The sequence below is a fragment of the Lepidochelys kempii genome, chromosome 6 (assembly GCF_965140285.1).
Source record: "Lepidochelys kempii isolate rLepKem1 chromosome 6, rLepKem1.hap1, whole genome shotgun sequence".
Classification (NCBI taxonomy): Eukaryota; Metazoa; Chordata; order Testudines; family Cheloniidae; genus Lepidochelys; species Lepidochelys kempii.
The window spans coordinates 110,618,319-111,195,034 of record NC_136385.1 but is presented as its reverse complement, the minus strand read 5'-3'; the positions used below and the strand labels follow the sequence as shown (position 1 = coordinate 111,195,034).

The 576,716-nt window shown below is 42.5% G+C and overlaps 3 protein-coding genes across 10 annotated transcripts; 2 read left to right on the top strand and 1 right to left on the bottom strand.

Moving 5' to 3' along the window:
• Positions 1-46,843: 46,843 nt before the first annotated feature.
• DLK1 (delta like non-canonical Notch ligand 1) lies at positions 46,844-69,984 on the bottom strand. Of its 4 annotated transcripts, none has more exons than XM_073349659.2 (5): positions 69,259-69,984; positions 67,917-67,980; positions 67,316-67,446; positions 61,808-61,949; positions 46,844-47,787 (listed from the first exon to the last, which is right to left on the bottom strand). In XM_073349659.2, exons 1-5 carry the CDS (start codon positions 69,326-69,328, stop codon positions 47,043-47,045), a joined length of 1,152 nt encoding a protein of 383 aa, XP_073205760.1. In that variant the 5' UTR covers positions 69,329-69,984; the 3' UTR covers positions 46,844-47,042. The 4 variants fall into 4 exon arrangements, with proteins under 4 accessions (XP_073205760.1, XP_073205761.1, XP_078709511.1 ...); XM_073349660.2 differs by lacking the exon at positions 69,259-69,984 and adding an exon at positions 68,520-69,045; XM_078853385.1 differs by lacking the exon at positions 69,259-69,984 and adding an exon at positions 68,322-68,471.
• A 69,278-nt stretch (positions 69,985-139,262) lies between these two features.
• LOC144930686 (uncharacterized) lies at positions 139,263-169,162 on the top strand. The gene is made up of 4 exons (XM_078853447.1): positions 139,263-139,356; positions 140,008-140,136; positions 146,766-146,902; positions 168,772-169,162. Exons 1-4 carry the CDS (start codon positions 139,263-139,265, stop codon positions 168,856-168,858), a joined length of 447 nt encoding a protein of 148 aa, XP_078709573.1. The 3' UTR covers positions 168,859-169,162.
• A 138,079-nt stretch (positions 169,163-307,241) lies between these two features.
• BEGAIN (brain enriched guanylate kinase associated) lies at positions 307,242-575,933 on the top strand. 5 transcript variants are annotated; one of them, XM_073350723.1, is made up of 9 exons: positions 307,242-307,307; positions 374,461-374,489; positions 441,172-441,261; positions 467,022-467,183; positions 470,766-470,822; positions 478,943-479,009; positions 567,019-567,126; positions 570,932-571,015; positions 573,883-575,933. In XM_073350723.1, exons 2-9 carry the CDS (start codon positions 374,476-374,478, stop codon positions 575,254-575,256), a joined length of 1,956 nt encoding a protein of 651 aa, XP_073206824.1. In that variant the 5' UTR covers positions 307,242-307,307; positions 374,461-374,475; the 3' UTR covers positions 575,257-575,933. The 5 variants fall into 5 exon arrangements, with proteins under 5 accessions (XP_073206824.1, XP_073206828.1, XP_073206825.1 ...); XM_073350727.1 differs by lacking the exon at positions 441,172-441,261; XM_073350724.1 differs by lacking the exons at positions 307,242-307,307; positions 470,766-470,822 and having other exon boundaries at positions 374,253-374,489.
• The last annotated feature ends 783 nt before the right edge of the window (positions 575,934-576,716 follow it).

Below are 576,716 nucleotides of genomic sequence, written 5' to 3'. Positions count from 1 at the left end.
CCTTCCCAAGGAGCTTACAAACACATCAAGTTCCACCTTAGAACTAGTTAGGCTGTTTGCTCCCACTGCTCTTATTTTCCCAACCTCACTCCACTAATGGTTACAAACCTTACAATTTCCAGCCTAATTTTTTTCATGGCCAGTTTATCCCCGTTTTTTCTTGTGCCAACATTGTCCTTAACTAGCTCTTCTCTCTTCCTGGTGTTTACCCCCTGATGTACTTACATAGAACAGTATCCCCTTTCAGCCTTCATTTTGCTAGACTAAACAAGACAAGCTCTTTTAGACTCCTCTCATAAGAGGCCTGTGCCTAAAAGCACCATCTAGCCCAGGAAAAAAAGGCCAATCTCTTAATCCACTCAGTCACAGTGTACAAGGAGTTTTGTACTTACTGAGAGCAGACAGTGTACTGACCCAGTTTCCTGATGAATCTCCTCTGACCTTGACTTTTTCAGCTTGCTGCTCAGTGACTCAGAGCAACTTTCCACTGCTCCGCTCTCTAACCATCTGGCTGTGCCGGGAGCATCTACCTGTCATAATACTACCACTCTGCAGTTTGGGATTATTTTCCAGTTGAGGCTTCTCCCAGTATTCTGAACGAAGTCTTCCAACATCCCTGTGTGTGGGGGACATTAATCCCATTTTAAAAGTGGTGAAGCTGAGGCATCCAGTAATTAAGGGATTTCTCCACAGTCAGAAAGCAAATCTGTGGCAAAGCCAGGATGAGAGATTCCCAGCACTGTGATTTGACCACTAGACAGTCTGTGCTAGCTATTGACATTCCTCTCCATTCTGTGCTAGCTATTGGGCTGCCTCCCTGCTAAGCACCGTAAAGGATAGAGCTCTGAAAGCTCTTCTCTGAATACCCGTCTCTCAAATTGTAGAGAGGAGTCCTTACCAGATCCTGAAATGGGTGAGGATGCTGAAAATATGGCCATGAGCGAGTGGCGGAGGGAGAGCAGAAGGGCAGGTGGACTGATGTGGCCGAGAAGGAGAAGCATGGGTTGATCCTTTGCTGTTGTGGTGGCTGTCTGCAAGGATTTCCTACTCTAATGTCCTATTTCCCACTACAGCAGACAAACTGCTCATGCTGTCTGAGACACTGGGGCTGGGAGCGAAGAGGCTGCAATAAGGTTATCCAGATACTGGTCCTAAATTTCCTCCCTCAAGATTTGGCATAATCAGTATCCTATGGTGTAGTTAGAAGAATAGCATAGCCATACCCCTCACCTCCAGTTGGGAGAGACCAGAAAACAGTCATTATGGATGATTTAGACACCAGTAAAATCCCATAAAGCTTCATAAGAACGGCCCTACTGGGTCAGACCAATGGTCCATCTAGCCCAGTATCCCGTCTTCCAACAGTGACCAATGCTTTGAAGATCCGCATGTGGCTCTGGAGCCACAGGTTGGCCACCCCCTGCTTCAGAGCATGGTTTTGCAACCCTGCCCATCCCGGCTGATAGCCACAGATGGACCTATCCTCCATGAACTTCATATTTCAACAGAGGGTTACTAAGGGTACCAATACAAAATGCTCAAGTCCCTCGGTTTTCTGCATCACCTTCGGAAGGAGCATGCTTTTCAGTAAATAAATAAGAAATAAGAATCAGTTAACTTATGTCGTACTTTCCATCCATAGCTTTACAAAGAAAAACAAAATATCATCGTCCCCATTTTACAGCGGGAGGAACTGATGCCAGGAAAGAGGACGTGACTTGTGAAAGGTCACACATTAGTAGAGTCAGCGGCTGAGCCAAGTACCTAAGAAACACATATAGACAAGTGTTGGGCTTGGGCAAGAGGTAGTCACATATGGAGAATCTTCAGCAGCTCAAAAATGGACCAAATCTTGAAGTTCTGACTCCATTTTTAGTCCGAGTTTTTCATCCCAGCTCACTCGGAATCAAACAGAGCAGAGACTTGAACGTGGGTCTCCCACATAGTAGGCCAAGGCCCCAAATGTCAGACTATAGAGTCTGGGAGCCTCTCCTCCCGAAATGTTTCAGTTTTGACTAAATGGAATTTTGCCATAAATGTTCCCACCAGCTGTAGGATTGAATCCATATACTAATATAAACCGCTACACACAGGGAACTCCTCAGGCCGTCAGTGACAGTCCCATAGCATCTCATTTTGTGAGGATAGGAAGAAATCACAGTTACTAAAGCTAACTCTGGTCAGGAGAGCACGTGCTGAGTGCACAGTGTGAAAATGCTAGTGTGAGAAATAGCATATTCTCATTTCCTGACCTTTGTACATTTAACTATATAACTTTAATGTTAAAAATACTTCAAAGATATAAAAATACAAACCACAGAACATTTTTTAACTTTTGGACAGCCAGCCAAGGTAATGCTATCACTGACACAAGGTATCAGGTATTCCAACAACATCATACACTGTACTGGACGCTGAAGTCTTCTACAATTACTGTTGCCAATAACTGCACAACTGTCAACAACCTTATCTTATTCTGCTGTGTTTCTGCTACTCAGGCTCTGTTGTCAGGTTCTAACTTTTGCTAATACATTTTTTTGGCTAAATTTAAATGACTTTCCAGATGATTTCACCAGTCTATTTGACCTCTTTAGCATGTTATATTTTCCCCCATAGATTATGCACTCTTTTACATCCTTCACTCTGTGGGATTATTGTGTAGCTTGGTTAGATTGTTCCTTGGATGCCTGATAGCAATCAGACACTCAGAAAAATCTAGCTAGGTCATTTGAAAGCTAATGAATCCTGCTTTTTCTGATTGAAAATAATTTTGAAGGGCGCTAACTCAGCTTGAACAGGGGTTTAAAACGCCAGCTCCTAAGTGACCAGAGAAGCTAGTTAACAGGAGGAGCACAGAGGGGAGTTTTGTGACAGAGTTCTCCAGGTGAAGGAGGGCATGTGAGAGCCACATACACCTAAATTTAGGCCAATAACCCCCCACAAAAACAAAACAAAAATCTTCCAAAAGTAAAAATAATGCAAGCACGACTCCAGCATCAGAGTGGGAGCTACTCAGAGTATTGCACTGAATGTAGTATGTCCGGTTGGTGGTATACATGTGCATTCAGTGCAAGCAGCTCAGGGCCCATGGAGATACAGTACAGGCTCTTGAGGCCAGATTGGCTGAAGTGAAGGAGCTAAGGGAGACAAAGAGGTGACTCAGAGGAGACTTTCAGGGACATAATTCAGCGGCCCCACTCCCAGTGTGCCAGCCTCTGTGCTGTTAAAGAGGATGACAGTCTAAGGGAAGGAGAACATCAAGCTGGAGCCAAATGGAATAATCTCATAGTTGAAACTGCCTTTCCCAATGATGTCACAGTACTCTCGTGTATTGAGGATACCCCCTGGGGGAGGGACCCCAGTTATTAGGAAGAGACAGGTAGTAATGATGGGGGATTTGATTATTATAAATGTTGATAGCTGGGTTTGTGATGATCGGAGAACTGCATGGTGAATTGCCTGGTGGCTATAAAGGTTGTGGATCTCACAAGACATCTAGACAGATGGATATTCAGTGCTGGGGAGGAGTCGGTGGTCATGGTACTCATAGCTACCAGTGACATAACAAAAGTAGGACAGAGTTCCTGGAGGCCACATTTAAGCTGGTAGGTAACCGATTAAGGTCCAGAACCAACATAGTAGCATTCTCTGAAATGCTTCCTGTTCCACGCACAAGGCAGAAAGGTAGGCAGAACTTCAGGGTCTGAACATGTGGATGATGGTGTTGGGAGGAGGGTTTTCAATTTATTAGGAACTGGGTAACCTTTGGGGAAGGCAGGTGTCTATACAAGAAGGATGGGCCTCACCTAAATCAAAACCAGACTGCTGGTATGTAAAATTTAAAAAGTTGTCAAGAATTTTTAAACTAGGGGCTGGGGGAATGCCAAAGGAGGAGGAGCACATAGTTTGGGCGGAGACATCCATGGTTCACTATTTATTTTCTTGACCAAATTTTGCAAATTGTTTCAAATTGTGTTAACAAATATATTTTCTCCATGCCCTTTCCTTCATCAGGAAATAGATTTATATCTATATTCTTTGTCCTCTTTGACTTTGCTGTTGTGTAGTATTTTTGGCTCCTCATTGCATTCCAAACAATATATTTTATATTCTTAGAAATGTTGGTAACAGTTGAAATATTATAAATGTGCACATGATTAAAAGTCTTGGGACAGCAGCTTTAGAACATAAGAACAGCAGTACTAGGTCAGACCAATGGTCCATCTAGCACAGTATCCTGTCTCTGACAGTGGCTAGTGCCAAATGCTTCAGAGGAAGTAAACAGAACAGGGCAATTTTGAGTGATCCATCCCCTGTAATTCAGTCCCAGCTTCTCGCAGTTGGAGGTTCAGGGAGACACAAAGCATAGGGTTGTGTCCCTTACCATCTTGTCTAATACACATTGATGGACCTATTCCCCTGAATTTATCTAATTCTTTTTTAACTTAGTTATACTTTTGGCCGCCACAACATCCCCTGACAATGAGTTCCACAGGTTGTCTGCACATTGTGTGTGGAAATACTTCCTTGTTTGTTTTTCAACCTGCTCCGTATTAATTTAATTGGGTGACCTCTAATGCTTGTGTTATCTGAATAGGTAAATAACAATTCCCTATTAACTTTCTACATACCATTCATGATTTTATAGAACTTTATCATATCTCCTTTCATCATCTCTTTCCAAAGCTAACAGTCCCAGTCTTTTTAATCTCTCCTCATATCGAAGCAGTTCCATATCTCTAATAATTTTTGTTGCCCTTCTCCATGCTTTTTGCAATTCTAATATATTTTTTGAGATAGGGCCACCAAAACTGCATTCAGTATTCAAGATGTGGGCATACAATGGACTTGAAGTGAGTCCAGAGAAGGGATTTTGTCATTACCTTCTCAGAAATGGATCTTTTCCACAACTTGTCATTGAGCCTATTGACTTTCCTTGGAGTTGCAAGTACTGAGCACTTCTGAAATCAGGCCCAAGGTGTCTCAAGTTGGCCTACCAAAAAAAAAAAAATTGCTTTTAGTTGCTCTGTGCCTTATTTCCTTCAATGCCCATATATTACTCTGAGTCTGATCTTCCTTCCAGCTGCACAGCAGTCTTCTATAAAGTTCAGGTAATGCCAGCTTATTCAGAGTCTACAAGACCCTTTAGGCCAGGTGTTCTTAGCAGGAGGATGAAGGGTTGCATGTTGAACCTGCACCTCTGTGGATCACACATCTCTATTGAAGATTAAAGTGTGGGCCAGGCCTCAGGCCTCTGTGGAGCAGCAGGGCTCACAAGGAAGCTCTGAGAGGCTGCTCCCACTTTTCTTGGATTTAAATGTTGTTGTTTTTTATTTTTTGCTTTAACTCTTAATGGTTTGGCCTGACTGACTTATTTCAATACCAGAGACTGAGGAGCAGGCTCTCTGAAACTCACCTGCTTGCTACTAATGCCTCAGGCCTAAATAGATGTTCCAACTGTACATGAGGAAATTCTGTTATTGGCTGTTCCTGACTCGGCCACTAATTCAGTGTGTGACCTTGTATTTAATAAAAGGAGTACTTGTGGCACCTTAGAGACTAACCAATCCATTTGAGCATGAGCTTTCCTGAGCTACAGCTCACTTCATCGGATGCATGCCGTGGAAACTGCAGCAGACTTTATTTATACACAGAGACTGTGAAAAAATACCTCCTCCCACCCCACTGTCCTGCTGGTAATAGCTTATCTAAAGTGATCATCAGGTGGGCCATTTCCAGCACAAATCCAGGTTTTCTCACCCTCCACCCCCACACACAAATTCACTCTCCTGCTGGTGATAGCCCATCCAAAGTGACAACTCTTTACACAATGTGCATGATAATAAAGTTGGGCCATTTCCTGCACAAATCCAGGTTCTCTCACCCCCTCACCCCTCTCCCAAAAACCACACACACAAACTCACTATCCTGCTGGTAATAGCTCAAGGAATATTTCCAAAATGCCTCTGAACAACAACAAAAAAGAAACTTGGAGAGTGGTCAGTTTGGATGAGCTATTACCAGCAGGAGAGTGAGTTTGTGTGTGTATGGGGGTGGGGGGGATGTGAGAAAACCTGGATTTGTGCTGGAAATGGCCCACCTTAATTATGCACATTGTAGGGAGAATGGTCACTTTGGATGAGCTATTACCAGCAGGATAGTGAGTTTGTGTGTGTGGTTTTTGGGAGGGGGGTGAGGGGGTGAGAGAACCTGGATTTGTGCAGGAAATGGCCCAACTTTATTATCATGCACATTGTGTAAAGAGTTGTCACTTTGGATGGGCTATCACCAGCAGGAGAGTGAATTTGTGTGGGGGGGTGGAGGGTGAGAAAACCTGGATTTGTGCTGGAAATGGCCCACCTGATGATCACTTTAGATAAGCTATTACCAGCAGGACAGTGGGGTGGGAGGAGGTATTTTTTCATATTCTCTGTGTATAAATAAAGTCTGCTGCAGTTTCCACGGCATGCATCCGATGAAGTGAGCTGTAGCTCTCGAAAGCTCATGCTCAAATGGATTGGTTAGTCTCTAAGGTGCCACAAGTACTCCTTTTCTTTTTGCGAATACAGACTAACACGGCTGTTACTCTGAAACCTTGTATTTAATGTGGCTTCCCCAACGTCACATAGCGAGTCTGTGTACAGCTCACGGATTCATGAATTCCAAGGACAGAAGGGATCATTGTAATCATCTTGTCTGACCTCCTGTACAACACAGGTCAGAGACCTTCCCCCAAATAATTCCTTTTTGAACTACAGCATATTTATATATTCTTTTAAAAAATCCTTTTTGGCTCAAAATTTGCCAGTGATGGAAAATCAATCACAACCTTTAGTAAGTTGTTGCAGTGGTTGATTACCTTCACTGTTAAATATTTTTGCTTTATTTCCCATCTGAATTTGTCTAGCTTCAACTTCCGGTCTTTGGATCTTGTTATACCTCTGTCTGCTGGACTGATGAGCTGGTTATCAAATATTTGGTTCCCCATGTAGGTACTTATAGACTGTGATCAAATCATCCCTTAACCTTCTCTTTGTTAAGCTAAATAGACTCAAGGAGTTCAATCTATCTCTACAAGGCATGTCTTCCAATCCTTTCATTATTTGCGTGGCTCTTCTCTGAATCTTCTCTTATTTATCAACACCGTACTTTAATTGTGGACACCAGAACTGGACACTGTATCCCAGGAGTGGTTGCACCAGTTGGGAATAGACTACTGTGGAATTGCCTCCCCACTCACTGGCTCTATTGGGAAAGTAGTGGGAATGCAGACTGTAAGGCCTAAGAGAAGGACTATCATGTAATATATATTTGTACAGCTCCTATCACAATAAGGCACCGATCTGGTTGAAGCCTCTACGTTTTACCACAATATAAATGTTAAATAAATAAATAAATAAAAATAGCCTGCTTACTCCTGTGTGTCTGGATGCAAAGGGCCATTGACTTTCTGTAAAACTTAGTCAATCTTTCTGTGAAACTTAGCTCTAAGTCACTCAAGCAGTTTTGAACATTTTACCCATACTTTAGAAATAAAGAGAGACTAATAAATATGAAAATTTTAATCAAGAAAAGAAAATCACTAATAAGCAACTACAGTACTGTTAATTTTGCACAGATGGCTGAACTATAGGGAATATGTGAAAAGAAAAGAAAAATACTGAACATCCTTTGGAATTTTCAGTTTTTCACCCAAATAGAAACAAATTTGTGAAGCAGCCAAGTAGGCAAGGTTGCTGAAGCAGCAGTCAGGTCAATGCAGTAAACAGCCAGCTGCCATCTTGATGGAAACACATTGTTGAAAAAGATTATAAAAATTTGTTTTAACAAAATATTAGTTATATGAATCTCATATATAGATTAAACATGTTCTCTGCTAAATAAGAGCTCAGATCCTGTTTCTAGGGAACTGATTAATTATTATACCGCTGCTATATATATCAGCGGTATAATATATATAGTCACTCTGTGGTATGTAATCTAGCACTTAAATCAGCCTCTATAGGAGGTTTCAGAGTAACAGCCGTGTTAGTCTGTATTCGCAAAAAGAAAAGGAGTACTTGTGGCACCTTAGAGACTAACCAATTTATTTGAGCATGAGCTTTCGTGGTGGACAGCTAATGTGATGCCAATGTTTTAAAAAGTCTACAGCGGCAATCCAGGCAAACTGGTTGAAACTATAGTAGAGAACAGAATTACCAGACACACAGATTAATACAATATGTTGGGGAAGAGTCAACACAGCTTTGGTAAGGGGAACTCATGCCTCACCAATCTATTAGAATTCTTTGAGGGTTCAACAAACATGTGAACATGGGTGATCTAGTGGATATAGTGTACTTTCAGAAAGCCTTTCACAAAGTTTGTCACCAAAAGGTTCTTAAGCAAAGAGGGGAGGGATAGCTCAGTGGTTTGAGCATTGGCCTGCTAAACCCAGGGTTGTGAGTTCACTCCTTGAGGGGGCCATTTAGGGATCTGAGGCAAAAATTGGGGATTGGTCCTGCTTTGAGCAGGGGGTTGGACAAAATGACCTCCTGAGGTCCTTTCCAACCCTGATATTCTATGAAAATAAGCAGTCATGGGTTAACCGACAAGATCCTCTCATGGATCAGTAACGGGTTAAAAGATAGGAAACAGAGGGTAGGAATAAATGGTCAGTTTTCACTGAGGAGAGAGTTAAATAGTGGAGTCCCCAAAGGATCTGAACTGAGACCAGTGCTGTTCACATATTCATAAATGATCTGGAAAAAGGGTTAAACAGTGACGTGGCAAAGTTTGCAGATGGTACAAAATTACTCAAGATAGTTAAGTCCAAAGCTGACTGCAAAGAGTTACAAAGGGATCTCACAAAACTGGGTGACTGGGCAAGAACATGGCAGATGAAATTCAATGTTGATAAATGCAAAGTAATGAACCTGGGAAAACATAATCCCAAGTGTACATACAAAATGATGGGGTCTAAATTAGTTATTACCAGTTAAGAAAGACAACTTGGAGTCATCGTGGATAATTCTCTAAAAACATCTGCTCAATGTGCAGCACCTGTCAAAACCACTAATAGAATGTTAGGAGCCATTAGGAAAGGGATAGATAATAAAACGGAAAATATAATGCTGCTTTAGAAACCCATGAAACACACACACCTTGAATAGTAAGTGCCTCATCTCAGAAAGATATATTAGAATTGCAAGAAGTATGGAGAAGGGCAACAGAAATTATTAGAGGTATGGAACAGCTTCCATATGAGGAGAGATTAAAAAGACTGGAACTGTTAAATTTAGAAAAGAGAGAACTGAAGGGGGAATATGATAAAGTTCTGTAAAATCATGAATGGTGTGGATAAAGTTAATAGGGAAGTGCATTTACTCATTCACATAACACAAGAAGTAGAGGTCACCTGATGAAATTAATAGGCAGCAGGTTTAAAACAAACATAAGGCAGTACTTCACACAATGCACAGTCAACCTATGGAACTCCTTGCCAGAGGATGTTGTGAAGGCCAAAAGTATAACTGAGTTAAAAAATTAGATAAGTTAATGGAGGATAGGTCTATCAGTGGTTACTAGCCAAAATGGTCAGGGACACTACCCTATGCTCTGAGTATCCCTAAATTTCTGACTGCTACAAGGTGGGACTAGATGTCAGGGGATGGGTCACTTGATAAATTGCCCTGTTCTGTTCACTCCCTCTGAAGTATCTGGCACCAGCCACTGTTAGAAGACAAGATACTGGGCTAGATGGCCCATTGGCCTGACCAGTATGGCCATTCTAATATTTTTATGTTCACGCTTTTGATTCTCAAACAATACAGAAAGAGTTTACCTTACTTCTTAACCTGAAACAATGTAGCAATTTGTTAGTGCTAATAATCAGTTTTAAAGAACACAAATTTGCCCATTGAAATGGTTGGTTTCCAACAATATAGCTGGGGTCCCAAATTCTTTGTATAGTAAGTATGTTGCATAATAGAAATAGATCAGTCCCTTCCTTTCACTCTGTGCCATAATATAGGCTCAAGGTAGGGAATATGATGAAATTAAAGGGAATTATATTTAGAACCAATGAACTTGCTTTTTAATGCAGAAGTTCACCAACTTTGTCATAGAATTGACTACATCTTATCAGAAAGATTGTCTCAGAGCATCTTCCCCCACCAATTGTGATTACATGGATTATCTCTCCTTTCAGATAATATGCCTGTGGCAACTACAGCAACTGTGTACATGGAAAAGTGAGAATCATAGCATGGTTAATGTATTTTTAACTTTATGTGATGCAATTTGACAGCTGGAAACAAAGAGGAAGAATTCTCTGTGGAAGAGCTTCAGCAAGTGTTCCATGAACCACAATTTGGGGAGTTCTAGACTGGTGAACAATTTTACTGGTAAGAATGTTTGTAGAAATATTAAATTTTAAGAAAATATTAAATAATAATATCCATGGAAAGGGAATGCTTAACTTAGAAATGTCAGCATTTGCACCAGAGATTTCTCATTCTAGGAGATGCACTCATGCTCAGGAAGCAGAAGCAATGTCAAGTGACCTAAACCCCAATAAAAATTAACCATGCTAGTCTGAATTTTGAATATTGATGAAGTCACAATGAATTGCCTGTGAACAGTCTACCTAACAACTGTATAGCTCTCTGAGGCCTTGTCTACACTACAGGGGAAATTCAATCTAAGTTATGCAATTTGATTTACGTGAATAGCATAACTCAAATCGATGTAGCTTAGATCTACTTACCATGGGGTCCACATTACGCAACGTCAATGGGAGACGCTCTCCCGTTGACTCCCCCTACTCTTCTCAATCTGGTGGCATACAGGAGTTGACGGGAGAGTGATTGACGGTTGACACCCGCTAAATCAACCACCGATGCATTGATCACTGCTCGTCAATCCCCTGCTAAGTGTAGACAAGCCCTGAGGCACAATGCTTCCCAGAGATCTTGCAGAGCTGTTACTTGACCCTGCAATTCACCCCCCCAGCTCATTTATTCCTTTTTTGTACTATAATTAGTATAAAATAAATAAAAATTCTGTAATGAAATGGAATAATTAAAGGAAGGGGAAGGATATGTCTCTTTCTAACATCAGGAATAATACATTTCACTAGTCTTTCTGGAAAAAGACCAATATTTCTGTCCTGACAAATGCATGAATGCTGTCCAGTTTGAACCTAGGGTTTTATGCCTTACCTCAACACTTTGGTATCAGTAATATTATTCAGAAAGGGTCAAATGGATTATAAATCCTAACACAAAAAATCTCCAAGAGATTAAAATATTTACTATTTGACAAAGACATACATAATTAAGCTGGCCTCTCTTTCATACAAACAAATGTTTGAAAGTTTAGATTTGGAGGGTTTTAAAGGATTACTTTTATTAAAATGTCTTATTTGACAAGAAATAGAGCACATAGTTGACAGAAATAGCAAGCCTAGCATGAGATCACATGCTTCCTACCTGTTAAATAAAGAAAAGCATGTTGCATTTCCTTGCCAAAAATCCCCTCATGCCTTTGTTCCTAACAAATTCAAGTGCTTTACAAAGCTAATCTCTGGAACCTTTGTGTTTCATGAGTCCCTGCAGCTTAAGATTCCATTTCTAGAAGTAGCCAGATAATTGGGGATCTTTTAAAATCAAGTATTTTTGTTTTCTATTTTTAGGTATGTTAATAATGATAAGTTTAAATTCTTTCCAGATTTTCACCTCTTCAGTGCAGAAAAAGATAATTAGTCAGAATTATCAATAACCCTTTGGTTTTTGTTTTATGTTAATATATAAAGTGGCTGAACAGCCTTGGGAAAGAAATAGCTTGCAAGTCTAATTGAAGCTGGCAGGATTTCTATGTTTTATTTCTGCTGGCAGGTACTGTAGCAACCAAGGTCATGTAACAAAGTTTTAACACACCATAATAGCTGTGTGTGATGCTTGCAACATTTTATGCATATGATTTGTTCATCACTAGATAACAGTCATGATATTTAATGGACTTACTGGACATTTATAAAGTCCATTTTAGATGGATATTGAAGATAAATGAGAGACAAGTTCAGAAAAGCGTAACCTAACTTCCCCCTCATTCAATCCTTATATTCAGGTTGTGACCAAATCCTGTCTTGATTTCTTCTATAATGTGTAAAAAATCCACCTCTTCCTTTACATAAGTAAAGGTTCAAATCACTCATTTATCTCCTGACTCAAATACCATAATCTCCATCTCCCAGATCTTCCTGATACTAACATGACCCTTCTCCAATCCATCCAAAATGCTTCCAAGAAAATCTACTTTCTTGCCTCTCACTTTGATTATGCCTCTGCTATGCATTCAATTCCAGTATACACTTATTTTATAAATAAATTTACTTATTTATGCACATCCAGTATACATTACAATCTGTAGTAAACTTTGCAGGCTATTAAAAGGTGTTGAGTAGGTGTGACAAATTTGGGGTCAGTGGATTGGTCAAAGTAAGAGCATTGTCATTATTTAGTATATGTACGAACAGGGGTCTTGATATTGTATCGAGATAAAGCATAAGACATGATCCCTGCCCCAAGAAGTTTATTGTGTAAGTAGAATATTAAGAGCTAGATACATTTATGAGTGGGTTTATATGATGGGATTACCTGGGGTAGTGGGAGGCTGGGATCAACAGCTCTAGGGTCCCTTCCACTTCATGTCTTGTGTTCCTAAACTCTCATGCTTCAGGGCTTCACCTGTAGATGTCAGGATAAGATTTTTTTCCTCACTGTATTCGGTGTATTTTTGTTTGTTTGTTTTGTTTTTTGTCTTCTTTATCTGAAGCATCAGAGATTGCCCTTACAGGAAATGGAACACTGGATGGGATGGACCAGTGCTCTGAAGTGGTAAGGAGAATTCTTTTTCATGTGTTTGGCTCGTGAATTTTGCTTACATGTTCAGGGTCTAACTGATCACCATATGAGGGGTCAGAAAGGAATTTTCCCCAGCTCAGATTGGCAGTGAAGAAGGTTTTCACCTTCTGCAGTGTGGCGTGTGGGTCACTTGCTGGGATCATCTGGGTATATGTCACTAAATCAGTTCCCTGCCATTGCATGAGCCTCGGGCACTGGTGCACTTCAGTCCCTCCTATTCTCTGTCTGTGGCAAACAATAGTTTACTCTCTGGAGGGCTGTAATATTTTGGTCTAATTCTGGTTGCTGGGTTTGGTGTTGGGATGGTCGGGTGGCGTTTGATGGCCTGCGATATACAGGAGGTCAGGCTATATGATCTGGTGGTGCCTTCTGGCCTGAAACTCTATGAATCTAAAAGAACAAAAGTTATTACACTCTGAAATAAGACCACTACCAAATGTGTACAGTGAACTTACCACCTCTGTGGGCTGGGAAATATTTATTTCTCCCCCACAAGCTCTTTGAGTACCTTCTTCTGAAGCATAATAATAATAATAATAATAAAGTATTCATATTATACCAGTCTAGAGGCCCCAAACAAGATGGAGTCCAACTGTGCTAGGTGCTGCACATACGTATAGTAAGAGAACAGCTTACAATCTAAATAGGCAAGGCAACGAAAGAGTGGGTCAAAGGAAATATTATTACCCACATTTTACAAATGGAGATGTGACGCACAGAGAGATTAAGTGACTTGCCCATGGTTGGAGAGGAAGTCTGTGGCACAACGTGGACTCAAACCTGGATCTGACCCAAGACCTTCCAGCATCACTATTATTATTATTTATTACAGTGATGTAAGCATACACAGCACTGTGCAATAAGCGAACATTACCAAACCGTTAACATGTCCCTGTCCTGGACAGCTTACGTTATAAAGGCATGAGTGGGTACTGCATAGAGCTAACACAGAATGAGTTATATGATAATATAATCAGAACACTTCAGAACCTAGCCTCTGTCAGAGGGCAGGGTACCCAATTAAATGTGTAGACTAGATGTGCCACATTATTGTTTTTCATTAATGTTATGGCCAGATGCTGTCCCTCTTACATTGATTTCCATGGTGATACTTGGGGAATAAGGCCCAGATGCATAAGTGTATTTAGGTGCCTAACTGTCTCTTCAGGTGCCTAAGTCCACTCTTTATGGGCCACTGCTATTCTCAAAACCCCCACTCAGCTACTGCCTAACCCTGCTGGCACCTACATTTCCATCAGTCAGTATTTGCAAATCTGCCTAAGTGCTGATGCTGCCCCATGGACAACAAGCTTCTTGAAACCCTGGCTCAAGCCAAAGCCCCAGAGCAGGATTCTCTAAGTAGGTGGTGGAACACCAGCAGGGCCTGAACCCGGAGGCATGCCTAAGACCTGATGTGTGTTACAAAAGACAAGCAGGGTATGCAGATATCTCCATCTATCCTGATGCTTAGGTCATTAACATGGGATTTGGGACACCCAAGTTCAACTCCCTGCTCTGCCTCACATGGAGCAGAGATTTGAAAACAACTTTCTCCACCTCCCAGGTAAATGCCCCAACCATTAGAATATTAGGTATTCTGGGGAGGTTTGCTGTCTCTCTCTGATTTTTCATGAGAAAGGGCTGACGTGGCTTGGGTGTGTAAAGCTAAGAGCAGGTTCACAGCGGAGGACCTGGAGCAGAGGGCGGTGCCTATCTCTGGCCTGTCAGTCAAGTGCCTAAGGCCTAGATCAGTGGGAGCTGAGCACATAAATACCTTTCAGGATTTGGTCCAAAACTTACTTCATTCCTCTGTATTTTGTTCCTAGCTAGCTTAGGTAGCTCCTCACTCAGCTCACTGGCTTCTGAGGTTCCCTTACTTGGGCATCTGACTCTCTCCATAAAATGTATGGGAAGCTTGGGCATCTAACTCAGGGGCTGAGAATTCCACTAGGTGACAGAGCACCTACGGGTTACACATTGCAATGCTGAGCTTTGCAACGCCTACCTACCTTTGTGGATCTGTCCCTAGGATACTAGACAACACGAGTATGGAGGGCAAAATCTGTCTCTTTGGGGCTGGGCACATGTGTTCTCTTTGTTCTGTGAACTGCTTGGCACTTAGGAAATAAAAAAAAATAGTTACAGTCAATACAGTGGATTCAGTATCAGATTTTTAGGTATTTCTCTGAAGTTTGGGATTACCCAACATTGTTTCATTACCCAACCCAACTTACCCAAGGTAAGTCAACGGAAGAGTTTCTCCCGTTGATCCAGCGCGGTGTAGACAGTGCAATGAGTAGACCTAAGGTACGTCGACTCCAGCTACATTAGTCATGAAGTTCGAGTTGCATAACTTAGTTCGACTTGCCCTGCAAGTTCTTTCCCCACACTTTATTCCCTGGACACTCAGGTAGAGCCAGGCACAATGCAGTCCAAAATATTATCTCGGTTTCGAGTCCTGATCTTGAAAAGCTGAAAGAGAAAAAGGAGATACTAAAGAGAGCAACAAGATCAGGTATAATGATGTAACTGCCTTAGAGAAGAGCACATCTTAGTAAAAGAATAAGAAAAATTAACAACAGTCAGCAGTTACATGGGACCTTATCTGTACAAACCTACACTAATTAACCAAGAAAGATCAATAGGACACTGAGAAGGGTCACAATAGAGCAGAATAAAAGACAAGAACTTATATAGGGTCAAAAATATGACAGAGCACCTTAGTGCCTTGTCTACATGTGAGATTAGTCCTGATTTACCTATTAGTGGCCAACAACGGTGTATCTGCACAGATACAAATTCCCATTTTAGACAAGGAAAGACAAGGTTTGCAACAGTTGAAGTTAACTTAGTTTCAAAGAGGAGTAAACTCCACTTGTGCAAACTGCATCATTGCCTGTCTCTAGTAGGAAGCTGCACTTACAGAGCTGGTTCTTGACCACTGATGATTGAATCCTCTTAGATTAACCTTCTGGTCTTTGTTAGTGTACAAATTATATTCAGAGAAGGCATCCCAAATAGGAATGTGACCCTTCTGCCCATCAGAGTTGGCAGCAACAAGGGCCGGGTTCAGTATCTAGGGGTTCCATTCCAATAACACAATGCAAAACCGGCTCGAGCCCCCACCCAGTGACCTGGGACAAATATACACCATCCTTGCTGGGCGCCTCCAAGAGGCAATACTTCCCCTCTCGGAAGCACAGAGTCTGAGTGTAGCAAAAAGCCTTTTAATAACAGAGAGAAACAATGTGGCATTATGTTGAGGAAACACCACCAACAGGATTCATAACACAACCCATGAGCAAAAAACCCACCCCAAGCAAATTGGGCCGTGTCCTTTCCCTTTGGTTCTTGAGTCCAGCAATCCAAAGTCACCCAAAGTCCCAAAAGCCCAACAACCCAAAAGTCTCTGTCCCTGGTCAGTGCAGCGCCAGAGTTCGAAAGTTTATCTGCAGAATTTTACCTCCCAACCTGGGTGGAGATGGGGGGAGGGTTTAAGGGGCACCTTATGTGGTTCAAAAGCCGATTGCCCCACCTCTCCATGGGTCTCTGCTCCACCAGCCGGCCCACGAATCGCTCCACTCTGCCAGTCGCCCCCATGAGCCGCTCCAGCTGTCCCACAAACTGCTGCACTCCACCAGCTGCTCTACTCTGCCAGCCATCCCATGAGCCACTCCAGCCATCCCACGAACTGCTCTGCAATATATCTTCAGGCTCCCCCACTACTTAACACAACACTCAGTGATTTCAGCTCTTAGTAAGTTTAGCTCTTTTGTGATTTCAGCTTGTAGTAGGGAAGCCTCAGTGCTGGTGCACCATTGGCCCAAAGCAAATTCAGCTCTGCAGCCTGCAACTAGACTCCTAATACAATCAAAATTAGCTCTGATATTCCACAGTGAAGAGAGGAGGAAGTGCAATTAGCAAATAATACCCTCACGGGGGGGGAGAGAGTCCATCAATTCACTGGGTTTTGGAACCCATGTCCCTTGCCTAGCGAGTGCTACTTCATTGATGGCGAGTCCCTCCATCATAACAAAAGGCCAAGTACAGTTCCACTGTCCTTGATTCACATAATCAGGATAATAACAATTTATTCTTCCTGCCCCAATAACAGACAAACTGGGGATCCCACAGCAGCCAAAGTGATCATTTGGGCAGCTATGGGCTCATGCTAGGCGGGGTGGGTGTGCCTATGCAAATGAGATCAGCCCCTGAAGTTCTTTTCCACAACTTGCCACAACTCACCACAAGATGGCAGGGTGGAGCTCATCCTGACTCTGCTTACGGGAACAAAATCTAGGATGGCAAAGAGTGTAAGCAGAAATAGGTATACTTCTGTACTAGGGAAGATCAAGCAGGTTTTATTTCCTACTTTTCATTAAATAAACTGGAAAAGGGGGTATAAAAAAAACACCAATGAAAACTGTGGATGAGAGGTGAGGGAGCTTTGCATAGCTGCAAAGAGTTCTGAATTGCATACAAAAGAGGCATCCGGTCAGAGGCCAGGGAAGCCAAAATTCTTTACTCCCCATCCCATCGGGGATATTTCATACAGTTCTGGAGATCTCAGGGTCAGAGAGATGATGTCAGACTGTACGGAAGTCACAGAAGAGCAAGAAAATACAATTAAGGGATGGGAATAATTGATTTATGAGATATCCTTCTGGAGTTCCGTTATATTTTCATACTAATGTGCCTATAATGCCCTGTTGGGCGCACTGATAGTTAATGTAAAACCTCTCTCTCACTGTTCTCTTAAGAATGAAAACAATTTTTCCTTTTTGACTAGTTTCTCCCGGGGGTGCAAAGAGCCAAGACTAATAATGGATGTGTTAAAATGGGAGGAAACATTGTCTAATAACTAGAACAAGGACCAGAATTATGAATCCCCAGATTATGTTCCAGGCTCTGCCAATCACCCAAGGCAGGTTATTTAATTTCTCTGTGCCTTAGTCTCCCCATCTCAGGGTGGTAAGAATAACCCCTACCCACAGGGGTTTTGTGAACTGCTGTTTATGAAGTGCTTTGAGACCCTCTATGGAAAGGGGTGTATAATTGCAAATTATTAATAAAAAGGCGCTAGCATGTTATGTCTGTGAAGAAGGTAAAACAAAGTAAAAACACCCCCAAGCTAAATTAGAATAAGAACCCTGCCCTCCACTGATGCTTATCCATTTTAATACATTGAAATTTCAGTTATAATAGAGTGCAGAAATTACCTTTTGACATGATTAGCACTAAATCCATAGACTGACTCTCTTGTGGATTCTAATTTATTCATGCATAACTTTAAAAGGGACGTGGTTTATTATTTCACTCTATTACTAAAAAAGAAAAGGAGTACTTGTGGCACCTTAGAGACTAACAAAGGTGCCACAAGTCCTCCTTTTCTTTTTGCGAATACAGACTAACACGGCTGCTACTCTGAAACTCTATTACTAGGCACTCATGGGTGCCCACTTCTGCCTCAGCTATGAAACTGCCACCAATGTAGGGACATCTAGATACTGCCCAGATAGTGTCACTGCGCATCCTGATGTAGATCAGCAATGGCAAAGAGCGCAGCCAATTCCTCCATAACAGTTATTCCAGTTTGGAACCTGATCCCATGCCCATGTCAATGGAATACTCTCCTTGACTTCAGTGGGCAACAGATAAGGCTATTCGAGCATGAAGAATGTGCTTGGAGTATATGTGTGTAGCTCCCGGTGTCAGACCAAAGAGTGTATATAGACCACAAACACCAATAGGCTAGCAGAGAGCAGCCCACGGAGACCCATCTCATAGGGCCTGATCTAACATTCATAAGATTTAAATGGGCTTTTTCGTATGTGCATAGATGTTAAGACCAGAAGGGACCATTTTGATCTAGTCTGACCTCCTTCATAACACAGGACGTAGTGCTTCACCCAATAATTTCTGCATTAAACCCATAACTTTTGATGGGGCTATCACATCTCTTATAAAAAGCTATCCTCTTAACATAAAGACTTCAAGTGATGGAGACTCCCTTGGTAAGCTGATCCAATGGCTAATTACCTTCACTGTTAAAAAACTGTGCCTTATTTCTAGCCATAATTTGTCTAGCTTCAGTTTCCAATCATTGGATCTCATTATGATTTTTTTCTGCTAGATTAAAGAGCCATCTACTATCAAAAACCTCTTCCCTGTGTAGGTACTTGTAGACTGTGATCAAGCCACTTCTTACCCTTCTCTTGACTTAACTAAACAAATTGAATGTTAGTCTCTCACTTGGGATCAGAGCCATGGAGAGTTTGTATTTGTAGGTTTTAGCAGGAGCCAGAATCATTGCAGGAACAGAGTTATAGGGTTTAGGGCCAGAAGGGACCACCAGATCATCTAGTCTGACCTCCTGTATATCACAGGCCACCAACACCATCCAGAACTCACAAAGTAACCCAACAATCAAAATTAGACCAAAGTATTACAGCCCACAGGAGACTAAACTTCTTGTTCCCCCCTTTGGTCTGTAGATTTTCTGGCATGCACCAAATTTTGACTGCAAATATTTAGAAGAGAAAAGAGCTCCTGTAGAGATGGAGGGTGAGGGTCTGAATGGTTGCTGTTGTTGTGTATAATCAATGGTGTAGTTAAAAGCTCTTCCCAATCAACACACTCGCAGGCTGAGCACTGGCCAAAACTGTACTTCGGAGTATGAAGAAAAGAAACTCAGCAAACAGTGAGTGCATACATGTTAATGAGGCAAACACAGGTTTTATCAAAGCTGGGCTGAACGTTCAGTGACCTCTTTCAAGAACCTTTTATAATGCTATTGAGAGTAAAGTTTTAAATGAGCAGAGAATAAATCTCTACTCTAAAATTAGAACCAGGGCTTAAGAACGTGTTTCCCATCCAGTACCTAAGCCACCAATGTCTCATTATTATAACCAGTGCATATTTGAAAAGAGACCCTCATCTGAGACAAATGTTGAAAAACAGAAGCTTTCAACAATATGTCTGCAGTTTCTTCCATTTGAAGTACCTGTGACTGGCAGTTTTCTTCAGAAATAAGAGACAGCAGAGTATGTTTTGCCCGTTACCCAGGACCAAATCAGGTGAAGTAACTCCACTCAAATTTCACTGGTACAAAACTGGTGTAAGTGAGAGAAGGGTCAGACCCTGAAAGAAGAGAGCAGCTAGAGTCACAACATTTGGACTTCAGTTTCAAACATCTTCAAAGTTCAGGGAGGCAGCATCTAGAGCAGGAGTGGCCAACCTGAGCCTGAGAAGGAGGCAGAATTTGCCAATGTACATTGCTAAAGAGCCACAGTAATACGTCAGCAGCCCCCCCTCAGCTCCCCCCCACCCCACGCCCAGGGCCAGCTCTAGGATTTTTGCTGCCCCAAGCAAAAACATTTTTGGCTGCCCCCACTTTTTTTTCGTGCCTCCCCCGCCCCCAGCTCTGCCCCAGCTCTGCCTTTCCCAACCCCTTCCCAAATCTCCGGCCCTGCCTCCTCCCCCGGGCGTGCCACATTTCCGCCCCCACTCCATTGCTTCCCGCGGCTCTCCCCCGCAACCCCCTGCCCTAGCTCACCTCCACTCCGCCTGCTCCCGTGAACACGCCGCCACACCACTTCTCCCCCCTCCCTCTCAGGCGAGGGAGAGGCGGTGCATTCAGGGGAGCAGGCAGAGCGGAGGCGAGCGAGGGTGGGGGCGTAGAGGAACCGCTCCCTGCCCCAGCTCGCCTCCGCTCCACCACCACCTCCCCTAAGCGTGCTGCCGCTCGGCTTCTCCTCCCTCCCTCCCAGGCTTTTGCGCGTGGCAAGCCTGGGACGGAGGGGGGAGAAGTGGAGCGGCAGCGGCATGCTCAGGGGAGCAGGGGGCGGTGGAGCGGAGGCGAGCTGGGGTGGCGGGGGCACATTTCTAGGGGCGGCATGCCCAGCGTCAGAATGCTGCCCCTAGAAATGTGTCGCCCCAAGCACCTGCTTGTTTTGCTGGTGCCTAGAGCCAGCCCTGCCCACGCCTCCAGCCCACCGGCAGCTCTGCCGATCAGTGCCTCCCCCTCCCTCCCGATCACCTGTTTCGTGGCCTGCAGGAAGCTCGGTGGATGGGGGGGAGGAAGCGGGGGCACGGAAGGCTCAGGAAAGGGGGCAGGAAGGGGTGGAGTGGGGGCAGGGCCTGTGGCAGAGCCAGGGGCTGAGCAGTGAGCACCCCCCGGCACATTAGAAAGTTGGCACCTGTAGCTCCAGCCCTAGAGTCGGCGCCTATACAAGGAGCCGCATATTAACTTCTGAAGAGCTGCCTGTGGCTTCAGAGCCACAGGTTGGCCACCCCTGATCTAGAGCTTATGTGTGGATTCATCTGAAAGTGAAGAACTGAGAATCAAAGGGCTACATCCTGGGTGCCTTTGCATTGCTTCAACATAAGGGAATTATCATGTGGTATAGGGAGGTGTAGCTGATATAGGAGGAGGGCTGCTGTGCTCCATTTATCTGTGGCTCGTAAATGGCTCCCTGGCTCAGCACGAGAGCATCTGAGATTGTTCTAACTTGCAGTGGCCCCAGCTAGCCCCAAGGACTGAGGCAGTGTAAAGCCCTCTTTGCACCCTCAACTTATGCTGAATGAGGTCAGCTGGAACCGAGGATGAAGCCCAGAATGAGAACATGTAAATGACAGAGTCCTTTTGGCAGAATAAAAGACCTGACACCTGCATCCTCTTCAGTAACACCTGTGTTTAGTTTCACTCAAAGTTTTGGAGATAACAGGAAGAAACAAAGCAATGGAAAGAAGTATCAACTTCTGAATACCAAAATGAAGAGAAAAGTTTATATACCAAGTTTATACGATTTAGTTGGTGCTGGTCCTGCTTTGAGCAGAGGGTTGGACTAGATGGTCTCTTCCAACCCCAATCTTCAATGATTCTAAGTTTGTACCACATGTGCCTTTTCAATAGGAGGGAAGTGTAATAGCTCACTCCAAATCATCAAGAAATCCTTTGCATGCCAAGAACTTTGCATGCCAAGGGATCAGAGCTCAAACTCTTACATATTTTATTCAGTGGTTTAGTACTGAAGAGGGGAGACCAGGAAAAATACAACCTGTCAACCCCCTGAGGTCTCCTTAAGGCAGCCATGGGGGACAAACCATTGTATTTTTCTTCTTCTCTCTACAATATTAAACCACTTAATAGAATATGTAAGCACTTTGATGCCTGGTTCTTGGCATGCCAGAGGATTTGTTACATGTTTTTACAGTAATTGAAAGAAATATCCATCTGTAGTGGTTTCATTTTTAACACAGTGAACAGATTCTTGGAGCTAAAAGTTATGAACATATAAAACAGAACAAAACTGTTTTTATCAGGCAGAATCTTATCTCCAGACATAGGTACTTTTGATTTCTACTTTTGAAAAAAAAACAAAGTTTAGTAAGAGGCTCAGTGCAATGATGTCTATCATGTGGGAGCCTTGGGTTTAGAATCAGTGTTGGGACAGTGTTGGCACACTGGTTGGGTCAAACAGATTCACACAGAGCTGCCATGATTGATTGCTGAAAAGAAGATTCTGATCATATCATACTTTTGCTTGCTCTATGAGGAAACCTGTATAATCACACTAAGAAAACGTTTAGATGAGTTCACTTTGGAAGATGAGGGATGGTCCTTGGGTAAAAGCAACAAATGTCTGAATTCAATTTCCAGCACAGCCATAGATGCCTCATGTGACCTTGGGTAAGTCACTTTTCTCTATGTTCCCCAGACCCCCATCTGTAGAAGGGACATAATGCTTCCTCTTTCCCACCCTCTACAGTTTTGTCTATTTAGATTGTAAGTTCAGTAGGGCAGGGACTGTCTCTAGATGCTACATATTATGGGGAAAGGGGAAGAGGTGGATGGATAAGATGACCTGTTGACTCTTCCAGCCCTACATAGCTATTAAATAAATAAATAAATAAAAACCCTTTAGCCATCCAGAAAGCAAGTAGCAAAGGAAAATGGTGAAACACCTAAACAATAGGTGGAGTAGTAACTTGGAGTGCAGAGGAAAAGGGTACTGGTAAAATGGAACCAAGGAGAAGGGTAGAGGAGGAACTTGAAAAGCCAGAACCATGTAGACATTTGGCAACTGCTGCAGAGGAAAATCTCTTTGAATCCTGAAGATGTAACTTTCGCATGCGGTTTGTTGCTATTGCCTTTTGAGTGTTTAAAAGTTTCAGAGCTTTAGCACATAACTTTTCCAGTTGATTTGCTATTCTTTTGGACTGTAAAAAGTGTGATTTGCAGCACCCCCCACTAGCCATCTGAAGCTGACAATGTTGGAGTGGCAACTGAATCCCCTGCTGTGAATAGTTACAGAACTAAGATAGATTGTGTCAGAAAACCTCTCATCACTCAGGAGGACTCCATGAGAGCTAGTTAAAATCTGGGAGGCACAAAAGCTCCATCATAAGGCTGATACATTACATTACCCTGTCCACTAACCAGCACCAGGACTTGAATAGTCACCCAGCTAGGTCTTTCTTGACCTGCTTATACTGAAAGTTACTAGGATCCTTTTTCTGACCTGGTGTTTGGAATATGCACAGGGAAAAGGTCTGTTAAGTTTCACTTTTCTGCCCCTATTATACAAAGCCAAGTTTTGCTCTAACGATGTATTCTTCCAAGTTCCTGTACACCTACTGGGAAGGTTGTTGATATTAATAGGAACTGAAGACTCTCCACCACTAAGTGAAATAGGTGGAAATCTGAATTCACTCCATTGAATTCAATGGCATTGTTCTAGATTTACACTGGTCTCCCAGAGAGAAGAATTAGGCCCCTGTGGCAAGCAGTGATGTTCCCAAACATATGGGGGAAACATTCTGTACAGTTGCTCGCACACATTTCTTTATACCATCATCAGGTTTACATTGTTCTAAATGCTCTCGGTACATCCTACACAGTCCTTCAGCTAAGAACTAACCAATATTTGGCCATGTTTCTATGCTTGTACTGATCGACACCGGGAGTGGAATCTCTTCTTTTGTTTCTATTGCATTTTGCTGCACACGTGGAGCTAGTTACATTGCTAGGCTAACTAAGCAGCAAAATTTCAAAGGAAAAAAAAAAGTCACAAGGTTCTAGAATGGTCATAAATGCTTCCAGACAAAAATAGTTATTGTCCCCCTCAGAGAAAATGATATCCCCAAATTCCAGTCAGACAATAAAAAGGTGATTTCACTAAGTTGTATTTCATAAGTGCCTCCATGTTAGATAAGCACTGATTATATTTGAATTCCCTTTTAAGAAATGTACAGGGCCAATTTCTGACATTTAGCCACTGGTCTTAGAGGCCACAAAGAGTTGCACTGTCTCATGGAAGACTTTAGGGAGGGAGGATAATCTGGACCACACAGGGTGCAATCATCATTATTAATGTTCGCTAAGTGCTTTGAGATCCTGAGATGCTGGCACTTTAATAGTGCAATGTTTTGGCTTTTTAACAGTTTTATAAGAAACTCCAGACACCAACTTTTTAAACATTTCCCGTAACAAAATATGAAAGGTCCAGTTTCTGTGTGTTGCATTAGCAAGGGGGAAGGGAATAGAGAAAGCCAACAGATGCCAGATGGCATGAATAGCTACAAATTCTCAAGCACATTTCTAGTCTGTCTAAATTTATGACAGAAGATTTGTGGTTTACAAAAGTTCAGTCTTTGAAAATTGTACCTAGGTTTTCTTACTGAAATACAGGGAGGTGAGTGAACTAGCATTTAAAGGAAATCTGAATGTGGTTTGCCTCTGCTGCTTAGCTTAAAAAAATCCTGGGGTCCTGTTTAATTTAAAAAAACCAAAACCAAAACCAACACATAGCTCCCATGGCTGCTTCTGCAACTTTTCTTAGCTTTGCAGTCACAGCCCCAAAGATAAAATGAACCCCCCCCCCATCAGTCACCATCAATGCTGCATCAGGGATCCTGTGTTCCCTTCTCACAGTGTGAAGTCATATGGCTCCTCCTTGCCTAATTGGTGGGGAGGGACTAGATGATCTCTTGACATTAAATGGGTCCCACAGTGACTGTACAGGAAGCTTCCCTAGGGTCTTAACCTGGGTGTTCGGTCTTGAATTGTCCCTAGATGACATGTGCATTCCTGAAGTCACCCAAGGGAACATTCTGTACTGCAGACACTCCTCTTGCTGTTCTTCTATTACAGGGAGCTATAGCTTCATCTGACTAATGTAAAGAAGGGACCTGTCAGGAGCAGGATTTATAGTGACAAGTGGCACCTAAGCTGCCAGCAAGATAGAAACCAACTCAAGGACTATTAAACCCTCAAATAGAAGTTAGAATTAAATGCCCAACTCTGTCTAGACAAACAGGGGCTTTTAAAACAGAGACATCAGTGAGATGGGCCCCTGGAACTCTTGCATTCTCAGGATCAGCCACAATGTAAGGAAAAATAGGAAATACTCCAGCCCTGGGATGAAAAATTCAGCAACAGACATGGGGAAGGATCTATAACTATAAATATGGAGAGTGGTGGTTTGAGGGAGCAGGGATAGCCCAGTTGCATAAATCTTCACTTTCTGGACTGCTTCATGTATTTCTTTTAGTCTGGGCCAGTTAGAGGATAAAAATTGCTTTCTCTAGGCCAACTAATTTCCTGGTGAGTAGGCCAGCAGTGTGTAAATCCCATATTTGTCTGTAGCATCGAAGATCCAGAGGGCCTTGTGTTTTGGTCTGAAATTAGGACATGAGCCCTTTCCTCAGATAAGGAGTATAATTTGGGGACTTGAACAAGGTTAGTCTACTTATTATTTAATTAGTTATCTGGCTAAGTTTATCCTGGTTGCTCTCAGGTATGTACAAACACCTGTAGATTGTTCTCATAGTGGTTTGAGGTTTCTAGAATATGAAGGAGAAAAAAAAATGAAAAGTGTGCTTTGGTCTGATCTATGTGAAATCAGAGCAGGCATCTTATGTATACACTGGTCGTACATCCTACACTACTTATATGTACAGTTAGGTTTCTTCCACCAAGCAATGAGGTTTTATGTTTTTCTGGCTTAGATTTCTAGTCTATTAATCTTTTCCCAAGCAGATAGGATGAATTAAAGGCCATAAATCACTTTTCTAACAGAAAAGGTTTTCATGGTGGTACTAATACAGCAAAACTTTGCCCAGAAAAATACGTTAGGCATTGCCTTTGCTTAGTGAAGCATGTCTTTGGCATAATTGTACACTAAAAATAAAAATATAGATATGCCGAACCTCAAGTAGGCCAACCAACACATTTCTATGTCTGACCATATTTTATCATGATTAAACTGCGTGCTGTGGAAATCAGTTAACTAGTCTGTTTTTTTCCCACTGGGATCCACAGGAGAAGCATGTTGCCATGGAGTTCTGAATATAATAAGAAATGCAGAATGCTGAAACAGCCACACAAACTTCGCAATCTACCTGATAAGAGTAATCATTAGCAAAGATTCTTTTCATTGCGGATTTTTGCTCATTGCATGTGTACAGTTACTAAACCTGATCCACAAGACATGTTAGCCCCTTGCCAAAAAAAAAAAAAAAAAAAAGCAGCTAAGCAAGGTCAAAGTTTAAGCAAAAGCAAAGTTTTGACTCATTAGAAACACAGATAATATATTCTGGTGGAGCACATCCAATTTAATGAGACTTTATACAAAATGACATGAAGACAGCAAAGACAATTGTTCAGATTAATGACAACATTTATTGATAGAATAAATACAGTCAATTTACAATTTAGTGCTGCTATTATAATTTATACTACACCCAAAAGTGTGCTTAGGTGCTTCAGCCCATCATAAATCATTTTACAGTATAAGTGGCTGGAGAACATCAGAAGGCCACTTAAAAAGCACCCAGTTTGGATTTGTATTGAAAACTTTGGTCTACAAAAGCAAAATGAAGATCTCCCTAGAACAGATTTTCAGGCTGGGGTTTGGGATTTCCACTTCCAGTTGTGTCCAGAATGAAACAATGAGAAAAGTGAGTAAAGAGAACTCAAAAAAGGTTCAGGTCAAGCTCTGGGTGAATTTTGTCTCAACTGATATTCCCATCCCTACACGTGCATATGTACCCTATAGAGAACAAAACCTGTGGGATCCTGGGGGCCTTCAATCTGAGGAACATATCCTGGAGGTCTCATGCTTCCACTACTAAAAATATCCTTGGAATAGTTCTAAACATTATAATGACAATTTCCTAACTCAAAAGTATCGCAGCCAATACAGGGGAATTCTGTGTTAGGCCTTGTCCTAATAGATAAAGAGGAAGTGATCATAGAACTAAAAGTTAATGGTAGCTTACGTACAAGTAATCTTGACTTGATTACACATTATAAATGTTCAAGCAGAATAACAAGAAGACCAATAATATACATACACAAATTGCTTTACTAGGGTCAGTTTCACAAAGTTGAAAACACTGTTTCTATTCCTATTTACGATTCGCTAGTATCTTTGCATGATGTTAAACAGGGTACTAAAGTTAGACATTTTGTGAATGTGCAGGTCCACATAACTTGCAACCCAGAGTTCTAAAAGAGCTGGCTGAGGAGCTTGCTAGACTGTTAATGTTGATTTTCAATAAGTCTTGGAACACTGGGGTAGTTCCGGAAGACTGGAAGAAAGCTAATGCTGTATCAATTTTTTAAAATGGATAAGCTGAGTGACCTGGGTAATTATTGGCCTGGCAGCTTATCAATCCTGAACAAGGTAATGGAGCAGCTGATACGGGACTTCATTAATAGAAAACTAAAGGAGGGTAATATCACTAATACAGATCAACATGGATTTATGGAAAATAGATCCTGTCAGACTAACCTGATATCTTGTTTTTGGTGAGAATGCAAGTTTGGTAGATAAAGATAAGAGTGTTGACATAATATACTGAGATTCCTGTAAGGGGTTTGACTTAGTAACACAACATTTTGATTTAAAAAAAACCTAGATTGCTATAAAATTAACATTGCACATGGTAAATGGATTAAACACTGGTTAACTGATTGGTCTCAAAAAAGGGGAATTATCATTGAGCGGGTATGTTTCCAGTACAGTCATACCAGAATCTGTTCTTGCCCCTATGCTATTTAACACCTTGATCCATGACATGGAAGAAAACAAAATCACTGAAAGTCTGCAGATGACGCAAAAATTGGAGGAGTGGTAAAGAATGAAGTCGACAGCTCACTGTTTCAGATCACTCCAGATTGCTTGGTAATTGGTGCAAGCAAACAATGTGTTTTAATATAGCTAACTGTAAATGTCTACATCTAGGAACAAAGAATGTAGGCCATACTGACAGAATGGGGGACTCTATCCTGGGAAGCAGTGACAGTGAAAAAAAGATTTGGGGGTCGTGGTGAATAATCAGCTGAACATGAGCTCCCAGTGATACTGTCTATTTAGCTTAACAAAGAGAAGGTTAAGGGGGATTTGTTTATTGTCTGTAAGTATTGTCATGGGGAACAAGTATTTAATAACGAGATCTTCAGTCTAGCAGAGAAAGGTATAACATGATCCAGTGGCTGGAAGTTGATGCTAGACAAATTCAGACTTGAAAAAGGGGTGAAAATTTTTAATGGGAATTAACCATTGGAGCAATTTACCAAGGGTCCTAGTGGATTCTCTGTTACTGACAATTTTTAATTAGGATGGGATGTTTTTCTGAAAGATCTGTCCTAGAAATTGTTTTGGGGAAGTTCTATGGCCTGTGTTCTCCGTGAGATCAGATTAGATCAGGGATCGGCAACCTTTGGCACATGGCCCACCAGGGAAATTCGCTGGCGGGCCGGGATGGTTTGTTTACCTGCGGCGTCCACAGGTTTGCCCAATCACAGCTCCCACTGACTGTGCTTCACTGTGCCAGGCCAATGGGGGCTGCAGGAAGTGGCCTGGGATGAGGGATGTGCTGGCCACCACTTCCCACAGCCCCCATTGGCCTGGCATGGCAGACTCTGCAGGTAAACAAACCGTCCTAGCCCCCCAGCGGATTTCCCTGGTGGGCCGCATGCCAAAGGTTGCCGATTCCTGGATTAGATGATCACAATGGTCCCTTCTGGCCTTAAAAAAACAAACACACACACCTATGAACAGCTTTGCCATCATTACATCTTGGACCTGATCCTGTAAACCCTTTGTACATTGAGCTCTCTGATGACTTATGAGACAGAACAAAGGCTACAGACATTTATTTACATTCTCTGTCTTTCTTTCTTGTCACTAGTATATTATATTTTTATTAGATAATTTTTCTGGTTGGTCACAGGGGAGAACAAACAATTAGAGCTGCATGAATTTTTTTCAGCCAAGTCTATTAGCTGAAAAATGCAGTTCTGGTTTGACCGAAACTGTTCATGAATTTGGTAAAAAAAAAAAATCCCATAAATAAATACAGAAAACAATTGTTGAAATATTTTGAATTTTTCAGCTTTTCATTTTGAAACATTCTTTCATTTTGAAATTTAGCTAAAAAACAAAAAAACAGGGTCAAACACACTCCAAAGCAAAATAAAACATTTTGTTTGACCAGAAAAAAAATTTTTTTTGATTTAGTGAAAAAAAAAAAATTTGTGTTTTCAGATCAAACAAAAATGACTTTTTTCCTGAATTTTTCACTTTGACCACCGAACTGCAAAATCAATTATTCACTGAACTCTACTAACAATACTGTATTTTTTACTATGAACTAAAACTAACAGAAGTTGTGTTTAGATAAAGAGTGCAGAACTGAGTTCTCACTGTGCAGGCGTCATGTGAATGAACCAATATTCGTCAGTTTATTTCATTGCTCTTATCTTATATCTCTTTACTATTCACTGACAAAATATTTTTATACAATCAGTGTATACTGATTCACCTCCACCTTTATGTTCAACAAAGCTCTCCTGTTCACTTTTGTGATTATTAACCGATGGAGTCCTCTCAGACAGTAGTCCGGTCCACCAACACTTGCTAAAATACACTTTCCTCCCAGTTTGCTGAATCAAGAAGTCTTATCATGTAGGCGAAGGCAGTCCATTGGCAGCCAAAACAGATATGTCTTACTTCACATTTTTTCTTGATTCCAGTACCTGTGAACAGATTTCTTCACAGATTTTCAGATTTACCTTTACAAATCAGGTGTGAATCAGGCCCACTGGGTGGAACTGTACATAAGAATTCAACTTGCATGTCAAGGGTTCAGAACAAAGGAAACCTAGAATCATATAAATGCAGGGATGGAAAGGACCTTGAGAGGTCATTTAGTTCACCCTCCTGCACTGAGGCAGGACCTAGTGTACCCTAGACCATCCCCGACAGATGTTCATCTCACCTGTTCTTAAACACCTCCTATAATGGGGATTCCACAATCTTCCTTGGAAGCTTATTCCAGATCTTAATGATCCTTATCATTAGAAAGTTTTCCCTAATATCTAATCTAAATCTCCCTTGTGCAGATTAAATCCATTACTTCTTGTCCTACCTTCAGTGGATATTGAGAACAATTGATTACCATCCTCTTTATAACAACCATTAACATAGTTTAATCTTCTCTCTCAAGATTAAACATGCCCATTTAAAAAAAAAAACACCAACAACTTTCTTATAGGTCAGGTTTTATAAATCTTTTATCATTTTTTAAGGTCTCCTTTGAGCTCACTCCAATTTATCCACATCACTCCAATTTATCCACATCATTTCTAAAGTTTGATAGCCAGAACTGGACACACTACTCCAGCTGAGGCCTCACCAGTGTTGAGTAGAGCAGCACAATTACTTCCGTGGCTTACCTAGGACACTCCTGTTAATACACCCCAGAATGATATTAGCCTTTTTCTCAACTGCATCACATTGTTGACTCATGTTCAATTTACAATCCACTATACTCTCCAGATCCTTTCCTGCAGAACTATTACCTAGCCAGTTATTCCCCCTTGTGCATTTGATTTTTCCTTCCCAAGCACAGTACTTTGCACTTGTCTTTATTGAATTTCATCATGTTGATTTTAGACCAATTTTCCAATTTATCAAGGTCATTTTGAATTCTAATCTTGTCTTCCAAAGTGTTTGCACCCCCTCCCAGCTTGGTGTCATATACATTTTAAAAGCACACTCTCCATTCCATTAGCCAAGTCATTAATGGAAATATTGACAAGTACTGGATTCAGGACTGATGCCTGCAGGATACATCCTCTCAGTTTGATGACAAGGAATTGATAACTACTACTTCCCTAGTTGGTTTATGAGAAAATAATGTGAGATTATGTCAAAAGCTTTATAACATCAGGATGTATCACATCTACAGCTTCCCTCTATCCACTAGGCCAGTAAACCTATCACCTATCAAAGAAGGAAATTAGGTTGGTTTGGCATGATTTGTTATTTTCTTGTAATCAGTTCTGACTTTTATGCCTCATTATTTGTAGTCATTTAAAGTCTATCCTTCTCTAGTTAATAAATTTGTTTTATCTAGTGTGTTTGGATTAAAGTGTTTGGGAAACTCCATTTGGGATAACAAGGCATGTACATATCATTTTCTATTAATACAATGTCAGACTTTATATGAGCTTGTACTGTCCAGGAGAAAGCAAGACAGTACAAGATGTACATTTCTGGGGAAAGTGTGGGACTGGGAATTTGCTGGTGTTCCTCTGCAGTGTAATTCAAGGGTGGCTGGTTATAGCTCTCATACAATATAACTGGGAGTAATTTACATGCTGTAGACTGTGTGAAAGCAGACCAGGAGTGGTAGCTCTCACAGTAAAGCAGTGTAAAAAGCATCCCAGGCTGGAGAACTGAGGGGACACAGCTGGAGTCCAGGCAGATTTGTATGTGGGGTGGCTAGTGCGGGCTGCTGCTCCATCTGCCTGTGCTACCACAGCTACCGTACTATATTTAACTCACTAGCTCAGTGAGAGCTTGCACAAGTCTTCATAAGTTGGGACTCAAACCTCACTCTCCAAGTGTACATGTAGCCTCAGTTACTGTATGGGAGTCTAACACTGCTGCCTACAAACATGAGGATTTATTGGTGTTTAAAGAAAGTTTACTGGGGCTACAGGTGACATTGGTGGGTGTTAGGAGGTATAATTTACCATCTGACCAGTGACACAGGGCTAGAAGTCATTTACTTACAGTAGCACCCATAATGTGCTAGGCACTTTCCAAACATCAAGAAGGGATGGTCTAAGCTCCAAGTTGCTGATGATCTAGTGAAAAATGGACAAGGAGAAAGAATTTAGAGCAGCGTTGGGCAACCTGTGGCCCATCAGGGTAATCCGCTGGTGGGCCGCGAGAGTTTGTTTACATTGGCCACCCGCATCTCCCAGTGGCCGCGGTTCACCATTCCCAGCCAATGGGAGCTGCGGGAAGAGGCGTGGGCCACAAGGACGTGCTGGCCATCGCTTCCCACAGTTCCCATTGGCTGGCAGTGGCAAACCGTGGCCACTGGGAGCTGCAGGTGGCCATGCCTGCAGACGGTCAATGTAAACAAACTGTCTTGCGGCCCGCCAGCAGATTACCCTGATGGGCCGCAGGTTGTCCACCACTGATTTAGAGGAAGGGGAACAACAAGAGGCAATTCATACACAAAAATGAGCGTGATTCACTGTAACCCACTTCACATAAGTGACTCTTTTAAGAGGGACTTAAATGTCCTTGGGTAGGGCTTTCACATGAGCTTAGCTGTGACATTTTTAACCACCCTAATTGTAAACTTATTTCTGTCATAGAAGGTCTGAGCAAATTTAAATATCAGTGTTACATGACTTGGTCAGAAGATCTGGTTAGACTGACTGCTCAATGGCCTCACGTTTCTACATCACAAAAGTTGAAAAGCTTCGCCGTTCTTTGGCTGATGAAGACAACGGGGGAAAGAGATACTCAGTGACAACAGTGGTGAATTGCATTATGTTACGATAGCTTTCTTTAGATCTTTGAGAAAATGCTTGGACTTGTAGTCCCACTGCTCTGTTAAAATTGGTAAAGAGAGAGAGGATGAGAGGAAAATAACCTGAGTGCACAGAATGGGCCAAATTCATCCTATGTGGGACTTTGTTGAAGACTTCAGTGGCATGACACCAGGTTGATTTTGCTCCATTATTTCATTCATGTAGATTGATACGATTCTCTATAGGTGCCACACTATGCTCCGGGTATATACAATACAATGGACCGTTCCTCTCACCTAAACACATACATAGATATCCACTAGCACACTGAGGGCTTAATTCTGCCACTCTTATTCATGCTCCTAGTACATTAGTATGCAATTAGACCAACTGATGGGTGGGTTCAAGGTGTTGACCTATAAAGCATGAAATCATTTGGGACCTGGTTACCTGCAAGATCACTTCTGTCTTGATACCACATGGATGCAACTGAGATCTGCAGGGATGCTAAAACTGGACCTTACACACTATGAATATGAGTGCTGGCAGAATGTTCTCATTGAGGGGTCTTTATCTTTGTAATTCTCTTGCCCATTGGTGTGTGGTTTTGTTACCCTTATAGGTATGCTAGTCAACTTTTTCCTTAGGCTTTTGGGGTGAAGCTGCACTTAAGACTCACTGGTTTAGGATTTAGCCTCATAAGTCTGATTTTCCTACTCTCATTTACATTGATTAGGAAGGGGAAAAAATATTACTGGCCAAGTATGATACTACTTAATACAGAATCAGAACTCTAATGAGCAAAATATGAGGCAGAATAAAGACAATGGTGTTGCACGTTCTGAAAGAAGAGCCTGACCCTGGGAAATGGTGAAGGTCTACTCAGAGTTGCTGGGATCTTCAACTGTTTTTTTTTATTTAAGAACAATGGGAATCATGGGTATGCATTATCCCCAAAGATGAATGCTGTGTGAAGCATGCACCCCATATTTTAAAGATCAAAATAAATTCTCCCCTGCAAGGTCATAAATTAATTTGTATCTATAGTCCAGTTTTTGTACACACTGAGCTCCCTCCCACCAAGGCTTGGACTCCCTCCCATCAAGTCAGCCCGTTCACAAAGCCTTATGCTTTCCCCTCATGCTTTCTAATGGAGAGGCTCCCAGACAGTCCTGGGCTTTTGCCTCCCTCAACAAGGAATCATCACTATTTCTTTCCCAGACCTCAGTTTACAAGAGCCACTCTAGCATATTCCCACTGGGAACAGGTTGTCTGTTACATCTCCCAGCAGGCCTGGCTCCCAGTCACAATCTTAATTCTCCAAGTCCCATTATTTAGAAGGCTACCTGAGAGCTTGACTTGAATCCCTTAAAGGTCCAAGATCATCCCCATGGTAAAGTCCCCAAAATTCTTGATAATTTTCCAGTGATTTAACCTCTGGAGTGTAGAATGGAAATAACTCCAGACAGTATAAAATACTTGGCTGTGCAATTCCTGAAAAGGTGAAATAGATCCCAGCCAATGCTGAGAGACTGTGGGTGAGGAAGAAACATGTAGGAAAAACTTTTGCCTGTTCTAGAAGCAGTGTAAATGGAGGTGGTCTCTCTTCTGTTCCCACTTTATTGTTTCTCCATTTCCCTTCCCTGGGCGTACATTTGAGCTGTCTTTGTTCATACCATTTCTTTTTTAAGATGCATAATTTGGGGTTTGAGGTGTCAGAATCTGTTTACATGCTGAAAACTTCTGCTGGTGGAATGACTAGGGTTGTTACTTATTGCTGTTAAAGAACAGAGTAATTGCATAACAAAATCCTGCATTACTCTTACTGTAAATATATACATTAAAGTAGGATGACAGGAGGCTCACATTATAAACTATTATTCTGGTAAGTTTTTAGTGCTGTTATTAATTCCACCGTTTTATGTCTCCGTTTATACCTGATTAAGCAAGCCCCTGTTCAGAGATATTTCCATCAGAACTACAATGATGCAGAGAGGGAAGTGTGCTGGCTACTTGTGTCAAGGTGGGTCCAATTTCGGTTTTGATATCGCTGGCCAAGTGATGAATGGGAATTATATGTAAATGAAAACTAAGATATTTAAAATCAGACTCTGATTATCCCTTCCACCACAGCTGGGCTACACAACGGTTTGCTTAGGTAGGTTTAAATCGTCCTACCTAGAGAAAAAGTGCAGCAGAGGACAGTGCTGATGGGATTGCAAATAGTTTCATGTTCAAATACTGCCATCTAGTGGACATAAACTGTCTATATGTATTTGATTTTTAGAGAGAGAGTAAACCAGTGGTTTCATTGTAAGGTAATATAAACTGAGGTGTCTGCAGTTGAGGGCAATATACTTGTTTAGTGATAATGAGAATATAATACTTGCCCTAGCCAAAAGCCTGGTGCACAAAAATATAATTCTAACCACACTGCTTCAGGCTGTCTTCCTTGTAGCATGTTGACTTTATATTTTAGGGCCACTATATATTTTTTTTAAATGAAGCGTTTTAAATAAACAGAAGGCTATATGGTAACCAGTGAGACTGTTCAGATAGTTAAGAAATGTTACATTTTCTCAGCAGACTCTGACTTTGCATAGTGTGTGTAGGTGCATACTAGTGTAAGGCAAAGGGATGATCAAGACAGGGAAATGAAAAGGAATGCGATTATCAATTAATGTGAGAGCATTATTGTGCAGCTGCTAGAGCTGGGCAAAATGTTTTGACTAATTGCTTCTTCACTGAAACACACACTTTTTAGGGCCCAAACGTCTTTGCTGAATTTGGGGAGAACTGAAAATAGGATTTTGGTTAAAAGAAAACATTTTGAAAAAAAGAGGAACCATTTTGTTGAGCCTTTGATTCAAAACAGCATATCGGTTTCAAATTTGGACAATTTAAAGATAAATGCATAAAATAAGAGGTGGCTTGATAAAACTACTGTATCAAAACAAAAGACTTGAGAAAAAATGCATTTTTAGTTGACTGACGTGTTTGGTCAACATTATAAAAAAATTAAAAAATTCATTTTCAATAAAAGTGTATTTCAGTTCAACACCCCTCTCCTCCCAGCTTTTCAGTTTGGCCTCCCAAACAAAACAAAAACAAACATTATTTTCTCAGCTCTAGTGTTTGCCAGGTTACCCTTTTCTAACAGGAGTAAGGCTTACAGTATGTCTGCACAGTGATAAAAGACCCATGGCATGGCCACAGCTGGTCTAGGCTAGCTGACTCTGGCAGCAGGGCTAAATATCGGTGTGCAGACATTTCAGAGTGGTAGCCCTGTTAGTCTGTATCAGCAAAAAGAACAACGAGTACTTGTGGCACCTTAGAGACTAACAAATTTATTTGAGCATAAGCTTCCATGGGCTAAAACCCACTTCATCGGATGTATGCAGTGGAAAATATAGTAGGGAGATATATGTATATACACAGAGAACATGAAAAAATGGGTGTTGCCATCCCCACTATAATGAGAGTGATCAATTAAGGTGAGCTATTATCAGCAGGAGAAAAAAACCTTTTGTAGTGATAATCAGTTTCCATTTCCAACAGTTGACAAGAAGGTGAGAGTAACAGTGAGGGGGGGGGGATAAGCATGGGGAAATAGTTTTACTTTGTGTAATGACCCATCCATTCCCAGTCTTTATTCAAGCCTAATTCAATGGTGTCCAGTTTGCAAATTAATTCCAATTCAGTAGTCTCTCGTTGGAGTCTGTTTTTGAAGTTTTGTTGTTGTAATATTGTGAGTTTTAGGTCTGTAATCGAGTGACCAGGGAGATTGAAGTGTTCTCTGACTGGTTTTTGAATGTTATAATTCTTGACATCTGATTTGTGTCCATTTATTCTTTTACGTAGAGACTGTCCAGTTTGGCCAATGTACATGGCAGAGGGGCATTGCTGGCACATGATGGCATATATCACATTGGTAGATGCGCAGGTGAACGAGCCTCTGATAGTGTGGCTGATGTGATTGGGCCCTATGATGGTGTCCCCTGAATAGATATGTGGACAGAGTTGGCAACGGGCTTTGTTGCAAGGATATGTTCCTGGGTTAGTGGTTCTCTTGTGTGGTTGCTGGTGAGCATTTGCTTCAGGTTGGGGGGCTGTCTGTAAGCAAGGACTGGCCTGTCTCCCAAGCGTAGACATTGAGGCTCAGGCTGGAGCCCAAGCTGTGTGGCCTTCACTCTCACAAGGAGAATATTTTCTTTCAGGGAAGAGCATATATGCAGAGCAGTGAGGGATATCGCTTTATGATATCTGACATTGAACAATATGGTTTTAATATTCTGCTCAGATCCCAGAGCAGTGACTATATATATGTACTATATATTTGATACTGTAATACTTCCACTTTTTCCATAAACTTCTTAAATGGGATCATGTTTCCATCTCTTGTAAAGTTTTAAAAGTAGCATGTATACTTATTTACTTCCAGAAAGGGACACTACACCATAGAAAAGATTTTAGTTGTCGCAGACAAGAGGAAATTACTTAATGAACAGCAGAGATATTGGGCCAGATGCAATGAGCCAGCTATGCCCTTCAGTATAAGACTGGGCAGGAGGGATAAAGATGGCTTGATGTTACTTTTGTGAGCCCCCAAAGCTGGATTCAATTTGCACAGTCATGAGGCCCCAGTACAAATTAGAGCAGCCTTATGCTATCAGCGCCCAGCCCTTAAGGGGCTATTCTGACAAATGAAGATTACTAGTGCATGGAAACAACTCAGACCTTACCTCAGAGAGGGCAGCTGTTACTCTTCACCCTACAGCCTTTCTCTGTTTCCAGTCTCTTCAGTTTATGTGAGCCCTGCCTATTCTCCCACAGGTGAACTTGCTTCCAATTAGCAGCCTCCTCCTCCTCTAAATCTCTCCCATTTGCTGTTTAATTGGTTAATTGGGCCTGCCTGGCCTAATTCAACCTTTTTAGGGCCAGTGTGGGAGCTGGCCCCATTACAGCCCAAAGGAGAGAGTGTACAAGCCCTCCATGATGGCTGTCGAGGCCAGCAAGGGGGCAGCAGGCTGAACCAAGGACTGACTGAAGGAGAGCCTGAGAGTGCATGGAATGGTTTGTTTTGTGTTAAAGACATTCAGGGGATTTTTAGTTTAGAGAACTGTGACCTGCCCGGAGAGCTGAGTCACTGGATGAGTAACTGGCAGAGAATCATTATAGTTTTGGAGTGACCATCAGCAGGGCCCTGCGAGAGCTGTGGTACTATGCCTGGCCACAAAGGGGCACCTAGTGGGGAGTGAACTCTGTTACATGTTTGCAAACAGTACAGTAATTGCTCAGAGAAGCGTATCTATGACTATATTATGAGCAGGGACATATGTTATTGCTACTGGTTAGAATGATCAACAATTAAAATAAAGAGAAGTGGCCATGTGGCATCTTTTTAATCTGTCATCAGTGCCCATCAGTCCAGAACATATCACATTGCAGAGACTAACTGTTGTCATCTGATGGCTCCTCAGTGGAGTATGTGAAATGAGCAGTTAAGGTCAGGCCAGATGTTTTAGAAGATATGCTTTAATCAAGCACAAGTTATTGGAACTACAGGAATCACTGAGTGAAATACTATGGCCTGTGTTACACACAAAGTCAGTTTAGATGATGTAATGGTCCCTTCTGGCCTTAACATTTATAAATATGAATCTATTCTGCATCACAAAACTCAGTTTCACATCTGTACTGGCAGCCTCATCAGAGTTCCCAAGGACTGAATAGGGATGGAAACTGAATTACCATTTTAGGTAATCTTAGACCCTTAGGATGTGGTCTGATCTCTTAGGGTTGATGAAGATTGGTGAGCCTAAGGCAAATTGCTCTTCCCCTCTTGATAATGTACCTGTTCTGTAGATAAACAGATTACTTAAATCTCCAGAGCTACCAAGCCAGCTATTTTTACAAGCAATATAATATTGGCTTGAAATGTGGCATATTAACTGCTCTTTCACACGCTTCAAGAGTTCTTGGGTGTAGTTCGATGCATTGAGAAGATACTAGCCTTACTTCTCTTCATTTAGTCAAGGTAGTTTGTAGAAGAACTCATGATGAGGTTTTAAGTAATAATGTGTGTGTTTTTTAAATAAAGAACATCAGAGATTATAGTCCACATCATGAAATTATCATCCATAAATTAGAACACTGTGGACTAGTTGGCAAGTCTCCCCTCCTACAGATTGTAGTTCCTCATCATTAGAAACAATAGTGTCTCTAGAGAGAAGGTCAATGATGGTGCAACATTCAAGGAACAAAGATCGTACCTGCCAGTATCCCTCTAGTCATGGATAGATAGCACAGAGTATTAGGGGATTGTCACAGAGTCTATTTCTTCTATTCCCTCAAAGAGTAAACTTTACGCTCAAACATGCAGGACTGGCAAAAACTATGTCTGCCAGGTCTTCATGTTCAATTCTTTTTGGAACAGAGAAAACAACTTTTTTTCCCTCCTGTAACATTTCAAGTGTCACTATGGTGAACAGCTCTGAAACCTGACCATAGATAAATCACAGAGAACTGGCATGATGAAAAGATGTAAAGTCATGAAAACGTCAGTATTTTGAAAGATCTCAATGGGCAGGTCTCTCAAATGTAATTTTTCTACAATAAGGTTTATGCTTAGGCTTGTAAGGATTAGATTTTTATTGATAAAAATCAGTAAACACACACAGACTAATGCAAAAATATTTATTTTGATGATAATGGAAATTCACAGGTAAGCAAAGTAAGAAAAATGCTGCTTGAGAATTTTAGTTTGGTTTAAGGATATTTACTTGGTACATTTTGCATGTGATGTTGACACTTGGTGTATTCATGATTGTAAAGCTTTTCACTTTTTGAATCTCAACATCTATCGTCATTAAATAATTATTGGTGGGCACCTCAGCCCCATTTTCTGCAGCTTTGGAAAAATCAGTCAATTAAAATAGAAAAAAAGTGCTGGAAAAATACACTTTGATATTATCCATTGAAATGATAAAATAGTCTACTTCTGCCAGATGTATCTATACAGAAACTCTGATGAAATGATAAAACATAAACAAAGCATTTATACCCTTTATATTGTTGCTATTGATCCTTTCTTCATCACTAATGAGATAGACAGCATAAAGAAATGTAGTTACTACACACGTTGCCAGTGATGCTAGCCTTGTTTATCCATTTGGCCGCATGCAACACAAAAGTTTCTATGCCTTCTTCAGTGCTGTCCCTTATGCCTGGAACAACAACTCTGGATCACCTGCAGTCCCCACTGCAATATCTGTAAGTGAACTGCCAATTGATTACTAGGTTGAGAAGCAGATTGGGCTAGTTAGCACTTTATTTTTTTAAGAATAGCAAAATCCCCATAAATGTATTAATCTGTATACAATTGTGTATACTTGATTTTTATCCCTCTCTCCTTCAGGCTTTTTAGTCCCTGTTCTTGCAGTTTTATCTGTATGAGTAGACCTATATGCCTTTTCAGCAACCCATTGATTTCAGCAAACTCTGCACAGGTAAACTCTTCAAGGAAGGAATTGTCCTTTGCATGTAGTTGTACCACCCCTAACACAATGGGCCTTGATTGTGACTGGGGCTTCTTGGTGCTACGATGATACAAATATTAAATAATAATAATAAACATCTAAATTTTAACATTAGTGAATTTACTTGTTATTGAGAAAACATTAATGGAAGTTAAGGAATTATCTAACAGTTTAAGTCTTATCATTCCATTTTTTAAAATACAAACATCTGTTAATGTTTAATATTGGTATTTCACTCTGCACTCTCCACTCTATTCCTTCCCAGAGTAGGTATCAGAGCATGTGTTCTCATTATTGAAGAAGCCATAATCCACTATTTAGACTCTTCCGGTGAAAGATAAACTCATGTACTATAGAATTTAAGCTTGTAGAAATATTCAGTATGTTCTCAAGGGCCTGCAAAGCCCCAAACCTCACTGGGCACTGCTCTGCCTAAGGGGTTCCAAGTTCAGAGTTCTCTTCAATTACTAAATTGTTTTTCTTTCCCCACCCCATTAAGAACTTAACATTCTTGATGGAGAAGGATGGCAAGTTTCACAGGCAGCACTTCAATGGTGGTCTGCTCTGAAAAGTGATCATACAAAAATTAGAACTGATCAAAAAACAGAATTTCCACTGCATAGGAAATTCCAACATTTTGACATTGGTTTTCCTCCCAAATTGGGAAGAAAGTGGAATATCAAAGCTTTTTGCAGAAAAAACACTGATTTAGAAACATTGGAGCCAGTGCGATACCTCATGGGAGTTGAAGTTTTGGTACTTCATGCTCTTATTCTCCCCCTGTGGGCCAGGATCCCCAGCCAGAATCTCTCTCCTGTGATGTACTGCAGCCTCTCCTTTGGCAGATTCATTGCAGTGCATGATGGGAGATATAGTCTGGCCAGAGAGCCTGGTCTGTAGAGGAGAATGGGGGCCTGAGGCATCCAAACCATGCCTCTCAAGAAGCACCACAGTGGTTTAGGTGGATGCAAACATTCATGGTTACTCACTCCAGCCTGAAATGAAAAAAAAAGAGATTTATTTTTAATTTTCCAGCAGCTGAACTTTGGGTAAAAATTGACATTTTCCTGTAGGAACCACAGGCTGTTCCTGACCAGCTCCAGTGAAAGTGGGACCTTTTACACAGCAGATCTCTTCCTTTTGTGTGTTCAGAATCATAGTCACTTACTTCCTGCAGCCACCACTACAGAGCAGAGTCATGGAGGCTGACAGGTACTGGGGGGGAGGGAGGGTTGGCTCTTCCCTCTCAACCCACATACCACCCACCACAGCAGAGGTGGGAGAGATTGGTGTCACAATTTGCAGCTGGTATAGCCAGGCCAACAGGAAACTCTGTCCTAAGAACAAGAGGGAAACAGGAAGCGTGACCTGTACCCCAAAGGGTGTGTCTGAAGCACAATGCCTCCCAGAACTATTCCTGGAGTGGAGAAATTTAAACACATACATTCCCACCCCACATTGCTCAGGACTATGCCTAAAGTCACAGTCTAGCCAAATATATATATACTGTACCCTCTTTGCCCTTCTTTCTAGTGAATGCTTGGGAAAGCAATTATACACCTGAATTTGTCACTTGCACTGTACCTGCTAGTACTTTATCGAAAATATACAAAAGGAGAGTGAATTCAAAGGACAAGAAGTGTTGAAAGATAAGAGAAATGCCTCTATAATCAGCCCCATGCTTCAACAAGGAGAATGTACCCAATTGGTCTGATATGCTGTATTGCCCTATATACTTTCCTTCCACATGTATCTTGGAAGGACATTTGCCGAAAGAAAGTGCTACATCAGTTACGGCCACCTCCCCCGCTCCCCCCACTTTTCCATTTCCACTTGGAGAATAAGTATTTCTAACTATCTCAGGAGCAGAAAAGAAATATAAAAACTCAGTCCATGTGTGATTAAATGGAGGGCCTGATCTTTTACACAGGTATTAATGAGACATGATTCCATTGAGGCGAATGGACATTCACTAGCATAAAAGCAGTGTGAGATAGGTTTTCTGGTTCTGTTTTCTTTTTGCAAATTACTGTGGTATATGCCTAACTGATCAAGCTCACTAGTGTCACAAACCCCCTTCACGCAGGCATCACACTTAGAGCTAATATACCAAGTGCTCCTGGACAGGAGAGCTCAGCCTGCGGAACAACTAAGGAACTTGAAATTCAAAGACAGAACTAAATTTCCTTGTGAAATCTATCACAGAGAAAACCCCACCCCCTTTTGTTATTTGGAGTGGAAAGAAAAGAACTTTCAAACAGTGAAAAAATGACTTTTGACAGCAGTTAGATTTATTAAGAGGAAATTCTGGCAACAAATGTAATGAGAAAGAAAGATACGATGGGAAACAGATGCACTGCCACATGCAGACAGCAGCTCTAATCAGAAAACATGCTTCACATACCAAACCCCACCACTACCTGTTAATTCTATTGCCAAGAATGCAAGAACAGATATAAATCTCTTCTTCGCTTCTGGCTCATTAGAGCAGTCTGCTAGGTTTAATGCTAGAATTGGAACTTGAATACCAAAGCTGAAGTCCCTCAAACATGGCTTGACTCTAGATTCCAACCAGAAATTCTCAGTTTAGACCCAGCTTTATAAGATGGATCTAAACCGTTTTACTGGATCCAAACCCTCTCAGCTGGGTGGAGATTTAGTTCTAAATCCAACACCTTTGCTGAGGCCCATCTCCATTTAATGCCACAAACTGATTTCCTGTTAATGCATTTGTGTTACTGAGTAGATCACATATTGGAATATACTATATTGTATAACGTTTAAAAATAAATTGTCAACCACTTGCTCTTTTATCACTTTAGTCATGCTTTGGTGCTTTGTTTGCACCTCTAATGTCATCTGCTTCTTGCCATCTTTGCTAAGGTTTGTCAAAAAATTTCCACAGCAACTTTTTTCAACTGAAAATAGGGTTTTTGACCAAGCAAAACTATTTGAGGAAAGTTGCTGGCCTTGACATTTTCAATCTATTGACAAAATCAAAATTTTCTGCAGAAGCACTCCCCTGATTTTCCTGTCTTTTCTAATCTTTGCACTAGAGTAATGCCAAAGTATACGTAAATATTGGGAATAGCTGAATGCCTGTTATGCACTTCAGAGCAATTAACAGACATGATCTCAACAGAAAAATCCTGTGGTAGCAAGCTAACTTTTATTTAAATATATGAATAAGGAACTGTATTTTTAAACAGGCATTCTGAGCCTAGTAGAGTTAGTAGATTTGTGAATAGGGTAATTATTAGACTGCTTGGAAGAAGTTAAACAATTGTTATCTGGGGGTGGAGGGGAAATAAATTGTTAGGTAATGGCTCCTAAAGACATCCTTAGGAAATCAGTTAAAAAAGTAATCTCTCATCCTTCACAACCCTGTACACATTTACCATGTTGCTTTTGATCCTGGAAAATCTGATCCCTTACTGGATGAAGAAAAAGAGCAAAGAAGCTTGTATGGGGAATAAAAATTGCTTGATGCAAAGCTGCTGTCCTCCAGGTCACATAAGGCCATCTTTTCAATCTCTGTGGCTTATTGAAATACAGATTTAAAGGCATATTTGAATGTATGGTAAGCACTATGGCTGAACACAGAAAGTTTAGCTCCTGTAGGCTTCATTCAAGCACTGAGTGGAGTATTTAAAGAGAAGCCAGTAAAAGATTCACTTAGGTCTGGGTGGTGTCTATAGAGAGAAGGGCTGACAAAGATGCTGAGCAAGTTCTCATACATTTGGCTGATGAAAGCCATATGTTACTGTCATTGGATCGAGCATCCAGTGGAGAGTTACACAAATAGACTGTATACCCAAAACAAGGGGGATAACCACAGGCATTAAACTAGGGAGACCTTTAGCCTGAAACTAGTGTAGCAGAGGCTCCTTGTTCAAGACATGCAAATGAACAAGGACAGACACAGGGATAAAGTTTAAGCCGCAAGCCACAACTAACTTAAACTTAAGCTTGCTCTGTGGAAATCTCTCACACACACACTCTCCCCATCCCCGCATGAAGGAGACAAAAGATACCAGTGAGGGACCTTGGTCTGCAAAGACTTCAGCTCTCCCATTTTCCCACCTTTTGACCTGCACAGGACACTGGCTGCAAGTTGAGACCAAGTAAACATTCATACAGTTTCTAATATTAAATTTCTAACTCCTATTCCTATTTAACCTAACTGTGTCTCCATGATGCAATGGGTAAAGGGGAAGAAAACCTATCAGGCATCAGCCAATTTGGCCTGATAGGAAAAATTCTTTCCTGACACAATGAGCAGGTGATCAGGCAGACGCACAACCACCTAAAAAAATGGTAATCATAATATATAAATAGGGGAAGAAAGGTGAGTTCCAATAAAGTGGGGCCGGAGGCTTGAGAAGCCCCAGGAAATTTAAAGTAATAATTGTGAGAAGCAAGAGCCAATCAGCTCACATATATCTGGCTGGCCAATGGACAGTAGCACAGCCATGGGGAAGAGGGCCCTATCCCTGAGTACACTCCCCCTTTCATTCTAAAGCTGGCCAGCACCTTATAGATCCAATCATGTCTCCCATGCATTAAACCAGTGGGTGGCAGCATAGCGGTAGTCTCTACAGGCAGAGTATGGCTTATAAAGCTGTTGAGACCAGCTTGTCCCACTGGCTACATTGCTTTGCCTCCAGAGAACTCTGGGCTGTGGACAGATGAAGTAATTTGCTGTTGGCAGGTATGGCACCAGTCAAAGTTTGTCCTTTTTATATAGGGTGGCACTACAGTGGACGACAAAGCACTGTGTAAAGGTTGTCTGTCCATGAATGGTCAAATGGTGGTCTTAAGCACAAAAGCAAAATTTTCATCTGCACATAGTTTGAAAAGGAGGACTTGTGGCACCTTAGAGACTAACAAATTTATTTGAGCATAAGCTTTCGTGAGCTACAGCTCACTTCACTGGATGCATTCAGTGGAAAATACAGTGGGGAGATTTATATACACAGAGAACAGGAAACAATGGGTTTTATCATACACACTGTAACGAGAATGATCAGGTAAGGTGAGCTATTACCAGCAGGAGGTGGGGGGGAAACTTTTGTAGTGATAATCAACGTGGGCCATTTCCAGCAGTTGACAAGAACCTACAATACCCACCTGCTGAAGTGAAGAAACAGATTGACAGAGCCAGAAGAGTACCCAGAAGTTACCTACTACAGGACAGGCCCAACAAAGAAAATAACAGAACGCCACTAGGCATCACCTTCAGCCCCCAACTAAAACCTCTCCAATGCATCATCAAGGATCTACACCCTATCCTGAAGGATGACCCATCATTCTCACAGATCTTGGGAGACAGGCCAGTCCTTGCTTACAGACAGCCCCCCAACCTGAAGCAAATGCTCACCAGCAACCACACAACAGAACCACTAACCCAGGAACCTATCCTTGCAACAAAGCCCGTTGCCAACTCTGTCCACATATCTATTCAGGGGACACCATCATAGGGCTTAATCACATCAGCCACACTATCAGAGGCTCGTTCACCTGCACATCCACCAATGTGATATATGCCATCATGTGCCAGCAATGCCCCTCTGCCATGTACATTGGCCAAACTGGACAGTGTCTACGTAAAAGAATAAATGGACACAAATCAGATGTCAAGAATTATAACATTCAAAAACCAGTCGGCGAACACTTCAATCTCTTTGGTCACTTGATTACAGACCTACAAGTGGCAATTCTTCAACAAAAAAACTTCAAAAACAGACTCCAATGAGAGACTGCTGAATTGGAATTAATTTGCAAATTGGATACAATTAAATTAGGCTTGAATAAAGACTGGGAGTGGATGGGTCATTACACAAAGTAAAACTATTTCCCTATGTTTATTCTCCCCCGCACCCGCCCGCTGTTCCTCAGACATTCTTAAGGCTTTTTCCCCCCAGCTCTCCTGCTGGTAATAGCTCACCTTACCTGATCACTCTTGTTACAGTGTGTATGGTAACATCCATTGTTTCATTTTCTCTGTGTATATAAATCTCCCCACTGTATTTTCCACTGAATGCATCTGATGAAGTGAGCTGTAGCTCACGAAAATTAATGCTCAAATAAATTTGTTAGTCTCCAAGGTGCCACAAGTCCTCCTTTTCTTTTTGAGGATCCAGACTAACATGGCTGCTACTCTGAAACATAACAATTTGAGGGTTTTTCCCCCCTCCTCTATTTATTTAATACACTGGCACCATTTGTACAATAGATGAAAGTTTCAAAATAATGTGCCAGATTGTGATCAGTTTCTAAAGACTCTCACAGTGAGAGGAAGTACTACATATTAATGCCTGTGGTACATTTACCATAGCATGCTAGAATTCACAAAACTAGTAAATAAGCCTGTACAGCCCTCAATTACTGTTTATTAAAAAATGAGCATTGGCAAGTAATTTATAAGGACCATATTTGCCAAACAAGCTTACACAATCCAATAAAGCTGAAAACTGCTCTTGTGGCAAATTTCTTTTATTTTACAAAATATAGCTGCATTAAAAAACATCAAATGAACATTCCTTGCTCTGTAATCTGATTATGTTAAAGTTTTATTTTGGGAATGAGAAATTCACTTGGCAACACAGATACAACATATTTCTTCTGTACTTCCCAGCACAAATTACAGCAAATGTATGCACAAAACATCAAAGCCAGGCACAGGTAACAAGTTCAAAAAACTTTACATATTGCTACAAAACTCTAGAAGTTGCTGCAAGGCTTTCAAGGAGTCTAGATGGCGGTATAGTTCTTGGTGTAGTTAGTGAGTTTGATCTTCTCTGGGAAAATTATGTTAACTGAAAGGTTTTCCCCATTGTTAGACTGAAGAAAACAATTCTTTTTCTTGCGTAGTAGATGGCTATATTTGGCATTAGCAAGCCACATTTCACATTTGGAAAAAAATACAATCGCAGTTGTACCCAACACAACAAGACATGTAAGCAAGCCCAGAACAATGAAACATATGACCTGACTTTTATTAAGCAAGGGGTCTGTGTTTTGGATTGTTTCTTTCATTGTTATCTTCAAGACTTTATGTTCTTGGTGAGACACTGACTTCGGACGAGCATTTGGGGGTAGATTATAACTGTGCCCGTGTTTGGCCTCTGTATTCACACCATGGAGACTTGTGTTTCTGCTGAGATATGTGCAGGTTACACCAACAAATTCCGGCTTACATACGCATTCAAATCCTCCTTCAGGATGCTCATGACATGTTCCTCCATTCTCACATGGGCTGCTAGCACAGAATATGACACGGCTGCTGCAGGATTTGCCCATATAGCCAATAGGGCAATGACAGTTGAAACCTCCACCAATATCCGTGCACGTTCCTCCATTTTCACATGGGTTAGGTTCACAGTCATCTACATCTATTTCGCAAAAATTGCCAGCAAAACTCGGAAGGCACGAACAGGAGGCATGAGGCGCAAATCCATTGTCATCAACACATGTTCCCCCATTCTGACAAGGAGAGCTGGAACGCAAGACAAAACAGATGGGAGTTTAAAGAAAATGTAAGTGAAATAAGCAGATATGCAACATTTCAGATAATTAAAAAGGGGTAATTTTCTATATTAGATAATGAGCCATGTCAGTTCCTGGTGGAATGTCATTGACGTCCATAGAGTTGCATCAAGAATGAATTTTGTCCAACATCTTTATCAATATACGCGGTCCCCCTAATATTCCAGCATTGATTCCAATCTCTTCTGCACATCCTAATGTACAAATCCTATCTGAAGAGATTTAAAACTGTTTTTGAAATTAAGCAGCCCAATGTGCTTGTCTGGTTAGATCTAGTGATCTGAGGAACGGTTGAGTAGGTATTCAGACCAGAGTGAGCAAAGATATTGCCAGCATGGCTTAGTTTTTCCTCAGTAATTAGTCAAAACACAATCTAGGTATTATATATTCAGTATAAAATATCAACAAGCGTAACAGCTGATGTGGAGACAGTTATTTTTATTGTATGGCTATAGCATAGTCATACCCTGTACATTTGAGAGGCTGGAAGAATTTGTGGCACTTTGAAACCTCAAAGCATTGAAAACAATACATTTTCATTTTTATTTGCATAACTACATTAAGTGAGAATAATTTTGTCAAAAGAAATCATATACAATCAAAATTGTTATTTCAAAAGGATTGGCAAGGCGGTAGCTCAGGAGACTGGTAATAAGGATACCAAACTTTTCACATCTAGGTCCCAAATTTGAAAGGACCCAAGTCAGTAGTGTTCAAAGGTTGGAACCACCTCATGGCTGCTTGGTTGCCTGTGTGAAATTACCTTATTTCAGTTCCTACTAGATAAGTGTTCACAGTGCAAAATCCAGCCCAGTCAGCATCCTCCTTAATAGTCTTCACAGAAAAGCCAACGGCATGGAAACAAGATAATTCTCTCAGTTCTAGAGGTGGTTCATACACATCAGGGCTAGGAAACACGGGTTGTTTTGCTACACCCTTTCTGTGGAAGGGAAGAGGACTTCATCCTTCAGGGATATCAAGTCAGCATATTTCATTGGTATTAAATTCACTCAATAACTATTAAAGGAAGATTGTACTAAGTGCAATCTCAGAGGACTCAGCAGATAGGGTGGCAGCCAGATAAGTGAGAGTAATAGAGAAGTTGTGCAAAAGCAGAGCGCTATCAGCTACTCAGATTGAATCAATATAGTCAACACTGAAAACATTCACAATGACTTGTTTCACGAATTTTTCTTCCAGAAGTATTTTTATTTGCTGATCCCTAATGTAACCCTGAATAGCCCATCAGAATTTAAATATTGTCACAAACCATTTAAAGTTAAATAAGTTAATTCAGAAATGTTAGCATTTAACCTACAAGCTCCAAACATCCCTCCTAGTTATGGTGAGAGATTGTTAATATGTAGGCAAGAGTACCATGAGGCCTTGCAAAAGTTATGTCAGAGAAACAATAGATATTACTAACAGCTACAAGTTAAATTGCTTATAGAGTAGAAATAAGCTTAAGAGTATGACCTATTTTTACAACTGCTTAAGATTGTTTTGTGCCTTGTATTTGTCTATGCTGTGTGAACAAGAAGTTATGAAGTTGTAACCGAAACCACAAGAAAGGGCATGTAGGATGGAAGCATTTAAGAAGAATATTATTTACCTTGTGTATAACCACAACATGACATTACCATATGATTGGCCAATTTATTAAAACATTCCAAACCACAAAGGACACAGTGAAATGACTGGTTAAGAGTTGTTTTAACTCATGCTATGCTTTATTGTTAAGGAGGTTAAAGTTATTATGATAGAAATATAGGGCATAACTCATTTGATAATGAATCTATAAAACCGATGGAAATGTAAATCATTCTGGGAAAGGGTGAGATGCAGACTGACACGCACCCCCCCCCCAACTGGTTGGCGAGTACCACCTTTCTGTTACATGCTGTTCTATTTGTAGTTAGAGAAATCTGACTTAATAAACCCGTTTGAGATTACTATTTGATGCGTCACTGACTTACATATTGAACAGAACCGACTATGTTTATTACAGAAACATGTCTTTCCTAATTTGGACTACATTAGTATTCCAGAGAGAGCTGCCAAGAGACAGGGCCATACATGACAGTGGGCCACATTTTGCAAAATCAATGGGGTTGTTATTTACAGCATAATTCGGTCCATTACTTGCACTGTGGCAGAACAGGAATCTCGTGCAAGAGGTTGCAAATGAATTTCCATCTTACTTTCATGATAATTTTACATGCAGCAGCAAAACTTCATACATGAGTCAACAGTGTGCCCTTGTTGCCAAGAAGGCCAATGGCATTTTGGGATGTGTACGTAGGGGCATAGCCAGCAGATCGAGGGACGTGATCGTTCCCCTCTATTCGACATTGGTGAGGCCACATCTGGAGTACTGTGTCCAGTTTTGGGCCTCACACTACAAGAAGGATGTGGAAAAATTGGAGAGAGTCCAGCGAAGGGCAACAAAAATGATTAGGGGACTGGAACACATGACTTATGAGGAGAGGCTGAGGGAACTGGGATTGTTTAGTCTGCAGAAGAGAAGAATGAGGGGGGATTTGATAGCTGCTTTCAACTACCTGAGAGGTGGTTCCAAAGAGGATGGTTCTAGACTATTCTCAGTGGTAGAAGATGACAGGACAAGGAGTAATGGTCTCAAGTTGCAGTGGGGGAGGTTTAGGTTGGATATTAGGAAAAACTTTTTCACTAGGAGGGTGGTGAAACACTGGAATGCGTTGCGTAGGGAGGTGGTAGAATCTCCTTCCTTAGAAGTTTTTAAGGTCAGGCTTGACAAAGCCCTGGCTGGGATGATTTAATTGGGGATTGATCCTGCTTTGAGCAGGGGGTTGGACTAGATGACCTCCTGAGGTCCCTTCCAACCCTGATGTTCTATGATTCTATGATACACTGAAAGAACATTAATCTTGACAGGACTCAATCATTCCATATTCCTGAAGGCATATAGCATAGTACCTGCCAGTACATGAAAAGATTACTCAAATAGTTATTTAAAAATATTGCACTTATAGTGGGAGACCCAAAGACTAGTAGGGAATTGAACATCACTGCTCTCATGCTCCAGCTACATGCACACACATAGTTAATATTTGCAACTGGCTAAATGACCTGCCCATTATGGATTCCCACACTGGGACTTGGGTGCCTTAGGAGATCTACTGATAACTGTGGTTTGGACTGCATCAGAAGCATAAGCTTCAGAGGAATGAGCAGGTGGTGGATGTTCCCCTAGTACCCCATATCTCTGGAGCTGGAATGGCCCCGCTTCCCAGACTTTCAAGGTATATCTACATTGCAATGTAAGTCCAGACTCAGACTCAAACCCTTCTATCTACACACAATTCTATCTAACATAGACCCAGGTCCCAGGATCCTGCAGAAGTAGAGGGTTTGAGCCTGAGTCCCAAATGGGCTCAGGCCCAAAATCCATCATAGTGCAATGTGGGCACAGCTCAGGTCCAAGACTCCCAGACTCAGGTCCTGAGAGTCCACAAATGGTATCCCACAATCCTCTGGGACAGCATCCTTTGACCTTTCTATCTCAAGTCTGGCTAATCGACTCCCAGGAAATGGAAGCAACGCACCTGGTTCAAGTACAGCTGCTTGACATTTAACCCTTCCATTTTGTTCTGACCATTGAGCTGCAAGCAGAGTGAACCTTCTCCTGCATTTGTAATGGCCGCCAAAACAAAGGAATCATCTGCCAAACATGCCGCTAGCTAGTCATGGGAGCACAGCCAGATTTTGGTTAATCTCTGAGGCAAGGCGAGCAAACAGTTCAACTTCAGCAAGAGTTCCAGAATTAGCCACATATTCCAGCTAATAGCAAAGAAGCTGGCAGCACTGTTCACCAGACCACGAACTGGTGCAGGGAGCAGATTAAGTGACTCAAGCCTGACTACTGAAAAGCCAGGGATAAGAACCACATCTCTGGGAATTTATTGTGTACAAATGCTAAGGAACAGCTGGGAAGCTGCATGCAAACACTATTTCTCAATACATTTGTCTACACTCAGCCATACACTAAATCCACAGTTCTTGCCAGTTCATAAGCAGTCATGTCATTCATAACTACAATGTATGGCAATCCCACGCCGCACACACACACATATTTCATGTGTGATGTGACAGTACTTCTTTTACTGTAAAGACTGTACAAGAACATTCATAAACCTACTATTGTCCCTTTCCATTGGATCATGCAAATCCAGAATGTGGGAACATAGATTCCCTGATTTGTGTTGCTAGGTTACATTCTGTCCCAACTGCAATAAGTGCACTTCCTGTTTGCGTGTACTGGTACAGCAATCCATTACTGCGAAGGTCCATTCAGGGGCAAATGGCACAACTTTGGCTTCACCCAGATTATGAAGAACACAGCAAGCTACAAAAATACAGATAACACAGGCATCCAAACGTGTTTGCAAACAGCACTAGTGGGATTTCAGTCTGCCAAATGAACATTCAACCACTGTTCTGTGCCTGCTGAGAGTGTAATTGAATTGTCTTTTGCCAGGCCCTCTGAGATCAGAATATGATTTCATAAGCCAAGGCAAAAGGGGATACATAGGGTCCACCAGGGTAATAGTGTAGACAGTAACTCCATTTATGACAATCATTTGGTGGGAATATTGTCCCAGCCTGTCCTTGAATGTAGACTCCCAATCATTGAGAAACCCTGGCATTATGAACTTTTCCAGTGCAGCCCATGCTGGCATCCATAAATCATCTTCAGAGGTCCACAAGGGTCTGCCTAGTAATGGAGCAGTACTCTTTGCAGTTTATGTACTCATGCCCTCCTTGAGGAGACCAAATCATGCGCATGTGAGTCCCATCAATGGGCATGTGAGTCCCATCAATGCTTCTGGACTGATACTGCTACCCTCATGCATGTCATGGTGCTGGAGTCTTGGGGCAAGCTGCTCACAAAAATATAGCTTTCTTCATGCAAAAGTTCTGGATCTGCTGCTGGTCATTTCAGGTCCCTGTGATGATGTGATCCCACCAGTTTGTGCTTGAAGCCTGGCTCCAGAAGCACTGGTCTAATAGGGAATCAGTGGCTACACTGAGAGTTGCAAGCAGCATTAGCAAGTTCCATTCTTCCAGGTCTATATCCTCCTCCTCTGTCAGGCACCTTCAGTAGGTCAGAAACTGCCACTGGAATGTCCACCAGCATATCATGGATGTAATGCCCGTTTACTGAAACGGAAGTGAAAGTGCAAGCAAGCGAAGGTCTTCAAATGGTGTCTCCTTCATACTGCTGGTTCCAGACTGGGAGCAGACAGACCCGAAAGATACAGACCAGCTTGGCTTAACAGAGAAATCTTTGGTGAGCTTAAACACAAAAAGGAAGTTTACGAGAAGTGGAAACTTGGAGGGATGACTAGGGAGGAGTATGAAAATATTGCTCAAGCATGCAAGGGTGTAATCAGGAAGGCTAAAGCACAATTGGAGTTGCAGCTAGCAAGGGATGTGAAGGGTAACAAGAAGGGTTTCTACAGGTATGTTAGCAACAAGAAGAAGCTCAGGGAAAGTGTGGGACCTTTACCAAATGGGGGAGGCAACCTAGTGATAGATGATATGGAAAAAGCTGAAGTACTCAATACTCTTCTTGCCTTAGTCTTAACAGACAAGATCAGCTCCCAGACTGCTGCACTGGGCAGCACAGTATGAGGAGGAGGGGGGAAGCCCTCAGTGGTGAAAGAACAGGTTAAGGACTATTTAGAAAAGCTGGACTTGTACAAGTCTATGGGGCTGGATCAAATGTATCAGAGAGCGCTGAGAGAGTTGGCTGATGTGATTCTATAGCCATTGGCCATTATCTTCGAAAAACTGTGGTGATCGGGGGAAGTCCCGGACGATTGGGGAAAGGCAAATATAGTGCCCATCTTTAAAAAAGGGAATAAAGAGAATCCGGGAAACTAGAGATCAGTCAGCCTCACCTCAGTCCCTGGAAAAACCATGGAGCAGGTCCTCAAGGAAACCATTTTGAAACACTTGGAGGATAGGAAGGTGATCAGGAACAGTCAGCATGGATTCACCAAGGGCAAGTCATACCTGACCAACCTGATTGCCTTCTATGATGAGATAATGGCTCTGTGGATATGGGGAAAGCAGTGGATGTGATATACCCTGACTTTAGCAAAGCTTTTGATACAGACTCCCATAGTATTCTTGCCAGGAAGTTAAAAAAATAAGGACTGGATGAATGGACAATAAGGTGGATAGAAAACTGGCTAGATCATCAGGCTTAACGGGTAGTGATCAATGGCTCGATGTCTAGTTGGCAGCCAGTATCAAGCAGAGTGCCCCAGGGGTTGGTCCTGGGGCCGGTTTTGTTCAATATCTTCAATAATGATCTGGATGATGGGATGGATTGCACCCTCAGCAAGTTCACAGATGACACTAAGCTGTGGGGAGAGGTAGATACACTGGAGGGGAGGGATAGGGTTCAGAGTGAAATCTGATGAGGTTCAACAACAAAAGCACAGAGTCCTGCACTTAGGATGGAAGAATCCCATGCACTGCTACAGGCTGGGGACCGACTGGCTAAGCAGTAGTTCTGCAGAAAAGGACATGGGGATTACAGTGGACGAGAAGCTGGATATGAGTCAACAGTGTGCCCTTGTTACCAAGAAGGCTGACAAGAGATTGGACTCCATTAGTATGAGCATTGCCAGCAGATCAAGAGAAGTGATTATTCCCCTCTATTCAGCACTGGTGAGGCCACATCTGAAGTACTGCATCCAGTTTCGGGCTCCCCACTACAGAAAGAATGTGGACAAATTGGAGAGAGTCCAGCGGAGGGCAATGAAAATAATTAGGGGGCTGGGAAGAGTGAGGGCGGATTTGATAGCAGCCTTCAACTGCCTGAAGGGGGGTTCCAGAGAAGATGGAATTAGGCTGTTCTCAGTGGTGGCAGATGACAGAACAAGAAGCAATGGTCTCAAGTTGCAGTGGGGGAGGTCTAGGTGGGTTATTAGGAAGAACTATTTCACTAGGAGTGTGGTGAAGCACTGGAATGGGTTTACTAGGGAGGTGGTAGAAACTCCATCTTTAGAGGTTTTTAAGACCTGGTTGACAAAACCCTGGCTGGGATGATTTAGTTGGGGTTGGTCCTGCTTTGAGCAGGGGGCTGGACTAGATGACCTCCTGAGGTTTCTTCCAGCCCTAATCTTCTATGATTCTATGAAAGATAGCTCAGCAGGATCTGTCTGGAATTTGAAGGGCTGCAACAACTTCCAGTAATGTGCGAGGTGGACTGTCAAGTTTCCTCACAGTGAATTATGAACCAGGGGCATGAATGGCCACAGCTGGGAAGTGTGCTAGGAAGCCTGGGATACGATGGTTTGACCCAGGTCTGCGTACTCCAGTGTGGATACTGGAGTCCTAGGTTTCATGGGGGAGTGAAGCATTGAGGGGCTCCCCAGAAGTACCTGCCTATTATGGTAGAGGAGTAGGCTGGTTGTTCTTTGTTTCCACCAAGTGAAATAAACTATTGGTGACTCCCTGAACATCTCCCACTGTAGCTGGGAGTTGGGAGGAAAGCTCCTGCAAGCCTGGAATTGGGAGTTTGCAGTGATGGGGTCTGGAAAGAAGAGTGGGTTTTTATACTCTTTCAGGATTTCGCAGAAGTAAAGTACAGTTAGTAAAGGGAGATTGGTGACGTTTGGGGTGGTGGTAATTATGAGAGCCAGAAGGCAGATTACAAGCCAGACTATACTGTCTGGTTAAAACAGAGAATGACAGGATTAATTGTCCTGTGGTCCACTGGAAACTGGGTGGTGAGCAGGTGCCTCGAAGAGTCCGGCAACCTCTCTTGGCTCAAAGTAAGATTTATGGTGTTAGGAAAAAATCAGTCAAAACCCTTTGTTATGGGGAGGGGGGGATTTGAGCCCTTGTGTTTGGAATGGGATAATTCACCAATTTCTTTGGGAATTGGGATGAAAGTTGGAGAGAGAATAAGAAGGGGTGTAAGATCATGATTAAAGGTCTAGAAAAATTGTTGTTCTTAACCCCTGAGGACAAGAAGCAGTGGGCTTAAATTGCAGCAGGGGAGGTTTAGGTTGGACATTAGGAAAATTTTTCTAACTGTCAGGGTGGTTAAGCACTGGAACAAATTGCCTAGGGAGACTGTGGAATCTACATCATTGGAGATTTTTAAGAGCAGGTTAGACAAACACCTGTCAGGGATGGTCTGAATAATACTTAGTCCTGCCGCGAATGCAGGGGACTGGACTAGATGACCTCTCGAGGTCCCTTCCAGTGCTATGATTTTATGATCATCATCTGAATATTGAATATGTGTAAAACAAAGCAGAACAAAATTTAGAGGAATCATGGGGAATTTTAAGAACACCTTTATTATTATTCACATAAGGTTAAGTATATGATTAAAATAAGTAATATATTAAAGTTAATTCTCTAAGAACACAGCAGCAATTCTACTGTATTAAACACTCATGTTTTAAGACAGTGTTTCACAAAAAGTGGTGTATGAACTACCAGCCAAGTGGATATGGCCACTCCATTGTTCTCCCAGGACTCTGCTCTCATTTAAAAAAAAAGTTGGCTCTAGCTGTTATGATTGTGAAGAATATTTTCAGCACTTGATCCAAGTGTAACTGATACAGTGATATCTGCCTGAGTTTGCCAATAAGCTGAAATAATAGCTCTGATGTGCGAACTGTCCTATTCATATCAAGTGTTAACTCAGATGCCCGTGATGACACTTGACAACATCAACACTGATAACTGTTCCATCCAGGCATGTAAGAAAGAATAAAAAAGTCATAAAGATCTACATCAGTAATTCCCAAAAAGTGGGGTGCGCCCCCACCCAAAGGGGGGGACAAAGGGCTAGAAGGCAGTGGGTGCGGAAGATGTATAAATTAAACTGGGCAGATCTTTAACAACACAGAGTTGAAGGGGAGTTGCAATTTGTTTAATATTCCTGAAGGAGTCTCAGCATTCTAACATTTGGAAAACACGCTTTAAGGAACGTTAGGAAACAGGACACGACTTCCAAGCCAGCATATGAAAACAATAATTTCCCCAGGACACAGGGCCAGATCCAGTAGGTGGCATTCAGGAATATTTTTGTGAAGGTCAGGAGCTCATCTGTAATAATTTATGAACACTGTATGTGACCTAGTTATTGGGATAGTTACTGGAATATTTATTGCATGTAGGGTGATCAGATGTTCCGATTTTATAGGGACAGTCCCAATATTTTTTTTCTTTTTCTTATATAGGCACCTATTACCCCCCCAACCCCCTGTCCCAATTTTTCACACTTGATATCTGGTCACCCTCACTGCATGCATATGTTGGTTTACTTTAATAGCAGGCTACAGCTCACTTCATCGGATGCATTCAGTGGAAAATACAGTGGGGAGATTTATATACACAGAGAACATGAAACAATGGGTGTTACCATACACACTGTAACGAGAATGATCAGGTAAGGTGAGCTATTACCAGCAGGAGAGCAGGAGGTGGGGGGAACCTTTTGTAGTGATAATCAAGGTGGGCCATTTCCAGCAGTTGACAAGAACATCTGAGGAACAGTGGGGAGTGGGGGGGGGGATAAACATGGGGAAATAGTTTTACTTTGTGTAATGACCCATCCACTCCCAGTCTCTATTCAAGCCTAAGTTAATTGTACCCAGTTTGCAAATTAATTCCAATTCAGCAGTCTCTCATTGGAGTCTGTTTTTGAAGTTTTTTTGTTGAAGTATTGCCACTTTTAGATCTGTAATCGAGTGACCAGAGAGATTGAAGTAATAGCTGGTAATAGCTCAACTTACCTGATCACTGTCGTTACAGTGTGTATGGTAACACCCATTGTTTCATGTTCTCTGTGTATATAAATTTCCCCACTGTATTTTCCACTGAATGTATCCGATGAAGTGAGCTGTAGCTCACGAAAGCTTATGCTCAAATAAATTTGTTAGTCTCTAAGGTGCCACAAGTCCTCCTTTTCTTTTTGCGAATACAGACTAACACGGCTGCTACTCTGAAATCTTTAATAGCAAGGTTGTTAACAAGCAGAAAGGCTACATGATGGCTCCAAATAAGCATATTGGGGGTCAGTAAGACAGAATGCCTGAACTATTAGCTGTGAAGATGCTACTTTCAGGCTAGAGCCAAGTCAGAAGTCTTGTTTTGCCAGGGCTGGGATTGAAGAAATCAAAAGGAGCACAGACAAGGTAAAAAGTCTCCTTCTCCGGAGATCAGGCAATTGTCAGGGAGCTGTTCACAGGGTACAGGCTGACAAAAACACGGACACCTACTTGGGGTTCTAAAGAAGTTAGGCCTTCCTATGCATTAAGTAAGACAGATGTGTGTAGCCCTTTTCTTGGTTTAAAATCCATTTTCTCTTATGCTTTCTTTGTTCTTACTGTTAAGATTAAACAAGACTTTGTTTAAGAAAGCTGTCTAGTTCTTCTAGTTAGCACTGATCACAAGCCCTCAAAGGGAAGACTTGCTGGTGCAAAACCCAGTCAGGCCACATGGTGCTAAAGTTCAAGAGTGGGAGAAATGTGGGTTTCACACCAGAAAAAGGTAAGGGCATGAGGCCTAACACCTGTGGGGGTACACTCAAAGGTGTTAGGGTACACTCAAAGGCGCAATTAGCCCTGAACCACGACGGAGACTCCAATCAGATCAGAGCCCCAGTGTAGCAGGTGCTGTACAAAACACATAAATAGGAGACGGGCTATCGCCCCTCCATAACAAAACACATACCTGCAGAGCAGTGACTGGAATTGTGTCCCTGCAATTCCTAAAAGCCAAACCTCTACTGTCTGAGTTAAAGGAAGATTTCTGTTAGGCCTTTGTTATGCCACCAATTCCCTTACCGAGCACTGAACATCAGCCATCCTTACACTGTAAACTGCAACCAACCAATGAGGGTAAAATAACTCACATGTACACAAATTACCCAACCTGGCCCCACTGAAGTCAATGGCAAAAATCTTCCACTGACATAACAGAGCACAGGTTTGGAACAAAGTCATAGACTCATAGACTTTAAGGTCAGAAGGGACCTTCATTATCATCTACTTTGGCCTCCTGCACTTTACAGGCCACAGAACTTCACCCACCCAATCATGTAATAGACCCATAACCTTTGGCTGAGTTACTGAAGTCCTCAAATCATTATTTAAAGACTTCAAGTTACAGAGAATCCACCATTTACAATAGTTTAAACCTGCGAGAGCCCCCTGCTGCAGAGAAAGGCAAAAAACTCCCAGGTTCTCTGCCAATCTGACCCAGGGGAAAATTCCTTCCCAACCCCAAATACGTTGACCAGTTGAACCCTGAGTATTTCAGCAAGAATCTCCAGCTTGAAGTCAGTGAGAGCATGTTTGGGCAACAGCCTTATACAAAATAAATATTTGTTTGCTCAATTACAACCCATTTTCATCAAATATAATGAGTGCAGAAGTTTCCAAGGAGATTTAACTACATGGAAAGGCTGAAAGGGTTGTAACAAACCATTGTTGAACTAAAGGGAGACAAGGAAACCTTAGACAAAAGTCAATGTTTCAAATCAGGATAATTATTTTTAAAGTGATTTATAACACAGAAATTGATTAATTTTCTTCAAGCTTTGCAGAAATATTCTGCTTCAACCTCAGGGGAAATCTGCCAATTTTCAGGCTAAGACAATTTTCCAAACCAAAGCTCTAGGGAAGCTAAAACAGCATTTTATAATGTAAGCTGGTAGCAGCCTTAACCGTAGTGAAGCTCCTGCTTTATCATAATAAAATGCACGAGGATTAAAGGATTTCAGATACTAGGAGAATGTGAGAAGACCCTTGATAGAACAGAATAGATTCCTCCTAAGAATCTAGAGCTGGCTGGATTTTTTCAAATTTAATTAAAAAATTATTCACATTTTTTTCATCATTTTTCAGACAGTTCTGTTCCCAGCTATATTATTAAAACCTAGTGACAACTGAGTCATGGACAAAATGTGCAGCCAAAAAGCCATCATAACACAAGACTCATAGGGAATAGGTTTCTTAATTAATAGGTTCAAACCTTAAAGTCTATTTTCCCCATAGTAATCTGAGTTCAGCCATTAATGTAATATTGCATGTAGAGTTTATTGTATCAGAATACTGCCAGCCTTCATCAATGAATAAAAGCTTGAATTTCACTAAATTATATTCCTTCTAATCCCTTGTTGCTGTTTCAGCCTCTTAATGTTTGTCTGTCCAAATCTTTTGTTACATGCTTAATTAAAACAATATCCATATTTCAGACATTATATCCTTAATTGATTTCATTTACTGGTACTAATTTCCTTTAATTTGTACATTATAGATGATTTACCTTACAGTACAGGTCTAAGGAATAGTTAATATTTTGCATGTAAACACCTGCCAGTTGTCTACATATCTACTTTATGGGCCATGCTGTCAGACATATGCCTAACTTGTACATGCAGATATTGTGACTGCATATTCAGTTATGAGCATACAAATGACTAATTAGACACATGACTGGACAGTTTTATGCATGCTTAATGTGACAGCATGAGAAAATCTTCCAAACAGCCAGTTAGTTAAGTACTTCAGAAAGGGAATCCACTTAAGTCAAGGGAATTCTTTCCCTGGGTTTTGTTGGGCTTTGGATCAGGCCCAATACATATCAGAAAGGCAGTTTTTACAAATGTGAATAAATAAATGGCCACTTGGATGCCAGCTACAGAGGTTAATGGAGGTGCTTGAGCTGGGGATGCCTTTGTACAGAGGAGAAGGAGCCGCTGGAAGGCTGTTCTGCGCAAGAGGCCTTCACTATCAAACACAACCCTCTCCTCTGTCCAGTCCCATCCTGCTAATCCAATTTGTTGACTTTTAGGTCTTTCAACACTGCTAGGTCTGCTTGAGCGAATGTGCTAAAAATAGCCACGTGGCCAGGGGTAGCAGAGGCAGTGTCTCGGGCTAGCCGCCTGAGTTCACACTCAGGGAGACCAGATGGTTTGTACTCAAGCAGCGAGCCAAGCTGCTGCCTGTGCTATCCCCAGCAACCCTACTATTTTGAGAACATTAGTTCAAGCAAAACTAACACATATCTGTCTGCTCAAGCTGGGACGCACACGCCCAGCTGCAGTGTCGACATACCCTTACAGCATGCTGCCAAGCTCGTCCATTTGGACAGGCATTTCGGGAAGCCTGAGGTTTGGTGGGTTTAGCTGACCATAAAGGCAGGGGCTACTTGGAATGTGGGTGGCGAGAAGAAAGAAACTCCCTCTCCGCTCTGTGGCCCAAGGAAGCAGCACAAACCCCCGCCCCTTCTCTGCTGATTTAATGAGAATCATAGAATATCAGGAGGTCATCTAGTCTAACTCCCTGCTCAAAGCAGGACCAATCCCCAATTTTTGCCCCAGATCCCTAAATGGCCCCCTCAACAATTGAACTCACAACCCTGGATTTAGCAAGGCCAATGCTCAAACCACTGAGCTATCCCTCCCACCCAATGTCTCCCCTTATTTAACTACTACACTGGGTGTAGAGTTTTATGGGAGTTCAAATACCTTGGTGTTGCAGACAGGGTTCTTTTGTGCTAAAGGAGGTTGCTGGTTGGCTACTGCTCTTTTGGTCTTAATTGGATTGTATTTTTAATTATTTGTTAAGAGCACCTAGAACGTACTTTTGACGTTTATCTACTGAAACTGTAAAAAAAACCCAAACATAATATTACTACAATATGTGCAATTTTGAATATTTGAGGTTCAAATTATGCACACAGACTCATGCTAAAAATCTGATCAGATTTATATAATAGGAATAGATCAGAATTAGTCAATTTGAGTCTAGAAACAAATAGGCTAGAAACTAAACTACCATGTCGGTGGAAAAGTTATGTGTTACATATCAAACATTTTATGATTTAAGAAAGAAAACCAGAGAAAAATTTAGTAGGATTGTATATTTATATCAGAAATCAATATTTACCCATTAATAATGCAGGGCCCTTTTTTCAGATGGCAGTTTTTTCCTGTAAATCCCTTGGCACACAAACAAATATATCCTCCATCTCCAGTCTCTATGCATGTTGAATTATTGGTGCAGGGTTTTGAAGAACATGGGTGAATATCTGTGTTAACAAAAACAGACAGTTTTGTTACATCAAAAACCATTAGTCGTAATGTTAAATATTTAGCACATGAGAAATCAGGGTCTACTTTATCATATAAAAGTCATGAAATAGTAAACAATACAAAAAGACTAAGTGCATTTTTAAAGGTCCTTCATCCTGCATTGCATATATTTTGATTTATTCTTCTCTCTAATGGAGGGCAGATTGTTCAGTTACTTCATAGTCAGTCAGCTTGTTCCCCACCCATTAGCTCTCACTTTGTGAAATACACTTGGATTGCTTCTCTCTATGAATAAGTAATATTAACAATAAAAAGTTAGAGGTGGGGGGAGAGCTACTGATTACTATAAACACCACCTCATATTCCCAACTACTTCATGCATGTAAGTCAGATAAAGCAATGTGCAATCTAAAAATGGTATATTTACAAATTTCTCCAGATTGCCTGATGTTTCAAGTCCTACACAAAAGCATTTTACGTTTTAAAAGAGACAACTGGTATTTGTAAGTAACAAAACACAGGAGCTGTTTAGGAATTTAGATTTTCTTGGGCAGGGAGGGTGTCAGCAAATGCCAATTTGGTTGAAACTGAAACTTTTCTTAGGAGAGGGTTGGTTTCAATGAAAATTCATTGGAAAGGTTACTTGGGTCCTGGTTGGAAATTCTGGGCACATCTGCAATGTGGAGAACCCAGGGTCAAGTCCTTGTTCTGCCTGATCTTGTGCAGGGACATGAGCCTGGGTCTTCCAACATCCCTAATCACCATCTTTACTATTCTGGCATCATGGTGTCTATCTCAATTACATATTCATTGGGCCAGACAGAGAGAGTGACTGTGTAGCTCGGTGGCTCACCTGAGATGTGGGTGATGCAAGGACTTGAACTTGTGTCCTTCAAATTGCAGGTAGATGCCCTTATTAGACTATTGGCTACTGTGGAGGGCTTCTTGTTTACCTGAAAAACTTTGAAAGGTCTCAGTTTCATCCCGATGCAGAATGGGAAAATTTTTGTGGGATGGGAAAACTGTTTCCAGCCCAGCTCTAGAAACCACCTTTGAACTTCAACTTGTTCCTCTCTCTGTGGTATAGTCTTTGCTGGTTGGCATTTACCTCTTACATGATGGTGCCAGAAGAGTGCACCCTGTTATATTTTTGCCTGGTAAGTCACGCACGTAATCTTTCACAATTACTCTCTTAGACTGAGTCTCCTCCAGAGCAACTATTGAAGATTTAAAATGAAATAAATAAATAAATAAATGAACCAAGATAACATGGCAGCTGCTGTGAGGTCTTGCAACTTGCTGCGAGGTCTTGCAAGCTCACACACGCATTTTGAGTGACAGCACTGTGCGTATACCTTTTTCTAAAGTGATAAATAAGGATGTGATGAATATTAAATTCTACTTCCCACCTAAACCCACAGGATAATGTGAACCCAGAGGAATATCATGAAGCAATGTAAAATATTAACCATAACTATAAACGTTGTCCAGTTACAATTACAGTAAAATTCTCTTCCCCCTGTATAGGGGCCTATTTTCCACTATCTTAGTCTGTCCCGATTGCCACACTACCACTTTATGTGAACTTTTGTGTGTAAACGGTGGTTTCCACAAGGACCAAAATAGCCTCGACCGCATTTCGCAGCAGTGTTGTGTGCCCATTTTGGCAAGCCTTAAGGGGAGCTAACCAAACACAACCCTGATACAGGAGAAAGGAGATACCCTGCAATAGACACACATTTAATAACATTAAATAAGAAATGTATAAGAAAAAAATAAGGAAGGAAAGAAAATAAGGCATATAACAGCTCACTAGCTAGGAAAATGACACAATCCTTGAGCCTATAGGAATAAATTATCTACTTTAAAAAAAACCCAACATTATTCTTGAATTTCCCCCCACCCTTCTCTCAAATGACGGATGAGCTGTGGAATTTCTTACCACCAGAGATAACTGAGGCCCAGAGCTTAAGAGAATTCAGAAAAGGATTAGCCATTTACATGGATGAGAATATCTACAGTTGCTTTACATAGAATTAAAATAGGAGGTACAAAGAGTTAAACCCTCATGTTTCAGCAATCACTAATTGTTTGTATTAGGAAGCAAATTCCCCAGTAGCAGTTCACTGGCGGGTTTCTTGCACCTTCCTCTTAAACGTCTGGCACTGCTCAGTATCAGAGACCATTAGCTGGACCATTGATTTGATCTGCTGTGGAGACTCCTATGTTCCAAATGAGCTGTCATTAAGATACCAAGCACATATTCTGAACACCATAGTTACTATAATGGCACTAATTTTGTGGGCTTTTCGCCTTGGTTTCCATAGAACAAACCAGCCACACTGGTTTTCCCCTCTGTTTTGAAAGTTATTCTGTGTGGTACATACACCCTCTGTGGCATGTCACAAAGCTAGCTCAAGAAAGAGAAACCCTCTGTAACAGGGTGGCTTTCACCACAGGCTGGGGCTAAGCCAACCCTGATCATAGCATGAGTCTCACCTGAGAGCAATCAAGTGATTTTGCTGTAAAAGGAGCAGGAGGGTGCAATAAAGGGGGAAACCTAGGAAGCTGTGGCAGCGTTGAGAGAAAGTGAGGAAAGGCTCCTGCAGTGACGACCCAGAGACCAGGGGGAGTTGCCCCAGGCAGGAAGGCCTGGGAGAAGGAAAAGAAATCTTATGTTGTGTGGATTTAGGAGGACCTTGTTTGGGGATTTTGAGTTTTATTTGCAGTTTATTTTATATTTTGACCAAGAAAAAGCTTGAAGGGAAGTTTTATTTGAACAGTCCAAGTGGGGAAACTGAGGTAGTCTGCCTGTAGCCTGACCCTAGGCCAAAAGGGGGTGCATGAGAAGTGGCCAACCTGGTTACACCCTGACACATGTGTATGGGTTTTAAATATGGGGTTGGATCCTGCAAAGTGCTCTACCCTCTTGCCTTGATCCGGTAAAGTGCTCAAGCATGTACTCATCTTCAAGCATGTGATTAAATAACTCAGGGTATGTCTACAAGGGGATTAAAAAACCTGCAACTTTCCCAGGTCAGCTGACTCAGGTTCAACAGGCTTGGGCCCTGGAGCTTAAAAATTGGTGTGTAGATATTCAGGCATGGACTGGAGCCCCTTACCAACAATAATACCACCACTGCTGGCCCATTTCCTCATAACAAGGCTGCACCAACCCCCACATCTGAATATCGCCAAACAGTGGCTGCATACAGAAACACCTTGGCAAACATATACAGTCTTTAAAAGTTGCAAAAATGGAGGACATTGAGGAAGTGCAACAAATTCCCATAAAAAGGTGCATTACTTAGGAACTTTCTTGATTCTTTAGAGCAACATAGTAAATGTATGTTTTGATCTGGTGTACACTCATAGCTATAGACTGCCTGAGGAGCTAAAAATGCCAGTTTAGGTCCATTCGCTTGTGAAAATGTAACAGTGGTTGTCTCCACTTCTCACATGCAAAGATAAAATGTTAAGGGGGATTCCTTTATAGGTAGGAGTCTAGTATTTTATACTGAGGTACTGTATTGGATTTAGTGTTTCCATATGGAAGTCAGTTATTCATACATGCTAACCATCCCAAATTGGGCAGAAGCCTCCTATTTGTCCTGTGGAATTTCCTCTTTCTTCCTAACCTGATCAAATCTGGATTAGTGGTATGTGTTAATGAGTTATAGCAATTCAACACAACTTTATACAACCATCTTCCTAGCAGAGGAAGGTCCAATCCAATGACTGAGCAGTTGCTCCATGTCATGCTATATTGCTTTATTGGATCATGACAATCACGGGTAAAGGCCATCCAATAACAGGGAGGAAGCTTCTCTCTGCTGACCCAATATGAATTAGAGAACATGTCCAGACTAGCTAAATCCATTGGACTGGCATGATTTTCAATATACCTGATATACCCCGACATCAGACAAACAGCTAATTCTATCATTCTGATTATTCTTGACATGTCCTTAGCAGGCCCTGGATTCAAGTTTGCAAAAACTGACTCCTAGTGGTGAGTGAAATAATTTTTGGATGTCTGTAGAGCATGCTTGGTATTACTAAATATAGAGATAATAGGTAATATTTTCAAATCCACCCAAGTTATTTTCAAAAGGGACTTAGTGACTTAGGACCAGATTTTCAAAGTATTTAGGTGCCTAGAGATCTAGATCGGAAACTTGTGTTATTTTCAGAAGTGTCAAACCAGATCAAGTTTCTAACGCCCATTGATTTCAAGTGACTAAGTTCCATTTTTAAAAGTGACAGATTTTCAATGGTATTTAGGTTCCTAAAGATGCAGATAGGTGCCTAGTGGGATTTAAAAACAAAAAAGTATCTAATCTACTTAAGTGTTTCTGAAATCTCTCTAGGTACCTATCTGCATCTTTGGTGTCTAAATACCTTTGAAAATCTGGACCATAAAAACCCAAGTTTAATTCAAAGATGATGGGATTTAGGCTCTAAGTCACATAGGAGACTTTGAAAATGTTATTCAATGAGAATTGCCTAATGAATAAGAAGGATTTCTTGAACATCAAGTTACAGAACACAGCAACAAACTAACTTTTGATAAACTAGAAGATGATGAAACCCAGAAGACTGGCAAAAATATGAGCCCACTTCTCCTTTTCTACTGGTTTAACACCAATGTAACTCCATTGAATCACTGGAATTTCTTTTGATCTACAGTGGTTTGAATGAGGGAAGAATTAAATGCTATACCTTCTAATAGTTCCATTCAAATCCTTTGCTAGAAAATATTTAGTCAAGCACCAAACTCATGTGTTTATTTCAACTTATACTATCATCTGCACATGATGTTGAATAATGAATTATTTCAACTGATTGAACACACCCACGGGGACTTCTTACATTTACGGAACCAGTGTAGAATTTGTTATTTACCATCTGCATGTGACAATCATAGTTAAAAATGGAATTAGGGTTTTATACATAATTCTAACAATATCCAGAACTATATTATACAAGATATTGTGTTTTCACCTAAAATGTGAATGCATAGGGCTTTTTTTTCTCTCCCCCCTTCACCGCCCTCGCTCCCCCCCAAAAAAAAATTCATGTCTCTTCGTGTTTTCGGTCAAATATTCATTTTAGAAAGAAAACATCTAGGGAAAAACTTTTGCATATTTCTAACACCAGATGGAGCTGTAATCACTTCATTTAATCTCTGGGAAACTATGTTGCTCTAAAAGAAAAGGAGTACTTGTGGCACCTTAGAGACTAACCAATTTATCTGAGCATGAGCTTTCGTGAGCTACAGCTCACTTCATCGGATGCATGCATGGCTGTTACTCTGAAACCTGTCATTATGTTGCTCTATTAAAGGAAAGTATTTGCAAACCTATGTCACAAAGGCTGCCAACCCATCCTTCTTCACAGACACATTGCCATGGTTTGGCACAGCTGCCATGCACACAACCAGGAAAAGGAACACACTGATAACAGAAAGCTCCTTGCCACCCAGGTTGACACCTGAAATAGATGCAAGACAAGATACAGAGGTTTTTTAAAATAATTACCAGGCTGTTCTCCTTTTAAAAGGCACAAAAAACTGAATTTGCAAAGATAACACTGCTACATGTAATGCATTTGGAAAAAAAGACTTTCAATGTTTATAAAATACTGGGGAAAGAATTAAAGAAAAACGGTTCACTTTAGGTGCAAGAAAAACAAATATTTTAAACCTAAAATAACTTAGCCCTCTTAAGTATCTTTCTATAGGTGCTCCTAGGATATTTTAAAAGAAATATTCTAATTCTCAGAGGCATCCAGGTTTCTTTAATATGCTATACAATTCTAGTTACAGTCTGTTAGTGGAGAGCTGTGTCCTTATGGCATCACATTTTCAGCGGGCAAATTGTTCTAATTTCTGTCTTTTTTTTTTTTTTTTACAAGAATAATCAGTCCCTTCACTAATAACCTCAGCTGGTAGATCTCTTTACCTGCATTCACTAGGACTTTCACAAAATCCATTCACTGGGTGGCAGCCAGATTTACAAACAACATCTAGGAGAGAGATTTGTAAAGTGTCAGTACTAAACAGAACCATATCCTCACATTCTATATAGATTATAGATGCTTTAAAACTATCCAAAAATGTATAAAATTTAGATTTGTTCTCATTCTAAAAACAAAATGTAACTTTAAATAAACATATCTCCTAGCAATTCAGCTGTTAGACACCTGGAATGGAGGTTCCTCAGAACTGTACAAGTTAAACCACTTTGGCACACGCACATTTTTTGCAATATTAATATCAATTTACATAAAATTGAAAATGACATAAAAGGGTCTAAGTCGTTTTGCACATCACAGATACTATTATATTTTTATTTATACAAAAGTACCTTTAGTCAGAAATAATTTGCATTCTAAAAATTTGATAGTACACATGTTGAATCCATTCGACAAGGCTGCGTTATGAAGAAACACTAAATTTTGATTAAAGTGTACGAGAATAGCAAAAGTTAAAGAGCAACAGGCACGTTTTCTTTGCAGACAATTGAATGTAAATATTTTAATCTGTTAAATAATCGTAATCTCACGTGCAATCATTAACGTTTGAAATAATGACATTGCAAGAGAAATCCCTGCTCGCACTCAGCGGGAAGAAAAGCGCCACTCTAAAATCCATAAGAGAAAATGAGAACTTGGGAGGAACTTGAACTAGAAAAACACGCGTAGGGTAGAGAAATACTCAGTTCTTCAACAGTGGCATTAAAAAAAAAAAAATCAGCGTGAGACGACCTCTGGGAAGTTTTTAAACCCGTTTACTTGCGTTAAGGTGGCAAGTTCTTCCCGTTCACGCCAGCCACTGCACACCAAGATGACAAGAGGAAACACTGGGTCTTCTGCATTGTCGTCTACCCGCTCAGCGGCGGCTTCCCAGGACCCGCTTCCCGGAACATGGCGGGTGCGGGTGCGCTTGTGGGACCGAGTAACGCTCCCCACCGCCTCTGGCTCGTAGCGTGTGTGCGTCCCGCGCCGGGACACAGGGACGCACGTCCCCGCACCGCCTTCTCCCTCTCTGCGGCGAGACCGAAGAGAAGCTGAAGAAAGTCTCTCCGAGCGCACAGACAGGAGCTGGGAGCAGCCGCAGCCGAACGGGTGAGGAAGCAAAGCTCCCCCCCCCCGCCCCCGCCGCCCCCGCCGCCCGCCGCCCGCCGCCCGCCGCCCGCAGCAGAACTTTCCGCCCGTGACAAAAGTGCCATGAACTTGTCCAGGCTGGGGCCAGCCGCAGCCTCCCGCCGGGCGGCCCCGGCTCCGGCCCCCGCGCGCTCTTACCTGGGGTAACGGGCAGGATGAGGGGAAAGAAGCAGCAGCAGCAGAGTAAAGCGGCAGCCTGGAAATCCATCACCCCGCATACCAGGGGCGCGCTCCCCACCTACGACGACGGGCACATGCCCGTGGCAGCAGGGCGCCGGGCTGCTCCCCCACCAGCCCGGAGAGGGGATCTGGCACCCGGCCCCCCGCCAGCTCCGGGGTGGCTGCTCCGCTAGCTCCCTTGGCACCTCCGGGGGTGTCTGCACCGCCCCTCTGCAGCAGCGGGCGGGGAGACTCCGTCTTTGCTGCAGAGCGAGCGAAAGCTCCCCCCTAGCCTTGGCAGAGCTCACAGCGGATCCGCTGGCACAGTCAGGATCCGGCTTATAATTAAACTTCGGCGTGAAAGGTGAAGGGAAGTGTTGGGGGGGGGAGAAGAGGCCTCTCCCCTTCCCCAGTCCCTCCAGCCTCCCCTGCCCCCCTCCGCGGGGGGGGGGGTCGCATCTGCATCCCCCACCCCGCTCGTGGGCAGGGAAGGGGTCGCCAGCGATTAACTTTGTTTCGGGGGTGGCTCGTCCGCAGCGGGGGTTGTGCCGCTCCGCGGAGCTAGCGGGGGCTATCCCGGCACTGGGGAGCCAGAGGTCGGAGCAGAGCAGGGGGATCCTGTCCTGCGCCCTTCCCCGCTTGCTTCACTGCACAGACGGGGCAGGGCGGCCGGCTGCAGCCGGGCTCCCTCTGCTAGTGTCCGGTCCCTTGCCCAGCGGCAGGCGAGGGGGCTGAGCAGCGGGCAGCCCCACGCACCGATTGAGCGAGATCCGCGCCCCAGGGGGGCCACCCGTCCCTGGATTTCAAAGTGCGTAGGTGGGTTTTCCTTACATGGGTTTATTGGCCAGGCAAGGTCCAGTCCCTCATCACCTTCTCCACTGACTAACGGCCTCTGGGCACCCAGGCAGGCCACTTACAAAATAACCCGACCAGGAGTCCCCCTAGATGGTTAGATCCACATTTTCCAGAGTGGCTGCCACTTTTGGGGTGCAAAATTGTAGCACCCTGAATCTCTGGCTGCTTTTGAAAATGTTGGCCCTGTTGTTTAGATTTCTTTGTCTTTCCCCTGCAACATTGAAAAGGACCCTGCAAAGGAAAAAAATATACCTCCACCCCCTTTCTGGATTATTTATTATGCTCAAAGGCAGCTTTCAATAATTCTGGAGATGGGAGAGAGGTTGAGAAGAAAAAACACTTTTTCCCAGCCTCTGTTTTCTTTTCCACTACACCTAGCAGGTTTTGTCTGGCCTGTTTTTGCTGGTGGACTCTGTGGATGACTGAAGAAGTGAGCTGTAGTTCAGGAAAGCTTATGCTCAAATAAATTTGTTGGTCTCTAAGGTGCCCCAAGTCCTCCTTTTCTTTTTGTGGATACAGATTAACACAGCTGCTACTCTAAAACCTGAAGAACTAGTGGAATTATGACATTACAAGGGACAAGAAAATGAAATCTGGGCAACTCTAGTAGCAGGGAGTTTTAGTTAGAGTGGTTTAAACTATTGTGTTTGTTACCAGGTATTTAATCCTAACTGCTTCCACATAGTTGGCTAGATGCTTTCTTTGGGGAAGCTGTAACCTCTATCCCTCAGGTAAGGGCAGAGAAAGCTCCAATGCTAGGTTTCTAGTCTTCCAAGGAAGGCTCCAACAAAAACAGGGAAGACAAAATTTAATATGTGATATTTCTAAGGTTAAAAACTTTTCAGTCCTTCATTATTTATCAATAAAGAACAACAACAAAAAATAAAAAGACAAACCTCCTTTCCCCTTGAAGGGTCACCTTCAACTGATTGTGTATTTTTCTGCGATTGTCCCTCCCTGTACTTTTCCAGTTGTAGCACAGGAGTGCCTGTGATTTCAGCTACCCGATTTAGAGCCAGATTGGCTAATTCTTGTTGTTTGCAGTCCTCCTTTAAAGAAATTATTGTCTGTTATGTTTTAATTAGTGTCTTTTAGGATTCCCCAGCCCACTTTTTCCTCACTTGTTGATTAATGCTTCTTTCCCTCAGACCTTATTTGCTAATTTGTCAACATTTATGTGAAGTACAGGGGAGCTGCCAGTAATAGTTTATTAACTGTTTGGTTGTTATAGGCTCACCAGGGATTAATTCAACCAGGGGTTACTTGCACATATGCAGGAAAGGGGACAATAGCTTTAGGCAGATTGTTTATTGGTTCTTAAAGACAAATCAGATATCATGTTTTACTCCCAACCATGCTGAGTTCATCAGTAGGGAACCAAGTGGGAAAAGCTGGAACAAATAACTTTGGGGTGTATAAACTACAACCCCTGAAGAACATGGAAGAGTGAGACAGGGGTTCAGTCTGCTCTGAAGCAGTCTCTGTCTGCAGCAGTTTGGGTGGCTTGGGTAAACTGGGCCTACCTAACCTATAGGTAAGAGAGAAGTGTGTACAGAACCCTTGAGTTAAGAACCCTTCTCCCTTGTTATGCTTTGTTTATACTATTGAGATTAAACAATACTTTGTTTGGAAAAGACTTTTGGTCCCAGCTCCTGAAGGGAAAACTTGCAGACTCCATACCCAGTCAGGAATCACAGATGGCACAGGGGATGCTATAAGACCAGGTACCTGCTCTAAGAATATAGGAATTGCAGAATTCCCTCCTGAGAGAAGGGAAGACACAGGGCAGTACCCATATACTCTTATTCTGTGAACCCATTCATTACTAAAATGAAGACCAGTAACTCAGGCCAAGCTTTCTGTTTTTCCTCACACATTCAACCAGTCAGAAGTATATGCAGGATGGCTTATCCTTGAATTTAGATATTATAGATCAAAAATTGTCTATGTAATTTAGAAACATCTTTTATGCTGCATGTTTGGCTATATTTCTTACACAACAGATAATCTGGGTAGTTAAAACCCCCATAAGTATGATATCCTGTGGTTTCAAATACTCTGATAGTTAGTCCAGGAAGATTTTATTCTCTCTCTCCTCCAGTCCTGATAGTCTGCAAAAGACACCTATAGTAACTGTTATTTGTCATTACCAGTATGATAATTCATAGATTTTACCACCACACTCATAACTGTCAATTTATATGATCTCATTGGTACTGAAAACACTTTTGACATGACATTCCTCCCCCTCTCTTTCTATCTCTGCTATTGAATACAGACTGCATTTATCCATACTGATATTTGACATTTATGAGAATTTTGTTACCAGGTTTTGGTTACACATACTGTATAACACTCACTCTCACTTAATATGTTTTTAATCTTGCGTCCCGTGTTTTTATGTGTGTATGCAGATGCTTTAGTGCACAAATGCTCTCTATTTTTCACAGCAACTCCATCTTTTTATTACATTGTATGTCAGATGTGCCTCTCTGATTAGCTGAATTAGGAAATAAGTCCCTTTCTCTGTCTTTAGTTTAAAGATCTCCTGAAATAATCCTGCCAGTTTTAAATCTAGGAGGTCAGAATCCCTCCTGCTTAAGTGGAGACTGTTAAATCCGAACAAATTTTCAACACAGAAGTTCCAATGTTCTATGAATCCAAAATAGTTCTCCTCTCTATATTATGCCACCTGACATAATATGCAATCAAACAGCAAATCATTGTCACTCAGCTCAATAATTACATCCACCTGTCAGAAACACTCTCACCCAGCCCTCTGTAGTCTTTTCCACATTCACTGAAAACTGTCAGACTTGGGTTCTGGCAAATCTTAGTGAGTTCCCCTAAGAATACCCCATTGGTGATCCTAGAAAGGTTTACTCTAAGATCTGGAAGCAAAAGCACCTCACCTAATCTTTGCCAACATAACAAGAAACTAACTAAGTGGTTGTTTGTCAGGTATCTAGATCTCAGACCATTTAAGGTTTTAACGATTGTACCCCACACCCAGAACCAGCACCTAGAAATTAATGAATAACCTTTTTGAAAGTCTCAACATCCCACCAGTTTTAGGAGATGGATAGTTGCCCTGAGAACTAGCAGAAACTTCTGTCTGGCCTTCAGAAGTTTCCTTAAACTATGGCAATCCAGCACAGAGTGGTCAAAGGCAAAGATTACAGGAGCTGAGTCAAGATAGGACAGGAAATTCCTCAACCTCTTTACCAGTAACATGCATAAATGGGTGCTAAGGCTCACTTTCAGAAACTGAGAATCCAAAAGCAGCAAAGGATCCACTAAAGCCTTGAAGCTGTGAACTGCCATTGTGGATGTGTCCATCCACTCCTCCAGGTGCCTCCTCTGCCCAGTAATCATAGAATCATAGAATATCAGGGTTGGAAGGGACCTCAGGAGGTCATCTAGTCCAACCCCCTGCTCAAAAGCAGGACCCATACCCAATTAAATCATCCCAGCCAGGGCTTTGTCAAGCCTGACCTTAAAAACTTCTAAGGAAGGAGATTCCACCACCTCCCTACGCAACGCATTCCAGTGTTTCACCACCCTCCTAGTGAAAAAGTTTTTCCTAATATCCAACCTAAACCTCCCCCACTGCAACTTGAGACCATTACTCCTTGTCCTGTCCTCTTCTAACACTGAGAATAGTCTAGAACCATCCTCTCTGGAACCACCTCGCAGGTAGTTGAAAGCAGCTATCAAATCCCCCCTCATTCTTCTCTTCTGCAGACTAAACAATCCCAGTTCCCTCAGCCTCTCCTCATAACTCATGTGTTCCAGACCACTAATCATTTTTGTTGCCCTTCGCTGGACTCTTTCCAATTTATCCACATCCTTCTTGTAGTGTGGGGCCCAAAACTGGACACAGTACTCCAGATGAGGCCTCACCAATGTCGAATAGAGGGGGACGATCACGTCCCTCGATCTGCTGGCAATGCCCCTACTTATACATCCCAAAATGCCTTCTTGGCAACAAGGGCACACTGCTGACTCATATCCAGCTTCTCGTCCACTGTCACCCCTAGGTCCTTTTCCGCAGAACTGCTGCCTAGCCATTCGGTCCCTAGTCTGTAGCTGTGCATTGGGTTCTTCCGTCCTAAGTGCAGGACCCTGCACTTATCCTTATTGAACCTCATCAGATTTCTTTTGGCCCAATCCTCCAATTTGTCCAGGTCCCTCTGTATCCTATCCCTGCCCTCCAGCGTATCTACCACTCCTCCCAGTTTAGTATCATCCGCAAATTTGCTGAGATTGCAATCCACACCATCCTCCAGATCGTTTATTAAGATATTGAACAAAACCGGCCCCAGGACCGACCCCTGGGGCACTCCACTTGACACCAGCTGCCAACTAGACATGGAGCCATTGATCACTACCCGTTGAGCCCGACAATCTAGCCAACTTTCTACCCACCTTATAGTGCATTCATCCAGCCTGTACTTCTTTAACTTGCTGACAAGAATACTGTGGGAGACCGTGTCAAAAGCTTTGCTAAAGTCAAGAAACAATACATCCACTGCTTTCCCTTCATCCACAGAACCAGTAATCTCATCATAGAAGGCGATTAGATTAGTCAGGCATGACCTTCCCTTGGTGAATCCATGCTGACTGTTCCTGATCACTTTCCTCTCATGTAAGTGCTTCAGGATTGATTCTTTGAGGACCTGCTCCATGATTTTTCCGGGGACTGAAGTGAGGCTGACTGGCCTGTAATTCCCAGGATCTTCCTTCTTCCCTTTTTTAAAGATCGGCACTACATTAGCCTTTTTCCAGTCATCCGGGACTTTCCCCGTTCGCCACGAGTTTTCAAAGATAATGGCCAATGGCTCTGCAATCACAGCCACCAGTTCCTTTAGCAGTTCCTTTAATGTCTGGGGGTTGGTGCACTGATTTCTCAGCCCACAAAATAGAACAGGCAGCCTTCATTCCACTGTGGTCCTTTCTTCCCAGCGCCACCTTTATGAGAATTTATAATGAGTCCAAACTGTACAACATCAGCAGTAGTAAAACAAAGACAGGAAATACAACCAACAGTTTCCACATACAAACCTGTAGGCAGGGCTCCAGCTGTTTCCACAACCTCAGCCTCTGAGGCACCCTCTTTGTATTTTCCTTGGTCCTCTAATAGGTTAGGGTTAAGTGACTGCTGCATTAACCCTTTGGAGTCTGGTCTCAGGAGTGCCCTTGGATCCTGTCACATATCACTTATGTCTTGTCTGGAGGGAGATTCAGGCAATTTGTCTTTGGTCAGCTCCCAATTTCATTCAGATACTGTAAGACTCTAGAGACTACAGAATCTGGGTTCAGTGAAAAGGAGCCAGCAGATCATCATCAGCATGTCAATGATACTACAGCTCCCAAAGACCTCATTAATAGTCTCTGTTTACATATATTAAATTGAGAGGTAACAAGAAGTAGCCATATGGGGGATCACATATGGGAGCCCTGGGAAAGGAGAAAATGAAAATTCACTCAACAGCTCTCTAAAGGAAAGGAAAAATCAATTCTAAAGCAGTCCCATCTCACTGACAAGTCAGCAGTGCCTTGTGAACAATGGCATCAAAGACAGCTGACAGCTCTAATAATATCAGTGTGTACACCTTACCTTTATCCATCACTAGGAGCTCCTCAGCCAGAGATGATATTAATACAAACACACACGGACACACAGCTTCTCTGGGGGATATATTGACCGATAACTTGCTGGTTTGAACCACAGTAAAAGATGGTATTTAATATTATACTCTATAACCTGTGACCAGTGTTGTCAATAAAGAAAAGTTGCTCCAATAAAGATTGAGGCCAATTTGAACCCACCAGAACCATTCTACACTCGAGCTCAGGCTGATCCACCTTACTCCTCTCCCATCAGGCAACAGTACCTCTTCGCTCCCCTCTCCTGGGGCTTGGTTCTGTTCTTGCTCAAGTCAATAGCAGGACTCCCACTGACTTCAATGGTGCAGCATCAGGCTGCAAGCTACTGCTTTTAAACACGATTAGATACAAACAGAATGTGCCTCTCTGCAAAACAAAGAAAACCTACAAAAATACATGGAAATGGCAGACCTTATTTATTACCTCCAAACTGCCAAAGTATTTTGGACAGGATAATTGTTTCCCCATCAGAACAGAAACAACTGAAGAAACTGACAGGTTTCAGAGTAACAGCCGTGTTAGTCTGTATTCGCAAAAAGAAAAGGAGTACTTGTGGCACCTTAGAGACTAACCAATTTATTTGAGCATGAGCTTTCGTGAGCTACAGCTCACTTCATCGGATGCATCCGATGAAGTGAGCTGTAGCTCACGAAAGCTCATGCTCAAATAAATTGGTTAGTCTCTAAGGTGCCACAAGTACTCCTTTTCTTTTAACTGAAGAAACTGTAGCTGAAACAAAATGCTGCCCCTCAACTCCCAGCACAAACTTTAACCTCACACACTAGCCGATGACAAACAGCAGTGCCACCCATCAGTCAGTTAATTCAGGCCAGAAAATACTGTTGGCCATTTCTGTAAACTCATCCGATGAAATCCTGGCCCCAGTGGGAAACCTACCATTGACTTCAGTGCGGCCAGGATTTCGCCCAGTCTCTTTCACTGACAGAAAGGCTCAACCAACAAATGTGATCAAGGAATTAACACAAAAAAAACCAACCCCATATGATTTCTCACATAGTAGTTTATCAACTGAAGAAATGGTCAAGAAATGGAAGAAAAATCCACTGAGAGAATAATACACTCCTGCAAATATAAATTAGGAAACTAATAAACATACTCAAGAAAGAAATAATCTACTACAAAACAAAAACCAAGACCTTAGTAGTTGATGTTACAGAAAGGCTCACTCCTTTCTAGGATGTATGTAGAAAGGCATCTTTTGGAGAGCTAGGAAGATTTTATCGTCATTTATGCTGTACTGGTAAATCTGTACATAGGAATACTGAAAACATTTCTGGGCTCTTTTGTTCAAGAGAGGTCTAATGATGCAGAGAGGTTCAACAAAAGGCAATATGTATTTCCAGGTCTTATGAGAATGAAGGAACAACATTTGTTTAGCTTAAAAACAAGAGAAACACAAAGGTGGGAGCATATTGTCTCTGTGAATATATAAAGGGAAAAAGACAGAAGTGGGAAAAGAAGTGTTCATGGTGGACTGATGTAATAGCCAGAAATAAAGTAGAAAGAAAGATTAATTTAGCTTAGATATATATAAACCCTCTTTACCAGTAAGGTCAATCAAACAGTGGGACTGTTTGCCAAATGAAGAGAAGGCAAAATAATTGGATGTCTTTAAGGAAAGGTTAAGAACATTTATGGAAAGAGTAATATAAGACACTCAGTGCTTGAAGCAGGTGTTTGGATTAGTTTATCCACGATCTCCCTTTCAAAGCCATCATTTATAATATCTTTCAGTGCTAGAAAATGTTTCCTTCAAATTACTACTTTACAAAGCATGAGTTTTAAAAAACGTGCTGAGCATTCTGAGAAGTACCAGTGATAACTAGGAAATTCATATAATAAAAAAAACCCATCAAGTCCCAGATGTTTTAGTCATTTTCAGCAGAAGCCGATGCTCCATTTGTAAAGTACACCACCTCCTTACCTCTTCTTTTTCAGGGTTATGAATTGGGTACTGTGTATATAGCTAGACTCTGAATAGTCAATCAGTATGTGTGATACTTTTGTTACCACTTTACTATTATTACATTTTAAAAAGTATTTTAAGTGCATTCCCGAGACCAGTCAAGTCAGTTTACTCTCTGTGTTTCTTCTAACTAGATCTGAGCCTTCATTTCAATGGAGAGAGATAGAGAAAGAGATTATTAAATATATTAAAATTAAGCACCATGTTCACGTTTACCTGAATTTAGAGTAAATTATTCTATTTACTAAAAGGGGTATTAATAAGGAAAAATGAACATGCATGCAGTTTGCTTTGAGACAAACATATCAAGATGAAAAGTTCAGTTATAAACCTTAAGACCCTAAAATCTCCGGTATCAGAAGATACTGGCAGTTTCAGCCTGCTCTCTGAGCTGTAGTAGTACTGAAATCTTTCAACATATTGTATTTTTAGATCTTTAAGGTAGCCATGTCTGAGGCTGGAGATGCTTGCAGTAACTCAGGGGAGAAGGCAGTGGTTGGGCAAAATACAAAAACAAAAACCCAACCCAAAAACCTTTTTCGTCCAGTCACAGTTGTCAGACTCTGGCGTTCTGGTATTTGTCTGTTTCAACTGGATTTTGTTCGCTTACTACTCTAACTACAGAAGCAAGACTATATTTTCATTCTCAGTGTTCACCATGGGTGTTTGTAGCTCTGGATATAGAGTTTATGGACTAAAAAACTAAGTTTATTTTTTTCACATGAAGCATTTTTTTGTTGTATATATACCCATGTATGGGTACTTGCTTATGGAGATCTGGTTCCACCCACAACAAGAACGTTTCCTCAGTTATTTCTGCCTAAACACCTAAGCATTTTTCCAGTCACTTAAAATTACCTGAATGTGTAAATGCAAAGTTAATATTTTATAACAAGAAGTGTCATAAGAATTCACTGCATGAAAAACAGGGGGAAAATACAGAAAATGAAGTGTGGTAATAAAATACAACATTTACATACGATCTCTCCTAGCTGTGGAACTATCTTCTCTTTCCATCACCCAAGCTAGCAATAAAGGAGTCTGTCAAAATTCCACTCCTTCATATGATAATGTCCCAGAATTCCTTCTCACAAAACTATATTACCTAAAACTGCCAATAAAGGATAAACTTCCAAATAAACCAACTAAAAAGTTACTGTATTCATAGATTAATTAATTTCAAGGCTAGAAGGGACCATTGTGATCATCTAGTTTGGGCTCTGACATAACACAGGCCATAAAATTTCACCTGCATCAAGCCCAAAATGTCGTGTCAAGCTCAAGCATATCTTTTAGGAAGGCAATCGTGATTTAAAAAGACTTCAAGTGATAGTGAATCCACCACATGCTTTGTTAAGTTGTTTCAAGGGTTAAGTAAACTCACGATTAAAAAAGTGCTCCTTATTTTCTGCCTGAATTTGTCAAGCTTCAGACAGAACTAGTATTCCATTGAAAAGGGTGTATATTGATATACAATTAAAATTATATAAAAGGAGTTTTTACAGAGGAGGTGGGGAAAAAAGTCTTAAGTAGAGATGGTTCATATGGAATTAAGATATAGATATATCTCCATCATCTGAGCTTCAAGTTTTGGGTACAGGCTGCAGCCAGATCTGAATTACTGCTGGTTTTGGTTTTACAAAATCAATCCCCACCAGCAGAGTTTTGCAAAGCAAAGACAAACAAATAACTTTACATGCAAATAGCGTTTTTCATTTGAGGATCTCAAAGTGCTTTGCAAAAGTATATGTTCATACCATTTTTCACAGAGGGATAAATTGAGGCACAGACAGGTGATGTAACTTGTGCAAGATCTCACAATGTGCTTGTGGTAGAGAGGGACTGAATCCTGGTCTCCTGGCTCCCAGTTTCCTACTCTGAGTGCACTGCTTCCCTTGCAACATGCCAGTGAACCAAACACTTTGTGAGTTTAGGCAAGCCTCTGATCAGCTAGTTGTCCAAATACAGGAAGACGGTAATGCCAACTGATGAAGGCAAGCTAATACCACTGAGGATCTTTGTAAAGACCCCTGGGGCCATGGGAAGACTCAATGTTGGTAGTGAGGTGATCCTATTACAAAGTGTAGGAAATGCTTGTGGGAAGGGTGAATGGCTACATGAGAGTAGGCATCTTGTAGGTTGAGGGCAACAAATCAGTCTTCTGGATCTAGGGATAGAATTATTGTCCCTAGAGTCTTCATTCTGAAATGCTGTGCAAGGACAAAGTTGTTCAAATTCCTGAGGTTGAGGATTGGTCTTCACCCTCTGGCCCTCTTGGGGAGTAGGAAATATAGACGGAATAGAATCCTCTTCCAACAAATGCGGGTGGAACCGGTTCAATCACTTCCAATATTGAAAGAGACTACCTCCTGTTGTAGGAGCTCCTTGTAAGATGGTTCCTGAAGAGGAACAGGGAGTTGAGATGAGATGGGGGGGTAGAGTGGTGTATGGAGTAATCCAGTGACAACCTCAAAATCCATTTGTCTGAGGTGATGTGTCCCAGGCAGGTAGGAGTTGCGACAGGCAGTTTCCAAAGGTGGGTTGGATGGAACAATTGCACAGCATAGAATCTGGTGGAGGCGTTTGCTTGATGCCCTCGACCAAGGCATCAAAACTGCCTCTTATAGGGAGGTGCAGACTGGGTGTTTGTAGATTAGACTGGGTGTTCGTAGAGGAGGGTGGACCTCTCTTTTGAGGTTTAGGTCTCCTTCTGAAGGACTTGGAGGGTTTGGGGAAGGTGGGATGGTATTGAAATGGCCTGAATTGTTGTGCGGTTTGAGACCTGCTATAACATCTTTTCATTGCAGGAACATAAATTCCCAAAGATCGCAGATTTGCCCTGTAGTCTTTAAGGGTGTGGAGAGAGTCGTCAGTGTGCTCACTGAAGATCGTTCGCTCTTCAAAAGCAAGGTCTTTGACAGTGTTCTGCACATTTTTCAGGAGGCCAGAAGGTTGAAGCCAAGATGCTTTTCTCATAACCATGGCCCTACCCATGGATCTGGAGGCTGTCAGCAGCATCTAGAGTGGCCTGCAGGGAGACTTTATCAGCTAACTGGCCTTCTGAGATGAGGGACTGAAATTGATCTTTGGTCTCATAGCAGGAGTTCAATAAGTGTGTGAATTTCAAATAGTTGTTGAAATCATATTTTGTCATTAGGGCCTGCTAGTTGGCAATTCTAAATTGAAGAGAACTTGATGAGTAGCTCTTCCTGCTCAGTAAGTCCAACTGTTCGGACTCCTTGTGCAGGTGAGAAAGTTTAGAGTGAGCTTGATGGTTCCTTTCATTGGCTGCATCTACCACTAGATAATTAGAGGTGGGATGGGAGAAGAAGTGCTCCATTTCTTTCAGTGGAATATAATAATTTTGTATCTGCCCGCTTATAGATGGCCAGATTTGTGGTGGGTATTTACCACCAAGTGTAAACAGGAGGTAGCCCTTCCAATTAATGAGGCACCGCTATCTTTCCCTGGGGGCTGGTATTCAAAATATCCACCAAAGAGTGCTGGGACTCCTCGACCTCTTCTAGCTGGATTTGTAGCGAATCTGCCAGGTGTTTCACGAGGTCTTGAAAGGCCCTGAAGTCATTGGAATAGGATGGCAGTGGTGGCATTACTGCCTCAGCTGGAGGAAGAGGACTTGGCTGAAGGAGGTGAGACCTCTTTAGTCTGTGGTTCTTGCTCCTCTTGTGAATCATCCAATACCACGGAAGTATGTGGTACCGGAGGGTTATATGGTACCGTTGGATATCAGTGTTTCTTTTTGAATGGTATCCTGTGGAATTGTTCTCTGAAATGACCCAATGGGTTCCAGTAAGCCCACTGGGAAGGGGGAGTAGGAAGGGAATCTGGAAGGCAGTGGAGGGCTATGTTCGCCAATGGCCAAAGCCAAGGTTGGTACCAGACCTGGGAATGTGAATCAGCAAGAAGATGGTGAATACAGGACTGAAGAGGTTTCTGAATCTTCTCTGACCCCCAGAGCTGTGGTAAGATGATGCTACTAGAGCATGTGGGGTAGGTCTGCATGTGCTGAGGTGCCAAGAGGTGTCACAGAGTACCAACAGAGTTGGTCTCTGGGAGCAGAGGGCTTGTGCATGCAGTACTTATTATTTGGCACCACCACTTTGGTACTGGGTACAGACAAATCCTCAGTGGTACCTTCTCAGGGATGCAAGTTCTCCTGAGAGTGATTTGTATGGGGTGACCTACCCCTCTTCATTTCCCTTTTCAGGGAAGTATGCTTCCTTTTCCTGGAGGTCTTGGTCTATGGGCCACTGAGAAAGTTCCAGCAGACACCTGAAATGTCAAGACCAATAGTGGGGGGCAGTGCATGGGAAGCGGACCTTCTTGAGCCAGGGAACATTCCTTTAGGAGGCGTTTCAGTCTCATCTGCCAGCCCTGCTCATGGACATTGCTTTGCACTCTCCAGTCGAGAGCACACAGGCACACACACATCCAATGGTGGAGCACCCATAGGGACATATACTCAAAGAAGAACTATTCATTTCATGTCAGTATATAATTGGAATAGAATACAAAGTTTAGTTGCATCACCTATACCCAGCCCGGGCTGGTTCTGGCAGAGGAGACCTTGCTGTTCATATTACAAGTGGACCTATTCTCAGCTCCCTGAGGCTAAGCCATTGATCCTCTCCTGAAAGGTCCATCTCCATATACTCCTTTAATAATCATTTTGGAGTTTCATCTTTTATAATTTCCTCTTCCCTGCTATCAGGAATCATACCATCTATAAGCTATTCATATTCACAGTTTCGAGAGTACTTGCATTTAAACTAATTAAATGTTTCATCTACATGTTGTTTGCGAATGTTGAACACATGCTCAAAGGTGATATTTCTCTGAGAGTAATAATCCTCAGGCATTTTGATCAAAACTGATTTCCCCCTCCCATCTTCAAATAGAAATGTGTTATAAAGCTCCTGGGCATGTTCTCATGCATAATGCAGTAACAGTGAGCAGTTCAGTTTTTCCGATATGGTGCTTTTCTCTGTTGCAGACATTTGTATTTTGATCAGTTCTCCAGTTTTCAGAGAGGTAATTTCTAAAGGAAACCTTGGTGGGAGAAATTCAATGGAGGAGTGCAGTGCTTCAGAGACTGGAAATGGAACAGAGAATCTGTCACGCACTAGATCACTGGTTCAAATGTTGCTTCCTGTCTGTAACAACCAAAAGCAATTTAATGACCTGGATATGAATAAAAATGTTTCCCATGACTGACAGGACATAAGAATGTCCTACCAGTTACACTGGTACAAATCCAGAGACAAATTCCTGATTTACAGTGGTGTAACTATTCTTATATTTTATTTTTAGATAGCATAAAAGGGACCTCGAGAGGTAATCTAGTCCAATCCCCTGCACTCATGACAAGACGAAGTATTATCTAGACCATCCCTAATAGGTGTTTGTCTACTGCTCTTAAAAATCTCCAATGATGGAGATTCCACAACCTCCCTAGACAATTTATTCCAGTGCTTAACCACCCTGACAGTTAAGAAGTTTTTCCTAATGTCCAACCTAAACCTCTCTTGCTGCAATTTAAGCCCATTCCTTCTTGTCCTATCCTCAGAGGTTAAGAAGAACAATTTTTCTCCCTCCTTCTTGTAACAACCTTTTATGTACTTGAAAACTTATGTTCCCTCTCGGTCTTCTCTTTTCCAGACTAAACAAACCCAATTTTTTCAATCTTCCCTCATAAGTCATGTTTCTAAACCTTTAATCATTTTTGTTGCTCTTCTCTGGACTTTTTCCAATTTGTCCACATCTTTCCTGAAATATGGCACCCAGAACTGGACACAGTACTCCAGCTGAGACCTAATCAGCACGGAGTAGATCGGAAGAATTACTTCTCGTGTCTTGCTTACAACACTCCGGCTAATACATCCGAGAACGATGTTCACTTTTTCGCAACAGTGTTACACTGTTGACTCATATTTAGCTTGTGGTCCCGACTATGACCCCCGGATCCCTTCCCGCAGTACTCCTTCCTAGGCAATCATTTTCCATTTTGTACGTGTGCAACTGATTGTTCCTTCCTAAGTGGAGTACTTTGCATTTGTCCTTATTGAATTTCATCCTGTTTACTTCAGACCATTTCTCCAGATCATTTTGAATTATAATCCTATCCTCCAAAGCACTTGCAACCCCTCCCAGCTTGGTATCGTTTGCAAACTTTATAAGTGTACTCTCTATGCCATTATCTAAATCATTGATGGAATATATAAAACATCTAACTACTGTATCCTTCTGTTTTCTCTTGTCTTATGCTTTGAATGTAATCTTTTGGGAGAAGATAGTCTTTGTTCTGTGTTTGTACAGCACCTAGCACAGTGGGGTCCTGGTTCATGACTAAGGTGCCTATGCACTACTACACTACAAATAAATAATTTAATATTTGTATTGTAATAATCCAGAGGCCCCCCAATCAGGCTTGTTCTAAGCACTCTGCAAACATATATAAAGACACCAACCTTGGCCCAAAGAGATTTCAATCTACAAGAAACAGACAGAAAAATCAGAGATGGGTGATGGGAAGGGATACAACAAAATCATAGTAAAGCAATTATGGTGATGGCTGGCAAGAAGTAAGATAGCTCAATGGAGTTTGGTTTGTTTTTTATGGTGGAGCGATGTATAATAAAAAACTCATACACACATAAAACTGTTAGAAGAACATTATTAAAGCTGTTAAGTTAAGAACTCAAAAGTTAGGAAATGCCAGAATTAAGATTACCTATGGAACCTTAATTTAACCCCCTTGTGCATATACAGTATGATGCAGTCTTTGATTACATGATCAGGTACTCTTTTTTCCCACAGGACCCTAGCCCAATTCAGTGCATATTTAACGAGCTGCTATTCAAATATGTGTGGTTGCATGTCTTATTTACTGTTCTGAATTCATACCCTGCTCTGAAGACAGAACTATGTCCTCATGGGCTTTTTATGGCACTCATCGTATTAGTATTTAAATGCTTCACAAACACAATTTTTTTATGAGGCACAAACATGTTCAGATCAAAATTTTCCAGAAATTTGGGGTGCCCGATTTGAGACATCTATGACTTGATTTTTGAGAATTCCTAGCAATATAAAGCACTATATATGTTCATAGCACAGCTCCCCTTGACATCAGTGTCAGTGCTCAGCACTTCTGCAAATCAAAGGCCAGGGTCTCAAGCCAAGTGCCCGCTAAGCTGCGTGGACTTGCGGCCACACAACAAGCTATCAAGGGCCATGCAGGCATGCAGCCACAGGGGCCTGGACTAGAGAGGTACGGGGCATGCAGGGCTGTGGCAGGGAGAGGCAACTATCACCCAGCCCCAGCCCTGGAGCTGCTGTGGTGAGAGAGAGCTGTGGAGAGTGCTCTCTCCCCATCATAGCTCTGGGGCAGCCTGCACCCCAAACCCCTCATCCCCAGCTCCACCCCAGAGTCTGCATCCCCAGCTGGAGTCCTCACACCCCACCCCCGCACCTCAACCCTCTTCCCCAGCCCTGAGCCCCCTCCTGCCCCCCAACCCCTCATCCCTGCCCCCACCCCAGAGCTCACACACCCCCAAACCCTAATCCTCTGCCCAAGCCCTGAGCCCCCTCCCACACCCTCAATCTCCCAGCCCCACCCCAGAGTCTGCACCCCCCTGCACTCCAACCCTCTGCCCCAGTCCTGAGCCCCCTCCCACACTCCAAACCCCTTAGCCCCACTCCCCGCCGGACATCACCTCCATATTGGTGCACATAACAAAATTCATTCTGCATCTGGATGTAAAAAATTAGAGGAAACATTGCAAATGAGGCCCCCAGAAAATGAGAAACACAATTAGTGACCACCTATGAAAAATTTGGTGGAAGTGACCTGCCAAGCATCACACAGGAACTCTGCGTCTCAGGGAGGGATAGAATCCAGTTTGCCAGGGCTGCATTCAAGTCCCATAACCATATCAGCCTTTCTATTTCTCCAGTCTGCTGCCTCATTCACTACACACCTTCCAAGAGGATATACTATGACTGTGGGGCCTATTTCTGGTCCCTTGTCCAATCACACCTCCAGGCAGAGTTCCTCTGGGCATTGTCCACTGACTTGCTATACCCTTTTGAGTAGCAGTGGACACTGTCAGGGGTTCCCTGCTCAGTGTCCCCTTCTGGTTCCCTCATTTTCAACCTTTGACCTCACTCCCATTCCTGTTTTCTCCTTCATTGTCCCAAGCAATCACTTGTGGCCTGAGCCCAGTGGTTCCTGCCCCAGAGTCGAGTAGTGGGCTTAGGGGGATAGAAGGTCAGAAGAAATAGCCACTAGGCACAGAGTCCTCCCCACTAGAGCTCACTACTCCTGGCAGGGCATCATCCACACCCCTGTGCTGCTGCTACTCTACTTTCCTCGCTGGGCCTCTATCCACCCCTGCCCCACAGCTTCCTCCTACCCCACAGCCATGCTGCTGCCAAGGAACTGCCCTAGGCATTTTGCCAGCCAGGGTGCAAGATGTTTTTGGTGCCTCCTGGTGTGGATGAGGGAAACAAAAAACAAAAAGACACAAGCCCGAGTGGCATGACACCTAGGGTTACCACCTTTGAAATGCAAAAAATCTGGCACCCCCAACCCCCACAGGGCAAGACTGCCTCAACCCTAACCCGCAACCACAAGGCAAGTCCATAACTCCCTCTCCCAACAGCCACTTTTAGTATCTAGAGAGATAATCTTAACTATATGTTTTGAGATCATTGATAACAAATGTGCATTAGTTTTATCAGCACATTTTGCCAGCCAGTCTTTGTAGTCTGTTTTGTTTAGCCAGTTGTTATGGTATGTGCAGTTTCTGATGCTTTTTTGTGGTTTAGGAGGATCACTGTTTTTCCTCCTCCAAGCCAACGTAGCTCAGGGTGTGCATGTGAGTTGGTACCCAACACCTGCAGAGGGTATGTGGTACCCCCAGAGTGGAATCTGGCCCATTCTCCAACAGTAACAAACACACATTCACACTTTTGCTGCAATTTCTCTTGTACTCTGTGTAACAATGAAATGGAGCCAGAGTAGGATGACCCATTTGTTTGGTTGCTATGACAATGTGTTACCATGCAGGGAACACTGGTTCAGAGCAGCCTTGCCACTAAGCAGTTGTGGGCTGGGGATATCTTAAATAAAACAATAATTTCAATGAATCTTCCATTGTCATTGTACCAGCAGTTGCATTGACGTCCCTTACAGTAATGTAGGTGTCTGACACATTTAGACAGACAAAGGATCAAAATGCAGTAAGTGTTTATTTGAGCAGAGATTGGCTGAACTAGGTGGGTTTTTTAAATTACCCTTAAAATTAACATAACACTGAAATCAAAATATATGCAGAAAAGCAACAGGGGATTACAGAAACAAAAGCTGAACTTTATGAACATTGTAGCAGGAGGAAAAATACTTAGAGTACAGTGGTAGCTGCTGACATCTGAAAGTGGTTAGGCATTAAGAAACATGTAGATATGCCCCACACCTGATTTAAAGCAGTGGGTAAAGATTGTTCTGTATCTGACGCAGAAGAGGGGAAGCAATGCATTCTTTGTCTAGAAGCATGAGAAGCTTCTATTTATTTCTACATACGGGAAAATACTTTACAAAAAGATCACTTTGCCTCATTTCTTCAGAAAATCTTTGCCTCTCACAGAGATTTAGATCACCCTGTGTATGTATCCTGGAGGGCTTTTCAGACTCTTGGGGGAATTTTATGCACTCCCCAAATCTTTCAGGTTGTCACAAGAGCGAGAGGATTAGTTTGAGACTTTTACTTTATCACATTAATATACAGACATTTATTATTATTTGTTTGTATGGTGGTAGCTCGTAGGAACCCAGTCAAGGATCAGACCACAACCTGCTAGGCATTGTACCTATTTGCCTACTTTTTTATTTAAATCCTTTGTCTGATATCCTGTAGCTTTTCTGGAATTTACCTCGGTGAGTCCCTTTAAACCTGTCCCTTTAGCCCAGCTGTAATTTCTGGCCTAACCTTTATAAGACATTGAGCTGCCTTTTATTAAATGACACTTGTCACAATTAGGGCAAGCTGTGCTTTAGATCCCATTCAGTCCCTCATGAGTGCACCCCTCAGGTGATAGGCCTGGTTTACTGCACTTCACCCGTGGTGGAAGCATGCAGGAACTCTGGGCTACAGCCTCCTCCTCTATTACCTTGACAGGCACAACTGGGTTTGGTACCTTGTAAGTGCTTTTCCTCCAGGGACCTTTGGCAAAGGAGCTGATTAAACTGACTCAAAAACAGCTTCTTCAAAATAAAGAATTATTTATTCATTCACCCAAAGGTACATGGCACACAAAGTAAAGGGTTAGAAATAAAGGCCTATGTGCATGTTTCTCCTTACCTACAACTTAATCTTTCTTTGCAAGTTTTGGTAAATTCCATTCATCCCAGCTACCTCCATCTCTGGGGCTGGGAGAGAACGTTTCTCTGTGCAGCATGCTCTCTGTGACTCTCTCCCCTGGTGTGCCTCAGGTCGCCCTGGGGGTCAGCCTCAGTCAGTTCACAACACTCTTCCAAAACAATTTCACTCCTCACCCTTCCTGACTAGACCGGCCTCTTTAAAGTTTTAGTTTTCCCTTTGGTCCTAGGTTTAGGCCTGGGAAAAGTAAACCTTGACTGGTTGACGCTAGGCAGGGGCATTCCTCAATTAATATTAATATCCCCCATTAAAGAGCTCTTTGTCATTGTTTCATTTCTTGTTTGCTTCCCACCCATCCACTTCCTGTGATTCAACTCCATGCAGCCAAGCAAGATAATATCAGACAGGTAAACTGTGGTGCTTATGATATTTATAAAAAATAATACAGAACTCCCGCATTCCCCACCACATTCCTATCAGCTGTCCATGTCTGAGCCTGGGGTTCCTCAGCACATTTGCTTTCCCCAGTTCTTAGTACAAACAACTCCCTCAAGTCTTGTCTATTTTCTGTCCCAGGAGTCTGGTTCTACTTTGGTTAAATAGGAGCCCATCCCTACCATATATGCTCTCCTTTCCTTATAAAGTTGCCCAATACCGAATAAACATAACCCTTGCCTCTCTTTACACCATCATCACATCTACACCTTGAGACACTAACATTCTCCTTGTCTAACTGCCTTTGTGGCTGGAACTTGAAGCGTTTCATAGAAAGCTACCACAGGAACTCTCAACCTAAGATTTTTTCCTAGTAATCTAAATTTAGTTTCTAGGACCTCTCCTCCCTAATGTTATTAGTTCCACTAAATACCATGTCCACTGACTCCATCCCAGCACTCAACAGAAGTGGTATCTAGTGGTCTGGTGAACTGTCTAGTGGTCTGGTCAGATCTGCCACCTTCACACCTAGTAGAAAAGTTGTCAAATAGTCAACTACCCAGCTATTGACATTTCTAATGCTCAGATCTCCTATCACCACAGTCTATATCTCATAAATGTAACCCCATCTCCAGGAGCGAGCTCCTTGTTATGTGATGAATGATAACCTCTTCTCTTTCTATGGGAATGCGTGTCCCAATGCATGGAATTTGTCCCTCCATTCCCCTGTTGAACTTTCTTCTTTCCTTTCACCTAAGTTATTACATAATCCCCATCACCACAGTATTTGTGCAGCTCCCAAGTATTTAAAAATAGAACTAATCTTTTTCTCACTCTCTGCCTTCTCAGCCTGTTGGAGAAATAGCTTAATTAGTTTATAGGGGTTTGTTTGTGTATGTGAATGAGTAGGTGTGATGTGTATATATGTAAAGAAATTATTGAAGGATAGCAAAGTCAAGGAGACAAATGTTATATTTAGGCCTGAAAGTGATTAGTTCCCTCAGCATCCTTTTATCTCTTGTGAGAGTGAGTTGCGCAATCTAGGTTTAGCATAAGAACGGCCATACTGGGTCAGACCAAAGGACCATCTAGCCCAGTATCCTATTTTCCAACAGTAGCCAATGCCAGATGCCCCAGAGGGAATGAATAGAACAGGCAATCAAGTGATCCATCCCGTGTCGCCCATTCCCAGCTTCTGGCAAACAGAGGGTAGGGACACCATTCCTGCCATCCTGGCTAATAGCCATTGATGGACCAATCCTCCATGAATTTATCTAGTTCTTTTTTTGAACCCTGTTATAGTCTTGGCCTTCACAACATCCTCTGGCAAAGAGTTCCATAGGTTTACTGTGTTGTGTGAAGAAATACTTCCTTTCGTTTGCTTTAAACCTGTTGCCTATAAATTTCATTTGATGACCCTTAGTTCTCGTGTTATGAGAAGGAGTAAATAACACTTCTTTATTTACCTTCTCCACACTAGTCATGATTTTATAGTCCTCAATCATATCCTCCCTTAGTAATCTCTTTTCCAAGCTGAAAAGTCCCAGTTTTATTAATCTCTCTTCATATGGAAACCGTTCCATACCCCTAATCATTTTTGTTGTACTTTCCTGAACTTTTTCTAATTCCAATATATCTTTTTTGAGATGGGGCGACCACATCTGCACGTAGTATTCAAGATGTGGGCTTACCATGGATTTATATAGAGGCAGAATGATATTTTCTGTCTTATTATCTATCCCTTTCTTAATGATTCCCAACATTTTTAGCTTTTTTGACTGCCACTGCACACTGAGTGGATGTTTTCAGAGAACTATCCACAATGACTCCAAGATCTCTTTGAGTGGTAAAAGCTAACTTAGATCCTGACAAAAGAATCCTGACAATAGTATTGGTCCATTGGTAGATGGAAATGGCAACATCATCAATAACACAGAAATGGCAGAAGAGTTCAATAAATATTTCTGTTTCGTATTTGGGGAAAAAAACAGATGATAGTTTCATTATATGGCGATAACACTCTTTCCATTCCACTAGTATCTCAGAGGGATGTTAAACAGCAAAGACTAAAATTAGACACTTAAAATAAGCAGGCCCAAATAATTTATATCCAAAACTTTAAAAAAAAATGCTGGCTGAGGAACTCACTTGACCATTAATGTTGATTTTCAATAAGTCTTGGAACCCGGGAAGTTCTGAAAGACTGGAAGAAAGCTAATGTTGTTCCAATATTTAAAAAGAGTAAATAGGATGACCTAGGTAATTATAGGCCTGTCAGTCTGATATCAATCCCAGGCAAGATAATGGAGTGGCTGATATGGGACTCAAATAATTAAAGGAAGGTAATATCATTAGTTACAATCAACATGGACTTATGTAAAATAGATCCTGTCAAACTAACTTGATACTTTTTTGATGAGATTTCCAGTCTGGTAGATAAAGGTAAGAGTGTTGATGTAATATACTTAGACTTCTGTATGGCGTTTGACTTGGTTCCACTAGAATGACATAAAATTAACCTGACATACATTAAATGGAATAAAAGATGGTTAATTGATAACTCTCAAAATGTAACTGTAAACAGGGAATCATCATCATCTAGTGGGCATGTTTCTAATGGAGTCCTGCAGGGGTCTGGTTTTGGCCCTGTGCTATCTAATATTTTTATCAATGACCTGGAAGAAAATAAAATCATTGATAAAGTGTGCAGATGATACAAAAATTGTAAATAATGAAGAGGACATGTTGCTGATATAGAGCAATATGGATCAATTGGTAAACTGGGTACAAGCAAACAACATGTGTTTTAGTATGGCTAAATGTAAACGTATACGTCTAAGAACAAAGAATGTAGGCCATAATTACGTGATCAGGGACTCTAGCCTGGGAAGTAGTGATTCTGAAAAAGATTTGGGGGGGTCAAGGTGGACAATCAGCTGAATAGGATCTTCCAATGTGATGCTGTGGCCAAAAAAACTAATACAATCCTTGCATGCATAAACAGGGAAATCTTGAGAAGGAATGGAGAGATTATTTTACCTCTGTACGTGGCACTGGCATGACTCCCGCTGGAATATTGCGTCCAGCTATGGTAGTCACAATTCAAGAAGGATGTTGAAACACTGGGAAGGGTTCAGTGAAGAGCCATGAGAATGATTACAAGGCTTAGAAAACCTGTCTTATAGCAATAGACTCAAGGAGCTCAATCTATTTAGCTTGACAAAGAGAAAGTTAAGGAGTCACTTGATTAGTTTATAAGTATCTATGTGGATAATAAATATTAATAGGCTCTTCAATCAATATGATCCAATGGTTGGAATTTGAAGCTAGACAAATTCAGACCAGAAATAAGGTGTAGATTTTTAATAGTGAAAATAATTAACCATTGGAACAATTTACCAAGGATTGTAGTGGATTCTCCAACACTGACAATTTTTAAATCAAGATAGAAAAACATCCAAAAAGGTATGCTCTATTAATTATTTTGGGGGAAGTTGCATGACCTGTGTTATACAGGAGGTCAGACTAGATGATCACAACAGTCTCTTCTGGTCTTGGGAACTATGAATATATGAACTCACCCCTAGCTTTTGTTGCTGGGTGCCTCAATGAGTCAGAGAGAATTCCTACTGATTTACCTTGGCTGTTAATGCAATTGGGAATCTTCACCTTTCACCCAGTCATTTGCAGTTCCATGGACTACCCACCATACTCATTGCCAGAGCAGTATTTCATCTCTCCCTGCTCTCACCAGATGTACAAGAGCTAATCCTGGGAGCAACCTCTGTTCAATTCCCAAAAGATGATGGGTGTGGTACAACAGAAACTATTTTTATAGCGCCCTTTTCAGGCATCCTCTGATTTTGTGAGTGTACTTTTGAGAGCTTGATCAGTTGTATGTGGAAAATTGGAAACAAAGGACAAACTTTGGCCCAATAAAATGAATATGTATTCACCCATTCATTAAAATCTTCTAAAGGAAACTTAGGTAATGAGCATGTTTGTTCTCATGATTAAAGTTCTAAAATGGCTTGTAGGGCACTAGAAATTATTTGTTTATTTACCACTTAAAGAACACAAGTGATGTTCCATTGCGGCTATGCGTCCCTTAGTTAAAATCAACTAAAATCTTAACTCCTATACTATAAATTGCTTCAATTCCTTCAGTAATAACTTCCAATAAAATATCAAAGTTTTGAAAATTAGAGTAAAAGGGTAAATCCTCTATGTAGTGTATTGTTCAATATATACACAAACAGCAGGCTACTAATATGTACTGTAATATCACTCTTCTGCTTCACACTAACTAATCTTCATAGCAGTCCTACAAGGCATGTAAATCAGTATCATCATCCTCACTTTTCAAAGACAGAGTTAGGGGACTGATTTACTAAGGTGCTGTACACTGACAGTTATAGAGGAGGCTAGACTAGATGATCGCAATGGTCCCTTCTGGTGTTGGAATTTATGAATCGCATCACTACTACTAAGTCTACCAATTCATCTCTCTGTCTCAGCTGCTAGAGGCTATTTCTTACTATTCACTGGGTTTCATTCCATCATTAAGATGCACTAATTTTTATCATTCTGCTTCTTCAGCTCATTTATTTTTTAGTTTCATCAGTCCTCGAGGTATCATACATCATGGATTTTCATCTGTTATCCATTTTTCTCTTACATCTTTTATTGCTTTGCTGTATAGCATATTTCATCTTGTGAGTTTTTGTCCAGAAAGCATTGCTGATATTACATAGATATTCAAGGACATTTTAGAAAGAGGCATGTTTCTCATCCTGATGCTGGTCAAGACCCTGATCCATCAAAGGATTTCAGCGTATGACAAGTAACAGCCCTCTGTGGGTTGGAGGGAAGAGGATATGAGTAAAATATTTTTTACACCATCTATTCCTGGAGATAGGAAAGATCTCTTGGAGCTATGGGCAGTTGGGCATAGGTTAGAGCAGCCTTGAGATTGCTCTGAGTTATGGGAGGATCTGAAATGGCTCCCAGCCAGTGGCAGGACTGGGGAGCCACAGATGTGGCTTAGTGATGCCATCTTTGTCACACCCCAGTGAGGCTGAGATGGGTGATCTCAGCCATGTCTGAGGATCAAGACCCATGTACTCACAAGTGTTTGCTATGAAGTGCAGTTTTAGAAACATGTCTGTGGGCACATAACTTCTCTACTTTTTTCCCCTGAAATATGAACAGAGACTAGATCTTAACCTGGTGTAAATCAGCCTAACTCCTTTGAATAAATGGAGCTAGGCCAATATATCCCCTCAGTCTGTGAAAACAGGTGATGGGCAGCTCCAGAGCTCATTAATCTGACACTTAATCAAAAAGGCCTTTGAAAAATAAAGACATCAGTAATCACTGAAAAAAAATAGGTCAGTGATTCTCAATACAGAAAATACTGAAAAAAAATAATTTTGGTGAGTAAGAAGGGGCTCTATTTGAGAGTGCAATCGTGGTTAACATATGGAAGAGTAAACAGTTATTCCCAAACTCAGCATAACATTCTGCCAATAAAAGTAAATGGTGTCATCATTCCGTCTGAATCCAAAACATCCTAGGAAGTAAAGTGGTATAAATTGCATATAAGAAGGACAATGAAAAGGATAAATATACAAGGGATATAGCAAAAACATAAAAAGAATGCTACGGTTCACTTTGTGATGGAAACAGTTGTATGGAGAGTCTGAATAAGCTCTTCCCTGACATCTAATAATGAGCTGGGGAGAAGATTTTAGGAACCACAGTGTTATGTATTAATTTTAGAGAAGGCAAAAATCAAAGAAATGCCCCTTGTACTTGGAGCAGAAGGTGGTGACGTTTCTGATCGTTCCTAGGGGAACTCATTCCACAGTATTGGGTCAACCCCCACCTCTATCTAGTCTCAGGATACTTTGACCACACACACACACACAAATAGTGGTTATCACCTACACCTACTATTAAATTAGCACTTCTCAAATAGATTGTGCTTTCAGAGTTCCTGAATTCACATGCTTCAAAAACTGGAGTCCCTACACTAGAAATTACTCATCAGCTGGCCCTCTTCCTAATGATGAAGACAACTCTGATTTAAGAGGTGTTAATTTGTTCAGTGACCATGTCCAGATGGTATTAAAGCTTTAGCTACCCAGGTGACCACATTTTAAATCTAGTCACCCAGGAAACAGTTATTTTCCACAACAAAAATTCAGTCCAAATACGATATCTTTTAAGAATTACTAAAGCAACAATTTACTTTTTAAATAGAAAAATAACCCTGTTTTATTCCATAGAAGATTCCCATGTTGCTTTCAACAGTTTTGCTTTAAAAAAAATTTCCCTTTCATTTTTATGCACACAATATGGTCGCTTAACAGTGAGAGATGAATAAACAGCATTTTGTTTAATTTATACATCCCTGTGCTCCAAGTGAGCCACTGTGAAATGTCATTTGCTTTCAGTGGGAAGCCACAGGTATCAAATTGATTGGTACAGTATCTTTGAGAAATTCCTGAAGTTATTCAACATTCTCTGTTTCACAGCAGGTGTTGCTTTTAATGTGAGCAACTGACTCACTGTGGTCAGAGAAAGAGAAATAGTGAACTTTTTGATGTCAGCCAGCTCTTCCAAGGCTTGCACAGAAGTGCTGTGCAGACAAAGTCTATCACCGACCCAGTTTAGGATGGGGAAAGCAATAGATACAAGTGACTAGGGGCTGATTTCTGGTCTGCGTCAAGCTCAGTCTTGACTTAGTGTGGGTTTGGGAAAGGGGGGCAGATAAAGATAGCTCTAAGTCACTCATCTGCCTTCTCCACTACTCAGGATGTATGTGATGATCAATATGGCTCCAGGTGCAAGTGGCTGCTCTAATTTGCGTGAGCTGGAAGGGTCTTTGGTGATCCTGGGTTGGTAAAATGGTGCCTATGTGCATCATATTCCAGACCCAGGCCCTTCAATTCTGGCTGGCCCCCTCACTGTGCTGGAATGCCCCCTACATTAAGTAGGGTCAAAGTGAGCGAGATTTAAACCCGGCAACACTGGATGCCAGCCAAGAATTCGCCTACATCATGGGTATCTTCAGAATGCAGGATTTAGGTAGGTGTCAGCTCCTTTTGCAGTTTACTTAACCAAGATGGTCCTATATTTATTTATACATACCTGTGAATCTAGATGATCTGAACTGAAGTAAATACTGTCTTTACTGGGTATGTAATCTGGTCTAAAAGAGTTGAAATTGTATCCTGTAAAGCAGTGGCAGAAACAATTTGGGGAGCAGTAACATAGATGAGCTTACCCTACTCACAAATTCTAAAGAAATATAAAGCAAAAACACAAAAGACTCAAAGCTCTATTGATGCAGAAACATATTACTTTGTTGGAGCTCTTAATAACCATACAAATCCAAGGAGAACACTGGCTCTGTGTTTCTGAAGGAAATCCAGAATGTTATTCGCAGAGCTTGTCTGCTGATGAGTGAATACTGCAACTCCACACCTCATCTTTTAATACCCCCCCATGCTGTATGGATGGATGCATATGTGTACATATCAGTTGATCTCAAGGGCTAACGCCTACCATTAGATGTGCTGGTCTAAGGAACAGGTAAAATTAGTGTTAGGAGAGTTTTGAAAAGCAGAAAAAACCCGAGTATTTTGTAATTCATTACATGGCGCTCACAATCTGTACGGAATTTTCTGAATATCTCCCACCTAGCAACATGCGCAAATAGATTTGATAACTAATTATGGAAATATTAATTCCATACTTCCTTACTGGGGCTGCAAAAATTGTATTTTCTTACATACATCATTTCATTGGTTCTGCAGAAAAGTCTACATGCCATGTATACGTGTCTCTAGCATAAGAGATGTGCTAAACCAAATCCATAAAGTGGGTCTGGTTAGGCCCCATTCCTGAAATCATATCCATGCATGTGGGTCCTGAGACTAGACATAGGTGCAGAGGTCTACTTGTGGGGATATGATTTCAGTATTTCACACCAAGGTCCATGGACCTGCCTTATGCGTGAGAGCTGCTTTGAGGGAAGGGAGTGGGGAAGGGAAGTGTTTCAGCTGTTGCATAGATTCTAGTGTGGGACAACTTGGCTTATGGATGGAGAAATGCACAACATGAACCTTATTCCTCCTCTAGGCCTTAATCAATTCTCACTTAAGTCAATGAAGATCTTCCTTAACTGGAATGGGAGTTAGACTGGGCTGTGAAAAAGGAGAAGCAAGTGCCACAGGCTATCAGGTGCAGCCAAATGGAGGCCTGATTGAGCCCTCACAGGGCCATAAATATCACCACAAAGAGGCAAGTGGGGAAGGGGGGGGTGTCACTTTCTCACTCTTCTCAGTTTCCCCAGAATCAGCTCCCAGCACTGAAAAGGGTTTTCCCACCCTGAAGCTGGTTCCTCTTTGCCTCTTCCCCTGCTGGCTGCTTCCTGTCCTGGTTCTCAGTACTGACCAGAATGGGACAGTAGCAGGTGAGGGTGGGGACGTTTGAAGGTGAGAAGATAAACACGATTCAGTGTTATAGATCAGAGGAGTCCAAAGTAATCTTGAACCCTGTTACAGTTCTGCAGCAATCAATACTGGTATCCCCCTCCACTCAACTCACTAAATGACCATGCAGAAGAGAATGGACTTACAGCATGCCCTGAGGGTTAAACTAGGGCTGCTATGGGCCAAAGAAGGCAGCAAGTTCCAAAGATAATATGGAAAGGTGCTAGGGAGGCCCTATGGTTTTGTTGAGTTTGGTGCTCACTTATTAGCATTTTAACACAATGTTCCTATACTGGCAGTTCATTCTCATGCTGAGCGGTACTAGTAGAGAACTCCATATTAAATGCCACAGGGGCTTAATTCTGTGGCCTCAACTTCATTTTCTGAAATATTTTAAGGTCCTTTGAACTGAAGGAGATTGCTCCTGGCTGTTCAAAGTTCCCCAGGGACAGACCTTCACATCCCAGACAGATATTTTTCCTCTCTGTAGCCTCCTCTCTTCAACTTGGTTAACTCCAGGCCCCTGTTCCCCCACTGGCAGTCACACTCACTTGGGGCTACGGTAGTCAATTACCTTTCCTCAGAGGACTCTTAGCATTAGGAACCCCGTTCTGTCGCTGCTGGGTTGAACTATCTCCCACTTTCCTCCACCCGCTCATTACTGTATTTCTTCCACTCTCTTCCTTATGCTCGTTCCCCTTGCTCAAATGCTCACACTATTTTCTTCTGCTCTCTTGCTTTCCCCACCTCCAGCCGATTCCCATGGCCTCTTTGTTCTTCTCCGTATTGGCTGGCTCTAAAACCCCACAGCTCCCACTTGGCTGGCTGATTCCCAAATCCTTGTGGCACGCTGACATTTGTGCTGCTGGCTAGGTAGCAGAGGAGACTATATTTCACTGTTCAGACATAGTTGAGAGTCTGAACAGAGCAGACTCATATGGCAAGAGGCTGCTGAGCACTACATGGGAGCAATGCTTTTGGTGCCAACTGGCCATGCCAGCACTGGAATTTGGTTATTGCTGCTTTGGGCCACCATGAATAGAGAGACCAGTGAAGAGTGGGGAAGAAGCTCCTCCCCTGATCAATAGTCATGATTCTAAATATAGGACACACAATCCCTTTAAAATAAGGGGCCTAATGGCAGAGAATCAGAGTGATAATACAAGTGACTTCTCTCATTTCTCATTCTGATGCACTTCTCTCTTCTAGCAAGTATTTTTCTTTATGCATTTGCATACTGGAAAAAGTGATCATAAATTAGCTGCCTAAACCCCTGCTTAGTCTACTGAGACTCGCTCATTTACATTTCATGCATCCTTTGGATAGGAACAATATATTCACAGTGAACAAACAGCTGTTATTTTTCAACAGTAACGTCTCCAGATCCTGAAGGCCATGTTCAAATAATGTTCATGCTTAGGGCCAGCAAATGTTTTACATTTAGATAATTAAAATAGGGAGTTTTTTCTATGGGTATGAGCCTTTTCCTCTCTATTTGCAAGTGGTGTGGTCTACAGCATCCTTAGATGGGCATGTGATCCCCTCTTCAACCTTCTACATTCCAGACTCCTTGTGCTTAGGAGTCGATGGTTTGGTGATGTAGAGTACTTAGGGCTTACCTTCACTACAAGGGTAAGTCGACCTAAGTTACGCTACTCCAGCTACATGAATAACTTAGCTGGACTCAATGTAGCTTAGATCGACTTACCCCAGTGTCTTCACTGCACTGAGTCAACGGGAGATGGTCTCTGATCGACTTCCTTTACTCTTCTTGGCGAGTTGGAGTACCAGAGTAGACTGGAGAGTGCTCTGCTGTTGATTTAGCGGGTCTTCACTAGACCTGCTAAATCAACCCTCTGCTGCATCGATTGTAGCAGCATTGATCTCCCCGTAGTGAAGACAAGTCCTTAGTGTAGCTATTTAAAGCTGTGTCTCACCTTATGGCTGCACAAGCCAGCCTCAGGATTTGTCCCTTAATGCTGACAAACATTAAAACATCTCTAAAATCCATCCATTCTTCTCCACTCATGTTGCTTGTAGTCCAAATCTATAAGCAGTTTAAAAAGCCGTGTTAGTCTGAAAGCTTGTCTCTCTCACCAATAGAAGTTTGTCCAGTAAAAGACAGTCCCTGTGTAGACTATTCCAATTGGCAAGGTGAGAGAAACAGTGTACTGAGACAATTGTTCATGTAAACATGCAGACCAAGCCCTCTGCCGTCTCCTTCTCCCCTCAGTCCACACCATGTAATGCCTCTCCTATGGCTCCCATTTCAGAAATTGGTTCCCCACCCCCAACCCATACAGAGACCAACAATAGCCTTTCAGTCTATGTGACTTATGTTAGATTAAGAGATCAAAAACACAAAAGGATAAAAAGTAAAGTCCCCATGAGAGACCAGTGTTTGTGTGTCTCCCCCATCTAACAATCTGTGCTGAACACAACACAAAATGACAGCACAGAATTTAGAATTCTGCAGTACAGAGAGAGTCAATTGTTATGTAGGTACATGCACCACAAAGGCAGAAAAGCAACTATTGCACAATATTTACCAAGGGTGAGAAGAAAGGCCAGCAGCTGGCCCTTGGTGCTCTGGTGCCTAGCTAGATGTACTATGCCATTCAGAACTCTACTATGAAGTAATGATCTGGTCGGTCAGAAATCATACGAACTCTTGTAATATGCAGGTATGTACATATCCAGAATGTGGATTTTCAGAACATATAAGCACTAGCAAAGTAGTACGGAATCATATAAGCGACACCATACCTGAAAGTGAGGTTGTACCCAGATTTCCATTATATGCTGTATTTTCTCACCCGCTCTAACTTTTGATTGAAGGAAAAGATTCTTCAGAACATTATGTGATAAAAACAAGTTAGGATTAGAACTTTTTCACAAGGGATTAAATCACAAATAGGTGATATCAAATTTAACAGTATCTCAGTTCTTCACATATCTTTTTTCGCAGTATAGAAAATACTGAAGAATGCCAAGTATCACACATGGATATTGGCCTCTCCCCCCCTTGAAAAGAAGTTAGTTCCCACAGAAAAGCAGTTATAAAAATTAACCAATCTTCAGAATTGTTGCCTACTTCTCTGACAAGTTGCTTATTGAGTAAAATTTTAATAACCTGATGATTAAAGCTTTCATTACAAAGCAATTAGCACTTGTGTGTGCAGAGGTAGATGGGTCATGAGGGAGCACTGAACCGTAGGGCCAGAGAGGAGGAAACAGCCAGAGAAGGAAGGAGGCTCCAAACTCTCATATGCAGACATCTTTGATAACTGACAAACTTGCTAAGGTGCAATGGAGCAGGGTTTTGTAGACTTTAGTAAAGGAAATGAGAGTGGTCTGGTGTCCTGGCATGGAGGCAGTCAGGGCAATGGGCATGCTGGTGACAAAGTAGGGCAGTCTTTGGAATCAGGGCGGGGATTGGGCCATGGCGTGATCCTGGTTGGGACTTGGAACCAAAGGGTGGGGCTGCAGACAGGGAACAAGGCCTGGCAGTAAGAGCTGGCTGAAGAACCAAGACTGGGGCTTGTCTTCACTTCAAAATTAACTCAGGCTCTTACTCTAGTAGGTGTTATCTCTAACCACCTATCCCCATGCACACACAAAAACAACTCTGAACTAAGTTTAGGGATGCTTTCAACTCAAGTGAGTTGGCTCAGCTGGAGTTATAGGCTAAAGCAGGGATGGGCAAACTATGGCCTATGGGCTGGATCTGGCCCATCAGGGCTTTCAATCCAGCCTGTGGATTACCAGCCCATGGCACAACGGGGCTAAGGCAGGCTCCCTGCCTGCTCTGGCCCTGTGCTCTCCTGGAAGCAGCCAGCACCACATCTCTGCAGCCCCTGGGGGGAGAGGGCTCCGTGCACTGCCCTTGCCTGCAGGCACTGCCTCCCACAGCTCCCACTGGCCAGGAATGGGGAACCATGGCCAATGGGAGCTTTGGGGGTGGTACCTGCAGGCAAGGGCAGCACGTGGCAGAGCTGCCTGCCCAACCCCATCCCCAGGAGCCACTGCCGGATGTGCTGGCCACTTCTGGGAGCAGCGCGGGGCCTGCGCCGGCAACCTGCCTGCCTGCGCCAGCAACCTGCCTGCCTGCGCCAGCAACCTGCCTGCCTGCGCCCTGCTGTGTGCCACTGCCACCCCGGAGCCACTTGAGGTAAGTGGTGCTCCTGCACCCCAGCCCCCTGCCCTGATCCCCCTAACCCCCTGCCTTGAGCTCCCTTCTGCACCCTCACCCTCTGCCCTGAGCCCCCCCTGCACCCCACACCCCTTCTGCACCCCAACCCCTTGCCCTGAGCCCCTTCTGGCACACCACACCCCCTCCTACACCCCGCATTCCCACCCACACCCCAACCCCTGCCCTACATTCATGGCTCTGCATACAATTTCCCCACCCAGATGTGGCCCTTGGGCTAAAGCCTGGGTGCTGCTTTCAGTCAGTCTGGTAACCTGCCCACTTTGCAGAGAGGATGGAGGGTAGGCTACTATAGTGGTGGTAGTTCTCCAGTGTCTTTCCACAATCCCCCTGGAGCTCAGAAGGACAGACAAGTTCTCCCACTGAGAAGGAATCATACGGCCACTCAGTTTACTGCCGCACAGAGAACCATGGAATATGCCCGCAGACATCATGGCAAGACAGAGGGGAGCGCAGCCCCGTGAGAACACAGTAGCTCAGGTTTGGCTTTGCAGTGTGGCTGCTCACACCCAAGCTAGGCTAAGTGGGTGCTCATATCCAGGTGCCAATCACCCAAGTTACTTCTATAATGAAGACATACTCTGAGGGGTTGGAGCGCTGGGCTGGTTGGTTGCAGGACAAGATAACTAGTTAAATTGTATCAAAATCAGTATAAAATATTGTATGCCCTGCTTTCACCAGACAGAGTGCAGAGCTTTTCACATAAAAGCAGCAGGAGCTAGACATCATAATTATAAACAAGGGTACTTCCAAACACACTGCCCCCTAAACAGAAACACTGTCTGAACAGCAAGGAAATAACCTTAACTCTGAGTGGTAAAAACACTCAATTACAAAATGGAAATGGACCTTATTTGTCCATGACATATCAGCAGCTTTCTCTCAGAGCTCGACACAAAAACTTCAATATCTTTATGAATAAATCAAACAATCCACATAATCCTAAGCACCTTAATTATTATGTAGTCTAAGGTGGTCTTTAGCACCCATCATGAAACAATACAAGCACATCAAAATGGCAGTCTTTTCCTACTGGGCAAAATAGTTCCATATAATGTACATCTAATTGAGCAATATAATTAGAGACTATGCTATGAATACAAATTAAACATAATTTACAGCAGGTCCATTAAATTAAAATCAGGAATTGTTCAGGTTGTATTGAACCATTAATCTGATACTGCAGAACAAATATGCATTCAATTATCCCCATTCAGAAAATGTTAAAAGGGGTATAAAATGGCTTGATTCAAATCCCAGTACAGTAAAAGAAAAAATTACTATGGACTTCAGTGGAAGTTAGAGTAAAGCTCTAAAATAGTAACAAACCTAGGGACAGAGTGAAGGCTGTTTGGATACTGAAGTTTAATCATTTGCATATAGAAGCTGGATGTTGAGGTTGGTGGCAGAATTCTTTAGCTTGTGATTTCCATAGTGTTCCCCCTCCAATGTGTTGAATGGTACTGCTTCTTTTGAAATGAAGTTAGCAATCTTTCCTGCAAGATAAAGTTTTTGGAATTTGTATTCTTACTCTGTTGCATAAACAAGAGAAAGACACCAACCAGTAACAAAAGCTTTCTGCCAGTTACTGCCTTCACCAAATATATTTCAAACACTTTTCAAATGGAGGTTAAACACATGCTATAATTATACTTGTCTTAATGCTGTTAAGCATATGAATACATATAATCTAATTACACCTTCATTATAGGACTCAGTTACAGCACGCTGACAGAAGGGCTACTGTACTATGATTTCAAAGAGCTTTGTAATTCATCTCTTTCGTAAAAAGATTACCTTAAAACTCTCTAAATGCTTAGCAGTTTTTAACCTATTCTTTGTCATTCATTGCAGGATAGCAATATTTTGCACAGCAATCAGCTGTTCCAGCAACAAAATCAGACATTTTTCTTCCTGAGGCTTTGTTTTCAAAGTTGAAGGTACATTGGTTACAATAAGAGGAGCAAGAGGAAAAACCCAACAAGTTAAGCTAAAAGCCCTGTTATAACTGTGATGGAGCTCTGCCTTGATTAAAAGACTACCAGGAAGGCATATTTTATAGAGAGTTAATTTCCTGTATTCCTTTGGACAGCTTGGTGTTTAATTGGGTCTTCAGTTCCCAGGAATACAGGAAATTGTTACAGGATTGTAAGCTCAAAGGAACAGGGATATTGTCTTTTTTAAATTTGTAAGGCACCAGTGCACTATACATAACCATAACACTATATAAACAGTAGCATTAAGTAGTGAACAAAATAGGCCCATATCAACTTACCACATCTGAATCAAGTAAACATTTCAGCTGGTAGGACCGTATTTATTGTATATTCTTTGTACAGCCATTTACATTCTTTAACAGAGTCTAGAATTGATGCTACATCTGGAAATGCTTAGGTGTGTAACATATGGAATAAAGATGGGCCTAGCCCAAAAACTCACATCCAAACACTAGTGTGTTTGGAGTCTGGATCAGAATTTTGCACCTCAGGCCCTTTTACAAAGCAACAGTGAGTTAAATGTAAAAGCAGAAACAATAGGTGAGCTATAAGGAAGCAATAAGGAAGAGTTTTGTTTTGGAAGAGGAAGGGGATGTTTCAGAGCACCCCCTTGTAATAACACCCAGCATGTGATGCCCAATCTCAGTTTGCAAACAACAATATTTGGCCTATTTTAGCCATGGGGGTGACTTGGCCCTTGAGCCAAGGCACTTTAGAGAGTTCAACACTTTCTGGGGTAACAGAGTCCCTTAGCCCAAGTTCAATACATCAACACAAAAGTTTTCAGTCCCACCAGGCTCAGCTTTCAGCCCCCTTCCCAAAGGGCAGGCTCTCAGCAATCCGTCTCACTGCCAGCTCCTGGATTCCAATCATCTATGTCAGGTCAACCCTTCTACCAAGGGCCTCTGGCAACCCTCAGCTAGTTCCTAGCTTGAGCCCAGCTTCTCATCTCACACCAAAGCAGGCTACCATTCTCCTTCCCCAGCCAGTACTCAAGGGTGGGGCTTTCCTTCTCAGTCAGCCCATCCGCACTCCTCCCCAGCCAGACTAACCACTGGGCTTTCTTCCTCTTAAATCCCACACCCCAGCACAGATGTAGCAGGCAGGGATAAATGAACAGCACAGAGTGGCCCAATGGCTCCCGGCCCTTAGAGGGGCAGGCCACCCTGTTCCATGCACACATTCATTTGTCTCAGGAGTAAGTCTACTGGCCCCATATAAGGAACAAAAATTGTGACTACTCAGGGTCACACAAAAGCTGATCATTGTCCACAGGACAAGTGGGATGAGCATCACTGTCCTGGCCAATTCCTGGGTAACTACATTCTGACTACCTAACACGCCCCCTGCTGTTTCAATTGCATTGGGAGTTGAAGAGGCTTGCAAGTACTAGTCTTGTTGGCTAAAAGCAGCTGTTCACTAGATCACAAAATAATAAAAAAGACTGATCAAGATAAAAACAAGCCACAGAAATAGATAGGTTTAAGTTAAAACTAAATATTACCTGGTTGCCACAATGACCTCCTCTTAGCAAACCATAGCCAGACTAGTTCCCTCAGCACTGCCTCATTGTTTGATAGTCCTTTATTAATTCCTTGTCTGACATCAGTTATTGCCACCAATAGAGATAGAGACCTCTAACAGCTGAGTACCAGAGAGAGTGCTTTGCTGCAGAATTTCCCTTATAAATTCTTTGTGCACAAACTCTTGCTTGGGGTTAAATTCCATTGTCTCAGAATATGAGTCATAATCAATGGTGTGGCTGTACTGAAACCTGGTCCTATAAAGGTAGCTAATTTATTATCTAAATACTTGAGGAACACCTAGCTTTCTTCATGAAATACTCTTCCATTAGGATGTAAATCACATGGGATTTTGAAAATCCAAACCATGCTCTACTCATCTTCATGCCAGATTCTAATTACCCTACATGGGTGCTCCATGGGCAAAATGAGGTATATATGGCCCAGGATGAGGTATGAACATGGCCCCATTGTTTGTAAGATAACTTGAGTTCAAACTAGCTAAAGAACCCTAAATAAATGATATTATTTTCATTTCAGTCATTTTTATAATGTTGACATAACATATTAAGAAACAAATAGAAGACTAACATCTCTTGGGCAGGAACTACTATAATGTTATGTTTAAACATCGAACCCTGAACCTTGATAGGGCCTCTAGGTGCTACCACAACACAAACACTGCTAATGATGGAACAGAGCCTTAGATCATTTGGCCTTGATAATCATTTTGGCATCAATTCAGCAAATATTTAAGCACATGCTGAAGTTCAATTGAAGTCCATGGGACTTCAGCAAAATGCTTAGACATGCTTAAAGTTAAGCAAGTACTTCCAGTCCATCCCTCTTCAGAAAAACACTTAAGCACATGCTCAAATATGTGCTTAAGTGTTTTTCTGAAGAGGGAGGGACTGGAAGTACATGCTTAAAGTTAAGCATGTCTAAGCATTTTGCTGAAGAGCAGCCAGTGTACAGTGTAGCTAAGGATAAAAAGTATCAGGTATATTTAGGATATATAGAGGTGAACTATAAGTATTAATTCATGTTGCAACATAGGAGCTACAGACCCCAGGCCTGTAAGACACTTAGTTTAGCCAAATTAGGCCTTAGGATAAGTTAGCATAAGTAATAAATCTGCTGACCTTGTGTTTGTGTTGTGATATGCTGATGTTTTGAAAGTTGCTTGGTTTGAATAATGTCTGAGTAGACAGTAGACACCACAAGATGACCATTGGTAGCAGAGGTGAAATGGTAGAGACGTCCTTATCTACCTGTTACTATGGTTATAAGGTGACAAATGTTAATGAGTGTAAGGGAAACTAACAAGTTAACCTATCAAAAACGGGGCACCCCCAAAGTAGTCGGGTGTGGAAGTTCAAAGAAAAAAAGTTAAAATCTTCATAAATGTATGAACCCCAGTAGATAAATGTATGAACCCCACTAACATTATAAAAGTTGTATCCTGGCCTTTGAGTGGTGGTGGGGAAGATGCCAGGATGACAGCCACTGATGATGGTGAGGATGAGGACTAACACATCCAGTTTTTCCACAGGGCATAGTGTGAGTAATGCAAATATTATGCATTCTGTATTGGTCTCTCTCCTTTACCAGATTGCAGTGTGTATATTGTTTTGTTGGTTAATAATAGTAATTGTTATAGAAAGAGCAGTATGTAGCCTCTGTTGTGCACCATGGGGTCCTTCTTTTGATAACCTCTCCAGTGTAGTTGACCTTGGGGGCTAAACTCTAAGATTAAAGTAGGTGTAAAACCTCACCTTGGGGTAGATAATTGGTTAAAGTAACCAAGAACTATAGTGAAGGCTACAATAGCCACTGCAAGAGTATTCCTGTTTGCCTTTTTTAGATTTAAGTTGTATGAATTTGCTTGATATTTTTCTGTGTCTGAGTTACCCAGCTCTGATTGGTGTGCTTTCGGTAGGGCATTAGGCTGGCTCATGTCCCCACATCTCTATCAATAAGCCTGTTTTAATGAGGCCTGAGGGTACATAACACAGCCCACTTCCATTTGTTGATGCTTCTCACCTGATTCAACGAGTGATCAAACCCTGTGTTCACAGATCTCAGAATTTGGTCATCCAAATACAGAAACCTTCAAAAGAAGTTGCATGTTACCAGACTGCCCTATAGACACAGTTCTAACTAATCCTTCTCAGCTATAAACTGTAGTTGCAGAAAGACATGGCCTCCAACTAGCAAGGTGATCATAATTATAGTGAGTTATTTAAAGATACATGGAAAGTTAAAAGGGCCAAATTCTGCTCTCAGTTACAGTTGCACAGTCCAAGTTATGTGGTTGTAATTAAGCAGAAGTTGTCCCCCAAAATGCAGAATTCGATAAAAAAATAGGACTGTAGATAATTATTATTTCTAATAGTACAGTCTGTTTCAAAATGGGAGCAGCAGTATTTAGAGGTAATAAAAAACACAGAAGTAAGTTCCCATAGAGCTGAGACCAGGTTCTATTTTGCAGATACAATTTGTATCAACAAAAGTTTTGCCCGTAGCAATGAATTGCAGGTATAAATCTGAGTAGGTGCATCACCAACTGCCTGATGTACACTTACAATCAGATAGTTAGTCATGCAAAAATTCAGACTGATCCAATAGACTTGCAGCTACAAGAAGTGGGGGCAAACTTGGCAGGCACAAGTTGTGGTCCCAAGTTGGGCACCCTTTTAAAAACTTTGGCCTTCAATATGTAAGTTTTGACACAGAGTTAATAAAATAAATAGTTTCCTTGATTGAAATAAACAGCTTTGAAATAGTGACTATGTTCTCTTTCAAATAAAATATAATACATACAACCAACATTTTCTAAAGATAATCTTTCAGTCACGTAGCTGTCACTGAGAACTCATGTGTGAGGCATTGCAGGTAGAGGTTATGAAGCTTCCTAAAGCAATAAATATTTTGCAAGAAGACACTAGCAACCTATACTCCTCCGGGGCTTACGAAATGAAAGTACATAAATACACAGAGTGTGTTAGAAGTTTCAGAGTAACAGCCGTGTTAGTCTGTATTCGCAAAAAGAAAAGGAGTACTTATGGCACCTTAGAGACTAACCAATTTATTTGAGCACAAGCTTTCGTGAGCTACAGCTCACTTCATCGGATGCATGCTGTGGAAAGTGTAGAAGATCTTTTTATACACACAAAGCATGAAAAAATACCTCCCCACACCCCACTCTCCTGCTGGTAATAGCTTATCTAAAGTGACCACTCTCCTTACAATGTGTATGATAATCAAGGTGGGCCATTTCCAGCACAAATCCAGGGTTTAACAAGAACATCTGTGGGGAGGAGGGAGAGGGGGGTTGGAAAACAAGGGGAAATAGGTTACCTTGCATAATGACTTAGCCACTCCCAGTCTCTATTCAAGCCTAAGTTAATTGTATCCAATTTGCAAATGAATTCCAATTCAGCAGTCTCTCGCTGGAGTCTGGATTTGAAGTTTTTCTGTTGTAATATCGCAACTTTGTGTCCATCTTTGTGTAGAATGTTGGCGTAGAGGGCTTCTGCATCCATAGTGGCCAGGATGGTGTTATCAGGAAGATCACCGATGGATTGTAGTTTCCTCAGGAAGTCAGTGGTGTCTCGAAGGTAGCTGGGAGTGCTGGTAGCGTAGTGCCTGAGGAGGGAGTCTACATAGCCAGACAATCCTGCTGTCAGGGTGCCAATGCCTGAGATGATGGGGCACCCAGGATTTCCAGGTTTATGGATCTTGGGTAGTAGATAGAATATCCCAGGTCGGGGTTCCAGGGGTGTGTCTGTGCGGATTTGATCTTGTGCTTTTTCAGGGAGTTTCTTGAGCAAATGCTGTAGTTTCTTTCGGTAACTCTCAGTGGGATCAGAGGGTAATGGCTTGCAGAAAGTGGTGTTGGAGAGCTGCCGAGCTCCAACCCCTCAGACAGAGACAAACACCTACAAGATCTCTATCAAGCATTCTTACAACTACAATACACACCTGCGGAAGTGAAGAAACAGATTGATAGAGCCAGAAGAGTTCCCAGAAGCCACCTACTACAGGACAGGCCTAACAAAGAAAATAACAGAACACTACTAGCCCTCACTTTCAGCCCCCAACTAACCCCCCCCCATGCATTATTAAGGATCTACAACTTATCCTGAAGGATGACCCAACACTCTCACAAATCTTGGGAAACAGGCCAGTCCTTGCCTACAGACAGGCCCCCAACCTGAAGCAAATACTCACCAGCAACCACATACCACACAACAGAACCACTAACCCAGGAACCTATCCTTGCAACAAAGCCTGTTGCCAATTGGGCCCACATATCTATTCAGGGGACACCATCACAGGGCCTAACAACATCAGCCACACTATCAGAGGCTCGTTCACCTGCACATCCACCAATGTGATATATGCCATCATGTGCCAGCAATGCCCCTCTGCCATGTACATTGGTCAAATTGGACAGTCTCTACGTAAAAGAATAAATGGACACAAATCAGATGTCAAGAATTATAACATTCATAAACCAGTCAGAGAACGCTTCAATCTCTCTGGTCACGCGATTACAGACATGAAAATTGCGATATTACAACAGAAAAACTTCAAATCCAGACTCCAGCGAGAGACTGCTGAATTGGAATTCATTTGCAAATTGGATACAATTAACTTAGGCTTGAATAGAGACTGGGAGTGGCTAAGGCATTATCCAAGGTAACCTATTTCCCCTTGTTTTCCAACCCCCCTCTCCCTCCCCCCCACAGACATTCTTGTTAAACCCTGGATTTGTGCTGGAAATGGCCCACCTTGATTATCATACACATTGTAAGGAGAGTGATCACTTTAGATAAGCTATTACCAGCAGGAGAGTGGGGTGTGGGGACGTATTTTTTCATGCTTTGTGTGTATAAAAAGGATCTTCTACACTTTCCACAGTATGCATCCGATGAAGTGAGCTGTAGCTCACGAAAGCTTATGCTCAAATAAATTGGTTAGTCTCTAAGTTGCCACAAGTACTCCTTTTCTTTTTGAGTTAGAAGTGTGTGTAGAATTTCATACAGAGAACTAGAAAACAAGCAAACCTTGACTTTTCATTGATTTCATCCATAGGCAAATAAAAATCCACTTCCCTACTTCATGCATGTTTGCAAATTTTGCCATAGGGACCAATACTTATTTTTCCTGTGCTAAGAGATAACTAATCCCACCAAACCAAAGTGAGCAAAAGAGGAGTAGATAGAAAGATACAGCATTTATGCATATTGGATGAAAGAACCATCACTCACACAGACTCTGGAGTAAACCCAGCTCTCTCTGACAGGGTCAAGTGAAGACTGGGACAGGGCTGTTTCCAGAGCTCTGCAAGTGACAAAAGTCCACTAGTTAACTTCCTTACTGAAGGCATCACCTAGACCCTTCCAGCTGGATTCCGTAGGCTCTGGATTTCTGAGTCCACATCTGTGTGGTGTTTATAGTTAGTGGATCTTTGCAGTTGCTAGTAGTGATGATGTCCCTGCCATTTTAATAGCCCACCACAAACAACCTCACTGTGAACTCCTGTTCAGTGGGTTCCAAGGAGCTTGACTAAATGGTGGGCAGGAAACTGCAGATTCCTACTGGGTAGCCTCTTCATAGCCATACATCCTGAACAGAAGAACCATATGCCCTCATGCTCTTAGTTCATTTGGGTCCAATTTGTTTGGAGCCAGGCATGGTCTCTCCAGATCTGGGAGGGTTTCTCAGACTGAGGAAGAAAATATCAGAAAGGTAGTAGAGTCTCCAGTTGCATGAGAAGATGATAAATGGATCTTCCCTGCCAGATGTACAGTCCATAGGCCAGGGGTGGCCAACCTGAGCCTGAGAAGGAGCCAGAATTTACCAATGTACATTGCCAAAGAGCCACAGTAATATGTCAGCAGCTCACTCTGCCCACTCCCAGCGCCTCCCGCCCACCAGCAGCCCCATCAATCAGCACCTCCCCTTCCCTCACTGCACCTCCCAATCAGCTGTTCCGTGGTGTGCAGGAGGCTAGGAGGGGGAGTGGGAGGAGCGAGGGCACGGCAGGCTCAGGGGAGGGGGCAGGAAGGGGTGGAGTTGGAGTTGAGCAGTGAGCACCCTCCAGCACATTGGAAAGTTGGCACTTGTAGCTCCAGCCCTGGAGTCGGTGCCGATACAAGGAGCCGCATATTCACTTCTGAAGAGCCACATGTGGCTCCGGAGCCACAGGTTGGCCACCCCCGCCATAGGCTATAAGTAACAGTGGCCGGTAATGTATGTGCTTCACAGTGAAAGAACAGAGCTAAACGCCACTTCTGCTTTCTGCATTATGTTGTCTCAGAGAGCTAATTCTGGTCGTGGCATGGAGGGGGGCATTAAGCCTGCCAAAGACAGAAAGAAACAGAAGACATTTAGAAACTTGGGTGGGAACTTTCCAGATTATTTTGTCCCTAGTGACCTTGCCTTGCTTGTCCATGGTCTCTGTCTGTCGTATTGTGATGTAAATGTTGCAATCATAGGAATAGAATTAAAGGCCAAATTGCGGCTGCCCCAGTGTAGTGAACTAGATGGATGAGGAGACAGAGGAAGCCCCTTAGCTCTAAGTGTTCAGATACCACGATGGCCATCATAAAACCCTAATAGGCAATTACACCCATGCAAGAAAGTATTGATAATGGAGCTGTACTCCCTCTTTACATAGGTTCACCAGCACCACCGGCGTGAGGGTCCTAGAATAGATGGTTTAGAAGTATGTTCATATGGTTTATATTTAATAACAATCTTGAAGATTTGTTTACTGTTGCTTTGGTTAATGGTGACATACATTATGTAATAAGAGAAATGGGATCTGCTCCATTAAGAATAGGACGGGTACATGGTGAGTGAGCCCTTTCAGGGGCTGGAGTGTTCAGAGTGTGCACTGCTGCTGGTGAAAGACGAGGCTGGCTTGTAGCTGGGCATGGCTGTGGCCTCGGTCTACAAGGAGCTCCTAAAGAAAAGGATTTGAATTCCTAGAATAAATAAAGGTCCCCTTGAAAAGCCGAGTCTTGTTTTAAGGGCATTTTGAAAATATGGCCAGGGAGCTGCACAACTAGTACCTAGAAGCTAGCACTAGGCAGTGGGAGGAAGGGTACAATACACATCTGTGTTGAGGGGTAAAAATGGTTTTAAACCACCTTTGCATTTCCCCAGTCCTGAGGCCGCCAGCTGCCTGTCCAGTCCGTGATCTTAAATAGTTAAGACGTAGCAGCTTTAACAGAAGAGAGAATCCAGATCATTGTGCCTGCCTCTGCCTCACTCCTACAGCCAGACATTGGGAAAGCAAGGACACTGCACCATCTGAATTGGATACAAATGAGACACAGAGGTGTGTAGGTCACTCTCAAACTGATGAAATAATCAGCTCAAAGCATTATACCATCTCCATTGTTGAGTCACATACAAGATGAACAGGAGCGATGATAAAATAGAACCTTGCAGATTCCTACAAAAAACAGATAACAGAAAACAATGCTCTCAGAAAGGAAAGAATAGGCCCACACAAAACTTTCTACCCCAGCTAGAGTCTTCAGACAAGTCAACAAATCTCAAGGACAATGGTATAGTTCCTAGGCTGCAGACAGATCTCAAAGAAACAGCATGGACACCTGAACTTTATCCCTTCCAAGGAGGAGATCACCAACCCACAAGTCTAGACAAGTCGCTGCATCATGCCCAAGTCTGGAGCCAGACAGAACAGGATCAAATAGACTGGTCAAAAACATTCTGATGGAAAAACATACTATCAAAACTTCAGGAACATGTCAATTTTGACAAAATTTTGTTTTGGAAAAAAATTGAATCTTCAAAATACATGGATACAATGGCCAAAACTTTCACATAAGCCAGCAGTCAGGTTGCATGGAGGACAAATACATGTACATAAATTCCCACAAAAGGCCCATGGGAGTGAGTGTAGGGGGTGTGAATTTTACCCTAAATTCCCTCATACCCCATGAGCCTAATTTGCCTCCTTTAGCCCCCAAACAACTCCCATCTCTCCCCCCTAAAAGCACCACCTTTTAACACGGGAGTGGGCAAACTACGTCCCACAGGCCACATCCAGCCCATCAGACCATTTAATCCGGCCCTCAGCTCCAGCTGGGGAGCAGGGTCAGGGGCTTGCCCCACTCCACACAGCTCCCAGGAAGCCGCCAGCATGACCTCCCTCCAGCTCCAACGTAATATGCGGAGGCATGGCCAGGTGTCTCTGCATGCTGCCCTGTCCGCTGGCGCCATCCCTGCAGCTCCCATTGGCCACAGATCCCGGTCAAACCCCCCCTGCGAACCCCTTGGTCCCAGACTCTCAGCCCAGAGCCCCCTCTTGTACCCTAAGCCCCTCATCCCCAGCCCCACCCCAGAGCCCACACCCCCAGCCAGAGCCCTCCCCCATGCCTCAACAGCCTGCCCCATCCCTGATCCCCCTCCCACCCTCCAAATCCCTCAGCCCCAGCCCGGAGCACCCTCCTGCACCCCAACCTCTCCAGCCCCACCCCAGAGGCCCCTCCTGCACCCTGAACTCCTCATTTCTGGCCCCACCCCACAGCCTGCACCCGCAGCTGGAGCCCTCATCCCATCCCACACCCCTTCCCTCAATTTCATGAGCATTCATGGCCCGCCATACAATTTCCATACCCCAATGTTGCCCTCAGGCCAAAAAGTTTGCCCACCCCTGTTTTAACACCTAATTTGATTGCAAGGAAAGTTTTGTGAAAACCTGGAAACTCTCCTAAGCACTGAAAGCAAGACCAGATGAAATATGAAACACTGACAACCTGCAAACAATGGGATTGTTTAAAAAAAAAAAAAATCAATAAAAACACAGGGCCAGGAAGAGAAGTGTATCAGGGTTTTAGTATCTACAGTGTCTTACAGATTTGTGCATCTTTCCCATGTTAATTTGATATTCCCTTGTTAATTTGATAAAAAACTGAAGTTAAGAGCAAGATGTTTGATACTGCAGATACTGTATAAAGATTTAGCATATGACAGCCCATCCATCAAGCACCAATAGAGACTACTGGTAGAGAATCAATTTCTGTCCATAACAGAAATGTTGCTGAGAAGTTCCCTACCAGTAGTCCCTTTTGGTGCTTGATGGATGGGCTGTCATATGCTAAGTCATATATATATGGGAGAATGTGTGTTTGTGTGGGTGGGGGAAAATGTATATAATTATTGGGGAAAGAATTTCAATTCCAATAAGAATAATTTGTCTTGCAAAGTGTTGATTGGTATTGTGTTACATTGCACCGTGCCACATAAAGGTGACAAACAAAATATACTAAACTACAGGAAGTTTTTCTGGGCTAAATTCTCTACTGTGCAAATGGGTGCAGTTCTATTCACTTTTCTGCTGAGGTAAATGGATGACATTTCAGCAAATTGGGTCCTGTGTGTTTCTGAAGCAACAGTTAAAAAAACCCAAGCTTCCCCCCCCCCTTCTCTTGTGGTATTTTTACTTCTAAACCACTGTATGTGTCACTGGCAATAAATATTGTACTTTGGGGTGTGTGATTAGCAGATCTCTTCTCACTTAATTATCCACACAGGACTATACTTGCCAGACAAAGAAGGGAGAAGGGCAACTGACTTTAATTGCAAATAGCAAGTAAAAGGTATTTGAGATCTGGCATATTTATATTCACTTAGGTGCCGCTGTAATGGATTGGATTTCAAAAATAGTTTATGGGTCTGCCACAAAGCTGGAGTTAAGATATAAGAAAAGGGGTTGTGCTTGAGTGAGTGGGGGCAGCCATCTCACTGGGGCCTAGTGATAGGTGACAATTAAAATAGGTGAACTTTTTAATTTTATTGTTTAAAACAGCAAAGTAATTAGGTTATTTCATCACCTGGATCTGCTTGAAGCATGAAGTTAATGTGCTAGCTGCCAAGCCAAACAGAGAGAAAGTCAAGCCCCTAGAGAGAAGACTGTGCCTGGAATGTTCCAGATACTAAGGAAGAAAATTTCTAACCTCAGAGAGAAATTGTGCAGGTATTTCTCCATGAGGCTGATAGCAGAGGACGATGGTGCCCCAGCCATGCCCCCTTTTTCTCTCACTATGTCACCAACACCTGTGGTCAAGAGGGCACTGGTGTAGGATTGATTTTAGTTACATGGAGTTCTCAGCCCAGATGGAACAGTGGGTTGTTGCACTAGTCTCTCACTCATGGAGGACCAGCTCCAATTCCTGAATAAGGCACAGTTGGAAGTGAGTCTGCTGGTCACAGGTTAGGCACCAAAGGGCTCTGCCTGCATCGACCCCTTCACCTGTGCGCCATCCTGTTGAGACTCCATGCAAAAAGGGTTTTTCAGAAATGGAGCTACAGCCCCCTGCAGCCATTTGGCCACACGATTTAGTAACTCTCTACACTTAAGGATGACACAGGCCAGAACTGGAGTGCACAGAGGCAGGATTAAGTGAGGAAATTTTAAACAACATGCCCATGCTATTCATGATCCTACTCAGTGTTTTTATTAGGACTGAGCAGCTACCTTAATCTTCTCAACTGATCACTTACCTTCTTTGATAGACGTCATTGAATGTATTGTAGCCCCACCTGAGGCAGCCTGATGAGGCAGACCACATCATGAAAGGCAAGCTTGCCTCAATTTACCCTTTCAGAGTCCCCAATAATTCCATGAAAGCATATTCTCTAGTCCTCCTGCCTCCAACCCTACCTTCAGGCTTGGGAATGACATCCAGAAAACCCCTCCTGCTGCTCTTCTTGCCTTCAGCCTTCCCTAAGTAAACACCTTCTGCCTCTAACACCTCTCATCAGCCTTTCCTCATTCTCAGTCAGGCAGCTCTGAGTCACCAGATCCCCTCATGTCTCTTCCTTTATAACCCCAGGTGTTGCCCTGCCCTCTTCATTGGCCAAGTGGGAGCACCTGTTCTGGCACAAAGGGGGCTGGATCTACTTCATTTGCTGGACCAGCTGCATCACAATAGGATTTTAAATACAGCTAGGAACATTCACAAAATTTGCTCCATTTTGATTTAGAATCTGAGCAAGTTTTACTGATTCCAAAAGCTGTGCAGATAAGGCTGCCCCTTAAGTTACCACACAGCCGGCTACCACAGCTTCAGACATGCCAGCCTGCATTTTAATGGGATTCTTCAGTTGTGCTCAGCTAACTCGGATTGACCTAACACAATTGAAAAATGCATCCTTTTTGACCATTAATACAAAGAGTTTGCAAGAGATGATGCAATACCAATGCATTTGGTCACCTATGGTGCCTCCTAGTACACTGGGTCAGATCTGTAGAATATAGTCAAAGAATGCTTTTGGGACACTTCTTAGTAGTTATAGCTGATCACTAGACTTTCAAAATTAAACATTACAGAGTATAACACGCAATAGCCCAAAGACAAATTAATCAACATATAGACAGTAACTGAAGTTGGCAAGACACCAAGTCTCAGTAAAACACCAATATTTAGCACCCCCCCAAAAAGAAGCTGTTTAGCTGTAATAATGAAGCCATTCAGCTTCCTTAGAGCCCCTCAGCACTGAGCAGAACTGCTGAGCACAGACACACATCTCCCAGCCCATTGGAAGCCTGTTATTTTTGATGGAAGGTGGTAGAATATGGGCAATGCAATGAGCCAGCTCGTGGCTGGGGCAGTAGGGATAGTGGCAGAGTGCTCACCTTCTAACAGCAGAGTGAATATATTGACAGTAAGCTTTTGGTTGACTCCTTCAACTAAAACAGAAATACGGATCCTCCGCCCCAGCCAACTAGATCATCAGTCATCCCTCAAGCAGACATCATTAAAATTACTGCCACTCCCAAAAAACAATTTAACCTAACTATGAAAACAACAAAACAAAGTCTTTCCCAGCCAGTTCCTCAATAAATCCATGCCGGTGTCACAAACTCTATCGGCATTTATTGGTTCTCCCTCTCACAGAAGCAACTACTGGAGGCAAAATGTAGAAGATGAACATAAGTGAGAACAAAGTGCCTTGCTGTAACTGGTTCAGCAGACTGTTTGCTTTGTTCAGGGTGGACAGGACCCCCTCACCAGGCTTGTGTTAATGGTTTGGTGGGCCCTCCTTCTTCCCAGCTCAGTGCATTAGGACTCCCCAAGTGCATTCCCTCATCTGCCACTCACGTCATTCTGTCTGTATGCCCGCTATCCTCTGCCGATGCACTCTGGGATAGCTGCCCAGATTTTCCCAGAATGCACTGACACAAACAATGTTAGGCAGCACAGTAGATGCAGCTGCACAGAAAACGGTTGTGATGGCAGAAAAGCTGCTTTGTGGACACACACTGAACAATGTTACTTGTAACTTAAGGTCACTGGTTCAGCTAAATGCTTACAGTAAAGATGGGATTTTAGGATTCAGTTTCTAGTGGGAATACACTAGAAATTCAGTTTCTAGTGTTTACAAGTTCAGCATTCACTTTCTGTGAATATTCCTGAACATTTACTTAAAATTTGTTCTTTCCATGTTTGTTTCCATAACGCATAAGCATCCTTACTTAGTGATGTGAACTGTCCCCTTGGTTGGGCTTAGTCAGATAACACAAGACTTTCAGGCTTGCAGCACCTTATGTAGGGCTGGGTAGGGACCGTCAAATTGTGGAAGTCAACGAATGGCTACGCAGGTGGTGTCGGAGAGAAGGCTTTGGTTTCTTTGACCATGGGATGGTGTTCCATGAAGGAGGAGTGCTGGGCAGAGACGGGCTCCACCTTACGAAGAGAGGGAAGAGCATCTTTGCGAGCAGGCTGGCTAACCTAGTGAGGAGGGCTTTAAACTAGGTTCACCGGGGGAAGGAGACCAAAGCCCTGAGGTAAGTGGGAAAGCGGGATACCGGGAGGAAGCACAGGCAGGAATGTCTGTGAGGGGAGGGCTCCTGCCTCATACTGAGAATGAGGGGTGATCAGCAGGTTATCTCAAGTGCTTATATACAAATGCACAAAGCCTTGGAAACAAGCAGGGAGAACTGGAGGTCCTGGTGATGTCAAGGAATTATGACGTGATTGGAATAACAGAGACTTGGTGGGATAACTCACATGACTGGAGTACTGTCATGGATGGTTATAAACTGTTCAGGAAGGACAGGCAGGGCAGAAAAGGTGGGGGAGTAGCACTGTATGTAAGGGAGCAGTATGACTGCTCAGAGCTCCGGTATGAAACTGCAGAAAAACCTGAGTGTCTCTGGATTAAGTTTAGAAGTGTGAGCAACAGGAGTGATGTAGTGGTGGGAGTCTGCTATAGACCACCAGACCAGGGGGATGAGGTGGATGAGGCTTTCTTCCGGCAGCTCGCGGAAGCTACTAGATCGCATGCCCTGGTTCTCATGGGTGACTTTAATTTTCCTGATATCTGCTGGGAGAGCAATACAGCGGTGCATAGACAATCCAGGAAGTTTTTGGAAAGCATAGGGGACAATTTCCTGGTGCAAGTGCTAGAGGAACCAACTGGGAGGGAGCTTTTCTTGACCTGCTGCTCACAAACCGGGAAGAATTAGTAGGGGAAGCAAAAGTGGATGGGAATCTGGGAGGCAGTGACCATGAGTTGGTTGAGTTCAGGATCCTGACACAGGGAAGAAAGGTAAGCAGCAGGATACGGACCCTGGACTTCAGGAAAGCAAACTTCGACTCCCTCAGGGAACGGATGGGTAGGTTCCCCTGGGGGACTAACAGGAAGGGGAAAGGAGTCCAGGAGAGCTGGCTGTATTTCAAGGAATCCCAGTTGAGGTTACAGGGACAAACCATCCCAATGTGTCAAAAGAATAGTAAATATGGCAGGCGACCAGCTTGGCTTAACGGTGAAATCCTAGCGGATCTTAAGCATAAAAAAGAAGCTTACAAGAAGTGGAAGGTTGGACATATGATCTGGGAAGAGTATAAAAATATTGCTCGGGCATGTAGGAATGAAATTAGGAGAGCCAAATCGCACCTGGAGCTGCAGCTAGCGAGAGATGTTAAGAGTAACAAGAAGGGTTTCTTCAGGTATGTTGGCAACAAGAAGAAAGCCAAGGAAAGTGTGGGCCCCTTAATGAATGAGGGAAGCAACCTAGTGACAGAGGATGTGGAAAAAGCTAATGTACTCAATGCTTTTTTTGCCTCTGTCTTCACGAACAAGGTCAGCTCCCAGACTGCTGCGCTGGGCATCACAACATGGGGAATAGATGGCCAGCCCTCTGTGGAGAAAGAGGTGGTTAGGGACTATTTAGAAAAGCTGGACGTGCACAAGTCCATGGGGCCGGACGAGTTGCATCCGAGAGTGCTAAAGGAACTGGCGGCTGTGATTGCAGAGCCATTGGCCATTATCTTTGAAAACTCATGGCGAACGGGAGAAGTCCCGGATGACTGGAAAAAGGCTAATGTAGTGCCAATCTTTAAAAAAGGGAAGAAGGAGGATCCTGGGAACTACAGGCCAGTCAGCCTCACCTCAGTCCCTGGAAAAATCATGGAGCAGGTCCTCAAAGAATCAATCCTGAAGCACTTATATGAGAGGAAAGTGATCAGGAACAGTCAGCATGGATTCACCAAGGGAAGGTCATGCCTGACAAATCTAATCACCTTCTATGATGAGATTACTGGTTCTGTGGATGAAGGGAAAGCAGTGGATGTATTGTATCTTGACTTTAGCAAAGCTTTTGACACGGTCTCCCACAGTATTCTTGTCAGCAAGTTAAAGAGGTATGGACTGGATGAATGCACTATAAGGTGGGTAGAAAGTTGGCTAGATTGTTGGGCTCAACGGGTAGTGATCAATGGCTCCATGTCTAGTTGGCAGCCGGTGTCAAGTGGAGTGCCCCAGGGGTCGGTCCTGGGGCCGGTTTTGTTCAATATCTTCATAAACGATCTGGAGGATGGTGTGGATTGCACTCTCAGCAAATTTGCGGATGATACTAAACTGGGAGGAGTGGTAGATACGCTGGAGGGCAGGGATAGGATACAGAGGGACCTAGACAAATTGGAGGATTGGGCCAAAAGAAATCTGATGAGGTTCAATAAGGATAAGTGCAGGGTCCTGCACTTAGGACGGAAGAACCCAATGCACAGCTACAGACTAGGGTCCGAATGGCTAGGCAGCAGTTCTGCGGAAAAGGACCTAGGGGTGACAGTGGACGAGAAGCTGGATATGAGTCAGCAGTGTGCCCTTGTTGCCAAGAAGGCCAATGGCATTTTGGGATGTATAAGTAGGGGCATAGCGAGCAGATCGAGGGACGTGATCGTCCCCCTCTATTCGACATTGGTGAGGCCTCATCTGGAGTACTGTGTCCAGTTTTGGGCCCCACACTACAAGAAGGATGTGGATAAATTGGAAAGAGTCCAGCGAAGGGCAACAAAAATGATTAGTGGTCTGGAACACATGACTTATGAGGAGAGGCTGAGGGAACTGGGATTGTTTAGTCTGCGGAAGAGAAGAATGAGGGGGGATTTGATAGCTGCTTTCAACTACCTGAGAGGTAGTTCCAGAGAGGATGGTTCTAGACTATTCTCAGTGGTGGAAGAGGACAGGACAAGGAGTAATGGTCTCAAGTTGCAGTGGGGGAGGTTTAGGTTGGATATTAGGAAAAACTTTTTCACTAGGAGGGTGGTGAAACACTGGAATGCGTTGCGTAGGGAGGTGGTGGAATCTCCTTCCTTAGAAGTTTTTAAGGTCAGGCTTGACAAAGCCCTGGCTGGGATGATTTAATTGGGGATCGGTCCTGCTTTTGAGCAGGGGGTTGGACTAGATGACCTCCTGAAGTCCCTTCCAACCCTGATATTCTATGATTCTATGTGGTGTGGAAAGATCAGGGCTCATCTCTCTCTCTTTCTAATTTACTTATTGGATCATTTTTCCTTTTTTTTGTTTTGTTTAAAATTAAAAATGGAATTCATGTTAAAGAACCAGTTTCAGCTTTAGAGTTAATCGGTACATTTTCATTGAAGTTACACCGAGTTTAATTTGTCTCATTGTGTGATTCTCATTTAGCCTGAGCTACACACCCTGGAAGAAGAAAAGGAGTACTTGTGGCACCTTAGAGACTAACCAATTTATTTGAGCATAAGCTTTCGTGAGCTACAGCTCCCAGAAGATTTGCCTGCTCAAATGCAGCTCAGATACCACACTTGATGTGCAGCGAACTACTTAGTAGTGTGTCTCAAGGGGATTTAAAGGGAAGGTATTTTATCATTAACTTATTTCTTTTATACAGTAAATACTGATCCCATGCCCAACCCTGCTGAAATCAATAGTTTTGTCAAGGCCTTTAATGGGAACAAGTTTGGGTATTTACTGTACACTCCAGAACAATTAAATGAAACTGTATGATGTTATGTGACTGAAAAAATAAAAACATAATTCATTGTGTTTTCACAGTGAAAAAAAGCAACAGGAAATCTACAGATAGAAACCATAAGAAATCAACACTTTGGACTTACATTTAAACATTCACCCTCCTTTTCTGTCCTTAGCTCATGAAAGCTTATGCTCTAATAAATTGGTTAGTCTCTAAGGTGCCACAAGTCCTCCTTTTCTTTCCACTAATCACAGATTCTCTTAGTTACTCTCTTACTTCCTAAAGAAGTTCTTTGACAAAAAAGTTATAATTCTATAAATTTTCAATTTAAATAATTTACTACATGATTAAATGTAATAGTCTTATTACTACCTGAAAGGGGGTTCCAAAGAGGATGGATCTAGACTGTTCTCAGTGGTAGCAGATGACAGAACGAGGAGTAATGGTCTCAAGTTGCAGTGGGGGAGGTTTAGGTTGGATATTAGGAAAAACTTTTTCACTAGGAGGGTGGTGAAACACTGGAATGTGTTACCTAGGGAGGTGATGGAATCTCTTTCCTTAGAAGTTTTTAAGGTCAGACTTGACGAAGCCCTGCCTGGGATGATTTAGTTGCGGATTGGTCCTGCTTTGAGTAGGGGGTTGGACTAGATGACCTCCTGAGGTCCCTTCCAACCCTGATATTGTATGATTCTTTGATTATGTAACTGCAATAAATCAAAGTCATGGCAGATAGGATTTTTTGTACAAGTTTCATAAACTGTATTTCATTATATAAACAGTTTTAGAAGTTTCAGAGCCATGGAGGCATTAGAGGCTTTCAATAGCTTTTATTTTTAACGTAGAAGTAAAAATTGTATAAATATATTATACTAAAATTTGTCCTGGATCAAATCTGGCAGCTCTTACTGTGACAGACTCCTGCTGGATGCATTGGGACTTTTGTCTGTGTTAGGGTTATCGGATTTTGCCCATACGTATTAGACAATATATATAATTGCATAAATGACATTCCTAGCAGTTACAGGTTTTAATGAAAGTAATGCTTCACTTTCGTGCCCAAGAGTTGGCAAGGAGGAACTGTGTTTACATGTGTTATTGTATATTTTTGCATAGTTCTGGGTAAGTGTGTGAACAGTGTCATAGATTAAACTGGAATTATCTTCTTGGGGCATCTTAATAATTGCTTGCCCTGATCCTCCTCCTCCAGCTAACTTTCAATTTCTACACACAGACACTCTCTGTATGCTGGTCTGTAAAATGCAAACCTACCTAATAAACAGAAGCTGAAGACGAAACCCGCCCTTGCCTACACCATGTGGAAAAACTGACACAGCATTGACATATTATTCTCCACAGATGGTTAAAATGATATCCTGCCTCCATCCACTGCTCTAGAGGTTCTCAAACTTCATTGCAGCGCAATCCCCTTCTGAAAACAAAAATTACTACATGATTCCGGAGGGGTGGGGGGGGGAAACCAAAGTCTGAGCCCGCTCGAGCCCTGCTGCCCTGAGCAGAGGGACAAAAGCCCAAGGGCTTCACCCCCAGGTCAGTGGCCTGTAATCTGAGCCCTGCTGTTCAGGGCTGAATTTGAAGCCTGAGACCCACCACCCAAGATGGTGGTGGCTCAGTCCCAGGCCTTGGGCTTTGGCTTTGGCCCTGGACCCCCCAGCAAGTTTAACACCAGCCCTTGCGACCCCATTAAAATGGGGTTGTGACTCATGTTGGGGTCCTGACCCACAGTTTGAGAATCGCTGCAACTACTCTATTACGCATTGATACCTTATGGTATCCCATTAATTGTCCTAATATTGGTCAGAGAACCCAAATTCCAGATACAGACCAAAGGTCAACTTTTTTCCACATCTGCGAGTTCCACTACAGTTCTCTTACTAGTGAATGGGAAATAAAATGGGTTAAGAATCGGGGGCTGAGTCAAGGTTGGTGTCCATCGTTCACTGAGTCTTTCCAGACTTTCTTACATACATTCTTTACTATTGACATAGTGTTCTAATTTCCTGCCTTTAAAACATTTGCATTATTATAACTGCAACCTGCAACCAATGGTGTTTTGAAGTGCACTTACGATCAGAATAATGGTTAAGTATAAATCCTAAATTCATGATCAAAAGATCTGGTCCACGGATAATGTGCATTCAGAGTCATGTTGCTTATTTTACTGACTTTAAGAACTGCAGAGCCAATAAAACTATGGGACAGTGAGTTTGATGCTCTTCTGGCTCAAGCATCAGTTACAGAATTGTTAAGCAAGTTCTGACTGCTGAATGTTTTCCCCCCATGTTAACACACCAACCAGAAATAATCCAGTTTGGATTCTCTAATCCCAGGTGCAGTTTGCAGAGCTGGCAGTTAGAAAACAAACAGACAATCTCTGTATTTGTGAACTGAGGAAATCTGATACAGAAACAGAATCACTGTGTGACAATGAAAGTGGAAACCTATGAAGACATTTCTCTTGTTGCTTTTCTCTATTTACAGCATCTTAACTCTTCAGAAAGTTTTGTATGGCAATTTTTTAAAGTAATTTTGGTAGAGATTGGGCCTGATGCAATGCCTGGGGAAATCAATGAGAATCTGCTGAATTGATCCCCTAATATGGCTAAGAAGTGTCGCTTACGCTCAGATTTTAGTCTCAGAAGGAGATGCCTGCTGAAAGCAAGACTTGGGTCATTTATACTTTAACCCTGTCTTCTGAATTTCAGCACTTTTAATTTGATTGAACATGCACATACACAGAGGCCAAGATGGGATGTGCCAAATGTTTGCCTAATAAATCAAACCCAGTGGAGTGTTCTTTGCTTTCATATTGGACTTTACCCAGGAAACTAAAGAAAAAGATTTAATTAGTCAATGAAGTTGTTTACTCTTGGTCAGCCATTTGGCAAAGGGGGATCAACTAACCCAGACAAATTCAGATGTCTGCAAGTTTAAAACTCTCTCGTCTTCCCAGAATACAGTATTTGCCTTTCTGCCTCCTCACAATTTTTCTTTTGAAAGGTACATTCGGTGCAGAATGACTTTCACCCTCTATGAATCTGCTTTTTGGAAGGCTGATAGTCCCAATTCTATAAAAATGCCAAAAGAAAAATTGCGTGTTGGTGGAATGTACATGCTTTCAAGCTACATAGCTCAAAACTATGTACCTTCCACCCACAGAAGTTGGTCCAATAAAAAGTTATTGCCTTGCCTACCTTGTCTCTTTCATATCCTGGGACCCACCCGGCTACAACAACACTACACACAATTTTTCTTTTGGCATTTTTATAGAATTGGGACTATCAGCCTCCCAAAAAGCCTATGCAGATTCATAGAGGGTGAACGTCGTTCTGCACAGAAGAAGAGGAGAGTCAATTGTCTATGCAACACAGACTTCTCTGACCCAGGTCCTACGCAGACTTGAGGATTCATAGCTGGAGAGATAATGAGGCTGGGCAGGGCCAGGGGAGAAATGCATGTTGATTCCTTCCTTTTGTGGAATCTGCCAAGAAGTTAATGCAGTCTGAATATTATATGGTCAAGCCTTCTCTATTTTCATGTTTGAATGGCAGACAGCAAAGAAAGCAGCACAGATGTTAGGTGTTTATGGCCCCATTCAATCAAAACCCCAAAACCATTTCTTGATATTTTCTCAGTTTTACAGATAAAGGGGGAAATCATTTTCCTTTCCCACCATTCGCAGTCTCTCTTGCACATGTCCTCTGTGCATTATTTATGCCCCATTTAGTCCCTTCACACCATGTTAAATGGGGCTTAAGCTGGACATAAAGCCTTACAAGAGCACTCTGTACTGAAGCAGATTTTACATTAAACTTTTACAGAATAAGGCTCAAATTTCAATGGAACTGCACATGCTGCAATGAAGGGCAAGTATGGGTCTCACATCCTCCTGGGTAAAATGGGGTAGCTCACTGCAATGCAGAGGTGAAGAACATCAAAGAGCTGTAGAAAATCTTTCCCTGGACATTTTATTATGAAAATATTGAGCTATGGAGTTTATATGAGGTGGTAGTTTACCAATGCAGGGCATTAGAAGATAATGTGGGAGTTACAGTACAGAGTGGGGCTGGAGGGCAGCAGAGTTTTCTTGCCCCCGCATTCATGCTGATCAGGGGGACAAAGATTGCCTAGCCTAAAGACAACCTGAAGATTAGCATAGGAACTGACAGAGAGGTAGGAGAAAAAACAATTAAAAATAACAAGATCCTTAAAAGCTTAAGGCCAAATGTTGTTCTCATTTACACCTATTTAGTGTCAATGAGGATGCATTTTAATGTATATTTTACTGTGAGAGATGTGAGCAGAGGGGGGTTTGTTGACTATTTGACATTTCTTAATTTAGCTACAAAGGTTTGATTTTTTTATCTTATTAAATTGAAACTAAGTAGTCCCTATTATGTAGCCTCCTCACAAAGGGCCCTGTAATGGGGTGCACCTCACCTCACGCAAGCATCCCCTGGTCGAGTGTGTGCATGCCTGCAGGTTTTTTCCCCCCTGTTCATGATGCCCCATCAGCTGCTGTGCTCATCAGGCCGGTCTTTGGTGACTCACCTCTCCGGCCAAGTCACACACAGTGTGTGCGCAAAACAAACAAACCCCATTGGGAGTAGACAAGCCAAAATGTCCTGCAGCCCTCCCTGGGCTCAGTCTTTACCCATCATAGTAGCCTTGGTTGGTCCACCTAGGTTGCATGGTTCCTACTCTGGTATTGAGCAATGCCCTGAGGGCTTTTTCCCTGAGGACTCCTTGCCTCTACTTAAGTCCTCGATGACCCCAGCCTTCCTGCTGAGCCACCCCTCTTGGAGTCAGTTCACTGATGACAGCCCCCCACTGAGTCAGTCCCAGTAGTGCGGCCCCCCTTCCCTGGGGAACCACAGTTCTAATTCCCTTCCTTACTTTCCCCACTGGCTGGTGGAGAGGATGGTCCCACCCACATCTCCTGGTCCCAACAAGGATAGCAACCTCATGCTGTGCCCCTTTACTAATTGCTGCTCTACATTTCCCTGGACAACTTCCCTGTAGCCTGTGTCATAAATATAAAGGGAAGGGTAAACACCTTTAAAATCCCTCCCGGCCAGAGGAAAAACCCTTTCACCTGTAAAGGGTTAAGAAGCTAGGATAACCTCAGTGGCACTTTACCAAAATGACCAATGGGGAGACAAGATACTTTCCAAAGCTGGAGGGAGGGAGAAACAAAGGGTCTGTCTGTGTGATGCTTTTTCCAGGGACAGAACAGGAATGGAGTCTTAGAATTTAGTAAATAATCTAGCTAGATATGCGTTAGATTATGATTTCTTTAAATGGCTGAGAAAATAAGCTGTGCTGAATAGAATGGATATTCCTGCCTTTGTGGCTTTTTGTAACTTAAGGTTTTGCCTAGAGGGATTCTCTATGTTTTGAATCTAATTACCCTGTAAGATATTTACCATCCTGATTTTACAGAGGTGATTCTTTTTACTGTTTCTTCTATTAAAATTCTTCTTGTAAGAAACTGAATGATTTTTTCATTGTTCTTAAGATCCAAGGGTTTGGGTCTGTGGTCACCTATATAAACTGGTGAGAATTTTTATCAAGTCTTCCCCAGGAAAGGGGGTGCAAGGTTTTGGTGAGGATTTTGCGGGGAAAGACAGTTCCAAATGACGCTTTCTCAAAAATAAACCCGGTTAGACGTTTGGTGGTGGCGGCAGTGGAAGTCTAAGGGCAAAAGGTAAAATAGTTTGTACCTTGGGGAAGTTTTAACCTAAGCTGGTAAAAGTAAGCATAGGAGGTTTTCATGCAGGTCCCCACATCTGTACCCTGGAGTTCAGAGTGGGGAAGGAACCTTGACAGCCTGTCTTAGTTGAGTCCCAGTAGCCAGCCAGAAGCTCCTTCTGAGACCTGAGGTGCCTAGGGTAGCCCACACTAAAAATGCTAAGGTCAGGGCAGGCTGCAAAAGGAGAGCAGAGTCTCCCAAAACTGGTGGTTAACGCTGTAGTTAGATGATTCACCAACCAGCCACAAACAGTGCTCCTGGTCCCCCACACTAGTTATCAAGAACCTAAAAAAAAGAAAGAAAAGAAAAGAAAAGAAATCACAGAGCCCCTTTTATTGAATTCCAGTTCTCTGGCTCCCAAGATGCAAACAGATCCAGGAAGGTGAGGAATTATTTAAAACTCTGCTCATTATACAAAATGTTATTCTGATCCCCAAAGAGCCAGCCACATTGCCAGATCAATGCTAGTTTGGATCTTACCCAAAATACCATGCTACCCCCCAATCCTTTCATATCTAAAACTAAAGGTTTTATTATAAAAGATTAGAAAGAGAAGAGAGTTGTTAAATGGTCATAGCAATCAGATATATACATAAGACTATAGAGTCCATATATCAGGTTCTTAGCAGCATTGGTGAGTTTGCTGGCTTGTAGAGTTCCTCTGGAACACATCCAATGTTTGGATGGGTCATTCAGTCCTTTGTTCAGAGTTTCAGTTGGTAGAAAAGTTACTCCAGAGGTGAGAAGCAGGACTGAAGACAAAATGGAGAAGCTGCAGCTGCCTTTTATATCCTTTGCCATGTGGCTTGTACATCTTTTGTCCCAAATACCAGCTCACAGCACACGGGCATGGAAAAGCAGTTGGAGTCCCCTGTCCACAGGACTGTCCCTACCTGTGGTGTGGAGGTGTGGACCCTGCCTTCTCTCAATGGGTACGTTGTATAGCTAATTGCCCTGGATAGGCCATTAAGCAGACTGGCTAGTGCTGATGCCAATCTGTCTGGGGGTGTCACCCAGAAACACAGCACAAGTTTGATATAGAAATATATCACTCATATTTATAACTCCCAGTACAAAGATGATACATACATATAAACATGATTATCAGACTTATCAAATCATAACATTTCCACTGATACCTAACACAGCATATCTTGTAAGATTCATTGCAATTTTGTAATATTGGTATCAATAATATTATAAATGGTCACTCATATTCCCTACAACATCACACCTTCCTCACACCCCCAGTCCCTGCCAGAAACTGATCTGTCCAATCATTTCAGCCCCTGCAGCTAGCTGGGAGCACCTCTTTCTCCCCTGGTCCCTGCAAGCAGACTGATCTCACTCTGGTCCTGCAGTTACTTTTAGACGAGCCTGCTGGGCCATGATTGGCAGCTCGCTGCATCCCATTTCCTGATTGGCTGTGTCCCATGTGCCTCTTTAGGCAACTTGGAAGACCCTCTCCACTGCCCTTTTCTGGGGCGGGGTGTGGCTGGGCCACAAAGTCTCCAGCAGCGGGCCTCACAGCCTAGTCCACCCCATCATAGGCCTTAGTAGAAGTTTTAAGCCAGCTGAAAAGACAGTTTGACTTCTGGAAGACTGCCCTTCAATAACATGGTGGGGTTCCAAAAATGGCACATTTTTTACTTTTCATCAATCCACTGCAAACGTTCCTTTTTGCAAGTGGTACAAGACTTTTTCCACACAGTATATCCAAGACACTGAGTCTGAGCTATCTGAATCCAAGACTGCAGCAGTGGCAGAGGAGAAGACAAAACATATTGTTCTTGGTTTATCCCATTGGGAAGAAAAACTCAAAGGAGAAAATGCTAAATGAAAAAGAAAGGGAATATGTGCTGGTTATCCATATCTCTGTCTCTGGGGGTAACCCAGGACACAACATCGATATCAACATATGAGGCTGAGAACTTTTCCTTTCTTTGTACAACAGTCACAAACTCTCTAAATCAGTGGTCCTGGCCGCCCTTCCCGCAGACCCCATTGGCCTGGAGTGGCGAACCGTGGCCAGTGGGAGCCGTGATCGGCTGAACCTGTGGACGCGGCAGGTAAACAAACTGGTGCAGCATGCCAGGGGCTTTCCCTGAACAAGTGGCGGACCGACTGAGAACCACTGCTCTAAATAACCTTGGATATAACAAAACAGCAAACAATCACATGCCTGGCAGACACAGTTTTGTTCTGACACTAGCTACAAGCATACAATGGTGAAATATTGTGCTTGTAACCAATCTGAGAAAAGAGATTGAGCAACAAAGTCTTACTCACCATTGTGACTCAATTATCAAAAGATGAAAAGTTGTGACAGGTAGCAAAAACAACAGAACTTGCACAATGTGTTTGTGATGTTTTGGGGATCACCCACACCAGTGTGGGGTTCTGTCAACACCTGCCATCTAACCTTGTGGTCCTTTATGTTGTGCAGCTGTGGTTGAATTCCTGGACACCAGTAGCCTGCCCACAAGCACAAGGTCTTACTCTAGCTTCCATCAGCTCTTTCCATGGCCTTGTGTACTGTTTAACCCTTTCAATGATGGCAAAATATTGTAAATATAAATGTGAAAAGTGGCATTAAGGGAACATGGAGGTTTACATGATTCATCACTCAAAAGTTAGGAAGCACCTCATCTTAGTTAAAAAAAAACACAAAAATTTGTATTGCCTCCTCATTTTGCGTTTCACCCACCACTAATATCAAACATTCACATGTTCACATAACAGGAAGGTTTGCTTCCTATTTATTGCTGAGGTACTTATATTGCTTGATAAAATGATAACTCACTTTCCATCATAGTCAAACTTTCCCATATGTTTCCTGAAGTATAAATCATTGCTGTGGAATAGTTGACCACAGTATTATATAAAAAGAGCTGCTCTGAGTTGCTGTTATTTTTCAAAAATGGCTGAAAAGTCACTTATTTTTCCTATATCAGATGTGAAGTTAAAAAAAAAAATGGGTCCTATCCTGCCAGGTTCTGGCCCTACTACAGCACTTAAGCATGTGAGTTGTTCCACTGACTTCAATAAGGCCTTCTAGATGCTTAAAGAAAAGCATATGCTTAAATGTCTTGCTGGATGAGGGCCTGAGAGCTCAGGGCCTTGCAGAGTCAAGCCCAGTGAGAGTACAACACATCCAACAAATGCTCATTAGAAATTCATGTAATACCAGAAAATGCTTTGCAGCATTAATAATTTAGAAGGATCATTGACCTTTATCCTGACTTTCCCATCTGAATATTAGTTTGGATTTGCTTATCTACCATACATTTTACATTCCAAAAACATTTCATGCAAAGCAACAGGTTGGGAAATTACGAATTGTGACTTCTGTGTCAGCCATTCTTAAACAAACCTCAGATTGCCCACTCTGTTGCCAATCTAAACTCTGAATACACATGGCAAACCACCCGGCACCCTTGCCATAGCAGCATTTTTCAAATCACTCAGATAGTTTATAGCACAGAAGACTGATAATAAGAGATTTCTCTTCTGGTGTTGCTGCCCAGCTCATAATATTACTTTGGGCTACTAATTCATTTCCAGTCTCCCTCTCTCTCTCTGTGCACGCACACCAGAATTTACTACCTGAAGACTATATTGATACATTTATGGAGTGAAACAATGGCCCCAGTGAAGTCAATGGCAAAACTCTCATTAGAGACCCCACGATCTCTCTAAATTGAAGAATTCTCCTCTAACTCTTTCATGCTGTTTTGCTCTGTCTGATCTTCAGCCCTCACATCTCAGTTTGTGTTCCCCCTACTTGGCCTGCATTAACGGCTGAGAGATCCAAAATGGGCTTGAATCCTGTTTTGCACGCACATCCACTTGCATCTGAAAGTCAGCCAGCTGTGTTTTGCAGGAGTAATCAGTTGTGTACACAAAATTGGCATCTGTGTTCAGGCTGGCTGAAAAATTGGACTGAGAAAGTAGAAAGGGCATCCAACCCAACATGCCTGTCCTTTTGCCTATCCTAATCCCACCTTCCTACTTTTTCATCAGTACTTTCTCCAGAAGCAAATCCAAGTGTCTTTTGATATCAATTGCTTCAGTCATCTTCCATCTTGATTAACCTCCATATGTTTTAGCTCTACAGTCATTAGTTCTTTAAAATGGTAAATAATAGAGGGCCCAAACCAGCTCCCCATGAAGTTAATGCAAGTTTTTCCATGAGGAAGTTGGATTAGATCCTGAAGAATTATTTGAAACAAATGGGTTCCAAGGCTCTCATAAATTCTTTTCTTCCCATTCTTCTTCTGAATTAAGCAATAGATCAACAATATGGTAGGCATTACTTAGCTAGATGTACATGGCAATGTGCATCATGTACTGTTTAACTACCTAAGAAGTCACTGTTTACATGATCCAGTCTGAGCATTAATATTAGTATAAATAATTAGATATAGTTGAAAAAAATTCAAGTGAGTTACTCAGCAAATATTAACATTAGTCATCAAATGTTTTATTTGACTTCTAGTATTTGCTCATCTGGCTAAACACTGAGAAAACGAATCATCTAAATTATTTGATGAATAGTGAAAATATTTGTCTAACAGCATATTTAGTGAATAAATATGGACCAGTTCTATAAAAAAAATTGGGGAAAAACAAGCTACTATTTCATAAGACAGCAATGACATTTTGGGGGAGGGAGCAGGTCTGGTTTCTTTTTTGAGTTTTACTCAATCAATTCAATCTGTGACAGGCATTTAAAAGATTCAAACACCACTACTTCCATGTGTTCTCATTAATATGGTGCACCTGTTTTGGCTGGCAACTATTACAAGGAATTCTGCACTCACATAAAATAAACCCATTACCCCGTTCCTTAGTATATGCAATGTGAGGCACATCACCAAAGCAAAATTAAAACACATACCCAGGACCGGATTTCCAATTAGGCACAGTAGGGACGTGCCTAGGGGCACCGGCACTCTAGGGGTGCATTATCTCTCTAAAATGGTGTCCAAAATGAAGGTCAGCAGTAGGCAGGGGAGGCGCTGAAGATGCTGTGCCTAGGGGCATGCAAGGTGTAAATCCAGCCCTGCACATACCCAGAAGATTGTGGTCCTTATCATGTGCTTGACCTGAGAATTTCCACTGGATGCTCACATGTTTAAAGCTAAACATGTGCTTAAGTGCTTTGCCAAAGCAGGGCCTATCTGATACAAAAGATGTACTTTCTTCTGAACTTTTAAAAATTAGAAGTTCTTTTCCCCACTTTCATTTGTTAAAACAATGTGAACTGAAAAACATGGGTCAGCAATATATTACCAGTATTCTTCTGTTTGATTCACCTGCATAAGAACATAATCTATTCTTATACATTTCCCTCATGTCCCTCTTTACCAATGCTCTACTTAGAAGCTTGTCAGCTGGCCCACAAACTGATTTAGCCACAGTTGAACAAAAATGGAGCAGACTGTCTCTCTAACTGGATGGTCATTTTGCTACCCGTGGAACATGATGTGTAATAACTTCATTCACTCAACAAAGCATACTGCAAAAAATTGTGCTAAGGAATGTATTTGCTGTCCGTTTTCCGAAGTAACTCAGTACATTAGAAATTGAAATGGCACAGGAAAACACTATTAATTCTTTTAGGTTCATCTCATGCTCTCGGTGACTATGACCATCATACTCTTAGTAAGAATTCTGAAAATCACAAATCACTTTTATGTCACACTATGCCACATTATGTCTATTACTTTGTGGTACAGTATGCAGTGACACAAAAATTAGACAAATAGTCAAGGTAAGAGATGCATTTCCTGGGTATTAATGCAAAAAGTACAATAATCCCTTTAATCATAATCCAACTAATGTGCAGGGTTCCTTATGAAACAGAAATCATATAGGAAACATAGAAAGATTACTCTCCTACAGAGAAGGGTGGTTTTGTGGTGAAAGGAGGGACCATCAGGACAACTCAAATCCATTCCTGGTGGTGACACAGACTTATTTTGTGACCTTGGGTAAGTCACTTAAGTCCCAATACTTAAACATGTCCTTAAGTGCTTTGCTGAATAGGAATCGATTTACGAATGTGCTTAAATGCTTTGCTGAATTATGGCCCTAATCTCTGTCTACATTGGCAAAAGTGTAAGAATTCCATGTGCATGATGTAAGGACACATGGGATATGCAAATGTCCTTAATTAGATCCCTAAATCTTGAATAATTCATCCTTGCATGCATTATCCATGAGCAATACTTGTACTTTTGCTGGCACTGGTCTGTACTTCAGTCCCCCCACTTCCACCCACCCTCTTCTCTCAGGGTTTTGCAAGTCTTGATTCATTTAGTGTATGTAAAGCACTTGGACCTCTCGGATAGTAGGTACTGTAGCAGTGCAGACTCATAGTATCACTATTACATCCTGGGTTTTAGCCATAGGGGCTAAGTATGATACACAGTAATTGTTGGACAAAAATAACCATCATTTTGGGGATCTTATTCAAATTGAATTAAGATTAATTGAATCCTACCTAAAACAGAGATGAAAGTTACTCTCTGTATATGATCTGGGACAGGAGTTTTTTCTACCTACTATATTCAAGTTCTATAAAACCAGGAGGTACTTACGCATACCTGGGGCATTAAGCAATACTCCTACGTTGGCTTTATTGATTTAAAAACCGGTAAGTATAACACAGATATGGTTACTAGAGTTCAACAATAAAAATAATTAAATATAACCCTTGTAGCAATAAAACCAGAAGAAAAATAATCATTCTATAAAACATGATATCCCTTTGATTTCATAATAAAGGTAAATTACTGATGGAACTAAAACAACTGAGGCATTAAACTCAATCATGAAACCTTTTTCTTTCATGCCCAGTCATCCTTATTCTAATTTGTTACCCCAATAAAAGTATTTTTTGTAATAACAAAACTAATCTTCACTTTAACAAAAGGCATGTTCTAGTGCTCTGAACACTTGCTGGGGGACAGGAAATCTGACTTCTAATGCTGGCAAAGAATAACAACTGCTGTAGTTTTGAGCACTGGATAAGGCCCCAATTCAACACACCATCCCAATTCAGCAAAGCACATTTTCAACTTTAACTATGTCCTTAAGTCCCATTAAAATCAATGAGATTAAGCATGTTTTTAAATGCTTGGCTCTGGCATTTGGACTCTGACCACTAGACCTGACTGCCTACGACCCGGTCTCCTCATGGTTTGAGCGGCCCAGGTAAATAGAGGAGAACTAAGATGACAAGGGATCCAGACCAGCAGCTTCTATGGATCCCTCCCTCGCCAGTATTCCCCTGATAGAAATATGGGGTACTTTGCAGACCCTGCAGGCCCAGGTCACCATGCTGCATGCCAGGTTGCTGCCCTACAGGCATAGAACCCAGCACTGCACAGGCAGGCAGCATCACCCTCAACTCCACCCCCCATTCTGCGTGAGCCAAAGATTCCCCTGCCTGGTAAGTTTAATGGTGATGGGGGCACATGTGGGGGGTTTCTTTATCAATGCCAGCACCTGTAGTCGTTCCCCACTGACCAATACAGGGTCGGGCTATCAGCCTACTGACTGGGGAGGCTCTGGTCTGGGCATCCTCACTCCTAGAGAAAGCAACCCTACTCCTGGCATGGCTGAAGACTTCATTCAAACCATGCCTGTGATCTTCAACTACCCTAATTGTGAGCGTACAGCCAAGGCCACCCTTCGGGCGTTGCGGCAGGGATGTCAATCTGTTGCTAAATATGCAGCAGAGTTCCACCACTTGGTAGGGGATACTAAATGGAACATGGCCGAGCAGCATTGTTATTTGCACTTCGGCCTAAATGATGACCTCAAACATGAACTGGTCTGAGTGGACTCCCTGCCCACTCTGGATGCCTTGATTGACCTCAGAATCAAGACTGACAACTGCCTGATGAAACTCCACCAAGAGCTTCCTGACTCCTGCCAGAAGTGGCATCTCCAGCCCACCAACCCTGGGCGCCTTCCCCACCACCCAAACTCATGAAGCTTGACCAAGTCCAGCCCCACCTCATCAATGCAGAGAGAAGGTGGTGTCAGGCATCGGGGCTATGCTAATATTGTGGAAGACCAGAACACTTTGTGTCAGACTGCCCTCCTAAGCCCCAATTTGCACCCTGGTCAGGGAAGGCCAAACCCCAGGCCCTGATAGGGGAGTCTGGGCTTGGGTGGCATCCCTGCCTCTCATCAGTACCCAGCCTCAGTACCTCTCTGCAGATACCGGGGCCATGAATGGGTGGGTCCTGAAACATCATAAGAACATAAGAACGGCCATATGGGTCAGACCAAAGGTCCATCTAGCCCAGTATCCCGTCTTCCAACAGTGGCCAATGCCAGGTGCCCCAGAAGGAATGAACAGAACATGTAATCATCAAGTGATCCATTCCTTGTCTCTCATTCCCAGATTCTGGCAAGCAGAGGCTAGGGACACCATCCTTGCTCAACCTGGCTAATAGCCATTGATGGACCTATCCTCCATGAATTTATCTAGTTCTTTTTCGACCCCTGTTATAATCTTGGCCTTCACAACATCCTCTGGCAAAGAGTTCCATAGGTTGACTGTGTGTTGTATGAAGAAGTACTTACTTTTGTTTGTTTTAAACCTGCAGCCCATTAATTTCATTTGGTGACCCCTAGTTCTTGAATTCAAACTCCCTCTGCACATCCAACGTCCCTCCATCTCAGAGGTCCGCCTTGGAGCATTCGTGGATTCAGGTGCCTTAGGCAACTTCATAGATCAGGACTTTGCATGAGTACATCACATCCCCACTCAATGCAAGGACACTCCAGACTTGGTGGAGTCTATCAATGGCTTGCTTCTCTCACGAGGCCTGGTTACCCACCAGACTGAACCCCTAGAAACTGTGACTCTCCAAAGTTACCAACAGACCCTTCAATTAGGGTTTATTATCCAAGTACTACACTTTCCAGTAGTTCTCGGCATGACCTGGCTCACTACCCATGACCCGGCTCACTATCCATGACCCATGTATTCATTAGAGGGTAGGCATGATACAGTTCTGATCCCCACATTACCAACAATTCTGTCTCCTGAAACCTGATTGTGGGGACCATAGACTGGGAACCCTTCACGGTTCAACCTGCCTTCCTCAAGATTCTGAGTCTGAACAGCTTAATCCTCAGGAAGTCTTGTTACCCTCTGCAGTCCAGTCTATTCCCCACCATGTTACCACTTAAGTATAAGGATTTTGCCAATGTGTTTGACAAAAAGAATGTGGACACTCTTCCATTCCACCACAGCTATGTCTGTCCCATCAACCTACAGCTGAGAGAAGAAGTCCCTTTTGGACACATCTACTCCGTTTTGGAGATAGAATTTCAGGCTCTCCATGACTACCTCCAGCAAAATCTACAAAAGGGGTTTATCTGTCCTTCCATCTCTTCAGCTGGGGCTTCAATTTTCTCTGTAAAGAAAAAAAGGCGGATTGCTAAAGCCCTGAATTGACTATCAGGCATTAAACAGTCACAATTTGAAATTGATACCCTCTCTTTCTCATTAATGAGCTTTTTGAAAGACTCTGCTTTGCAAACGTTTTTATTAAGTTGGACCTTCATGGGACCTATACCTTGGTCTGGATTAGAGAGGAAGATGAGCCGAAGACCGCTTATACACAGTAAGGACACTTTGACCAGATCATACCATTTGGCCTGTGCAATGCCCCAGCAACATTCCAGCACTTCATGAACAATATCTTCAGGGATGTGTTATACTGCTATGTAGTCATTTATCTGGATGACATCCTCATCTTTTCTGACAGGCTTCTCATGATCAGCATGTCTGCAGCATCCTAGAAAGACTTTGCCAACATCATCTATACATGAAGCCCAAAAAAATGTGAGTTTGACCAGGATACAGTACAATAGAATTCCTTGGTTACATTATCTCATCCAAGGGATTAACTATGGACCCACACAATATGGTGGCCAAGTCTGACTAGGCTACACCAAAGGACTCCCATAGGATCCAATGATTCCTAAATTTCACTAACTTTAACTGGCAATTCATTGAGGGCTTTTCCAGCCCAATTGCTTCTCTGACCACCCTTCTGTGAAAAGGAGTCTGGTTCACTTGGTCCTTGGAAGATCTAACTGCCTTCAATCAGCTAAAAGAGAAATTAACCACAGCACCCATCTTGGTTCACCCAGACCCCCCTAAACCATTCACAGTAGAGGCCAACACATCCAATTTCACCCTGGGTGCAGTACTGTCCCAACTGGTGGGTCCAGTCAGTCGACTTCACCCATGTGCCTATTACTCTCGCAAGCTAGCCCCTGCAGAGAAGAATTATGATATATGAGATAAGGAACTCTTAGCTATCAAGACAGCATTTGAAGAATGGTGGCATCTACTGGGGGAGAGTAGGGTAGGTACCCTGTCCAAGTGCTTACATTTCACAAGAACCCAGAACATCTTCGAACAGCCAGACACCTCAACCAATGACAGATCTGTTGGTCCCTTTTCTTCACCGGATTTGGCTTCATAGTTACCTACTGCCCAGGAGCAAAAAAATGGGAAGGCTGATGCCCTGTCTTGTAAGGTCGAGTATCTGGAACTGGGTGCTGCCGAGTTTGCTTACAATAATGCTACACACGTCTCTACCCAGCGAAGTCCATTTCCCCCAACTATGGTTTTTACCCTGCTTTCTTCTGGACATCCCCACAAACTCTCCAGTACCAGCTGTCACAGAACTAGCTACCCATCTCCACCAGTTATATCAGGATCTCAAAGTGCACTTATAAACAGCCAAGGAAGCATATAAATGTCATTCTGACTGGGACCACCAAGCCACCCCCAACCTTGCCATAGGAGACAAAGTCCAGCTGTCTACCTGCCATCTTAAAATCTACTCAACCCTCAGCCAAACTGGGCCACCAATATCTGGGCCCTTTCAAGATTGAAATACAAGTCAACACAGTAACATTCAGATTGCAATTACCCAAATCCCTGAAGATCCACCCCATATTTCATAAAAAGAAAAGGAGTACTTGTGGCACCTTAGAGACTAACCAATTTATTTGAGCATAAGCTTTCGTGAGCTGAAGTGAGCTGTAGCTCACGAAAGCTTATGCTCAAATAAATTGGTTAGTCTCTAAGGTGCCACAAGTACTCCTTTTCTTTTTGTGAATACAGACTAACACGGCTGTTACTCTGAAACCTCCCATATTTCATGTCTTCCTTCTGAAGCACTACACAAAGGACCCCTTCCCACATTGCTCGAGCCCTCCTCCACCTTCATCCCCATGTAACTGTCCAATGACATGATGAGTATATAGTTTGGCAAATCCTCAACTCCTGACATGTCAGAATGCACCTCCCATACCCAGAGAAAGTAGACCCAAGGGCACCTAGAGTGCTCCCTCAAATGGTGGGGGGAGGGGTACTGTCAGGAGTAAGGCCCTCAGCTGTGCCTACTCAGTATTTCTGATGTCCTAACAAGCCAGATAGTCTGCATGACAGACTGACCTGCCTGATTGGCTGAGGAAGCCAGCAGGCCAGTTCTTAAACCTAGCAGCAGCTCCTCGTCATTGGCTGCTCAATGCACACGCCCATGGACTTGTCTCTCCAAGCCCTGCTCCAGCTCTGCTTCTCCATAGCTCCAGCCCAGATCCTGCCCATCCTATTCCAGCCCTGCTCCTGCCTTCCCTGACTCCTGGTAATCTGAGTCTGACCCTTGGCTCTGACTCATGATTCCGATTGTCTCAACCATTGGCTCTTGTGTTCGGACTCTGACCACTAGACATGATTGCCTGTGATCTGGTCCGACGACACCATGTTACTTTGATCTCTTTCTATTTTTTTAAATCAAGATGTCATGCAGTATAAATCAAAATGTCTTACAGAAGTCTAAGTATATTACCTCAACAACCAAACTTGTAATCTCATAAAAAATATATCAAATTAGTTTGACAGGATCTATTTTCCATAAATCTATGTTGGTTACCCTCCTTTAATTCTTTATTAATTGAGTCTTATATCGGCCTCTCCATTGTCTTGATGGAATTGATGTCAGACTGACAAGCCTATAGTTACTTGGTCATCCCATTTACTACTTTTAAAATATTGTGGTTAGCTAGGCCAGCGTAGTGCGCTGGATTAGTACTTAGGGACTTAACCTGGACCTAGGATTTGGCCCCACGTCTCTTGGCCTCATTTTTTTTGTACTGACCCCCATGTAGGTTTTATATGCACTCTTATTTGTTGGGTACTTCCCATTTATTAAGGCATTTAAACACACTGATTAAGGCATTTAACACAGTATATACAAATGTTGCATATCAGTGGACTGAAATCCTGTACAAATCCTGCAAGAATGTTTGGAAATGTGAAGAGCTTTGGAAAGTCATTAAATGAAATAACTTCTCTTGAACAAATGGAAGTGACAGCTGTCAAAAATGCTGTGGGATGTACATTTGATCATCAATCATTAGGCTGTCTTATTTGTACTTTTTGGTCTACAAGTATTACAAAACCTTTGGTGATAAAATGTAAAAAAAAAAAAAAAAACGCACATATTAAACTGCTCTTTCCAATCACTGCTTTTTTCTAAGGCTCATTGAAGCATCTGAAATCTCTGCCTAGCAGTCTGAAAAAGAAAATAAGTACTAAAATATATTCTTTTGTCTATTTAGTGACTGATGAGGAGAGTGTGTCAAAAGATCATATGTTTCTGTAGGTTCTTTTGTTCTGAGAGAACTGGACTTAACATAACCTGGACTTGTCATAACCCTCAGCCATCTTGTGCACTTAGCCACCATAAGCTGGAAGCGAGGACCCCACGTAGTCAGAAGGAATGCAGCCTTGCTTAGGCACACAAAAACAACTGCACAGCTGCAGCGTTACTAACAAGGATAGATAAAGTAAAGTGACAGATTCATGAGAATAGAAATGGAGTGTGGATAGCTGACCTTGAGTCAAGTTCTTGTTAGAACTTGTTTTACTGGTTTCTTTGCTGTTGCTAGGGAAATGGTCAGCCCATTAGGGGTTACTTTGAGTTATGCTTTGTTTTGAGTTACCTATAAAAAAGGTATGAGTATTAGTGTGTGCATTTTGGAGAGGCTTTGGAGAAGTTCTTTTGAGAAGCTTTCTACGAGTTTGGAATCCGACAACTACCTCCCCAGCCGTCAGGAGGAAGGCTGGACACCACAGCTCAGATGCTGAACACGCAACACCTTCTCAGACCTTGGGTAACTATATCTGGGGCGCTCTAGACTATTGCTATTTTTGATGTGTGCTTCGTACTCTAAGGAGACCAACACAGCTACAATAACACTGCAAACATGGGTCTGCTTTAGGTTAGAGTAAATGGGTAAAATTCTGCCTCTATTGAAATCAGTAGAAGTTTTGCCAGGATTTCACTCAGTGTGGTGTTACTGCACTTTTACCCCCTACCTGGTGTAAATCCAGTTTTAGCTAGCCTTTCAAGGCTAGCTGATCTGTCCTTGCCACCCTTTCATTCTAGGGAAACTGACTTGGTGGAAATATGACTAATCTTCATTTGTATTCACAGCCTGTTAGGAAGAGGCATAGGGATCCACAGGCTAAATCTTTCCTACAATTTTCTTTATGCTTATTGGGGCGACTGGAAATTTGCCTACACCTGAAAGCATTGGTATACTCACAGGGATGCTGAGAGCCATTGAACCAAACTGTAAACCCTACATAAGATGGAAACCACTTCAAGCCAGGGAGTGTAGAAGCACCCCTAGCTCCAGCACCTATGCTTGCCCATTTACAAGCTGATACAGACCAGTATCAGCCTCAAAGCAGGCCTTTTAACCCACTTCAACTAAGAAGAAACTTCAGTGACTTCAGAGAAATTTTACCTCAAGGCTGAATTTGGCCTTGTGAATGTTACAGTTTGTGATTTGGGGCACAAGTTTGGAGGGTAACCAAGATCATCTTCTGTTTTAAACAATAACTAGTTGATGATGAACAGGCAATGGGTATGTTGGTTGAATATGGATTTCAGGATTGATCCCAGTCTGTGTTGGAGCACTAAAGTAGATCACTGATACCTTCTTTGAGGCCATTTATTATCCTGAGCATTGTCTGAAAACAGTCTGACAAACTGTCTGAAATGTCTCCACACTGCAAGATCTCAGTCTCACTTTAATGAGTAATTCACATGGGACACCACAAACCGACAGACTTTCCGACTTGAAAATCCAGTGCAGACAGGGAAACAGGCACAGTTTGTTATTTTTATGATTTGTGAAATAAAAGCTTATTGATACAGCCTCTCTGTCTCCGGCTCCAGCTTGAGCAAGGAGAGATTTTGCCTAATAAACATGTCCTGTGATAGGTACAAACAAATGGGTAGTTTTATAATCGCCATATAATTTCTTAGATAACCCTTAAGAAGGATTTCACTATGAGGTGCAGTAGCTATTTTGCTGTGACTTTCATTCATCCGCAACCAAGTTTTGTGGTCCAAAAAAAGCCAGACCAAATTATTACTGTCTTTAATGACAATGATTACTTGTTCTTAAAACAATAGTTTAAAACAAACCAAACAATACTTTTGTACTAAACACAAGGAAAGTGCCCACTTCACAACCTGATTTTCCTCCAGCTACCATCTGTAAAATGCACAACAGCGGAAAGTCTGCCAGGCACAGAGATATAAGCTGGGGGTCCTGGAATCTGTGCATGCAATCCCAAAACTCATCCCAGTGTGAGGCAGTGGCAGGTGATGTGTTGAATTTTTGCCTTCCTAGGCAGCCTTTGCTGGCAGGGCTCTGAACAGATTATAAAGCTACCTTCCTCCATTAAAACTAGTGAAGATGGTAGTGAATGCACTGCTTGCCCTTCTCCATGCAGCAGAAATACATGGGAATGAAATTTGTACTGTCCATATTGTATATTTATAACATCTCAATGCCAATCATCATTTCTGGTTGTTGTGACAAGTTTTGCATATACGCATGCAAATTACAATAATAATTGATATAAAAAAGGTCTGCCCCCCATTTTCTTTGAAAGACGCTACTGGTCTTTATTCTTTGATTTGACATCACGGAGGAGACAGGATCCACCTACTCAAAGAACTATCTAAATACTAATGATATTAAATACTAATGATAATTGAAGCACACTTGCAGAATAGCACGCAGCTATTGCAACTTTGAGTGCTGAAATACAATCACAATGGGCACAATATAACAACCTAGACAGAGCATGGACATCACCAATGCATGGAGGTGAAGGACCTTGAGCAATCACGCTGCAACAGCGGTTATGATTTGCAAGTGGGTTTTAAGGGTAGCCCCAAACACAACCGCTTACAACAAGCCATCCTAGAGGTTACAAAGGCATAGATGGCTCTAGTAAGCTCCGCATCTGGATCAAATCATCACAACTTTCAAACATTTTGGTGATGGAGAAAAGACAGTTTGCTGAAAACATGGGATTGCAAAATCAGGTATCTGTTAATGGTTCCTGTCATAGGGTGGCTGGCCCCAGTAAGTGAAGGAGTTCCAGCTTGCCTGCGTCAGAGCTGGTGCTCCCATTTGGCCAATTAGGTGGGTGGGGCAGCACCTAGGGGCTATAAAATATCAGGGGGAGGAGCTGTTGTTTTAATATGCCTTAGAGCAGGCTGGTTCTGTCAGGAAGGGCAGGTGAGAGCTGGCAGAGAACAAGAGACTGGAGGAGTCTGGGAAGGAAGCAGAAGGTCGTTCCGGGGAGAACGCTGAAGGCAGCAGAGTGGCAAGAAGGGTTTGCTGACTGGCATAGCTGAGTCAGGACCAGAGGGCTGAAGGCAGGAGGAGCAACAGCAGCGGAGTGAGTTGCCTGCTGGCCCTAAGCTGGAGCTATGGGCTGTAGAGGGCTGAAGGAAGGGGGAGAAACAGATGCTCACACTGGAGGGCTGGACCCGGGGGAACAGTAAGAGGGCCAGGGGTGTGAGGGATGCTCCCCTACAAAGGATGACTTCCAGCAGACAGGTTGTGGGGGATCTTGCTGGGGAGAGCAGGGTTGCACTCCAGTTGGAAGGGCTAGGGTGGCAGTCCAGGGACAGAAGATTACGGACTGAGTCCAGTTGTGGTTGAAGGGCCCTGGGGTATGGTATGGAAGGAGTCCCAGCAGAGACACTGGTGGGTGTGCCGACTGGGAAGAGTGGGGTTTTAAGGATTATATCCACTTGTTGTGGGAAATGGATTATGTTTTGGACTATTTATGTATGCTTTTGAAAATAAACTGGCCAAGGAAGGGCATTATTGAAGTAAGAAAACTTGAAGTGGATTTAGGGATTCAGAAAGGGGAAACTGGGGCAGGTATGCTTGTCATGCTGCAGAGGGCACCCAAGTCAGGGCTGCCCTATGACAGTCCCCCAGTTTCAAACATCTTCAACCAAAGGTGGATCTTCTCATTAATAGATAGAGCTATCAGAAAAATCCAGACACTTCCTCAGTAGGTCTATCATATGTTGGTAGAGCTGCTACCAGTAACATTCCATGGGGAACGTGATAATCAGTTAACAGGACAGGGCTGAGATGGGATTGCCTTGGCTGGCTGAGATGGTAATATAACATCTAGCTTTCAGAGTACTGGGGATATTTGAAAACTATGCTGCTCTAAGTGGCTTCATACATATAGTATTTATCTGTGCTGACATTCAGTACTTTACTGTCTACATAAAAACAGTGGTTTAATGCATAAAGTGGTGACAAGATCAGTTCCTGCAAGGCTGAATACAAGAGAGCATTTGTACTCAAAATAAATTAGTAGAACCACTCTAAAACAACTCCATACATTCAGTTAGACCCTGAAATAATGTCAATAACATCCTGCAATTTATAGTATTAAAAACCAGCTGATGAAATAAACTATTGTGGAAAGGTTTCAGAGTAACAGCCGTGTTAGTCTGTATTCGTAAAAAGAAAAGGAGTACTTGTGGCACCTTAGAGACTAACCAATTTATTTGAGCATTTATTGTGGAAAGCTATCACAAATTCCTCATTCAGAGACCACCCTATTGCACAAATTAACATAATCTCCACATTGTTCCAGGGCATGAAACAAGACTAGAAAATATGAGTCCCCAACCCTCCAGAAGTCCCTGGGAATCATTCAGCCTTCACCTTCATTATTGATATCTCCCCAAAAGGCAGATGTTCTGGAAGTGGTTGATCATTAATTATTTTACTACTACTTTGAGTTCTCTCCAGCTATTTAATAGCCATCTCCAGTTGAGCTGTTCAGAACTGTCATAGGTGTGCTCTCACCAGTGCTGCATGGAGAGGGACTTGCTTTGACATTTCCCTTTTCAATGTATCTTTTCCTCTCATTGAATATCTGTTCTGGATTACTTTTCTCCAAGATAAGAGATAAGTATTAAATGCAATCAAATATACAGAAGCTTATGCACACTAGCATGAGTCAATAAAAATGTAAAAAGTATAAGGCAATAATATTCACTGTAATAGGTTTATTTCTATTCCAGTAGAGACCCTAGAGAGATCATAAATCAAGTTAACCTTGATGCAGAAATGTATTATTGATAAAAATGGATCACAATTCATTGCTTTAATAACGAGTCCCTGAGTTACAGGTTTTACCTTTGCAGATTCCTCTGACATAGGAGACAAGGTAATATCTTGGGCTCCTAGCGGATGCATGACAAACACTGGGTTCTGCATACTGGTGGCAATATCTGCAGAGTTAAAAAACTGTTCCATTCCATAATTTATATCACTCTATGTGGATCAAATTTACCCCTGTTATCACTGTATTGGCTTCATGGAACCTGTGGCCATTCACATCAAGCGAGCTCATGGCTCAAGAGGGGGGTTGAGTACGTTATAATATGAATTTATTTATGGCTTAGTTCAGTGATATTCAACCAGAGGCCCTACATGTTGTGCTTTTCCTGGGTATGCGAGGAGACATGCAACATCATGACTTCAATATGGCAGTTGCGGCAGGAAATGTGGCTGGTTTCATCAGTGTATGAATTGTTAGATTACAAACATTTGTTTTGGGGTTAAGAGGAATTGGGACCAGATGCAAGAGAACACTGTCCCATTTTCCTTTTCAAAATCAGGTATCCCTCAGCTTTTGGTGTTATATATAAGTCTATTAAAGTCAATGTCATATCATTTTAAAGCTAGTATAACTCAGGGAGGAACAGGTATCCTGATTTTTCCCCCCTCCTCTACTTGTCTATCCTATTTGTCTGCTTAGCAATGCAACTCAAGGAAGAATCAGGCACCCTGGTCTTTCCAAACTATCTAGTTTCCCTAGTCATCTACCTACATGCATGTGCCCTGTTACTGTAAGGCTTCAAGACATTAAACTAGACGTATCAGCACTCATTTCCTCCCCTGCACACAGAAGTCAAAACTTAACTAGTGCAAAAAGTGTGTGTGGGTGAGGGAGCGGGCTTAAAGTAAAAACAAACAACACCTCCCACACCACACACATTTACAGTCATTAATGTGATGAGGTTAGGAGTCCCTTTCCAGAGACTACTGGCATGTCACTGACCAATGGCTCTGTTGCAGACCACCAGGCATTGGCTCCTAGGAATCATATGTTAACCTAATCAAACTCACTATATTTCAATCAATAATAATTACATGATTTCGTACTTCTGCCTTTGGGTATGTTTACACTGCAGTCACTGGGGATGTGATTTCAGCTCATGTACAAGTACCCAAGCTAGCTTTCATCCAGCACAGAACATGCTTCAGCACAGGCTAGCCCTGAGAGTAATTGCACAGGGCTCCAGGTAGGCTTGCACAGCCCACACTGTGAAGCCCTCGTTGCCATGGCTTCACTGCTCCAGTACCTGAGCTAGCTGGATTAAAGCTAGCTCATGCAGATGTACTCAAGCTGCTAACACACCTTGAGATTTGAGTATAGAAATATCCTTCGCCTGATGCCTAAGTGGCTCTTTGAGAAGCAGTACTGTCATGCTGGAGTTAAAGCAAGATTCTGAAGAAGAACGTATCAAAGCCATTCTTCATAGTTTTTCTCATCACATATTAGGACAAAGATACTGTACTATGTTTAGCCCTGTTCCTGGGAACACAACATGATGCATATCATTATACAAAATAAATGCTACAATACAGTAACAAATATCTTTCAGGTCTTTCTTTTTTCACAAAAAAAGAGGAAATTCACAGCTCATGACCAAGCATGTGGTTTTGCTTTTATAAATCCAACGCCTTGCTATTGGAGCTAGTTGAATATTTCCCGAAGGAACACTTCTGTCAAAAAGTGGTGATTTGTCAAAATCTAAACATTCTGTGGGAATGAATGAATTCTCTCAAGTATTCATGGGCTGCTGCAGAGCTGGGACCCAGGAAGCCCCGACTCAAGCCAAGTACTCAAGGTGCCTTGCCATGAAACCAGAGCCTGGCAGCCCCAGGTCAAGCCAGGACTGTCAGGGACTTCCAGGCTCCTGGTTTCCTGGCAGCTCATCAGGTGAGCAGCCACAGCGCTGGGCAGCTTTGGGACTAGGGTGACCAGATGTCCCAATTTTATAGGGACAGTCCCAATATTCAAGACTGTCCTATATAGGTTCCTATTAACTGTCCTTCCCTGCCCTGATTTTCCACACTTGCTATCTGGTCACCCTGTTGGGGACCCTTATTCATTTGGTTTCAAAAGAGTTAAAACAATGTCATTTCAATTTTTCTTAAATGAAAATTTTGGATTTCCTTCATTCCATGGGAAATTCTGAAATGGACTTTTAATTGAATTGTCTGCAGAACATGAATTCTGGGTTCTGACCATCCCTACTTGGAATTTTTTTTTTTAAAGAAGTAAATAGTACAATTCATTGTATACTTTTCTTATATAATTTCAGGCCTGATTTCAGTGCCAAATTCTGCTCCACTCGATACACAGCTATTGGGAAGTCCTGCTGGAGCACAGCAAAGTCCCAAGAAGACTCAGAAGAACCCAGACAGGAAAGCATTTAGACATATGCTTGGCTCTAAGCAGGTGAGTAGTCCCAATGAAAAGATTATGCTGTTTTGAAGGAACTGAATGGCAGGATTCCAGGGCATGTGAAATCAAAATAAAAGATTCAAATCTGTTATGTCCTGGGGGTGGGGTTGGCATAAAATTTTTCTTCATTTCTAGTTACTTTAAGGTTAACAATCCATTGGCCAGATCTTGACAATTCTAGTATTACTCATGTCCTTATTAGAGGATTATGCTTAAGGCCCTTATCTTGCAAGGTACTACTGAATACCTCCTATGAAATGCTGAGCTACCTCTGCTGCTATGAAGCCAATAGGAAATGATGATACTCAACACTTTGCAGGTTCAGGGCAGCATTCATGATTCTGCTGATTAGCTCAGCTAAACAAAAAAGTGCAGAAAACAGAATGCAGCAGATTCACCTTTTGGAACTAAACTACACACAGGATACATGGATCTGGTAGGAGAAGCTTAACTAAGGCATTATAGACAGTTTTACAAAAGAGAACCAAGACCCTGATCCTGACATCTGATCCACAAGTGTGGATCCCCGTATCTGTACGGAGCCACAATGACTTCAGTAGGACTCTGCGTGGTCACAAGGGTCTGCTCATGTGGATCAGATTGCAGGACTGGGCCAAATGTTACAACACTGCAACTGTTCACCCCTCCTGACTAATCTAATCGCCTTCTATGATGAGATTACTGGTTCTGTGGATGAAGGGAAAGCAGTGGATGTATTGTATCTTGACTTTAGCAAAGCTTTTGACACGGTCTCCCACAGTATTCTTGTCAGCAAGTTAAAGTATGGGCTGGATGAATGCACTATAAGGTGGGTAGAAAGTTGGCTAGGTTGGCGGGCTCAACGGTTAGTGATCAATGGCTCCATGTCTAGTTGGCAGCCGGTGTCAAGTGGAGTGCCCCAGGGGTCGGTCCTGGGGCCGGTTTTGTTCAGTATCTTCATAAATGATCTGGAGGATGGTGTGGATTGCACTCAGCAAATTTGCGGATGATACTAAACTGGGAGAAGTGGTAGATACGCTGGAGGGCAGGGATAGGATACAGAGGGATCTAGACAAATTGGAGGATTGGGCCAAAAGAAATCTGATGAGGTTCAATAAGGATAAGTGCAGGGTCCTGCACTTAGGACGGAAGAACCCAATGCACAGCTACAGACTAGGGACCGAATGGCTAGGCAGCAGTTCTGCGGAAAAGGACCTAGGGGTGACAGTGGACGAGAAGCTGGATATGAGTCAGCAGTGTGCCCTTGTTGCCAAGAAGGCCAATGGCATTTTGGGATGTATAAGTAGGGGCATAGCGAGCAGATCGAGGGACGTGATCGTCCCCCTCTATTCGACATTGGTGAGGCCTCATCTGGAATACTGTGTCCAGTTTTGGGTCCCACACTACAAGAAGGATGTGGATAAATTGGAGAGAGTCCAGCGAAGGGCAACAAAAATGATTAGGGGTCTGGAACACATGACTTATGAGGAGAGGCTGAGGGAACTGGGATTGTTTAGTCTGCAGGAGAGAAGAATGAGGGGGGATTTGATAGCTGCTTTCAACTACCTGAGAGGTAGTTCCAGAGAGGATGGTTCTAGACTATTCTCAGTGGTGGAAGAGGACAGGACAAGGAGTAATGGTCTCAAGTTGCAGTGGAGGAGGTTTAGGTTGGATATTAGGAAAAACTTTTTCACTAGGAGGGTGGTGAAACACTGGAATGCGTTGCCTAGGGAGGTGGTGGAATCTCCTTCCTTAGAAGTTTAAGGTCAGGCTTGACAAAGCTTTGGCTGGGATGATTTAATTGGGGATGGGTCCTGCTTTTGAGCAGGGGGTTGGACTAGATGACCTCCTGAGGTCCCTTCCAACCCTGATATTCTATGATTCCTCTCCCCCTCCCACTCCCCCAAAAGGAAGAAACCACCATGGCTTCACAAAAGTGCTTGCTACTTTAAAATACAAACAGTTCTTAGAATATCCAGAATAATCATGGATCTAAGTTACTGTTCCTGGTCATTATATAAAAATTGTGTGCACAGGTTGAAGGGGGAGAGGGAAGACTGCCCTACAAAATAAAAGTAATTTCCTCAATTGGACTTATTGGATACAAAAAGTTGGGTTCAGAGAATCTAATCTTGTCTGTCCTATCCTGCTCCAAAGTTATGTGAAGATACTAACAAAATGGATAAAATAGAATAAGCAACGCTTATGATAAGCAAAGGGTTGGCAACAAATGATTTACTTAATGTAATGAAGGAGGCAGAGGATTGCCAGAAGAGAAAGAATAGTCTCATGATTAAGGCAGTTGAATATTGCCCTGCAGAACTGTCTTCGCCACAGAGATCCTAGGTAATGCTGAGCAAATCACTTTTCACAGGTGGTCACTGTAGAGATGTTTGTAGGTTATAATTTAGAGATGCTCCCTCATAAGGGGCCGTATTATGAACATTGGAATTTGGAGATGTGCCCTAGAGGCAAGGGTTGGGACCACCACATGAGGGCGTGCAGCAGCTCGCTACAGAAGATCTCCACTTTGTTTTATTAAAGTTGTAGACCTTTCTCATTCACTGGTTATTTAATGAACCCCAAGATCATTACATGGTGTCAGAAGTGCTGAATGAGAAGAAACTGCAGTGAAGTTAACTCCTGTGTTTGCAACTGAAAGCAGAGACAAATGGAAAGTCCAGAGAAGCATGGGGAGCACCAGGCACAGAAGCTTTTGATGTATTTGGTGAGCACAATAGTAGCTTGCTTAACTGAAGAAAAGGAGCGGAGGGTGGGGTTGAGCCAAAAATGGAGGTGTTGCAACCTCCTTCCAGTCTGCAATTGTCAGGCAATGTTGCAGAGACCTGGAAAAAATTTAGACAGATTTGAACTGTATTTAGCAGTTATTGGGCAGAGGGGAAAAATGATAAAGTGAAATAATCAATCTTTTGGCATGTTGTTGGGGAGGAAGCATTAGATATTTATAACAACTTTAAGTTTTAATAAGATGAAAGCATGAAGTTAAATAAAATACTGCCTAAATTTGAGGAACATTACCTGCCAAAAAGAAATGAGACCTTTGAGAGACACATTTTTACATGCTTCCAAAAAACTGGTGGCACCATAGAACACCACATCACAGAATTAAGGAAACTCAGTAAAACTGGTGACCTTCATTTGTTGACCAAGTCTCTGGTCAGAGATAGAATGATTTGTGGCATTAAAGACCATGTGTTAAGAGAGAGACTGCTCTGTGAAGGAGATATAACTTTAGAAAAAGCTCTCCAAATATGCAGGGCAGCAGAAACTATGAAAGCACAAGCCAAAGAGATGAATTCACCAGCAAGGGTGATCCATATACTAACTACTGAAAAATATAGCCAGAATAGGTCAAATCAGAAAGTAGAACCACTTATTATGAAAACCACTGCTAGGAAGAAGACTGGGTACAGATGGTTATATGGAAGGTGTGGATCATAGCATGGCCCCAAACAAAGAATGGTTGCCTTTGGGGAAACTGACATAGATATGGGGGAAATGATCATTCTGTAAAATGCTGCAGATCCCAAATGCAGAAAAGTCAAATGAATGCAGTTAAAGAAAATCAGAGTGAGGAGTTTTTCATAGACATACTGGGATCTACCACACCATTTGAGAGGGATTGGATACTGCCTCTGACAGTGAATGGAAGAATTATTCCACTGAAACTTGACACAGGAGCTCAGGTTTATATTATGTCAAAACAAGATTATGAAAGACTAAAAATAAACCAAAACTGGGTCCTACAAAATAAAAGTAACTGGTTATTCTGGAACAAATATACCAGTGAAGGGGAGGTGCATTGTTAGTAGCAACCATAAAACACCATGTAAAGGCTCCTCTTCATTGTAGTGCCAAAAGAGGTGATACCGATTTTAGGCCTGGCTACATATGAGAAACTATCTGGTAAAATGGATACTCTCATTACAAGATCATACTGAACTGGCTATGAGGCACTCCTTCAGGAATATCATAACTTGTTTCAAGGGTTGGGTTGCTTGAAGGGTGAACATATAATCCAGATAAACAAGCAGATCTCTCCAGTTATCCATCCATGTAGAAAGGTGCATTTGCACTCTGTGATAAACTCAAGGCTGAGCTTGCAAGGATGGAAGCAATACAAGTAATTCAAAAAATTGAGGAGCCAACAGAATGGGTGAGCTCCCTAGTCATCATGGAGAAAAGTAACAGTCAGCTACACATATGCTTAGATCCCTGGGACCTCAATAAAGCTGTAAAAAGAGAAATTTTCAAACTACCAACCAAAGAAGAGATTATGGCTCAATATTTCAGTAAACTGGATGCATTCTCGGTTTTTGGAAGCTAAAATTACCCAAAGAAAGCTCAACACTAGGCATATTTAATACTATGGATCAATCACAACATCACTAATGTAGTAGGAAACTGCTTTCATGCTTGAAATAAAAGCCATGCCAACAAGCAGGGTCACTGAGACCTCATCCAGTTCCACAAAGGCCTTATGCAAAGGTCAGTACTGACATATTTACCTGGCAATCAAAGCATTATTTAATAGTTACAGATTATTATTCGCTGTATCCAGAAATTTGTACACTGCACAGTACTAATAGTAAGTCAGTGATAGCTGACATGTAGGGAATCTTCTCCAGACATGGAATTCCAGATGAAGTCTTTCATGATAAAGAACTGGAATTTTCCAGTGCACATTTTAGGCAATTTGCCAATCAAATGGACTTGTGGGAAGGTCTAAACGGACCATAAAGAACCTCATGGAGGACTTTTGACAGTGGGGGTGATTTGTATAAATTATTTATTGATTTACCAAAGTACATCTCTGGAGAATGGCTTTCACCACCTCAGCTGTTAATGGGAAGAAGGATCAGATCTAATTTACCATTTACTGAGAACTTGTTGAAATCTCATAACAATGAAACCATGCAGAAGATGAAAGAAAATCAGAAGTGGAAACAGAAATATTATTTTGACAAAAGGGCCTGTGATCTCCCATCTCTTAAACCAGATGATAGAGGTGTGATTCCTGAGAGACACTAATACTTGGGGCCAAAGGGGCACCATTAAAGAACAGCTGTATCAAAGGTTTTATGTAATCCAAACAGACAGAAGGACACATTTTGACATAATCAAAGGGATCTACAAGTAATCCCAGAAAGTTTCAACACATTGACAGCTGATGTGGACTCTGGCATTTCCCATCTGACTGATGCTTTATCATCAACTCATAAAGGAGAAACTGTCAAGGAACAAGAGAACAACTCGGACTCTAATGAAAGTATGATACTGAGAAGACTCAGACTTGCTAACCTGCCTGAAGAAGGGGTATTTGAGGAAAATAAGTGGTAAGTACTCACTTGAGAGTGATGTGCTGGTAACCTCTCCTCTCTAGGTAGTTGACACATTGGGTTTATGAAATGCACTGCATAGATTGAGAATGTAATGCATGTGTTATTAGATAGTTAACTCATATATATAAAATATAACAGCTAATTTGTGTTTCTTTAAGAGGAAAGAGGTACAGATGTTTGCAGAAGAATATAATGCAGAGATGCTCCCTCATAAGGGACAGTATTATGAACACAGGAATTTGGAGATGTGCCCTGGAGGTGGGGGTTGGGAACACTGCATGGCTGTGTACAGCAGCTCACTACAGAAGCTCTCCAGTTTGTTTTATTAAAATTTTAGTCCTTTCTCATTCACTGGTTTGTTATTTAATGAACCCCAAGATCGTTATAGTCACTAGTTGGGTATTCCTCATTTTCTGTGTCCCTGGCTTGAGAACCTTGGGGGCTGTACCTTGCAGAAGTGCTGAGCATTCTCAGCTGCAACTGAAGTCAATGAGAGCTGTGCTTTGAATATATAGAGTGCTATATAATGCTAAGTACTCTGAAAAATCAGATCCTAGGTATCTCAAACTGGGCCCCCCAAATTAGTGGACACTAGGATTGCCAACTTTCTAATCACACAAAACTGAACACCCCTGCCTCACCTGTTATGCCCCCTGCTTGCTTTAGCCCCCCTCCGTCTGTTGCTCACTCTCCCCAACCCTCGCTCACTTTCACCAGGCTGGGGTGGGGGTTGGGGAGTGAGGGCTCCAGCTAAGAGTATGGGCTCTCGGGTGAGGCCGGAGATGAGGAGTTTGGGGTGCAGGAGGGAGCTCTGGGCTGGGGCAGGGGGTTGGGGTGTGGGTGGGGTGAGGGCTCTGGCTGGGGATGAGGGGTTTGGGGTGCACGAGGGGGTTCAGGGCTGGGGGAGGGGGTTGGGGTGTGGGTACTGGGAGGGAATTTGGGTGCAGGAGAGGACTCCATTCTGGGGCAGAGGCTTGGGGTACTGGAGGGGGGTCAGGGTGCGGGGTGCCGGCAGCACTTACCACAGCTCCCAGAGAGCAGCCCCCAGGTCCCTGCGGCCCCTAGTTGCATTGGGCAGCCAGGAAGGCTCCATGCGCTGCCCTCATGCCTGCAGGCACCACCCCTGCAGCTCCCACTGGTCGAGGTTCCAGGCCAATGGAAGCTGTGGAGCCAGCACTCGGGTGGGGGCAGCACACGGAGCCTCCCTGGCCACCCATGTGCCTAGGGGCCGGAGGGACTCGGTGGCCGCTTCCAGGAGCCACGTGGAGTCAGGGCAGGTAGGAAGCCCCCCTGCTGCACCACCGACCGGACTTTTAATGGCCCGGTAAGCAGTGCCAACCGGAGCCTATAGGTTCCCTTTTTGACCGGGTGTTCCAATTGAAAACCGGACGCCTAGAAACTTTAGTGGACACTTCTGACTTTAATCTCTGTGCCCATCTGTAAAATGAGGACAATACCACCCTGTCACTTCACAGGGGTGTTGTGAAGATTAACTGTTTGGGAAGCACTTAGATACCATAGAGACAAGCACCATAGAAAAGCCTATGAGAAAATTAATAATTCTGTCTTCAGCACAAGTTTTGAATAGCATTCAGTGAATAAGGCCTGCAGTCACACATTGAACAACATGGAAAAAACAAAATATTGAAAAGGTGCTCAGTAAATGAGTACCATCCATCCTGCACCCAGAATGAGACAGGGTTACTGTGGAAAAGAGTATGTGATTGTGTAGTTAAAGACTGTATCATAATGCAAATGCACAAGGGGGCCAAATTATGATTACACAGGCAACCTTCATTTTGGCATTTCCTAACTTTTTGAGTGTTTGATTCACAACCTTGCTAACCTTCTTTTAACATAGGTTTGTGTGTGTGTGTAATATATTACATATATATTTCACAATGGCAGACCTCATAATTCACCCTGGTCGGCAGCCAGATGAAGCTCCTCGTCTCACATTTCACTCTTGACAGCCTCACTCTTCTCAGTTCTATTTTAGAGCTGATGCAAAGCTGCAGGGGGATGTTTTAGGCTCAAAATAATCTGCTACGTTACTGTTTCTATATATCTTCGCAAATTTTTTGAAAAAACTTCATCCCTGGCCATATCATAAGATAAAGAAGCAAAATACCTATTTCACATTCTAGTAGATCTCACTCTCAAGAAGTGGTTGTTTTTTTTTTGGCCATGGATGAAATCCTGACCCCACCAAAACTCCCACTAGCTTCAGTAGCATTTCGTCTTACCTGTTTTCCCTCTCTTAGCAACATGAGCAAGGGGGTCAGAATCTAGCCCTTAGTATGTTGGTGATTTCCTTAATCTTAAGGTCTGATCATGCTAGGATGCACACTTGGAACTGTGAGTTTTTTCACTTATAAAATCTCAGCATAAGTTATTTCATTTTATTATTTAATACTTGCTACTGTATATAAAAAACTAAGCTGTAGACTTTATTATGTGGGAAAAGGGAAGATCCTTTGGATTTTCCAGTGTTTGCACGTAATTCCTCTCTTCATTTGCCTTATATGGGACCATAGAATCTTTTCAAACAAAGGTGCTACACATAGGGCCAGATTGTCCAGTCCAGAAATAATCTTGCTTGGCAAATAACCGGAAAAGGGTGTAAACAAAGATTCTATTATGCCACCTTCCTGCTCCTCCACACCCAATCTTTGGCCAGCATGATATAGGAATCTCTATGGTCGCTCTATGCCACCCACAGTGCTGAAACTAAGGGTGCGAGGGATGCTGCCATACCCATGGCTTGAAGTGATTTCCGTCATATACAAGGTTTACAGTTTGGTTCAATGGCTCTCAGCACACCCGCTATACAAATTGTTCCAGCACCCCTGATGCCACCTGAAGATTCAGCTACTCAAGGAGGGTTCATTTTATAAAGATAGTCCATCTTTAGGGCTGCTTTGCTCCAGAAGATTAGTGCTAAGCTGCCTTAAAGGACCAGTGGAGCTAACACCAATGCTCCTGGGGTCGCTTGAATGTTCACGCAAAAGTAATGCAAAGCACTCATATCCCCTTGGGTCTTCACTGTGTGGCCACAGCACTATGCACCAAGGTCAAATGGTTAAAGAAGAGGAATGGTACTCAGGCCTAGGATCTTATTCTGATTGTGACTGACTTTCAGTGTGGTCGTAGGCCACTTGGCCTTTCTATGCCATTTATTGCAAATGCAGAAAATATTATTTATCTACTTTTGTAAAGCCTTTTAACATTGTTGGATGAAAGGTGCTATTGAAGTGCGCAATGTTGTTGTTAACATTATTCCAGGCCTCTGCTGGCACAGAAATGTGGAATGGAAGCCAATCCCAAATCCAGATCACCAGAGCACTCTGCTAATTATATTTAACGAATATTTATATTCCTTATATAACATGCCCAGTTCTAGGTAACCATGATTTCACTGTTTGTTTGTGTTAACGCTATTTAAGCGGAGTACTTAATGGTACCAGGTCCTAAAAAGGATTTAGTCTCTGAGGCAACATGTTCGCACAATTTAAATGAGAGCTCTAAAGGTTACATTGTTGAATAAAAAGTCATACAATCTGTACTTATTACATAAGCTATATACATTTTACTTTTACAGACACTGTGATGGGGTTCACTCACCATGAGGGGCGATTCCATGTGGCCACATCTGGGGATTAGCTCCACTCAGGTTTGACATCCCCTTCCTCGCACTGTGGCCCCTCTCTATGCAGGACTTGGGGCGCTCCTTCTTTGTGACTCAGACCCTCTGGCCACGTCACTATAACCCTACCATTCCGGGGTAACAAAGTCTCTCCAGACCAGCTGTCTAGTTGGTGTCTCCAATGCTCCTGCAGGGGTGCAGGCCCACCCTCTACACTGGGTTACAGCCCAGGGACCTTAAAAAACAAGCATCCAAGGTCTGTACAGTCCTGGCTCTTGCTGCTGTTTCCTGGGCTTCTTCCTACCCCCTCCCCACCCCAGCTTCTTTTCCCCACAACTCCTCTGGTGTTGATCCTTCTTCTAGGGCTTATTTTTCCTCCTGGGTTTTCACCTCCCCTCATCTCTGGTCCCAGAGAATGACTGCAGACTCTCTCCCTGAAGCTTAATGGTGCTGGAACAATTTTTATAGTGGGGATGCTAAAGGCAGAACCCATGTATTTGGGTTGTTATTACTACTTCAATTCAGGGGACGTGGCAGCATCCCCAGCACCTAGGGTAACCAGATGTCCCTTTTTTATAGGGACAGTCCCATTTTGGGGGCTTTTTCTTATATAGGCAGCTATTACACCCCACCCCCTGTCCAGTTTTTTCACAGTTGCTATCTGGTCACCCTACCAGCACCCCTAGTTCAAGCACCTATGCTGAAGCCTCCTTCTGCTGCAAACTTCCTGGCTTTATAGTCTAGACAACTCTGGCACAGCTGAGCCTCTTGTTCAGATAAGCCTGGGTCTGCCTCCAGGTGCAGCCAGGTTCCCTAATTGGCCCTCCAGGCCCACATTAACCCTTTCAGGGCCTGTGTGGGGTATGCACCCTATCACAGACACATTTTCCCTCCATTTACTAGTTTTTTAGACTAAAATATAAAAACAACATCTTAGATTAATTTAAAATGGAATCATTCTCTCTTCTCTCAGATCAGCCTGAATCAACCAAACTAAACACAACTAAAGGTAATACAAAATGCTCAATTACTGGGCTAGAAATGGAATGTCATATACATAGTAACCAAGAAAAATGGAAGAGCATGAAAGGCATTTTGGAGACACTCCACAGCTATGACAGGTTTCAGAGTAGCAGCCGTGTTAGTCTGTATCCTCAAAAAGAAAAGGAGTACTTGTGGCACCTTAGAGACTAACAAATTTATTTGAGCATAAGCTTTCATGAGCTACAGCTTACTTCATCGGATGCAAGCTTATGCTCAAATAAATTTGTTAGTCTCTAAGGTGCCACAAGTCCTCCTTTTCTTTCCACAGCTATGGACAGTCAAGAGTTCTGGACTCCATTCCCAGCTCAGTCACAGATTTCCTGCATGACTCAGGCCAGTCATTTAACCATTCTATCTATGACTCAGGTTTTCCATATGTAAAAGGTTGAACAATACTTAGCTATTATTTCAAATGAAAGCTGTGAGGCTTAATTCATTTGCATTTGTAAAGTATTTAGCAATCTTTGGAGGGAAGGAGCTATAGAAATGCAAAATATTTTTTCACAGTTTAAAAAATCACTTTAAGCTATGCTTAACCATCTGCTGATAAATAGAGACTCAAAAAAACCTGGCTGTGGTCAAATCCATCTTACATTTTGTACAGCTAAGGCACACTGACCCTTTCCTCTGTTTAGCATTAAAAAATGGTATATTTAAAATTATGAAAAAAATTAGCATTATCAATTTACAAACTGGTAAATACATTATTATGAAGACCTTTAAGGGAGCATGATATCCTAAATTCAAAGTGAGTAGAAGTTATTTATTTTAATTTGGTGTCAAGCAGAAGCAGATTGAAAACCAGATTGAAAACCTGGTTATCTTCTTTTAATGGACAAAATTCTGACTATGAATGTGAATAACCACATCTTGCCAGCATCTTGTCACTTCTCACTTGCCCTCAGAAATCTTCATAGAAAGTAAACTCCAAACAAAGAAGAAGGGCTTAGTGAGAAGATTCAGTCCCTGTTGTCTTACAAAAATACTGTTTTATTAACTGTTCTTCTCAGTCGCACAACCATGTACAATATATGTTATATTAACTGTCTGCTAGTGATGCACACAGCAAAAAAATCCTCTATTCCATGTCAACATTTCAGGTGAATAGGCCTGCTAGGTATAGAGAAAAGATTTTCATCATTAGCCTATAAAATAGATAGATCGTTTCTAATGAATAAAACTCTTAGTCTGTATTTGTTTTGCATCATTTGTGTTATTTTGTCTACCGACTTGTAGTCAAAACAGACTTGCAGTTATAACTTAATAAATGCATAAAACCTGAATCATCTGGTGCAAAGTGGTAACGAAGACGTACAGTGGAATTTTTGGCACTGACGAGCAAGTTAGCCTGAGTTGCTCCCAACCCACAAATCTAGGTAACACTGAACTTTACTTGCATTGACAGGAATACACATGTTCTATGGCTGCAAGAGATAAACGTTACCCTAAATTGAACCTCCAAGCATTCTGTCATAGGCTGGCTCATTGCCCACTACAGCAAATGGATCATCGTGATTGCTTACACACACACACTCCAGACAGCAGGATTCATACAGTCCAAGCAGGGTAAAATCTGTCTCTTGCATGCTTATAAAATGTAAGGGGCCTGATTCTCCTCTCTCATCAGTGTATTTCAGGGGTAATCCAGCTGAACTCTATTGGGTCACAGTGGTGTTAAACCCAGCCATCTGAGAGAAGAATCTGGCCCATGGATTCCTATCTAATCTTATGTTGCTGTGTTTCTCTCTGGGGTGAAGACTGTCTTCCTCTCTTTGCAACATGCTTAGGACATTTTGGGCACTGCTGCAATATAAAATACTAAAAATTATCAATGCCAGAAATATGCCTAAAAGCCCTATACATCAGTAAGGAGTTTGCAACTGTATGTTGAGCTTCTCTGATGCATTTGTTTGGCATTGAATATTACTGTGAGACACTTCTGCCTCTGCCACTTTGGGTATGTCTATACTGCAAAAAAGGTGTCCTTAATTCAGATTAGCTAACCTGCATTAGCTAGCTTGGGTTAAAATAGCAGTGAAGTCACAGCAACTCTGCTTTTAATTCAGGTTAGCAGCTTGAATTCAACCCTAGGCTGCCCCTCGAGCTGCCAATTTAAGTTGCCTTGTCTGCACTGCTGTTTTAACCTGTATTAGCTACTCAGGGAAAGTCAGCAGAGATGAATCAATACAGATCTTGGGGGTCATAAAGAGGGACCATGTCCACCTCAATGCTTTCAAACCACATTTCCTGTCAACATGGCTATATTCAATGCATTTTCATCCCTGGTCCTCGCCCTAACCTCCTCTCTCCAAATTATTTTACGTGGCTACACGCTTAGTGAGGGTGTGATTTTTCTCTGCCATAGGCTATAAAATTAAGGTAATAGATACTTACTAAAGTCATCAATTTACAAAGAGTTTTAAAAAGTCCCAAAACAATCCATTAGCTACCCAAGGCTATCAAGATGCTTGTGTAAACCCCCCTAGGTGACCGTGGGTGTCTGGCCCCTGAAGCAGTCCCGAACATGGGAGAGAAAGAGCCTACTGCAGCTGCCACCTAAAGCAGTTACTCCTTTAGCTTAAGTTGACCTGTTGTAAAAGGGCCATGGGGGAGCCCTAAAATGAACTTCATAAACACAGGTTACTTGACTCCTGGTTAAGATTTTATTGTCATTAACACAATTTAGATTTCTTTTCCATTGCTACTCAGACTCCACCTCTGATTCAATTATTGCCAATCCCAAGCATTAAAAAAAATCATGAATCAGGATCCAAAAGAATTGAGATTTGCTTAATAATAAATAATAATAATAATAATGATTTCTTTAAAAATAAATATAAATTTTGATTACTTTTCATTTGCCTCTTATTTTTGAAACTTTAGGGTGCAATTGGATCACTTTTTCAATATTTTGTAAGCAATCATGAGGTCTAGACATTTACTTTTAAAAAAAATGAGATTCTCACAAAATAACAAAACTACAAGATCTGAGGCTTTAGAAAAACACCAAATATCATGATCCTCATAATAAAAATCATGAAATGTGGCAACACTGTAGATTCTGTATTGCAACATTTGTATTTATAGGACCTTTTGTTTCATGCTGTAAATTATGCCTTTTATTGATTTTACTGCAAAGATACAAAACTATATACTGAGGAAGTGGTTTTCAAAAGTACTAGGCTCTGGCCTAACTCTGCTTCTGTTGAAGTCATAGGTAAAACTGCCATTGATTTCACTCAGAGAAGAGTTGGGCCAATCCTGAGTGCCTTTGAAAATCCCACCCTAGATAACCAAAAGCTCTTCCATACAGATCAAAAATTCTTCCCCAAAACAAAATCCTAGACAGCTATATAACTCCCTCATCTCATTTCTCCCTAGCAATCTCATTCACATATTTATTTTTTGTTGGTTTTTTATGTAAAAGACAAAATACTCTCACATATTAATTCAACTCTCCAATTTTGTCACGAGTCTTATAAACAAAATGCTCTTTTATAAAAGTATTCACTGTATCATTAAGATGAAGAATTTTTGATCCTATCCTGGGGACACCAATCAAACAGAAGCTCATTATTTGGATCTTTGAGACCAACAACATAACTCATTCTCTAATAGAGGAGCTTCAATGTTTGAACCCCAATCCAAATATCTAATATTTGGATCCAAGATATTTGTTCAGCCCATCACCAAAATAGTGGGTGGCTACAAAATTTACATCTGGAGCTGAACTTTTCCAGCATTTGGAAGTGTTCAGATCTTGGTTTAGCCCCATCACTGAGTTCTTAATTTTCTAAATAAGATAAAATTATGTTCAAGTTGCCTGGGTGAGGAAAAATTCAAAGTTTTAAATGGGTAACACTGAGTATTATGGAAACATAAACTGAATATTAAGCTAGCAAATGTGCAATGAAATGACTGAATAAATGATGGAAGCCACAAAGTCTCAAAAAATAAAAATGAGCATAAAATTCACAACCTCGTAAAACCCCCTTAGGAATATTACATTTTAATTGAAGTACAATAGTAATAAACTGCAAATTTTAAAGTACTTATTTCTTGACAGTCTGGCTTTGCCAATAAGAATTAAGTGACATGAACTCACCATGCTTACAGTAGATTTCCAGAGATTAAAAGTCTATAGCAGTGCATAGAATTGCCTAAATTAATGCAATGACACTTCAAAAGCACAAGTTAGAAGATTCCCCATTTCATCTTGATTTGTGAATAATTCATCATTTTTAAAACTTAGATGCCAACTTAGACACATGCTTATTAAATTTCCTTGGTCCATGTTGTTTGTTTAATCAAAATGACCTAACGTTAGGAAGTGTGTGTCAGTAACTGTAATCTAAACTAATGTACACAGTGGAAAAAGCCACAAATACAATGTTAATACCCTTTGAAACCATTAAATACTGTTACAAGCTGAGTGAAACCTTTGTATGATTGCATTGAAACCTCATTCAAAAGGATGTGTGAATGATTGCCCAATTTAAGACTGTTGTAAGAATCAATTAAGGAGCCACACCTAAAACAAAGCCTAAGGCTATGTCTACACTACAGTTTATAGAGTAGCAGCCATGTTAGTCTGTATTCGCAAAAAGAAAAGGAGTACTTATGGCACCTTAGAGACTAACCAATTTATTTGAGCATAAGCTTTCGTGAGCTACAGCTTACTTCATCGGATGCATTCAGTGAAAAATACAGTGAGGAGATTTATATACACACAGAACATGAAAAAATGAGTGTTATCATACAGTTTATGTCAGCATAATTTATGTCACTCAGGGGTGTGAATAAACAACCCCACTGAGCAACATAACTGATGCAGACATAAGCGCTCATGTGCACAGTGCTATGTCGATGGAAGAGCTTCTCCTGCTAACATAGCTACCGCCACTCACAGAGGTGGTTTTATTATGCCAACGGGAGTGGGGTGGGAGGAGGTATTGGTTCATATTCTCTGTGTATATATAAAGTCTGCTGCAGTTTCCACGATATGCATCTGATGAAGTGAGCTGTAGCTCACGAAAGCTTATGCTCTAATAAATTGGTTAGTCTCTAAGGTGCCACAAGTACTCCTTTTCTTTTTGCGAATACAGACTAACACGGCTGTTACTCTGAAACCTCTCATCAGCATAGAGCATTTTCACCAGATTTGCTGCAGCAGCATGTAGACTTTCATCTTCCCACTAGCACCAGGTGGGAGAAAACAGAGAGAAAACATGAAACCCAAACAACCAAAATTAAACAAAACTGTTACAGCCCACAGAAGACTAGATATGTGCCACAAGCGGAGAGTAGGAGGGACTGAGGTGCACCAGTGCCCAAAGCAACAAAATGATTACGTGAGATATAGCCAGATAATCCTGGAAAGTGAACCCACATGCTGCAGAGGAAGGCAAACTACCCTCAAGGTCAGTGCCAATCTGACCTGGGGGAAAATTCCTTCCTGACCCCACATATAGCCATAAAGTTTGACCTTTAGCATGCAAGCAAGAACCAGCCAGCCAAACCCCTGAGAGAGAGAATTAAAATACTCTTATTCAATCAGTGAGTTCAAATGGGGTGTTAATTAACTCTGCCCTTTAGTTCCAACATATGATTTTTCCCCCTATTCAGTTTAATCACAAACTTATAAGGACTTCCATCTGTATTATTTATAAGTATTATATATGAAGTCTCTCAACTGTGTCATACATTGGTTCTAAATTTTCCTTGATGAATTAATTACACACTTCTATTTCCCATTTATCTGTCTTTGTTTGTTCCTCCTGTCTCTGTTCTTACAGTTCCTGGATATAATAAAAGAAGTTAAAGAAGTTTAATCTTCTGCCTGTCACTTCTGACTATTTCATTCCCTCCTCCACTGCCCTGCTCAACCTCTGTCTTATACTTTGAGATCAATTTCATGCCTCTCACCATAATTGTTTATTAATCTTCAGCCTACCAGAACAATGGTGTTATCACAAAGGTTGGGCAAGTAGTTGCCACAGGGGATTTATAAATGTGGATAAACATTAAGGGTTAGACTATGGCCATGTGTGTAGCAACCTGCATGGAACTTAGTTGGAGGAGCACATGTTGCAGGAGGGAAGACTTTAAAAAAGGCAGCAGGAAAACTCTTTGAGTGCACGTGGCTGGAATGCTAGCTGAGTTGGGACACCTCTATGGGTAGTTCTATTAATAAAGAGCCTGTTTAGTTTTAGAAGCATGGAATCTTTTCCTGTTATTACTCAGCATGTGGTACATGAAACAATGTGTGGGAATGAGGAGTGAGGTCCTGCCTCCATCCCCTTGCTTGCTGTATAGGATCAAAGTTCCAGATGCAGGAAGAAAAGCAGGCATTGTGTGTTCAGTATTTCTCCTGTGCAAGAAAGTGGGTGGGGAGTAGGTGGGAATGGATTGTTACCAAAGCTCTTGGTAACTTTAGTCTTTGCGAGGCAGTGTCAGGAAATAAATCAATGGGGGCACAGCACATCCGTCTGATACATTGTTGGCACAAGCAGTAAAACACAAGAGTGCTTTCACTTAAAGCCTTTGCTTATTAGTCTTTATCACCCCCCACAAGAGTGCTTTCACTTAAAGTTTCTACTTTATTTAGTCTCAAGCCCATCAAACACAATAGGTTACAGAGCACCCCAAAGGTCTGGAGTGGTCTCAAGTGATCAAGAATAGCCTTCCGGTGGCCAGTGTTCTGTCTGCTGTTTGGGACCTTAAGGTGGGTTCACAGCAGAGTCCGCTTGACCCATACCTCTTTCTCCTTTTTATGCTCAAAGTGTCACATAGCTTGCCAATCACTTATAACCACTGAGCAAGCAATTTGTTAAGCAAGAACTTTCGAGCTGTTCGTTATAATGTGTTTTTGCAGAGTCTACGGTCTCATGGGCCCCAACAAAAACACAGCATAAGTCAAATATAGATAGACTTCCTGTCTTTCAAAACCGCATACTTCAGCAGTTTAAAAGAAAGCCCAACAGAATGGCGCAGGGTCATGCTCAATTATCATGGTTATTCCCCCTCCCCACCTGGCTTGCCTAGTTGTGCTAGGGCTGTTTCAAAGGCCTTACAGCTTAGCTGCTTTTGGAAATAAATGTAACTTCCCGTTACTGGCAGTGGCCTGGGCATTTTGCTACAGTCACAATGTTTCCCTTAATAATCCCCTCCTTGGAGGTTGCATAACGTGAAGACCTTCACTTATAATGAGTTTAGTAGGTTACTAGTGAGGCGGCCCACCCTAGGCTCAGGGCTCTCAATTGAGACTGAACAAAGATTTTCCCACTGGTGCCCTTAACTTTCACCCCAGTCTTGCCTCATTATTGGCTAGGCTTTATATAGTCTTCCTCAGGAAAGGCCCATCGTATATAAAAGTGCAAGTTTTGCAGATGATTGATTTTCTTTACTACCCAGCACATCAGTGCCAAGAATAAAACCACGACCACAACCTGAAACATCAGGATCACCACAATTGAATATAAGGCCAAATTAAAAATCCCTGTTGCTGTGGTGGACCATCCCAACAATGTCTCCCACCATTTGTGTTCCAAATCCTTGCTAACTTTCTCAATGACTTCTTTAATCTTGTGGGTGGAGTAATGGACAGTGACCATGACTCTTCATGCTTCCTATTTAGCATCATGTAAATAATTCCTTAAGTGGGAGTACCCAAGCAATATCTTTAAAACAATCAAATTCATTCCAATGGATACAAGTATTACATTTGAGAACAATGTGTATTTCACTCTTAATTGGCTAGATTTTAACTCAAACACTTAAAATTTAAAATAACATCCTTCAATAGCTATAATGTGGCAAAAACGGTTGTTTCCTTGTGGATTATGAGCACCGGACACCAGCTTCTAAGACATAAACAATTCTTACCTATATCTACAACCATTTGCAAATGAGTTAATAACATAACAACATTTCCCTTCGGCTGTTTTCAAACACACATTCTATGACTGCAGAGCATTCTTGTTGCACTCATATCCAATTCCAAGTTCCTCTAAACAGGCTCCCAGTGCCACTGTTTACCATTCCTGGGCATCTTTCACAACCCACACTCTCTGATCCATAGGCTCCATCACAGTCTGATTGACAGTAAAGCCTAAAGCTGCAATGAGGAAACCCCATTTTATTTCTGCTTCTGACATTAGCAGAACAAAAACTGTGATCTCTCCTGACTCTCTGTTATAGGTCAAATTCACCATTTCCCCCCAGGATTGTAATTCTCTTTCAGTTCGGGTGGAATTTTTCCAAATGACACTTTGGACTTCTAATGGAACTATTCCACTCATACCATCACAGATCATACCCTTCATATCCATCATATCCAGTTTAAGTTTGTAAAGCCTTCTGGGATCTTACAAAATGAAAGGCTGTGTATGGGTGTGTAACAATGCTGGTTCTGGTGGGACCCAACTGAGAGTGCCAATTCAGGACAAATTGCTTAAAGCAGGGCAGTTACAGCCCAAGGCTGGGGTTTTTCCACCTCTAAGGCAAACCAAACCAGACAGACAGATAGGTCTTTGGTTTTACCCCACTGGCTAACCACAAGTCACACAAGCAATTTCCTTAGACACTCCAGTTTCCCATCATCTCCACCAGTGCCACGCATTATGGGGATGAATGGTTATGAAAACCAATACCTCAGTAAAAGAAAAAAGGTTCTCTCAATCCCAAAGGACCAAGCCCCAGACCCAGGTCAATGTACAAATCAGATCTTACTCACAAATCACGCTGTTGCCAATCGTTTAGAATCTAAATCTAAAGGTTTATTCATGAAAGGAAAAAGATATAGATGAGAGCTAGAATTGGTTAAATGGAATCAATTACATACAGTAATGGCAAAGTTCTTAGTTCAGGCTTGTAGCAGTGAAGAAATAAACTGCAGGTTCAAATCAAGTCTCTGGAGTACATCCACACCTGGGATGGGTCTTTCAGTCCTTGGTTCAAAGCTTCAGTATAGCAAAGTTCCTCCAGAGGTATGAAGCAGGATTGAAGACCAGATGGAGATGAGGCATCAGCCTTTTATAGTCTTTTCTAGGTATAAGAACACCTCTTAGTTCTTACTGTGGAAAATTACAGCAAAATGGAGTTTGGAGTCACATGGGCAAGTCCCTAAATACTTTGCTGAGTCACAAGGCGTATCTGCCTTCTCTCAATGTGTCAGTTGTATAGCTGATGGTCCTTAATGGGCCATCAAGCAGGCTAGGCAGAGCTGACACCAACTTGTCTGGTGTCACCCAGAAGCACAGCAAAAATTTGAAATACAGACAGTTTAGAGCCAATATTCATAACTTTAACCACAAAAATGATACTCTCATATAGACAGCATAATCATAACCAGCAAACCATAACCTTGTTTTAGACACCTTATTTGACCCCCTTTATACACAATTTGGTGCCACTACAGGACCTTGGCTGCAACAATGATCTATATGGTCCCAGATTATGTCAGTAATGTCACAGGGTGTATGATCCTTGACTAAAAATATAAAGAACAATTATAGCATTAGACAGCTTGTAGACACCTTCAGGGTGAGGAGTGAAGAGGACCAAGTAACTTCTGTAAGATGACTTGGAGACTAAAGTAGATGCCATAGTTAAGAATGAAATTGAATCTGAAGATTTCTGGTCCAAAGTCAATCCCCAAATAAGACAAATTATGTGGGAAGAGGAGGATTGCATGAGCTTAAAAGGTTGACTTCCATGAAAAAGAAATCATCTTATCTAGAGCTGGGGTAAAAAGTCAACAGACAGATTTGAGTACCAAAGAATTAAATAAGGCTGTACAACATTTGGGAGATTCAGGAAGAATTTGCAGACTAGGATAGCATCAGAGTGGGGCCCAAATTTGGTAGTCAAGGCAAAACCAAGGATTATCCATTAAGGGAACTTAACTCTGTAAAACAGGCCTATTTAAAATGTGTCAAGACAGACATTCAAAATCACGCTTGAAAATCTTGACCATTATGTGTAAACAATCCTTTATCACATTTTATAAAAAGAAGATCAAGTTACAAGAAAGGGACAGAGACTCTCTCACTGGATTACAAGCAATTTGAAATAAACACCCAGAAATAAAACAAATAAACAAAACTCTTTTAGGTTACAAAAGTGCAAAAAATCAATTATCACATCATATATCTATTCACGTTTTGCTGTCCAGCTTTGAACACACTATGCAATTTCTAAACTTTGTCTTTCCCATTGAATTGTGAGAAACACATTCTCTTTTATTACCAGACATCTGTACTAAAGTAATGACCACATTTGATGCATCATGACTTGTAATTTAATATCAACAGATATACACAGCAGTTATATGAGAGACCTTCAGAACAAGACAAACATAAATTACAGTGTGAGGATAACACAAAATAATCTCAGTAATACAGCAACTGAAGTCAGATAAACAAGACCAGCCATCACAGTGTGATTTACAAGATGTTCATTGCTCATGGCTATAAACAATACCAGTACGTTTTGCATATTCATTAATTCTCCTATTAGGATGCTGGCAATAAGTGCACGTTTGTCATGACATGGCAGATATAAAGTAAGCAAGTAGAATAAATTACCTCAATCTCAGTACCTGACTAGAAATTACATAGCTCCAATAAATAAATTAGAGCTTGAGGGATGTTAATGTATTTTCATGAACAATTGTCTTCTGTGTTTGTGCCACATTAATTCTTCATTTCAGACAGGTGAGAGCTGGGATGCTGAATGAAATGCATAAACAAAAATGTCACATGTACTAATACTCATACTGATAAGCAGATAAAATGTAAGTGAATTTGAATTTATTTCCCTCCTCCCCCCCCCCCCAACATTAAACAATGACAGAAAATATTTCTTTGGTATCAAAGCTGGGATGATGTATGTGTGTGGTTCTCCTGTTTTTGAAGACATGTAATTTCACCCATCCAGACTTCCCCTCTAGCCCTATCTCACAGCGCATTGCTACTGGTATTTTGTTTCAAACCTCAGCAAAATCAGCATTCAGGTTTGGTTCCAGTAAGCACCAAGAAGCTTGGATGTTTATCGGAAACTTTAGAGCCTTGACCTCAACAAAGTGACCTCCTCCACTTACATAAGCCCTTTCCTCTTTTCCACCCCAATCCTCCTGTAATGCTGGCAGACCAGGTGCCAGCTCATGCCAAGGTCCCTAGGCCTCATGTGAACACTATCAAATGCATAGCTGGAAATCCGTTTGACTCACCTGTGTGTTAGTATTGCTAAAGTAGGTATTAGACTTGTAACAACATGTCTAAATTTTATGACATGCTTGTAAGCTACTACGTGCATTAATCTCGCTTATAATATCTGTAACCCATGCTATAAAGTAACACTTAATTGTTTGTTCTGTAACTCTAAAAATGTTTGCTGTGAAACTGTAAATCCAGTCAGGAAAGAAACATCACCGAGCGTGAAATACTGATATATGCCCAGAAGGAGGGGTTATCTCCAGCCCATCAGGAAGGCCTATTGAGTCCAAATGGGCCTTTGTAACCCATCAAAGAACAAGGACTTATGAAGAGGGGGGAGTGCAGGAGCACTCATCTCATCTGCTTGTATTCTAGGGAGATGGGGATAAAAATGTATGATCCGAAGGAATTAAGGTCTTTTTATGCTGTTTGGATTCTAAGGGCAAACATTCCTAAACATAAGCAAAAGATCCCCAGGATTAACCTGGGTTAGCCCCAAAGGAACTGTCATATTTTAGCAGCTCCATCAACCATCTGAAACCTAAGTCTGCAACTCATTTGTGTGTGTGTTTACCTGTTTTAACCTTGTAAATAACTCTCATTTCTTTTTCTTAGTTAATAAATCGTCAGTTCATTTACTATTGGAGTAACCGGAACAAAAAAACTTCAGAAACAGACTTCAAAGAGAAACAGCAAAACTAAAATTCCTTTGCAAATTTAACACCATTAATTTGGGCTTGAATAGGGACTGGAAGTGGCTGGCTCATTACAAAAGCACCGTTGCCTCTCCTGGAATTGACACCTCCTCACCTATTATTGGAAGTGGACTACATCCACCCTGATCGAATTGGCCCTGTCAACACTGGTTATCCACTTGTGAGGTAACTCCTTTCTCTTCATGTGTCGGTATATTTATGTCCGCATCTGTAATTTTCACTCCGTGCATCTGAAGAAGTGGGGTTTTTACCCACGAAAGCTTATGCTCAAATAAATCTGTTAGTCTTTAAGGTGCTACAGGACTCCTTGTTGTTTTTCTGAATATTTTGTGATCTTTGGTGTAAAGTGACCATCTATCACAGAGTCAAGGTTACCTGGGTGGCAAGATAGATCGCAATGCCCAAGAGGACTGTCTATGACTCCATGTTAAGGCTGTTATAGTGCCTGAGGAGTTTACACTTGTTACTTGATTGGCAAAATCTAAGTATAGAACTCACAACCAGTTTAAGGTTTGTACCCTGCTTCTTAACAGTCTGCCCTGAGGTTGGTACTCTTGCTCATGAGCCACTCCAGTGTGACATTTGGCGTAGTCGGCAGGATTCACATGCCACAAGTCAATTGGCTGTACTGATCATAACCTAGCACTGTTAAAAGTTTAATCGTGATATTGAAAAAATTTAAGGGTTAAAGAATAGACAAAATGAGTAGACTGCAGTCATATGATGGTCTTGAAACAAAAGTCTTGAACAGTTATGCAAGGAGAGGGGAATATCCTTTAAAAGGAAAGTCCCAGATCAGAAACTGAGAGCTTTGCTCAGAAGTTTTGACCAGGCATCCAAGGACCCTACTCAGCATGACACCTACTTAACATCAAAAGACCTGCTCTCCTCACCACCTACCATGTGCTCCTTCATGGCAGAGAAGGCCTGGTGCCCTTTTCGCCTCTTTCTACCATCTTCATCCAACAATCAGCTCCTCCCTGTTCCTCACTCTTCATATGGTGACATGAGGGACCATTCCCTCTTCCTGCTTCTTTGGGGCCAGACCAATAGACATCCTGCTTCCTAAGTCCTCAGATATAGCATTGTCTCACTGTTCCATTAATACTCTACAGCTAAGAGTTGGGCTATCACTGCTCTTTTGCTACCTGGTGGTTTAGAAGTCCGCAGAATACAGCACACAATGAAGGAGGTGCACGGGCTTTTTTGGCGGGGAGAGTTCTTTGAAAAAGGTGGGAGAGTCACGTATCCTTGGGGAAAGAGGAAGATGAGGATTGTTAAACCTTTCCACCTTCTGTTAAGAGAAAGGAAGATGGCGAGAGGGTCAAAGATAAAACAAACTTTCCCAAACCTTTGAAAACCATTTTATTTGAGTTTAGGTCTAAGAATGGGCAAGAGTAATTGGTGGCTCATTTTGTCAGAGCCATGAATGTGGGGCATATACATGATTAATTAACAACCACATGGTCCCCTGCTCATGCATTCACACCCTACCTTATACCAGCTTCCAATTACTGTAGGCTGGCGCAGCATACTGAGCAGCCTGGCACAGCATGCAGCAACAAATGAAGCTGCACATGAATTCGTAAATTGATAGTATTTTATTTTTTATTTTTGCTATTTAAATTAGAAACAACATTTGCTGAGTTTAGTGTCCATCCATTTTAGATATTCACTATTAACAGAACTCTTAATTTGCTCCATTCTAATATCAGTAATATAACAAAGAATAATTGGCAGCAAATTATTTATAAGGGGTTTAACCCCTGTAATGCAATGCCTAAACAGATTGTGATGCCAAATATATTTTTATTCCAACCCCTCTCTCCTCTCCCCACCCCCAACAGTGAGTTTTTGCTTTATCCTTCATGAATTAATCATGACCAGGTAAAACTCTAGATGGCAAAGTCAAATTGTATTGGTTAGTGACTGGTCACTCAAGCCTCAGGGTATTGTTTCTGCTCCTTGACTGGATGAGCATAAGCCACATGACCTTTCAGTCTCTAAGTATTACGTAAGAAGGAATGGGACATTTTAAACTTTTTCATTTCTGAAAAAGGCACATGGATTTTTGCTGAGGCATCATTCCTAGAAAATGTAGGCAAATTTATTGGTTGAGTTCAGAGTTTTAAATTTACATTTTCTTTCAGCACAGGCACAGAAGTTAATTGTGAACACATGCAAAAGCCAAGTTGCAAAGCAGCCAGTAAGAGCTTGTCCGGTTCATTTAACTCAGTGGTTCCCAAACTAGGGGTGCCGCTTGTTCAGGGAAAGCCCTGGTGGGCCGGGCTGGTTTGTTTACCTGCCGTGTCCGCAGATTCAGCCAATCGCAGCTCCCAGTGGCCGTGGTTCACTGCTCTCGGCCAAAGGGAGCTGCAGAAAGTGGCACAGGCCAAGGGACATGCTGGCCACCCTTCCCGCAGCTCCCATTGGCCTGGAACAGCGAACTGCGGCCACTGGGAGCTGCAATCAGCTGCACCTCAGACGTTGCAGGTGAACAAACTGGTCTGGACTGCCAGCGGATTTTCCTGAATAAGCGGTGTCCCTAGTTTGGGAACCACTGATTTAACTGCTTCAGTGCCAGGAGGGCTTGTACCATTTCCCCCTTGCTATGTCCTGTCTCTTTTAAAATACGCCCCCTCCAGTGCAAAAACATGCAAAGGTGAGTTTAACATTTACTTTCTGCTTAAAATTCACCATTCAGTTTCAAGTTAACTCTCCATGAACAGTGTAAGTAAAATTCAATCAAATACATCTTTTTATGTTCTGGTCAAACAAATACACCTTCAGGTTTGAGTGCATACCCATGGAATGTGCTTTTGTTGTATTTGCCTACCTCTAATCAATATCTGTTAGGGACATACAGTGTCATTACTGACTTGTTCACTCAACTTCTTTCTGTTATGGTATGGTACTGTACTTCTAAGGAGAGAACAATGCTAGAAAGGATCTTAGAATTGGAGCTTGTCTACATGGGTGATTTTTCCAGTTATACCGGTGTAATTAAATCACTCTAGCTGTACTCACTTAGTTCCCTTGTATGGGCACACTTATTCCAGAACAAAAATGGCTTTTTAGGTTTTGTTAAATTGTTTCCAAAGCAACATAAGCTTGTCATAGGGGCGTGGCTGCCCCCTAGTGCTACCTGTTGACTGAGGTGTAGTGCTGCCAGCACTCCCTGCCTCCATTTCTCTCCGTAAGGTGGTCTCCTTGGTTCTCCACACATTGGTCTGTCCTGGAGATGTGGCTTAGCACTCTGCACAAGTCACAACAAACTTAAAAGTCGAAACCTGAACTTTTTCTCCCGAGCCACTATCTTCTGGGGAAGGGCAGAAATCTGGTTCTCCAGATCCTTCTTTGCCTCCCGTTCTTGAGTCAGTACCTCCTTAAAGTGGCTCCTCTCTGCCTCCATCTACCTTAACTAGGTTTCAAGGCTCAGCTTCTGCATCTTATTCCCAGGCCCTCAGATATCTGCGTGCTACAGTCCTTTTTCCCAAAAATTCAAGCTCTTAGTGGGACAGACCCTTTTAATATAGCTTGTCTTCACACATGAGAAGCATTCCAGCCGAAGGGACTTGTTCACTCTCCTCTTCAAGGGGAAGACACTCTTTATGTGCCCTATCTTTCTGCACCTAAAGCAGACCAGGAGTTTCTCACTGGCTGGAACTGGGGTCTCCCTAATACTGCTGGTTTTGTTCGTCCTGTAAGAGCTGCAGGAGGATAGCCTGTGTCTGCCTTTGTTGTGACACCAGCAGGCAAAGAATATCTTCCATTCCTTTAGTTTTTTCTAGAAGGGGTTCACCAGATACATCCTTCCCCTCCATACACCAATCAAGGAAAGTGAATGTTACTCAGTCAAAGAAAGCATCTGTACCCCTCTGCCCCATAATCTTCCCTTGATGGGAGGGAGTTTCATGATCCCACCCTGTGTACCAATTTATCCTAGGGATATGGTTGCTCTGTAGTACCCCCTGTGTCCGAGCATGGTTCTGCCAACACTCCTTGCCTCAGTTTCCCTCCCTGAGGTGGGTCTCCATGGCTCTTTACACACCAGTCTTGTGCTGGAGATGCAACTTAGCCCTTCAGCCTTATCACAAACATACATAACCCCTTCCCATGTACCAAGAGTCCAAACTAAAAAGTCCTTAACAAACAAAAAGGTTCCTCTGCCTTTAGAGACTTCTATTCAACCTACCCTCTTGGTCCTGTTCCCAGCCCCTTTTGGGGCTCTGTGACAAAGCTAAAACTAGAAAAAGACACAGGTATCCTATAATAAAAGTGTCTACATGGGGAATTATACCCATATAGCTACAGCACTTTAAATTCACACCCTATCTGATACGGCTAAACCGTCCCCATGTAGATAAACCCTTAGAGGATGTTCATATCCAAAATTTAGATTAGGATTTGGATTTAGGATTCATGACCAAATCAGATCCAGGGCTCATATTTCGATTAGATGATACTTACATCTTCAAGAGACTTTTGACCCAGAATGGTGGAAATCTCACATGATTTCATAAACTTAACAGATTTCCATCATTTTGGGCCAAGAATCTCACAGGAATGGCTCTTCTGAGATTTTGGCCATGTCTGAAGTGGAGCAGGAGAACAGGACTCTTCCAGTTTTAGATTCAACCTGGACTCAAAATTGTAAGGGCTTCTTCAGATCTGGGGAAATGAATCTAATACTTTTCCCTCTCAACCTAAAAGCTGAAGCAATATGGATTGGAGGTTCCATCCTTGTCTTATCTTTATCTGGATTATTTTGAATTAAAAATTTAAAGCAGAGCTGAAATCAGAATAATGGAAAACTTTCCTTTAGGACATTACCTCTTTTGTAAAGTCACTATTTAACTGGTAAAACCCCCAGAATGGATACTTATTACTTAAAGAAACAGAAGATTTCTGCTTCTTACTTTTTTCTGCCAAAGACAGAGAACAAATCATATTCCTCGTGCAATGTTACACTTCTACAGGAGCCGTGCTGCTTTTACACCAAGCTGTACCTCAACAGCCTGACATACCAACTCTTAAGTGCTTATAAATATATACATTTATATATGCCTGTGATACAGGGAGACCAGGGAGAGCGCTAGAGGGGAAATATATAAGCTCAAGGCTAATTAAGGTGTGGTTCCCTGTAGACAAGGGAAGGTGGCTGCAGGTTAATTGGAGCACCTGCAGTCAATTAAGGCCCTGTTAGGAACCTAATAAAACCCCCTGCTTCAGGTAGATAGAGGAGGAATGAGAGAGAACTGAAGCTGGGAGGTGTGCTAGGAGACTTGGAAAAATCAGAGAACTGAAGTAAGGGGGACCCTACCCAGTAAGGGAGGGAGACTTCCTTCCCCAGCATCTAAGGACTATAGGTACCCCACCGCAGAGGGTAAGAACCTGCAGGAGTTGAGAGGGGCTTGGGCTCAGAGTGAGGAGCAAACCCAGACTGCTTACCACCTTCCTGGGCCACTAGCGGGGCCATTGATGCTCCAAGAGCATGGGCAAAGGGTGGCATCTTAGCTCCCTGCCAAGAAAAGTACAGGACCCACCAGACTAACATTGGCCATCGTGTCACAATGCCCCAGTGCACATGCTAATCATGCACCATACTGACCTTTTTCATGCAAGTTTATAATCCCACTCCTTGGGCCACAGGTTTGAGAGTATGTGAACAGAGAACCAGATGGCCAACCAATTCACATTCTGTATAGAGAAATCTAAAGGTCAAAGCAGAATATCAAACTACCATAGTTCCTTGAATATAAGGCCTTAAAATTAAAGGGGACATGTTCCTGCTGAAACTGTACAGTCACCCCAGGCCAAGCATATCCCTGGTGTAGCTCACTTTGAAATCTACTGGGCCCATTGTTTGGAATGGTTAAATTACCTGGGCTCCCCATGCAGAACTGTGTCTTGTTCAAATGAATCATTTAAAAGAAGAAAATAAGTACAATGATGTAGGAAGAGAAAGGAGGAGCAACATGTACAGCAATAAAGATGAGGGTAAGTAGGGTAAAGGGAAGGCAGTTTTGTGACCAGTGAACAGGACTGAAAGTCAGGAAGACATGGATTCTGAACACAGATATCTCTGACACAAATGCCCTCTGAGGCCTTGGAGAAATCACTTAAAATGGAAGCAGGAAGATTATTTTCCCCATCTCACAGGAGTATAGAAAAGATTAAACCAAATGTCTGTAAAGGGCTTTGAAGAGGAAATGTGCTGTGGAAATATTAACAGGCTGCCCAGCGACACTAGCTAAAGAGGACTATTGGTTACAAACCCTGTGATATTTTGTAATCAGCCCTTTTTTCCATTTTCATGCCAGGTCCTGCATTTTTTTTTAATGCATGTAGGTATGTGTCTGTGCTTAAGTTCTGTCTTCCTAAAGCAAGTGAGTCTTACCAAAATTACTGTTTCACAGAAAGGCGAAATAATACCTGATGGTAACCAAATTGTGGCCAAAGTGTCAGCCCTACCCTCCATAGTCCTAAAATGAGACCCTTTCTATGCAATTGCTGGCCGAGGGTAAACCAGACCAACTAACAGCAGGCTTTTATTTCTGGTGAACTCAAAACAACAAGCAATTTCTCTTACGTTATGAAAGCAAATACAGGAAAAGGGCAAGGAAAATGCTGGGGTTGTGTGCAGTTACTGTTTGTTTGTTTGTTTTTTTTAAATAAAATTCATGAAATGTAGGAATAGGTGCAATCCTCAAATTTCTGGAAAGCCACCAGCATGGACCTCTGTTACAAATCATGCACCATTCTGTGCTATTTATTATCCTTTTAAGCTCCCTACATTTAGATCCAGTTTTTGAAACTCAGTTGCATGGAAATCTGGAGCAATTTCACTGACTTCAGCCTGTCCCTTGATTTCTTAGGATTCCACATAACTATTATCTAGATTAATATGGGACTGAAGGACGTGATCACTTGTGGACTTAAACTAACAACAACAAACTCTTGCAAGGAGCTTTACATTTGGGAACTGCTGCAGCCAGGGCCTCAGGCCATAAAATCATATTTCACACATTTTTTGAACCCAAGTGCAAGTTTCTCAAAGTATACATACTCATAACATAAACACAGTATATGGAAAGAGAAAACTCAGAGACAAAAGTAACAGCTGCTACTAACACTCCAAACCTAGAAAAGCCATACGCTGTAAGTCAATACTTGGTTACTTTTTTTAAAATGAGAAGTCCATTACCACATTAAATTTTCTCCCAGACATCTTTACCTTTCTAACCCGTTGCCAATTTAAGAACTCATATAGACACAGCTGGCGGTGGGTGGCAGCAAGAGCTGAAATAACAATAAATGATCAGGCTGAGTGAGATTAAAAGCAAATAAAGACAGACTTCTGAAACTCCTGCTGTGTGTCCATTTCACAATTTCAGGGTGACTTTCCTTCCGTATTTGATGATTGAAAAGAATTCTGTAGTACAATAGTACTCAAATAAGCTATTGATCACATTGGCTGTTCACCTTATCAACAGTAAAGGATAGCTTGGATCTGTTAAAATCAATTACACGAATAATCATGCTAGTAATACTACAAGAATTACTTACCCTAAAATAACAGGTTTCAGAGGAGCAGCCGTGTTAGTCTGTATTCGCAAAAGAAAAGGAGGACTTGTGGCACCTTAGAGACTAACCAATTTATTTGAGCATAAGCTTTCGTGAGCTACAGCTCACTTCATCGGATGCATTCATCCTATGAAGTGAGCTGTAGCTCACGAAAGCTTATGCTCAGATAAATCTGTTAGTCTCTAAGGTGCCACAAGTCCTCCTTTTCTTTTACCCTAAAATAGTATTACAGGATGCAAAGCACTCAGTAAATTGTTTTCTGTGAATAGAATTCTCTGTATAGCCGTTTTAATTTCAGTGTTAGACCTTTTTCTATGTATTGATGTTTTCAACATACCAGCTTGGGGTTTTTATGATTAACAGTTACTGCAGGGTGTAAGTTAAACCTGTAGTGGCATCCAGCAGTAACTTACTATTTTAAATTTCTTATGTGACCATCTCATGGTTACTACTTCAGGAGCTACTACTCTATACCTTAAATATCCACAGCTCAGCAGAGATTCAAACCTCTCTAATGAGTCAGCCCATTCTTAGTGAGAACTGGATATATTCTTTTTTCTATTACCTGGTTTGCTCTTAAATAAAAATAGGACACCCGTGCACACATATGGCAGTGCACTCTCCTGAAGTTATTTTTATGTAAATAGCAAGAGAATGTAATTTTCACAAAATAGTTTAAACTGTATTTTCCAAATACATGTAATAGTTAGTTACATATACACTGTATTGTACCCACATAGAAGGATATATAGTTTAACTGCATTGTATCTGTATATTTTTCTCTGATATCAATGTTATGAACCAGTGTACCTGCAGGAAAGTGATAGATTAAACTAATTTCCTATTATATAGCATATGCACAATGAATCTCATGTCAGAATAGTTTGCTTGGTTTTAGTTAAATTCCACAAATAGCAGTGAGAGAGGCACACACTTGGATATGTATTTCCATGCATTCACACACACAAAATGTATAATGCCACTTTCAAATAAGCACTTCAATTGCTAGAGCTGTTTGCACAAATGCAGAGTTCTCTTCGTTGCACCTGTTGTGCCCATGATAGAAAAAAGTAGCTCACAGTTTCCATTAGCCCCCCATGTTATGGAAAGTAAGCATTAGAGTGATTTTCCAAAAAGCACTGGTACATCATAAGTGTGTGCACATGAAAGCAGATTAATATATTTAGTGTATTGTGGAGGGCACTTGAAAGGACCTACTATCATTATAATTGAAGAGGATGACAGAGAAGCACTGATTACACATAGTGCCTTGCTGATTCAAGTGAGGGAATGCATTCCTCACTATAGTAAGTTATATCGTCCATTGGGAGCTCTGAAGAGGACCTGTGAGTCAGAACTAGATCTGATCAAAATGGATTTATGAACAAAAAGAGAATTTACATGGAAAATAATTATTCTGGTCAAACTTTTCTGGAAATTTAACAAAAAACTGGAAGCAGGATAAAAGTATTTTTGATAACTGAAATTTTTGTGTCCCCCCCCCCCCCAATTTGCTTGTGAAAACTGATCTTTATTTTAGGTTTGAACTTTTTGACCAAAAAAAATCATGAGAAATTTTTAAAAGATTTCCCACTAAAAAAATTGGCATTTTTCAACCAGCTCCAGCAGGAGATCTGTCAGGCTAGTTATTAGCAATACTTACTATTTATATTACAGTAATGCCTAAAGGACTCAACCAAGAACAGGTGCAAGATGCTGTACATAAGAAGAGGCAGCCGTTCCCCCAAAAAACATGCAGTCAAAATAGACAAGACAGACAAAAGGTGGGAGGGGAAACAGAGGCTCAGAGAGGTGAAATGACTTGTCCAGTGTCACCTCTAAGGCCAGGGGCAGATCCAAGAATAGATCCCAGGTGTCCTGAGTCCCAGTCTACTACCCCTCTACACTGCATGAGATCCTGGTTGCTCCATCTCGCCTCCCCTCTACATACCCCATCAGGGCAGGTGGTAGGAAAAGAAGAGAGGAAAAAAAAAACACATACTTTCCCTTACAGACCCCTAGCCATCCCCTACAAAAGACACAACAGTATAGTGAAGTAGGGCAGTTCAGGGACCCCCGCACTGAGTCCATCTCCACACTGGGCACATTGACTGGGTTACTACTACCACAGGGCTGCAGTAGATTCTGTGATGGATAAAATGAGTCTGGATGAAGACGAATTGACCATCCTCTGAGCAGCTACAGCTTCAGTGCTTCTCTCTGTCACTTCTTCACTGGACCCACCTCAGAGGACTGCACAGATCCAACTTATGCAACAAAGGCCTGATCCTGCACACCTGAAGTCAAAGGAAGAAGAGCAGAGTGAGGCCTTAAATTGGTGGCAGAACTTGGAAACAGAACTGTGGTGTATGGAAAATTGTTACACTTAAAGTGATAGCTTGTAATTTTAAGGGGTTTCCTGGTCTCGCTTGCAGGCTACGGATCTTTCTAGGGAAACATGCAAATCTGAATCAGTCTGCAATACCCTACTGATATGTCAGCCCTCAGTGTTTTTGGGTAAGGTGAGGGTGGAGAAAGAAGCATCCACTATAAATTATTTTAACCGCACTATATTAGACAAGGTGAGAACAAAAACCATAAAGAAATTAAACAGGAAACTCATCATGTGGGCCTGTGCCTGGGTTAGAAAAGCTATTAATTTATCATGTTGTTGCTAGTTAACAGTATGCATGTTTTATAATCACAGTACACCATCTAGCTTCTGGAACTTCATTGCACAATGGGACAAATGCATCCCAGGTCTGAAGTTGTGCCAAGAATGAATTTGGCCAAATATTACTTCTGAACTTTTTGCAAAAATCTGCAGAGAGTTACTCTTCCAATACTACGGTTTTCCATGCTAAAAGAAAAAAAATCTTTATTTTTTCCATAGCTCCTGTTTCATTTGCATAAGGTGACAAAGTGTTTCCATAGAAACAACTGGGATATGTAATTTTTAAATAACGATTTCTCCACATAGTACTGAACAATCATTTTCATATAAGAACACAAAAATCTCCAAAAACAGTTCACTATCTTACATTGCAGAGAAAAATGATATAATATCTTTTTGAAAACATTGCACTGTAAACTAAACTAAACAGATGTAAGGTAAGTGAAAGGTGGTGAACAGGTATTTGCATGTATTATAAGCATCCATAAAAACATAGGGTAAAACATAGTAGCAACCAAGTTAAACAAGCTGCAGTCGGGTAACTCCACTGAATTCAATGAACATACTTCTCACTTAGACCAGTGCTAGTAAGATCAGAATGCAGTTTTAGATCATAGACTTTTACCTGAAAAAATATTGCTACGGGTAACTGACATGGGTCATGTCCCAGAGCCCTTACTCAACCGTTACTCAGGCAAAATGTCCACTGAAGCTAATGGTACTATTCACATGCTTAAGGGCTTTGCTGAATTGGGGCCTGAGCAAGGACTGCAGAGAACTTTTCTGAACAGTTCTATTCCATTTAGCTGCAAAGTTCAGAAGCAGGGTCCAAATTCTTCTTCCAACATTCCAGGTGTTCAGCCCTAGCATTTTGATTTGGCAGATTATAGAGAAGACAGCAACTGCAGTATTTGGATTTAGATCTCGTTCTGAACTTTCCCAAAGCTTGTGGGTGTATAGTTGCAGGATTTGGGTTTAGGCCTGTTATATTGTGACCCTTTCTTAGAAAAGTTTGAAAAAATTAAAATACAACATGCATGAAGGACATTTCTTTCATGTGATGCACTATCGATTCAATTCATACCACACACAGGGCTGGTACGCAGTCACTGAACCACACAAATCCTCACAACAGGACTTAAGAGGGACTTCAATGGTGCTTAGGGCTCATACAGGCCCTCTGCATGGGGTGAATGTCACCTACAATGGATTCCAACATCCCCTGCTGCTGCTATAAGTCTACTCACTTAGAACACTTACTGCGATAAGACTATTCACTTGTGTTCCTGGATAGCTGAGAGCAGGACTGAGTTCTAAATATGTAATGCAAAACAATTACAAATTATGAGACAAAACTGAAATCACAGCATGTCAGCCAGCAAGATCCCTGGTTTATTCATTAATAATAAGTAATGCATTAATAAAAAGTGAAAGAAAAAAATATCAGAAACCACATTATTCAACCTTTTAAAAAGCCTGGAGTTTTGAACTATTACATATAAACTGATTAGCAATAGCCATGAGGTTCTATTTTAACTCAGCCAGAATGTAGCAGGTCAGTAATGGTACAGCATGCTACTCTCACTCTAATGCACCAATTTCAATCAGATTGGACTGGCTAAATGTATATTAATCATCTCTGGTATTGTAAGGAATGAACTTGGGACCCAACCAAGCTACCACTGAAGTCAATGGAAAGCTTCCCTTGGTGAGTACTAATGTCCTCTGTGTGTACCACTACCTTCTGCCAAATGTATTCACTGCTAAACTGTGGCAAAATCTCAGACTGATGAAAGCTGATGGGAATTGGCTTTTAACTCAAGTAGTAGAGGGCATTTGCATTGGAAGCAGAATGATCTGATTTTCTATTTTGCTGATTTCCCATTTTCTTAGTGGTCATGGTGAAAAGCAGGATGACAAACATGGAGTTCTAAGGAGTCACAGTATTGTTATAGCATTACAGAAATAATGTCTTTGTCATAGGACATTGACCCAGGAACAATATATCCTGCTTAGGCATTTGTAGCAGCAGAAGACCCTTACTATTCTATTACTCCATCCTATAGTAGGACCTTCAACACAGAAGAAATTATTCACTCATTTTATTCCTAGAATAGTAGTTCCAGTTTGTGAACTGCAGTTTGTGAACTCCAATTAAAGAGTTGTCACTTTGGATGGGCTATCACCAGCAGGAGAGTGAATTTGTGTGGGGGGGTGGAGGGTGAGAAAACCTGGATTTGTGCTGGAAATGGCCCACCTGATGATCACTTTAGATAAGCTATTACCAGCAGGACAGTGGGGTGGGAGGAGGTATTGGTTCATATTCTCTGTGTATATATAAAGTCTGCAGCAGTTTCCACGATATGCATCTGATGAAGTGAGCTGTAGCTCACGAAAGCTTATGCTCTAATAAATTGGTTAGTCTCTAAGGTGCCACAAGTACTCCTTTTCTTTTTGCGAATACAGACTAACATGGCTGCTACTCTGAAACCTGTAATTACTGCTGTGGCATACTTCGTTTATTGAGTTGGTGGCGGTGCCTTTTCCAGGCAACAGTCTTTAACTGGACTCTGTCACCTCTGAATGTATTTTAAGTTATAAATGTATTTTTAAAAACTAAAATTTCAATTAACAATATCAACACCTCACTGTTGATAAAATGACTAAAAGGAACAATGTGGAAATACTATTTGTCCCATCCACCCCCCTCAAATCCCCCTAAATCAGCGCCAAGAGTTCTGGGTGGAGGGACAGATTTATAAAGCCTCTCTCCCATTCTGCACAGCACGTGGCTGGCACCATAAATGATGGTGCCACTTTGGCTCATGCAAATGGTTTTGGCATCATTCATGTCCCCTGAAGTTCTTACTACATGTTTGTGCCTGCAGATCAGCTAGTACAACCTCCAGAATGTCACTAGTTACACCCACAAAATTACATGCAGAAAAAAAAAGGCGGGGTTGCGACTGGCCTGCAAATCAGGTCCAAAATTCAAATAAAGTTTTCAAAATGCAGACATAGCAAAGAAAAGCTCAGTGCATTAGAGAAGTGCTCTATCTAGAACTAGCCGATACCTGCTTTTTTATGGCTACATTCTGTGGGCCAGATTCCGCCCTCTGATGAGGCATATTTGCTACGCAAAGGGGCCTGAGAGCCCCTTTAATGAGCTAGTGGAGGATCCCCCTGCAGCGTCTAAGCCAGTGCCCTCTCCCCTAGCCCAAAGTCCCAGGGGCGTGACTAAAGCATTCTTATGATCGATGGCTGCTGAAATGGTCTCTTTTGGCTATGGGCAGCTCAGATAGATTAGCTCCAGTTTACACTAGAGATCAACTGAGGGGACTGAAAGTCCTTAGACCAGGGAAACACAAAGATGATATAAAGACACCGTTGCCATTCTGCTCTGAACTTGCACAGAACCCAGCCAGATCAGTTGGTTCCAGAGGAGATGGGCCTCTATTCCTTTGCAAGTGTAATGCCAACAGATCCCAGTCGGCGGCAGGCACAATCGAACTGGGGACCTCTGGAGCTTAGTGCATGAGCCTCGACTGTATGAGCTAACAGCCACCTGGCTGTCAGCTAAGGCTGCAGAGCAGGCTCATTTTATCTCTCTCTCTAAGTGGTCCTGGTGCCACTAGATGGGACAGAACCCCACACCCAGGAGGTGTGTGGGTTACACAAGCACAAGAGCATGCTTCACATGCTGCCTACCCTTTCTCCATCTTTTCATAGTGAAAAAGGAATTCATTATCAAACAGAAAAGGAGGACTTGTGGCACCTTAGAGACTAACAAATTTATTTATCAAACAGCTTCATCATCACGTGTCTGGACAGCTGGGATATATGGTAACAGTCACCCAGCAAAATCTTATGAACAGTATCTAACTCAGACAAAAGAAACCCCATATCACCACATAATATACAATAGCTTTTCTAATGTGATTAAATAAAGTCACATTGTGGCACATGCTGAAAGAAAATTCAGTTAAGCCTGACGCTACTGGCTAATTCATGGTGGCATGAAAATAAAGGGGCCAATGACATGAGTTTAATCAAGGAGTGGCAGTCTACATGTGCGTCTTCTTGGCATCTTTCAGTTTGCAGCAGCATCCCATTCTCTGCACTATTCAAACATATGGCTTTGTTTTATTCCATTTCCCAGATATGATTCTTGTAAAAGAGAAATCTTTCAGAAAAGAAAATTGAGAAAGCATATTTACCATACCCAGTACATCACAGCTCTGTTCCAGGCAGAGGTGCTGGAACTAGGGGTGCTGGGGGTGCTAATAACAACCCAAATACATGGTTTCCGGCTTTCAGCACCCTCACTATAAAAATTGTTTCAGCACCACTTGTCCCACAATCCTTTTAAGGTAATGAACACAGTGCCAACTTTCTGTAACACACTGGTGAGTGTGTGTTAGAGGTTTCCCCTCTGTGCTGATCCCCAGAAGATATAAATTGTTACAGCCCGTTTACAGCGCATTGGCTCTTTAGCTCAAGCTGTAGCAGCTCATGCTTTTAGCACTGAAGGTCCCCCACTCATTCCTCACTGTGACAGTCAAGAGGGCAACTGTTCCATTTCCACAGTGCTTTTACTAATGGACCCCCTCGAGGACTGATGTCCCTTCTGCCAACACGGCCCTGGTAAAGCCGTGTGCTGTTTAACTGATAGAGCAGACTAGCAAACAGAAACATGTAGTCAGACAGTGTTATTGTTTCACTAACTTTTTGCTACAGAAGCTCTGTGAAATGCATTAGACTATCACAGTGCAGAATAGCTCAGCACTGGCTCAAAAATAAAGATGAGCCAAGGAAAAAGCAGTGAGACATGCTTTACACGGCACATATATTCTGTCTGAAGATCATCCTTTGTGGAGAATATCCCTTCATGGTGTGTGGTTAGTAACCAGATGGAGGAGCCAAGAGTCTATTCTTTATATGTGGCACAAAAAGAGCCAATATTTCTACAGCTAACAGAATGAAATAAGAACACGGAGTAATTTGAGGGTATTGTCCTTTTATGTGCATTTGCTATTCAAGACCAAATTGATATTCCAGTCAGCTCATAAGCAGCTAAATCATTCTGCATGAGGGCATCAAGTGATTCCAAATATAAACCTCAAACTTAGCTACTGGAAACTGCCTTCATTTGACAACATTTCCCAGAAAGGGTTTATCTTAAAATGACTAAGAGCATAGGGGTGACAAAGTTCCTGCCTCTCTTACTAAGATAGGCTACTGGCACTATATAAATATATTACACACAAAAAACTATGTTAAAAACTTTATTAAGGTTGCAAAGCCAAGCATTCAAAAGTTTGGAAATGCCAGAATTAAGGTTGCCTGTGTAACCTTAATCTTGCTCCTTGTAGGTATACATTATTGATACAGTTTTTCATTAAATGATCACGTGATATTTTTCCCTTTCCTCACCAGCTCCTAGTCCATCTCTCCCACTGCCCCCATACACACAGCTCCCAGTTCCATCCTCCTTGCCCAACCAGTCCCAGTTTCCCTCCTCCGACTCCAAGTCACAGTTTCTCTTCCACCCCTGCAGCCTGTCTCAGCAGACTCTTCGTCCCAATCTACTCCTTTCCCCATCCCTCTGATTCAGCTTTTGTTCCCTCTGCATTCAAATCAGGTGTCTTCCTCTTCCATGCTCCCTGAGTGCCAACAGGAGAGACAGGCTCCTTGTTCTTATTTCTGGTACCTGGCCCCACCTTCCCTGAGCAGCACTGACAGGAAAAGTCCTTCTGATCGACTGTAGCCCTTGGCTAGAACATGTTATCATTCTATGGGAGAGTGCACATGCAGTCTGGTTAGCACTAGGAGTAAGAGCACGCTCGGTGGGGATGGAATCTTTGGAGATATTAACTGCTAAGATCTAACAAGTCTTTACTGACCACGTGCAAACTGTGATTTTTCAAAGGCTAATAACTTGGCCAAATTCAGGAAAATTTCATGGGGGTGGAAAAAAGCACAATCCTGACACAAAGTCTTCCCTACTCCCAAATTTCAAGTTCCTATTTCAAAGCACGGGGGCACTAAATCTTCCCAAAGAAAAGGTCTTCAGAATTTTTTTTTAACTTGGGCAATACGTGTTTTTCCCTAGCCTAATTTCTGGAAATGGCTGAACAGGTTTGGCTAAAATTCTCAACCCACCCCTCCACCCCACCCGACACACACACAAAAAGTCAGCCTGAGGTAGACACATTTCAGCCCAAATGGTTTAATTCTGGCAAAGTTATAAGCAACTGAAAACAGGGTTTCATAATGGGAAGTGTCTGGCTACTTTAATAATAGAGGGTGCTACCAGCCCCACCGTAATTATAATGACGTGAACTGAGTTAAGAAAAGGAGTCCATGTTTGACTGGCTGCTTGACACAGTTTTCTGCAGGTTTGAGTTAATGGCGCAGCATACACTGGATTACATTTTGTTGGCGGAGTCCTGGTAACTAAAGATTGCTGACATTTTTTTAATGAAAGTTGTTTACTGTCAAAAAAACATGGTGTCATTTACATCAAAATACTACATGGGAAAATATTAATGTCAATTAAACTTTTCTTTTTTCTTATCAGAAAATTCAAGAATGAAAAGTTTTGCTTGAAATTGACATTTCAGGACAAAAAGTTTTTTTTCGTTTCGACTTAAAATGTAATTTTGTTTCAGTTTTTGAAAACTGGAAAAATTCAAGTGTTCCAGTTTTAATTGTTGAGCAACCCTCCCCATTGTTTCAAAAGTTATTTATGGACATTTCCTTCCTTTTTCCCGCACTGAAAAGGTTTAGAAAAGGTAAGAAGTGGAGAGGGGGAAGCCTTGCTTTTCATGCTTTTGCTGTTTTCCAAGTTTTCCTTCCAGTTAGAAGATAGTAAAACTGTGGACCTACACCAAAATGAGCACTATTTAGAGATCAAGGTTTTAAATTTCAGAGTTCAAATGTGTTAAAGAGATCTGAATGAAAAATAAGTGGAGCAATATTTTAAAGATTAAGAAAAGTGTATACCCCCCCAATTTCATACAACTCAAACAACTGAATGATTTTTCTTTAAATTTTCTAAATAAAATTCACCTTCTGTTTGAGACCAAACATGGAGTGAGTAAAAGCAAAGACTTAAAATTCTGTTATGCAACCTTTACTTCAGCATATGCTACCACAGAATGCTATTTACTCCTGTGCAGAGAGCTCAAAGAATGTCTATGGACTACTTTGGGCCCACTTAAGATCTCAAAATACAGCTTAAATAGAACTGAAGTAGTACATAGAATGTGGGCACAGGGATTAATTTTACCCAAAGCTACTATCATAATGCAATCATATGCAATATGATAAATATTGAGGAAATGCTGCTCATCTTGCTCACACCAGTAGTACAACAGATATATGAATAAAGATTTCTGTAGCTCCTGTTTTGCTCTTCAAGCGTCTCCTTTAGATACTGAGCTGTAGCTCACGAAAGCTCATGCTCAAATAAATTGGTTAGTCTCTAAGGTGCCACAAGTACTCCTTTTCTTTTTGCGAATACAGACTAACACGGCTGTTACTCTGAAACCGGATACTTTTTTGTGTATGCTTGTGTCATAAATATAAAGGGAAGGGTAACCACCTGTCTGTATACAGTGCTATAAAATCCCTCCTGGCCAGAGGCAAAACCCTTTCACCTGTAAAGGGTTGAGAAGCTAAGGTAACCTCGCTGGCACCTGACCCAAAATGACCAATGAGGGGACAAGATATTTTCAAAGGGGGGGGGGCGCAAAGGGTTCTGTCTGTCTGTGTGATGCTTTTGCCAGGAACAGATCAGGAATGCAGCCTTACAACTCCTGTTAAATTAGTAACTAATCTAGCTAGAACATGCATTAGATTTTCTTTTGTTTAATGGCTGGTAAAATAATGTGATGGATGGAATGTATATTCCTGTTTTTGTGTCTTTTTGTAACTTAGAGAATCCCTGTAGGCAAAACCTTATGTTTTGAATCTGATTACCCTGTAAGGTATTTATCATCCTGATTTTACAGAGGTGATTCTTTTACCTTTTCTTTAATTAAAATTCTTTTAAGAACCTGATTGATTTTTCATTGTTCTTAAGATCCAAGGGTTTGGGTCTGTGTTCACCTGTACCAATTGGTGAGGATTATTATCAAGCTTTCCCCAGGAAAGGGAGTATAGGGCTTGGGGGGATATTTTGGGGGAAGACGTCTCCAAGTGGGCTCTTTCCCTATTCTTTGTTTAAAATGCTTGGAGGTGGCAGCACACGGTTCAAGGACAAAGCAAAGTTTGTACCTTGGGGAAGTTTTTAACCTAAGCTGGTAAGAATAAGCTTAGGGGGTCTTTCATGCAGGTCCCCACATCTGTACCCTAGAGTTCAGAGTGGGGAAGGAACCTTGACAGCGTGCACACCAGTAAAGGCTGGAACATACTACAGTAAATATGCACTATAGCAGGTAATTATGAATGATAAATGCATAAACATTTGAGAGAAATTGGGCGTGGGAGACTAAAATTTGATGCTCTGCCAGCTGAGCTAAAGGAGCAGCTACAAAAATGACACAAAAGAATCTGGTAAGTATTATTCACATTTGCTGTAACAGTCTTTATGTGGTTAAGTTAATCTGACTAATGCACAAAAGAATCTCTCCTGGCCTGGTGAAATAAAATGATGATCATTGATAATCCAATTTAACTCAGACCTCTTGTTAATAATCATAACATCAATGTAACTGAATGTAGTACAGAGTGTTAATTTTAAAATAAAACAGCAAAAAAGCAAGAGAGGAATAGAGGAAACCCATTCTTTAAAAATAATCAAATACATCAATAAATGTGGACATCACATTGAGTCAATTCGTTTTTGCAGCAGTGCATCACTGTATCCTGGCATCCTTAAGTTCTAAGGGCTCCCTTTACGCATTCACAAACTCCATTTCATCCTCTATAACATCTCTGTGGTGCAGCCCTGCCAAGTTTCCTTCTTATGCCATTAACTGTGGACCAATGAACGCCACTTGTTTTCTCTTACTCCCTTAAACGTAGTATCTGTCTCAGACGCCGAATGATCAGTCAGCACGTATTCTTTAGTGTTAACAGCATCAATGCAATCATAATTTAGGTTAAACAAAAATATAGGGAAGAAACATAAAAATGCAGGAAAACATTATGGGTCTGATCCAAAGCCTGTTAAAGGTAATGTAAGTCTTTCCACTGTATTCAATGAGCTTTGGATCAGGACCTATAAAACACTTTTGTCTAGTTTTTGCACAGGTTGCAAAAACCTTCACGAGCACAAGCTCTAAGACTCTCTAAAAAATGTTCAAGATCAGTAGCTACAACTGTTACATGAGAGAAGAAACTTAAATTTTTCTCAGCTTTCTTTTTAATATCCAGCTCCTCCTTTGAGGGAAACCACAATGATGGTAGCAAGTTTAGATTTATGCCGGCTGTTTCACCAAAAGTGTCTCTATACTGCAATTAAAAACTTGCAGCAAGCCCATGCCAGCTGATTCAGGCTTGCAGGACTCGGGCTAAGGAGCTGATTAATTGCAGTATAGACGTTCGAGCCCAGGCTCTAGGACCCTGAGACATGGGTGGGTCCCGAATCCGAACATCTACACCACAATTAAAAAGCCCCTTAGCCCAAGTCAGGTGGCACAGGCCGGCCAGGGGCATCTAATTGCAGTGCAGACATACCCTCAGATTGCAGTGTACACGTAACCGACCGTTACAGAGGTATCTTTATATTAGACCACCTTTGTACAAGCTTTTAATTCACAAGTTGATCTGTTCCTTCAAGTATGTGCCAAGCATTTCAAAGAGTTATTTTGAACAGATGCTTTTATTACCATCTGTTATTATGTCCAAAAAAGTATATCTACCTCTGGATAGTGTTTAAGCCAACATCCTTTGTTCTAGTGAGGTCTATTAACATTTAATTATTTTTCCACCCTGGGAATTTTCTCCATTTTTTTTTCCAGGATGGGATGTGTCATCCTGTTTCTAATAGATTCAAGCTTACATCAGACCTAAATTGTATGCACAGATATGTTATATAAAGGGTGTGGGTCAAACTGTAAATGCCTTACTTAGGGCATGTCTAGACTTAAAATGCTGCAGTGTAGATACTACCTACGTGGGTGGGAGGGCTTCTCCCATTGGCATAGATAATCCACCTTCCTGAGAGGTGGTAGCTAGGCCGCCGGAAGAATTCTTCCAGTGAACTAGCACTGTCTACATGAGGATTTAGGTCACCTTAACAATGCTGCTCAGAGGTGTGTATTTTTCACACCCCTTGCCAATGTCATTAAATAGACCTAATTTTCTAATGTCGACCAGGCTTTACACGAGTGATTCCAATGGGAGTACTTGGGTAGTAACTGCTTATTTTTGTGAGAAAGGGACCGACAATGGTCTCAAACTTAATAACAACTAGAAAATAATCCAATGAAAGTTGTCTGTCTTGTCATAGTCCTGCTGAAAATGTGCAAAATACCCACAATGGAATATCAAGTCAATGTGTAAAAATGTTATTTAGATCACTGCAATTTAATCCTCAGTACAGCACGATGCTACTGAAATCAATTGATTTAGCTAGAAATAGGCCTGTAAAGGTCAGATCTGAGTTCATGTACAGACAAATTTGGGGGACTTCTGAGTTGGGGTTCTGGTTTGGCTTATTATGGACATGTTGGTCATGTTGGTCAAGAGTCCAGTCCAAATCATGTCCCTCCAATTTCCTCTGCCCCTCTACCATGAGTTTCGGGCATGCTCAGGTGTGTCGTTTTGGTTCATATCCAAATTTAGATTTTGGTTATAATATATACATCTTGAAATAAAAACAATGGGCCTGAATCTCCCCTCACACTAGTTTTTCAGGAGTATAATTCCATGGCTATGACAGGAATTACTCTTCGCTTACACGAGTGTAAATGAAAGGGTAATCAGTCATGAAAATTGCATATTGAACCTGTACAAGTAGCAGCATTTCAATTTTAAATGGGTGACGTTTCCATTTTTAGTTCATGAGAGGAAAAACAACAACAGTCTTTAGTCCCCTTTAAGAAGTACTGATAGGAAGTTTTTTTCAGTCTGATGCAAGTGGAAATAATTAATAGCTTCAGCTATGTGGTAGTAATGTGTAAGTGCTGACAGATCCTGGCGGAGGGTTTTCTAAAATGAGCAAATATATAATAAATTATGATTACCTACTACATAAATTATAGACTGTATACAATATGGTCTGGCTCATATTTACACAGTGCTTAAGGTGGGGTGCATTTACATTCTGCATAGGCCTTTCAGGTTCAGATGTTGCAATATAGATTATAATGTCACAACTACGTGGTTAATTATATATAAAAAATTACAGGCCAGATACTCAGCTAAATCAAATACTCAGCTAAATCAATGTTGATGTAGCTTTGTTTTGACACGAACAAAGCTACATCAACTTACACTGATAAGGATCTGACTTTGTATTTCAGTGGTGTTAGGAGATTTTAAAATTGCAGAACTTGCACAGATAAAATAGGCCTCTTGGAACATCAGTTATATAATTTATTTTGTATTATTTTTGCTGCACTGCAAACGTGATCAAATTTTGATACAAAGCCAATATAGATCACAATAGATCACAAATATTGTAAATCTGCTCTTTCACCTGGAAAATGTCAAGTGGTAGATTCAACAGAAGTGCCAAAAAGGTGGGATAAAATGTAACAAGTGTGAATGCAAGGGAATAGTTTGTGCATTCCAAAATGTGGTTTGATTGACTGCAGAAACTAATGACATGTACCATATGGCCTAGGACAGTAATTGTTTTTGAACACTTAGCACATGGAGTATGAAATAACTGGTTGACCAGTGAAATGACTATGTGAACAAAAAACTGGTTTTATTGACATGGTATTTGTTCAGAGAAAATCTTTGTCCTTTGATAAATTATTCAAGAGATACTGCTTATCAGTTCAGGTTCCAAAATATATGTACCATGAAAAACGAACCTTTTCTCCTTAGTTGTTTTAGTACATCTTTACTCCAAACTCTTATGTTTGCATTCTTTCCAAAAGTGCTCTGTAACATGTGTGCAAAAACAAAATTGTAGTGAAACAAGATAACTATGCCAAAATAACTACACAAAATGATAAATCATTCACAATCATGGTTAAACTTGTCAAACAAATCTTGAGCTCTGTCATAAATAGGAAGATATGGGTTTTCTTTCTTTGAGAAGACAAAAAGAAAAGGAGTACTTGAGGCACCTTAGAGACTAACAAATTTATTTGAGCATAAGCTTTCGTGAGCTACAGCTCACTAACAAATTTATTTGAGCATAAGCTTTTGTGAGCTACAGTTCACTTCATCGGATGCATTCACTGTATTTTCCACTGAATGCATCCGATGAAGTGAGCTGTAGCTCACAAAAGCTTATGCTCAAATAAATTTGTTAGTCTCTAAGGTGCCACAAGTCCTCCTTTTCTTTTTGCAAATACAGACTAACATGGCTGCTACTCTGAAACCTTTGAAAAGACAATATCCCTAGATATATACTTGTGAATATTTAAAGAAAAATGCCCAAATTCTGTAGGTGCTGACACACTTGCTCAATTTTAAGCATGTGAGGGGCCCTAGTGAACTCAGCAGTTAACAGTATTTATTGAATAATTTACCAGAGGACATGGATTTTCCCTGAAGAAGCTGTGACTGTAATGGGACTACTCATATGCTTAATAAGTGTTCCAGTACTGGAAACCTAAATGAGCTACACTATCATTACATTTTTAATTATTTATAAAATCTATTTATTAAGCATTTTTCAAAGGTCTTTACAGTAGTTTTCTCCTTAGGAAAAATCAAACATTTCTATAACAATTGTGTACATATCATGTGTCTGTTTTATACTTTCATTAATTTCCAAGATGGCTGAACCTGGAAGCAATTGCAAGTCTTTAGTACTTGAAACCAGGAACAACTAGATTTACTTTAGCATCAAGTGGAAAAATATGTTTTCTCGCAAAGATTATTTTATTTTACACCAAGAGGACAGACTTGTACCTTTATAATGTATTACGTAAATGGAAGAGTGTATCTAAAATTCTCAGTTATACCTCCCCAGGATTTCTTCTTTCTTTGGTTTTGGTTTTGACATATTCAGAGGATGTTAATTACCTGTTAAAGACTGGTATAACCCAATTCCATCATATTACTAAAATGAGAAATGTCATGTTTTATGAGCAAAATTGAAAACAGTACAAAACTTATGATTTGCTATGCTAACAATATTTCAGTTAAATTCTGCAAATGCTTAGACACCTGCTTAACTTTATGCACTATTAGTAATCCCATGCAAATCCATAGAACGACTCACGGTATATAAAGTTAAAAAGTATATAAATTTTTCCAGGTTCAAGACCTTAAACAATACATTTTGGACAATTCACTATACTTGCTTAGACTAGGAAGTGAGCTAACGCCAAGTATTATAAATTACAAAAATACAGAAGAGGGAATGTAAAAAATGTATATATTGCCCATTGAAGGAAATGGATCAGTTTTGATTTCAATGAACTATGCTTGGAGTCAAGTACTACTCAGTGTGAGTAAGAGGTATCACAATGTGGCCCTGAATGTGTAGAAGCTTCATAGGAGAATATATCAGAAGTGAACTAAATCAAATAGAGTAAAAAAATTCTCACCTTTGTTTATCAAAAACAAGTGCATGTGACCTAAGTCACTGCATGATCTAACCCTGTCCAGCCTGTTCTCATTCCCCTCCTTGTTTGTTCTCACCCTCACTTGTTATGTCCTGGCCAAACTCTAGACTGTAAATTCTTCAGGCCATGCCTGACTGTTCAGTGAGGTGCCCATGTTACAAATAAAAAAAGTCAAAATTCTATGGTAAGCTTGTACTTACTTTAATAATAAAAATTATGATTAGATGAACAGGAAAATACAGAGACAGACTGAGGTGCTCTTACTCATACTGGTGAACATTTGCTCTTGTGAGTAGTGCTGTGGAAATCTGCCACTCAGTGGGACTACTATGAATAACTGAGAGGTCAAACTCCACAATAGCTTCATAATTCTGTGCATTGATGTAAACAGTTTTGATTCAGAGGTCTCTCAAGGATGAGTCACAGACAGGTCACTTCACCCTACTGCTGAAATGGATTTGGTTCCACAATAGTCTGCAGCAGCAGACTGTACAACAGCTACAGCTTGTATGAGGAGATATATACAGGAGTTAATTAATCCTAATGTTTTCAAAGTTTAATCATCCAGGTCATCGGCATCTAAATATTTGAATGTATGTATTAATGATTCCCAGGGAGCTGTGAATAGAAGCCAAATAGGAAAGTGAGTGTTCCTTTCCTTCCAAGTTGCGGAAACTCTCTCCTCCAAAGAGTAGCACTGATAAGATTCGTTAAGCCACTCCTCCAGAGCTGGAATGTTTGTCTCCACCCATTTTCTAATAATATATTTCTGAACTTTGGGCTTTAGCTGCATCCCTTGAGTAGCATGAAATTATACCTTCTCTCCCTGGCCATGTCTGGAAGGTAGCCCATGGAGACATCGGACTACTGCTGGATGGCGTCCATTCAAAGAACATTCATGATGAAATATAAGGTGGGATCTTAGTCAGACAAACACCCTACATATTGTCAGTCTTACAGGGGGCCACATATAGGTCTGGATGGTGCATACCTGTGATCTACAGATCAGCATTCTTGGCTATGCCTCATGGTATTTTTATATAATTGTCAACCTACTGTAGTTTTGCTCAAAGAAAGAACATGGCTTGGGGCCAGATAGTTATTTGCTTCTGTATTTATATCTCTGTGGTTCTTTCTCATCCCAACTCTATTTTTCAGTTAACCCAGGGACCTTCAACTGCCTCTTCTGTATTGATGGTACCCAGTTACCTTTAAATCTCTCAATACATCCCCCGTCCTTTGACTCCTATTCCACCTGTCTCATACACATCAACACCTGGCTCCATCTCCTCATCTGATTGTCATTGATACCTAGTTGGCAAAAGAAATACATCCAGTTAAGTCTGTAACTGCCTCAACTCTTATCTCCTCTGAGTTCCAATATCTTGGAGTCATCCTTGACCCTTTACCTCACATTAGTGACTCACACTGCTATTCTGTACAAGACAGCCTACTGTCACCTCCACAGGATAGCCCACTTCTGCTGTTACTTCAGCATACGTGCTGAGTCACTTATCCCTAGACTTGTCATTTATTGCCTTGATCACTGCAACTCCCTCCTCTGTACATCCCCAGAGCCAGCCACGCACAAACACCAGTCTGCTTAGGACACAGACATGTCTTCTCACTCAGACGTTCAAATACGAGCACATCACTCGGAGCTCCTGAGCTCCCCCATCTAGTTCCATATCCATCGTGAAACCACACCCTTTATATTCAAGGATCTTATGGTTTCTCTACATTGCAATGTAAGCGTTGGCTCAGACTCAGGCTCAAGGCCAATCCCCCACCTTATCTCCATTTACATTCAAATCTCTCAGATTTGGGCTCGGATCCAGAGTCCTAGGATCCCGCAGGGGTGGAGAGTTCAAGCCCAAGTCAGGTCGGGACCCAGGGTTTAAGCCCTATTGTTTTGCAATGTAGATGCAGCCCCCACCCCCAGCTGGAGTCCTGGGAGTCTGCCAAATGTATCCTACAATCCCATGGGCCAACTTCCTTTGTCCTCTATATCACAAGAGTCGACAATCAACTTCAGAGAACTGGAAGCAACCCTCCTTGTAGTAGTGCAGCAGCTCGGCAAGTCAGTGTTCAGCCTGTCCATTGTTTTCTGACCTCTGAGCTGCAAACACACCTTCAGAAAACCTTCTGTGTTTGCAACAGAGACTGGCGGGAAGAAGTCCTTTGCAAAGTATGCTGCTTCATGGTCACAGGAGCACAACCAGATTTTGTTTAATCTCCGGCATGAGGCCAGGAAGACAGTGGACTTTAGTAAGAGTACCAGGAATGACCACGCAATGCCAGCAAATAGCAGAGAAGCTGGCAGCATTGGAAATTTACTGGACTGGCTACCAGTGTAGTGAACAGATTAAGCATCTCAAGACCAAGTATCAGAAAACCAGGAACCAGAACTACACCGCATGTAACTCGCCAACATCATGCCCACCATCTGAGGAGTTTGACCAGGTGCTGAGTTACGTTCCAAGCAGGGAGCCAGCGGTAGTATGCAATGACCAAGTCAGCTAGGATAGCTGCCTGCTGGCCCCACAATCCAGCCTGGGGACTGCTGGGAGCCAGCAGCAGGCTCTGAGTGAGGCCAGCGAAGTGACTCCATTGCTGAAATCGGTCCCAGAGGAGGCTTTGCCACAGGAGCAGCAGCACATCCTGGGGCCATACTCAGAGCAGCTTTTGATGCCCGGAGGAATGGCTTGCTGCAGAACTGGCAGCAGACATGCCAGGGACAGAAGCTGCCCCGGAGCCTGCTAAGTTTCAGCTCCATTCCAAAGTGTATTAATATAGGAATGGGAACGATTTCTGTTCTATGAACCAATGCAAAAGTTATCAGAGGCCCCGACTAGCAGCATGTATCCACTAATGGCAGACTGTATGCCAGTGCCTTGGCATTCCCCTGCTCCCTTCTCCCCTTCCCCGCCATGTGGAGTTCAAGATAGGGACCAGGAAATACAAACAGTAAAAATTTTTACTGGATTTACACAGATTTTTGCTAGGGCCATTCCTGTTTCTTAAAAATAACAAACTTACATTGCCAGGCTTGTAAGTACATCACCCTGTAACCCCTCAAAAGTCTGATGAGCCGCCTGGAAATGGTGAACTGTGTGGGGGAAGGGGGAAATGTGCTCCATTTACAAATCTAGTCAATTTCTGTTAAATGTAGTGCATGCAGCCCACAGGTGACAAAATCATTTGTCCCAAATACAACTGGGGTTTGAAATATTGTCCAGAAATTTGCCAGGGGGAAGGTTGAAAAGAGGATAGCAATCAGGAGTGCTGGAACAATTTTTATAGTGGGGGTGCTGTGATCCATTGAACCAAACTGTAAACCCTGTATATAATGGAAACCACTTCAAGCCAGGGGGTGCTACAGCACTCCCTGCAGCCGTAGTTCCAGCACCTATGATAGCAATGGAGTTCTGGCTACATACGGACAGACAGAACAGGCTAACAAAGTAAATACACACACATACACGGTTATTGCTTTTTATTTGCAGATCTCTAGCAACCTGATCCACATGCTCATAGCTTGCTCACTGAACTACTTTCCAGCAGCTTGGGAGTTCTCAGGTTACAACAGAGTGGCCTGTACATTTTGTGCGCACAGTCGATTGTACATGCAAACTTGCGTGACATTTGCAAAATCTGGCCAACAACAAAATGTATTTAAAAGGGTCTGATATACAACCAAGAATGAACTAGTGTCCTATATAATTTTATTTGCCAAAATACCTCTTATAAAAGCTGGTTTCCTGAACACTTTACAGATTTAAACACCACAGCTGCAATTATGAAGTTAAAAATAAAACCAGAGTCTGTGGGAAAAATGTTAAGAGGTAAAAGGCAGTGGTGGGGGGAAAAAGAGATGGTGTTAGAGGAGGTTTGAAAATAGATGAGATTTAATGACGCACAGAAAATGAAACTCCTGTAACAGGAAAGGAAATGGAAACACTGCGAAAGGGGCTTGATCTATTGCTAACTGAAATGAGTGAACAGACTGCCCTCGATTTAAATGGGTGTTAGATCAGGCCCAAAGGGAACACATCTTAACTGAGCTTTAAAAACTTAGAAGATGTGCAAGAATCTGGAAAACAGGCCTGGCAGGAACTCTCCCAGAACTCTGGATAATTCTCTCCCAGAAGGATGTTAAAAATAAGGAGGTACCTGTTATATTTTCAGAAATAGGTTTCCCAGTACTCTGAAAGCTGGAGGCAGAAAACACCAGGAAAATGCAACACACAGGAAGTAGCCATCTTGGGAGAATGTGAACAGGATATTGGAATTTGTAGCTCATTGTCATTGGTGCAAATCTAACTCTGATTGGTGGTGACAAAACATTGTCATCCTCTGTTGGCTGTGATGCGGTCTGTGATATGTTAAATGAACTACTGGAATAATCAATAATTGACATTTTCTCTAGATGGACTAAGGCCTGTATACATATGGGTGATCCTTCCAAGTCAGGCCTGAGGCATGTTGGTGGGGAAGTTTGCACTGATCCTGCTTATTCTGTACTTGTTCTGTAGATAAAGAGGAACTTTGTCTCCACAGCTATTAGTTTGGCACCATTCAAAAGCACTATAATTTATGTGATTTTTAAAGAGCATACCATGTTGAATGAAGATATATTTGAGATCTGTAGGAGACATAGCCTTGTGTTTTAACTTCAAAAGGAAGTTAAAAATCAAGAGGCAACTATTATGTTTTCAGAAATGAGTTTCCCAATACTCTGAAAGAAATTACAGGTACCTCATTAAAAATCTGTCCCTGGATGTAAATGTTGAGTAGATCCGTTTGCATCAGTGGAGTTACTCAGGATTTACACTAGAGGAACTGAGATCAGAATCTGGTTCATAGCCGCCGCCTCCTCTCATCAGACTTTGGTGCATTAAGTACAGTGTGCCCTTGTTGCCAAGAAGGCTAATGGCATTTGAGGCTGTATAAATAGGGGCATTGCCAGCAGATTGAGGGACGTGATCGTTCCCCTCTATTCGACATTGGTGAGGCCTCATCTGGAGTACTGTGTCCAGTTTTCAGCCCCATACTACAAGAAGGATGTGGAAAAATTGGAAAGCGTCCAGCAGAGGGCAGCAAAAATGATTAGGGGACTGGAACACATAATTTATGAGGAGAGGCTGAGGGAACTGGGATTTTTTTAGTCTGCAGAAGAGAAGAATGAGGGGAGATTTGATAGCTGCTTTCAATTACCTGAAAGGGGGTTCCAAAGAGGATGAATCTAGACTGTTCTCAGTGGTAGCAGATGGCAGAAGGAGGAGTAATGGTCTCAAGTTGCAGTGGGGGAGGTTTAGGTTGGATATTAGGAAAAGCTTTTTCACTAGGAGGGTGGTGAAGCACTGGAATGCGTTACCTAGGGAGGTGGCAGAATCTCCTTCCTTTCAGAGTAGCAGCCGTGTTAGTCTGTATCTGCAAAAAGAAAAGGAGTACTTGTGGCACCTTAGAGACTAACAATTTATGTGAGTATAAGCTTTCATGAGCTACAGCTCACTTCATTGGATGTGACCTTCCTTTGAGGTTTTTAAGGTCAGGCTTGACAAAGCCCTGGCTGGAATGATTTAGTTAGGGATTGGTCCTGCTTTGAGCAGGGAGTTGGACTAGATGACCTCTTGAGGGCCCTTCCAACCCTGATATTCTATGATTCCCTGCCTGCCCTGGCCCTGCACCGCTCCCGGAAGTGGCCAGCATGTCCGGCAGTGGCTCCTGGGGATGGGGTGGAGCAGGCAGCTCCACTGTGCGCTGCCCTCGCCTGTGGGTACCCCTCTGAAGCTCCCATTGGCTGTGGTTCCCCGTTCCCGGCCAATGGGAGCTGCGGGGGTGGTGCCTGCAGGTGAGGGCAGCTCATGGAGCCCTCTGCCCCTCCTCCTTCCCCCCACCAGGGGCCACTGGGACATGGTCCCAGTCCCTTCTGGGAGCGGCATGGGGCCATGGCAGGCAGGGAGCCTGCCTTAGCCCTGCTGTGCCACAGGGCTGGCAATCCTGCAAGCCAGATTGAAAGTCCTGACCTGTCAGATCCAGCACGTGGGCTGTAGTTTGCCCACTTCTGCTCTGTAACATTCCCAGGAGTGCAATTTCAGCAATTCCAATGTTCAAAGAAGAATGGGATTCCTTCAGTATTCCATTCTGCACAGCAGTTTTCGACAAGGTGATTCAAAAGCCATACTATGCCAAAGCAGAAGATCTCTCACATAATACTGAATCATTTTAATTCACTATATGTGTTTGGGAAATTAAAGTGTCATCCAAATGAACGGTTCAAATCTTTGACATCATACAGTATTCAGGACTAGAACTAAGCAGAGAATGAAAGTGCCAGTTCGCAAAGGATTTTTGAGATTTCAAAATCTGGCTTTGTTCCAAATCAGAATGGAAACCAAAAATTTAAAAATTCCCTGAGATATAAAATTCTGAGGGGGAAAAACTGATATGGGATCAATCATAACATTTTGTTTTGACAAAATCAAAATGTTTTGTTCTGATTTTGACCTTTTAAAAATGTTGTATTTTATTATAACTAGGGCTGACCAGAAAAACAAGAACCCTTTTTCCCCAAAAATGTTGAGGTTTTGATATTTGTTTTCATGTCACGTTGGAATGAATCCAAGAATTTTCTTTTTCCCCCACGAAAGAAGAGAAAGAGAGCCATCCCTAGCCCACAATAGCCAATTGTCCAAGCGTTAGGGCACTCACCTGGAATTTTAGCGACCCAGCTTCAAGTCCCTACTCTGCCTAGCGACCAGCCTATTGGCTATTCTAGAACAGGAACATATACACAGGTAATTCCATTTTCTGACAGAATATGGTTCCATCAAAATTTCTCCAACTAGCTCTCCTCAGAGTCATGACTATTTATCAATAATTGTAAACACATACTGAAATATGAAAAATAAAATGTAGATAGTAAATGCATTTAGATTAGTCACAAACAAACAATGTCTGGAGCAGGGTTTTTGTTTTTTTTAATTGAACCAAGTAAAATCAAACCCAGAGACTTTTTTGTAAAAAAAGTCTTACACAGCAGGAGCTATTTTAAAGTGCTGCTTTTAGCAACTGCGCTCATGTGCAATGGGTGACCCTCTATTCTGAAGCCGTCATTCAAGTGTCATGTTGGACAGTAACACTTGTATTCAGTAGATCACTGTAATGGCAATTTTTCAAGTGTTGTTCTCACCAGGTGAGGGCAGTCATATTCCTTAATGAAAAGCAAGCAGCTGTCACCTTGGGAGAAAACCAGATTGGCCGCCCACACATATAGCAAGAGAGATTCTGCTTGGACTGAGCTTTGTATGCAGCAAATAAATAAATAAATAAATAAAAAGAAGGAAGTCAGAAACAGAGAAAGGGAAGAAAGAGGAAGAGAATACTGCACAAGCATGATTCATCTGGGTTTTTGTCTCATATTGCATGCCTTATTTGAACATCAATTGCTATCATTTTGGGAAGGAGAGCAGGGGCACTGGGATAAGTAATATACATATTTATGTGCAAAACAAATAGACATGGAAATGCAGCCATTCTTCACTGTATCAGGATGAAAACTAACATCTGCATATCAACAGCCACAGATTTGATGCCATTCTCAGTGTGTCACTTCAGAAAATCTCAAGGAGGAATTTATACTCTTCTTGTGCTATTGGAGGAGCCTTTCCCTGCCTTTCCCATTTCAATTGGGGGGGGGGCCGCAAACTCAGCAAAACTGGTGCAGAAAGGTATACAGTGAACCCTGCTATGCCGATAAGCGGCTGTGCTCTGAGGCTGAGGGAGAGGACATTTATTTTTGCCTCTGCTGGGGACAGGTGACAGCTTTAACTTTCATGGTGGTTCCATAGGAACCCTAAGGAACCTCTAAAGGGAGGTGGCTGCATCTGCTGATTTCCAGGCTATCCCCTTCCCTGTTAGATTAGGCATTTTTCAGGCTGTACTGGACCCTGGAGACTCCATCTTACTATATAACTGAAGTTGTGGTTGCTTTCCCTGCCTCAACCTGCACAGAATGTCATTGGTGCTTTTTTCCACTGTTTTCATCAGCATGAGCTTGGGGTGAATTTGTCCCTATGTCCAATAATTAAATTCTGAGGGAACGCTGGTCCCCTACATTTATGGAGCATGTGCAGGGTAAAGTGTCCTCTCCGAATTTTGAAGTGGAAAGCACATCAGGAGGATAGTATCAAGCTGATGAAAGGGATTATGGAGATATGACATAGCATCCAGGCCCAATCTCCAGTACGCCCAGTGGATGCTGCGAGTATCTAGGAAGAGCCCAGACACAACTGTACTGGGAGCATTACATTAGAGTAGATAGGAAACAAACAGGGGCAAAGGATAAAGGGACAGAACATTATTAAACAGAAGAAATCCAAGATGGAGACACTACACTGGCCCGGCCTAACCAACAATGCACCTTCTAACAACACACTGATCCTAATGTACCATTTATATTTATGTTTAGTAACTCGACAATATGTGCCACCAAGTATTGCTCCAGGTTCGTAATGCCTTAAATTGCCATACTGGATCACTCCAGTTGTTCTTCTAACCTGGTATTCTCTCTGAAACTCTGGCCAGGTTCAGATACTTCAAAGAAAGGTTTGAGAATTCCCAGAATGGAAAAGTTTGGAATAGCCTGTTCATAAAGGAAGTTTCTCTTTAAACACAGTGAATTGATGGTTGTTTTATGTCCTTAGGAAAAAAGCAAGGTTATATTCTGTCTTATGTAACGATGGATGTTTTACTCTTTTACTTAATGAGTAGGGTTGTTTGTTTGTTTTTGCATGCAGGAAGATTTTTCCCCTCAATGATCATAGAATCATAGGACTGGAAGGGACCTCGAGAGGTCACCCAGTCCAATCCCCTGCACTCATGGCAGGACTAAGTATTATCTAGACCATCCCTGACAAGTGTTTGTCCCACCTGCTCTTAAAAATATCCAATGATGGAGATTCCACTACCTCTCAAGGCAATGTATGCCAGTGCTTAACCACCCTGACAGTGAGGAAGTTTTTCCTAACGTCCAACCTAAACCTCCCTTGCTGCAATTTAAGCCCATTGCTTCTTGTCCTATCCTCAGAGGTTAAGGAGAACAATTTCTCTCCTTCCTCCTTATAACAACCTTTTATGTACTTGGAAATTGTTATCATGTCCCCCCTCAGTCTTCTCTTCTCCAGACTAAATAAACCCAGTTTTTTCAATCTTCCCTCATAGGTCATGTTTTCTAGACCTTTAATCATTTTTGTTGCTCCTCTCAGGACTTTCTCCAATTTGTCCACATCTTTCCTGAAATGTGGCACCCAGAACTGGACACAATACTCATGCTGATTAGACCTCAACTGGAGTAGAGCAGAAGAATTACTTCTTGTGTCTTCCTTACTACACTCCTTCTAATACATCCCAGAATGATATTTGCTTTTTTTGCAATAGTGTTACACTGTTGACTCATATTTAGCTTGTGATCCACTGTGCACCACAGATCCCTTTCTGCAGTACATTTCCCATTTTGTGTGTGTGCAATTGATTGTTCCTTCTTAAGTGGAGTACGTTGCATTTGTCCTTATAGAATTTAATTCTATTTACTTCAGACCATTTCTTCAGTTTGTCGAGATCATTTTGAATTTTAATCCTATCCTCCACAGCACTTGCAACCCCTCCCAGCCTGGTATCGTGCACAAACTTTATAAGTGTACTCTCTATGCCATTATCTAAATCATTGATGAAGATATTGAATAGAACCGGACCCAGAACAGATCCTTGTGGGACCCCATTTGATATACCCTTCCAGCATGACTGTGAACCACTGATAACCACTCTCTGGGAACAGTTTTCCAACCAGTTATGCATCCACCTAATTGTAGCTCCATCTAGGTTATATTTCCCAAGTTTGTTTATGAGGTCATGAGAGACAATGTCAAAAGCCTTACTGAACTCAAGATATATTACCTACCACCTCTCCCCTATTCACAAGGCTTGTTACCCTGTCAAAGAAAGCTATTAGGTTGATCTGACACAATTTGTTCTTGACAAATCCATGCTGACTGTTACTTATTATCTTATTCTCCTATAGATGTCTGCAAATTGATTGCTTTATTATTATCTCCGTTATCTTTCCGGGTACTGAAGTTAAGCAGACTGGTCTGTAATTCCTCGGGTTGTCCTTATTTCCCTTTTTATAGATTGGCACTATATTTGCCCTTTTCCAGACCTCTGGAATCTCTCCAGTCTTCCATGACTTTTTAAAGATAATCGCTAATGTCTCAGATATCTCCTCGGTCATCTCCTTGTGTATTCTAGGATGTATTTCACCAGGCCCAAGTGACTTGAAGACATCCAACTTGTCTAAGTAATTTTTAACTTGTTCTTTCACTATTTTAGCCTCAATTTCACTGGCATTCACTATATTAGACATCCAATCACTTCTAACCCTTTTGGTGAAAACTGAAACAAAAAGTCATTTAGAATTTCTGCCATTTCCACATGTTCTGTTATTTTTTCTCTTCCCCCTGCCCACCCCATTAAGTAATAGGCCTACCTGTCCTTGGTCTTCCTCTTGCTTCTAATGTATTTGTAGAATATTTTGATACCATGTGGCAGTGAGTTTCACAGGTTAATTACAAATCATGGAAAGTAGTATTTAGCACTTTTAAATCTATTGCCATTCAGTTTCGTGATCTGTCCCCTGCTCTTGCATTATGCAAAAAGGTAAATTGGAGTGATTCTTTACTATTCTTTATTTTGTATACCTCCGTCATGTCAATTCTTACTTGTCTCCTCTATGAAATAAATTGTCCTAATCTTCTCTATATGGAAGTCATTCCAGGCCTCTATTATGCCAAAAATTGTGCTGGAACAAAATTTCAGGGACATTGCACAGTCATTTAATAGATTCCAAGGTTAGAAATGACCAATGTGATCATCTAGTCTGACCTCCTGTATAACACAGATCCTAGAACTTTCCCAAACTAATCCCTAGAGTATAGCTTTTAGAAAAACATCCAATCTTGAGTTAAAAATGGTCAGTGGTGGAGAATCCACCATGACCGTTAATAAATTGTTCCAGTGGTTAATTACAATCACTGCTAAAAATGTATGCCTTCTTTCCAGTCTGAATTTGTGTAGCTTCAAATTCCAGCCATTGGATCATGCCATACTTTTCTCTGCTAGATGGAAGAGCCCATTATTAAATATTTGCTCCCCATTTAGATACTTTCAGACTAATCGAGTCACCCCCGTAAGCTTCTCTTTGTTAAGATTAAGCTTAAATTGACCTCTTTCGGTCTATCACTGTAAGGCATGTTTTCTAATCCCTTAATCATTCTTATGGCTCTTCTCTGAACCATCTCCAATTCATCAACATCTTTCTTGAATTGTGGGCACCCAAACTGGACACAGTATTCCAGAAGTGGTTGCACCAGTGACAAGTACAGAGATAAAATAATCTCACTTCTCCTACTCGAGATTCCCTTGTTTATGTATACCAGGATAACATTAGCTCTTTTGGCCATGACATCACATTGGGAGCTCATGTTCAGCTGAATATTGACCACAACCCCCAAATCTTTTTCATAGTAACTACTTTCCAGGATAGAGTCCCCCATTCTGTAAGAATGGCCTAAATTCTTTGTTCCTAGATATATACATTTACATTTAGTCATATTATTTTCCCCCAATACAGAACAGAAATATTTATAGAAAAACTTATTGAAGTGGTTTTTCCCCTAAAATTCCTATGATTTTTAATATTTGATTATACTTTCAATTTAAAAAGTTACATGAATTTAGCTGATATAACTCTAATATACACCAGAGCCATATGCCCCATACCACATAAACACTGACATTATGGCTAATAATTTCAAAAGAGCCAAATAATTTCCCTAAATATCTAGTTAGCATCATAAGCAATTTTGCATCAGCCAATAGCAATGACTTAAAAAAAAAACCCACAAAAGAACTCACTATACCTCCACGCACCTTCCACTGTATAATTAATGCTCATTTACACCTGAAAGTTTTCATCTGAAGTCAATATTCTTTCACATTGCTAAAATATGCCAGAGCATGGTTGAAATGAAAAAATGGAGCTCCCACTATAATCATCAATATAACCACTTAGTTCTCAGTCTAATGTACTGACCTCTATGGAAACCTGTAAATTCCTCTAAATAACTACACCAAGCAAGTAGCATGATAGTGGCTTTTTAAATGAATACAAATGGGCCATTTAAGAACAGATGCAAAAAAAGAAACAGGCATCTTTTTCGATTAGATAAAGCATTGTGATGCAGTTTGCTTGCGCAGCTGTTTGTCAGTGTGATAAATGAAAAGCCCTGCACACTTCTTTACCATGAGCGCCTGTATTCCCTATGCTTATTTCACACAAAGTACTTGCTCCTGCAACTATTTGTATCTCTTGTTTTTAAAAGATAAATCTCATAATTATTACTTTCTTATGGGTATAACTACAACTGCCTACCTACACCGCCAGCAATGTAGACATAAGGAGGGGATAAGTAAACAGTAGCTGTCTATTAGTCTTAAAATTTCCATTTCAAACTCCTTCAGTGGGCTTGGATATATTTATTTGAACTGTTCAGCTAAATCAAATGTAATGTCGCTCTCTTTTCCTTACTTTTCATTTCACAGGAAGACATAAAAGGCTTATTATTTCTACTCTAAAGGTTAAATTTTCAAAGTATTATATTATGTGACAGAAACATACTAAACCTTATTAGTCACCAGTGTTTAAATTGCTGCTGGTGCTGGATGGAAAACTTTTTGGGAAAATCATAATTTTAGAGATAGCTCTGCTTATGGATTATATGAGTTCTCTTTCCTTTTTTTCATTACTAGATAGTGGTGTTCTGGTATGACTTTTATTGCTTGGAAACATTTTTTTAAAATGTGATTTGTTATTTAGCTATTTATTTGTTTCCTTTTCCATATATCATAGTGTGTTTAATGATGAAAAATGTTCTGCCTTTGCTTTCTATGTGCTGCATCTTGAAATCTCTAAGGAATCTACTGTCTAGAAAGGCAGCCATTTTGTGTTCATATCAGAGCAGACAGTCATAGTAGAGATGCACACATCATGCTCTTTCATAAAGACTTTACTTTTGTTCTATCTTGTTGATCTCAAGTTAAAATCATTCAGCTGAAATACCCATTTGCTCTCTGCATATGGATAATTATATATTAATATGTTGTATTTATAATTGGTAGGAGAAATAACTTTCTGGAGGGCAGGAGCATTGGAGAGAAGGTCAGTGTTTGAGCGTTCACTGAAAGAAGTGAGTCTTGAGGAGGAGTCTGAAGGAGTCTTGATCTACTACTACTTATTTTCTTTTGAAGACACAAAGCTCTGTCTGCAACATCAATCATCCCTGCAGCAACTAATCATCACTAAAGGTGGATTGACTTCAGCTGAGGAATATGCAATGAGAACAGATCAACTTTAAGTAAAAAATCTCCTGCTACCTCGCAACTGTCCCTAGTCATAAAGAACAGGGGAAGGAAATAGAGAAAATATGGTACATAAGCAGTATTATTTTGAATCAGAAAGATTTTCATAAGAAAGAAAGATTTTCCATGAGATGTTAGCAGGTGTTTAATGTGTGCTGCTCTCCTGTACAATGCTTTGAACATCTCTTTGAAATAATTTTAGCACATACACAATGACTCCATTGTAGTTATTGGTAAGAATAGATCAGCTTCCATAAAAAGAGTCGAGAAGATTAGCAAATTAAAAACTCACCTACTACTATGGATTCTTTGTAGACTTCTAAATTTCAACTCTAATTTATTTTAGTCTAGATTGTGACTTTAGGTGTGTTAACTGTAGCACCCCAAGAAGCCTTGTGACTCAGAGGCACCCCTGGATGCACAATTACTACCCTGCTTTCCCTTGCTTCCAGGCAGATTTGTTTGCTGGTAGCCCGTATCAGTAACAAATAAGGTCACCTTGGGCGCTTTCTTCAGCATGCTGACCTGGTAGAAGGGGAGGGGAAAGAAGTATTAAAGTTTACTTCCATCATTACATAAGGCCTTAAATCTACCCATTCCCTGCCTATCTGTTCCAAGAAGACTAAACGGGCATGAAGCTCCCTTTTATTCCTTTGTGGCTGGACCGAAGTTGGAGACAGCCCATGGAGGCGCCTAAAGGGAGAATTCTTACTCCTTTGCATGGGTGCATCTGTCCAAGACGCAATCCAGTCTTTTGTTTATATTGACATCACCAGTTGTTGAGATACCTTAGTAGCTGACATTAATGAAACAGTTAATGACTCTCTAACAGAGCCACCACCCTGCAAAACTCAATAGAGCAAAAACTATCTTAGCCATGTTTTTGGTCTCTGAGCTTCAGTGGGATTCTGCAGTTTCCCTGCCTGAAACTAAGCCCTAAGTGAACAGTTAAGAAGCTCTCCGTGCTTTGCTTTTTGAGTTTAGAGAAAGTTATATTTTGGATTTGCTGATGGTTTCATCAAGTCATGACAGATAGTTCACTGCTGCTCTCCCCCTCCTTCTCTTCCTGCACTCTCTCGGGACCCATTAAGCCAGCTCTTTAGGGCAGGCACTGCCTGTACTTATTGTGCCTAGTGAAATAAGATCTCAGTCATGACTGGAGCCTCTGGGCACTACGGTAAGGCAAGTTATGAGCACCACCCATTGCCCTCTGCCTGAACTATCTGAGCACCCCTACAGTATCCAAATTCCAATTTCCCCACACCTTCCCGCAGTTTCAGAGGTGCTAACCCTAGCTCTCCTTCTATGACTGAACTTTCCTGTCAGCCAACTGAAATTCCAGTGAACACTGAAGAGAATATACCACTGGGACTCTGTGGGGGGAGAATAAGAGTAAGCTGAACAGCAACCACGCAGGAGCTGAGGGAGGCTTGGCCATCTCCACCACATGCCTAATTACAGTGACTTCACCCTTGAATTGCCACTGTGTTGAAGGCATGTTAGTACAAAGAAGAGTTAAATCCGTTAGAGCCCATCATTACACATATGAGTATGCCGCTTCTTATTGTGGAGTTAGCTGGGCATGCAGTACCGTCCATCACAGCATCTTATAGGCGAGCAGAAAATAATATCCGTGCAACTCTTTGCATCGCATAAGATTTAATCTGCTGCATAAACTAGTATCCCAGAAACACACCCAGCTTGGATGAGACATTTCTTGCAATCCATGCCTTTCTAATTACATCCATAAACTTAACCCCTGAACTGATGGCTTGAGCAAAAATACATTATTTTCACACTGGCACAGACTAGAAGCTGGATTTTCCACCTGATAATCTGAAAGATACATTTTCCTTGAGCAGAACCATACTCATAATACTGATGTCTGGGAATGGGCTGGCTACAGACCCTATCCTGGTTCTGATAGCTTTGTTGTCTACCCAGCCACCCATGGCTACAACAGAAGTGTTGGCTTATAAAATATTCCACAGTTCACTGTCAGTTTCCATTTCTACTGCCATGTGTTACGCCCTGCAGGTGCCACAATCATCGCTAGAGCATACCGCTGTAGAACAGAACCAGTAACACATACCCAAATCAAAACCTACATAGGCTGCCAGCTGACAGGACACAGCACTTCCGCTGGGAAGATTCCCCTGGTCCCATGCCCTAGAAGGGTTTTTCTGAGGGCACACGGCCTTTGAAAAACAACATCCTGCTTTCCAAAAGTATTTTCATTACGCATAAATTGTGTTCGCTTCTCTGAGTCCAGTTCTCATAGCGTGAACTTAGCATGTTTGGGGGTGTGAGAGTGCAAAAAGCCTTCTCCTGTCCCTGTGCTGAAGGAGCATGGAGGCCACCGCCTCAGAACTCCCTAAGGGTCCAACCCTGCCTCCACACCAGCCATGGAGTGGGCCCAGCAGATTAGACGTATTAACTAAGTCTTTCGGATTTTAGCCATGAACGCACAACATAAGGAAGTGCAGGGTGCAGGCTGTGCATAAGCAGGATTGGTCTCTGTCCAACTGCCCTTTGCAGTTTAGCTCAGTCAGTCAGAACCCTGCTGAGGGTCAACAAAAATCTAGGGGTGTGCACCAGTCCTACAGAGTGTCCCTAAATTAAGCCATCAGCTCAAGACAGAGCATGTTTTCTCTCTCCCCATCACACCCACACATTCAGAGAGAGGAAACCAATAAACATCACAGAGAAATTGTTCATGCAGATCTCTTTGCCGCTGAACAAACTGCTCCAGTTACATACGGACTCTTCTATACAGTATCATGGCAGTACAACACAATACCTCCTGCTAGTCTAGCTGGCATAGAAATGCTGGGGGTTAATGAAATATTGATAAGCTAATGTTTTATTTAATGAAATATTGAAGAGCTAGTGTTTTATTGAAAGAGCCACCACATTTGAATGCCTGGATTTGGAATTTGATTACAAATTCCTAGAAGATTGGGAAGAATAAATGTTTCATGTCCTGCAGCACATGACACTGGAAAGGGGTAGAATGCTCATTACTCCCTGGACACAACTTTTCACCTTCAGAAAAAACACTTGAGAAACATCAGAAACTTACTTCCCTGCTTAGAATTTGCTCCCACTATGTTGTCCAGCAGATTTAATCAGTTCTTCCTACATTATATTTTAAATGGAGCACTATTTGATCATTTATTCATTGTGCAGAGAAAGATAGTATTCCCACAGAACTTGATGATCATAGGTGAAGAGGCAGCCATGGATAGGGTAGGACTCCTGAACCTTTACTCAAACTTTCCCAGTGTTTTACAGCCCTTGAACTGCTCGTCACCATGCTTTCTGTAACAGCCACCTGATGGGTGGCACGCTTTAAACGTAGATGGCAGTGAATTCGTTCTCTCACCTTGCCGGATGCATTTATCTCAGTAGTACCACTCTTTCCTATTCCTTTCTCTGCGAACATGATTATTTGCCATGCTTAGAGAAACAACCATAAAAATACTGCACTTTCCATTTAGAGGGCAATGTTTTAGCTGCCACATAACAGAGCCCCAAAAGGGTTAAATTACATACTACAAAGGCAGTATGAGTGAGTACCTGTGTTATATCCCAAACCATGCATGCTCCTCACGCAATCAGTTCATACTGAGAGAAATAATCACCCTTTTGGGAGCTGTGTGTACAGACTATGGCTCAGTCCACACTCTTAGACCATGATCCATAAAGATGCTCCACAGTTCCTAGTGGCAGATGCCCATCAGAGCAACTTTTCCAAGGGGCCATAATTTAAGAGCCGCTAAATTCCCTGCCCCATGCAGCCACCCCTGACTTCCTGTGTTCTGAGCTGCACAATACCCACATGGGCAAGAATTCATAACCTTTCAGTAAATCATTTAAGACTTCATTCAAAAGCACACACACACACAAAAGTGTAAGAAACATATTTGCCCTGAAGTTCTGCAGCATTCAATACAGAGCTTTCAAGAGGGGCAGTGTTGATATACATTGTTGATTGTGGCACACCTCATGGTATATTGCAGAAATTATGTAAATACACAGTCATGGTTAGTCTCAACAATGCTAACCCCTATTTTTCACCTATATTTGTAAATACCCCCTGCCTAGCACCACAGTAACTTAGATTACCTTGCAGCTTAAATAAGAAGCTAATTGCATTCTTAAAATTAAGGCATTGAATACATTCTTGGTATATATCCCATTGTATCAGGGATGATATTGGTACACTACGGGTAAAACCTTATATTAAATCAATGGAGCCATGGTTCTGTCACATAAAATGTAAGTGCATTTCTTACTAATCAACTACTATGACAAAGGCTAGGCAGGGGCAACTGGAGCATGCTAATTATTACACCAAGACATGCTTGTTTTACCATTGCTCCATCTTCACTCTCTCTCCACCTACTTTTCTGTTTCATCCACCTTGCGTGTCTTGTCATAAACCTTGTAAACTCTCTGGGTAAGGGCTGTGGGTGAAATCTTGGCCCCATTGACTTACGTGAGGCCATGATTTCAGCCTTTAAAAATACTAAACAAAACAAAACTCTATGTTTGCACAGAGCCATACAATGGGACTCTGATCCTTGATTGGGGGGTCCCTAGGGGGTCCCTCTATTATAAAGATTACTAATACTCACGGTTTTATTTTTGCATTGTTTTACTGCTGTTACTCTGAATTTAGTAATTTTTCAGAAAGCAGTCACATCTCAACACAGCACTTTGCCAATGGTGTCAGTTTACACTGGCGGAAAGTGTTGTCTGAGTGGAGCTATAGACAATGCACCCTGCCTTCCCACAGCCTTAGAAGTTGGCTGGGGTCTTTGTCTGGGCCAGCAGGGGAAAGAAAATCCTTGGCCCCTTTTCAAGGAGAACATCCCATGCTCCACTGCATGGGTGCATGCAGTCCCTTCATGGTCTTGAGGAGAGAAATGCTCTGTGCTAATTGGTAGGACACAAGGACACAACAAAAACCCGTTGGCTCCCATGCACTTAATGGGAGGAATGATAAAACATTCTCTCTGCTCTAGTAGGGTCATTCTATGCAGAAAGGAAAGTTCTCCTCCTCCTTCCTTTGGGATTAGAGTAGGATTGGATCTTTTGGGCTTTGCTCAGGCATCCCACTAGTCATGTTTTGGGGGCTGGGAAGGAATTTTTCTTTGTTGCAAGATTAACCTAGGTAGTTGAGAGGTTTTCCTTCCTTTCAGCAATCCAGGGACCCGAAGGGTAGGTTAAGTTGCAAAATTCAATTTTGTGGCAACTTGGCAGGTACCCAGTGCAGATAATTGTTCAATAAGGCTTCTAGTTCCCTGATAAACCAGAGCTGGAAGCTGATTGAGAGAAGGCATCTCCTAAAGGAGGTGGGAAATGGCATTGGAGTTCCTAACATCTGGTACAGCAAGGAGACAACCCCCTCAACCCTCAGATGAAGGAGAGCGGAGGGGGTCTCAGCAATGCTTCTTGGACCAGATTAACAGGCTGGGTGGCTGTTGGCAGCCCTCCAGCAGGTGGAATGGATTACACAGGAAGGGTGACCTGAACTGTATGAGGTATTACCAGACAGTTCCCAAGTGTGCTACTTAATAAAGTTGATGCCTAGTTAAACCACATTCCTGGTGCCTTGTCTTTCTTCCTGCAGCATCTAGGACAATATACAGCTGTTAGATGATTCTGCAAATGAAGTCCTCCTTCACTGATGTGTTCCCCTCCCTCCCTGTCCCCTGCCCTTTTGCAGTTCTAAGTGCCAAATTCTGACATGGAGTTTTGCACAAAATACCAGCAGAATTAAGTTGCAGCTCTCTGTGTGGAACCATGGCAGGTGTATTTAGCCCAAATGGTTAAACAGTGTATAAGGTACACTAACCAGGAGAAAATATATTCCATGATAATCTATTCAGTATAAATCCTTATACCAGGCTCATCAGCACAGCATCTATACATCCAACACACATTTATAAATAAGGGTAATAGAGTCAAATATCATTCTAGCCATGTCACACCTAAGTTCAATCATACATTTCTCTTCTTTATCCACTTTAAATTTAAATGTTGACGAAAGGGGCTGGACTGGTGACCTTGGAATCTAAAGATCAGAGCTGACAACAGTCCTGGTTTGGATGAGACAGTCCCAGGCAGTGTCACCCTGTCCCAGGATACTGCTGGCGGTTGGCAGCCCTGGATGTGGCTGAAATGATGCTGTTCTCTAAGTCCATCATCACCTCCCCTGCCTACCCGATGGCAGCTTCTCTCAGCTTCGGGCAGTCAGCTCCCATTGCCCTGGGCACTGAAGCAATTATGACACTCAGTTGAAACTGTGAATATTACAGTCAGGTGTCGATTCAAAATTCTCATTCAGTGAACATTCATTGCACTTTTTGTGAGGATTCCAGATAGAAAAGCTCATGATTTCAAACACGGGTGGAAAGCAATCACATAGATGTTGTCATGAATGCAGCTGAACCAATGTTTATCTTTGAATTAAAATGACTATTCATAGCAATTATCCCTCCATTGTTTTTAAGGAGATTCTGCAAAGCCGCCTTTTCCATAAAATCCTTTTCCATCATAACAAGGATGACATTCACAACGATAGCTTCATCTGCCCAAACAGCTACCCCCAAAAATTAATGAGACCCTGTATAAACATAAAAACCAAAACAGCCCCAGCAGAGTTTTCACCCCAAAAAGAGAGAACTAGAGACTCCATGCACTACTATGGAGTTTTCATGTAAGGAGCTCAGATGCTATGGTCACGGGCAGAAGCTAGCTCATTCTTTATTTAATGCCTCAAATGTTTTTAAGAGTAATTTAGAGAACCCTGTCAGTTTCATACCTATCAAAACAGATGTGACTTTTCAAGAAAGCTATTTCTTACTCAAATTTGCTAACGGTAATACAAACATTGTAGTGATTCCAGTTCAGGAATATTCCATGCCTTACACAGCAATATGGATGTGTTATCCACCCAGTGAGATAACTCTGCCCAGAACAGAGGACAAGGCAGTTAAATTGCTGACAACCATCAGCAGCCCGTCTACATCAACACTCCCACTATTGCTATAAGTGGTACCGCTGCAGCATGGTAATGCTTTGGTGGGAAATTTGAAGGAAAATGCTAGCATAGATGAGGTCTAAGAGACCTGGGATCATATGAATTTGCTATGCTTTGATCTTTGTCCACTGTATGGCTTGACCCATCAAGTGTTTAATATGAAGAATAGCTCAGTAGAGGTGGAAGGGATAGCTCAGTGGTTTGAGCATTAGCCTGCTAAACCCAGGGTTGTGAGTTCACCCCTTGAGGGGGCCATTTAGGGATCTGGGGCAAAAATTGGGGATTGGTCCTGCTTTGAGCAGGGGGTCGGACTAGATGACCTCCTGAGGTCCCTTCCAACCCTCATATTCTATTCTATGAACATTTGCACAGTTTCTCTGTTACCTCTTCCTTGTGTAACCCTTCTGCCCGTCAGAGTTGGCAGCAACAAGGGCCGGGTTCAATATCTAGGGGTTCCATTCCAATAACACAATGCAAACCGGCTCGAGCCCCCACCCAGTGACCTGGGACAAATATATACCACCCCCGCTGGGCGCCTCCAAGAGGCAATACTTCCCCTCTCGCAAGCACATAGTCTGAGTGTAGCAAAAGTCTTTTAATAACAGAGAGAAACAATGTGGCATTATGTTGGGGAAACACCACCAACAGGATTCATAACACAACCCATGAGCAAAAACAACCCCACCCCAGGCAAACTGGGGCATGCCCTTTTCCCTTTGGTTCTTGAGTCCAGCAACCCCAAATCACCCAAAGTCCAATGCCCCAAAAGTCTCTGTCCCTGGTCAGGGCAGCCCCAGAGTTTGAAAGTTTATCGGCGGAGCTTTACCTCCCAACCTGGGTGGAAATGGGACGGGGTAAGAGGCACCTTACGTGATCTGAAGCTGACCGCCCCATAGCTCCATAGCGGCGCTCCGCTCCGCCAGCCGCCCCACAAAACTCCTTCGCTCAGCTGCACTCCGCTCCACCAGCCGCCCCACGAACTCCTTCGCTCAGCTGCGCTCCGCTCCGCCAGCCACCCCACGAACTCCTTCGCTCAGCTGCGCTCCGCTCCACCAGCCGCCCCACGAACTCCTTCACTCAGCTCCATGGCCCACAAGCAGCTCCTGCCATCCACACACTGCTCCGCGTCGAACTGCTTCACCAGCCGTCCCGCAAACTGCTCCACAATATATCTTCAGGCTCCCCCACTACTTACCACAACACTCAGTGATTTCAGCTCTTAGGTGAATTCAGCTTATAGTAGGGGAGCCCCAGTGCTGGTGCACTGTCAGCCCAAAGTGAGCTCAGCAGCCTATAACTAGACTTCTAATGAAATCAAAATTAGCTCTGATATTCCACAGTGGAGAGAGGAGGAAGTGCAATTAGCATGTAAGGCCCTCACCAAGGGGCCCATGCCACCAAGTATTAATACTTGTCCCCAGCCTCTCTCCATTCACACAGTTTTGGAACCCATGACCCTTGCCTAGCGAGTGCTACTTAGTTGATGGTGAATCCCTCCATCATAACAAAAGGCCACGTACAGTTCCAAGCACAGTTCCCATAATCAGGGTAATAACAATTTATTCTTCCTGCCCCAATAACAGAGACACTGGGGATCCCATAGCAGCCAAAGTGACCATTTGGGCAGCTATGGTCTCATTCTAGGCGTGGTGGGTGTGCCTATGCAAATGAGATCAGCCCCTGAAGTTCTTTTCCACAACTTGCCACACCTCACCACCAGATGTCAGGGTGGAGCTCATCCTGACACTGCTTACACTTGTTTATAATGTTGTTGCCATAGACAAGTGTATATGCCTGTGGCAGGTTGCTCATTTCTCATGGTGAGTTCTCAACTTAAGCTTTGAGTTCATCCTCCTGAATAAATCTGTGGATGAACTTATCCCCCTGTTTCTATTGTTTGCTGCAGGCTTCTCTTCTAATGCAATGTGTCTGTGTATAGTGCTCTCTTTGCTAAATGGATTTGCACAAACAAGGAACCAATGAGTGTGTGTAAAAGCATCAGGAAATGCAGCCACAAGCTTCCAACTAGTCATCTGTTCCAAGACTGTGCACTTATGGACAGAGCCATCCCTTGGGTAGGGCAAATCCAGGCGACAACCCCAGGCCTCACACTGTGAGGGGCCCTGCGCTTTGATAAAATTGGGACTGTCCTGATATTTAGCCCTTTGTCCCACGTCCTGACCGATGTATGATCGGGGCACCATTTGTCCCAATATTCAGGTGAGGAGGCGGGCGGGGAGGTGAGACGGGAGGGCAAGCGGGGTGAGAGGCAAAAGGGGAGGGGAGTGGCAGGCAGAAGTGGGGTGGGGAGGCTGGCAAGGAGGAGAGTGGCAGTCGGGGGGGCATGCTGGATAGATGGCGAGGAGATTAGAGGGGAGGCTGATTTGACCCGGGCGCCGCACACCCCTAGGGATGGCCCTGCTTATGGGGAAAGGTAAATGCACTCATTAGTCTCATTCTGCTTTGTAGTATCTCTGACAACATACATGGGGCCTGATTTTCCTCTTGCTGACTCTGGTGTAAACAAACAGAAACTCTTTTGAGGTCAGTGGAGTTACAACAACAGAAAACTTTCTAAAGTGAAAAGAGAATAAGGTCCATTGCCTTCAAGGGCGGCACTCCTGATTTACCTCAGTTTGTCCCGTAAAAACCAGACCCTCAAAACTGAACGAAGCCCTCTCACAAAATTAAAAACAACCAGTTCTTTTTTTAATACTAGAAAAATAAAACCAGCAGGCATTCAACCTGGCTAGGCATTTTGAATCATTATCAGATACTCACCAAGTACTGGTCTCTGGAGGAATTGAACAGAGAGCTATAGGGAACATACATGACAGTCATCTTTGCAGTATGAAGCAAGTAGCTACCAACCACCTAAGAAGGGAAAAAGAAAAGGAGTACTAGTGGCACCTTAGAGACTAACCAATTTATTTGAGCATAAGCTTTCGTGAGCTACAGCTCACTTCATCGGATGCATTCAGTGGAAAATACAGTGAGGAGATTTATATGCACACAGAACATGAAAAAATGGGTGTTATCATACACACTATAAGAAGAGTGATCACTTAAGATGAGCTATTACCAGCAAGAGAGTGGGGGGGTAGAAAACCTTTTGTAGTGATAATCAAGGTGGGCCATTTCCAGCAGTTAACAGGAACGTCCGAGGAGCAGTGGGGGATGGGAGGGGGGAAATAAACAAGGGGAAATAGATTTACTTTATGTAATGACACATCCACTCCCAGTCTCTATTCAAGCCTAAGTTAATTGTATCCAGTTTGCAAATTAATTCCAATTCAGCAGTCTCTCATTGGAGTCTGTTTTTGAAGTCTTTTTGTTGTAATATTGCAAGGTCTAGTAAGATATAGTGATTAACATGAGGCCTGGCAAGGCCTGGCAAGTAGCATAATTATTTGATGTAGGGTTGCAAGGTTTATAGGAGCTTTAGCAATACATACGTTGTGATAAACACATGACCACAAAAGAACAGTTTGAGTTTAAACTAATGGATTTCTAGGGGTTTTTTGGTACATGTAACCATGGAGAAACCACATGTACATATAAGAAACTACTGGGAAATGAAGTGACACAAATAGCTGTTTACATGATTGGAACTATTGACTGGGTAAAACAGGCATGGGGGGCAACCTTGTTTTAGAGTTATTGTTAACCACAGGATCTTGAATGCATAGGGATTAATATGCTAAATAAGAAACTCCAGAAGGCATCTGTTACAGACCAGTAAATCAAACCAGACAACACAACGAGTTACTCCTTAAGCACCTATCTGTAATGTGTGAGAAGAAAGATTGTGTTATTGGGGCCTTCAATTTGGGAGACATATGCTGGTGGTCCTGTGCATCCAAGTAGTAAAATATATTTATAATTTTTAGAAACTCGAGAGGGTAATCTTCTAACACAAACAGTATCGTACCAACATGAGGTAATTATTTTGGACCTCATTGTGACAGATAAAGATGAAGTAATCACTGAACTGGAAGTTGGTGGTTGTCCTGGGATCATGACCTGATTACATTCAATAGTGCAAACACAGGTCATTCCCAAACAGTGCTTCCAAAGGGCTAATTGCCAAAACGGAGGAGAATTATGCACAATTGATTAGGAGGAGTTCAATCTGTTTAGGTTATCAAAAAGAGGATTGAGAGGTGGCTTCTTTACAGTGCATAAGAAACGTCACAAGGAGAAAATTCTGGGTACTAAAGGGCTCTTTAATCCAGAAGAGAAAGACAAGAACAAATGGCTGGAAGCTGAAGCGAGACAAATTAAAACTGGAAATAAGACACAATTTTTAACAGTAAGGGAGATTAACCACTGCAAGACTCTATCAGGGAAGTGGTGAATTTTCCATCTGTTGATGTCTTTGAACTAAGATGGAATGCCTTTGCCAAACACTGTCACTGGACTCAATGCCAGTTTAACTGGGTAAATGTAATAGTCTGTTATACAAGAGATCAGATTACACATCTAACGGTCCCTTCTGGCTGTAGCAATTTATGAACCTATGAAAAATTGCTTACTTTTTTCCAGTGTTCCCAACTATTGAATAATCTAATCCACAGAGGCAGATTTACTCCTACCATTGCCTCTGAGGTCAGAAAACACTTGGAATAAAATAACATCTTTTTTCAATCATCTTGGAGTGAATTCAAGGACTTGGTATATGTTTCTTTCAGGTAGAATGTAGTTTCCAGTGAGAATGCCACCTGAAACTCAATGAAATAATAGGAAATGCAAGTTTAATTAAACTCCGTTTGGCCTTATTGATTATCAGTCATGGTGGGTAATACAGATTCATACAAACTACTGAAAAAACTAAACAAAGAAGAATGAGGCTGAAAGTAGCACCACTGGTCACAGGGAAATATAATTAATCAGAATAGAACACAATTCTCTCTGTTTCACATCGCCATGCTTTAACAACTTCATTTTCTTTGGATCCAAGGCTAGGAAACACTTATAGGTGCCCCTCACATAATTATCTGCCAGGGGGTGGAGGGGCACCATTTTTCTTCATTTTTTAAAAAAACTTGATTTATTCCATATCTGAAGCCATTAGGTCACAGGTGGCATGTTTGGAATGCCTACTGCACAAGCATTAATATAATAAAAGAATATAAGAATGGCCATACTGGGTCAGAACAATGGTCCATTCAACCCAGCATCCTGTCCTCTGACAGTGGCCAGTGGCAGGTGCTTCAGAGGGAATGAACAGGACTAGACAAGTATTGAGTGATCTATCTTGTTGTGCAGTTCCAGCTTCTGGTCGTTGGAGATTTAGGGACACCCAACACATGGGGTTGTGTCCCTGCCCATCTTGCTAATAGTCCTTGATGGATCTATCCTCCATGAACTTATCTAGTTCTTTCCTGAATCCAGTTACACTGTTCGCCTTCATAACAAACCCTGAAAACGAGTTCCACACATAGACTGTGCGTTGTGTGAAGAAGTACTTCTTTATGTTGGTTTTAAGCCAAAGTTCTGATTTTCAAAGATGGTAGTAATCAGCTGTGCACCCCTAATTTGAGTGTACAAGCACCATGATTGTATGTATGAATCAGGCATTTTCAAATACAAAAGGCCAGTTAGACACAACTGCATGCACATGTCAAAATATCATTTTTGCTTTTTAGTTAATTTTACACTTGTGCAGGTGGTTGCAAATATTCCTCTGTTGACAAGGCCTAACAAAATATCCTACTTCAGGCACTGAATTCAGGTATCTACTATCTTTCTAACTCCTGAATGTCTTATTGCTTGTGTAGCCCCTAGCACTGGAATGGTCTGAGAACCTCTATTTATATCAGTCTAAAACTTGTGAGTTGCCTGCTTGAAATAAGAGAGACTGAATGGGTCTGAGCGTGCCACAGGGTGCTGTAATCACGCTCTCTGCCAGCTTTCACAGACACCAGAAAATTGCTTTCTTATGTGAGATGAGTAAATATGTTTGGATAAAATAAGTGTCAGCCCAAGCTATTACCTGACACATGAACCAAACTGAATTCAAATCTTTTAGTACCTGAAAAATGGTTACCTTTTGCTTTAAATTAGAATTCTAACATACTTGCGGTTCTTGGTTTGAGGCTGTACAGGAAGCAGAAATACTGTAGTGTTGAAAGAAGTGTTGTTCTTTTCATTTTTAAAAAAACACCCCAAATCAGAAAGTACGAACAAGTTGCATCCCCAGCCCGACAAATTCAGATAAGTTAAGAAAAGCTTCTGGAAAACATCTAGATTTAATCTGGATGATTCTACAAACCAGACCCAAATACTTTGGTATTCACCTCTTATTCCATATGACTCATGGTAATGATTTGCATCTGTATGAAATTTCATCCCAAAGGCTCCCAAAGTGTTTGTAAACCAAGGCAAAATGTTGCAAAATGCCCTCTTTATGAATCCTTCGCCAAATGATGGAATGCTGCCACCATGAAGGTGAAACAGAGCAGCTGTTTAAAAGCAACCTGCAACAAAAACACTATATGAGTACAATACAGGAAGTAAATCATATCCTGAAATTAATGTTTCAATAAGGAGTTCAGGACCAAGCCTCATGCAGCTGCATAGTGATAAAAATAACTGCCAGGTGCAAGACCTGGAGATGCATTGTGTTGGGGCCAGATTTACAAAGGTATTTAGGAACCGAAAGATGTAGGTTGGAGCCTATTGGGATTTACAAAAATGCCCAAGTCAGTTAAGCACCTAATTTGCTTAGATGGTTTTGTAAATCCTATTAGGCACCAACTTTCATCTTTAGGCACTTAATACCTTTGTAAATATGGCCCTTCGTTCTCCAAAAGGCCTTATGTATGCACAGCCTGGGACTAAAGTTTTCAGAAGCAGCTAAGGGTATGAATGTCTTCACTCTTGGGTGATCAGCACCTACGTCTGAGCAATGACAATGCAATCGGACCCGGAATTAGTTTGGCCCTCTTTCTCTAAACACTTCATCGACAGTTCTAGCTTTAATTAAGTCTTTTCCGTTATCATTTTGCCTCATGGCTATTTCACCTCTTTAAAACATCACTTCTCTGTTTATTCTTTGTTATAGATTGAGACAGCTTCCCAGTCATTATTATGCTTTAACATACAAGTCACAACCTGGAAGAATCAGTGAGTTGAATATTGGCCTTTTCAAGAGTTCCGACAACCACTGCTGTCAAACATGTAGAATTCTGTCTCACATTCTGCTCTTCTGTCCTTGTCATGCACTAGTTCCAATCCACTGACCTTTCCTGCACAGTAAAAGTCTGCCAACATATGGAAGACATTGTATAACTACATAGTGTCAAATATTATTCGAAGTGTCCATGGTCTGTTGAAAGACAAATTATTGCTTTCTCAAGTACATTTTTTAGATCCACATAGAAATAAAAACACTGCTAGGGATTATATTGACTGGTAGCTTAATTCAGCCAAACTTTAGGAATATATTTAAAGAGGGTATGACTTCTTCTAAAGGAAGTACAATATATTTAAAGTGGATCGCTGACCTTTAGTCTCTGACCTGATCTTGGAAGGTCCATATGTGAAAATAAATGTCAATCTATATGTTATAAATTAAACTGCTTAAGAAATGCTATAATATAAGCAGGGAAACAGAAATATAATAAGTAAATAAAATAGGTTTGCCATAAGCTTAATTAAGGTCTAGTAAGATATAATGATTAGCATGAGGCCTAGCAAGGCCTGGCAAGTAGCATAATTATTTGATGTAGGGTTGCAAGGTTTATAGAAGCTTTAGCAATACATACGTTGTGATAAACACATGACCACAAAAGAACAGTCTGAGTTTAAACTAATGGATTTCTAGGGGTTTTTTGGTACATGTAACCATGGAGAAACCACATGTACATATAGAAACTACTGGGAAATGAAGTGACACAAATAGCTGTATGCTAGCAAGCTGGAAACCTAAATATGGTTCCCCGGAATACCATACATGTGACCTAAATCAAATATGGTCCTGGACGTGTGTAGGGATGTAAGGGAAAAAAGTTATAGAAGATTGTCAGACCAACCCTTAGCTGGGACATGAGGGGTGACAGAAAACAGGAAGCCTCATTACCATCAAATGCACTTATTTCAGAGTGGCAGCCGTGTTAGTCTGTATCAGTCAAAAAGAACAAGGAGGACTTGTGGCACCTTAGAGACTAACATATTTATTTGGGCATAAGCTTTCGTGGGCTAAAACCCACTTTATCAGATGCATGCAGTGGAAAATACAGTAGGAAGATATACATACACAGAGAACATGAAAAATGGGTATTCCCATACCAACTCTAATGAGACCAATCAATTAAGGTGGGCTATTATCAGCAGGAGAAAGAAAAAAAACACGTTTGTAATGATAATCAGGATGGCCCATTTCCAATAGTTGACAAGAAGGTGTGAGTAACAGTAGGGGAAAAAATTAGCATGGGGAAATAGTTTTTATTTTATATAATGACCCATCCACTCCCAGTCTTTATTCAAGCCTAATTTAATGGTGTCCCGTTTTCAAATTAATTCCAATTCTGCAGTTTCTAACTGGAGTCTGTTTCTGAAGGTTTTTTTTGTTGTAGAATTGCGACTTTTAGATCTGAAATTGAGTGACCAGTGTTCTCCAACTGGTTTTTGACTGTTATAATTCTTGATATCTGATTTGTGTCCATTTATTCTTTTGCGTAGAGATTGTCCGGTTTGGCCAATGTACATGGCAGAAGGGCATTGTTGGCACTTATGCTGCTCTCAAATTATTCTTCTCTTCATCTTTATTTCTAATGGTCTACATAAGGTTGTATATCAGCCCTGGGGGGTGTTTTGTTATATGTATCTGTTTTTGTATTTTTAAACTTATGCCTGGATTTATGTGAATTTTAAGTAAAGTCTTCATGTTTCTATTTGTGTGATACACCAATCTTACTGAATAATAATCTTACATAGCCACCTCAGTTAAAAAAAAAGTTATTAGTAACTTGTGCAACCTAAACTTACCAAAAGCTACAGGGCACTTACATTACAGCTCATACGAGCATCACATTCACTTCAGAATTTTAAGTCTGAGATTTTCTAAAAGCAATCAAGGCAGTTAGCCATCCAACTTCCATTGACTTTTAATAGCAGTTGTGCACCTCTCTCTTTGGGAATCCCAGCCTTTAATGAGTCCTCAGAAGAAAGCACTGGAAGTTTTCTAATGTGAAGGTATGGTTTATTTTTTTCTTATGACATGACTGACTCGAAAGACATCTAGAAAAAAAAACAATGACACCCTCTTGTGCAGTCACATGCAATTTAGCAAAATTACCTAGATGGTTTCCATTTCCAAAAAAACTAAAAGATTAATCAGTTTACAACTTCATTGTTCATGAACTCTTGCACTGGAAACGTGATCTCAAGTGTATTACTGGGTAGTGTTGTGATAGGATTGTTACAAGAGTGGAGGCAGAGTTAAACAAGCAATTAGTGTCCACTGTTGTACTCATACACTGAATATTCTGAGTGGAGCTGCATATTTTGCCATCAGTATGTTCTGAATTAATTAGGGTGACAGAACGTGTGAAAAAATACTTGGACAGTTTCATTGCAAACCGTTAATGAAAAGTCTACAAATACTGCCAGGTTTTTCAGGTGTCCTCTTGGGCTATAGACTGTCAAAGGTTTGATGAGCACATTCCAGGTTCTGAATGATGACAGGCCACCTACAGTTGATGCCATAAATCTAAAGTGAATTCTCTCTCTCTCTCTGACAATAGCTAGCAAACATATTGTGTGAAGCTAAGATTGTGACCAAAGAGCTTAATACAGAAATTCCAAATACTAGATCAAATCAATACAGTTATTAGCAGTATCAAACACCAACACTGGAAATATAAAAAATATGTCTAAGCTGTAAGGACCCAACACAAACAGTGATGAGAAATTCTGCTCTCAGTTACCCAGGTGTAAATTTGGAGTAACTCAACTGACTTCAGTGAAGATACTTTGGGTTCAATCAGTGTAACTAATAACAGAATTTTTCCTGATATATCCATAGTTACCACTCTAGACTAAAAACAAATGTACGTGTAGTCCTTGACAGTTTCAGAGAACACCTACCTGCTGTCAGAATGACATTTACAACAAACATTTCCTTTTTTTTATTAGTAAGCAGAGGCTGGAAGTCAGTAATCACATTAATTCCACAGAAGAACATTATTTGATGAGTATCTAACATACATATAATTCATACTGAAACATGGACAGTTTACCACAGAGACATTAAGCAACATGAAAAATCTCACATGTGCTGTCTCTGCTCTATGCTGAAGGTCCACGTGCAAGACAAAATCTCAAACGTTAACAACCTTGAAAGACCAAAACCAACTAGCATCAAGGCAATGATCATCAAAGCTTAGCTTAGCTGAACAGGTCATGTTATCAGAATGGGTGATAATAGACTCCTGAAAAAAAGGTTTCTATGACAAACTAGAACTCAGAAAGTGCAGGAGGAGCAGAAAACAAAATGCTTGACATCCTTAAGCAGAATTTCACCTCATGCTGCAATATCGATAACTTTGAACACAGACAGATCTGAATAGAAAGCAGCTATCAATAAAGATTATAAACACTTTAAGGAAGACAGCCATGAAAACTCGATCTAAAAAAGGGCCAAGCCTTATGCCAAAGTCTTTAGTGGGAGCCTGCATGTTCCTGTGTGATATCTGTAGTGGAATGTTAAATTGTATTATACTGCTCAGACACTAGGTGGCACTGTATGTAAAATACCTTATTTAAACTAACCTCAGCCATAGCTGGCAGAGCATGAAACTTATTAAAAGATCTTTTGATGAACGCCTCTGGTGTGTATAAGCAAGCTGTGACCAGTCCATATCGGGTATAGAAAGAACATGACATGGTGGCATCAGTGGGATTAAGAACAGAGACAGAAGAAAAGTACTGTAGCAACAAAGGCTGCAAACAGAAGGAACAAAGCAACAAAGATTACAGGATCTCATCAACATACTACTCTTCAATGACTTACAAAACTTCAGCTTTGACAAACATTCAGACTGGACAGACTAGAAGCAAGATTTTGCAATATTTTGCATTGCTACCAAGTTCCATAAGGAAACTGATGATATACAGGTATATTTTTTAATTTATGCCATAGGGAAGCAAGCAGAGCATGTTTTTTAATCCTTTTACTTTTACTGAAGACAGTCACAAAGATGATTCTGAAAGGCTTCAGACTATGTTTGATGCATACTTTATACCTCAGAGAAATGGGGTTTATAAAAGAGCATGTTTTCACAAGAGAATTCAAGTACCAGGAGAAAATGTTGAATGTTTTATGAAAGCTCTGTACACTTTGGATGAAAACTGTGATTCTGGGAATGCAAAACATAAAAATATCAGAGGCAGGTTGGCTATTGGGTTAACAGATAAAAACCTTTCACAGCAGCTACAATTGAAGAGAGATTGAACCCTATTCCAGCTATTCCCAAGCTGTGGTTTGCGATCCCAAGTGGGGTCACATCATCAGCAGATGGGGTTTTAGAGATCCATAGTATGCAGAAGATGCCATTTTGATCTGCAGAGTGTGACGTTGTGGCATTCTGTGCCTGATAGCAGCATCCTAGAACCCCCATTTTCACCACTGTCATATAATTATGATATGTTTTGTACAAAGTATGCCTTGTGAGGTATCATTTTAAAAATCTTGATCCATTGAATATTAATATCCTGTTGGATTGTATGTGCTATCATTTTATGGGAAGTTACGAAGTTTTGCTATGTGCGTGTTACTGAAATATGTTGTGAGGCTGGGAACACTCACAACCAGCCTTTCAGGTGCAACAATGGAGAAGCCAGAAAGTGCAGATGGTCCATTAAGGGGAATCCATACTACCAAGGACTGTCACATGATCTGTGTCCAATGAAGGCTTCTCAGGGGGAGCATGTAGACAATGGACACTGTTTGATTCATGTGATAGCGAAAGTTCTTTTCAGCAAGCTGGAGGAACCTATAAATAAGGGCAAGTGACATCATCATTTGGCTTCACTTCCCCTCACAACTCAACACCTGGAGACATGTCTGGAGAACAAAGACTGAGGTGGTCCCAGGCTGAAGGGAATTTCCACCTGTGTATAGAAAATCTGTGACCCGCTTGTATTGTCTATCAGGGTAAGACACTGCTTGATTCAAATCCTTTCTAGTTCTTAGAACTCAGATTGCAGTTTTACTTTTTATTTCTTGGGTAACCAACTTTGATCTGTACGCTTACTACTTAAAATCACTTACAATCTATCTTTCTGTAGTTAATAAATCTGTTTTATATTTTACCTAAAACAGTGTGTTTTGCTTGAAGTGCTTCAGGAATTTGCTCAGTGTACAAAAACTGGTACACGTCCACTTTCCTTTATAGAAGTGGTGGATTGGGTAATAAATTTACACTGCGCAGGCTTCTGATCAGGGCAGGATGGTACAGGCCTGGGGACCTAGGCTGGGGAGCTGGGGAACTGGCTGAAGCCTCTCTATTTTTGGTTCATGAGGGGCTAGGAGAAGCATTCATGTAATTCAGCTGGGTGTGTCCCTGACTGTGGATGTCTGTCTAAGTGCAGAACCTGGAGGGGTTTGCAACTTGCCACAACATCTCAGTGTGAGAGGGAGCCAAAGTTAATAAGACAGAGGGCTCAGCGGTACCTCAGTTTCACGTTGCACGCCAGGGAACCCGTCTCAGACATATGATGCATGCTAGGTCATGCTGTGTGGAGGACACTATTTTTCTCTTCAAAATGTCATCCTCCATGCTGTCTGGGTTCTCAGGGGGAAATAACTTGACAAACTTGAAAAATCTGAAACTATCTTAGAAACTGTAAATAGACACTTGAGTGTTAAAAGTGATCATGAAACCCCTGAGACAAGGAGATAGAACTCCCAGGCTAAGCGAGACAAATTTCAGCCTACATGACAAGGTGTGGAAAAAGTCATACCCCAAGAGCTGGTGCATGTCCAGCCAGAAGCACACAGTGTGACAACTGCAAAAAATATGGGCATTTTGCAGCTGTTTGTCACATCAAAATGATCAGGGAGTTGACTCATATTGCAGACAATCAAGAGCCATTGTTTCTGGGATTTATCACTTGTGATGATATAGAATCTGCCTGGAAAGTGAAACTGAGTATTTATGGCAAGACTCTGACCTTTAAAATTGACTCAGGATCTGACATCACAGTCATCTCAGAAGGGACTTGTAATCACCTTCAGCCCCTCCCAAACTTGACACAGCTCTGACCACCTTTGGAGGTCTTCTGAACTTCATGGGCCAATTCACTACAGAAACAACTTACAAAGATAAAAACTCTGCATTCAGAGAACCACAGGCCAACAACCTTTTCAGCTTCAGTTTAGCGGCCATGATGGGCCTAGAGAGAAAGGTGGAAGAACTCATAGGAAGATTTGGTGACACTGGACTTTTGAAAGGAGATCCAGTACAAATCAGTTTAAGAGACAATGCTGAACCATACAGTGTACAAACACCTCTACCACAAAGACCTTGGAAGAGACTAGCTGCAGATGTATGCATATTCAGATGACATCATTTCCTGGTCATTGAGGACTATTTTTTTCAGGTATAAAGAAGTAACATACTTGGAAGACATAACGTTTCAATGTTATCAAGAAATTAAAGTGCGTTCATGCTCAATCCAGTGTCCCAGACAGACAACAGACCTCAGTTCACTACAGCAGAATTTAAGTAATTCCAAACAAAATATTATTTTGATCATATTACTAGCAGCCCACAATACCCACAAGCAATGGAGAGGTAGAGAGAGCTGTACAGACAGCCAAGAAAATTCTATAGCAGGAAACCCCTTTCCTTACTCTTCTGATTTACAGATCAACACCAATAGCAGCTACTGGATATAGTCCTGCACAGCTCCTGATGGGAAGGCAACTCAGAACTGAAACTTTGGAAAAGAATCTACTCTAAAGTGGCCAGACATGATGAGAATTGCCGAATTGGATAAAAAAACAAAAAGAGCGGTTGTAAAAGTGTTCATAAAATGACACTCAGAGAACTATCAGGACTAGAACCAGGTGACCATGTTCATGTCAAATTGGATGGAGTAAAAGAATGAATAACTCTAACTGTCATAAAGAAAAGAACTCAGCGATGTGATCCTGAAGACTGACAGTGGAGAGTTCAATAGAAATTGTCCAACATCTACAGTTTGTTCCTCAGAAAGAACAATCAACACAGCAAACTCTACAGATGCCAGATGCAGAACAAGATGACAGACAAGAATTACAAACCAACCACAGCCAGTCGCTGCAACTGATGGACAGCCAGATGACCAAGCTGTTAAACGTTTGGGTCGTATAATTAGAAAACCAGTATGTTTCAAAGACACTTAGACTGATACATACTGAATTTCAAAAACAGGGTGATAGTGTAAATATTGTAAATGGTAGGAATGTAGAACTTAAAGGGGGAGTTTTAACAGAATGCTAACCTGTATTATACCATATTTCAATCCTCCTACCAGATTTATGCTGAGTTAAAAGAGGGTGGGTACAACACTGCACAGGCAGCTCAGAGACATTATATTTCCCTTCTGCAGTGACACCTCCAGAAGCATTAATGGGCTCTGGAAGGTGAGGTAGTCGCAGAGCTAGTTAGGATTTTTTTACCAAAATGTTTTTTTTTTTACCCAAAAAATACATTTTTCATTTAAATCTAAATCTTTCAGAAGATGTGTGGATTTCAATTAAATTTTAGTTTAAAAAAAAAAGCATTTTGACTGTGTCAAAATTTTGATATTTTCAGAACATTTGATTTTTATTTCAAAATTAATTTTTGAAAGACATTCATTTTGAAAAAGTTTAAGAAGGTTGAAATAGAATGAAAAGTTTTGATTGGCTCCAAATGAATGTATTTATTAATTATTTTTATTTTGGTGGAAATTCCAAAATGTTTTGAATTTGTTGCATTTCAGAATGGAACAAGTTTCAAAATAGTGGATTTTCCTGCCTAATGGAAAATCCAGTTCTTGCCCAGATGTAGTAGCCAGCCCATTTCTGCAGGAGGAAGAATTACTGTGAGGAAGTTCTTTGAGGATGAGGGATAGAACTGACTTACTAATATTCCAGAAGAGTTTAATTTACAAAAGGTTTGTCATTTATGCAACTACAGATGCTCCATAGGTGGTCAAATAATTTAAATCAAAGAAATAACCTTCCAAGGAAATTATTAGGAATTTTCTGTCAGCTGGTAAATGATTTGTCAACAGTACTTTTGTCATTTGACCAGCTCTACTGAGGAGAAATGAAGATATACGGGATTCTGGGTATCAAACCATTAACTCAGCACTCCTTGGTGTACTTGACTGAACATGAAATGTTTCAGAGTTTGGCGTTCTATCCTCCTGAGGGGTTCACACACCACTAAGCAAGCATAAAAACTGACTTTAGTGGGGCTGGAGGCAAATCTTTAGCTGTGGAATTCACAGGGTCCAGTATGCAACATGCAAAACTGGCTCCCAAAAAGCTTTTGGCTACAGCACATCTTACATTAAAGTTCATTCTATATTAGTGCTTTCAATTTACTTGTTCAAAAACCTTTATAGAAAAAAAAATCACAAATGAAACCCATTTTCAATGCCTATTCAGGGACTGAAAAAACTAGGCCTTTTAGTAAAGGTGGAGCAGGATCGCACGCAATACGATGGGGCTATATTGGGGAAGACTCAATGCATGTTACCACCTTAGATTTGTGCTCCCTTCTAAGAATGTATTTTTTTCATTCAAAATTTAGTTAAAGTGTGTTCTCCATTTATTGTATCACTTTATGGGTCTCGCAATGCTAACTGTGAGGTACAGGAAAGCAGTATCACATGGCTTTACAGTTGTTATCATTATCGTTTATTTCATATATTGAATGCAGACAGTGTAGTTGCTGCTGTAAAAAGCAACCAGTAACACAGTTCCTCCTTTCCTGAGTGGGAGACATTGAATCCCGCTACACTAGGGCAATTCTCCTGGGACCAGCCAACCTGACTTTAGGGCAACCCCAACACAAAAATGTGCTTAAAATAGCATAACTGGGCACCCAAGGCCAGACTTTTTAATGTATTTAGGTGCCTAGTGTGAGTTTAAAAAACACCTCGGTTTCTAACTCGATGATTACCAGGGGTGAAATTTTGGCCCCATTGAAGTATGTGACAAAATTCCTATTGATTGCAATAGGGTCTGAATTACACCCCTGAAGAGAAGTGAATTCTTGATCTGTAATAGTCAAGGCAGAATTACCCAAAGGTTGAGTTCTATAATTGCACTGCTGAGCATTTTCAGCATCTAATTCAGAATCAGGATGTAGATGAACCCCTGCAGCCAAAATGAACCATTCAATTTCTCATTAATAAGAAGGGTTATATAGCAGCAAACCTTTACGTCTTATTCTTTCTGCTGTTTCTAGTGATTCCTTTACCATCTTTTCAGGCTATGGCAAAAGGAGTTCTAAAACTCTTGGAAAAAAGAAAAGGAGTACTTGTGGCACCTTAGAGACTAACCAATCTCACGAAAGCTTATGCTCAAATAAATTGGTTAGTCTCTAAGGTGCCACAAGTACCCCTTTTCTTTTTGCGAATACAGACTAACATGGCTGTTACTCTGAAACCTAAAATTCTTGAGTTGGCCAGGAGTTCCCGAGGATAATAAAGCACTGTACAAAATCTACAAATAAGTGCCCTACGCAGTCTTCTTTCCTATTCATCAAATTTCACAATTCAGTCCTAACAAAGTTATACCTTATGTTAGAGGGAATCATAATTGCATGACTTCTCACTGTAGAAATTCCATACTTTAATTCTGACTGCATATTTTAATGAAATATTATTTTCTTATGTGTTGTACAATAATAAAGAGATAAAGAAAACCAAGCCAGGAATACACCCAATGGGTTATTCGTGCAGTTACATTTAATGACAGCATTTGTCCACAGTTGTTATAGTTACGTGTATCATGTTTATTAATTCAAAATTTTACAATTTTAGCCTGTTTTTATTTTTGCTCTAATTTTAGATCTGAATCAACACATTGAGCTATGAAAGATTATGTATCAAATAAATTGATTTTAGCTGTAAATCTTAATCATAATATTCACTGGAAGTACAGTAGGCAGTTTAAGTTAGAATGATACCAGTCTACTGAAAAAGCCTTGGAGACAAAAATAGAAGAAAAAGAAATCTTCTATAATTTCATCCTTGTGAACACTGTGGGTTTTGTGTTATTAAAATTCAAATTAATTTTATATTTTACAGGGAAAGATGCAAGTTTGTAACAATGTATGTTAGACATGTCTCTGCCAACTGGACCATGTTTAATAATGCAAATACACGCCCTATCCCAGCAATGAACTCCTTGCACCCTCACAGAGCCCCATTGAAGTCATTGGAATCCATGGAAGGACCTTAATTATAGGTGCATCTGGTAACAAACCTGTTTTTAGATTGCCTCACTCTTTCCATAACAAGAAGATTCTTGGGAGCTTTTTTCTGACATGCCTTCACACCTCCATTGTTTGCAGCAGGCCTCTGATATTCTGCATAGGGAATCCCCCTTTGACCCATGAAATGCCATTCAGCTTTAGCCAAGGTATAAAGTATTTCCCATCTCTCACTTGAGTTCCTGAGGAAAATGTTAGCAGCCTGTTGAAAATCACTGTATGTTCCAAGGCAATGCAATGCAAACCCAAACCAGCAGCATCATTACTACGTACTGCATTGGGAACACCAGGTTGCTGCTGGAGTAGAGGGAGCTAGTGTCCACACTCCTGTATCATACAGATTCAGGATAAGACTGTGTACACTTGGAGTTAGGGGTGTGACTCCCAGTTTGAGCAGATATACTTGTATTAGCTCTCATTCAGTCAGTGGTGCTGGAACGGGGAGGGGAGGCTGGGCTTCCCTCCTTTTGAAAGTGGACGGGCCTGGCCTGTCCACTTTTCGCCATGGCGGACCCGGCCCCCTTCCTCTCCTCTTCCCCCCGAGGCCTCACCCCTCAGCCAAGCCAGCAGCTAGTGGAACCTGGCCAGCGAGCCTGTGCGTTTGTGGGAGTTGCACAGACCCCCCCATGCCCGGAGTAGCAGGGGGCTGAAAGCAGCCCCCTGCCTGTGTCCCCAGCCCCCGGGCTGCCTGCCCACCCAGCCCAGCCCAGGGCAGGCGGAGGTGCAGGGTCCATGCCAGCTTCCCACAGCTGCCTCCGTGACTCTTACTCCAATCCGACCTGGCTCCAGCTGAGGCATGGAGTCTCGGAGCCACAGCCTAGCCATGCATGAGGGGGGTGTCTAATTTTTGTGAAAATTTTCAGGAACTCTCTGTTTTGACCTAAAGCAGAACTGGGTTGTTTTTTTTCCCTCTTTTTTTTCCCCTCTTTTTTTTTTTTAAAGTCTTTAAAAATTTGGCAGGATGGGAAAACCATTTCCCATCCTGCTCTCAAGGCAAGTCCCACTATCCTCATTTTATAGCTGGGGAAATGGAGGCATAGAGAAGCGAAGTGACTTGCCTAAGGAGACACAGAAGGCTAGCAGCAGAAGTGAGAATAGAACCCAGGCCTTGTACATCCCAGCTCAGTGGATCACACACACTCTCAATTAACTTAAAATATAGACAAAGAACTATTCAATCATTTTGAACAATGAATACATTTGAAAAATGCTATCCATGGACATCGTCAAAATTCATTGACTAAACGGTCTGGATAACTTGTAGCAATCAGCTATGCTTACGTACCTGAATTCAATGAGAGCCACAGCGGCACAGGAGCAAGCAGACAGAGCTGTAAGCAGGGGAGTTTGAGTAGGAGTGTGACAGGGGAGTTTGTATTGCGGTGCTCGTTTGGGGTTTGTTTTTGCTGTGGGTGGTGGTGTTTTGGTGTGGCTTCTGTTTCCCAGATTAACAGGATTTAGGTGGGAAGGCTATGACAGATACAGAGGCAACAGTGATAGTGGAAGACACAGTGAAGATGACTGGATGTGGAAGCTGCAGTATGTACATGATCCTTGAGGGGGTACCTGGAAAGAGTTTCATCTGCATGAAGTGCCGCCTGATAGAGCTGATGGAAGAAAAGATCCGAGGATTGGAGATGCAGGTGGAAAGTCTGGTTGAGTTTAGAAGGGGGTTCGAGCAGATTATGGAGCAAAGACATGAGGCGGCTGAAGGGAAAAGCTCAGACTTGCAGATGGAAGCAGGACCGAAGAACTCTGAGGGGAGACTGCTGGGTGAAGAAAATGGACAGTGGAAACATGTGACTAAGAGAACCAGGCAGAGGAAAAGACAGGCTAGTGAAGGAGAAATAGAGCTCAAGAATAGGTTTTCAGAGTTGGAAAATGAAGAAGGGGCTCAGCAGGTGGTCACTGAAGGTGGAAGGGCAAGGAAGAAGAGAAGAGCAGCTAGTCCTAAAGGAAAAGGGGAAGTCAATGGAGACTACACCAAATATGAGCCCCAGGAGGATACAGAATAGCGTTGAAGAGGATTAAAAGGGAGAATAGGAATGGAAAGAACTTGCAGCCAGAGGGAACAGGGGATAGACCAGAGAATCACACTGTCACCAGGAAAAGGCAGGTCTATGTGATCGGGGACTCCTTACTGAGAAGAATAGACAGGCCTGTAACCAGAGCTGATCCAGAAAATAGAAGGGTGTGCTGTCTACCAGGTGCTAAGATATGGGATGTGGACCTGAGGTTGAAGAGGATCCTAAAGGGAGTGGGAAAGAATGCACTGATCGTCCTTCATGTGGGAACAAATGATACAGGTAGATTCTCACTGGAACGTATCAGGGGAGACTATGCCAGGCTGGGGAAGACACTTAGGGAAATCGAGGCTCAGGTGATCTTCAGTGGGATTCTGCCTGTTCCTAGAGAAGGGCAAAATTATGACTATCAACAGATGGCTCAGGCAGTGGTGCTATAAGGGAGGCTTTGAGATGTATGGCCACTGGGAGGACAGTTCTCTCAGGATGGACTTCATCTGAGTAGGGAAGGAAATAGACTTCTAGGATGGAGGATGGCACAACTGATTAAGAGAACTTTAAACTAGGAATCTGGGGGAGATGGTTGGGAGATGTCCAGGTAATCTCCACGCTGGATTTTAACATTGAGAGGGAAGAAAACAAAGTAAGAAAGGATACAGCCGTGGGTAGGAGAATGCACATAAGGAGGAAGGGCAGTGTGGATACCAGTCTAATAGGTCATACTGGCTGTAGAATGACCGTGCCTAATTGGGTAAAGAATGTGACCGAGGCCAAACAGCAAAAATGAAGATGTTTGTACACTAACGCGAGGAGCCCAGGTAACAAAATGGAGGAACTAGAGCTACTGGTGCAGGAAGTGAAACCAGATATTATAGAGATAACAGAAACATGGTGGAATAGTCGTCATGACTGGACTACAGGTATTGAGGGGTCTGTGCTGTTTAGGAAAGACAGAAATAAAGGTAAAGGTGGTGGAGCAGCGTTGTCTATCAATGATGAGGTAGAATGTAAAGAAATAAGAAGCGATGGAATGGATAAGACAGAGTCCATCTGGGCAAAAATCACATTGGGGAAGAAAACTACAAGAGCCTCCCCTGGGATAGTGTTTGGGGTGTGCTATAGACCGCCAGGATCTAATTTGGATATGGATAGAGCCCTCTTTAATGTTTTTAATGAAGTAAATACTAATGGAAACTGCGTCATCATGGGAGACTTTATCTTCCCAGATATAGACTGGAGGACAAATGCTAGTAATAATAATAGGGCTCAGATTTTCCGAGATGCGATAGCTGATGGATTCCTTCATCAAGTAGTTGCTGAACTGACAAGAGGGGGTGCCATTTTAGATTTGGTTTTGGTGAGTAGTGAGGACCTCATAGAAGAAATGGTTGTAGGGGACAACCTTGGTTCAAGTGATCATGAGCTAATTCAGTTCAAACTGAACGGAAGGATAAACAAAAATAAATCTGCGACTAGGGTTTTTGATCTCAAAAGGGCTGACTTTCAAAAATTAAGGAAATTAGTTAGGGAAGTGGATTGGACTGAAGAACTTATGGATCTGAAGTTGGAGGAGGCCTGGAATTACTTCAAGTCAAAGCTGCAGAAGCTATCAGAAGCCTGCATCCCAAGAAAGGGGGAAAAATTCATAGGCAAGAGTTGTAGACCAAGCTGGATGAGCAAGCATCTCAGAAAGGTGATTAAGAAAAAGCAGAAAGCATACAGGGAGTGGAAGATGGGAGGGATCAGCAAGGAAAGCTACCTTATTGAGATCAGAACATGTAGGGATAAAGTGAGAAAGGCTAAAAGTTAAGCAGAGTTGGACCTTGCAAAGAGAATTAAAACCAATAGTAAAAGGTTCTATAGCCATATAAATAAGAAGAAAACAGAGAAAGAAGAAGTGGGACCGCTAAACACTGAGGATGGAGTGGAGGTTAAAAATAATCTAGGCATGGCCCAATATCTAAATAAATACTTTGCCTCAGTCTTTAATGAGACTAATGAGGATCTTAGGGATAATGGTAGAATGACAAATGGGAATGAGGATATGGAGGTAGATATTACCATATCTGAGGTAGAAGCAAAACTCGAACAGCTTAATGGGACTAAATCGGGGGGCCCAGACAATCTTCATCCAAGAATATTAAAGGAATTGGCACATGAAATTGCAAGCCTATTGGCAAGAATTTTTAATGAATCTGTAAACTCAGGGGTTATACTGTATGACTGGAGAATTGCTAACATAGTTCCTATTTTTAAGAAAGGAAAAAAAGGTGATCCGGGTAACTACAGGCCTGTTAGTTTGACATCTGTAGTATGCAAGGTCTTGGAAAAAAATTTGAAGGAGGAAGTAGTTAAGGACATTGAGGTCAATGGTAAATGGGACAAAATACAACATGGTTTTATAAAAGGTACATTGTGCCAAACCAACCTGATCTCCTTCTTTGAGAAAGTAACAGATTTTTTAGACACAGGAAATACAGTGGATCTAATTTACCTAGATTTCAGTAAGGCATTTGATACTGGTGCCACATGGGGAATTATTAGGTGATACAGTGCCACATGGGAAAATTGAAAGGTGGATAAGGAATTGGTTAAGGGGAGACTACAGCAGGACATACTGAAAGGTGAACTGTCAGGCTGGAGGGAGGTTACCAGTGGAGTTCCTCAGGGATTGGTTTTGGGACCAATCTTATTTAATCTTTTTATTACTAACCTCGGCACAAAAAGTGGGAGTGTGCTAATAAAGTTTGCAGATGATACAAAGCTGGGAGGTATTGCCAATTTAGAGAAGGACAGGGATATCCTACAGGAGGATCTGGATGACCTTGTAAACTGGAGTAATAGTAATAGGATGAAATTTAATAGTGAGAAGTGTAAAGTCAGGGATTAATAACAAGAATTTTAGTTATAAGCTGTGGACGCATCAATTAGAAGTAACGGAGGAGGAGAAGGACCTTGGAGTATTGGTTGACCATAGGATGACTATGAGCCGCCAATGTGATATGGCCATGAAAAAAGCTAATGCGGTCTTGGGATGCATCAGGCGAGGTATTTCCAGTAGAGATAAGGAGGTATTAGTACCGTTATACAAGGCACTGGTGAGACCTAATCTGGAATACTGTGTGCAGTTCTGGTCTCCCATGTTTAAGAAAGATGAATTCAAACTGGAACAGGTACAGAGAAGGGCTACTAGGATGATCCGAGGAATGGAAAACCTGTCTTATGAAAGGAGACTCAAGGAGCTTGGCTTGTTTAGCCTAACCAAAAGAAGGCTGAGGGGAGATATGATTGCTCTCTATAATTATATCAGAGGGATAAATACCAGAGAGGGAGAGGAATTATTTAAACTCAGTACCAACGTGGACACAAGAACAAATGGATATAAACTGGCCACCAGGAAGTTTAGATTTGAAATTAGACGAAGGTTTTTAACCATAAGAGGAGTGAAGTTCTGGAACCTTCCAAGGGAAGCAGTGGGGACAAAAGACCTATCTGGCTTCAAGATTAAACTTGATAAGTTTATGGAGGAGATGGTATGATGGGATAACATGATTTTGGCAATTAATTGATCTTTATCTATTCATGGTAAATAGGCTGTCAAGGTTCCTTCCCCATTCTGAACTCTAGGGTACAGATGTGGGGACCTGCATGAAAAATCCCCTAAGCTTATTTTTACCAGCTTAGGTTAAAACTTCCCCAAGGTACAAACTATTTTTCCTTTTGTCCCTGGACTTCATTGCTGCCACCACCAAGCATCTAGCAAATATAACAGGGAAAGAGCCCCACTTGGGGGGATATTTTGGGGGAAGATGTCTCCAAGTCCTACACCCCCTTTCCTGGGGAAGGCTTGATAATAATCCTCGCCAATTGGTATAGGTGAACACAAACACAAACCCTTGAATCTTAAGGACAATGAAAAAGCAATCAGGTTCTTAAAAGAAGAATTTTAATTGAAGTAAAAGAATCACCTCTGTAAAATCAGGATGGTAAATACCTTACAGGGTAATCAGATTCAAAACACAGAGAATCCCTCTATGCAAAACCTTAAGTTACAAAAAGACACAAAAACAGGAATATACATTCCATTCAGCACAACTTATTTTATCAGCCTTTTAAACAAAACAGAATCTAATGCATATCTAACTAGATTGCTTACTAACTCTTTACAGGAGTTCTGACCTGAATTCCTGCTCTGGTCCCGGCAAAAACCAACACACACACAGACAGAGAACCCTTTGTTTCCCCCCCCCCTCCAGCTTTGAAAGTATCTTGTGTCCTCATTGGTCATTTTGGTCAGGTGCCAGCGAGGTTGTCTTAGCTTCTTAACCCTTTACAGGTGAAAGGGTTTTTCCTCTGGTCAGGAGGGATTTAAAGGTGTTTACCCTTCCCTTTATATTTATGACATAGGCCCAATGTCCCATGATGGGATGTTAGATGGGGTGGGATCTGAGTTACTACAGAGAATTCTTTCCTGGGTATCTCTGGCTGGTGAATCTTGCCCACATGCTCAGGGGTCAGCTGATCACCATATTTGGGGTCAGGAAAGATTGGAAGAGGCCCTGGGGGTTTTTCGCCTTCCTCTGCAGCATGGGGCAGGGGTCACTTGCTGGAGGATTCTCTGCACCTTGAAGTCTTTAAACCATGATTTGAGGACATAGGTGAGAGGTTTATTGCAGGAGTGGGTGGGTGAGATTCTGTGGCCTGAATTGTGCAGGAGGTCAGACTAGATGATCATAATGGTCCCTTCTGACCTAAATGTCTATGAGTACAAGGTACAAGATGAGCCCATTTTGGCATTCTGAACTGGGATTTTAATAGTGAACTAGCAATAGCTGTTTAGCACAGATGTTTCTTTAATTGTGATGCAGCACATTAACAAATTCCACAATCACCATCGGAACACAGTGAATTTCCCATATGTATCACAATTATAGAAACACCTGTGCTATAGAATGGCTAAAATTCTAATCAGAGGACTAGAAAAGAAACTGCAAACCCATATGTTTAGGTGACGTTTCCATGGATACTACTGTCTTCCATCTGCAGTTTGCACACTGAGTTTCAGCAAGTGGCAAAATAAATTCTATCTATCTAGGGTTTTGAATAGCAGGATGGAGACCTTAGATTGGACTTTGTATTCATTCAAGATGGGGCCAAAGGCAGAGGGTGGAGCAGCAGGGTTATATGCCCTGTGTTGCTAAGCAGATGAGTTGCTGCATTTTGTGTCAGGTGGAGCTTTTTTCAGGGTGTGTAACTTCGTTCACAGAAATAATAAGTTGCAGCAATGAAAACTGGAGATCATGAATGTGTGGGTCCCTATGACCTGGTCTGAGTACAAAATAATGGGACACAATCTTCTAGCCAGGCACCGATGGAAGTAGGAATGTTTTGCTGCTATGGTTACCTGAGCATCCAATAACATGGGGTCCGCTCATCATCCAGCTATTGATTTTGGCAAAGCATTGAGAAAGTCGGGGCATGGTGCAGTTTACATTTGATGTAAAAGAGATTCAGAGATGCACATCATCTGTACACTGCTTGCACTTCACCCCATGTTGTCTTCCACTTCAGCCAACAACCTCATATATATGTTGAATGATATGGAGGTGAAGACTGAGCCCGAGGAACTCTTCAGGGAAGGGCCCTAGAGGTGAAGGAACATCTACCACAATGGTACGGTGTATTCAGCAAAAGAAAAGACCCGACCCATTCCTGAATGTTTCCATTCAGGGCTCATGTTTCTTGGAGGTGGCAGAGGAGTATTTGGCAATCAGTGGCATCAGCTGCTACAATGAGGCTCAGCAAGATGAATATAAAGAAAAGGAGTACTTGTGGCACCTTAGAGACTAACCAATTTATTTGAGCATAAGCTTTCGTGAGCTACAGCTCACTTCATTGGATGCATACTGTGGAAAGTACAGAAGATCTTTTTATACACACAAACCATGAAAAAATGGGTGTTTACCACTACAAAAGGTTTTCTCTCCCCCCACCCCACTCTCCTGCTGGTAATAGCTTATCTAAAGTGATCACTCTCCTTACAATGTGTATGATAATCAAGTCGGGCCATTTCCAGCACAAATCCAGGTTTTCTCCCCCCCTCCCCCCCACAAACCCACTCTCCTGTTGGTAATAGCTTATCTAAAGAGATCACTCTCCTTACAATGTGTATGATAATCAAGGTGGGCCATTTCCAGCACAAATCCAGGGTTTAACAGGAACGTCTGAGGAAGGGGGAGGGGGGGCGGGTTGGAAAACAAGGGTTGCCTTGCATAGGTTACCTTGCATAATGACTTAGCCACTCCCAGTCTCTATTGAAGCCTAAGTTAATTGTATCCAATTTGCAAATTAATTCCAATTCAACAGTTTCTCGCTGGAGTCTGGATTTGAAGTTTTTCTGTTGGAATATCGCAACTTTCATGTCTGTAATCGCGTGACCAGAGAGATTGAAGTGTTCTCTGACTGGTTTATGAATGTTATAATTCTTGACATCTGATTTGTGTCCATTTATTCTTTTACATAGAGACTGTCCAGTTTGACCAATGTACATGGCAGAGGGGCATTGCTGGCACATGATGGCATATATCACATTGGTGGATGTGCAGGTGAACGAGCCTCTGATAGTGTGGCTGATGTTATTAGGCCCTGTGATGGTGTCCCCGAATAGATATGTGGACACAGTTGGCAACGGGCTTTGTGGCAAGGATAGGTTCCTGGGTTAGTGGTTCTGTTGTGTGGTATGCGGTTGCTGGTGAGTATTCACTTCAGATTGGGGGGCTGTCTGTAGGCAAGGACTGGCCTGTCTCCCAAGATTTGTGAGAGTGTTGGGTCATCCTTCAGGATAGGTTGTAGATCCTTGATAATGCGTTGGAGGGGTTTTAGTTGGGGGCTGAAGGTGACGGCTAGTGGCGTTCTGTTATTTTCTTTGTTAGGCCTGTCCTGTAGTAGGTGACTTCTGGGAACTCTTCTGGCTCTATCAATTTGTTTCTTCACTTCCGCAGGTGGGTATTGTAGTTGTAAGAATGCTTGATAGAGATCTTGTAGGTGTTCGTCTCTGTCTGAGGGGTTGGAGCAAATGCGGTTGTATCACAGAGCTTGGCACTGTAGACAATGGATCATGTGGTGTGGTCAGGGTGAAAGCTGGAGAGATGTAGGTAGGAATAGCGGTCAGTAGGTTTCCGATATAGGGTGGTGTTTATGTGACCGTCGTTTATTAGCACTGTGGTGTCCAGGAAGTGGATTTCTTGTGTGGACTGGACAAGGCTGAGGTTGATGGTGGGATGGAAATTGTTGAAATCATGGTGGAATTCCTCAAGGGCTTCTTTTCCATGGGTCCAGATGATGAAGATGTCATCAATATAGCGCAAGTAGAGTAGGGGCTTTAGGGGATGAGAGCTGAGGAAGCGTTGTTCTAAGTCAGCCATAAAAATGTTGGCATACTGTGGGGCCATGCGGGTACCCATAGCAGTGCCGCTGATTTGAAGGTATACATTGTCCCCAAATGTAAAATAGTTATGGGTAAGGACAAAGTCACAAAGTTCAGCCACCAGGTTAGCCGTGACATTATCGGGGACAGTGTTCTTGACGGCTTGTAGTCCATCTTTGTGTGGAATGTTGGTGTAGAGGGCTTCTACATCCATAGTGGCCAGGATGGTGTTATCAGGAAGATCACTGATGGATTGTAGTTTCCTCAGGAAGTCAGTGGTGTCTCAAAGATAGCTGGGAGTGCTGGTAGCGTAGGGCCTGAGGAGGGAGTCTACATAGCCAGACAATCTTGCTGTCAGGGTGCCAATGCCTGAGATGATGGGGTGCCCAGGATTTCCAGGTTTATGGATCTTGGGTAGTAGATAGAATATCCCAGGTCGGGGTTCCAGGGGTGTGTCTGTGCAGATTTGATCTTGTGCTTTTTCAGGGAGTTTCTTGAGCAAATGCTATAGTTTCTTTCGGTAACTCTCAGTGAGAGCAGAGGGTAATGGCTTGTAGAAAGTGGTGTTGGAGAGCTGCCGAGCAGCCTCTTGTTCATATTCCGACCTATTCATGATGACAACAGCACCTCCTTTGTCAGCCTTTTTGATTATGATGTCAGAGTTGTTTCTGAGGCTGTGGATGGCATTGTGTTCTGCACGGCTGAGGTTGTGGGGCAAGTGAGATGGTTGTGTTTTCCTTGTCTATAGATAGGAAGAGGTTCTCCATCAGAGCAACAAGTATCTGTGCCATACCCAGCTCTGAAACCTGACTGAGGCAGTGACTATACTGGGGAGGGGTGGGGAGGAATGGTGTTCTTAGTTCAAATTAGATATCTTGAAGACAAGATAGTTTGCAGTTTCACACAAGTTAGTAGGTTGTTAGTGGGTAGTTACTTTGATCTGCTGACTCACATGAAACCTGCAGACTTCCTTGTCCTCACTGTGTTTGCAGTGAAGTTACCTAGTGTTACCTAATGTTAGTTAGTAAAGAACAAACCTTTTCTCCTTTCCCACTAGTGAAGACAAGGCCTGAAAGGGGCCCGGAAGACAGAATCAGGTGGCACTGGAGACTAGTTTCTGCTAGTGTATGTTTTAGGCTGGGGATTAGATTTCTCTCTAAAGAGGTGCTGAAAATCTCTTTATTGATAATCTCAGTGCTATTATCACTCTAACAGATGTTTAACTAAACAATTAAACAAACAGTGAAATTTGGGCCCAATGAAATGTATTTTGAAGCCAATAGGAGTTTTGCCTGGATAAGGACAGTAGGACTGTAGGACTCTTTATAGTCACACAATGAAAAACTGCTTTTCTTTGTCCTAGGCGAGTGAGAATTGAGAGGTTTCAGAGTAACAGCCGTGTTAGTCTGTATTCGCAAAAAGAAAAGGAGTACTTGTGGCACCTTAGAGACTAACCAATTTATTTGAGCATGAGCTTTCGTGAGCTACAGCTCACTTCATGCATCCGATGGATTGCATTTCTTTTTGAGAATTGAGACACACACAGACACACACACAAAATCAGGAGAGAAAGTTAGCCAAATAAAAAAGGTAGAACTGAGACAACTAATAAGTGGTTATCCTAGAAGTGAAAATTCTGTTAGTAGCAAGTATAATTTCTAACTTTAGTTTCATTTAAAAATTTCATACCAGCCTTATAGTTCTGATTTAAAACAATGGGGTCAATTTCATCACTGGTTTAACGCCACAGAAATCAGTGGAGTTGTATCTTTTTACACCAGGGATGAATTTGGCCCAGAAATTTTGTTTATAGAAAATAAAACTCATCATAGTACAGATGTATGGACCTTAAATTTTATATGTTGCACTGGTCATTACCCAGGCCCTCTGCATAGGCTTTAATTCCACTCGCTGACTCTAACTTTTTCGTTACATCTGTAATTCAGGCAGGTTGATACCTAAATCTGATCATCTGCAACCACACAGAAGCTCAGCTGAGATTCGTTTAAAAATAATTGGACTTTTAAGGGTCGATTTTCAAACAAAAGATGGGCCTGAACTTAAGCACCAGAGCCAAGTAACCCTCTGCCTCAAAACACTGGGGACATTTGGATTTCAATCCTATTCCAGATCCAAATTTTGTGATTTAGGCCCAACAAGCATTGTATCTACAAACAGACTATTTGACAATCTATGTTAATATAGATAGATAGGAGAATGTTGCCTGATTTCAAGACATTCATATTATTGTTATATAATATGGGTTATAGGCTCACCAATTAATCTGATCAGAAGAGAGTAAAGGTTCTTTTCCCAGAATCAGGCTACATAGAGTTTTGCAAGGACCCTTGGGATGTATGATGAGGACATTCACACCGATGACAAAATACGGTCTTAAAAACTTTTATAGAGAAATGGAATAATAATCAAATGGAAAAGTAATTAATAAGAATTACAAAGGAAATAGTATTGTTCTAGAAGTACATGTCACACCCTTCCTTGATAACCTGGTGGTAAGAGACAAAGGATCAGCCTGTCCTCTGGCATGCCAAAAGAGTCTGATGATCCAGGTTCCTCAATTCTCGAGTGGGAGGTGCAGAATTTAGGAGAAGCTAGAGAGCTAAAAGCTATAGAAAGATGATAAAGGCTAACTTAAAGCCTGACTAAAACTAACTAACATGGTGGGTTGCCGCTCTTATAGAGCCTGAGCTCTATGTGCCCACCTTCCTTGTCCAAACAATTTCCTCACCCACAAAATATCAGGGCATGCTTACTCTATAGGCTGGCATGTTCAGACGTATCAATGACCATTGGTTCAGTCTCACATCTGTCATTTCTGGCCTAACCAGCTTTTTCCATGTTCTTTGTTGTGTGCCTATTAAGTTTAAAGAAGGCATGAACTTAGGTAGCCATCTATCTATGCCAAAGGCCTAATTTGCTTTAACTCATCATCACTTATCTAGGGTAAAGGTTCAGAACATATGTGCTCTAACTTGTTTTAGCTCAACATACAGGATGTGGCCTATAGGTTCCTTGCATTATTGCCAATCTGTAAATCTATCATAATAAAACAAACAATCAAACCCATAAGAAAAGGTATATTACCAAGCACACAGGCTAGCCCTATGGGCTACACATTAGAGATCAGCCCTATATTAACAGTGGGAAACCAATGGGGAAAGGGGTCACGTAACACTTTGATAACTTGTCATAAAAGCACAAGGGAGGCAGATCCTCAACTGGGGTAAGTTGTAAATTTGCACCAGATGAAGGGATGCACCTAGATGGCGTCATAATTTCCTAGGCTCAAAGTGCCCAAAAATGCATGTGTGAGTGCATATGCAGCCATCAAGTTAGAACAGTGACACAAATTCTGGTCAATATCATAGAATATCAGGGTTGGAAGGGACCTCAGGAGGTCATCTAGTCTAATCCCCTGCTCAAAGCAGGACCAATCCCCAACTAAATCATCCCAGGCAGGACTTTGTCAAGACTGACCTTAAAAACCTCAAAGCAAGGAGATTCCACCACCTCCCTAGGTAACGCATTCCAGTGCTTCACCACCCTCCTAGTGAAAAAGCTTTTCCTAATATCCAACCTAAACCTCCCCACTGTAACTTGAGACCATTACTCCTCGTTCTGTCATCTGCTACCACTGAGAACAGTCTAGATCCATCCTCTTTGGAACCCCCTTTCAGGTAGTTGAAAGCAGCTATCAAATCCCCCCTCATTCTTCTCTTCTACAGGCTAAACAATCCCAGCTCCCTCAGCCTCTCCTCATAAGTCATGTGTTCTAGACCCCTAATAATTTTTGTTGCCCTTCGCTGGACTCTCTCCAATTTATCCACATCCTTCTTGTAGTGTGGGGCCCAAAACTGGACACAGTACTCCAGATGTGGCCTCATCAATGTCGAATAGAGGGGAACGATCACGTCCCTCGATCTGCTGGCAATGCCCCTACTTATACAGCCCAAAATGCCAGTGGCCTTCTTGGCAACAAGGGCACACTGTTGACTCATATCCAGCTTCTCATCCACTGTAACCCCTAGGTCCTTTTCTGCAGAACTGCTGCCGAGCCATTCAGTCTGTAGCAGTGCATGGGATTCTTCCGTCCTAAGTGCAGGACTCTGCACTTGTCTTTGTTGAACCTCATCAGATTTCTTTTGGCCCAATCCTCTAATTTGTCTAGGTCCCTCTGTATCCTATCCCTACCATCCAGCATATCTACCACTCCTCCCAGTTTAGTGTCATCTGCAAACTTGCTGAGGGTGCAGTCCACGCCATCCTCAAGATCATTAATGAAGATACTGAACAAAACCGGCCCCAGGATGGACCCTTGGGACACTCTGCTTCATACTGGCTGCCAACTAGACATAGACCCATTGATCACTACCCGTTGAGCCCAATGATCTAGCCAGCTTTCTATCCACCTTATAGTCCATTCATCCAGCCCATACTTCTTTAACTTGCTGGCAAGAATACTGTGGGAAACCATAACAAAAGCTTTGCTAAAGTCAAGGAATAACATGTCCACTGCTTTCCCCTCATCCACAGAACCAGCTATCTTGTCACAGAAGGCAATTAGATTAGTCAGGTATGACTTGCCTTTGGTGAATCCATTCTGACTGTTCCTGATCAGTTTCCTCTCCTCTTAGCACTTCAGAATTGATTCCTTGAGGACCTGCTCCATGATTTTTCCAGGGACTGAGGTGAGGCTGACTGGCCTGTAGTTCCCCGGATCCTCCTTCTTCCCTTTTTTAAAGATGAGTACTACATTGGCCTTTTTCCAGTCTTCCGGGACATCCCCCAATCGCCATGAGTTTTCAAAGATAATGGCCAATGGCTCTGCAATCACATCCGCCAACTCTTTTAGCACTCTCGGATGCAGCTCATCTGGTGCTCGTCCAGCTTTTCTAAATAGTCCTGAACCACTTCTTTCTTCACAGAGGGCTGGTCGCCTCCTCCCTATGCAGTGCTGTCCAGTGCAGCAGTCTGGGAGCTGACCTTGTTCGTGAAGGCAGTGGCAAAAAAAGCATTGAGTACATTAGCTTTTCCCACATCCTCTGTCACTAGGTTGCCTCCCTCATTCAGTAAGGGGCCCACACTTTCCTTGACTTTCCTATTATTGCGAACATGCCTGAAGAAACCCTTCTTGTTCCTCTTAACATCACTTGCTAGCTGCTACTCCAAGTGTGATTTGGCCTTCCTGATTTCATTCCTGCATGCCTGAGCAATATTTTTATACTCTTCCCTGGTCATTTGTCCAATCTTCCACGTCTTGTAAGCTTCTTTTTTGTGTTCAAGATCAGGAAGGATTTCACTGTTAAGCCAAGCTGGTCACCTGCCATATTTACTATTCTTTCTACACATCGGGATGGTTTGTTCCTGTAACCTCAATAAGGATTCTTTAAAATACAACCAGCTCTCCTGGACTCATTCTTCTGTTGAAAGAAAGTCTCTTCACTCAAATGATTTTCTCCATACTTGTTTGTAAAAAGCATATCTGAACCAGTTTACAGTCTGTAGGACTGACCTCCAATGCTGACAATGTCATAAATTAGGTTTGCAAGCACCATAAGGATCAGAAATACTAAGGGGACATAAAAAATTAATTTTTAAATATACTTTGCAGTTCATGCACAATTAGGTGCAACTTATTTTTTAAATTCCCTTTTCTGTTCAGGATTCATTTTACTTGACATAAAACTTTTTGTTTTATGCTTGTGGGAGTTGAGTCTTATAAATAATAGAATTTCACTTGTTTTGGCTTTCAGGAAAGGCGAGGATTGCAGTTTTATAAACTCCACTATGTATTCAGTTTTAAGTAAGATATACTTGGCCAAATTTGGCTCTGGTATAAACAGGTGTAGCAACACTGAATTCAGTAGGGTTGCACCTTTTGACACCTGGGCTGAATTTGGCCTACTTTGCTTAAATTCATATCAGTATCTCTGTATTAGCAGTCTAGGATTAAGATTTCTCAAGAAAGTACAATGGAACACGACAGCATGGTTCTTTGTTCTGAATTCTGTTTCTTCCCAGCTGCTGCTGGAACATTGGCAGAGTGATAACACTTATCCTTTATTTTAAATTCCTTGCAGACATAATGATCCTTCAACAAGTCTAGTGTGAAATCTGTGAACACAGAAAAAGTGAATGGAAAAGGAATTCAGAAGTTATTACATACAATGTTCATTTATGAACCTTGGGCCTGATCCCCAGTCAGTATAAATCAAGCCTAGTGCCATTGAATCAATGGACAACAATATGAATGTATTATACAGACATTGCTTTGTGCCCATTGACAGACCACTGACAGATTGAGAACATTAAGATGGTCTCACTTGCTCTTGTCTGTCCTTAGCAGCTTCAGTATGGAAGCAAACTCCTTATTAGGACCCACTACTATGCCAACTGTATTTGTTCTGGAATCAATGGAGTGAGTCAAATTCAAGGGGCGATATCCACAACTGGTGTAAATAGACAAAAGGAACCAAGTTAGCTCTAAAACATACCCTAGATCTGAACACATGGGTTTGGAGAAAGTTTGTATTTTAATCTGCATCTGAACTTTAATGTTGGCTCATTGTCTAATTGGAAAATCAAAGGGCTCTCTTTGGGTCTGGTCAGTAGACACACAAGGTCACTGTTTTGTGCTGAATAAGTCTTCCATTTGGAAGACTTCCAAAATAGCCAAGAAAGGGCTAGAGAAAGGAAGCATTTGCCTAGAAGCATGAGAGGATACTGGAGTTTTTCCAGTGAATGACATATAGAGTTCATTGACATGAGAAGTAAAATGCTGTGAGTAAATGTTAGTCTTTTTTTAAAAAATAGAATGCAAGCGGCAGAGAGTAGAAAACTCAGTCATCTGTAGATTTGTTTTGGCCAGTTCTATGAATCTGCTAAGGCTCCCAGGTTGGAGGTCCAGGAGGGCAAGCCGATATCTAAAATCGGGCCATTCCCCAGTGGGGCACAATAACTTTTGAAACAAACAAGTTAAGATATTGTGCAGCACCAGCTAAAGCAAATATCTAAGTCTCTCCTAACAAAGTGATTTTAACCTAGGAGTAATCCAAAGCAGCAGACTTCCAAAGTATTAGCAGGGAGACAATTTGCATATTAATGATAGGGACCCTCTAAAAGGAGACCATCTCCAAACAGAGGCCTACATTTTCATAAATTACTGATGATTTGGGATGCCTGGGTTTTGGGGTTCCCTGACTGAGACAATTTAAAGTATCGATCTGATTTCCAAAAAGTGGTGAGCATCCCCTCTCCCCCGCCCCCGCACAAAAACCCTTTTGAGACATCTCAAGTTGGACACAAAAACTTGGGCGCTCCTGAAAATTTAGGCTTTAACGGGGTCAGGGTAGCATCTGGAAAATACATGTATAATGTTCTTGTTTAAAGTACGCTTTAAAAGTCTTTCTATAGTCCTCCTGGAATGCATTTGATATTCTTGGAAATTCACTGTTCTTCTTCATTCCTCTGAGAAGCAGAAAGGGCAAATGACTGAAGGGTGAAAGCAACTCTCATTTTATCAAGGCATATTTTCATGAAAAGAATGCCGCGCTGAGGAGAATATTAGAACAAGGGAAATAACATGTATTGTTGTCATTGCTTGACCTGTTCTGGCACCTCCTGTGCATACAAACAGAAGTACTCCTCTGCCAAGAGGTCTGTGGTGGCAATTGTGGAGCAGTGCTGGTACAGAGGGATGGCTTGTCCTAGAAAATATGTCAGTTTCAAAGAAAAGTAGACCTCATTGGTTAGCCTCAAAAACATCTAGTCTTACGTCAGTAGGTATCATGCTTTGTACACTGTGGGCCTGAACGTAGGGAGGACAGAACAAACTGATCCTGAAATCACCTCAGGGAGATCTACTGTCCTTGGTATTGACATGACTCCCAGCTGTCCTCTCACGGGTTCTGTAGCAGTTTCTCTGTGCCAAGTGACCAAGAACCAAACAAACAAAAATGTTTTTATGGTCCCATTGGAATCATTCCCTACCCGCAGCCCTGGTGAGTCAGGTGGAGAACTGTGCTACTGTAGGGAAAGTCATAATGAAAACAAGGAAAATCCTTAACTGTCTAATCTAGTAATTGAGCTAAATACTGGGGTTTACATGGAAATATTCAAGCATGCCTGGCAATTTTAAAGAACAACTAAAAGGAGCATTATAGAAGGGAAAAATGGCAATGGAGCAGCTTCTCTAACATATGCATCGAGCATCTCTGCTTCAAATTAAAGACAAATTAACTCAATCATTTAACCCAAAAGTTAGATACATGCCTTGGTATTTAATTCATGCAAATCCCATATTCTTGACCACACCAGAAGGGCACAGAAGTCAAGTCCCTTTTCAGAATTACTGGTTTGGAAAATATTGTTGACGTTACTTTGATAGACTCAGGCTTTCAAGAGGATTGAAAACTGCTTTAGATTATACTGCTTTGCTTAGATTCTGCTGCAGTGCGTGCTACAGGAACAATGTATCTAACCAAATACCTCAGGAGGGGAGGCCCTGTCCATCTATGTACATGCACACATATACTTTACTTCTTGGCCTGTACTATTAAGGTCTTGATGGCATGTGAGGTTCCAGAATGCTAAGAATATGGTAGGAAACCCAGGGCATAACTGAGGGGCACAGTAATCTAATTTTTTTTTTTTTTTTTTTGCTGGGAATTTCAAAGAAGCCTAAAGGAGTTAGTTGCCCAAATCCCATTAAGATTCAGTAGGAGCTGGGCACTTGCTGACTCCTTTGAATATTCCTGCTTTAATCATTTAATTAAATAAAGGCACTTTAACTGATAGTAGGTGTGTCCCTTGAGCTCTGGCCCCAGAGCTCTGAGAAGTTGGGAAAGTTATTTTTGGTGTACTGACTTTTCTGGGCTTTGGTTAGTCATTTGCTGGCTGTAAATTTGCCAGTCCAGAAGTGCTGCTGGATTGAGAAATCTCAAAGAAATTAACTAAAGGCAATTAAATGCCCTGTGTGTGTGTTCTGGGCTTACAAATTTTCTGTTCATTCTCCCTCAGGGAGGCGATGTTAATCAGTCTCTGATAAATAAGACTAATAATACAGATTTCATTTTCCTTCCGCCCTACTTAATAAAAATAGAGCCTCCCCCGATGCCTAACAGCAAATACATGAATATCTGGTAATAACATTGTATAGCCCCAGGCAGAGTTTTCCACCCCAAGCCTGGAGGCCAGGCAGAGTGTGTTGCCCCCCAGCAAGCCTCGAGAGCCTAAAACACTGGCAAGAAGGACCCTGTAGCTCCCTTGATGCATCATTAAGTTGATGGGCTGAATCCAATCACACTGACAGATTCCATCTTCACCCTCAGGACAATAAACAATCTTTGTGATGATCCAAAATTCACACTCTGAGATCGAACTAGTCTGATTCTGATTATCAAAACCATTCAAGCTTCATATCACAATCTTACCACATTTGGGGAGGAGGGGAGGAATCTCTCTCTCTCACACACACACACAGTTTTATTTTTGACCCATTTTGCTGGTTTGTGCCTATTAGCTATTCTGGTTTGTGTATCAAATACAGATTCTTCACAAACTGATTAATAAAAAGTACCTTTTCTTCCTTACCCCCATCTAAGCCCACCCACACTTTCTTGTACAAAAAGCAGACAGAGATCTTGTTTCTTCACTCTGTGAGATTTTTTGCAGCCTATCTGCTGTCAGCACCCATCTGCCTCTTCCCCATGTTGATTCCAACATTTTTATAGCTATGAGCCAAAGAAATATTGCTTGGGAAACATCATCTGGCTTGGCAAAACTTAATTTATTTATTAAAGGTCTAATCCAGATTCAATTTAGCTAATTTTTAACAAAAAATGGAAGGTGAAACACCTGAAATAAAAACTGCCCCGATATAATTTGGGGGTGGGAGTTGAACAAAATATTTTGTTTGACCAGAAACAAAAATTGGCGGGTGGGAGGGGGGTCATTTTGTTAAGGATTAAAACCAAAACAAACAAAAAATCTTTTTCAGTTGATACCAAACTGTTTTTTTTCCCCAGATTGTTGGGTTCGGCCCCCTGAACCCAAGTTGCTCGTTTGCTCGGCTCTGATTTCAAGTTCTTTCTATGGCTGTAGTCTTACAGCATGCATTTGCCTTCCACTTGGCTATCCACTGGCTTTTTCAGTTCTCCTGAAATGAGATAAAGAACATCTGGTGGGTCATCATTTCTCTGATTTCCAGTGCAACCAGGAGATCCAAGTAGTATAGTTCATTGACATACTCAAATACATAGGGTTGGGAGCAGGGGTGCTGGAACAATTTATACAATGCGGGTACTGGGAGCCATTGAACCAAACTGTAAACTTTGTATATAATGGAAACCACTTCAAGCCAGAGGGTGTGGTAGCATCTCCCACATCCCTAGTTCCAGCCCCTACGGTTGGGAGGGTCTGGATTAAGGAACAGGCATCTAAGACTACAGTCCCAGCTCCAACGGTCACATGATGAGACCATAATCTTGGCTTTCATTTAAAAAAATACTTATGTTTCTAGTCCCCATAGTTGCAAAGAAAAAGTTGAAAGTGAGGCATGAGTTGAACCAATGCAACAGGGTCTGGCCAAATCTGCAGAGAACCTGCAAAAATAGCTCAGAGAGGTGAGCTGCCCCATGCATCTTACTGGGCCGTTATCTCTAAAACCCACCTCACCACCCAGCAAAGGGCTGCAGGTGTAGGTATGGGGTTGGGGCTCACTGCTGCCACTCCATCATAGATTTGCAGGATGGGCACACACGCACACAGTCCTGTGCTCAGCTGGGTGAGGGCTAAATTCTCTCTTCCAGAGCAGAGGATAGACTGCGTGAAGACAGAGAATGGTGGCCCTGGCCTGCCCAAGATAGGCAACAGCAGGTCTTAAACTAGCCCATCAGACAGCATAAGCAGTCCTTTCCGCTGCCACCCCAATGAAGGGCTGGCCATGGTGTGCAGATGAGGATATTAGGCTCCAGGTGCAGCTCATATTACCTTAATCCAATTACTGGGCTCTAGAAGCCTTCTCCCGTTCACACCCTGCACATGGCCTCAGGGCACATATGCCCTTGCAGGCACTCGCCACCCCACACGTGCTTGAGAGAAAGCAGCTTCCCAAGAGCTGATGGAGCTGGCCAGGTGCTCAGCAGAGCACCTCTGTTAGTGGAGTAGCAATGGATAGTGAGTGGTTGCCCTCTTTGCAGAGGCGCTCTGGAAGGGACTGTACCCACTGGAGGCATGACTTCTCTTTTGCTTCCACTGGGTCAGTGCAGCTCAGCATTGCCCCTCATTCAGGGCTGCCCTTAGCAGGAACAACTGTGCAGTTAATTATTACATATCGACAGTGCCCCTGGCTGCGCTCAAAGGACTGTTACCATAAATCAGGTGTAAAATATATTTTGTTAGTCAAATAGGTATACGCACATTCCCTGAAACAATACCAGTTAATTCTTTTTTACCATTGCTGTCAGCTTCTGCACTACACAGCCAGGGATCTGAAACAGTATATCTTTCTGATTACCCATGGCTCTCATGTCATTTATCATTATTTTAAAATTACTTGCATAACATGTAAGTTTTCATGGCACCCTCCAAATCGAAATCAGTGGATTTGCAGGGGCATTTCCTTCATACCTGCTGCACATGGTCACTAGACTGCACAATCTGGGCTGAATTCTGAGGTTTCATTGACTTCATGGAGTGCTTTCCTGCGTAAGTATAAGGCACAAATTATGTAAGGATCTCAGGATATTACCTGGTTTATGAGTGTCATGTTTTAAAGATAGAATGTAGGAAATAGATTGATAATAAACATCATTCTCCCTTCTAATTCTCCCTTTTCCAGCTGTGTCACAGTGCCCATCAGGGCTTTCATCCTGAAGACCTATGAGTGGTGCCCAAATGCAGCATTCCATGTGAAACCTATGGTGTGCATCTTAATTTGATCTAATGAACCACTGTCTCAGTGGGGATTATATACTTGCTCTCTGTCTGAATGCTGACTTGGACTAGAATCTATTTATGTCCTTAATTCACACAAAAATGTCATTATTAAAAAAAAACAACACACACACACACACACTTTTCTCCGCAGGCTTCTTCCAAGCTGATTTTGGCTTCTTTGTAACGATTTTAATTGACTGCTTTAGAATAGGACCAGAATAGAATGATCAGTGACGGTGGTGATTACACACTCACTGATTGCATGTAGGAACAGTCTTGTATTTGCTCATTTAATAAGGAAGCAATATATCTATACCAAAATGGGGGGGACCCAATAACAAGTGTGATATGCAAAAATGGAAGTCACAATGAGCCACCTGGAAAAGGCTCTTTACCCACTTCGTAGTGGAGGTTTCTAGCCTCATTTTCCTGTGATTTAAAGATCCAGAATTTGCTTTGCTATGTCAGTTTTCAAACCAATAACTCCTTTTACTGGCAAGAGATGCAGGAAGATCTATTTTGGTAAAATATGGTATTGTTATTCGTTTTCACCTGAGCTGCTAGCCAAAAATTCATGGTCTAGTAGAGGTTTTTTTCCCAGTTAGAAGAAAGTGGTGAGTCTGTTTTTTTGAGGGGGGTGGGGTGGGGGGTTGTTAAATGCAGTTTTGTTTATTTACAAAGAATTTATGAAGTCCTATGCCTCCAAACACAGAAGGAATCAAATAGCAGAAAACAGGTCATTTGTTCACAGCCCCCAGAACACACTTTTCAGTCTGCACCCCAACCCAAAAAACCTCTCCTCAGGTTTCTTCATAGAATCATAGAATATCAGGGTTGGAAGGGACCTCAGGAGGTCAACTAGTCCAACCCCCTGCTCAAAGCAGGACCAATCCCCAGCTAAATCATCCCAGCCAGGGCTTTGTCAAGCCAACCTTAAAAACCTCAAAGCAAGGAGATTCCACCACCTCCCTAGGTAATGCATTCCAGTGTTTCACCACCCTCCTAGTGAAAAAGTTTTTCCTAATATCCAACCTAAACCTCCCCCACCGCAACTTGAGACCATTACTCCTTGTTCTGTCATCAGCTACCACTGAGAACAGTCTAGATCCATCCTCTTTGGAACCCCCTTTCAGGTAGTTGAAAACAGCTATCAAATCCCCCCTCATTCTTCTCTTCCGCAGATTAAACATCCCCAGTTCCCTCAGCCTCTCCTCATAAGTCATGTGTTCCAGTCCCCTAATCATTTTTGTTGCCCTCTGCTGGACTCTTTCCAATTTTTCCACATCCTTCCTGTAGTGTAGGGCCCAAAACTGAACACAGTACTCCAGATGAGGCCTCACCAATGTCGAACAGAGGGGAATGATCACGTCCCTCGATATGCTGGCAATGCCCCTACTTATACAGCCCAAAATGCCAGTGGCCTTCTTGACAACAAGGGCACACTGTTGACTCATATCCAGCTTCTCGCCCACTGTAACCCCTAGGTGCTTCTCTGCAGAACTGCTGCCGAGCCATTCGGTCCCTAGTCTGTAGTGATGCATGGGATTCTTCCATCCTAAGTGCAGGACTCTGCACTTGTCCTTGTTGAACCTCATCAGATTTCTTTTGGCCTAATCCTTTAATTTGTCTAGGTCCCTCTGTATCCCATCCCTACCCTCCAACGTATCTAACTCTCCTACCAGTTTAGTGTCATCTGCAAACTTGCTGAGGGTGCAATCCATGCCATCCTCCAGATCATTTATGAAAATATTGAACAAAACTGGCCCGAGGACCAACCCTTGGGACACTCCACTTGATACTGGCTGCCAACTAGACATGGAGCCATTGATCACTACCCGTTGAGCCCGACAATCTAGCTAACTTTCTATGCACCTTATAGTCTATTCATTCAGCCCATACTTCTTTAACTTGCTGGCAAGAATATTGTGGGAGACCGTGTCAAAAGCTTTACTAAAGTCAAGGAACAACACGTCCACCGCTTTCCCCTCATCCACAGAGCCAGTTATCTCGTCGTAGAAGGCAATTAGATTAGTCAGGCACGACTTGCCCTTGGTGTATCCATGCTGACTGTTCCTGATCACTTTCCTCTCCTCTAAGCGCTTCAGAATTGATTCCTTGGGGACCTGCTCCATGATTTTTCCAGGGACTGAGGTGAGGCTGACTGGCCTGTAGTTCCCCGGATCCTTCTTCTTCCCTTTTTAAAGATGGGCACTACATTAGCCTTTTTCCAGTCGTCCAGGACTTCCCCAGATCGCCATGAGTTTTCAAAGATAATGGCCTATGGCTCTGCAATCACATCCGCCAACTCTTTTAGCACTCTCGGATACAGCGCATCCGGCCCCATGGACTTGTGCTCGTCCAGCTTTTCTAAATAGTCCTGAACCACTTCTTTCTCCACAGAGGGCTGGTCACCTCCTCCCCATGCTGTGCTCTCCAGTGCAGTAGTCTGGGAGCTGACCTTCTTCATGAAGACAGAGGCAAAAAAAGCACTGAGTACATTAGCTTTTCCCACATCCTCTGTCACTAGGTTGCCTCCCTCATTCAGTAAGGGGCCCACACTTTCCTTGACTTTCTTCTTGTTGCTAACATACCTGAAGAAACCCTTCTTGTTACTCTTAACATCTCTTGCTAGCTGCAACTCCAGGTGTGATTTGGCCTTCCTGATTTCACTCCTGCATCCCTGAGCAATATTTTTATACTCTTCCGTGGTCATTTGTCCAATCTTCCACTTCTTGTAAGCTTTTTTTTTATGTTCGAGATCAGCAAGGATTTCACTGTTAAGCCAAGCTGGTCACCTGCCATATTTACTATTCTTTCTACACATCGGGATGGTTTGTCCTTGTAACCTCAATAAGGATTCTTTAAAAATACAGCCAGCTCTCCTGGACTCCTTTCCCCCTCATGTTATTCTCCCAGGGGATCCTGCCCATCAGTTCGCTGAGCGAGTCAAAGTCTGCTTTTCTGAAGTTCAGGGTCCGTATTCTGCTGCTCTCCTGTCTTCCCTGTGTCAGGATCCTGAACTCGACCATCTCATGGTCACCGCCTCCCAGGTTCCCATCCACTTTTGCTTCCCCTACTAATTCTTCCCGGTTTGTGAGCAGCAGGTTAAGAAGAGCTCTGCCCCTAGTTGGTTCCTCCAGCACTTGCACCAGGAAATTGTCCCCTATGCTTTCCAAAAACTTCCTGGATTGTCTGTGCACCGCTGTATTGCTCTCCCAACAGATATCAGGGTGACTGAAGTCTCCCATGAGAACCAGGGCCTGTGATCTAGTAACTTCTGTTAGTTGCCGGAAGAAAGCCTCGTCCACCTCATCCCCCTGGTCCGGTGGTCTATAGCAGACTCCCACCACGACATCACCCTTGTTGCTCACACTTCTAAACTTAATCCAGAGACACTCAGGTTTTTCTGCAGTTTCATACCAGAGCTCTGAGCAGTCATACTGCTCCCTTACATACAGTGTAACCCCCCCACCTTTTCTGCCCTGCCTGTCCTTCCTGAACAGTTTATATCCATCCATGACAGTACTCCAGTCATGTGAGTTATCCCACTGAGTCTCTGTTACTCCAATCACATCATAATTCCTTGACTGTGCCAGGACTTCAAGTTCTCCCTGCTTGTTTCCCAGGCTTCTTGCATTTGTGTATAGGCACTTGAGATAACTCGCTGATCATCCCTCTTTCTCAGTATGATGCAGGAGCCCTGCCCTCTCGTGTGCTCGTGCTTCCTCCCGGTATCCCACTTCCCCACTTACCTCAGGGCTTTGGTCTCCTTCCCCCGGTGAACCTAGTTCTTGCAGGGTCATACATCATGCTTTCAGTTTGCTGCTCCTTCAAGCTACCTGTGTCTCTTAGTTTCTCTCTATTCTGCCTTTCCTCACCTGCACACTAGCCAGGTCTACACTACAGACCTATATTTGTATATCAATGTCACTCAAGTGTGTGAAAATTCCACATCCCTAAGCAACATAATTATACCGACCTAGGCTTCCCTCCCCATGTAGACACTGCTATGTCGACTGGAGAGCTTCTACCACCTCTCAGTGAGGTGGATTAACTATGCCAATGGGAGAAGCTATCCTGGCGGTGTAGGGAGAGTCTTCACTGAAATGCTGCAACTGCGCTGATGCAGCCTTTTAAGTGTAAACCAGACAATACACAACAAAGCCCATCCACGCACTCATTCCAAAACTCCCGGGCGAGGCTATCCTCACGGCTATTTAATTGACGGGTGTGTTCACACTGATCAATCTCTACACAGTTTCAACTCATCACATATGATTTAACCAGCTTATAACAATATTGTTTAGAGTTAGATTTTCAAAAGAACTCAGCATGCTCTTTTGAGAACGTAGGCCACGAATGTCATAATGATTGCTGCTGGGTACTTTTGAAAATCTAGCCCCAGCTGCGAATGAAAACAAAAACAAAAGAAAACAGATCTTGAGCTCTTTTAGAAATCTTGGCTTTTCACCTACATTCATCTAGAGCCTTGGTCTGAAACAGCCTCAAATCAGAAGACCTTCAGGACATGCAAGGCTCATTCCCCCCACCCCCAGACATTTGAACATGGAGAATTATAACGTTAATTGTAAGGATGTGGAATTGTTTGAGCAGGTAGGTGGGGAATTTGTGATAGGTCAGCTCGGAATGCGGGGTTTAGTGTGCACTTTTAAGCTATGTTACATTAAGGACACCTACAGCACATGAATAGGCACCCTTTTAAGCCTGTTGATAATTTTAAATAAAATAAGTAGACTATACAGATAGGAACATTTTAAAAATACAGTTAAAATAAGTGGTTCACACTGAGTATTGAAACTAAATGTTCTCATACAGCACTTCAGTCATGGAGTTTTAAACAGGGGGTTTAGAGAAAAAAATCAGCAAGAGAAATGGATGGCAGGTCATATTACTGATGCTTTTCAAAGACCTACGAGCTACACTCATATATAAACCTATTTTTGAGTAACAAAAATGGGCAAAATGCAAGAATGTATTTCCAGTTGGCTTCAGAAGTAGTCTAATTTCAGAATTGCTCAAATTTTGGTATGCCACAGAACCCATCCAGAGTTCTTTTTTAAGATCATGATCTAAAGATTAAAAATAGCCCTTAAGATATTGTAAAAGTCATGGCAAATATAGGGAGGGTGAACTGACCTCCAGTTTTGTGGACCCAGCTTTGCCCCTTACTAAACTGGACTTGCACCCATTTTGTAGACATATAATGCTATTTGTACACAGAAATGGACTAATCCTGCACAGAACTGAACAAACGCACCTCCCATGGAAGCCAACGCACCAATGTCTCTTTTACCAATTGAAGCCAATGGCCAAACTCCAGTTGCCCGGAATTGGGCCCTTTCCCAGTTTTCAGTGCTCAGCTGCTGCTCTGCACCTTTCAGGATAAGGCCAAAAATGAGCAGCTGGGCTTGACTGACGGCAGAAATGACTCTCTGCATCAGCAAAATGCAGGCAAATGCAAGAGCATCGAATTGGAGGTTGGGGCTGACCATTTGGCCTGGAAGATTTTAATATTCTTTACTGTCTGCAGAAGCAACACATGACTCTTGGTAGTGGGGGAGGGGCACCATTTAAAGGTTCGGGGGGGGCATGTACCCCACGAATCACCTCTGGTCCCTTTCCCATTCCCCCCACACTTCCCAGACCTGCTCCAAGCCAGCACCATCTTGCCCCCACTCCTCTCACAGCTCCTTTCCCACTTCTCCCATCACCTCCCCACTGTGGGAGTGGCGCAGGCCAGAGCAGGTTCCAGCCACCTACTGCGGCTGCAAGCAAGGAAGGCACAGGATTCAGTGGGCTACCCTGTTTCCACTCTGGTGAAGCTGTGCTGCCAGCCCAGGCTCTCTTCCCTGCTCCGTGCGCCTCCTAGTGGTGCTCAGCGGGAGCACTAGGTGCTGGTGCCTTTCCCAGGCACATCCCCCTCAGCCACACTCAGCCTGACTCCCACCCTGATAAAAATCATGGGGGGCATGGGCCCCCATATGCCCCCCCACACAGGTATCACCTCTGATTGGCTGTAAAAAAAAATTGCCAAACTGTAGCTGAACAGACTGAGAAATGGTGACCCCAGTGCTAATTCTGGGATACCTGTTCCAAAGATACTTTAAAACAAGTATTGTTTGCCGTGTTTCTTGCCAATTCTGAGATGCATATTCTTCTAGCTTCACGCAAAATAAGTTCAGTTCATGTTACTAACCAGGGGAAAAAAACAAACGGGGAAAGAATGACTAACGAGGTAAGATGCTCATCCTGCTAATTTGATCTGTAAAAGAGCATGGAGAGAGCTAGGGCAATTTCACTCCTTTTATCTTATTTTTAGCAACAGGTCAAAGGACAAATGGGCCCCCACGTCTGTGGCAGTGGAGTCGGAGTCCCTATTCTCAAGTGGCTCCCCACATTGCAACTGCCTCTTTACAGATGCTTTGGTCTTCTTAATAAGCATGTGGGGGAGGAATAAAGGAGAGCACCATGGAGAAGATGCCAAACAAATCATCATCCCCATGTTTAGATTAAGTATTTCAATTGCAGCAGCATGCAACAATAGTGTGAGTCCATCAAGGTGTGCCACTACACGGATGGCAACACTACAAGCACCGAAAGCTGATGGACGTAGACTGACTATCCAGCCCAACCATCTTAAGGATTGACCTGAACCGTTGCAGGGGGCGTGCTTGACTCGCAAAGAAGCTATGTCTCTTTGGGATGTGCCATGATGATTACAAGCACCAGCTGAAGATGGTCCCTGCCCTGAATAGCACCCATCACATAATGCTTGCATAGATTTATCCAGCTACTTACACTGCAATCTTCAGAGCTGGTTTAGCTCACAAGGATACCTTTCCATGGGCCACTGCTATAACATCTTCACATTTCCACCATTCACCTCCCAACACTGTTTCTTGCCCTATTGAAGAGAAATTATGGCCTGCTTGTCCATCCTGGCTTACAGACATGCTGCTAGAGCTGCTTAATTAGCATATTCAAAGCACTGTTTTTGACCTCATTCCCATACAAGCCACCCGTTTACCATTTCTGTTTCTATAGATCCCCACCTACCTCTTAAAAAGAAAACACCCCCCCAGCCCACCCCAAACGTAGGTTTGGTTCATTGCCAAATGTTTTCATGCAACATAAAAAGCATCTTTCAGCCTCCACCTCAGCGTTCTTCCATACCTCCGCCACCCCAAATATTACATCTGCTGCTATAAAAATCATTCTTTCTACATTTCTAAGCTAGTCCTCAGAATTGCTTCACCTCTTTGTGCCCACCCATCAATTAAGTTTTACATCACAAATAAAGCATCCATTGGCTCCAAGCAACTTTATTTCAATGCCTGACAGTCATGAGCCTCCTGCTGACTCAGGGGGGACACAGCTTCAAACATGCCCTGTGCCCCTAAGTATCTGATCCCCCCACCACCACACACACACACACACAAGCCCTCACTCAATCCTCATTCAGGCAAAGTTCCAACTGCCGTCTGTCCATTTGTCTCTCTCAGCAGGAGTCAATGTAAAGACAATCTCTCTAAGGCCTACTATTATGAATCCTTAGTACATTTCTATTTGACAGTATTTGGTATACGGGGACCTCAGTCTCAAAGCTGCTTAATCTGATTGCAACTGTGGTAGCATGGCATGTGGAAGAGATCAACAGAAGCTCTTGAACTGTATCCCTCTCATGATAAAAATGAAGGGGCTGCTGGCAGAGTGCTGTCTGTACAGGCCCCTTCCTTTGGAATGCTCTGCATCTCCAAGGGCTGAATTAACCCAAATTTGCTGACCTTCTGGGGCATACTGTAAAGCCAATCTGTTTGAATGGGCATTGGCAACATGGGATACATAAGAATGGCTATACTGGGTCAGACCAAAGGTCCATCAAGCCCAGTATCCTGTCCTCTGACAGTGGCCAATGGCAGGTGCCCCAAAGGGAATGAACAGACAGGTGTAGCATGGGTGTAATCAGAGCCAGATGTTGATTTATAACTTCTGGGCAAGATTCTCTCCCGTGCCTAAGCTCCACTCTCAGCAGGAGGTGGAGGTGAGAGGAAGCTGGTTATAGCTATTTGATTCTCAGTCCAGCTCCAACCTTGGTTCCACTTAGAGAAACCCTCAGGCTGATCTAAATTTTGCCTGTAGGCTTAGGCTTGGCACAGTGGAACTCTGGTCTGCCACATGACCCCCAGCCCACCCACAGAGCCTCTATACTGGGCTGTAAGTGAAGATACACAGGGCCCAGCTGCAGCCCGCTTGCCGAGCAGCATTTGTTTCGGTCACAGGAGAGCTTCCTGCTTGTTTATTTGCCAGCTGAGCAGCACAAATAGGCTGTAAAGCAGAGATTCTGCCCTTATGATTCTTTCTTAGGGCTTGATTGTGCCTATTAACCCAGACCCTGAGTAGGGGGCAGTGTCGAGCTACAATAGCCCAGGAGCAGCACCAGAAAGAGTATACCTCAGCTAGCTACAGTCTCTCCAGTGCTGCTCCTGGGTAATGGTGGTGGTGTGGGTGAGAATGGACACACTTGGGTCCAAGACACTCAGGTTATTAATTCAAACCTTTATTTTAACCAAAAGCATTCCTTTCCAATACAATTACTATGAAATAAGAACAACAGACATGCAGAAAACAGTAAGGAGAAGGAGCATAGGAGGGTCATGATGGATTTCTCCTATAAAACTCGGACTACCCTTTACACTCTACCATATTTTATTACACGTCCAAATTATATATTCATTAGTTCTCTTCCAATCACCATTCAGTATCATGAATATTAAGTATCTTATGTAACTCATAATATCTACATGTGAAATGTAATTGGCATAATCTTTGCTGTCCAAGCTATTTTTATGTCATTATTCCTCTTTTCTGATTGGTTTATTACCACTGATTATGCACTAATTGTGCACATCTGGCCAGGTCACTTTGACATGTTTCTCTGCACAGGGACTTTTTGCCTGTTTTTCTCTAATTGGCTCTTGGCAGCACATCTGGAGATCTTCAATTTAAAGACATCCTCTGTCTTATGCAGCTGTTACAAGCAAGTTTACTCGATAACAAGATCATTTAAGATAACATTTTGCTCATGTCAAGCAATCTGCAAATTAGGCCAAACATTGTCTTGGTGTGTCCAAACATATGCATGACCATTATAACAATTCTCACCAGGCTAATCAGTCCATTCCATCCATTAGAATGGAACTGATTGCTTCCCACTGCCACCAGCATACCACTCCTTCTCCACAGGCCAATTCAAGAAGGCCTTGATTCCCCTTCCCACTGATCCCGCATTTTTACCAGCTTGCTTCCTTCAGTGAGGGCAGGGACTTGTATAATAAAATGTCAATGTCCTGCTGAAAGTAAGGAAGAGGGGTAATGGGGCTTCTGACTCACAACTGTGTGGATGGGCCAGGGCATCTCACGGTCTATCCTTCTGCAAACCAACCTGCAAGCCCATAGCAGTCTGCAAAGATATCAAAATTTGGATGTCATTTTGCACTAGATATTGGAGTTAATTTTCCTATTCAGTGACTCTGTCATTTTGTAAAATGTGTACAATATGCAACCTCATTTATTATAAAAAAACAGAGTAGGCAGATTAAAAAGGGGGGGGGAGGCAGAGTCATGTCAGCATTTCATGGCAAAACAAAACCTTCAAGTGTTTATGAATCATTCCTTAGCTAATCATACTCTGCTAGATATCGTAAAGAAAACAATTTAGCTGTTTGTTCTTTGGATCATCATGAATATTAATGGCAGAACAATATAATTTGTCCATTATTGGAACTGAACAGCTCTTTCCCATTAAAAAGTTTGCATAAAGCCAAAATATTGCTTTCAGAGGATTCAAGATACTATACAAATCTGAGCCAGATATGGACATGAGCGGTGCATTAACCTCCCGGCCCTGCCCCTTCCGTCCGAGGCCTTGCTTCACCCCTTCTGCCCCCATTTCTCCCGCACCATGGCCAGAGAAGCCCCAGTCAAAATGCCCTGTGCCCCGGGCTGCCAGCCAGCCCCGAGCACTGGCCCAACCCCTAAGCCACTCCTGGCTTCCCCTGGGCTGCTGGTCGGCTTACGCCACCCCCAGGCCCAAGCCCGCCAATGGCCTGAGCCGTGAGCTCCAGTCCGCTGGCTCAAGCTGAGCCCTCACCGACTTCTGGGGAGAGGGAGCGTAAAGGCGGGGCCTCAGGGCAGAGTGTGTACGGGATCAGGCCTGGGTTAGGGGAGGCTTAGCCTCCCCTGGCTTATGATACCCACTGCCCATGGACATAGCTATAGAGAGAGACCATAACATTGGTTAACACTTAGGAGACCAAATTCAGTTTTAAAAATAAAACTTCAGGGTTCGCTTCTGAGGTCAGTGGACACTGACCAAGTCATTTAATAGGGGTAATTACATTTGGCACCCTGTCCCAGGCTATGAGAATGTAGCCAGGAAATAAAGTTTGGGTCCAAGATTTTCAAAAAATGGCTAATGATTTTGAATGCCCCAACCTGTGACACATTTAAAGGTGCCTGATTTTCAGATAGGTGAGAACAGAGAATATCGCAAAGTATGTGATAGATGAGATGGGGAAAAGGGGAGTATCTTTCATCATATGTCGCCTAGAAATAGAAATTAACCAGTCCTGTGTCTTAATCACAAATAGACTGCATCTTCATGGAGGGATCAGAACAGCCCTGGGTTTTTTTTACCAGTCAGATTTATCGCTTAGGTATGCTCCAAGTATTAATTTCTATCTCCGCCACTGACTCACATGTGACCTAGACAAAGTCACTTAGTCTCTCTGTGCTGTGGTTTGCTAACATAAGCAGTGGGTATAATAATATACTTGTCTGCATCACAGAGGTGTTATGAGACGAAGCTCATTAAATGTTGTCAAGCACTTGAGACCAGCAGATATGAAGATGCTACTGTATACCATCTTTATCATTGCTGAAGATAACCAAACTTAAACCAAAGAAATGAAAAGAAAAGTTTCCAGACATCATTAATTATCTATATATAAACATCATATAACAGAAGATAATTTTCAGAAAGCCATGGGAAAGTGTAGAAAAGAAATAGTTGAAGAATACTGACAGAAGTTACAGCAACATATAGATCCAAGCAAATAATAGCGTTGGAAGAGCTTCAGGATTAAAACAAGTGAATAATAGACTGACCTCAGTCCTACAGGTAACAGAGGAAACATTTAGGTCTTAATACTCTCAAAGTTTCAAATAAGAACAGAGAGCAGCTAAAAAATAAACCAAGCCAGCCAGGTTCCCTTACAAACATCACTGATGTATTGTGAAAAGAAAAGGAGTACTTGTGGCACCTTAGAGACTAACCAATTTATTTGAGCATGAGCTTTCGTGAGCTACAGCTCACTTCATCGGATGCATACCGTGGAAACTGCAGCAGACTTTATATATACACAGAGAATATGAAACAATACCTCCTCCCACCCCACTGTCCTGCTGGTAATAGCTTATCTAAAGTGATCATCAGGTTGGGCCATTTCCAGCACAAATCCAGGTTTTCTCACCCTCCACCCCACCCCCCACAAATTCACTCTCCTGCTGGTGATAGCCCATCCAAAGTGACAACTCTTTACACAATGTGCATGATAATCAAGTTGGGCTATTTCCTGCACAAATCCAGGTTTTCTCACATCCCCCCACCCCCATACACACACAAACTCACTCTCCTGCTGGTAATAGCTCATCCAAACTGACCACTCTCCAAGTTTAAATCCAAGTTAAACCAGACCATCTGGGGGGGGGGGAGGAAAAAACAAGAGGAAATAGGCTACCTTGCATAATGACTTAGCCACTCCCAGTCTCTATTTAAGCCTAAATTAATAGTATCCAATTTGCAAATGAATTCCAATTCAGCAGTTTCTCGCTGGAGTCTGGATTTGAAGTTTTTTTGTTTTAAGATAGCGACCTTCATGTCTGTGATTGCGTGACCAGAGAGATTGAAGTGTTCTCCGACTGGTTTATGAATGTTATAATTCTTGACATCTGATTTGTGTCCATTTATTCTTTTACGTAGAGACTGTCCAGTTTGACCAATGTACATGGCAGAGGGGCATTGCTGGCACATGATGGCATATATCACATTGGTGGATGTGCAGGTGAACGAGCCTCTGATAGTGTGGCTGATGTTATTAGGCCCTGTGATGATGTCCCCTGAATAGATATGTGGACACAGTTGGCAACAGGCTTTGTTGCAAGGATAGGTTCCTGGGTTAGTGGTTCTGTTGTGTGGTATGTGGTTGTTGGTGAGTATTTGCTTCAGGTTGCGGGGCTGTCTGTAGGCAAGGACTGGCCTGTCTCCCAAGATTTGTGAGAGTGTTGGGTCATCCTTTAGAATAGGTTGTAGATCCTTAATAATGCATTGGAGGGGTTTTAGTTGGGGGCTGAAGGTGACGGCTAGTGGCGTTCTGTTATTTTCTTTGTTAGGCCTGTCCTGTAGTAGGTAACTTCTGGGAACTCTGCTGGCTCTATCAATCTGTTTCTTTACTTCTGCAGGTGGGTATTGTAGTTGTAAGAAACCTTGACAGAGATCTTGTAGGTGTTTGTCTCTGTCTGAGGGGTTGGAGCAAATGCGGTTGTATCGCAGAGCTTGGCTGTAGACGATGGATCGTGTGGTGTGGTCAGGGTGAAAGCTGGAGGCATGCAGGTAGGAATAGCGGTCAGTAGGTTTCCGGTATAGGGTGGTGTTTATGTGACCATTGTTTATTAGCACTGTAGTGTCCAGGAAGTGGATCTCTTGTGTGGACTGGACCAGGCTGAGGTTGGTGGTGGGATGGAAATTGTTGAAATCATGGTGGAATTCCTCAACGGCTTCTTTTCCATGGGTCCAGATGATGAAGATGTCATCAATATAGCGCAAGTAGAGTAGGGGCTTTAGGGGATGAGAGCTGAGGAAGCGTTGTTCTAAATCAGCCATAAAAATGTTGGCATACTGTGGGGCCATGCGGGTACCCATAGCAGTGCCGCTGATCTGAAGGTATACATTGTCCCCAAATGTGAAATAGTTATGGGTAAGGACAAAGTCACAAAGTTCAGCCACCAGGTTAGCCGTGACATTATAGGGGATAGTGTTCTTGACGGCTTGTAGTCCATCTTTGTGTGGAATGTTGGTGTAGAGGGCTTCTACATCCATAGTGGCCAGGAAGGTGTTATCAGGAAGATCACCGATGGATTGAAGTTTCCTCAGGAAGTCAGTGGTGTCTCGAAGGTAGCTGGGAGTGCTGGTAGCGTAGGGCCTGAGGAGGGAGTCTACATAGCCAGACAATCCTGCTGTCAGGGTGCCAATGCCTGAGATGATGGGGCGCCCAGGATTTCCAGGTTTATGGATCTTGGGTAGTAGATAGAATATCCCAGGTCGGAGTTCCAGGGGTGTGTCTGTGCGGATTTGATCTTGTGCTTTTTCAGGAAGTTTCTTGAGCAAATGCTGTAGTTGCTTTTGGTAACTCTCAGTGGGATCATAGGGTAATGGCTTGTAGAAAGTGGTGTTGGAGAGCTGCCGAGCAGCCTCTTGTTCATATTCCGACCTATTCATGATGACAACAGCACCTCCTTTGTCAGCCTTTTTGATTATGATGTCAGAGTTGTTTCTGAGGCTGTGGATGGCATTGCGTTCCGCATGGCTGAGGTTATGGGGCAAGTGATGCTGCTTTTCCACAATGTCAGCCCGTGCACGTCGGCGGAAGCACTCTATGTAGAAGTCCAGTCTGCTGTTTCGACATTCAGGATGAGTCCACCTAGAATCCCAGTGGGGTGGGAGGAGGTATTGTTTCATATTCTCTGTGTATATATAAAGTCTGCTGCAGTTTCCACGGTATGCATCCGATGAAGTGAGCTGTAGCTCACGAAAGCTCATGCTCAAATAAATTGGTTAGTCTCTAAGGTGCCACAAGTACTCCTTTTCTTTTTGCGAATACAGACTAACACGGCTGTTACTCTGAAACCTGATGTATTGTGGTGATGGGAACCAGTATTATCAGAGCAGCATCCATGCATACACATAGGGACCATCATTTGAAGAACCCAATATTTACCTCTCCAGATGCCTGAAGTAATTATACTTAAGATATACCATGGTAGTGCAGTTCCCATGGAGTGGTAATTGCATATGGCCAGATCCTCAGCTGGTATAACCTAGCCAAGCTCCACTGGACTTCAGTGAAACTGTACTAGTTTATCCCAGTTGAGGAACTGGTACTCAGAGTGCTATAATTAAAGTGGCCTGTGCAACCTTAATTCATCCTCCGTGTGTGTATGCAGTACAATATAGTCTTTAATTGCATAATCACATAGTATTATTCCCCACAGAATCCTGCCTCATTCAGTGCACTGGCCTCTTTGGTCCCCCGCGCCAGGCAAATCCCCTGCAAAGGGAAGCAGTGCACAGGAACCAGGGTTATGTAGTAAAGGAGGCTGTTGTTTGTAGGACCCCTGCAGCATTTGTTGCAGGAGTTGGATGATGTATAGTGAATGAGGGCAGAGGATTGCAAGAAGGATGGCCTCAGATTTAAAGCAGATGAATGCTTCCCTGAACAACTGTCTTCTATTCCTGCCTCTGACAGAGAGTTGCAATGTGAGCCTGGATAAGTCACTTAAACCAAACTTTTCACAGGTGTTCCTCATTTTCCAAGTGCCCAACATGATACACTGGGGTCTGATTTGCAGAAGTGCTAAGTACTCCTAGCTGCAAATGAAGTCAATGGGAGCTGTGCCTGGACCACATAAAGTGCTATAAAACACTAAGTACTCTGAAAAATCAAGTCCTAAGCATCTCAAGTTGGGCACTCAAAATGAGTGAATACTTCTAGCCTCAGTCTCTCTGTGTCTCAGTTCCCATTTTACACATACCATAGTGATGAGCGCAATAGAAAAGCCTCTGATGAAATTAATTCAGTCTTCAGAGCAGGGTTTGAATAAGGCCTGGGACCATGCATTCAACAATGGGGATAAAACAAAATATTGAATAGCTGTTCATTAAGTGAGCACCATCCATCTTGTGCACTGAATGAGGCTGAGTTTCTGTGGAAAAACATGGTATGTGATCATGTAATTAAAGACCATATCATAATGCATACACATAAGGGGGCCAAATTAATTCTGGCATTTCCTAACTTTTGAGTCTTTGACTCAGCAACCTTAATGTTCTTTTAGACAGAGTATTAAACAAAAAAACAAGAACAACAAAAACCAGGAAGTTACACATAAACTGAAGACAAAAACAAAAACAGAAATTCCACCATGTGGCACATATTGACAACCACATGGTTCATCAGCAGTGTTGGAACCTTGAGATCCACCACACAGTTCTGAGCCATTTAAGCAAATGGAGTAACTGATAGTAATAATAGGTTGTCATCTTCTTTGTGACCTGCACTAGAAGGTGATGGGATATTTTGCCAGTGAGTTTCACAGATCTTTGCTCACAGCAGAAGAATGGTGAGGTAGAACTCTTTCTATGGCTCCTGGTGGAGAAAGGGGTTGACTTCTTGATGCAGGATTTCCAGAGATTCTGAAAAGGAACCAGGAAGAGGTTTCTTGGTAGGGGTTGACAGAATGACGATAGTGAATAATTTTCAGCACCCATCTGTCTGTTGTTAAAGCACTTCAGTTGTGGGCAAATTGGGTATGGTGACCTCCAAAAAAACTGAGGAGCAGGATGATGTGGCATCAGTAAAGGGATACAGGTCTTGACAGTCCCATCAAAAGAAATTCTTGGCTGTGGGTTAGAGTGAGGCGTGGCAGTGGATGGCATAAGAGCTGTATACCTAGGCCTTTGTACCCTCTGTTTGTGTGGTAGTTCTTGGGAGTTTTGGCTGTAAAATGGTTGACGAGATGGTCTTGCTCTTTATACCCCTTCCCCTAAGAGGAATCATCACAAGCTGGGATAGATACCAAGAGAACAAAGCATTATCCTTGAGTCCTTGAGAAAGGGGAGAGATTCATCCAGTCATTTCATTGAACAGGTTAACTGAATCAAAGAGCAGGTCTTGAATGGTACTCTGCACCTCTCTAGGGAAACCTCAGGATTGTAACCAAAAATTTCTCCTCATGACAATGGCTATAGCCATCCCGCTGGATTCAGAGTCTGCAGCATCTACTGTAGCCCAGAGAAAGGAATAAAAACTCTGACCCCTTAGATGGAACAAAAGAGCACTTCTGAGCCCTCTTTGGGGTAGGAGTACAAAAAGGATGAGTATGCCACACATTTCTAGCTGGAACCAGATGACCTTGTTGGTTGGAAGTGCCACTTGACTAGGACCCAAGAGTTGCAAGATGTGCAGCAATCTATTTTGGGACTCCTGAACCTCTTCCAACTGAATCTGGATCTCAGACACCACTCCTGATAGTGACTGTAGTCATCAGGTAGAGCTAGTGAAGATGGGATTACTGCCTCATCCGGGAAAGTTGAAGAAATTGCTCCCCAAACTGTCAGATCTAGCTCAACTTTGGTTTCCACATACTCTAATGAAGCTGGTTGGTGTTTACCAGGAGATGGTAAGTAAGGGTCATGTACTGATCCTGGTAGAGATTCGAAGGGCCCCAATAACTCCAGTATGAGAGATCAACAGGCTGACTAGGACCTCATGGAATTGGATACCACCTGCCTCTTGAAAAGTCATATCTGGTAAGAGGACAAAACCCCAATCTCTTAGGGCTTCTGTCCAGACCCATTTCTGTACAATAGTGCAGGGACTCCTCTGGAATCTCTGACTCATTGGATGCGAAAGCTGAAACCCAAACTAATAGCAGAACTGATGGTACCAATGGTTGGGTACCCAGACTCACAGGTGAGAGAGGAGAGCAGCTCCGTGTCCTCTGAATAGCTTCCTCCTCCGGAGTAACTAAGTCTCAGAATAAAGACAGACCTAAGGCGAGTGAGAACAGGGGAGAGCAAAAATGTCCTCCAGAGAGACATAGGTTTTGGACTGCCCCAGGGTACTGGATGAGTCAGTTGGTGGAACTGTTGGATCCAGAAACTCCCTGGTCACAGTGGAAGTCTGATCCCTCTAGTGCTGTGACAATGTTGGCAGAAGGTGTGTTCTGGATGTCAAAGGGAGAGGAGGTGGATGTCTATCTTTCAGTTTGTTTATCAGAACCAACTGATCCATGCTCCTTTGTGCAACTTACAGAGGAGGCTTACTCAGGCCTAGTTCTTTAGGACTCATGCGTGAGGACTGTCCCAACTTGGTAGGAGTCACGGTGGGATCTGTTTTATTCAGGGCAGCTTTGGAAGAAGATGATTTGTCTCTATGCTTGTGAGTGTGCTCCTTAAACTCATGAGAAGTCTTCCCCTTAGACTTGCCTCCTGATCGGAGGATCCTATCTGTTGATTGATGCTGATGTACAGGTGGTCTCCCCAACCCAGATTTGATCAGGGCCTCATGACCTTCTCCATTAGATGTTTTTTAAGTCTCAGCTCTTGACCCTCAAGTGCTCTGAGAGGGAAGGGGGGGCAAATGCTTCACTTGGCCAAGATGTGAGCCTCACCTAGGCAGTAAAGGCAGCACTGGGATTTGTCACTCACTGAAAAGGAGCAGGGGCAGGAAAAGCTATTCTTGAACCCCAGGATTCTGGGCACAATCCTACCTTCCTGGGAAGATTTCACCAGGGCAGGGGGAAAAAAACAACAACTAACTGACTAACTACACTAGCACTTAAGACTAGGAGAGTAAATATAAAGACTGTGTACAATAGATTTACAGATTGAATCAGCTGAAGGACAAAGTTGTGGATACAGAAGATTCCAACTCAGACCATGCAGTGGTAAAAAGGAAGTGGAGAGGCTCTGGTCTACACTGCCCATTATAACCTCAGTTCAGAGCATGAGCAGAACAACCGAGTATACTGCTTACTAAAAATCTCCAGACGCAGGGGCATGCATACCCACATGGGGACCATCACCCAAAGAAGAACATATTTCCCCTAGTTTTGTGCTCAGAACCATTTTAGATTACATTTTCTAAAAAAGTTCAACATGACACAGACACCTAAAGTGTGGCAGAGCTATAAGCAATTGAAACCAGAGTCTTCTATTGGGAAATGTCGATCAACCTTAATACTAAATCGGTGGTACTACCGGCTCTGCCTGTAGCACTCTATATTTGAGAACCAAGGAATTATTGTTGCTAAAGCAGAGATTACCTAGGCTACTGTATGTCAACTTAAATACAAAGCTTTAGGTGAGAATTCTATTTTTGCTGCTGATAATTAGAGGTAATACTGGGAATTGCAGTTTTTCTACCTTAAATATTATATATAAAGTAACAACAAAATGTTTCTTCAAACCAACTGCCTGAAAACAAATATATGCCTCCTTTTCTACATAATGCCATCACCACATAGCAATTACCATCAAGTTAATTCAGCTCTAAGAATCCAAGTGTTAGGATCGAGGAATGTATAGAGTCCAATTTCTTTTTCCAATGATATTGTGAAAGGGCCAACATATATCACTCTCTGCCAGTGTCCCAAAAAAAAAAAAAAAAAAAAAGACAGTCATAAATGAATAATGAAACCCAGGATCTCCAATTGGACACTAGAGTATTGAGCTTTTAATGACAGCTCATGTTACAGAGCCAATGAGGAAAAACTGGGACCTTTAAGTAGCTGCTCAGGACAATGTTTGCATACCAATGAAACGTAATGTAGTAGTTCAAGAGATGCTATAATGACAGCATCAGAATTCAGGCTCCAGGGAATCCTGTATTTTGCTACTATGTAAATAATACATCACACCTACATGTTCTATAATAGATTACAGAAAAAAATATAATTTCATATTTTCCAGATGTTTTCACCCTCTAAGGTTTCTTGTGGTCGTAGCACAAGCTTTCTCTGCCAACTCTGGGTTGAGGTGGAGCAGTCAGCCAAGCAAAACTAGTGCCATTTGGCCCTGCCAGCATGGTGAATACCAGCAACAAATGGCAAAAACATCATAGAACCATGGGTTAGCAGGGACTGCAAGGGTCATCTAGTCTAATTAATCCTGCCAAGATGCAGGATTTGTTGTGTCTAAGCCATCCAGGACAGATGGCTCTCCAGCCTCCTTTTGAAAACCTCCAATGAAGGAGCTTCCAAGACCTCCCAAGGCAATCTGTTTGTCCTAATCCCATCACTTTTCAGTACTACCAGCATCTCCCAGCCAACCTAGAAGGGGAGCTAACAGTACTCTTCTTCAAACATCCCACAATAAGAGTTTTACATGCAATAATCCTCCGCCATAACACCTAGCCCACTTTTCTTGTATGTACTAAGTCAAACTGAGGCCTGAGGTACACTGTAGCACAGGCCCCTCCTGCTGCAGCTCCACCCTGAACTTTTGAGTGATGGTGACTCAGGGGCCCTCTCACCCAGAGAAGCAGAATAAGTGGCATGAGCTTTCTTTTCCCTCCCAGGAGTAGCAGCAGGGCCCTTCTCCCCTTGAGGGAATCGGGACAGGTAATGTTAGTCAGCAGCATGGGTGAGAGGTCCCAGCACTCACCCAATAAGCCAGGATGTACCTGCTTGGGTGGGTGGGTGGATGGATGGATAGATGGATGGACCAGCCTACTGCTCTCTTCTCCTCTCATGGGGGGAGAGAGGGGAGCTGCCCTGAACAATGCAATCTAGAGTTAACATCCCATTGAGATGAATGAGAGTTTATATAAGAGGTGTCGTTTGAGGCTGTCCACAGACTCAGGCAGACATCACTGCATCACTTACATTAAAGTCATGTCACTGAGCTTTTCAACCCCAAGAAAGTCAGGGTGTTGATAACTCCACTTTCATGTAGCACTTTTCCAGTCCTGTAAATAGCTCATGTGTTTCAGTGTCATTGTAGGACTGTCAAGAATCAGAAGAATTAGTGTCCAGCTATGCATCTTGTATTGTATAAATAAAGTATGATCATTTGTAAATGCAAGCTGAGAGCATGTACAGACACTTTTGGTAAAGTTTACAGCAAGAATACCAAACATAATCCCCTCCTAAGTGTCCTAGGATAAAATTCTCCCCCTCCTGTTAGTTTTCAAACACTAGGGTTGCGAACTTCATAATCTATAAAAACCGGACACTTCAGCAGGAATGCCGGAACCTCTCCTGCCCTGCCCCGCCCCCTGTCCCACCTTGTTCCCCCTGAGACCCCACCGTCCCTCTCGGTCCTCTTTCCCTCTCCACCCATCGCTTGCTGCTCTTCCCCTCTCGCCCACTCCCTGTGTGGGTCGGGAGGGACTTGCCTGCACAGCCAGAGCTGGAGCCACCCCATGCAGGTAGGGGGCGGCCCTAGCTGAGTAGGGACTGGCACAGGTGATGACTCAGTGCCTCCCTACCTCCCGCACCTGCAGTAACCAGATTTTGGGTGTCCGGTCAGTAGATATGACCAGACACCATCAGGTCCTTTTTTCGACTGGACTTTCTGGTCGAAAACTGGACACCTGGACACCCTACCCAAGAAATCAAACATGCATTTTCAGTCTAGGTTACACGGATCTTTAAATTAAATTAAACAGAGCACAAATGTACAAAACCCTTCATTTTGAACTGAGTCATAGAACTGTCTCTGAGCTGGCAAGCAGGGAGACAAAGTTTGTAAGTGCAGCACACAGAAATTCAGTTATAATATCTTCCCCTACATTTGCAAAGCTCTGTCTAGCCACTTTCTTCTTTCTAGCCATAATGGGAAGCATTTCCTCAACCCAAAAAGAAAGTTTTAAAGTAATAGCTTAAAATAAAGCTAGATAACCATTTTTACTCTATAGTAGTATCATTGTTGCCTGGCCTATTGGTTGTCTTCTTCAAATCAAAGAAGGTGGAGTTTTAAGTGCTACTTTTGTTCCAAAGAATTCATGTTCAGAAGACTGAATTTCACCATATTGCAGCCCCTCATCATGAGCTGTCATTACCAAGCCATCATCACGATGTCGGATTTTCTGTCAGCATTTGTATCATCAACTGCACCTTCTGGATAAAAATTATCCGTATTTGAAGCTAAGTCTGTCAAATCATCTATTTTTTCAACGTACAGCCAGCCTTTTTCATCAGTGAGTAACTGCTTTCCCAGCTGCACTGAAAATGCATCCTGAATAAACATTGGAAGGAAGACAGCTTGGATACCTGACATTGATTTTAATCATGGCAGGTCCCTTTTTCCTCTTCCAAAGCCAGGGTGTAAGGAGACCTTCCCATACTGCTGGTATTTTATTGTCATGTAAAAAGCCTGCTGACCCTTTGTTCTGTGCTGGAGGACATGACAGAATCATGCTATAAAGGAGGATGCTAGAGTTTGTCCTCTTGCACTTGCTTGCTTGGGAATCAGACACTAAAAACAATGCACATTTATATGGCAAATCTGATCCATAGATCTCAAAGCACTTTGCAGAGGTGAGTAAGAGCCCTCATCTCCATTTTACAGATGGGATAACTCATTAGCCCTGGGTCACACAGCTAGTCAGTGACAGAGTCAGGAAAAGGACCAGGGTTCTTTGCCAATATTTATAATATAATTTGGTATGAATGAGAAGCCCAGACCCAAACACTCCCAAACTTTGTGGGGAGGGGGGAACTATATAGGATACAGATCCGGGCCAGAATTCCAGTCTGTGGAAGCAGTATCAGATCAAAAGCAAACTACACATCTACTTGGGACCCTGTCTTGATCTCATCGAAATTAATGGAAGCAGAATTGGGCCAAAGATTCAAAGATTCTGAACATCCCCAGCTCCCATTGACCTTAGTGGGAGTTAAGAATATTCAGCTCATTTTAGAATCCAGAGCTTTAACTTATTCCTGGGAGATGGATTTGGATACCCTAACTCATGTTTCACAGTACTGCCTTACTCCACCAATAGCCCCAGTCATGTGTGACTACATGTATTATGCAGGGATCGGCAACCTTTGGAACGCGGCCCGTCAGGGAAATCCGCTGGCGGGCCGGGACAGTTTGTTTACCTGCAGCAACCGCAGATTCGGCCGATCACAGCTCCCATTGGCTGTGGTTCCAGGCCAATGGGGGCTGCGGGAAGCAGCGGCCAGCACATCCCTCAGCCCACGCCGCTTCCTGCAGCCCCCATTGGCCTGGAGCGGCGAATCGCGGCCAGTGGGAGCTGCGATCGGCCAAACCTGCGGAAGCTGCAGGTAAACAAATCGTCCCAGCCTGCCAGGGGATTTCCCTGACAGGCCACGTGCCAAAGGTTGCTGATCCCTGGAATATAGTATCAGAATCTTACCGAGAATGAAATGAATGGTAATGAAATTGTTAAAATACTCCGACAACATTTGGGAAATGTGGCCTTTAGTGGAAATCACCACTGATTGATGGAGTGACTTTTGGGAGTGAGACCTGAGTGAGTTTTGACACTTATGTGGTGGTTTTGTCCATTCCAAATGGGCTGTGCATACACTCATCCTGGATCCAGGATGTTTTATTGGGTTGGATACAGTGCTGTAGAGATACAGGATTGTGTGGGCAGCCAAGTGTTCACAGTATTTCCAATCAGGGGTACATTTTTAAAATGTTGTGCAGTGTTTTTACCAACATGAATTCTATTAAAGTCAATGAGTGCCTACCAGCTAAAATCCCACACTGCTCTGAAAATTAACGACATACACTGATTTTATCTCAGATTTTCCCTTTTAAAATGTTAACATTATCTATATTTAGGCACGTAGTTACAACTGGTTGGCACACTAGAAATATACATGGACAATATGCAGACAGCATACATACTTGCTCATTAGGTTTCTTCCCTCTTACAATGAATAATAAATCAAGAGAACCTATAATAAAATAATCATAAATAATAATCCTCTGCTTCTTCCTACATCTCTAATCTCAGTCTACCGCACACTCTTCCATTCCATGCTTTATACTCCACTATATTTATCGATCCTAGGTAGTTACATGATGCCCATCACCATGGTATCAGAGCCTCACAATCTCTAATGTATTTATCCTCATCACTCCTCTGTGAGGTAGGGAAGTGCAGTTACCCCCAGATGGGGAATGGAGGCACAGAGAGGCTAAGGCCCAGGTTTTTAAAAGGTATTTAGGTGTTGCTGTGCTCATCATTGCAATGCATAATAGATTTAAGAGCCTAAATCGTTCTTAACTGCCTAAATCCCTTTTGAAAATGAGATTTTGGCTCCTAAATCAGTTAGGCATTGCAATGCAGAGTGCAGCAACACCCAGATACTTAAAAATCTATGCCTAAGTGACTTGCCTTAGGGTCACAAAGGAAGTCTGTGGCAGTCTCAAGTCCTAGGCTAATGGCAGCTTAACCAATAGACCACCCTTCATCTCCATTGCTAACTGCTTCCTTCACTTCTCTTGATCTCACCTTCTCTTCCTCCTTCATGCTCCCTGGAAGCTTGAAAGGGCTTATTACTTCCCCTGTCTCACATTATCTTTTTCCAAATCTCTCCAATGTCAATTTTCTTGCCAGAGCTGAGAAATTGGGTTTGGTTATGTTACTGACCTTAGCTTTTCCCCCTGAACCATTGAAGACTTTTTGCAAGTAATATAGTGGAATAAAGTAAGTAACCACAAAGAGAAAAAGTATTTTGAGAAGCCTCTTTGGTACTGGCTGTAAAACGAGAGCTCTTGATCAGTTATGATGCTTTTATTCACAGATCAGTCTGTCTTCCTGTCAGCAGTAATGGGCGTCATTTTATTCTGTACACTTCTAGTAAAAGCTTTATGGCATTGTATTATTTGTCATTTCCAGATGGTGCTCACAATCATCAGTTATAAATCAAGGCAGGACAGGGAGATGGTTTGACTGAAGGGAAAATATTTCCCTTGCAATAAGAGACCTTTCTGAAAAGTTCAGGAGCTACAGTGAGAAGCCATTCATTTTTGCATTTTATCAAATGACAAATAAGCACCTTTAACTTTGGCTGATCAATAACAACCCCATTCCTCCTTGGAGAAATATGTAACTATGAGGCACAAATTGCTGTACTAAACACAGTGCAACACATGCAATAAGTATATTAATTAGCAAGATGGGTCCAAATTAATTACTAGAGATGGACCCAAATCAAAACTTTGGACTCAGATACCCCCAAGCCTTCAGGATGTTCAGATCTGGATATGAACTTGATGGTCATTTTCTACTAAGCCAAACACTAAGTGACGGGAAGGTGGGCTAGGATAAAACTTCTCCTATTGGCACATTATTCCATACTCATCCATTATCAAGCTTCCTGCACCTTTCTCTGAAACTCCAGGTGTATTGGTTACTGTCAAATCAGGCTACTTGTCTCGGACCATTGTTTTGATTCATTATGGCAATTCCTATGTTCCTATTTCTATAGAAGGTGGATCCAAAACTTTGGATCCTAACGCCCTAAGCTGTGTAACTTTTTCTGCCTCATCTCCAAAGGGAGACAATGTGTATTCCTGCCTTTCCCTGCCCCAGCCATTCCCTGTCCCCTTCCCCCATATGGATATCTAATTCCTTGGAAGGGATTCCAGAGGGTCAACAGGAGGGGCATGGGGGAGATGCCACTGAGATATCTGAGTCACCTTCTCATGAAAGAAAAGGAGTACTTGTGGCACCTTAGAGACTAACCAATTTATTTGAGCATAAGCTTTCGTGAGCTACAGCTCACTTCATCGGATGCATACTGTGGAAACTGCAGAAGACATTATATACACAGAGACCATGAAACAATACCTCCTCCCACCCCACTCTCCTGCTGGTAATAGCTTATCTAAAGTGATCACTCTCCTTACAATGTGTATGATAATCAAGTTGGGCCATTTCCAGCACAAATCCAGATAGATTTCCACTCCATACGGCTAAATGCAGCGTCTTGCATAATGACAGGTTTCAGAGTAACAGCAGTTTCCACAGTATGCATCCGATGAAGTGAGCTGTAGCTCACGAAAGCTTATGCTCAAATAAATTGGTTAGTCTCTAAGGTGCCACAAGTCCTCCTTTTCTTTTTGCGAATACAGACTAACATGGCTGTTACTCTGAAACTTCTCATGAAAGAAGGGGGTAGATCCACATACATAATAGGCATGATACCTCTCCCTCTCCCCCTCCCCCACATCTTCCCTCTTTTAAAAAAAAAGGGGGGGAGTTAAATTTCCCATGACTATTCACGTTAGCATGCACTGAACTGAAGTTCCTTCCTCATGGGAGGAAAATGGAATTGGGTAAGGGTGTGTTTACACTTTTGCCATTGCTATTATGTAGCTGGAAATATTTTTCTACAAGTCTGGGTTAACAGGACATTAGGCAAACACTATCTTGGCAACCAAAAAAAGGAGAAACTTAATGATTAGTAAAAGAAAACATCAAATTTGCATAATAAAGAACGCAGCAGAGGTTGTGGAGAGACCCTGCATTCCTGGGATCCACAGATTTTTCTCCCCCACCTACAATTTTCTCTCCGCCTACAATTTTATCTTGTTCTTGATTTTTTGGAAGATTGTGCTGTGTGTAGCTCAGATCACAGACATGCTTTTTGTACCAATTTAGCTATTTTGGTTGGGGCATGAATTTTTACTAATATAGTTCAAACAGCACAATCCCCAGTTACACCAGTATACATAGCACTTTTATACTGGTAAAATTGTGTCCACACCAGGGGCATTGTACTGTTTCAACATCAGCGGTTTCAAAACCAGTTAAAGTTGCACAAAAACTGCATGTAGACAAACCCTGCTTCAAACAGACATTTAAAATCTCTTTACATCAGAGCTGTGTGGGAACAGGATTTGCCAGCCCACAAAAAAATTGGGCTTTTAGAAAAAAAAATTCCAAATTGGAACAGAAAAAAAAATGGTTTGTTTCCAATTTTCATAATCTTGATTGTTGTTAATTGGGGGGATGAGGAGACAGGAAGGAAAGGCGAGAAAAATTTCATTTGGCGAGGATCTAAATGGAGTATTTTGGCTCCATGACAGACCACCTGACAAGCAAGAGGGCTGCCCGGTTGTGGCACCCCCTGGTTGCCTACCAGACAAGTAGCCTGTGGAGGCTGAGAGTCGAAGTAGACCTTCAGGTGTGCTGCCAAAAATTCAGACTGCTGAGGAGTTGGGGCCTCCTGGGGAGATGGGTGGCCAAACTGGCATGAAACCAAGCAGGCTACCAGTCAGCCAGCATCTAACAGGATCAACATGTTCCTGAAGAATATTTAGACTGTTCAATCAAAATTTTCTGACAAAACAGTTTTCAGTCAGAAAATGCTGAACTGATTCTGCTAATAATCTTGGCTGGTACTCATTGGCCAGGTTGAAACACATTTTTAAATTGCTTTCCTTATTAATCAGTGCTACCAACTTTCACTGTTTTATGGAAAGCTTTGCAAACTCTGGTATTTTCTTAAAGCTCTGTCCTCACGAGTCTTGTGATTTTGTGAAAAACTCAGCTTTCATCTGAAAATGAAAAGTAAGTGTTTAGCCCAAAGGGTTGCAGAGGAAAGCTTGGAAATGTGAAGGCTAAAGGCTCAAAAACCAGAAGGCAACTAAGAACAGCCTAAAGTTGGAAAATCTCATGGTTATTAAGGCAATCTCGTGATTTTTCAGTGCTTAGGGATGGTAATATTGTATTATCTACTAATATTTTACAACCTTGCCCATGGATATAATCCAAAATGAGCACCATTTACAAACCAAGGCACCAGTCCTGTACCTGGGCTCCATGCAGCTGGACCCCTGTTCCCACAAAGCATGACTGAAATCAATTAATCAGCTCCATAGTCAGCTGATGGATCAGGGGCAGAGTTTCAAAAGTTCTGACACCGTTGAGTTACCTGTGTGAAATTACTGTAGGTGCGGCAGTATTTTTCCCTGTAGAAAAGATTATTTCCCATTTTATATAACTTTAAACTAGGCTAATGGCTAATCATCAAATTTCAGCCCCAAGGGAGAATTTTTCATATAGTTATGAGTGACTGAAAACAGGATTATATTTGAAACTGTTTTTGTAACCTGAACTACAAAGCTCTCTGTCATACACATGCTGTAACAGAAACAGATTTCCAGCTGAAACTGGTTCAGACTAGTATAATGGAGAGAGGAGTAAAAAAAGATGCCGACAACTTTCACTTTTCAGTGACCTCATCAACCTCTAGCAAATGTAAGCAGAGCCGCTCCTGTAGGCACCAGTCCTGCAAACATCTCCGCGATCACTTGCATGCTTAACATTAAGCAATGACACAAGTATTTGCAAAATAAAGGCAATGAACTTCAGTTTAGCCTACATGCATACATCCTAGAATTCATTCACCCTTAAATTGCAGTGAGAATATAACTTTTCTGGCTGAGAATGGAAGCAAGAACCCTGAACACTTCATAAGGAGGCCAGTAGTCTTGAGAGGTCCAGCCTATTTTTTCAGTCCCATGAGATTCATATCAACATCCAAACTGTAGAGTGATTTGTCAAGCTCCACTTATCACTGCTGTTGCATACTACTCTATGTCTCTAGGCATGGTTTATGCTACCTAGAAAGCCAAAATATTCAATCCATATTCCTAATCCATACGAAGGATCTTAAATAAAAGAGGTCTGATTTTAAATATAAGGCAAAATGAAAAACAGAACAGAACACAAAATGGGGGGGAGGAGATTAAATTATTCCTTCAAAAGCATTTAAGATATTTGAGGTAATGGTATTTACTGGGCGGGGGGGGGGGGTAATATTACATGCTAGGATAGGTCCATTCATGGAGGATAGGTCCATCAATGGCTATTAGCTAGGATGGGCAGGGATGGTGTCCCAAGCCTGTTTGCCAGAAGCTGGGAATGAGCAACAGGGGATGGATCACTTGATGATTACCTGTTCTGTTCATTCCCTCTGGGGCACCTGGCATTGGCCACTGTCGAAGACAGGATACTGGGCTAGATGGCCCTTTGGTCTGACCCAGTATGGCTGTTCTTATGAGCTCTAAAAGGCCACTCAGGGAAGAAATACTCAGATAATCTTTTTCCTTCTTGGAGCTCAGGAAAACAACACTCATAGGGGCCTAATTTGTTGGAGCATGGGATTGTATCTAAGCTAAATTAGGTCAGCAAAGAAGAGAAAAATGAAAAACGGCTTTTGATTCTGTACAAAAGCCTATTGATTATCCAAGACTCAAGAATAATGAAAACAGGTTGCAATGGGATGTTTACTGGGGAAAAAAAACAACATTTAATGATAACTACAAAGCTGTTACTCCAGTCAGGTTTTGATAGCTGTACTGCCTCAGAGAGGAGACTGAAATGTGACTGAGTAGGACTCCTGTGGCTTTTGGTATACATCAAGATGTAGTCATAACAAATGACCTTCTAAGAAGGTTTATCTGTCTTGCTTTGCTCATTACTTCAATGAAAGTAGGATCTGGACCTGTGTGTGTCTGAGACTTGGGGATGGTCTTGTGGAGCATGATATAAAACAGATTTGTGAAGGAGCCATTTTCTGTGATTGTATGTCAAGGGTTTACCTAGATGGGGTTGAGTAATGTGCCATAACTGCATCATTAAAAGAAGCCTGAATCAGGATTTCAGTGAAGTAGGTTTTTGAGAGGGATCCTGATTTCCTAGGAATTTTAATAACTCAAGGCTATGGAATATATATGTATATATATATATAGGTTAGATAGATTCCTCCATATGGTATAACATTTCAAGAGCTGCAAACACCCAGAAAAGGGAAGGCCATGTTTTGTAATAAACTTACTTACAGTAGCTTAATCAAGTGGCAGCTAGTTAATATAACAACAATTCATCCTTTGCTTTGATCTGACCTGTCTTGATCTTGTGCATAGGCTGAGGGGAAGAAGGAATTTGTTTGGGACACCATCGACAGGATTGCTGAAGTGTATCCATGCCAGGCAAGAAGAAGCTGTAAACAGAGACCATGTAGAGGAGCTCCAAACACCCAGAACCGTGACAGCAGAGCCCATTTCACAAAATATGATAAATAAAGATATGCAGGAGAGTGCAACATTAATTATTGGCCAAAGACTGTTCCCTGTAGGGAGACAGGGTGTGCTGCCAAATGATAATGGAGGCCAGAGATGGACTGGTGAAAGAACAGTAAAAGGTGTGGTTAGAGCCACTTATTAGCTCAAGACAGTAACAACAGCATCTTGCTTTTATATTAATGGCTTTCATTCCTTTGGAACAAAATGTATGTTTATATTGTGTTGAGCCAGTGATGGCACTCAATTAATAAGGATCCCAAGCCAGTTTATACACTAAAATACACCTTTTTTTAATATAGAGATCATTTCATCCATCACTTCAATGCAGGCACCTGGGAGATAGAATGCAGCAACTGTTAAACAGCACAGCACTATCCAAGCAATTCCTTATTAAACTGAAATTAGAAAGGAAAAGTTTTACACAGGCAAAATGAACTGACCCTCATTGGAATTTGATCATGACATCAGGATTAACCTAAATGATTCCTGGTGAGACTGCTTGATGAACCAGTCTTCTTGCAATCATATTCTTCATGTTCTGAATGTAGTATGTGGCTCCAATAATTAGTACTCTTGTTTTTCTGTCTCTCATGCTATGACTGAGGGCTTTTTCTCCTGCTGGTAAGTGCACACATGGAATAGTCTGCGTTCCGGAAAAACTCAGGCTCTTCCCTCCTTCCCCACCTCCCTACCCCTCACATTGTACTTACTTGGCACCCATTACAAACAGAACCATTACCAGAATTTTTCTAGCACAGCAGAATGTTATGTAATAGTCAACAGAATAATTCATATCTGGATTTATAAAAATCATAAGATTAGGTGCTGACCTGGTACAGCCTTATGTAACCCTTCGCCATAAATTAAAAACAGGCTCTGGTGTATAAGACAGACTTCATGGGCTCAGACAGACTAGAGAAACATATTGCTTGAGGGACTATATCCTCTTCCTCACTCTGAAGTATGCTCAGTAAGCATGGTGAGAGGGCTCACAATTCCAAACCAAGAGAGATGCAATCCTTCCTCCTCTTCCCAGGTTGTGGAATGGTGATGGAGTGACTCCATGACCAGCATCATCCTCAGTGGTGCAGTAGTCTCCATGGCTGTTATGCCTCTCTCCTATACACGCAGTGGTCTTTCACCAGTGGATGCAGAGAGTCACAGGGTGTGTCTGCACAGCAAAAGCAATGCATGGGCTAGCCTACCCATGCAGTGCACTGTACAGGTTAGATGACCTGAGCTAGCTAGAATCCAGCCAGTGTGGGGTAACAGTAGCAGTGAAGACAGTGCAACACTGGCTGAGTGGGCTAGCAAGCCATGTACATACCCAAGGCCCATTCCGGGCTTTACTACCTGCTCTGAAAAGCCCATGCTACACGGTCTTCACGGTTGTGGTTACCCACCCTAGCTAGATTCAAGCTATCTCATGTAAGCTGACCCACACCCAGCTTTTGCTGTGAATATACATCCATATGGAATGTCTTCACAGATTGTTAATCCAGTCTCTTACTTGGATGTTACCACTAACCCTCCTCCAATCCACTCACAAGACAGTCTCACCCGATTTTGGTGGTGCTTTCCATCTGGGCTAACTGACTTGTCTGGAGCCATAGGCTAATACCAAGGTGCTGTTTTCATTCAGGCTGGTAACCTGCCCACTTTGCAATGAAGATGCTGATAGTCCTCCAATGCCATCCCACAATGCCCTCCCATGTGCCCAAAAGGACAGACTGGTTCTCCCACAAGTCATTGGGAAAGGAGCAGAACCAACCAGCTTATTTCAGCACAAAGAACTGTGGAATATGCCTCCAGACATCACAGCGACAAACAGAGGGGAGTGCAGCACCAGTGAGGACATAGTAACTCAGGTATGACTTTGCAGTGTGGCTGCTCATACCCGAGCTAGGCCAACCTAGACCTGACTGCCAGTCACCCAGGTTAACTCTGCAACTAAGATATACCATAGTATAGTTCCATTGTTCTGCCCCTCAGCCTTTTACTACTTCTGCTGGAATTCTGCACCACTGTGCAATGCAGAATTTGCACAGAATTAATTTTCTCCACCGATTCCCCCCCCCCACAGAATTTGTGATTTCTGCATGAAAAAATAATGACAGCCCAGCCTGCTGGCAGCCTGCAGGCAGCCTGCTGGCAGCCTCAGGCAGGAGCCCCAGCCACCACGTGGCTGACGTGATTACGTTGTGTTATTTTGACAAAAAATATGCAGAATTTTAAAATATTGTTTACAACCTTTTTAATTTTTTGGCACAGAAGTATCTCAGGAGTATTCTATGCATGAACAAATGACACACATAGAATCATAGAATATCAGGGTTGGAAGGGACCTCAGGAGGTCATCTAGTCCAACCCGGCTCAAAGCAGGACCGATCCCCAATTAAATCATCCCAGCCAGGGCTTTGTCAAGCCTGACCTTAAAAACTTCTAAGGAAGGAGATTCCACCACCTCCCTAGGTAACGCATTCCAGTGTTTCTCACCACCCCCCTAATGAAAAAGTTTTTCCTAATATCCAACCTAAATCTCCCCCACTGCAACTTGAGACCATTACTCCTTGTTCTGTCATCTGCTACCACTGAGAACAGTCTAGAGCCATCCTCTTTGGAACCCCCTTTCAGGTAGTTGAAAGCAGCTATCAAATCCCCCCTCATTCTTCTCTTCCGCAGACTAAACATCCCCAGTTCCCTCAGCCTCTCCTCATAACTCATGTGTTCCAGTCCCCTAATCATTTTTGTTGCCCTCCGCTGGACTCTTTCCAATTTTTCCACATCCTTCTTGTAATGTGGGGCCCAAAACTGGACACAGTACTCCAGATGAGGCCTCACCAGTGTCGAATAGAGGGGAATGATCACATCCCTCGATCTGCTGGCAATGCCCCTACTTATACAGCCCAAAATGCCATTGGCCTTCTTGGCAACAAGGGCACACTGTTGACACAGAGACAAACAGTATTCAGGGAGTACAGACCTCTTCTGGAGGATCTACATATCCTATCCACCCACATAATGCAGCGGAATTATACTGGTTCCACTGCATTTGGGACCTTCCATGACCTTTACTTTGGCTATGAGAATTTGGCATAGTTGAGCACAAAGCTTAGAAAAAGAACATTATAAGCTTTGAAATGCAGATCTTTGCCAGTTTTAAAGGATTTGCCAATAGCTCACATGTCCAGTGGGGATCATTCTGGAATACTCTGTGGCATTTTCTGATTTTAGAAAAAGATAAAAATCAAAAATTCCTAAGAGTAGAGCTGGTCAAAATGTTTTTCAATGAAAAGCTTTATCTGTGAATAGACAGCTTATTGGAACAGTACAGAAGTTTTCACAATTGATTTCCATATTGTTCAAAAATTTCTCATTTCAATTTGGATCAAAATGGACATTGAATTATTATTAAAAAAAACAACAAATATTGAAAAGTTTTCATTTCAATACATTTCGGTGTATGGAAATTTTTTAAAAATACAATTTTCTCTTCATTTTCTTCAACATTTTAATGGAAAATACTCAGCATTTTCCAACCAGCCCTACACATAGGAAAATAAGTGAATGGTGCCTCTATCTAGAGAAAAAAGAACAGGAATACTTATGGCACCTAAGAGACTAACAAATTTATTTGAGCATAAGCTTTCATGGGCTACAGCCTACTTCATCGGATGCATGCAGTGAAAAATACAGTAGGACAATTTTATAGACACAGAGAACATGAAACAATGGGTGTTACTATGCACACTATAAGGAGAGTGTCAGTTAAGGTGAGCTATTACCAGCAGGAGAGAAAAAAAACCTTTTGTAGTGATAATCAAGGTGGGCCATTTCCAGCAGTTGACAAGAACGTGTGAGGAACAGTAGGAGGAAGAATAAACATGGGGAAATTAGTTTTACTTTGTTGTCATTACACAAAGTAAAACTATTTCCCCATGTTTATTCTTCCCTGAGACTCTCTTATGCAAAGGCTTCTCAGGGAGTCCTTAGAAAAGAGCCTGTGTCTGTCTACCTCCGTTCCTGCTCTGAGAGAATTCTCCCTGCTGTAAAGTGGCCAGAGCAGGGCTCAGAACCTCACCCATAGTGTATCTGAGTACAGCAATGTGACATGGCATAATTGGTAACAAAAGAGTTATTAATATCAATTCTTTTATCCCTTCTTTGGCAGGTTTTTTAAAAATAAATTCTGACCCAGACTTACTGGACACAGTTAACCCCGCATGGTCCCATGGGAGTATATTCTTATCTATATTATCTCTATGGACCCTTCAATGTACCATCAAGCACCTCATAATCTTGAATACATTTATCTACCTCAAAGGGGGTGTTGTGAGGGATAAGTTCTGTTATCCCCAATTTACAGATGAGGCACTGAGAGACTAAATGATTTGCCCAGAGTCACACAGAGCAAGAATTGAAAGGGAGTTTCCCAAGGCCCCTAACCCCTACACTGGATCATCCTTCCTCCAAAAGGAGTTTTTTACCCTCTGTACAAAATGGGACAGCTGCCCCAATATGGACATTTGCCTCTCCTCAAGGGCAAGTAGTACTCTCACCACTGACCTTCATATCTGTTCCTCCAGGGGAGTGGCAGCTTTAATCTGTGAAGCCAGGATGCCATGGGAATGTGCCAATCAGAACAGTTTTGGTGTAAATCTGGCATATAAGGCTTAGGGGGTCAGAAACTATGTTTTTTAGACTTCGAAGTATCAAATCACACACTCCAGCTTATTTAAATTGCCACTGGTAGTCTATAGGCTTATTATTGTTATTAACTCTGCAAACCACCTTATGCTAGGTTAATCAAAACATCACGAGATTTCAGAGCAGACAGTTAGAGTAGATGCGTGTGCAGAGCTCTACTTGCCTGAAGCATGAGGATTTGGTCTTTTTAACATTGACATTATTTCTGCACACAATGGTAACATATTGTGTAGTTTTTCTAAAAATATAACACTAAGCTTTTTGGGCTACCAGTCTGTAAATATGAAAGTGCAGGTTAATATTCTGATAGCTAATTTATCACTGTATAATATTCGGTTTGTGTACTGAGCAGAAATAATACAGTTGTGCCGAGCTGAATTTAATAGCCTCACGTTCAGTAGAGTTTAGTGAGCTCTTTCTGCATTACCAACACATTCAAAATAACAGTGAACTAGCATTTTTCTGGATTACATTTAAAGACATTGCCCTCTAGTGTGACAGATTAAAAACCCTTGATTTAGTTTAGGGCTGTCAAATTATTACAAAAATTAATCATGAGATTAAAAAAAGTTGCGACTAATCACAGTTTTAATCACACTGTTAAACAATAATAGAATACAATTTATTTAAATATTTGTGGATGTTAGGTAGGAAGTGTGTGAGAGTATGTTGGGGGAGTGTGTGCGAGAGAGAGAGAGAGACAGACAGACAGAGTGCGCATATGTGTGAGAGAGATAGAGTGTGTGTGTGTTGGGGGAGTGTGTGAGAGTGACCAGAGGCTCCTGGTCCTGAGCAGCTTGGCCAGGGACCCCACCATGGGCGGCGGGTATAATTGGACCTGGGCTGCGGTGGCCCCAGCCCTTCCCTGAGACCCCTACTGCCTCCTCCACTCCACCCCCAGGTCCCCACTGCTTGCTGCGTCCCTCCTTCTCGGGACAGGGGAGTGAGGAGGGACGCAGAGGGCCAGCAGCTGGTGGACTGAGGAGGCTCAGCCGGGTGCTGGGGCTGGTAGCTCGGCAGGGGAGATGGGGCATTCAGGGACGGGAGGAGCTTGCGCTGGGGGAGGCCGGCAGCTCGGCCAGGTGCTCAGGGCCGGCCCAATGCTGGCGAGGGGAGGAGGTGGTTGCGTTAGGGGTGGGAAGGGCGGCTGCTTGGCCTGGCGCTTGGGCAGGGCCGGCTCCAGGCGCCAGCTTTCCAAGCAGGTGCTTGGGGCAGCATTTAGAATGGGGCAGCAGCCCATGTCCCACGGCAGCAATTTGGCGGCAGCTCCGCTGCTCTTCCCGCCACGGCAGCTTTTGGGCGGCAGCTCCGCCCAAGCAATTCAGTGGCGACTGCTTGGGGTGGCAAAATTGGTAGAGCCACGCCTGCACTTGGGAAGGAGACCATCAGGAGTGGGGGGCCAGCGGGTTGGCCTGGCGCTTGGTGGGGAGGGGATCAGGGGGGCCAGCCGTGGTGGCTCAGCCCGATGTGGCTGGGGTGGGCGGGCCAGGGCTCCGCCAGTCGCAGGGCTCCTCAGAGTCAGGGCTTCTCCTTTTACAGGGTGAGAGGGGGCTTTCGGGGCTCCAGAGTGTGGGGGGCAGGACCTTGGGTGGAAGGGGTGTGGCTCAGCAAAGACCGGCTACATGGGTGGTGGAAGGGGTTCACCCCAATATCAGCCCTCCCTAGCCCCGCCTCCGCTCTGTGCAGCAGACAGGAGGCTCCCAGTCCAAAGCAGCTTGGCCAGGGGCTGCTCCATGGGTGGAGGCAGGAGCAGCAATGGAATCCCTGTCTTGGAGCCATGCAGTGGTGCCCCCCAAGTACAGCACACTCGTGTGCGATTAATGCTAATTAAAAAAGCATTAATTTGTTTTGCATTAATTGCAGGTGTTAACTGCAATTAATTGACAGCCCTAATTTAGTTACAAAATGCAGATTGACATCAGTTTATATCATAAAATGTAGGGTCCCAATTGTAGGATTTTCAGTAGGCCTGTATTGGCCTAACTCTGTGCCGGCTGGTCAACAGGACAGTCATTTTGTTCTGTATTTGTACAGCACCTAGCACAACGGGGACTTGGTCTATGACTGGGACTCCTGGGCATTACCACAAGAATATTAAATTCTCATTGGGCTTCAGTGGGAGCAGAGTTAAGCCAGTACTGAGCACACCTGAAAAATCACCATGTGATATTTTCATATAGCTGTACAAGACACTTTAAAACTTACTTTCATATCCTAGCAATAGATCTCATGCAAAAAATTTAAGAAATTCAAAAAAACCACATAAGTACATTAGATTTGACCAACATTTATGCATCATGTCATTCATTGGCTCCACAAATCAACTGTCCTTGGCCTTTGTTGTCTTTAAACACAAAATTACAACCCACCTATATTAATCCTTGTGCAGTTCCAATTTGCCTCCAGCTTTCTCACCCTTCCTTTTAACCATCTATTTCTTAAATTTATCTTTAACAGATACTAGGGAGAAAGAGAGAAAATGGTAACTGCTAACTACATCCTTTATGGAGTAACTGAAATAATTGATTTTTGAATGAGTAGTTTACTTTATTAGCATTCTGAGTGTTCATTCCCCACTCTCCCAAAATCCATATACAGTACATGCCTCTTTAATAGAGCTGCAAATTATGTAACCCAATACATAACAGTAATAATAATACCATCAACCAATATAGGAAATGTACAGTACTGTGCATAGGTTGTGTCTTGTCATAATTAAACATGTTTTTATAACAGTATATTACCGGGGGAAATAGAATTAAATCAAAACCAGAGACACTGTGTGAACGTGACAATGCCTCTGGCTGGGTCATTTGAAAGGACTGTAATAGTGAACTCTGGATTTAAATACCTATGTCTCCACTGCTTGAGCTAAATAGATAAATCGGCTTAGAGGCAGAAGCTGACTCAATACGTGGCCAAGCCACTAGTCGGGGACAAAAAACCCACACTGACTAGAGATAGGTTGCAGTAAGTTCTCCTCTCTTCTCATTACGTCATGACTTTGGCTCATTGGGTGATTTAAAGCAAATGGAATTTTGAAGACAGTTAATCTGAAATATATAGACTTGTCAATATATTTCTTATTCTGTTCTCTAGGTGCCTGTCACCATAGCAGCTACATGATCTGGTAAGTCTTGTCCTCTCATATAAAATGCTTAATGTTCCCTGCATGAGTTGAAAGGACTACTTTTAAGATCATGGTCACACCATCCCTAAGCTTGCTCGCTCCCTCCCTCTCTCTCTTTTAAATAGATATAGCATTGTGTACTGAAGAATCAAAGCGCCCACTGGGATTTTCTAACAAAATGTATTTAAAACATAGAAAGGATATTCTACTGTAGGAGAGATCAAAATATCTCCTGTATCCTGTCTTCAGTTCATTGCTGGGTAGATCTTTGTCTGCTCTCAGAAAAAAAAACAGATTAATATAATTAAACACAGGTCCTAGACAGAAAATTATTTGCAACTATTTACTGCTTGGTCTGTGTTCCGGCACCTTTACTCAATCAAGATAGAAGTAGGTGTTTTAATTATCACACTAGCAATGAATTCAGAGATCATTAACCCTTTCTAGAGCATTATATTAGCGCATAGATCTAAATGTCTGCTATGAATATAAGATCTCTTTTCTCTCTGAAGTTTTCTGATAGCCTCATGATTTGGATGAGCAGGCAGTATAAATGGGGAGTACTCACCAGGGCTGAGTGGAGTGGACAATTACCTCCCTTGTTTTACACACAACACTTCTGTTAATACACCCAGAATGACATTAGCCTTTTTTGCAACGGCATCACATTGTTAATTCATATTCAATTTGTGATTCACTAGAACCCCCGGATCCTGTTCAGCAATACCACCGTCTAGCCAGTTATTCACATTTTATAGTTGTGCATTTGACTTTTGCTTCCTAAGTGAAGTACTTTGCACTTGTCTTTACTGAATTTCATCTTGTTGAATTCAGACCAAGTCTCCAATTTATCAAGGTCATTTTGAATTCTAATCCTGTCCTCCAAAGTGCTTGCAACATCTCCCATTGGTGTCATCTGTAAATTTTATGAGCATACTCTCCACTCCATTATCCACTAATGACAATATTGAATGGTACCAGACCCAGAACTAATCCCTGCAGGACCCCACTAGACACACCCTTCCAGTTTGACAGCAAACCATTGATAACGAGTCTGAGTGCTGTCTTTCAATCAGATGTACACCCAACTTTACAGTGATTTATTCTACTAGGCCACATTTCTCCAGTTTGTTCATAAGAATGTCATGTAGGACTATATCAAAAGCCTTACTAAAATCACGATATAATCACATCTACTGCATCTCCCATATCCACTAGCTGAGTAACCCTGACAAAGAAGGAAATTATGTTGGTTTAGCATAATTTGTTTTTGACAAATCCATGCTGGTTGTTCCTTAAACCGTATTATGCTGTAGGTGCTTACAAACTGATTGAGAATTTGTTCCAGTATCATCCAGATATCAAAGTTAGGCTGACTTGTCTATAATTTTCCAATCCTCTTTGTTATTGCACAGTAAAGCTTAATTTTAAAAAGGCTAACAACTCACTACATAGAATGTGAATTTTTAAAGCTGCTTTTAAAAAAGTAGCAAAACAAATAAAAGCATTATTTGACCTGTCATTTACCACAAAATCATCATCATTCACCTAGTTATATTTCCTGTTGGCTTTTCATATGCTTCCAGTTCCCTACCTTTGTAGGACTCCTCGTTTGCTATTGTTAAATGAGCAGTAACAAAATGACCTCTCTGAAGGTGGTATTGTTCTAAACTGGAGAACTTTAGTAAAGCACCTCAACATATAAAGCACCTCAACAGCCATACCATATTTGTGTAGCATGAATAACTTTCATGGCATGGTCATGGCTGGACCAATAGAGCAGTAACTACTCATCTACCCTTCCTACTTCACCAACATCAACATATGCCCTTGCTTTTGCCACCCTGATTCTGAATTTCTGTTCTGCATCTTTTAGTGCAGTTAGCCGCATTATAATCCCCTTGACAATAGAGAATTAGGTGGTTTTATTAGCCTACAGAAAAAAATATTTATTCCTTAAGAAAAAATCTTCTCCAAATAATAGATTTCTAAAGGGAAATTCAGCTAGGATGAGAGAAGCAATACTCCGTCTCCAGTAGCTAAGATCTGAAAAATATAGCTGTGGAAATATACTGTGAAGTGCAGCTTTACTAAGACCCATATGGAAGTCTGAAATGGCAGCCTGTGTGGAGGAAGAGATTGCTGTAATATTCTAAAATGTCTTGAGAAAAATAGAATGTTCAAGTCGTATTGACGGGATATTTGACAATAAATCCAAGGTACAGACTAAGGATGGAATGCCCCCAAATATAAACACCCTCCAACATTGGGGAAGGTTCAAATCCAAATCTGATCATCACAGCCTGCCTTTACTGCCAAGGTTCAGATCTGGATCCAAACTTTGGGTGGGGATTTTCAGGACACCTTATTGCCTTAGGCCGCTTTGAAAATTCCAGTTTGTTTTGCTCAGGCCCATGTCCATTATGGATGACACAGAACTTATGCTTTGGAGGATTATTTGAATGACTTATTGCCACAGATCCAATCTTTTTTCCTTCAATAGAACTAGTTAATAACTAGATCAAATCATCACTAAGGTTGATTGGAAGCCGCCCTGATTAGCCGCTTCCAAAGGACCAGGTCTATATTTGGAGTCAGACCGTATTGTGTCTTGCTAAATTGCAGCCAATTTCTTTACTTGATGTCCCAGACGAGGTTAGGACTGTGACTTGGACATGGTGCCCCTTACAACTAGTGATACCAGTACTGTTATGAGTCAGGCCCCACAAAATCCCGAGGCTTTAAAATACATTTTGGATTTTTTTTTATTTGCCATCTATATTTTGAGTCTTTAGAGCGGGAGGGAGGAGGGCTTTAAGAAAAACGTGTACATTATTAAACATTTATAGTGTGGTAGCATTTATAGGCCACAGATTGGGCCCCATTGTGCTAGGCTTTATACGTATATATGATAAACAATTCCTAGCCCAAAGAGGAATTACCAGTATCGATCGACTCATGATTTTATCATGAAAATTGGCAACAGCGTATCAAAGGATGATGACTGTGTCCACTGCTGACAGAGATAATTTAACACTTCCTAAAGGAAAGCAGGATGCCAGTTTTCTTCAAATAAATAGCCCATTGACTCAGCTTTTCCACACACCAGAACCATCCTGCATCTCGCCTCTCATCTAGCCAGGATCTAGCAGACAACCCTTCCTACACAGTAATATGTTTGAGGCAGGGTGACCCTCTGACAAAAGTTTGTGCTCCCCTGAAGGTTGCAACCCACAGGTAAAGAACCCCTGAAACAGCATTTCAACCCATATTTTTGAAGCTGATGACTGTGCTTATGTTGCCCTGTTTCCAAGATAAAGTTACTGAGGAGGTGGTAGCAAGGCAAGCACCAGGTTTCTTTAGATTTCCTTAATCTTTGTCAAGCATGTTTGCATCCTGAAGGGTGTAGATACACATGCAGTGCTATTGCTGGATAATAAAGAGACTTCCTCCTATGGACGGACAAAGGAGATCATCCTGCCAATTCCTTTCCAGAAGATCCAAGTTCAATATTTTAGATCTGTCAGCAGACAGATACCACTGAGGTGGTGTGAAATGACTGTGGACCCTAAACATGATAAAGAGTATTGCATATGATTACCCTCAACAAGAAGAGAATCAATGTTGGATGTCAGCCAATTCACCTTGGAAGATCCACTCATCCTGGATTCTACTAAAAATGACTTAGTTGCCTTTTCTAGACAAAAGATGAAAATATAGACCCTACATCTGTTAGCAGAGGAGCCTCAGAACCAGTGTCAGCATCTGGAAGCAGAGTTTCTCAGTGCACCCAACCTCCTACCACAGCAAAAGCCATAACATTCCCTCCCTTGCCCCCAACCACCACCAGCAGCAGAATAGCCTCAGGACCACAGAACAAGAGATTGCAAGAGCTTTCATCATTTATGTCTGAGGTTGTTTTGCTTTTGTCCTATTCTCTCTGTGGAACCTCAGTTGCAATAGCATCAAATTAAGAGGGGCACCTAACATAGAATGCAGGACTTCACAGCCCAAATTCAACCTCAAATCCTGTGTGTTTAAAAAAGGATTTTTAATCACATCTGGTGATAATCAGAAATAATTATCAAGCAAAGTATGTACTTGGACTGATACCAACTTCCAAGATTGGTGAAATCTGGTTGGCAGCTCAAGAAAAAGATTCAGAAACAGTCCAAAGCTAGTGATGCAGTGCAGCTCACAGGAGCGTTCGCAGAAGAGAATGACCCAGTTGGTACATCAGTCACTGTGCATATTGTCCTAGAGGATGACTTTAACAATGTAAAGTCACCTTCATGCATAGGTCCTCCAGCCTTAAGAGCACTCAGGAAAGCCTCTAATGAGCTCAATCAAGACTTTAAACTAGTGGACTCTCTGACATTTAAAAGGATTACCAATAACTAGAGCTATCAAGCGCGCGATTAATCTTTTTAAGCTTTTAATCGAGCTGTTAAACAAAAATAGAATACCATTTCTTTAAATATTTTTGGATGTTTTCTACATTTTCAAATATATTGATTGCAATTACAACACAGAATACAAAGTCTACAGTGCTCACATTATTTTTATTTCATATATTTGCTTTGTAAAAAAACCAAAATAAATAGTATTTTTCAATTCCCCCATTACAAGTACTGTAGTGCAATCTCTATCACGAAAGTTGAACTTACAAATGTAGACTTATGTACCAAAAATAACCGCATTCAAAAATAAAACAATGTAAAACTGTAGAGCCTACAAGTCCACTCAGTCCTACTTTAGCCAATCTCTCAGACAAAACAAGTTTGGTTGCAATTTGCAGCAGATAATGCTGCCCCCTTCTTGTTTACAAAGTCACCTGAAAGTGAGAACAGGGTGTTCGCATGGCACTGTTGTAGCCAGCGTCACAAGAAATTTACGTGCCAGATGCACTAAAGATTCATATGCCCCTTCATGCTTCAATCACCATTCCAGAGGACATGCGTCTGTGCTGATGATGGGTTCTGCGGATACTGATCCAAAGCATGTTCATTTTCGTCATCTGCATCAGATGCCACCAGAAGAAGGCTGATTTTCTTTTTTGCTGGCTAGGGTTCTGTAGTTTCTGCCTTGGAGTGTTGCTCTTTTGTTGCTCCTCATCCCTCTCAGATTTTGGAGGGCACTTCAGATTCGTAAACCTTGGGTTGAGTGCTGTAGCTATTTTTAGAAATCTCACATTGGTACCTTCTTTGCGTTTTGTCAAATCTGCTGTGAAAGTGTTCTTAAAATGAACATTTGCTAGGTCATCATCTGAGCTTGCTATAACACGAAATTTATGACAGAATGCGGGTAAAACAGAGAAGGGGACATACAATTCTCTCCCAAGGATCCCAAGGACATACAATTCTCTCTCACAAATTTAATTAATTCATTATTTTTCTAATGAGTATTATTTGCATAGAGGCACGTCCTCTGGAATTGTGGCCGAAGCATGAAGGGGCATACAATGTTTAGCATATCTGGCATGTAAATACCTTACCAAGCCAGCCACAAAAGTGCCATGCAAACGCCTGTTCTCACTTTCTCACATTATAAATAAGAAGCAGGCAGCAGTATCTCCTGTAAATGTAAACAAACTTGTTTCTCTTAGTGACTGGCTGAATAAGAAGTAGGACCGAGTGGACTTGTAGTATCTAAAGTTTTACATTGTTTTGTTTTTGAGTGTAGTTATGTAACAAAAAAAAATAAAAAAAATCTACATTTGTAAGTTACACTTTCACAATAAACAGATTGTACTACAGTACTTGTATGAGGTGAATTGAAAAATACTATTTCTTTTATTATTTTTATAGTGCAAATATTTGTAATAAAAATAATCTAAAGTGAGCACTGTATACTTTGTATTCTGTGTTGTAATAGAAATCAGTGTACTTGAAAATGTAGAAAAACATCCAAAAATGTTTAATAATTTCAATTGGTAATCTATTAATTAATCGTGTGATTAATCATGATTAATTTTTTTTAATTGTGATTACTTTTTTTGAGTTGATTGCATGAGTTAACTGCAATTAATCGGCAGTCCTACCAATAACCTTTTTGTCCACCACCCCTATTCCCTTGTCATTCTTTTTAGTTAATATACTATATTTTTATGTCAAGGGCTTTAGTTCACCAAGTGGTTGATGTGCATAATGGGCAATTCAGACCAGGCTGCACTTTCAGTTACTTTATCTAAAATAAAAACTCAGGGGGAACAACCCATTCTGGAGGGAAAATTGAAGCTTTTCATTCCAAAGCTTATTTAGAAAAAGAAACAACAGTACAAAGTGCTTGCAGGGACAAACCCTGTTAGTGACAGCAACCTCCTCTATCTGGAAGACAAGATATTTCATAAAGGATCTATAATTTTGCATCCCTCTCCAAAACATGAACTAAACAAGAGTCTTTTAGAACTTGATAAAAAGAACTTGGCTCAATTTACACATCAAAGACAATCTAGATGCCACCAGGCTGAGATTTAATGCTCTGATTGACAGAGGGAGCTCCAAATAGATTAGTTCCAGCTAGACACAGATTTTATTCCAAGAAGGTAATACTCCAGGGAGATTGTTAGCAAAGTAGGCTCAGGGCTGTACTGCACCTACATTAATCCCTGCAGATAGCACAAAAGATCGGAGATCTAAAAATAATATTTAAAAACCAACAATGCTTCCTTTGGATCTTTATAAAAAAATCTGTTCAGCGCAGATCTTTCAAACTTCTATCCCAGTGAATGGATTTGTGAACTGTATCTGCATTCTGATCCTGGACTGGAGGGAAGAGATGAACAAGGTTGGGGTTTTCAAAGGTTTAGGGAGTTAACACTCCTAGTGGAAGCAGTTTGCTCTTCATATTCCATTCTAGGCACTGAAAGACATGAGGTTGCTCAAAAGATGTCTTTAAAATGCTAGTGTGATGCTAGTTTTTAATCTTCTCCTGAAACTTCCATCTCAAATTTAATTTTCTCAAAATCAACCAAACTGATCAACTTTCAGGTTTCAAAATTAGCTTGGATACCTAAGCATTAGCTGGCCAATCTCCTGGGATCCCCTGACCCAGTGAGTCATTTTCTTCTTCTCATGATTCTAGGGAGTTGTTCTACTATCTTTGGGTCTACAGCCCAAGTTAACATTCTGGTCTTCACACTATTACAAATTTTACTGTTTAAGAAAATCAAAGAGGGCCTCTTCAGGTGGTTCTTCCTTCTCTCTCTGAGTAGGATTAATGTAATTAGAATGGCAATAGTCCATGAAATACCATATTTACTGCATATGTTTCCTCCCGTTATAACCAAAATACACATGTACGGCTTGGACATCTTGTTCTCTCGCTTCATCTGACATGGTGCATACCCACACATGCACCTATCCAATCTCAAGATGGCTAGAAAAAGGGAGAGCTTGCTTTTCCTTGAGTCAAGCTTTTATAACATCATGTCAACTTGGCTTCGGAAGAGACTGGGTAGGTAGAAGCAGGAAGGCATACCCCTTTGTGAAAATAGAGTTGGCATTGGTAGAGTCAATTATTCAGTTGCTCTTCTTACCAAATACCAGCTAACATTCTGGGGAAGTAGTCTTAGACATGCCTAGCCTACTCAAGAATTTGAAGCTTTTTATACTGGGGTGTAAAATTAAAAGAGATACTGTTACATTTCTGGAGAAAGCGCCAGAAAAGCTCACAACATATTGAGTAGAGAGTTTGTTACAGATGGTGGAAGGAGTACAATCTGGTTGAATAGCCATAAAGTCTTAAAACAACAAATAAAAGACTGTATAAGATAAATAGTTCATAGATTATATAATCATACCAGTTTCCTTAACAGGTTTATTTCCAGCGTTAACCTACTCTATTTAAAATGCAAGGTGGAGATAAGTAAGAGGACACATGGCTGGCAGAACTGAACACAAGTCAAGTCCTTTTGGGTCCAAGTTTTTCCAAATCAATTGCTTTAGTGTGGTTTTTTCCATATCTCCCATTTTTCACAAGTTTCTGTAGATTTGGTTGGACACCAGTGAGCTCACTTTGTATTGCTTTTAATAAAATATGTATATCTTCAAAGCTGGAGGTGGTGGTGGCGGTGGCAACAGCAGCAAAACAACCCAGGTAATTAACCAATATATATCAAAAGCCAGGCCCTAAACTTCTGGGGTAAAGAATGATACTACCCCAAAAAACCAAAGGCCTCCTAACAACTGCTTTCATTAATAACTTGTTTCTTGTGTACTCTGTAATGTTCACAGAGTTGTTTAGATTCTGGTACATATGTGAAATGAATGAAAACTGTGGGAAGTTGTGTGTAGGTGTACAACAGCCAAGCTGCTAAAAGTTGAGTGTGACTGATGTGGAGATAGCAGGCTATGTGTGGAGAATGATAAATACAGGGGAGGAAAGGATTAGTCCACATGTGAATGGTAGCTTGTTATACATTGTCTGCAGTATGCCGTAACTACCACACCCAGGAACTTGATTGGCATGCCGGGCTGTCCCCTGCAAAGCCCCTTGGGGGGAGGAGGAGGTAGAGGATAGCTCTCCTCAGCAGAAAGAGAGGCAGCCATTTTGGGACTTTCCTGGTAAAAGGGCCTGAAACTGACCCAAGCCCATTGGTCCTAAGGTGGCGGGGAGGGTTCAGAGAGTCCCTGAGGAGGCAAGAACAAGACACTCTGCCACCTTGGATGGGGGTTACACAGGTGAATCCTTAGAAATTAAGTTTTCAGGTTTGGACAAAACCTACAGCTGAATGCTTCATAAAAAGGTCAGTGAATTTCATGCAGCTCTTGTGTTTATGTGATGCCAAGTGTCACACAGTGGAACCCATTCATTCCGCTGATGTCAAAAAGTGATTTTTAATGGATTTTTGTGATATAAAGGTAACATAAAACTAAGTGTAAAACAGCTGAGAACCAATGGGGAAAAAAAACGCTGCTTGCAGTATAGCTCTCCAAACACTGAGGGTTTTTTCAAGTTTCTCCTCAGAAAAATCTACAATTTCTGAAGGTGCTCCAGTGCCTCCCACCCCTATTTCCCTACTTTACTGCCGCCTTATTTAAGTCTTGCATAAACATGTTTAGCAATAGAAAACCCTTCCAGACCCACCGGTTGAGTCATCTTCCTCCTCCACACTCCCAGCTTCTGCCATCCCATGTGGAGAGAATAAGTGAAACCATGTGCAGAATTCAAATCTTAGTCTCCTGGATGAAACTCACCCAGTGCACACATCTAGCACAAGGCTCTAAGCCTCGCATTAAGGGCATGAGCAGTGCTTCAGTGTGCAGACGGCCTCATGCACTGAAGTGAGTTTCACCTTAAGATTTGGCGACTAGTCCTAAAGTTGGGAGTTGGGGGTTAAATATAAATAACCCCTCGTTTTCATTTAAAACATGCTTCACATGGCATAGGAATAAATGGCAAGAAAACTCAAGTGTACTAACCTGAGCTAACTGCTGCCTTGAAGACAAGCCCTGACACAATAGTCAGCAGTGACTGGAGATGGTCATGGTGACTTTGGTTTTAAAAAGGTGCCTAATCCCCTTGATGTCTAAGCACTGAATCTTCTCCCTATTTTCATGAATAGGGCTTGGTAAGGAACATTTCTGCAGTTGAGCTAGCTTCTTGAGTGAGAGCAGCTACGCAGGGAACCACCACTCAAGCTACCAAGTGATTTGCTCAGAAGCACAGAGCGATTGGATTTGCAATTAACATGTTGCAACTCAAGCTGCCGCATCCCCACTGCACTGCGAGCTCCATCAGTGCCAGCAGCACTTGAGCTTCAGCTTCCCATCCCAATGGGCCAGCTAGCTTGAGTTTAAAGCACCACCTAACTGAAGCTAGCAATTTGTGCGTGTGGACGGGAATCAGGTTGGGAGTAACAATCATAGGTGCTACTGCACCCCCTGGCTTGAAGTGGTTTCCATCATATACAGGGTTTACAGGTTGGTTCAATGGCTCTCAGCACCCCCACTATATAAATTGTTCCAGCACCCCTGGCAACAGTTAAGCAACATCTCAAGCTAACACTGCAGTGAAAACAAGCACCTAGTCTCAAAAGTAAGCACAGGTCAGAGGCAGGGGAGTTTTTCACTCCAGTTACATGCAGTATAAACGAAGGCAGTTCTGCAGACAAGCTAATAATTTTATGTCAGTTGTCAGAAGCCATCATGGGGATGGTCAGGGCTAGTGGTTGGAGCCATGGCAGTCAGGCCTAGTGGTTGGAGCCATGGGGTCAGAGCCAGAATCAGGAGTCCATAGAGGGATTGGAGCAAGGCAGGAACAAGAGCAAGGCTTGAGGAGTTTGCAACCACTGTCAGGCAGGAGAGAGGGTAAGCCCTGGAGTGTAACTGAGCAAACTGAGCTGCTGTTCCTCTCATGGGGCTTATATACCTGCCCTGCGTGTCACCAAACCAGTTCCTGGCTTGTGAATTGGTGGGAGCCTTGCACAGGAGCTACTCATCACTTCACAACAGTGTTTCTTAAAACTAATTAATAGATTTCCAAGACCAGATGGCACCATTATGATCACATAGTCTGATGTTCAGCGCAACACAACCTAGTACTTCCTGCACAAGGCCCAGTAATCTTGTGGCTGAACTAGATGATATTTTTTAGAAAAATATCCAGTCTTAACTTGAAGACTCCAGGTGATGGAGAATTTACCGCATCCTTTAGTCAATTCTTCCATGGTTAATCCATTTACTGTTAAAAAGTTGGAGCTCATGTGGAGTTGAATGTTTTCCTAACCTTAGCTTCTAGCCATTGGATCTTTATATGTCTACATTTGGGTTTGAAGCCAGTGTTACTATAGTACAGACTTCCAATACCAAACACCAAAGCAAACTCTATTAATAAATATTAAAGATTCCAAAACTTCTACTATTTTTCTAAACAGTATGACTCGCAGATTTAACAGGAGCATCACAAGACTCAACCAGTCACCAGTAATAAGTGATGTGCTCACTTCTTCACAAGGAATTGAACTAAGATCTCTAACTAATTTCCTGCTCACAGTCTTTAAATTATAACTTTTGTTTATTAGCAACAGCATGCTGAACTTCAGCACATGATCCAACGTTCATTCCTTCTCCCATTGGGGTCAGGAAACATCATATTGCAATACCCTTATTCACATTTGGTAGTAAATTACTCCACTAATCATCCTATTAACTTCAGAACTTCACAACTACTCAATGTGAATAAGAATATCAGTCTGGGCTTAAGGTTTTGCTATTGACCTCAGTGAGAGCAGGCTGGGGTCATTACAGATTAAATGCTCCATGCGATCAGTCCCCTGAATCATCCAGTCCCACCAACCTCCCTTTAAAGGGGACATTTTAACTCACACACTAAATTCTAATTTTTTTGAGTGGACAAGAGTTATGATTCTAGTTGCATTATTATTGAAAATAAAGAGTGGAGCTCACCTACATTTTCACTTCCTACTGCTACTTGGGACTATTGTTAGTGATTATTTGATTGAGAGAAGAGGAACATGTGGAGAGGGAAATGAGAAGCAATGAATGGTTAGACGGCTGTGCTCTGCAAGATATATTTAGAATCAATCATATTGCAGTTTGTTCAGCCAGGCTAGTGATCGTAAATTGTAAAGCTTTCCCCAGCTCACTGGCTGTGCAAACTATTCACTTTACACCCTTTGAATTGCTTCATGTTTCCTGCACAGGCATTTACAGTGGAATGAATGTGTGCAGGGAAAGGCACAAAGTGAAAGAATCCTTGTCTGGGTCCGAGCTGAAAAGCCTTGGCTCCCTGCAAATGGGAAAACAAGGTGAGAAGAGAAGGTGGAAGTATAAAAGCGGCAGAGGGAGGAGTTGTTTATTGTTGGTTAATTGCAGTGCTTTTGATTTGTTAGTCCCAGAGAAGTTATTTGTTTTGCTTCACTTCATTACATGTTAACAGAATTGTTCACTAAGAACCCAGAGTCTGGCTGCCCCCTGCGCAGGAGCACAAGGAAGGAAGAGTACGTGTACAGGGGACTGGCTACAGTTTCAGTCCATATTCCCCCTGAATTTGAGTATGGCTCCTGGCTAGAGCAAGAGCTCCAAAATGGCCCATGTTCACACTTCTTCCCCCATCAGCTGACTGGAGAGGGGAGCATGCACTCAAGACCCTTAAGAAGTGTAGCTGTGTCACCTCACACATTCATAGAAGATCTGGAAACCAGAATTGTATGGGAATGATCTGAGTTTTGTCATGACATATCTTTCACAGAACGTGTGGTAGCAGTGAGGTGGGAGCGAAGACATACCTGAGGTGGTCTGTCCAATGTAGCAAAAGAGCATCACCCATGGACCCCTGGCCTAGAGCTGCTCTGGAGCACTACATGGGAAATTTCTTGTGTGGGAAGTGAACAGGTCCCAGGATAGTGTTCCCCACTGGGTGAATATCTTGTTCAGAGCTGAATTGTGCGTCTTGCATTCGTGATCTGTGGAGAAGGGCCTGCTGAGATTGTCCACCAGAGAGTTCCGCACACCCGGTAGGTACGTCACCAAGAGTGTTACGTTGTTCCTGATGCACCAGCTCTATAAGCGGATTGTTTTCTGCCCAAATGGGATGGAGCAAAATACCTTCCTTTCTGTGTAAAGGCAGTCCTGTTGTCTGACATTATCTGGATATGGCAGGACCGAATGAGTGGGAGGAATGCACTGCAGGCTAGACAGACGGCTCTGAGTCCTAGTAGGCTAATGTGAATCCTGGTCTCTCAAAGAGTTCAAGTGCCCTGTGCAGTGTGACCGTCCCGGTGGGCTCCCCATCCTGTGAGGGACGTGTCCATGCTACTGGTCATGTCGGGCATGGATGTAAAAGGGACTCCCACATGCACTTGTTCCCGGTTCATCTGCCAAACAAAAGAAGCCATGACTCCGGTGAGAATTGTTACCAGACAGACAAGAAGAATACCAGGGTAAGCAAACAGGCCAGAGCTAGGCCTGTAGGCAATAGAGATGAAGCTTGTCAAATGGTGTTATGTGAGTACATGTAGCCCAATAGGGAAAGACAGATCTTGACTGTGCTCTGAGGATAACCTGTCTTATCAAGTTCATGGTTTGGAATCTTTCCCTAGGAATGCAGGTCATGCTGCAGTCGAGACTAGGGTCACTCCTATATGATCTCTGGGGAGTCAAAGTGGATTTTTCTTTGTTGACACAGATTCACAAGGAAGTTAGCAGACACAGCAGGAACAGGGTCACTGACAGGCAGAACCAGCAAGGAGATCCAATCTGGAGCCAGTGCTCCAGATACAGAAAGACAGTATAGCCACCCTCCTGCAGAAAGTGGATTGATGCCAATTTTTGAATAAAGACATTCAGTGGGCATAGATTGAAAATTGGCTTCCATCCTCCATTTTTCCTAGGACTAAGAAATATGGGAAGTAAAAGCCTTTCCCCTTTGTTGCTGAGGTAGCACTTGCTCTATAGCCCCTTGCTCAAAGAAAGAGTCTACCTCCTGACAGAGGTTGTCCTCATGAGAGTAGTCCCTGAAGAGGGGCAGAAAGAAGGTTTGTAATGTGGAGGTGAGAAAAACGTGACTGTGTAGAGTGAATGATCTCTAGCACCCTCTTGTCCATTGTTACTGCCCTCCAGTTGTGAGTGAAGTGGGTGAGGTGGCCACCAAAATGTGGGGGGAGTGTAGGATGACATCAATATAGGAACATGGTTCTCAAACATCCTCATCAGTAGTAGCCCCCAGGTGGTGGGTGGAGCTGAGCAGTGACAGTAGAGGTGGAGGAGGCCAAGTACCTGAGTCTTTTTACCCTCTGCAATTTGTACGGCAGTTCATAACAGCACTTGTGATACAATGGTTATGGGGACGGTCTTGACCACTACACTTGTTTGTGGTGTTTCCTCTATGGAGCAAGGGTAAAAATAACCAGGGAACAGGGGGGTTGTTCTGGTGTCTTTGACTGAGTAAAGGGATGCAACAGTTTTTCCACTGAATAATTTAGCCTCGTCTAAAGGTGCGGCCTCAATGGTATTTTGTACCTCCCTGGGGAACCCCAAGGACCAGAACCAGCACCTCCTTACAATTGCTATAGCTGTCCCTCTCAAGGCAGTATCAGCAACATCCACTACAGCTTGAAGAGATGTTTTATCTACCAGTCTTCACTCATCAATCAGAACTTGGAATTGGGCCCAGTCCTTCCGAGGGACTTTGTTCTTAGAGTCTAAGAATTTGGAGTAGTTGGTGAAACTGTACTTTGTTAACAGGGCCTGGTAGTTATCGATTCAAAACTGAAAGCTGGTGGAAGAAAATACCTTTCTCCCTAAGAGGTCAAGGCTTTTAGCACTGTCATCCATGGGTGTTAACTTGGCATGTTGTAGCTAGACCTCTCCGTGACTGCTTGGACCACCAGGAAGTTGGGTGATGGGTGTATAAACAGGAGCTCCATTCCCTTGGCTTGTACAAAATAACATCTCTAAGACCTTTCTGGGGGTGTGGATGCAGGAGTATGCTAAACTACCCTGGCTGGTTGCATAACGGCCTTGTTCACTGGAAGGACCACTCTTCTAGTACCAGAAGGTTGTAGAATATCCAGTAGTCGATGCTGAGTATCCAGGACCTCCTTAAGTTGGATCTGAAACTCAGTCTTCAGCCTCTGCAGGAGCTCTTGGTACTGTCTGTGGTCATCAGATGGGGATAGCAAAGATGGGCAATTGCCTCATCTAGCAAGGAGAAGGATACCCCTTTTGGAACTGTCAGTCTCAGTCAATGAATGATCCGGCAGGATGGGACAGGGGAACATTCCCGTCTCCTCAAGTTGGTTTCTTCTTCTGGTGTCGCAATGTCCCCAAGCAAGGTTGGACCCAAAAGAAAAGGAGATTGTGGGTAAGGTAGGGCAAAGAGTCTCCAGAGGTGTAGGTTTCAGTGCATCCAGGTAGTTTGGACCAACATATCTGATGCATCCCTGGTTATCATGGATGGTGAATCGTTGTGGGGGCAGACTGGTCCAGAGCAGAGTCTAGCCTGGAACTCTAGATGGTATCAGCAGGTGCCGATCCTTGGGCTTATGAGTTGGAACTGAATTCAGTACTGACAGATCCTTACTTAGTTGCATCATACCTTCATGTTCAGGAGGTTTGAGAGCACCTAAGCCCTTAGGGACAACACATGAGGACTCATCTGACTTGGGTGGAATCAGGGAGGGATCTTTTAATCTCTGAGCAGTTTAGAAGATCTGTCCTTGAGTTTGAGACAGTGGCCTTTACTCTCATCAGATGCCCTCAGAAACAAATTCTTTGTTCTGGCCTCAGCTCCTGAGTTTGTGCATGGAGAGGCACTGCCCACTGACTGAGGCCATTTTACAGGAGGGGTCTCCCCAGCCCAGGTCCAACTGAGGTCTACATGAGATGCTTCTTTAATCAGAGCTACTGTGGAATTAAATGGAAATTAAAAGGAACAGTCACACAAGTGAATGCCTGCAAGCTGCGTGGAAACAAGTTAAAACACCATAATAGAGTCTGAAACTAAATGTGTACTCCAAATGTGAAGGGGGGAGGGGAAGTGCTACCATGGCTAAACAGAGTAAAAGAGGTGTAAGAGGCACAAAGGCACTCTTTAAATATCGGAAGTCAAATCCTAGTGAGGAAACTAGAAAGAATAAAGTCTAGCAAGTCAAGTATGAAAGTATAATTAGGCAGGCCAAAAAGCAGCTAGCAAAACACACAAAACCTAATAGCAATTTTTAAAGTACATCAGAAGCAGGAAGCCTGGCAAACAAATCAGTGGGGTCAAGACGCTAAAAGACCACTCAAGGAAGACAAGACCATTGCAGAGAAGTTAAATGAATTCTTTGCATCGATCTTCACTCCAGCAGATATTGGAGATCCCCACACCTGATCAGTTTTTAAGGTGACAGGTCTGAGGAACTGTCCCTGATTGAGGTGTCAGTAGAGGTGGTTTTGGAACAAATTGATAAATTAAACAGTAATAAGTCACCAGGTACAGATGGTATTCACCCAAGTGTTCTGAAGGAACTCACGTAGGAAATTGCAGAGCTACTAACTGTGGTATGTAACCTATCACTTAAATCAGTTTCTGGACCAGACGACTGGAGGGTAGCTAATGTACACACCAATTTTTTTAAAAAGTCTCAAGGGGCAATCCTGGCAAATACAGGTTGGTAAGCCTAAGTTCAGTACCAGGTAAATTGATTGAAACTATAGTAAAGAACAGAATGACCAGACACATAGAGAACATAATATGTTGGGGAAGAATCAACACAGCATTTGTAAAGGGAAATCATGCCTCAGCGATCTACTAGAATTCTTTGGGGGGGTCAGCAGACATGTGGACCAGGGTGATCCAGTGGATATAGTGTATTTGTACTTTCAGAAAGCCTTTGATAAGGTCCCACACCAAAGGTTCTTAAGCAACATAAGCAATCGTGAGAAAGAGTGAAGGTCCTTTTATGGATCACTGACTGGTTAAAAGATAGAAAACAAAGGGTAGGAATAAATGGTCAGTTCTCACAATGGAGAGGGGTAAATAGCAGAGTCGCCCAAGGATCTGTATTGGGACCTGTGCTGTTCAACATGTTCATAAATGATGTAGAAAAAGGGATGAACAGTGAGTTAGCAAAGTTTGCAGATGATACAAAATTACTCAAGATAGTTAAGTCCAAAGCTGACTGTGAAGAGTTTCAAAGGGATCTCACTAAACTGGTGACTGGGCAAGAAAATGGCAGAAGAAATTCAGTTGTTGATAAGTTCAAAGTAATGCGCATTGTAAAATATACAAAATGATGGGGCCTAAATTAGCTGTTACCACTCAAGGAAGAGATCTTGGAGACGTGGATAGTTCTCTGAAAACACCTGCTAAATGTGCAGCACCAATCAACAAAAGCTAACAGAATGTTAGGAACTGTTAGAAAAGGGATAGCTAATCAGACAGAAAACATGATATAAATCTACTATATCATACTATATAAATCTACAGTATGCCCACACCTTGAGTACTGCTTGTTTCAGAAAAGATCTACTAGAATTGGAAAAGTTACAGAGAAGGACAACCAAATGATTAGGGGCATGGAACAACTTCCATATAAGGAGACATTTAAAAAAACAGGACTATTCGGATTAGAAAAGAGATGACTGAGTGGGGATATGATAGAAGTCTATAAAATCATGAATGGTGTAGAGAAGTGTTATTTAGCCCGTAACATAAGAATCATGGGTCACCCAATGAAATTAATAGGCAGAGGGTTTAAAACAAACATAAGGAAGTAATCCTTTACATATCACAGAGTCAACCTATGGAACTCGTTGTCAAGGGATGATGTGAAGGCCAAAATTATAACTGGGTTCAAAACAAACAAAAGAATTAGATAGGTTCATGGAGGATAGGTCCATCAATGGCTATTAGCCAAGATGGTCGGGGACACAACCCCATGCTCTAGGTGTCCCTAAACCTCTGACTGCTAGAAGCTGGAACTGGATGACAGGGGATGAATCACTCAATAAATCTGTTGTTCTTTCGCTCCCTCTGAAGCCCAAGTCACTGGAGTGTGATGTCCGTTTTTGTGTACTTATGTGTGGTTAACAAATTACACAGGCAAATGTTATGTTGTGGACACAATTAAAGCACAGTTGGGTTTGCATATGAACTGCAAAGTCGTGTGTACAAATGATTTATGCATGTACAACAGAGGCTGGACTGAGGCCATTGAAAAATTTCACCCCTGAAGATGGAAGATGCAGCAGGATGCTGTGTCTCTTAATTGTGTTCCACATGCGGTATACAGTAATATAATCTTGATAGGGCAGTTCCTGTATTGTTTGCTCAAGGTCTGATCTGGATAAGTATCCAAGTGCCCAGCCAGAACCACTTCCACTAAGAACCAAGATCTCAACACTTAGTCAATGGGTATTTTGACTATGTAAGGACTGAAAGATTAAACTTTATACAATTATCCAATTAAAGTCATATATGGCATTGACTCAGTGTCAGTCTCGCTTGTATGTGATTAACTAGTGATTTCTTTCATTGGTGGTATGCTGTGACCCTGCTTGATGCCATTAAAGTTTGTGACAACATAGGAAAGCCCCAACCAGCAAATTGGGAATGACTTAAGTGCTTTGGAGATTGCTGATTTGGCTCTGCAGCACTCACAGGAATTCATTTTCAGCTGGTTTCCTTAAAACAAAGTGATCCTGTCTTTCAGTTTAAGAAAAAAGCTGCAACTGTTGAAGCAGCATGCACTTAATAAGCTACTTCTAAATCTGGCTTCATCATTTCAGTCTGTGGACTAGCAGACCAGAAGCTGCAGAATCCTTCTCAAGTAAGTCTTTTCCTTTAATGTACAGCATGCCTATTTCTTCATTTAAAATGTATAACAGGCAGCCAAACTCTTCAGCACAAGACCCATCATGCTGCAATCTGATATCTGAATTTCCTGTTTTAATGTGATTTAATGTATCCTGTTGTTTAATTTGGCAGACATTACTGCCTTTAAAAAAGGAAACATTTAATATATTATGGGGCAAGATGGCAAATTACATGGGTGCAGCTGCCCAGAGCTGCAATGCTAGAAAGCTAATTGAATGATTTATACTTGACTGTCATAATAGGTTTTTTGGGGAAAAAAAGAATTCACCTTTCATTTGCATAATGCACATCATGGAACAAGCCTATTTGCTCTTATGATAAATGGAATGTGCATCAAGAATATGCTGCTGGCCATCAAGTATGAAATTAGGAAAGTGATTTTTTTATCTGCAAAAGGGAAAAAGGTCATTCTGGCATTCTACCCAAATAATACTAAAGCTGATGCATACATATTAAGCAATACTTAGTGATTTGTACTAAATATTGGAGGAGAATGTTTATAGTGGATGATTGTTGAATTATACAAGATATTAGTCAATTGTTGCTAAATCTTAACATTAGCTTTCATGTATCAAAGAACTTATTTGTATGTGAGACAGCATAAATCCTATTCCACTTGCCAAAACAAATGGCACGTATGGTAGCCTGCCTTTCTCAAGAGTATTTGTACAGTTCACCAGACATGTTCATCAGGACCTGAGGAAGTGAGCGGGGTCAGGAAAGATAAAGGGAAAAGGAGCAGTTTTTACTGTTTAAGTCACAACCGTTGTAGGGGGAAGTTAAGAAAGGAGGTCCTTGCAGCGGATAGCCCAAGGGTCTCTACATACGATTGCTGTAACATACACAAACTTCTTCACTTAGTAGCTGCTTTACAAGCTGCTTAGGTTCCATTAACATAGCACGTGATCCACCAACAGTGAATGAGCAATATGTGTAGTGTAGAAATTCACTGTAACTACATAAGCATACAACATGCTGCGTCTCTGCTAGTAATGTCCAATTACACTTTTAACACAACATTTTCTTCCACCATCCTTCAGCAACACAACATTTTATGTATGGGAAAATATATTACCTGTATAAGTCAACTATTCAAATAACTCGTTTGTCATAGGGAAAATATCCAAATACTTTCTTCTGATTCCAGCCAGCCCCCTAACCTACTGCAAGACCAATAGGAAAGAGGTACATGTATTTCTCTGGGTTATTTTCAGATTGTTCATAACAAAACCTTTTTAAGAGACACACAACATCAGGCCAACTCATTTATATGCAGACATGCTTTTGAGCACCTTTTTTCAGAATTTGCTGAAGAATGGAACTAGAGCAGCCATTTCCTTATTTATTGTATAATAGAGATGGAAAATCTTTGGAGGATTATGCACAGAGAGATAATGAATACATGTGAAGAGGAGGAACAAAACCACCGGCATAGGACTTTGGTGAACAATACCTATTTCCTCTGGAAACAAGAACAAGCATCCTGGGATTAGAAAATTAGGGTCTGTAGTGAATTCTTGGGATAAGAGAAATTTTGACAGAGTTTGAGTTAACCCTATGATAGCACACAAATGGGCAGAACTCTGACAGCTGTGCCACAGGGGTTCTCTCAGCTGCTGATAGTTCAACATAAATTAGACTCAGGACATGCAATTTCAGTGTGATAAGACAGCCAAGAGAAGGTATTACAATCTCAGGTGGCATATAGGCATTGCATTTCTGTTATTCGTATTGCCATTCCTTTTCAGTCAGAAGAAACTGCCTTTCTACACCTGGGAGTCTTGTAGGCAAATAACATGGTATCACCAACCCAGGTTGGTCAAAAATGATCATTCTTCCAAAACATTGTGAGACTTTTAAAAATAAGAAAAACACTGGCATTTTTATTTGCCTCATGATTTCTGTGTCTTTCAGATGCATGTAGGACACATTTCCATGCTTTTCTCTGCGATTAAGAGGGCTAGAAACTTTTATTTAAAAAAGTAGAAAGTAGAGATTCTCACATAGTCAGCATGACTGCAGGAGCTGAAGCTTAAAGGAAAGCATGAATTATCATGAGGTTTTACTTGGGAACACAGAGTTTTGCTTCAGAAGAACACCCAGCCTTCTGACCTCAGATGGGCTTGAGAATTGTGTGTTATTGTTAATTAGGGCTCAAGATTTTGAAAAAACCTTTGGTAGAGCCTTGTGATGGGTGTCAGCCTTTCTAGCTATTTATTGTTTTATGAGAGATGTTAGCTGAGTGGTTTCACTGTAAGGTAACTGCATTGCATGGTGCCAGAAGACACATTCTATTTGTATTCATTATTAAAATTTATCCACAGTGCCAATTATAATATATTTTAATCTCCTCGCTGTAGGAGACAGGCTCAAGTGTGTTGCAGTTTCCATCCCCAGCTTGGAACTGTTGTTATTCCTTTTGTTGGCATAAAATTAATTCTGGGGTATTAGCAGTTATTGTACATAGCCTCCTGTCCTACCCTCCATTTTCTTCAGGACAGGTAAATTAGAAGTGACATACCAGCTCTCTCTCACACACACACACACAAACCCCACTTCTGAACATGCTCAACTGCTGCTTGGCTCATCACATGCTCCCTGGAGACAAGGACTTATGAAAATTCTGGGTGGGATCAATGGGTCCAGGAAGCAATGGAAACTTGTGGCATGTTCCCCACTACACCCAAATAGATATACAAACAGGAATTAAATACATTTAAAGCAGCATGCCCCCCTCCATGGTCTTCTCCATGGCCTTTGCCATTTAGCCACAGGGGAAAGCACCACATGGTAGCTTGGCCTCTGAAGTAACTGCTAAATGGTTGGGGTAATTTTTTGAGGGGGAGGGGCATTTGAGAACAAGGTTGCTGGGGTGGAAGGACTCCCTCCACCCCAATGCGCCTGGAGGCTCCAGGATCAAGGGGTGGGGAGAAGAGTTCCCTGTATTTTAAGGCCCAAGCTTTCTGCTTCCTTTTCAGCCCCCAAAAGCCATCTCCTCTGATGGAAACAAGTAAATTAAACTCTACGAGCTTTGTCTTACAGAATTTTCTGTCCCCACCCTATAGGCTAGATTACAGTGAGGCCCCCCAGGTCAATTGTATTTTTTAGAGTTAATGGTTAAAGTCCCACAGTGACTTGATATGGCACAAATGGTTTTGAGTCGTTACACGACATTCATGGATGACTATGGATAACAGGCTTTAGAACACATGCTTGTATTAATTTGAATGGACTCAGTCAAAATAAGAGTATTGTAGTGACATCTTATTCTTTTGTGGCTTCTGCCTTTGACAGATATCCCTGTCCTGAAATATTTAATTGTTGGACTTACTGATTTTTGCAGTTGTAAAGAAGTACGGAAACATTAAAAAATAAAGAGGATATACTGAATGTCTATAATAGTTTCCAAAAGTCACTGGACTAGATCCAGGTCATGTTAATTTCATTGTTAAGACAGATTCACATAATAAAATAGGTTCCTTTTGCAGGTCTGTACATTAAGTGGTCTGTAGTGCTGATTCTGCAGGTCATCTAGACTGGACAGTTGTAGAGTTACCATGGGAGAACCTCAGCACAGGAAAAAAGTGGGTGTGGATAGGAAAGAAGGAGTATCCATGGTAATATGTAGAGCTCAAACAGTGGACAACTGTTACAAAGATTTAACACCCCACAGGCATTGGAGAAAATGATTTATGCAAAAATGTACACAAAAATCCATCAAGAAGTTTTGATTTCAAATTTTCATTTTTGAATAGTTGTTTCCTTTTAAGTGTTTTTTATCCCTCTCACCCACCCATCCATCCTCCTCCTTTTTTCCCTCCCAGCCCCTCAGCCAGCCACTTCCCTCCTCTTTTTTCCCCCTCATTTCATTAATGAAAATAAGTGTTGGGCAGTAGGGGGAAAACAAGAGAAGATGGAGACAAAGGTGTTGGAAAGATAAGAAAAAATGAATGATATACCAAATTTAAAAAATATATATATTATGTCAGGGTTCCCTCCCCACTCTGAACTCTAGAGAACAGATGTGGGGACCCACATGAAAGAAAGACCCCCTCAGCTTATCTCTACCAGCTTAGGTTAAAAACTTCCCCAAGGCACAAATTCTTCCTCGTCCTTGGAACCGTATCGCTGCCACCACCAAGTGAGTTAGACAAAGATTTAGGAAAAGGACCACTTGGAGTTCCTGTTTCCCCAAAATATCCCCCCACCAAGCCCCTTCACCCCCTTTCCTGGGGAGGCTTCAGAGTAAACAAGGTGAGCACAGACCAGGCCCTTGGACACTAAAAACCAATCAGGTTCTTAAAAGCAGAACTTTATAATAAAGAAAAAGTAAAAGAAGAACCTCTGTAAAATCAGGATGGAAGGTAATTTGACAGGGTAATCAGATTCAAAACACAGAGGATTCCTCTCTTAGCAAAACTTTAAAGTTAAAAAAAAAACAGGAATAAACCTCCCTCTTAGCCTAGGGAAAATTCACAAGCTAAAACAAAAGATACTCGAACGCATTTCCTTCCTATTACTTACAATTTGTAATCTTAGATGCTTCGTTTAGGTATGGCTTTAGTAGATGTATTTTCCCTGCTCTGGTTCCTCACTGTCCCAGAGAGAACACAAAGAAACACAAAACAAAACAAACATTTGAAAAGTATCTTCTCCCCTTATTGGTTCTTTTGGTCAGGTTCAAATCAGATTATCTGAGTTTCTTAACCCTTTACAGGTAAAGGAGGGATTTTATGCTACCCTTAGCTGTATGTTTATGACTATAATATATATACATACAATTTAAACAAAAAAAAGGAAAATTTTCAAACATTTTTTCATTCAACTTTTTTGACCAACTCTAAAGCCAAGCCCTGCAACAAACAAGTGGCTTTCAATAGGTTTCCACGTAATTCAGATGCAGCCCTGCTGCAGCTCTAATATTTGCCAGAAAGCAGCCATCACACCATCCCAGCCTGGCTTCTGGGAATGAGCATACCGCATGTGTTTAAGTATTGTGCAAAGATATAGATAATAAATGAAATGAGGGAGATGGTTTTGCTTGCGCACACAAGATGACACTGGATTTGGTCTCCATGGAGTTGTGGTGAGGCACAGAAATATTTGCCTGTGTGTTCTGTACCCTTGTGAACGGAGGGAAGCTAGGAAGGGCCAGCAGCAGCTACAGAAAGTAGTACTTGATTGACTGCGAAGTCTGTGCCAAGGAGTGGAGGCTGCAGCAGAAGGTGCATCTGGGGAGTAGATAGGCCTGTCCCCTGCACAGAGAAACTGGCTTCTTTGCTCCAGTATAATCTGCACAATGCAGAATCCCTGTAGCACAGGGAAAATCTTTATACTGCCTTTAAGGAGCCACTGTCCCCATGGCCGGCTCTACCAAAGACAGTATAACGTACAGTGGGCCTGATTCTATGCAGAACGTGAAGGTTGGGTTTTAGGGCAGAGCAAAGAGAATATTAATTGTGCAGATTCCTAACTGTGAAGCAAACATTTCTAAAATTACTCTGCTCAGCTATGTAGTACCGCAACTTTTTTAGGCCCCTACCTCATTCCTCTGTAACATTTTCATTATTGTGGTTGGGAAGTGGGCTACACCTTTACCAAAGGCATTTAAGTTCAGAAGATACTGAAGCTAGTTTTAGTGTTCAGTACTAAAAATACTCAAAGTACATTCAGGAAGCAGACAAAAGAGTAACTCATCCCTGAAATTTTCTTTCTAAGCAAAATTATAATATACTTCAAACAACATAACTGGCTATCAATTTATACAGATACTGACTGGGGTAGTCATATGAAATGGACCATGACTTGCACATCAGTGTCTGCTTGAGACTGAGTGAACAGGCAAGTAGGTCAGGCCCCCTTCTTCAAGACCTGCAATTTGTTCCATCATTACTATAATTAAAGCAGTGTGGAAAAGTCAGACTTAGATTGCTTTCCCCTGCTATGATTTGTTTGTTTGAGTGGCGTGCTATTCGTGCACCAATGAACACGTTGAAAAGTTGGGGCTGTGAGAAGCCTTTTCATAATTGAATTGCAAGTTTGTCATTTATCTAGGATTGTACAGAATTTTATATAATGTGCGCCTCACAACACTGATGGTATTCTGTGCTTTCAGAGACCATGGCAGGTACATTTAGCCAGTTTAACCTCTGTCAGATTCAGAATGACTAATATGAATGGAGAAAAATAGCTAAATGGATCAATTATTGACCAAACAATTAAGATTCTACATTCTTAGGATGGATGGCTGTTGAAAGCCCGCACACCCAGTCCATTTTCATCTACTAGGATGTAAGCAGACTTGGCAGAATTTAATTTTCATTTTTTTTCCTAATTTTGATTTCGATTTTTATTTAAGAATTTTTTTATTTTTATCTTTTATGATTTTTACAGTTTCTGGAAATTAAGGATGAGGGGATAGGATTGGCATTTGGACAGCATGGACACTGGAGCTGCAGAGGGTCTCCTAGCACTGACAGTGGGGCCCTAAGACACCAGGGCACAAGGAGCAAGGGAGGCTGTGGTCCCGGCCCCATGGAGCAGAGATCCCCTACCAGGAATGCAAGGAGGAGGATGAGCCCCTGACAACAGGGTGCTGCTGAACAGTTCTTGCCCAGGCACGGTTCCCACATCCCTAGCTGGTGAATGAGGAAGCAGGGCTATGACAGCACAGCTGCAGAGGGCTCCCCGCGTGGCTGTAGAGCTGATGACCTGAGCCTTGCAGATGCAAGGTGCAGGGAAGACTGAAGTCCTGGTGGGGCAGTGCAGAAACCCCAGCCAGGGCTAAGACCTGAGCTGCTGCAGAGCCAGTAACACTCAGTCCCCACACTGGCAAGACAGGGGCAGAGAGGGGGGAAAGCTGCACTCCTGCCAGCTGTTACCAACATGTATCGATTTAAATTGAATCCTGCCAGGCCTCGATGCAAGTATGGAAGAAGTATATTACAACCCATGGTTGAGTGTCTTCTATATATGGAGTCATTTAATTTGCATATCAGTAATTTTCAGAATCCAGGATGGTTTCATTCATTATCAGTGACAATTTTCTATTTTTTCATTCTAGCAAATACTAACTATCAACAATTCATGTCCCTAAAGGAAATTCCAGTTTAACATGTTAACTGGTTCTATTTGGCAGCCCAGCTTTGGAAGAGATCAACAAGTCTACCATTATATTGGTTCAGAGGTCTACGGGACCCTGTAAAATAATGAGAAAGTGACCAAGGTGTATTGGAGTTTTCATTAGGGATTAAAGACTTTCAGTAAGAGGGTAGTGAATTATGATGCTTTTTGGTAGATGACCACAGCTGAAGTTCATTGCATATCCTGTCCATTATGAATACCTGCTCTATAAAAGATGGTTAGATTTTAGTGGTGTGGAATTTATGCCATGTAATATCTAGCCTGCCTAGAAACAGGAGTTGTCTCTCATTAACAAGCAAATGGGAATACTTTCCAAAAAGATGTTAAAAGGAAACCAGGCTGATGAGTTTTTATGCCAACCCGGCATAGTTTAAGAAATTAATACAAAGCTTTCTTGTCTAAATGCACATCAGTATTTTGGAAGCCATTAGAGCAAGAAACCATCCCCAAACCCAGGGCAATAGAAGAGGAACATCTGTATTACTTGGAGGGGCATGCTTAATTGTGCGATGGGAAGAACTGCATAGTTCTACTGACAGTTGCCTCAAAGAATGGTGCATTTAGGATCTGATCCAGAGCCCTGAAGTCTAAGGAATTTCAGGGGATCAGCCTTCAAGCAGCCTTAGTGGGGTGTAGTGTGCAGTAGAGTAAATATGAAGATATTTGTTCACTGTAACCTTCAGTTCATTACATTGAATGTAGCAGGTTGGAAGAGTAGACCGGGAAAAGAGGGGGGAAAGCATGCGTGAGCAGGAGATAAGGACAAGGATGCAGAAGGATAGGAATAGAAAGATGTACAGATCATAAGAGCAGAGATGGAGAGAAAAGGAAAACAGACAGACAATTGAAGGACAGTAAAGGGTAGTTGGTGGCACTGGAGAAAGAGCGGAGAGTTTGGTGAGAGGCAAGAAATATTGTGCTGATGCCTCAGATGAAATAAAAAAGGAGAAAAGTGATGCTGATGGCACTGGACATACTAAAATTCTGAAGGCTACAGGCTCAGGTTGCAGTAACAGGAAGGAACTCCTAGTAGTTTTATTTAAGTCCCTGTCCTTTTTCCCTGGATCCTATTAGCGGGGACGAGTACTCTACAGAGAGGAAATCACCAGCATATGGTATAGTGCATTGAGTTACTTTATTTGGAATGAAAAAAAATCAGTTATTGTTTATAACCTGTTTAAAAAACTTAATCACATGAATCAATGCAGTATTTCTTAGCAACTTGTTACCAGTGAAACTTTTAGATTTGTTTACACACAAAAAAATGTTGTCTGATAGAGAATATTTTTAATCAGGCACTAAAAATGCATAGTTTCAAGCATGCACAACCTTTGTGGTGCTAAAGATCAAATAAGAATCCCACAAGAGTTAATGGAAACAACATTTAACAGCTGAGACCCCAAAATGAAAACATTTTTCTGACCGCTACTCTGAGAAACTTCCAGTTGTCATAACAACCTGCTGCAGTTCTTTTAGTACTGCTACAAAGGAGAACTTCCATTGGCTTTTGATACCATTAGCAGGAAAATAAAGCCTCCCGAAGGTTAAAAAACCATTACTTTTGTTTAAATATATATATATACACACACACACACGTAGAAAAAAATTCTCAAATAAAAATGAGATTTCCATTTCCAGCTCTTTGAACTGTGGTCTTTAGAGATTTACTCTGAATCAATTAATCTTTGAGATAGCTACTCTGTCCTGCTCTACCTTCATCCAAAACCTGCAGGTGTGCAAAGTGTCTGGGTAAAATGGCATTCACCACATAAATAAGCGTAAATTAACCTTTATAAAAAAAAAATTAATATGCCTTGCTAAGCCCTTCTGCTCATAACAGGTTCACTAGATGTGCTCCAGAAGTCATTATTCTGGGGCATCTGAGATATCAGACTAGTCCAATAGAATATCTAATTTTGAGAGGCTCATTTAAAAAAAACAAACAAACCTCAGCTACTACAGTGAATGGTGCATTAGAAACCGGTATGAAAGATAGCTAAGCGTTGCCTTATATCGGGGTAGGCAACCTGAGCCTGAGAAGGAGCCAGAGTTTACCAATGTACAGTGCCAAAGAGCCACAGTAATATGTGAGCAGCCCCCAATCAGCTCCCCCTCCCTCCCGTCCCAGTGCATCCCGCCCACCGGCAGCCCTGCAGATCAGCGCCTCCCCATCCCTCCCACACCCCCGATCAGCTGTTTCATGGTGTGCAGGAGGCTAGGCGGGGGAGTGGGAGGATTGAGGGCATAGCAGACTAAGGGGAGGGGACGTGAAGGGATGGAGCTGGGGCAGAGCCAGGGGCTGAGCAGTGAGCACCCTCCCAGCACATTAGAAAGTTGGCACCTGTAGCTCCAGTCCTGGAGTCGGTGCCGATACAAGGAGCCGCATATTAAACTTCTGAAGAGCCGCATGTGGCTCCGAAGCCACAAGTTGGCCACCCTTGCCTTATTTACACTCATTTTGTTAATATAAAAGGGAAAAAAACCGAAAGTTTAAACAACTCCATAGCTAAGATACAAACTGGACACACCTGAGCCCGGTTCAGTATTTCAGTTATCGGTACTATTTGCATTACAATAGTGCCTAAAGGCCACCATTGAGATTAGGCCACCATTGCACAGGGCTCTGTACCAAACAAGAGTGTCTGCCCCAGATATACTACCATCTAAATCGTTAAGACAAACAATGGATGGCAGGAGAAAGAGGTGAAGTGACATGGCCAAGGTCACACAGCAGATCAGTGGCAGAACTGGGAGTAGAAAACATGTCTTTTTATTCCCAGTGCATTCCTGTTCCACTTAGCCCACATGGCTTCCAACTTACGCAGTGATTCATAGAATCATAGAATATCAGGGTTGGAAGGGACCTCAGGAGGTCATCTAGTCCAACTCCCTGCTCAAAGCAGGACCAATCCCTAACTAAATCATCCCAGCCAACTGATGTCAACAGGGCTACACTAACATACAGCAACTGAGAATTTAGCTCCAGCATCTGAAAGTGTATTAAGAGTGATACCTTCAGTTCTCACTTAAAATATTGTCTGCACTTACTGAGATCTCTATACGAGCTATTCTAAAGCTATTAGAAACCAGGCAATCATCCCTCTAGCAAAGGAATATTGGAACAAGAAATAGTACAACATTTAAACTGTTAATAGAGCTCTCTGATGTTATTTCTTTTGAAAATATTGCCTGGATTGCTACAACAACACATTACTATTCACAGATGTATCCACTTGCACAGGAGAAAGAAATCCTCTTTATGAGCAAAGTCTTCAAAGGCATTCAAATGCTTATGAAGATTTAACTCTATATGGCATTAAGAGCAGAACGCTTTAGAGAAAAGATCATGTACCGTATGGAAATTAAGTAACTGAAGTTATTCCATTATGATAGTGTGAAACAGGATAAGGGTTCAATCCTGCAGGCACTTATGCACATGCTAATTTAATATTGGGCTTCTCTATGTGGAGTGTCACTGGTTGCAATTGTTTTTGTGATGCAGATACTTGCTGAGGAGGGACTTGACTGAGAAACTGATTTCACGTGGAAAGTCATTGTATGGTGTCACCTTTGGGTAAAAGCTGACTTAGCCAGAATTTTAGGTGGGTGGATGTGAAAAGATCTGTCTTATGAATTCCCAAGCCATTCCAGTGCCACTCAAGTAAAAGTCGTCTGTCATTTCAAAGGACCTCTGTCCTGGTATGAAATGCTAAAGACCCATTCAACCCAATGCAGATCAGGCCAAATTGTCAGAAGCAAAGTAGCAAACATTTTATTCTTTGTATTTGTCCCTTTTCCCTGTCTAGGGCTGTCCATCGATCAAGCATGAATATGTTATTTGTAATTGCAAAATACTACTAACAACATATTTGAATCTGTTGGATTTTAATGAACAGCTTGTAGCTAGTAGTCTACAGAATATTCAAAACTGAACATTTGTTCTGTGCAGCTGGCCACCAGGTCATATGATGTGGGGACTCTTTTCTGATTGGACAAGGTAACTTTTATCAAAGAAGCAGTGCCTGAAGAAGTCATTGGGATGTTGAATTTCTCAGAGACAAGATGGGGAGCAGTTTAGGGAAATAAGTCAGGTGATAAGCAGGACTACAAACCTTTAGGAACCCCAACATCTTTTCCTGTTCTCTTTTGCACACACAAAGAACATTATATCTGACTTCAGACATGGCCACAGATTGCAAAGCAAATGGGCTCCTTTGTGACTGAGGAAGGGAGAAAGATCACTTAAGTTTGTTGGTTGTTAACAGCTTTTTCCACATTCACACTATGGATAGTTGAATTAGTGCTTCTCATGCAGATCACTGTCATGCATGAGCAAGGGTCTCAATCCCACATGAATAACAGCTCCTCTCCAAACACACGTGAGCTGCTGTTAAAGAGTCCATCATGAGTGAGAGTTTTGCTCCATTTTTGGAACTAATAGGTAAATAAATGTTTTAAATTGCAGCAGACCAGAACTTCCATTTTGTCAGACACTAATGGAACCTGAGACTCAGAAGTGCTGGGATGCATTAGGCCAGACCTCTGAAGCTTTGGACGCTCCCACTTCCTCTAGTGAACCACAATAAATATGCAGAGATCTGTGTTAGTAGATAATTTAGGTTGCATAGTGAGTTCTCTCATCTCTAATAGGAAATGCTGCTGAAAGTGTCATGAAAATGATTGTACTACTGTCAACAGTAAGAAGTTCTCTAGCCTTTCCACCAAACCAGCACATTTCATCTTGAAATGGTAGGGAGAAGAAGTGCTTCTGAACTGACATACTTAGGGCAGATTATAAGGTTAGAACATAGCCCTTAACCTCAGTTTGCACATATGTAAAAATCAGCATCACGCTTCCCTTCTTCCCGGGGCTATTCAGACTTCCATAAATTGTGAACATCTGTAAAAGAACTTAGAGCCTCAAGTGAAACGTGCTCTAAAAGTGCCAATTCTTCTATTACCTCCTCTCCTGTTCACAATATGGAACCTTGCCTTTAATGTTTTTATTTAAAAATAAAGGGCCATTAAATTTTAATCTAGAGGGAAAGCAGGCAGAAAATTAAGAATACCTTTCTCTCTTTGCCGTTAGGGACCCTTACAGATCTGCGACTGGCTTTCTAATGGAACAGAGCACTTTAATAGTATTAGGACGGGGGAACTATACCATGACCTTCTGTTATCTGATTTTAAAAAGCCCTCCAACAGAATCACTCCAGATCTTACTTGATAAGAATTGATTTACATCATTGTAGATTGGTTCACAGTTCAACAAACAGGAATATATCATGTGCTACTCTGGATCAATGAGAGCCCATGCACTCAATACCCTTGAAAATTTACATGTGCTATAGATTTAGTTGATCAGCAGGACTAATTAAAACAATGCAAATGTGCTATTGATCCAGTTCTGAAGTATGTGTGATAAACTGTGGAGGCTGGATGGCTGTGTGGGTCACAGAGAGGCTTCTCTTTTGTGTGGCTAGGCAAGGATGTAGGGGACTGTCCCTTTACTGGTGACAGCTTACACACCAATGCATAAAGAGAAATGGAGGCATTGTCAAAGGGTTCAGAAAGCTTTGCGCATGGCAGACCCACTAAGCAGGAGGGGCCTGGAGCGATGGCCGAAGAAAGAGCATGCTGTGCCTCTGCCTTTGCACATGCACCTGGAGCAGGAAGCGACCCTGAGGGGAGATGCTCGGGAGTTTTAACAACGGACAGTTACGCTAAACCCCGCAGCTCCAGCGAGGAAAGCTTTGAGTTACAGAGCAGCACCAGGTCAGAAACTGAAAACTTTGTTAACAGCAAAAATAAGGCTGAAGGCTATCGATCCCATCGATTAAAGCACTGTCAGAAGGGGGGTGAAAAAAACCCTGGTTGGGAGCACTCTTCTCTATATCCAGTGGGAAACACCAGCCAAAAGTGCCATAGGCGGAGGAAGGTGCAAACCAAAAGCAGCTCATCTGCATCTGACTTGAGTGTTGTGAGTCAAGGATCATTGAGCTCTGTCTCTATCGTGGAAGAAAAAATTGAAGCGAAGCTAAAGTTCTCTCAGTTTCTTAATGAAGTTACTCTCAGAGTGCTCGATCCCATGAGCATGAGGGCGTTTAGAGCTGCTAAGCTGAAAAACACCTGTGTGGCCGGTGGGAGAAGCCTGGAAGACTTACGTATTAAGAAGTCTCCTGAAAGCTGGAAAGAGAACACATTAGTCAGGAAAGGCCTTCAGAAGACAGACCTAGAAAGCTTAAGAAGTGATGACGCTGTGGGTGGGGCACGAATACTCAAGTTAGAGAAGTCTTTGTCTCTGGATACAGGACCGTTTGGCAATGGTGTCTCATGTAGAAGTCCTGTCCTGCCTGCAGAAACCAGGATTTCTCAAATCAGTGAGATGGCGGCCGGAAAGTCTGCTTCTCTACCTCGAAGTACAAGCACGGTGAGCCTCTCTCAAACCAATTCTTTTGGCTATGTAGATTTAGCAGTACTGAATATTGATATGACTATGGTAATTGTCTCCCTTGGGTGGGCCCTAATTGTATACAGAACCTTATCACCCAAGTAGAGCAAGACATAGGGTATGTCTACACTGCAGCAGGGAGCAAACCTCAGCGGTGTGGATGTTGCAACTCGGGCTAGCCACTTCAGCACTGACCCAGGGATGGTTGCACAAGTCCATCTACCCAGGACGGGAGGGTCACTTCCTGCTGCATTGGAGACATACCAATAGAGGTTTCTTTTTCAGAAGCTGAAGGCACTATCTACAAGAAATACGGGGTGGGGGTAGGGGGAAAGACAGTGAAGGCACTATGCATCCTACCAACCCTTTCCTCAGCCACTCTCTGAAAGCAGGACTGGGTGATACAAAATTCAGTATGTTTATACCTTTGTGGCAGATCCTATCGTCTGAAAACCTCCCTAGGATTAAGTGTCTGGCATTAACAGGTCTAGCAGAAGAGATTCCTATCTGGCTATTTTTAAAAGCTAGATTAAGAACAGGGAGGGAAATTGCTCTGGGCTGAGGCTCTTGACACTGACTGGCAACAAATTAAATTTATGTAATGTCTAATTTTTAAATCTTGGTTGCAGTAGCTTTTTAATTATTATTATTGTCATTGCATAAAGTTGTCAGGCATCTTATGTTGCAGAACTCTGAACCGATCCATAAAATAGTTATGCTCCAGGATTATTAATTGTGGGCCTGCTAAAAACATTAGCCCAGAGACTGTACTTTTTAAACACACAGATCTCCAAGCTGTGACCTTACGTGAAGACAGCTATTAAAGCAATGTGCTCTCAAAAGATCACTTTCAGATCAAGTGTTGTTCACAAGAGGCTCGCATTTGACGAATACAGTAGGTCTGCTTATTCCATGCAGCGGACAACACCCCCCTGTGCTTCCCTATGCGCTCGTTCTAACTCTGGTCATTTAACATAAGTATCAGCAACCCAGGCTAAGGATTTTATAGGGTGCCCTTGGATGTTATCTATCTACTGTCTATCAAAGAGGGCCTGAGGGGTGGGAGATAATGAAACAAAGAGAAGCTGCATGTTCCGTCGCAGGTCACAACCCCTACACAGAAAACGCAAGCACCTTCTCATAAATAGAGGTAACCTCACTGGGCCTCAGATCCGGTTCTATTGCAGGAATCATGTTTTCTTTGCGGGTTCAATTAGCCACTTGTCACATCATCTTTTCCACTGCACAAAACCACGCTCTGTACAGACCTGAGAGGCTAGGAACGTTCAGCCAACCGAGAGGTATGACTGACTAAATGTTCGTTGAGTGCTTTATAATTCCAATCAGTTAATGTAAGCATCAGCCTACTTTACATTTTAATTATTCAATTTAAGCATCAGCCTGTTCTAAATCTAGTCATTTAAAGTTTAACGTGCATCTTATAGCAGCAAGCCATGCTCCAGCCTGAAAAGATCCATATGTAAAAAGAAAGGAATGGTGGGGGAGGAAAAACCTTACATACAACCCCATTCACTGGACTGGGGCTTTCATGTGAGATAAAGTTACTGTATAACTATGGTGGGTTATTAGAATTTCCTAACTGAATATATTGCTGTAATTTAATATGGGGCTATTAGACAAACTTGCAGGAAAGCAACACAATAAGTAAACCTTGCGAGACAATAGTATACTTCCAAGGCTGAAGTGACGTAGCTGTTTTGCCAGGCTAGGAAACAACAGATCAGAGGGCTACAAACAATTAAAAAGCACTTCTCTGGACAGAAGTGGAGGGGGGGGGGGAGAAGGAGGTGCACAATTGTCAGGGGCATAGGTTGCATGCAGTGTTGTAGCCACATTGGTCCCAGGATATTAGAGTGACAAGGTGGGTGAGAAGAAAAGGAGTACTTGTGGCACCTTAGAGACTAACCAATTTATTTGAGCATAAGCTTTCGTGAGCTACAGCTCACTTCATCAGATGCATAAAAGTGGGAAATGCAGTGAGGATGTTTTTATACACACAGATCATGAAAAAATGGATGTTTATCACTTCAAAAGATTTTCTCTCCCCCCACCCCACTCTCCTGTAGCATCTTTTATTGGACCAACTTTTGTTGGAGCGAGACAAACTTTCAAGCTTAAATAGAGCTCTTCTTCAGGTCTGGGAAACTAACTCAGAATGTAAGAGGGGCATGGTAGACACAGAGAGAGGGCCTGAGGAGGAGTCTGAAAGAGTTGGATCCTTTCCCAGATTCAGGAAATGGTAAGACTTAGGGAGAGGCAGACAGGCAGACAGACTGATTTGTTGTTTTTTGTGATCTGTGTTCTCTGAAGTGCTTTTGTTTTAAATAAATACTTTGCTTTAAGAAGGCTGTTTGGTAACATGGTTACCACTATCACTGCTCTCAGGTGGATCAGAACTGCAGGAACTAACTACCTCAGCAGTTTGCAATCACAGGGGACTGAAGCCCAAGACCTGGTCTGAGAGTTGGAAGATAGAATGATTCCAGCCTGAGACAGGTGACAGCTAGAGAGCTGAGAGGGGATGCACATGAAGAAACCAGAAAGGGTAAGAGATGCAGTTCACCCAGTGACTGTGATATCTAGGTACAGTGTTAACATCCCATCTCTTGCAGAAAGTGTCATGGGATGTTTAATTCCCCCCACACACACACTTGTATATTTTATTTTAAAACACATTTGTGGTACCACTGCATCCTAAACACCAAGGTGGGGCAACAGTTTGGTACCAACTCAGTAGGTGACATTCTTCCCCCTGGAACAACTTGGGTTTTCCTTAGAGGTCCTCCCATCCATGCATTGAGCCAGCATAACCTTGTTTAGTTTGTAAGATCTGATAATGTCACAGCTGCAGGGGATATGGCAGAATTCCACAGGATGTAGCTGCAAGCAATAATATAATGATGAAGCCAATAATAAAGGAAAGTGATATTGAAACCAACTATCTTGGAATTGGAAAAGGTTCAGAAAAGGGCAAGAAAATGATTAGGGGTATGGAACAGCTGCCATATGAGGAGAGATTAATAAAGTCAGGGACTTTTCAGCTTGGAAAAGAGACGACTAAGGGGGGATATGATAGAGGTCTATGAAATCATGACTGGTGTGGAGAAAGTAAATAAGGAAGTGTTATTTACTCCTTCTCATATCTCAAGAACTAGGGCTCACCAAATGAAATTAATAGGCAGCAGGTTTAAAACAAAGAAAAGGAAGTATTTTTTCCACACAACACACAGTCAACCTGCGGAACTCCTTGCCAGAGGACATTGTGAAGGGCAAGACTATAACAGGGTTCAAAAAAGAACTAGATATGTTCATGGAGGATAGGTCCCTCAATGGCTATTAGCCAGGATAGACAGGGATGGTGTCCCTAGCCTCTGTTTGCCAGAAGCTGGGAATGGACAATGATTACCTCTTCTGTTCATTCCCTCTGGGACACATGGCATTGGCCACTATTGGAAGACAGGATACTGGGCAAGATGGCCCTTTGGTCTCACCCAGTATGGCTGTTCTTATGTTCTTAACTCCATCCCAGAAATCACAGCCATTGGCAGCATGTTTCTACTGCAGGGAAAGGAACAGTTCTCAGAAGGAAGAAGCAGGCATGCTGCTCTCCACAAATGGGAAAGAGAGCTCCACAACATTCTGTGGTGGATTTCGAAAATGCACGTTGTGCATGCCACAATAGGAGCATGCCTACTTTTGTACACAGGAATAGTTGTGGTTACAAGTGCGAATGCATGAAAGTGGGGTCTGAGATGAAAAGTCTATCCCTATAAAATTGAAATATTGCATGGGTATAGACAAGGTTGGTTCAAAACACATCTTGGGCTCTTGCCAATCCATTCTGTTGAGTGCCTTCTCCTATGAAGAGCACTAAAACTCCCTCAATTCACGTTTATAGTAAGATTTTGAAAGGGTGTGCAGCTGCAAAAATGAAAATGACTGGAAGTTGGGGAAAGAAGAAAGGACCCAGAAATAGGGGCACAACCAACCAAACTGAAGTTCAGCAAGTGGTGGGGCGTAGGGCTTTGTGTGACATAGCGACACGGAATCTGGAGAGAGAAGAGCTTAGTGCCAGCTTTGTAGAGTGACATCTCCAAAAAATGCCTTGTCTTCCTCCTCAGTCTGTACTGTACAGTGATCACCTCCTCAGTCATGAAAGAGAAGGGAATTCAGCTTGGTGAGAAAACCAATTAGTTAGAAAGCACACACTTTGTAGGAAGAGCAGTGCATGTTTAAATACATTCTTGACCAAGACTTCAATTAGTGTGTACAATAGAACATTCCTTTTCTGTTGTGATAGGTGAAGAAGCAGTATCTGCAACTTTAAAAATAAATAAATAAATAAATAAGCAAAGGGGGTACACCTTAGTGAAGTATGAATTAGACTATCGTGCCCCTTCCAATCCCCCTGAAAAAGATTAAAATGTTTTAACAGCTGAAAGAATTATAACCAATAAGAGATATTTACATGGACAACATTTAAATTCTATAGTTGTGTTTAGAGATTCATACGATTCTAAGGCCAGAAGGAACCATTGTGATCATCTAGTCTGACCTCCAGTAGAACACAGGCCACAGCACTTCTCCAAAACAAATTCCTAGAGCAGAATCTTTTAGAAAAAAAAAATCCAATCTTGATTTTAAAATTGTCAGTGACAGAGAATCCACCATGTGCCTTGGTGAATTGTACCAATGGTTAATTACCCTCACTGTTAAAAATTTGAGCCTTCTTTCCAGTCTGAATTGATTTAGCTTGAATTTCAAGCCAGTGGATCGTGTTTACACCTTTCTCTGGTAGACCAAAGAGCCCATTATCAAAAATATTTGTTCCCCAAGTAGATACTTATAGACTGTAATCAAGTCTGGCATGCCATCATCCAGACAAATTAAAAAAAAAATCACAAGGCACCAGGCCCAGATGGCATCCCAGCTGAGGTTTCTAAAGCTGGTGGAACAATGCTCCAGCACAAACTTTACCAACTCCTCGACAAAATCTGGAGCTGCTTGACTTTCTTCCATCTGACTTTAAGAACACCAACACTTTTACAATATTCAAGGAAGGGGACAAGTCTTTGTGCGGGAACTACAGAGGTATTGCCCTCCTCTTCATCACACTGAAGATCCTTGCCCAGATCCTACTAAACCGCCTTCTCCCCCTTGTCAAGGAACTCCTCCTCGAATCAGTGTGGCTTCAGGCCATCCCGAGGCACAACTGACATGATCTTCGTGGCATGAGAGATTCAGAAGACGTGCAGAGAGCGACACCAGGAACTGTTCATGGCATTCATTGATCTAACCAAGGCCTTTGACTCTATCAATCGTGATGCCCTATGGAAGGTGCTATGTAGGTTTGGCAGTCCACAGAAATTCATTTCCATCATCAGACTAGTCCGTGATGGGATTACTGCCACCATTCTGTGCAACGGCACAGAGACTGAACCATTCATCATTCACACTGGTGTCAAGCAGGGTTGCATCACTGCTCCAACACTCTTCTCCCTTTACCTTGCCGTGATCCTGATTCTCATCCGTGTCTGTCTTCCTGATGGAATCAGGATTGAGTATCTGAGGAGTGGACCATCCATACACCTGTTACGAATTATACCCGACAGGTCAGGCACAAGAACTGCTGCGAATTATACCCGACAGGTCAGGCACAAGAACTGCTGCGAATTATACCCAACAGGTCAAGCACAGTTCGAGTCTAGACTGAGGCACACGAACAAAGTCCACAACTGCAGAGTTCCCAAAGATACTAAGTTTATTACGCTCGAGCGTGGTGCCCCCCTGCTAAACAGGAGGGGATCCCAAATGCAGGTTATACAGAGATTATATACCTTTTAGCAAAGCATGTTGCCCTCGTGCATCGGAAACCTTAGCCAATAGACAAACCCTTCCCTTATCTACCACCTATCCCTGCTAAGTGCATCCCCCGTGCTAAACCATTACTTCAACTACACAACATGGTCCTAAAGCAATGCACCAGTAGCCTTTCTTATCAGTATGGGAGGCTCACATCAAGGCCAGGAGGCAGGGAGTTAGGAACAGACAAAGAACAGAAACCGGGAGTCGAGACAGGCTGGAAAACAAGGGGTGGGGGGGAGGATTTCACAGGAATGCAGTATCTAAGGAACACTCCTCCTGGTGCATGATGTGTTTAATTTCAGACAATGGTGGGCCACAAACCAAAATGGAGTCACATATGCACATATGCTAACTTTTCCTTAACACACCTCCGATGTCTCCAAACAAAATCTAAGATCACGAGAATTGGCATCACTGACCTTCAGTATGCAGATGACTGTGTAATTCTCACACACACACACAGGCCAACCTGCACACCACCCTAAATCTTTTTGCAGCTCCCTATCATAGCCTGGGTCTCTCTCTCAACATTGGGAAAACCAAGATACTCTACCAGTCCTCACCTACACAAACTACTCTTCATACTCCACAAATCACCATCAGCGGAGAACCCCTAGAAAATGTGGACCATTTTCCTTATCTTGGTGGCCACCTCTCCCAAACAGCCAGCATTGACACAGAAATTGAATACAGAATCCACTGTGCTGGCACATCCTTTGGAAGACTACTCAAATGAGTCTTCAATTAAAGGGATCTGCAAATAGGCACCAAGATCTTGGTTTACAAGGCAGCTGTCATCCTTACCCTTCTCTCTGTGTGTTAGTAACCTATAGATGATACCTCAAGTGGCTGGAGTGGTTCCAACAGCATTGCCTCAGGAGGATTCTCAGGATCAACCGGGAAGACCGACGCACTAACATCAGGTTACAGAGTGGTAGCCATATTAGCACTAGTCATGAAACACCAACTCAGCTGGGCTGGGCACTGTGTACATATGCCAGACACTCGCCTCCTGAGGCAAGTGCTCTTCTCTCAGTTAAGTGAGGGAAGAGAGGCTTGCAGGGGGCTGTGGAAGCGCTTCAAAGACATACTGGAAGTACACCTTAAAAAGGGAGGCATCAACCCAACAAACTGGGAGGACTCAACGCGGAATAGAACACAGCGGCACAATATCATACACCAAGCCACAGCTCGCTTTGAGGAGAACAGACGTGCTCATGAGACAGAGAAGTGACAAAGGAGGAAAGAAAGGGCACAACAGTCCAGACAACAACTATGTCTCCTCCAAGATTACACCTGTCACTTCTGTGGGAAAATCTGCAGAGCACGAATTGGGCTCCTCAGCCACTTAAAAACCCACCAATGAACCCAATTGGCAGACATCATCCTCGCATCGAGGGATAGCCAAAGAATCAAGTCACCCCTTAACCATCACTTTGTTAAGCTAAATAGATTGAGCTCCTCAAGTCTGTCACATAAAATTTCTAATTCTTAATCATGTAAGCGGTGATAGGTAGTTACATGGCATTATCCTTGTCAAGGTTCCTCCCCCACTCTGAACTCTAGGGTACAGATGTGGGGACCTGCATGAAAAACCTCCTAAGCTTATCTTTACCAGCTTAGGTCAAAACTTCCCCAAGGTACAGAATATTCCACCCTTCTTCCTTGGATTGGCCGCTACCACCACCAAACTAATACTGGTTACTGGGGAAGAGCTGTTTGGACGCGTCTTTCCCCCCAAAATACTTCCCAAAACCTTGCACCCCACTTCCTGGACAAGGTTTGGTAAAAAGCCTCACCAATTTGCATAGGTGACTACAGACCTAGACCCTTGGATCTTAAGAACAATCCTCCCAACACTTGCACCCCCTCTTTCCTGGGAAATGTTGGATAAAAAGCCTCACCAATTTGCATAGGTGACCACAGACCCAAACCCTTGGATCTGAGAACAATGAAAAAGCATTCAGTTTTCTTACAAGAAGACTTTTAATAAAAATAGAAGTAAATAGAAATAAAGAAATCCCCCCTGTAAAATCAGGATGGTAGATACCTTACAGGGTAATTAGATTCAAAACATAGAGAACCCCTCTAGGCAAAATCTTAAGTTACAAAAAAGATACACAGACAGAAATAGTTATTCTATTCAGCACAGTTCTTTTCTCAGCCATTTAAAGAAATCATAATCTAACACGTACCTAGCTAGATTACTTACTAAAAGTTCTAAGACTCCATTCCTGGTCTATCCCCGACAAAGACAGAATATAGACAGACACACAGACCCTTTGTTTCTCTCCCTCCTCCCAGCTTTTGAAAGTATCTTGTCTCCTCATTGGTCATTTTGGTCAGGTGCCAGCGAGGTTACCTTTAGCTTCTTAACCCTTTACAGGTGAGAGGAGCTTTCCCCTGGCCAGGAGGGATTTCAAAGGGGTTTACTCTTCCCTTTATATTTATGACAATCCTCTCTCTCTCTCTCTCTAACATCCCGGCCTCTTTCCTATCATATTATTTTGGTGGTAAATTGCAGAGAGTTTTGCTCCCCTCTGCTTCATCTCTCAGAGGTGACCACAGGGCTCTTGGTAATTTCTAGCTTTGTCAAAACACAGATCAGTGAATGCAGGATTGTGGCTTCTTCCTTCTGTCAAATACTACAGTGTAAAAAGGAAATGGCTGATGCCCTTCACAATATAGGAATTGACACCACCTTTCCAATTTTGTCAAAATTGGCATCTTTGTTGTCCTCTTAAGACAATGAATTTGATGCACAATGCCTCAGCCTTTGATATGGTATTATAGTCACTTCATCTGCCTATCCATGCATACTGTACAATATTATCTTACATGGTCCTGTAATATCACACAAGAGCCATATGTCAAAATCATCAAATTTGGGTGCTTAAAGTTATGCATCTGAACTTATGGCCTGATCCCACTGACCTAACAATCTTCAGCATTGTAAGTAAGTGCAGAATCAGAAAATTTTGAACTGTTTTCTCTAATCAGTGTTTTCCCTACAGTGCTCCCTGTGAAACTGCCAGTATGGTATGGCTAATACCCAATGAAGCACTAATGAATAGTTTTCCACATATCTTATGCATTCACAATATAGTCTCTTGTGACCTCAGGTATATACAGGTTAACTTTATACACAAGGCCTTATGGTAGGAGGGCCTAGAGCACAATACCATGAGTTATAGGAACTTATGACCAAAAGTAGGGATTCCTGCTCTGTAACCTCTCAGTGACTCACTTGCTAGCTATGAAACCAAACCCGTGACTGATTGTTTTCTGTTCCTATTTAACTGAACAGGTAGTTGTTAAACTCCCGCCACCCTTGCACTTCTAAGCATGACTCAAATACGGAGCACTAGATCATCTCCTATTGCTTTGTCTGTGACAATGGTGACGTAAGTGCTGGCGCTGCCATGCAGCCTATGTGCAATTCCATCTTTTGAGGAATAGAGTTAAACCAATTCCTCTTGTCATGATAAAGCCAGAATCAGCTCCTTTGCCCGTTGTCAAAAAGAGTGCAACCATCATGCATTGCAGGAGATACCAATGTAAAGTTTTTAGAGCAGCAGATGTGGCCCAGTTTTACAAAGACACAAGATAAACAGATTGTGTTTTGAGAGTTCTCCTTGGCTGCTCTAAAACCTCTCTGTTGTTTACTAACGGAACTGTGCCTACCTGACTACAATGCAAAAAGCTGAGGGATTCACAATAAGATGTATGTGGTCAATTATAGTTTATCTGGCTGTCAGATAAAGACTAGATCAGCAGCTATTCTAAAATGCGTGGATTGCTATAAGCCAGTACACAGCATAGTGGGCAATTTCCTGATGCTGGCCAAGAAGTTCTCTGTCTAAGATGCTTGGCAATCGAAAATTGGAGTTTTGACTTAACTAAATTGGGGGGAGGGGGGAGAGAAAACAAACCATTTTCCTACTAGGTCTAATGTTTAGCTCCAGAGGGGCACTTAGTAAAGGGAAAATCTTGCACTAGATTGAGTGATACCAAGCCCTTACAATTCACATTGATTTCAGTATCTCTAAACATCTAGATCTCAGGAAAGCAATGTAATGAGAACCTATGTTTGGTGGGAGTCTACTGCTATTTTGTTAATGATATTTAGCCCACCTCTTACTGACAAGCATTTCCCAATTGTGTAGTTTGCCTTTGGCTGAGATGGTGCATATACTTTTGAGATGGTGCTGTACTTTTATAGCAAAATAAGCGCTACTGGCCTGTGTAGCTGACTGTTGCCAGACATGACTGCAAACTGAAGATATGCAGTGTTGGTGTAACCATGTACCCACCTGGTCTCTCTGCAAACTGAAGAGACAGCTAACCAAAGGAAGATAGGAAGGAGGGATGGGACAGCAAATATGATGAATCGTTGATTTTTGATACTGATCAGATACAGAAGGAATACTGATCAGTATTCTCCAGCTCAGATTTTCCTCTTTTGTGTAAAAACTTTCCTGTATAACTTACGAGAGAGAACAGTTTTTGAAGATGTCACTACCCACTTTCAGCGCATATTCAGTGTTAGGGGGCTTATTCCTTCACCCACTTACTTCCCTGGTCCTTCTCGCATGACCAGAGAGCAACAATACCCGAAGTCCAAAGGTGCAAACAATTCGATGTTTATTGGGGTGAACTTCCAGCAAGAATGATTCCAGTTTCCTTCCTTAGTATCTTCCTTCCCAGCTCTGACACCACAGAGCCTTACACCTGTGTCCCTGTTCCCATTCCTACCCTTAGCCAAACATGATTCCAACTTCCTTACTCCCATTCCCTGTTCCCATTTCCCTCTTTAGCAAAACATGATTCCAATTTTCTTACCCCTGTTCCCATCTCACACACCCACATGCCCACCCCCACCCACACCCAGTCACTTCCTCATTGACTACAGATTATATAGTAAAACTTGAGTTCTGCTTAGCTATACCTTAACCAATCATTTTCCTGAAATTTAACTAACCAATCTTAACATATTGTAACATGATTATGTAACCAATTATATCCCACCACCTCAATTAGTTTACACCCAGCAAAATTAATTATACAGCAGACAGGAACAATCACAGAACCAGACAGAGATTATGCAGACAAACAACAGCAAAGTGGGAACTATAATGACAAAACAATACAGAAGTGAGGATTTCACATCCCAGCTATTGATAAGTGAGTTCTTGCCAGACAGGATGCTATCAAACTAAGTTTCCTTTTACATTTTCTAGGCACTTCCCTTTCTCTGGAGGTGATAGGAATACAATCCTGTCCTGATAGTGCCTAACAGCCCAATAGCACCTTATTTCAATGTGACTAGTTTGGAATGTGAGGATGTGACCGTTCGCTTCCCAGCTTATGGCTGCCTCTGCTGCTTAGCCAAAGGCCTGAGCCTAAGCACAGGGCCACAAACTGTCACAGTAAGAGAAGGCCCTTACACTGGCAGACAGTGGTTTTGATTCTTTCTTTTATACCTCTATCACTAGCCAAGTGATAAGAATACACCTAAATTCTTAGAGTATAGGCCTTTACAGACAGGCCTGAATATCTATATCCTAACATTCAGTGACTGAGTTGACATCTTATCCTACTATGGTATGGCCATTTGGTACACACAAGCAGATGGATTGCAGCGTGTGATGAATCTGTTAGGACCAGAGGGAATCATTATCACAATAACTTACCCTGGCCTGCATAGCGAAAACCTCCGAGTGGTGCAGAGGTGGCACTCTTCTTGTTTAGAGTGCAAGGGAAATCCCCAGAGGGAAAGCTCACTCCGTTGTGCCGTTCATATGAGGTATTGACTTTTTTGTCCAACTCATTCTCTGGCTATTAGAATTTTAAGAATTCCAATCAGTGTCTTACTGAATGCAATTAACAGAAATATAGAAGTAACTTCTTACCATTCCTCCATGAGCAAAATAAAGGTTTACTTCCAAACCTGAATCCATCACAAAAGGTATTTGTGGAGAATCAGGGGGAGAGAGAGAGATCGATACTCCTGTACTTTCAGCAACAGTTGGATTTTAAGTAATCCATCTTCTCTGTAGTCTGACACATCAAGGCCTCAGTGCTGTGTAGATTTCAGAATTGTATAGGAAACCTTAGTCTTAAAACTCTAATGCTCAATGAAGCATTGACAGTTCAAGAGCAGAAGCCTTGAGGAGTTAGGCTAGAGACTGGAGTGATTATATAAAGTGTGGATAATTCTGACACCAACCATGCTCCCTACCTTCCCTCCTGCACTCCCCAACACCTTGTTGCATTATTATTACAGCATAGGAATCATGGGGATGTAGTCTTTGGATGGCTTGGTATGGGAGGAGGGAGCAGGAGAGAGACTATTTGGTATTTTAAAAGGATGCTTTTTATATTCAGTTCTATCAGAAGGGGATGGAATAGCCACAGCCAAGCTCAGGCATTTGTTTCAGCAAGCATCCCTTTGCTTAGGAGCTCTGAATTGACACCATCTCGATTCTAAAGGACCTTGCTTAAGACTTAGCATTCACAGATAAAAACAAAAAGAAAAGGAGTACTTGTGGCACCTTAGAGACTAACCAATTTATTTGAGCATGAGCTTTCACATCCGATGAAGTGAGCTGTAGCTCACGAAAGCTCATGCTCAAATAAATTGGTTAGTCTCTAAGGTGCCACAAGTACTCCTTTTCTTTTTGCGAATACAGACTAACACGGCTGTTACTCTGAAACTGATAAAAACCTGACAATACTGAGGTCAACAGGAGTTTTGCAGGGCTAGGATTACATTGCAGGTTTATAGGCCTGTAACAAAGCAAAGACTCACTGGCACGGCTGTCGTCGTGGGAATTAGCACTTTTCCAGCCTCGGAGCGCCCTCTGCTGGCCAGTGTCTCACCTCCCTCAGGCCCCCCCATGTCCCTCCCAGACCCCGGTGCCCTTTGCCTTGGGGTTCTGCTGCAGCAGTATCCCACTCTGGGTCTCCCCTCTCAGGGGAATCCCCTCCTCCTATGCCCACCTTGCCTCAAGTGGCTACTGCCAGTTGTCATCTAGCCCTGGGGCAAACTGCACTGGGCTAGATGTCATCTAGTTGTCATCTAGCCCTGGGGCAAACTGGGGCACTGGGGCAAACTGCAGTCTGTGATGGCCACTCATCATTGGCAAGGGGTAGGACCAGCTGCCTCTGCCTATTCCCAGGCTACACCTCTTTAGCCCCAGTACCTGCCTTGGGCCTTTAACAAGGCCGACAGCCTGGGAAGTTGCCAGGCTAGAGTTCCCCTTGCCTTTCCCCAGCCCTGCTCCGCTTCAGGTACCCTATTCCCAGGCAGCTAAGTCCTTCTCCCTCCAAGGCTGGAGAGAGACTGACCCAGTGCCTCCCTGAGCCCTTATAACAGGGCCAGGTGTGGCCTGATTGGGGCGTGGCCCAGCTGTGGCTGCTTCCCCAATCAGCCTAGCCTTTTTCCACCCGAGTGGGGTAACTGCCCCGCTACAGGGCCCCTGGCTGTGCTTGCATATGTTTTCAGCCAATTAACCCCTTTCATTTTTCCGTTCTTATTTTCTCGGGTTTCATCGGTCAAGCAAAAAAACCTCCATAACCTGTCTGGTTATTGTCTCTGTGGACAGCTGGTAATGGTGTCTCCACAAGAGCAGAAATCAGAAGTAAAGGAGGAAAGATGCACAAGCCTAAATTTTCCATTTCCTTTTTGTCTTGATGGGTAATTACAATACTATATTTTTATCACTTTGCAATGCTATGAAGAGCTACATTCCCTCTCCCCACACACACACGCAATTCCCAAAGAGTATCTCCCAGCAATAAGCAGGTACTGTTGGCCTCTCCTGTGCTTCTAGATCCAGAGGGGAGTTTGCCTCCAGTGTCAGAGGTCTCTCTACTGTAGCCAGCAGAAAAGTGGAAGAGACCAGCTCTTCTGCAACTGCTGCCCAGAACCACATATCAAAGAAACAAAACCCATTCATTATTTTGATTGGAAGGAAATTGTTTAACCTTCTCAAAACAAGGAAAGGAAACCTCCTGGAGCTTGTGGGGAGCGAGTGAATGCACAAGGTGAAGATGGACGCACAGCAGCTTATAATTTAGGGCTAGAGTCATAAGGAGGACTTAGGGTAATAGTGAACATTGCAACATCTAACCCTGACACCCACAGCCCCGAGTTAGGAATCCAGGCTCCCTATACAACGCATGGGGAGTCTCAGATGCCTAAAAGAGGGATTCACTGAAGCCAGCGCACTGAGTGGGAAGCTGTCTATGGTAACCAATAGACGATGCCAAGGAGAAGGGAGTGGCCTAAGCCCTGTCACTCAGATGTACTTAGCATTCATCTCCAGTGGTGCTGGAACTAGGAGTATGGGGGTGCTAGCTGGAAGTAGTAATAAAAACCAAATACATGGTTTCCATCATCAGCACTCCTGCTATAAAAATTGTTCCAGCACCCACGTTTGTCTCCCATTTGGAGAAATGTCTGCAAATCTTCTTGTGGATTTAGGGGTCTAAGCCAGGTCAGTCATTTTTCATGAAAAACAATTATAAGATTGTGGAGCACCCCCTTATCCTCAATAGTTCAGTGGTTAGGGCATTCACCTGGGAGATGGGAAACCTGGGGGTCATGTCTCTGTCTCTGTGAATCAGGTAAGATGGGGATTTGAACAGAGGTCTCCCACATCCTGGGTGACTGCTCTAATCTCTGGGATATTCAGTAAAATGGGGGGGTGCACCCCCACTACAACCTATTCCTCCTGGCAGTCTTTCAAGTGAGTTGGGTGTGCTCTGAGCATGCCTATGGGATCAGGCCCCACAGGTGAAATAGGTAGGGGAACTTTTAGCTGTGAGCTAGGTGCCTAGCAGCTTGGCACTGCCAGGAATTAGGTGGCTTTGCGCTTGCCCACTGGCAGAAATTTAGGTGCCTAAGTAGCAGATGTGTGGGAGCTCTGTGAATAGCAGTGCCACCTAGATGTTGAATTTATGCACCTCATTCCTCCTTATGAATCATAGAATCATAGAATCATAGAATATCAGGGTTGGAAGGGACCCCAGAAGGTCATCTAGTCCAACCCCCTGCTCAAAGCAGGACCAATTCCCAGTTAAATCATCCCAGCCAGGGCTTTGTCAAGCCTGACCTTAAAAACCTCTAAGGAAGGAGATTCTACCACCTCCCTAGGTAACGCATTCCAGTGTTTCACCACCCTCTTAGTGAAAAAGTTTTTCCTAATATCCAATCTAAACCTCCCCCACTGCAACTTGAGACCATTACTCCTCGTTCTGTCATCTGCTACCATTGAGAACAGTCTAGAGCCATCCTCTTTGGAACCCCCTTTCAGGTAGTTGAAAGCAGCTATCAAATCCCCCCTCATTCTTCTCTTCTGCAGGCTAAACAATCCCAGCTCCCTCAGCCTCTCCTCATAACTCATGTGTTCCAGTCCCCTAATCATTTTTGTTGCCCTTCGCTGGACTCTCTCCAATTTATCCACATCCTTCTTGAAGTGTGGGGCCCAAAACTGGACACAGTACTCCAGATGAGGCCTCACCAATGTCGAATAGAGGGGAACGATCACGTCCCTCGATCTGCTCGCTATGCCCCTACTTATACATCCCAAAATGCCATTGGCCTTCTTGGCAACAAGGGCACACTGCTGACTCATATCCAGCTTCTCGTCCACTGTCACCCCTAGGTCCTTTTCTGCAGAACTGCTGCCTAGCCATTCGGTCCCTAGTCTGTAGCTGTGCATTGGGTTCTTCCGTCCTAAGTGCAGGACCCTGCACTTATCCTTATTGAACCTCATCAGATTCCTTTTGGCCCAATCTTCCAATTGGTCTAGGTCCTTCTGTATCCTATCCCTCCCCTCCAGCGTATCTACCACTCCTCCCAGTTTAGTATCATCTGCAAATTTGCTGAGAGTGCAATCCACACCATCCTCCAGATCATTTATGAAGATATTGAATAAAACCGGCCCCAGGACCGACCCCTGGGGCACTCCACTTGATACCGGCTGCCAACTAGACATGGAGCCATTGATCACTACCCGTTGAGCCCGACAATTTAGCCAGCTTTCTACCCACCTTATGGTGCATTCATCCAGCCCATACTTCCTTAACTTGCTGACAAGAATACTATGGGAGACCGTGTCAAAAGCTTTGCTAAAGTCAAGAAACAATACATCCACTGCTTTCCCTTCATCCACAGAACCAGTAATCTCATCATAAAAGGCGATTAGATTAGTCAGGCATGACCTTCCCTTGGTGAATCCATGCTGGCTGTTCCTGATCACTTTCCTCTCATGCAAGTGCTTCAGGATTGATTCTTTGAGGACCTGCTCCATGATTTTTCCAGGGACTGAGGTGAGGCTGACTGGCCTGTAGTTCCCAGGATCTTCCTTCTTCCCTTTTTTAAAGATTGGCACTACATTAGCCTTTTTCCAGTCATCCGGGACTTCCCCGGTTCGCCACGAGTTTTCAAAGATAATGGCCAGTGGCTCTGCAATCACAGCCGCCAATTCCTTCAGCACTCTCGGATGCAACTCGTCCGGCCCCATGGACTTGTGCACGTCCAGCTTTTCTAAATAGTCCCTAACCGCCTCTATCTCCACAGAGGGCTGGCCATCTCTTCCGCATTTTGTGATGCCCAGCGCAGCAGTCTGGGAGCTGACCTTGTTAGTGAAAACAGAGGCAAAAAAAGCATTGAGTACATTAGCTTTTTCCACATCCTCTGTCACTAGGTTGCCTCCCTCATTCAGTAAGGGGCCCACACATTCCTTGGCTTTCTTCTTGTTGCCAACATACCTGAAGAAACCCTATGCATCTAGCCTTCAGTCTAAATAATATAAAGGAGGTGTGATTTAGGAAACAGTCACAGAAGGGGAGTCTAGGAAAGCCATAAGGAAGAACTTTCTATGGTAATAAGCTGTGTTTAAGAACCAGTAAGTACAGGGTTACCTGCAGTCTGAATAAAAATAGGAAAAGAAAAAAGTTATTGTAGTATTATAACCAAGTCTTTGCTGTTCTCTACCACAAAGAGCATTTCAGAACTTGTTGGAATTTAAAGTGACAAAGCCTCAGATAAATAGTGTCTAACAGAGTTTAATTAGTCTTCACCAATAAGCTAGCTAACAAATTTCTGTTTGCAAGTATTTTGCAAATGGTTCTTGATTTCTGAGACTGCATTAGTTATTTGCAAGCGTTTGCTAAACAGATTATTTAAACAAATGTCAGCCTATGCAGTGTTCATGAACTGTGTGTTTTTTGATGTTCAACACTGGAGGTGTGAGATTAGTCCCTTAAGTCTCATGGTAGGCTCTCCCTGACTGGCTACCTGCAGCTTTTTAAATGAGAATACTGAACAAATAAATAAGAGTCTTGTTCCAACACACATACTCTTTTATTCCCCCTGAGAATAAAGACGCTCACCCCAAAAATAGCTATTCCTGATATTTGTACTCACAAAAACCGATAGTGTGAACATGATCCAACTGAATAGCCTTTCAGAATTCATACTAGTGCCTACAAACCTTTACTTTTGCAGAAGTCAACCAACTTTCTTTGCAGCAGAAACTCACACAGTGTACTAGACACAGCCTATTTCTGGAGATCCAAAGCTGAACCATAGTCAGGCAACAAGAAACTGGTGGGATGACTGAGCAGAAACAAAACATAGCAACTAGCAGCAAGACATGCTCAGCATTAGAGAATCTTTATCAATACAAATCAAAAACGAGGGATCATAAGCAAGCAGTCTGGATAAAGGCCCTTTCTTCCCCAGGTAATCATCTCTTTCTACCACTCTAGCAGCAAAATTCTTATAGTCCTCTCCCTAGACAACTAGGCCAGGAAATGTACTTGGAAGTGTGTTTTGTTTTTTTTTAAAGAGGAATTTGAGAATCATTATGCTACAAAAAAATGAAAAGCCTCAAAAAGTCCCTGCTCATTAGGGATTTACATGAAAGGGTGAGATAACAGAGACTGTACTGAAACTCCCCCCAAGTGTCTGTATTTAGCTGTGGAGCTCTAATGGGGATTAGACTCTTCAGTTGTATTGCATACACAACTCTTATTCACATTTTGTTATGTTGAGGTCTGATCTCTTTCACTGTCTTTTAGTGGCAAATGGAAAATGGACAGTAAGCCAATGCAGAGTAGAAGCAGAATCAGATGATGATGATGATATCAGCAAAAAAGCAAAGCTGTGGAAGGAAATAAAGCAAAATGTTATAATTGTACGATCTCTAGCCAAAGAAATAAGATTAAGTGATGTTAACCCTGTGAAAGTAGCTGCCTGGATTGAAAAAAAGCATGGGGGTTAGTGTAAGAGCTGGGAGGCTGCAAGATGGTGATCTTTTAGTTCAGCAGTTCTCAAACTGTGGGTCGGGACCTCAATTTAATGGGGTCACCAGGGTTGGCTTAGACTTGCTGATGCCTGAGCCCCATCACACGGGGCTGAAGCCAAAGCCCGAGGGCTTCAGGGGTCAGGTTACAGTTCCCCTGCCTGGGGCTGAAGTCCTTGGGCTTTGCTTCCCCACCCACCCAGGGTAGTGGGGCTTAGGCTTTGGCTTTGGTCCCCACACTTGGGGCAATGAGGCTCAAGTGGGCTCAGGCTTTGGTCCCCCTCCTGGGGTCATGTAGTAATTTTTGTTGTCAGAAGGGGCTCGCGGTGCAATGAAGTTTGAGAACCCCTGTTTTAGTTGAATGTAAAAACGAAGAGCAAGCTGATAAACTGATAAAAAGTAAAATGCTATGGAAAGTTAAAATAAGTTGCCAGCTAACAAACTGCTTGACTGAACTATAGGGGGTAATATATAGAGTGCCATTAGAGCTCACCAATGATGAGAGCACTAAAAAGCACAGGTGAAGATGAAGTTTTAGTAGTAAGAGACTAATTAATAAAAGAAGAAGAGAAAGCAAGCCATCAGCTGCTGTACTGAGGTCATTTAAGGGAGGGACTGTACCCGAGAAAGTACCACTAGAGTTTCACATACTCAGAACCAAGCCATATATCCCCCTCTCCCTTAAGATGTTATAAGTGCCAACAGTATGGGCATGTAGCAGCTGTTTGTAAAGGGAAAACAAGATGTGGCAAATGTGGGGGAGAGCATTCCTATGAAAATTGTATAGAAGGGACAGAAGTCAAATGTAGAACTGCAGTTGTAACCACAATCGGGTATATAGAGGGTGTATTGTGGCAAAGCAAGCTAAAGAGATACAAAAGAAAAAAATTGTTAACAACATGACTTATGCGGAAGCTATAAAGCAACTCTCAAAGCATCAATTGGAGAAGGAGATACAATCAGCAAAGGAAAAGGGGAACGGCAGGCGTAGCCTCATTCTATAAAGAATATGAGTAACACTGCAGAAAGAATAGGTGATCTACCAGTCACAAAAAAGAAAGATTTATTGCATTTTTGATAGAAGTGTTAAATTGTACATTATAAACTGGGCAAAAAGCAAAAAAAATTGAAATTAAAACAAATGCAGCAGAAAATTACTTGTATATTAGCAGTTTGCCAATGGACTGTATTCAAGCAATTTTGAATGACGTTAATGGTGAAATACGACTGGTATGGGGATCTCAGTCTGGAGTTGGAATGCACACAGTCTGATAGCACGTGGTCAAAAACTAAAAGAAAATATCCTGGCAATGAAAACTAAACCAGATGTACATACATCCTGGAAATAAGGTTGGTTGAAAAGCTCACTTTTAAAATTCCAGGGCATATTCCCTTGAGGCAAGACTAAAAAACAGGATGAAGAGGCAGCATAAGGGAAAGATTAAACTACATAGCCGTAGAGCAGGGGTCTCAAAGTCCCGGCCCGCGGGCCATCTGCGACCCAGGAACCTCCCCACTCTGGCCCACAGAGGAGAGACGCATGCAGATACGCTGCCCACTGTTGGCTGCAGATACCACCCCCCGCAGCTCCCATTGGCTGGGGGAGAGGGACAGAGGTACCATCACTAGTCACTGGGCAGAGTCAGCCATGGAGGCAGCATTATTAGTTGCCAGGCAGAGTCAGCCATGGAGGCGTCATTGTGGAAAAAAGTGATGCCTATAAACAAGTGAAAATACCGAACACAACTATCTGATGCACACCTGGCTGCAATCCTGAAGGTTTCAACTGCTTAGTCCCTGCAGCCAAACATCAACAAACTGACGGAACTGAAGCGTTGCCAGGTGTCCGGCGAACACTAAAATCTCTCTGGCAGGCGAAGAATGGTATAAACTTGTACAACAGTTTTATTATTTCTAAGAAATTCGAAATAAAAAATACAATATAAACGTTTTCTTTTCTGAACACCATCTTCAGTGACATTATTGGCCCGCTGGGAGGATTTGAGGACTGGCACTGGCCCTAAGGTAAACTGAGTTTGAGCCCCTGCCGTAGAGAATGAAGAAGGACACCTAGAATATAATGCTGTTTAGAGCCCAATGCAGAAGAGTAATATTTCTTTAGGGATTTACAATATCTATAACCCACATGGGAATTCAGGAAGTTCAGAGCTACAAGAAATAGTGAAAAATGCTAAAAGACCATATATTATATGCAGCGACCTAAACAGTCATAATAAATTGTGTGGAAGACAGATAACTGATTAAAATGGTGCATGCTTAGAGAAGTTCATTGATGAAAACAATCTACTCATTTTAAATGATAGCACCACAGCTAGATTTAATGCAGCAGATGGTAGCTTTTTGTGCTTAGTCCTGGGAATTATAACAAGTAAATGCAACTGGGAAATATATAAGGAATATACATTACTTTTTAAGGGCAAGGTAAGATTGAAGGTAAGGGAAAATTACCCTCCTGGAATTTTAAGAAAGCTAACTGGGAGCTATTTACAAGTAAATGTACTGAATTAGTGAACAACCATTGTGTGAGTGATCACATAGAGAATTCCAATGACAATGCAACAAAGGGATTAATAGCAGCAGCTACTGTAGCTAGATACTGAAGTACCCCAAAACTAAAAATTCACTTCCATGTGTAATGAGGAGTGGGAAATGGCTGTTAAGGAATGGAACAAAGTCTATAAAAAAGTGAAAAGTACAATGAATTGTAAAGACCTAATGAAGTATAACCAAAATAAGGGAATAGCACAAAGAATTATAAAAGAAAAAAAAAGAAAAAAGCAAAGAAAGTGAGTAGGAGGAAGTACTGTGAGTGCATAAACAGAGACACCAAGACATCCGAAATATAAAGGCCAATTGGAAGAATGAACGGAATTCAGACTAAGAATAACCACATCCCGGGTCCTATTGGGATTGACAACATAGTGGGAACTTCTGATAACGTGAAAGCAGAAGTTTGACAAAACCTTTCCGAGGAACATGTAATGATGAAAACCAAAGTGAAGTTTTCCACTAAATTAAAAGACAATTCATTGAAGAGAATCATGATCTATTACGTAGCTTGGGTAAACATGAAGATACTACACTGAATTAATGGTTTTGTATGCAAGAACTTGAGAAAGCTATTGATATTAGCAAGAATACATCCCCACGTAAAGATAATATGTGTAACATAATGTTTAAATCTCTCTCTGACAGCAGTTTGAGGGTTATCGTGGAAATATTTAACACTATATGGGGGAAAAGGAGTGATACCAGTAGGGTGGAACCATGCAGTAGTAATTTCATTACAAAAGCCAGGCAAACTAGCCACAAAAATGGATGCCTATAGACCAATTGCCCTTATGTCCTGCTTGTGTAAAATTGTGGAGAGAATGGTGAATGAAAGATGTCTGCCTATTTGGAAAACAATGGTATTATAAATAAGGTGCAGAGTGGTTTTAGGAGAGGAAGACACATCATTGATCACATTGCTAAATTAGAAACTGAAATACAAAGACGTATGAGGCACGAGGGTTTCATGACAGCTGTCTTTCTAGATATTGAACAGGCATATGACATGCTATGGAGGGAAGGCTTATTGTACAATGTAGGTGCACAGGGGCTAAGGGGAAGAATGTCTGGAAGGAATACAGAATTTTTGAGTGAAAGGACCATGCAGGTTGGAAAAGTTATGTCTTTATATATATTTAAAATGGTACACCACAGGGAAGTATCAACTCAACCTTATTTAAAATTATAATAAATGATCTCCTAAATCAAATAAGTGCTGGGATAAGTGTCACACTGTTTGCAGATGATTGTGCTCTGTGGGTTAGGAGTAGGAATATTGAGGTGACAGAAAAGAGAATCAACAAAGCATTACAAAAGACCCCTGACTGTGGAAATGCATGGGGAAATCCATTACTAAAAATCAAAGGACTGATCTTTACAAGAAAGAAAGCTACAAAGGAATGTAAACTGTATCTGTATGGAGAATAATAGATATAGTTTAAAAGGGTCAAATTCTTAGGGGTTATATTTGATACTGAATTACTTTGGAAAGATCATATAAACTATGTTAAAGATAAATGTACAGGAAGGATTAACCTGCTTAAAAGTCTTGGTGGGACTTGAGGACAAATAAGAAAACACTGCTGATGGTACACCCAGCTTTAATCAGACCAGTTATTAACTATGGCTGCCAAGCTTTTGGGTCAGCATCAAAATCAGAAATAAAAAAGTATGTTTAATATAAGCCCAGGCACTACAAATTGCGTGTGATGCATTTGTTACAACACTTATAGGTGCACTACTGGTCGCTTCTAGTGAAATGCCAGTTACACTATGAAAAACTACTGAACCTAACTTTCCAGGCAAAAGTTAATAGGAATTACAATGCTGAAAGTATCAAACAAATTCATGAGGATTGTTGGGAATTTTATAGGTGAACTGTAGCACACAACATTAGAACTCCACATGCCATTCAAGTTAAAGTGGATGCAGGAGTTGAAAGATAAGGCAAAGCTGAATGAAGTCAAAACATTTCTAATCATGGGAAAACCAGTTATGGATGGGAAGTTGCATGTCTAAACGTGGATTTAGACTTCTTTTATAAACTTTGGGGTAAAAAAGAGACAGTAGGTATTAAAAATGAAGTGTACCATATATAGCTAAAAAGTTGAGCCAGTTTTGTCAAATATATACAGACGGGTCTAAAAAAGAAAAAACCAGGAAGAGCAGGGAAGGCATACTGTATACCAAAATTGGGAATTAGTATATCTGAAAGAATATCTGATTAGCTAGCTGACATGGCAGCTGAACTAGTAGCAATAATGCTAGCATTAAATTGGATCTGGGATGTACGCCCAGCAGCAGCAGTTATTTTTTCTGATTCAATCTCAGGGTTTACGGTGATCAAAAAGGGTGTCTCAGTATGTAGAAGTGATTTAATCAGAGAAGTTAAATTTCTAATAACAGACTTAGTGCAGATGTGGATACATGTAGCATTAGCTTGGATCCCAGCGCATATTGGGAGAACAGGGAACAAAATGGCACACAAAGCAGCTAAAAGTGCTGTAAGAAATGCAAGGATTGACATAGACATGCCCTTGAGTCAACAGGAATTCAAAAGCCTAGTACAGAAAAATGTAAAAGAGGAATAACAAAAAAAAAATAGATTTATGCAAAAAAGATTTTTTTGCCCTAGAGTTGAGGATTACGACATACTTCAGGGACCGGATAACACGAATGAGGTGCTTTTGTTTGGTGTACTAACTGGCCACTGTGGCTTAAACAAAAATATTTTTCCAGTAAAAAGACACAAAAACAGACTATTTGCACTCTGTAAGGTGGAAGAAATAATTGACCACCTTTTATGGGTGTGCAAGAGCTTTGATAAAGAAAGGGGAAAGATTTTTGAGAAATTCAAATGTCAAGGCAAAAAAATTACATTATGTGATTTAGTAAAACCATTGGGGAAAATGGAGACTTATTAAAAGATGCTGTTACTTTACCTGAACAACACAGGGCAGAAGGAGAGGACCTAAACTTCTAAGTACTGAGGAATTATAGTTGGTGGAGGCTATAGACTATTGAGTCAAGTCTGCTTTGCCATAAAAAAAGAAAAGGAAATGTTACAGACAACTGGTGTGATGCTGGGAAGAAAGTTTTATTTCTCACTTTGCAAAACAGCTAATGTTCCTCTCCCATGAAAGGGAATCAAACAAAAAAAAACACCTATAGCTGAGTCATTATTTAATAACATAATAATTAATTAGACATCATGACAATTAGATAATAGGTATTTTCCACTCTAATTGGACTTCTAGTAGCAGAAGGAAAGCTATTGGTCACCTCTACTGGTGACTTGGCTATTTAAGTACAATAGATCAGCGCTTTGCTCTATGCATTTCTCAAAACTATGAATCCATTATAGTGGTAATAAATGTTACTGTGTGTCCTTTTAGCTGTAATGGAATTTTACAAAGGTATACGTGTGTTGCTTTAATGTGACAAGAAGACAAAGCTAGCAAGCAGTCAGCTTTTAAATCCTTTCTTTCTGTTGAGAAGCAATTGTTAGCTGCTTCACTGCTGATTATTCTTTTAATCTTGCTTTATGGGAAAGCTTTGTTGTCAAATGTAGCTCAGACTGGTTGTAGAAATATACAATTTTCCATTTCATATCAGACATCAGTCCATGAATTCTGGTATCCTACAGTGGAGAGCATATGAGGAAGCATCAGAGGAAGGCAAATCCTTCCCATAATCAGATGGTCTACGTTAGGGAACAGGACATCAGACTGGGTTTTATTCTCTGCTCCCTCTACCTATTTGCCATGTGACTTTGATTTCAACTGGAATTAGATTCAACTGGATTAAATTTAAAAATCTGGGCTCTAACCTCTCTGCCTCAGTTTCTCCATTTATAAAATAGGGATAAAAACTTTTGTAAAGTGCTTGGAGATCTTCACATAAAAAGTGCAATGTGAGTGCCTATTGTATAACATACCCAATAAATCTGCAATTCCTGACCCATGTGGGGATCAGCCTATTCCCTAAATCACAGTTTCACTACCTTATTTTATCACACAAAGTAATTTGTTATTGAATCCATTGTGGATGCCTTATTGAAAAGCAAACCAAAATATCTGGCTTTATTGTTTCCTAGGAGTATTCTGATTCTGACTTTCATACTAAATGGTTCTATCTTATTTGGGGTCTGTTCAAAACATTTGTGATATAGCCTGAAATTGTCAATACTGTACCTTTGTTTTTAACTGTATAGTAGAAAAGGAAGTTGTGGTGGATGTGGAGATGCAATGTAATTATTTAAGAACACTGAGATGTAATAATTTTATGAACGTTGTACGTGACCTGGTCAGTGAGATGAAGTTATTGTATATGGGGTTATAAGACTTTCCTATGTGACTGTATTGTTCTAGCTTAATAAGGGGCTACAGGAATAACAGCCAGAGAAGCAATGCAATAATGAGTGATAAGCAACCTATAAGCAACCTCAGCAAATATTGGGAAGGCAATTACAGGGCAATGGCATGCTTCCAGGCCCCAGGCTGAAATGACTTAGCTGTTTTGCTAATGCTGGGAATGAAGGGATCAAAAGAACACTGAACAGTTAAAAAACAACTTTTGAAGGAGGTGGTGGTCACTTGTCAGAAACTGCCTAGGGCAGTGGTTTTCAATCTTTTTTTCATTTGCAGTCCCCTAAAAAATTTCCAATTGAGGTATAGACCCCTTTGGAAATCTAAGACAGCGGGTTTCAAACTTTAGCAACCCGAGGACCCCCATTTTGATTTTAAAATTTCCACAGACCCTCAAGTGCCCTGTTCAGCCCCAGGCCCTGCCCCCACTCCACCCCCATTCCACCTCTTCCCACCCCTTCCCCCCTCTTCTCCTCCTCTTTCCACCCCATCCCTACTGCTCCCCCTCCCTCCCAGCATCTCCTGCATGCCACTGAACAGCTGTTCCCTGGCCTGCAGGAGGCACTGGGAGGGAAGAGGAGGAGTTGATCAGCAGGGCTGGTGACCCTGGACAGGATTCCGCCCCCTCCCTCAAGCGCACTCCATCCCCGTTCCTCCTCCCCGCTCCTTCCCAGTGCCTCCTGCATGCCACTGAACAGCTGTTCCCTGGTGAGCAGGAAGCGCTGGGAGGGAGGGAGAGAGAGGAGTTGATCAGTGGGGTCCATGGACCCCCTGGAGTACCCTTGTAGACCCCAGGGGTCCACAGACCCCAGATTGAGAAATGCTGATCTAAAACATAGTCTGTTGACCACCGGTGGTCTGCAGACTACAGGCTGAAAACCACTGGTGTAGGAAGACAGGATGACACGGAGGGAGTCTAAAGAAGTTGGGCCTTCCTAAATCCAGGGAGTGGTAAGCCTTAGGGAAAGGCTGGCATATGTATAGACTGGCTTATTGTTTTTAAGATATTTTCTCTTACATGCTTTTGTTCTAAATAAACAATACTTGGCTTTAAGAAATCTCTCTGGTGTCTAGATATCACTGTCATTGCTCCCAGGGGGAACAGAACTGCAGGCTCTGCGCCTAAGACAAACCTGCTAAGAAAATTACAAGTAGTACCACAGTACTGCAGCCCCAGGCACTGTCTGAGAGAGAGAGAGAGAGAGAGAACTGGAGAGACAGGGTGTGTGCGGGGGTCAGATCAGAGGTGTAGTTATCCTGGTAACTGTGAAAGAAGTACACAGAAATATTGTATAGGGAAGTTTAGAACATTTAAAAAAATTTCAGCAGTATTCATTGGGGTAACTGGTTATTTGGGTGTGATGGAGCGAATAATGCCCCAGTAGACAGTGACACTGAGATGCTGTGCATTATCTTTAAGAGGCTTATGCAGTGCAAGGTACAGAACCCCTTCTGCCACCAAGGGACTCCAAGAAGGGCAGGAGCTGAAGGTGTTCTCCGGATAGACAGTCAGCACAGAGCAGAGATAATCGGCCTCATTGCAGCTAATTCTGATTAGCACCACAGAAACAGAACATAGGGATCCCTGCACATATTGTGTGCTGTGACTTCTGCCAGTCCTGGACTCCCAGCAGTACATGCATAATTAATTAAGGAGGCTGTAACTCAGACTTCATTGATTCTGTTGTGGAAGAGGATTTTAAGTGGCAATGAAGAGGGGCTCCAATCAAGTGAGTGTTTAAAGAACTGTTAAGCAGCTGGCCAACTTCATTCTTAATGTAACTCATCATTGTCGTTGTCTTCTTGCTACACTAATTTATTTCCTCTCTTAATGCTCCACACTAACTACAAAACAGAGTTACCAACACTTGCAATATTTAGATGTTTTTCTTAAAGCCTCAGCTGCTGGATCAAGAGAGTACATAAGAATCTTAGCTTTCATTAGAAAGAAGTATATTTCTAGCCATCATTATTGTGGAGAAAAGCTTGAAAACATTAAGTGAATGCCCCCAAAAGGCTCAGAAAGCAGAAGGCAAACATAATCTGAAATGTACTTTTTTTTAAAATCTCATGATTATTAAGACAATCTCATTATTTTGGGGAGCGGGGGGTTTTGAATGCATGCTGTTAGCAAAAATGTACAACTGAGGTAACCACTGAGTTTTAAGTTTAATGGGTCTGAATAAACAGCTACTTCCTCACTTTTGGAAGAAACACAGTTTGAAGATGATGATGGTTTCCATGAACAGGGATTAGACTGGAGATTCTTTTGCTGTTGTTGTCACTAAGGTAAAATACAATATTATGTGCACTTTGGAGCTGCTCTTTACGGAGAACCTGAAGTCAAGGTCAGAGTAGTGGGTCTTAGAATGTAATCCTGGAAACACTTACTCTGTTGCACAGTGCTTATTATTGTGAGTAGCCAAACTGAAAGTAACAAACATGTAGGAACAGTGTGCACTAGCAAATAGTTGCATATGCCATATTGGCATATGCCTATTGTGGATTCTTTTTGCACACATGTGGAATGTACACAGGAAACACAGAATTTACCCATCCACATTTTGTGGTACCAATTTTTGATGATTTGGCCCTTTATTTTCTTAACAGGAAATTATTTAGCTTCCCTATTTTGAAGCTTTGGGAAAAATCATAGCTTGATGACAACTTACATGGACAAAATATACTGCATTAATTTTTACCAAGAACTAGACTGCTACATTTCTGATAACGAAGAATGCCAACAATTGTCTTTAGTTATAAATAATTTGTTTCTGTGGCTGTCTGGTTTATTAATAGTTTGCCCAGGCCTGATTTTAAATATAGTTTGATAAATTTTCAAAACTTCAAAGCCTCACACATGATAATTTATTTAACTCAACTACTTAGTATACAGGTAGCAATTTCTTCAAAGCAACAGCTTGTTTAAAATTCCATCTGCATAAGTTATTAATTTGACCTGATTTGTAATATCTTTCTATAAAAGGATTTTTTTAACATTTCAAAGAACCATGCTTAATCACTTTGTTTTTTAACAAGCAGTCATGTTACCATTTTCTTTTCTATAGTCACATGAAAATGCCTCTTTCCTTTATGCACTTTTGCTTTTATGGGATCTCTATTTGCTATAATTTCAAGTAAGTTGTTTCCTCAAGAATTCTGAATGGAAGCTGTGCAGCAGTTTCTCCTTTAGAGGATTTTATCTTCAGGCTGTTGATCAAATGGAGCAACATTTTCTGCCCTCTTTTCCTTCTGACTTGGCTTCATGTTTAATTGGGTAGTTTTTAAATTATTTATTTATTGTTACATTGTGCCTTGATGTACATTGCCTACAGGTTGCAATTACTCATTCCCAATGGGAATCCCTTTGAATCGCTGTAAGGAGTGGGAGGTAGGGACAAATTATTGAAAAGCAAATGTCTGTTTTCACTATTGTATCAAAGCTCAGCAACTTTTATGTGAAATGTTCTGCTTTTCCCCATTCCCATTCAGGCCAAATTTTTCAAAAGGGATGAATGATTTTAGATATCCCAATATTTGAGCACCCATCTTCAGACACACTAAAGGGACCTGATTTTCAGAGGATAGATGTATGCTCAGCAATTTGTGAAAATAAGACCCCTTTAATGTGTCTGTTCTGGGCCAAGGTGTTCGAAGCACCACAGGCCGGCAGAGGCACTCTGAAAAACAAGACCCACACGCAGCTAAGCAGCGAGTTATTGGCTTTATTGAAGGTTAGTGACACACCCGCAACGGGGACTCCAAGCGTTGCTGTAACGGAGGCGGAGAACCCAGCACACTGGAGCTTTGCCTGGGATGGAGTCCAACGAAGGGGCGATCAGCGAGCCATAATAAGCAGTGCACAGAAACAGCTCATAAATATATAATTAGGTACTTTCCTAAGGGGGCTTTCCGCTACCTGGCAATGGGCCATGTAAGGCAGACAAAACCGCCTAAAACCGGTTTGAGTTGGTTCTCCAAGTCCTCCAGTGACCGGGCGGCCTCGAGAAAGCGGAAGTTCCCTAGCTAGGCTGTAACAAAGTCTTCCGCAGTACCTTACAGTGTCTCAAGTTGAGTACCCAAAAATTGAAGCAACCACAATCACTGGATACTTTTTTTAAATCTTGGCCTTATTAGTTTATGGGGGTTTGCCCATTTGGCATGAGTAGTGTTCCTGGAAAACATATTGCAGTGTTTATAATTGCAACAAACTTCAACTTTTTAACAATCCAATCAATAGCTGTTTTAGTTGTTCCTGTTCTTAATGTGTTTTTAGCAGGATTTATTCTAGTTGGCCAAAAAATAAGAAGAGAAGTTGATAAGAGAGTATTGATTTAACATTAGGTGTAATGGCCTATTGATTTAACCTTATTCTGCCCCACTGGAAATGCCATGGCTGTCTACTCTACGATTCCTCTCTATTGTCACAAATAATATTTAGTAGTGTAATCTTTCTCAATGGCTGTGAAATAGCCATCCCTTAGCCTTTCTGCCTTACCTATCTCTATTAGATTAAAACAACCTGCCATCCTTAGAATAACTTTCCACTCTGAACTCAAATATTTTGTTTCTTATTTAACTGAAGATGCCTCCTGGCCTGTTCAAATGCATATTGTTATTACAGGTATCCCACAGTATAAAAGTCACATGGTTACAAAAAACTGAGGGAAGTAGATGCTGTAACTGATACTGATCCTTGTGTTAAAAAGCAAACATGCTGTTGCCTATCAGTAGTTCTGACTAAATAAGTTTCTTGTATTCCATGCTGGCTGAGGGAGTTCAGTGCAGACAAGAACAATGAACTCTAAACAACTCATATATATTGATGATGTCTGAATAAGTGCCTTAAGGAAGCTGAAGGCTCCTCCCATTCTGAGAAGATGACTCTCCAAGAGATGGGGCTACAGTTGTTAGATGTAGACAAGCTGTGGTGACAGGTGATATGAACATCAGAAATTCTAATAGCTGGGCATATAACGTTCATGAGAACCTATTCAGTAGCTTGCCTATGAGGTGTAAACTGGTAGCGCTCACGAGACTTCCAGAGTGTGCTGTGGATGAAGCAGTGGCCATGGTGAATATACAGAAGAGAGGTCCTGGAAGCAGAGTTTCGATTACTAGAGCAAAGATGTCTTTTTAGGGCACCTGTGGTAGCTTTCTTTGAAATATCTCCAGTACCATGCATACGGCCAGCTAGACAAGGGAAACTCTGTGGTATCAATGTGTAGGTGAGAAGATTGGGCATAGAGAAGGGCTTCAAATGATGATGTGGAAAAATGGGGTAAAGAAAGAAGTACCAATATTTGAAGAAGGCACAAAGCTGTTTGGGTTAGACTAGAGAAGACCATGAGAAGCTTCAAAGGGAACTAACAAAGCTAGGTGAAAGGGTAGCAGAATGGCAGATGAAACTCACTGTTTACAAATGCAAAGTAACATGTTGGAAAGAATAATTTCAGCTGTGCTCTAAATTAACTGGAAAAAAAATGCAGGGAATAGACCAGAATATCTTTGTGGACAGCTCAATGGAAACCATGCCACTCAACATGGTGGGGTAGTCAGAAAAGTAGAGAACATGTTACTTACTACATATAAAGTTTAGGATGGAAAATATACTGACAATATTCTATAAATCAGTGGTTCACCCTCACCTAGAATATCTGGTGTAAGGGCCCCCAGGTTCCCAGGCAGCCATCACACCCTGGCCACCACTGGGCAACTCATCCAGAACTACTGGAAGTGATGAGCTAGCAGAAATCTGACCCCCCCCCCCCCCAGAGGTATCGCCCATGATGATCCTGATTGGGATGATGACCAGCTCTACTGATTGGCCTAACCATATTATTTAAGCTAAAAGGAGGCACGGGAAGTTGTCTGAATGCCTGAGACACTTCCTGACTGGCAGCTGCACTGGACCTGAGTCTTGCTTGATTCTTGCTTCCTGACTCTGGCTCTGACCATCCCTGATCTCACCATTAGGTCAAATTGCCCACCTCCCAGTCTTGACACTGGGTATGTTTTGGTCACCTTATTTCAAAAATGGCAGTGCAGAAATAGATTTCAGATATGAGCAATGAAACCTAGTAAAAGTTTAGAAAGACTTCTGTTTGGGGAGAGACTGATGGGGTTGAGACTGTTTAATTTAGAGGAAATATCAGAGTGGGATAGAAAACAATGAATGGTTTAGAGCTGGTAAATAAGGTGCTCCACTTTAGACTCTTATAATACAAGCATAATGAAACCTTCAGTAAAACTGAAAGGCACTAAATTTAAAACTGCTAAAAGGAACCATTTTATTCAATGTATAACTTCCCCGTGGAACTCTCTGCCACAATATAATATGGAGACCAATGAGATTAGTAGGATATAGAACACAATTGGGCATTTATTTGGAGGATGAAAAAATCCACATTTATGGTAGATAGACTAAAATGTTTGTTTAGAAGGAATACATACCCTCAAACCATAAGCCAGCTGTGGACTGACAAGTTAAGAAGAAACATTCCTCATGGAAAAGGTCTTCCACACATTCACTACAGCATTTCTTGTACTTTCCTGACACATCTAGTATAGACCATTCTGGGAGACGGGTTTAGATGGTGTGATTCAGCGTGGCATGGATCTTAACCTGGTGGTTGTTCTATAACTTGCTTATAAATTGGTTGTTTAACTATAGGCACATAAAGCACTGAAGGCTGCAGAACCAGGGTTACCAAGTTGGTCACCAACAGATCACCCTGTATGCTGTTAATTGATTTGTATACTTCTATGGCATCCTTTCTTGTCTCCTCTAAACCATCTTCTCACAAGGCAGTCACGAGGAATTAAAAAGATATTCAGCTGTACTAAAAAAGGGGGAAGTATAATATGAAAGACACCATGAGCCAGCTTTTGGTATCCTTATTTATGTTGCATAGTCTCTTACTCTGCAAGTTGTCTTGTTGATTTCAGTGGGACCTCTCATGAAGTAAGAAAGTCACTATCTGGTCTTATGTAACTCTATAAATTAATGGTATGTTCCAGACAAAGGTCCTACATAAGTCTAAGTATGCTACATCAACACTATTGCCTTTATCAACAAACTTGTAATCTCATCCAAAAAAAAAGATAAAGTTACTTTGACAGGATCAGTTTTTCATAAACCCATGTTGATTTGCATTAATTACAATATTCTCCTTTAATTTTTATTAATCAGGTCCTGTATCAGCAGCTCCACCATCTTGCCTAGGATCGATGTCAGGCTGACAGGCCTTTAATTACCTGACTAATCTCATTTACCCTTCTTAAAAAATTGGCACAACGTTAGCTTTCTTCCAGTCTTCTGGAACTTCCCCACCACACCAAGACTTACTGAAAAAAGATCAACGTTAATGGTCCAGCAAGCTCCTCAACCAGCTCTTTTAAAACCTTGGATGCAAGTGATCCGGACCTGCTGATTTTAAAATGTCTAACTTTAGTAGCTTCTGTTTAACATGCTCCAGCCATACTAATGGAACAGAAAGAGTTTTATCACCATATGATATATAGAACAGAAATATTTATTGAACAGGTTTGCCTTTTCTATATTGTTATTGCTAATTCTATAATTTCCATCTAGTAATGGACCAATACCATTGTCAGGATTCTTTTGTTCCCAATATATTTTTTAAAACTTTTTACTTATAGTCTTTAAGTCTGCTGGGCCTAGATTTCTCCTCATGTCCCTTTACTTCCTTTAGCAATTTTCTGCAATTCCTAACTTCTGATTTGTATTCATTACTATCAGATGTAACATTTTACAAATGTAACAAATGGAAGAAATCCCCTTTCTTCCATTTGTTACATTTGTAAAAAAAAAAAAAAAAAAAAATTTACAGCGGTCTTCACTTCCCCTTCAAACCAGATTGTTTTTTTAACCAGTACAGTTTTCTTCTGTTGTGGGACTGTGGCATCTAATAAAGTGTTCTTAAATGATTCCCAGTCATCATTCACATTTTTCTGGCTAAATTCTCCCTCCCAGCTGATTTGGCTCAATTGTTTTCAACGTGGTGAAATTGGCCCTATTAAAGTACCAAGTATGTACATTATTATTACATTTTACTTTATACTAATAGCAAGTGAGATGTTAGGAGCCAGCAGTACTCCTCCCTACCTCAGTTGTATAGGAGTATGTTTGTTTGAATGTGAGACTGCATAGGGATGGCTAAATCATGTCCATCCCTCCAGGAAGTGGCCTGGAAGGAGGAAGTTCCTATGTACTGGTGGTGAAGTCCAGCTCTACAGCAGTCAATGGTAAAACTCATATTGACAACTGGGGAGGGCCCTAAATTTGTAGGGTGAAATCCTGGCCCCACAGAGGTCAAAGAATCAGGATATGTTCCAGCCCTACATATATATATATGTATGTATAATCAGCACTGACTGCCATAAGTCTTTTTTCTGGCTTACTCATGGAAAATCTGCGTGTCTTTTTTTCTTTGACTATTTGAGTTCTCTTGTTTCCATTTGTTTCTCTCCCTTACTTTTAACCTTCACCTGAAACTTTGTGTCTTGCTGGATTCATTATCTTGTCATGTTGGTGACAACTCTGATCTCCCTGGTGCTGTGCTTCAGTGCCTCACACACCTATTGTTAAAATGAACAACAGATTTCACAGCTGAACTATATGACTAAATTCCATCTTGGGCTTCCGCTCTCTGTTCCTGGGTTTGGACACCAGCAAAAGAATTTAATGTAAATATAATCATGTATTACATGGTTGCGTATCTGTTTTACTTATTTATTGTCTGCAGCCTGCATTTCCTGCTTTAGAAGGCTGATTCATTTGTCAGTGAGTTTTTCAGCATTGAACTTCAGTTTGATCCTTTGTAGCTTTGATACAAATTGTTCAGCAAATTAATGCACTTTGTTTATTTTAGTGCAGGAGCAAACTAATTATATTTCACTGTTTGAGATTCAGGGCTTGATTCTTATTTACACTAAGGATCCTTACATGCCTCTGGTATTGTAAAGGGGCCTTCAATGTACTTTACACCCAAATTAAGGTCCCTTTACCATGCTGGAGTAGTGTAAAAGGAGGCTTAGTGAATCTATCTGAAATATTTATATGACATTCCTGTCTCACAATCTTTAAAAGTATTTATCCTCATTACTCCCCTGGAAGGTAGGTAAGTACTGTTATCCCCATTTTACAAATGGGGAACTGAGACAGAAAGACTTGATGACTTTCCCAAGGTTACATAGGAAATCTGTGGCAGAGCAGGAAATTGAAACCAGGTGGAGCAGGGATATGAACTACTGGACCATCATTCCTCTTGGAATCTGACCTCAAATTATTATTACAGTAGTTTAACTGAAGGTATGTCTACACTGCATACCACTGGTGGGTACATATAGCTACATGCCACAGTGAAAAGTAATCTGTGCAACACTATGGTCTGTAGCCAGATGCATCAGTGAAAAACTCTAGCAGTTGGGAGGCAGTGGGGAAAGGCTCTGGCAGCAGGGAGCTGACACTACACGGTGCAGACAGGGGAGGCACTGTTTGGGTGTGTGGAGAGCCATGTAGGGTATGTCCTCCACAGTGTTCAGGTGTATCTTTACTTGCCCAAGCACTGCCTCACGGCCTATGCTGCTGCTTATAACCATGCCAGGGGAGCATGCAGTGTATGTAATCTACACACTGCTCTAAGGAGTGAGATTGGGGCACCGTTGTGCAAGATGCTTTATAAGCCTATAGTAAGAGACTGCAAACTATTTGGGGCAGGTAAATATAAAAGAAAGGGCAGGAGAGAGGGAGTATCCCATCTTACAGATGGGGAACTGCGGTACAGAGTAAGGCCTCGACCAGCAAACACTTAACTTCAGTGAGACCTCTCATGTGAGTAAAGTTAAGCATATACATAAGTGTTGGCAGGATTGGGGTGCTAGAGATCACATAGGAGATCTGGGGAAGATCCAAGAACTGAACTCAGATTCTTGAGCCTCTGTGCTGCCTTAGCCATAGGACCATCCTCTGATTCTTCCTCCAATTTTGGTTCTCAAATGAGAAACTTTTGTTTTAAACATTCCTTGTTTTCACCTTTAATTGAAAGTGAGTGGCAACAAAAAATAAACAGTGTTTCTTAAATATTTATTAGCTTACTAGCTTCCCAGTCAAACATTGCCTATTCCCCAAACCTGTGCATTGTGCTGGGATCTTGGGAACGAGTTATTCCTGTTCTTCTGTGCGCACCTATTGTTTTGATGCCCAGAGCCAGTCTCGTGGTGATGCTGAATACAGTACAGTTCTAAAGATATTCACCACCCCTCCAAATGAAAGCAGCTGTGTTGTCCAAGCCAAGTGTCTGACCCTGCACCACTGAAGTCAATGGCACTAGGTCAGGGCCTGTTCTGAAAATATCCAGGTATTTTTCACATTAATGTCCTTAAATTTCTAGAGGTACAATATCATTGTGGAAAGGCCCTATGGAATTTAATAGGAAACAATAATCATTCTAATAGGTCTCTTTTAGAAGTATCCTACAGAATGTACGAGAGATTGCCATGTTGTCAGATTATACAGGATGGTCCAAAAAGCCATGAGCCCATCCTCTACTAAATTCAATAGTAATTGAGAGTAGTTTCTATGAAGATATTGAATTGCTATCCAACAATATTTAATAGAGAGAAAACCATTTTCTCAGATCTAACCTAATTTAATGTCTCTCCTCCATCAAATCTGCCTGTGGGAAACCTGGTTCAATTCTCAGTTCTGCCACAGACTTCCTGTGTGACCTTGGGCCAGTCACTTAGCCTTTCTGTGCCTCCGTTCCCCATCTGTAAAATAGGCACTGCAGATGTGAATGCCTGCACAGATCCTGATCAGGTGCTCAGAAGTGTGCAGACACCCATCCTCATCTCCTCTGTGACTCCATCCTACCAGCTGCTATATTGCACTTAGGGCCCCAGCCCATGCTGACACGAGAGGAAGTGACTCTATAATGTGTTGGCAGAGGGGACAGGTTCCTTCCTATTGGAGTAGCAACTGAGGAGATCATATGGGCCACATTGAAGCCATCACCCAGAGAGCAACCCCCTGCTGACAACTCCAATAAGAGAGCTCACAGGATTGAACCAAACCGGAGCCCATCCTCAATAAGCAGCGAGGAGCAGCTCGCTGTGGGAGAAAAACAATTCCAGTGACACCACGCCCTCTCCCCTCCTTACAAATAAACAACTTCAGGGAGTGCACTCCAGTCCCTCTCACTCACCACAAAAGGAGCGATAATGGGATTATGGCAGAACCTTCTGCAATTTCAGGAGGAGGGAAAGAGGGTTAGGATATAAAGGCCCGTTTGGGGGTTGGGGGCCATCGACTTCATGCAGAGCAACTCCCAGAATCCTTCCCTTCCAATGGTTTTGCAGCTCCTATCCCTGCAGCAAGTGCAGATCCTCTCACGCCACATTCCATGCCAAAGCTGGCACACATCAGAATCCATTAGCCCAACAAGGTGCTGGGAGATGCGTCACTAAGGGGCTAACGTAACACTAACACACACAGTTCACAAGCACAACAGAACGTTAGTTTCTGGTATAGGATGTCATCGTATGAAATTTCCCATTCTTCTCTCCATAGCCTCCTTATGGCCTCTACTTAAGTTTCAGCCTTCTGTTCCAGTTCTCTCTATTGCAGCCCTGTGAGATGTGAATGGAAGAACGATCTCTTGCACCTGCATCGATTCACATATGGTCTGTGGCTCAGATGTCACTCAAAGTCTAGGTAAGGCAGAGACCCAAAGGAGAGTGTGTGCATAGTGTCTGGCATGTGACTAACGATGTAGCTAAAGAAATCACACTGCTTCCATGATGCAGAAACAAATCTTACTTTTGAATCAAATAATGGTATAGGCATTAAAGGAGGGAAGAATCTCTGAATGGGGAAGAAAAGAACTTGCTCAAAGTCATGGAATTCCATCATTTTAGCTATTTTAGCAGTAGGATACAGAGTCAGGAACATTTTAGGCCTGTTTATGGTCTTGTTTTAATACCTACAAATCCAATTTGTAAGTAGCTTTCCTCTTACACTATTACAGTAATCGGTTGGCAGGCTGAGTCTATTGACAGCATACTCAAAAGAGCTGATGAAAGGAAAATTTACTTTCCCTTACAATTTTATTGTAACAGGATATTGAATGGCAAAATGCCCTGCCAGCACATGATCAGACATAGGTACTCTACTTCTTTACGGTGGTAAGGATCTGGCACGTCTACACTGTGAGAAAAAAAAAACCCAACAACCCACACACGGCAGTGGGTCTCAGAGCACGTGTCCACTGACTCAGACTCATGCTATGGGGCTAAGCATTGGAAACGTTCCAGCTTGGGCTGGAGCTTAGGCTCTGAAAACTGCCGGGAGGGGGCAGGTCTCAGAGCTCAAGCAGGAATATCTACACTGCTATTTTTGCCCCTTAGCACCTGCCCGAATCAATTGACCTGGTCTCAGACTTGCTGCTGTGATTTGTTTAGGGTTGGTGGTGGGTTTTTTTGGCAGTGTAGATGTGCTTGTGATCTTTCTAGGACCTACCTATAGCAGAACAATAATGACATACCTCTATTAGACATTTTATTGGACTTTGTTTGCTTGGATAATACCAGTCCATTTTACTTGTACCACACTTACTAATTATGTACATTGCAGTGTGTATAACTCAGTTCAGACTCTTTTCTATATACTGCACCTTTAAATACCTGCTGCTGAGGCAGCTGTCATTTTGTGGTCAGACGCAGCCCACTCTGGGGCAAACAAATTGTGCTCTCTCATGGAGACTTTACATTTGCTCTGTCTTTTCTGACCAAAAACGTATGGTTACTCTTTCTGTGTAAGAAAAACAACAGATCCATCTTCTTTGCAGGACAGCTCCTCACAGAAAAAAAAAGTCCTACAGAATTTAATAAGGATGAACCTTACGGGTCTCTGCAGATACTTAATGGGGTTCTGTAAAAATTACTCTAAAACCTATAGAATCTATCTTAGGTATTTAGATGCAGCAGTGGTCAAAAAAGCTAACAGAATATTAGGGACCATTAGGAAAGGAATAGATAAGACAGAAAATATCATAATGCTGCTATATGAATCCACACCTTGAGTACTGCATGCAGTTCTGGTCGACCCATCTCAAAAAAAAGATAATTAGAATTGGAAAAAGTATAGACAAGGGCAACAAAAATGACTAGGGGTATGAAACAGCTTCCACACAGGAGAAATTAAAAAGATGGGGACTGTTGAACTTAGAAAAGAGATGACCGAGGGGAAATATGAGAGAGGGCTATAAAATCATGAGTGGTGCGGAGAAAGTGAACAAGGAAGTGCTATTTAATCCTTCCTAGAACACACAAACCAGGGGTCACCCTGTGAAATTAATATGGAGCAGGTTTAAAATAAACAAAGTACTTCTTTACACAACACACAGTCAACATGTGGAGCTCATTGCCAGGGGATGTTGTGAAAGCCAAAAGTATAACTCGATTCAAAAACGAATTAGAGAAGTTCCTGGAGGATAGGTCTATCAATGGCTATTAGTCAAGATGGTCAGGGATGCAACTCCATGTTCTGGGTGTCCCTAAACCTCTGATTACTAGCAGGTGAGACTGAATGATAGGTGATGGATCACATGATAAATTGCCCAGTTCTGTTCATTCCCTCTCAAGCATCTGGCAGCAGCCACTGTCGGAAGACAGGGCTTGATGGACCATTAGTCTGTCATTGTATGGCCATTCTTATGTTCTTAATTATCCTTCCAACACCCCTGTGAGGTAGGGAAGTCCTATTATCCCCCATTTTACAGATGGGAAACTGAGGCACAGATAGATTAAGTGACTTACCCAAAGTTACCTAGAAAGTCTGTGATGGAGCAGGGACTTGAACATGAATCTCCTAGATCCTAGGCTATTCATAGACTCATAGATATTAAGGTGAGAAGGGACCATTGTGATCATCTAGTCTGACGACCTGCACAACGCAGGCCACAGAATCTCACCCACCCACTCCTGCGATAAACCTCTCACCTATGTCTGAGCTATTGAAGTCTTCAAATCATGGTTTAAAGACTTCAAGGAGCAGAGAATCCTCCAGCAAGTGACCCGTGCCCCATGCTATGGAGGAAGACACAAAACCTTCAGGGCCTCTTCCAATCTGCCCTGGAGGAAAATTCCTTCCCGACCCCAAATATGGCAATCAGCTATTGCCTAGACCTGGACCATCCTTCCTCTCTGTGGTACCTTTTGAATAATTTTTGGAAACCTCCTATACAATTCTATAGCAGATATTTTATTTTAAGTTCTGTAGCCCTTTTCCACAGGAATAATCAATTTTTCTAAAATCTACACTTATGAAAACCTTATTTTCTTTTGTTTCTTCCTTTCAGTACTTCCTTGTCTGGGCTCCTCAGTTAGAAATAGATGGTCAAAATACAGAAGAAAAATCTTTGCTGAAGTTTTCATGAAGAAAACTTCCCCTCTCCTTTCTCCCCCCTCACCCACTTTTTTTTTTGGGAGGGGTGTCAATCTTTGATTTCAAAACATTTTGACCAGTACTCTCTCGAGTCATGGGCCTTCTTGCTTCACCCTATTAAAAACAGTAATTCATCATGCTCTTTTGATCCTACCCTAAATGCAGAGTCCTGCATTCTGTGCTGGCTTACATCTGTGCACCCCTTTTGAAATCTACTGGCAAGCTACTATAGCTGCTCCTTGTATAGACTGACTTAGTTTGCAGATTTTTTTTTTCAGTTAACATGTCTGTTCCTTCTTTTCTGCACTCCTGATCTCATAGCTGCATTTTGAGTGATATACTGCACTTCATAGGGTTGAGGCACTCCTGTGAATTCCAGGGGAGAGCATTATATCAGTCAAAATTTCCCATGAGGATCTGAGCACAGAATTTTGCCATTAGGATTTAAATTCTTTGACTCCCTGTTCTCAGGTTGTCAAAAAAGGATTTCCTATTAAGAGAGGCGGGGTGGGGGGGAGGTTTAGAATGCATACAAGCCAACGTGCAGACATTAAGACCCTAATTCTCCAAACACTTAAACACATGAGTAGTCTTGCCAAGTTCAATGGGGCTCCTCATGTGTGTACTTAGGTGCCTGAAAGTGTTTGCAGTATTGGGACCCAGTAATGAGTAACTAAGCAAATTGCTGGCAACATAAACTACATGGAGGTATCTTAGTAACCATGTTGTAGTTCCAGCCCAATGCATTGTTATTCTGAACTGAAGATGTAAATCAAAATTCTTCATTTCATTAGTTATGGAACTCAACATTTCATTTTGTAATATCTAGTGCCATTAACATATATTTTAATGGTTATCAAAGAAGAGAGTCAGAGGACATGTTGTTGCTAGGAGACTGTTACTTCAATCCTGTAAATCTTCCAGGTTGCATATAATACCCTGGCAAAAAAAATTAGACTCAAGTCTGGCAGAACTAGAAGAGTAACTTTAACAAACAGGCATTCTACAAATGCCAGATTAGTTTAATTTCACCAAGTGCATATTTGTTTACATTCTTTAAATGGTCCATACTTGACTATTATTCGTTTCTTCACTGATACTTGATTTAGCGAGGCGGAGCAAGCTTTGTTTAAGCATATTGAGCTGGATTCTGCAGTACTCATGGAGACAGAGTCCCACTGAAGTCAGCTAGGAGCAACTGGCTTCAATGAGAGTTTCACCTGCATCAGAATTGCAATATCAAATCCCATGTTACATACCATGGCCCTGATCCTGCAGGGGGTTCACCCACACAGAGCTCATTGCAAGATTCAATGTGCCTCGCTAGTTATTACCACCAAGGCAGTAAATGCATTTCTTTCCATGCAGATACAGGTCCTAGCATATGCAGACTAATGCCACTGAAATGTTTTCAGTTGCCATTATGGAGCTCTGTGCTCTAACTGACCACGTTTCCTATTTTTTAGCTTCGCTGAAGTAGTGGAGTCAAATGCCTTCTAAATCAGAGCTTTCTATTACCTGGTTCCCTTAATCACAAAGATTTTTTTTTCCCCTCAGAATTCATGTTTAAGATTTGATGCTAGGTTTCTGATGATGATGTGTTCTTTGTGACTCTGACAAATTGTGCTAAACATGAGAACTCATTAACTTCAGTGGCACAACTCATGTGCTCAAAAGTTATGCATGTGCCTATGTGCTGTACTGTGACTTTAGGACTACTTTGGAGGCCTATATGTTAATGATGTAGATAATGCGTTCTTTATCTAATAAGGGACATAGAGCTTTTATTTCTCTAGGAGTCTGGAAAGATCCAGATAATATTTCAGTGGAGGTTCTTAAAGCAAACTTAAGTAGACATTTGATAGGTCTCTTACAAAAGATATGGGAAGAAGGAAAAGCATCATAGTGAAGCTGCCAAAGAAAGACGACCTTTGTCAGTGTAAAAACTGGAGGGGCATTCAATTGCTGTCTATCCCAAGTAACATATTTATACATATTATTCTAGACAAAAAGAAAGTGATAGATTCAAGGTTATGACAAGAACAGGCAGGGTTCAGACATGAGAAATCATGCATAGATCAAATACTAACCCTACGTATCATCACAGGACTGTCAAACCAATAGCTTTATATGAATTTTATATATTTCCAAAAAGCCTCTGATACAGGGGATAGAACAGTTTTATGGAAGTTGCTACACTGCATGAAATCACTCCTACATTTGTGAACATCATTCAGTGCTTCTATGAAAATATAAACATGCCAAGTAATACATAACAGTGAACTGACTAAGCCATTTGATGCTACTACAGTGTCAGACAACATCTTATGTCACCCATGATCTGTTTACTGGTAATAGATTGGATAATGAGAGAGTACAGAACAACCAAAGGGCATACAATGGCCTTCCACAGAGAAGTCTGAGGATCTTGACTTTGCAGATGACGTCATCATGCTATCCCATACCCAGAGAGACATCCAAGCTAAAACAAATGATCTCCAGGATGGAAAAAATCAACACCAAGAAAACTAAAACAGTGAGAATCAACACACCGACAAGACCCACCAAGAACACTATCTGGGTCTGGCATGAAAGAGGTCTGATAGTTCACTTATCTTGGCAGCATTGTAAGTACAACAGAGGGAACGGATGAAGATATTAAAGCCAGAATAGTGAAAGCCAGACATGCCTTCGCAACTCTAAAGCCAATCTGGAGAAACAGAAATCTTGCCCTCCAAACAAAGTTTTGAATATTTAACTCCATTGTAAAGTCGGTCTTACTATATGGCACTGAAACTTGGAGACTTATTAAGACGTTACTATCTAAACTCTATGTTCTCATAAACAGCTGCCTTAGACAAATCCTCAATATCAGATGTCCAGAAAAAAAATCACAAATGAAGAATTTTGGAGGAGGACAAAACAGAAACTGATAGGACAGAGAATTACAGAACGAAAATGGGGATGGCTTGGACATGTATGGAGGAAAGATCTGAACAACATAGTAAGACAATGATTAGACTGGAACCCTGAGGGCAAGAGGCAATAAGACCAAGAATGACATGGAAATGCACAATAAAAGCATATTTGAAAACTATCAAAATGACCCAGGAAGAAGCTAGGACTGCAGCAGGAGACCACCAAAGAAGGAAGGCAGTGGTGAAGGTTCTTTGTTCCACATGGACCAGAAAGGCATAAAAGAGCTTTTATTACTCTAGGAGTTAGACTTTTTGATTTCTCAACATAATCTCCTTCCTTAGAAGTTTTTAAGGTCAGGCTTGACAAAGCCCTGGCTGGGATGATTTAGTTGGGGATTGGTCCTGCTTTGAGCAGGGGGTTGGACTAGATGACCTCCTGAGGTCCCTTCCAACCCTGATATTCTATGATTTCACACCATCCAAAACCCAATGAGGTCAGTCTTTCCATTGACTTCCTATCTTTAGGCTTTGGATTGGGCCCTGGATACTGTGCTTATCTTAAGTTACTGTGCTTATTTTAAGTTACTCACGTAGTTTTATGCTTGTTAGATGCAAAAAACTCTGAAGCTGAATGAAAAATGTGATATGAGATAAAATCCTGACCCCATTGACGTCAATGGGAATTTTGTCACTGACTGCAAAGGAGGCAAGATTTTCCTCACAGTATTCAGAGAAACTCACTTGACAATGCCTCTCAAACAGTTAATGATCCTGGCTGGTTTATAATTATATTGGATATATATTTAGTTCTCAAATCCCATAGTACAATACAACTATTATACTACAGCTGTGTCCCTCATTCTGAATGTGCAATCTGTCCCGCACTGTGGGGACTGTGAATAGCATTAGTGACAACAAGCATGGCTGAATCATTGACAAATTCAACCTTAATCATCTTCTTTTTCTTGCCTTGAAAACTAGACTATTTAAATCTAACTGGATCAAAACTATCCAAAAATAGCGGTGCATAAGGAAAGACAGGCAAGTGAAACTGCTAGATAATACTGGCTAAATGTTCCTGAGAAACATGACATGTGTGAGAAACCAGATGTAATTTTAACAATACAGCTTCCTTTTTGACAAAGGAATCTCCAGAGTCTGATTTCATGTATCCACAATAAAACTTAACAACTCGAGTGTAAGAGTAAGAACAGACTCCTTTAAACTTACAGGAAAAAAGCACCACTGAAGAACATTGATGCAGAACATACTGAATATGAAGAGAAAAGACCTCTTATGACCTTGTAGTAATTAAGATACCATCTAAGTCCAGCACAGAGCTCACCTTACTCAAACATTTCACAAAGACACTACAGGACTCAATGACTAGCCTTGCAGTTTTGCAAAAGACCAAAAATCCTTGGTAATTAATGTGTGCGACTTTCAGACTTTTGTGCATTCTAAACAGATAGCACATTATTTACTAGAACATTAGGGCTAGATTGTGGCTGACCCTTGAGAGAGAGTGCATGGGGAAGAGGGCAGGAAGACCATCTCTCACTTGCACAGCCTACCTAAAGTGAGATGAAGAGAAAGGATGGTCCAGTGATCAAGACACTAGTTTAAGATTTGGGAGACCTAGCTTCATGTCCCTTCTCTGCTACAGGCTTCCTGTATGACCCTGGGAAAGTCACTTAGCCTCTCTGTGCCACAGCTCCCCATCTGTAAAATGGGAATAAGAGCACTTCCCTACCTCGCAGGAGTGTAGTGAGGAACAATACTGTAAAGATTGTGAGGTGCTCAGACTCTACAGCAATGGAGTCCTATAAGTAGCTATATGTTCCCTAGGCATCCAGACACCTTCAAGTGGGTAGGGAAAGACACTTTACAAACTTTAGTTAATCGGTCTTATGAGCATCAACGACCCACTGAGGTGGGTATTATTAAAACCTATTTTACAACTGAGTATACCAAGGCACAGAAGCCCACATACTTGCAGAACTAAGCACATGCTTAAGTCCCATTGATTTGAATAGGTTTAAAGTTTTTCTAAATAGGGGTGGTATGCTGAATTGGGCCCAGTGTGGTTACACACATTCAAATTGTTAGTCAGTGGCAGAGTCCAAAATAGAACCAGGCAGACCTAGTCTTGCTATAAAGCCTCCAAATGAGTTTTGAAGTTTCAAGTTTTAACACTGGATGTTACTCACATAGTTTTAAGACTACAAATATCATATTAACCATCTTAATGAACAACCAGCCTGTTCTCTCCTTTTTGCACACATCTACTCTCTTTAATGTTAATGGGGATTACATGTACAAAACAGAGGGACACAGGACTGGAAGGGACTTCTGGGTTATTGAGTCCAGTCCCCGGCTTCCGCAGGCAACCATATACATAAGAGAATTGACTTCTACAAGTGAAAACAGTGCTGGCATCAATTGACAGCACTTCTAGAAATTCGATCCTCTGTTTTTTACCTCATGCTACCGACACATTTGCCAGAGAGGTAATTTGAACCATTTCCCTTAATTAAGGTAACCTAGCACTTCTGCCTCCCAGTTAATTGCAGAATTGGAGAGGTTTTTTGTTTTAAATCTCTTCCATAATGTCTGGACAATAATGCTGTTCCCTTTGTAGATTCCAGGGCCAGAAGGGCCCATTATGATTGTCTAGTCTAATTTCCCATACAAACGCAGGCTATAGTACTTCCCCAAAATGATTCCTTTTGAACTAGAGCATATCTAAACAAACAAACAAAAAAACCAAACAAAACACACCACCACCAGCAGAGACTGATTGGACGAAGAAGATCAAAGATCTCCTTAATATTAAATCTCTGATCTCATTCTTTCATCTGTTAGGTAAGGTTTTTTCTTAAAAAATTGCAGGAACAAACCAAATGGTGTATCACAGGCCAATGGCTTTTTAATTAAATAGAGCACCCACTGCTCCAGAAATAAGCATAGCATCATTGGCGTGGCTTTGAAGTATGATAAATGTTGGTTGGGACTGGGATAAAGAGAATGTGAATCAAATGCATATTGTTACCCCTCTGCTGTGCGACAGCAGGTGTTGCGTCCTTGCACGTCAGATTCCTTTTAGAGGAGACATCAGTGACATAGCATCCAGATATATTATTAGTGCAAGTTTTTTATATTGCACTATAAACACTAGTCCTTGAACAGGTGTATCACAAATAGCCCACAGGCAATCCCCCTCTTCCAGGAATCTCAGCTAAAACACCGCTGCACAGTTCCCTGGAAGCTACTTTGCCTTGAGAACGGATTCTGATTAGGAATTTAAGTCAAAAAACAAATTCTCTTGCTGCTTGCCACAGCTTCCCCCCAAAACGAACATTACAAAACAATACTATTATTTCTTCAAAGACTGAACAGTGTTCATGTGCTAAGAAAAATAACTTTTTAGACTATGTTCAACAGCAGCACGTAGTGACTCATGCCATAACAATACTATGATGTGAGTACACTTATAGATAAATAAGAAAATGTACACTTCGTATTAGCCAAGAATTTAAGAATATAGGGTTCCGAATTTTTGTAGTGCTATCTACAAATAGGGAAAATAAGTTATTCCATTATATTCATCTCCAGTATGTAATCATATATATGTACATGTACATAAATGAGTTTATTTCAGCGATCTTAGGACTCATATGTTGCTATGCTTCACTCAGACTTTGCTCACAGAGGATATTATAATGGCCATCCATAAAGTCAATATCTGCCAAGAGTTACTGCACAGTGGTACTTGCAATGCCATAGTTACTTCCTAGTCACTTCTCAGACACCTCTTTGTACACCTTCTGACAAATGCAAACTTTTAAAATGTTTTAAACTGCTGTGCTGAAATACCTTGATGTAATTATAGACTTCACTTCTGGGTTAACAATGTATATATTATATACAACCACACAACTATATTAGCAATGTAGGTAAATAATGTCAAGTACTAGCTTAAGAGATAAGTACTTCAAGTGGTCTATTTGATTTCATTTCCTTCTTGCTCCTTGGCATCTACTCACAATATTTTCAGATGCATTGTACCTTGTGGGGTCAATCTGAAACCAAGCTTGCTGCAAATGCACTGTAGAATGGTGACTGGGATATGTAATGCTGTTACACCTTTTGGTTTTAGCCTTTTGTAGTCCTGGAGCATAGGAGGACACTGAATGACAATAAACAAACCAAATGCAAGCTCTGTTGTTGTATCCCAGCATGGTAAAGAAAGTGAAAACAGTGTAAGTGTACATCTGTTTGTGGTTACATTTTAGATTACAAGCTCTTCAGGGAAGGAAATACCTCTTACTCGATGTTTGTACACCTCCTAGCACAGTGGGGCACCAGTCTCAACCGGGCCCTCTTGGTGCTAGTGTAATCCAAATAATAAATGATTAACAAGCCAGAGGAGGCAAATACAGCACAGATGAAGTCTGAGTTTGGGAAGAGAGTGTACAGCATGTATAAAAGCTGATTAACTGAGATGGTCTGCTTATAAGGTGAAGCATAATTGTACTCAAAACCTTTGGGGCCCCTAAAGTGGCCTCCTAAGAGGGCACTATTTGCTGATTGTCTAATATGGGTTGCCTCTTGTGCAGGTTTCCCTGGATTGTTTGCTAAGTAAAACCAGAAACACAGGGGCAGATCCTCAGCTAGCATAAATTGGCATATAGTTTAACTGAAGTCAATGGAGCACAATTTACACCAGCTGAGGATCTGCTCGGTAATAACCCAGATTGAAAACAATGAGGAAAAGTGAGAGTACAGTGTAACAAGGGAATGAGTTGAACTCACTGAGTGAGTCACCACTGAGCAGACCCTCAGCTGGCATAGATCAGCAAAGCTCAACTTCACAGGAGCTATATTGATATATACCTGCTGATGATCTGGCCCTGAGACTTAAAGCCCTGGTCTACACTTGGGGGGGTGGAGGGGGAAGAGGGAAATTGATCTAAGTTACGTAACTTCAGCTACGTGAATAACGTAGCTGAAGTGGATGTACCTAGATCGACTTACCGTGGTGTCTTCACCGCGGTGAGTCGGCTGCTGCCACTCCCCAGTCGACTCCGCCTGCGCTTCTCGTAGGCAGTGGAGTTCAGGAGTCGACAGGAGAGTGCTCGGGGGTCAATTTATCCCGTCCAGATGATGTTCCATTAAGAAAGCAAGACAAAAATCCTGAGAACATTATGCGCTAAAACAACCTGAAAATGTTACAGTTTTTCTAGGTATTCGGGGGGAGAACCGTAGGTTACATTTGAAAAATATTGATGATCTCCCTTCGGATTTCTTTGACACTCATATAGATTTGAGGTACTTGGTTTGGAAGACAGAAAGGTTTATAAAGTGAGAATTATACTGGAAATTCATTTTTACCTTATGATGCTGTGGGAATTCCTAGACCTTCCCAAGTTTCAAGAGGAAAGCTTCAGATATCCTCGGTTTTCTCTTAGGAGAGGAATTCGATCCTTAAATTATTCAGTCATAACAGAAATAAACTTTTGGTGGCAAAGAATTCTTATACAATGTGATATCTCCTAGCTCACAAAGAGATGAAGAAATCAATTCTTGTTGGATGTGCCCAAAATATCACATTTAAAAGCTGAATTTTCTTAATATTTTCCCTTGAAAATCTCATGGGAATACTTTTTCTGTGGTACAGATTCATCCATTGCATTCAGTATGGTGAGACCAACCAAATGCAACTGTATACTTCATCTGGTTCTATTAAAATTAACATGGATTAAAGTTCAGTCTAGTCCTGAGGACATTTTGAATGGTACTTTGTAGTCTGAATAGATAATTCTCTGGAAATTGATATATACACAATACACAGACTGTCTATAATCAGATAGGGTTAAACCTTGTGACACTAATGCCCCATAGAAACAAAACTAAAAAAAAAGGCTACACTGGCTTCTCTAAATCTTTATTCCAACTATGAGCACAATGGAAATGCTGAAATTAAATTGATAGTCGCCCACAGGTTTAACATCCTAACAGATGATGTGCCAGGAAGGTCTGTCAGTGGCACCTTGTTTACTACTCTCACCATCACAGAAATAAAATCCAGTGTCCTCCTCAACAAACAACAACAACAAAAAGGAAAAAAACCATCAGACAAATACTGGCCCATTTAAGGGAGTTTCTCTCCCTCTTCCCCCCAGCGTTGTGCTCTTGTCACTCAGGCAGCAACTCAGACTATATCCGTGATCTTATGTCCCTTAAATTGGAAAGGGAGTTTTTCCCCCATGGACTTCAGTTATGCCCTATATTATCCCTCTCTCCCACCCAAAAGAGAATATCTCCTCCTCCCCACTTCTCCTCCTCTCCCAGTCCTACAGTGAGATGCCACATTCAGATGAAAAGGTGGCCCAAAATGGCCCTCTGCCTGAGGAGGGAATTGAATGTAGGCCTCACAGGAAGTGATCTAGCCATGAAGTAATAAGGTGGGCACCTCCTCCTACATTCAAAATCTGGCAGGGACCCTGCTAGGCAGCTTCTGAGCAACATGGGTGAGATAGGTTTCAGAGTAACAGCCGTGTTAGTCTGTCTTCGCAAAAAGAAAAGGAGTACTTGTGGCACCTTAGAGACTAACCAATTTATTTGAGCATGAGCTTTCGTGAGCTACAGCTCACTTCATCGGATACATAGCGTGGAAACTGGGTGAGATAGGCATTCGCCTACCTAGATCGCTCTGGAGCTTAGGCAGGAGATAAGGTGTCCAGATGCCTAGAATGAGGCTGCAGCGTGCATGCCCAGAGGCAGAAATTTAGGCATCTAGGGAACTTTGACAGTGAAAATGTAGGTGCCAAGTGAGTTTAGGCACCTACAGGGTTAGGCGGCAGCCCAGCAGTATTGTTGTAGATTGCAGTGGCACCAATGCGGAACGTACACACCTACATACACCCTAAGCTGCCTGACTACAATAGAGGGGTTCCCAGCTCTGGATTTACAAGCAGAGACAGACACCCAACTCTGTGAGGGGCTGGGGTTTAGCACCCAGCTGTGTGGTCCACATCGCCCATTGGCTAGTTGGGCAGTTTCCACACCGAGTGTGCTGCCTTTTGTGGATCTCCCATTCTTAGTCGCCATTTATTGTAGGAGTTTAGGCACCTAAATCAGGCTTTTTGTATCGCGATTTTATTCCTGTGATTTCCTAGGTGCCTAGAAGTTAGGCATTGCAATGCTGAGGACTCAGGCCTTCTAACTGAAAACCAACATCTTAAAACCTACCTCACAGGCACTCACAGGTAACCAGTGCAGGTCCTTAAACATAGGTGTTGTGTGTTCTCTATCAGGCTCCTTTGGGGGCAACCATATTCTGCATCAGTTCTAACTTGCCAATCAATTTAATGTTTAGCTCCATGCAGAGGACATTGCAATAGTCTAACCTAAACGTCATCTTTGTTATTGACCTTCTAATACAAACCTCCTTGCTAACATGGAAGGTCTGCAGCAACCCGCCCTAATTTCCATGCATAAAAGCTTTTCAACCATTTGGATTTAAATGATGACTACTATTCTCACCAGTAGTAATGTGGTAGCAACCACAGCTCCAGAAGTCAGTATCAGGGCCAGTTGTGGTTGACATTATACAAATACATGAGGGGACATGAATTCACAAAGTTTACTATGTAATTTGAAATCCATCGTAATAAATAAATACATACATACATACATACATACTTGGTGCTTTTTCTGTTCCCTTCCGTCTGAGCATCTCAAAACTGGCTCACAGAAGTATCAGATTAAGCCTTAGGGGATAGTAAGTAAGCTGTCACAGGAGAAAAGGTCCTCTCATGGATTGGTAACTGGTTAAAAGATAGGAAACAAAGGGTCGGAATAAATGGTCAGTTTTCAGAAAGCAGAGAGGTAAACACTAGTGTTCCCCCATGGGTCTGTACTGTGCCCAGCCCTATTCAACATATTCATAAATGATCTGGAAAAGGGGGGTAAATAGTGAGGTGGCAACAAAATGGCAGATGAAATTCAACGTTGATAAATGCAAAGCAATGCACAGAGGAAAACAATCTCAACTATATGTATAAAATGATGGGGGCTAAATTAGCAGTTACCATTCAAGAAAGAGATCTTGGAGTCATTGTGGATAGTTCTCTGACACATCCACTCAGTGTGCAGCGGCAGTCAAAAAAGCAAACAGAATGTTGGGAATCATTAAGAAAGGGATAGATAAAAAGACAGAAATATATAAATCCATGGTACGCCCACATCTTGAATACTGTGTGCAGATGTGGTTGCTTCATCTCAAAAAAGGTACATTGGAATTGGAAAAGGTTCAGAAAAGGGCAACAAAAACTATAAGGCGTATGGAACAACCTCCATATAAGGAGAGATTAATAAGACTGGGACTTTTCAGCTTGGAAAAGAGACGACTAAGAGGGGATATGATTGAAGTCTATAAAATCATGACGACTGGTGTGGAGAAAGTAAATAAGGAAGTATTATTTAGTCCTTCTCATAACACAAGAACTAGGGGTCACCAAATAAAGTTAATAGGCAGAAGGTTTAAAAAACAAAAGGAAGTATTTTTCCCACACAACGCAGTCAGTCTGTGGAACTCTTTGCCAGGATGTTGTGAAGACCAAGACTATAACAGGGTTCAAAAAAGAACTAAAGATCATGGAGGATAGGTCCATCAGCTATTAGCCAGGATGGGCAGGGATGTGTCCCTAGCCTCTGTTAGCCAGAAGCTGGGAATGGACGACAGGGGATGAATCACTTGATCATTACCTGTTTTGTTCATTCCCTCTGGGGCACCTGGCATTGGCCAGTCGGAAGACAGGATACTGGGCTAGATGGACCTTTGTGACCCAGTATGGATGCTCTTATGTTCTAAATGTAATGTAATTATTCCCACTTTACAGATAAGGGAAACTGGGACACAACAAAGTAAGTAAGTCTCTCACCTAAATTCACACATTAGCTCAGTAGCACAGCCAGAAAGAGAGCCCAGAACTCTTTATTTTCAGTCCTTCATTTTAAACTACACAAACCATCCCCCCAGCCTCTTGAATAAAACTAGAAAACAAAGTACCAGACAAGTGTCTGAAGGTCAGTCATTTTCCTCTGATGCCGGCAAAAACTAGAAGCATAATGGAAGCAATGAACTCAGCCCCTGGTGGCATGCAGTGACCCTTCCAGCTCACACTCACAGCAGCACTGAATAGCCCTGAAAGGAGCTGCGTCCAGTCTCCCTTGTCTGCAGGGTCTTCTTTTGAGGTAGTGGTGTGGGAAATCAAGTGATACCCCATATGACACCACCCCATACACCAGCATTCCACACCCAAAGAAAAACTCCAGAGGTTAATCTTTAAACCAGTGCCACTTAAACTACCCAGTTCTTGCAAACTGAAAAATCATAGGGCTATTAATAAGATATGATTACAAAAAAGCAATTCTGGACCCCAAGGTAATTTTTTAATCTCACAATCTGGGATTTACCACTGACTGTCCCAGGCTTCCAGGAAACATGCTGTGATTGCATTATGTGCATTACATCCATGAGAATTTAGCTAGAAAGGGCTTTTCCTGCAGCTGGCATCTTGTACACCAGGATATAGTCAAGAATGAATCATTGGATTCGCTATGATTCTTCATACATTTCATCAGAGATTATTATGTATCCATGGACATGACTAATGGCTTCATGTAATGGGCAAATCAAAAGTATTTTACCCGGGGGTGGGGGGGGAGTAACACAGAGTAACCAACAGTTTGCCACTTTGAATGTTTTCCTGGCTATTTGACAAGTAAATCCATTTAACCGTTACATTTGCATTTACCCATTTTATATTTAATACAACGGTTACTCAGTAATGTTTAAAGAACTCATGATTAATAGGTAATGCTTTCAGTGTGAAATTTTAGGATACTGAAATTTAAGTAAAATTAATCTCAGAACCTTAGGATTGCAGAACTGCTCTGAGTTTTCATTCCCTAGCTACAATAAACATGAGCCCAAAGGGTTAATGAGGTTCAGTGCTATTGGTATGGCAAGTAGGATTCAAAGCAGTTATTGAGGGTCTAATACTAGATAATGATGACTAGAAAACCAGAGGGCTAATGACATTCTATGCTATAGACAATAAAAGAAATCAGAGGTTAATGAGATTCTATGCTATGAATAAACAGGAGTCAAAGGGTTAACAATGTCCTAGAGCATATATATTGTAAACAGAAATCAAAAGGGTTAATGAAATTATAGGCTACTGATGTAGTAAGCATGAATCACATTTTTATATGGTTCAAGGCTACAGATATGGTAAGCAGGAATCAAAGTGTTAACAAACAGGTTATATGCTACAGCTATGGTACAGAGAAATCAAAGGGTTAATAGAATTCTGTGCTAGAAATATGGTAAATGGGAATCAAAGGCGTTATCAGCAGGTATGAAAGGGTTAATGTCCAAGATACATGTACGGAGCTGCTAATTGTAAAGACAGAATATTACTTGGAAAAACTAATTTGATTACCCAAAACTCCTGCTAAGGATGCTATGCTTGTGGCCATTCCATCTGGCAAGATATCTGTGAAACAGATTAATTGAACTCAAATTAGCGTAAGATTAAATCACTTGATTTCAACAGCCAGCAGAATCCTTCCATAGTGCTTACCATGCACAGACTAGCTCTGCATTTCAACTTTTTCCTATGAAATCCAATAGGCACAGTAACCTGTTACTTGCTTTTTCATTTTCTGCCTCAGCGCTACAACTGAGTCATTCTGTTGCCTATGGCTCCTGGGTATACAGTGTTTCTGCAGCGTGCTGCATTATATCTGAGTTAATCCGTCCACGTTATTTTCTGCTAATGCAGTTGCGGGGTTCGCTTTCTGATGCTTTGTAGACACTTGTCAAAAGCCATTTGGAAAGCCTAAACTATGCATAAATCTGCACAGTGAATGTTTTCCTTTATTCATTTGCTCCTATTATTTGATTTCTTGTAGGCCTCTGCGACAGAAATGGAGAAAATAAGGTAAGTCAGACAGTTTATGTACATCTCATTATAGTCAAGAAATATTCTATTGCACAGTAGGTGATATAGGGTCTTGAAAAAATATTTTGCTTAATATGATGGGTGTGAAATATTGGATTGCATGATAATGTGGCAGAGGAGAGCCGTGGTTTAGAGACAATAGGAAGTGAATGTGGTTTGGCTAGTAAATTTGTTTTGCAGACATGTTAATTCAGAAGGGGTATTCTACACACAAACATGTTTTCATTATCAAATGCAGAGTATATTTGATTATATAAATGTTGTAGTCACTTGTCCATTTACTGCAAAAGTATGCCATTCTGTTTTCATGAGAAAGGTGGATCAATAATTTATGAAAAATCTAAAGAAAACATAGGCTTGAATTCAAAGCATCTAATTACTGTGGTTTGTTTCTGTGTAATGCTGTAATAGTGGTGTTCATTTCATTTCTTGACTACCCAGATAAATCTGGTGTCTTCTGTGTTTCAAATGTTGCTATACTGTACAGTTTCTGAGCACAGCTCTCTGCTTTAAGCAAAGGGAGATGGCTTTTATAAATACATAAGTAGCCCCATCTCATGTCTGAGTGTAAGCCTGCTTGGGGGGGGATATTGCTTTTGTACATGTTGCAAAGAAAAAAGAGCATGAATTGTAGCCATTTTTAATCAAATACAGTCTGCTAAATACAATCCACAAACCATATCAACCGATATATGGAAATGCTTAACTATTGATTATCCTTAAAGTATTTTTATAAGGCTTATTTTCATGTCCAGTTATATCTACTAGACTCTCAATTTATTTTCAGTTAGCAAGCCCAAATTCCTTCTCAGGACCTACTGAGGCAGTTTGAACAGCAGGGCTAACTGATAAAGCACAAATCTTAGATTTATTAACTTTAAAAAGGCTACTAAGTTTGTTAAGCAAATGAAGGGAAGTTGCAGTACTCTGGGAACAGCTAGGGAAAGGCAGTAGTGCTCAGTTGTAAGAGAACCCAGAGGTTTGAAGTTAGCATTTGGAGACTTCTGGGCAGGAACCACAAACAAGTCCCTTGCTGGAGTTTAGTTGGAAAAGAGTGGGAAGGATTAACTCTTACAGTACACTTGATCAAGATGCACGTTTTGGAAGTTCCTGGTATAATTTATTAATTAAGTTAGTGCTGATTTTACATTTCTATGCAGTGTTGTCTCATGAGAATCAAAGTGGTATAATTTATCAGCTTGATAAGACACTTGTGATATAGTGGGGTTATTTGTATACAAAAGAATATAAATAAACGGCACAAATCCTCAAGTCAATGCGAGTTTGGCCTGAGTAAAGACTGAGTAAGAACCTTGGGATTTGGCCCAGTATTAAACAAAACTTTGACTATATTGAAACAAACATCTGTGACTATGCACACCCATATTTTCATGCACAACTTGGTTCACAGTGCAAGCAAATAATTGTTTATGTACTTGTGTGCACAGATATGGGAACCTCTACAAATATCCCCCCCCAGTGGTCTTGGTGTCTGCTTTTAACAAACACAGCTCTGGCTGTATTTGCAATAATAGGCTGTGGAGCCTAGGAGAAGAATGAATTCAGAAATATATGCAACAAGGGCAAAATTTTGCTTTGACAAGAGATACTTAGCAGCTGACTAGAAAATATTAACATAAGGATATAAACATTTGGGGAACGGATGTTGCAGCTGCTATCCACATAGACTCCACTGAAGTTAGTTACTCTGTGCATGGATCTGCTACAAAGTCAAACCATAGCAGCCCAATGTCACCCCACTGAAGTAAATGGGTGTTTTACTATTGACTTCAGTGGGAACAGGGTCAGCCTGTATGCTAGCATCTTGATATTTATAGCTTGTTGTTTACACTTGCTGTATACAGTATTTTACAAAGCAGACATTTGTTCCCATTCCATATCTCATCATAAGCACTCTCTGCCCAAGAGGGGCTCAGGAGTAGAACAGTAGGCCAAGATAGGTGGTCATTGGCAGAGCTACTTGGGGGTAAGCTGCACTACTGCAACCTGAACATTGCTTGGCTCATGCCAATCATAGTTGTCTCACACCTGAACACAAACTAAATCCACCTTCAGCATTTTGAAAAATGAAACATTAAAATACTACAGTACCATCACTTTAAAGGTTTGGTGAACTCACAAGCCCTGTAAGATCTTGCCTTCAGGAGCTGTAAAAGTCTCTCTCACAGAGAGTGTGGAGTGTGCTCAACACCTTAAGGCCAGTGCCCTTGGTTTCCTCAGGACTACAAGGCAGTACTGCTTGTAGCTGGGAGGGTTTCTGATGGCTGGCATGTGGGGAAAAGTACAGTATCATGGTGGGAGCCATTCCTATCCTGTCTGGCTTGTGCACACACTGAACTCTCGATGTGCTCTGTCTCTTCTGCTACCAGCTCCTGCCACATCCACTGGGTGGTAAGCTGCAGAGGGAGGTGTCATACACATCAGCAGCTGGGAAGGGCTGGTGGCCATGTGAACAGCAGCTGAGATAAGGCAAGTGAAGAGAATAAGAGCCTCAGGCCACTTGCACTTTTTTGGAACTAGGGTGACTGAGACAGAGCTAAGACTTGAGAAAGCAGGAGGAAGGGGCTTACACCAGGACACAGAGAGAGAATCACATTCATCTGGATCTCATCTGTCTGAGCTTCCACAGGGTGAGAGCTAAAGGTTAAAAAAGGTTCTTGCATTCTGTTCTCCATTTAAAAAATGAGCCTTTTAAGTATCAAAAATAAGCACAGGGACTCCACATTTCATATGGCCCACTCAAACAGCAGCGCTTGGGACGCCACAGGGCCAAATATCTGAAGATTTTAAAACCTGTTCTTATAGAAGTCCTACTGTATTTGAGCAAACCCGATGCATCTGAAGTGGCCTTGAGGAATGGTGCAGTAGGTTCCATAAGACAGACAACTGCTGACCCAGGGATCTACCACACTTTGGAATTATTGCGGTGTTCTGTTGGCCCAGAGCACTTGACTAGCAGTGGTGTTCCAGAGTCCTTTTGCACAGGGGGAGGAGGAGGGGAGAGTGGGAGATTTTCAGAATTTATTCTGGCATGTGGAGAACTTCCTACAGAAATAGAAGCATGCTATTTTTCTGTAAAATTTCAGCTAGAAAAATAATTGCTAAATGAAATCTTCATGCTGTGACTAATTCTTAGCAGTATAGAGTAGTGTTTACAATAGCTAGAGGTACCAATATATTAGGCAGGAATTAAGGCTAACTACTAATCACAAACCTCTTGGGGATCAGCATTTATCTAGGTTGGGTGTGCATGTTTATCCAGACACTTTAAAACATTAATTACTACTGAATACAACCTTTTAAAGCACAGTTTTTGGATTCATTGCTCAAATGTGTCTACCAAGAAGGGATGAAAATTTCAGACCTATGGTATGTAACAAAGTAGAGTTTTGAAATGTACATTATGTTCTGTTCTATTTAGGTTACTGATATGGGAGCTGAGTGCCAGATTTTTCGGGTGATCTAGAAAATTTAGCATAAATTAATTACAATGTTATTTAGCATTACTTAGTTGGTTTTTTCATGCTTCCAGCCTTGCACATCCATGTTTTTTGATGCACCAAAATGTGGCCACTCTGAAGATTGTGCACGCAGATCCAGAGGTCAAAACTGATAGACAGTATGACCAGGACAGGGAGCCAGGACTTGGGGGTTCTACTGCCTAGTAAGCTACAGATTCATCCCCCTTCAAATTATAGGGTAATAATATTTTCCTACTTTGCAAGGAAATGGTTGTGAAGTTGAGTCTAAAAAGTCCTTTCAGATCCTTGGATAGAAGATGACCACCTCAGAATACAAAGTTATTTTATCTGTTTTCAACCCTAACTCAGTTTTTGATACTATCCCGTGTGGGAAAAGCTATTTTTCTCTCCAGGTAATCCTAGTGAGGTCAATAGGACTATTTGTTCAGTCGGGTTCTGTTCAACTGAGTAAAAATATCAAAGTATATCCCTAAATTTAAAATGGCAATCCAGACATACCAGGAATCAGTTCTAGACCCACACAATGCAGAAACAGGATTTATTGTATCTCCCTATATGGAAGTTTAAATAGATGACTCCCCCTGCTAATTCCTTTTTTGCATCTCCTATTCACATCAGTGGTATAGCAAGATCATGACAAGTAATTAGTTTAATCATAGTGCATGGAGCAGTGGTTGGTTCCCTATTGAGGTGTTTACATTCTCTTTAGTGTTAGTTGTAATAATTATAAAAGTAATAGGACTTCTGTGACAATTCATCAGAGGAACTCAAGTAAGTCATTTCTGTAAACTGCCAAAAGTCTTGACAACCCTGTGATGGGAGCAGGTCTGATCCTCATGTTAAAGATGACAAAAATGAGATGAACGGATTTGCCCAAAGTTCACACTTGGTGATAGAACCTCTCTCTTGAATTCTCATACTGTGCTTCGTAGCTGGATATTTGAGCTGATCTGGGATAACTGATGGGTCTGCTTATTGATTAGTGCAATTTTAAAAGATAGGCAAAGACACCCAGAGCACTGGAGGAACGCTGTTATTGTAGTTGAGTAAAAAAACTGAGCACACATGCATGTCCACTGCATTCCCAGCACTTGTTACAGCTCTCTTCACATGGTAATGCATACGCCTGCCTGCCACTAAGTTCCTTCCAGTCTGCCTTGACTCCTCTATGGTTTGCTCTTTCTCCCACCTCCCCCCCTCATTTTTTTAAAAACAATAAGAATTTTCCCATCGGGCAGCACCAGCAGCAATAGCGACAGTAAGAGACCTAGTGTAGACAAGCTTCTGAAGCCACTGGTGTTCCTAATGCTGTCATTTAATCCTGCTCACCGGAGTTCTGAACTACTCCGTTCTCTCAGTCTCATCCCTGACACAACTATCCCCCTTATAACCAAATCCTCAAGGAGACATGACAGACATTAAACAGGCTGAGAGCTCGGGGAAAGCCTCACAGGGATGAAGGAACAGAATGTATTAAGCTGTTACACGGTCACTGCTGCAGATAGTTTTTCTTCCCATAGACTCCAAGGCCAGAAGGGATGATTTTGATCATCTAAGCCCAAGGTCCTGTAGAACACGGGCCATAGAGCTTCCCCCAAATGATTCCTAGAGCACAGCTTTTAGAAAAAAAACACCCAATCTGGATTTAAAAATCACCGAGGATCGTGGATTCTCCAGGACTGACAAATTTTTCAAATGGTTAGTTACCCTCTCTGCTGAGATAGCAGTTGCAGTTTGTTGCTCTATGGCTGGGAAAAATCCTATTGCCCGGAAACATGGAACAAGCAGAAGTGATGAAAGGGAATTAAAAGCGTCCAGCAGGAGAACAGGACAGGATGGGGCCTGGTTGAATGATACCAGGTAGAACAGGGGAGGGTGGCCACAGGAAATGACTAGGAGTAGAACAAAGAACTGAACTGATTCAGGGGTGAGCTTTGTACTGCTAATCTCCTATCAAGTGGAGCACTACAGTGAGTCACAGAGGAAAGGGGTGTGCCTCCTTGATACAGCCTTACAGGTAATGCCTGGGGATAGAGGAGTGGGAAGGTACATTATTCCACAACTGAACATTATTAAGGAAAAAATTGCAAACTCTGGCCCACAGTCAGTTCAAAGGCAGTAACAGTCCAGTTTGCTAACCAAGACAAAGTAGGCTGTTATACTATTAACGATGATGTAATTACTTGTTGCTGCTACAAAACAATTTGATTAGAAGAGGGAGAGGCTCTACTACTTTGTTACAGCCATCGACATTTGCAACTTTAAAAGCACCTCTATGCTACCCCACAGTTTGCTCTATGGGCATGTGAATAGCAGCACTCACCAGAGTATTGTGCTGTAAGTCCCGTGAGCAGATGCTGCCAGCACAAACTAAAAAGGTTCCTAGTTCGCATTAACGGAATCCTCTTCAAACCAGACTCCATTAATGTGAGCTAGGAAACTTTTCATTTGCACTCACAGTGTCCACACGAGGGAGTTACAATGCAGCACTTTGCTGCACATTGCTGTTCACACTCCCAAAATCTGAACTGTGGAGGAGCAGTGTAGACATGGTTCTAGTTGTCACTGGCAAGGGTTAGGCAATTCAATTTGCAAATTGATCTGTGATTTACAGACCAACTATTCAAATACAGTTGAATATGTCCACTTGGACTGACTTTTTTTTTTTTTTTTTTTTAGTCCAGAATACAGCAACCTGCCACCCACCCCCATTTTTTGGGGTGGGGGAGGGTTAAAATAAAATCCAAACAGGACTGAAATTATTTAAGGTTATAATGAAGGCTCAAGGCCAAATAAGGGTATAGTACACAGCACAGGAGAATATTCTAAGGAATCAGGTATAGACACACTTTCCAGAATTTATGTCTGAAAGATGAAATAGTGTGTGTAAAACTGAACAAAGCATGAAATGTTTTTTTCACTAAGGGCAGCACTCTTGTAAGTGGCTATAGGACCTTTAAAGTTGATTCCCTGCAAGTATGTGACCATTCTGCTGCTCAGGTGGTGTGTGTCACTTTGGCCAGACAAAGCTCTTGTTACTACATTACTCTAAAAATAAGGATACCAAAAGGTTTTTCCAACTTGTTTAACACCACTCATGATTTTAGTTCTACAGTCTTACTGCTAACCAGCTAAAAATGGCCTTCATCTCAGATCACTGTATACTAACTCATGGTGTGAAATTCTTTATAAAAGCATTTTCAAAGGTTCTTAGGTTTCTTACTGCACTTGCTGATGGATCCACTGACAGCTCTATAGCTGACCAAGAATCAGCTTACATCAGATTTGTGCAAAATGGGACTTGTACTCTGTTGCTATATACTTGGAATCGGGGGTGGCTAGTATACAAAAGACAGGAAACCACTTAGGAGTGCTGGTGATCTAGGGAGAAAAGCTCAAATAAAAACTGATTGATCTGAATTTAGCTGAAGAGCCCTTCTTGACTGCCACGTGAAGTGGCATAAAGGTCAAGTTTGAACAAGACACTCCACAAGTGGAATTTGTGAAGTTCATCAACTATAAGTTGGGCTTGCTATTCTGATCTCAAAAGACTATACCTTTAAAAGTTGGAATTTATTTTGAACCATTTAAATTTTACCATTTAAGTCCCAAAATACTATGCTATCTTCAAGCTTTTGCTGATAGCTCTGAAAATACATGCCTCAAAGGTATCTACCATGTATCAAAAATGATCATTTGGCAGTCCTCCATTTGGAACCACCATATTGCAGTAACTGAGTCAGGAAGTAGCTTAATTTAGGGGCATTCTTCGGAGATTCAAACAGGCAAATTGGTGAGCATGTTTTACTTCATGATGGAGTTTATCACCATTTTGACAGATGTCTCTATCTTAAGAAGATTATCTCTTCTTAGAGATGTTGTAAAAGCTAGAAGATGCCATGCAGTACTGAATGGCAATCCTGGTCCTTTCTTCCTTCTCAAAAATTAGCTTTAGGTATGGGAAATTTGAAGGGCTAAACATTATTTATGGGGTTTTAGCGACAAATCTGCAGGAAACCCCCCCCCACAACTTTATGCTTAATGTAGCATTTAACATGTAGATGCTAGATTTTCTAGGCTATAGCCAACATTAACCTGGCTTCCAAGCTTAGATTCCAGAGTGGCCTACAAGATAGAGAACATTGAGCAGTTACAGTAAAGTACACAGACAATTTGCTAGGCCACTTAACATAGATAATAAGTAAGGAGGAAGATGAGAAAGTGCTACATCAGTGGTAGCTTTTAAATACAACTTCAGAGGCACTCAGATGCACTAGAAAGGACATTACACATGTATCTTTAAACAGAATTTCTAACCACCAGGACACCTGCCCATCAGGATGCATTACTCATGGTATAAATATGGTTCTCATTCTGTAGCAATGAAGTTGTAGAACATGGGTTTTTCCACAATGAATTTAATAAAAAACAAGCGCATACACATACACACAAAGCATATTCCAAGATTTCATACAGATGTATGTGGACAACCCAAGTATAAATGCTTTACAACCCCACTGGATTATTCTCTAGTGACCAGAAGTGGGAGTAGTAAAAAAAAAAAAAATTATTCATGAACCCAGGCACAGTGAGTACCCAATAGCAAGCAACAGTAGTGGAGGACTTAGGCAAGGACTGTTTTGCATGATCAGAGCTAGATTTCAAAGTGGATGGATATAAAACTTAAATGGAATGCATAAACTGGTTGAAAGACTATATCGTTGTAGTTATCAACAGTTGGCTGTCAAACTGGGAGGATGTATCTAATGGGGTCCGGCAGGAGTCTGTCCTTGGTATAGTACTATTTAATATATTCATTAATGACTTGGATAATGGAGGGAGTAGTATGCTAATAAAATGTGTGGGTGACACTAAGATTGGTAGGGTTGATAGCATGCTGAAGGACAAGATTAGAATGCAGAGCGAGCTTGACAAATTTGAGAATTGGTCTGAAATCAAGATGAAATTAAATAAGGTTCAAAGTTAAGGGGAAAAATAAAATGCACAACTACAAAATGGGGAATAACTGGCTAGGTGGTAGTGCAGCTGAAAGGGATCTGGGGATTATAGTGGATCACAAATTGAGTATGAGTCAGCAATGTGATGCAGTTGTTAAAAAGGCTAATATTCTGGGGTATATTAACAGAAATGTTGTATGTAAGACACAGTGAGTAATTGTATTTCTGTATTCAGTACTGGTGAGGCCTCAGCTGGAATACTGTGTCCAGTTCTAGGCACCACACTTTAGGAAAGATGTGGACAAACTGGAGAAAGTCCAGAAGAGAGCAACAAAAATAAAGGTTTAAAAAACCTGGCCTATGAGGAAAGGTTAAAAAACTGGGCACGTTTAGTCTTGAGAAAAGATTGAGGGGGGAAACCTGATTGTCACAGTTTCAGGGCAACTGCAGCTGTACTCCCCACCGAGGTCCACTAAGGGCATCCACTTTAGGTTTCCAGCTCCCAGCTGTCACCTCTCTTGGGTGGAGATCTGTGTGTCTCTCCTGCCTGACCAGAAATCTTATGGCTACACAGCTCTCTGCCTTACATTGTGATATCCTCAGCAAGCCAGGCTGCCTAAAATGGCTAATGCCTTCACTTTGCTTTCTCTCTGAGGGCCATGACCAATGTAGCTATAAGTCACCACACAGGTTCTTCTAAGCAAGCACATTTTCTCTTAAGGTAGAAGTATTACAAAGAAAACATTTAAATAATAAAAGAACCTACATGCAAGCTAGACAGTTTACCCAAGATCATTCCCAACTCCAGCCTAGGGCTTTGGTAGACTTTAGTCCTTCAAAACCCCCAACTCGGTTTCCTCCATGGTTACAAATTCTTCTGTCTTAGATCCAGAACCAGACCAGAGACTGGGCAGATCACCCATATCTTTATACTGCTCGGGCCTTGAATCTTGGCCTCCTGTAACAGGTAATCAGCAGACAATGGCCCTCTCCTCAAGGTAGAGCTTCAAAAGGCTGGGTTATTGCATAGTCAAAGTTGGAGAATTTGCATTAACTTCTCCATAGAGATTCCCCAGAAAGTCCACTTAACACTCACTGTCCCTTAACGCATACTGGTCTGGCACATTTTCCATATAGTCTTTTGAACTCAGATCTCACATCTATCACCTCTGCCCCCTAGAGAGGTTACTTACAATCCCAGCCCACAATCCAATAAGGCCTTGCAAAGGATATTACAGGAAGTTGCTGCATCTAATCACACTTAATAGTCTTCAAATATGTTAAGTACTGTTACAATGAGGATGATGATCAATTACCCTTCATGTCCACTGAAGGTGGAGGAGAAGTAATAGGCTTAATCTGCGGCAAGGGAGATTTAGGTTAGATATCAGGGGGTGGAAAGTTAACTATAAGGCTAGTTAAGTACTGGAAGAGGATTCAAGGGGAAGTTGTGTAATCCCCCATCATTGGAGGTTTTTAAGAACAGGTTGGACAAATAACTGTCAGGGAAGGTCTAGGTACACTTAGGTCTAGTGCCTCAGTGCACTAGATGACCTCTTGAGGTCCCTTCCAGCCCTACATTTCTATGATGCTATAATCCAGAGTGTTATTAAAGTGGGGAGATTTTCATTGATTTTAAATAAGTTACATATTCTCAGTTTTGATTCACAGTCTCAGACTGCTATCAGTAATGGCACTTTATCGTTTTGATTTACATTGACATGAGGGCAAACCTAAATATGAAAGATCAAGTGAGAGCCAGACACACTGAAAGCAGGAGAATAAAAATGAGAAACACTGGTATAATAATCCAAGCCATGGAGGCAATCATCTCTCACATTGACTTACTCAGGGGAAATGAGACCACAGCTTAAAAGCTGGGACAACCACATTTTCCCCATGAGAACGCTACGTATGAAATCCAAGGCCCAGAACCTGCAATGTATGGGTGCACCTCTTTGCAGTCCTTTTGAAATCAGTGGGGCCTTTACACGGATGTAGGGATTCACTGACATGAGTTACATTGCTGGACCAAGCCCTTGTCCCACCCAGGGATAAGTGATGATAAAAATAATTTCTAGTCTACTTCCTTTCTATACAAGGTTTAGGCCAGAAGCTCTGTGCTGTACTTGGCCCCAATCTCACCATCCTGTAGTGTTCCCACTGTCTTCCATCCACACTCCTGTACAGAGCCACTGCAGAGTTTAGCTCCTCAGCACATAGATAGCACTGTTATGTTCACAGCACACACAAGTTAGATAAAAACAGAAATACTCTTCCTGGAAGGTTGCAATCTAACTCTACTTTATTTCTTAGAAATGAAAATGATAATGCAGGCTGCTCTCTAAGGCATAATTCACGCTACCTTTCTTTAAGATGACTCTTTGCAGACTGACTCTGCTAGCACACCTTGCTCCAGAGCCTCCTAACCTGCAAGCAAGACAAGGAAACCCTCCCACACAAAGTGATCGATTGGAATTCCAACACAGTCCTCAGCAGACCATAAGCCAAGGGTCTCAAACACGTGGGCCGCGGGCAGAGCTATTTGCTGTGGCCCGCCAAGCTCCCTGCACCCCCCCAGTTATTTCCTGCAGCCGCCAAGCTCCCTTCCCCCACTGCCCCCCCAGCATGCCTCATCCCTGCTCCTCTACCTACCTCCAGGCGCTTCCCGCTGCCAAACAGCTGTTTGGTGGCACTTAGCAGTTTCCAGGAGGGAGGAGCGGGGAGCCACGTGCTCAGGGGAGGAGGAGGAGAAGAGGTGGGGCAGGGGCGGGGATTTGGGGAAGGAGTTGGAATAGGGGCAGGGAGGGGGGGAGTTGGGGTGGGGACTTTGGGGAAGGGGTTGGAATGGGGGCAGGGCCTCATAGAAGGGATGGAGCGGGGGCGGGGCCAGGGGCAGCAGGGCAGTGTCAGTGGTGCGGCCCTTGGGCCAATATATTAGTCTTCATGCGGCCCTCCTGGTAATCTGAGTTTGAGATCCCTGCCATAAGCAGTGCATGAGCTCTCCTCTTCTCAGTCCTTCCTCCCGTACAGCAGTTCAACTGTATTCTGTGCTCCTGGTCCTCTGAAGGATTTTATCACCTGCAGGTTCTTCACTATGTTGACAGGCTCCCTTAACACACGTGCTTTCAACAGTGACAAGTTGAATACCATTGAGAGAGAAGGGTAGTTCTGTGGTTAAGGCGCTGGGTCTCAGGAGACCAGGGTTCTGTTCTTTCTTGTGTGACCTTCAGCAAAGTGCTGAGGAGCAGATTTTTCAAAGGCATTTTTAAAGATGCCAATAGGCTCATAGTCGGATTTCAAACTCCCAATGGGAGTGGACACCTAGGTGCCTAGTGGGATTTTCAAAAGCACCCATCTGCATCTTCAGAAGCCTAAATAGCTTTAAAAATCTGGTCCTTAATCTCTGTGTCTCTCCCTTTCCCATTTGTAAAATAGGAATCATACTACTTTGCTACCTCACACATGGGTGTTGAGGAAAAATGGATCAAAGTTTGTGAGGTGCTTATGGGCTATGGAAATGGGGGCCACAGGTACTTAGACTAATGGTTTTCAACCTTTTTTCATTTGAGCACCCCTAAAAATTTTCAAATGCAAGTGGACACAGGCTGAAAACCACTGACCTAGACAGACATTCCCACCTTCTTGTCAATTCTCTTGCAGCACACCCCTGTGCTGTCCCAGCCCCATCGTAGCTTTTCTCTTCTCAAGTTGCAGAGCAACTGTGAGCTATTTGTTGTTCCCCTTTCTGTTGACCCATTCACCTTGGAATCTTTTTAATCTTCCTACCAGACAAACCTATAGCAGGGAAGTATCAGAATCAGTCCTGATGTGAGAGATCTAGTGTTCCTGTCATGTACTGGATATGGACTGATTACAGAGCTCCTGCCCCAGAGACATGCATGAAGGTGTATTCTCTTTAAGACAATGTACTCATCACTCCAGCTATTACCAGATCAGGTAAAGCATGTTGCACACTGTTCCACCTAATGGTGGAACAGTACAAAACAGTTTAGCATTACATCTCGCCCTTTAAATTTTATAAATAGTAGGAATGTAAAACTTAACTATCCCACTATCTTTGAAGTTCAGTATGATTCAGTCTGTTATGCATCTCTGAAACATATTGGTTTTCTAATTATATAACCCAAACGCCTAACAACTTGGTCATTTGGCTGCCCATTCATTACAACTGGCTGTGGCTGGCTTGAAATCTTTGAGTCATCTTTTTTTTCCTGCATCAGCCACTTGTAAAGTTCTCTGTTGACTGTTTTTTCTGAAGAACAAACTGTCGATGTCGACTGTTTCTGTTGAACTTTCCACTGTCTGTCTCAAAGGTCATATGATCTGTACGACTAATTATTTTTCTTTAAAACAGCTGGAGTTCTCTATCCTTTTTCCTCCATCCAGTGTGACACAAAGCAGTCACCAGATTCTAGAGCCAGAAGTTCTCCAAGTGATGTCTGTTGAAAAAGTGTTTGTAAGCTTGGGTAGGGGGCTTTTTATCCAGTTTGGCTACTCACTTTATGCCTGACCACTTTAGAGAGGAGTACTATTGTTCCAACATTAGAAAAAAATCTGAGTCGTCTTCCCTTCAGGAGTTTTGCTGAACTCTGAATGCAAAGATTTGTCTTTAAGTTGTTTCTGTGGTGAACTGGCTCATGCAGTTCAGAATACCTCAAGGGCTAGTCAGGGCTGTCAGGTGACTTCAGCTCAGAGGGGTTGATGGTGATTGTAAGTCCCTTGTGAGAGGACTGTCAGTGTTCCTGAGTAAATTTTCCGATGAAGCGAGCTGTAGCTCACGAAAGCTTATGCTCAAATAAATTGGTTAGTCTCTAAGGTGCCACAAGTACTCCTTTTCTTTTTGTGAATACAGACTAACATGGCTGCTACTCTGAAACCTGCCAGTATAATATTGTTGAGCATTTTATCACAGCTCCCATGCGATGGGGAGGGAACAGCCAAACTCAAATGTCATGGCTCGTCTGTGAGGGAGGAGATGAATTAATTTGATGTTTTGGACCAGATTCTCGTTTTTGATCACACTCCTTTGCACAGCTTAGGTGGTGTAGAGGAGCCAGATCTGGAACTTCCCAGTAAGCACAGCTGTCATTTGGTGCGGAGGTGGTGGAGCTGGCTCCTACACCGCGCTTAAGGAGTGTGTTGGGGAAGACAGCAGGCAGGGCAGGGCTCCTTGATTCTCAGTTGGTGTATGGCCATTTAGGGACTATATGCAGTTGGAGTAACTTAGAAAAACCCCTAACTCCAAGCCAGGGCCAGTACAGACTAGCCTAGGGTATTAGAGTTACAGCTGGCTCATAAACCCCTACTCCCTCCATGCTTTCCTGCACTGAGCCCACAAGAGAAACTGTAGCTCAATATCCTTTCCAGGGAAAGCAAATACATATGAGGCTACAGCACTTAAGAGGGATACTGCTAATAAGTGCCATCCATCTAGATCAGCCCCAGCTAAGAAGTAGTGGGTCTTGCATATTCTATATATTACAAGCAATTCTGGGTAATAGGTACATCCTGTTAATAGGAATGTATCCTTTTACAGTTTGATGTTCCTGTTTCTGTAACCATAGACTCATTTGCTAGCCTTTTACCGTAGCCTACTTGTAAACTTGGCAAAGTCTCTAGACATTTAGTTAGGAAAACACAGATTGTTTTTACATGCCAGGAGTTTCTAAAGGTTTTCCTTCATAGACTATAAAGCTGCATGTTATCTGTCTAAATATAAAAATGAAAGCATTCCTCAGGACAGATGTCTCCTTAACTCTGGCATATCTTCTGTGGTGGTGTTGGAGCTTTCATCACAAAAAGGTGCCTATCCCTTTTTAGCGGAACTGTATGTATATTGCTGTGGATTTCCACTCTGGAAGCATTTTCCTTCGGAAACTGAAATCTGTTGTACAGGTGTTTAAAACAGTGAAGAAAAAGGTTAGCTAAAAAAAATCATTATAATCCAGAAACACGTGGCAGACAACAGTTAATTGTCACTGGTTGGTGCGACTAGAAGGAAACCCTCAAGTAAGATTGTAGATATTGTGACTGTAAATCGACTTTGGCAATAGTTTTGTAGTTAAAATTCCATTGAATGCACTTCTGGAAATGCTGGGTGGACCTGACCTACCTTATTGAGTCTTTGCATTCCCATCTCCATCCCATGAAATAATCCCTAAATCTCGCTACAATATAAAAATGAGATTTGCCAATGTTTTTCTGTTTGTAGTTCCTACAGCTGTGAGCTAATAATGATGACAGGCAGAGCTAGCATTTCTGACTCAGATGCCAATGTGGATTGAAAGTGTCCCTGCTCCTTATTTATCTTTTATTATATATTGGTATCCTGACCGTGCTGTATTCAAAATAGTAGAATCATGATTCATCATTCCCACATCCTCAGATGCCTTCCGCATTATTTCCTAGAATGACAGCTACTTGTCGTGGGATATTTAGCTCATTATGTACAAATTAGCTAAAAAACAAACAAACAAAGTATTGACTTGTGCAGACCACACAAAATTAATTTGAGATCAGCAACTACAGTTGTGCAGAACATAAGGTGAAAAGGACTCCAGAAACCAAGTTATTTCCTAATCTAAAAGAAAAGTTACTACAAATCTGAGGATTCAGTGTGATATCACTGTCTAAAAATACAAAAATAAAGAGTATTCGTTTCTATATAGTAATTCTGTCGTCTGTATCTATAACGGCTGTTCAGTTTGAAGTCTTGCCTGTTAAGTGTATGTATGAATTGGAACTCACACTAAAGTATGCCCAAACCAATCTGAGTTTTGTATGGCAAGTCTTTGCTAAATAATTTATGCACTCTCAAGACCATAGTTAACTAATTTCTTTGTTATTGGTCACCAGATTTATCTAGAGGTTAGTTAAATTAAAGTGAACTAAGACAGAAGACCTTATAGCCAGCAGGCAGAATCAGCAAACAGAGGAGATGCCATCCATTTACTTGGGGAAGCTCTCTTACATAAAGCAATTGGTTGCACTTTCCATTCTTACTCTGCCAGTTTTCTTCAGCACTGGCACATTAGGGCATTGGCTTGCGGTCGTGCTTTAATTACTGAAATTAAGACCAATCATGTAATAGCAAAAAAGTGTAAAGGATGCTAGTATAAGCAAAATGTCCACTGAGTTTGCCCACTTTAATCACTTAGGGCCTGATTTTCATAGGTGCTGAGGATCCACAGGACCCATTGACTTCAGCTGGACACTGGAAAACGTGAACCAATGTTTTATACTGTAAAGACTACGATGGTTTTGTGGTTAAAGCAAAATACTAGCAGTCAGGTGATTGGGATTCACTCCCAAGTTCTGGCAAAAAAAATTTGTGCAACCTCAGGCAAGTCACAAAAATTCTGTATGTTTCTCCAGGTGAAAACATTTACCAACTTCACTGGGGCACTGAAGAGCCTTAAATCCATCAATGCTTTTAAAGCACTTGCAGATCTTTGAATGGAAAGCTCTGTCAAAGTGCAAATATTATCTATAATTATGTTTTTTCTGAATTGTTAATTCTGCATCTGACATTTTAACATATTGCCATGGTAACCAGCAAAAGTCCTTGCCATGAGCATGTCTTCAAAACTTGTATTTACAACCTGGAAGTACAATGGGATTTGGATCTGCTAACTAAAGGTAGCAAAGCTCCTACTTGTAGTTTAAATCATGTAAATGGACGTAAAACTTGTTTGTAGTCAAAAAAGAAGAAGAACCAACCTTGACTGGTAGAACTATAGTGCATACAGGAATTGTTTGAAAGGAAAAGTGGAGCCATTATGCACAGCCTAGCACTCTGAAAGCTCAAAACTGCAAGATATTTCTAATTGTGAATAAAAGCGGGAATTATATTTTTGAACAATGGGTCTGGATTCGCTGCTTTATTACTTCTGTTCTGTGCCACTGTAATGCCATTGAAACAAACTAGAGTAGAAATTTGCAAGCCTAGCACTGGTAGTTCATGGAACTCTAACTAGGGTTCATTGTAATCAAACTTCAAAGGCGAACGTTCACTACCCTCATCACCTCCCATTACTCAGCACTGTTCCTAATCTTCTTACCTTATACACCTTTACAAGCATTCTGAGGCTTGTTGGAAAGGGAGAAAGGAATCCAGCTCTGAGGAAGTGGTTCATTAGTTTCCTATTTGTACAACTCAGACCATGTCTCACCCTGCCTGATTTTGCATGGCTACCCAGAGAGATATTAGGAAGCAATGGGAACTATTATTGCTAAGAGGATTCCAGCCACCTACTACTGAGGGCTATAAAAGAGTTGAGAGAATCTCCTTGCGTTCCCACCCCCATCACCACCTGATCCCATTCATTCAGGGGTTTCTGGGGGGGAAAACTAACAGGAAAAAAAAATCTGTTTCTGGGAAATGTTGGACAGACCTTTTTGTGAAGGTTCATTCCATGACTAGTCGAAGAGTGTCTAACAGAGTTTTATTTTTAATAGTCCAAAGACAAATTAGTGAGATCATTATATTCGTTCTGGAGCACAAAATAGCTCAAATATGGGAGCTGTTGAGAACATTTACCACAGTGAATTACTGAAATACTTCTTGTAGTTTATTCTGTTGAAATGGAGCACTAACAGAACAGTGCTACATTTTTTCCTTATTGACTTTTCAACATATCAGATTCAGGTGTATGAACAAAAGACAGCAAGGTCAAGTTATTAAGGGTTCTAAAGCCCAGTCAGCTGTTGTGTTCAGTTTATCCACCCCTACTGTGTAGATAAAACTTACATACAATACAAGGGTGATGGGAAGCTTACCTAATCAATGCTGGTAAAGTGCTTTGACAGTCATCAGATGAAAGATGCTAGATCAGCATGCAGAATCGTAGCAGAATAAGTACGAAGTATGATATTTAAGTGTAGATGTTACATGAAGTATTGCCGTTGCAATTTTAAATAAATATGCAGCATGGTTTGGATTGTTTGGTAGACACAATAATGTTTAGCACTTATTTAGAAACTTTCATGACACTTTAAAAACCGTCAGCCACCCCTCAAGACTCCTCTCTGACTCATGCACTTATTTTCCTCCATTTTAAAGATAGGGAAACTGAGGCAGAGAAGATTTAAGTGACTTGCCCAAGATCATACAGGGAGTTTGGGTCAGACCCAAGATTAGAATTCAGGAGTTTCTGGTTCTAACTTCACTACCACTGTATCTGAAGGAGAGAAATAAAAATCCAACCTTACTAATGAGAGTAATCCTTACTGAAATGAGCAGTGCCACATTACGCTGGTAAATAGAGCTCAGACCCACACCAAACAAAGCTTCCCCTAAGAGTAAATAATAATGCTCTTGGCATTCCTGGCTCCTTTCCCCAGTCCTCATGACAGACTCCAACACTTTCTTATGGCAATAGGCTCCTCCCCATTGATCTTTGTTTCCAAATGTTGTGGGTTACTGGCACTCCTTCAGCCAAGGCCCAGGTGCACACACCCTTCCTTAATCCATCCCTGAGGGTGAGTAGTCCCTGGGAACCCTTGTAAGAGTAAGGGCTACTCACAGCTGTAAGGAATACAGGACTAGGCTCAACTGTTTAATGGGAAAGCTCATAACTATTCTGTAGTTTTTCAAAGGGCCAAGTTGCTGATGTCAATGGGCACTATGCTACTAATGCCAATAAAGTTACTCCTGTTTATTTCAGTGGTGAATTAGGCACCCTCTCGCTCTCTAACACAGCTGAAGCCCTAAGGATTTATTCCTGCCTCTTCCTGTATACTAAATTTATAGTCAACCAATCAGGGAATAGAAGAAATAGCATGTGATGAAGGTGATGTAATGTTATGAGTGTAGTTACATACACTTTCCTTTCATATCACTTCAAAAAATTAGAATTGCCCTGCTCAAGCTATCCCTTTTCCATACTCCTCTCTCCCTGATGTATTTATACCTCTCTAATTGCTGGTGTGTCTGGCAGCACACGGCTTGTCTCTACCATGATCCTGACCCCACATTCAAGCAGCAGCAACAGCTGCGTGAACTGTCTCTAGATTTTTGTGTGTTTAGGGCTTAAGATATTTCAACATGTTAGAGCCGCACACCATCCAAAGGTTTAATTTGCAAGTGCATATTAAACAAAACCTTAACTTCTCAGCCACTGGGGTGCTGAACGGCCAGGGTTATTGGTTAAAAATTTGGACAAAAGACAAATTTTGAAGCTTATCTAGTCTATTGATCCATTCCTAGGAAAGTGGATAATTGTTAGTGACAGGAGCTAGATGACATGGGCTGCTCCAAGAGGAGCCAATGACAAAGGACTGCTGGGCGGACTAAGATATTAATAAAATGCAACTTTCATCATCATGCCTTCTTCAATAGAGGGTGACAGGTAGGATGTAGATTTAGATTGTGTAACAAGGTAGGGCAGGGCTCTCCTACAGTAACAGGAGACTGCAGCTGCACTGGGGTTGCACCGTTGGAGCATGCTACCCTTTAAAAAGGCATTGAAATCTTGCAGAAAATGCTGACTCACTGTGACACATATGGCTCATTAACTCCACGCTGCATATAAGACAGGAGGGAGGAGCTGTTTGGTCAATGGGAATGAGGGCTTGGTACAGATGTCTTCAGGGAAACCTCTAGAAACAGCCAAGCTAGGGACGAAAGGTTAGGCTGAGGTTTTTATTTCATTTCTCAACAAAGCCAAACCCCAGGAAGGGGGTGCGGGACTAATACTATGTGTGTTGATTCTCTTTGGGGCAAAAGAGGAACACCAACAACTTACAATAGTGGTTAACCTGTGCATTATATCATGTACATGGCAGATATGACATCATATCAGGCAGAGCTCCCCATGGAGATGCTGGCAATGTGGAGAGCCCCACTGGTCAGTTACTCCCTGCCCTGAGGAATTCCTCACTGGGAACCATTGTCTCAGCTTACAGGAGGAAGATCTACCCAGCAGCCTTCCACCCTCTCAAGAACATTAGATGGGCTAAACATCTAAAAACATCCTATCCCAGCAGGAAGTTTGGATGGAGCCCATTTGAAAAAAATAGTCACATGTCAAATTGTTAACAATTCTTCCGATCTACTTTTGATTCCCCTGACTTAAATGGATGTGGACAATGGGGACCTTCAACAAATGGTTTTGATCTGACTTGTGTGACTCCATGTCCCCTCATATATTCTACCTGAGGGCACTCTCTTAGCTGCAGCACCACAGCTATGGGACACGTATCATTCACAGCTGTGGTGCAGAATTTGAATTCAGTCCTAGGGGCCTAAGCAATTCCGCTGAAGTCTGATGCTAGCCAGCTAAGAAGAGAAGACAGTTATGGTGGTCAATGGGTGGCAGAGAGGAAGGATGACCCAGTATTTAGGGTGTTAATCTGGGCAGTGGGAGACATGGGTTCAATTCCTGACTCTACCCCCTTCTTCCTGTGTGACCTTAGACAAGTCATTTGGGGAATTGAGGCACAGAGACTATCTATAAAATGAAGATAATAGCACTTCCCTTCCTCATAGGGGTGTTGTGAGAAGAAATACATTAAAGTTTGGGAGTCACTCTCATGCTACAGTCATAGCGGTCATATAAATATCTTAGATACATGGGTGTGGCATAAGAATCTAAATAGTCATGGTACAATGACCTAACATTTAGGCTATTACATTGCATCATTAAGTGAGGATGGCACATTATACTGATGTAACATATATAATGATGTTATATCTGTGAGAAATATCACAATGCTCTCTGCACTCCATACACCGACAAAGTAGGTTTGAGCTATGAGTTCTCTTCTTACACATACTTAGTTGAGAAACTATAAGCTTTACTCTGATTGTTGCATACAATAGAGAACTTCTTAAAAATTCCAAGAAATGTTCAAGAACAGGAGTGAGATATACAGAAAGATCAAAAGCCATTATTGATATGGTACTCCAATATATAGGCGTTCTGATGGTTCAAGGGACTCTTCAGCCAGACAGCAATACTGTTTGAGTGCTAATTCTAAAATAAAAGGATATCAGTTGCCATTTTAGGAAATTAGTCTTGGTAAGTTTGCCTGGAACAGATTCAAAATGGAGCATTTTAGGCATGGAATTTAAAACAAAAATAGCATTGCACATTTATATGAATTAGAGCAGTATCTGCAGTTGCACTGGCCTGGATTAACCTAAAAACTAGATTGACTGTACAGTATATATATGGTAGTTCCACGCAAGGTGCTGTCACTGCTGGTAGACAGAACCCTGCATCCATAGGGGACCAGCCTGTAAGAACACGGTTGCTGCTCTAAGGACCCACTGAAGAGTGACACTGCAACCTCCCTTCCCATGTGTGTACATACCCAGCCCCTCCCAACCTTCAGCTGTTTTCCGTAAAGACACCTACTTGTATCCTAAAATTTTTGACTTCAAGGTAGACATTCCTGGATTCTCATTGGATACCAAGATGAGGTCACAAGTAGAGATGTATCATACACACATCCCTCCATTTCTAACTGCCTCCAGGCTCCTTTAAAAATACATTTTTGAAAGAGATCCCCCAAGCCCACTTCAAAGCCAGAGTGCAGAGCAACAGCCGGCATTCCGGTGTCTAGTTCTGCAGCACTAGCAGGGAGCCCTGCCCCACCACCTCTTAAATGGTGGGATGGGAGAAGTGTCTTTCTGGGGCAGTCCAATATGGAATGATTGGTGTGAGTGCAGTTCAGCTCTGCTAGCATCAACCCTTGTTTTTTAATAGGCTGGCTCCTTGTGTGCATGTAGTGTTTTGCTCTAGCGGGAGACACATCAGCAACAAGTGCACGTGATCAACACTGCAGCCAGTTAAGAAGTTGAAAGAGATGGAACCAAGAAGGAGAATGAATAAATCCTGCAGCCACACTGAGTGAGGAACTAAACAAACAGCTCAAGATTGGAGGATAGTAGTAAACGTGTTCTCCTTGACTGGTCCAAAAGTTGCACTTAGACGGCTACTATAAGAGTTATTATGACACACGATCATCAGCTGGGCTCAGAAATGCACCCCCATGATATAGTTTTGCACATTTATTCTGGATGCATCACTGAAGTTTTACCTCATCTTCTAAAGGGTCTAATGAGAGTAGGTCAACAATTTCCATATTTTGAGTTTGAATTTTTTTTCCTTGGAAGTTCAATTTTCAACTGAAAAACCTTAGAGTAAGAAAAAAATTTAAAACATTTGCAGGTGTTTTTGACTAGGTATAGAACTAATCAGAAATTTGACATGAGAAAGTTTGTAGCCTCTGTAAAAATTCCTGCAAAAAATAATTATATAATTTATTTGACCAGCTCTAATTCTGTTCTTGGCCACAGTCAGAATCTAGATACTGAACTAGAGACCCAATCCCATGAGCCTTTTATGGACTGGAGCTCCGAATGACTTCAGCGGGTGTCCTGAGGTTACAGGATAGAGCCTTGGATGAACCAAAGATTTGATCCAATTTATGTTATAGAATTCTATTTAGGACACAGATATTTATGACTTTTTGTGCCAAAAGTTTCCATCCAGAGTAATTTCTGACAAACATCCAGTTCAATAAGTGTTACCAAAAAACTATAATCATATTTCATTTTATTAAAACTGGTCTTGAGAAAGAAATAAAGTGTTTCCATCTAGAAAACTGTGATGGGCTTTTCTAGTTTCATTTAGAACCTTTTGAGACATTATGGGCAGGACTGTCAGGGATGGGCAGATACAAGTGTACTGCTAAATTTGAACACACAAATACAAATGCATGCACAAATATTTGCTTGTGCACATGGCCAGTTGTGTGTCTCATTACCCATTTGGTGCACAGTAACAGGCAGATTTCTGTGCCCAATCATGCTGGTACATTCACTCATTTTAAATAAAGGTTAATCTTTATGATAAGGATTTCGTTCTTGAGATGTGTATTAAATAAAATTCCAGTTTCATCGTATAAATATGAAGAACCAAATTCTGGTTTTGAGGACATCCATAACCACACCAAAGTCAATCAAGTTGTATGGGTGCAACTAAGACCAGAATATGGCCCCAATAACTAAACACAAAAGCAATTAGTTAAATCTGTCTAACTGTTCTCTCAAGAAATCAAAGAGTGGGTTGCTTAGCAGAGGTGATCCTATAAAGGGACAATACAGTTGAACTCAGTACATTTAGGCATACTCTGGGAGCTTTCTTACAACCATAGGTTGATTCCTTAATTACAATGCCACTTGTGTAAGAGGACAGTGGGGCCAGTCTGCTCCAGGGTAGGCACATGCCTCTCTGGCTAGTTGGTTTCTCCTCTACTATGCAGCACTCTAGATACATACCCTCTTCTTCTCCACCATTGCAGGGCATCTGCTCTGCTTCCTGCATCTTAGGCAGAAAGTCCTCTTGGGGCCTGCGAGCTTCCCCTTCCTATACCCAGTGCCAACAGGGGAAGATCCTCTTCAGGGATACAAAGGCAAGAAGGAGCTGAACAAGACAAAAATGTATGCTGCAACACAAGCCTTTTTGCCGGGATGTTTCCTCTTAAATCGAAATACAGCTTTCAATCTTATCTCCATGTTATTCTGAATAGAGCGGTGAAGTTCAGTCATATGAGAATTAAGCAGAGTGTCATTTCTCCCCAAAATAGGTATTTTGGGAGCCTCTCTGACTTCACTGGATTTTGGATCAAACCCAGGATGATCAGCTGCTTGGATGTGGGGTGGAGGAGTAAAAGGAGTTGAGAGCTTCTAGAAGCCACTGGTTAAGGTTCTTAGACAAAAATACAGAGGGCTGGTGCAATTTCCCAGCTCAGATGGAGTCATCCCGTCTCTGGATACTGTAAGTTATTCCTGCCAGAGATGGCTTATTGTTGAGTCATAAAAACGTTACTGAAGAGCAACTAGATTCCCAACTCCCACCTCTCCTCTGCACCTGCATAAGCACCTTACCATAATCTATGGTTAGCATTTTTGTGGGAGCCTCTTGTATTAAAAAAAAAGTGGCAGCATATCATGGTGTGCCCTTGAATTCATTGTATTCTACTAAATATTGTCTAAATTGTATGAAATCACCTTTATTGAATATAATTACTCAACAGGAACCCCAGTGCATCATTGTTGAAATGTCACTTCAAACTTTTTTATTCCAGCACTTTGTGCTACTCTTCTACTAATTTATTTTTACCCTCTTTGGTTTATAGTTGTTGAGCTTTTTGTATTTTCATTCAATTAGCTAAACAAACAGACCTTTCTCAGTTCGTACCAATTTGAAAATCGGAAGTGTTTAAATTGCAGGAAACATAATATGACCTCGTCATTCTGTTATGCAGTATTAGTGTTTAAACACTTACAGCAATAGTTGCATTACAACTGGCATATGTTAGATAAATAGGTTAGACAGAACTGAGAGCGAGATAGAAATTTAATTGCTATGACATGCAGTTGCATGGAATAGTTTATTGTTTGGAACTCAGTGACATTATCCTCTCTTGTTCTCCTACATATGAGATGTTCCTCCTTTTCTTCTGTCACTTCTGCTAACACTAACATTCTGCCACCATTACCAAGGGAAGGGATATTCATCACCGTACCATTATAGAACAGGGAGGATCTTCAAGGAGTTTATACTGTAAAATACATCTCCCACACCAAGCAGTGTATAAAGTCCATGTAAAATCATTAACAGCAGCATGCAATGTTACTTCAAGTAATTGTTACCCAGATGTACAGGCAAGAACCTGCCAAGTCAGGGTTACAAGACAGCCTGCACAAAGTGCGAAAAGATTTAACACTGAACTAAATACATTATTTAGGCAATAAGCCTTGCAACACAAATGTCGACTTCCATAGCTGTGTCTTCTTACCCTCCTCCTATTTTGTCTCTTGTATTTTTTAAGATGCACTTCAGTTTATGAAGAGTGCCCAATCTGGAAGTCTAGGCATCTAATATGCTTTAGAAAATACACACAAATGTGACACTAAGTCAATGTATGAGAGGATGAGAAAAAAAATCCCCCAACTATTCATTTCAACTCCCTCCATGACACCAATCAATGCTCCCCTTCAAGGAAAGCCTAGGATGGTAGAATCTTTTCCTTTGATCAAGTCTTAATTTGGATTTAGTTTACTGTGGATCCAATCTGCTCTTATGCCTTAATAGAAAACTGCCTTCTTCCAAGAATGAGAAAAGTTTTATTTCCATAATCCAGAAAATCCTGATTCTAAATTCACCTTACAGTAGGTGAAGTGGAGACATAAGTGCTTTACCCTGTAATAACATTACTACAAGCTTCTGCGCACATGCATTATGAAATGTACTGTCAAAACAAGCCCACTGAGATTCAAAGATCAGTCTAAAAATAACAGGCATTGACTGGAGAGAACATCTTGTCAATAAACCCTAGCAATCAGTGAAACTGCTGGGAACAAATAACTACACTCCATGACTGCCAGAGCACACCCCACAGACCCCCAGGCATTCCCAGTGACCAAGGAAACTCTGGCCATGCCAGTGTTGTGCTAGAGAGGTTCCATGAAATCTCCTTTGTTAGAATTGCAACAGCAAACGTAAAGAAGGATCGGGATGATTTCTCTGTGTTTGAATCCGCCTGTCTTGATTCTGCTACAGCATTATCATCAGAGATTAATCAATCTCTGGGGCTCCCAAAAATACTTCAGGAGATCAGAGTTTTACCTTGGATTGGACTGGTTTATAATCAAGTGGGAATTACTTTCAGAAGCTTTTTTGCAGGGGCCATGCCCGAGGCCCCTCTTCTGAGGTCCTCACCCAACCCACCTACCTTCAAGTTATACAAGTTGAACCCTGTGCTGTAAATGTATTGTGTATTTATCAAGAGTAAAGCATAAAACCTCATAGGAGATGCAATATGAGTTTGTTCTGTGCTGCTACCTCCTTCATTAAACTAAAACTTTAAATAACTGTAACTAAACACACACACACAACCTAAAAAGTGAATACATTTCCCCATCTGTCCTTTGTGTGAGCACTTGGGCTTGTGGTACAGAGGATGTGTTACAGGCTAAGGGGAATAATTTCTATGAGATGCCTTTTTAAAACAGACAGAACTTCACTGTGGCTGGCCTCCAGGCCTACTTGCAAAGCATGACAAAGAAGAATGGCTAGGAAAAGGAGTGTCCCAGGGCTGAATACAGGACTGGGGGGCAGGAAGTTTTAGGTCCAGATCCTCAAAGGTACTAGGCACCCAACGCCATTTGAAATTAATGAGAGTTAGGCACCTAGATACCTCTGAGGATCTGGGCTTTCATTCTTATCCTGGGTCTGACAGCGGCCTTGCCAAGTCAGGGAATATTTCTGCCTTGGTTCCCTCATCTGTATATGGAGAAGATTTTTTTTTAAAACTTACATCATATTGGTATTGGGAGAATGAATGAGTTAATTTCTCTAGTGTGTTCTGAAGATGAAAAATGTTGTACGAAAACCTTGAGTAAAAGCTACCAAAACTGCTGATTTTCCAGCAAAGAGATATATGTATATCCTACATATTCTACTTCCAGTGAGCAGCTAATTCCTGGATCCCAAATAGAAAAGGTCAGTATTCTCAGTAGAGAACTCCTTCGCTCTGATTATGCCTCACACATCCCTTCTAGAATCCTTCTGTTGGCTTCTTGCCTCTCCTCTCTTCACATTCAAGCTCTCACACACACACCCACCAGCAAAGCCCTTCATGAACTGACCCCCCACCAAATCACTGTTCTTGCTCCCTTCACTCCTTCAATCGCTCCTGTTTTCCCGGCTTTGTGCTTTCCCTATGCTTGAGGCAGGCTTTCGCTTCATGGGCCTGAATTACCTCATCTACTGCTGTAACCCCAATTACAAAGAATGTATTCCTCGCTTACACTGGTGTAAATAAGAGGTGAGGGGGGAAGTCAAATTTCAGGTTTTCCAAGCACCCTCTTTTTTCAAATTTCTCCTTAAAACCCACTTCCTCCCACGAATTCTTCCTGCCTTGCCCTCCTCCCCAAGAACTTCTATACAACCTCACATAGCTGAATTGTTTCCCCATGCTTTGTGTTGATTTCTTCTGCACAAAATCAGTGGCAGAGGTGGGGCTACCTGGCCCCTTCATATTTCTAAATGGTGCACAATACCATGGACTCCAATGGAGCCATTTACACCAGCTGAGGATATGGCTCATAGCATCTCATGCTGAGAGGAATTGAACAATGCTAGTTCTGACACCCTACAGTTGCAGGGGCCTTCCTTTGGTAGGATCCCTTGCAGGGAGGTAGAGAGAATGAGAGCTCTGTGCACCTGCTGCTCACTCTCCACATCACACGTGGAGTCATCTGGAGTTCGCTGGCTGTCTAGAGTGCCCTGTGCTGTGAATACCCCACCATAGCATATGAGGAGCATAAGTACCTAGTGAAATGTTGATGGGTTGGGTATCTGAGCTCTCCTTTCCTTTTCAGGTCATGGCTCCCCTCCCTTAATGTTTGTGTGTCCCATAGGGATCTTCTCACTCACCAACTGCCTACCCTCTCTCTCACCAACTGCGCACACACAAGGCACTCATCTAGGATGCTGAGGCTACTATCACCCCTTTCAGCTGCCTTCTCTGAGCCCTCCCCTCTTCCCAGCAGCAGCTCAGCTCTCCAGGCCCTTCCTATTTCCCCTGGCTTTCATAGCCTTTGCCAGGGGCTTCTTCCAGGCTACTTTTCCCCTCCAGCAGCTGCTGATACTGTATCCATTACAGGCTTCCTCCAGCTCCCTCTCCCCATACATGCTCTCTTTGAGCACTGTCTCCCTGACCCCCACAGCCTGCCTGTCCCTGTATCCAGCTTTGAGCCTTCCCAAACCGAACAGTTATAATAAGCCCCACTCCCGTCACCAGAGGATGACAACGGTAGGACTGTGCATGCACAACAGAGTTCCCCAGGAGGTGCCCACACATAATTAAGCAGAGGCCAAGGGCTGCAGAACATGTGTGGTGACCTATCTTCCCATTCCTAAAAACAGTCACCTCTCCAGGTAAGGATAGAGCTTTGAAAAGCTTTGCACTGCTGTTCTCTGAACTAAGAGGACTGTCAATTTCAGCTGATATCTAAATTCACTTGAAAGAGTGAGCTCTTCAATGTACATGATCATCTGCATTGCAACAGGCAAACTAGTTTTAGGATACACTGTTCCCATACACAGTGAAGAAAGGTCTTGCTCTTTTATTCATTTATATGGACCTTGGGAGATGTATCATGGCACGCCTGAACAGAATGGACTTTAAACAAACAAACAAACATCATTCCAGCCCTATCAACTGTGCTCAATAAGGCTGGGTGATTACAAATGTTCTTGTATATTTCCTGTTTGATTTTTAATCCTTGTTTACCTTGCCAGGTCAAAATGACCAGAAAAGTGGTGGAACACTTGGTAAAATTGCCACCGAGCTTCCCAGAATGAACCTTGTATTTACAGGATCTTAGTGAGACCTCAGCTTGTTTTAAACCTGTGTATTCACTTGTGCTGTCTCCATTCATGCCCCAGAGAAAGACATATGGTTAATTGTAACCTGACTGACATCAGCTTGGTAAGAACTCCTGCAGCAAATTACTGTCTTCTTTTAAAAAAGTACTGAAAAGAACCTGAAGTTGAACATTGGAGGCAAAAATGAAGAATTATATCAGTGCTTTCACCCTAGCCATCGAAATTGACAAGACAGACCACTCTGAAATAAAAAGCCTTCTAGTATAAGGAGGATAAACTTTCTCAACATTTCATTTCTATTTGTATGTACATAAAATTTAATGAAATATTTAGTGATGCTTGAAATGACAGCACAGCATTTTAGAAGATTTACAGAATACAGGCTTGTGTATTCTGAGCTATTCCTGCTCCCTACTACAACACAAGGCATTGATCTTCAACTTTGAAACTCACTTTAAACTAGAACTGTGTGAAGCTAATGATTGGCTGAACACTTCATTAAATGTTATTTAGTTTTCCTCTCCCATCAATTAGTCCCCCTCCCTCCATCTCCTTGACTTTTATCTCTAATCCTTCTTAGCCTGATTCTAAGACAAGAGCTTGGGCTGAAAACCTTTCGATTTTGTTTTCCCCGTCTAAAAATATCAACGTTCCGCATGACATCAACCTCAGTGACAATTCAGATGTTTCTTTTAGCAATATGGGGCCTGGTTGATGTTGTGTTCTTAGCATACAAACAGAAGTTAGATAAAAATGTAGAATATTCCATCTGAAAGGCTGGATGTAACTACTTTATTTCTTAGAATTCAGACCACCACACAAGAACTTCAAAGCAGGCTACTCTTTGAAACAGAAAGCTACAACTCCACTCCACCTTACTCTATGCTGGCTCTCTGTAGACTGACTTTGATCATATATTTCCCTGCAGAGCCCTTGCTGTAAGCAGGACCAGGAACCCCCTTACTCTTAAAGTGATAGCTGTAATATTAAACAGTTTTCAATACATCACAAAGGAAGGAGGTGAGAGTGCTGGGAACCTCCAGGATTGGCCTCACGGATGCTGGCTGGGTTGGTGGAGCAAGAAATGGGGGGAAAAGAAAAAGCAGTTTCTAATTGGGAATAAGAGTTGAAAGAAGTGATCCTTGTAGGTTGAGAGGACAGTTTATCAAATTATCAAATTATAATTTGACCAATTATCAAAAATATAAGCGAGGAAACCTTGTGAGAGTGATTATAGCTCTGTTTCAAAGTCACACAGGGACTGAAAGAAATAAAAGTCAAGGGTGAAATCCTGACAGATTGAAGTCAATGGGAGTTTTGTCACTGACCTCCCTAGAGCCAGGATTTTACCCTATCGCTTCAATTACACCTTTAAGGCACAGGCCAACGTAATGCCAGTTATAGATCCTAAATGCAGAATTCTTTCCAGAGTTCCCCAGAATGGTGGCCAGTGTTGTATAGTAGAGGGAGGGCTCTCACCCTGTATTCTCCCTGACTGCACGGAGCATTTTGCACACCAGGGTGTACATGGAGGGAGCAGTCTCTATGTTCAAGGGAGTTCAGGAATTAGTTGTAGCTGGCTGCTGTATGGGAGCTTAATGGGAAAAGGAAGGTAGAGAACAGAGGGGGTTTCTTGCACCCTCCCCCAAATTGCTCACCCATGAAGCAGAAGGGCACAATTAGACAAAGCCAAGACACGTATGCACTGGATTCAGAGCTACGCTCTGCCTTGCTGCCAATTTGATTCTGACAGTTAAAATGGATCACATAGGAACAGGACAAGTGGACTGTCATAAATATAAAGGGAAGGGTAAACCCCTTTGAAATCCCTCCTGGCCAGGGGAAAGCTCCTCTCACCTGTAAAGGGTTAAGAAGCTAAAGGTAACCTCGCTGGCACCTGACCAAAATGACCAATGAGGAGACAAGATACTTTCAAAAGCTGGGAGGAGGGAGAGAAACAAAGGGTCTGTGTCGGTCTGTATGCTGGTTTCTGCCAGGGATAGACCAAGAATGGAGCCTTAGAACTTTTAGTAAGTAATCTAGCTAGGTATGTGTTAGATTATGATTTCTTTAAATGGCTGAGAAAAGAATTGTGCTGAATAGAATAACTATTTCTGTCTGTGTATCTTTTTTGTAACTTAAGGTTTTGCCTAGAGGGGTTCTCTATGTTTTTGAATCTAATTACCCTGTAAGATATCTACCATCCTGATTTTACAGGGGGGATTTTTTTATTTCTATTTACTTCTATTTTTTATTAAAAGTCTTCTTGTAAAACACTGAATGCTTTTTCATTGTTCTCAGATCCAAGGGTTTGGGTCTGTGGTCACCTATGCAAATTGGTGAGGCTTTTTATCCAACATTTCCCAGGAAAGGGGGGTGCAAGTGTTGGGAGGATTGTTCATTGTTCTTAAGATCCAAGAGTCTGGGTCTGTAGTCACCTAGGCAAATTGGTGAGGCTTTTTACCAAACCTTGTCCAGGAAGTGGGGTGCAAGGTTTTGGGAAGTATTTTGGGGGGGAAGGACGCGTCCAAACAGCTCTTCCCCAGTAACCAGTATTAGTTTGGTGGTGGTAGCGGCCAGTCCAAGGATAACGGGGGTAATATTTTGTACCTTGGGGAAGTTTTGACCTAAGCTGGTAAAGATAAGCTTAGGAGGTTTTTCATGCAGGTCCCCACATCTGTACCCTAGAGTTCAGAGTGGGGGAGGAACCTTGACATGGTGGCACAGTGGTGGGATTAACCTGAAATCATTTTGAGATCCAGTTGAGATTTTTTGAACTAGAAATACAGATTTTAAAAAGGAATTTTTAGGAAGTCCAGAAAGCAGCTTTGAAACTGAAAGCAGCTTGGTTTCTCTCTGCTTTGTGGCCAAGCAGAGACAAAAGGGGATTATCTTGTGAATTGCAGGTTTTCTTGCCTGGAGGCAGGGTACTTAACTCCTGCAGGGAAATTCACAGTTTTTCAACCCAGAGTTTTTTTTTTTCTTTTCTTCCTAAAAGTAAATAGGGGGGGTGTGCTCTACCCATTTGCCTGGAGACAAAAGTGGCAGGGTTTTTTTTTTAGGATTTTCATTTTTTTTTGTTTTACAAGGAGCACAGGTTTGAAAAGGAATTTTTTTTTCTTTGGGCTGGGTAAGCAGGTTTCCAAGTAGTTGGAGGTTTTTTACTTTAATTTGGGCCCAGAGCAGAGACAAGGGAATTGTCTTTTTCTGTAGGCTGACAATCACTATCAGAGAATAGGTATTCTATTCCAGCACAGCAAAATTTTACAGCCAAGTTTTGTTGTTTTATTTCTAAACCTCGGGTGTAAAGTTAGTAAAAACAGAGAGGTTAGAATGGCAAAATCCGCGGCTCGACTACAGCTCGAATTAGCCAAATTTCAGGCTGAGGAAAGACAAAGGGAACATGAAAGACAGATAGAACTCATGCAGCTGAAGAAGGAACAAGAAAGGGAGGCAGAACAACACCAAGCGGCTGCTCACAGGAGAGCTATGGAAGTGAGGGACAAAGAACTGGAGGAGAAGGAAAAAGAGAGGAAGCATGTGGAGGAGGTGGAGAGGATAAAGGCCCAGCAGAATATACCAACAAACCCTAGCGATCCTTCTCCAGGTACCACTTCCCATCCCAGAAAGTTCCCCACCTACAAGGCAGGTGATGATACTGAGGCCCTCTTAGAAAACTTCGAAAGGGCCTGCCTTGGGTACAACATCTCTACTGACCAATACATGGTAGAGCTGAGGCCGCAGCTCAGTGGACCCTTAGCTGAGGTGGCAGCTGAAATGCCTAAAGAACACATGAACAAGTATGAACTGTTTAAATCCAAGGCGAGAGTCAGAATGGGGATAACACCCGAGCAGTCTCGTCGGAGGTTCAGAGCCCTAAGGTGGAAACCAGACATGTCATTTACCCGACATGCCTACCACATTGTGAAACATTGGGATGCCTGGATATCAGGAGCAAGTGTTGAATCTCCAGTAAATTTGCCCTTCCTAATGCAAATGGAACAATTCTTAGAGGGTGTTCCTGAGGAAATAGAAAGATACATCCTAGATGGGAAACCCAAAACTGTAATCGAGGCAGGAGAGATTGGAGCCAGATGGGTGGAGGTGGCAGAGAAGAAGAAAACTGGTCGCAGTTGGAGCGGAGACCAGAAGGGACCACCCCAGACCACACCCTATTACCGAGGGCCGCCCAAAGCCCCACCTACCTCCCAAAGAACCCTCCAGACCCCTTATCGTCCCACCACCCCGTTCTCCAGCAACCCTCCTCGCCCCAGTGACCCGTCAGCTGGACGATGTTTTAAGTGTAACGAGCTGGGGCATGTAAAGGCCAACTGCCCCAAGAACCCCAACAGATTACAGTTCATTGCACCGGAATCACACCAGAGGTCCACAGGCCCAGATACCTCCCAGATACCCTTGGAGCGGAGGGAAACTGTGAGTGTGGGCGGGAAGAAGGTCACCACGTGGAGGGACACCGGAGCACAAGTGTCAGCTATCCATGCTTCCTTAGTGGACCCCAATTTAATCAACCTAGAGATCCAAGTGACGATTCAACCCTTCAAGTCCAACTCTTTCAATTTGCCTACAGCCAAGTTGCCTGTCCAGTACAAGTATGGTCAGGAATGTGGACTTTTGCAGTCTATGATGATTATCCTATCCCCATGCTGTTGGGGGAAGACTTGGCCAATCATGTGAAGCAGGCCAAGAGGGTGGGAACGGTCACCCGCAGCCAGGCTAAACAAGCCATGAGGCCTAGCTCTGTTCCGGAAACTTCTATCAGGACCCAGTCAGAGGTGATGGACCCGGACCCCAGGCCAATGTCTGCAACAGCAGTAGTGGATCCAGTTCCAGAGACCCAGAACCGGAACCAGCCGAACAACCAACACCAGACCCAGTGTCAGCACTGAATCCAATACTTGCAACCTCAACACCAGAGGGCCCCACTGAACCTGAACTGGCAGCAGCCGATAACCCTACACAAGAGGCTCAGCCGGAGCCTGAATCCCAACATAGTGCACCAGCGGAGAGCGGTTCACAGTCAATAGAAACAGCTCCATCCCCTATATCGCTTCCAGAGGGACCAAGCCTAGGTCCACAATCCCATGAGGAACTGATGTCTCCAGCATCAAGGGAACAGTTCCAGACCGAACAGGAAGCAGATGAAAGCCTCCAGAGAGCTTGGACGGCGGCACGGAGCAACCCACCGCCTCTCAGCTCTTCTAATCGATCCAGGTTTGTTGTAGAAAGAGGACTTTTATACAAGGAAACTCTTTCTGGTGGACACCAGGAAGACTGGCATCCTCAGAGACAGTTGGTAGTTCCAACTAAATACCGGGCCAAGCTCTTGAGCTTAGCCCATGATCACCCTAGTGGCCATGCTGGGGTGAACAGGACCAAAGACCGTTTGGGGGGATCATTCCACTGGGAGGGAATGGGCAAGGATGTTTCTACCTATGTCCAGTCTTGTGAGGTGTGCCAAAGAGTGGGAAAACCCCAAGACCAGGTCAAAGCCCCTCTCCAGCCACTCCCCATCATTGAAGTTCCATTTCAGCGAGTAGCTGTGGATATTCTGGGTCCTTTTCCGAAAAAGACACCCAGAGGAAAGCAGTACATACTGACTTTCATGGATTTTGCCACCCGATGGCCGGAAGCAGTAGCTCTAAGCAACACCAGGGCTAAAAGTGTGTGCCAGGCACTAGCAGACATTTTTGCCAGGGTAGGTTGGCCCTCCGACATCCTCACAGATGCAGGGACTAATTTCCTGGCAGGAACTATGAAAAACCTTTGGGAAGCTCATGGGGTCAATCACTTGGTTGCCACTCCTTACCACCATCAAACAAATGGCATGGTGGAGAAGTTTAATGGAACTTTGGGGGCCATGATATGTAAATTCGTAAATGAGCACTCCAATGATTGGGACCTAGTGTTGCAGCAGTTGCTCTTTGCCTACAGAGCTGTACCACATCCCAGTTTAGGGTTTTCCCCATTTGAACTTGTATATGGCCGTGAGGTTAAGGGGCCATTGCAGTTGGTGAAGCAGCAATGGGAGGGATTTACACCTTCTCCAGGAACTAACATTCTGGACTTTGTAACCAACCTACAAAACACCCTCCGAACCTCTTTAGCCCTTGCTAGAGAAAACTTACAGGATGCTCAAAAAGAGCAAAAAGCCTGGTATGATAAACATGCCAGAGAGCGTTCCTTCAAAGTAGGAGACCAGGTCATGGTCTTAAAGGCGCTGCAGGCCCATAAAATGGAAGCATCGTGGGAAGGGCCATTCATGGTCCAGGAGCGCCTGGGAGCTGTTAATTATCTCATAGCATTCCCCACCTCCAACCGAAAGCCTAAGGTGTACCATATTAATTCTCTAAAGCCCTTTTATTCCAGAGAATTAAAGGTTTGTCAGTTTACAGCCCAGGGAGGAGACGACGCTGAGTGGCCTGAAGGTGTCTACTACGAAGGGAAATGTGCTGGTGGTGTGGAAGAGGTGAACCTCTCCATGACCCTTGGGCGTATGCAGCGACAGCAGATCCAGGAGTTGTGCACTAGCTACGCGCCAACGTTCTCAGCCACCCCAGGACTGACTGAACGGGCATACCACTCCATTGACACAGGTAATGCTCACCCAATTAGGGTCCACCCTTACCGGGTGTCTCCTCAAGCTAAAACTGCTATAGAACGGGAGATCCAGGATATGTTACAGATGGGTGTAATCCGCCCCTCTGAAAGTGCATGGGCATCTCCAGTGGTTCTAGTTCCCAAACCAGATGGGGAAATATGTTTTTTCATGGACTACCGTAAGCTAAATGCTGTAACTCGCCCAGACAACTATCCAATGCCACGCACAGATGAACTATTAGAGAAACTGGGACGGGCCCAGTTCATCTCTACCTTGGACTTAACCAAGGGGTACTGGCAGATACCGCTAGATGAATCTGCCAAGGAAAGGTCAGCCTTCATCACACATCTCGGGCTGTATGAATTTAATGTACTCCCTTTCGGGCTGCAAAATGCACCCGCCACTTTCCAAAGACTTGTAGATGGTCTCCTAGCGGGATCAGGAAAATATGCAGTCGCCTACCTTGACGATGTGGCCATATTTTCGGATTCCTGGGCAGACCACCTGGAACATCTACAAAAAGTCCTTGAGCGCATAAGGGAGGCAGGACTAACTGTTAAGGCTAAGAAGTGTCAAATAGGCCTAAACAGAGTGACTTACCTTGGACACCAGGTGGGTCAAGGAACTATCAGCCCCCTACAGGCCAAAGTGGATGCTATCCAAAAGTGGCCTGTCCCAAAGTCAAAGAAACAGGTTCAATCCTTCTTAGGCTTGGCCGGTTATTACAGACGATTTGTACCGCACTACAGCCAAATCGCTGCCCCATTGACAGACCTAACCAAAAAGAAACAGCCAAATGCTGTTCAGTGGACCGGAAAGTGTCAGAAGGCCTTTAACAAGCTTAAAGCGACACTCATGTCTGACCCTGTACTAAGGGCCCCAGACTTTGACAAACCGTTCCTAGTAACCACAGATGCATCCGAGCGTGGTGTGGGAGCAGTTTTAATGCAGAAAGGACCTGATCAAGAATTCCACCCTGTAGTGTTTCTCAGCAAAAAACTGTCTGAGAGGGAAAGCAACTGGTCAGTCACTGAAAAAGAATGTTATGCCATTGTCTACGCTCTGGAAAAGCTACGCCCATATGTTTGGGGACGGCGTTTCCACCTGCAAACCGACCATGCTGCACTGAAGTGGCTTCACACCGTCAAGGAAACTAACAAAAAACTTCTTCGGTGGAGTTTAGCTCTCCAAGATTTTGATTTCGACATCCAACACATCTCAGGAGCTTCTAACAAAGTGGCTGATGCACTCTCCCGTGAAAGTTTCCCAGAATCAACTGGTTAAAATCGTCCTTGAGATGTGGAAAATATTGTTAGTCTTTATGTACTTGGTAGTATATTTAGAGATGCATGTGTCTTATTAACTCCGTTTTTCCTAGAGCTCCAGGAAGAAATCCCAGCCAGTGTTTCACCCTAGCTGAGATTTGGGGGGCGTGTCATAAATATAAAGGGAAGGGTAAACCCCTTTGAAATCCCTCCTGGCCAGGGGAAAGCTCCTCTCACCTGTAAAGGGTTAAGAAGCTAAAGGTAACCTCGCTGGCACCTGACCAAAATGACCAATGAGGAGACAAGATACTTTCAAAAGCTGGGAGGAGGGAGAGAAACAAAGGGTCTGTGTCGGTCTGTATGCTGGTTTCTGCCAGGGATAGACCAGGAATGGAGCCTTAGAACTTTTAGTAAGTAATCTAGCTAGGTATGTGTTAGATTATGATTTCTTTAAATGGCTGAGAAAAGAATTGTGCTGAATAGAATAACTATTTCTGTCTGTGTATCTTTTTTGTAACTTAAGGTTTTGCCTAGAGGGGTTCTCTATGTTTTTGAATCTAATTACCCTGTAAGATATCTACCATCCTGATTTTACAGGGGGGATTTTTTTATTTCTATTTACTTCTATTTTTTATTAAAAGTCTTCTTGTAAAACACTGAATGCTTTTTCATTGTTCTCAGATCCAAGGGTTTGGGTCTGTGATCACCTATGCAAATTGGTGAGGCTTTTTATCCAACATTTCCCAGGAAAGGGGGGGTGCAAGTTTTGTTGGGAGGATTGTTCATTGTTCTTAAGATCCAAGGGTCTGGGTCTGTAGTCACCTAGGCAAATTGGTGAGGCTTTTTACCAAACCTTGTCCAGGAAGTGGGGTGCAAGGTTTTGGGAAGTATTTTGGGGGGGAAGGACGCGTCCAAACAGCTTTTCCCCAGTAACCAGTATTAGTTTGGTGGTGGTAGCGGCCAGTCCAAGGATAACGGGGGTAATATTTTGTACCTTGGGGAAGTTTTGACCTAAGCTGGTAAAGATAAGCTTAGGAGGTTTTTCATGCAGGTCCCCACATCTGTACCCTAGAGTTCAGAGTGGGGGAGGAACCTTGACATGGACACTGAGCCCTGTACCACACATGGATGTCACTTCTCAGCAAGATTGCAGTTATCAGCAAGAGACTCAGAAATGCTGGTTTTAATTCACCTTCATTTCAATCACATTTCGCAGTGGTTTGCCTTCTGACAAAGGAACTTTCCCAGCCTGAGCTATCAATACCCTAATGTGATGTGAGTAAATCAAAAGGATATTTCACTTGGGGCTTGATCCCACAAGGTGCTTAGCACCTTCATCTCCCACTGACTTCAGTGGCAAGAGAGGGTGCTTGTGTAAGGGGACTGTTCAGTGGGGGTGTTTTGATTGGCTGGCTCCCAGTACTAAAAAGGGGGAAGGGTCAACGGGAATCAGGACCCTGAGACTGACAGACCCCAGGAACAATGGGGAGAGGCCAATGCTCTAGGTCAGCCTGAATGACAGGGCGGGCAGGCTAATCAGGGAGTCAGGAGGCCAGGGAGGTCCCATCCTCTGCGTGAGCTGGAATTGCCTGGGTCACACAGAGTGGGGCCGAGCTAAGGAGAAACCAGGGGCTCAAGCTGAGCTGGGGAGCAGAGCTGTGCTGGATCCAGAGGGACCAGAAAAACAGCCCAGAGAGAGCAGACCCTGTGCTGGGAGCAGAGCTGCAGCCCCAAAGCCAGAGGCACAGCCCAGAGAGAGCAGACTTGCCCTGGGAGCAGAGCTGCAGCAACCAGAGCCAGAGGGGCCAGAAAAGCAGCCCAGGAAGCAGGTCAGTGCTGGGAGCAGAGTCACAGAAGCAGCCTGCAGAGCGGACCTGTCCTGGGAGCAGAGCTGTAGCAACCAGAGGCAGAGGGACCAAAGAAGCAGCCCAGGGAGCTGGAGGCAGAGCAGCAGCAGCAGCAGAGACAGAGTGGTGGAGCTAGGGCGGGAGCAGTCTGGAGCTGGGTGTGGTGAGCAGCTGGGGAGAGCGAGGGGGACCCTGGGCAGCAGGCCCAGCACAGGGAGACGCCTCAGCCAAGAGGCTCTGCAGGCCAGGCTTGGATCGTAACCCCGACAGGGCGGGGGCGACACTGGGAAGAAGGGTCCTACCACTTAGAGCCTGAGAGCATGTGGCCACCACCAGAGCAAGTGTCCAACCCACAGCGTCCCTGCAGCAAAGCCAGGGCCTGAGAAGGTGGCCTGGGACTTACCAGGAACAGACTGTGAACTGCCCTGACATTCCAGAGACACTGTTTGTGATGCTCCCTGCCACAGAGCGGGGTGATGTGTTTCCTTTAACCTTTCCCATTTTTTCTTATTCTTTTTAAATTTAATTGTTGATTAAATAACTTGCATTTGCTTTAACTTGTATGTAACGGTCAGTGGATCAGAGAAGTGCCCAGTGCAGAGAGAGTACCCCGGAGTGGGGACACCCTAGCCCCTGTCCTAGGTGACCACAGCAGGGTTGGGGGTCGAGGCCCCCAGGAATCCTGGGTCCAGCCTTGTTGGAGTTACGAGGACTCTGCCAGACAGGAGAGTGGAAGGGGAGTCCTCAAGGGCAGGGAGGCCACTGAGTAAAGGAAGTGGGAGCGAGGACTCAGATCCTTTCGCTAGCCCACTTCACCAGGATAGTGCAGAAGCCAGGAAAGTTCCGCCCAAGAGCAGGACTATTCCCCTGCTTTACACTTGGCTTCTCACAGAGAAGTCCCCTTGACAGCAGCATCTGTCATAACAATAAGAAAAGGAGTACTTGTGGCACCTTAGAGACTAACCAATTTATTTGAGCATAAGCTTTCGTGAGCTACAGCTCACTTCATCGGATGCATGCGGATGTAACTCACGAAAGCTTATGCTCAAATAAATTGGTTAGTCTCTAAGGTGCCACAAGTACTCCTTTTCTTCTTGCGAATACAGACTAACACGGCTGTTACTCTGAAACCTGTCATAACAATGAGGTTCCTAAAATGGCTATTGTAACATTTTACACTGTGCCAGAATTCATTGCCTGAACAGCAACAGACTTACAACGGTGTGGAAAACTCTGATCCTTCCTATATAGTTTAGGCATAACGTGAGAGGACAGATGAAAGTTAGGTCACTCAGTCTTATAGGAGCATTTTTAAACAAAACGTAAGAGGTCACAGGATATTGTAAGCCAAAAATAGGAATTATTTGTATCCATCATATATAGCACACTACCAAAGTCTGAGAAACTGGGGAAGAGGGGTAACCCACCGCCTCCAGATACTCTTTCCAGAACAGAAATGCAATCTACTGGATTATTGGAAAACTAACGTTTAATGCATGGCAAAAACTACTCTATAACAACTACATAACTGAAGACTTACGCTTTCTACATTTGCGTACTTGAGTCAGCATTCTCAGAGGGCCCTGAACTCTCTTCTCACTTCCTCCTTTGGTCTGACGCACCCCAGAGTTGAGCACCTTTGGAAAGCCTAGCAAATGTGATGTTTCTTCCTAAGGAGGCTGGATAGTAGGGAGGGGTCTTTTCATGTCTACCACCACCCTATCTTCACTGCAACTCAGGACTGCAATGTGGGAGTCATTGCTGATTACTCCTTCTCCCATGCAGTCTGGCTGGGACTAAGAACTCACATAGGGAAAGTGGGGGTGAGAGGTTGCAGAGTCTGAACAGTGAAAAAACATTTCCAAATTAAATTTTTCCCACGGGGAAAAAATGATAATTTTCAAGTTGTGTTTCAAATTTGAAATTTATTTTGGTTTTTGAAAAGCTTTTGTTTGTTGCTACTGAATGCGCTATAGATTGCATGTCTAATGCCTTCCCCCAGACACTGTTTTCTCTCATTTTTCCTCTTTTCACTTTGTACATTTTTAAAATTCTCCGTCTTTGAAAAAAGTGACAGACTGGAGGAATGAAACACCAACTTTCCCATTCTACCTTTCCCAAACGTGGAGATGATTGGAAACAGAGTTGCAGAAAGGAAGGGGACAGGGAGGTGTAAAAATACATACAGTCAGGACCCCACCTATCTTATTGCATTTACTAGCAAAACAGGAGGAAATGACAACACTTCAAAATTTTAGATTGTCTCAACTATTTCATGTAAAGTTCCCCAAGAATAAGTGAAAAAAGTGTTTCATTTTAAAATCTATGAAATGGAAATAGTATCAAAATTGTTTTTGCCATTTGTTAACTCTAATACTAACTTTAAGAACTACACCATATAGCAGACTATATTTTTAAGATGTGAGCTTAAACATACAGTAATAAACCTGCTGGTTTGTTAGTGCATACCTTCTCTTAATCACAGCTGAGTTGAAAGAAAAGGATCTAGGCCCAGATCCTCAAAAATATTTAAACTCCCGACTTCAGTGGGAGTTAAGCACCTAGATACCATTAAAAATCTGACCGTTAGTGCTTGTGCAGCCTCTCCCCATGGTGTGGCTCAAGTCTCCTTCCCAGTGCATGTTATTTGGAGTGGCTTCTCCCCTTTGCTGGGTCCTGGGTTCTTGTGCAGCATCAGGTGCCTCCACCCAAGGTGATGCCTCTCTGTGTCCAAGACACAAGGGATACTGTCCCTTGGGAAGTGAGTAATACTACCACTCCTGACAAGGAGTATAAAATCCAGTACATACAAAACAGGGTACATCAACAAAAGTCCCAGCGAAGAAATTATTACCAAAATTCTATCTTCCTGCTCCCACTAAGGACAGAGTTAGTGTTAACTAATAAGTACTAAAACCTGAACAAAATTCTCACTGCTCACAACTCTTCCCAGCCACCAGCTCCCTGTCTGGCATCTTCCCAGGCACATGGTAGGCTCAGGATGAGTTCAGAGATGAGTGTTGCAGCACTGTGAACATCAGCCAGCTTAAACAAAAAAAAGGGGTCCTCTTACAGAATCTTTGGCCCTGGCTGAAGCAGCGTCCTCTCCTGTCTCCCTGGTTTGGAGATCTGTGGCTCTCGGTAGCCCAACTGCCTGGCCCAAGCACTAGATCCCACAGCAGTTCCCAGACTCACTTTGTGGGGAGTCAGACAGACTCCCTGAGCTGTTCAGCTTCCTCTCCACTCCAAACTCAGACACAGACAAGGTTTAATTTGAGTCAGGCTGTCCCCTACCACTGAGGGGCTGAGCAGCCCTGGCTCATCATTGGCCCAGTAAACTGCTTGTCCATATCATACAATGCAGAAGCCTCCCTACTGGACTCTGCACGTGTTTCTGGTCCATTCTGTCCTCACTCCTGACTCCAAGCATGCTGGGAAATGGTGTCAGATGGTTCTGTTAGTTGGTACTGTTGTAATCCATAAGACCCCCCGAGAGGCTCAGTCCAGAGTTCCAGAAGTGGAGGTTACACTTGGAACATCTACAGCACTTGCCTCTGAGCATGCTACCAGACACCTACTGGGGGCTGATGTACTACAACCCACTCTGCAGGGCGTCAGTTATAACCCTGATCTCAGAGATTAGTACCTTTTAAAAACACTAAACAAATTTTCTTCTGACGTTAAACTTTTCTCTTTTCTGAAAGAGGGTAAAAGAGCAAGCCCGTTTTGATGTTTCCAACTACAGCCATTCTTTTGAGTTATTGGACTGCAAAAATGTCATTTGGAGCAGTGTATTATCTTCATGTGTGAATACATTAGCAGCTGAACCCAGTTTTTTTTCAAAATCTTCGGACTGAGGCAAAACCTGAAGAATTTCAGAGCAAACTGAGTGTGTTGGAGAAAGCCAGGGAACTAAAAAGCATGAAGGGGCAGCAGTATGGAATTTAAGGATGGGGTCTTCAGTAGTGTTCAGTGTTGGCCTAAATATGCTCCCAGTGAAGTCAACAGTAAGAAGTGCCATTGGCTTCAATGGAAGCAAGAGTTAGACCAATGCTCAGCATCCTGAAAACTCAATCTGAGTTTAGGGCCTGAGCATATAAATGGCTGAGCTTCTCCTGAGTGGTGCTCAGCACTTTGCAGGATCCAAACTCCCATGGCATATGCTACCCTGAAGTGTAGTTAGTAGCGTGCTCCGGAAATCCTTCACATTTAAAGATTCTCTCTAAAATGTAAGATTTGTTAATAATAGCGTGTTGTACCTAAAATAGCACCTAACATTTAATCTTTGGCAGCTGCTGTTGGAAAGGTGTGTTTAAATATTTTAACAGTTTACATCTTAATGTAGTTTTAGTTAGACATTGTCCAAACAGAATAAACTGCCTGCCATCCATGAGCTCCACAATTTATATCAAGATAAAGATTGAAACTCTTTTCTACTGCAAATATAGTTCTGTTGTTCAAGATAGCTTACAAATCAGCATGACAGGAGTTAACCAAGCAGTAGTAAGTCCCACTTGACCAAAGATTTTTTGTAATTGCTAAATAAGAGGTGTTCCACAACAGCTGGTTTGTTTGGATTTTTTTTTTAAAAAAGGCAGATAATTCGGGCAGTTCATAATAGATTTAATTGTGCACTGATTGCTCACATGTGGTAGTTTTTTGTGAAAGTTTTTGCTGAAGTTCTTTCAGAGAGTATTGGCCTTTATCCAGATACAGTAAGTGGTTCAGCCCCTGATATAAGTGGCCTACAGGCTTGTTATTCATCTGAATACATCCACCACCAACCACTTCATCTAGTTTAGGAAAGTATCCAGAATCATTTCAAATTCCTCCACTACCCAGTCTTCATGCTCCTTGGGGATCAATTTGACCCATGATGCTTCCAAAACTTTTCCCCCTAGACATCTCCAGGACCACCCTCTCTCAGATGTTCTCCAATCTAGCTTTGCTCACTGCTTCCTCAGAAGAATCTGTCTCCCACACATCACAGTGACTCTTCTAGAACTTTTTCCTGTGTAATTATTTCTTTATATCATAGTAGCCAGAGTCTCCAACTGAGACTGTGCAGTATGAAAAACCATATGTCACAACACCTGGTGAGACAGGGTCCTTGCCCTGATGAATTTACAATCTAAATAGTCAAGACAAACAAAAGGTGGGAGAGGATACAGAGGTGAAATGTCTTGCCCAAGGCTACACGGCAGGTCAAGTGTATTAAGAGTGGATTGCAGATGGTTATAGTTGGACTTATAAAAAACAAACTTACTGTTACTACCCAGAAAACAGATATCAATCATTCTATACTCTATGCAATCAAGGGACAATAAACTGATTTTCAAATTAAAAACCTTCCACAGGAAACAGACCCTGCTAACTTAAAGCTATCTCCATTTGTTTGGGTGGCATATGATTCCAGCCTCAAATATTAGCTAAATTTTAAAACTAGTGTTTTAAAAACAGATCTTTAGCAGTTATTTGTGTTATGCATTGCAGTAGCACCTATGAGTGCCCAATCTTGAGCAAGAGTCCCATTGTGCTAGGGGACAAACAAACCAAAAAGAGGCCCTGTCCAGAAGAGCTTACAAACTACCCACATACCCACTTATATATATAGAAAGTGTGAAAGATTTTGAGGAGGTATCAAACACCTAAGTGCAATTCCAGTAGAACTTGTCCACAGATCACACACACACACCCCTACAGTATTTTAACTACAGCACCAACAATATGCTACTCACAAGAAATTACTGAGAATATTAAAACAGCACAAATAATATGTGAACAGGCTGTAACCAGCAAATAGATTAAATCCCAAAATGATTATTCAGTTGAGATTTTGCTGAAGTAAAAGTAAAATCTGAGTAATAAAAAAATAGCTCAGTATTATATAATTAACATTGTTATTTCTTTGTCACAATAGAGTATTTCTTAAGTGTTACTGTAGGGTTCTAGATAACCATTAAGATATATTATTTAGTATTGAGTCTAAGAATTAACTGCTTACGTCAGTGGTGGGCAACCTGCCACCCATCAGGGTAATCTGCTCGTGGGCCACGAGACAGTTTGTTTACATTGACCGTCCGCAGGCATGGCCGCCTGCAGCTCCCAGTGGCTGGCTGTGCCTGCCAATGGTCAATGTAAACAAACTGTCTCATGGCCCAGCCAGCGAATTACCCTGACGGGCCGTAGGTTGCCCACCACTGGCTTAAGTGAACTGTCAAGAGTACAGTGTCTTGTTGAAAAGATAGCTCTGAAATGATCTATGATTACTTAAGAGACTGGAGATCCTTACTCCACAGTGCCAGCAAGTATAAAATAAAGGCTTCTTTGCTGTAAGCAAAGTGAACCAGCTATTGCTTTTCATAGTATGCAAAAGATCAGCTTTACAAGTACAATACTCAAAAGAGAATATTAATAGTATCTGCCTAGAAATAATCAGATACAGGGTATGACTAGGGTTTTCACCACATTTTTCTGTAGCTGCATGGTTTTCTGAACTTGTTTCTTTTCCTCCAAATTTAATCAAATTGTACTCAGCTAGCTGTTAAATTCCACTTCTCTTCAGGTCTGCTAGTAAATCTGGTGCACCTAAAGGTTCCAGATGGACAACCTGGAACCTATTTAGCCATAGAAAAAGGTTCAGGGTGTGTCCCTAAGCGCTCCACATCTCCCTCCAGTGTGCCCCAGTCCTGATGCATAGTGATAACTAGGGTTGCCAACTTTCTACTCACACAAAACCGAACGCCCTTGCCCTGCCCCACCCACCTTACTCCATCTCCCCTCCCTCTGTCACTTGCTCTCCCCACGCTCACTCACTTTCACCAGGCTGGCTCAGGGGGCTGGGGTGTGGGAGGGGGTGATGGTTCCAGCTTGGGGGTGTGGGCTCTGGGGTGAGAGGTTTGAGGTGCAGGAGGGGGCTCTGGGCTGGGGCAGGGGATTGGAGTGTGAGGGCTCTGACTGGGGATGCAGACTCTGGGGTGGGGCTGGGGATAAGGGGTTTGGGATACAGGAGGGTGCTCTGGGCTGGGACTGAGGGGTACGGAGGGGGATCAGGGCTGAGGCAGGCTGTTGGAGTGCAGGGGGGAGTGATAGGGGGTTTGGGGTGCAGGAGGGTACTCTGGGCTGGGACCGAGGGGTTTGGAGGGGGGGGGGGAATCAGGGCTGTGGCAGAGGGTTGGGGCCCAGGAGGGGGTCAGGGGTGCAGGCTCCAGGCGACGCTTACCTTAAGTAGCTCCCAGAAGCAGTGGCATGTGCCCCCTCTGGCTCCTACATGGAGGCACAGACAGGCAGCTCCACGCCCTGCCCCATCCGCAGGCGCCGCCCCCACAGCTCCCATTGGCCACAGTTCCTGGCCAATGGGGGCTGCGGAGGTGGCGCTTGGGGCAGGGGCAGGGTGCAGAGCTCCCTGGTTACCCCACGCATAGGAGCGGGAGCTGGAGGGGGGGGGAACACAACATGCCAGCTGCATCCTAGGAGCTGTGCCATGGCACCAAGGCTAGCAGGGAGTCTGCCAGCCCTGCTGCACCAACCGGACAGTCAACAGTCCAGTCAGCAGTGCTGACCGAAGCCACCAGGATCCATTTTCGACCAGGTGTTCCTGTCAAAAACTGGACACCTGGTTACCCTAATGATAACCTCTAGCAAGTTTCAAAGCAGGGCTATTACGGTATTCAAATTTTTTTTATCAGTGACCTGGGACAAAAATTCATTACTGAGAAACTTTATAGACAACACAAAGATGGGGAGAGTAATAAATGAAGATGACAGAGGTCACTGATACAGAGAAATCTGGATCATTTGGCACGCTGGGTACAATCAAACAATATGCATTTTGCTCAAGCTAAATCTAAGGAGTGTAGGCTATACTTACAGGATAGGAGATTATCCTGGAAAGCAGTGATTCTCAAGGAGATTTGGGGCTCATGTTGATTAATCAGCTGAACATGAGTTTTCACTGTGACACTGTGCCCGAAAGGGTTAATATAATCCTTAGATGCGTGAACAGAGAAATCTTGAGTAGGAGAGAGGTTACATTCTCTCTGTATCTGGCGCTAGTGCAGACACTACAGGAATACTGTGTCCAATTCCTGTGTCCACAATTCAAGGATATTGAAAAATTGGAGAGAGTTCAGAGAAGAGCCAAAAGTAATATTAAAGGATTGCAAAACATGCTATAGAATGGTGGACTCTCTACTGGTGCACCCCTCAGACCAGTCATAGCATAGCAGCTCTTTCCTGTCCAGCACCTCATGTCAAGGTCACTCTGGTCCGTGGTGGTCTGCCTGTTCTCATGATTCAGCCCTCCAGGTCAGGTCACTTTAAAATCTCTCTACTTCTAGGGGGACAGAATTATTTGTTGGACTTTCTCAGGCCTTGCATCAGGTCTCCAGCCCCCAAAGTCCTTACACCCTTCTCTCTGGGCTCTGAATTTCCCTTATCCCCTCTTATTAGGGGACTTCCCATTAGCTGGTAGGGGAACCCAGGCCCACCTTTGACAATATGTTCCTCTCCAGTGACTCTCGAAGCAGCAGGTAAGGTCTGCTTATCACATGCCTTGCCACTAGCCCACCTGGACTCTTGCCTACCATTAGTCTTTCTTCAGGCCTTTTCCCCCAGTCCCTTCCTGGGCTCTTTGTAACAAGTAGCACCTCCCAGGGCTTCTGCCCAGAGGTCTGCTTCCTATTCTTGTGTCAGGAGCTTTCTCCAGTCCTGCACCTTCCAGGTATCTCTGCTTTCTAGGGCCAAGAGAGGGACAGCAGAGTTCTTCCCTCTCTTATGAGTTGGGTTAAACCTTGTTATAGGATTAAGACTGATAATTGAAGAGTGAGTTCATACCTAACATAACTGTAAGCATGAACCGCCTCTAAGACAAAAGGGCTGTGTGATCCCACCCAGGAGTTTTTGCTGAGTATTGTTTTGGATAGGAGCGTTTGTGCAGGCATAACAAAGAAACTGAGAAGAGACAGGAGAGAGGGCGTGCACACATACACGTGCCAAAAGGAGTAGCTAAAAGCACAGGACCCTGGAAGAAACCTAGGGGGAAGGTTTTGTGTCAGGGATGCAGGCTAAAGAGTGTGCTCTTGATGTTGGGAGCAAAATAAGTTGTCTCCTGCTATTTGAGTTCTTCTGCATTCAGAGAAAAGATCTGGTACATTTTTTGAAATTAAGCAAAGCTACATAAAAAAAATGCTTAATTACCACTAATTTCTACTCCCAACTGGAACATACACAGGGCACCAGACATTGACTAGGTACACATCTCTCCCTGCAGTCCCTAAAACTCTAGCCCAAAGACTCCTTGGACTTTACTGTCACTCACTGTTGAGCATCACCACTTCCAGCTTCCTACTACCTCACACCAACCTTCCTCCACCCACAGGCTTCACTGTTCTGAGGTGGCCTCCTGGCGCAAAACCCTCCAGTTCTAATACCAGGCCTCCCAGGCATCGCTCTACCTTTAGCTTAAGGACCAAAACCTGCTTTCTAGGATCACCTTCCTGGCCTTCTTTTTCCCATTACCCTCTGCTCCTTCCTTTAAGAAGTCCCAACTCCTCTCCAGCTGTGTTTCATCACTAATTATGCCTACCACCCCTTCCCTGTGCCTCCCAGTGGCCTAATTGTACTCAGGCACTTGTTAGACCCTGATTAACGAGTGTGGGGTTTACACACCCTACCACACATACCTTATCATGAAAGACTCAAGGAGCTCAGCGTGGGATATACAAAGGTCACAGGAACAACTCTGCACCACAAAACTTGAATTAGGCTGTTAGGATCCCTATACAATGAATGGGGAGAAGTAGATGCCTTAGACTGTAATCTACAAGGCCAGCACCCTAGGTGGGGACCTGCCTAAACTAGGCAATGGGAGATGCTAACCAGAGGAGTTTCCTAAGCCTCCCCCTCTTTTGGAGATAGGCACCTAAGTCCAGGCTGCAGGGAGGCACCTAGCTTTGCTAGCTATCCATGAACTGCAGGAAAGCAGGTGCTCAGCCACCTATGTTTCATGTGAGGCACAAAACAAAAGGGGCAGGAAGGAGCAATTCCCTTATGACCTTTAGCCCAGTGGTTGTGGTACTCACTTAGAGTGTGGGAGGCCCCCAGGTTAAGTCCCCCTGCTGTCTCAGGGAGAGAATGGGTATGAACAGGCAACATGCTACCTCTTCGGTAAGTGCCCTAACCACTAAGCTATAGAGTCCTTCTAACTCTTTCACTGGCTCAATTAATATGTAATTATCTAATTAAAGTGAAAGAATTTCAGTAGGAGAGAATGACAGAGCCTCACATCAGACTATTCCATCATTTACTGGTTAGGGCACTTACCTATAAAGTGACTGATACCTGTTCAACTCCCTTCTCCATCTCAGGAGAAGACTTGAACTGTGGTTTCCCACATCCTGGGTGAATACCCTAACCCAGTAGGTGAAAGGTTGGGGGGGTCCTCCTTCTCTTTTCTCTCTCCCCTCATTGGTTGTTTCATGTAGGCTCACCTGAGGTGCCTGATCCCATAGGCATTCTCAGAGGCCACACTGCGGATCAGGCCCCTGTACACAACTGAGGCGGATGAATGCCTGTCTTTCCCGGTTTGCGAATTGCTCTGGGCTTTAGGCGGCAGATAGGCATCTGGATGCCTATCACGAGGCAGCACTGCACATACTCAGGCTGGAGATAGGTGGCTGGGTGCCTAGAGAAAGGCTGGAATGCAAATGCCCAGAGGAAAAAAAGCAGTGCTTAATTAATTTAGGCACCTACATGGTGAGGAGGCAGCCAGCCAGGAGTTTTGTGGATCACAATGGTGCCTAAAAACATGACTTAGGTGCCTAAGTACCTTGGTGGATCACACCCTCAATCTACCAAAGAGAAAGTTAGGGGTGACTTGATCACAGTCTATAAGTACCTACATGCGGAACAGAAATTAGATAATTTGCTCTTCAGTCTAGCAGACAAATGTATAACATATCCAAGTACTAGAATTTGAAGCAAGACAATTCAGACTGAAAATAAGGTGCAAATTGTTAAAAGTGAAGGTAATTAACTATTGGAACAACTATCCAAGAGTTGTGGTGGATTCTCCACTAGTGGAAATTTTAAAATCGAGATTGGATGTTTGGTCAGAAGGTCCAATGACCAACTGGCCTAGTTGTCAGGTCGTGGATTTACAGTTTCTACCAAGCTAGACATCTCAGAGAGGGCCCCTGAATCAACCCCATGTGCTCTGATTGCTCCTCCAGAGGTTTGGTCACTACCAGGTGGAGGTGGGGCAGCGTGACCCAAGCCCATCCATTCCGCCCATCCAACTCAGTTATTGAACTACTCCAAATTATGTTTTTCCCTGGGACACTTCCTACCAGTCTGGAATGCCTCAGTTTGGGGTGTGGTCATTGGCTTAGTAAATTCTCCTGGGTCTCTTATGGTATGTCTACATAGGGATAAAAAGATCCACGTATGGCCTGGGCCTGCTGACTTGGGCTCATGAGGCTCAGGGTTTGGAGCTGATAAATCACTTTGTAGATGTTCAGGCTTGGGCTGGAGCTCAAGGTCTGTGACCCTGCGCTGGTGAAGGGTCCCAGAGCTCAGGCTCCAGCCCAAGTCCGAACATCAATACAGCAGTTTTTTAGCCCCACAAACCCAAGTCATCTCACCCGGGCCAGCTGCGGCTGTGTCACAGGTCTTTTATCCCCGTGTAGATGTATGTGTTTGGTGGGGAAGGAAACATACTTTTAGTGTCCTGTTCAATCAATCTCATTTAGGGTTTCCAGCTAGCAAAGCTATCAAGTCTCTCCTGCTAGAGCAGCCTTTACAAAGCTGTTGCCGCTCCTGGCACAGCTCTCAGCATCAACCTTGCTTCCCAGTGCCATATGCAGCTCATTCCTGCCCCCCCTTTTCCTGGCCTCCCAGTGTTCTTTTAAACTGTTCCTCCACTAGGAGCATGCCCTGCACCTGTTGAAAGGTGGGGCCTTCTTAGCCCAGCCCTGGTTCAGTGCAGGGCCTCTAGACCCCATCTCACACCCTCCCACTCAGTTTCCGAGTCACCAGGTCTACTTGGGTTGACAGTCCCCCCCGGTCTCGTGAAAAGAAGTCCACATTTGTATGGTCTTTATTGGCTTGATGCAGTACTTCAAAGTGGTATGGCTGCAGGGACCAATACCACCAGATGACTCAGGGGTTATGGTCCTTCATGGACTGTAGCCATTGTGGGGGCATGTGATCTGTCACTAGCTGGAATGGTTGGCCCCACAGGGAATAATGTAAGGTCTCCACAGCCCACTTTACCACAAGAGCCTTATTCTCTGACACCGAATAGGCATCTTCAGGGACAACAGCTTCTTGCTGAGATATAGGATGGGATGTTCCTCTCCCCCTATTTCTTGCAATAGTATGGCTCCAAGGCCGACATCCAATGTGTCCATTGTAAAGTGAAAAGTTCTGAAAAGTCGGGGTGAAATAAAACGGGTTCCTTCATCAGCTGTGTTTTTTTAATCCCTGGAAGGTCTTGGCACAGGCCCTGGTCCACCAGATCTGTCCAAGTGAAACATATTTTACTAGATCATCAAGGGTGTGGCTATGGTGGCAAAATTGGATATGAACCACCTATAATGCCCCACTAGCCCCAGAAGCATCATACTTGTTTCTTTACAGAGGGGATCGGGTATTTTGACAAGGCCTTTTACCTTCTCTACTAATAGGTGTCGCCCTGCCCCACCCATGGTGTATCCCAGGTAGTTCACTTCCCAGTTGGCTAATTGACATTTATCTGGGTTAGCCATCAGCCCAGCCTCGTAGAATGCTTGTAGAACTGCTGTGAGGTGTTTTATGTGGTTGACCCATGTCCCACTGTAGATGATGGTATCATCAACACAAGCAGCTGCATGCTAGGTTGGCACAATACCTTATCCATTAACCTCTGAAATGTAGCCGCGACCCATGCAGACTGCAGGGCGTGATTCTAAACTTGAATAAGCCCCAGGGCTAGAGAAGGTCATCTTTTCCCTGGATTCAGGAGCAAGGGGGCTCTGCCAGTTCCCCTCAGGTTAGGTCAAGGGTGGATATGTGCCTGGGTAGCCTCCAGACTCTCCAGCAATTCATCGACCTGTGGCACAGCATAGGGGTTGAATTTGGATATTGTATTCATTTTTCAAAAGTCAATGCAGACCCACATTGAGCCATCCTGTTTGGGCACGAGCACTATCAGACTTTGCCACTCACTGTGTGACTCCTCGATGATCCCCGTGACGAACATGTTCCGTAGCTCTTGTCACACAGTCTCCCACCGTTTTTCTGGTTAATGGTTGCATGCTTTCTTGCACTTTCTGGCCGCGTTCAGTCTCTATACAGTGGGACACTGGGTACATGTGGCCTGGTAGTTGCCAAAAACGCAGAGATGAACGTGCTGATGAGTTTGTGTATCTTCTCTTCCTGCTAAGGTCATAAGCCTTACCCAGTTGATTTGGTCCCCCAACTGAGAAACCATCATGGCACAGGGGCCACATTCAGGCTCAGGAGGGAACGGAATGATGAAGAGTCCCTCCCATTCTTTCCATACCTTCAGTAAGCTGACATGATATATTTGGGTTGCTTTCCTCTTCCGAGGCTGGCAAAGTTTATAACTTCACTATTTCAAAGTGGGCCAACAGCTTGGATTCAGCGGTAGGTAGCAGAAATAGCTCTTGGTCCCCCAGTTGGAATTCTCAGATAAGGCGCCTTTGTTGTAATTCTTCTTCTTGTTGGGTTGCTCCTTCAGCAAGTTCTCCTTTGCAAACTCGCCCAGGGATTTTAGCTTCTCTCTGAATCGTAATACATACTGTATTGAGTTGGTGGACTTTGACTCCTGCCCCTCCCACATTTAACAAATCAGATCTAATATTTCCCAGGGTTGTCTCCCATACAAAAACTCGAACGGGGAAAATCCTGTAGAAGCATGGCAATCTTCCTGTATGGAGAACAGAAAGGAGGTTAGGAGCTGATCCCAAAAACAAGGATGGAAGGTCATGAACTTATTTAGCATCACTTTTAAGTTTTATTAAAAGTGCTCCACCAGCTTGGCAATCTGTGGGTGATAAACAGATGTTCTTAGGGGTTTCACCTTCAGCAAGTTGCATCGCTTCTTCAGTAATAGTGAGATAAAATTGATTCCCTGGTATGTGATTATTCCTTTAGCAAACTCTATCCTAGTGAATACTTTCATCAACTCGGTGGTGATGACTGCCACCTTCGTGGAGTGGAGAGGTATCACCTAAGGGTAGTGTGTAGTATAGTGCATTATCACTAAGATATTTGGTATCCTGCTATGCTTTTTTTTCAAAGGGCCTATTAAATCCATTCCTACTCTTTTGAATGGGGACCTACCATAGGGAAGAAGTACTAGAGGGGCCTAAGAGACCTTCCTCCGGCTTTTCCACTGACATTTGGGGCCTGAAGCGCACTAGTCCCACGCTTCCTGGTGGACATCATACCAATAGAATCTTAGGGTCACCCTTTCCAATGATTTTCCCCACCCAAGATGTCCTCCACAGAGTATCACATGGGCCAGCTTTAACACCTCCCTTCAAAACTTTTGGGGAATAAGGAGTTACATCCAAACTTGCCCTGTCTGTGGGTCTTTCATCACCTGGTAGATTTTTTTACTTTGTAATTTAAAGTGTGGCCATTGTTTCAATAATCATGGGTCTTGTACTTCATCACTGACCTGGGTGAGCTGTTCGTAGGCCTGACTCAATGTCAAATCACTTTGTTACTCGGCGATGAAGTCAGGTTGGCTCAAAAAGCAGGTCTGTGTCAGGGGTGGAGTATGCTGGTCCTTAGCTCAAGCCACTGCAGGACGTGAGCAGGGTCATTGACTGGTGACGTGGGACCATTACCTGAGGACGTTGATATTCCTTCCCCGGGGTCATTGTGTCCACCAAAGCTGAGGGCATCCTCTCATTGTGTCATCTGCTTCTCCCTCTTCATAGAATCATAGAATATCAGGGTTGGAAGGGAACACAGGAGGTCATCTAGTCCAACCCCCTGCTCAAAGCAGGACCAATCCCCGGTTTTTGCCCCAGATCCCTAAATGGCCCCCTCAAGGATTGAACTCACAACCCTGTGTTTAGCAGGCCAATGCTCAAACCCCTGAGCTATCCCTCCCCCCTCTTTCCCCTCTGGGACCTCTCCTCTCATCCTAATCCCATCAGTTCCCAGAAGAACTGCCAGTCTCGCCCAGTTATCACCGGGTAGACTAAATTCAGGGCCACCTGTATGTGAGTGGTAGCTGTATGGTTCTGTATCATTACCTGGACTTACCTTGTGCGTATGGATGTACATCCCCATGGATGTACTGAAGGAGTATAGTGCCCAAAGGTTCTTTCTCACCCCAGCTCTCTCTGACCATTGTCTGACTACAGCCCACGTCTATTAAGTTTTGGACACTGACCCCATTAACCTATACCAGAACCACCAGTTTCTCCGATCCCCTCTTGCAGGCTCTGGATTTGGCTACCCAAATCTGTCCATAACTACAATCTATATTCAAACAATCTTGTTGGAACTGGACTGGTTGACTTCACACGAAGCAGTTGTCTGACTGGGGCTTGGAGACACACTCCAATCGAGCTCCAGGCAGAAGGGAACTTGCTGCCCAGGAATTCTTGCTGATCGGCCATAGACACAGTGACACTTGGAAGGCATGTAGCGAATGAGGCAAGACGCTACAGGAAGAGAAAGGATAGTTAAGGCAGTTGACTGCCGTGCTGGAGAATTGGATTCTATCCCTGCCACAGAGTTCCTATAAGATTCTGAACATAACCACTTAAGCTGAGCCTTTAAACCAAAATCTTCCACAGCAGGTCACTAAACTGAATGGTCTTTGTTTTCTGGGTGCACAATGTGAGACACCTGGGACCAGATCGGCAGAAGTGCTGAGCGCTCACAACTGCAACTGAAGTTAGTTGGTGCTGTGCTATGAACAATATACAGTACTAGAAAAATGCTAAGTACCATTTCTCGCAACTTCCCTGGAATCCTCTGTACCTCACAACTCAGAACCCTCCTCGCAGGAGGAAACAAGCATATTCAGCATTAGCAAATTTACCACATTGCCTGCTGGTGACTCATTACAGCTCAGCAAATTCATCACAATAGCTTTCCCCATAACACCTCAGAAGACCTTTGATCTTAAACTAAACTATTCTACTTTCATAGCTTTTAGAAAGCTCCAGAAAACAGAACAAACATTAACACTTGAAACTAGGGCCCAGATCCAGAAAGGTAGTTGGTCTCCTAATTTCCATTGAAACCTTTGTGAATCTGGGCCTAGGTGTCCACAACTTGGCATATCTACTATTTAAGTCATTTTAAGATTCAAGTTTGTATTAAAATTTGGAAACAGATCTAACATGCTTTATCAAATTGAATAAATGCACTTAAAGTAGCAGACCAGTGTTAGTTAAAGCAAAAATGGCAGAAATTATGCTTTAACTTGTCTTACAGGACATAAATAGTGCTGTATAAAAAGTATATAAATAACAATGTCAGAGCTTGGATAATCCTAGTAGCAGATGTTTCCCGATAATGTATGTGTCCATTCAGAGCCCCTTCATTTCAAGACACTCTTCAAAAAGCTAGTCAGTTTAACCCTGCCCTAATATACGGCCTGATTTTGACATCTTTACTCCTGGTGACTAGTACCTTACTTCCCTATTCCTTTCAAGAGCAAGAGCAAGGGTGGCAAAATCAGGCCAAGTATTATTCATTTTGGGTATGTCTGCTCAAACAGTTATTCACCTAAGCCTTGGAAAGTCTGAGAAAGCAACAGCTGTGAAATGTCCAACCCTCAGGAGGCAGGAGAAACGCTATCTATCATCTTCACTCTGGCTTGTAAAAATCTTCACATCTCTTCTTGTATACCAGGAATAGTGTTTTTGGAAGAAGAGTGTATGAGCCAAATTTATGCTTAGCAGAAGCCTCCGCTTTTGCTTCAGCTTTTACCCATCTGCAAAAACTGGGGATTTCTTTTTCTTTTCCACTGTGTTTTCCTCTCCCAAAACATTATTACTTAAATATGCTAGTTGCAAAGCAGCTCTTCTGCATCTGTCCCAGTCATAAAAGGATCTGTCATCTGCCACCCTCAATAAACGGAAAAGCAGCTATTTGTTCTTGCAGGACAGTGAATTGATGTATTGTGCATAGTTAACGAGCAAATATCTTGGACTTGTTTGCAAAGTGACTATTGGTCTCAAAGTAAGTGTGGTTCCTGACAGCTTGGTTGGAGACTAAATTCAAAGTAATATATTGAATATACCAGGCCAATAGTTTGCCTTGTAGAATAAGTGAAAAAAGGTTATTACAGTAGTATGCATGGAGTAAGACCTCACTTGACATCAGAATTTGTTTCCGTTCCATCACCCACAGAGCAGGATGCTAAGGAAACTGTTGTGTGGAAGAGCCTGAAAACATTAAGAATCAATAAAGATATGAAAAAAGAGAAAGCTCAGAAAGATGAATGATATTGTCAGCATACAGTATAATAATACAGTATTCCAAAACAGCAATCAGGAGGTTTTATCGGCATTTAATCAGGCTATTTATAGAGGAGGACATTTTTCATGCAGGAAATAACACTGGCTGTATATTATAACTATAAAAATATTACTTTTAAGCAGGCCATGCTGGTTATATTGTTTTAGCAGCTAGTCCTTTATGGAGAAAAAAATGGTCACTGAACTGATAACATTTTCCATTCCCCCCCACATTATAATTTCTAATGCATGACAGATAACATATGTATGTGTTATCACTGGCAGACTAGAAGAGCACACAATTTCCCACGTAAGTCAGGAATGCTGCTAAATTCATTTTCATATTTATATGCCAGGCAAATAAATAAATTGTATAATCACTCATTATCTCTCAACCTTGCACTTGCGAATTGGATTAGAGTGACTACAACTGACACTGATTATCTGAGACAGGATGTTATTAAATCCCTTTTGGGGAGTTTTGTAAGCTGAGATCTGTCATATTTGGAGCAGAGAGCATTTCTCTATATTAACTTGTGTATGAGGACTTACTAGCAAAGCAAGAAACAACAGGCACTGAGAAGCAATAGAGAGAGAGTAAAATTAATATTTCTCCATTGTGTACCAGAATATTAATTTGCTTATTTCCTTAATATGCTTTGGCAAGCATATCTGCATGAAAACTGCTAGCTGTATGCAGTACAGAATGCATGGACGTAGCATTCCTAGGGTAGGATATCTTCCCACATGGATGCTAATGCTACATCACTTTCATTTTACACCAGGTTTGACAAAACTTACCAGTGCATTTTAGCTATATAGATAGATTTCTGGCAGTCAGATTTTTCCGAGTTTTGGGTTCATATGAATTGCAAAACTCAAAGGCCCCATGTAAAGAGTGTCCCTCTGGAGCGCCTCCCTAGCTGGGCTGGGGCCCCTCGCTATGCCCAGTTTCCACCATAGGGTTGGCCTAGTACAAGCCACAGCCTCCTACCTGTGGTAGTGGCCTCGCCTTTGTGGGTCTCCTTACTTTGCTTCTGAGTGGGGGAAAAGAAAAAGTATAGGTCAACATAAACCAAGCCCCTCCTGGGGTCAACAACTGCAAGGCACCACCTTACTTCAGGGATGCCTGGGTAGCAGCTTTGCTGGAGTCCTTATGGCTGGATAGCCAAGTCAGTCCCTCTGTATGTGGCTTGCCCCTTGGGTTCGCTGGACTCCTCACAAAACGGGGGTGGTTTCTGGCATAAGGATTCCTCCTGCTGTTTCAGGAGCCACTCTAGTCACTCCCTTCTCAGGGCTTCTCCGCCTTGCATACTGCAGCTTCCTCCTTTTAAAGCCTTCCTTCTTACCATGCATGATTTGCAGGGCTACCTCAGCCCACAGAATCTCCCAAGCTCCTTCCCAGTCAGTGCTGGGTTTAAATACCTCATCACATACCCTGCCCCTCAAAAATGACCCCAGAGAGTTGTGTTCTGTGGTGGGCATGCTGTCCTTGGCAGCTGTAGTGTCTGCCCTCTGAGAAAAGAAACAGGCGTTTTTGTGGGTCTTGCTGACTCTGTGGGACACCTAGAACCTGTATGGTTGTAGAGGTAGGTACCAGTGCATGATCCTCGCATCCACTTCCTTTTCTATTACTGAGTATGCCTTTTCACACAGCAATCATTTTCAACACAGATACAAGATGTGGTGTTCCTCTCCTTTGAAGGTCTGTGAGTACAGCCCCAAGCCCCACATCTGATGTGCCTGTCTGGAGTACGGACTTCTTTGAAAAGTGGGGGTTGCAGAGCACTGGTTCACAACATAAGCTCTCTTTTAATGTTCACAAGGCCTTATTACAAGCATCAGACCACTGTACCTTGCATTGTCTTCCATCCTTCATGTGGTCAGTAAGAGGGGCTGCAATAGTTGCGAAGTTTGGCATTAAGCACTGTGTTACCTAGCCAAACCCAGGAACTGTCTATCTTGCTTCTTGCTCATGGGCATCAAGTAATTGGCCAAAGCCTGCACCTTGTCTGCCCACCTCTCACCATGTATCCCAAGTATGTAGCTTCATGGTTTCCGGTCCTGCACTAAACTGGGTTGGTAGTTAGGCTGGTGCTGGCGATGAACTGTACTACTGTGGTAATGTGGCTGGGATGACTATCCCAATCTTGGTTTTATATATAACTATGTCACCTAAATAGGCAGCAGAGTATCGCCCATGCAGAAGGAGAACCCGGTCTATTAGTCTTTGAAAGATCACTGCCACACGATGCAGCCTGAACACATCATTCAAAAGTAATACAGCTTGAATGGTGTGGTGAATGCAGTCTTCTCTCTGGAGTCCGGAATGAAAGGAATCTACCAGTACCCTTTTGCAAAATCAAATGTAGATATGTACCTTGCTGCCCCGAGACATTCCAGTAGCTTATCTATCGTAGGCATGGAATATACATCAAACTTGGAAATTGCATTGACTTTATGGAAATCCATGCAAAATCTCATTATGCCATCAGGTTTTGGGATGAGAACTGTGGGGCTTCAACACTCACTGAGTGACTCCTCCACCACACCCAGGACCAGCATCGTTCAGAGTTCAGTCTTGACAGTGTCCCACATCCTCCCGTAAGGGTCAAGCAGTCTCTCTTACTGTTTGTCCAGGTTGTATCTCAGTATAATGATATGTCAAGTGACTGTATCACAGTAGACTTGAGAACACTGCTTCTGTCAGCTGGTCCAGCTGAGTGTCTTGAGTTGGCTTGTCCCTAGTCCCCAATCTCAACAGAGCTGGTCTTTACCATTGTTGGGATCTCAGGGCATAACTCAGGGTCTGTGGCAAGGGGAGTGATAAAAAGGGCCTCCCTATCACGCCAGACCTTGAGTAAGTTGACATGATAGATTTGGATTTCTCTCCTTTTCCCTGGGTGCCATACCTCATAATCTACGGGGCCTATCTGACACAGTACCTAAAAAACCCCTTGCCATTGGGCCAATAACTTGGACTGGGAGCTCACCAACATTGGCTAAATCCCAAGAACACCAGTCCCATCACCTCCTTTCCATCTACCCACATTGGGACCACTACTTTAGTGGGGCTTTTCTTGCATGCCCTAGCCTCTGCAGTCCATGCTTCCCCCAGTCACACTACATGCTGGGGCAGTCTCTGCAGCAATGACCTGCCTATCCACAGGACAAACACTTCCCACCTGACAGTGCAGACGTTGGAGGCGGGCACTGCGGGAGGCTCTTCTGTCAGCCTGACTTCGCTTGCGTCTCAACATGATCCCTACTGGGCAGAGACTATAGGGCCGAGGGAGGGGGATTCCTTCTCAGATTGTCTCCCTTCCTTGCTGTCCTGCTGTGGGGACCCAGCCTCCTTTCCGGGAATCTGGATCCTAGTGGGGGTGAGTCGGGTCTTATGCAACACATCACTGTCTCACAGTGAGTTCCTTTGTCTGCCAACGTTCAGCCTCTGGGTGTCTCAGTAGGGTTATCAGCAACTAGATAATTCTCCATAAGACCCACTGCCTCCTTCAAGGTCTCAGGCCTATGCCTTAACACCCAACCTGAAGCAGGCAAGGTCTTGCTCAGTGAGAATGAATTCCACCACCTATTCTCCCATCCGGAACTCCAGCCTCAGCTATTGCCAGCAGTGGTCCTTTAACTTCTGGGCTATCGCCCGAGGGCATATGCCCAGTGAGTACCTCTCCTCCTGGGAATGCCTATGGTGAGTCTCCTGGGATATATCTAAGTATCTGAGTATGGCTCTTTGACCCTCATATAATCCTGCACCCCTGCTGAGTCAAGTTCACAGTATGCAGCTTGAATGGATCCCAACAGCTGGGTTGCGAATAGTGTGGCCCAGTGCTCCTGCAGAGGAAGACTTCTGCTCAAAAGCAGTGAGAAGTGCCTTAGATTCAATCAGGGTGCCCATCTTAGCCAGCTTCAGAGCTATGGGCATGCGGGGTGGGGGGGCAGAGTTCACGGCCTCTGAACCCTAAGTGTCCCTTGGGGCTGAAGCACTGTTGCATCTGTTGCACCAGGTTCTGTTGTTATGCCTGTTGGTGCACGGCTAATTCCGTCATCATCAGTTGCTGCTGCTGTACCAGCTGTGGCTGGGTGGCCTGCTGCTGCTAGTTTTCTCTGAGCCATTGAAATAGTTGTTCCAGATCCATTCTAAGGTTGTTTTGGTCAGGCACCTCTCAACTTTGAACCTCTTTCCCCTCCCCCTTTTCCCCTTCAGCAGGGCCAACCAACTGCCTGCACTCTCCATCACTTTGTGAAAAGAGTCCTTCTGGGGCACCTCCCTAGCTGGGCTGGGACTCCTCCCTGCACCCACTTTCCACCACAGGGTTGGCCTAGTACAGGCCACAACCTCTTAGTCATAATAGTGGCCTCGCCTTTGTGGGGCTGCTTACTTTACTTCTGGGTTAGGGGAAAGCAAACGTTCAGATCAACGCAAACCAAGCCCCTCCTGGGGTCAATAGAAAGGCAAAAAAAGTCCAAGACACTGCCTTACTTCAAGGGTGCCTCAGCAGCAGCTTTGTTGGCATCCTTATGGCTGGTTAACCAAGTCAGCCCCATCCCATTGGGCTTGCCCCTGCAGTTGCTGGACTCCTCGCAGAGCTGGGGTGGTTCCTGGCATGAGGGTTCCTCCTGCTGTGTCAGGAGCCATTCTAATTTCTCCCTGCTCAGGGTTTCCATATTTTGTGCACTGCAGCTTCCTCTTTCTAAAGCCCTCCTCCCTACCAAGCACAACTGGCAGGACTGGAGGGGTGGGGTGACCTCAGCACATAGCGCCTCCCTAGCCTCTTCCCTGTCAATGTGGGGTTTGAACACCGTGTCATACCCCAGTTCTCCACTGCATTCAAGCACAGGAGGATGCAGCAAGCCAGTTATAGCCGTCTGATCATCGGTTACCCAGCCACAGCGGAAGTTAGTCTAACTTTCCCTGCAGGCATAAACTCCAAGGGCAGGCACAGGGTCACCTGGGGAGCAGGCATAGTAGAGCTCTGTTTCACCACGCCTCTGTCCCAATCCCACCCCAGCATCCCAGCATGACTGTTCCATACACTGGCATAGCAGCTTTCATGCAGACACATGGATGAATTTTAAGCGGCAGGCTGCAACTTTTATTAAATTTAAATACAGGAGAGGGGCACTACCTGTCCATCACCTCTAATCTCCTATACCAAGCGTTTAGGTGGTTCCAGTACAAGGGTTACAGGGCTCCTACCATATAACCTGTAACTAGATTAGGAGTTACAGGGACCTACCATATAACCCGTAACTATGTTGGGAGTTACAGGGTCCTACCATATAACCCATAACTAGTTTGGGGGTTACAGGGTTCCTATCATATAACCTGTAACTCATGCAAGGGAGACAGGGCGCCTACCATATAACCCATAACTCAGGGTAGGCTCTCCTCAGCCTACACCCCAGAACCCACCTTGTTCTGAGTCCTGCCACCCTCCCCGCAGCCAGAAAGATGGTGACCTCAGCCCATGAGGGCTCCAAGGTCTCACCCAAGCCCGCAAGGGCCATGAGGTCTCACCCAATCTCATGAGCCTAAGGCCCCTCAGCAAAATCCCAGTTCTTTTATTTCTGGGAACCATTTATTTTATCCTTTTAACCACATTGTGAACTGGCCAAAAGGGGGCACCAGCATCTAGCTTGGTCACACACACCCCTAACCAGCCACCTGGTATCACAATTCCTGCCCATTCCTTTCCCACACATTCCATCCCCATATGACAGCACCTCCATTTGACAAATGCACGCCAGGCAAATCAGACTCGGAGGGCCTACTACAAGGGGCTACCAAGCCCACAGTTAGTCCTTCAGCTGTCACAAGCCAGGGTTACAGACTTGTTGGGGCCATCACAAGCAGATCCCTATTGACAACTGGGTGAGCCCCCAGAATCTGTCAATCTGAAATCAAGACGAAGCATCGGCAGACACCATTATCCACTCCTGGGACGGGCAATTGCAAGAAAAAGGATGTTAAAACAGAGTCAGTGTAAAATGGAGGCCTCCTTACCCAAGTTAGCCAACTGTCTATTTAGAATATGGACCATGGATCCATGCATGGTTGAGAGCTGTTCCACAGGGAGGCAGCCCAGACATATTTCTTCTTTTGTGCCAAAGAATGGCTGCTTGTAGTATCCTAGGGTGAACAGGGCTCAATTCATCATGGAGGCAGCTAACCCCCTGGGGCCACGGGGATACCACAAACACACTCCCTAGAAACTGGGAGGGAGATGGGAGTGGGAGAACCAAGTCTCAAGTTTACACCCAAATATTTTGGGTTGTAATGAGGTAGCTGCGGGGGAGGAAGGGGGCATGTAAAAGCTCAGTTCTTTTGTATCAGACTTTGTATGGATTTTTGAAGGATGTGTACTGGATTGCTAGCAGAATGTTTACCCAGTGCATAGTTGACATATAAATTTATGAAAGGTAATGGCAGAAGGGCTATCCAGAGAATAAACCTGTCTAGGCAATAAGTCAGTGTGTTTCCCTAGGATGCCGATCAGCACCCTAGTTACACCCACTGCTGTAGGGGAGGTGATGCATCAGTCTGACAGTGATCCTGCTATATCCAAGCCAGCCTTATGGACTTGCCTAATGTAAGTGTGAGGAACCCCAAATGACTCTTTGGAACAATATGTGTGAAGTGGATTTCCCACAAAGTACCGAGGGAAAAGCGTCTGCTTCAAGCAAGTCTGTTTCAGCAGCCTGTCTCTGCCAGAAGTAACACAGTGAAGGCAGGGAACTGATCAGCCAGACTATATCCCAGTCCAAATGGAGTGAGACACTCCACCCAAGAGAGGCAATGACTGTGGAACCAGAAACCTAGGTGTGGGTCCCCTTGCTGAACTCCTAAAGGGAAATATAGGTGCAGTTGCCCTAAATTGCGACATATAACCAGAAGCCACTACCCAGAACACAAAGCTCAGGTGGTCTCATGACCACCTGAAGTTCCGTCAGTGTAATTTCTTTTGCCTCTTTAAGAGCCTCTATCAGTGCCCTGACCGATTCCAGCTTCTCTGCAGGGAACCTAGAAACACAACAAACTATGTCCAGTTCAATGCCCAGGTATGTTACAACTTCTGTTTTTTCAGTGGTGAGGGGGGAACCCTGAGGCACTCAGCTAGGTTCAGAAATGCCTGAAGCATGCACTCACCATTGTCTGTCCCAAGTTTTCCTGCAAATAATAAGTAATTGAGATAGTGCACTACGTGATTCAGGCCAATCTTGTATACAATTGCCCACTCCAACATGGAGATGTCTCTTTTGTAAGCAGCGCGTGACACTGTGCACCTCATGGGCATGGCTTTATCAAAATAGTAATCACCTTCAACCTGAAACCCAAGCAAATTACAGTCTCTGAGATGCACTGGAAGCAACCTGAATGGAGACTTGATGTCGCATTTAGCTAACGTCACCCCAGCGCCACATACCTTGACTGTGGCTACCGCTGTATAAGATGAGAAGTAGCTCATCCAACACAGTTGGGAGTCTATATAGTGATTTACCAATAAGCCTCAAGGGTAAGACAAGTAGTGAATAAACCTGTATTCCCCCTTCACCTTCTTCAGTACCATACCTCAGGGAGATATGCACAATTCCAGCCTGGGAAGGGGCCTGTCACTCTTCCTGCTGCCACTTCTGTGGTTCTCTCTGCCCTTATGATATGCTCAAAGCCTTTAATGGACTTCAAGTTCTCTGCCCTGCAATGGCACCTCATTCCCACATAAGATTTGAAAACCAGACAAAAAATCCATTTTATAAATAAGTTGCATCTTTTTTGTTGGGGTGGTTCAGTAACAAATTCCATAACCCGTCTCTTAATTGGAGAAGGAGCCTTTCCCATGGTTACTGACAGCCAGAAGAAGTTCCACGTGGCACCTGGGAGCTAGGTAATGCTAGGAGTTAAGTAATACTAGCCATTCCACACTCCTCCCCTGCCCTATGCTGTCTGATGTCCCACAGCAAGTGTCTTCTTCCCTCACTGCTGAGGCTGTCCCCCTTTCACCGCCAGCCTCACTGAGTTCCGCCACCCATTGAGGCAGGCGAGGGGATTCCCTACTCAGGGAGAATTCTCCAGTCTGAATCTCTGGCTAGTTTAAGTTCACTTTGTGAACTGGAGAATCCAGCCCATTGCTTTTGTGTGATCCCTTGTGAAGCTTGCAAGACTTGCTCTTTCATTAGAAAAACGTTTGTGGGGTTTTTTGCTTGGTTTTGTTGGGTTGTTGTTTTTTTATTAAACTCATTGGTTTTAACAAGTTTCACTAGTTTTGGAAAAATCTTTGACTGAATTCTCTTTGTTGCCTTTGGAAGACATTAAGGAGCTAGTTATTTAGATGCAGTCTCCAGTTATGTACCTATAGATCTGCAGATACAAAATGGAGGTTGCACTGAGACCTCTTTGAAATTCAGGAAGTTAATTTGTACTTCTACAGGTTTTTTTTTTCCAGTCACCACTTGATAAGAAGGTGAGCACAGAAAGAAGAACCATAAGTGTTGGTGTATATAAAGTAATTAATTACACATATGTTAAGAGGCACAGAATGGGCTGGATAATCACAGCAGGAAGGCAAGGACAGAAACTATCAAACATAAGATTGACAGCTCACTAAAAAGCACTCAGCACAAATGTACAGTAGAAATTAGACATTTTTCCTTGCCTCCTTTTTTAATTTTCAGGTTTATCTAACCCGTAAGTTAGTGTGATGGAGAAAAATCCACTGAATCTCAGCCTATCCCTTATTTTTACATCCTCATGGATATCTGCCCACACATGATCCATGTCAGATGCCAAACTGAGAGAAAACAAGCTTCTCAGAGGCGGTGAGCTTTGCTCTTTTTATAAACCCTGTTACTGTCAAGTAAGTAGTAGACTGTGCCCGTCTCCTACTCAATTGAGCAGGGAAACAAGGTATATATGCCCCCTCTCCAGCATACATACAATCCTGCTCAGCCAAGACAGACATACCCTGATCTTGGGTCTGGTGCAGAACCAGTGCATAAGTCTTGAATACTTCCTTTTTTGAGCAAAGAGGTGGAGAGGGGACATTCCTGTGGCTCCACCCTCTTGCAGGCCAGAGTAGATGTCCAGCCATGTGCAGAGAGGAGAGGGAAGGAATGTAAATTACACCCTTTCAAAGGCTGCTGTAATTTACCCCATTTCCGCTCTTTCTCCTCAGTCCCCTCCCCTTTCAGAACAAGAGGGGGGCAGGGTTCAATTGTGCCTCAGAGGGATGTCTCTGAGGTACAAGACCTCCAGTGCTAGTCAATCCTGGGGTAGAGCAGCTTATGTATCACCATCTGCTCAGGGCTGTGCCTAAAGCATCATCTATCCCTAACTAATCACAACAAGATTTCAGAGAAATAGGAAAGTTTGCCTGAAATGCGTTACTGGTGGCTAAGCCATAGCACCCCAACACTTATCTCAAACAAGAAACCTCAGCTGATCTTCTAAAATGATAAACTTCTCAATGATTAATCAACAGCTGAAGCATGATGATATCTAGAAACTAATAAGCTCTTCTCTTATTTACACTAGGGTATTTAATTTTTAACACTCCAGCAAGGCATCATTTGAGTTATTATTCATTAAGATGCTAGAGTATTGGAAGCAGACCAGACCTCATCACAAGATTGAAGAAACCGCTTGTAGTTTTGCTATCAGTTGTTAATTGTGAGGTGCATATAAACCTGTCCTGTGGTGCATAGGTTACATTAGAACATCAGTAAGATTATTCCCTCATCTATGGATCATATAGATTTTTCAGGGTTCTTTTAAAGCACTCTCCGATCGGATTCTTGTAAATGGTGATGCATAGTTGGCATTTTTGTATAGGGGTTAACAGATGTTTTGCATAATTCTTCAATTTCAAAAGGGGAATTTTCATTTAAATTCTAAGTTAAATGGCAGGCTGTGGCCCTTATTTTCCCAAGTAAAGGCATCATTCTGCTACCCAAACACTCAAACAATGGGTATTAATTATTATTATTATCATAGGGTATTAGTCAATGTGGGTAAATCTTATAGTAGTATCTTTAATGGGTATTATAATCCAGAGGGATTATTTTCTTTAATTATATTATTTGCTTTGGCAACATCCCGTTGGGCCAAATTCTGTTCTCAGATATATCTACGTTAATCTGGAATGATTTCACTGACTTGACTGAGCAAAATTTTGCTGTGGTCCTCATTGGGAGTTATCTGAGGAAGGGTTTAGATCCTCAGGATTTGGCACAAAGCTACTACTACAATAATAAAGTGCACTTACACAATGCTGTTCCTCAGGGTATTCAAAGTGCATCATCTAGGTATCCCTTGCTTTTGAGATGTAGCTGTTGCCAACTTCACTTTACCGTAACTGCAGCAATCAGTAAGGTTGTCCTTTACATCATTGTTCCAGTTCTGTTCAGATATTCTCAGTGCAGGGTTATGCAGGTGCAGCAATTACACCCTGTTCTGAATATGCATCCCACTATGTCTAGAGAAGCCTGTACAAACACATGCTGATGGGTTGTTCCTTATAAGACTAAGTACTCATTAATTATGAACACTGGAAAGTAGGATATCCTGTACACGTTGTCATTAGCCATCAGATACATTACAAGCTATATAAACATTCTTGGTTGTTAAATATGAATAGTAATTAGGTGAACAAAATTACGGTATTTGTTTCCATGCCAAGAAGTATTAGGCTGCATTTTTAAGGCACGCGGGAAAACAATCTGGATTCAGCTTGTAGGGCCAGAGCCAATAGTTCTTACTCAGATGTTACTCAGGAAAACCTGCCATTGACTTGAGTAGGAATTTGCCTAAACAAGGACTGAATAGAATTCTGGGAAATATCCAGTCTTCCCAGTACTGCTTGATGTTAATGTTGGGCAGTGATTAAATATTGTACAGGAGTTCCTGTTGATGATATGCCTATCTGTTATCCTTTTGTTGGCTCTGAGTCCACTTCTGCTGAGTGTTAATTATGGTTTATGTTGCTTGTTCGGGTTTATTTGCTTTTGTGTTTTTCATTTTCAGCAAACATTTTACAGCTATTTTTCTGCTGCTGTTGGATGTGCACAGTACATGGAATGCAGAACTTGAATCTCAGCCCAGATTTAATTAAACGTACTACTGCCACAGTGCACAAAAGTTACTTTGTTGGCCCAATTGATACTAAATATAAATCTGTTTAACTTGATGTGGTACAGTGCAACTATAAAGACCTAATTACTGAGCGGGTGCTGCTCTAGTGAAGTCAATGAGGATGCACCCATTTAGACCCAGGGTGAGTTTGGTCCTACAAATCTTTTTTGTGACCTACAACAGGTCTCATGTAAGATAACCAACAAAGATGTGGGTTGAAACAACATCTTGTGTGTAGATTTAGTATTGCTTTAAAGTAATATAGTGTGAATTTCAATACATTACTTGAATATCTAAATTATGTCGTAACCTGCTAGTAAGCCAGGTTGTCTAGCTAGGTTTCCACTCAGATGTCTTATGAGCCATACCTAGCCATGGTTTATCCTCTATTCATGCTGCAGGGTACGAAATTCCTGGGTGCCAACCTGCCTATGGCAACCTAGAATTCTCCAGGGCAGGCTCGCAAAATCTTCACCTACCCTCTGGGACAGGTAATTAAAAACTGATGTTTTGTTAAGTTATGCTTTCTTTCTAACTTTCTCATGTCAATCATTTGTTTCTATTCTTCACATCAGTCTTTAGTTACTCACATCTATACAATGCTATACAATATTTCTGAATCAGGGAAGTAGCAGCAAATCTATTTGATAGTATTCTAGATGATTGTCTTGTGGCAGCTTGTAGTAATTATTACCAGTATGTATAAAAGCTGCAGTATTTTCAGATTCCTATTAGTTGTTAGCTTTTCAGTCAGTGTGGTTATGAAAATACATACACATTTCACCCATTATTGATGTAACAGTAATTTGACCAGGTTACATTTCTTAATTGCCAATGTTTATATATTTCTAGATCTCTTTTGGTCTTTTTTTCCTTGGGCTCCATGAATCAGGTTCTCTCAAAGTAATAGGTGCATAGATGATGAAAGGATATGCTGGAGACAGGCTTACATGGAACAGTCATGATTAATTTTAGCTTGATGTTCCTATGTAGAACGTAGTACAAAGTAAACTAAACTAATGACTTTTTCCATTTTTTCCCCATACTTGTCTTTCATTTTCTCCTACTATCTCCACGGATTTCTCCTTTGTTCCTTTTGCTGGTATCCACCCAACATCATTAAAAGTTGCAGGTACCTAGAAGTGATACTGTTCACTCATCCAATAAAATTTTCACTGGGACAAATATTCAAAGTGGAAAATTCATAAGACAACAAAATAACGGTAGGCTTGCCCTTAGGGTGTCTTGTTGCAATATGCAGATTTTCCTCCGAGAAGTGTTGTGGTTTCCCACCCTTACAGAGATCTTAGTACAAGAAAGAATATATATATATAGGATTCTTCAGATACTTCTTGGCACACTGTATATTACAGAGTGTGCTGAAGAGGGGGACGAGCCATTCGACATTTGGAGAGAAGTAGACTTCCATGAGCAGCGGACATGTCATGTACTGGGAAAGTGGTTTAAATTACAGTACATATTTTCTAATCCTTAAATTAACTGCAAATGACTTCTATTTTTACCATGGTCCAGATATGAGAATATCTTTGCTTCATGGCATCTCTGCTTCCTGTCCTGGCTGAAACCAGGAAGTGACCAATGGAACCAAGATAAAGCAATATATTTCCACCCTTACAAAAAGAGTTTGCGTTTCAATTTGGCTTGATGTTTGGGAATTCATTTTAATCAGAACTAGTTTGCCCTCCCATAGTGTAACCATTCAGTGTGATCTTACCTGTGTTTCTTTTTAAATGGATTACTATCATGGAGTTTGGAGGGCTTGACTATGGTATAAGGTACAATATATAGTAGTCTTGGTTTATGACCAGCTAAATGGTCATGGGGAATATATGGCCAGCCCTCTGTGGAGAAAAAGGTGGTTAGGGACTATTTAGAAAAGCTGGACGTACACAAGTCCATGGGGCCGGACGAGTTGCATCCAAGAGTGCTAAAGGAATTGGCGGCTGTGATTGCAGAGCCATTGGCCATTATCTTTGAAAACTCGTGGCGAATGGGGGAAGTCCCAGATGACAGGAAAAAGGCTAATGTAGTGCCAATCTTTAAAAAAGGGAAGAAGGAGGATCCTGGGAACTACAGGCCAGTCAGCCTCACCTCAGTCCCCGGAAAAATCATGGAGCAGGTCCTCAAAGATTCAATCCTGAAGCACTTACATGAGAGGAAAGTGATCAGGAACAATCAGCATGGATTCACCAAGGGAAGGTCATGCCTGACTAATCTAATCGCCTTCTAGGATGAGATTACTGGTTCTGTGGATGAAGGGAAAGCAGTGGATGTATTGTGTCTTGACTTTAGCAAAGCTTTTGACACGTCTCCCACAGTATTCTTGTCAGCAAGTTAAAGTAGTATGGGCTGGATGAATACACTATAAGGTGGGTAGAAAGTTGGCTAGATTGTCGGGCTCAACGGGTAGTGATCAATGGCTCCATGTCTAGTTGGCAGCCGGTGTCAAGTGGAGTGCCCCAGGGGTCGGTCCTGGGGCCGGTTTTGTTCAGTATCTTCATAAATGATCTGGAGGATGGTGTGGATTGCACTCTCAGCAAATTTGCGGATGATACTGAACTGGGAGGAGTGGTAGATACGCTGGAGGGCAGGGATAGGATACAGAGGGACCTAGACAAATTGGAGGATTGGGCCAAAAGAAATCTGATGAGGTTCAATAAGGATAAGTGCAGGGTCCTACACTTAGGACGGAAGAACCCAATGCACAGCTACAGACTAGGGACCGAATGGCTAGGCAGCAGTTCTGTGGAAAAGGACCTAGGGGTGACAGTGGACGAGAAGCTGGATATGAGTCAGCAGTGTGCCCTTGTTGCCAAGAAGGCCAATGGCATTTTGGGATGTATGAGTAGGGGCATAGCGAGCAGATCAAGGGATGTGATCGTCCCCCTCTATTCAACATTGGTGAGGCCTCATCTGGAGTACTGTGTCCAGTTTTGGGCCCCACACTACAAGAATGATGTGGATAAATTGGAGGGAGTCCAGCGAATGGCAACAAAAATGATTAGGGGTCTGGAACACATGACTTATGAGGAGAGGCTGAGGGAACTGGGATTGTTTAGTCTGCAGAAGAGAAGAATATGGGGGGATTTGATAGCTGCTTTCAACTACCTGAGAGGTGGTTCCAGAGAGGATGGATCTAGACTATTCTCAGTGGTAGAAGAGGACAGGACAAGGAGTAATGGTCTCAAGTTGCAGTGGGGGAGGTTTAGGTTGAATATTAGGAAAAACTTTTTCACTAGGAGGGTGGTGAAACACGGGAATGCGTTACCTAGGGAGGTGGTAGAATCTCCTTCCTTAGAAGTTTTTAAGGTCAGGCTTGACAAAGCCGTGGCTGGGATGATTTAATTGGGGATTGGTCCTGCTTTGAGCAGGGGGTTGGACTAGATGACCTCCTGAGGTCCCTTCCAACCCTGATATTCTATGATTCTAAATGGTTTTATTCTTGTAATGCCTGCTAAGCACACCTGAAATTCATTCACTGTCCATTTGTAGTCCTTAGTTCCTAATAAAAATGAGCTTGCATTTAGGGAAAAAATATCGGCTGGATTTCAAACACTCCAAAGTTTTAGGGTATTCAGATCCTGAATTTTGGATCAGGCATTACTAGTTCCTGCAAAAATGTTTACCAACTTTTAAATGGAGCAGAGTAAGCTTAAAAGATTATGCTAATATTATTGCATGAGCAGCTGAAAAAGAACTGCAAAATGAACCAACCATGCAAAAATAATTTTGTGATGATAAAACCTAAAAATAATTATGAGTTCCAAGGTAAATACACCCAAACTATATGCAAACTGTTCAAAATTCTTAGTTCTTCAAAACATATCTGGAAATCTCACCAGAATTGGCTTTCTGGTTGTATTTTAGGAGTTCTGCTTCTGGGTGGGACCAGGAAGTGCACAGGTGTGTGAAAATGAAAGATACTGCCTATAAAAGTTTTCAGAAAATATAAAATGTGGGCAGATTGAATTTTATCCAACCTGGTTCCTCCATGATTTAAAAAAAAAAAAAAAAAAACCCACTCCAGTCACTTCATAAAGAAAAATCTCTTTCTCACTTCAGAGACCATAAAAGTGGCCCCTGTACTGGGTTCAGTACTGTAGGCTGCACTTAAGTAGTAAGTATCTCTTTGCAAAAGGCAAATTCAGGCCATTTCAGTCAGTCTCTAATAAAAACCTGTTAAAAAAATTAAAGCCACTTTAATCCGTAAATGAGTTCTTGAAGCCGCTGGCTGTGCAGGGCTGATGCAGACAGAATCCCTGCGCAGGAGCTTGTTGTACTGTGCTTTTCACAGCTGCTGCTGAACAGTGCTGCAGGTGCTCACCTGAGCATCTGCTGCCAGATGTTAGCCCTTCTGATGCTGTACAACAATCCCCTGCTCCTAGCCTGGCTCTCTGCACTGCTAAGGGAGAGCTATTGACGAGTCCCTGTGTAGGAGTTTTGGGGGCAGGAGAGGAGGTTTCCTGCTCCTCCTTCTCCCTAGTGTACCCACAAAGGAGAAGACAGAATTTAGCCCTATGCTGAAAAGCCAGCTGAGCGTGTAGAATAAAACCACGCTCTGCTCAGCTAATAAGTCATGACACTGGAACTGGGAGAACAGTTGTTTGAACTGATTTCACAACATGCTGAGCAATGGCAGACTTGCTAGAGGTGTACTCATTTAGATTCTTGCGGAATAGGAAACTTCTCAGTTTGCAAGTCCTAAAATAGTGCCGCGCAGCATCTAAAACAAAGAGGTGAGGATCAAAATAAAGAGCTAATGACGACAGCACATATCTGATTTGCCATAATAGCAAGTTAATCACCCAGCTGAAAATCATTTGCAAATGTCAGGAAACTGAAGATATTTTTAAATACTCAGCTACACAAATTTCATTCAGGTAACATTAGGGGCCATTTCTGCCCTCAGGTAAAGCTCTCAGTACTCCCATTCCACTCAATAAGTATCGTGCACATGTAACTGAGAGCAGCATTAGTTCCCAAGGAATCTGAATTACATTTACAGGACATAGATTGTTCAGGCTAAATGATGTTCTTTAACTCACCCCATCAAGCGTTGGTGTTCCTGGCATCTACACACTGGAGATATATTGTGTTGCCAAAAACCTTGCACAAAAATCCCTATTATTATTCATCCTCTTTCTCACAGCATGCTGCTCTGACTATAGAACACAGCCATTGTGTGATAGACAGTATAGAATGTCAAAGAACAGTCCTATAGCAGCTGCCAGTAGAATTTCAGCAGTTACCACCGAAGGTATCTGAAATGCCACTGCTATTTCCCATTATAGGTAACAGCTGTATTGTCTCTGATCCCATTACTGTTGGCAGATGTTTACTTTCTAAAGGTTGGCCCCTGTATATTCCCATTTTGGGTACAACACAAATTGCTTGTGTGACTTTTGCCATGAAAGATGACCAGAGTGCAAGTGTGCATAAAAAAAGGACAATCAGTTAATGAAACTTGTTAATATATAGATATACACTACATACAGAGTATAGGGAGGGGGAAACATTGCTCTTTCTAACTCCTCCTTCCAGAACCAACCTAAGATGTCTTCTCCCAGAGCCAGAAGAATATATACATAGTTGTTCCATTCAGTTAACACAAACCCTCTATAAATGCCTGGCATGAAACAAAATTTGATATCTTCCATTGTTGTATGCAGTGTCATTGTAGCTGTGTTGGTACCAGGCTATTAGAGAGACAAGGTGGGTCAGGTAATATCTTATTGGACCAACTTCTGTTGGTGACAGAGACAAGCTTTTGAGCTTACACAGAGCTCTTCTTCGAGTCTGGACAGTGAGAACGTTTCCCAGACCTGAAGAAGAGCTCTGTGTAAGCTCCACAGCTTGTCTCTTACCAACAGAAGCTGGTCCAATAAAAGATATGACCTCACCCATTTTGTCATGAAACCAACAGCTCCTAGAGAAACAGCCCAATGCAGGTGAGCTTTAAACCAAAAGAAAGAAAGCAGGAACAAGAAGGAGAAAAAAACAGAGGGGAAAGAAGTTGCCAAATGTGAAGAGAGAGATTGTACCCCTCCATCTAGCAGGTTCTTTGAATCTGACTGCTTTATCTGAAGTAGGACAGGAACTGATTCTCTTTCCTTATGCCACATCATCTTTCCATAGGTCTTCCTTGTCCTTTTAAAGGAAGTGATAAAAAAAGATTCAATGTGCCTCTGTACATGGCACTTCACTGATCCTTACTATGTGCTGTATTCTGACAGCCACGCACCTTTCTGATACTGAAAATGAACATTTAAGACAGGCACAAAACAAAATGGGGCAGTGTGTGGGTGATCAAATGAGCTTCCTCTTAGCAAAGCCATAATAGTGTTTGAATGTGGCTGTCAAGCTATTCTAGATGGATCAAGAATAAACAAAAAAGAAAAGAAAGTAGATGAAGAAGCAGGAACCATTAACATTATTAGAATATAGTGTTATATGTATGAAGAAAAGGAGTACTTGTGGCACCTTAGAGACTAACCAATTTACTTGAGCATAAGCTAGTCTCTAAGGTGCCACAAGTCCTCCTTTTCTTTTTGCAAATACAGACTAACGGCTGCTACTCTGAAACCTGTTATATGTATGAGAGCTGATGTGGCAGGTCTTCCTTAGTAATAGCCTGAGGGAGTGGAGGAAGTACTTATTCTTAACTGCAAGCCAAAGCAATCATTGACACCCCCTCTCCCCCCCTCCCAGAAGTTGTGTTAAGGTGATCTGGTGTGATTTAGGGATGCTTTATGAACTGCCTAGCGAGCTTCCACTTTGCTTCCAAACTGTAGTGGTAAAATAGAGGTCTACCTCTAATTTTGCTATCCCCATTTCTTATTCCCTTGATATTTTTTTATTATTATTCATGACTTACTAGCCTGGATTCCCTAGAAAAATAGAGGGCAGATCATTGGGTCTTTTTCTGACATTGCAGGATATAAAAAGTAGTCAATGTTCTTGCCACAACTTAAACTGACTTGCTACACTGACAGGCAACTTCTCAACAGTCTTTGTTAGGCAAGTTGAACTATTTGTTACAAATAAATGATCTGACCTTTTTCTGAATCATGCTTATGACTGCAAATGTATTTTTGTTTTTCACATGCTTTTACTAAATAGTTTATGCAAACATATATCAGCCTTTGGTATATTAGCAAATAACTGAAGTGAACAGTTGTGATGCTCAGTGTGTGATTGGTCATCTAAGTCACATGGATATTTTTTTCTCCCTGATTGGATGACTGGAACTTTTAAGACAGGAGAATAGAGAAGAGTAAACAACAAGAAGAGAATACCTTTGTACAAAACCCAATATCACACATGAACAAAGTGTAGTCGTTCTCCAGTTACACAAATATTTGCAAATGGGCAAAACAAACAACCACTCACAATCTGAATGCATGTTCAGAGAGTGTTAGTAAGAGATAGGAAGCAGGCTCACCTCTTTGCTCTGCATTTTGTTCTTCTCTTGCATCTTTTCTAGCTGTTCACCCTTATGTTTTCCCCAAACACACAGACAAATTCAAAAGTGATATAAATTAAACGCCTTTACTCAAACTCTATTAGACCTATGTGTAACTAGGAAACAATTCCATTTCATGAGAAATATCTAGGTTTTGCAATACAGTTTTATTCCAATGTGGAACAAAAACAAGAGCTTTTGACATTTTTCATGAAAAAGCAAGAGAGAGATCTCAGAATAGCAAATAGCCTGGTGGTTAAGGTTCTCACTTGCAATGTGGGAAATCAAATTAAAGGCCCTGCTCCTAATCAGGGAGGACAGGGACTTGAACATGGGTCTTCCAGTTCTCAGCCAGGTACACTAGGCTATTGGCTACTCTGCAGTAGAATAGTCTCTTCACGCCTTCCCTAAAGAAATTCCATCCTGGAGCTCAGCAATGTCTCCACTGAAATCTAAATGTTTCCACAAAACATTTCAGTTTTGACAGAATAGCATTTTTGGTGGAAAAAAGTTTCCATCAAGTTTCACATTTGATAGAAAGTTTGACCCGCTCTACTTACAACCCTTTGCTAATGTCTATTTAAATATGTCAGTTGCTCTAAAAATTGCTGCATCTAGATAAGTAAGTCAGTCTAGACTCGAAAGAGAATCTAATTAGGATAGCTTGGCGGGGGGGGAGGGAGGGCAAAAGAAAGTATAGATTATGATAGTTTAGACTTCCTCTATACTGACTAAGACTTCCTTATTGTTTGCAGCGTTGTTGTAGCTGTGTTGATCCCAGGAGATTAGCGACAAAGTGAGTGAGGTAATATATTTTATTGGATCAACTTCTGTTGGGGTGCAATGGCTGGCACTTGGCAGGAGTGGCAGCTAGTGGTTAGAGAGTGGTATGGGAGCTTAGGCTCTCCTACTCCATCAGGATTTGGCCCAGAGCCCTGTGGGGGTAGCCAAGGTCAGGCACCCTTGAGCACCTTAAGACAGTCCTCCCTGGACCACTTCTTACCCCTCCACTCTATAATTCAAGCTTTTTCAGTCTGTAACCAAAATAATGTAGAACAAACATAGTGCCTTAAGTCAGTCTGGCTTCTAGCGGAGCAGTTCCTCTCTTCTTGGGTATGTCTTCACTACCCACCAAATCGGCGGGCAGCGATCAATCCAGCGGGGATCGATTTATTGCGTCTAGTCTAGATGCGATAAATCGACCCCCCACAAGTGCTCTCCTGTACTCCAGCACCATGAGAGGTGCAGGCAGAGTCAGAATATGGAAGCAGCAGCAGTCGACTCACCGTGGTAAAGACACCACGGTAAGTCGATCTAATTACGTCGACTTCAGCTATGTTATTCACGTAGCTGAAGTTGCATAACTTAGATCGATCCCCCCAGTGTAGACCAGGGCTTAGAGGAGCAGCTTCTGTGTCCTTCCTCAGAAGCTCCCAGGGAGGGTCCTTCTCCCTGCCTTCTGAGCTGTCTGGGTGCCTTTTAAGCCCCACCTCCACCTGGAGCATGCTCAGCAGGGACGGTGGGGTGGGGTTGTTTAGGCCTAGAGTTGATCCTTGACCCTTTTACTCCTACTGTGGTGTTTGTATACCCTGTCACACAGGGAAAAGAGAGCAGCTTTGCTACACAGAGCTCTTCTTCAAAAGAAAGCTTGAAAGCTTGTCTCTTTCCCAACAGAAGCTGGTCCAATAAAAATATTACCTCACCCACTTTGTCTCTCTAATTAGATGTCTTTAGTCACTTTTGGCTTAAGCCACTAGCCTTCTGATTTTTGTGTGTGGCACATTTATTTTTCTCTCTCATATGTATAGCCTCATCGAGCTGTAGCTCACGAAAGCTTATGCTCAAATAAATTGGTTAGTCTCTAAGGTGCCACAAGTACTCCTTTTCTTTTTACCCCTCAAAAGTGTCTCTTCAGCAAAATTGGCTATCTTGTTAATAAGAGCTGCAAATGCATTTTGAAGACTCCGGATACAAATCAAGTTAACAGAAATATTAAATCACTCTTCAGAGATCTGACTGAGATTTTCTATGCAGGAGAATTATATAAACTGCAGAGGTTGGCATAGCTAGCGGTGCTGCTTATGTTACAGTATGGGTATCCTGATTTATAGCAATAAGTTATTTCCTTCCCATCAACTATGCTGCATCCTGGATTCCTCGTGTTCGGCAGAATAGAATATTCCCCAAAATAGAGGTTTGGATTCCCCACTGTTCACAGTTATTTGGGTAAGTCATGTCTCTGCAGTTTTCAGCACCTCAGGGAAACCTGACTGCCTGGTGAAGAGACTTCATTTAATAACTCGGGAGTTTTAATCTATTCCTGAAAGCTGTAATTTTATTCATTATGTTTCAATTTGACCCAAAAAGAGCCTTTGGTTACTGATAGTACATTCAGAATAGAGCAGTGATTCCCAACCAGTGTGCCTTGACACATTGGTGTGCTGTCCGGCCTGAACAGGTGTGCCATGGAATTTTTTGAAAAGTACATTTGAGAACAAGGGGAGGAAAGCTGCTTTCTGATTGGCCATCTGCCGTACTGCCCCGCCTTCTCCAGAGGCAGAGCGACCGGTCAGAGCTCAATCGCCCTTTCTTCTCCCCCGCCCCTCCTGTGTGAGCCAGGGGGTCAGCTCCTCTGCCCCTCCCCTTCCCTCTTGCAGCCACTAGCGGGGGGCAGGGGGAAAGAGCCTCTGGAATGTGAGGTGCGCCGCGGCAGAGAAAAGGTTGGATACCACTGGAAGAGAGGAGATGTTGTATAGCCATAGTATGAACATATGCCAAGAAACACACCATTTTCTACTGAGAATAATGGCATTCACTGCACATAACAGCTGGCAGCTGATCCTCTAAGGACTTTTTGCACATCTAAGGTTAGCTATTCATCTTCATATCATCTTTTCATATGATATTTGTATTGAATTCAATGTGTTGGGAAGTTCTAGGCTTTCAGAATTTATGTTCTCTCCACTAACCTGCATATTGCGGCCCTCACACACTTGCCACAGCAGAGATGACCCATACCTGCTGATAGTTCAGGGGGCACAATTTAAAGGTTCAGCCACCCCCAGAACAGCTTCAGTCATGCCCCCCCCACGACAGCCCCTCCACTTACCCTCAGTTTCCCCTCCTGGAACGCACGGCGCCTCCCTGCAGCTCCCAGCTGTTGCTCCTGCCTCTCCCCATTGGGCGCAGCTCGTAGCTTGTTGACTCCAGCAGCTACCATGCAGGGAGGGGGCCTGGCTGCACCAAGTGTTTGAATATGGCCAGCAAACCCTGGCAGAAATCTGGGAGGAGGATGTGACCCCACAAGCCACCTCCACCCTTCCACACCTTCCCTCCCTCCCCCGCATTGCCTCTGTATCCTGGAATAGGAATAATTCCCATTCAATCCAGAGACTGTTAGGCTGATGCAGTCAAAACGTGACTTCAAGCTATTTTAAGTTAGGGGATGCAACGGTTCTGCCCTCGTATGAGCTAGTCCATGATTTCAGCCCGGTTCAGACAGGTATATTTAGCAGAATTAACACAATTATAACCCAGAAAGAGAAATTCTGCATTAGTTGTCTGTACCCTGGGGGACAAAGAACAAAAGTAAAGTAATCACCCCAATGCTGCAGTAGTCCTATTGTAAGATATTGGTCCAGATCTTCAACTCACATAAGTGGGACCATTTACATCTGGCTCATAGTGTTTAGGACCATAAATACTATAGTACTTATAGATATAAATAAATAAAAAGATCTCTTGCTCTCCTTTCTGTCTCCCCTTTCATGTGACCCCTTAGTGTTTGATGGCTGTTGGTACGCTAGCTTGAGCTCTTTAGGTATAGTTGGAACTACAATCAGGGACCCCTTCCATTTGTGTGTGTGTATGGATGGGGACTGGGAGCTATAAAAGCAACTTGACATCCAAATCTAGCTCATTCAAGCATTTATTCTAAAGCACATACATTTCCTCCCACCCACACAAACACTCACTTGTCAGCAGCTTTCCATACATGAATGGAAAAATCAGCACGTAATTCATCAAATGCACAATACACTCTCTGATGCTCAAACCCTTTGAAAAACATAGGCCTATCAGACTGGACAAAGAAGGGCCTATGACAATTAGGGTCCAGACACCCTAGGAAAAGAACAGGGAGTCTGAACCCGAAGAGTAAGCAATTGAATCAACTGGATGTATACAAAAAAGAAAAGGAGTACTTGTGGCACCTTAGAGACTAACCAATTTATTTGAAAATGAGCTTTCGTGAGCTACAGCTCACTTCATCGGATGCATGCCGTGGAAACTGCCGCAGACTTTATTTATACACAGAGAATATGAAAAAATACCTCCTCCCACCCCACTGTCCTGCTGGTAATAGCTTATCTAAAGTGATCATCAGGTGGGCCATTTCCAGCACAAATCCAGGTTTTCTCACCCTTCACCCCCCCACACAAATTCACTCTCCTGCTGGTGATAGCCCATCCAAAGTGACAACTCTTTACACAATGTGCATGATAATTAAGTTGGGCCATTTCCACCATGATTTCAACAATTTCCATCCCACCACCAACCTCAGCCTGGTCCAGTCCACACAAGAGATCCACTTCCTGGACACTACAGTGCTAATAAACAATGGTCACATAAACACCACCCTATACCGGAAACCTACTGACTGCTATTCCTACCTGCATGCCTCCAGCTTTCACCCTGACCACACCACACGATCCATCGTCTACAGCCAAGCTCTGCGATACAACCGCATTTGCTCCAACCCCTCAGACAGAGACAAACACCTACAAGATCTCTGTCAAGCTTTCTTACAACTACAATACCCACCTGCTGAAGTAAAGAAACAGATTGATAGAGCCAGAAGAGTTCCCAGAAGTTACCTACTACAGGACAGGCCTAACAAAGAAAATAACAGAACGCCACTAGCCGTCACCTTCAGCCCCCAACTAAAACCCCTCCAACGCATTATTAAGGATCTACAACCTATCCTAAAGGATGACCCAACACTCTCACAAATCTTGGGAGACAGGCCAGTCCTTGCCTACAGACAGTCCCGCAACCTGAAGCAAATACTCACCAACAACCACATACCACACAACAGAACCACTAACCCAGGAACTTATCCTTGCAACAAAGCCCGTTGCCAATTGTGCCCACATATCTATTCAGGGGACACCATCACAGGGCCTAATAACATCAGCCACACTATCAGAGGCTCGTATACCTGCACATCCACCAATGTGATATATGCCATCATGTGCCAGCAATGCCCCTCTGCCATGTACATTGGTCAAACTGGACAGTCTCTACGTAAAAGAATAAATGGACACAAATCAGATGTCAAGAATTATAACATTCATAAACCAGTCGGAGAACACTTCAATCTCTCTGGTCACGCAATCACAGACATGAAGGTCGCTATCTTAAAACAAAAAAACTTCAAATCCAGACTCCAGCGAGAAACTGCTGAATTGGAATTCATTTGCAAATTAGATACTATTAATTTAGGCTTAAATAGAGACTGGGAGTGGCTAAGTCATTATGCAAGGTAGCCTATTTCCTCTTGTTTTTTCCTACCCCCCTCCCCCCCCCAGATGTTCTGGTTTAACTTGGATTTAAACTTGGAGAGTGGTCAGTTTGGATGAGCTATTACCAGCAGGAGAGTGAATTTGTGTGTGTATGGGGGTGGGGGGGATGTGAGAAAACCTGGATTTGTGCTGGAAATGGCCCACCTTAGTTATGCACATTGTAGGGAGAATGGTCACTTTGGATGAGCTATTTCCAGCAGGATAGTGAGTTTGTGTGTGTGGTTTTTGGGAGGGAGGTGAGGGGGTGAGAGAACCTGGATTTGTGCAGGAAATGGCCCAACTTAATTATCATGCACATTGTGTAAAGAGTTGTCACTTTGGATGGGCTATCACCAGCAGGAGAGTGAATTTGTGTGGGGGGGTGGAGGGTGAGAAAACCTGGATTTGTGCTGGAAATGGCCCACCTGATGATCACTTTAGATAAGCTATTACCAGCAGGACAGTGGGGTGGGAGGAGGTATTGTTTCATATTCTCTGTGTATAAATAAAGTCTGCTGCAGTTTCCATGGCATGCATCCGATGAAGTGAGCTGTAGCTCACGAAAGCTCATGCTCAAATAAATTGGTTAGTCTCTAAGGTGCCACAAGTACTCCTTTTCTTTTTTGCGAATACAGACTAACACGGCTGTTACTCTGAAACCTGGATGTATACAGTGTTATTGTGTGTAAAATATGTCAAATAAGGTCAGTTTCAAGTCTCCCTCTTATGAGCTTTTTTCCCTTTTATTTTATTTTTGCCTGGTATGGCAACTCATCATTATTTAGGGTAGGAAAATTCTAGCCAGGATGTCTTAATGTTTTCCCATTACCACCAACAGCTCGTGGTTTGTCTCTTCCTGGGTATGTACAATGCTAGGGGCTTGGAGCTGGTTGGGGAGGCAACCCCTCCCTGCCTCTCTGACCAGCTCGCTGTTGTGAGGTGGAGCTGACTGTTGCAGCACAAATTATGAGCACAGTTTTATATCTACATAAATACTGTCTGTATACATCTCATAGTGACCATCAAGTTCAGCGCATGACAAGCTTTCATAAAAGACTTACTTGACCTATTTTTATATACACAAACATCGAATCAATTGGTTGTATAAAATTGCTTACTCTTTGAAGTTCAGACCCCCCTGTTCTCCACTCAGGGTGTCTGGAGCCTGATTGTCACAAGGTCATATGTAGGAAAAGGCCCTCCATCATCAAGGACTGAATTTGTGAGGAGCTCAAGTCTGTGCACACCAACATTCAGGTCTGAGGCGGTAGGGGGCATACTGGATATTTACCTGTTCAAATACCAATTTGAGCATGCAGTTAATTATACTTGGGTCCAAACAACCTAATCTGAACACCTCAAATCTTTGGGGATGTATGGATTGGGTTCCAGATCTAAACTACAGTAGTCCTCTGTTTCTAGAATGGGCTGAAACGAATCCCATACCTAAATCCTCCTGAATGAGGCAAAGTTCAGATGTGGATCCAAACTTTGCAGTTTGGGTCCATCTCTCCACTTAACATGTGCACAAATCAGTTTGTTCACAAAAGTGCAGACGTCGCAGCTTGGTTTTTGCATTCCCCTTTTGCAAGTTTTCCCCTTACTATCCAAAATAACATCTTGATCATTTGATACTTGGTGAGATAGGATATTCTATTCCCAAAAAAACCTGCCCAACACAGTAATACAATTGCTGTTTCATTTGGGACCTTTTTAATAACCTGAAGAACGTTTGGAAAAATCTTGAGCGTTTTCTTTCAGAGTAAAGTTCTCAACAATGTTGTGTTGCTGACACAGCCAGAATGCCCCTGTTCCCAATACAACCAGAATGCACTGGCACATCTCTGATCCCAGTCAGAGGTTTTCTCTTCACCACCTCAGGCTTGAATGGCTACACTGCCCCCATTTGGGCTGTTTAATATTTGTATTAGGATAGGCACTGTAGGCATTTGCTTTTCCCTCTCATTAGTCAGGCTTTCCTCTACCTCAGTTTCCCCTTGCTGGTCTGCAGTCTTCCTGTGCTGGTTGGTAGTTTGTGTCTCACTATCCAGTTCCCCTGTGACTGGTTCGCATTTTAGCTCACAGATGCATGAAACAATAGGGAAACAGAAGCAGGCCCCACAGTCACACAGCACTCCTCCCCACCCTGTTGAGTCTTTTCCTCCTCAACTGATGGATAGTCATCTCAGCCAGCACTAGCAGGAAGTTCACAAAGGGGGGTTGCAATGTTGTGGGGCCACAGGTAGGCTGTGCGTAAATACAGAGATGTGGGGGAAAGTGCAGCCAGAATATGAGATTCTGGAGGCACAGGAAAAGGGGCTTCAACTCTTGGCAGATGTGCACCATGGCTTTCCCATGCCACAGAAGAGGCAAATGTTGGGACTCCATGAACCATGCCAACACCATGCATGTGTTCATGTCCCTATGAAGGAGCTACCAGTTTATGTCCCCGAGTGGGCTTAACCCAGATTGGCATTAGCTTTGCAAGCAGAACATTTAAAAATGTAACCACCAGACAAGTAGAGACCATACAGCAGCTCCTGCATTCCCTCAGAGCTTTCTGCCATGGTCTGTACAACCCTCGTCTTTCTCCTCTAGAGTAAGACAGCCTTCTACGCAGTCAGTTCCCAGTCGTTATTGCGTCCTTGAGTTGCCTCAGGATCTTGGCTAGGAATTAACCTGTGAAACCCCAGGCAATAGTATGACTTGGCAGATATTGGAGAGGAGAATGGCAGAGCTCAGTGGTTTGAGCATTGGCCTGCTAAACCCAGGGTTGTGAGTTCAATCCTTGAGGGGGCCATTTAGGGATCTGGGGCAAAAATTGGGGATTGGTCCTGCTTTGAGCAGGGTGTTGGACTAGATGACCTCCTGAGGTCCCTTCCAACCCAGATATTCTATGATTCATTGTCTCCTCTAGGGTACCCAAAAGGCCTGGTCCAATACTGGCCAAGTATGGGTAGTCACACTGTTTATGGACACACATGACAGTGCTAAAGTAGTTTTTCATGTCTGCTTTACAGTCATATAAGCAAACCAATAAAATATGTATTAAATTTTGGAACAGATCAATTTGCAGAGAACAACATGATAAAAGGTCTGCAAACACATTTTTAATGAGGCAAAGTGAAAACATCCCACAGTGAGAGGTTCCCTGAAGATAGGATAAATATTTAGAATCTTATTGACTGTTCATATTTTTAGAGAGAGATTTTAGTTAATCAAAATGAATAATAGCTTAAAAACCATTAGTTATCACAGCATAAGTGCTTTAGAGATCATTAGAAGAAATGAAGAACCACTGATGCAAAAGTTATTTCTTTGTTGGATTTTGGGTCCTATCCTGCCATTCCTTGCTCCTTTGAAACTTATTACTGAAGAAGATGCGAGTTTTGAGAAGTGAGGAAATGCAGGATTAGACCCTTTCTGAGCTGTACTGCACAAGGGGCTACATATTTCCACTTAGGCCTGGTCTGCACTACATGGTTAGCTCAATGCAAGGCAGCTTACATCAACCTAGCTCTGGAAGTGTCTTCACATAAATTTGGCTCCCGCCAACGTAAATGCCCTGCTATGCCAACTTAATACCATCATCTCCTCGAGTGGCAGAGAGTCAGAGTCAATGTAATTAGATTGCCACAGTGCCAGTGTAGACACTGCATTACTTACATCGACTGTTACTGGCCTCCAGGAGCTGTCCCACAATGTCCCATACTGACCGCTTCGGTCACCATTATGTACTTCACTGGCCAGGTAGACAGGAAGCTCCCCTCCCCTTTAAAGCCCTGCAAATTTTTGAAATTCCTTTTCCTGGTTGCCTGGCTTGGCAAGCACACCTAACAGTTCTCCACTGTTGAGTGGAACTGCCCACCTGACCATGCCTGCTACATGCTCCAGAGGCGCTCCTGCCTGGAGTACACAGGAGGCGTTGGATCTCCTGGACCTGTAGGGAGAAGAGGCTTTGCAGACAGAGCTCGCACCAGCCATAGAAACGCTGACATCTATGAGCGGATTGCTCAGGGGATGCAGGAAAAAGGGCTACAACAGGGACCAGCATCAGCGCTGAGTGAAAGCCAAGGTGCTGTGGCCGGAATACCAGAAGGCCAACAATCGATCTGGTACAGAACCGCAGACCTGCCACTTTTACAAAAACCTACGTGCCATCCTTGGCAGAGACACTACCACTACCTCCAAGAGCACCATAGATTCTTCTGAGGAGCCTGAGTCCCAGGCCCCTGCCATGAACAGCAAGGAGGAGGGGGTGGAGGAGGAGTATGGAGGACAGGTGACTGGAAAATCCAGCTGTGCAGCAAACCAGGACCTGTTCTTGACACCACCACAATCCAGCCTGTCCTGACAGTCGAGCATTGGTGAGTCTGATGCCAGGGAAGGAACCTCTGGTAAGTGTGCTGTTTATTTTGAAATTACAGGGATGGCACCCCCAAAGTAGCAGGACACATCTTTTGATTTGCCCATTTTAACCTGTGCTAGAAGAGGTAGTGAAACAACCGAGAGATAGAGTTGCTATTTGCTTTTCATTCCCCTCTAGAGTAAGGCAGTGGGAGCTACATGGAGCAGTTTGTTTATATGCAGTGGAATGCCCCGTGAATCCTCCGTAGAGATCTCGAAGAAACTTCCATGGAAGGACTCTGCAATCCTCTGCCGAAGGTTTCTGGGGAGGGTTGCCTTATATCTTCCTCCACTGTAGGACACCTTCCCAAGCCACTCAGCAATAACTTCAGCAGGCACCATTGCCATACACAGGCTAGCAGCATATGAGCACAGGCGGCATTGGGACACCAGCAGCAGCTGTGCTCTCTCTGCCTCTGTTACCCTCAGGAGCGAGATACCAGCTAAAATCACCACCACCGGTGGAAAATGGTGCCAGTATTCAGTGCCATTGCCCTATACAACTATAATCATGCTAGCAAGCTATTCACCCTGCATTTCCCTCACACCCTGATAGGCCATACTTACCATGGCTGGTGCTGTGACTGACACTATGCTCTATCAGTCCCAAGCAGAAGTGAAAATGTAGTGTTTACATTTTGAGGAACAAGGGGAGTGAGATCAGCATCTTAAATTTTGATTTCCAGTGTGAATACACTGACAATGGTACATCAGTGTGTTGTATCTGCAGCTGCTGCCATTGCGGTAGTCAGGATCTCCCTCTCTACACCTGCAGAACACTTGAGCCAGATAAGGAGGAGAAAGAAAAGGACTCAGGATGACATGTTCCAGGAGATCCTGAAAACCAGTGCTGCATCAGAGAACAAGCACAGGGCCTGGAGGATCATCCTTGCAGAAAAGCCTGAACAAAGAGGGTGGAGAGGAGAAAGGTTCAGGAAAAGGAGAGAGACACTCAGCAGGAGATGCTTGCGCTTCTCAGACAGAAAAGAGAGATGCTTCAGACTCTGTTAGACCTGCAGGTTCAAAAATGCCACGGTCACCTTCCTCTGCAGCCCATATAAAACTCTGCATTGGGACCTCCCTATACACCCCCTCAACATTCCATGTGGCATAAGGGGTTTGTGCAATTTATGTGAAGACACTTCCACAGCTAGGTTGACGTAAGCTGGCTTGCCTCCACCCAGGGGGACACTAAAGAAAATAACAGCTTTACAGACATTACTGTGAAAGACACAGCTTGTTTTTTGTACCTGAAATGAAAAAGACTGTTCTTTCCCCTTCGTAAGTTCTGTTTACTTAATTTATTAAGTGCTAAGTGTCTTTTTTATTTGCCTGGTTCATGTTACACAATAAAAGTCTATTTTTTTGGAACACAATTCATCTTCATTAGTTCACAACATATGCTGGCTGGTGAGGAGCAGGTCTGACAGTGATCAATTTCCTGTTACTGCACGGTGTCACAGAACTCATAACATCATTCACAAACAATATTAATAGGTGTATTGACAATGTTAGATTCCTACATACATAACAATCCCTACACAATTTATTCTGGGCCACAAAAGAGCAAGGCCAGGTAGAGCACACTACAGCAACACACAATCCTCTGGCTCACTATAAAAATGGTCTTTCAAAGCTTCCCTGAGCCATATAGCTCCATGTTGAGCTCTTCGCATAGCCCTTGTATCTGGCTGTTCAAATTCAGCAGACAGCCGCTCCACCTCTGCCCTGCACCCCAGCAGAAACTTTTCCCCTTTTGCTTCACATATATTATGCAGGACACAGCAGGCAACTATAACCGTTGAAATATTTTTCTCACTGAGGTCCAACCTTTTAAGTAAACAATGCCAATGACCCTTCAAATGACCAAAGGCATATTCAACTGTCATTCTGCACCTGCTGAGCCTGCAGTTGAAGCGCTCCTTGGTGCTGTCGAGATGGCTGGTGTATGGCTTCATAAACCAGGGGAACAAGGGTTAGGCTGGGTCCCCCAAGGTCACTACTGGCATTTCAACGTTCCCCATGGTAATCTGCCAGTTGGGAAAGAAAGTTCCTGCTTGCAGCTTTCTGAACAGTCCTGTGTTTGTAAAGACACGTGTCATGCACCTTTGCTGACCAGCCCACAATGATGTTGGTAAAAGCATCCCCAGTGATCCACCAGCATGTGCATAACCATAGAAAAGAAGCCTGTTAATGTACTCTGTGGCAAGGTGGTCTGGTGCTAAAATAGGAATATGTGTGCCATCTATCACTCCTCCCCACCCTAGTTCAGGAACCTCATTACTTCAGAACCATCCACTATGTCCTGCACATAGCCCAGAGTCAGAGTCCTGTGTAGCAGGAGGTGATTAATGGCCCTGCACACGTGAATGACAACAGCCCATGGGGTGGATTTCCAACTCCAAATTGATTCCCGACTCTGGCATTGCAAGTTTCCACAGTGCAATCAGCACTCGCTTCTCAGCGGTCAGTGCAGCTCTCATTTTGGTGTCCCTGCACTGGAGGACTGGGGCAAGTTTGACAAACGGACCCAGGAATATGGCCTGTGCGCCCAAAAGTCCTGCAGCCACTGCTTGTCATCCCAAACCTGCATGACAATGCAATCCCACCAGTCGGGGCTTGTTTCTTGAGCCCAGAACCAGTGCTCCACCATCTCCAGCTGCTTCATGAATGCCACCAACAGCCTTGTATTGTTTTTTCCTATGTCCCACAGCAATCTAGCCTCCAAGGAGTCATTATGTTTCCCGCAGTTCCTCTTACAGCTCTGCAAATACTGCAGGATCAGGTGCCCTGTGCTTGCAACACTTATGACAATAGTACTCCTGTCAGAGATGGTGGACAGCAAAGACAGATGTGCGGGTTTGTGGGACTTTGAAAAGAAAGCATGAAATATTATGGGTGGCAGATGAAATTATGGGATGGAGAACAGTGTATTATGGGAAATTGACCCCATGCTCCCAGTCACCCCTGTGCAACTCATTTTGGCCCCATCAGGCATTGCAAGAACTTCCCAAAAGTTGCTCTGGAATATGGCAAATTGCACAGTGGGATACCTACCCACACTGCACTGCATTCTGCATTGATGCAAGTGTTCCTGGTAAGGAAGCATGCTGCCAACTCAAGGAGCCAAGTTCGCACACACACACAAGTGATTTAATAAGTGTAGCAGCTGTATGCTGAGGTAACTTAGGTCAACATAATTTTGTAGTGTAAACATGGTCATGGTCTTTGAAGTTGTTAGCAAATGTGCCTTTCCTGCCTTTTCTTTTTTTAAATCTTTGTCCTGATGCTTTAATGTAAGTGGGGGGGGGGGAGAGAAAGAGATAAGTCCATTCAATTATTTTCCCCACTAAATCATTTTTCTGTGTTTTTAATTATAATATAGAATATATGCCATGTGATGAAGAACTGTGAATGCATGTTGGCAATAGTAAATCCTGAATTAAAATGTAGTGATTCTCTAGAGTTAAAAGGGTATGGTCATCATGCCTCTGCAGAATTGGTGTATGACAACTGGAAAAGAAAGGCAGTTTTGTATTAAATGGAACGAGCTTTTGGAAGGTCATTGTTTAGGAGGAAAGAAAAAATGCAACGTAATTGACATGACTGCTTGAAAATCCACCTTTGATCAATCTCTCTCTCATACCTTCTTGACAGTGCTATATCAAAACAGAGTGAACCCTTTCCAACATTGTATGGGTTACCATTCAAAAAAAATCAGAGCGATACACCATGGAAACTATCCAAAAAGATACATTTATTTTTATAGACACCAGATTTGTAGAGCAAAAACATTATATCACCAAGCAGAAGGGAAAAGAATTATAGCAGTAAACTGTGTAGGATTATAAGTGCTCAGTAGTGAGGGGAAATGGTTTCAGAGCTGCACCCCATATGTAGAATGCAGGAAAGCATGTCAAGTATTCTTAAAATTGTGAAAAAGAAAATTTGTGCCAAATTCATCCCTGAACTCCACTGACTCTCTTGGAGTTATGTGAGTTCTGAACTTGACCTATTACATTTTCTTTCTGAAAGAAAATATTCTTCCCTTATCTAGCGTTGTTTCTGTCTCTTGTTGTTTTACCGTTGCTTCCTGTGTTTTTCCATGGACAACCGGAAGCAAAGTAAAGCCTGCATGTAATCAGCCAAAAAAAAAAAAAAGCAATGGCCTTTACTTGAAACTGGTAAGGTGTGTGTATGGTGATTCATTCATGCACAAATATACAGCCAGAGATAATCCTTCTCCATGCTACCACACGTTAGGATCCATCACTGCTTTCATTATTAATCCCAATACTGGAGATTTATTAGACCCCGATTCAGGAAAAAATCCCTATTCAAGAGAATTAAGAAAGTGTTTAAATCCCATTGAAATCAATAGGACTTAAGCACACACTTAAAGTTATGTACATTGTGTTGTCCTGAATCAGGATAGACTTAATCACATGCTCAAGTGCTTTCCTGAATTGGGGCTTTATTGGTGTATTTGTTTGTGAACATTTGGCAGAGTTTCCTGGTTTTCAGCATTCCCACTCTTTCTCTCTCTTCCCTTCCCTCTCTTCCTGCCCACCCACCCCCAAATCTTATTTCTATATTTCTCAGCTTTCAAACTTTTTGTAAGTTTTTATTAATAGATTTTATTTTAAATTATATATATATTTTACACACACACCTTTGACCCTATCATCAATTTTTTAACCTGAATGTAATATATTATATACTGCATGTTACTAAAGTAAACTCTCTTGTATACTTTTTAACTCTTAAAAAGAAACTTAAAAAACAATCCAGTTTATCTATCAGAATGAGTTAAAATGGATGTTAAATAGGAGTTGTTAATTTTTAATTCATTTTTAAATGTTGATACTAGAAGGTAAATGTTGGACAATTTTGTCTTTCTAGTCAAAAAGGTGGTCACTGGGTTACGTCTCTAGAAATGGTCCTCTCCTTTTCTCAGTATATGGACAGCCCCACGTTTCAGAATCACTGCTTACTGAAACAGAGTAACCCTGGTCTTGAAAGTAGCTTAAATATGTTCTATCAACACTTTCTATTCAATTTTACATAGTTATAGTTGTTGCCTATGGTGCTAAGTCAGCCAAGCATTCAAGCATGTACTTAACTTTAAGCAGGTGAATAACCCACCCTATTTGGCAAAGCACGTAAGTACTTATACCCTTCAAAGCTGACTTCTTGGGGACTAAAGCATCTGCCAAAAAATTAAGCACATGTTTGAATGCTTTGCTGAACTGAGGCCATAAGCAACAAATGGGTCTCCATTTAACACAGTATTCCTGCTTCTTCTCCTTTCGCCTTCCTAACATGCTCATAGAGTAATGTATCATAGTAATAATTATAAGGCCGACTATAACTGTATGCATATTTCTAAAGATACTTTCCTATAAGCAACCACTATGGACCTGTTCCAAAATGCACTGGAGTCCATGGATAGATTCACTATGCACTTTGGATCCAGCCCTATCTTTGGCTTATAGTTCCTTCAAGGTACTGATCCTTTAGTAAGAAGTGGAAAAATAGAAATCCAGACCACTGTGTTAAGCCGAGAAGCATTTGTTCTCTGAATTAAGATATATTATTTTTAAAATAAAGTAACTACTAGAGGTAAGCCAAGTACAACTGTAATCGTGCAAAAAAAAAGTAATAAAAACAGAAACAGTGTTGGCAAAACATTAGGCTATTTCCAAGGTCTAGGTTACTCTGTTACAGTAAGCAGGAATTTTAAAGCTTTTTCCTTTAATATACGTAGGTTCTTTTTGTAACAAAAAGAAGAGATACTAATGAGAGCCAGTGTATTAAAGACAAGTCAAATAAGTATCATATTGCCAACTCTCAAAATTTTATCTGGACTCTAGCAATTCTGGAATAGATTTTACCTGTCTCATGAAAATATGATGAAAGGCACCAACTCATGAATTTTCCTTGATTTAGTTTGGCCACCATCTCCTATTACTGCCAACAGGGCTGAAGATGGCCATTGTTCCCTACTGTCTACCTGTTTGTGGAAGTGAGGCTGCCACCCCCCTCTATTTTCAATGAGATTGAAGACACACCCACAGGCAAAATGGCTGCCTCTTGGTTCAGGGGGCTTGACGGGACATAGACTGTGAGGAGCAGTATGGATACTATGAAAGGTGGATGGGACAAGTGAGAGAGGGTTGGCATGGGGGAACAGGAGGCAATTTAGGAGTTACAGGGGAATGGGTTGCAGGGGATGTCAGGGGCAGTAGGGAGGGGTGGAGATTAGGGGTGGGTGGGAGGCAGAGAGAACTGCCCAGTCTTGGGCAGAGAAGTAGTAGCGGGGAGATTCAGGGAATTGTTGCTTCTTGCAAAAGCTGACCCAATCCCATAACAAAGCCATAGTGTGCTTGAACACAATATCACCTGTGGGTGAACACTATTCACAAATTTCAGAGTAGCAGCCATGTTAGTCTGTATTCGCAAAAAGAAAAGGAGTACTTGTGGCACCTTAGAGACTAACAAATTTATTTGAGCTCAAATAAATTTGTTAGTTAGTCTCTAAGGTGCCACAAGTACTCCTTTACTATTCACAAAGCAATCATTCCATATCTGACCTATCAGTCCCCATCCTCAAGGAAACCTGCACAACACTTTCAAAAGACAAGCCTGGGATCTTAAATTCATAACTTTACTAGACACTAAAAATCATGGACAGAACAGAGACTGGATTTATCACCTATTACAACACTCTATAACCCAGTAACAACCCTCCAAGTCCTCCCACAGCTGCCTTTCCAACGCCTCCTTTCCTTCCCCACCCATGACTGTAAGGAAGTTAATGGGCCACTTCATCTTGAATGGTCCCATGAAATATGAGTGAACTACTTGTGCTAAACAAGCTGTAGCTCACGAAAGCTTATGCTCATATGAATTTGTTAGTCTCTAAGGTGCCACAAGTACTCCTTTTCTTTTAACCTGACTTGAAGAAGAGCTCTGTGTAAGCTCAAAAGCTTGTCTCTCTCACCAACAGGAGTTGGTCCAGTAAAATTACCTCACTCATCTTGTCTCTCTATTGAGACATTATCACTTATGAGTGATTGATATAAATTAAAAAGTTCTTTAATCTGTGTATATGTAACTCATCAACCCTACACATTAACAAATTCTCTGTGTGAGTGTGACTCATATTAGGTCAGTTTGTCTCAAGCCAGCCCATTTTTTCCCCAAAGAAATAAGCTTGGAGTGGGATTGATAGCAGATGGTGGGTCCCCAACCTCAGGGGTGAGGAGAGGGTAAGTGGAGTCTCCATCTGACCGACCAACCAGGAGACACATTTTTGTACACCGTTAAGGTTGACTTTTCAACCTAAATCATCTTAGAAACATTAGCAGAGGACTGGAGGGGAGTTTAAAAAAAAAAGTCAAAAGACAGCCTAAAAAACATGATTTGATAGCTTTTAAAATCAAAATTTTGGGCCCCACTCTCGTGATTTTGGGTGATTCTGTTCTCTTGAGACTGGTAATTCTATATGTGGCCTTTAACCAATGGTATGTAGCCCCTTGACATTCTTTCAGGCCCCAGCACACTAAGTTTAGGTACAGGCATAAGCTGTGTTTACATTCAAAACCTTGCTCCTTTGACATCCATGGTAGTTTTGCCATTGACGTCAAAGGAATCAGGATTTGGCCCTTATTTTATCAAATGTTATATTTAGCATATATCAAAAGTAAGCAAGGTGACTGTACAGGGCTCACTTTTCTGCCCACCCTCTGTGCTCAGCTTTTGTCCTGCGTGGGCAGCTTACCCTCTCTGCCCTCAGGCCCCCTGGGCTCCTTTAGGTTACTCCCTGCTCTTTCTTGAGGACCCATTCCTAGGCTTCCTTACCTGGAGTCCTCCACAGGCCTCTGCCTGCCTTCTGCACTCTTCTCCAGTTTGTTTCCCACTGCTGGGCTTCCTTCCTCTTACCTCCAACACCTAGTGCAGGTGTAGCAGAGCAGGGCTGATTGAACAGGGCTGACTGGCCCAAGGGCTCTGGGCTCTTAAAGGGGCAAGATGCCTTATTACGGTGACAATGTGATTCATTTGGTAACATTCATGCCACTATGTCATAGTGTATTCAAGTACCATATCAGGACCTGAGCTCATGCTCAAAGCCAACATAGCAATGAAGTACTAGCAGAGTCTGTATTATTATTACATTACAGTTGCAGCTAGGCATAACAACTTTTTATCGGGACCTCATTTTGCTGTACGCCGTACAGACAAAGTAAGAGACAATCCCTGACATGAAGAGTTTGTAATCTAAATAGACAAAGCCAGATTATTATTATTATTATTGTTTTACAGATGGGGAATTGAAGCTGTTTGTACATAGCATTACGTAAAGTAGTTTTAAATCATTTCAGAATGAAAGACATCACATAAAACCAAAATTTGGTTTTTAATGTATCCTAAAATGTATTATATTTTTATTGAGGATACTTCCACAAAATGTCCAGTGATGGCATTTGGCTACCAATGATGTCCGGTGATGGCATTTGGCTAGAAAGGATGGATGGAGAGAGATTTCAGGGGGTTGGACTAGATGACCTTCAGGGGTCCCTTCCAACCCTGATATTCTATGATTCTATGTCAACATGATTATTTTAAATAAAATTATAACAAAAATTAGTTAACAAATGAATAAATACTGTTCTCTTTCTTGCTACAAAAGCCATAATTTTTTTGGAAATATGGATAATGAGGCCACTTGAAAATAGTGGATCATTAAAGAGTCTTCCAGAACTTCTAAATGCTATAACTGCCGTGTTTGTTCTTCCAGTACTTTGCAAGAACAGAAGGGGGAATTACGGAAGCGCCTATCCTACACTACCCACAAACTGGAAATGCTTGAGACAGAATTTGATTCTACACGCCAATATCTTGAAATTGAACTGAGACGTGCTCAGGAAGAACTTGAAAAAGTAACCGAAAAATTGAGAAGGTATTTTTTTTTAATAAATAAACTGTATTGGGAATATACAAACTATTGTACTTAACAATGTATAGATATGCACTCCATTCATTATATAAACATGTTTATAGTACACATTGCACACACACATATTTGTTACATACCACATACATATATAGATATATGTCTGTGTGTGTATATTTGTGTGTGCATAGTGTGTATTGTATGTTATATAATCTTTATATAATTAATGACATACATTGTGTGTGTGTGTGTGTATTATTATATACACACACACCTATCATAAACACAAAGGATATTTATATTCTCTTTAGTAAATACAGTGTAACTGCATTGACATTAGTTGAGTTATGCTGCATTTACGTTGGTGAGAGCAGAATTAGGCCCTGTTTTTCAAAGGTGAGAAAAATTTATGTTCAATGTATGAAATGTTATGTAGTTTCATATCATGGCATGGTAAAACATGTTACATTTACTTCCAAAAAGTATGACGTGAAACAAAAAGCCTTCTATTTAAAAATAATACAAACTGTGCAGAAAATAAGGCACAGGCCTGTTCTAAATTTAGGGCCCAATCAGTATAAATAATCGTAATAATCTAGTCCCCATTGACTTAAAAGGGAGCAGGCTCTAGCCTTAAGTGTGTACATGACTCTTAAAATCATTACTTTTGAAAAACTCTGAACCAAAAGATTCATTTATTTATGAAAAAATGCAGTTGAACTTTTCCTGAAGGCATCATCATGTAGGAAAATGGACAGTGAATCACACCTAATGCAGGTACAAAAGTACCTTTCCAAGTAGAAACAGAAATCGTGCATAACGTTTCTTAATTGGACTGTAGCATTAATAAAAGTGATAACAGGTAATTGCTATAAATAAAGAATTTTTAACAGGTTGAATTTTAAGACACCAGTACAGGAAATCAGGTTAGCACATGCTTAAAATTAAGAAAAATGGTTTCCTGAATCAAGGCCTAAATCAAGAGATACAGCATAGACTGCTTTACATGATTTTGCCATCTACTGGCTTCTACATAGAGCAGGCAGTCAGCTTTCCACACTACTTCTGTCTACAGCACATTTTTCCCCCTCTCTCCTATCGCTTCATTTACATCGGAGCTGTTCAAAGTAACTCCATTCTCAGTACAGTTTTCTCCAAACCCTTTCACACTGTTTTCCAATAAATTGCCATGTTAACCATCCTTCTGACTGTACATTAAATTACTTTTCCTGAAGAAGTACATTTTGCAGGGCAAGTGAAAGGCGCAGGTATAGAACAGGGAATATTTGGGACTTTCTGGATTTGAAATAATATTTTACTTCAGGCACATCCTGCTTAAAGTGTAAGTCAGATATTTCAGTCATGTTATAAAAAACTCCCACAAAATGTGTATTCAGACTTGAAATTAATCAGAGATCCTCCCTTTTGATGCAACTTTTAAAAGCGCATCCAGGTAACTCGTTCACTATGCTTGGAATACTTATAAGAACATGCCTCTGTATTTAAGCATAGTAACCATCTTCTGCCATAAAACCCGCTTCAACTTTGCCTTTTAGAAAATGTGCAATAAACCTTCCATCAGGACTATATAATTTCTTCCCTACCATCTCTGCTTGTTTATAATATACATTTGGATCTCAGAAGGAGCCATGAACATTATAAAAAGACTAATCATGCAGTCAGTGGGAGTTTTGCTAGAGTAAAAACTGCAATATTAGGTCTGTAGACAGGTTGTTTATATAGGTAGGGTCTGATTTTCAGAAGTTCTGAGTGTGATGGGTTGGACCCCCCTTCTAGGCCACCAGCTGATGTACTGGGGGCTCACTGAGCCTGCCTGTCCCACCAGCCTGGGTGCTCCTTACTCTGTGCTGCTGTAACAGGCTCTCAAGCCTCCTTCCAGCACACACACAGGTAGGGAGACACCCAGCTGTAGAATCACACAGTCTGCAATCAGCTCTGTGTGGGAGGACTCAGCTTGCCCCACACTCCTGTGCGCATACCCTCTGGAGCAGTGGTGGGCCACATGCGACCCATCAGGGTAATTCATTGGCGGGTCGCCAGACAGACTGTTTATATTTGCACGGCCACCCGCAGTTCCCAGTGGCTGTGGTTCACCATTCCTGGCCAATAGGAGCTGCGGGAAGTGGCGGCCAACCCATCCCTGTGGCCCACACCACTTCCCACAGCTCCCATGGGCTGGGAATGGCAAACTGGGAGCTGCGGTCAGCCATTCAAATTTAAACAAACTGTCTGGGGGCCTGCCAGTGGATTACCCTGATGGATTGTATGCGGCCCATGGATAGCAGGTTGCCCACTACTGTTCTGGAGTGTGTACCCAAAATTATAGTGTCTTGCATTGTATAGAGATCTATACATTGTAAGCTCATGAAATTCGCCCCTTCCCTCAATGTGGAGGAAGATATGCACAGTTTTTTGCCCCTCCAATTATGAATTGCACAAAGTGGGTTTTAGAACAAACAAAAAACAAGTTTATTAACTACAAAAGGTAAATTTTAAGTGATAAGGTATAGCAAAGAGAACGCACATTACTGAGCAAATAGAACAAAACACGCAAACTAGACTGAATCCATTAAAGAAATTGGCTACAAATAGTAATTTCTCACCCTAAATGTTGTTTTAGGCAGGTTGCAGAGTTTCTTGAAGGTAAACTGCACCGCTTGCAGTTTAAATCTCCAGGTATACCCTTCACAGGCTGACCTTTCTTCCTTGTGCTCAGCGCCTGACTCCCCCAGCTTAATTCCTTTGTTGCTTCAGGTGTTTTCAGCAGTCTTCCTTCTTGGGTGAGGAGGCAGTGGAGAAGAGTCTAGATTAACTCACTCCTGAGACTTAAATAGGATTTGTATATGGCAGGAATCCTTTGTTTCCCAGTTTGACTCCCACCCCCTTCCCATGAAAAAGTACCAGCATGTCAGAATGGTATCCTGTACCAGGTGACATGATCACATGACCCTGCAGTGTCAAAGCAGCATCCCAGGAAACTTCTCAGGAAGGAGGGAGATTAGTATCTTCAAAGTCCTATTATCCTTTCTAATGGCCCATCCAGGCTGTTTGCATATTTCTGGTGGGCATTCCCCAGGTGAAAACACAGTTGTAATTATTAAAGTCAATATTTCTAACTTCAGATACGTAAATGATACATGCATACAAATTGGATAATCACATTCAGTAAATCATAACCTTTCCAATGATACCTTGCATGACTCATCTTGCATAGAACATCTTAGTTATGCCATATTCATATCATAACAATATTTCTATGAAGGATATGGGGTGTAAGGTCACACTGAGCACCTAGTACTTCAGTTCAGGTCAATGAGCCAGATCCAGTGCCTGTTGAAATCAATAGAAAGACTGCTGTTGACATCAGTGCACAATGGATCAGGTTCAGTGGATGCTGTGGATGTTCAGAACCTCTGAAAATCAGGCCCATAAAGTGTTTCCATTGATAATGTTCTTTGCAATAAATGAAAGTATTAAAATCAAATGACTAAGAGCTTTTCTAATACTCTACTTGGTAGTTGGTTTTTTATTACGAAGAAAATTTATGCAAAAAAAATTATGTTCCAGGCAGGTGCTTTCTCCTCCGAAGACTTATCATGTGGGAAGCCCAAAATACTTTACAAGGTGAGCTTTAAAAATCGTTTCTATTGAGAATAGCAAAAACATAAAAAAAATGAGGCAAGATAAACACCTAGAAATCCCCAAACTGGAAACAAACATTTTAATCAAAAGTATGATCCAAAAGAGTGTCAGCAACATGTAAAAATAACTGTATGAAGATCAGTGTGTAAAGAACAGTAAGAGCAATATACCACCACCAAGAATTTATCTCCCACGTTGTTCATTTCTAAAGGAAGAGAAAGGTAAATGCGAACAACTGTTCTAGATAAGCACAGAGTAACATGGTCCCACTTGTACACTAAAAAACATTTCAGTCATTAAACTCGTACTGCTGCTCTGAGCAGCATTCTCCTTGAAGGCTGGAAGCTCCATTAGCCATTGCTTCAAAAGCCTCCCACACCCTTCATTTAATCTATAGTAATGCCAAAACAAACTGTCTTTTTTGTTTGTTTTAAACACAACAATCTCCTGTTTAGGGAGGGTACATTTAGATGATTTGGTTACCTATCATTCTCTAAAGGAGTAGGATTTTCTAAGCACACCATGTTGACCTAAACTGCTCCCACTGAATTCAATGGTAAAACTTCCATTGACATCAGAGGGAGCGGGGTTTAGCCAGTGCTGAGCAATTTTGAAATTCCCACCCTTAAACTATAGTTCTGCTTTGAAAAGTGGCTGAAATGGCATTGCGGGGTTCCGTGTGCCTCGCAATGATTTCCATATCAGAATCATAGAAATGTAGGGCTGGAAGGGACCTCGAGAAGTCATCAAGTCCAGCCCCTTGTGCCATGGCAGGACCAAGTAAACCTTGACCATCCCTGAGAGGTGTTTGTCCAACTTGTTTCTAAAAGCTTCCAATGATGGGAACTCCATTACCTCCCTTGAAAGCCTATTCCAGAGCTTAACTACCCTTATAGTTAGAAAGGTTTTCCCAATATCTAATCTGTGTTGTGTTTAAGAGCGTGCTCAGTTTAAGAGTAAAAAACAAAAAACAAAAAAACAAACAAAAAAAAAAAAACACCATGCATTTCGACTACCAGTCCTGAAAACTCAAACTGAGCTCAAGGAGCCCTGCTGGAATCATTCCTTCTTTTGTACTCCAAACAGTAATAAAGGTTCTGCTGGTCAAATTAGGCCCACGCCCACACCTGTACAACTCTCAGATTATGTCTTCAGTAACAACTGTGCAAAACCCATCATCTCCAGTTGGAATTTAGAATAGAATTCTGTTGCTGCACAAGGAGTAAAATCCACTTAAACATGTGTGTTTAAGTGCTTCACTATAGGGGGATGGACTTCCACCTGTATTTAAGTGGGTTCCTGAACAGGGGCCTCACAGCTGTGTTGGCTCCTCTGCAGGGCTAGTAGGAGAAAAAGCATCTTATATTTGTAAGAAAGTAGATAAAACTTTAGAGAACAGACAAGGAACAAACCTGTTGAATAAGAAGGTGCCATTTGTACAGTCACTCTTCAAAGCAGCATTGCTATCTAGGTGAAATTTCCTCCTGCGCAGAGGAACAAGGCCTATGCTCCATTTAACCAACATTTTGAGGTCTCAGTGCACATGCTTTGTATGAGCTCTCTGCACAGGGGTAAATTTTATCTTGCAAGGGGAAGGTATTTTCTGCTACATTAGACCACATAGATATTTAATGGTAGTGATGATCAGAATTCTTTTTGTTAGACCCTCAGAAACATGAGCAGTTGCACTGCATGGGTGCACATACCCACACATACAGAGCACAACGGGGCCGTACAATTTGAATTTACTACAGGACACAGAGAAGGCACCAAAAACATAATAAATGAACAGGGTCACATCAAATAATTCATTCTTTGTAAAAGGCAATTCACAGCTCAGTCAACCCAATTACCACTGAAATTTACAAAGCTGCCAGATTTACAATTTGAAAGTCTTAGGCACTGCAAAATTCAGACAGACAATCTGGGTGAATGCTTTTTCTACAAGTGGGGTTATGTTACCATTTGTTCATTGCAGCTCAGATTAATTTTCCCCACTCCTGCTTTATTTTTAAATGTATTGCCAAAAGATTTTATTTAATATTTTATTCTTTTCCTTTCATACCTTTAATGCTTTTTTCCATATATATTTCTGGGTCCATTTCCCCTTCCCCATTCACAGTACTGACACTTCTTTTGGCCCCGTGGGTCTTTTATTTTTCCAGTTTGGGTTTTGTGCGTGCGTGTGTTTATCTACTTTATTTTGACTACCTTTGCATACAGTTCTCAATAGAAACACTTTCTGAAGCTCAGCTCCTTCTATATTGTGGGGGTTTTCATAAAAATGTAAGGCTGGAAGAGACCTTGAGAGGTCATCTAGTCCAGCCCTCTTCACTGAGGCAGGACCTACACTACCCTGACAGGTATTTTTCTGACCTCTTCTTAAAAACCTCCAGTGATGGGGATTCCACAACCTCCCTTAGAAGCTTATTCCAGTATTTAACTATCCTTATAGATAGAAAGTTTTATCTTAGATATTAGGGAAATCTCCTTTGATTAAGATTATTCCAAATCACTTCTTATCCTACCTTCTGTGGACATAGGGAACATATGTGAAGACTGTTATTAGGTTCCTCCTCTCCCCCAGTCCATCTTCTTTTCTCAAGACTAAACATGTCCAGTGTTTTTATCATTTCTTTATCGGTCAGACTTTCTAAACCTTTTATCATTTTTGTATCTCTTCCTCTGAACTCTCCAATTTGTCTACATCTTTTCTAAAGTGTGGTTCCCAGAACTGGACACAGTATTCCAGCTGAGACTTCACCAGTGTCAAATAGAGCAAGATAATTACCTCCCATGTCTTACATACAACACTCTGTTAATACACCCCAGAATTATATTAGCCTTTTTTCAGAATTGCATCACAATATTCACTCATATGCAATTTGTGATCCCAGATACTTTTTAGCACTACTGCCTAGCCAATTATTCCCCCTTTTTGTAGTTGTGTGTTTGATTTTTCCTTCCAAAGTACAGTATTCTGCACCTTATTCAATTTCATAATGTTGATTTCAGACTAGTTCTCTAAGTTCTCATTGGTTGTTTTGAATTCTAATCCTGTCCTCCAAAGTGCTTGCAACCCTTTCCAGCTTGATGTCTTCCATAGATTTCATAAGCATAATCTCTACTCCATTATTCAAGTCATGAGTAGAAGCACTGAATTGTACCAGACCAAGGACAGACCTCGGCAAGCCCCCTTCCCAACCCCGGACACATTCCCACAGTTTGCTGGTGAACTCTTGATAATTACTCTGGTCTTTCAACCAGTTATGCACCTTCCTTATAGTAATTTTATCTAAACCACATTTCCCTAATTTGCTTATGAGAAGTTCATGTGTCCCCTGTCAAAAGCTTTACTAAAATAAAAATGTATCACATCTCTTGCTTTCCCCCATCCACTCGCTAGTAATCCTGCAAAAGAAGGAAATTAAAGTGGTTTGGTATGATTTCTTCTTGACAAATCCATGTTGGCTTTTATTTATAGTCCTATGATCCTCTAGGACTTGACAAAATGATTGTTTAATAATTTGTTCCAGTATCTTTCCAGGCATCGAAGTTAGGCTTACTGGTCTATACTTCTCCAGATGCTCTTGGTTCCCCTTTTTAAGTACCTTTCTCCAGTCCTCAGGGACTTCACGCATCCTCCATGAGCTTTCATAGATCGTCACTAATGATTCTAAAATTGTTTCAGTTAGTTCCTTCAAATACCTTTGGGTGAATTTCATCAGGCCTTGTTGACTCGAATACATCTCACTTATCTAAGTATCCTTAAGCCAAGACAGGAAAGGAACAGGTTAGTGTTCCTTCCCCCTTGTCATTAACATTAATTGTGTTAATTATCTAGTCACAGTTTATCTTTTTAGTGAAGACTGAACAAAATTGGCATTAAACACCTCAGCTGTCACTGTTTTGTTGAGGTTTGGCTCTTGTTTAGTGAGCTTTGTTAATTTTCTAAAAATTTGATTTGAAAAGGAGTACTTCAGAGAGCTAGGGTTTATATGCTACAGCCCACAAACTCATGTGGATAGAGCAAAACTGGATGGAAATGAAATAGGGAGTTAAGAGTAGGAGAAGCAGGGAGCAGTGGCCCATGGCACATGCCTACTGAACCCCATGGAGTGGGGGCACTGTCAGAGTGAAGAGTTTAATATTAGAAGGGCCCACCAGATCACCTAGGGCTTGTCTACACAGAAATCGCTACTGCAGCACCGTGGTGCGACCACAGCAGTGCCTCTATAGCGCTCCAGTGAAGACTCTACACCAACAGGAGAAACCCTCCCGTCAGCGTAGGCAATCCACCTCCCCGAGAGACAGTAGCTCGGTCGATGGGAGAATTCTCCTGTCGGCCTAACACTGCCTACCCTGGAGGGTTAGGTTGGTTTAAGTGCATTGCTCAGAAGTGTCAATTCCTAGTGTAGACCAGGCCCTATGCTGACCTCCTGTATATCACAGACCACCAACACCACCCAGCATCCACACTAAGCTTAACAACTAAAATTAGACCAAAATATTACAGCCCACAGGAGGCTATTATGTGTCACAGGAAGAGTTGTGTTAATGTGCTCCTGTGCTCTTTGAAGTCAATAGCAAAACAGTGCAGAATCAGGCCTGTGCTCGATTAGGAGCAAAGCCCCAGGGATCAGCTACTCTCCATCGTATGCCTCCATCTGAACAGCATAGATAACTAACAAGCTAGAGAAGCATTAGGTCATGTTCTATGCCTGCAACTTTCTTAAGGGTGTAGACAGGCAGCCTCATAGGGTATGTCTACACAGTAAAGAAAAACCCATGTCAGCTGACTCAAGCTCGGGTTGCTGGGCTGTTTCATTGCTATGTAGACTTCTGGGCTCGGGATGGAGCCCGGGCTCTAGGACCCTGCAGGATGGGAGGGTCCTAGGGCTTCGGCTCCAGCCTGAACCTGGAAGTCTACACAGCAATGAAACAGCTCCGCAGTCCAAACCCAAGTCGGCTGGCACAGGCCAACCACAGATTTCTCTTTGCTATGTAGACATACCTGTAGCATTTGTTCTCTCTCTCTTCTATTGCTTTTGCTGGAGGAAGGTGGGTAGGGTGTAATACAGCCTCAGACTTTTCTTTGTCATGCTGAATCTGGCTAGCAGTGACAGCATATATAGTGGCTGCAGAAGCAGACATCTATATGGAGGCTTAATATGAATTGCTGCATGTGATAGGAATAGAGAAGATACAGAGATCTGTGAACTCCAGCCAAGCCATTTAATCACCTAGAAATTTGTAACAATGACATCAAGAGATGTAATCAGTTCAGCTGGTGATTTCATGAACTGACCTCTAGTCCTGTACAAGGGCTCGTTGTACACGCTCTCTCACCAATTTGGTCATCCACTTGGCAGACAGCATTACCACAGAGCCCTTTTCTAGGGTGAAGTTCACCTCTGTGTAGTTGTCCAGCAAAAGTTCAGTACAGCATCTTAGCCCTCTTTAGGCTCTCAAAATAGGGCTCAAGGGCCTTGAGTTGACCCCTCCTCCCCGGTGGGAGTTTCCCCCAAAGGGAAGTCCTCCTTTTTCCACAGCTTTACTAGGGGCAAAATTTTTCCTCACAGATCTTAACACCTAGATTCCATTCTCCCTACCCTGCAACCCCAGAATAATTCTGCGCAGATAGGGAAAGCGAAATCCCAGAATTATGATCTGCTGGTGCAGTCTCTAAATGGGGAATTTTGCCATATAATTGGAAGGAAAATCTTTACAGCATAAAGCAGTGGAAATAGGTCTGAGATGCCATTCTATTTCATTCTAAATCAGAGATGGGCCTGATCATCCCCTCACCCAACTCTAGGGCAGTTTGAATCCATAGTTCAGTCCTCATTTCAAAGCTTTTCCCTATCTCTAGAATCGGTCAAACCAAAACCATTGGTTCTAGGCCCACTGTACTTTGGGGAAGCTGAATTCAGATTCAAACTTCTCAGCCTAGGCCCAGTTGTTCATTACATCCAAGTTCACTATTAGCAGGGTCCATTGCCTAGGACATCATAGTGAAGAAGGCCTTAGGTCTGTTCCCATAAGATGTCCAATGCAGAGATTTGAGAAGCATTTAGATTAACTTTTCAAACCTGAACATTAAGTTGCCAGTGGCCCCTTCTGTATGCAGGTAGGGGCCATTGGGAACTTAATGTTCAGGTTTGAAAAGTTTGTGAATCCATGCAGTTGATAATCTGCAGACCATGCCTCTCCCCCAGCTCCACCACCAAAATTCCTTAGCATGGTGCACAGGATACAGTCCCTCTGTTCAGGTTCTCACATTCTGGTGCTCTATGCATACTTATGCCTGGGAATGGCACTGGCTCTTGTGCTTTCGGGGCTTCTGGCACAATTTGCCTCTAAATATAGTAAGAAAATATGACAAAGTGGTTGTCTCAAGAAGTGGATGGTAAATATATTGCTAAAGCCTTGGGCTTTAACATAAGAATGGCCATACTGGATCAGACCAAAGGTCCATCCTGTCTGCTGACAGCGGCCAATGCCAGATGCCCCAGAGGGAGTGAACCCAACAGATAACGATCGAGTGATCTCTCTCCTGCCATCCAGCTCCACCCTCTGACAAACAGGGGCTAGGGACACCATTCCTTACCCATCCTGGCTAATAGCCATTAATGGACTTAATCTCCATGAATTTATCTAGTCTCTTTTAAACCCTGTCATAGTCCTAGCCTTCACAACCTCCTCAGGCAAGGAGTTCCACAGGTTGACTGTGCTCTGTGTGAAGAAGAACTTCCTTTTATTTGTTTTAAACCTGCTGCCCATTAATTTCATTTGGTGGCCCCTAGTTCTTATATTATGGGAACAAGTAAATAACTTTTCTTTATTCACTTTCTCCACACCACTCATGATTTTATATACCTCTGTCATATCCCCCTTAGTCTCCTCTTTTCCAAGATGAAAAGTCCTAGCCTCTTTAATCTCTCCTCATATGGGACCATTCCAAACCCATAATCATTTTAGTTGCCCTTCTCTGAACCTATTCTAATGCCAGTATATCTTTTTTGAGATGAGGAGACCACATCTGTACACAGTACTCAAGATGTGGGCATACCATGGATTTATATAAGGGCAATAAGATATTCTCCATCTTATTCTCTATACCTTTTTTAATGATTCCTAACATCCTGTTTGTTTTTTTGACTGCTGCTGCACACTGTGTGGACGTCTTCAGAGAACTATCCACGATGACTCCAAGATCTCTTTCCTGATTAGTTGTAACTAAACTAGCTCCTATCATATTGTATGTATAGTTGAGGTTATTTTTTCCAGTGTGCATTACTTTACATTTATCCACATTAAATTTCTTTTGCCATTTTGTTGCCCAATCACTTAGTTTTGTGAGATCTTTTTGAAGATCTTCACAGTCTGCTTTGGTCTTAACTATCTTGAGCAGTTTAGTATCATCTGCAAACTTTGCCACCTCACTGTTTACCCCTTTCTCCAGATCAATTATGAATAAGTTGAATAGGATTGGTCCTAGGACTGACCCTTGGGGAACGCCACTGGTTACCCCTCTCCATTCTGAAAATTTACCATTTATTCCTACCCTTTGTTCGCTGTCTTTTAACCAGTTCTCAATCCATGAAAAGATCTTCCCTCTTATCCCATGACAACTTCATTTACATAAGAGCCTTTGGTGGGGGACCTTGTCAAAGGCTTTCTGGAAATCTAAGTACACTATGTCCACTGGATCCCCCTTGTCCACCCGTTTGTTGACCCCTTCAAAGAACTCTAATAGATTAGTAAGACATGATTTCCCTTTACACAAACCATTTTGACTTTTGCCCAACAATTTATGTTCTTCTATGTGTCTGACAATTTTATTCTTTACTATTGTTTCAACTAAATTTTCCCAGTACTGACATTAGACTTACTGGTCTGTAATTGCTGGGGATCATCTCTAGAGCCCTTTGGGGTTACATTAGCTATCTTCCAGTCATTAAACTCCTAACTATTGATAGGCAGCAGAAGTAAATATACTTTAATATTAAATGGGAGCCCAAGTTTATGCTGAGGTGCAAAAATACAGGTAAAAAGAAATATGCAAACCTTCTAATTATATCATCTCATCTTTGTTTTAGGATACAAAACAATTACCTAGCCTTACAAAGAATTAATCAGGACTTGGAAGATAAACTTTACAGGATGGTAAGTTTTTTTTTAAAAATTAAATATATTTTTATGGTTCTTAAGTTACAGGACAAATGGCTGCATAACTGGTATGATTAAGCTTGTGCTGTACACAAGGGGATACTAAACCAGGGAGCATGACTTAATCTAATGAGCCAGCCCTGTAGCTGGCGTATATCTGCATAGTTCTATTAACTTCAACAAAGATGTGTCAATTTATATCAGTTGATGATCTGGCTGGACAAGTTTGGCTTTAAAAGAATTCTGGTTAATTTGGTTAATATCTTCTTTTTCCTTAGGTTTGTAATATTAAGGTTTTAATTAAGAAAAAAAGATTTAAATGAGGCAATCCAAATGACCAAACTGAAAATTTTTTCATGGCTCTTTGGTACATTCATTCAGCTTTATCAAGTGATTTAATTGAGCTTGGAGAGTTTTCATATTCTGTCATAACTATCAGTCAGTCTCAGTATATTCATTTCTGTGTCAACATTGGTCCTACTGCCATAGGCCAGTTAGTAACTAAGAGGGGAGAAATTATTGCACCAGGTATGGGCCTCTAGGTTTATAAGCATTATGAATAAATCACATGAACATACAGTCACACTCTGCTTGGAGCTGTAAAAATACCCTGGAATTTCATCAGTGGGGATGCTTATTTGTTAATGCACTTTTAACATAATATTCATTTCTAGGAAGATTTTAAAGAGAAATGTGGGTGTGATGTTGAGGAGGGATATGCACGGAACAACAATTGTAAACATTGTGTTGTGAGGAATTCTCTTGCAGTGCCTGGATCTCAGAAGGTCTTCAGGTCTTTACCCTTCCTGGACCCTTCACATCAACCCTGTAACCATCCATTCCCAACTCACCTTCCTTTCTGGTCCTTTAACAATCCCTCATGCATGCACATACATACTTAACGCTGACACAGCCCTTTAAGGATGCTAGTGCAACACCTGGGGCATATTGCACAGAATAGCATATAACAGTTGAATGGAGAGGCAGACTGGAGCTATGCAAAACAAACTGGGCTTGACAATGTGCCTGATGAAGATGGGGGAATTTCAGATTTAGAAAAAGAGGATGACAGGAAATGGATTGTTAGACATTGGAGGGTGAAATAGGGAGGGAATCCAGGAATGCACAATTTAAAGCCCTCCCCCCCCCAGCCCTAAACCAAAAATTGGAAACAGAACCTTAAATCTGAAGATTTCTCCTCCAGGCTCCAAATATCCTTGGACCCATTCATATCCCAGGAATTTTGTGCAAATAAAGGATGCAAGATGTGATCCATAGTTAATAAAACATCAAGACATTAGTAACTCGAAAACAATTGATAAAGTGAGGGGCAATGATGGAGACAGTGAGCAGATTTGTTTTTAAGTTATATATATTTGATTATATCCTTGTCCCCCACCCATGATATGCTCATTTCTTCTTTTATTGTAAGATCCTTGGAACAGGGATTGTGTCTCCAGCTGTGTTCGGACAGCATCTAGCATGCTGTCATTGCGACCACAGTGCAACTAAATAATGACACTTCAAAATTCCAATTGGTAAACAAAAAGAAAGAAAGAGGTAACTCCAGGCACTCATAGAAAGTCTGTTTTCTAGGTCATACCAGATACTTCGAAATAAACATGAGCTCTCAGACCCACAAGAGAATCTGTGCTTTAAAGCATGAGAAGAGAATCTCGCAATGAGTGGAACAGGACATGGTCCCAGTGGAGACCCTCACCTTTCTTTATTCCTTCCAGCATGAGAGGAAGTGAAGACTGATTCACAGGAACTGAAGAGGATCTCCAAGGCTTTATGGAGCACTTAATCTCAGAGTTGCTTTGTCTTCTGAACATTGAGACAGGAGAACCTGTTGGCAAAACCAGACAAAATCAAATGGAAACTAATAAAAACAAGGAGGATTATAGCAGATAGGGTGCCATGCTTGATTCAAATGGCCCAAATCATTTGATTTTCAGCGCACATTGCAAAGCCCAAGCTTTTCAGAAGAGTGGGGTGAATTAAAAGCTGAGCTGGCTATTATTGTAGGCTAGGATCACAGAGGTCTTTCTCCCCCCACTTTCTGTGTTGGGGAAGCAGCGGGACGGATTTTTGTTGTCTAGGTCAGTTTGTGTTTCACTGTATTTCAGAAGCATTTAAAGCCTCTGGATGGATGGTGCTGTTTTATAGAAATCCCAATAAACTTTAAAAATAGGCAAAAAACAAACTCATGCAAGCCTTGCTTTACCTTTGCCTATATATTTTGGTTCATATTTGGGTACTGAACAGTTAACATATCCAAATGGAATGAACAGGGAGGAGGTTGGGGAACAAAGGCAATACTTTTACAGTTCTAGTCCTACAACAGCGTGTCTGCAGGCGGAGTCCCATTGAAGTTAAAGGAATGCTGCTCAGACAAAGGGCTCTGAATGCTTCTCTGCTGGTACAGGATTGGGGCCTAAATTTGCTTTGTTTTTGCATCTATCCTCCCCCCCCAAAAAAAAAAACAGAAAAGAAAAATATTAGGTGGACAAGGCAAAAAAACCCAAATCTAGTAACTGCCCTATTTTGGAGGAATCTGGAATTTTAAATTCACTTGTGCCTACTGTTAAAAGTGGCGTAAAAATTAGTTCCATTAAATAGAAAAAAAAACTGAGATTTTTCTTTGTGTATCGGTTGTTTTTCTCCTAACCTGTGCCTGCTTTTAAATACTGACCTATAAAACATTTTTTTAAAAAAAACTTTAACAACCTTGTGACTCTAGCCAAGTATTGTTGCCCAACTGAAAGTCCAAAAACAAAATGTAATCCATACTATCCCTGCTGAACATGGCTAAAGGTTGAAACATGCGGTCCTTATTCAGATAAAAAAAATCAATGTTAGTATGGTCTAAATAAGCACTACCATACTAAATTCATGTTACACCAGAAGCTAACAGATTAAGAACTTCAGCTTCTGCTGCTACAAACATCTGTTCATAGCATAGTCAAGATCTGGATTTGGAGAAGATTTGCATGCTCCTCTCATCATCAACTTGTAGAGAAGTAAAATACAAACAATATCACAAGGTTCAAATCATTGGGATTTTCAGTCTTTATTGTCCAATTTTTAAGTTCTTCACCATTTTGACTTCAGAAATTACACCCAGGTGGTCTACAGCTATAGCAAGGCATGTATCTATCTATGCCATACATTGGGATATCAGAGGAAACTCAACCAACCAACACCCTTAATCTACAGCAAATTTGCATGCAACAATTTCACTGGTTGTATGAAGGAGATAGCACAGGTGGATTACTTGGTCCACCTGCACAAATCAACACAAATCTCCCAGCACACACACACCCTCCACACAAATACCCACACAGAATATGCAATAATCCGAAACACCACCCTGAAACCTAGAATATCTGTTGAATTGGTGTGAAGCACTGAGGACAGCTACAAGCATAACTGAGAGCTCTTTTTGTTTAGAAGAGTGTTTCCCAAACTTGGGACGCCACTTGTTCAGGGAAAGCCCCAGATGGGCCGGGCCGATTTGTTTACTTGGTACGTCCGCAGGTTCGGCCGATCGCGGCTCCTACTGGCTGCAGTTCGCAGTGCCCGGCCAATGGGGGTTGTGGGAAGTGGCGGCCAGTACGTCCCTCGGCCTGCGCCACTTCCCGCAGCCCCCATTGGCCGGGCACAGCGGGAAGTGGCACAGGCCGAGGGACGTACTGGCCGCCACTTCCCGCAACCCCCATTGGCCGGGCACTGCGAACTGCGGCCAGTGGGAGCCGCGATCGGCCAAACCTGCGGACGCACCACGTAAACAAACTGGCCCGGCCCGCTAGGGGCTTTCCCTGAACATGTGGCGTCCCAAGTTTGGGAAACACTGGTTCAGAATATCACCAGATTCAATCATCAGTGGGAACTGCAGTCTGCTTCTGTCCAATTTTTAAGTTCTCAGCCATTTTCAGGGAACGGGGTTAGGGTTTCAGGTACTAGTATGCCATGAGGACCTGATTCTCATTTATATTATGACCACTGTTGCAATGTAAAATAGAGAGAAGTTACATTTATACCCATTGTAAAGAGAGATCAGTATAAATGAGTGTCAGGCCACAAAATGTGTTAAGACACTTGAGCACTCCACTGGTGGTTATTCAGATTCCTGTCTATGAGTGAGGAGCAGAGCTCTGGGGTTCCAGACACTACTTTATTCAAATCTCGCATGTTTTGGGGCTTATCTAGTCTCATGTCCATAATTCATTCTCCAACATCTCCAACAGGGGAACCTTCAGAGGAATGAAATAGGACTACAGTTTAGCAATGTCCAGAGCTCAAGGATAGGTGAGTCTGTCATGGAGATATCACTTAAAAGAAACAGATCTCGTTGGGCAAAAATTTTTGGAAGAAGTTTCATGTCAAAAAAGTAGATTCTGTGATACTGCAACATTTTGCAAATTAGTGTCAGTTTCATACAGGGCCATAATTAGGGCAAGGTGAGTGGGGCAGCTGACCAGGGCGTTGAGCTGCCAGGGGCACGAAATGGGGCAGCCCACAGGATCAGGCCCAGCAGCATCAGGGCCCCCCATAGGATTGGGCCCAGCAGCGTCTGGCTGGAGCCAAGGATGCTCAGGGCCTCCTCTGCCCGCAAGGTTGCGGGCCCAGTGATCCCGGCTGGATCAGGCTCCCAGGCACTAGGACCCTGGGCAGGGTGGCAGGCAGGCAGTGCGCTGAGTGCTGCTTGGCTCCTATGGAGCATGCTCATTGCACAGTAACGTCTGCTGAAGCCGCTGCCCTCACTGGGGATTTAAAAAGTTAAAGGGGGGCAAAGGGAGCAAATGCGGGGGTAGGTAGAGTCTGAGCAGGGGGTGGAAACTGACTGCATGGGGGTGGGGGGGCAAACAGCTGGAAGTAGAGGCAGGGGAGGGGCAAAGGAGCAAAATAACAGGGGTTAGGAGCCAGAGTTCATCCGGGTTGAGGCACTGCCACATGGTGGCAGAGGACGAAGCCCCAGCACAGGATGGGGCAGAGCGGGTATCAGTTACCCCGGTGGGATGAGCCACCTTCCCTGCTTGGCAAAAAAGGGGAGGGAGGAGAGAGGGGACCTTCCATGCTTAGGAGAAAATGTTCAGACAAGAAAAACGAAGACCTCCTGGGCCACTTGTGATTTGCAGTTAGGGGAAGCAACAGTAGAAACAAAGAAAGTAAACACTGCACAAGTAAAACATGCCCTGCTCCCTCCTTGAGCTGTGTTTTCCTGTTACTGTGACCTACCCTTACCTGTTGCTGCCCCAGCCTGATTCAATTGTTATTACAGAGAACAGAATAAGAAGCCTCCCTCTGACCCATTGTTATAATGCTCCATCCCCTGGCCAGCAAGGTGCACTCAACACATCAGGGAATTGACACCTTCAGGGCAAACTGGCCAAGGATGCTGAACACACCTTGGCTTTTCTTTTAGAAGGTCTCTACTTTTGGGCTATGGACAATTTTCAGTTGTGCCCGGACAGATAAAAATGCAGGCCATTCACTGCACAGGTGAAGAGACCAACAGGGAAATCTGCACTAGGTGCAAATCTGAATTGGGGCTGCTGGTGAGATATGCACTAGCAAAGGAACAGGTCCACTGTGACCGGTCCTTGGAGCATTCTAGGCTGTGATCCAGCCAGTCTGTTCCTGACACCCTTCTCTATTAGACCAGGGCCATCACCTTGGTGATATGTCCATCTACTCACTATAACCATGTGTGGCAAGATATGACTCACCAGCACAGTGCCTCCCGCTGGTCATCCTGGGAATTAGCTCTCCAGCCTCCAGAGTGCCCTCTGCAGGCTGGTGTCCCACTTGCTTCAGGCCCCAGTGTCCCTCCCAGACCCCGGTGCCCCTTCCCTCAGTGTTCTGCCCTCTGCAGTCTCCTGGCAGTCTCTGGGTCTCCCCGCCCCAGGGAATCCCCACCTTGCCTCAGCGGCTACTGCCAGTTCTCATCTAGCCCCCACACACTGCAGTCTGTACCACTCATCATCAGCAAGGAGGGTTTGGACCTGCTGCCTTTGCCTACCCTCAGGCTGCCCCTCTGCAACCCCAATACCTGCTTTAAGCCTTCAGCAAGGCCTGCAGGCTGGGGGTTTTCCAGCCTGGAGCTCCCCAGGCCTTTCCCCAGCCCTGCTTCACTCTAGGTACCCTGGTGAGCTCCCAAGCAGCCAGTCCCACCTCTCTCCACAGTTAGAAAGAGACTGCCTGAGTGCCTGGCTCTCAGCCTTTTATAGGGCCAGCTGTGGCCTCATTGGGGCGTGGCCCCAGCTGTGGCTGCCTTCCCCATCAGCCTAGTCTTTGGCTCACAGCCCCAGCCCTCTCCCAGGGCTGGCTGTAATCCTTTCAGGCCCGGAGCAGGTGACCACCCCGCTATACCATGGCATTGGCATGGTCTCACACTGAAGCACCGTATAATCTAATTTCACAATCACCACAGCCATATACTCTCTTCTGTCCCCACACTTAGGTGTGAGGGGCCTTGCCTGGCCAGAATTTAAATGCCATAGAACCATAGGGTTAGAAGGGACCCTAAACGGTCATCTAATCTAACCTCTTGCCAAGATGCAGGATGTATGATGCCTCTTATCAGCTATCACAACTTAGCTTCCGCAACTAAATGCTACTTCCCACACTGGCCTTATACAAACAAGCCATGCTGCTATAATCCTTTACCTTTAAAGGGACAATCACAATTTGCTTGGCAGGATTCAGCAGGAGAAATGATCAGGTATAAACCAACCATAATATTGTACTAGGAAGCAAACAATAATCAATACTCTTCTTGAAAAATAAAATCACAATGCAAAAAGTAAAAAGCAAATCTTATAACCTCCCCCACCCTAAAATGGCTGACTCCATCATATAAAAGGCCAGAGAAAGGATGGCTTCTGCTTATACAGAGTCAGATGCTATGGTGGGAATTCAATTGCTAGATAATCCTCCTCCATGGTAGATTCATTCTTTGTTTACTCTTGAGCCCCTTTTATTCTCCACTGTGTCACTGAGAGAAGTGGCTGTTTATTCTAGCCACAGTCTCACTGCGGGGTGATGGAAAACCACCAGTATCGCTTCTTTTATAAACAGAAAAGCAACTTTTTGTCTTTCTGAATATGTTTTATGCTATTAAGTCATTGCAGAATCCATATTTATGTTATGATTATTTTCAGTCCATGTTGTTTTTCAGTGCCTAACAATGAGTTTACTTACAGGATATATAGGATGCTATAAGGATGTTAAAGGATGTGAAAATGAATGTGGCACCTAAAAGAATCATACAGTAGCTTTTATTGTCTACCTACTGTACCAATACGCAAAAATAAATGCGTTATTACTCTATAATATCCTAACTCAAAAAAAACAGTAGTGGGTGCAAATATGCTTGTTCACCCAGAACACCAAAATGCCTAGTTACAGCTCTGGTTTCACAGAATCGTTTCAGCTGGGAGAAAAAATGAAAAAAAGTTAGAAGAAGTTGACTTTTTTTAAATAAAGCATTTCAATTTTCAGTTCAAAACAATTCATTTCAACATTTCCTTTTAGTTTTTAAAAACTAAATTAAATGCTTTTAAATAGTCAAAAATAAAGCATTCAACATTTCATTTGACCTGAAATGATTTCCTCGCCCCCCCCGCCCCCAGTTTTTGAGAATTGCCAGAGAATCCCCAAAACAGCTCAACTTGTGAGAGGCCAGGGCAATGGAACTGAAGAGTTGGGGGAAGGGTTGGTGAATCTGGTTGGAAACCTCAGTTTTTCATAAACGTTTAACAAACGGATTCAACCAAGGCAATAAACCAGTAAAAAAGTATTATTACTTCACCTACCTTGTCTCTCTGCGTGAGCCAAGGCATGGACTTTAGAATAAAAATCTGTACCTGGTTTTCCCATGACAGCTACCAATCAGCCATTAGTATTTAGATAAAAAACGTGGAAGATGGATACAACTAGGAAATGTCAGGCTATTTCTGACTTATACCTAAGGACTCCGAAAACCCAGCATGTGATTTTGCTCCTGCATAAAGAATGAAGACTTTGAAGGTGACTTTGAGCAGTTGGAGTGATTTAGAGCACCTCTTTTTTCTGCACTAAGAAGCACTTGCATTTTTTCTTTTTGCTGAATGCCTGATGAAAGTGAAATGGAGGTGACCTAAATATACTTTAAGGGATTTGCATCCCAAAGACAAGAAAATTTAGAGTCAGCGCTACCTGACAGGCTCATTTTCTCACATTCAGTGAGGACAGTTGTGAATTTTTCAGAGACATTTAGAGGGATAGTCAGTCAGGGCAGAATCCAGAGAAAGTGTGTTTCTGAGAGCCAAGAAAAATTCCTAAAAATCTTCTTTTTGGGACAAAATTACTCGAAATGCCAAGTAATTTATAAAAATAGCTATTGAAAAATCTAATTTCCTAGATGTTTTAAGACCTTTTCTTTTTATCTTAGAGCCACTTTTCTTTACTCCCAAAACCCATGTCTAGCTATTGCTCTCACACACCTTCTTCCCTCCACAAATTCACTCTACATTCAGTTTTTTTCTGTCCAAATCCTTTTCAGTAACCTCACCAGCATGACAAAGTATTCAGCTGTTGCCAACAGGACTGGCTCAAGCTTTTTTGCCACCCCAAGCCAAAAAAAAAAAAAAAAGGTGGCCGGTGAGCTGCCGAAGTGCCACCCCTTCACAGGGGCCACCCCAGGCGTGTGCTTCCTTAGCTGGTGCCTGGAACCGGCCCTGGTTGCCAAAGATGAATACACACAAGACCAAAATTTTAAAAGCCCAGGCCCGAAATTGCATTTTTGCACACATGAATTACCTAGGCCCAAGCTGCATGCACTTGTCAGCATTGTGGAGATGTAAATGCATATCCATGCACAAATCTGAGACTTGCGTACACATCAGCTGTTCTGTGCACATGATTTGAACAGGCACAGATTCATTTTTCATTGTGTGTGTTTGTGTACAGGAGTTAGTTTTCCACTAGTAATGGCATAGATGAATCATAGAATATCAGGGTTGGAAGGGACCTCAGGAGGTCATCTAGTCCAACCCCCTGCTCAAAGCAGGGCCAATCCCCAACTAAAATCGGGCTTTGTCAAGCCTGACCTTAAAAACATCTAAGGAAGGAGATTCCACCACCTCCCTAGGTAACGCATTCCAGTGCTTCACCACCCTCCTAGTGAAAATGTTTTTTCCTAATATCCAACCTAAACCTCCCCCACTGCAACTTGAGACCATTACTCTTTGTTTTGTCATCTGTTACCACTGAAAACAGTCTAGATCCATCCTCTTTGGAACCCCCTTTCAGGTAGTTGAAAGCAGCTATCAAATCCCCCCTCATTCTTTTCTTCCGCAGACTAAACAATCCCAGTTCCCTCAGCCTCTCCTCATAAGTCATGTGTTCCAGTCCCCTAATCATTTTTGTTGCACTCTGCTGGACGTTTTCCAATTTTTCCACATCCTTCTTGTAGTGTGGGGCCCAAAACTGGACACAGTAGATGGATTGATCCCACATGTCCATTTCATATTGCAGCACTTGCTAGTTCTGACTCAGTGGCTGAAAATAACAAAATGGGAGGCTGTTTCTAAAGTCTCCTTCCTTTCTGCCAAAGTCAGAACTTTTCTTCCTCTCCCCATCCCCAGTAGGAAATCTTTCACTAATTCTGACAGCCTGAGGACGTACAGAACCTCTCTCATCACCCTGTTTTGTATGGCGACAGAAGACATCTCACTTTCAATTTTCTTTTTGTAACAGAGTAGGTCCTCCTTGCTTTCCAACATGCTGCATGTCTCCTGGTTTCTATTTCCAGTTTGTGATTGCTCTATATTTACTAAGCATCTGCCTGGGTTTTGGACTCTCTCTGCTTCCAGGTAAAATGACCAGACGGTTCCAATTTTCAGGGAATATTCTAGTAACAGTTGTTTTTAAGTATCCTGGGATATGTTCCTGTTTACTGAGTTTTTCAAGCCATCCATTTCATCCTGGTACCTGAATTTCCATGTCCATGTCTGTCTGTGTCAGAATACAGGGCCTGTCTCCTGGCCAGCAGGTGGAAGGTAATTTCAGCTGGAATTTCCAAAAGAAGCATGAGAGAGTTATGTGTTCAAATCCCATGAAATAGGGGTTAGGCACCTAACACGCTTAGGCTCCTTTAAAAACACCAACCTGGGTCCATTGTCATTATTTGTGAATGCATTATTAGTGAGGAGTCCAGGAAGACCTCTAGGCTGCATAACATTTTGATAAAGGAAAGGGGGCAAATACTCTTTAGTGAAAGTGATATTAGGTTTCCTCTTCCTGCTAAGATCACCTGTGTCTTACCTAGCTTTACCTTCAGCCAGTACTCATCATCCAGGTTCTGTTTTCATTCATGGACCTGGTGCTTGCATTTAAAGTGATGGCTGCCACATGAATATAGCTGATGTTAAAGGCTTTGATGTCTTACAGTCACCATGTCCAGTAGTTTGATGTACACATTGAATTATATGAGGGAGCGAATGGAGTCTTGTGGGATTCCAGGAGTGAGAGTTCTGGAGGCAAAGATGTGTTTGCCCATTGTGATCATCCAGGGTCAGCCTCTGCTGAAGGATCATAACCAACTGAATGGGTAACTGCTGACCCCCTCTAGAGCTCAGAAAAATCCCAGAGTATGGATGTTTGCCCATTGTTCTTGACTAGGAGGAGATTGGCTGCCAGCAAATGTTTGTGCACCTCATCCCAGAATAAAACCTAAGAATAATACCTAGTTCTAATGTAGCACTTGTCATCTCAAATGCTTCACAAAGGAAGACAAGAATCAGCAACCCAGTTTTTACAGATGTGGAAACTAAGATTCAGGAAGGTGAAGTGAATTGACCAAGGTCACCCAGCAGTCCAGTGACAGAACTGGGAATATAAATCATGTCTCCTGAGTCCCAGTCCAGTGTCCTATCTACTGGACCACATAGGATATTGATAGATGACAGGCACAGTTGGAGATGAGACAGCTTTCCACCAGTTTTTATCCCTACTTTTTTAAAAATACAGATGAAAAATAGACAGGCAGTGTTTGTCATAGCCTAAGAACATACCTGAATGGAATCCATTTAGTCTGGTTCCCTGTCTCTAGAAGTGGTTTCTACCAATTGTTTCCAAAAAATCTATTTTTCAATGAAAGAAGAAACACCTCACAGAAACAGACAGCCTAGCAGCTACAGAGTTCAAAACAATGTAATTTTGACTGCGCAGGAGGGAGTATGAAATTAATCGAGATAGGAAGAATATAATGACTTGGGGAGGCACATATAAAAAAAGAGGGAGAAAGGTTAGCTTGAATATTGGACCTCTAATAATTGAATCCTGTACACTCAGAATCGTATATAGAATCATTATTGTTATGACATTTGTCAGTTTTATTATTACAGTGACTGTCTCCAGCAGCATCCTCTCTGTTCACTATAGACTTAGTTACTTGCCTCTTTTACAGGAAACAAATATTTCTTCTTTCAAGCTAGTGTCATTGCAACATTCTCGGAAGATGTTATTAAATTGACACAAGGGGATTATCATGGATCAGCACCATCTCTCGTCCCTCCAGCTAAAATGTATTTAGTACATTACCACCCAACACTGCTCTACCCTCGGAATCCAGGCTGTTCATTTAAATTCACTGATATGCAGGGAGATTTAAATGAAATTAACAAAATTTGCTTGTAATTAGAAGCAGTGGCCGCATAGACCAGGAGGTAGACCAGCTGGTTCAAGAAAAGACTCTTACTAATAAGATGAAAATTAGAGTATGTCTTTCTTCAAGCAGAGTAACAATGGTGGGAAAGTGGTGTCAGATGAAGACTATATGATGGTTTTATCTGGATGGTGTGGCTAAAGGCAAGGTTAGGCAATTTGACCTTTCTTTCTGTACTATAAGCACATGGCAGTAGGTATAGTTTGCATGCAAAAGAAAAAAAAAATCAAAATAAGACACATGCTTCTCTTTCTGGAGAGAGGAGGAGACAAGAAAGGTATTTGCAGTACTTTGTCACTGGGTTGGTCTCAGGATATGAGTCAAGATGAGTGAGGTAATATCTTTTATTAGACCAGCTTCTGCTGGTGAGAGAGGCAATCTTGTCTTTCCCCAAACAGAAGTTGGTCCAATAAAAGATAGGAGAAAGACATTCCAGATATGTTGTCAGGTTGCTTAATGCAGTATTGGAAGGCACCCAGATACCACAGTGATACGTGTGGTATAAAAAATTATGTAGGATAGAAAATAGAATTACATCCAGTTATAAACATAACTAAAGCTGGAAACAGCTAGTTCTGCAGAGAAATAGCCCTGTGAGAACAGGCCAAAACAGTTATAAACAGGAAAGGAACTTTTAACAGAATGCTACAGTCTTAATCTAGGACTGGGGAAAAACAGAAGAGTGTAGAAAAAAGAAACAAAAAAACCAACCTCCAGTGGACTTTCAGTGGGTGCACACGTTTCCTTATTTTGCACCATTTAATTGCTGCTTGTTCTACATCACCTTTCCACATATCCTTCTCCAGGAGGTGGAGACAACTGGCCCACAGGAAGTAGAGAAAACAGGGTACAGGGCCTACTTTGTCTTGCACACCCAAACTCTGGATGGCCTGAGAAGAGATGACAAAAGAAAATGTTTCAATTCAAGCAGACCTGACCTAACATGAAATATTTCTATTTTCCTGATGAGATCAGTGTAACATTAAATTAGGATTATTTCTCTGTAACTGAACTAAACTATGAGGACCAGATCCTACTCCTGAATGACAAAGCTCCTATTGGACTTCAGTACAAGCAGGCTTGCACCCTATGGGAAAAATACTGAACACTTAACACCACTACTTTTCTACAGAACAAGGGCAAACAAAGAGTGACTCAATATTATTCAAGCTCCTTGCTTAACAAGCTGCATCTTAGCACTTCCATAACACCATTTCTTTCTGTGATATGTTATTAATTATACACAATTTTTTTAACCATACACCATGCAAATTAACCTTTGAATCTGTGACATTTGGTAGTCAAGGAAACAAACCTTTGAGGCCTTTTCTAGTATGTAGTTAAATATGAAGTGAAGAGCAAGTAATTCTTCCACTAAAAAGTGTCAGAGCATGAGAGCCAAAGCCTTAGATAAATCACTAAGACCCTTCCAAGATACCTTTAAATAATGCTGTACTGTTTAGCTATAGAGAACATAAATCCGACTGTGCCCAAGGTCATTTTTAAAGAAATGACATACTGGTTATTATTAAGAAGATTAAATTCTATAATTTAACTCTGATGGACACAATTAGATTGGTGTATGCAGTGTTGTTGTAGCTGTGTCGGTCCCAGGATATTAGAATCAAGGTAGGTGAGGTAATCACTTTAATTGAACCAATGTCTGTTGGTGAGAGAGACCAGATTTTGAGCTTGCAGCTTCTCTCTCTCACGAACAGATGCTGGTCCAATAAGAGATTACCTCACTCACCCTGTCCCACAATTAGATTGGGTCAGTAACTCAGATTTGAGGCATTATTTCCCTCTTTGTTTACATGTCCCTATGTTGCAAAATAGTATGTGTTAGGGATATAGAAAGTGAACTTGCATCAAATCTACTCCATCCAGGTCCTCCTATTGTTAATAAAGATTTTCAAGTATGGTACACCTGAACATGCCCATACTCCATGGGGTTTTGACTCTAGATCAGAATTCCAACTTTGTAGCTTGAATCTCTAAGGAACGCAGATTTGGACAAGTAGTTCAATAACTCCATGCTGCTGTATAACATTAAGGAAAACAGATTTTAAAGCTATCAGATGAGCTGTGCAAATTGTATGGACAACTACGTATTTGCACTTGCATTTACCTGATTTACTTGCTTAAATACAGATTTATTCCTATGCAATGGGAAGTGCACTGACCCCTTGTGCAAGGGTTTAAAAAAAGTGGCCTTCAGAGAGCAATTCTGTTGAAATTGCTAGCATTCTCTTTTGAATAAGAAGTTACCAGTGTTTACATGTGAGATCATCCAAGTAACATTTTCAAGCTACAGTATGGTTCCCTAATACAATGGTTATTGAAAGCCCATGCACACAGCCATTTGTTTCTCTTTGTTAAGGATATAGACCAGGGGTGGGCAAACTACAGCCTGTGGGCCACATGCGGCCCATCAGACCTTTTAATATGGCCCTCGAGCTTCAACCAGGGAATGGGGTCAGGGGCTTGCCCCACTCCGCACGTGCTGTGGCTCTGCATGGCTCCTGGAAGCAGTGGCATGTCCCCCCTCTAGCTCCTATGCGTAGGGGCAGCCAGGGGGCTCTACACGCTGCCCCCGCCCCAAGCACTGCCCCCACACCTCCCATTGACCTGGAAACACAGCCAATGGGAGCTGCAGGGGTGGCACCTGTGGACAGGGCAGCATGCAGAGCCACCTGGCCATACCTTCATACAGGAGCCAGAGGGGGGACATGCTGCTGCTTCCGGGAGCTGCTTGAGGTAAACGCCAACCAGAGCCTGCACCCCTGGCCTTCTCCCATGCCCCAACCCCTTGCCCCAGCCCTGATCCCCCTCCCGCCCTTCAGACTGCTTGGTTCCAGCCCAGAGCCCCCTCCGTCACACCCCAACACCCTGCCCCAGCCCAGAGCCCTCTCCTGCACCCTGAACTCCTAATTTCTGGCCCCACCCCAGAGCCCACACCCCCAGGCCGGAGCCCTCACCCACACCCCAACCCCCATTTCATGATCATTCTTGGCCCACTATACAATTTCCCTACCCAGATGTGGCCCTCGGGCCAAGGAGTTTGCCCACCCCTGACCAAGACACTGTACAACTCAAAACTACAATGGTTAAATCCCCCTAACATATCTCCATACTATCCCCACTCATCTCAACAACTCCTAGAATTACTTCCCTTTCTGAATCACCTCTAAAGTAACTTGCCTAATTATTTTGTGGTCATGGAGTATATTGATTTCACAAGCAGCTGTGTATTGGCAGTCTCAAAATCTTTGCCTTCCTATTTGCAGCAATGCTGCACTTCCTAATCATTGCAGGGCATACTCAAGTGAAAATATTCTCTTTATTTTGATAAATAAGTAAATATATCCCAAAAGTTGAACAGTCGTTTTCAGAATGAAAACCCATGTTCAAAGAAATGTATGGTAGTGATTCCAAATTCATCCTAAAAGAACTCACAATATAATGGAGGACTTAAAAATTAATTAACTTGAACCAGTTTACTGGGGGGTTATATTTTTTGACTCTACCTTTGTAAATATAGCACAGCACCATCTGGCAGGATGGGGATCAGAAAAGACATGATTTAATTATATGTTCTGTCTGACTAAATAAAATTCAATTAAGGATGATGTGATTATTAAATCAAAAACACATTAGTGGGTGTCAGTCAAGTGTGTAAGCATCAAATACATACATAACCTTAAAGAAGCTATCCAAGTACTGGCCAAAAAAATCAATTAAAATACCTAACAAATTTAGCTCAGGTCTCTCAATAGAAGATGTAAACTGAAATTTATTTACAGAATGAATCTTATGCACTAGCGGGTTGTATAACTCTTACTCTAATATTAGGTGATCTAACTAGCAGTCATTGGTTGTTTTGCCACAAAAGTTAATGTTACATTTTGCAGAACAAACTGAACTTAATATGGCACAATGTAACTGACACTTGTTCTGTCCTTATATTTAAACACTACTTTTTAAAAAGTTTGCATAATTTTCTATTTAATTCTAATGATTTTCTTTCAATTTCACAGAGCAAGTATACAGAAACATGAGTGCATGCAAAAATAAGAGACATCAAATGAAGTAAAAATATCATTCCTACACAAGATGTAAGGAAAGCAGATCAAATGCTATCAAAGATGTTCAAGTTATCAAATGAATTTACTATTAAATTCCTTTAAATAAGGTGGAATCAATCCCCTAATCAGATCACTAATGAGCAGACAGAAGGATGATTTCAGTTTTATTAGATCTCCAAAAATAAAGAGATGGGGCTAAATGAACTCTGCTCCAGCAGTGCAAAGTAGTCTAAAAACCAGTTTAGACAGTTCCATTGAAATTCCCATGACACAGGAACTCTCTTGGGGATGTAGAGCCACACCCTACCTTTCCCCATAGTCCCTGGCTTGTGGTACATTCTGTGGTCTGGCTGAAGCTGCTAGGAATCCCCAGAGCCTGCAGCCTCCTGTGAGTCTCAGGGTGCTCTGAATTATGCTGGGGAGCTCTCTGCTCCTGGCAACCCAGCGATTGAAAGAGGAGGAAGATAGCGTAAAATCAACTGTGTGTTCCTTCCAGCCTCCCATCAACACACCAGGGTTCTACGCCAACCACACTTCAGATGGACTCAATGATCAGGGCCACAAATTCTTGAGACATTTAAATAAAATTAAATTAAATTAAAAAAGAAAAAAAAAAGACTATGATCAAGGTTTGCTGGGTCTATCTATCGGGCCTATCTATTTTTAAAGGTAATTAGAAGAAGAGATGATTTCATATTTTGTGGGAGCGAAGGGGAAGCAAGTGTCTAAGTCTTCAAAAGTTGCCACTGACGTTGGTTGCTCCAGATTTGGGATGCTTCAGCTATCTCAGGCTTGAAGAACTCCAGCTGGAATTATGCTGATTAACATTGTTGAAGACTCGATATATCAAACTGGGCATCCAAAAAAAAATCAAGGTAGTCAGCATTAAACATTTTTGAAAATGCAGGCCTAAACTTCTAGGTACCAATAGCCCTAATTACCCACTTTAGGGTTTTGCCCTCAAACCCTCATCCTGGTCCCAACATGCCCCAAACACTTCTGCAGGAAATACACTCGTGGGATTAGGCAAACTAAGGTTTTCTTCTAGTTTGAGTCTCTCCCACTGCAGGAGGCAACACACTACAGCAATCCATCATGGGGACATTGAAGTCTCACACCAGCTAACATTTAGAGGATCTTCAGCTCTACCAATCTCCTGACTAGCACCACCCTTGGCTCAATTCATATAAGAAATGTTACAGGGGGAATCAGGCCCTTGAGCCACCTCCCCTAAACAAGTCCCATTAAGTATCCCAGTCAGACTGGGATGTGGCAGTGCTCAGTCCCCATCCTCTGATACTCCAGAAACTGCTCAGACCCACTTTCTTGTAGGGTTCAGTCTGCATTTTATGCCAAACCCTTCCACCAGTGCCTCACAGTTTTAAATCCCTACATCACTCAGTCGTTCTTTACTAGTGCCCTAGCCTAAAGATCTTTCTAGCCTGGGCTCTTTTGGTAGACTCAGCTAGCCTTGTGCTCCCCGCTTATCATGCTTCCTTCCTGGCTTTTATCAGGTTAGCCAGCAGAGGGCTAATTAGTTCCTTACCTCCCCAGCCTCTCCTACTGATTAGCTCATTGCTCAGTTGGCAGTCACTGGAGACGCTAATTGAGGCTTCAGTAATCAGCATGCCAACCCACCTGTCAGACCGCAGCACTCTATCACTTTGCTAGACACTAAAAATTATGGACTGAACAGAGAAACTGGATTTATGGCTTATTACAAAAATCTGTAGCCACTTACAAACCCCCCCCCAGTTTCCTCCCCCTGACTGGAGGGGTGCTAACAGGCCACTTTACCTAGAATGGTCCCTTGAATTATGTTAACTACTTATGCTAAACAAGGTGTTCTACTTTGTATTTAGCTGTGTCACTCTGATTTAATTTCCCAGATCTGAAGAAGAGCTCTGTGACTCTCGAAAGCTTGTCTCTCTCACCAACAGAAGCTGGTCCAGTAAAAGATATTACTTCACCCACCTTGGGTGTCTAATATCCTGGGAACACCACTGGATACACAGACCAACTGGCAGTACTGAAACGCACCATTTGTATGTTTCGCAGATTTTTTCCCCCCAGAAAATTAAGTGAGAAGGAAAGAACTGGTTGAATTTCAGAAATGTTTATAGGGCAGCCTAGACATCTGAGTCTGTTGAACAGTAAGAAGCTGAGGGGACACCATTGCATATATACTAATCTCCTGGGATCAGAGAGTCACACTGTCAAGGTTCCTTCCCCACTCTGAACTCTAGGGTACAGATGTGGGGACCTGCATGAAAACCCCCTAAGCTTATTTTTACCAGCTTAGGTTAAAACTTCCCCAAGGTACAAACTATTTTACCTTTTGCCCTTGAACTTTATTGCTGCCACCACCAAGCGTCTAACAAATATATAACAGGGAAAGAGCCCACTTGGAAATGTCTTCCCCCCAAAAATCCCCCCAAACCCTACACCCCCTTTCCTGGAGAAGGCTTGATAAAAATCCTCACCAATTTGCATAGGTGAACACAGACCCAAACCCTTGGCTCTTAAGAACAATGAAAAAGCAATCAGGTTCTTAAAAGAAGAATTTTAATTGAAGAAAAAATAAAAGAATCACCTCTATAAAATCAGGATGGTAAATACCTTACAGGGTAATCAGATTCAAAACATAGAGAATCCCTCTAGGCAAAACCTTAAGTTACAAAAACAGGAATATACATTCCGTTCAGCACAACTTATTTTATCAGCCATTTAAACAAAACAGAATCTAATGCATATCTAGCTAGATTACTTACTAAGTTCTAAGACTCCATTCCTTTTCTGCTCCCGGCAAAAGCATCATACAGACAGAGAGAACCTTTGTTTCTCCCCCCTCCAGCTTTGAAAGTATCTTGTCTCCTCATTGGTCATTTTGGTCAGGTGCCAGCAAGGTTATCCTAGCTTCTTAACCCTTTACAGGTGAAAGGGTTTTTCCTCTGGCCAGGAGGGATTTTAAAGGTGTTTACCCTTCCCTTTATTTTTATGACACACACATTGTCACGGGAAGAGGGGATTTCTGCTTTATCCACAATACAGGCAACAATCTCTTTAGAACAATGACATAGGAAAGGATTGCCATGGTGAATGTTTTATGGTAACATTTGTTTCCTCCACATAAAGCTCAAGTAATCTAGCTTTATGCAGATGAAGTGCAAGAGAGGTAAAAACCATCTACTCCAACTAGGACCAGATGCAGGCATTACTCCAGTCTATGGCTGGAATATTGGCTGCAGCCTCCTTCTGGCACCACTGGTGCAAGGTGTGAGGGCCACATCAATGCCACTCCCATGGCTCCACAGTGAGAGTGGAGCAGGGGAGGAGCTTTTGATCCTTAGCCAGGCTAAGGATAAAAGCACATGCCCTGCTCCACTCTTAGACCGAGTGTCTCAGCTCATCCACTCGTCTCCTATTGCCTACATATGTCCTCTTTGGACATGCGTGAGAGGAGTGGGCATGGGGAATATCCTGCTGCTGGTGCCTGCAATGGTAAGAGCCAAATGAAAGGCACCAACAGACCTAGCTCAAAGGCACTTAGGCCAAGGATAAACGCTGCCCCCTTGCTCATTCACAATTGGAGAAGTGTCCCCTGTCAGAGGCCTCCCCACTGGGGCCTGTTTTGTTTTACTACGAGTTCTCACCGTCATTTTAGCAGTGGAAAGTACCATTTTTTAAAAGGAACATTATGAGACAGGATATTCCTCTGAATGAGGCTTGTTTTACCTGCTGATGAAAAAAGCAATTGGTTTTCTCTCTTCAAATAAGGTTTTGATGAAACCCTTACTTCAGGCTTCCTCTTTCTCAGCTTCTACAAATTCACCCCTCTGAATAAATAGCCAAAGATGAAAAAACAAGAGCTAGAAAATGCTCCATGTGGAAAAGAAAAAAGGAGCCAGGAGCCCTCGAGAAAAGACTTGTTGGTAAATTCTGTAGTCAGATGCTTGACCACAGTGTAGTACAGGAAAAATCAATTTCCAGGAAGCAGTCTTATGTAGCATTGTTAAATTCACCTTATGCAGGAGTTGTGCTTCCAGACATACACCCATAAATCTAGCCTTTTTACACCCAACCTGTTTATAAGTAACAAAGTACTGAATGCATCATCTGGGGCTAGATTTAACCAATTATCTTTCTGCCTTCTTTCTATTGGACCCCGGTTTATACCTTATCTCTTTGATTTGAACACATGCATTCCAGCTGCAGGTCTTTGAAGGTACCTCCCCATCTTGTACTGGGGCAGAACATTAAATGTATTTTGACTTTGACAAGTTTCTTATTTTCTAATACCAAAGTTGACTTCAGCTTTGCAATGTGTTATGGGATGCTTAGCATAAGTGAACAGGATTATAGAAAGACATAGGCCAATTCAGGCCATGTAACTGCTAGAAATATATATATATATATATACACACACACCACATTTATATTGATATTATGTGCTTAATGCATATTACTATATGAGGTGTGAATAATACATATTGATAATGTGACAGATAGATATTAGCTCAGCATATATTGGTCAGACTGCAAGAGGGATGTAGATTTGCTAGCTATTTCCACTAGTGACAGTTCATGTACATATTGAGTTTCTAAATTTACTCTCCTTTGAGTTGATTTAGTGCAATTATAAGGATGAAGAGAATAGAAATAAGGAGGATTTGATACATTACCTACCTCTTCATTGGATTGTCTGAAAACAGATTAGTATCTTGCTTTCTTGCAGGACTCTGACTGCACTAAAACCAGTCAGTGCTCCTCTGCTGCACAAGGTTGGGAGACAGGATTAGATTTTTCCATTAAGAGGGTCTGTGTTAGGGCTAGTCTACACTAGAAGTGCAGCCAGTCTGGTGAAGATGCTCTGCCAACAGGAGAGAGCTCTCCTGTCCACGAGAGGTGGTAGCCACATCAGTGGGAAAAACTCTCCCGCAGACATAGTGCTGTCCATACCGGTGCTTAGGTTGGTGTAATTTACATCGCTCAGGGGGTGTGGCCTATTCGCACCTCTGTGTGATATAAGTTATACCGACACGAATGGTAGCGTGTACAAGGTGTCACATGTGCAGCAAGGAGCTCAGCTCCACTAAGGCTTCCTGTTCATAGCCACAGCGCGGAATTAGGGGAGTGTCTGACCTCAGGAATTTGCTGGTCATTCTCCACCATGTAAGGTACACTGGTGCTGCAAGTATCACTGCAGCCTAGAAATTTAGTTAAAATCCCAAAATAGTTCTGACTGGACCTGGGAGGAGAGTGGTTTATCTCTCAAATCTCATTAGGGTTGCCAGTCCTCTGGGATTGATCTGGAGTGTCCAGGAATTAAAGATTAGTCTTTAATTAAAGCTTATGTCATGTGATGAAATCTCCAGGAATACATCCAAAAAAATTGGCAACCCTAAGCCTCATCGGTCTTCCTCATATTAAACCTAGCTACCCACGCTTAGTGCCAGGGAGGGATTTGCCCCGTTGTAATGAACACCCAACGCTACACAAGTTACAAAATGCTATAGCATTATGAACATCCTCTTTAAAAAAAATCACTCATATTTTGAAGCACTGAAGTATATTGCAGGAAGCAAAATCTTAATGTGCTAAGGAAATGAAGAATGAGCTTACACTTTTGGAGGAGGAAAGCTTGGAAGCTTTGACTCTAACAAATGAATTGGATCCGTTTCCTTGCACACTGCCAACTCAAAAGGGTAAAAACCCAAAGACTTCCAGCATTTGAAAAATTCTAAACACAAGAGCTAATTGGACCAAAAGACAGGCGAGGACAAAGAGCAAGCCACAGAGAGTGGCTTTATATGTGTGCAGATGCATTTTTAACTCCATAGCCAAGGGGTTGAATAGAAGAGTAAGGCTTTTTTTTTTTTTGGCATGATCTAGCTGATGAATTTTTAATACATATTCTCTTCCTAACTCAAAGCAGTGTGTTCTGTCAAACAGGAGTCTAACATGATGTGCAAAGCAAGAGAAATGAGGTTCAAGCATCAGATAGTTAATATGTGTTCTGTACAGCAGACACTGCACAGGGAAGAGAATCTCAGCTGCCCCATGTTCTCCCGGCCCCACTGTTCCTCACACGTTCTTGTCAACTGCTGGAAATGGCCCACCTTGATCATCACTACAAAAGGCTTTTTTTCTTTCACTGATCACTCTCCTTACAGTGTGTATGGTAACACCCATTGTTTCATGTTCTTTGTGTATATAAAATCCCCCTACTGTATTTTCCACTGCATGCATCCGACGAAGTGAGCTGTAGCTCACGAAAACTTATGCTCAAATAAATTTGTTAGTCTCTAAGGTGCCACAAGTCCTCCTTTTCTCATAGCTTCACTGACTTCCTGATTTACACCAGCTGAGATTCCAGCCCAGTTATAACTTATGTAAACCCTTAATGAGATGGCTACCAAGAGGACTAGACTAGACACCAAGGGCTTTTTCTCAAAAGGAGGTCTGAAATACACACTTTGTTTTAGGCACACAATCGTGTGCCTCTATGTTTTTAAGAAAATGGTCTTTGGTTATCTGCGGAAGTTTTGGCCTAGTGGAAAGCACATTGGACTAAGATTCAGGAGAACTACATTCTATTCCTGGCTCTGCCCCTGGCCTTCTGGGTGACCATGGGCAATTCACATTACTGCCCCTGCCTCAGTTTCCCCATCTGTAATATAGAGATAATGATACTAACCTATTTTGAAAAGCACTTTGAGAGCTACTGATGAAAAGTGCTATATAAGAGCCAGGTATTATTATGAAGAGCTGGATTGGGATTATCAAAAGGGCTCAATGTTGACCTCATATCACTGGGAGTTTTACCATTGACTGAGGTCTTTGGAAATATTCCACCCCACATGTCTACTCTGAAGCTTCTGGATATTAAGATGATTCAAACAAACTACTCAGCTAAATATCTAGTGGTATCCAAGACGTGTTCAAAATATAGTTATTGGTTGATAGTTTGAGAAGAAAAGACTGATTGTAACTTTAGTCCTAACCAATGTAATTAAATTGGGAAATATTTTAGAGTAATTATTAAAAACAATCTAAGAATCATTATCAAAACGTGCAGGCAGAGGATGCCAACTTTCGTCAAAGGACAGAACTGTCTCTCCTTTTCCTACAATATGTTTTTTGTATTTACTGGACAGTCAAGCACTATTAAATCAGAAGCTGTATGAAGATAACGAGCTGTTCTTTCTGTGAGCCAATATTGCTCATGGTGAGAGGGGAGTAGTTTTTTCTTTATACAGTTTGTCTAAATATTTGTGCTTGTACAATGGGCAATATCCATCTCTGGAGGTATGAGTAGCTCCTACTGACCTCAATAAGAGTCGCTACAGGGTAGTACCCTGTGGTAAGAGCAGGGGTGAAAGTAAGTTAAAGGACTTACCAGTACACCGGAGTCCTGAGCAGGGGGCATGGCCTCAACCAGAAGAGGCATGGCCTGAACCGGAAGAGGCAGGGCCTTAAATCCCTGGGCCTTTTAAATCTTGATTTAAAGGGCCCGGGGCTCCAGCTGCGGTAGTGGCGGCTGGGAGCCCCGGGCCCTTTAAATCACCCCCGAGCTACCAGCTGCAGAGGCGGCTGGGAGCCCCAAGGCTTGGAGGTGATTTAAAGGGCCCAGGGCTCCAGCTGCTGCTCCCACAGTGGAGCCCTGGGCCCTTTAAATCACTGAGGAGCCCTGGGGGCTCCTGGCTGCCACGGCTACCCCAGGGCTCTGGCAGAGCTTTAAAAGGCCTGAGGCTCCACTGCGGTAGTGTCTGCTGGATCCCCGAGCCCTTTAAATCCCCGCCTGAGCCCTGCTGCCCGAGCCCTGGGGTAGCGGCGCCCGGGGTCTGTCAGGAATTTAAAGGGCCCCAGGGCTCCAGCCGCCGCCAGCCCTTTAAATCCCCTCTGGAGCCCCACCGCCGCTACCCCAGGGCTTTGGCAGCAGGGCTCCAGAGGGGATTTAAAGGGTCAGGGCAGTAGCAGCAGCTGGAGCTCCCGGGCCCTTTAAATCCCCCCCAGAGCGCCGCCGCTGCTACCCCAGGGCTTTAAATCGCCCTCTGGGAAAGGCGGTCCCAGTAGGGTGCACTGGCTCTTGCCGGTATGCCGTACCGGGGCTTACTTCCACCTCTGGGTAAGAGTATAGGGCCACAGAACTGTGAGTACACGAGTATCATTACTAAAAGTCACTTTCAACTTAGCAGGGTGCAAAATCCCATGCTTTGCCTCCTGTATGTAATTCCAGCAGGGCTTTTAAAGTAAAAAAAGCTACTGTAGCTAGATCTGGGAGTATAAAAATCTTTGTTCCATTATTAAAGGAGAGATCAGACTTAACTCTAATTGTACAAAGGCTCTGCAGAACTTGGAAGGTGACTCAGTGGCATGAAACTGAAAGTAGTCAGGCCCTGTGGTTTGTAAAGGAAAATCTGATGAGCTCTGATTTGCAAGTGGTCTAGGGCCTGGATCATCCTCTCCCATGGGTAAACCTTCAGGAGGGAGCTCAGAAGGAGACAATCCCTGAAAAGATCTCCTTAGAGAGTTTCTGTGCCTCTGAACTACTCAAAAGCTTGTCTCACAAACAGAAATTTGTCCTTGTTTCTCTAATATCCTGGGACCAACATGGATACAACAACACTGCATACAACTATATTCAGGTTGCTCCCAGCCCCAAAGGACGAGTCACTTACCCCAGGTCAATTTGTACCTAGACAGCTTAAAGACAAGGATAGTAGCCAATCCTGTAACAAGCTAACAAAGCTTTATTAACTAGGAAATAAGGAGTTATTTACAAGATTAAAGCAGGCAACACACACACAAATGAGTTACAGTCTTACATTCCAAATAATAATAGAAATTTTTATAATAAGCAAACTCTATCTGTTTTTTAGGGCTGACCCAAGCTAAACAGTTGGGGACTCCCTGCTTATGCTTAGAAATCCTAGCCCCTCAGGGTTCAACAGCATAGGAATGATACATTCTCCTTAACAGGCATTTTTATTCTCTTCCCGCAGCATTCAAGCTGTGATGGGAAGAGGGCGTGAGTACATAACCTCTGCAGGGTTCTGGTCAAAGCAATCAACAAAGTGTTGGTTCCACAAAGGCCCATTTGGATTCAGTAATCCTTCCTGATGGGCAGGAGATCACACTTTCTGTAGGAATCCAGTATGTTGCATTAGGTGAAGTTTGGTTTTTTTTCCTGTTTGGTGAGTTACTTAGTTTCAGAACAAACATTTTACAGTTATAGAACAAACATTTAATTATTACTTTATAGCATGGGATAGAGAGGTTTTAAGTGACATTCATGCATGCAGCAATTTACAAGCATTTCATAAAGTCTAAATGTAATGCCAACAGACCCTGGTCATCAGTGGGCAGGATCGAACCGGGGACCTCTGGAGCTTAGTGCATGAGCCTCTACCGCATGAGCTCAAAGCCAACTGGCTGTTAGCTAAGGTTGTAGAGCAGATTTTTTTTCTTCTCTCTCTTCCCTCCGCCTCTCTCTCCCTCCCCCCACCACTAGATGGGACAGAACACCACACCCAGGAGGTGTGTGGGTTACATAAACACATTGATATAAGTCCAGTACCTATCTTAATAATACTAGCACACAGGTCAGACAGGCTGGTTTCCAGCTATGCATTTGTTCAGTTGAGACCTAAAGCGTTCAGTTGAGACCTAAAGTCCTTGACATGAGTTGGCCCCTGGTTTGCCAGCGTCACACATATTACCCTCCAACATGGAGGAATGATGGCCACAAAGGAAATAGGCAATAGTTTTGCCATGAAAAGATGTCCACACTAAGTTTGTTAGCAGGAAGGCTGGTCTCAAGTGGGGGAAAAGCACAACAGATTGGGAATTTGAAGGAAAGTTGGAAAGGCAGGGAATTGCCAGTAGGAATGAGGCAGGAACAGAATGATGTTATAAACTGCTGTATATGCTCTACAGTTTTATGATGGTGAAATTGAAGAATGTGGTCAGGGTCTGTTGGCATGGGTTTGCTAAAATTCCTGATATGGGCATCAGCCATAATCTGAACCCCATCCTATCCCAAAGAAAGGTGCCAAGGGGAAGAGAACATGCTAATTTTTGTTATCTTGTAGTTCTAATGTGTTTAATTACTGTCAATTTTTGACATGATTTTGTTGAAGAAACCAGGACAATTTAATATGATCATAACAGGTTCTCTTAGAATTTTATATAAAACATTTGTGTATGGCAATTTTATAGAAGCCAAATGAATCATTCAGATTACCGCTCTACAATGTCTTTCAGGCAAGATACTGTACAAAGAATTAAAATTCAACAGCACAAATATTTACATAAGAGTCAAATTGAACAGAGGATTTAAATCATAAGCTTCTCAGGAGGATTGTGCTACACAAGAAGGAATTTTGAGTCTTGGGATAAAAGCTCTTGACCAAAAAGACTTAATCACTAGTGTTAAGGATCACCAAAGGCCAATATAATTAGACATTAAAGCAGGACTCATTAGAGTACATAAGAAATTCTGAATGATAGTGAATTTGGGGGTGCTGAGATTTTTAAATACATATACGGTTATTATAGGGATTGGCAGAGTCAATGCAAGAACTGCAGGACTAGAGAAATATCTTGGAAATGCTAATAATCAGTAGGAAACATTCAAGGCAACATTGTATACAGGATGCAGTCTGGACTGACCTCTTTTCGGAAGCCTGTAAAATTAGTAATGATGATAATGAAGCCCTGAAGTGATCAAAGCATGAATCATCACTGTAGCTCCCAACTTAGGCAGGAGGAGGAAGAAAGTCTAGGACAGGGGTGGCCAACCTGAGCCTGAGAAGGAGCCAGAATTTACCAATGTACATTGCCAAAGAGCCACAGTAATATGTGAGCAGCCCTCCAGCAGCTCCCACCACCCTCTCCCAGTGTCTCCCACCCACCAGCCGCGCCAATCAGTGCCTCCCCCTTCCTCCCCACACCTCCTGATCAGCTGTTTCATGGCATGCAGGAGGCTCTGGGGGGAAGGGGGGAAAAGTGAGGGCGTGGCAGGCTCAGGGGAGGGGGCAGGAAGAGGTGGAGTGGGGGCAGGGCCTGGGGCAGAGCAGTGAGCACCCTCCAGCACATTGGAAAGTTGGCACCTGTAGCTCCAGCCCCAGAGTCGCAAGGATATACAAGGAGCCGCATATTAACTTCTGAAGAGCCGTATGTGGCTCCGGGGCCAGAGGTTGGCCACCCCTGGTCTAGGAACATATCTACAGAGACAAGGTTGGTGAGGCAATATCTTTTATAGGACCAACTTCTGTTGGTGAGAGATACAAGCTTTTGAGCTTTCACAGAGCTCTTCTGTGGTATCTGAACCCTGTTGAATTCAGTGGTGTCAACAAATGTATAGTTTACTCTGTATTCCCCTGTGCAGAAAGCCTATAGCATACATGCAGCCTCGACTGTATCCCTCCCATAAACAGCAGAACTAGTGCATTGACAGAACAATGTCAGGAATCAGGGTCTGCAGCAAAACCAGTCTCTAGGCAACCTAATGAGCACAGCTAACCTGTAGGCTGCCTGATTTGCTACTAATCAGGTAGTGCAGCCAGAGTCAGCAAACCAGCTCTTAAGCCCAGCAGTAAAGCATGTACAGCGTTAGAGAGATCAGTCATAGATTATGGGTCTCAAGCCTTTAGTTCTGAATCCAGACTGGAGCTTAATCAATTCATGCTCAAGTGCTACAGATGGCATGTGGTGCATTTCTTATGACACCATTGAGTGTAATGCAGGTAGCTTCCAGAGAAACGCCTATCAATTTAAGAGCATAAACGTTAGATCTGACATTCTGGGCTAAAGTCAAAGGAAATAGTGGAGAATATTGGACAGGTATATGAGGAATGTTGGGAATTAAGCAAGCAAAACATAGCCAGGCACAATAAAGTCCCTCATGCTCTTAGGGTTAAAATGTGGGTGGGTTTTAACAAAAAGTCTTAACTGAAGAGGAAGAACTAGAAGAGACTAAAATTTATGGTTATGGGACAGTAAATTATACCTGGAAAATAGTCTCTCTGGACGTGGATTTAGAATTGTATAATAAAATGAAGGGAAAGAAAGTCATCCTATATGACAGATAAGGTTTATATATGATAAATAGAGTCACCATTGCCAAATATATACTGACAGATCTAAAGATGAAAAAACAGGTAGAGTGGGAGCAGGCTTTTGCATCCCTGAGATGGGAGTTAGAAGAATATCTAATTGCGTAGCCATTATGACAGCTGAATTGGTGGAAATAATGTTAGAACTGAACTAGAGGAGGGATATACAGCCTACCACAGCGAATATCTTTTTGGATTCATTATCAGTTCTACTGACAATTACAAGGGGTGCCTCAGAAAGCAGGAGTGCTCTAATCAATGAAATACGGTTTTTGACAACAGAGTTAGTATGCTCGGCTGTGATCATAGTACTAGCCTGGATTCCAGCATATACTGGGATACTTGGCAATGAAATGGTCGATAAGGAAGCGAAAAATGCTTTTTAAAAAAATGAAGTTGATATAAAGATTCCTTTGAGTACACAGGAACTTAGAAGTTTAGTTTTAAAAGGATTTTAAAAGGAATGGCAAGAATTGTGGACTAAGGAGAAAAGAGGAAGAAGATTCTACAAAATATGCCCCAAAATAGAGGAAGATGCACTACTCCAAAGCTATAAAAGGATCAGAGAAGTGCTCATATTTAGACTTAACTGGTCATTGTGTTTGCATAATAATTTATATTGATTGAATAGGCACAAAGATGCGTTATGAATAGGGCTATGATTTTGTCACAGAGGTCACAGAATCCATGACTTCCAGAGACCTCCATGACCTGAGCCTGCAGCGGCTGGGAGCTGCAGGGTTCCCCCATTGCCCATAGTGGCCGGGAATTGTGGGACCCTGAGCTCATAGCTGCCGCAGTCTGGGGAGAGAGTGCCCTAGGAGTGCTCTGCAGTTCCCAGCCGGTGCCCCCTGGCCGCAGCAGTCAGCGGGGGTGTCCTGCAACTCGGAGCCATGAGTGGTGGGGATGCCCCGCAGCTCAGAGCCAGGCCCCCAGGGATAGTCATGCATATTTTTAGTAAAAGTCATGGATCGGTCACAGGGCTTCTGTGAATTTTTCTTTACTGCCTGTGATCTGTCTGTGATTTTTACTAAAAATATGCATGACAAAATCTTAGCCTTAGTTATGAGACATATATAAGGTTAAAAAAAAATGTTGATCACCTGATATGAGAATGCAGGGAGTATTCCCAGGAAAGATATCCTTGTTATGCAATTTAGATACTTTAAGGTGACAGAATATACTATAAGAAGTTTAGTGAGAGTATCTGGAAAGTGTGGTAAAATTTAAAAAAAGGTCTATTGTATTTTTAAGGGCCTAGAGCAGGGTGAGAGTGTAGTGAGATGAATGTTCGAAGAATATAGTCGGAGGCAGTTATCGATGCAGTAGATCATAGAATCATAGAATATCATGGTTGGAAGGGACCACAGGAGGTCATCTAGTCCAACCCCCTGCTCAAACCTGGACCAATCCCCAATTTTTACCCTGATCCCTAAATGGCCCCCTCAAGGATTGAACTCACAACCCTGGGTTTAGTGGGCCAATGCTCAAACCACTGAGCTATCCCTCCCCATGATGAGTCTGCTTTGCCATAAAATATAAAAAGCAGCAGGAGTTGTTCACCAGCTGCAATATCTCCTGTGTCTGCTTGTTCCAGCCCTTCTCCTGCCTTGCCTCACTCCAGTAATGTGGCTCTGACCCTCAGCTCTGATTCCTGACCCCTGCCACTAACCTCCCACGTATCAATCTCAGAAAGAGAACATTAGTTGAAGAGTGGCACCATATAAAGGAATTTAAAAATATAGCTAACTGGAATTCACACACTGTAGAGGTGCATAATTTATTTTTTCCTCCATGAAAAGATATTGAGGGGGTAGGTGAAAGAGAGAGGACAGACATAATTGGAAACGCAACTCCAGGAATGCAAGTGAATATAAGCTTTAAGTCTTGCTAAAACTGAAGCTTCCAAAAGGACTATCCATGGTCCAGGGAAATAGGTGCACATTCAATTGCAAACAAAATTGTGTATGGAGGAGGTAAGTGACTGAACCTAAATCAGCAATATTGTTATTCTCATAGGGCCCGGTCCTGCTCTGTTGAAGTAAATAGGATTGTCACCATTGACTTCAACGGGAACAAGCTCAGGGACATATTGCCTGGAACATACTTTGGGACACCAAGAGCCACTCTAACATCTTGACAGAGGCATAACACATTTTGCATATAGTTTAGATATGCTTGAGTCAGACACAAGTTATTGGGCTCAATACAGGGTTGAAATTTTATAGCCTATCTTTTACAGGAAATCAGACTATAGACTTTAAGGCCAAAAGACCTCATTATATTTAATTTTATATTTTTTAAAATAAAAAATAAATGCACACAACCCAAATATTTGCTTATATTTCAGTCTTCCTTTACAGATGACAAATTGCTCTGTGGATGGAGTTCTCCAGAAATTACAACCTTCAGTTGAATAACCTTGTGCTTAGTCTTGCTCATAAAGAAAGAGGTTGGTTGCACAGAATATGATGACAGGTTTCAGAGTAGCAGCTGTGTTAGTCTGTATCCACAAAAAGAAAAGGACGACTTGTGGCACCTTAGAGACCAACAAATTTATTTGAGCATTTGTTTCTTGACTTTAGCAAAGCTTTTGACACGGTCTCCCACAGTATTCTTGTCAGCAAGTTAAGGAAGTATGGGCTGGATGAATGCACTATAAGGTGGGTAGAAAGCTGGCTAGATTGTCGGGCTCAACGGGTAGTGATCAATGGCTCCATGTCTAGTTGGCAGCCGGTATCAAGTGGAGTGCCCCAAGGGTCGGTCCTGGGGCCAGTTTTATTCAATATCTTCATAAATGATCTGGAGGATGGTGTGGATTGCACTCTCAGCAAATTTGCGGATGATACTAAACTGGGAGGAGTGGTAGATACGCTGGAGGGGAGGGATAGGATACAGAAGGACCTAGACAAATTGGAGGATTGGGCCAAAAGAAATCTGATGAGGTTCAATAAGGATAAGTGCAGGGTCCTGCACTTAGGACGGAAGAACCCAATGCACAGCTACAGACTAGGGACCGAATGGCTAGGCAGCAGTTCTGCGGAAAAGGACCTAGGGGTGACAGTGGACGAGAAGCTGGATATGAGTCAGCAGTGTGCCCTTGTTGCCAAGAAGGCCAATGGCATTTTGGGATGTATAAGTAGGGGCATAGCGAGCAGATCGAGGGACGTGATCGTTCCCCTCTATTCGACATTGGTGAGGCCTCGTCTGGAGTACTGTGTCCAGTTTTGGGCCCCACACTTCAAGAAGGATGTGGATAAATTGGAGAGAGTCCAGCGAAGGGCAACAAAAATGATTAGGGGACTGGAACACATGAGTTATGAGGAGAGGCTGAGGGAGCTGGGATTGTTTAGCCTGCAGAAGAGAAGAATGAGGGGGGATTTGATAGCTGCTTTCAACTACCTGAAAGGGGGTTCCAAAGAGGATGGCTCTAGACTGTTCTCAATGGTAGCAGATGACAGAACGAGGAGTAATGGTCTCAAGTTGCAGTGGGGGAGGTTTAGATTGGATATTAGGAAAAACTTTTTCACTAAGAGGGTGGTGAAACACTGGAATGCGTTACCTAGGGAGGTGGTAGAATCTCCTTCCTTAGAGGTTTTTAAGGTCAGGCTTGACAAAGCCCTGGCTGGGATGATTTAACTGGGAATTGGTCCTGCTTCGAGCAGGGGGTTGGACTAGATGACCTTCTGGGGTCCCTTCCAACCCTGATATTCTATGATTCTATGATTCTATAAGCTTTTGTGAGCTACAGCTCACTTCATTGGATGCATTCAGTGGAAAATACAGTGGTGAGATTTATATACACAGAGAACATGAAACAATGGATGTTACCATACACACTGTAAGGAGAGTGATCAGGTAAGGTGAGCTATTACCAGCAGGAGAGCAGGGGGGAAAAAACCTTTTGCAGTGATAATCAAGGTGGGCCATTCCCAGCACTTGACAAGAACGTCTGAGGAACAGCGGGGGGAGGGGGGATAAACATGGGGAAACAGTTTTACTTTGTGTAATGACCCATCCACTCCCAGTCTTTATTCAAGCCTAAGTTAATTGTATCCAGTTTGCAAATTAATTCCAATTCAGCAGTGTCTCGTTGGAGTCTGTTTTTGAAGTTTTTTTTGTTGAAGAATTGCCACTTTTAGGTCTGTAATCGAGTGATCAAAGAGATTGAAGTGTTCTCCGACTGGTTTTTGAATGTTATAATTCTTGATGTCTGATTTGTGTCATTTATTCTTTTACGTAGAGATTGTCCAGTTTGGCCAATGTACATGGCAGAGGGGCATTGCTGGCACATATCACATTGGTAGATGTGCAGGTGAACAAGCCTCTGATAGTGTGGCTGATGTGATTAGGCCCTATGATGGTGTCTCCTGAATAGATATGTGGACACAGTTGGCAAGGGGCTTTGTTGCAAGGATAGGTTCCTGGGTTAGTGTTTTTGTTGTGTGGTATATGGTTGCTGGTGAGTTTTTGCTTCAGTAAGCAAGGACTGGCCTGTCTCCCAAGATCTGTGAGAGTGATGGGTCATCCTTCAGGATAGGGTGTAGATCCTTGATGATGCGTTGGAGAGGTTTTAGTTGGGGGCTGAAGGTGTTGGCTAGTGGCATTCTGTTGTTTTCTTTCTGGGCCTATCCTGTAGTTGGTAACACCGTAGTGTCCAGAAAGTGGATCTCTTGTGTGGACTGGTCCAGGCTGAGGTTGATGGTGGGATGGAAATTGTTGAAATCATGGTGGAATTCCTCAAGAGCTTCTTTTCCATGGGTCTAGATGATGAAGATGTCATCAATATAGTGCAAGTAGAGTAGGGGCATTAGGGGATGTGAGCTAAAGAAGCATTGTTCTAAATCAGCCATAAAAATGTTGGCATACTGTGGGGCTATGTGGGTACCCATAGCAGTGCCGCTGATCTGAAGGTATACATTGTCCCCAAATGTGAAGTAGTTATGGGTGAGGACAAAGTCACAAAGTTCAGCCACCAGGTTTGCCGTGATATTATCGGGATACTGTTCCTGATGGCTTGTAGTCCATCTTTGTGTGGAATGTTGGTGTAGAGGGCTTCTACATTCATAGTGGCTAGGATGGTGTTTTCAGATCACCGATGGATTGTAGTTTCCTCAGGAAGTCAGTGGTGTCTCGAAGGTAGCTGGGAGTGCTGGTAGCGTAGGGCCTGAGGAGGAAGTCTACATAGCCAGACAATCCTGCTGTCAGGGTGCCAATTCTGCTCCCCGCTGCTGTTCCTCAGACGTTCTTGTCAACTGCTGGAAATGGCCCACCTTGATTATCACTACAAAAGGTTCCCCCCCCCCGCCCTGCTCTCCTGCTGGTAATAGCTCACCTTACCTGATCACTCTCCTTACAGTGTGTATGGTAACACCCATTATTTCATGTTCTCTGTGTATATAAAATCCCCCTACTTTATTTTCCACTGAATGCATCCGATGAAGTGAGCTGTAGCTCACGAAAGCTTATGCTCAAATAAATTTGTTAGTCTCCAAGGTGCCACAAGTCCTCCTTTTCTTTTTATAGAATATTATAGGACTCATTGTCTGAAACCCCTTCAAGCCACCGCTAATACAAACCTAAACGGAGAATTAGTTTCGTTTGTGCACTGACTTTTTAGCACACACAGTGAGAAAGACAAACAAGTGATTATGGTGAATTTTAGTAACACATGCAAAAATTTTCTGTGAAACTTTACAAAACCCTCAAGTGACTGAGTGTGAAGTAGCTTTTGTAGTAGAAGTACGGGCTAATGGAAGAAGCTTCCATTACTTAAGATATTAAAATACTAAGAGGAAAGTCCCAGTAGTATATTGATTCCCATGGGGTTTTTCACTGTGCAGCTAATTTTTAAAAGCCTTTGATTCTCCATCATCTCTCAGCTACCGTGCTTACCCAATGTTTAAGAAAAAAATTAAAGGAGAAAGTTTTTTTTTTAACGGAATTATTGCACAGTCTTATAAACCTCTGAACTTCAGTACTCCACAGCTAATCCATTCCTTGTTGCTAAAAAGTTTCATATAATCAGGAACCGAGATGATGCCATCAGCTATTCTGGTACAGGAAATGTCTGTTATATGATTCAAGAGCTCTGTAGTGCAATGCAAGCACTCACACGCTTAATGGGGATAATTCAGCACTATATAGAGAGAGTCCAAACAAAGCCCTGTGCACCATTAATAACCCTGTAAGTCATTAATTCAGGAGCTTAAGTGCTAAGTAGAACCTTGTGCATGCTCTTTGCCCTGGGGTGAATATCATCCTAATTGCTTAGGCTTCATTATTTTTTCCTCTCACAGGAAGATTTCTAACCTAAAAAGAAGCTTCCACTGAAAATCAGCTTGGCTAGATTAGCCTGCACTATCAACCATGGGAAGTGAGCCTATGAATGTATACACCGGTCCCTAAAGGGCAAGGTGTGTTATAAGTTTCTTATTGCCATTTGTTCATTTTCCCAATATTAAGTGAAAATGAAAATTAAAACCATCAAAAAAGGAATGGAAGTTAGGTGTACACATCTCTTCTTTGCAGTCTTCAATGAAGCTCATGACTCTGGGACCAACCCCCTCTCGCCCCCAGGACCTGCACTGGCAGCCAGCTGGCTTCCAGGTGGAGTTTAAACAAGTTGGTCTTGACCTATGAAGCCAGAGGTAGCCTCACACCTTTCCTACAAAATGAAATTAGTAATTTTTCAACTAATGGGAAAACATTTAAAAATAACATCCTGGGGCTTAATCGTCACTAACTTTAAGTGGTTTCTAGACTAATTTTCTCAGTCTAAGGTGTATTTTTTCTAACTGCCAGCCCTGCAAACCCAACCTGTGATCTGAAGGCCAAGGTGTGTCCTTTCTGGCTCCGTCCCATCATCACCCATAATAGAGATTCTCCAGTTAGGTATTATTATACATTTGCTGAACTCTAATAATTTGTCCAATGCTATAGGGAACTTAAAGTTTTGGGGTTAAATGTACAGTGTGGTATAAATGATGATACATGTTGTATCAGTAAATTGGTGCCACTGAGCCAAATCCTGTTCCCATTTAAGCCAATGCCAAAACTCCCCAACTTCAATGGACAAAGGTTTAGCCCAGTAAGCACAAGCTGGATAACTTGCATGCCAAAGGGGATTAATCAGGAAAACTAAGCAACAGGAGCTGTAGAAGAGACTCTTTGCTCCCTTGGTTGCTTTTCCTCGCACAACCTTAGTCTCTTGAGACTTCAGATGATACAAAATTATTCAAGATAGTTAAGTCCAAAGCAGACTATAAACAATCACAAAGGGATCTTCCTAAACTGGGTGACTGGGCAACAAAATGACAGATGAAAATCAATGTTGATAAATACAAAGTAATGCATACCAGAAAAAACAATCCCAGCTATACATACAAAACAATGGGGTCTAAGTTAGCTGTTACCACTCAAGAAAGATCTTGGAGTCATCATGGATAGTTCTCTGAAAACATCCACTCAGCAGCAGTCAAAAAAGCTAACAGAATCTTAGGAACCATTAGGAAAAGGACAGATAATGAAATATCATCATGCCAGTAAGTAAATCCATGGTATGCCTACACCTTGAATACTGCATGCAGTTCTCATTGCCCCATTTCAAAAAGAGGTATTAGAACTGGAAAAGATACAGACAAAGGCAATGAAAGTGATTATGGGTATGGAACAGCTTCCATACAAGGAGAGACTAAGGCCTGATCTTCCATACAAGGAGAGACTAAAACATGCCCTAAGACGACTAGGATTGTTCTACTTAGAAAAGAGATGACTAAGGAGCGATATGATAGAGGTCTATAAAAATCTGATCTGGAAAAAAGGAACAGGGAAGTGTTACCTACCCCTTCACATAACACAAAAACTGGGGTTCACCAAATGAAATTAATAGGCAGAAGGTTTAAAATTAACATAAGGAAATACTTCACACAACACAAAATCAATCTGTGCAACTTGATTCCAAGGGATGCTGTGAAGGCCGAAAGTATAACTGAGTTCAAAAAAGAATTAGGGCACGCTACACTAGAGAGTTGCCACTGCAAGCTCTCTAATGTAGCTGCTCTATGCCAACAGGAGACAGCTCTCCCACTGCCATAGCACTGTCCACACCAGCACTTATGTCAGTGTAACTTACGTTGCTCAGGGGGATGGTTGATTCACACTCCGGAGTGAAATAAGTTATGCCGATTGAAGCTGTAGCGTAGCCAATGCCTTAGATAAAATCATGGAGGATAGGTCCATCGGTGGCTATTAGGCAACAGGATCAGGGATGCAACCCGATGCTCTTGGTGTCCCTAAACCTCCAACTGCCTGAAGGTGCGACTGGATGACATGGGGTGGATCACTCGAAATTGCCCCATTCTGTTAATTTCCTCTGAAGCATCTGGCACTGGCCTCTGTTGAAAAATGGGATACGAGGCTAGATGGGCTATTGGTCTGACCCAGTATGGCCATTCTTATGGGAAAATAAGAACAGGAAATTTAAACCTGTACGAGAGAGCACCATGCATGTCTCTCCTCTAATGTGCTCCACCAACTCTGCCTTACATCATGATAAATTTCCATGCAGACACTCCTTAGAAATGCAAGGAACCAGTACAGAGAAAATGAAGTCATACCTATAGCTACATCCACCACAATCACCCCTTCATTTGGCACCTTACATTCAAAAAAAAGACTTTGCTATAAGAAAATATACCAGGGGAATTTCACAAATTCTGTTGATGCACAAGCCTGAAAAAGATCCACAAGCTAAGAAGGGCTGAGATGGGAGTCTCCACCCCTACATGGGGAGGAGTGGGGATGGGGAGGAAGAGAGGCTGTACCTGCTGGCAAGGACAGCAGAGGCCATGCTAGTCCCTACTACGGACCATGGTAGCCCTCACAATGGAATTTGGAACCACACTAGCTCCTTCAGAGATAGAGAAAAGGTGCATGTACCAGTAAGGTTTGCAGAGGGTCAGGAGAGGCTATGCCAGGAAGCAACCCAGGGAACTGCCTTTCCCCATCCCCCGCCACTCCCTAGCAACTGCCTCTGTGCTTCCCCCTACTAAACACTGCGGAAGGGCAGGAGAGGCCATGAGACCTTTAGTAGGGCTGGTGAAAAAAATTCTGTCTAAAGTGTTTTTCCTTTTGTCAAAAATTTCCTATTTGAAAATGTTTGCAAAAGGTATCCACTTTCCAGGAAACTTTCAACTTTTTAAGAAAAAAAAAAATCAAACACCCCAAAGCCAACAAGATTTTTATTTTCAGCTGAAAACCAAAAAAACTTTTGAATCAAAAAATCCCACCACTGTGCCTCAGTGGAATTCTTTGGGTGTGTCACGCCCCCCATTCTCCTCAATTGGCTGGGTTCCCCAGCTGAACTACATCTCCCATGATGCACCATGACCAAGGTGTCCCATGATGCACTGCAGTAGCTCGGCAAAGGATATCATAGTGCACCATGGGAGATGTACTCCAGCCCTGGAGCCCAATTCATGGAAGAGAATGGCAGCTTGTGGCATTTGAACTGCAGTTCCCAGAAGGCACCACACCGGCATGTCTGAAGTGAAAGTTTTAAATTTAAAGTTTTCAGCCCAAAGTTCTTGGTTTTCTTTTTTTTTTCTCCACCCCCACAACATTGACCCTGAATCTATTTGTGTATGGAGGGCAAGTTAAAAACCAGGGCAGCATTTTTGCTGAGGCACATAGGCAGAGGGATTGGGGAAGGAATGTAAGTAACAAGATATTTCACTGATATTTTGTTTATATGTTGTTCACTATTGTTTGTCTGCATTATCCATTTAGTTGATAAGCTTTTCACAGTAGTGCTCATATCTTAGTTTGTACAAAACCAGGTACAATGAAACCCTTATCCTAAGTGGGACCTTTGGCTCAAAAGACATACAGGAGCCAGACTTGCTGTGCAAGAAGGTGCCGTTTATGCACAGTCCCTTTTCTATCAGCACATTTTAAATATTAAAATTCCTGTTTCCAAACATTGCCCTTACCCTTTGCTCTCTCAGTTAGTATTTAGATGGTACCAAGAAGGTAGTAAATAGAATACAGGACACTGAAGTTTTCCATGCAATCCGCAGTAGATAGAGGAAGCAGCTGAAGCATCCATCTTTAACAATGGCATAAGTTCTCTGCTGAGCAATAAAAGCTGCAGTTTTCTTTATGAGGCAAGATAAGTGCTATTAAACTGATGAACGAACTAGTTCCATTTTATTTGTTCAGTCTTTCCCACCACTATTCCCACAACCCTACTTAAACTACCAGATTGTACTGTACATAAGTTCCTATGAGCTTGAAGCCCACAGAGGCTGTAAAAGAACTGTAAAGGCCCTCCAAATGAGGGAAGTGCCTAATTTTAAAGTGTGTTATTATGTGGCCCCTTAATTGAACAGAAAGTTATTATCTAGTCTGGTGAGCAAAGGGTTAAAGAATTCAAGTGGGCTTGAAATATGCGGTCCAAATTAATCCTCAGATTGTGAAGCATCTCTTTAGGGAATTTTCCAGGTAGTTTAAGAGATCATCCTTCATTACAAGCCTCAAAGCTAGTGCTGCTAGTTATCCGTAGAAGGTTTAATCTCATCTTGATGAATCCCTATAGACTGTACTGTGGAACAGAATGCTTTTGATCTAAACCTTTAGAAGCCTAATTAAGAGATGCAGGGAATCAGTTAGTAACTGAATCTCCCTCCTCCCCCCACAATCAGGATAAAAGAAAATTTTGTCAAAGAAACAAAGTTAAGGATAAATATTTGCTTTCAGTGGCATGTTTATGAAACACTGCCTGTTAATTAGTTCCTATAAAGCTAGTTGGAGTCCCAGTACTGTTTTAATATGGTACAACCAGCTAAAAATTACCTTCAGCAAACCAGCTCAGAATATGGTGAGAGGGAAAAAAGGTCTCATTCAGGTTTAGCTAATCCTACACTATGAAGGAGAAGCCTCCAAGGTGCTGCTTTACCATCTGTGGTAAGAAAGAAGGAATGGTGAGCTTGTCAGTAGTTAAAACTTCTTAACTGTAATAAGTGGGACAATGGAACAGACTGCCTAGGGAGGTTGTGAAAGCTCACTTTCACTGAAGGTTTTCGAAAGGAGGCTGGATAGCCATCTGTCTTCTGTGGTTTAGACACAACAACCCTGCATCTTGGCAGGGGAATAGACTAGAAACTAGATGACTCTTGCAGTCCCTTCTAACCCTATGATTCTACAGTCAACAAAGTACTCCGGCTCATGCCTCGTTTTAAGCATCTAAATCAGGGATGGGCAAACTTTTTGGCCCAAGGGCCTCATTGGGGTTGCAAAACTGTATGGAGGGCTGGGTAGGGACGGATGTGCCTCCCCAAACAGCTGGCCCCCGCCCCCTCCTACTTCCCATCTCCTGACTGCCCCCTTCAGAACTGCCAACTCATCCAACCCCGCCCCCCGCTCCTTGTCCCCTGACCACCCCCATCCAGGATCCCTGCCCCTAACCGTCCCCAGCACCTCACCCTCTATCCAACCCCCCCTGCTCCCTGTACCCTGACTGCCCTGACCCCTATCCTCACCCCCACCCCCTGACAGCCCCCCACCCCGGGATTCCCACACCTATCCAACGCCCCCTGTTCCCCGTACCCTGACTCCCCCCCAACCTCCACCCCATCCAACTGCCCCCTGCTCCCTGTCCGCTGACTGCCCCCTAGCACCCCCTGCCCCTTATCCAACTCCCCCTCTCCCCACTCTCTTACCATGCCACTCAGAGCAGCAGGAGCGGCGGGCCAGAGCACTGGCAGCGTGGTGCGCTGAGGCTGCAGGGAAGGGGGGACAGCGGGGGAGGGACCGGGGGTAGCCTCCCCAGCCAGGAGCTCAGGGGCCAGGCAGGACGGTCCCGCGGGCCATAGTTTGCCCACCTCTGATCTAAATAATCCCAACTGACTATATGTAACAATCACTGGTCAGTGTGTGTCCTTGGAGGAGGTATAACCCTAACTACAGGGCCTGCTTCTCCATCTCAGGCTCTCAGCTCCAGAGATCCCCAGTTTATTGTCTGGTGCAGGGATCTCAAACTCAAATCACCATGAGGGCCACATGAGGACTAGTACATTGGCCCGAGGGCCACATCATTGACACACACCCCCCACGCTGACCCTGGCCCCGCCCCCCCCACCCCTTCGCTGCCCCCATTCCAACCTCTTCCCCAAAGTCCCCACCCCAACTCTGCCCCCTCCCTGCCCTCTATTACCAGTGTGCTAAGCTCTTTGGAAAATATGGCTCTACATTTTGGGGTCTATATGCGGGCTGATCTTTTTTGAAAATCTAGCCCTGATTGTGTGTGCTGAAAATCAGGCCCAGAGCATCAGTAAAAAAGATACAGTCCCTGCCCCAAAGAGCTTACAATCTAAACAGCATGCTGCGGAAACATGGGGGTAGGGATGCAATGAAAAGCAAAGCAATTGAGTGGTCAGATTTAGCACGTCTCATAAAAAGTTACATGGCTTTTATTCATATGTTGTTTTAATTTTTGAGTTCTGTGTGATGTTTTGTTAACGCTTACACTTTTTTATGGAAAGGACAAGAGCTTACTGTTTTTTGGGCAGAAGTGCGTTTTAAGGAGGAATTTGAAGGGGAAGAAGATAGACCGGTGTTAGAAAAGCTGTTCTAGGTGTAGGGAGTGCCACATAGATTCAGTAAACAAAAACAGCAAAAGAGGATTTGAAAGGTTTTTAATTTTAGCAAAAGAGTAATTTACATGTAACCCTCCCTCCAACATACATATTATGAGTGATTTAGAGCCAGATCCAAAACCAATGGCAAGCTCTTTAGGGCAGAGACCATCTCTTTTGCTGTGTTTTTACAGATCCTAGGACAATGGGTCCTAGACCATCACTGAGGCTTCTAGGTACTACTGCAATACAAATAAACAATAAAAGAATAAGTCAGTGGGAGTTTTCCTATTAAGTTCAGTGAGTTTTGGATCAGACCCATACTGCACCTGCAGGGCTGCAACACTCTATTGTATCTGTATTTTTTCTGAGTTTGCATTTTTGATCATTACTGGCATTATTTTAAGCTTTCCAAAAGGCAGAGTGAGAATTTTAATTGTCTTGATTTCATATAAGCACCAGTTTTCGGAAAAGAGGTTTAAGAAGCACTAACCTTTTCCATCACAGCAATCCAAGACTATGTCACTCAAGTTCCCATACGTTCAAGCAGAAGCTTGTATAACAGTCTAAAGGAAATACCTATTCAACTATTCTTTTGAAAAATGGGGCAGCGAGTATTTGTTTGAGGGATGTCATAAAAAGTGACCTTTTTCCAAAAAAACTTTAGAAAAAGAATCTTGACATTATTAAAGGGTTCAGCTTCTGGGGAATTTTTCTGCTTCGTTTTTTATCAAAAATTTTACCCTTATTTTAATTGAAATTTTTTATTTACTAAAACCAGTGTTTTCTCACTGGAAGACAGTTTGGGAAACAAAGTTTAAGTGATTTCAATAGAAGTATTGGTTAACTTTACAGTTAAAAGGTCATGGAAATTGTCAAAATGGGAAATGGATCTAGTTTAAACCTTGTGAAATGGAAACAATTTGTAAACCTTTGGCAAAATTGCTTATCAACCTCCTCTAGATATAAGCAGTTATCTGGACAATGACCTGAGAAATGCCACCCATCCATGAGTGATACTGATGGAAATTTAGTTCAGATCTGGGTGCCATGTAGAATAGAATCTTGAATCCTATTTTTGTCCTTGCTGTCGCCTTCCTACTCATTCACATACATTGTGTTTTTCTATTTGAGGTCTAAGTGCAAGAGCACTTCATAAACGCCTTTTTATTTAGAACAGTGTTTCATCTCCACAGGTTATTGTATTTTATTGCCTGTGCCATACTACTGCAGACTGTCTCCCACTGTTCGGGACAGTGGTAACTTTGTTGATGAGGAAACGGGTTCCCACGGTTGTGTGACCATGCTCTTCAGGGTCCAGACAAACTAAGAGGAGACTTGAGTAGAGTACAGGAGTCCACAGAGTTTACTGTGGGAGTGCCCCACACCTACCCTGGGCAGGGGTTCCTTGTAACGGGCTGATTAGGCTCCTCAGGGCTCTCCCAGGAAGCCCTATAGTCTTTTTATAATAAAATACAGAAAAAGTCCCATGCAGAAAACAAACTCAACCATCTAGTGCCAGGCCTACCTTTCTCCAGAGGGGCTCAGGCAGCAAGCAGTCTCTGCAGATCTTCTAAGCTGATCCTTTCCCCCAGGAAAGGAGGAATAAAAGGTTTGTTCTCCTTTCTACTAAACCATCTACCAACTAGAGAGCTGCTCTCTTCCCTTTTTTAACTGCCCCTTCATCACCTGACAGCAAGTCCCGGTGTAGCAGGGCACAGCTGAGTAGACCTACAGCAGCTTGTTAACCCTTGCTGGCTCAGTTTGGGGTTGGTATCCCCCATTGCAGCTCTCACATGCTCCCTGGTTTTCAAAGGACACGGGTGGTTTTTGTAATTTCATGGAAGTCTTTGGTCCACAAAGAGGCTTTGTTGCTGGCAACTATTCCTGCGTAAAACTCAAATATTGTCCCTGATACACAGCTACAGTTGGAGCCTTCCTTGCTTAAGTGATGTCAAAAGAACAGAAGATAAAGGGAGAAAGCAACATCCCATACTGAACTACATCATTTCATATTTCAGGTCCTATTGGGTTCCAAGGAGGTGGGCGGCCACAAGCTAAAGGACCCTCCCCCAGCCTATGGGGATAATCCACAGAGCCTGAAAATTCAAGAAATTATGGGGACAATGAAAAAAACCCAACAAGGATGGGTGTGAAGGTCAAAAGGTCAAAAATAGGGAACCTGAAGGGGGCACCAAGCAGAGAACCCCGGACAGTGCCACTGCTCCTCAAAAGTGTCAAGGGAGCCAGTGGACGCCGCCCAGAGGAACTCTGCCTGGATGCGTGAATGGAGGGAGGATCAGAAATAGACTCCAAAGTTGCAGAGAACCCCCTCAGCCAATCTCCTCTCCCTGGTGTTATAGATGCCTACCTTGGCCATCGCTAGGAGGAAGTTGACGAGGAGGTCCCACAACTTTGTGGGGCCATGGATAGGGTGTGCGTATATAAGGAGGTGGAGGGAGAAGTGCAGCAAAAAACATGAAAGGAGGTCGAGGAAGAGCTGGAAAAGGGGCTGCAACCTGGCGCACTCAAGGTAAACGTGCACCAGAGTCTCCCTCATGCTGCAGAAGGGGCAGGTTTCAGGGACAGGAGTGAACTGCACAAAATACATCCCCATGTTCACGGCTCCATTGAGGAGCCACCAGCTGATAGCCCTGGTGGACCAAGGGACTTGAGTGGCCCACTGGGGTTCCTCACCCTCAACAGATGACATTAGTTCCCGCCATTTAGTATCGGTTCATATTACAGGTCTTAGGCAGGTATCTGAACATTGGTATTTTCGTGAGCAGGTTTGTGTGCTCCACTGTGACACACATGTTCATGTAAGGGGCGGGCAATGGATCTTCCCCTGATGCTATGGCTTGTTCTAGAACCATGGGGTTCCTGGCCCTCCATGAGAGCTACAACTGAGAGAGGATTCATATATATCAATGTGGTACAGAGGCGAGCTAGATCAGTTTGGATTTCCGTCTCTGCTGTGAGCAGGCTTACCTGCTTTTTGGTTAAGAGTTGCCTATTTTTCCATTTGGGATCTGCGTAGATGAAAGATGCGAAGGGCCAAAGTGAAATTTTAAAATGTCAGTCAAGAGCTTCTCTTCCCATTACTATGCCGCTGCACTATCGCCATTCATACTTTTCTGCCTCTCTGCTCTCATTACCTCCAATGCTAAAAAATATCTGTAGGACTAATGCTAGCATCACAGGGCTATATTCACACTACCCCCAATTTAGCAGTCCCTTGCTATCCAGCAACACACTTAAGCACATGCTTAACTTTAGGCATATGCTTACGTCTGACTGGGTCTCAATCCTGTGCTTAAGTGCTTTGCTCAATAAAGATAGACTTAAGTACATGCTTGAGTGCTTTCCTGAATCATGGCCACTGGGAGAACAAGTGTGAATGCAGCACATCAGTGTGTGGGGATTGAACACAATGTCACATGCATATATTCTGTATATAGGCGTGTGTGTGTTTATATATCATCTTGTATAAGTTTTATTTCTACTGCATGTTTATTTGAAAAATCCTGTTCATTTTCAAAAGAACAGGCTTGATAAGTTAGTTTACTCACTATCTGTGCAGTGACATTTTAGTACTTACAGTGGAGGGTTTTTTTAAGTAATTCTCTTTCAAAGAAGTGCTGTGCAACTAGTTTGTATAGCAGGCACTTACTAGTCCCCTCTAAAGTTAAGTTTGCAAAACTGATCCTACCATTGTCCCCTGTTTTGCCTGCTCGTAACTTTTTGAAACATTCATCCTTGGACCTGCAGTTTTTCATGTTTATTCTCTACCTGAAAGGAAGCTTTTAGAAGTTTGAGCAAAATCTCTTCAGCTGTTTTTGCATTATGGACAAGTAGAGTGCAAAGAGGGTAGGAGCCTTCTCACTGTTAAACGTTCTGACCACATTTTTTTAAACCTGGCTAGCTACAGGAAAAAGAAGCACAAAACTTCCATAGCTTGAAAAAAGCCCTCAGTGTTGCAGAAGGCACAGTAGCTATATGGTGGTGTTGTGAAAACAGTCTGCTGCGTGGCCACAACTCAACCACATTTCTTGTATCTGGGTTACATGGGTGCCACAAGCTGGTTACAAAATCACAGTTCTATTTAAATGTTGACAGGGATGAAGCCTGGTCTCTTTTAGCAGCTGATCAAGGTCTTTGTATTGTGCTGGTCTGATCTATCCTTTCCTACTCACAGAACACTTGAACAGCTTCTTAACCTGCAGGTCTGACTCTGCTCCAGCTCTTTGAGACAATTCCGTAAAGTAGAGCTCAGATGCTCTTGAAATGTCATTACTTAAATTAGTCATGCAAATACGATTCTAATGTTCATTATCCAAAATTATAAATCAGCTGCCATCTTTTCTGATGTACATTTAATGGGCTGCTGACGGGGGCCACAAGCTTAGATGTAGATGAGCATCGCTGCTAAAGTGCCTTAGGAATGGCTGTTCCCAGAGGTTACCAATTCTAATTAGGGATTTGTAAAAACTCAAATTAAATAGGTCAGTATAGATTATGATTGTATACTAGCAGGCTGATATCATAGGTCCCTTTATGTAATGAATAGCAAAAGAGAGTCAATTGTGGAAGGAACCATTTAGACTGCGGCACTATTCAACTGCTTTTGTTCCTACAGAGAAGGCTTTCAGGCTCTCAATTCTGAATCTGTAGCAAGTCTGTGATCACTCAGTGGTGATGAATAGTGAAAATTAACATGTATTTAGACACCTTTCTACATAACTATCATGTCTCAGCTCCATTTCCCCTCTTCTCCCTCCCCTCCACTCCCATTCCCCACTCCATTGTTGACCTCATTTAGGGCCCTGCTTCATGATAACCTGTCTGTCTTCTGGCACCTCTGAAAGCTTTTCCAAAGGATGATCAGAGGGGGGTCCCTCAAGCAACCAAAGAGTTCTATTCTACAGAGAGGCTACGTGCCCCACTTTCACAGCATACCCAGCCCAAGGAGCACAAGGTGTTCAGATTACCATCTTCAGCTACTCACACAGAGAAACACAGCTTATTGCATCTGCACCCTGAATATGCAGATATAGGATCAGCCTTCGGGGTGGTAACAACCCCCTGATGAAATGTCAGATCAGTTTCTAACTTACAAGGATCCTCAGCATTGTCAGGGAAGAACGAATGCCTCCACTACAGGAGTACCTGGGTAACATTCCATGGCCTGTGTTATGCAGAAGCTCAGACTGGACGATTACAACAGTCCCTTCTGCCCTTAAAAACAAAAATTGTGAAAAACAAGCCCAACGTCTTCTTGTTACTAGATCTCTAAAAAGTGAGAGGTTTCATTCCAAAATATCCCTGAAAGGTGGATTTCTGTGCCAGAGGGGTCAAGAGGTCCTAAATCTAACCCAGACTTCCGTGATTTGTTCACAAGTTGCATTCCTTTTGTGTTTCCTACGACAATTAGGCCATTATTTCAAAATCATCCTGGTGTTTTCAACCAACTGGAAAGTATGGGTTTTGAAATCAATGCCCACATTGAAAGATACCAGACAAAAGAAGAAAATGTTTCTGGAAGAAAATGCCCATGGCATCTCACTGCATTGCCTAGCCTCACTGCAGCAAGCAGCTCAAACTAGACCCCTGAAGGCATATGGATACCGTAAGCTATGGATTACACCTAGGGTGACACTCCCTCCCAGCCCACAATGAACAAAAAAAAATCTATATTAGCTAATTTTTACCTAAAGCAATAGCAGGTGAGGTAAGAAGGAAAGAGGAACATATTGTCGTTGATTGCCCCAAACCACTTTATGTGACATAATGCAACAGAATTTGCATCATGTAACTCAGGGCAGCCAGACACTGCAGGACTTCAAGTGTTTGAGTGACATTTAAACTTGTTTTGATCCAGACCACACTTGACAACCCAATAGCCCTGATAGTGAGACCTATGGCTGCTCCTGAACCTTGGCACCTGTGCAGCAACGTGCATTGTTGCTCCTACGCTGTTAGGTCATCTGGAGGTTAGCCTCTCATTCACCTGATAAATATATCCACACATGTAGAATGTATTCACTCTCTTATTTAGAGTGACAGACTAGAATAGGACATAAGGTAGGATTCTCAGATGTAGCTGACAGAAGAATAAAATAATAGATTTGACAATCGATGACTGCCTAAACCCTTGTCACACAAATTACTTATGACAAGTCACAATCATTACAGTGCTTAAACACCCCTCCACACTAGCACATTTACTTCAATACAGAGATTTGAAAGGCTGAAAAGCAAATGGTGTCTCAGCACTTTAGACAGGAAATTAAATTACAAGAAGCCAGAAAAAGGACCCATAAACTGGATACAACCTCTGGGTACGAAAATAGAATGCAGCATTCCAGGCTGCACAAGCTGGCACATCCCACCCCAAGACTGACCATTTTGAAAGTACAAAGAGGCAGAGGAAAAGAAGCCATAGCAGGCAGACAGATGCCAAGGTGATGGGAGAAGCCAGATTGATTAGATTAGATTAGATAATAAGGTTTACCTGAGCTCAATGTCTCTGTGTTTCCAAAGAGATGCATATACCCAGCCCACAATACAGAGGGATAAAGGAAGGATAACGGATACTGCAGTCTACCTATGACATACTGCTAATGGGTGAGGTATATGAAGCCAGACAGATTGGATTAGATACCAGGGTATGGCTGAGGTTAAGACTAAGGCTCTAGGTTTCTCAAGAGCTGCACATAGCCAACCCATACCGTGGAAGGGAATCGGGAGATATTGCTAACAAAAAGCACATATAGGAGCTCCAAAGCTCTGCTATGACCCTCCTCCTTCAGCTCTTGGCACCCCGAGGTGGGATCTCAAAAAGGGATAATAAGTTAAGAGCCTGTAGCTGGCATCTAACATGAACACAAACACACAGCACTTCACTTATTAATAATAACTTGACACTAGAATAATGTCTTTTGTCCACAAAGTTGATTTCAAGCAACATACAGGGATCACTCCACACCTCAGTGAAGTGCAGACACTCATAGGGTGACAGGTGGACTTCAAACAGTAAGCAAGAGCACTACCCCTAAAGGCTTCCTTTCCTGTGAAAAACTGTGCAGGATTTGCTATATCTGGGCAGCCCCTTTTATGAGAAATGTAGGGTTTTCATTTGCAGGGCCAGACCCCAGTTGTTATATATCAGGGTAGCTCATTGACTCCAACGAACCTGTGGCAATTTACACTGACTAGCTCAAAAACTTGCCTTTTTTATATTCAATCATTTTCCCCAAAACATCATCATTAGAATAGCTCACACTAAGCAGAGTTTATGTGCACTTTTGTACTGAGAGTAAAACCATAGACAGCTACCAAAGCATTTCTTAACTGCAAGATTTTCTGTCAAGCCAATTCAACAAAGCTTTCCTACCTTTTCCATGATTGATAGCTCTTACAGTACTTACATATTTCAGTAAGCAATTTTCTAAACAGGTTTTATTTTCAACAGCCTGGACTTTTCTCTGGGGTGATTATTGTATCTAAACTGCATTTTCCAGAAGCCAGAGGATATACTACAGCCTACATGCAGCCTCGCCTTACCTCTGTAGGAAGAGAGAGAATCTGTTAAATGATTTGAGCATTTGTAACTGAAGTGCATGTACTGTACAGAAAGGAAACAACAGATTACACTGAGAACAAATGAACAACAATTCAATTAACACAGTGTATATACCTGGGAAGTTACATTCCCTCCCACCTCCCCCGAAGAGCTGTCTGGAAATAAATGAATCAGCTGAAAGCAGTAATTAACCCTCAGAGTGATGTCACTAAACACACACTGTGGTTAAAGAAGAATTCATGAATATAAAAATGATAGTGAAAAGCTTATTATAAATATGGTTTCCATGATCTCTTCTATGCTTCGCAGAGACATATATTGAAAGTACATTATACACTTCACAGTGGAGACTTACAAGATCCTTGTAGTATTGGGGTCCCTGGCTGGCTATGGGCAACAACAACAACAGTGTGGTGGTTTTGCTAAGCAGGGGACTACAGGTCCCAACAGCACCACCCCACTGCACTTCCCCTTTCTCTGGCCAGGCAAGGGAAAGGTCCTGAACCAGGAAGAGGCTGAGCTCTGTTGGAAAGCAGCAACCAGATAGTAAGGCAGAAACTACACAGAGGATCTCCCAGAAACTGTATGCAGAGCTGCCTGTGGAACTGGTTGTGGTTGCTGGACATAACAGCTGGGTGCAGGTCTGCCTGAGGCGTTGGGGGTGCAGCAGTGGAGAGACGGTGCAGAAAGCCCCAGTGAGAGACACTAACTGAGCCTGACTCAGAAACCTTGAAGCTCCATTTTGCCACAATAGAGATAGGACTGAAGAGGGCACCCGAGGCACTGTGCCTGAAGACCCCTGACTTTTGAGTAGAGTCCAAACAAGAATTAATTCATAGATTCCAAAGCCAGAAGGGACCCTTGTGATCATTTAGTCTGACCTCCTGCATAACACAAGCCATAGAACTTCCCCAAAAGAATTCCTAGAGCAGATTTTAAAAAAACATCCAGTCTTGATTTTAAAAATGGTCAGTGATGGAGAATTCACCATGACCCTTGGTAAATTGTTCCAGTGGTTAATTACTCTCACCATTAAAAGTTTACGCCTTATTTTCAGTCTGAATTTGTCTGTCTTCAACTTCCAGTCACTGGATCATGTTATACCTTTTTCTGCTAGATTGAGGAGGCCATTATTAAATATTTGTTCCCCATGTAGATTCTTATAGACTGTAATCTCACAATTAAGCTAAACAGACTAACCTCTTTGAGTCTATCACCATAAGGCTTGTTTTCTTATCAGTCTCATGGCTCTTCTCTGAATCCTCGCCAATTTATGAACATCCTTCTTGAATTGTGGGCACAAGAACTAGACTAATAGTGCTCCGTGCCAAATATAAAGGTAAATTAACCTCTCGATTCCTACTTGAGACTCCCCTGTTTATGCATCCTAGGATCACATTAGCCATTTTGGCCACAGGGTCACACCAGGAGATCATGTTCAGCTGATTATCCACCACAACCTCCAAATCTTTTTCAAATTACTGCTTCCCAAGATAGTGTCCCCCCGCCCATCCTATTAGTAGGCCTACATTCTTTGTTGTACGTTTATATTTAGCCATATTAAAACACATATTGTTAGCTTGTGCCCAGTTTACCAAGAGATCCAGATAACTCTGAATCAGTGATCAGGCCTCTTCCTTATTTACCCCTCCCCCAATTTTTATATCATATTCAAACTTTCAGTGATGATTTTATGTTTTCTTGCAGGTCATTGATAAAAATGTTAAATAGCATAGGACCAAGAACTGACCCCTGCAGGACTCCACTGGAATTACATCCACCCAGTGACGATTCCCTTTTCACAATTAATTTTGAGACCTATCAGTTAGATGGTTTTTAATCCATTTAACAGGTGCCATGTTAATTTTATATCATTCTAGTTTTTTTAATCAAGGTGCTGTGAGGTACAAAAATCAAATGTCCTATAGAAGTCTAACAGCTACGGCTCACTTTGAACTATAACTTTTTAAGCCTTTGTATCCAAGGGTATTTGCAACCTATCCTTTTCCTGCCAACCTTAGTAAAATACCCTCTCTCTTAGCCATGCATTTGAGTGGTTACTGGAACCCACCAGGGCTAGTGCATGCAAGGCCTAGCTGCTGAATCACCTATCGCATTTGCCTCTGCATCACAGTACACCTAGCACACTACTGCTACAGCACTGAGAAGCCCCAATAATTTCACCTGAAATTTCTGCAGCTCTATGTGCTGTGGCCCTGCCAACTCCCACTCAGACGTACCCCCTGCCTGACTGACTTCAGAGACTGCTTGCCACTAACTTGCTCAGTTCCTATGCTAGGGATATTCTCTGTCAGACAGATCTGGGGCTTTTTGATCTCCCCTACAACACTCCATCCCCTTTACCTGGTGTACATCGGCTGGAGTGTGGGTGAGAATCTCACTCTCCACATATGTCAGGCAGATATAGTCTACTCATTGCAATGAAAAGGTAGAGTTCTTGGGACACTCCCTTCTGGAGACCGATTTCTCTTTTGCTGTCAGTTGTGGTCCAACACAGGAAGGTGTATGGATCCATCAGGCTCCCACTGTTCAATAAAAGGGCAGGCGAGAGAGATTTATCAGACCAGGTTGTCTCAGAATAACCCTTGTGAGAGATAAAAGAGTCTCAGCCTCAAGAAACATCAGGGCTACTGCCAATCAATCCATTTAAGGCTCACTACATTGTCTCAGATAGACCTTCTTAGATACACATTGGTTAACCTATTCCAAGGTCCACCCACATAGCTCATCCTTGGGTCTCAGGTATGGCCTATAGGGCATCATTGTACTGACTCCACGGAGCACCTCGAATCTTCTAGCTGCAAACCTCATAGATAAGACTTGACATTTTGCAGTGTTGCCTTTGTGTGCTCCAAAAATGAGCACACTCCCAAAGGGATGGGTTCATAAACCTCCACTTCTTACCATACTACTGGTCATCCTTAAAAAGTTCATTCTATAGGCTCAAGGTCTAGAAGCCATCCAGAAATTAGAGGGTTATTCCTACACATTATGCAAAATGCACAGTTAATTGGCAGCAGCTCTTCACTAGGAGCATTTACTGTCTCTCTCTTTGTTCCCCTTTTAGTTTCTTTGAACTCGTTTTTTTTAACTGGCTAACAAGCACAAAGAAACAATGATGTGACCAGTGCAAGTTGCATAAATTTATTAGTGAGGCAGGGACGTGACTAACACACTTAGTGAACCATGAAATGAAGATAAAAATCAAAAGGTCTACATCAGATGTCACAAACAGGATGCTTTTATTCTAACCCAAACCACTATGAATACTGGTGCTGCAACTGTTTTTGTGCTGGTTAAATATATTTCCAACCAGAATGAGAGGGGCCAAGTTAAAAATGTAGATAAGGCGAACATTGTTTTATATCCTGGAGCGTTCTAAAACCCTTGGCCCAGGATCTGAAGTAATTTCAGGACACTTTGGGAGATGTGTGAAAGGGGATGGGATATCCCCCCACTGCAGGCTCACTTCCACTGATGTCAGCAGGAGTCATCGGACACAGGGGGAGAGTTGGAACATGGAAACCTTCCTATCCAGTGTCCTGGAGGAAAATTTTAAGGCTTTCCCCTCTTGTTTGAATGGAAGCTGAGATGGAGAAAGAGGAACCTGAGGCCTATGAACTTTCCTCAACTAATAAAATATGTCACTAAAGCATTTATACTGACCAAGACAGAAAACATCAAGACCTGAAGCCAGCTGGGCTGTGGGATTGACATATGGGTATTGTGATAAACTCAGGACAGACAGCTGCAAGGGAGGGGCAGGTAGAAAACAGTCCCAGAAGGTTAAAAGGCCCTCCTCCCCATCAACTGAGGAGGGATAACTACAGGTCAATCAGGTACAGCTGAGAGGGGGTTACCAGAAAATCAATTAGAATCAGCTGCGAGGGAGTTACCTGAGGTCAGTTAGGATCAGCTGATTCGAACTAAGGGCTGTCTGAGACCTTTTTAAACCCTCCCCTTTTGGAAGAAGAGGGGAGGATGAGAGAGAGAAGGAGTCAAGCTGCCAGTAGGCTAGGAGCAGCAAGACAGCAAACCTCACCAAGAGGGGTGGCTGCATTCCCTCCCATAAGGGAAGAAAAACAAGCCCAAAAGACTGGCTGAGAGAAGGAACGGACTGCCCCTGTGCATCTTAGAAGGACTGTTTTACCCAAGCCCATCTCACCAGGGTAAAAACAGCTGAGACTGGTGAGACTGAGAAGGTACCTTGCCACATGTGGTGTCCTGGCTGGGATATGTGAGCAAGACTTCGTGGCAAACCATATCAGGGCAGGGTAAATCACCCACAAGAAGAAGAAGAAAAAATGGAGGAGGTAATGAAGGCGTTGGTGCAGGCCACTGCAGCCCAACAAGAGGCTACCAGGGTTCAGATGGCTACCCAGCAGGAGTCAGTGCAAATATAGCAGGAGACAAATCAATTACTGTTGAGCCAGGCGGCCCAGGATCGAGCCACCCGGCATGAGGTTGTGAAGCAGCTAAAGGCCCTGACCACTTTGATAGACAGCCTCCCTGGGACCCGGCCCCTGCGGGCAAGCAACTACTTACAGAAGATGACAATGGACGATGACGTAGAGGCATATCTCCTCGTGTTTGAGAGAACGGCCCTACGGGAGGCCTGGCCCCCAGACCAGTGGGCAAGTATCCTTGCTCCTTTTCTTTGTGGGGAGGCCCAGAAAGAGTATTTTGACATTACCCCCCGCTGAAGGCGGAGATCCTGGCAAGGTCTGACGTGATGGCAGCCATAAGGGCCCAGCAGTTCCAAGAGTGGAAATACTAGGACAGCAAAGCACCGAGGTCCCAGCTGTTTGACCTGATCCACCTAGCCCGGAAGCGGCTGTGCCCTGAGACCCACTGCCCGGAGAAAATTATAGAAATCATAGTTTTGGACAGGTACATGAGAGGGCTATCACCAGACATACAAGGATGGGTCAGTCAAAATGATCCCTCCCCTCCTATGATGAGCTAGTTGCCGTCGTAGAGAGACACCTAGCAGCCCAAGAACTTTCTCGGACCCCTGGGGAAGGAAGGCGCCAGAATAGGATGCAAGCCTTTGCACTGAGGGCCCGGGTTGCCATCGCCCCGGGCAGAACTATGGAGGGGAGGAAGGAGGCTGAAGAGCAGCCAGAGATCATGGAGAGACTTGGGGACCAGGAGAGAAAGACTCAGGGGGTAAGGCCCAACAGCCCAAAAAATAGGGGGCTGCCCCAAGCAGGGTACAGATGTTATGCATGTGAGGAAATAGGGCATATAGCTGCCCAATGCCCAAACCTAGAAGAGACCATGCAATGCGACCTAGGAGATATAGGAGGACCATGCGACCTAATAAATCTAGTAAGGGTTGCGATGGTCCCTCATAGATATACTGGACCAGTTAAAATGAATGGCATAGAGACCACCATGTTAGTGGACTCAGGAAGTGTGGTCACTCTGGTCTCGGGAAAGCTGATCGGGCAAGACAAACTATCTTGGGCCAAGCACACAGGAATATCCTATGTACATGGGGTGTCAATTACTACCCGACTATCCCAGTAAAAATAGAAGTCCTGGGAAACCCCACTAAGGTGACGGTGGGAGTAGCCTCGAAACTCCCCTATCCAGTCCTCATAGGACGAGACTTTCCAGGGTTTGGCAGCCTACTCCCCGGAGAGGAGTCAGAACAAGGTGATAACCCCAAGAGCAATGGGATGACCCCGATAGTTAGCATGCCCCCGGTCTTCCATGAATTTGCCCAGGCTTTGTTCTCTCCTCCTGGGAAGCCCAGGAGGACTCGGCAAGAAAGGAGGCCAGATAAGAGGAGGGGAACGAGAATCTTGGCCCAGAACCAGAAGCCTACACTTGTAGCAGAAAGAGTTGGCCCAACTGACAAGGGGACTATGCAGGCGGTCAATGAACCCACAGCCGGACCCAGTTCCCCCGGGAATCCCCCCGAGAGAGAGATAGAAACAGATCCCCCTGAGTTTGGGCAAATTGGACCTTCACTGGAGAATTTTGGGCAGGATCAGGCCAATGATCCGATATATAACAATATTTGCAAAGAAGTAGTTGAGGTGAATGGGGTCCCTGTGGAAGGGAGAGTCAAGAGCCCAGGGCCATACTATATGATAAAGAGGGATCTGCTATGCAGAGTAGTCCGGGTCCAAGAGCAAGTTGTGCAACAGCTCTTAGTACCGCAGAAGCATCAGAGGGGCATGATGGATCTAGCCCACAGCCATCTGTTCGGGGGGCATTTAGGGGGAGATAAAACCCTCAATCGAATTCTGCAGAGGTTTTTCTGGCCCGGAATTTATGCGGCAGTCCGACGATATTGTGCCTCCTATCCTGAATGCCAATTACATGGCCTCCAGCCACACTTAAGGGCCTCTTTGGTACCTCTGCCGATTATTGAAATCCCATTCGAGCAAATAGCTATGGACCTAGTAGGGCCACTGGAGAAATCAGCCCTGGGCCATCAGCACATACTGGTTGTGCTAGATTATGCCACCCGATACCCCAAGGCCGTACCCCTATGGAAAACTATGTCCAAGACCATAGCTAAGGAGTTAATTCAAATTTTTTCTAGAGTGGGGATACCCAAAGAGATCCTGACAGATCAAGGAACCCCCTTTGTGTCTAAATTAATGAAGGATTTATGTGCAATGCTCCACATACGGACCATAAGGACGTCAGTCTATCAGCTGCAGACCGATGGCCTTGTCGAACGCTTTAATAGAACATTAAAGAACGTGACACGAAAGGTGGTGAGCCAGGATGGAAAGAACTGGGATGCCCTGTTGCCATACCTAATGTTTGCTATAAGGGAGGTTCCTCAGACTTCAAATGGGTTTTCCCCATTCAACCTGTTATATGGTCGCCACCCCCATGGCATACTGGACACTGCCAAAGAGCATTGGGAAGAACAGCCGAACCCAGGGAGAAACATCATCGAGCACGTGTTGCAGATGAAAGACAGGATAGCCCAAGTCCCCTCCATAGTGCAGGAACACGTGGCAAGGGCACAAGGGGCCCAACAGACATGCTACAATCGCCAAGCAACAATCTTAAAATTCCAGGTGGGAGACCAGGTAATGGTGCTCTTACCCACAGTGGAGAGCAAGCTCCTGGCCAGTGTCAGGGGCCACATGAAATAATAGAAGCCATTGGAGAAGTCGACTACAAGGTCCAACAGCTTGGTTACCGGAAGCTGGAACAGATCTATCATATAATCCTGTTGAAACCTTGGCAAGACAGAGAAGCTCATGTGGTCTTCCTAGGGTTGCCAACTCCCAAAAGCAACCGGCCCGGCCAAGTGGGAATATCCCCAGAATTGACCCCCTGAACAACGAACTGCAGTGATCAACATGATCAAAAGCAACTAGGATGTATTCTCAGAAAAGCCAGGCAGGACTACTGAGGTTCACCATCACATCCTCACAGAGCCTGGAGTGAAGGTGAATGTCAAGCCATACCGGATCCTGGAGGCAAAAAGAGAAGAGATCAAGATAGAAGTCAGGAAAATGCTGAAGTTAGGAGTCATTGAAGAATCTCATAGCCAATGGTCAAGTCCAATTGTCCTAGTACCTAAGCCTGATGGCAGTATGAGGTTCTGCAGTGACTTCCGGAAGCTGAATGAAGTGTCCCAATTTGATGCGTACCCTATACCCCGGATAGATGAGCTAATTGAGCGATCGGGAAAAGCATGATTTTTGTTCACCCTTGACCTGACCAAGGGTTATTGGCCAACAAAGAGAAGACAGCCTTTTCAGCACCAGAGGGACTGTATCAGTACACTGTCCTCCCTTTTGGTTTACATGGGGCTCCCGTATCTCTCCAATGACTCATGGACAAACTGTTGCGTCCACATGGCAAGTATGCGGCTGCCTATCTCAACAACGTCTTTATACATAGCCCAGACTGGGGGAGACATTTGGGAGAAGGTGGAAGCAGTCCTGGACACCCTGAGGAATGCGGGGCTGACTGCAAATCCCTCCAAATGTGCGATTGGGCTAGCAGAAGCCAAGTACCTTGGGTACATAGTGGGGAGGGGCGTGGTGAAGCCCCACCTCAACATGTTAGAGGCAATACAGAATTGGCCCCGACCAGTCCGGAAGAAACAGGTCAGAGCATTCCTGGCACTAGTTGGATACTATAGGCGGTTCATCCCCCACTTTGCCACCAGGGCATGCCAGTTAACAGACCTAATAAAAGCCCGTGGCCCAGACATAGTAAGATGGACCAGAGTGGCCGAGGAGGCTTTTGCAGATCTGCAGACCACCCTCTGCACCGACCCAGTGCCGATAGCTTCAGACTGGGAGAAAATTTATCTTGCAAACCGATGCCTCTGAGGTTGGGTTGGGAGTGGTTCTTTCACAAATGGTCAGAGAAGACCACCACCGAGTCCTATTCCTCAGTAGGAAACTCCTGCCCAGGTAATGTAAATATGCCATAGTAGAGAAGGAATGCCTGGCAGTAAAGTGGGCTGTAGAAAGCCTTCGCTACTACCTACGCGGATGGAGGTTTACCCTCGTCACAGTCCATGCCCCTCTGAAGTGGATGCACGAGAACAAAGAAAGAAACGCAAAAGTAACAAGGTGGTTCTTGTCGCTACAACACTTCCACTTCAGAGTACAACATAGGTCCGGAATCAAGCATGGAAACGCAGATGGCCTGTCGAGGGTGCACTGTTTGCTGACCCAAGTAGCCCAACTCTGGGGGCAGGGATATGTGATAAACTCAGGACAGACAGCTGCAAGGGAGGGGCAGGTAGAAAACAGTCCCAGAAGGTTAAAAGGCCCTCCTCCCTATCAACTGAGGAGGAGTGACTACAGGTCAATCAGGTACAGCTGAGAAGGGGTTACCAGAGAATCAATTAAAATCAGCTGAGAGTGAGTTACCTAAGGTCAATTACGATCAGCTGATTCCAACTAAGGGCTGCCTGAGACCTTTTTAAACCCTCCCCTGTTGGGAGAAGAGGGGAGGATGAGAGAGAGAGATGGAGTCAAGCTGCCAGCAGGCTAGGAGCAGCAAGACATCAAGCCTCACCAGGAGGGGAGGCTGCATTCCCTCCCATAAGGGAAGAAAAACAAGCCCAAAAGACTGGCTGAGAGAAGGAACGGACTGCCCCTGTGCCTCTTAGGAGGACTGTTTTACCCAAGCCCATCTCACCAGGGTAAAAACAGTTGAGGCTGATGAGGCCGAGAAGGTACCTTGCCACAGTATTTTTTGGGCAGCTTGTGACAGATACTAATGCACACACTTTGTTGAGCATCAAATAGGGAAGATGGACCAGGATCCCTGTTCTCTCTTTGACCTCTCCAGTTACCTGCATCCTCATATGCTTGTTTTGGGGAAGGCGTGTGTGCTGCTCAAAGGAGGAAGCCCACATCTCTACTGACCGAATCCTGAACCTTTTCTAGAACAGGGGTTCTCAACTTTTCTCTCTGAGGCCCCCCTTGACATGATATAAAAACTCCAGGGCCCGGCAGGGGCCTTAGGCATAGGTGTGGTTTGACTTCTATTGGGCGGGGGCCAGCAGGACTTGAGCCACCTCCACATGGTGGGGTCCAGGGCGGGAGTACCAGCTCCACACCCTGACTCACCTCAGCAGGCCACCTGCCTGTCTGGTTTGGGGGGCGGGGCCACAACTAAAAATTATAACTCAGGTGAGGAACTTAGCTCAAAAAGTTTGAAAACAGCTTAGGGTGCATGGAGGGGGTAGCTGGGGCTCTGTGCACATACAGGGGTGGCTGTGGGTGCAAGGAGGGGGTGGGCTAGAAGCTGTGTGCAGGCATGGGGGTAGCTCAGGATACGGGGGGGTAGCGGGGGCTGTGTGTGGGCTGGGGGGTAGCTCAGGGTGCAGGGAGGAAAGTGGCTAGGGGCTGTGTGGAGGCAGGGGGTAGCTCAGCATGTAGGGAGAGGGGTATTAGGGGCTGTGTGCAGGCAGGGGAGTACCTCAGGGAGGGGGAGCACCAGGGCTTGGGGCTCCAGGTTTTAGCCCCGTGCTTCCCAGTTTCAGTCACACAGGGGGACGCCAGGGATCGGGGCTTCAGCCCCGCAGGGCCCTGCAGCTGCCTTGAAAGGGCTCATGGAGCCACAGGGGGCTGCAGATCCCCGGTTGAGAACCGCTATTCTAGAAGATACACTGCTGAATTGCCCACTCTGCTTTCTTTGCTTCCCCTGCTGATAGCCGCCCAACAATGGTTCCAAGGTGAACACACCCATACCAGTGCATTGGAACCCCTTAGTTTTCTGTAAAAAGGATGTTTTTCAAATCCCATTCAATAATACTGGCTCAGGCACATGCTCTATTCATATCACTGCAATGAGGAGAATAGAACGGTAATGACCAGCTCTAGATTTAAAACAGATAAATGGCTTTTTTACTGAGAGAAAATGGCAGGGTAAAGCATATAGAAAAAGGTTAAAGGCTACCTTCCCCACACATGCCTCAGCGGAGGATTTAAAGATGGGGCAGGTCCTTGTTCCATGGAGGAGAGAGGCAAGGGGAATAGCCTCTGTGCAAGGGAATCTCTTTGGTTTTGTGCAACTTATAAGTTAAACAATAAATTGAGCCCTGCTGTAAGGCCCTGAAATGGATGCAGGAATAGTACTGGTACTTTCCTAGGTTTGCGATATAGCCCACCAGCTTACAAAGACACTGTCAGATCTGCCAACTAAATAATAGATCTAGGAGATTTTATTCCCTTCATGCTGGATTTAAACTGTCAATAATACTATTGTTTGATTCTAAAACAGCTCCCTTTCAAGTACAGCTATTAATCAAATCAAACTCAGATGGCAGACAGCAAAAAGTGACAATTTTTTAAAGTGCTTATTTTCATGAAACCCTTCTGCCCGTTGGAATTGGCAGGACCCCGCATGCAAGGCCAGTAGCTGGGCCCCTGGGAGCAGGACCCAAGATCTGGTCTGGGAAGTGGAGGCCTGGGAGTGCTGCAGCACCTCCCTGCACACCTAGTTCCTGCACCTATGCTGCCGGTATCAGTGATTTCAGCTCTGCGGTGGGTAACAAGACTCTCAATTGAGTCTAAATTAGCTCTGTTATTATACAGTGATGAGGGGATGGGCCAAATGGTGTCTGGAACCCTTAGGCAAGGCCCATCCTCTCTCAGCTCACTGGGGTTTGGAACCCATGTCCCCTACCTAGCGAGTGTCATTTAGTTGAGGATGAGTCCCTTAATCAGGATGTGCCAAGTACAATCCTACTGCCCTTGAGCCACACAACAAGGATAACAATACTTTATTACTTCTGCCTCAGTAACAAAGGAGACTGGGGATCCAACACCAGTGATTATTTGGGCAAGCAATCCCATCATACTGAGCATCTAGACAGGGTGGGTGTGCCCATGCAAATGAGATCAGCTCCTGAAGTCTTCTTCCACAGGTCATCACTACATGTCAGGGGAGAGCTCATTCGGACTCTGCTTATATACAAATGCTAGAAGCCTAAATAGTAAGATGTGTGAACTTGAGTGCCTCATATTAAATGAGAATATTGACATAATAGGTGTCACAGAAACTTGGTGGAATGAGGATAATCACTGGGACACAGTAATACCAGGGTACAAAATATACTGGAAGGACAGAACAGGTCATGCTGATGGGGGAGTGGCACTATACGTGAAAGAAAGCATAGAGTCAAATGAAGTAAAAATCTTAAATGAACCAAACTGTACTAAAGAATCTCCATGGATAGTATTTCTGTGCTTTAATAATAAAAATATAACAGTAAGGATATATTACCAACCACCTGACCAGGATAGTGATACTGAGTGTGAAATGCTCAGGGAGATTAGAGAGGCTACTAAAATAAAAAACTCAAAAATAATGGGGGATTTGAACTATACCCATATTGACTGCATACATGTCACCTCAGGACAGGTGTAACAGGGTTCACTCACCACTGTGGCACCTCCTGCTGGCTGTCTTGCGAATTAGCTCTACGTTTTAGTGCACCCTCTTTGGGTAGTGCCTCGCTGCCATCACTCCTGCTCTAGGACCCAGGTCTCTCCAAGGACCGTGGTGTCCTTTTCAGCAACACAGCACTCCGGCCATGCCACACAATGTGCTCCCCCCTTCCCGGGGACCTGCAGTCCATTGTTCAATCATTTCCCTTAGTGGCTACTGCAGCAAGTTGTCTGGCCACTTCCTCGTGGCCCCAGCATCCTCTTTGCCCTTCCTCAGGGCCTCTGCCTGCAAACCCCAACAGCCAGCCAGGAGCTGTCTCTCACTCCCCTGGTCCCTGCTAGCAGCACTGCTCTATCCAGGGTGCTGGCAGTTCTCTCAACCCTCCAGAGACACAGTCCTTCCTCCCTGGGCTCCCAGCAGAGAATTGAACTCCTCTGCCTTGCATCTCCCTTTTTATATGGGCCTGCTTGGTCCTGATTGGCTGCCCCTTGCACAGCCTCCCTAGAGCTGCTTTTAATCCCTTTTCTGCCAGTGAGGGGCAACTACCCCGTCACAACAAGATACAGAAATAAAGTTTCTGGACACCTCAAATGACTGCTTTTTGGGGCAGCTATTTATGGAACTCACAAGAGGAGAGACAATTCTACATTTAGTCCTAAATGGAGCACAGGTTCTGGTCCAAGAGGTGAATATAGCTGAACCACTTGGTAATAGTGGTCATAACATTATTAAATCTAACATCCCATGGGGTGTGGGGGGGGAATAAATGGTCAGTTTTCAGAATGGAGAGCATTTAATAGTGGTGTCCCACAGGGGTCTCTACTGGGACTAGTACTGTTCAACATATTGATAAATGATCTGGGAAAAGGAGTAAACAGTGAGGTAGGAAAATTTTCAGATGATACAAAATTACTCAAGATAGTTAAGTCCAAAGCAGACTGCAAAGAGTTACAAAGGGATCTTACAAAACTGGATGACTGGGCAACAAAATGGCAGATGAAATTCAGTGTTGATAAATGCAAAGTAATGCACATTGGAAAACATAATCCCAACTATACATATAAAATGATGGGGTCTAAATTAGCCGTTACCACTCAAGAAAGAGATCTTGGAGTCATTTTGGATAGTTCTCTGAAAACATCTACTCAATGTGTAGAGGCAGTCAAAAAAGCTAACAGAAAGCTGGGAATCATTAGGAAACGGATAGATAATAGGACAGAAAATATCATATTGCCTCTATATAAATCCATGGTATGCCCACATCTTGACTACTGCATGCAGATGTGGTCGCCCCATCTCAAAAAAGATATACTGGAATTGGAAAAGGTACAGAAAAGGGCACCAAAAATTATTAGGGGTATGAAACAGCTTCCATATGAGGAGAGATTAATAAGACTTTTCACCTTGGAAAAGAGACAACTAAGGGGGGATATGATAGAGGTCTATAAAATCATGACTGGTGTGGAGAAAGTAAATAAGGAAGTATTATTTACTCCTTCTCATAACACAAGAACTCGGGATCTCCAAATGAAATTAATAGGCAGCAGGAAGTATTTCTTCACACAACATACAGTCCACCTGTGGAACTCTTTGCCAGAGGATGTTGTGAAGGCCAAGACTGTAACAGGGTTCAAAAAAGAACTAGATAAATTCATAGAGGATAGGTCCATCAATGGCTATTAGCCAGGATGATCAGGGATGGTGTCCCTAGCCTCTTTGCCAGAAGCTGGGAATGAGCGACAGGGAATGGATCACTTGATGATTACCTGTTCTGTTCATTCCCTCTGGAAGCACCTGGCATTGGCCACTGTCAGAAGACAGGATACTGGGCTAGATGGATCTTTGGTCTGACCCAGTATGGCTGTTCTTGTGTTCTTATGGTCAGATGCACAAATAAATGCAGCTAAATCTTCATTCCACCCCATTTCAACACAGTTACAAGTCATTGTGGCAAAGGAAAGGGGGAAAAACACAGAGAGGAAGGTATTCCTAAGTCACAGCTCTGTCAAAGTAAAAAGCTTTTATAAGAAATTCAGACAACTGCCCAAAGAGTAGACAGAACTAGGTGTTGGTCTGTATAACTTTAGGAGCAGATATGAAAATTGGCTTCCACATGCAATGCAAACCTATGCATAAATGGGTCCAGCATTTTGTTTTCTCTGGACTTGGGTTCCAGTATTCAGGCCAGAAATCATGTTCTGTTTTCTTTGTAGCAAGACTTAACCTACCGAGTGTCCAATTCTGCAACTTTCCTTTAGGATAAGAAGAACACATTTATACAAGAATAGCATTCAGCAAAAGCAGTGACCCTGAAATGTGGCTGCAATGTTACTGTATTGCTATATCCAGCAAAGCCCCATGTGACTGATAACCTAATCTATATCATCAGTCTTCTGTGAGATTGGTTTAATCAGTCCATCCACCCAGCAGCAGCTAAGTGCCAGCATTAAAGCCATGGAAAAATATTACAGACAGCTAAATCTGAAACAGCTCTGGGGAAAGCTGAATTAGGAAGAAAATGAGACATGGGTAATGTATAAACAGACTTCAGAGCAAAATTCTCTCTACACTCAAGCAATTTACATAATGAGGCTTTTTCCTTTTTTACACTGTTACATTCCACATTAGTTATTTAACATTATTACACTTGGCAATAGGAGGTTTGAATGGGAGCACTGCTAAAAAAAAGCTACTATGTTTAGAAGGGTCTGGCGGAGCCTGGAGGTTTCAATGGAGCAGTTTACCTTAATGAACTTTCCTTGCTCTCCACTGAAAAACAACTGGTTATGGGGATTTCTTCTATGTATTCTAAGGAGCTTAAGTTGATGGGGGGGGGGATCTTAAACAGTACTATCTGAAGTGAGGCTGTTCAAAATAGATAACTGAGATTGGAAAAAACAAAAATAAAACTTGAGGGGCTAATTCACACAGAAAAGACTCATAAATGCATCTAGCATGTTCCCTGTACTAAGCAGCCTGGAGATTCTACATCCATTCACACTGCTAATATGTAAACTAGATTTGAAATCTTTCCACTGGATATTCAAATTTATATTAAATACATGGGTGATATTGGCACATGCAAAGGTTTATACATATGCATATGAGCCTGTTTCAAGAAAGGATGGTTTCTGAAGGTGTATTTATGTGTCGTCTAAAGGCAGAAATAAACAACTTGATAATAATATTGCAACAGCACCTAGCAGTTTCATGCTAGCATGCTGTACACATATACATAGTAACAGCTAGTCCCTGCCTTGAAGAGGTTACAATGTAGATGGTGGAAGAAAGGAAGCACTATTATTCTCATCTTATATGCAAGGAACTGAGGCAGAGAGTGATTAACTTGCCCAAGATCACACAGGAAGTCTGTGGCAGAATCAAGAATATGAACTTAGATCTCCCAGGTACCATGCAATGCCTTATCCACAAGATCATCCTTCTTCTTCTAACAGTGGCCCTTTGAGTTTGGATGTAGAGAGAGTCCATAGATGGGGAGGAAATTTCAGCGTGGGATCTACTGCAGATTGGCATCAGTCATAGCACAAGAGAAAAGTGCTTGCTGAACAATAAATATCTCTGCTCATCAAAGAGAGCGTTCAGCTAAACAGTCTATTTTGAGGCAGCAGTTAGAGGAAAAATCAGGGGAGAGCTTTATTTGCCCGCTGCCCACCTGCTTAGTAAAAATATATGTCAAAAAGGGGCTGGGAAATGAGTATCCAAACAACCGCACAGCAGAACAAAGTGTGGTAAATATTCTGGGTTTGGTTTTGTTTAGTTAGAATGGGAGGTTGACCCTTGTTGTTGTAGCTGAATCTAATTAAAATGCATTTGCATATTAACAAGATCTGTGATAAATATTAATGAATTGCAAGTTCCAAAGTTCAGTATTTCACAGTTCCTTCCGAATTCATTCACTTCTTTATTCAGAGAAACGGCCAAATGTCTCTCCACATCCCCACATAAGCAAAGTCTCAAGCCAAAACCTCAGCTGCAAGGACTCCCAAACTTGTCAGATGTAACTCTGTAGCTGAACCCCACATTTTTGGTAATTCAGCCATTATATAAAATTAAAGCTGCAAATGTGGATGTGCAGACCCTGCAGTAGCCCGGTGTAGTACTCACTCTCTCCTTTTTTTCTGTTCATTGCCATGACAACATATTTTATAATAAGAAAGAGGACGTGTACTACACAAGGAACTGTGAGTTGCAGGGCTCAGTTAAATGGGCTGTATTCAAACAAGACTCCAGTTAGCTGGCTGGTAGATGGAATGAAAATTGGGCATGAATCCGTCTTTCATCTTCAGAAGCTCCCAGCCCCAGCAGACAACTATTAGTGGTTGTCAGGCCACCAGACCTTCCCCCTGAAGATAATACTAAGGGCAGATACCCAAGATGCCTGGCAGGGTGCATAGTAGAAATGGTTGGGAATTTTCTAACAAAACAAGGGAGGGGGAGAAGCCACACCCCAGAATACCTGATAGTTCAATGGTAAGGGTATTCACCTAGGATGTGGGAGACCAGGTTCAAGTCCTTGATTCAGCATGTTATCAAAATTTTTAAAGGTTCTGATGTGGAATGGGAAAATCTTTGAAATCTCAAAAACTTTTGCAGAATGGGAAAATTGTTTCCTGCCCAGCTATAGTGGACTTGGAGACCTATTTTCTTGGCGTTTTGGAAGAACCAACTTCAGCCCTAGCTCCCGGAATCTTCCAGCCATGCCATCCATCAAAGTGAAGCTAAACTGTGCACAGGTTTTTGACTTTATTAAACATAAAGTAGGAAAAAAGCATAATAGTTATAACTTACTTTGGTCTGTTCAAAGAGCCACACACAGAGAACTATATTCATTTGACTATAGCCATGTAAGTATATTTAGCTATTGAACATTGGATGGGTACACTGTTGAAAATCCAAAGAAAAACAAACAGCAAGCACATCTCATCTCAGCCCATCCAGTTCAGATATGGCTGCCATCTCTCCCTTCACCTGTTTGCCCTGGCATCTCCCTATCACAACAAAGACTGGTTTCAGAGTAACAGCCGTGTTAGTCTGTATTCGCAAAAAGAAAAGGAGTACTTGTGGCACCTTAGAGACTAACCAATTTATTTGAGCATAAGCTTTCGTGAGCTACAGCTCACTTCATCGGATGCATACTGTGGAAAGTGTAGAAGATCTTTTTCTATACACACAAAGCATGAAAAACATCATCTTCCTTTCCAAATGCAAACAGATGAACATCGTACCAAAAGGACTGAAGGTAAAAAATCCATTACAATCTACATACCACACAGACTATGCTGACAGCTTGTGCCACACGCTCTCAAAGAAACTGCGGAATCACCTGATCAACATCCTCTACAGCAAACAGGGAAAGATTAAGAATGAGCTCTCAAAAATGGATACTCTCATAAAAAACCAACCTTCCACACAAACTTCCTCGTGGCTGGAATTTACTAAAACTAGACAAGCCATTTACAACACACACTTTGCTTCTCTACAAAAGAAAAAGGACACTAAACTTTCTAAACTACTACATGCCACAAGGGGCCACAGCAATGGTTCCCTCAACCCACCCAGCAATATTGTTAACCTATCCAACTATACTCTCAGCCCAGCAGAAGCAGCTGTCCTATCTCGGGGCCTCTCCTTCTGCCCCTCCATCCCCATGAACATGATACAGTTCTGTGGTAACCTAGAATCCTATTTTCGATGTCTCTGACTCAAGGAATATTTCCAACATACCTCTGAACAACATACTAATCCACAGAGACCTCCCTACCAATACTACAAAAAAGAAGGATTCTAGGTGGACTCCTCCTGAAGGTCGAAACAGCAGACTGGACTTCTACATAGAGTGCTTCCGCCAACGTGCACGGGCTGAAATTGTGGAAAAGCAGCATCACTTGCCCCACAACCTCAGCCGTGTGGAACACAATGCCATCCACAGCCTCAGAAACAATTCTGACATCATAATCAAAAAGGCTGACAAAGGAGGTGCTGTTGTCATCATGAATAAGTCGGAATATGAACAAGAGGCTGCTCGGCAGCTCTCCAACACCACTTTCTACAAGCCATTACCCTCTGATCCCACTGAGAGTTACCAAAAGAAACTACAGCATTTGCTCAAGAAACTCCCTGAAAAAGCACAAGATCAAATCCGCACAGACACACCCCTGGAACCCCGACCTGGGATATTCTATCTACTACCCAAGATCCATAAACCTGGAAATCCTGGGCGCCCCATCATCTCAGGCATTGGCACCCTGACAGCAGGATTGTCTGGCTATGTAGACTCCCTCCTCAGGCCCTACGCTACCAGCACTCCCAGCTATCTTCGAGACACCACTGACTTCCTGAGGAAATTACAATCCATCAGTGATCTTCCTGATAACACCATCCTGGCCACTATGGATGTAGAAGCCCTCTACACCAACATTCCACACAAAGATGGACTACAAGCCGTCAAGAACACTATCCCCGATAATGTCACGGCTAACCTGGTGGCTGAACTTTGTGACTTTGTCCTTACCCATAACTATTTTACATTTGGGGACAATGTATACCTTCAGATCAGCGGCACTGCTATGGGTACCCGCATGGCCCCACAGTATGCCAACATTTTTATGACTGACTTAGAACAACGCTTCCTCAGCTCTCGTTCTCTAACGCCCCTACTCTACTTGCACTTTATTGATGACATCTTCATCATCTGGACCCATGGAAAAGAAGCCCTTGAGGAATTCCACCATGATTTCAACAATTTCCATCCCACCATCAACCTCAGCCTGGTCCAGTCCACACAAGAGATCCACTTCCTGGACACCACAGTGCTAATAAACGATGGTCACAAACACCACCCTATACTGGAAACCTACTGACCGCTATTCCTACCTACAAGCCTCCAGCTTTCACCCTGACCACACCACACGATCCATCGTCTACAGCCAAGCTCTGCGATACAACCGCATTTCCTCCAACCCCTCAGACAGAGACAAACACCTACAAGATCTCTATCAAGCATTCTTACAACTACAATACCCACCTGCGGAAGTGAAGAAACAGATTGATAGAGCCAGAAGAGTTCCCAGAAGTCTCCTACTACAGGACAGGCCTAACAAAGAAAATAACAGAACGCCACTAGCCGTCACCTTCAGCCCCCAACTAAAACCCCTCCAACGCATTATTAAGATTTTCTACAACCTATCCTGAAGGATGACCCAACACTCTCACAAATCTTGGGAAACAGGCCAGTCCTTGCCTACAGACAGCCCCCCCAATCTGAAGCAAATACTCACCAGCAACCATATACCACACAACAGAACCACTAACCCAGGAACCTATCCTTGCAACAAAGCCCGTTGCCAACTGTGCCCACATACCTATTCAGGGGACACCATCACAGGGCCTAATAACATCAGCCACACTATCAGAGGCTCGTTCACCTGCACATCCACCAATGTGATATATGCCATCATGTGCCAGCAATGCCCCTCTGCCATGTACATTGGTCAAACTAGACAGTTTCTACATAAAAGAATAAATGGACACAAATCAGATGTCAAGAATTATAACATTCATAAACCAGTCGGAGAACACTTCAATCTCTCTGGTCACGCAACTACAGACATGAAAGTTGTGATATTACAACAAAAAAACTTCAAATCCAGACTCCAGCGAGAAACTGTTGAATTGGAATTCATTTGAAAATTTGATACAATTAACTTAGGCTTGAATAGAGACTGGGAGTGGCTAAGTCATTATGCAAGGTAACCTATTTCCCCTTGTTTTTTCCTACCCCCTCCCCCCACACACACGTTCTTGTTAAACTCTGGATTTGTGCTGGAAATGGCCCACCTTGATTATCATACACATTGTAAGGAGAGTGGTCACTTTAGATAAGCTATTACCAGCAGGAGAGTGGGTTTGTGTGTGTGGTGGGGGAGGGGGGGTGAGAAAACCTGGATTTGTGCTGGAAATGGCCCAACTTGATTATCATACACATTGCAAGGAGAGTGATCACTTTAGATAAGCTATTACCAGCAGGAGGGTGGGGTGGGAGGAGGTATTTTTTCATGCTTTGTGTGTATAGAAAAAGATCTTCTACACTTTCCACAGTATGCATCCGATGAAGTGAGCTGTAGCTCACGAAAGCTTACAACAAAGACTGTTTATCTTGAAACACAGTTCTTGCCCCTGTCGTCTTTAAGTGGAAAAACTCAGTTTCTGCAATAGGTAGGGCCCTCTGGCACAAGACAGATTAACAATTTATTTTCTCTGACCCTCCCAGAAAGTGAATATTTTAACATCTTTAATGGTGTAAATTTGTCTCCACAGAATACAGCCTTGCCTGTGGCTTTGGCAGTCTGAAAATAGTAAACCACTTCAAACAAATATCTGATATGCCGCAGAACAAATATAATGAATTACTAATCACTCTTTGCCGTAATTGTAATGGTATTTCTGAAAGCCAGGCTTTATTAGCATTATGAAGAGGTGTTGAAATAAGGATCAATGTCCTGGGAATTATTGCAGGGGGAAACCAAGATGACACAGTGATACATCAAAAAGCGCAATCATGAGGCTGTCACGTTCTGTGTACCGGTCTCTACAAGTTCTCGCTTTGCTGTTTGTAACTTGACAAATACCCAGTAAATGAATAGACCAATTTGACTATGTTTTTTCAATTGCCAGTGAAGATGTGTATTCTTTAACTAGACCCCTGCTGGTTGAATGCACTTGTAAATACACAGATTTTCTGGGTACCAATTTTGCTGAAACCCCATAGAAAAATATTAGACAAAGAAGTAAAAAAATGCTTTTTGAATGTCAGTGTATAAATGACCAATACTGAATCTCACATTCCAAGAGCCAGATCGCTAGCTGGTATAAATTGACATAACTCCGATGTTCATTAAAAATACTTGTGTCATTATTTGTTGGTTTCAGTCTCTCAGGTCACCATATTTTTATTACAATTTCTGGGTGTATAGGGTGGGGGGATATTCAGCGCTAGATCCTCAACTGGTATAAACTGACTTACTGCAGCAAATACCCAGTAAAACTGAATTACTGCAGTGAATACTCAGTAAAATATACAAATCTAAACAATATTTTGATTATGCGTAAAATAGTAACACATACACTAGGTGTGTGGCCTTTAGGGAAGCATCGTGAATAGAATCTCTGTTAACTTAAAGAGTTACAATAAAAAGAGGTTTTATTTCCACCACTAGATTTTGTTCTTGTTCTGTTTAGATTGCAAGATATGCCCCTGGCCTGCCTGTTTCTTTTCTATTTTTTTTCCCCTTCTCTGTTTGTTTTTAAGTCTTTGCCAGTTAGCTAGGCTGTCCCTTGATTCAAGCAGAGCATTTCAAAGTTGTGCTGTGCTCAGACTGAGATTATGGTGCACCTGGATGGGAATTAGAGGGTGCACAAGTTTGAACTGAACTACTTTATTGCCCCCCCACACACACTTTTGGAATGTATACAAATCTGGTGGGTGGAGCTTGTGAGAGAGCACACATATACTCTACCAATGGACAATTCACTGAGTGATTACTGGTTTCCTTTAGATTTCACCTTGATAAGAGAGAGCTGTATTAACAGCATCTATAAAAAAAAAGAAAATTAAATCTCCACAGAACACTGAAAATGTATCACTGAATAGTCAACACAGAACAGATGAGGATGCACACTGGCTAGGAGACCCATCCTTTCTTTCCTTCTAGGTATTGCACTTATCTCTGGCTTTTGTGATTACAGTGAACACTGTGTGTAGTCTTGGAGCCAAATTCATAGTTAACAGTAATTAGGTGCAATTCCACTGACCCAGAGGAGCTACACTCCCTTGCACTCATTAGCTGTTTGAAGTCCAGGGCATTACATCAGGAATAAATTCATCTCGTGTTTATTCCATATATACCACACATTTATTCTCTGTGCAAAAATAAATCCACCTCATTTGGATTGTAAGGTTTATTTCTTACACATTGAGTACTTATTTTGCAAATTATAGCTGCATCTAGTTCTCCTACAGGTAAATTGTTCTGTCTTTGTGTCAAAAGTCCCTATCGTGTTACAGGGCTAGCAGCCGCACTGATTCCTCTAGAGTCTCTCTCAGCACATCCCCTCAGGCCCATGTCTGTACCTTTCTCAGGCTGGAATTCCACAATTCTCCCACTCTTAGACCCGGCTCTGGGCTACTGTACCCTTTGGATCAACTGTGTTTGCACCTGCAGTTCTTCCCTTCGGAAGCTTCTAAGCAACAGCCCCTTAGCCCAAAGTATTGTTTAATCTTAGTAGCAGGAACAAAGTATAGCATAAGAGAAAAAAGATTTTAACAATAAATAATCAATATGCAAGTCTTACTTACCTGAGGCTTACCATCCCCCAGTGCTGGAAGCTTAGGAAAGCCTACCGGCTCCAGATTCTCTAGCATGGTCTTTGTGCCTCATGTTTCCCATGAATGTCTCCCAAAAAACTGCTTGACCTCTGGTCAGAGGGAGTCTTTAACTCTTTATTGTCCTTATCTTTTGGTTCCCAGTCTCAGCAAAATAAGCTCTGTAAGGTGGCTGGAGCCAAAGAAGTAGAGTCTTCACAGTTAATAGCTCAGGCTTTTCTCTCTTAACCCTTGAAGTGGTTACTGGGAGGTATTTTATCTGTAGCCATTAGTTGCCAACTGCCTGCATTAAACTAAACCAAAAAATGCATACAGTAAACATCCCAATGACCCCATATAGCCATACAGTTACTATCCCAATAGTAAAGTCATATATCATGTTCATAAAACATTACAGAGCAGCTCTCTCTAGGTCCTTCACAGTCTCCATGATTTTAATGGGAAACATGCTAAAAATGTACACACAGTTTTTAAAATGTTGCCTTTAGGGAACAGTTCTTCTGTCAGAGCTTCGTTCTTTCTTAATAGTGAAGGCCAAAAAAAGAATCCCACTTACATTCCCCATCAAGTAAGTGATACTAGTTCTGCCAGCATGTGCAGGTTGCAGGGTACATATTACATGAAGGCGACATGGACTATACTTTTTGTCAAAGCTTGTGTATCTCTCTCCCCTGGAAAGAACTACATCTGCTTAGTGCTTTTTGTGGCTATTAGCAGGAATGCTGTTGATTTGCCTCAGTGGTCATTATGTGTATTATGTAGCATGCAGAGGCATCAACAACCACAAGGAAAATGAGTAAAGACACACTTGTATTGCTACAAGTTATATTGAGTTTAAGCAAGGGAGGATCCCCATAGAAGGGCTAACCTTAAAATCATTGAGTGACTCTCCCATTGTCCTAATGAATTAGGTTAGTGAGTCAGTACAGTGATTTTTAGTTCTTCCTTCTCGGTAGCTACAGAAAATTGTACTTATTCAGGATATGTAAACTGAACAAAGAAACTTCAAAACAGTGTTTAAAATTCCCTGAAAATGTTTCAAAAGCTCTATTAATATGAGTTGGGCAGCTGTGTAATCCCCATGGCTGCCATTTTTATGATAATAGCAACAGGAAGTACACTTTGATGGTGTATATCAGAGCAGGAAGATCAGAGCTAAAATCAGACACATGGAGATTAGCAGGATTTTTCTACAGCTCTTTTGGTTACCCTTGAACATCTGGTTTTCACAAGATGAACATACATACTAAAATGATATCTTTTTAAACCACAGAAAAAAATACAGAGCTTATCTAAAAAGAGCTGCTGAAAACTCCTTCTGTTCCCTTTGTCTCCCGTGTCTGATGTCCAGACTTGATAGATGTCATCAAGCTGTTTCCAGCTTTATTTCATATTCATACTTTAAATATGGGGGCCCAATTCTCAGCTGCTGTAAACTGGTGTATTTCCATTAACTTTAATTGAGCTATGTCAAATTATACGAGCGAAGGATCTTGCCAAGAATGTTTTTAAATCTATATTAGTAGGAATTATATTAGGTCCAGTTTTATATTAGATAAGGTGATCAGAAACTTTTTCATCCCAGTGCACTTTAACAATTGTTACCACCTGACAGTCTTTTCTGCACCTATAGTCTCAAAGAAAGAGGCCCAATAAGATACCAGGCCCAGAGAGTTTGGCATTTGATTAGGGGGATTTTGGATTGATTTATGTTTCCAAGTAGAAATTACATGAAACTCAATGTTTTTTTCTGGTTTCCACACCAGACAGAATACTGGCTATTTGTTTTCTTTTGAAAGTCTGAATGAAGCAGGATTTTATATGAATCTAGGGACTTGTCTACACTGGAAAATTTGCATCATGTTAGAACACAAACCTGAGAATTATGGTATGTAGCACAATATTAAACGTGATTCAGTCCCTGTCAACACTGAGTGTTCTCATGCTTAACATTGTCCTCTTAAGAATTCAGGTTAATCATGGCCATCTGAGTCCTTGTTTACACTGAATATTTGACACAGGGTTAGCTACCATGACTGCTTAAGGCTGTGGTCTAACACAATGTGATTTCCCAGTGTAGTCAATCCCTTAAAGTCTAAGCATAACTCAACGATTGCAAAACCATGCAAACAAAAAAGGAAAAAAGAGTTCACACAAATTCCTATGACCTGACTTTGCACAGACCCATAGTGAAATCTCTGCCTATTAAAATCAGTGGTAAAATATCCATTGACTTCTGTCAGGCCAGGATTTCACGCAGTGCATCTGCAATATATTTTGTCTGATGTAATGTTGCTTTTATAATGTTCCTATGACTAATATATGTACTCCCAACTCTCTACTAATCCATCCCCCCGTTCAGTGAGATGTTGATAAATGCTTCCAGGAGGTTGGCATATTTATTACAACAAATTCACAGATTTCCTTGCTCAGTCTGTATTTCAGGAAATGAAGCTATTGCTCTGTCACCTTATATCCCACTTAAAGGGCTCCTTAAATAGAATTTAAATACGAAAATAGTAACTATTCAAAGAGGAGGCTATTTTAGTTGCTACAATCACTGCACTAAAATATAATACAGAGCAGAGTGAGAAGGAGAGCCCATATTTTTCCATAAAAACAGATGGCTGGATTGAGGATGATTTCAACAAAAGGGCTGATGAGTGAACTGTGGAAATACTATAAAGATCCTTTGAATATCACATATGAAGTCCCACAGATCTCCCAAATTGATATCCCAGATTTCTCCTTCCACAGAAATTATATTGTGACATGCCCTGTGGGAGTGGCAAAAAGTTTGAATGGCCCAGGTAGTGACTGACTATGGGTGACCCTGTGCAATCCAATCCGCAATGAATGGCTGGTTCAGATGACACCAGATTAGGGCTCCTTGAAAATTGATCATAATTTCCACAAAAATATGGACATTTTGTTGTTGTTCCTTTTGAATGGTCCACTTGGAAGGGCAAGGGAATGGGAGTTAAGTGTCCCAGCTCTGCCACTGACTCGCTGTGTGGTCTGAGGGAATTCACTGAACCTCTCTGCATCACAGTTTCTGCTTCAGTAAAATGGGGATAATGGTACTTCCTCACTTTTGTCTGAGGTCTTAGGATGAAAGCACTCAGTTCTAAGTAACATTGTTATATTTATGGCTTAGTCCTACTTCCATGAAGTCAATAAGAGTTTTGCAAACAACTTCAATGAGACTAGGATCAGACCCATAGTGCATATAAAAGGGAGGGGTTATTAATGCCAGCTGACAAACAATTTCCCTTTGTTAACCAAGGGCTTGATTCTACAGACATTTGCTACCAGGCATAGTTCTTAATACTATAAATAGTCCCATTGACTGGTGGTAAATAAATTCAAGATCTGGACTTAAGGTCAAATCCAGGTCTCTAGAGGTGAAAGAACAGTAGGTTAATTTAATATACTTCATATGCTTCTGCGGACTATTTGACACCTGAAACTAGGGAGTAACTGCTGAAATTTGAAAATATTTAGGAGTGGAGGGTGGGAATGGGGCATTTAGTTATCGCCTACAAATGTACAACTACACTAAAATATTAGTGATTCATAGCCACGGAGGCAAAGTAAAACAATTCTATTGTTGTTTAACTGTGCTTCCTAAAAATTACTTAATGTTAAAAAACATAACTGGAAATTTGTTGATCCATTTTTATTATTTAATTAAAGTAATGCTGCCATTTGTAAGTCAGTGCATCTAAATATCATGCAGTAAATAGAAGCATTGCTCAGAAAGGGCCCAATACTTATGTCACACTGGTATGGCTTACCCAAGAGTGCCAATCTCAGGTCAGACTGTCAGAAAACAGGGCAGACACTCCAAACTGCTGGTATATTCTATAATTAGATTTCACCAAGCCAGTAACAAATGTGTGCTCCTGGATTACTTTATTAGTCTTACCATGGAGACACAGACAATCCCCTTAAGCTCTTCAACCCCTCTTTACTACCTGGACGAACTAGGCTTTGTGATGAAAGCTTATTAAAACCAAAAATCACCTCACATTAGGTTACTTCCAACCCCAAAGGGTCAGTCATTTTCCCCAGGTCAATAGATACTCTGGATCTGACATCAAAGAAAACGCTGACAGTCAATTTCTCTAGTAAACTAACTAAAGGTTTATTAACTAAGAAAAAGAAATGAAAGTTATTGAGAGGCTACCGCAGATAAAATACCTTAACAGGTGAGTCAAAGTTTATAAATCCACTATGATAGCAGAAATGTAGTGATCTGCTAGTTTTCCATAAGTCTCTCAGGGCTACCCAAAATAACCTTGGGGATCTCTGTCCACTTGCTCAGTATTCCACCCTGTCAGAATCCATCAGTCCAGAGATGCAGGATAATTCCCTTAAACCAGTATTTATAGTTCCTGCTCCATAATCTAGAATCTGAACAGTGTCTTTAGCCACATGGGTTTTGATGAATAGCAATTGCAGATTGAGTCTGTGAATTTCACACAACGACCCTTGCTTTGAAGTTAGTGTTCTTTTCTCTGGCGTTCACAAGTAATTTATTTACAGTGATATACATAATGCAATTGCCTGCCAATACATTATAAGAGGGATAGATAAGTGAAGCAATTCGACTGTCATTCATTAGTATTCATGAAGTTCTAACACCTGAATATACTCACATTTGGATCTAGGGTTATTTAAGTCCAGGGACATACATAATGTAATGTCTGAATGCATCGTGAGCTGTAGCTCATGAAAGCTTATGCTCAAATAAATCTGTTAGTCTCTAAGGTGCCACAAGTACTCCTTTTCTTTATACATAATGTAATGTGATGGCAATCAACAGATTTATAGATAAGTGAAGACAATGCCATTAACATTCCCTTTGAACTGATCTAACACAGGCAACCTGCTAGACATCATCACAACTTAGACCCTCACTCATATTCAGCCACAAACTTATTCCATGTATTCATCAGTCAAATTTTTCAAAAAAGGAGCCTTGTACTTAGGCTCTGAAGTCCATGCTTGTACTTAGGCTCTGAAGGCACCAAAGTGTGGGATTTTCAGAAGTGCCTAAGTGTCTTAAGAGTGCAAGACCCATTAACTTCAAAGTATAAGTAAATGTATTAGAAACTGGCCCTAAGTGAATTGATTGGTACTTACTTGCTAGAGACTGTTTTTTCACTTTCTAAACATTACTGCAAATTATTTGCACAAACAAAGTGTTTTACCCCTATTAATAATTATGCTGGAGATTTTCAAGACAAAAGGCAGTTAGGTATTTAATTCCCCTTGAAAGTCAATTAGAGTTAAGACGCTTATCTGTCATCTGCCTCTGCAAATTTCCTCCTACAAAGACTCATTCTGTGTAGTAGTTACCCAATACCATCTCTATGTGCAATATAAAAGTAATTGAGTATTAATAACACACAACAAGATTTATCAGGGTTCAACCTGTCACCCTCTGGAAAAGCCAATCATAGATTGTTATGTAGTGATGGCCAGCTCATTCTAACGTCTTACAGTCCAAACCCCAAGCTGTTTTTAAGAAAATGTTCAAATGCTTCAGAAGAAATCCACAACGATTGACCCAGTTTACCTAAGCACTAGGCTAAAGAGCAGGCTGTTGACCAGCTGCCTTTCTTCATCTCATTTTATGCCGTTAAAGTTTTAGCAAGCTTTGGACATCATCAATCACTGCTCAGTTTTGAGAGATGATAGAATGCCTGCACAAATGAGGTTTGCAACATGATCCCCTTAAGGGAACATCAAGAACAGGATTTTCATACCTGCCAAACTGAATGTGACATTTCCACAAGCAAGCCCTTTCATTTGCATCAATGAGACTGATTTCAAAGGGTCTGTGCACACCTCAAAGCTCTCCATGGATGGCAAGGAAGTCAGCAAGTGATCTTGACTCTGAGGATGACAGAACTTTATTGGAGGAATTCCTCCAACAGCTGAAATCATTGTCCTTCAAAGCACTGAAGTGAGTCTAAAAGTTAGTATCAAAGAGATAACTTTTTGGCTGACTTTGAAGGACAATAGTATGAGCCTTCACAGATCCACTGACAAGCAATTAGAGTATTAAGTAGGTCATTTTGTTCAGCTTTTGATACTCATTTATATTCTTAATCCCTTGAATTCTTTATGCCCGTTCACAGTTATGCACATGAAAAGCCAGAAGCAGATAGTCTAAATATGGTGGTCCTTATTCTAACCCACCAAACATAAATGGTTCATTAATCTGAAGACAAACCCAAACACTGTTTTGGGTTTTTTTATTTGCCATAATCATTTATGCACTGCACAGTGATGCTAGAAGCCAGATTTAATGTTCACTGGTAGTTGTGAGGTTGCCTTGCACATACTGTGAGCTGGGCTTTGACCTGAAGGTTCCTGCTTATTTATAACCTGAAGTGGTTCCAGTCCCTTTGTAGTCTAAGGTCTCTGCTGCACAATGACTGACAGTTATATGTCTATTAAGGTTTGCTTTCCATTTACATAATTAATTGGCCACTTCATATCCTATGAATAATATGGATAAGATTTTCAAAAACTCTCAAAACTGATCTATCTTTGCTCCCACTGCATAATGAGGCTAATGGTGAGTGTTTTTGAAATTCCCACCATATACTATAACAATCTATCAAACTATAACAAGGATGTGGTATGTTGTACTTCTGCCTCACAAAGTGTATTTTCATACCTATTAAGGCTCAGGGTCCAGAAATCTGGAGATTATATGCAAATGACTCAATGCCTTAATTTGAAAATTTGCATGTTTTATTATTATGCACTGCCTCATTTATGTAAGTGACAGCAAATGTCCTAGATAGCAGAATTTAAGTCTGACATGGCTGCGCCATGAAACAAGCTTTAGAGACACAGGAAATGTGGTGTTCCTGGTTGACTCTGCAATCTCTTTGGGTTGGTGCCCTGATAACTCAGGCTGCTCTTTGAGACTCTGCCCTTGATTGTTCCTTGTCCTGCACTGGGTGGAGGACTGCAGTCAGATTGCTAGCCCTTGTACTGCCTGCTGCTTGCTCTGGGTTGGAAGGGGGATCTGGCTGCATCCTGTCATCTGCCGAGGATGCTCTGGCTGGGCTGCCAGATTCTAAGAGGGTCAAGTTCTGGCTGCTTCTTGCCCCTTGATTTCTGGTGATGAGGGCTCTGGCTCCCCTGCCTGCTATCCCTTGGGTGGGGTGAGTCTCTGGTTGCTGACTCATCGTTACTGGTCATAGGTTCCCCATGGCCAGAACACTGTCCGATGCTGCTCCAGGCATAGCTCTGAGTCTATGGCCATGGGTGATTTGGGAGACTATGATTTAGAACCCTCTCGGTTGGGGTCTCAGGCTGTAACCATAGAAATCCTGCCTAGAGCAACCCCTTACCTAGGGCATCTCCTCAGCTCTCCAAATCAGAAGACTGAAGCTGCTGGTCAGGAGCAGAAGAATTAAGAGCTGAGAACGGGAACCTCCAGGCCATGACAGTAGACTGACCAGCTCCATACTTGGAAGAATGATTTTTATTTATTTGGATTTTAAACTATTTTTTATTAAAAAATAAGATGCCTATCCTCGGCTCTAGGCACTTTAGCACCTTTGCTAATTATACAATGTGATGAACTCAGCCAGTCAGACACCTACAGAAACTCATTTCCACCCCTTTATTGTTAGGGAAAGCCCTTTCAAAAACCCTATGGAACAGGTGTCTTTTGCAGCATGCCAACAGGGGTACCAAATTCTCTCTATTTTGGACCAAGAAGAAGCAAGTTCCAGAGTCTCGGCACCCTCACCAAGAATGATTTGCCAGCTACCCCTTCCCTTTTTTTAATAAAAGGGATGCAATTTGAACACCCCTGCTGATGGCAGCAGTGGCATTATGGCACAGGGAGGCCATCCCTAGGCCATTTTAGGACTTTATAGGTCATAACCAACACCATAACTTCTACCCAGACACCAATAGGCAGCCAGTGCAGGTCCCAGAGCACTGGTGTCATGTTCCCAGTGAAGTGTCCCACTCAAGAAACAACCCACTGAGTTCTGCATCAGCCTGAACCTCCAAATGATTTAAAGGAATGGACCCATGAAAGTGCAGTGCAGTAGGATACTCTTGATATAACTGTGATGTGACTGGAATAACAGAGACTTGGTGGGATAACTCACATGACTGGAGCACTGTCATGGATGGGTATAAACTGTTCAGGAAGGACAGGCAGAGGAGAAAAGATGGAGGATCTGCACTGTATGTAAGAGAGCAGTATGATTGCTCAGAGCTCCAGTATGAAACTGGAGAAAAGCCTGTTGAGAGTCTTTGGGTTAGAGTAAATAACCCAAAGTTTAGAGGCGAGAGCAACAAGAGTGGTGTCGTGGTGGGCATCTTCTATAGACCACCAGGTGAGGAGGATGAGGTAAGAAAGGCTTTCTTTGGACAACTAACAGAAGTTTCCAGATCACAGGCCCTGGTTCTCATGGGGGACTTCAATCACCCTGACATCTGCTGGGAGAGCAATACAGCAATGCACAGACAATCCAGGAAGTTTCTGGAGAGTGTTTGGGACAACTTCCTGGTACAAGTGCTGGAGGAACCAACTAGGGGCCATGCTCCTCTTGACCTGCTGCTCACAAACAGGGAAGAATTGGTAGGAGAAGTAGAAGTGGGTGGCAACCTGGGTAGCAGTGACCACGAGATGGTCAAGTTCAGGATCCTGACAAAAGGAAGAAAGGAGAGCAGCAGAATACGGACCCTGGACTTCAGAAAAGCAGACTTTGGCTCCCTCAGGGAACTGATGGGCAGAGTCCCGGGAGGCTATTATGAGGGGGAAGGAGTCCAGGAGAGCTGACTGTATTTTAAAGAAGCCTTATTGAGGGCGCAGGAACAAACCATCCCGATGTGCAGAAAGAATAGCAAATATGGCAGGAGACCAGCCTGGCTTAACAGAGAAATCTTCAGTGAGCTTAAACACAAAAAGGAAGCTTACAAGAAGTGGAAATTTGGATAGATGTCTAGGGAGGAATATAAAAATATTGCTCAAACATGCAGGGATGGGGAAGGCCAAAGCACAATTGGAGTTGCAGCTAGCATGGCACGTGAACGGTAACAAGAAGGGTTTCTACAGGTATGTTAGCAACAAGAAAAAGGTCAGGGGAAGTGTGGGACCCTTAATGAATGGGGGATGCAACCTAGTGACAGATGATGTGGAAAAAGCTGAAGTACTCAATGCTTTTTTTGCCTTGGTCTTCACAGACAAGATCAGCTCCCAGACTGCTGCACTGGGCAGCACAGTATGGGGAGGTGGTGAGCAGCCCTCAGTGGTGAAAGAACAGGTTAAGGACTATTTAGAAAAGCTGAACATGCACAAGTCCATGGGGCCGGATGCAAAGCATTTGAGGGCGCTGATGGAGTTGGATAATGTGATTGCAGAGCCATTGGCCATTATCTCTGAATACTCGTGACAATCGGGGGAGGTTCCAGATGATTGGGAAAAGGCAAATATAGTGCCCATCTTTAAAAAAGGGAACTACAGACCAGTCAGCCTCACCTCTGTCCCTGGAAAAATCATGGTGCAGGTCCTCAAGGAATCCATTTTGAAGCACTGGAAGGTGATAAGGAACAGTCAACATGGATTCATCATGGGCAAGTCATGCCTGACCAACCTGATTGCCTTCTATGATGAGATAACTGGCTCTGTGGATATGGGGAAAGCAGTGGACGTGATATACCTTGACTTTAGCAAAGATTTTGATATGGTCTCCTATAGTATTCTTGCCAGCAAGTTGAAAAAGTATGGATTGGATGACTGGACTATAAGGTGGATAGATAGCTGGCTAGATCGTCGGGCTCAACGGGTAATGATCAATGGCTCAATGTCAAGTTGGCAGCCGGTATCAAGCGGAGTGCCCCAGAGGTCAGTCCTGGGGCCGGTTTTGATCAACATCTTCATTAATGATCTGGATAATGAGATGGATTGCACCCTCAGCAAGTTTGCAGATGACACTAAACTGGGGGAAGAGGTAGATACCCTGGAGGGTAGGGATTAGGGTCCAGAGTAACCTAGACAAATTGGAGGATTGGGCCAAAAGAAATCTGATGAGCTTCAACAAGGACAAGTGCAGAGTTCTGCACTTAGGATGGAAGAATCCCATGCACTGCTACAGGCTGGGGATCAACTGGCTAAGCAGCAGTTCTGCAGAAAAGGACCTGAGGGTACAGTGGACAAGAAGCTGGATATGAGTCAGCAGTGCGCCCTTGTTACCAAGAAGGCTAATGGCATATTGAGCTGCATTAGTAGGAGCATTGCCAGCAGATCGATGGAAGTGATTATTTGCCTCTATTTGGCACTGGTGTGGCCACATCTGGAGTATTACATCCAGTTTTGGGCTCCCACTACAGAAAGGATGTGGACAAATTGGAAATTCCAGCGGAGGGCAAAGAAAATGATTAGGGGGCTGGGGCACATGACTTATGAGGATAGGCTGAGGGAACTGGACTTATTTAGTCTGCAGAAGAGAAGAGTGAGGGGGAATTTGATAGCAGCCTTCAACTACCTGAAGGGGGGTTCCAGAGAGGATGGAGCTCAGCTGTTCTCAGTGGTGGCAGATGTCAGAACAAGGAGTAATGGTCTCAAGTTGCAGTGGGGGAGATTTAGGTTGGATATTAGGAAAAACTATTTCACTAGGAAGGTGGTGAGGCACTGGAATGGGTTACCTATGGAGGTGGTGGAATCTTTAGAGGTTTGTAACACTCAGCTTGACAACGCCCTGGCTTGGATGAGTTAGTTGGGGTGGGTCCTGCTTTGAGCATGGGGTTGGACTAGATGACCTCCTGAGGTCTCTTCCAACTCTAATCTTCTATGATTCTATGAAGGGCCTGGATACCAGTGGCAAGGTCCATGTCTGAAAGGAAAAGTCACAATCTCTTAACTAGATTCAGTGGTAAAAAGCTGATTGCGTTACTGGGGGTCTGAAATCACCACTAAGTTGCAACTTGCCGTAACAAATAGTGGACATACTCTCTCAGTCAAAGGCTTTGATAATACCTCCACCATCTCTTCCAGTGGTACCAGCATCACTTCAGTCTTGTCGGGATTGAGCTTCAATCAGCTTGTTTTTATTCATGCCCCAATCACAGCTGGATGCTGGCTGAGGCACTGAACTGCATTGTCCAAGTCAGACATGCAGGATTTGGTGTCATCAGCATACTTAAAACACCGCACCTCACACCTCTTTGCTAACCTTGACACTGTGTTGTGTTGATATTATGGACCAAATCCCCTTTTAGTGTAAACACCATTGACTTCAATAGAGCTGTGCCAACTGACACCAGCAGAGAATTTGTCCCTATCTCTCTGCCTCAGGACTGCTGACATTAATTATGTCATTTCTAATTATGAGAATCTATGAAACTTTTTTAATAAATCAGTCGCATTTGGGCAGACACCAAGGCTGGAAAATGTCAGAGTGACAAGCTATCAGTAACTAAATTAAAATGGAAACCGTTATTCAACCGTATTCAGTATTATTCAATGTAGTGGAAGGTATTGCTGCCAGAGCACTTTAATCTGCCAGTCCTTTTCATATGCAGCCATCGATACAGGATATAAATCCTAGTTTGTCCACAACCTTCCAACATTGGAAAATATAATGGGGCCCAATTCAGTTCTGTTGCACAGAAGTAACAACTACTGAATTCAGGGAGACTGAGAGCAAATGGAAACGCAGCTGGTTGAGAATTCATCAGCTGCAAGCGGTATTCAGTGCAATGTGTCTATAGTATACTGGGATATCTTAAAAATTAAATCTGCATACAATAGACCTTGGGTAAAATTTTCAAAAGCACCTAAGTGACTTAGGAGCCGAAGGCCAGATTTTCAAAGGTATTTAGATGCCTAAAAATGCAGATAGGCACCTACTGTGATTTTAAAAAATGCCAAAGCAGGTTAGGCACTTCACTCCCATTGATTTTCTGGTCAGATTTGCAAGTTCCACCAGATGCCTAATGCATCTTTAGACACCTAAATGTCTTTGAAAATCTAATCCTAAAGTGACTAAGAACCAGATCTGTAAAGGTACTTAGTGGGATTTACAAAAGCACCTAGGCACCATGCTTCCGTTGAGCTAGGCACCTAAATAGCTTTTAAAATCTGTCCCTTAGGAGCCTACGACTAATGGAAAGGCAGTGGGACTCAGGCTCCTACCGGCCTTAGTCTCTTTTGAAAAATAAGATGTAGGAGCTTTTTATCCTTTGGCTTTTCCACGGCATATGTACAAGCCATCACCAACACTGGCACTAGTTGCCGGTCTAACTGGCGGTCTGCTCGGCGAGGCCAAGGCCAGAATGGTCCTGGAGACTGAACTACCCTTTTTTACCCATAAATGACCATTCCAGGTCAGGGGGATGGGACAGTCATAGAATCATAGAATCATAGAATATCAGGGTTGGAAGGGACCCCAGAAGGTCATCTAGTCCAACCCCCTGCTCGAAGCAGGACCAGTTCCCAGTTAAATCATCCCAGCCAGGGCTTTGTCAAGCCTGACCTTAAAAACCTCTAAGGAAGGAGATTCTACCACCTCCCTAGGTAACGCATTCCAGTGTTTCACCACCCTCTTAGTGAAAAAGTTTTTCCTAATATCCAATCTAAACCTCCCCCACTGCAACTTGAAACCATTACTCCTCGTTCTGTCATCTGCTACCATTGAGAACAGTCTAGAGCCATCCTCTTTGGAACCCCCTTTCAGGTAGTTGAAAGCAGCTATCAAATCCCCCCTCATTCTTCTCTTCTGCAGGCTAAACAATCCCAGCTCCCTCAGCCTCTCCTCATAACTCATGTGTTCCAGTCCCCTAATCATTTTTGTTGCCCTTCGCTGGACTCTCTCCAATTTATCCACATCCTTCTTGAAGTGTGGGCCCAAAACTGGACACAGTACTCCAGATGAGGCCTCACCAATGTCGAATAGAGGGGAACGATCACGTCCCTCGATCTGCTCGCTATGCCCCTACTTATACATCCCAAAATGCCATTGGTCTTCTTGGCAACAAGGGCACACTGCTGACTCATATCCAGCTTCTCGTCCACTGTCACCCCTAGGTCCTTTTCCGCAGAACTGCTGCCTAGCCATTCGGTCCCTAGTCTGTAGCTGTGCATTGGGTTCTTCCGAAGAAGAAGTCTGAAGAAGCCGACACAATCTGGAGACTCTTGGACTCTCATTGCCTGTCCTGTCCCTGTTTGTTGATAAGAAGGGAGCTTCAGTCAGCCTGACATTTTTAAAAACAAGAACCAAGTTCCCTTTGATGATTTTAGAATGTGCTTTTCTTTGAAGCGCTGCTTAGTATGTAAAGTTCGCCACTCTCTGCTTTTATAAGCTCTTTTTATGGTAGCCACCTGCTCCACAACCAGATAATTAACCTTGCTATTTGTTCGGTGCCCTCAGGACACCTAACTCCCACTGCTGTCAATTATCAGACAACGCGGAGCCTGTAGTGATGGAAGCCTTTTCCTTGGCTCTGTTTCAGAGTAACAGCCGTGTTAGTCTGTATTTGCAAAAAGAAAAGGAGTACTTGTGGCACCTTAGAGACTAACCAATTTATTTGAGCATAAGCTTTCGTGAGCTACAGCTCACTTCATCGGATGCATACTGTGGAAAGTGTAGAAGATCTTTTTATATACACACAAAGCATGAAAAAATACCTCCTCCCACCCCACTCTCCTGCTGGTAATAGCTTAGCTAAAGTGATCACTCTCCTTACAATGTGTATGATAATCAAGTTGGGCCATTTCCAGCACAAATCCAGGTTTTCTCACTCCCCCCCCCCCCACCACACACACACACAAACCCACTGTCCTGCTAGTAATAGCTTATCTAAAGTGACCATTCTCCTTACAATGTGTATGATAATCAAGGTGGGCCATTTCCAGCACAAATCCAGGGTTTAACAAGAACGTCTGAGGGGGTAAGGGGGTAGGAAAAAACAAGGGGAAATAGGTTACCTTGCATAATGACTTAGCCATTCCCAGTCTCTATTCAAGCCTAAGTTAATTATATCCAATTTGCAAATGAATTCCAATTCAACAGTTTCTTGCTGGAGTCTGGATTTGAAGTTTTTTTGTTGTAATATAGCAACTTTCATGTCTGAAATCGTGTGACCAGAGAGATTGAAGTGTTCTCCGACTGGTTTATGAATGTTATAATTCTTGACATCTGATTTGTGTCCATTTATTCTTTTACGTAGAGACTGTCCAGTTTGACCAATGTACATGGCAGAGGGGCATTGCTGGCACATGATGGCATATATCACATTGGTGGATGTGCAGGTGAACGAGCCTCTGATAGTGTGGCTGATGTTATTAGGCCCTGTGATGGTGTCCCTGAATAGATATGTGGGTACAGTTGGCAACGGGCTTTGTTGCAAGGATAGGTTCCTGGGTTAGTGGTTCTGTTGTGTGGTATGTGGTTGCTGGTGAGTATTTGCTTCAGATTGGGGGGGCTGTCTGTAGGCAAGGACTGGCCTGTCTCCCAAGATTTGTGAGAGTGTTGGGTCATCCTTCAGGATAGGTTGTAGAAAATCTTAATAATGCGTTGGAGGGGTTTTAGTTGGGGGCTGAAGGTGACGGCTAGTGGCGTTCTGTTATTTTCTTTGTTAGGCCTGTCCTGTAGTAGGAGACTTCTGGGAACTCTTCTGGCTCTATCAATCTGTTTCTTCACTTCCGCAGGTGGGTATTGTAGTTGTAAGAATGCTTGATAGAGATCTTGTAGGTGTTTCTCTCTGTCTGAGGGGTTGGAGGAAATGCGGTTGTATCGCAGAGCTTGGCTGTAGACGATGAACCGTGTGGTGTGGTCAGGGTGAAAGCTGGAGGCATGTAGGTAGGAATAGCGGTCAGTAGGTTTCCGGTATAGAGTGGTGTTTGTGACCATCGTTTATTAGCACTGTAGTGTCCAGCAAGTGGATCTCTTGTGTGGACTGGACCAGGCTGAGGTTGATGGTGGGATGGAAATTGTTGAAATCATGGTGGAATTCCTCAAGGGCTTCTTTTCCATGGGTCCAGATGATGAAGATGTCATCAATGAAGTGCAAGTAGAGTAGGGGCGTTAGGGGACGAGAGCTGAGGAAGCGTTGTTCTAAGTCAGCCATAAAAATGTTGGCATACTGTGGAGCCATGCGGGTACCCATAACAGTGCCGCTGATCTGAAGGTATACATTGTTCCCAAATGTAAAATAGTTATGGGTAAGGACAAAGTCACAAAGTTCAGCCACCAGGTTAGCCGTGACATTATCGGGGATAGTGTTCTTGACGGCTTGTAGTCCATCTTTGTGTGGAATGTTGGTGTAGAGGGCTTCTACATCCATAGTGGCCAGGATGGTGTTATCAGGAAGATCACTGATGGATTGTAATTTCCTCAGGAAGTCAGTGGTGTCTCGAAGATAGCTGGGAGTGCTGGTAGCGTAGGGCCTGAGGAGGGAGTCTACATAGCCAGACAATCCTGCTGTCAGGGTGCCAATGCCTGAGATGATGGGGCACGCAGGATTTCCAGGTTTATGGATCTTGGGTAGTAGATAGAATATCCCAGGTCGGGGTTCCAGGGGTGTGTCTGTGTGGATTTGATTTGTGTGTGGGGGGGAGAGGGGGTAAGAAAACCTAGATTTGTGCTGGAAATGGCCCAACTTGATTATCATACACATTGTAAGGAGAGTGATCACTTTAGATAAGCTATTACCAGCAGGAGAGTGGGGTGGGAGGAGGTATTTTTTCATGCTGTGTGTGTATATAAAAAGATCTTGTACACTTTCCACAGTATGCATCCAATGAAGTGAGCTGTAGCTCACGAAAGCTTATGCTCAAATAAATTGGTTAGTCTCTAAGGTGCCACAAGTACTCCTTTTCTTTTTTCCTTGACTCTGTCACACTGACACACACGGCACTTGGGAAATTTAACTATCTAATACAGTTTGCCTGTTGGAGAAAATCCTTCACAACTTTTTAAAAGAAATCTAGAGTGAAAAGTCAGGTCCTGGACCCATGGCTAGAGTGAGGAGTCAAAGCAGAAAAGAAGTAGGTCAATGGTTAACTTGCTTGGTATTCTGATTTGCTGTGTGGCTTTTTAAAAAAGATCTTACTAGATAATTGCTGTGAGCAGTATTTTGGTGAAGGAGCAGTTTCCCCAACCCAACATCTCAGGTTTGTCTTGCATGTTTCTCCCAGGCAGCTATGCTGAAGGGATCACAACAAAAGAGCTAACTTCCTGTGATTGGAATCTCTCACCCCACCACTTCAAGAGCCTAACCTAGCAGTCCTTACACAGGTGAAGCTCACTTTGAAGTCAGTTTTGTCTGAGTTAGAGTCTGATCCATAGTCTATTGAAGTCAAGGGAAAGTCTCCCAGCCCAGCTCCACAGACTTGTGCTAACAGGACTCAGTCCAGTGAGCTAAAAATAGGTGTGTAGCTGTTGTGGCTCAGGCTGGAGTTTGGGCTCTGAAGTCTGGAGGCGGGGAGGGAGAGGGAGGATGTGCTTCAGAGCCCAAGCTGCAATGTCAAAGCACCGTCTGTACAGCTATTTTTGCACACTAGTGCAAGCCCCGTTAGCACAAGTCTGTGGGCCCGGACTGGAAGGCTCACTCCTGATGCAGTGAAGACATACCTATATTGCCTTGAGTGGGCTTTGACTCAGAGCCTTAGTGAGGAAGGACGAAAGGCCCACTGGACTGGGACTCAGAAATCTGAGTTCACAGTTACCATCTCTGCCACAGAATCTATGTGGCTTTGGGCAAGTCACTTAATCTGTGTGCCCCATCTATAGAATTAAGATAGTATTTTTATTCTACATAGTAGAAGAAATGCTGAAGTATTAAGAGGTGACACAATAGGTTACGGGCCAGTTACACCTCATCTTTTGTGCTGATTTGTTTTCAATCACAAAATGTTGCTTTAAACATCATGGGTATCCTTGCAATGTGATCAGCCCAGTGAGCAGAAAAGAAAGTGGGGAGAAAAAAGTTCCCATCATTTCAAATTTTTTTCTCTTACTCCAGATGTTCCACTCTCCGCTCATCAGGTAAACCACTCACCTTGGAAATGAACTTTAGAAACAAACAACCTGATCTGTCTATCTCTGGGACCTCCCAGAAAAGTAAATGGTCCTGTTATTTTCTGTGACTATTTGCTCCTCCTGCTTGGTGAAGATGGAAGAAAATGGTGTGATTGGAACATTTTTTTTGGAGAATTTGTTAGCGTGAAAGCCAGGGTTGATCCACCTCTCCAGGTTGGAAACCCAAGTGCAACCTATGGATAGTAGAGGATGATCAATCCAGATAGTCTTTCATTTGCAATTTATTTCCCATTGTCTAAATTTTTTTTTCTGAATACATTTGGCCTTCATATTTACACAGCAGATCACCTAGTGTGCTGAGTGAAAGTAGCAGCTTATCTGGCAGCCAGTAGGGAACATACTTGGTTTATGCTGTGCATCCCTCTGGCTTTGAAAATGGCGTCATGCTATGAGTATTTTTCAGGAATTATATCACAGGGGGAAAAAATACTGACCAATCCATTTTTTATACACAGGGTCAACATTACGAAGAGGAAAAAAGGGCTTTAAGCCATGAAATAATAGCGCTCAATAATCATTTAATAGAAGCCAAGGTGACAATAGATAAGTTATCAGAAGATAATGTAAGTATTTAATTATGGATACGTCTCAAGATTATGTGTGAAAGTGAATTAGGCAATACATTTTATATGTAATTATAGAATCATTACCTATTATTTACAGTAAATGTGACTTGTCAATTCTAGGATCAGAAACATTACTATGTTTGGAATTTCTTTCACTGTATAATTTTAGCTTTTCTTACAATTCAGTTACTGTGTTGGTGTGACTGTTCCTTCAGGTTTTTCCTCTATGCAAAAAATTATAAGGATTTAGGGACACTAAATTTAAACAAAGCTATAATGCAGCTTTCTAAATACTTTTAAAAGGTGTTATTCTGCTATTGGGTTTTATGTAAGATTCAGCGGAGGTCACTGGGCAGACTGATGGAAGCATATGTCCCTTGGTACTGTATGGTGAAGGTCCTGCATTGCACATGAGCATCAAAGAGAATTCTACAGATGATTATGGTCTCGATATATGGCCCTAAATGTTGCTACCTTTCATTTGATCTTTTCATCTCACAAAAGGGATCAGATCAGCCAATCCTTACTCATTGGAATGGGACTCCTAGCATTAGTAAGCGCTGTTCGCACAAGGAATGGTTGCAGGACTGACCCACCTTAGACCCAGAATTTAGGTTTTCCCCTGCTAGCTCATGGTGTAGTGTTGTACCTATCTCTGTATGAAATGAAACATGAAATGTCCTTTGCAACTGTCATGCATCTCATTAAATATTGCTGAAAATTATCATGCATTTTGAAACTGGCAAACAAGCTCATGAAATTGTTCTCCTGTACAAACTTCAAAGTATCTGGCAGAGACAGACAGATTGCATGTGTTTAGTTCATTATAATCCCACTCCCCAGATGGAGATATTAAAAAAAATACTTATACTAGAGAAGGCATTCTAGTCTTTTTAGGACATTCTTGTATGGTCCCATATGTGTACTTATGAACCCTTAGTCATATTTGAGAGTATCTTATTCCACAAATAGCCCCATTAAGTTTAATAGGAGCACTCATACAAGTAACATCTTACTAATGGGAGCAAGGAGTTCAAAATGTGGCCCTTAATTTGTACCGCAATAAGGGTGTCAGAAAAATGGAATACATTTGTTATTCCCACTATTCTAATACCTGTAACTAAAAGAACCCTGTAAGTGCAATAGGCTTAATTCTGGTTACAAGTATAGTGATGTAAATATGGTGTAATTCCATTGAAGTCAATGGAATTTTTCCAGATTTACACTGGTATAAATGAAATTGGGTAAACATCTGCCCACAGTTATACCCCTGCAACTCCACTGACATCCATGGGATTGCATGAGAGCAGGATTTGATCCCACATGTGAACCAATTGCAGTTTTCAATTGTGGTGATTTAAAAATAGTCATATTGGATTGAACTAGAATATGGAGCATCCTCCAAGAAGCTGTTGTTGTTGTTATCACTATTATTATTCAGTATTTGTATTATATCAGAGCCTATAGGCCCCAGACAAGACTGAGGCCTGTACTCATCTCCTCATACCTGAGGAGTCACGTTGGGCAAAATCCTGCCCTCTGATAATGGAGCTGCATTGGTGAACCTCAGGGATGAATTTGGTCCAGTGTACTGTGCTCAAGAACTACCACATAGATCTTCCATATTATACATAATTGTTAACTAGAGAAGCTGTTGAGCACCTTATGAGACAAAGAGCATATCCTTGCCCTGCTGACATTTCTTAAATGGATGATATTTCCCCCCACACTATGGGGATCACTAGTGAACAATACCTTAAATTCAGAAAATATGTGATGGAATATGAGACACCCTCCGATGCCACTTATTGATTATTGCTCTACTTGCTGCACTCTTGGCTTGTTCGCATCCAGATTAATATTGTGTTCAAAGAGATGATTGATCCCAGTCAGATAGTGTATCCCATCATGCTGGGGATAAGGTACATCCACTACATTCAACTAATGCAATTTTCTACATACATTCTTCATACATTTTTTTGAAGATGTTTAATATAAAAAAAAGTCTCAAAAATGTGTTCTACACTTTCTATGGCCATGTCTTCATAGACAGTAAAGCAGCCAGTCTTGAAATAAGGGATGAGACATAGGAACGATTTCATTCTTGAGTGCCAAATTGTGCCATTAGGAATCTAAAGTAGCTGTCTTTGGTTTTATATTGTGCAGCAATATGCTGGAAGTATGATACGTACGTAAAATTTGCCAGAACCATATGCACATGCAACAGAGATTTTGTTTTTAAATTAAATGTTTGGATTCCTACTGTTTGCATCTGTTTTCCAGAGTCAGGGTCTGAGTCACTAACATCCAATTAAAAACAGAATTACCTGGTAACTGTTGTTTACATATATATATATATATATATATATATATATATATATATATATATATATATATATTTGAGGTAGAAAGTGAGAGGTATATAGAAAGCCAAATAAAATAAAATAAAATAAAGCATCATAGTTTGCAAATATTGTTTAAGGGCATTTGAGTCTGCCAATGTAGATCCAACAGGACCAAAGAAAATCTACTTTGGCTTTTCCCACATTCATAGCAAGGTGATCCCAGGAGCTTCTTGTGGAACTGATTCTGCATATTAGCTATATTTTCTCAAAAGAGGTATTCAGAAAAGAGACTTTTCCCCCTTGTTCTTTTATAGAAAATTGACGTTTTTTTAAGAGAATAAATAAAAAGGAGAAGTCTGCGTGCAATGAAATTACAGAATTAGCACCCAGAAAAACAAATGAAGCTGTTTTAGTCACAAATATGTTTTCTCTCTAAACATTATAAAATGTTTACAAGTTTTACATGGCCTGGCGTCTGTAGGGTTCTTAATCCTTTCTGTGACACATCTTTGCACAACTATAAGGCTTACTTCTGAAAATAAGCTTCATCAGTAATCACACCTTAACAGAGTGGAACATTGCATAGGTTGTATATCAGTGGCCCTATAGATGCTGCATCAGAGGATAGTCGTGTGCTAAAATAGTACAAAGCAAGACTGAATATGGAGTTAAGCACAGATTTCTGTTCTGGATTCCCCCACTAAACAGGCTGAACGAGCCAATCAGCACAGAAAGAACATAACTAACCCATTTATTTCTCCTCAGTGTGAAATCCTCTTGCTACTTCCTGGTTCATTAAATGTAGTGCAGAATGCAACGAAATTGCAAATATCTTAAGTCTCATTGCAAGCCATAGTATTTGATGTCACCAAATGAGGCATTTTGGGATATCTTTAGTGAACCAGGAAGAACCAAGGGGAATTCACACAAGGAAGAAAGAGACAACAAAAATTTTAAAAAAACGTTAAAACAATATCTATGATGAATTCCCCCCTACAACCTGATGAGACTATTCTAAGTATCTCTAAAATGGTATGTAAGTGATTTGGAGGGATATTCAGTACAGAATATTTATGCTTAAGTCAAATTTCCTTTTCATTGTAGAGTTCACCTTTATTATAGAACTCAGTCTCTCAGGCATGCTTACTATGTAATGCTGAGTTCCCCATGGTAAGTATTCACCCAATATGCTAAGTTGCAGACTAGTGTTTTTTAAGTAATACAGTTTAAAATTTCTCTTTCTGGTCCATTTTTCCCTCCAACATTTCCTTTGACAACCAGTAAAGCAACATTTCAGGAGCATGTAAGAAAAACAGAAACCTAATGAATTAGAAAAATAAAATGTGCTCTGCATTTTCCCAGGGTAAAACATACAAAGTTTGTCCAGAAATGGGAACAAGAATCAAAGCCTTAGGTTAGTTGCAAGCCATAAAAATCAGGCTTTTTTTGTTTTTTAGGAGCTCTATAGAAAGGACTGCAATTTAGCTGCTCAGCTGCTCCAGGGCAGCAAGAATTACGACAGGGCACATAAGCTTTCTGAGGTAATGTGATCAAACTTAATGAATATGCAAAGAAATAATGTTTCTTGGAAAACAGAATATTCATGCGTGATCAATCCCCAAACCTGTTTGCCTTTATAGCTCTGATTTTTTTCTCCTTTAAGAAACAGAAAGGGATGTATATATCTGTCGGTTTTCTGTACAGCTGAGCAGAGGTGCTGGAACTAATGGTGCTGAAGGCACGGCAGCACCCCCTGGCTTGAAGTGGTTTCCATCATATACAGGATTTACAGTTTTGTTCAATGGCTCTCAGCACCCCCACTATACAAATTGTTCCAACACCACTTCAGCTGAGGGAATTGTTAACAAAATCCCAGCTTCAGATGAAATGGATGATATATTCTTTTCCGAAAGCGCTGGTATGGATTGGAATGGGCCTGCATTGATCTTGTGCAAAAAGAAAAATGTTAGCATAATCAAAGCGCTAAGAATGTTCAGGCCACTATAATGTAAAATGATAAAAGAAACAATGAGATCCTGCTGGCATCAAGGTGTCTTTCCATCAAGGTGTCTTTCCAGGATCAGTTTTCCCCATTAAGCTATTTCCCAGCACCTGCAACTATATTCCAAAAATCAATTTTAAAACAAGCTAATGGGAAAGGATATCTTTTTCTAAGGCAAACAGAAAACCCTCTTTGATTTCCAGAGTGTAAACTTTGGTTAAATTAGACTTATCCCTAAACTTTCCAAGCAGCAGAAGTTAGAGAAACTGACCCTTTCAAGTTGAGGCAAATGGTTTAAAAAATCATGATTAGGGCTGTATTTGTGTCATGGCATGGAACAAATCATAGCAAAACATAAGGAAAAAAATATGAACATTTAGCCACATGCCCACAACCTAAGGTGAAATCCTGGCCCCAATCACTAAAGTCAATGAGATTGTCATTGACTTCAGTGGTGACAGGATTTCACCCCAGGGTTTTAAATCATCTCATGACCTCTGAGACACTGTCGGCCTGATCCTACTCTCACTGAGATCAATGGGATTTAACAGGCACTGGATCAGGCACTCACCGGTCTATTCTTCATTCTTATGGATGGGTATCTCAATGCAGGAGATTGGTCTTTTTCTAGACCAACTTTTGGAACGGTCTTACACTGGGCAGCACCGCCAAGATGTATGTTTGTATGGCAGACGTTATTGCTACTAACACACCAACTTCTTCTAGCAGTTTCATTAGCACAGTGCTCTCAAATTGCCTCATTTATGCAGTTCTTTGATAGACTAGCGCAAAACTAAATACTAAATGTACTCACTATTTCAATATCAGTATAATGCTGACAGATATTAAATACATCTGGTAACTGAGGCTGCCTGGTCAATAAGGACAATGATTTATTGGAACAGAGGCAGAGCTTCCAAATTCTCCAATGTCCTGATCCTGCAAATGATTGCAGCTGAGAACAATGTGGTAAGCACTGTATATGGTCCCAAGCATTTCCAGGTCTGGGCCCCACATATACCCAACACTTACTGAAAAGTATCCAGGGTGGTGTGTTGTGGTGGAGGCTTTGTTGGTTGGTTAGTTGGGTTTTTGTTTGTTTTTTCCCTCCTAGTTTCCAAAAGCTCTGTCATCTATTCAGCTGAAGAGGCAAATATTCCATTTATCACTGCAAGCATTTATTACTCAGCAACTCTGAGTATATTGTGAGGAACAATTATTTCTTTAAAAAGATGAAATAAGTGGATTCATTGCAAAACATTGAATACCTTGACAAATCCATGAACAAGCAATTTTAGATGACACAAGAATGTGAGCTGTGGTATGGCGTACCACTAACATGATATCAATACCGTTTTAGTAATTCCAGCCTCAGTGAATGATAGCCAAAAAGGGGTCAATAGTTCTTTTTTTCCTTAAAATACTTCAGGATATAAATATATAAATAATGCATAAAATAGATCAAACAGTAGTGTAATTATTGCAGTATGCTCTCACAAAAATGGCACCTATCCAGCATAGTAGTTTCACGCTAAATGATCCATTTATTTTGCAATAGTAACCACACCTTTATGGTGATTTACATGATCTTATTTTACAACTTGTTCGTTCAATCTTTGTTGCATCTGTAATTATTATTACTAATATTTCTATCTGCCAGAGTAACAGCAATATTACAGACCTTATTTCAAATGGAGGATACATGCATTAAATTAACAACATGTGAATTAACTTAAAATATCATGGAAGGTGTATAGATTAAAAAGGACGGTCATCTTACGCCAAACTAACAGGCTTGCCATTTCACATCACATCATATTTTGAATGCTTTAAGGTCTCTGGGTTAAACCAAGTATAAAAGCTCACAAGTGAAGCTGGAAAATGAGGAACCATATATTATACAATGTGGAATCATTATCCACAGTGCTCACTCTTAAAAGCTTTTTGCCATAGAGTAATAGGGATGCTTACTTCAATATTTGCAGTACTCTTTATGCTACTGTAGGAAATACAGCTATTTATTTAGTAATGATCTTATGTAATGATATAATGCAACTGGTAAGCTTTTAAGAGTGACCACTGTATAACTGATATAAAGGAGCAGAAGAATTTTATTTCTGGTATTTGGTCGTGGTTGTAAAAAAGTATGGGTGAATAGTGATGGATGAATCTCAAAAGGTTCAGTGTTTGGGGGTCAAGTACGAATCCAAGGGCTAGATTCTTAGTTGGTATAAACTGGCACAGCTCATTGACATCAATGGAGCTACAATGATTTACACCTTGTACACACTGAAATAAATAATACTGTCTAGTCCACTCATTCACCTGTGTTCCATAAGCGCAGCTAGACACCATTAATGACTTTCTTCCTATTTTCCTTCCCCCTACCACTTCTCTATGTTACAGCTGCCATCTGACTTTCAGGAGAGAGTCAGCCTCCATCTGGAAAAGCACGGATGCAGCCTTTCTGTACCCTTGTGTCACACATCATTTGCTGACAACATACCAACTTGCGTCATCGCTAAGGTACTGGAGAAACCAGACCCAAACAGCTTGTCTTCACATTTGTCAAGTACATCTGCAAGGGATCACTCTTTTCAAGATTCTGTTGGGAAGCTTGGCCAAAGGCCCCAATATAAGTCTGACATCTACTGCAGTGACACTGCCCTTTATTGCCCTGAGGAGAGGAGGAGGGAGAGGAGACAAAGTGTTGATATGCAAGTAAAAGATGTGGGGTTTTTGAGGTCCCAGAACTCTACTGACAGCACTGTAGAAGAAGATGGCTTCCATTCTAGCTTCTCTCATGAAGCCTTCCCGGAATATGTTACCTCTTTACCAACCTCAAGCTCCTACTCCAGTTTCAGCGTTACCTCTGAGGAAAAAGAGAATGCCCAGGCCAGCACTCTGACTGCCTCCCAGCAAGCAATCTACCTGGGCAGCAGAGATGAAATGTTTGAAAGAAAGTCATGTTCTAGTTATGAACATCAGGGAAGTCCTAGGTTTGCCAAGTCGAAGTCCGTACAGCAAATGGAACTTGCTGATAACAATGAGAACTCTCCCACTTTTACTAGGACTCTGCCACCTTATGCTAATGAGCCTTTTCATTTCTCAGCCATAACGACGCAACAGGCATTGGCAACTCAGAAAATGCGTAACGACTGCATGAGCACCCATCTTTCAGAAGAAGACTTACCCGGGCGGTGGAGGCAGCTGAGCGTAGAGGACATTGGTGCATATTCTTATAGGAACGCTGGCAGACTATCACCCTGTAGCTTTTCGGAGCAGTACTACAGCAGCCCTGTAAAAAAAACAGAGAGCCGAACAAGCCCCATCTATGCTGGTTACAAAGGAGATAGCTTCTCAGAGGGAGAAGATATCTGTCCAAATAGACTTGTGGATTCTTGCTTCCTCAGAACAGACAGTGGCCTGAACATTGACATCTGCACTAGCTGTAAACAGGACAAGTTGCCCACTTACAAAACAAAAGAACCAAGAGACCCAAAAAATGACAGGATCACAATGCAGTTGTGCAGTAGCAAAAATATCGAGAGTAGCCCCGTGTTGAAAAGAGAATACGTTGATGTAAGCCCAAACAGCTCAGCAGAATCCCTCAATCAGAGTTCAATGGAGGCTTCAGAGATCCATCAGTCTTCCAAGGAGCAAGGAAGCCATTCAGGTCTTCACAGCAAACAGCAGCAGTTTCAACGGACTGGGAGTACGGGTTTGAGTCGGAAGGACAGTCTTACAAAAGCACAGTTATATGGAACCCTTCTAAATTAAATAGCTTCCAAAACCGCAATAAGAAAAAAACAAACAACGTTTGACATTTCTTTTGAATGACAGGGTTCTAAGAAACAGGATTATTATAAAGTATATATTCAAAATGGTACTGTATGTTTAAAACAACAATCTGTACAAAACCATTGCACAGCATTTTTCACACAACATCCTTTCCCCCTGGAAGATCATCCTTTCCCCCCTTTTATAAACCTGAAATATTTTTATAATCAAAATGGTATTTATTAGATTATCCTTAATCTAAGCTATTTGAGCAGCAACCTTTTTCCTTCAAGCAGGTTTCTTATTTATTTTTGTGCATGAGGCCATCAGTGCCTGTACTCTTGGAGGAAGAGGGTAAAATCATCCTTGTGATGACAAAAGTCAAACCCACTCGATAAGATACCATCAACTCTGTGTCAAGTGAAGCTGAAGTGTATGAAAATGGTGAATTTAAAGAAGTATATTTTTAAATGAGAACAGAAATGAACCCTAAGTTCTTTCATACAAATGTATTTGAGTGAAAAATGTACACACAAAATAATACAGTTATTTTCTTCTTTTATTCCATTGTGTTTCTGCTTTCCTACTTTCCCTTGTATACTACCTCAAAGTAATTGAGGGTTTCTTGGTCACATATTTTCTGTAGGCTTGCATTTATATTGTCTAAAATGCATGAAGTGTCATAATTAGTACTGTATTTTGCATTACTTAATAAAAGACACCAGTGGAAATATTTTGATTTTGTCCTCTTTAAAATATATCCTGGGGGATGCAATTATTCACAGTTGTTCTCTGTGGGATCAATCCTGAAAGGGGTTCCCCACTAAATTCAGTGGGAGTTGAGGGCACCCAGCACCCTGCTGGGGTTACTCAACACCTTAAAGTATCAGAGAATCAGGCCCTATTTAACCCTAAAGAAGGAAAATCTCCAGATAATATAAAATCCAATAAATGTATGCCTCACCAGTTGCTTTTGTGGCACTCTCTCTTTGTTTTCCTTTTTTAATTATAAGAATGAAAATCTCAGGCACAGATGAGTTATTCCACAAAATAGGGATGACTGCAGCAAGGGTGATTTCATTATAAGCAGCAGAAAACGGCCTGAAAGAGGACAAGACAAAACAGCTGTGGGAGAGGATGTACACGCTGAGGAGGAGAATTTGGTCCTTAATATTCATTTGAATTGTACAAATAGGATTTGATGGATAGTGCAGTGTGCACTGATAATGAGTTAGTGGTGAAAACCAACCCCGCCCCCCCCTTCAAACACCTACTTCAGTAATTACGACTTTCTCAAACCAATTCCTTTGGGGATGGCATGTTCCATGACTGGATGCAACCCAAAGGTAATATTTTTTTCTTGTGTGGTTCAGTATTTTTCAAAGATAGAAACATTTAAAGACATACAGTAAAATCCTGGCTCATTGAAGTCAATGGGAGTTTTGCCATTGACTTCAATG

Excerpts from the sequence above, each read along its gene's own strand:
- BEGAIN (XM_073350723.1), top strand. Across the intron at positions 441,262-467,021 it reads TCACCTACCCTCTGGGACAG|TACTTTGCAAGAACAGAAGG; the intron begins GTAATTAAAAAC and ends TTGTTCTTCCAG. Across the intron at positions 470,823-478,942 it reads AGCCCAAAATACTTTACAAG|GATACAAAACAATTACCTAG; the intron begins GTGAGCTTTAAA and ends TCTTTGTTTTAG.
- DLK1 (XM_073349659.2), bottom strand. The coding sequence starts at position 69,328 with ATGGATTTCCAGGCTGCCGCTTTACTCTGCTGCTGCTGCTTCTTTCCC. Across the intron at positions 67,447-67,916 it reads GAAAGTCCTAGTGAATGCAG|GTGTCAACCTGGGTGGCAAG; the intron begins GTAAAGAGATCT and ends CATCTATTTCAG. Across the intron at positions 47,788-61,807 it reads GGGCCCTGCATTATTAATGG|CTCTCCTTGTCAGAATGGGG; the intron begins GTAAATATTGAT and ends CTTGCGTTCCAG.
- LOC144930686 (XM_078853447.1), top strand. The coding sequence starts at position 139,263 with ATGTTTGGAAATGTGAAGAGCTTTGGAAAGTCATTAAATGAAATAACT. Across the intron at positions 140,137-146,765 it reads AACACCTTCTCAGACCTTGG|GCCTGATTTCAGTGCCAAAT; the intron begins GTAACTATATCT and ends ATATAATTTCAG. Across the intron at positions 146,903-168,771 it reads ATATGCTTGGCTCTAAGCAG|TTAATAAATCGTCAGTTCAT; the intron begins GTGAGTAGTCCC and ends TCTTTTTCTTAG.